The sequence below is a fragment of the Haliotis rufescens genome, unplaced genomic scaffold (assembly GCF_023055435.1).
Source record: "Haliotis rufescens isolate VD_foot unplaced genomic scaffold, xgHalRufe1.0.p SCAF_6, whole genome shotgun sequence".
Lineage (NCBI taxonomy): Eukaryota > Metazoa > Mollusca > Gastropoda > Lepetellida > Haliotidae > Haliotis > Haliotis rufescens.
This window is the reverse complement of record NW_025964334.1, coordinates 50,348,667-50,846,280: the sequence shown is the minus strand read 5'-3', so window position 1 is coordinate 50,846,280 and position 497,614 is coordinate 50,348,667. Positions and strand designations below refer to the sequence as shown.

Genomic DNA, 497,614 nt, shown 5'->3' with positions numbered 1-497,614 from the left:
ATGTTATTTGTGTCTGAAAATATTTTTTTCAGCCGTGTGACACTAAGAAAGAACTAAAGGTCTGTATTCTAAATAAAATGTCAAAGGGTTATTACTTCCTACGTTCAAAGTGTGTTGACATGGTTTTTTAAGTCTTTGGGGGGTTCTGAATTGAAAAACATGTAAAAAGGTGGGGATCGTTACCCACTTGGGTAGAATGTGTGAAACCCATTTCTGGTGACCCCGAGGGGCGTTCGGGTAGCCTAGTGGCTAAAGCGTTCGCTCGTCACGCCGAAGACCCTGGTTCGATTCCCGACATGGGAACAATGTGTGAAGCCCATTTCTGGTGTCCCCCGCCGTGATATGGCTGGAATATTGCTAAAGGCGGCGTCAAACCATACTCACTCACTCAGTAATATTGCCCAAAGCAGCGTAAAACCATACACACTCACATACCCCACACACTAGCCTTGCACAAGTCTAAGGCAATAATTATTAGTTTAATCATAATGCCTAGATTATATAAATAACAAGAACAAGTTGTCTCTATAAAGGATTGGCGTCCCTGTACTTTCCGCTTATGTGGACCTATTATAAGGATAGAATAACTATACACCCTTGGACTTACCATTCAGTACAGCCTTGGAGGCGGTGGGGTGGGGTGTGGGAGATTCTCTGTATATGTGTAGACATTATATAAGGCTATATAATTTTGTTTTTCTCTTGTAAATTAACCAGTTCTCAACTAAATTTACATTTTATCTGTGAAGAACCATAATTGTGAAAAATTAACAAGAAGCCGATTCGTCTACTTCCGCCGATGAGGAGTGTAAACTAGGGATCTGTCTATAATGATTCAGAAGGCACCGGAGCGGTCGCGCATATGAACAATGACACTAGTTAGCAAGTATGTTATTTATTTGATAGAATATCAACTTTCCATTTATATCATATCGATGCATTTAATATGTTGTTATTATTTTGAGGTTCAAACAACAAAACCTTTTTGTGCAATATATGGTGTATGCATTCGGAAGATATCGGATGTGTACGTCATTCATTATTTTGTTCTCTTCTCCGAGATTTGAAAGCTTCGCAACGTGATTCGGAGTGTAAGCGCATTGTGCAGAAAGGAAAAGAAAATGGCGGACAGTGTGGACATAGATTTGTATGCAAATATTGAAGACGACTTTAATCAGGTACGTTATTTATTACATGTTAAAGTGATATTTAATGTAGGCTAGAGTGCATCATAGGTTATAAAAACACTAGTGTCGAATAGTAAAATATGTTTCTAGTCTCTGAATTGCAGGGCACAGAATGGACGAAAGCTTTCGCTTTCCTATTGCACAGCGTCGTTTCGTCGTCTGCCTGATACCGGCAAAACCTTAGCGATTATGGCGGGGAATTTGCCAGGGAATACTTTTTAGACATGTATTCAATTTTCCAATTAGTTGCAAATGTTTATACCTTTCTCTTGAAAATTTCATTGGAAAATGCGGTCGCCCCTATTGGCACATGTATTGGGCGAGTGCGTTTAAAAAAAATAAATCATGTTGTCTTTATCTGTTCGGACGAGTGCTGGTGAGAACATCGAGGTGATTTCTTCTTCATGATAGCTAACAATTTGACATTCCCCCCCCCCCAATATGGCGTTAATTGGTAAAGCATCTCAACATGCTCAAGGCCAAAGTGCTTTTGAACAGGGATTGACACGATTGAAATAGAGTCCAGTCCAGGACAAGATTGCAGTCTTATGATTGATTGGTGCATGATATTTTTTTTAATTTTCAGTATTTTCCACATTTTCGGATCAGTTCATTTTCTATAACATTGACTGATTGTCGTCCCAAATGAAATTGTTTAAGAATTGATTCTGTTATTGCTGTCAGTGTCATTTCTTTATTGATGTGTGGGTCAGAATTGGAAGAGACATGGAAGTTGTGTACTATTTTAATATCTTTGATGCAAATCAGTAAGGAAGACTTCTTTGAAAGTTTTTCCTTGAAAACTGCTAAGAGTTTGTTTCTTAATTATTCTCGTTTGTTTTTTATATTAAGTTTAACGCCGCACTCAGCAATATTACTGAGCTTACTAGAGAGAAATTATATTTACTAGATTAAGCTTAAAGGGGCACTGATCTAACGCAATTCCCCGGCACTGGTTGTTGCCTTTGTTATTGTTTTTTCCCCAGTGAGTACCCGGATGTATAGCAGAAATCTAGACTAGTTCGCGACATCTGCTGCACCATTCGTAAGCGCATTAGTCGCTTTTATGGGTAGTAATAAGGGCGTATGGTCACATTGATGAACAAAATGAAATACAGTTTTCGAGATAATAAGGAAATGTAGGTATCTTTGTGGGTAGCATCGGTAATGGTGACAAAGTTTTGATAAGTCACTTGCTTGGTAATTTTACAAATTGACTGAAAAACATTTCCATCTGTATTATTATGATAACGAATTCCAAACATTTTGATGTTTAAATGTCATCACCAAGAGACTGAAAATGTTACGTTGAGAAAAGTACATTTCTATGATGTTTGGCTTCTAAACCTGTTGTGATGTTTGTAGGCCCTTTTGATCGTCTTAATCAATCTGGACAGATTTTTTAGTCAAAATGACTGAAATATTTACACATTTTATAAATTGCCTGAGAGAATCACATTTTACAAATTGACGGTAATATATACACGCTTACAAAGGAAAAGACCTGTGAAAACAACGTCTATCGCATATTGAAGAATTTCCCAACCAAGACGTAGAGAAACAAGAACGAATCGGTTCAAATGAAGGAAAACAAACTGCAAATATCATAATTACAACCTACCAAATTTATGTGTATAAATTTTAGGCAGCTTCCTTGTTCGAGGAATGTATCCGTGAATATCCACACAAAGGAACAATATCCCACTCATCTGCAGATGTACAAAGAAACTTATTCGATGTCACGTGTCTCAGTAACAATCAAATATTTTAAAAGATATATGTCGTTTCGGGATATTATAACCCGTGTTCGTTTCTCAACTGATCACTTGGATTGTTTCAGGTGTTTTACATAGGTGTCAAGTCTCAATGGTCGGCTGAGAAAGCCCCCGTGACAACTATTTTCATAACGTTCACGGTTCCTAAAAAATCCATTGAGTGATAGATAACAATGATCAATCAATCAACGTATTATAAGTTAACCCTTTGAACAAAGTATGTTGTTATTACATCGGCACTTCACGCCATGGTATGAGTGTATTCCCTTTGTTTTAGTAAACCTAGACATGTAAACACTCACTCTTGACATATCCACTGTGCAAGATAACAGTGATTAATCAATTAACGTATTTTCTGTTAATCCTTTGATGACTAGGAACGTTCCGTTGATTTACAAAAAAATAAATCAACTGATCATTCATCTCTTGCTGGGCTGCCACGTGCATATTACATAACACACATTTCACCTCACTTCAAACCTTGATTTAGATTGAATAATTACCCCAGACACAATAAATGCCAAATGGGAACCTTTGTCAGGTAATCTAAGTTAGCTACCACTAATTGTACCTGTAATAAATTCATTAACTGAGCATCAAGTGAATGACAACAAATACACAAGTGAAGGGTTATACGAGAAAACGTGGATGTCAACAAGGGAGTAGTAAACGTATTATCGCCGCAAGCCGAAATCCGAAAATGCTTTCACTGCATGGATACTTTTTTTAGTATAAAATGACGACATCCGATGAGCTCCGCTGTTCTTTTTGTCTGCTTGTTTAGGCTGAAGAAATTAATTAACATGCGTCCTTTGTCGAAATCTGTATAGATCACAGTTAACCAATCAGTGTTTATGCAAAAATGCGTAAAACAAATATTGCCTCCAGCCTCCAAGTTTATTTAGCTGTCCTTGCAGACTGTAGCCCAGTCTCTGGTCACGCTCAGTTGCGTTGCGTATCATCCGGGTACTCACGGGGGAAAAAACAATAACAAAGGCAACAACCAGTCCGGGGAATTGCGTTAGATCAGTGCCCCTTTAAGACTAAAAGTCACAGACTAATATTTGATACTTTCTATTTTGATCAGCAAAAATGTCCAAGGATGATAGACATGAGAATGATTGGCTGACTTGGTTAATGCATGTCATTGCTTTGGATCGATGCGCATGTCAATCACTGGATCGTCTGGTCCAGATTTGATTATTTACAGACTGCCGTCATATTGCTGGAATATTGCTGAGTGCAGCGTTAAACAACTTACAAACAAAACTATTATTGTGACATGTGGTGCACGAAGTAGGTCAGTGGTAGAACAATGGTGACAATTTGAATTTCAATATTTCATGTTTCATTGAGCGTTAGTAAGCAAACTACTGAGCAGGGATCCGGTTCTGATGGGTCTGTAGAAAAACAGGCGTGTTTATAATCTACTTGCGATGTTTCGGCTGACAAATTGTATTGTATCAATGCCAAATTGTGTTTCTGCTGAAGCTTCGTCTTCTAGCTCTAAGTCTAATGAGTGCAGGGACAACAATAAATAATTAAGGATCAGCAAAACGGTCATCTAGACCAGTGCAACATGCATTTTGTGAGGGTTGGCTGAAAGATTTCGATCGGTTTGATTTAACAACAGCATGAACGTTATGACCGAATTTGCTGGAACAGCAGCTTTCGTGAAGGGCAGTTATAATTTTTTGACCAGAAACTATTATAAGACATTCACAAAGTGCTAGGCATAGACACTATAGAGATGTAACTATTCTCCAAAAGGTGTCTAAAAAATCCCTGCTTAGTGCTTTTGACACTCAGATGAAAAATGATTTAGAAATAACAAAATCTGATCTTTTATTCTTTTAATAGTCAAAATACACACTGCATACACATTTGTCAAAGAGGAGTTGCCTTTTGCAAAAGTTATGCTGTCACTCAATAAATCTGGCTACTTTTAAAACCAGTTGGCTCCAATGTTTTTTTCACTTAGGACTGAAATGGAAATAGTTACACAAGAGGGCTGCAGACACTGTAACCTAAGTTATTGTGCATTATCATCCATCTTCCGGAGGCAAGGGCGTTAACTGACTATAAAAGTCCAGTTTCCACCATTGCTGAACTAGGCTGTAATTTCCAGGCTCGTTCATAGTGCCACCAGTGGCTATTATGAGTTATGTTCCTCCTATTGACCAATCAGATTCTCCGATCACTTGCATTTGCTTCAAACAAAATGGCGGTGCCCAGTCAAGATGATCTGCCCGATAATCAACATCTACAATGTAATAAAACGAGTCTTACCCCGCGAAGTGCATCAAATCACGTGAGCATCTTGATTAAAGCATGACCATATTAGTAAAATATGTTGATGCCAAGTTGAGAGTACACATGCTTTGCAAATCATGCAGTCTACGGACATCTGCGTGTTGAAGTCCATGTTGTTTTCGCACCAGATGTCTAGTTCATTACATGATTTTGATTGCACTATGTAGACTTGTTAGTCCAGCCAAAATGTAACTCAATAGTTGCAGCCTAGTTCGGCAAGGGTGGAAACTGGACTTTTATGGTCAGTTAACTCCCTTGCCTCGGGAAGATGATTATCATCATAATGTAGCCTGATGACCAGGGGTGACTATTGGGGCTATTTTCACTGTTGAGTGTTGTGATAGTGGATATTGCAAAGATTGTGATTGTGTACCTACACTATTGCAATCAGTGTTCGAAAAAAAATAATTGCAAGGCTGCCAGCAGGACCCACAGACACTTTAGAAGCTGCAGGCCTTGACTTCCATTTAAAAAACAACAACCTGCAGCTTATTGTAATAAATAAATCAACACAAATTTACTGCAGGCCATGAGGAACCATAAAAGTGTTTGAAACTGACCAAAAAATATCAGTGGTCCAAAAGACAAGCGCATAGAAAAATCTACTGGTTCTGCTGGATCTCTGCTGGGCACAATGGCCCTGACCAAAAAGTGTTTCTAAAGGGTATTACATTTTTCCACAATTAGAATGAAAAAACAACCACTGTAGTACCACACAAGGTTGTTCAGGTTGATCGTTTGTTTCGAGCTGAGTCGACCTATCGATGATTTAAAAAACCTGAACAAACTTAAATTACTTTGTTTGTCCCCTAATAAACACTGGTCCATGGGACCAGCATCTATCTAACTTGACTGGTTCTTCAGAAAATATGCTAGACTGCGACCAGATATTTGTGAAACTATGGGCAAGATGATGTATCTTCATGCCACTATTGATTGTTGTGCATACTATCAACAATACAATTGGTGTTCCTAATGATATAGTACAATGATCTGATGAAAGGGCAAACAATTGCATAGGGGTGACTATTGAGGCATTTTTGACTATTGCGATACTATTGCGATAGTGGCCCTACTATTGCGATACTATTGCGATAGTTTTCACTTGCAATTATAGCAGGCTTTAGCAGCATATATTTCAGCATTTTGACTGACACTATCAAAATTATTATAACTTTCTGATACTATTTGTAAAGAAAACAAGAAATGAGAAGAAAACGTATTATCGCCGCAAGCCGAAATCCGAAAATGCTTTCACTGCATGGATACTTTTTTTAGTATAAAATGACGACATCCGATGAGCTCCGCTGTTCTTTTTGTCTGCTTGTTTAGGCTGAAGAAATTAATTAACATGCGTCCTTTGTCGAAATCTGTATAGATCACAGTTAACCAATCAGTGTTTATGCAAAAATGCGTAAAACAAATATTGCCTCCAGCCTCCAAGTTTATTTAGCTGTCCTTGCAGACTGTAGCCCAGTCTCTGGTCACGCTCAGTTGCGTTGCGTATCATCCGGGTACTCACGGGGGAAAAAACAATAACAAAGGCAACAACCAGTCCGGGGAATTGCGTTAGATCAGTGCCCCTTTAAGACTAAAAGTCACAGACTAATATGTGATACTTTCTATTTTGATCAGCAAAAATGTCCAAGGATGATAGACATGAGAATGATTGGCTGACTTGGTTAATGCATGTCATTGCTTGGATCGATGCGCATGTCAATCACTGGATCGTCTGGTCCAGATTTGATTATTTACAGACTGCCGTCATATTGCTGGAATATTGCTGAGTGCAGCGTTAAACAACTTACAAACAAAACTATTATTGTGACATGTGGTGCACGAAGTAGGTCAGTGGTAGAACAATGGTGACAATTTGAATTTCAATATTTCATGTTTCATTGAGCGTTAGTAAGCAAACTACTGAGCAGGGATCCGGTTCTGATGGGTCTGTAGAAAAACAGGCGTGTTTATAATCTACTTGCGATGTTTCGGCTGACAAATTGTATTGTATCAATGCCAAATTGTGTTTCTGCTGAAGCTTCGTCTTCTAGCTCTAAGTCTAATGAGTGCAGGGACAACAATAAATAATTAAGGATCAGCAAAACGGTCATCTAGACCAGTGCAACATGCATTTTGTGAGGGTTGGCTGAAAGATTTCGATCGGTTTGATTTAACAACAGCATGAACGTTATGACCGAATTTGCTGGAACAGCAGCTTTCGTGAAGGGCAGTTATAATTTTTTGACCAGAAACTATTATAAGACATTCACAAAGTGCTAGGCATAGACACTATAGAGATGTAACTATTCTCCAAAAGGTGTCTAAAAAATCCCTGCTTAGTGCTTTTGACACTCAGATGAAAAATGATTTAGAAATAACAAAATCTGATCTTTTATTCTTTTAATAGTCAAAATACACACTGCATACACATTTGTCAAAGAGGAGTTGCCTTTTGCAAAAGTTATGCTGTCACTCAATAAATCTGGCTACTTTTAAAACCAGTTGGCTCCAATGTTTTTTTCACTTAGGACTGAAATGGAAATAGTTACACAAGAGGGCTGCAGACACTGTAACCTAAGTTATTGTGCATTATCATCCATCTTCCGGAGGCAAGGGCGTTAACTGACTATAAAAGTCCAGTTTCCACCATTGCTGAACTAGGCTGTAATTTCCAGGCTCGTTCATAGTGCCACCAGTGGCTATTATGAGTTATGTTCCTCCTATTGACCAATCAGATTCTCCGATCACTTGCATTTGCTTCAAACAAAATGGCGGTGCCCAGTCAAGATGATCTGCCCGATAATCAACATCTACAATGTAATAAAACGAGTCTTACCCCGCGAAGTGCATCAAATCACGTGAGCATCTTGATTAAAGCATGACCATATTAGTAAAATATGTTGATGCCAAGTTGAGAGTACACATGCTTTGCAAATCATGCAGTCTACGGACATCTGCGTGTTGAAGTCCATGTTGTTTTCGCACCAGATGTCTAGTTCATTACATGATTTTGATTGCACTATGTAGACTTGTTAGTCCAGCCAAAATGTAACTCAATAGTTGCAGCCTAGTTCGGCAAGGGTGGAAACTGGACTTTTATGGTCAGTTAACTCCCTTGCCTCGGGAAGATGATTATCATCATAATGTAGCCTGATGACCAGGGGTGACTATTGGGGCTATTTTCACTGTTGAGTGTTGTGATAGTGGATATTGCAAAGATTGTGATTGTGTACCTACACTATTGCAATCAGTGTTCGAAAAAAAATAATTGCAAGACTGCCAGCAGGACCCACAGACACTTTAGAAGCTGCAGGCCTTGACTTCCATTTAAAAAACAACAACCTGCAGCTTATTGTAATAAATAAATCAACACAAATTTACTGCAGGCCATGAGGAACCATAAAAGTGTTTGAAACTGACCAAAAAATATCAGTGGTCCAAAAGACAAGCGCATAGAAAAATCTACTGGTTCTGCTGGATCTCTGCTGGGCACAATGGCCCTGACCGAAAAGTGTTTCTAAAGGGTATTACATTTTTCCACAATTAGAATGAAAAACCAACCACTGTAGTACCACACAAGGTTGTTCAGGTTGATCGTTTGTTTCGAGCTGAGTCGACCTATCGATGATTTAAAAAACCTGAACAAACTTAAATTACTTTGTTTGTCCCCTAATAAACACTGGTCCATGGGACCAGCATCTATCTAACTTGACTGGTTCTTCAGAAAATATGCTAGACTGCGACCAGATATTTGTGAAACTATGGGCAAGATGATGTATCTTCATGCCACTATTGATTGTTGTGCATACTATCAACAATACAATTGGTGTTCCTAATGATATAGTACAATGATCTGATGAAAGGGCAAACAATTGCATAGGGGTGACTATTGAGGCATTTTTGACTATTGCGATACTATTGCGATAGTGGCCCTACTATTGCGATACTATTGCGATAGTTTTCACTTGCAATTATAGCAGGCTTTAGCAGCATATATTTCAGCATTTTGACTGACACTATCAAAATTATTATAACTTTCTGATACTATTTGTAAAGAAAACAAGAAATGAGAAGAAAACGAGTTCAAATTGACCTCTCAAAAACATTTTAATACAAAATTTCACTTCATGTAACTGGTAAAGTCTTAGGTTACTACAGTGTTTCAGCACCAATGTGAATGAACGTGATTGAATGACTAGTATTTGACTATACAAACTGTCAAAATCTTTAATTGTCACATTGGCATTCACTGAATGACTAAATGCGATTCAACATATCAATTAGGAAACAAGGTTGACAAAAACTGACATGTGGCATCTGCCATCGTGTCAATGTTGCCTAGCGACGAGTAGCTAAGGGACGTAATTCTAAATCAAGCAGACAAAGTAGTGCAATCCAAACAAAAGCACGACAGAGGTTAGATGATCATAGAGTTGTTTCTATGTTTTTTTAAGAAAGTATATGTACCAAACAAATTAACTATCGAAACTATCGATAGTTAGACAAACTATCGCCAATAGTATCAATTGTTTCAAGTTGCAATCGATAGTGCACGATCGTGAGACAAGCAATCGCAATCAATCGATAGTTCGATGTATCGTTACACCACTACAATTGCAACACATCAGCAGTTTCATATATCTTTACACTACTACCAATGAGATGAAAGATCATGATGATTGTTCCAGGTTTCGGTCACTTATTTTTGTTCTGTGTTAGACAGCCTTCATTCACTTCATATCCGAAAATATTTTTGACTAAATTGTTCGATTTCATGTTGTATTCCAGGATACAGATTTTGCCAACCATGGAGATGACTTATATGATGATGTTATCACAGCCGGCTCCAGTAGTGAGGGCATGGATGTGAGTATTTGCTGAGAAGATACCATCAATGACTCTTACCTTGTCAGGGATTACTGTGATATTAACTCATTAATCATGTTAATATTGATGATCCACCGCTGATGGAAATCTGATTTGACAAAATTCACATTACAAAAAAAAAGTGGATTGAAATAAATGGGTTTTTGGGGTCAGTTGCTTTAGTATGTCGAAGTATAGTAATCAAATGTGACCCCCTGAGTTTTAAACCTTAGTATTTGGATTATGGCAAGGAGTTCTTGCAGTGATAGAAATGTATTTATCAAGTATGCCACAGGTCTCTCATCATGCTCATTAAGATGTTTTAACAATCCCATTAGTCACTTCTTACGACAAGCATAGTCACCTCTTATAACAAGGATTGCTGAAGATCTGTTCGAACCCAGATCTTCACGCGTTCATTGCAAATGAAATGTATGCAGTGTATGAGAACCTTGGGATGACTGAAACATGTGTTTTTACAGAGGAATACAGATTCCAAGCAGCACACCCCCATGCTTTCCAGCACACAATATACTGGGAAGAAGTTCATGTGCTATGTAGGAAACTTAACATGGGTGAGTAATGTCTAAGAAAATGACGCTTTTTGTCTGCACTCACCCAATTGTGATGGCAGATAGCAATAATACTTTCCTCACGACCAAAGGATATTTTCAACATTTGCCAGGCTATATATATGAGTGGACTGTAAAATGGATAAAATGATTTATTTTTTTCAAATTACAGAATGTGTATTTAAGATCTGGTAATAGAATGATATTTTAATGGAAATTTAAAATATTTTATCATTGTTGAACTCTTCTGAAATTGTGAGAAATGAAAAGTTGAGATATTGAAAGAATCCTTAATCTACGGTGCAAATACAATGTGCTTTTTCCTATAATATTGGTGCATGGTGCCCAAGTCTTATCAAGTCACATCAGGTGGTACTTGATTAATAAAGCATGTGACCTCAGCAGTTTGTGTAATAGTTCTAATACTGACCATGGTGATTGTGGGTCACTGAAGTGATGTGAGAAGCTAATGGTCATGCAGGAAAATATGTGTCATTTTGTAATATGTTTTCTTTGTGCATCAGTGGACGACAGATCAAGATTTGACAGATGCATTGACTTCCATTGGAGTCCATGACCTCGTGGAAATCAAGTTTTATGAAAACAGAGCAAATGGACAGTCTAAAGGGTATGTCATTTCATTATTCAGGAACCTCTTCCTGGTAGCAGCTCAACACTTTAGCATGAGGCTAAACATTTGTACATTTTCTTTGTTTTTGAATTGACAATATTTTAGCTAATATGTGTCTATATTCTGTGAATTAATATTATTATGACTGCATATATGTAATTCTTCATTGTCAAATTACCTACAAATAACAACTTCATTTCAGTTTCGCCCTAGTTGTGGTAGGCTCCGAGTCCTCCTCCAGGCATATATTTGAGAAGCTGCCCAAGAAGGAGATGCATGGTCAGGTGCCCCAGGTGACTCCCTACAGTAGACAGGCACTCAGCCAGTTTGAGGCCGCAGCCAGGAAGGGCGGGGAAGGACCTCCACAGAATGGTTAGATTTTGCAGTCTTGTAGTTAGGGCTTGGTCACTAAAATCAAAAGGGGAAAAGACCTTTGATCAGAACATGTCTTTGCAACATAGGCTTCAAGTTTTCAAAACACACACATGAAACTTGTGTTGTTAGAATGGAATTGCATATTATTACTTTTATCAACAAACACAAACACATGATTCACACAATAATGATATTGATTTCTTGATCATTTCTTGTAGTTGATCCATATGTTTTTTAGGATGATACACGTATGTTGTTTAGCAGCGTTAGAAACTACCGTATATCGCTGTGTATAAGGCGACCCCACGTATAAGACGACCCCCCTGTACACGCCTTAAAAATCAACCCAAAATCCTATACTCCGTGTATAAGGCGACCTGGAATGAAACACATCACAAGTCTGACTGATATACGGGTAGAAGATTTAACGTGCTCTTGCCGACTGTAGCGTATTTCGCACACGGACATCACAAATTAGTTAGTTAGTTACTTTGGAGATTTAATGTGCGCTTTCCGACTGATGCGTATTTCGCACACATCACAAGTGCGCACACAAACCATATATATGCAATAAAAATATGTTTATCTTGTGTTGGTTTTTTTTCTACAATGATAGGTCGCGTGTGTAACTCCGGCACACGTCGCCATTTTGTGTTTACAACACCAAATTGGTGCCCGTAAAATAAAATTCATTTATGAAGTAATAACATATAAGAGACAATGGTGAGTAATTTAATCGCCAATTAACTATGTTGTAACTAACTAGGCTTATGTTTTCACATTCAGCGTGTTTATTCCACAATCACTTGTACACACCGTCTCCAACACTTGTTAATACAACTGTAAAAACAGCGGGAATTGATTTCAGCTTCACCGGTTATCACATGTTAGGTCACATGTGCAATATGCAAATGATTACCGGTACTTCCGGCTCTCTACTCATGGATGTTGATTGTTTTACCGTGTCAGCTGGTTTGACAATCTGCATCGAGGAGAGGGTCATTTCAACTTTATTTGCAGAAATTATTAAACTTTATTCAAGGAAAAGAGATACAAATCATGTTTATGTATGGAAATAGTTTTTGGAACAGTTATTTAGGACGAAATGCGAAGTTTTATTGTCAAATGCTGGGCTGGCTATCGGACGCCGGTTGACATCGACAGTGGAAAAAAATGTGAGATCGACTCCGTGTATAAGACGACCCCCCTTCTTAGCCCCCTCATTTTAGGTACGAAAAGCTCGCCTTATACACAGCGATATACGGTAACAGTTTTCGTCCACTAGTCCTTATAATGATAACATAAAGCAAAACCCTTTAAAATGGCAATTTTCTACTAGTCCTTATGATACCTTTAACATTGGGCAGTTTGTCAAGGTCTTTAGGACTAGTGCCAATTTCTAACCCTGTTTAGAGGATAATGTTAGCCTCTAGAGAGGGTGCTGATGTAGCCAGGTGGTTAAATCAGGGTTAGAATTTGGCACTAGTCCTTTAGTCCTACCCAAACTGCCCAATAGTAAAGGTATCATAAGGACCAGTAGAAATTTGTCATTTTTAAGGGGTTTGCTATATGTTATCATTATGAGGACTAGTGGACTGAAACTGTTAGTTTCTACCGCTGGTTAAAGTGTTCACTCGTCACTCCAAAGACCTGGGTTTGATTCTTAACATGGGTACAATGTGTGAAGCCCATTTATGGTGTTCCCTGCCGTGATATTGCAAGGCTATTGCTAAGAGGAGCGTAAAACCAAAGTCACTGGATTGTAGCTAGCCATGGTCTAGCTGAGGTTTTTAGGGCATTAGAAATAAGGACAATATCAGGCTATAAGCATAAAAAGCTAGGAATGTATTTGCAGTGAGTGTTATATACTTATGCATATGCTTTGGTGCACCCTTGTTACATGTGATAACTCTGTTTGATGAGATTTTATCATGTGTCCCTAGGTAACAGAAATCAGAGAAGCAATCCACGCAACCAGCCTCCTCCCAGTCAGCAAGGGAAGCCAGGAAACTTTCCTCCTCGTGGCATGCAGCGTCCTCCACCCCAAGTCTCACAGGGACCACCCCCACCTGGCCCCCCTCACGGTGGCCCTCCGCCCATGTATGGAGGTAGGTCCAATGCAGAAGCAGTGCCCTAGAAGACCTGAAAGATTCCAGGACCCCCCTTTATTTCGAACACTGTTTGCTACTTTTTGAGATGGCAAATATCATACTGGCAAAGATGAACTGATGATCAACACTCCTGAATAGTGACAGTGCTGGGCACGGCTCGATTAAGCTATATAAAGCATGCACCAGTGCATCCTGCTATTGAAAAGGCTTAAAAACTTTAAAAAAATTAAAATAGTTGGTTCTCAAGCAATGGCTTTTTAAAATATGGCATGGGCAGGAGGGTTGGTGTTATTTTTTTTATGTTTTGTTGTTGTTCAAACTAGTATGTCAACATGCACTTGGTGCAAGATAAATCAAGTTCCTTAACTTGAGCCCTACAAGTGTTATGAAAACTAATATATTCCCGCAGGTATTCAGAAATGAATTTTATGCATAGTTGCACAAACTATGATACAATGAAATACCTAAACTTGTTATTGACTGCTGTAATTTCAGGACCACCCCGACTTGGTCCTCCGCCACAACTTCCTCCCCCTGGAGGGCTCCCTCCCCCTGGCGGACCACCCCTCAGACCTCCACAGGGACCTCCTCCCCCAGGAATGGTAGAGGTAAGTTTATAGCAAGGTTTCTCATTCTTCCTGAGTCAGTTTCTTTAATATTCAAACTATAGGAGGGATTTCTGGTCAGGCTCGCTGACTTGGTTGATGATGCATGTCATCAATCCCAATTGCATGGATCGATGCTCTTGATATTAATCACTGGATTGTCTGGTCCAGACTCCATTATTTACAGACTGCCATCATATAGCTGGAATATTGCTGAGTGCGGCATTAAACAACAAATCAACCAACCATCTTGTGAGCAATGGGTGAAAATATTGTTCCCAGTGCATTTCGCCTCTTTCATCTGTTTTTTCTTTGGATGTAGACTGAAAATTGTATTATGCTTTTTGGATTCTTCAATATAATGTGACCTCGAAGTTGCTGCATCCAGTAGGCGTTCATGGCAGGAAAGGTCTCCAGAACGTTTGGGAGAGACATTTTTGGTTTATGTTACTGCAAAGAGTACAAGTATTGTGCACATCTCCTGGAAAGGTTGATTTTTATCTGTGACCTGGCTGTTAGTGGCTCATGCTATCTCTGTATGGTTCACTGAACAGCCAGTTTAAGGTTTACAGATTAAGGGCAGCCATGATTCAGTACAGATATGACAGTGCTCTGCGGTGTAAGACCCTATTCACACAATTGCTCCCATGATGCCTGCAACTGAGTATAGAACATATGCCATGCTCATTCATGGGAAAGGGGCGTTCGGGTAGCCTAGTGGTTAAATTGTTCGCTCGTCACGCCGAAGACCCGCGTTTATATTCCCGACATGGGTACAATGTGTGAAGCCCATATCTGGTGTTCCCCGCCGTGATATTGCTGGAATATTGCTAAAAGCGGTGTAAAACCATACTCACTCACTTACTCCGGGGAAAATGGTCTTTTTTTTAGCCAACTTTAATAACAATTTGATAGTTTTGTAGACAATGTGTTAACCATGTTTAATTGATGTTATTCCATGTGACTATGACTAATGAAATTAATGTACAGTCAACTTCTCATATTATGAATTCAGATATCACTAAAAACATGTATTTAGTCCCCATGTTACCCTATTCCTATATTTATCTATGTTTGACAAGATGCTCAATGTGATGTCTGAAGATGATGTTGCATGATGAATAAGTTACTATTATGATTACTGATATCCAGCTTGAAAGTTTCTAATAAAAAATGTGATTTAATATGTAGACTGATAGTAAGCTGAGTTACTACCTTGACATTAGTGGTTAAAAATATGTTGTTGTAAAAACATCAGAGATCAGGTTTTGATACGTTATAATATTTTGATATTCAAACCTAACATAAATTTTCTAGTTTCATATAATAAACACTGTTGTGTGATGAGTGTCAAATTTTGGATGTAACAAATTGAATCTGAAGGCCCCTTAGAGTTCGTTGTATCCGAAGTTGACTGTAATTTTGCAGCCTCCAAGAATGGGCCCAGGACCCCCTCCGCATCTCCGTGGTCCCCCAGGTCCTGGTCCTGACCCCAGGGGTCCTCCCCCACCTATTAGGCCAGAGTGGGATAGACCTCCAGGTAGGTTGTTACTAAATGAATCAGTAATACAAGACGAGAATGAAGACTTGACTAAAACTAGAGGTGGGGTTTCAGCTGGGAAGACCCTTAACATATTTGCACTTGTTTTCAAAACAGTTTTTTGAACTTTTAATGTTGATTAGATGCACAATAAGCCACAATGTTTGTCAACGATGATGTCTCACTTTGTATCAGTACACACGGTTTTCCCTTGAACTACAAAACTAAGGGTCCAAAGAACCTCCAATTACTTATTTCTAGGGTCCTGAGATATATGAGGGTCCTGTGAAGTTATGAAATGGTGTTGTTTACTGTACTGTACCATTGAATAATTACTTTAATTACAGAGGGTTTATACTTCTTGTTAAGAATTTGCTACAAGTAATATTATTGTGCATCCCTAAGATGCGATATATAATTTTGTCTGCATCCATTCTATACATTTGCCTGCACTGTATGCACATTTGTGTGAACTGTATGCACATTTCTGTGGTGTATAAAATCCTGAGTACATGATGTTTTACAAATTGTTTCAATTATCTGCACATCACTGCACTATTGATGGCTGGTGAAGTGGTACTGATGAACATGTTGGATCATGTGGCATTAACTTACATTAGTTATTGATTTACGGTTTCACGCAAATTTCAAAAGAAATGATTTTGGAGAAAAAGAAGTGTGCTTTCCTTACTCCTTAATTAATTTTAAGTATAATAAGAACAGTTTCCCCCAAATAAATACATCTGTATCGTGTATATTGTATCATGATACATCGCAGTACAAATCATGTTGTGACCTCAATATTTTTCATCCCAGAAATACAAGATTGTTACAACCCGTTAGGAATTGGTCTTCAGCACACCATGCTTGTTGTAAGAGGCAACTAACGGGATTGGGTGGTCAAGCTTGCTGACTTGGTTGATACGTGTCATCATATCCAAATTGCGGGGATCAATGCTCATGATGTCAATCACTGGATTGTCTGGTCCAGACTCGATTATTTACAGATTGCCGTCATATAGCTGGAATATTGCTGAGTGCAGCGGTAAACAAAAGAACAAAAGAAACAAGATAGTTAAATCTCATACTTTATCTGTCAGCCGTTTGATTATCTGAAAATACGATCATGTTGATATTCAATGTTCTAAACACATATGTGACAAACATTTTCTTGTACAGTCTGCTAAATCTATCAGCTTCAGTTGTCCTTCCCCATCTTTTTCAATACACTGTATTCCTTTCATGTCACGTTGTGTGGACTTTTACCAACATTACTAGACCTAAAAAGTGGCACTGGACATGGGCTTCGGTCTTCTGGCTAAATTTGCATCCTGCTTTTGGAAATCACTTCATACACACTAGAATCCAATGTTTTTAGGTCAACTTATTGATTTTCTTTTAAAAAATAATCATCATTTCTTAGTAAAAAATAATCATCATTTCTTAGTAAAAAATAATCATCATTTCTTAGTAAAAAATAATAACCAATTGATAAGATTGAATTAACACTGGTAAGCAGATTATAGTGTATATATCTTCAGTCACGTTTATTGCCAATATCAGTGTTTTTTCTGCTTTCGCTTTATAATGATCCTAGTACACAAATTTGATATTTATCCCCCACTGGGTGTTTCAGTTTTCTTTTGCATGTTCTATTTTATTCATCTTTGTTATATACTTCTGTTCTCATAAGTGAATTTCCCCATACATTTTTAAGACGGGGTTGGTTTTTTTTATTTATTATTACCCTACTATCCGCACCATTTTGTTATTTGCCTTTTAGAAACCATGGTTGTTACCAGTCAACCTCCACCCCCTGGGGGTAAGTTAGGGGAGATAACTCCTATTTATGTGGTATCATGGGACATCTCTTCCTGCATTTTGTTTGTAATCCTTAAAAAGAGCATGCCAATCATTTTCCCGTGTTTTACACTCAGAGTACTGTTACTATGGTTACTGAATATTTTAACTTGACAATCACTTCATGAAATTTGCTTTGGCTGGTTATTGTGTAACTGAAAGGTAAGTTTATGTGAAATGTCATTTGCATTTTTTGAAGAATTAATTTTTGAGGTAATAATTTTGTAATGGTGCTAACTGTTTTCGTTAACCTTGGTTGTCTGAGGTGAGGGCAGATAACACTTAGCTTCCTTGTTGACAAGTTGTCTCTTTCCGATGTAAGCAGATTGTAATAAAAGAGTATATCTTGTTGCATTTTCTTGTTTTTGACTTTAGTAAGTAGATAGATTTTACTTTAAGGGCTTTTCAACTCTACCCATGGTTGTGGTATTACATACTTAAACAGAATCCTTATTAGCATAAAATGGACAGAAAAGCACTCTTGCAGCTAACGACATTGTCTTTGCTGACATTAGTGATCAGTTAATGTTTATGTTCTAAACAAAGAAACCCAGGCATGTTGCAAATGTGTCTTCCGTAATATCTAACTGCCGAAGTATTTGACTTGAGTAATTGTCAGTCCCTGAGGAGTGACATTCATGAAATAGCTCCATATATGACAAATTTCGAAGGGACATGTCAGATCAGTAAGATATCCAAAAGTAACCATTCACAGGAATATGTACAATAATCAGGTTGATCAACACTTACAGGACATTGTCGTAATGTCTCGTAAAGTTATATCCAAACTTGAGAGAACCTACATCTTCAAACTGTCCCCTTACCTATACCAGAAAACATTAATTCTCTTCGAAATACACTAAGAGTAATGCATCGATGAGGAAATTATTGATATAGTTAAGTAATACCTACTGGGTGCTGCTATTTCTGTGTACTTTATGGTAGTAAGGATTTTGAGGTAAGTAGGAACTGGTATGTTGTGTCTCCAGCCTTTTGTCCACATGTCCAGTGATGGGTGCTCTCTCCTTACTTCTCCCCTTCCTGGTGGCTGCATATTGATTACATACATAGGCAATTGTCTTGCCATACACTACGTTCATCTTATCTAGGGAGCTAGTGAAGTTTTGATATATTTTCAGGAGAGGTCCACCCTTGAATGAAAATATTTATGTTGTATCATTTCCGAGATGAAATGTACGTTTTATTTGGCAAGATACTTGGTTATATCCTCTTTATCACCTCAGTCTGTGCAAAAAAAAACTGAGACTACTAGCCCAAACTTGGCACTTTGCATAATTTTCAGTAGAATTTAGTGTTACATGGATTATTTGTACTATTATTGGCTGAGCTTACGATACCAAACAGAAGTTTACAAGAGTCAGGCTTTGGACTAGTGGCTCAAGTTGCATAATGATGATAGTCCTTGTTTTTTTAATGAAACTATGTGACAGTGCTGTGTCACTGACATTTGCTAGTAGTCCCGATTGCCAGTATAAAATTGACATATTTTATCATCAAAGCAGCATCAAATGATGGCTAGTGTTGTTACCTTTTAGAAATGAAAGTTTTATAGTTTCAAAACTACAATATCAGTGTGAATGTTAGCAGCATAATTTGATAGACTTTTTCCAGGTAGCAAGTGGCAACAGTGGGTTGAGGTATGGGTCGGCAGCAATTAGATGGGTAGCCACCTCAGAAAACTATTCTTGTAACCTTACTGCAATGGCAGTGGCATTTAGCAAATTGCCCAATGCTTTCAATCATTGAGTTACCTTATACTATGCAGGCTGCCAATAATCGCTGTAATATTTTGCTGACAAGAGTATAACACCCCATTTACCCTTTGGAGGAGGACATGAACACTAAAATTTCTGCATACATTAGTCTGTTTCTTAATATGAACGTTTACTTGATTATTATGTATATGCTAACATGTTTAGTTTTGAGAATGCTTAACCCTGTTTCTGGATATGCTCCTTGTTCTTTAATACATGTAATCAGAAGACATTAACTCTGATTTTATTTCCGGTTTGTCCCACGGCACCTTGATTTCAATAGACACCAATCCACATTAAGAATCTCTTTGGGGTATTTTTTTTGCCTCATTTCATGACACAAGACTTCATTTCTCCTGTTCCTTTTACCTTTAACCTTTAGAGCATGTCCACATAGTCTCAATTTGTTCAGAAATGCAACCGCTGACCTGTCCCATAGGAATGAGTTCATAGTGTATGAAGTGCGAGTCGTTTCATTTTCTGCACAAAACTTGCATATATATGTAACATTTTACGTTCTGTTTTGGTTGTCATCCAACAAGTAATTACAGGAGTCAGGATCTTGTTGAATTTAGATTGTGACCTTGATTATTTCAGCTCCGTTCCCCAACGCTGGGCCTCCGCCCCCGCAGCCGGTCCCCCCTCCAGGTCTAAGACCTATGGGACCAGGTACTGCACTTTGTTATATTTGGGTTAGGAGACTAGTGTTACAACAGGGTTTGACAGTGTACTGGCACATTAGACAAATGCCAGGGATAGAAATTTGCATTAGCCTGCTTCCCTGAGCCATTTCATCCCATGTTAAAATTATCCAGTCAGCAGAATTTTAGAATTTTTAGGGGGTTTCTTTATCTTTTTTTTTGGTTTTAAGGCTGGTAAAAGTTTTAGGTTAATATCTGCTGAATTGTGCCTGTAAAAGTTAATCAGGACCACAATCTTGGCATGAATGTTGTATATATATATGCAAGGACCTGTATGCCATGTGTTAAAGTGTACCACTGACTGATACAATCATGTTTCAAACCTAGCTTCTATGTGTTAGTTTAAACATGTGCAGTGGTGTGCTGTGGGCTGTTTCCTTATGATTTAATCCAGTTGTGAAAACATTGAGTTTGGTCAGTAATGACACCTCCCATGCTGTGATACTTGTTCTACAAAGTGTCTGTGTTTTGGTAATCTCTAGTTTTTGACAGTACAATGAAAAAGGAACAACAATAGAAATGATTTAAGGAATTTTTGCAACAGATATTTTCCTTTTGAACAAAAGTCATGATAGCTGACAAAATTAATTTCTATTGTGTGCTGACTTGTTTCCTGGAACCATTGTTTGTGACTGCTTGATCCCGTGTATACATGTGTTTGTTTATTGATTGATGGCTGTCAACAGGATTCCCTGGTGGCCCCCCATCACAGATGCCACCTGTGCCTGGCCCTCCCCCAGGACATATGCAAGCGCCAGCCCCACATGTCAATCCTGCCTTCTTCCCACCCCCACACAGTCAGGCCCCGCCGCCAGGGCCAGCTGTAAGTACCACAGTAAATGGTGTGATCATCACTCAAATTGTGCTCAATGTTCTTAGATACGCTTCAGCATCATTTGATTGAGATTTTTCATTACTGCATCCGATAATCTAATTGTCCCCTGCCATGAAGTAGGTTAGGGGATATAGGAACGGATTTTGTAGGTCCGTCTGCTTCTCAATGGGGACCGATTTTCTCAAAAACTTTTTGAGTTAGAGGAATTAAATTTTACACACTTATGGGACTGGTGAATATCTCAATTGGGTTAAAAAATTGGTGTCTAAGATTAATTTAAGTTACGTCCCTTACTACATGTTTTTAGATTTTATGCATCCTGTCTTTAATGGGAACAAGTTTCCTGAGAGACTACTTGAAAGTTTGCATGCTTATGACATAAGAGATGCTGTTATAAATGAATACAATGATGTATAGGTTATGGAGTGTATATGACACTTTGATGAGTGACTTAGTGCTGCTGAATGATGCATGTAGCTTGATGTTTAAATTAGGTTCTGTATTTGCACGATAAGCTTAAGACACTTTTGTGTGAACATGTTTTTGTTAAGATAATATGTTTTGAAGCATGGTTTTCATTTTCAGCCTGGCGATCCATATGGACGGGGTCCGCCACCCCAGTCATATCCTAATGATCCATTCATGGGCCGACCTCCCCCTGAAAGGTACATTCCTCGACTGGCTTTATCAGCGTTAGAAATTTGCACTTGTTCTATAGTCCTTGCCAAACTGTCCAATAGTTAAGGTATCCAAAGGACAAGTAGAAATCTGGCCTTTCAAGTGATTTGCTATGAGTTATCAATTAGAATAAGCTTAGCTGTGAGTTTCTATCACTGTGTATGGAAAGCTGCTGTCATGACCATGTTGGAAAACAGTAATGATGGCTTTTCAGTATGGTCAGGGCCAAGTTAGCCAACTGCTAGAATCCAAATATCTCTGTCAAAAAGAATTAACACCAATTTGTATCATATGAATATTAGTTGCTCTCTTGAATAATATTTGATGATGAAACACTGATCAACTACCATTTATCATGATATTGTACCTCTGCTTTGACTTAAGAATGAACAATTTGAACCAATAAAAAAATCTGCCTTGCGTAACTAATGAGTAAAATTAAGTAATATTAAGCATTGCTTTTATCCTTAGAATATTGGACAGATGCATGTTTGTTAAAGGCTTTTTCAGATGTTCCTTGTATTTGTGGAGATGATCTGAACGTATCTACTGTTAATCCTGATGTAACAACGTCCATGAAATCTTTCCATTAACAATGACATTCTTTTTTCTCTGTATAAGAAATGATGCACACATCAGATTATTTTTCTGTCTTATGTCCAAGTTGACAAGTTCGCTGGAAAATTATTTCCTGTCTTGAATGATAGGTATTATTGAGAAGAACTTGAGAAGTCTACACTTAAGGAGGAAAAGTAGTAAAATAAGTGTTTGTCTCTGTGTGTTTCAGTCGGCATGAGCCTCCCCCTCCAGCCTTGAGTGAGCAGGAATTTGAGGAGATCTTCCAGAGAAACAAGACTGTGTCCAGCAGTGCTATCAACAGAGCTGTGCAGGATGCAAGTGCAGGTACAGGCTGAGGGACATTCTCTAATGTTGTACAGACTGAGCTTTTGAGATCGGAATGCATACAAGGGTTTGAAATTCCTTGCATTAGAGTGCACTCTGAGAAATTATATTTTGTTTATACAAAGTAATGGTTGAGTGCCATCGTGCCCTGGTGGTGAGGCTTGCTGCTCATGCAGTCAGCCACTCATTTGTCTTGACCATCGTGAGATATTTTCAAGTTGTGTTGAAACTGAAAAACTGCTGATTTGGCAGGAAACAACTCTAATAAACTACATGGGATAGGATTCCTTGTATGAAACCTCTAAGTCTAACTGTTGTATTGCAGTGAGTTAAAATGTTGCTCTGGTTTAACAGCGGTAAGAGTAAATGTGTGCTAATAATATCAACCTTATTTCTTTGCAGGTGACTTTGCTAGTGCTATTGAGACATTAGTGACAGCAATTTCTCTGATCAAGCAGTCTAAGATTGCTGCTGATGACCGCTGCAAGATCCTCATCAGCTCCCTCCAGGACACCCTCCATGGCATAGAGGAGAAATCCTATGGCTCTAAGTGAGTAACAAGATTTAGTCTTGCATCATTTAATGATACTGGTGACTTCTTTCTTTTGAGATTGATGCCATTGTTTCTTTGGCTCAGTAACTGACCGTATATCCTCTAGCATGTAATGGGTACAGTGTGTGAATGATCCCAAGGGGATTCCGGGTTTGAGTTGTGCTCATCATGAGAAGTAACAGGGGATCGGGTGGCCAGGCTAAGAGACTATGTTGACGATATGTCATCATACCCTGATTGTTGCTCACAATATCAGTGTATGGATTGCCTGGCCCTGACATTTGCAGACTGCCTTCATCCCTGGAATATTGTCTACTGTTGTGTTAAACAACACACACAGACAACTTTAAACATTATCAAAGTATATCGATATGTCCATTCATGTAGCAATTTAACTGTGCAAGGAGCCACTGATATTTCATCTCATGGATTATTATCCTGGTAAAAAGAACTTGCGAAATGACTGACTTGAAACTAGCAATTTTTCAGCCTGAGGTTATCACATACAGAACTCTTGAACATGTCATCCTAATACTACACCCATTTTACAGCAGGGTTGTTGGGACAGTGTTGAGTTCAGTATGTTGTCATTGTGAACACTGGTAGTATTTGTAGTGGGGACACTGAGTGTTCACACATCACTCTGGAAACCTGTGTTTGATTCCCAGTACAGTACCAAGTACATTATTCGTGTCAGACACTGTGATAATGGTGCAGTGATACCTACATTGATGCAGTGATACCTACATCGATGCAGTGATCCTCCAGTGATGCAGTGATACAGTGATACAATGATATCTACAATATGCATTGATGTCTACAATGATACCTACAATGATGCAATGGTGCTTAGTATGATGCAATAACTCTCACTTGTTCATCACTCCGTGCAATGGTTCAGACAGACACTTTGCCACAAGGCTACCTCAGTATACATTGATATCTCCAATGATACCTACATTAATGCAATGATACCTACAATGATGCAATGATACCTACAATGATACTTTACATTGATGCAATGGTACCTATATTGATGCAATGGTACCTACAATGATACCACCATTGATGAAGTGATACCTACAATGATAACTACAATATTACCTACATTGATGCAATTATACCTACAATGATGCAATGATACCTGCAATGATGCAATGGTGCTTTGAATGATGCAATAACTCTAACTTGTGCCGTGCAATGCTTCAGACAGACACTTTGCCCCAAGGCTACCTCTGCAACTATTTTCTGTCTGATGATAGAGATATTCATATTGGGATGACAAATGTTCCAACTCTGTTGTTTCAGGAGCAGCAGCAGCAGTCGCCGATCTAGGTCAAGGGAACGTGATCGTGACCGAGACCGTGAAAAGAGGAGTCGTCACAGATCCCGCAGTCGTGACCGAGAATACCGTGAGAGGAGTAGGGATAGAGATCGCTACCACGAGGAGAGACACCGGGAGAGGGATCGGGAAAGGGAAAGAGACAGGGGAGAGCGTGATTACAGCAGGAGGCACTAACAGGTCGGTTTGTTGCAGGTAAACTATTGAGCATTTGTTTTGGCAGAAGCTAACTTGATCACTGTTGACTAAAGTTTTACTAAATAAACTATTTGTAAGTTACTTCAAGTATTACAATACAGACTAATATTCCTTTCAAATGCATTGATTTTACTAGTTGAGCTTATTAATTTTAAGTCTTTGTTAATATGGTTATGGATCTCCAGTTTTGTCTGAAACTTTGATAAATTCTGCTTTAGCTCTTAACAGATTTAATATATCTGCTAGCTTAATGTTGTAACTCTTTCAGAATGTTGATAGTTGCTCCAGGATCCAGCAGTTCTTCCGACAGATTTTTCTTTCTGGCGTTTCATTTCAGAATGGCTGTAGATAACCAGTTATTCCACCAATACCTGTAAATGTTAAATTCAAAAACTTCAATTTGTGAAAAATAATGCTCCAGGTTTCTCCCAAATCTTGTTTGTGTTCGTTAAGGAACTTCGGGCATTGTTGTTTGTCATGGTAGACTTTTTTATTTGGAATTGTTCTGATTAAGAGAGGGGTCAATTCCTTAGAAATGGGATTGCTGTCAAATCTGTATCAAGTTGAGCATTCTACTTCTGTATTGTTCTTTATATGTGCATATTCTATGCATTATCCTTGATTGTGTTAAAGGGGGACTTCAATGTTTATTACATGTCTTTGTACATCAGATTTCTTTCTTCTCAGTCAGTTTTCCCAAACCATCATTGTCCTTCATACTGACTGGCTATTTATTGAAGTCCCCCTTTACATGTACACATGCTGAACATCTTATTTACATTGTCAACTACAGTTGTTTGATTCTGTTTCACATTAATCATGTGATTTTTTAAATGTTGAATTGAATATTTTTATGAATAATTTGTCATTTCATTGTGCTTGCCTTACTTGAATTCTTCATTGATGAGGGACATTGTCTTGGAGATAGCTTTAGTTTCCCAAATTCCAAAACTGGTCAATTATGTACAACCTATTCAGAGCAAAAAGGGCAGAGCAGTTAGCCTGGTGGTTAATACACCCGGATTCAGTTCCCTACATTTTATGTCTGAAGGACCCATGAAGATCAGGGGTAGAATAGGTCTTCAGCAACCCATGCTTGCTGTAAAAGGCAGATATGCTTGTCGTAAGAGGCAACTAACGGGATCGGGTGGTCAGGCTGACTGACTTGGTTGATGTATGTCATTGTGAAGATCGATGCTCATGATGTCAATCACTGGATTGTCTGGTCCAGACTCGATTATTTACAGACTGCCATCATATAGCTGGAATATTGTCCAAAATTATTTTTTTATGTCTGAAGCCCATTATTCGTGTCTACCATGATATGGCTGGAATAATGCTAAAAGTGGTATCAAAAACAACTCTTTATCAACTGGTACTGACGACAGTTTTATATGAGCTGGATGGCCACTGGCTTTCCTTTACGCAGTTGTAGGTAATATGAAGGATAATGTCGTTTTATAGTATGAGCTCAAAGTATATAATAAATGTAAACCAAGGCAGATGACTAATTTCCAATTACTTTTGAAAATCTGTGTTATTTGAAATTTGGGAACTAGACCCCCTCATCAATACCATTTCATGTGTTTTCTGGATGAAAATCTGTCTTTCCATTTCTTATAGGTTATACATGCTGTCCAATGTGATTTGAACCGATTGTCCCATGCTACATTGAGTGATTAGACTGTATTGTCACATGATATGTCTTGTGGAATGTACCGTAAATACTTGTTAAACGTCGTCATCACTTCATCGTATATGGATCAAGTGTTCAAGCTATGGACTACAGTGAAAAGACTCAAGTGTCACCATACTTCCTTGTTCTCAACGCCATGGAAAGGACACTCGCTACAATCATGCAGCTTTTACTGAAATCATTCATCGTCTTATCTTCTCGTAGCAAGAAGGAGGAGTTTTAACGCTTTCCAATTGCTGTTGTTTCATTTTCAGAATAAAGTTCTTAGCTCATAAGTATAGTTTTGTTATTTACAATGTTTCCTTGTCTCAAGGTTTTAGTTTGATCATGTAAAATGATTTTAGCCATCACAGATTTATAAAATTATGGTCGAAAGCTGCTTGGTTCTGCAAAGAATTGTTGTGGTTTTTCATGGGTTCATGGCTTTTCAGAAACAATTCAATTTGATACATGGCGATTTGTCTTGACTGTGTTCAGATCTGCACCTGAGCACGTAAGATTGGATGGATGTAGGAACCACAGCAATTGTTTGGATGCCTTGTAAACTTAGTGTATTTCAGATGTTATCTAGTTATGAATAAGAAATGTTCCATTTCTGCCTCAGTATCCAATGGTAAGATTAGAGTTTCAGGAACTATTGTGTCTTTTTGTGTTTGCAGATTATCATAGATAATCAGTGCATATATTATTAAAAAGTTCACAAATATCATCTGGTTTTGCAACCTTGTATGAGCACTGTTACTTTTTTTAAGTATTTGAAACTAAGTGGGAAAGAAAATGTCCTCACTCCGAGTTGACTGAAACTGAATGTGAGAAGCTTGTCTTTCAGGATAATAGAATAGAATCATATATGTTTCAAAGTGACATTGTAGGATTATCTGAAATTATATGTGAACACTTAAAAAAATACCACTGTGCCGTCCATGTGCATTGTCCAATAATTGATGAGCTTGTGGCTGTGATTGTTTGCTGTACATATAGATCAGTTAAAAAAACCATTTGCAGTTAGCAAATCGAAAGGTAGTTTGTGTCAAACTTGGTGTTTGTGCTCAACTTGAGGTCATTTCGTGAAGACAGTTGCGACAAATTTAAGATATTTGTGATCGACCGACTACATTTGTATTGATAAACAGATGTGCTTTCAAACTGATAATTTGCAATACTTTAAGCTTAAATTTTAGTTGTCTGTCAAGTGTGTTGTCTGTATATGTATGGTAGTTTCAAACTGTGCAAGTGTGGAAAGATTCTGGTAAGTACTGAACTTATACCATCAATACTACAGGATGATGTCTCCATATAGGCCTGTGTTTGAATATTGGGATATCCGTATTTATATGGGCTTTGCACAGCTCTTGAGTAACCAATTTTTATTTTTTATTTTATGAACTTAACCAGTTTTAAATGGAACTACGCACAGGTTACAAATGTGTTCAGATTCTTGAATACTCAAGTTGTTGGTTGACTCTTGTTTTCAGCATTTTCTTTACACTCATGCATGACTCTTTACCTACAACTGAAGTATTAGAATGTATCACCTGCTTGTGTGGCAGATGGGTGCCATTATGCTATCTGCCCTTTCTCATTGACTCGATCTCTTTCAGGGGCATAGCAATCTGTGTCATTACAGTAGTTGACACAGCTTATGACTTGCTGGGGCTCATTTATCCTTGTGATGCTTGAAATGTTGCACATTTAATGAAAGGAAGTTGTGTGAATGGAAGTTGTATATGCCCCCCAACTGATTTGGCAAGAACCCATAACATTAACAAATATGATGATCCAAGTTAAAATTTGTGTTCAGTCATTTGTCTTTTTTGCAATCCTTAATCACATGTTCATGGTCCTTGACCTTTGCCATATTGTACCACACACCTAGGGAAACTGTTTTCTCTTCACAGCCTAAAAAATATAAGAAAGCTGTTAATTCAAATTGAGAAGGGAAATATTTTCTGAGGCATAAAAGTTTGTTATCTAATGACGAAACAGGTCTATTTGAGTGAGAAGTATTTTGCATTGAAGATCCCTAGGGTACTGTGTGTGACAGTATGGGGGAGGAGGACCTAGTGTGTGAGCATTTATGGGTGCATAGTAATAATCTGATATTTAATGAGCACACTTACATGAATGAAAAAGATACGAATAATTAGATATGCTTTTATTATTTTCTTTTAAAACATTTCCTGATTCGAAAAAGGGATTGAATTTGAAGTTGTCCATTGAAATGATAGTAAGTCAGTGTTAAAAAGTTTCAAAAGTTTGTATTATATTAGTTTAAGACATCGTTACGTTTATACATGTATTTGCAAAACTGTTTTTGTTTTTATGAAACTGCACCTTGAAGTTCACAAGTTGCTATCATCTAAATATGGACAACTTTGCAACCATGTCTGAATCACATTGATTTGCATATGGTTAAGTAATGAGACCTGCTTTTAGATTGCATGTTTGTTTTCCAAAGTCAAATGAATTGTTGGCTACGTTTACATGAAGTTTGACTTCAGTACATCCCTTTTGATTCCATTATGAACTTAACACATGTAAATGACCTAAATGAACCCTGTTGATTCATACTCATATACTTACGCACTATATATATACCGCAAACGTGAGCACATGTGTTATGGAAGATCCATGGATTTGATAGAATGTCAAATTGATTTAGTCAAATACAGTTACAGTGATAGGTTGGATGTGTAATGGGCTTCAATATTCTCCAGGTTAATTTGTCCTGTCATTTCAAATTATAAATCTGATTTTTTTACCTCTTGTAAGTTTTATATTTTATCTGTAATCTCGTCCTGTTCAGGATTTGTTTTGTTACTTCATGATAGACGCCGGTTTTATTTTTTTGCGCTGCTTTTGATATCTAATTGCTTTTGTGAAATATTTTTTATTCACTATTGTATCACTTGTTATATAAATTTGTATTTTGGAAATAAGACAAGCTTGCATACAAAACTGTCATCTGGTTGACCCATGTTTGTTGGTATGTAATTCATGCTAAGACACTACTAAGATACTTGATTTGATATGGATTGGGAAATGTTAATGTACATGTTGAGATACCAGTGACTCAAAAGTTGATAAATTTCTATTTCTGTGATCAGGTATAGGCTTAATTTTCGAATTGGGTTGTACGCAAATGTTGTCTATGAACTTTATTTGGATGGACAGTGTTTATGCTTGTTACTCTATAACTAAATAGGGGACTTTGGTGGCCCAGTAGTCTGAAACCACACTAAGAAAAGATGCCAGAATTGTTTACCTCGTACTTAGCTGACCAGCTCCTCAAAAAGGCAACCACATGTATCAGGTTGTTTCGCGACTTGGTTGATTGTGTACCTACCATCGTACCCCCATTGCGTATATCTTTGCTCACGACATCAATCAACGGATTGACTGGTCCAGAATTGATTATGAAAAGGATGCCATTTTATAGCTGGAATATTGCTGTGTGCAGCGCCAAACAAAAAACAAACAATCTTAGTTGCCAGGTTTAGCAGATTGTGCCCAGATTAACATCCTTGTTTGCCAACTTTGTTCCTGTGCCCCTGATATTCACCAAAGTGGAGGGGGCACAGTAGTCTAAGTCACTACAATTTCCTATACAGAGTTGCACACCTTGGCCATGCCAAGATCCATTGGCGGTGGGTTTGAATTTCCCCCAATTCTGATCCTTGATCTGCTATCACTTTCCCAATGAATGTAGACTTCACCAAAGTGGTAGTGGCATCAACCTGTGGTTCATGTCACTTGATTACTACGTTTTTTGATATGATTGAGCTGACATGCTGGAATGACTGAAATGCTGTCGACCCCATGTAGGTCACTCTGTAAAACCAAATGTTATCTAATCAATTGCTTTGAAAATCTAGTTGGTTTTTAAAAATCTTAATTTGTCATTTTCTTTTTTGCATTTAATGTCATAGCTACTTTTGTGTGTGTATGAAGGTATAAAATAAACATTCTCTGTATGTGTGATGGGCATCAGGACATTGGTCCTTTGTTAACAAAATTGGAAAGTGGAAATTGTTTGTTGGGTTATTACCCTACCTGAAAATCAAAATGCACCTAAATTGTAAACTTTGTGTCCATGAAGAATCTAGATGACAATTGTAGTTCTACAGAAAGTGATGACTATACGTCAATGTACCTAAACAAAATTAGGCAGACAATTGATGTTTCTTACAAGTTTTGAAACATTACATTCATCATGTTGCATGTCATACGTCCATACGTGTGTAACAGTGGAAAAGAAAGTTTGTTGGTAGCACCGTTCCATCATTTTATGCAAATACATTGCATACATTACACAGTTAAGGGTTTCCACAGTACACTTGATGATCCATGAACAGTTTTATCCAAACAAAATTAGACAAGTGAATTAGAACTTGATTTGTACTAAGGAATATAGGTTCTGTGGAGATCCTTGTTTTTATTCTAACACATTTTAGATCTGTTTATTTATATTTGTTCTTGTTTCATGGTTGATTCTTGTTGCGAATGTTGTCGAGAATGGTAAATATTTTGTCTAGTTTTATTTGTTTACTAAATTGGGTTACTTTGATGTCTCATGGTTTATGCATATATTTGCTGTGGTAGTTTATCAAATATATAGTTTTAATGATGAGACTAAAGTATGTAACTATGAAACAAGAACTATAAGGATTTAGTTTCATACACACAAAGCCATGGCTACAAATACTGTGTCAGTCTTTATCAGATAACCAAAGTTGGACACAGTAGGTGTGAGGTGGCATTGTGCATGTGAACATTAGTGATTGTATTATAACACAACTTTCCCTTTCAGGACAATTTACTTCACAATGAGCATCAGCTGTTAATAATTGCAGCCTGGATAAGTTTTTTTGATGTATTGGTTTAAATAGTAAGTTTTATTTGATACCTTGGTTCAAATCCAGCTAGTTTGAAAGTTTGATAATTTTAGATTCACAATTTCAGTTTTGCACTCCTGAGCAAATGCAAAAGCATTTACATTGTCTAATTTTGAAAATCAGCTTCTCCATGGGAACTGTTGCATCACGTAATGAAGTATTTTTTATGATACTGGTTGATTGGGAAAATGTTTCATGATACAATTTAGACATCACATCTTTATGCACACAAATGTTAATTGGATAATTTGGATTATGTCAGATTCCTGATGTGATACAGCATTTCTCAAGGATAGGCTGTCTCCAAATCAGCTAATTATTGCTATCTGTTATGAGTTGATGAAGTTACTCAAGTTTCTTTATGAGATGTGTCGGATGCATTATTTGTCACCCACTTCTTCATATGAACCTATACACACCTAATTTGATATGTGCTTCCCATCTCTTTCAATTGTTTCAAAGGTCAGGTTGGAAAATGAAAATGTTTGGAAGACATTGACTCAAAGTAGACATTCTTGGTAGTTGGCATGCAAATGTGTTGTTGACTAGTAGATTCTGATTAATTCTAAAAGGAGGTTCCTCCATTTGAAAGACCATATTGAACAACAAATATTTCAATGGCATATTGATTCTTTCTTGTTCAGATGATTTTGTGTATTTTATAGGGAAAATAAGATATGCGTGTTTGAATATAGAAAAAAAGGAGGATTGAATTGATGCTTGGGACCACCGATAAAAATAAGTCTGTCATTTAGTGTATTATTCATATACCTTCTTCAATGTAAGAAATTTCAACTGCTGGTTCAGCAGCCACACCTATTTGATGTTCAGAGTTGTTCCTGGATCCAATGATAATTGTTTTGGATAATGTATTTTTCCTGATCATGATCCTTAGTTTGTCAGCACCATATCCTGATCATTACTTCACAAATTCGTAATGGTCTGTGATCTGTATATTGTCAGCTTTGCACCCACGCAAGCTGATACACTGTGATATGACTGATATTCTGTTCAAAGTGTAAGCTGTCCTTTCTCTTATTCACCTGGTATTTTCCATTGTTGGTGGGTCTGGTCTTAATGATCAGTGACGTTTAGCTCGCTAGAAGTTTTTTAGTTGTTGCTACTTTGTGTAGCATATGCATTCCTGAAGTTGATTAAAAATGTACATCAAAGTTGCTTCTGAAACAGTCTGATGCATAGTGAATTGTTCAAGTTAACTGATCATGAAAGTTTTATGTATGCATTGCAGAAGGAGGTAAACTTGAAAATCTCATATGCTTGACACTAACTGTACAATACAGGCCCTATTGTAGATGAATATCTGTGAATAACCATTTGCATCAATAGAAACACTTAGGTTGGAGAAAGAAGCTCATAGCGACTTGTAGTTGTTTGTGTCCATCTAGAATTCCTGATTCAAAGTGATCAGTGTATAAGCCACTCACGAAGATCTGTGTTAGAATTCAGCAGAGGTGACTAATAAGATCGGGTGGTCAGGCTAATTAATTTTGTTGATGCATGGTATCATATCTGAATTGTGAAGATCGATGCTCAGACTTCATTATTTACAGACCGTCATATAGCTGGAATATTGCTGAATGCGTTATTAAACAGCAAACAAACAAAGCCAATATAAACTAGTACTATGAAGAGCTCATTTTCTCTGACTTTCCATTTGCTATGGAATAAATGTTGTTTATTACAATAACAGTTTGGTTACTATACCCCTTTCTGGTAGTGAATTCGAAAAGACAGGCCTTTTGAAGTGCCTGAATATGTACCTGATCAGATTCTTGATAATGTACAAGTGGTAGGTCATTTAAAGCCTTCTCTGGTGTTAGATTGATGACATATAAATTGTGTTAAATGTCCTGTTGGTTCCGTTGGTAGGATAGTTTTATTTGAAATATTGAATGTTTGCAGAAGTGGGAATGATGAAGGTACATGTTGCAGGTGAATAAGTATGAATTACTTTAATTTATCATTGACGTTTAAGTTGCCTGACTTGAATGATTGCATGGCTTAATGTGTGTGTGTGTGTGTGTGTGTGTGTGTGTGTGTGTGTGTGTGTGTGTGGAAGTTGATCTTTACAAATCTGTCTGGTCTTCTCATTGATAAGGTAAGTCGTCAGCAGGTGAGTTTTTGAATTAACATAATCTTGCATATTACTATGTTTATGTTGAAGGTTTCCTAGTGTACATTATGTACAGTATAGTAAAATAACGAAAGACCTGACAGTGTTTTTCACAAAACTGTTTATTTATGCTATTGTGTATTATTATGCTTCGCGTTCACGAATATGTACTCAGAAGATGTTAAGGAAAACCTAATTATTTTTTACGACTTATGACAGATTAACTGCAGTCATATGGATAAAAATTGGGTCATGTCATGACAGATTAACTAGTCATAGGAAAATAATTGTGTGTTCCTTAACTTCTATTGAGTAGTATATAATATATGAGGAAATCTGGTTGCAAGCATGTATTTCACTCCTCAGTCTGAGAACCTGCAGGCGTGTTATTAACCGCCTAATCATGGATGTATTGGGAAGAAAAAAGGCTATGTATGCATTACACTAAAGTAGCCGTTTCTTAACCGCATCTGTGGAAGAAGTGTTGTGTGACTCAGGTATGTTCAGAGATAACAGATTTAGCTGGTGAGGTTCATTGGTGTCCACAGGATCTCCAGAAAATGATCATCAAACAACAGGAGATGGTGTTTTGCCATTTACATCTTCATTTGAAAAACCATTTAAGTCATAATCATAAAACTAAGGAATGAAGTGATCTGTTGATGGATACCTGAGATCAACCAGGCTTGTAATGTGGTTGACTTGGTTACTGTTGTCACAGTATATCCAGGAAGCCTAGTAAGATGTGTTGATCAGTGTGCTTATGACGAAGATTGAACACTCGGTGATATCTGTCAGGGTGATTCATCTTATGTAATGAAGAGGAGGATCTGATACAAACTGTTGAATTTTAGAAATAACATATCCGTGATAAAGCAACCAAATATGTATGCCTGCTCCAATGCAATTCGGTAATTGTTTTCAATAAACCACCAGTCTGAAGACAGATTGTCCAACAGTTAATGGATTGTATAATGTTTGTTTTCCCACTGTGCAATCACTTCTAGAAACAAATGATGCTGGATAAAGTAATATGTATTCTGGAAATGCTGTGATTTTCTTTGAGGTTTTCATCTTTTGATTCCATAAGACTTGGAACTTGTATTATCAAATTCATTAGCTGTTGGAAAAATATCTGGTAGTGTATATTTTGGTATGCTAGTAAATGTAGGCATACTTGAACAAAAAACACAAGTCTACAATATTTTGTACATCAGTTGAAAGTTAAAAGATCATGATATTTACTACTTTTGGTTGGACGTATTACATTGCACTAAATCCTCAGTGTCATCCTTGTGGAAACTATTCATTCCTAAAATTTCACACAGAATCATATAATTTAATGTTATTTTGTACTTTCTCTTTGGATTTGGGTAATCATGGTCTATATTTTCACGATTGTGACTGAGGATTTCAGTACATTCTTGTTTTGTTTTTTTATCCTATTGGCTAAGCGTTAACTTTTAATTTGCTTGCATCTAACATGTATTGGGACACATGCTTAACAACAATTGGTCCCTCTGTACCTAACAAACTGGAAAGAACTTGATTCTTACTTCACGGTTGACTATAATCCCAAACTTGTCCAGAAAGTTGAAGGAGTCCACAGATGCTACTCGGTGAAGCGTTTTCCGTCCACAATTTTCATTTCATGCTCGGATCGTTGTGCCACAGAATGAACATGATTAACCCGGACATCTAGAGGAGATTTTCCCAACAATGTGTTGTGCAAAGGGGTCTTGGTAGAATTAGAAAGTGGAATATCTTTTGAGGCGAAATTGACATATTGGCCATTCACAAGCAGATGTTTCCTTTCCTTGCTATCTAATTCCACCTTTGCTCAATGCACACCAGCTGAACAATTTCAGATTTACCTGTTCTTGAAATAAATACTATACTGCAAAAACTTGGTTGTACATTTTGATGATTTGAGATCACCTGTCTACATCTTCCATACTATCTGAGGTTTATATTTTCTTTCATTGATGATCTGTCACACACACCTGCTGAATTCCTTTGGCATATATAGTCTGGAAGGTAATTTAAGGTACCGACGTTTACTACAATATCTGAAAAACTATTGGACCTACTCCAGTCAAAGTTGGTATGAGATTATTAAACAGTCATACATAACTGGATATTACATTTAAAGACAATCGGTGCATGAATAAAAAAATCTGTCTATTTAGTTATCACTGTATTTCATCAACAACCAGACCTGTTCGTCACGGGTGGAACGAGCATTCATTGAAACAGCCATCTGCATAATGCTACCCCTGCGTCACAGGGCCATATGACACAGTTGAACCAATCAACTCGAAAGGGTGCACGGGAATCACGCACGCACGAATACGGTGTTCGCGTTGGGCGTCCCAACGTGCGTGTTGCCTTTATTTACACACTAAGTGTAATACATCAAATAAATTGTCTCTTTACAATTGCCGAAATGAAAATGAAGTATGCTCCTTTAAAAAGACGTAGAGGGGGAGACCCAAGGATAATACTGATATGCAAAATATGAAATATAAGCGACAGGACCTTTTCATGGTCATAAGAAACCTCTATCAATTCGGTCCTTCTGTCTTCTGGCCAGGAAGGGGGTACAGCGCAAACGCGTACTGCACATAGGGTTGATAAATTCGACAGTTTTCAGAAAAAAACAAGTCCGACGTACAATTGTATTAAACTGCATTCAGAAAATAAGTACGTCATTAAGACTCTTGAAGAAACTGACCATGATTTAATTGTTACCTTTTTTTTGCAAGGTTTGCATACAGACTCAAGTAAGTGTTGAATAGGACTTGAATGAATGAAATCCTTTCTCTCCAAAATCATTTTTGAACAATCAAACAGAAACGTGAAAGACGTGAGCCAGTTTTCAGAGACATGCGTAAATGCCTCGCAAAGCTAACAGTCCGTGCGTACGTAGTGGGGACTGTAACGCGTCCGGGACAAAGTTACCAATGGGGTGAAAAGGTGTGAGGTGATATTGGGTATGTGTGTGTGTGTGGCTGCTTGTACTAGTCCGATGTCGATTTATAGTGCTAGCACACTTAGATATCATGCCGCAGTTTAACATGGATACCCCCCCCCCCCCCCCCCCCCCCACTCAGACACAGTATACTGACTCCGAGCCGACCAGTCCTTGTTTTAGCCCCTTAATGCCGAGCGCCAGACAGGGTAACATCAAGTACCATCTTTTAACGTCTTTTGTTTTGACGCGGCCGGGGTCGAACCCCGGACCTTACGCTCTACCACTAGACCACGGAGGCGGTCGAAAAGGTAAAAGAGTTATCGTTCTCCATGCGGGCTGTGCTTGTCAGGGTTTTCTTCTAGGCTGTGACCTCGGCTTTCGAGCCAGGGACTACCACACAGAAATGAACTGCAGGGTGTTTCTGGAGTGGGTGAAAAATATATTGGTCCCTGCTTGGACTGTAAGTCCCTTATTATCATGGACAATGCACAGTATGCAGGATCCAGACAGCAAGGCCCAGGCGTCTAATAGCCTTAAAGGAGATGGTGACGTGACTGCAACGGATGAATATGACCTCTCCTTCCAGGGCTACTGAACTCCATGAAACCATCAAAGGTCAAGGTCACGCCGTCTTACGACTTTGTGCTGTTCCTCCTATCGTTGTGCCCCCTTCCCTTCAAAGATGTCAACTTGTACACATAACAACATGAGTTTCTTTTTCCAGTGACGGGGACAACAGATATTGTTGGGTACAGTGTATTCATTGCCGTGTACCATATTGACATTTAATGGACTATTCTGATTTTGAGTTATTTTGCAATTCGTCGTTCTCATTTGGAGCCAGACAGACTGTCCTATCTGCAAAATACTCGTCCAACCCAAGTTAGAATACGACGCACCCGCGAACTACGCACTCACACAAACCGACTCCAAGCAATTAGACTCGATACAAAGCGCCATGAATCTCAAGGTTCAGTATCAGGCGCCGCACTCGCATCTCTCTTGAAGTTGACTGGGGGAAATAGCCCTCCCTCTTTAAACGCAAACAAAGTAACTAAAGTACTGGGCTACAGCATTCACAAACCCATTACTAAGCAACCCCATAAGACAGTAAGTCCAGCAAATTTAAACAAAAGACGAACACTCCTAAAAACCATTCGGATAAACAACCATCTGAAAGCACACAAACTTACCCCAGTCATACAGGACTCCTCATATCACCTCCCATCTCATACAGACACGTCTTTTAACCCAAATCGTAAAAACAAACAACACTGGATTACATACAGCACTAGTCTCACAACAGCTTGGACGAATGCCAATTTGGTATTGCTCGCCCACTGAGCAGTTTAACATGACACAATATACTGTGCAATTCCATTACAGATCCAGCTCCTCCAAAACGATCTCTCTCTCTCTCGCTCACAAGCTTCAGCATAACGTTAGGTCCTCCGTCTGTACACCCGATGTCGATCGTCGCATCTGGAGAGTGAAAAAGAATTTTAAAAAACACTAAAAAGCAAGCCGGGAATAAACTTTTAATGCATAACCTTTTAACAAAGTACTGAGATACACAGCCCACTGTTTTTCTGGCCAATATTGAGCTTTAGCTATTTGTTCAAACCGCTGCAAATAAGCGTCTATATTATCCTGATCTTCAAAAGGTGACATCTAAGACATTTTCGGTACGCCCACTGGCATACTTCCACACACTACATCTGGCTTACCTTTCTCTATCTTAGTCTTATCAAGCTCCATATCTAACCTTTTCTTTACCAATTCCATAATCATTTCTTTATCCAGCCTAACCTTTTTTCTAACTCTGCATCCCTTATCTTCTCATTATCAAATTTAGCTATTTCTAACTCTAAAGACTTCTTCTCTGTGGGGTGGTCGGGAGCCTAGTGGTTAAAGCGTTCGCTCGTCACGCTGAAGACCCGGGTTAGATTCCCGACATGGGTACAATGTGTGAAGCCCATTTCTGGTGTCCCCCTGCCGTGATATTGCTGGAATATTGCTAAAAGCGGCGTAAAACCATGCTCACTCACTCACTCTCCTCATCTCCCGATTATGCTCCCGCACATCTCTCTCTAAATTCGCTATCTCTCTAGCTTGCACTATAGCCACCTGATCCTCAACAAACTTCTGCAGATTTTCCCCGGTGTATCCTAACTCCTTCCCTAATGTACAAATTTTATCCAAATCCATGATTAGCAGACTACTGCAGAAGCTTGCAATAACCACCCCAAGTAAACCAGTGAAACTCTTCATCAAAGGTATTTGGATCAAAGGGACTCGTCACAGCTCAGCAAATCAACCGATTGAGTACAGTCACTTGAAGGCACCATGGAAAAGCTGGGAGACCTACTACTAGGCCACGTGTGTGTGTGTGTGTTGTTGTGAGAACATATTTATAGTTCAGTGTAGTCATTTAAGAAATCTGACATTTCTTTTTCAGTTCAGTGTATATTTTTTTCTATTTTACAGGTTTTTTTTCGTTATCGAGCAGAACTCCAAAACCGTTGAAAATTTCAAGATGAAACTTTCTTCACAGATCAGTCTAGTGGTGAACTGGGGCCTTTTGATAATCTGGGATTTTTTTTTTAATTATTTGTTTTGTTTTCATGACAAGAAGCTGGAATTATACTGAAAATTGAACTGAGGGTAAATCCCACGTGTTCCTGTGTTGATATGCAACATTGGACGATCGTCTCTCTGTTTAAATGCTACACATCATTTCCACGTGCAAGTGAGTTCAAGTGCTGTGGTCGCACTAATTGTAGTGGTATGTTTGCAATCATCCATCAATAGTTACATTGTACCCCTATTATATGTGTTCCTCTTTTTCATCCTTTTATTGCCATTATATCCATATTGATACGTCTTCTTGGTTGAAATCAAGAAAACGAAAACAAAATCGGTTTGTAAATACAGAGATAAACATTTAAAAAATCGGTGAAAGTAAAAACTACAGAGTAAGATTTGGATGTCCCCGCAGGATTATGTTTTATTTTTACTCGCAACAATTCTGAAACTGTAAAATACATCACAGAAGGGAATCTCTCCAAGACCACAGAGTGCAATTCTTCCTCGAGGTTAAGATATTTCGACCTAAGACATTGAAACACTTAACATCCATGACCAAGAGTTATTAAAAAATATTCTGATTACGATCAATGCCATAAATTGACAGCTGGCCAGTTTAGGATACATTTTTAACGTGATGATAAGATGAGTTTTATATGTAAAACACAACAAATACAAATACATGTAGATACTTGCAAAAGTGAGTATGGTTTTACGCTGCTTTTAGCAATATTCCAGCAATATCACGGTAGGGACACCAGATATGGGCTTCACACATTGTACCCATCTCGGGCATGACGAGCGAACACTTTAACCACTAGGCTACCCGACCACCCAGGGTAGATCCTTGCATAAACACTGTGATTCATTGGTCGTCATTTCTGAAACTTTCAGTATTGGGGATCCATATTTTTTAGCAAGATGTTTGAATTGGGTGCTGTTGACGACGTTTTGCTATCCACAAGCATTTAGGGTGAACCAACATTTGAGAATATGTATTGTCCAGGACGAGATAGAAGAGCATCCTGTTAGGGTAACACTAGATTTGACACCATACATTGTTGGACTGTATTTTTCGTCACGCCACCGGCCTGATCAACACAAAGCGTACACAGCAATAGTTTATTTATAAATATATCTGTACATATGATACATTTGTACATAGCTTAAATAGGGTCCCGGGTATTGCAATTAAGAGATCCGTGAATGAGGCGGAGATAACTGGCTGACACATTCAATGCAAGGATTCCTTTACATGACACACCATGCTGCTGTGCTCTCGTATATGGCACATGGTTTTATGGCTTTCACCAAATAGAATGTATTTCACATCAAGAAATATTATTTACAAAAGTTGAATTTCGGAATCGAATGAAATGAAATGTTACTTTAATTTGAGATTTATCTATCAGACACATAACGATATATTCAATACTTGTGGAAATATCATATCTGTGAATGTGTATATTGTGGTACAAACTCAAAAACACTGTGGCTTGGAAACAATAATTGCTCCGAAAGAATATCAGTACTTTGATTGCAGATTGAAAAATATGTTGTTTCCAGTATCTTTTAGAAACCAATATGGGAAGGGCAAGAGCAATATATGTCTTCATTTCCTGCTACAATCGGGGGATCCAGGGCCCTCTTGCACAAAGCGATCTTAGCGATAAGATTATTGTAAGCCTGTGTTAAAGCATGGGAGTTATGATCATCTTAGAGCTAAGATCGCTTTGTGCATTTGGGTCCAGAACAACTTTTACTTCTTCTTTTTTCAAGACCACATTTTTTCGCACACCTGGTGGAATATCGATAACTGGACATGTTTCTGAGAGTTTCACATTGCAGAAAGTCTTTCTTGGCCCCTGACATTATTTTTATAGACATCTTTAAACGCCATGAAAATAAAAACCAAAATGTATTGCCTAGCATGTTTTCCTTGTCATTTCACACAAAAAGCAACAGTATACACTATTAGAATGTAATATGACAAAGGTAAGTGAAAAAGCCGTAACAAGACGTCCAATTAGGGGCAGAGCTACTATTTGAGAATCTTGAAAATGTTCCGTAACATACTTCTTCCATTTCTGTGACACCACAAACTTTATCAGGTGGACACTGGTATGTTTTGAACACAAACAGTTGTCATCCACTGCTACAGGTTGCCATTTTGGATTACCACATAAAAGAAGCATCTGATTTCATAAACAAACAAAGAAACAAACAAACAAATAGTCCAAACTATTCTAACAATAAATATGTAAAGAATATTTCATCTACACATTGCCTCAACTTTTTAGCAGTTTTTAAAGCTTAAAAAAAGTTCATTTTGTAACGAGAAAAAGATATCTCATTGCAACTGAGTAAAAAGGTGGTATATTGATGAAACTAAACAATTGTTTCACTAACTGTTCTTGAGGGAATTGTTTCGTTGTAGTCGGCAATATTACAGACTTAGAAAAACATGTCTGCCGACATATTGCTGCTATTTCATACAGTGTTCTAATTTATTGTAAAATTACAGATTTAGTCAAAACCTTCGTGGTGATTACATTACTCATCAGAATGTAGCATTCTCACACAAAATCTACATCCAATCTCTTTTCTGCCATTAACCCTTCAATCTATATCCTATAGTTCTGTTGGATAACTGAGTGCATGCACTCGCTGCCATTAAGGTTGCTCATCTATGTGTTTATGCCGACTCAGTTTCAATCATCTACGACAATGTAAGTTTACGGTCTCATTGAACATGTTTCATTTCTTGCTACAAATATATTTTTCAAGCATAAAGGAAAAAAACTTGAAATCTATTTGGTACTAAGAGCCCATACCAACTTCTTTTTTTAGACATAAACTCACAAAAAAAGGTACTCAGTCCATTAATATGAACTTGGAAACCATTACCAGTAAAGAAACTCATTTCTCAAATGAATATGACAGTCCCATTTGTAATTCGCCATTTCACTTCACCCAACATGTACATTTCTATTCTGGGGGGCACAGGTGGCCCGGTCGTCTAAGGCACCGCGATTCGCTGTGCAGAGTTGCGTCCCTTGGGCACACCAGAAACCTATGATTGTGGGTTCGAATCCTGGTTCGCCCCATTTAGGTTTCTAGTAGGGCTGGGACGGGTAACTCGGGAACCCGGGTCGGGTGGGTACTGAGTAGGACCCAGGTACCCACAGGACTACCTGGAACCGTGGTTAGTCAAGCGATATATTGTTTAATGACAAAAAATATCAGGAAATCTATGGTTACACTACAAGTCACATCTTCCCGAGGCAAGTGAGTTAACTGACTATAAAAGTCCAGTTTCCACCCTTGCCGAACTAGGCTGGTATTATGGAGTTACATTTTGGCTGGACTAACGAGTTTATGCATAGTCCAATCAAAATCGCGCGACGAAATCGAAATCCGGTTCGTAAAGTGTCATGCAGATTTCGGTCGACTGCAGCATTTGCAAAGCATGTGCACCGCTTACTCGTTGTCAACAGATATTTTCTAAATCTTTTCATGTTTTTAATCAAGGTGCTCACGTGATTTGATGCACTTCGCGATTTAAGACTCGTTTTATCACAATATAGATATTGATTATCGACCAGATCGTCTTGACTCGGCGACACCGTTTTGTTTGAAGCAAATGTAAGTGATACGAGAGGTTGAATCTGATTGGTCAATAGGAGAGGCATAGTAAGGACATGACTCGTAATAGCCACTGGTGGCGCTACGATCGAGCCCAGGAATTCCAGCCTAGTTCGGCAAGGGTGGAAACTGGACTTTTAAAGACAATTAACTCTCTTGCCTCGGGAAGATGTACAAATCACTAATGTTCGCATTTCTTTCTGACTATGCACCCATTCCTTCTGATTTTTCATATGGTTGAATAAAGATATAACTTCATTCAACTTCAGTGTATGAATGACCAGATTATTTAATACATGTACCTAAATACGTTTTGCCAGGGCTATGCTAAAAATGTTCCCAATCGGACATTTTAAGACATCTCCTGAGACCTACAGTGGGTACCCGGGTAGGGTCGTGTATTAGGGGGGTGGGTACCCGGGGAGTAAATTTGGACTCGTCCCAGGCCTAGTTTCTAGGTTTGTCAGCACCATACCTGTGCTCGTGGGTTTCACCAAAGTGGTAAACGTCTGAGACCTGCATCACTTCGGGTTTTCCTTCCACAATCGCACCGCTTTTAACAGTATTCCAGTTATATAACAATGTGTCAGCTTAATGTGGGAGGAAAGCCGGAAGTGATGCAGGTCTCAGACGTTTACCACTTCGGTGTAACCCACAAGGATGGGTAGGGTGCTGACAAACCTAGAAACAAAATCGGGGTGAACCAGGATTCGAACTCCACAATCATAGGTTTCTGGCATGCCTAAGGGAGGCAACTCTGCACAGCGAATTGTGGAAAGTTAGACCATAGGGCCACCTGTGTCCCCTCTTAAATTAGGAAATGTGGTCCGCATAAATTGAAACAGCATTCTGTTTTACTCCACTGGTTCCACTTGCCGCTCTGCTAAGGAAACTACATGACAACAATCAAAACAACTATTCATGGTCTTTGTCATAACATAGGATAAAAAAATATAACTAAAATTGAACTAGCTTACATGAAGGTCAGTTTAGACATATACACACATATATATATATTCACAATAACTACATTTTCCTGTACACAATGCTGATTGAGTCATAGATGCAACAAAGAAACAAAAGCATAAAATATTTTTTATACACATATCTGTGTTTTGTAAGGTTAAAAGTGTAACTCCCATTCTTAACAGAGCTGAGACAAGCTCCACACATCTTGAAGACCTATGTGGAGCTTAAGCCAAGGACATTTTTAATAAGAACAAATACTGAAAAATCACTACCTAAACAACAGCTATTAAGCATATTTAACAAGGAATTTCATAAAAAGTTAAACATTTACGATTGATGTGTAATGAATGTGCACTTTGTGAACTTGTGAAACTAGGGCATTACTGTACACAGGTGATATTTATACTGTACACTGACTGTACACACGTACCTGCACCATGAACAGTAAATAAACCCCATGGGAGCTGATTGGTCCATTTCACTGGGATACAAGGGAGATAATCAGTATTGACTGGTGACTGGCTGGGAGTGGGCACTGCATCGTGATTATCATTACTAACATACAACTGGAATTTCCCCTAAAACTATTCCTATGGAGTCATGTGGGCATACACATTTCATTCATACTTCAACATTTACGGATATAAATTTAAGAAAATTAAAAACTCTTTCATACTAATCTACGACCAAAACTATGCTTGAGGAAATCGTTCTAACCATATTCTGATATTCTGCACCATGAGCATTTCCCTCCCATCGGTAGTTCTATAGGAATTAAGTATAAATTAATCTAATTACAAAGATATTTCACGCCCTAAGATGAATAAAATCGCAAAACAAAATAAACATCCGGTGCATAAAACTGACTACAGCTTTCAGTCGCTTGCAGGATTTGCAAGGCATGTGCGCAACAGATATTTTCAAAATCTTTTCATGTTTTTAATCAAGGTGCTCACGGGATTTGATGCACTTCGAGAAGTAAGACCGGTTTTATTACAATATCGATCTTGATTATCACATCGTAATCACTTGGCCCAACCATTTTGTTTGAACAAAATGCAAGTGATATCAGAGGTGGAATCTGATTGGTCAATCAGAGGTGGAATCCTATTGGTCAATAGCAGGAACAAAGAAGGGACATAACTCGTAATAGTCACTGGTGGGCTACAATCGAGTCCAGAAATTCTGACCTAGTTGAGCAAAGGTGGAAACTGGACTTTTTGCAGTCAGTCATCTCCCTTGTCTCGGGAAGATGCCTGCACAGCTCCTGCAGGGTCATTCGTGGCCAACTCGTGTTATTCTGGGACAAGCCAAATAGCAACTCGTGCCCCTCTCATGGCCATTTTTGCAACCGGGCTCCGTCTTAGCCAAACGTGCATACCTAAAACAATTGTCAACTCATTGCGTAATGGTTCACATACATTTCCCCATATATCATATATTTGGGGCACATCGGGATGTGCAGAATTATACAGTATGATTGAACACATTTAACTGTCTTGGGTATATTTTTAGATGCAAGACATATGTGAAATCAAAAATTATTTCTGAGGGTTTCTTTGACGAAGAACTTGAAATGATAAACGCATTCTGATTGGTTTGTTGTATTGTCGCACATAACATTCATCGATAGTGGGACGAGTCTTCTTGCAGTTTACGGAAAGGGGCGAGTGGTGACGAATGCCTGCAGGGTATTGCCATTGTCAGGCTGAGGCCTGGTAACAAGGGTTACACTACTACCTTGCCAGTCTATGGTGAAAAGAGGATACTAAGGATTATGATATCACCATTTTAAAATATCACAGGAAATAAGGGTGAGCAAGTGAATGAAGTGTTATGCCTTCGTCAGATATCGTACAGCTTTTGTCGCAGCAGTTTAGATCTGCAGTAAGCATTGTTTGATAGTAGGGTGAAATGACTCTCCAAGTATTGGTGTATTGCATTACCTTGTGCCAGATGTGAGCACCAGATCAGGAGGCTATGTTTTGATACAAAATGATGAGTTGCGTACGTTTGTGTAATTGTTTGCAAAAACATGTTTTAGGTGGGTGTGTAGCGTATCTTTTCGCAACAATGACATAGGGGTTATTGTCTATCCTCGTGTTGCTAGTTCAGTTCAGAGTGAGTACAGTTTTATGCTGCATATAGCAATATTACAGCAATATCACGGCAGGGGACACAAGAAATGGGCTCCACACATTGTACATGAGGGGAATCGACCTGGGTCTTTGGCGCGAAGAGCTACATTACCCCATCCCCCCAGTTCTGTTCAGAGGCGGATCCCGGATGTTGAACACTACACCAAGTCACAAAGTGAACAAAAAGTCTGGATGGATTGACATTTACCATCCACTTCTGGACCTGCCAGTGGCTAGTTGTGAACTCATTTACCAGAACACCGTTTGGTTTGACCGCACACTGGATCAGCCAGGGCCCCATTCCACTAAGACGATCACAACTTTCTAACTTCGACCATTACCTATGACAGTCTGGTGGAATAGGCCCAGCTCATGGCCTCCATTTTGGACTTCACATCCCCTTCTTGTTGCCTTAGTGGGCAAGTAGGGAGTGATAGTGACTGACCTGGGAGAGCCATGGGTAACCATTCATTGACTGAGTTGGGTTTAACGCCGCTTTTAACAGTATTCCAGTTATATCACGGCATGTCAGCTAAATGTGGGTGGAAAGGCCGAAGTGATGCAGGTCTCAGATGTTAATCACTTCGTTGAAACCCATGAGCACGGGTATGGTGCTGACAAACCTAGAAACATAATCGGGGCGAACCGGGATTCGAACCCACAATCATAGGTTTCTGGCATGCCCAAGGGACGCAACTCTGCACAGTGAATCGCGGCGCCTTAGACGACTGGGCCAGCCGTGCCCCCTCCATGGGTAACCATGGTAACCAGATGGGCTCTTCTGTGTCAGGGTAAAATAAGAATCGTGTGTGAAATTTGATTGTGCATTAGAGCTGGGTAGGTCTAGGCTGTCTTATGTATATATCTACATGACAGAAAAATGAAGAAATCACATCAGGGATCAATCCTTCCTATCTGATTGTGACTGACAGTGTGCTGTGAAGAAAACGTGTTTCATGACTGCTCCTACATAACCTGACAACAGGCAGAGTGAGTGAGTGAGTGAATGTGAGAGTGAGTGAGTGTGTGAGAGTGAGTGTGAGTGAGTTAGTGAGTGTGAGAGTAAGTGTGTGTGAGAGTGAGTGTGAGTGAGTGAGTGAGTGTGAGTGAGTGAGTATGAGTGTGAGTGAGTTAGTGAGTGTGAGAGTGAGTGTGTGTGAGAGTGAGTGTGAAAGTGAGTGAGTGTGTGAGAGTGAGTGTGAGAGTAAGTGAGTGTGAGAGTAAGTGTGTGTGAGAGTGAGTGTGAGATTAAGTGAGTGTGAGAGTTAGTGAGTGTGAGAGTAAGTGTGTGTGAGAGTGAGTGTGAGAGTTAGTGAGTGTGAGAGTTAGTGAGTGTGAGAGTAAGTGTGTGTGAGAGTGAGTGTGAGAGTAAGTGAGTGTGAGAGTTAGTGAGTGTGAGAGTAAGTGTGTGTGAGAGTGAGTGTGAGAGTTAGTGAGTGTGTGAGAGTGAGTGTGAGTGAGTTGGTGAGTGTGAGAGTAAGTGAGTGTGAGAGTGAGTGAGTGAGTGAATGTGAGAGTGAGTGAGTGTGTGAGAGTGTGTGAGAGTGAGTGAATGTGAGAGTGTGTGAGAGTGAGTGTGAGTGAATGTGAGAGTGAGTGAGTGTGTGAGTGTGAGTGAGTGTGAGAGTAAGTGTGTGTGAGAGTGAGTGAGTGAGTGAGTGAGTGTGTGAGAGTGAGTGTGTGTGAGAGTGAGTGAATGTGAGAGTAAGTGTGTGTGTGAGAGTGAGTGTGAGTGAGTGTGAGAGTAAGTGTGTGTGAGAGTGAGTGAGTGAGTGAGTGTGTGAGAGTGAGTGAGTGTGTGAGAGTGAGTGTGAGTGAGAGTAAGTGTGTGAGAGTGAGTGTGAGTGAGTGTGTGAGAGTGAGTGTGTGTGAGAGTGAGTGTGTGTGAGAGTGAGTGTGTGAGAGTGAGTGTGTGAGAGTGTGTGAGAGTGAGTGTGTGAGAGTGAGTGTGTGTGAGAGTGAGTGAGAGTAAGTGTGAGAGTGAGTGTGAGTGAGTGTGTGAGAGTGAGTGTGTGTGAGAGTGAGTGTGTGTGAGAGTGAGTGTGAGTGAGTGTGTGAGAGTGAGTGTGAGTGAGTGTGTGAGAGTGAGTGTGTGAGAGTGAGTGTGTGTGAGAGTGAGTGTGAGTGAGTGTGTGAGAGTAAGTGTGTGTGAGAGTGAGTGTGAGTGAGTTAGTGAGTGTGAGAGTAAGTGTGTGTGAGAGTGAGTGAGTGAGTGAGTTATTGACATACACCTCACTCAGACATTCAACAGTTTTAACAAGGCACCTCGTAAACATCCAAGTCACAAACACCACAGATATTATGATCCACATCAACATACGATCTACCTATCCAACATAAACATGATCCATAAATCCTTCATATGACATATCCGCTATGACAGAGAATCCATCACATCCATCATGTGATCCATATGGCAAGCTACACATGATTTACCATATGATCCACACAGCCAACACGTTATTCACGTATCCTTCAGATGATCAATGCAACAGGTGATTCTCATGTTCAACATATGCTGCACACATCCAACATATGACCACACATCCAACTGATGCCTGATAATCCTATTCATCTACAAATTGCCCCTCTACCTAGCCTATCAAAACATAATATCAACAAAGGTAAATTTCCATTCAAAACAAAATAGCAAGATTTTCTCCTGAACACTTGTAGTATCTTCTACAAAATCTCCAGTGTGACAATCCAACATGTCTGCCATTTTTCTATGCCATGAGGCTGTCTGGAGGCCATGTCGATGTCAGGAGACTATTTGTCTATGCCATGAGGCTAACTGTCTATGCCACAAGGCTAACTGTCCATTCCACGAGGCTAACTGTCAATGCCACGAGGCTGTACATGCCAGGATGCTAATCTGTCAGCTGGATGCTGCCAAGTTGATGCCAGTGACAGATCTCCTGGGTGAGGTCGAGATCTCGGAGCTTGAGGTACACTGTGCCCATGAGGTTGTTCTGCCCCAGCGCCTGGTCCCACACTGAGACCTGCAGGACACGCTGCTGGATCTTCTCCAGCGGCATCTTGTACTCAATCTGCAAACAGCCAATGATAGACGGTGAATGGTGGACACAGTGAATTTCGGAAACAAGGAATGGCATAAACAGTGATTAGCGGAAACCGGAGATGGCCGAAACAGTGAATGGCGAAACCGGAGATGGCCGAAACAGTGAATGGTGGAAACCTGAGATGGACGAAACAGTGAATGGCCGAAACAGTGAGTGGCGAAACCGGAGATGGACGAAACAGTGAATGGCGAAACCGGAGATGGTTGAAACAGTGAGTGGCGAAACCGGAGATGGCCTAAACAGTGAATGGCGAAATTGGAGATGGCCGAAACAGTGAATGGCGGAAAGCGTGAAACTAACCACTTCGTTATATGTCGGATGTGCACTGTTCTTCATCACTTTCGTCTTCTGCTTGGTCTGCTTCTCGGGGTCCGGCAGGAGGTACGTCTTCACGTAAGGGCTGGGGAAGTCAGGCCCGGGCGACTGGGGGAACGAGAGCATGGTCAGGTTTAAATACAATCAACAAATCTAGAAAGGAAGATGCATAACAAGTAACTTTATTGGCAATCTTGTTACAATGACACTTGTCATTACGACTCTCCACTCACCAGATCCTTGGCGTGCATGACGGCTATTACAACTGATCAACTTACCAGATCCTTGACATGCACCAATTCACCAGATCCTTGGCATGCATGACGGCTATTACAGCTGATCCAACTCACCAGATCCTTGGCATGCATGACGGCTATTACAGCTGATCAACTCACCAGATCCTTGACATGCACCAACTCACCAGATCCTTGACATGCATGACGGCTATTACAGCTGATCCAACTCACCAGATCCTTGACATGCACCAACTCACCAGATCCTTGACATGCATGACGGCTATTACAGCTGATCCAACTCACCTGATCCTTGACATGCATGACGGCTATTACAGCTGATCAACTCACCAGATCCTTGACATGCATGACGGCTATTACAGCTGATCCAACTCACCAGATCTTTGACATGCACCAACTCACCAGATCCTTGACATGCATGACGGCTATTACAGCTGATCCAACTCACCAGATCCTTGACATACATGACGGCTATTACAGCTGATCCAACTCACCAGATCCTTGACATGCATGACTGCTATTACAGCGATCCAACTCACCAGATCCTTGGCATGCATGACGGCTATTACAGCTGATCCAACTCACCAGATCCTTGGCATGCATGACGGCTATTACAGCTGATCAACTCACCAGATCCTTGACATGCATGACGGCTATTACAGCTGATCCAACTCACCAGATCCTTGGCATGCATGACGGCTATTACAGCTGATCCAACTCACCAGATCCTTGGCATGCATGACGGCTATTACAGCTGATCAACTCACCAGATCCTTGACATGCATGACGGCTATTACAGCTGATCCAACTCACCAGATCCTTGGCATGCATGACGGCTATTACAGCTGATCAACTCACCAGATCCTTGACATGCATGACGGCTATTACAGCTGATCAACTCACCAGATCCTTGACATGCATGACGGCTATTACAGCTGATCCAACTCACCAGATCCTTGGCATGCATGATGGCTATTACAGCTGATCCAACTCACCAGATCCTTGGCATGCATGACGGCTACATCAGCTGATCAACTCACCAGATCCTTGACATGCATGACGGCTATTACAGCTGATCCAACTCACCAGATCCTTGACATGCATGACGGCTATTACAGCTGATCCAACTCACCAGATCCTTGGCATGCATGACGGCTATTACAGCTGATCCAACTCACCAGACCCTTGGCATGCATGACGGCTATTACAGCTGATCAACTCACCAGATCCTTGACATGCACCAACTCACCAGATCCTTGACATGCATGACGGCTATTACAGCTGATCCAACTCACCAGATCCTTGACATGCACCAACTCACCAGATCCTTGACATGCATGACGGCTATTACAGCTGATCCAACTCACCTGATCCTTGACATGCATGACGGCTATTACAGCTGATCAACTCACCAGATCCTTGACATGCATGACGGCTATTACAGCTGATCCAACTCACCAGATCTTTGACATGCACCAACTCACCAGATCCTTGACATGCATGACGGCTATTACAGCTGATCCAACTCACCAGATCCTTGACATACATGACGGCTATTACAGCTGATCCAACTCACCAGATCCTTGACATGCATGACTGCTATTACAGCGATCCAACTCACCAGATCCTTGGCATGCATGACGGCTATTACAGCTGATCCAACTCACCAGATCCTTGGCATGCATGACGGCTATTACAGCTGATCAACTCACCAGATCCTTGACATGCATGACGGCTATTACAGCTGATCCAACTCACCAGATCCTTGGCATGCATGACGGCTATTACAGCTGATCCAACTCACCAGATCCTTGGCATGCATGACGGCTATTACAGCTGATCAACTCACCAGATCCTTGGCATGCATGACGACTATTACAGCTGATCAACTCACCAGATCCTTGACATGCATGACGGCTATTACAGCTGATCAACTCACCAGATCCTTGGCATGCATGACGGCTATTACAGCTGATCCAACTCACCAGATCCTTGACATGCATGACGGCTATTACAGCTGATCCAACTCACCAGATCCTTGGCGTGCATGACGGCTATTACAGCTGATCCAACTCACCAGATTCTTGACATGCATGACGGCTATTACAGCTGATCCAACTCACCAGATCCTTGACATGCATGACGACTATTACAGCTGATCAACTCACCAGATCCTTGACATGCATGACGGCTATTACAGCTGATCAACTCACCAGATCCTTGACATGCATGACGGCTATTACAGCTGATCCAACTCACCAGATCCTTGACATGCATGACGGCTATTACAGCTGATCCAACTCACCAGATCCTTGTCATGCATGACGGCTATTACAGCTGATCAACTCACCAGATCCTTGGCGTGCATGACAGCTATTACAGCTGATCAACTCACCAGATCCTTGGCGTGCATGACATCTATTACAGCTGATCAACTCACCAGATCCTTGGCGTGCATGACATCTATTACAGCTGATCAACTCACCAGATCCTTGGCGTGCATGACAAGCACTTGGAGAGAGTCTTTCTTGTACTGCAGAGACAGCTGGACCTCCCCACAGACACCAGTAGAGTTCCCTGCTGACTGCATGACTGGCCCTAAACACCCAAGGTCCTCAGTTGTCATCACCAAAAAGTGATTTGTTACAATAGATACACAATGGATGATAGATGTACAGTGTTTGGACAAATGAAACTCCACTAAAAATGGACAATAAACATTAGACAGCTTTAATCCCATAATGACACCACAAATACTTTGTACACCACAAGAACCTCTTGACACAGCACTACAGACTAGATGAACACACCCAACTCTTGACACAGCACTACAGACTAGATGAACACACCCAACTCTTGACACAGCACTACAGACTAGATGAACACACCCACCTCTTGACACAGCACTACAGACTAGATGAACACACCCACCTCTTGACACAGCACTACAGACTAGATGAACACACCCACCTCTGGACACAGCACTACAGACTAGATGACCACACTCACCTCTGGACACAGCACTACAGACTAGATGAACACACCCACCTCTGGACACAGCATTACAGACTAGATGAACACACCCACCTCTGGACACAGCACTACAGACTAGATGACCACACTCACCTCTGGACACAGCACTACAGAGTACATGAACACACCCACATCTTGACACAGCACTACAGACTAGATGAACACACCCACCTCTGGACACAGCACTACAGAGTACATGAACACACCCACCTCTCAATATGGCACTACAGACTACATGAACACACCCACCTCTTGACACAGCACTACAGAGTACATGAACACACCCACCTCTCAATATGGCACTACAGACTACATGAACACACCCACCTCTTGACACAGCACTACAGAGTACATGAACACACCCACCTCTCAATATGGCACTACAGACTAGATGACCACACCCACCTCTGGACACAGCACTACAGACTAGATGACCACACCCACCTCTGGACACAGAACTACAGACTAGATGACCACACCCACCTCCTGACACAGCACTACAGAGTACATGAACACACCCACATCTTGACACAGCACTACAGACTAGATGAACACACCCAACTCTTGACACAGCACTACAGAGTACATGAACACACCCACCTCTCAATATGGCACTACAGACTACATGAACACACCCACCTCTTGACACAGCACTACAGAGTACATGAACACACCCACCTCTCAATATGGCACTACAGACTACATGAACACACCCACCTCTTGACACAGCACTACAGAGTACATGAACACACCCACCTCTCAATATGGCACTACAGACTAGATGACCACACCCACCTCTGGACACAGCACTACAGACTAGATGACCACACCCACCTCTGGACACAGAACTACAGACTAGATGACCACACCCACCTCCTGACACAGCACTACAGAGTACATGAACACACCCACATCTTGACACAGCACTACAGACTAGATGAACACACCCACCTCTTGACACAGCACTACAGAGTACATGAACACACCCACCTCTCAATATGGCACTACAGACTACATGAACACACCCACCTCTTGACACAGCACTACAGACCAGATGAACACACCCACCTCTAGTCCTGGTGTTAAGGTTGTTGGTGCTGCTGTTTTCCTGCTCGTCTCGTAACAAGGTGTGGAAGAATGTGTAGACTAGATCACACTGAAACAAACACAGTGAGAGAGTTGGTTGTCTGTCTACAGTCTCTAAACCTTATTCTTTCCCCTTCTGCCCAGCCTTACTATAATCCTATAGTTCTATATGAAGCAAGTCTATATCTTACACAGGTTCAGAAACTCCCATCTCATTGGAGTTCAGAAATCTAAATGAAGTTGCTTTCTTCTATCAAAACTCTACATTTTCGGAGACAAAGTGTTAGTCTAGAGAGTTGACTGAAGATTGATTTTAACAATATTTGATCAGATATTAACCACTTTGGTGAAACCCATGAGCATGGGTATGGTGCTGACAAACATAGAAACATTATCAGGATCTGTGGGGATGAGATATGAGAATGTCAGTGTGATTATTTACTCTATTGCTTTGTGGTAAAAGTTAAATTGAGCAGTTTTGAGAGAGTTCTTACCTCAGAAATTTCTGGTGCTTTTTGCCACAAAGCCTCCAGAAATTGACGTATCTCTACACCCCGACTTTCTGCAACTGTTCGAATGTTGCTTCGTCCCAGAACCATCCTAAAGACACCAAGTAATATTGCATAAATGTTTTGTTTACTGATCAACACACATGAAACAAATGTCAACACCATACAATCAAATTTTTAAAATGAGAAACATTTATATATGCCAGCCAGTCTATAATATAAGGAACAGCAGAACCGTGAAGATCCAGGGTAGAATAGGTCTTCAGCAACCCATGCTTGCCGTAAAAGGTGACTATGCTTGTCGTAAGAGGCGACTAACGGGATCGGGTGGTCAGGCTCGCTGACTTGGTTTACTCATGTCATAGTATCCCAACTACGTGGATCGATGCTCATGATGTCAATCACTGGATTGTCTGGTCCAGACTTGATTATTTACAGACTGCTGTCATATAACTGGAATATTGCTGAGTGCGGCGTTAAACAACAAACCAACAAACAACAAGCATGATGAAACAAATTTTTAAAATTAAAACAAACTATAAAATACTGTGACACATTTTCACTGATCAAATACATGGCATTGTGGCCTCCTATAGGGAATACTCAGTACAACTACTGCAACCAAGGCATACATTTGCCGTCGTTACATGACTCAGTACATCTACTGCAACCAAGGCATACATTTGCCGTCGTTACATGACTCAGTACATCTACTGCAACCAAGGCATACATTTGCCGTCGTTACATGACTCAGTACATCTACTGCAACCAAGGCATACATTTGCTGTCGTTACATGACTCAGTACAACTACTGCAACCAAGGCATACATTTGCCGTCGTTACATGACTCAGTACAACTACTGCAACCAAGGCATACATTTGCCGTCGTTACATAACTCAGTACAACTACTGCAACCAAGGCATACATTTGCTGTTGTTACATGACTCAGTACAACTACTGCAACCAAGGCATACATTTGCCGTCGTTACATGACTCAGTACAACTACTGCAACCAAGGCATACATTTGCCGTCGTTACATAACTCAGTACAACTACTGCAACCAAGGCATACATTTGCCGTCGTTACATAACTCAGTACAACTACTGCAACCAAGGCATACATTTGCCGTCGTTACATAACTCAGTACAACTACTGCAACCAAGGCATACATTTGCCGTCGTTACATGACTCAGTACAACTACTGCAACCAAGGCATACATTTGCCGTCGTTACATGACTCAGTACAACTACTGCAACCAAGGCATACATTTGCTGTTGTAACCTAACTAAGTACAACTACTGCAACCAAGGCATACATTTGCTGTCATTACATGACTCAGTACAACTAGTACAACCAAGGCATACATTTGCTGTCATTACATGACTCAGTACAACTAGTACAACCAAGGCATACATTTGCCGTCATTACATGACTCCAGAACGGATCATCTGACACTGGATTTTACCTTGTAGAGAAGTTGGGCCATGTGACCAGCGAGAAGATGGATGCGAGTTTGTCCCGGAACTCCACGAACTCCTGGAACAGCCGGTAGATGTGGGTGTGGACTCGCTCGGCCTGCCGCTCCACCAGCAGCTTGTAGATCTGGTGGAGAACATTGATACTCTTAGTACTAGCAAACATACAACTACTTGTAAATACTACTATATGTAACTACTTGTAAATATCTGTAAATATATAAATACCAGGGTATTTTTAAAAATCTGTAAATACTAGCATAAAATATATAAATACTAAACACTTGTAAATACTACTATATGTAAATACTTGTAAATATCCGTAAATATATAACTACCAGGGTGCTTCTAAATATCTGTAAAAAATGTGCAAAATATATAAATACTTGTAAGTACTACTATATGTAAATACTTGTAAATACTGTTATATGTAAATACTTGTAAATACTACTATATGTACATACTTGTAAATACTACTATATGTAAATACTTGTAAATACTACTATATGTAAATACTTGTAAATATCTGTAAATATATAAATACCAGGGTATTTTTAAAAATCTGTAAATACTAGCATAAAATATATAAATACTAAACTCTTGTAAATACTTGTAAATCTATAAATACTTGTAAATATCTGTAAACACCAGGTAGCTTTTAGCAGTTTAAGGATCTGCTGACTCAACACTGGGGCCATACACGTTTACACTTACATAATGCTTCTCTGGAGTGTATCGTTTGTCAAAGGACACCAGCTGGACACGCAATATTTTCCCGTCAGTCTGCATACTGAGGAGGACATGGACATTGTGAATACATCAGCAAACAACTCCCTGTATTGTGTACAGGACAGATACACAGGAGTTCACGATGTGGTTGATTATTATTTTATAATATATATGCATATCATACTTAGTAATACTTAGAGTATTATAATTATGTTAACAACAACAACAACAAGAACAATAATGCCCGACTGTGCCAGGATCACCCAAACCCTCTTTGCTGCATTTTTAATTTTAATCTGTAAATAACAACAACAACAACAACAACAACAACAACAGCAGCAGCAGCAGCAGCAGCAGCAGCAGCAACAACAACAATGCCCGACTGTGCCAGGATCACCCAAACCCTCTTTGCTGCATTTTTATTTTTAATCTGTAAATAACAACAACAACAACAACATTATCCAGACATCTCTGATTTATATTTGTTCCCAAATAAGTGGATCCATATGCATTCTAGTTATCTTTCTCAACTCCCTGGGGAGTATACAACCCATGCTGCCTACAGGCATTAGAAGGTTTTCACATCCACCTTACATATCGGGTACCCATTCCCTGCTGGGTGAACAGAGGCACTTGCCCAGGGTGACACCACACGTTTTGACTCCTGTGTTTCGGGTGTAGGAACGTATTTGTGTCTACCAACAAATAAGTAGACTGTTGAGGGCACAGGGTGAATGTGCTGTATAGATTTCAGCCATGCTTACCTGTAGGTCTTGGGCACAAAGGACAGCAGCGCCCCCTCCTGGTGAGACGAGAACTTGAGCTGAGCGAGGTTGTGGATGAAGAAGTTGAACTGCGTGAACACGGACTTGAGACTGTCTTCAATCATCCTGCAACGAGTGAGTGAGTGAGTGAGTGAGTGAGTGAGCCAGTGGAATCGAACCTGAATCTTCAGCAGGAAGAGTGAACGCTTTAACCACTGGGCTACCCAACTGCCCCTGCCACAGGAGGCGAGGGGGGACTGAGGTGGCCAGCATCCTCCTCTGTCATCACCTTCACCTTCAGGGCCCTGTTCCCCAAAACACACTTGGCATCCTCCCATACTTTATCACAGAAACAACACACTTACCCTAATGGGTCGTCTGAGGCACAATTTGCTGTGCAGAGTTGTGTCCCTTGGGCACACCAAAAACCTAGGATCATTGGTTCGCCCCGATTATGTTTCTGGGTTTGTCAGCACCTTACCCATTTTTACCGAAGTGGTAAACGTCTGAGACCTGCATCACTTCGGACTTTCCTCCCACATTCTCATAACATTGACATAACTCATATACTGTTCTTAGCAGTGTTAAACAAAACTCACTCACTCATTTTTCCTTAATACTCAATTAATGATGGCATAAAAACCTAAACACATGCACACACACAAACAGGAAAGTTTCAGACAATAGGAATTATAGAAATATACATTAAATAATTTTTCTCAAATTATTGGTCAGCAGGTGAAATAAAAAAACAAAATGGAATTTCAGAAAAAGAATAAATTATAAAGTCAAAGATTCATTTGGTCCCATACTGAGTTTATTACAGTGGCTAATGGGCTTATGCCACATTCGTAAAATTTGAGTTGAGTTTGATAACCTTAGTATGGACTGAGGTCGTCCCCACAGAGAGTGAGTGAGTGAGTATGGTTTTACGCCGCTTTTAGCAATATTCCAGCAATATCACGGTGGGGGACACCAGAAATGGGCTTCACACATTGTACCCATGTCAGGAATCGAACCCGGGTCTTCTGCGTGACGAGCGAACGCTTTAACCACTAGGCTGCCCGACCCCCCCCCCCCCCCCGAGAGAGGACACCATGTGTCCTGGGACTCACCTTGTAAACAAAGCAGCAGCCTGAGCGTCAGATTGTCCGGGAAGCAGTGTCTGTCTCACATACGCTGCCGCCCTCTCAGACACGCCTGGTATGCCTGACCGCGCCATCTGGGGGAAAACAAAAACACTTAGAGAAACAGATTAAAAATAACAATTCTTAGTATGCTTTGGTAGCTGCAAGACAATTACGAGGTGTTTGCCCTGAAGCAATGTCTATGACAGTTGCATAATTCCACAGCCAGCAGTAATTCAGCTGTCACAGCAACTTGAAAATAATAAGTCTTGGTCAGTGGTTGAAAGCCTGGGACGGGTAACTCGGATATTCAGGTTGGGTGGGTACTGAGCAGGACCTGGGTACCCACAGGACATACAGGATTTCTGGCACTGATGTAACAGAGGTTATTTATTCATAAGAATTAGTTGTATTTAACAATGCATTACCCATGAAAAGATTTTTGGGATACAGAGATACTCATTTTTTTTCTTTAACATAAACCTTCTGAGGGAGGCTTGTTCTACACAAAATGAAGACTGATTGGGTTCTTGAGCCAATCAAATGTCTGATATATAAAATAATTTGGCTTTTATTTCTTTTCCAATCTGATTTAGAAATTTAGATCTCACCAAAATAAAAACAGAAAAGACCACAAACATTCCTTGGACTACCGGTATACAATAGGTTGTACAAAATATCCACAGCAGTATTATAGGGCAGCCTTTTTCATTTCCATTCGGAACTGCCCTTCTGTGAGATACAGAAATTACATATGCAGCTCAGAATGCTCCGCTCACTCTTAGCAAGAATTAAGAAGCCTTGACAGTGATTGGCTAGATCGTTCACCCGACGAAACCTCCTATCGAGGCTTTGTCAGCTTCACACAGAGAAGTATGGCATTAGTAAAAGAAAGATCTGGTTTTTTTAAGGTCAACGAAAACTGAACTGTTCTTGATATCATCACTTGCACTGACCATGACAAAGAGACTGTGGAAGAGGTCTGCATGTTTCCGGAGAATGTTGAAGGCCTTACAACACAGGTCCACAAATCTCTGGAAGCGGTCACGTCTCCGCCCACCGTCATTAATCACAAATGCCATGTCTGACGTCAACACAAATGGAACTCGGTCTCTGCCAGAAAAATATTTGTGTAAATACATAAACTGACATTTATCGCAAAAATATAGCAACTCTTTACCTGCAACTACAATTATCTTAGAATATATGAAAGTAATTTTTTTTTATAAATACCTTGACAAAAGCTGAATAAAAATAATATAACAGGCTATTTATATTGTGCATATTTCCAAACCATTCATAGGCATGCTCAAAGCGCTATTATTACCTCGGTCACTTGACGCAGGGTTTAATGTCGCGTCCAAGATTATTGCACTTATATAGCGACGTGCATGTATGTGTGTGTGTTTGTGTGGCTGCTTGTACTAGTCCGGACTGATGCCGATTCAAAGTGCTAGCTCACTGAGATACCATGCTGCAGTTTAACATGAATACCCCATTCAGACACAGTATACTGACTCCAAGCCGACCAGTCCTTGTATTAGCCCCTTAATGCCGAGTGCCAGACAGGGTAACAACAAGTACCATCTTTTAACGTCTTTTGGTATGATGCGGTCGGGGATCGAACCCCGGACCTTCCGTTCTCCGGGCGGATGCTCTACCACTAGACCACTGGATCAATGTGCACTCAAGAATCATTCTCAGTATTATACCCAACTTGAAGTATTCTACCCAAGCTAATTGTTAGGCGCTAGCAGGTTAACAACCACATTGCCATCTCATCCTACTCGGTACCCATTCACTGTTGGGTGAACAGAGGCACATTTAGAACAAAAATCCTCAGAAGAGTTTCTTAAAAGAGTTGAATGGTGTTGTCATGATATGTAGTTATCATATAATACGGAAACATGCTCAGCTCAGATGCCTCTGTTCACCCAGCAATGAATGGGTACCCGGTAGGTTGAGATGGGAATGTGGTTGTTAACCTTCTTGCGCCTAACAGGCAACTTGGGTAGTATCCTCCCCAGGGAGCTGAGAATAAAATTGTAGCACTCTCTGATCCATTGACCGGGTTAATAATATAGCACTTTGAGCGTGCTTTAGGGTGTGGATATGGTGCATTATAAATGTGCACATTATTAATAATGTCTTTTTCTCACCTCTTAAAGCTACCAAACATCTGGGAGTCTCCTAGAAACTTGCTGAAGTCTATATGGAACATGTGCCCCGACTGTTTCAGCATGATGTTGTCGTTGTGGCGGTCGCCGATGCCGAGGACGTACGTCGCCACACAATAACCCGCACAGGAACACGAGAAGTTGTCCACAGCCTAGGGTACAACAAACACATGCAGAATGTCACAGTCTGTTGGATGTAACTGAAGAGGACTGATGATAAACGTCAGGATTACAGTCTCTCCGTCAGCATCAGTCAATCACTCCAAACACATATATTACATTACACTGTCAGATTCTGATTGGCTGAGACCCATTCCATTATTTTCATGTACCCTGCTAACATGTAAGGTACGACTCTTATGTTCCTAGGCCGAATTACAGGACTGTTGACACTACATATGCAACATACCAACCACAATTTCGTATCTCGAATTTATGCCATTCTCTGGAACTTTACGATATTTCTGAATGAAGAGATCTAGAGGGAACAACTCTAAATTTCTTTTCTGTAGTCTGCCACAAATGCCTTAGTGTGGTAATCTTACCGATTTGTCTCTCAGTCATATCTTATTTCAGCCGTCTGTCTCCACTTTCCCTGCGTTTACTCAAGTTTTACAGGTCATAATATGTCCGATAATGTTCGTCTTTCTGTCTGTCCGTGTCCGCCCTTTATAATCTGATACTCCAGTTCTGTGTGGTAGTTTTTCTGGGAGTGTGTCTGTGTGTGGTAGTGTTTCTGGGAGTGTGTCTGTCTGTGTGTGGTAGTGTTTCTGGGAGTGTGTCTGTCTGTGTCTGACCGTGTGAGTGTCTGTGTGTGTTCGAGTGAATGTCTGTGTCTGTGTGAGTGTCTGTCTGTGGGTGTATGTCTGTGTGTGTGTGTCTGTGTGTGTGTGTGTGTGTGTGTGTGTGTGTGTGTGTGAGTGTGTGAGAGAGTGTCTGTCTGTCTGTGTGAGTGTCTGTGTGTGTGTGTGTGTGTCTGTATCTGTGAGTGAGTGAGTGTGTGCGTGTGTATGTGCATGTGCGTGTGCGCCCTTTACCTTCTGATACTCCAGCTCTGTGGGGTTGTGTTTCTGAAGCCACTCTTTGATTGGTCGCTCTTTGAAAGACCCAGTCACACCGTACGACACCTGAATCTTGCGTAGTGTCTCTGCCTCCGTCACCAGCTCAATGATCCCTGCACCACACAAACATGTCATACATCGTGGCCGAGTCTGTCACGGACCTTCACCCCAATTACCCTACATTCTAAAGGCAGAGGATCAAATTGTGGGAAGGCCTCCATTTCCAATTAGGGGCCAAAGTAAAGTGAAACAAATCTTATTAATGAAGTTTCTTTTTCATCTAAAGTGAATAGTGACACCTGCTAATCTGGGAATCCTTCTTCCTGGACCTAACTCTCCAACTACAATTAAATGAAGGAAAATTTTTAAATCCAAAAGATTTTACTGGACAGTCCAGGATAACAACGTTCAGCTGTCTACAATCATGTGTGACTTTGTTCATGTACCTTTCTTTGGCCCCGTCGCCAGACAGGAGAAGGTGATCATGCGAAGGTCAAGGCCATCTTTGAGCCAGAGTCTGTCCATGATCTGAATCATCTGCAAGGTCAACATGTCCTGCCGAAGGTCGTCTCCCACCTGGCACAAGTAGAGGAACAAACAACGATCTGTTACAGGTGAGGTGAAATTAGGTCAAGATTGTTGTACTTATTATTTCCATGTACATGCATGTGTGCTTGTGTGTGTTCCTCTGTGTGTTAGTGTGTGTGTGCGTGTACACGTCTGAGCGTGTGCGACTGTGTCTCTGTGTGTGTATGTCTGCTCATTAGTCTGGACTAATGCTGGCCACTGTTATACCATGCCACACTTTAGCAGTATACCGACTCCGAGCCAACCCTTGAAGATCCGGGTTAGAATAGGTCTTCAGCAACCCATGCTTGTCGTAAGAGGCGACTAACGGGATCGGGTGGTCAGGCTCGCTGACTTGGTGGATGCATGTCATCATTTCCCAATTGAGTAGATCAATTCCCATGATATCAATCACTGGATTGTCTGTTCGACAGACCGCTGTCATATAGCTGGAATATTGCTGAGTGCAGCGTTAAACAACAAACAAACAAACAGTCCTCCCCTTAATACTGAGTGCCAGACAGGTCAACAAGTACCATCTTTTAACCTATTGTGGTGTGGGGAGGCTGGGGATCGAACCACTGACTGTCTGCTCTCTGGGCAGACACTCTATCCACTAGACCGTGAAGGTGGCACATTTCTTACAAACAAATGTATGTGAGTGTGTTGGGTTTAGTTACAGAGATAAACATACTGGGTTTTCAATGTACAGCTGTTACCTGTAGATTCAACAGTGTTTACCTAAATTTCAACCAAAACATTTAGCATAAGGTTTCAAATATTATCTTTACACGTAAATCATATTTTTCATTGTAGAATGAACAGTATGTCAGTTATATCGCGGCATATCAGCTTAATGTGGGGGGAGAGACCCACGTGATAGTCGTGGATGTTTAAAACTTTGGTGAAACCCACCAACATCGCTATGGTGTAAACTTGCCTGACAACAGTATTGGGATCTATACCGAAACGTCGCCTTTACAGTGAATAAGTTGTTATCCAGAAACTGTGTCTACTTTGTCATCCCCCAACTTCTAAGTAATGCCTATCAAACAGTTTATCGGTATGGTGCTTAAAAAATGAGACATATAATCTGGATCCCATTCACACAGTGTCAGCTTGATGTGGAAGAATTTCCCAACTATGCAGGTATTACCACTTTGGTGAAACCCACAAGCTTCGGTATGGTGCAGACAAACCAATGATAATTTCAGGGTGAATTAGGGATTCAAACTCATAGAGAGTAGATCTGTTCCTGCTATGGCACTGCAAACAGATCCTAGTGCCCAGGGGTCATTCCACAAAGCTATCTTAGCGCTAAGAGGATCGTAACTCCCATACTTCAAATAGAGTTACGGCAGTCATAGCACTAAGATTGCGTTGTAGAATGGAAACAGTTGAGCTAATAGAAAATAGCAGAGACACAGTTAGACTGTCTTACCTTGAACATAACATAGACAGGGTCTGACTTGGTGTTGGAGTTCTTGAACACCAGTTTGAGCGGGAACGCATTGGAGGTGAAGTAGGAACAGGACTGGAACAGAAGTTGGACACATTTTGTTTTGAAAATTGAGATAAATGTACACTTTGAAAGACTAGTTATTTTAAACTGGGCTTGTAGTGAGTGACTCTGTTAAAATTTAACATTGGATCTGCAATATCTCGGCCATATAGGAAATTGGCCTTGTAAGCCAAAGAAATAATATTGATTGAATATGGTTTTACGCCGCTTTTTAGCAATATTCCTGCAATATCACGGCGGGGGGACACCAGAAATGGGCTTCACACATTGTACCCATGTCGGGAATCGAACCCGGGTTTCGGCATGACGAGTGAACGCTTTAACCACTAGGCTACCCAACTGCCCCCAAAGAAATAATAACAAGATAAGATAGTCATAAGTTAGTGATAAGATAAACCCGACGATTAGCTCAGAAGAAGTTGACAGTTACTGAGATAGTCTGCCAAACAACCATTGAACCAATTTGTCCTCTCGCTATTTTTAAAATTTTATTTTTTAAACATGGTTGGGCTTTATTTACAGTATTTACGGGTTTCACAGTCTTTTGCACTCACCTTGATGTCAATGCCACACACTTCTAAACTGGGGTTGTAAGGCAAGAGTAGTCTCCCTTTGTCTTCAAACAAGTCGTACACTGTCTGAAGTTCACGTTTCAATGTTGCCTGAAAACGAATTAAACATGGGTATAAATGAGGGAGAAACACGATGCATCATGGGTAGTAGTGCTGTAAGCCGTGTGCAGTGCACTATGTGCTGAGTGCAGTGTGCCTTGCACCACCGCCCAGTGCAGTCCTGTTCTGTTCAGAGCATCTTCGCTAGGCAAGGGACTTAACTGACTGTAAAAGTCCAGTTTCCAACCTTGCCAAACTAGGCTGAAACCTCTAGGCTCAATCATAGCGCCACCAGTAGCTATCATGAGTTATGTTCCTTCTATGGCCCCCCTATTGACCAATAGGATTCCACCTCTCACCCTGATTAAAAACATGAAAAGATTCTGAAATTATTTGTTAACGCTGAGTTGGCAGTACATATGTTTTGCAAATCCTGCAACCGACCGATATCTGCACGGCAGTTTACGAACTTGATGTTGATTTCGTTACGCAATTTTGATTGGACTATGCATAGACTCGTTACTCCAGCCAAAATATTACTCCATACTTCCTGCCTAGTTCAGCAAGGGTGGAAACTGGACTTTTATTAGCTAACTCCCTTGCCTAGGGAAGATGGTTCACAGCAGAGCAGACGACCAGGGTTTCGATAAAACAATCCTAGTTCAATCAACTTTAAACCAGTCCTCAATTTCTTTGAAAAAGCCCCACTCACATCTTTGTCTTTGGCTGTCTGCACCTTCTCTGCTGTTGCTGACAGTGTCCGGACGAGATCCTCCTGTTTCTTGAACTCCCGGTAGAGGGCGTCACCAGCCACACTGGCCAGAGCCACGAACATCAGCTCATATCGGCGCTTGAACATTGGGTCGAGAGCAGCAGCCCCCTTCAGCAGCCTGGAGGAAGGAGGGGGACATGGGGGAGCTCACATCCACGTTATCTCACCACATTATTTTAGAAATTAAAGACTCATGGTTGTTTTTTATCTTACAATAAAACACTGCAGGGAGAATAAACCTGCGCCCCTCATGGTTTATTCTCCCTGCAGTGTTTTATTGTACGATAAACAACGACCAAGTGTCGTTTATTTCTTATATTAGATGTCAACATGACGTACATCCTCCAAACTGATGTTAGTAAAACATACATGTTTTAAAAATATTTATCCGTATTGAAATAATGATTACTTCCTGAATAGAATCCAACCTTGGTAATGTCAGACAATTCCCTTTTTTTAAACAATGGGGTTAAGTTTGGACTTTCCCGCATATTGTCACAATTTACATGTCGATTATCTGTAAAGTTTCTCCCAATATCGATTGTCATATCTCTCCCACTTTTGGATGCGATTGTTCGTCCATAACGTTTATCTAAGGAAACAACTCACTAGACACTCTCCCTCTCAAAAACAGCTTCATCCAATATTCATCAAGTTGCGAGCACATATTTGAATCTCCAGAAATGAGGTCATGATAGAACAATGTTTTATCGTGAAATAAACCACGCTTCCTTCTTCATTGTTCTTTTTGATTTATCACGTGGCTATCTTAAATGTGACAATAACAGCTAGTGATTTAAGATTTAAAGTCAAGTCAGCCATATTGTGACTAGAAAATATATATAGTTTAAATAGGTTCAAGGGGGCACGTGTGTCCCAGTCGTCTAAGGCGCCGCAATTCGCTGTGCAGAGTCGCGTCCCTTGGGCACGCCAGAAACCTATGATTGTGGGTTCGTATCCTGGTTCGCCCCGATTATGTTTCTAGGTTTGTCAGCACCATACCCGTGCTCATAGGTTTCACCGAAATGGTAAACGTCTGAGACCTGCATCACTTTGGGCTTTCCTCCCACATTAAGCTGACACGCCGTGATATAACTGGAATACTGTTAAAAGCGGCGTTAAACCAAACTCACTCACTCACTCACTCACTCACTCACTTAAATAGGTTAAAAAAACAATGTTATGTTCTGTTGGATATTTGTAAATGTTGGATATTTGTAAATGTTTCTCAACAAAATCGGCCAGAAGGCAAGGTATCATTTTCCTCCACTTACCAGAAGAACTGATGGGCAAATCGAATGCTCTTGCATGACTGTTCTAGAAGCAGACGGGCTAGAGATGAATTGTGGTAGCTCTCAAATTTAAGAGCCTGAAATTCAAAACAAAACAGAACATTACAGTGGATGAAAGTTTTAGGGTGAATATTCATAAGAGAAACATCAGTTACCATGGTTACACAGTAGCAGTATCATTCGGGGTACATGTGGTTTTAAGCAACTTGCATTAAGTTTTATACCACCTGCCAAAAGCATAAAACCACATGTACCCAGAGTGATACTTCAACAATGAATGTATCTAAGCAACATGTTTTAAAATGACATTGTGAACAATTCTAAACAAATTAAAAATTGATAGAAAACAGCTGTTCGATTGAGCTGAGGTTAACATGTGCTATGTCACATGACTTTCACTGACTCAAAAAAATGTGTAGCTTTTTGCTTTGAAGTGGGGTATAAGGGATTTATTCTGCCTCTCACGTGCAGCCTGTCTTGTTTGTGGTGGGGTATGGGGGATTTATTCGCCTGCTGAGAAATATATTTCCCTCAAAGGCAGGATACATAGTATTTTAATAAGATCCGGGGACCAATCAGAACTCATCATTCTGACATGGAGGTATGATAAAAGCTTAAAACATGTCACATGTATGCGTCGAAGTAAATCAGTTACCATCGTTACGTAAACTTTTAACATGTCACATGCATGTATGTGAAGAGGTGACATGAGTTACCATGGTTACACAAAATTATAAAATGTGACTTGCATGTGTCAAAGTAACTTCAGAAGAGAACATTTGAGTATAAACATTTAAATTAATATGGGTATGAGTGTTTTGTAACAAATGGGTAAAAACGCAGGATTCCTGTTTCCCTCTAGTAAGACGTTCAAGAGCCTCCCTCCACACACCTCACGACATCTATAGAGTAGATCAAGATTACAGACTGTCCAGAGGTAACAATACTGTTAATATTCTATCAGGGGTAGAAAAAACATATTTATCCACTAGTCCTTACAAATGATAACATACAACAAAACCCTTAAAAATGGTAAATTTCTATTACTGTATTCGACATAATAAGCGCCCAGGGTGCTCTCAAAATTAGTAAATAGGGGGCTCTTATTAGAATATAAGTTGTTGAAAGATCGTAAATTTCTAGGTTTATGTACCTGAAATGATTAAAAAAAAGTATGTACGTATTATACACGACAGATATATTTTTCGAGATTTTAATTGCCCATAATTAAGGGTGCATATAACACACGAGTGCGTATTAAACATGAATAAATCGGTCTTGTGTACATTGATCAATCGGAAGAGGTGCTAATTGGGATTGTACACTAACCAATATATTAGCAAATATCACTGTGGGCGCTTATAAGAGCGGGGCGCTTATTACGTCTAATACGGTAGTCTTTATAATACCTTAACTATAGGGCAGTTTGGCAAGGACTACAGGACTAGTGCCAATTTCTCCTGCTTTGATTGTTTGTTTGTTTTTTTGTTGTTGGTTGTTTAACGCTGCACTCAGCAATATTCCAGCCACATGATGGTGGCCTATAATTGATCAAATTTGGACCAGACATCCAGTGATCAATATTGTGTGAAACGATCCATCCGTTGGGGTTTGAGGACGCACTATCAATCAAGTCACCAATCGTGAACACATTATCCATTTGGTTGCCTCTTACAACCATCACAGACACGTGAAGATCAGGGGTAGAATAGGTCTTCAGCAACCCATGCTTGTCATTAAAGGCGACTATGCTTGTTGTAAGAGACAATTAATGGGATCAGGTGTTCAGGCACCCTGACTTGGTTGATGCATGTCATCATATCCCAATTGCATGGATCGATGTCAATCACTGGATTGTCTGGTCCAGACTCGATCATTTACAGACCACTGTCATATAGCTGGAATATTGCTGAATGTGGTGTTAAACAACAACAACAACAACAACAACAACAACAACAAGAACAACAACAACCACAACCAGCACAGGTTGCTGTGGACCTATTCTAACCCGGAATAACCCACTGGGATAACGTTCTTTGAGGAATAAGAGTGTAATTTGAATCCTTCACCTGAATGAGCTGTGGAAGGAAGTCAATCAGATTGTCTGTGGGTATCCTGCTTAGACTGTCGACAGAAAACTCTCTCACTCGGAGATCAGGGAATCTGAAAATCAAGAGAATAGATCAATATTCAGTCAAAATGATGCATTGTCAACAATCGCCAATAGCTGTGATCGATCCGCTTGTTTGTTTGTTGTTAAACGCCGCACTCAGCAATATTCCAGCTATATGACGGCGGTCTGTAAATAATCAAGTCTGGACCAGACAATCCAGTGATTGACATCATGAGCATCAATCTACACAACTGGGATACGATGACATGCATCAACCAAGTCAGCAAGTCTGACCACGCAATCCCGTTAGTTGCCTCTTATAACAAGCATGGGTTGCTGAAGACCAATTCTACCCCAGATCTTCACAGGGAGACAAGTGTGGGTTGCAAGTCCTTACCACCCGATCCCATTTGTCACCTTACGACAAGCATAGTCACCTTTTATGGCAAGCATGGGTTGCTGAAGACCTATTCTCTACCTGTATCAAGCCGTGTCAGTTCAACTTGGAAGGAAGGCCTGAATTCAGAATTCAGATTGTAGATGCTACCAATCTTGTGAAACACATAAGCACATATACAGTGCTAGAAAACCAAAAATCTATATCAGCGCAAAATTTGAGATTAAAACAGAGGATCCTGATATGACAAAGTGTAAAGCATGTAGTGCAGTTGATTAGAACCCACAATCATCAGATCCTTGCAGGGTTAAGGGAAGCAACTCTGCATAACTTACTGAGGCAGCAGCAGTTCAAACGACTGCATGGCCTGCACCGGGGGCCAGGACTGGAGGAGGGCATAGGTGTCGGCCAGACACGCCCAGTCCCAGCTGTGAGCGGCCTGCAGGATCCGGGGCAACAGCTCGGGGCGCTCGTGTAGGTAGCTGCGGTACGTCCATAGGATCTCCATCTCATCAGCTGCATATCTGCAACATGGCAAGAAGATGGTAACACAATATATAGTTTTATCTGATAAATTGAACAGGGAAGTTACCAGTGACGTCTGTTGCCATGAGCTGTAGTCTGCAATGTTCCAGCTATATCATATCAGTCTGTCATATTTTTGTATATATGTCATCCATCTTACCGAGGCAAGGGAGTTAACTGACTGTAAAAGTCCAGTTTCAACTCTTGCCGAACTAGGCAGTAATTATGGACTTATATTTTGGCTGCACATACGAGTCTATACATAGTCCAATCAAAATAGCGTAACAAAATTGACATCCGGTTCGTAAACAGCCAAGCAGAATTTGCTCGATTGCAGGATTTGCAAAGCATGTGTACCGCCAACAGATATTTTCCAAATCTTTTCATGTTTTAAATGTTTTCATGTTTCATGTTTTTTTTACATCATGTGACTTACACTGACCTCGAATATTGACTTGTCACATGATGATTATTAACCTGTCACGTGATGAATATTGACTCGTCTGCTAGAAAACAAGATGGCGTCTGGTACAAACATTTTATGGTTTGCAGATAAGATACTGTAACGAAACACAGTCTGACCAAACCTCAGCCTGCGGCCTCTGTCCGGTCAGACCACCTCAGGGTGATTTTGCATATTGACCTCGTCAAAAGTAATTATTTGTATATTAAAGAGCAACTCACGTGGACGCTGAGTCTTTATCCAACACATCCTCTATGCTATTCTTGATGTCAGGGATGAGCATGCTGTACGACTTCCGTGGGCTGCAGCAACAGGACAGTTGATGTAACGGTTAGAGGTGAGGTGAGGTGAAATGGGGTTTAACGTCGCGTCCAAGATTATTGCACTTATATAGCAACATGCATGTACGTGTGTGTGTTTGTGTGGCTGCTTGTACTAGTTTGGACTGATGCCGATTTATAGTGCTAGCTCACTGAGATACCATGCCGCAATTTTAACATGAATATCCCACTCAGACACAGTATACTGACTCCGAGCCGACCAGTCCTTGTTTTAGCCCCTTAATGCCGAGCGCCAGACAGGGTAACAACAAGTACCATCTTTTAACGTCTTTTGGTATGACGCGGCCGGGGATCAAACCCCGGACCTTCCGCTCTCCGGGCGGACGCTCTACCACTAGACCACGGAGGCGGTCTGTAACGGTTAGAAGTAGGTACAGGAATTTATTACAATGAGGGTGTAAAACTACCCAACTGCAAGGCCAGTAAAACAAATGACAGAGGGACTGGCATGGTTGACACGTAAAGGGTAAAAAAAAAGGTTCACCCATGTCCCCTCCCTGGAACCACGGAGAGTGTACGATAAGGTGAGATGAGGTGAGATGAGGTGAGATGGGATTCAATGTTATGTTCAAGATTATTGCACTTATATAGCGAAGTGCATGAGTATGTGTGTATGGCTGCTTGTACTAGTCCGGACTAATGCTGATTTCATAGTGCTAGCCCACTGAGATACCATGCCGCAGTATAACATGGACAACCACTGACACAGTATACTGACTCTGAGCCAACCGATTCTTGTCTTCTTAATGTCGAGCGCCAGGCAGGGAAACAACAAGTATTTTGGTATGACATGGTCGGGGATCAAACCCACGACCTCTGTCCTCAAGACCAAGGAGGTGATCTGTGAGTGTATGAGCAACAATAGTAGGGTCTGCAGGTTTTATAGACCTGAATGATCTTGTCCACACAGATACTCCTATAATCCCGTAAAAACACTCTCAAGTGAGACTGATATTCAAATAATCTTCTTCAACTTACCTGGTCGGCTTCTTGATAGTTTCGGGGAAAAACAGGTTCTTCTCAAAATCTGGCAAATTTACCTTAAAAGAGAAACTGTATATTGACAAACACTGACTTAAGAGGACGATTCTGGGAGCAACTCATTTCATCTGTTGTCAAATCTATAAGGATATGTAGTTACATATTAATCTGACAATTTTGAATTAATGACTTCATTAACAGCCAGGGTGACCTCTTGAAAATGTGGAGTTCTAATTCCAACTACAAAACTGATTATTCATAGTTGGGCAAGGTCACTGAAGTGCACATTGATAAACCTTGCATGTGAAGTGGTGTTGCCGATTGATGACTCCCACCTAATGTTGTTGTTTATTTCAAAATTAAACCAATTTATGTCTTTCTTAAGGTGAGTTTGCACTTTTTGCAAAGGGGCTTCAAATGCTTTCAAACATGTCTGAAATGCTCTTAATTCCACCACAGAGTTATTGACCCTTGAAAGTCCATCTAAATAAGAGATCACCCATGTAGATTAAAGAGATCACCCATGCAGATTAAGGGGTTTGAATATGGCTCATGGGGTGGGGTATGTGATCAAAATCAGACAATGATGGTGGGAGCTACTGATGACTTTGTCTGTGTTTCAAAACTACAAATTAGTTCATGTCTTTGGGGCCTGGATGTGATTTTTCAAAATGAGGCTGCTTGTCTGACAAACATGGTGATAAGGACCTACTCTATCCAGGATCCCCATAGGTTCCGTAATGTAAAAAGTTGTTCCTTGTTTCTTACACTAATATATAATCAAATCAAACCCTATTGACTGCCATAATATGCTTCCTGGAAACCAATTTGGTCACAAAGCAGAAATATATGCAAATCAGTATGCTTCAAAGATTCACAAGTCGTTGCCTCAAATCTATTTCATCAGTATTGAGCCCTAACATTATTTTGTTCTTTTGCATTTTGGAGTCCATAAAAACAGGTATATTTTGGAGTCCATAAAAGCAGGTATATTTTGGAGTCCATAAAAACGGGTATATTTTGGAGTCCATAAAAGCAGGTATATTTTGGAGTTCATAAAAACAGGTATATTTTGGAGTCCATAAAAACAGGTATATTTTGGAGTCCACAAAAACAGGCATATTTTAGAGTCCATAAAAAAATATGGCGAAAACTTTGCATTATACACTAATAATAATATCATATACACTTATATAGCACCAACATTCACACAGTAAAGTATGCACTGCTTGCTATAATAATATAGAGGTATACACGCCTACCTGTAGCAGCACGGAGTCTGGCAGCAGCGTCTTACAAGAAGGCATAATGGGATCAGCCTTGACGCCCATCATGAGAGGAACCAGCTGGCTCCCCTGATTCAGATGGCTGTGAACACAGAACATCACATCATCACCTTCACATACCACGGGGGGAAGGGGGCGCTACTGGCATTAAAAAATAACTTCAATGGCAGAGTAAGAAAATTGCCATGTCAACTGTAGAGAATACCTGCAACTCATTCCAAAGTTGCTATTGCATGTTGTAGTAAGCATTAAACTATCAACATGTCATTGAATGTTGAACTAAAGCATTTTACCATGACATAAAACATGTATGTCACACCCCAATGACATAAGTGATCTGGAAATGAGATAAGTGAGTGAGTGAGTGAGTTTGGCTTTGCGCCGCTTTTAGCAATATTCCAGCAATATCACGGTGGGGGACACCAGAAATGGGCTTAACCAGGAGGCTACCACACCACCCTTGGAAATGAGATAACCAAAATGGCCCTTTTTTCACTGTTGCATGTGAAGTGTCATTAGAAGATGACAACTACCCCCGGCCCCCACAACAGCAAAAGGCAACACTTCAGTCCCTGGTTAATACATGTACCAAGTTTGGATGAAAAATCTTTCACGGTTTTCAAGTTATGCTCCAGGAACGAAATATTCACAGAGCCACGGAGGGAGAGACCAGATGGGAAAAGGGGAGTGATGCAGTGTTGCTAAATTGCTATGGTAACAAGGTGGTAAGGCTAAGCAAACAACAATTGACTGACACTAAGACATGTTCTACATCGTAAATTGTCTGTTAGTTTGTTGTTTAAGTTTAACGCCACACTTAGCAATATTCTAGCTGTATGATGGCAGCCTGTAAAAAAACGAGTCTGGACCAATCCAGTGATTGATATTGAGAGCATCGATCCACTCCATACAATGACTTATAATCAACCAAGTCACTGTGTCTGACCACCTGATCCAGTAAGTCGCCTCTTATGACCAGCATAGGTTGCTGGGGACCAATTCAAACCCGGAATATGAAACCCAAATATGAGTGACTGACCCGTCTTGGCTGTAGAGCTGTATAGTTGCTCCTCCCAGGACGATGGTCACCTTGTGTGTGGTGTCCGCTGACCCGCCGGACTGGGGACTCTTCAGCCCACACAGCGTGAGGCAGAGGCGAGACTCCCGCGGCAAGATGCACAGCGACATGTTCTTGAAATCTATCCTGCAAGTCAACATCAGGGTGGTTATAAAAACAGGCAGAATAAAAGGAAAAAGACAAAAAAAAAACATATACTGTAAAACGTGAAATTAATGCGTCTCCAAAAGAATGTGACCGCTGGCCCCTAGCCAAAAATGCGACTCAATATGAATGCAACACCCCCTCCTCTCAAGCATCAGTGGATTTATATCTAAACAAAATGTCCTCTGTCAGGTTTACAGGAGAATCCTCACCGCAATCCAACCTTACATTAATCCAATCACACACCAAATAGCACCGCTTATCAGTGCTGAGTAAAGTACTTCAGCCAAAACAATACGTGCGCGCTGGCTCGCGTCTGCCTTTGATGCAGTCGCTAAGAGCAAAGACCCTGTGTTGGGTGGCGTCTGTCTGGACTTGCAGGTGTGATCAGTGATGACATGAGTGAGTAGAACGCTTGTCTTGACCCCAGCAGTGACAATTCACAGGATGTAATTAGTGTTTGAATGACATTGTTTATATACTTGTAACAAGTGCTGCTCAATAAACAGTGATATGGAATACATAGTTGTTTGTTTTCAGCGTATGTCTAAGTTGGTATTTCTGCTATCCAAAATGTCTTATTGTTGATATAAATGAGATGTTCAATAATGCGAGCAAAGACGAGAACAGGAGAGCATGAATGGTATGGTGTGACAGATCAAAGGTCTTAATCAGGGCATCTGGGATTCATATTCAAAACCAGCAGATCCTCTCACTACTAAGGGACAGAAGTGCCCCATACCACTGGGCCAACCTGCTACAAACATGGAACATGTCTCCTACCACTCATCCCACACAAACCTTTCACTGATCTAGAGTCTGAATAAGTGCATATCTGTTTTCAAATCACCAACTAGCAGATCCTGTCACTGCTAAGGGAGAGAAGCGCCTTGTACCATTGGTCCAACCTGCTCCAGCCATATTATAAAATTGTCTCTAACCACTCATCCCACACTATCCTCTCTCAGTTCAAGGATATTAATCAGAGGATATCTGAACTCAAATCCACAACCAACAGATCCTGTTACTACTAAGGGACACAACTCTGCAGAGTTCTCTTGCCACAGAGTGTGATGGAACTTGACTCTTACCACTCATCCCACACTATCCTCTCACAGAGCCCCGAGGTGACCCCTGGCTTCACGTTGGTGGACACGTCCTCAGCCAGCTTCTTCATCCCATGGTACAAGCTGCACACAACTTTGTAACCTTCATAGCTGTAAACAGACAAATACTTCCATGATACGGTGGCTGGGTCAGACATGGGGTCCATCAAGTGCATCCCTACAACCCTTGATAGAAAATAATGTAAATAATTCAGTGGTAGAAACATTTTTAGTCCACTTGTCCTTATAATGACAACATATAGCAAAACCCTTAAAATGGCAAAATTCTACTAATCCTTATGATGCCTTAAGTATTGGCCAGTTCGGCAAGGACTAAGAGGACTAGTGCCAATTTCTGATGCTGCTATGTATGCATTTGTTTGTTCCAGATACAGATCATACTGTCCCAATATTATTGCCATAGTGGTTTAGCTGTGGCTATAGTAGATCAACAGTGTTGGTATCTGTGTAAAACTATTCTTTGGAAGCTCTTGGTCACCCACCCGGGTCACAAGTCCCAGCAAACCTGGTCTCCCCTCAAACATTGGCTATAGCCTTGCAAGTGCTATCCCACTTTGCTGAACCAGAAATCCGGTTCAGCCATCCTACCCCTGCCCAACAAGACACAAAGGTCACCCGTCCTACCCCTGCCCAAATAGACACCTGTGTCATCCATACTACCCGTGTCACCCATCCCATCCCATCCCTGCCCAACAAGACACCTGTGTCACCCATCCCACCCCTGCCCAACAAGACACCTCAGTCACCCATCCCACTCCTGCCCTACAAGGTACCCGTGCCACCCATCCAAACCCCTGCCCAACAAGACACCTGTGTCACCCATCCTACCCCTGCCCAACAAGACACCTCAGTCACCCATCCCACCCCTGACTTACAAGGTACCCGTGCCACCCATCCTACCCCTGCCCAACAAGACACCTGTGTCACCCATCCTACCCCTGCCCAACAAGACACCTCAGTCACCCATCCCACTCCTGCCCTACAAGGTACCCGTGCCAGCCATCCAAACCCATGCCCAACAAGACACCTGTGTCACCCATCCCACCCCTGCCCAACAAGACACCTCAGTCACCCATCCCACCCTGCCCTACAAGGTACCCGTGTCACCCATCCTACCCCTGCCCAACAAGACACCTCAGTCACCCATCCAACCCCTGCCCAACAAGACACCCGTGTCACCCATCCCACCCCTGCCCAACAAGACACCTCAGTCACCCATCCCACTCCTGCCCAACAAGGCACCCGTGTCACCCATCCCACCCCTGCCCAACAAGATACCTGTGTTACCCATCCTACCCCTGCCCAACAAGACACCTCAGTCACCCATCCCACTCCTGCCCAACAAGGTACCCGTGTCACCCATCCTACCCCTGCCCAACAAGACACCTCAGTCACCCATCCCACCCCTGCCCAACAAGACACCCGTGTCACCCATCCCACCCCTGCCCAACAAGACACCTCAGTCACCCATCCCACCCCTGCCCAACAAGGTACCCGTGCCACCCATCCCACCCCTACCCTACAAGATACCCCAGTCACCCATCCTACCCCTGCCTAACATGACACCCGTGTCACCCATCCCACCCCTGCCCAACAAGATACCTGTGTTACCCATCCTACCCCTGCCCAACAAGACACCTCAGTCACCCATCCCACTCCTGCCCAACAAGGTACCCGTGTCACCCATCCTACCCCTGCCCAACAAGACACCTCAGTCACCCATCCCACCCCTGCCCAACAAGACACCCGTGTCACCCATCCCACCCCTGCCCAACAAGACACCTCAGTCACCCATCCCACCCCTGCCCAACAAGGTACCCGTGCCACCCATCCCACCCCTACCCTACAAGATACCCCAGTCACCCATCCTACCCCTGCCTAACATGACACCCGTGTCACCCATCCCACCCCTACCCTACAAGATACCCCAGTCACCCATCCTACCCCTGCCTAACATGACACCCGTGTCACCCATCCCACCCCTACCCTACAAGATACCCCAGTCACCCATCCTACCCCTGCCTAACATGACACCCGTGTCACCCATCCCACCCCTGGCTAAAAAGATACCTGTGTTACCCATCCTACCCCTGCCCAACAAGACACCTCAGTCACCCATCCCACTCCTGTCCAAAAAGACACCCGTGTCACCCGTCCCACCCCTGCCCAACAAGACACCTCAGTCACCCATCCCACCCATGCCCAACAAGACACCTCAGTCACCCATCCCACCCCTGCCCAACAAGACACCCCAATCATCCATCCTCCCCATAACCAACTCTATACCTTGTCACCTGACTACATCGCCACCCAGCTACATGGTGTTACTCACTGGCTGAGCCAGGCCGGCGGCATCCTATGAGAGGTGGCAACATGTACTATGAAGGTGTCTCTGGTCAGGGTGATGTCCTGCATGTCCTTGTGGGTGTCCAGTGGTGGCCCCAGGGTGAAGTCCGTGTGGAAGGTGTGGCAGTACATGCGCACCAGCTGCTTGACCGAGATGACCATCTGGTCCATCGCTTCCTGCAGCTCCTCCACGTAGGAACACCGGATTGCCACGCTGGAGAAACAAACACACTGTCACTACCCTACAGCTGGATGGGAGGGAGGGAGAGACACTCCTCCACGTAGGAACACCGGATAGCCATGCTAGGGAAACAAACACACTGTCACTACCCTAGAGCTGGATGGGAGGGAGGGAGGGACACCGGATAGCCACGCTGGAGAAACAAACACACTGTCACTACCCTAGAGCTGGATGGGAGGGAGGGAGGGAGGGAGGGACACTCCTCCACATAGGAACACCAGATAGCCACGCTGGAGAAACAAACACAGTGTCACTACCCTACAGCTGGATGGGAGGGAGGGAGGGAGGGAGGGAGGGAGGGAGAGACACTCCTCCACATAGGAACACCGGATATCCACGCTGGAGAAACAAACACACTGTCACTACCCAAAGACTGTATATATGTATTTAGCCTAGAGCTGGTTTGGAGGGAGGGAGGGAGGGAGGGACACCAGATAGCCACGCTGGAGAAACAAACACACTGTCACTACCCAAAGACTGTATATATGTATTTACCCTAGAGCTGGATGGGAGGGAGGGAGGGAGGGAGGGAGGGACACTCCTCCACATAGGAACACTGGATAGCCATGCTGGAGAAACAAACACACAGTCACTACCCAAAGACTGTATATATGTATTTGCACTACCCTAGAGCTGGATGGGAGAGGGGGGAGATGGGGGAGAGGGGAGGTAGGGGGAACTATGTTTTGAAATTATTTATGCTGAAATATTTAGATTTGCGTGTTTTCTGAAAATCTCTTTGAGGATATCACCATTTACCAGTTTGGGCAGGTGTGGGGAGACGTTTGATATTTTCTATCATGTACATTGTATTCTATTGGAAATCAAGGTGAGTCATGACAACTCACCTGTATCACAGCAGTCTTCCAACATTCAAGTCTCGGCTTCAAGCCTCAATGACACAATCAACAATCAAGTCTAGGCTTAGAGCCTCAAGGACACGCAGTGAGTCACACATTTAAACACTTACTTTATAGCGTCCATGGTATCTCGGTCAGCCTGGGTGCCGGCACCGGCCATCAGGGAGCTTGCTCTGTTGCCTGGGTTCTGACAACAGGAGGAAAATGGTCTCACTGTAACCATGGTAACTGAATGATTGAGTTAGTCAACAACAGGAGGAATATTGTATCTCACTGTAACCATGGTGAGCGAGTGAGTGAGTGAGTGAGTGAGTCAACAACAGCAGGAATATTGTATCTCACTGTAACCATGGTGAGTGAGTGAGTGAGTGAGTGAGTGAGTGAGTCAACAACAGCAGGAATATTGTATCTCACTGTAACCATGGTGAGTGAGTGAGTGAGTGAGTCAACAACAGCAGGAATATTGTATCTCACTGTAACCATGGTGAGCGAGTGAGTGAGTGAGTGAGTCAACAACAGCAGGAATATTGTATCTCACTGTAACCATGGTGAGTGAGTGAGTGAGTGAGTGAGTGAGTGAGTCAACAACAGCAGGAATATTGTATCTCACTGTAACCATGGTGAGTGAGTGAGTGAGTGAGTCAACAACAGCAGGAATATTGTATCTCACTGTAACCATGGTGAGCGAGTGAGTGAGTGAGTGAGTGAGTGAGTCAACAACAGCAGGAATATTGTATCTCACTGTAACCATGGTGAGTGAGTGAGTGAGTGAGTGAGTGAGTGAGTCAACAACAGCAGGAATATTGTATCTCACTGTAACCATGGTGAGTGAGTGAGTGAGTGAGTCAACAACAGCAGGAATATTGTATCTCACTGTAACCATGGTGAGCGAGTGAGTGAGTGAGTGAGTCAACAACAGCAGGAATATTGTATCTCACTGTAACCATGGTGAGTGAGTGAGTGAGTGAGTGAGTGAGTGAGTCAACAACAGCAGGATTATTGTATCTCACTGTAACCATGGTGAGCGAGTGAGTGAGTGAGTGAGACAACAACAGCAGGATTATTGTATCTCACTGTAACCATGGTGAGTGAGTGAGTGAGTGAGTGAGTCAACAACAGCAGGAATATTGTATCTCACTGTAACCATGGTGAGTGAGTGAGTGAGTCAACAACAGGAGGAATATTGTATCTCACTGTAACCATGGTGAGTGAGTGAGTGAGTCAACAACAGCAGGTTTATTGTATCTCACTGTAACCATGGTGAGTGAGTGAGTGAGTCAACAACAGGAGGAATATTGTATCTCACTGTAACCATGGTGAGTGAGTGAGTGAGTGAGTCAACAACAGCAGGATTATTGTATCTCACTGTAACCATGGTGAGCGAGTGAGTGAGTGAGTCAACAACAGCAGGATTATTGTATCTCACTGTAACCATGGCGACTGAGTGAGCAAGTCAACAATAGCAGGAATAATGTATTCTACTGTATCCACGGTGACTGATTGGATAAACAACAGCAGGAAGTCCTATATGACACTTTACAAATAATGGAAAGCTCTGAAGAGAAAACACCCGGAGCTATTAATCTGCATCCCAACCTTCAAGTCCGTGAGAATCCTCTCCAGTCTCTCCAGCGCCTTGCTGATGTCCGTGGTCTCAAGCGTGGCCAGGTTGGTGCAGATGGCCTTCACGGACTGGTGGATCTGCTTCGGCTGGACGAGTTCAATTTCACCCTAAAACAGGGAAACATTACTTCAGTTGCCATGGAAACAGCCATGTAAACCACCCTGACAAGGCAGAAACATTACTGCAGTTACTATGGTCACATCCATCAAAATAACCCTCAATCTTACTTTAGTTACCATGGCAACAGTCATTCTTAAAAGCCTGGACCAGGGGTAGCAATACTTCAGTTACCATGGTAGTCATCAATTTTATCCCAAAATGAGCACAACAAAGACTTAGGCAGTGATCTTATCATCATCATCATCATCATCATCAGTACAGTGATCATAGCAGACAGAAATTCATGAAAAATTTGCCCTCTTATCATATCCATATCAATCTACATTATCATTTTATAAGTTATTGAGGGAAAATGACCTTCACCTTCAGCACAAGGTCACTCGTACGTTCCATCTCCTGGTAGAAAGTGTCCAGGAGAATCTCCAGGGAATCCCTATAACCATGGCAACAAGACAAGTTTTATACATTTGTAGATTAAAAAGCCATGAGTGCGTCTGGCTTGTTCACTGATTTATGTCAATCTTATTACACCTGTATTAAAACATATAAGAGCTGGATGACTTAAATCTGGAGTTGTTGACTGTAAAATGACACAGAAATGAAGAAGCTGCAACAAATCTGCTGTGTAGATTTTGCCTCTTATCATCAAACAGTATTCATCGTCAGCAAAAATTGGAACATAAAAAATGTGTAACTTTTCCAAACTGGTAAGTACATGCAACAACACAGAATATCATGCCAATCTAATTTGTTGTCCTTCTGAGGAAACAAATAACTTTTGTTGTATATTTATCAACAGATTGCCATTGCCAGGAGAAGTACAAAAATTGTGACAAAATACTTGTGGCGAAATACTTAAAGGATGGTTTACAACTTTTTAAGTAAGAATTCAATTTTTGTATATACTACGTTTGTTATTACTTTATGTTTATGCACACTGATACACATCTGTAAATATAAATATGTATATTGTATGCTCTATATCACAATATGTGATTCAAGAGTAATAAACTTCTGTTCTGTTCTGTTCTGTTCTGTGACAATGATGTTTTTTGTTTGTTTAATGCCACACTCACATCCATTTGTTTGTAAGAAATGTGCCACCTTCACGGTCTAGTGGATAGAGTGTTTGCCCAGAGAGCAGACAGTTAGTGGTTTGATCCCCAACCTCCCCACACAAGGTGTTAAAAGATGGTACTTGTTGCCCTGTCTGGCACTCAATATAAAGAGAGGACTGTTGTTTGTATGTTTGTTTGTCATTTAAGGCCCCACTCAGCAATATTTCAGCTATATGACGGCAGTCTGTAAACAATGTAGTCTGGACCAGACAATCCAGTGATTAACAACATGACCATCGATCCACGCAATTGAGATACGATGACATGCATCAACCAAGTCAGTGAGTCTGACCACCCGATCCTGTTAGTCGCCTCTTATGACAAGCATGGGTTGCAGAAGACCAATTCTAACCCTGATCTTCAGGAGAAACTTTGTCGAGGTCAGCCAAATTGGCACCTATGAATGCACGTATAGTCTTCACTGACCACTGGTCAGACCTCACCTGGACATGGCTTCCTTGTCTGTCTTGATGTATTCCTTCGGGAAGTACAGCATCTGGGAATCATCGTCCACCTGCCGACAACAACCATTATCATAAATAAAGCTATGGCAGTGTTTGTTTGTTTGTTTGTTGTTTAACGTTTTCCCAATTCCCCAAAATAATAAAGTTTGCAACCATCATCAAGTTCCTCATCTGCAGAAAGGATGACATAGACAAGGGATGACTGAAGCAACTCACCGTCCTCAGGAAGGGGTGGAGGACAGATGGAACGCACCGTCCTCAGGAAGGGGTGGAGGACTGAAGGAACTCACCGTCCTCAGGAAGGGGTGGAGGACTGAAGGAACTCACCGTCCTCAGGAAGGGGTGGAGGACTGAAGCAAATCACCGTCCTCAGAAAGGGGTGGAGGACTGAAGCAACACACCGTCCTCAGGAAGGGGTGGAGGACTGATGCAACACACCATCCTCAGGAAGGGGTGGAAGACTGAAGCAACTCACCATCCTCAGGAAGGGGTGGAGGACTGAAGCAACACACCGTCCTCAGGAAGGGGTGGAGGACTGAAGCAACTCACCGTCCTCAGGAAGGGGTGGAGGACTGAAGCAACACACCGTCCTCAGGAAGGGGTGGAGGACTGAAGCAACTCACCGTCCTCAGGAAGGGGTGGAGGACAGAAGGAACTCACTGTCCTCAGGAAGGGGTGGAGGACTGAAGCAACTCACCGTCCTCAGGAAGGGGTGGAGGACTGAAGCAACTCACCGTCCTCAGGAAGGGGTGGAGGACTGAAGCAACTCACCATCCTCAGGAAGGGGTGGAGGACTGAAGCAACTCACCATCCTCAGGAAGGGGTGGAGGACTGAAGGAACTCATTGTCCTCAGGAAGGGGTGGAGGACTGAAGCAACTCACCGTCCTCAGGAAGGGGTGGAGGACAGAAGGAACTCACCATCCTCAGGAAGGGGTGGAGGACAGAAGGAACTCACCATCCTCAGGAAGGGGTGGAGGACTGAAGCAACTCACCATCCTCAGGAAGGGGTGGAGGACTGAAGGAACTCACCGTCCTCAGGAAGGGGTGGAGGATGTCCTGCTTGTGCAGCATCTGGAAGCGAATGTCCTCATCCAGCTTCATGCAGTGATGCACGTAGTCCAGGGAGGACAGGGACAGATGGCTGGAGGACCAAAAAACATACATACAGTCCTCATACAGGAGGCAGACATCTTCGTCAAGCTTAACCTGATTGTAAGGCCAAGGATACTTCTTTCAAATTATGTTTTTTCATAACAGAACTCAGTATCTCAATTATAGATCTACCCGGTTGAAATAAGAATATATACAATCTCATTAAAATCAGATCTTCGTTCTCGCTACCACTAAACAAAGATCCCATTAGGGGTCACGTCAGACCGACCTTGCGCGAACTATGACCGACCAATGGAATGACCAATCAGAAGGCAGCTTTCTTGTGCTTTAAAGCACTAATTTCAAATTGGCGACATTCGAAACATATGTTGACAAATTCTCAATTAAACAAAGATCTAAAGACATCCCATTAGGGGTCACGTCAGAACGACCTTTCATCCAACTAATCAGAACGTCGCTTACCAGATTATGAAAGTGACAGTCAGAATGTGATTTCTAATAGAATCATGCAACCTCAAAAACTTTAACATGGGGTATTCCAAACGTTAGTTACAGGTTTAACAACTGAATCCTTACAATCTAGACCATCTATTAGCCATTCCAGAATGTTTTTTGGGTCAGGTTTCAAATTTGTAATCGAAAATTTGTCAACATATGTTTCGAAGCGTAGTCGCCAATTTGAAATTAGTGCCGTAAAGCACGAGAAAGCTGCCTTCTAATTGGTCATTCTATTGGATGGTCAAAGTTCGCCCAAGGTCGGTCTGATGTGACCAGTAATGGGATGTCCTCTTTGTTTAGCGGTAGCGAGAACTAAGGTCTGATTTTAATGAGATTGGAATATATACAACATTGTCAGCACATGTGAACATGGCTTTCATCGGTCGGATGAAAGGTCATTCTGACGTGACCCGTAATGGGATGTCCTCAGATCTTTGTTTAGCGGCAGCGAGAACTAAGATCTGATTTTAATGAGATTGGGAAGAAAATATTATTTATTAATCTTACAACATCTTAAAATTTGGGGTAGGCAGGTCCATAAAGTTGATTAAAGACAATGCTAAGTTTGATTTCCTCACAACCTCATGGAGAAGCCATCTCACCTCTGCAGGTACTCTGCCCTGTCGTACACCTTGAGCACGAAGTCGGACGCCGTGAGCTGCTGGCCGTGACTAGGAGACTCACTGTACACGACCTGGCTGATCACATGTTCTACCAGGGTGTGCGCTGAAACCACACACAGGAATCAGTCACAATCAATGATCTTGGGCTTCCATTTGTCCATTGCTAATCGCCTATCAGCGCCAATTTTCTGTTGGCTTCCCTTGTTAAGTTTCCACCTTTGTTATCTTATTACTTCTGTTGTTCTTACAGGTACATATAAGTGTTCCCTGCCTCACAGCATTCATTCACCGGATGAAGGAGTAAGCATATACTCCGAAACGTTGTGTTCCTCATAATAAAGAAGTTGACATCCATAAATTATCTTCCTTAGAATCAATGATGTCACTCACAAACCATGTTGTCTGATAGGTGAGGTCAAATTGGGTTTAACGTCGCGTCCAAGATTATTGCACTTATATAGTGACGTGCATGCACGTGTATGTGTGTGTGTGGCTGCTTGTACTAGTCCGGACTGATGCCGATTTATAGTGCTAGCTCACTGAGATACCATGCGGCAGTTTAACATGAATACCCCACTCAGACACAGTATACTGACTCCGAGCTGACCAGTCCTTGCTTTCACCCCTTAATGCCGAGCGCCAGACAGGGTAACAACAAGTACCATCTTTTAACGTCTTTTGGTATGACGCAACCGGGGATCGAACCCTGGACCTTCCGCTCTCCGGCCAGACGCTCTCCCACTAGACCACAGAGGCGGTCATGTTGTCTGATAACTCAAATTGCATGATAAAGGGCATGAAAAAAAAGGTCAAGGTCACAGTCACAAGCAATATGTTTCCTCTCCTTCTTAGCAATAAATAAGAGAAAATTACAAATCTTATCATGTCTGCATTCAACACAGGTTCAACTTTGCAAAATCAAGTAATTAAAATATTTGTAAATTGAGTTGGCTGAGTGAGATTCACAAGGACAATTGTGGAAAGACATGACCGGTGATGACAGGTGATGACAGATGATGACGGACAATGACAGGTGATGACAGACAATGACAGGTGTGGACAGACAATGACAGGTGACGACAGACGATGACAGACAATGACAGACGATGACAGACGATGACAGACAATGACAGACAATGACAGGTGTGGACAGACAATGACAGGTGTGGACAGACAATGACAGGTGTGGACAGACATGGACAGTTGTGGACAGACAATGACAGGTGTGGGCAGACAATGACAGGTGTGGACAGACAATGACAGGTGTGGACAGACAATGACAGGTGTGGGCAGACAATGACAGGTGTGGACAGACAATGACAGGTGTGGACAGACAAGGACAGTTGTGGACAGACTATGACAGGTGTGGACAGACATGGACAGTTGTGGACAGACAATGACATGTGTGGGCAGACAATGACAGGTGTGGACAGACAATGACAGGTGTGGACAGACAAGGACAGTTGTGGACAGACTATGACAGGTGTGGACAGACATGGACAGTTGTGGACAGACAATGACATGTGTGGACAGACAATGACATGTGTGGGCAGACATGGACAGTTGTGGACAGACATGGACAGGTGTGGACAGACAATGACATGTGTGGGCAGACTATGACAGGTGTGGACAGACATGGACAGTTGTGGACAGACAATGACAGGTGTGGACAGACATGGACAGGTGTGGACAGACATGGACAGGTGTGGACAGACAATGACAGGTGTGGACAGACATGGACAGGTGTGGACAGACATGGACAGTTGTGGACAGACATGGACAGTTGTGGACAGACAATGACAGGTGTGGACAGACATGGACAGGTGTGGACAGACATGGACAGGTGTGGACAGACATGGACAGTTGTGGACAGACATGGACAGTTGTGGACAGACAATGACAGGTGTGGACAGACATGGACAGGTGTGGACAGACATGGACAGGTGTGGACAATGACAGGTGTGGACAGACAATGACAGGTGTGGACAGACAATGACATGTGTGGGCAGACTATGACAGGTGTGGACAGACAATGACAGGTGTGGACAGACAATGACATGTGTGGACAGACAATGACAGGCATTGACAGGTGTGGACAGACAATGACAGATGTGGACAGACAATGACATGTGTGGACAGACAATGACATGTGTGGACAGACAATGACAGGCATTGACAGGTGTGGACAGACAATGACAGGTGTGGACAGACAATGACATGTGTGGACAGACAATGACAGGCATTGACAGGTGTGGACAGACAATGACAGATGTGGACAGACAATGACAGATGTGGACGGACAATGACAGATGTGGACAGACAAGGACAGGTGTGGACGGGCAATGACAGGTGTGGACAGACAAGGACAGGTGTGGACGGGCAATGACAGGTGTGGACAGACAATGTCCGGTAATGGCAAGTGAGTACTTACTATCACAGGTAAAGCTGATTGGTTCTTGAGATGGCTTGAAATGGATGATAACCTTGACTGATGTGGGTTTATGCTTCTTGTCCGAGATGGGTGAAATGATTAGCCCGGGGTTCGCCTTCTCGTCTGTAGACTTGTAGTGACTCTTGAGTCTGCAGTCAATAAACCAACAGATAATTCTCTTTGTAGAAAGTGCCATTTGGCCAACCTTTTATTTATATTCAATCACAAACTACCCTATTTGGTAGGACCCAGCAGTTGGTATTCCAGTCACATTACTCCGTGTCAGCTTAATGAAGGGGGAAAGCCCAAACTAATGCAGGTGTTAGGATGCTTGGTTGGTTGGTTGTTTAACGCCGCTCAGCAATATTCCAGCTATATGACAGGGTCTGTAAATAATCGGGTCTGGACCAGACAATCCAGTGATTGATATCATGCGCATCGATCCACGCAATTGGGATCGATGACCTGCATCAACCAAGTCAGCGAGTCTGACCACCCGATCCCGTTAGTCACCTTTTATGACAAGCATAGTCGCCTTTTACGGCAACCATGGGTTGCTGAAGATCTATTCTACCCCGGATCTTCACGGTGTTTGGACCTCCACCACCTTGGTGAAACCCACAAGCACTGGTATGGTGCTGACAAACCTAGAAACATAATCGGCCCAAACCACTATGATAGGTTTTCGGCTTGTTCAAGGGACGCAACTCTGCACAGGGAATTGTAGTGCCGTAGACGACTTGGCCACATATGTCCCGATTTACAGAAGAAATAGATGTAAAAACACTCAAGCAGTATTCCTTAACACTGTCTGCAGACATTCATATGGTCCTTACAGTGAAATATCTGGTCTTAAGGATAAGAAAGAACTTTTTATGAGGTTATCAGAAAGAACAAGAGTCATCAGGAGATGACATATCCACCCCGATCTGTTGCTATTCGGAAATGGAGTTTGGCTACTTTTACCCTACTTTTGGTTCTTTGCCATTGGATACTTTCAGTTCAATTGAGAAACAAATATTTCAAAATCCCAAATCATCAAAAGGCACCAGTTCACCATAGACTGATCTGTATAGCAAGTTTCATCGAGAAAAATTCAACATTTTTGTAGTTCTGCACTTGAAACGATAAACAATTGTTTTTATCATGACAAAATCATGAAAATAAAATAAAATAAAAGAATAAAAGTTCCAAATCATCAAAAGGCACCAGTTCCCCACTAGACTGATCAATATAGAAAGTTTCAGCAAGAAATATGTAATGGTTTTAGAGTTCTCCACCGGAACGACGGACATAGTGATCAATAACATTTCCATTTTTTCAGTGCATAAAAAGCCTATATCTCATTGGTCGGCTTGTGATGCTGATTGGGACAAAAGTGCCTTGTCTAGGACGTAGTTCCATTCCAGAGTGATGTCCTGTGTCACAGATGTTGAGTGTACACAAGAAAGTGCTATACAAATTGTACTATTCTCCAGGCTGTCTATCCCCGAATTATTAAACAGTCATACATAACTGGATATTACATTTAAAGACATCACGCACGTTGAGACGCCCAACGCTAACACCGTATTCGTGCGTGCATGATTCCCATGCACCCTTTCGAGTTGAGTTGATTGGTTCAACTGTGTCATATGGCCCCGTGACGCAGGGGTAGCATTAATGCAGATGGCTGTTTCAATGAATGCTTGTTCCACCTGTGACGAACAGGTCTGGTTGTTGATGAAATATAGTGATAGCTAAATAGACAGATTTTTTATTCATGCACCGATTGTCTTTAAGTGTAATATCCAGTTATGTATGACTGTTCAATAATGTCATATCAACTTTGACTGGAGTAGGTCCGATAGTTTTTCAGATATTGTAGTAAACGTCGGTACCTTAAATTTCTCCAGACTATAGCAATGTATAGTGTTCACCTGCTTTTCAAATTCAACAACAATCTTACGAGCATCTAAAAATTAAAACCGTGAAAAAAATATTGAAGAAAGTCCACAAGTAGAAAATCACTGATGCCTATTTCATCCTTAAAACTCACACCAAAGAAAGAAAGGACTTTAAATATCCTGAATGTAATTGTGTTTCCTTGTGACATCCTTCAAGTATCTCCTGTAAACTGTCACTGTGTAGGCTCTCACACCCAGCAAAACGGAAACATACCTACAAGGATATGGAATGTGTGCATAATATCGGCATGTCAAAAACAGACAGAATGAGTCACACACTTTGGGCAAATATCCTTGAAGATATAATGAGGATCTAAACTTTTGTTTCTTTTGGAAAATACTCCAGCAAGTGTAGTAGATGTGATTTGTAAGCATTCTGAATACATATATAGTGAGTGAGTGATTGAGTATGGTTTAACGCCGCTTTTAGCAATATTCCAGCAATATCACGGCGGGGGACACCAGAAATGGGCTTCACACATTGTACCCATGTCGGGAATCGAAACCGGGGCTTCGGCGTGACGAGTGAACGCTTTAACCACCAGGCTACCCGACTGCCCCGAATACATATATAAATAAGGTCGGTTTACAATATACAAAAAGACTTGGTTTCTGTCTCCAAATGATGTTAAGTATTTTTTACACAAGTATGACAGAATACATTGAATCGTTTTCTTTTATCATTCATAAGAAATACACATTTTTTCAAATGTCATGCCATCCAGTTATAGATAATCAACAAGGTGCTCACTCTGTCAGACACTATATTTCATATGTACTCGTAGTCAAAGGGAAACCACTCTCAATCTCTACTTAAATTATCTGCTCTTGGCAAGAAAAGGTCACGGTCATTGTGACATATGTGTGCAAACATGCTGCCAGTGTTTCAAATGAAATAAGGTAGACTGATTTGCATAACATTTTGTATGGGATGATTGTTATGCTATCATCTGTGATTGACTGGCTATTACTAGTGTTAGTCATAAGTCATAATCAGTAAATGCGATGTTTGTAGCGTGTCTTCTAGTATCTATTGTCCGTGTTTTGAAACCACTCAGCCTTGTAGACAGAATCGATACAGACAAATTGTTCTCTTCAACATACTGTCTGTTGTCCACCATCTTACCTGTCATAAACTCTCAAGACCTGGTCTGACACTGTCTTAATTTTTGTCGTAAGGTAAAGACATCTTAGCGCAAAAACAGCTTCAAGAATAGACTTAACTGATATCTTTTTGGCTATGACCATGATGACACTTTTATAACAATATTAGCGCGAGGACAGATTTGTGAAAAGGTCGCCAAGTGCATGCAGCTCCTTCACGTGTGAAGTGTATGGATCGGGACGTAACTGTAAAACATATGGCCATAATGACATAGATGACAAAAGCTCACTTGACCAGAGCCATTCTCTAAATATATGATTAGAGCCAGTAGTCGTGCTCTTAATATTGTATCAGCGCTGTTAGTTGTGCTGTAAATATAGGATCAGAGTCGTTAGCTGTGCTGTAAATATTGGATCAGAGTCGCTAGCTGTGCTCTAATTATTGGATCAGAGTTGCTAGCTGTGCTGTAAATATAGGATCAGAGTCACTAGCTGTGCTGTAAATATTGGATCAGAGTCACTAGCTGTGCTGTAAATATTGGATCAGAGTCGCTAGCTGTGTTGTAAATATAGGATCAGAGTCACTAGCTGTACTGTAAATATTGGATCAGATTCGCTAGCTGTGCTGTAAATATTGGATCAGAGTCACTAGCTGTGATGTAAATATAGGATCAGAGTCACTAGCTGTGCTGTAAATATTGGATCAGAGTCACTAGCTGTGCTGTAAATATTGGATCAGAGTCACTAGCTGTGCTGTAAATATAGGATCAGAGTCACTAGCTGTGCTGTAAATATTGGATCAGAGTCACTAGCTGTGCTGTAAATATTGGATCAGAGTCGCTAGCTGTGCTCTAATTATTGGATCAGAGTTGCTAGCTGTGCTGTAAATATAGGATCAGAGTCACTAGCTGTGCTGTAAATATTGGATCAGAGTCACTAGCTGTGCTGTAAATATTGGATCAGAGTCGCTAGCTGTGTTGTAAATATAGGATCAGAGTCACTAGCTGTACTGTAAATATTGGATCAGATTCGCTAGCTGTGCTGTAAATATTGGATCAGAGTCACTAGCTGTGATGTAAATATAGGATCAGAGTCACTAGCTGTGCTGTAAATATTGGATCAGAGTCACTAGCTGTGCTGTAAATATTGGATCAGAGTCACTAGCTGTGCTGTAAATATAGGATCAGAGTCACTAGCTGTGCTGTAAATTTTGGATCAGAGTCACTAGCTGTGCTGTAAATTTTGGATCAGAGTCGCTAGCTGTGCTGTAAATATAGGATCAGAGTACTAGCTGTGCTGTAAATTTTGGATCAGAGTCACTAGCTGTGCTGTAAATATTGGATCGGAGTCACTAGCTGTGCTGTAAATATTGGATCAGAGTCACTAGCTGTGCTGTAAATTTTGGAATAGAGTCGCTAGCTGTGATGTAAATATAGGATCAGAGTCACTAGCTGTGATGTAAATATTGGATCAGAGTCACTAGCTGTAATGTAAATATAGGATCAGAGTCACTAGCTGTGCTGTAAATATTGGATCAGAGTCACTAGCTGTGCTGTAAAATTTGGATCAGAGTCACTAGCTGTGCTGTAAATTTTGGATCAGAGTCACTAGCTGTGCTGTAAATATAGTTTATCTCCTGTTATCTGTTATGACTTACTCTGCGACCATGTGACAGAATGCATTTGATTCTTCATCAATGAACAATCGTGTCCGCAGTTTCTCTGGCATGCTGGCCTGAAAGTAGAGGAATGTATAGTTGTGAAAAACATTTTAAAAAGTGCTCACGGATCCAGCCTGATATCAAAATAGACAGTCATATTTAAGATGCGAGCCAAATTGTAAAAAATGTTCAAATTATATTAGAATATGATCAATTAGACATATTTACATTGATGAGTTTGAGGAACAAATACTTCGAAGTGGTGAGGTGAGTTAGATAAATTGGGATTTAACATCACATTCAAGATTATTTCACTTATACAGCAAGGTTCATTCACGTGTGTGAGGCTGCTTGTACTAGTTCGACTGTTTAACAGTGCTGGCCCACTCAGATACCATTCCTCAGTTTAACACACAGTATACCAGATCAGGCCTTGTTTTAGCCCTTAGTGACAGCACGAGGCAGGGTAACAAGCAGAGCTCCAGATAAGCTTTTGGTGTTGTGGGTATTTTACCCATGCATTTTAAAATCATTGGGTATCAGTAATTCTATCTGGGTATTCAAATTTCTGTTACCCACTAGTTTTTACACATGTGGGTATTTAAGTTAAATATTTAAAAACACTATTCATCTAGTCCCTGCAAACTGGTTTCGTGTGGGTTCGAGAGCTTTATAGGACTCAATAATACCACGATACTTCCACAAGAAAGTGTGATGGCAAATGATCATGATGTAACTGTCATTGTGGAGTTTGGCAAGGTTGACGGTATGCCCATTTATAATTTCAAAATAAGTTGCTGATTTGCTAATCGAATACGCAGGGTTACTTCACAATATTTTGATTATACGCACAAGTATAATTTTTGTAGCGTATCTGTAATGTTCGCTGCGTATTTGATATGCTTGGATTTTATTTTACTTCATATTTCTGCATTTCTGATGCGTATTTTACGCAGATATGCAGCTTATCTGGAGCTCTGAACAAGTATTAACTTGTAACATTTTTTGGTATGACACGGCCAGGGATCAAACCACCAATCAGGCAGATGCTCTATACACTACACCAGGGAGGTGGCCATACAACTCCGTGTACTCATCAGAGGATGATGGGTAAGATGACACAATCAGCCATGAACCACCTGTTCCCCATCTTAGTCAAGTATAATGTACTGGGGACCTATTCTACCCTGGAATCCCCATGGGGACAAGCATGAGTTAAAGGGACCCAATTCTGACCCCAAATCCTAATCGGGGCCTATTCAAATTCCTGACTTGAATCCCCACGGGGACAAGCATGAGTTAAAGGGACCCAATTCTGACCCCAAATCCTAATCGGGGCCTATTCAAATTCCTCACTTGAATCCCCACGGGGACAAGCATGAGTTAAAGGGACCCAATTCTGACCCCAAATCCTAATCGGGGCCTATTCAAATTCCTGACTTAAATCCCCACGGGGACAAGCATGAGTTAAAGGGACCCAATTCTGACCCCAAATCCTAATCGGGGCCTATTCAAATTCCTGACTTGAATCCCCACGGGGACAAGCATGAGTTAAAGGGACCCAATTCTGACCCCAAATCCTAATCGGGACCTATTCAAATTCCTCACTTGAATCCCCACGGGGACAAGCATGAGTTAAAGGGACCCAATTCTGACCCAAAATCCTAATCGGGGCCTATTCAAATTCCTCACTTGAATCCCCACGGGGACAAGCATGAGTTAAAGGGACCCAATTCTGACCCCAAATCCTAATCGGGACCTATTCAAATTCCTCACTTGAATCCCCACGGGGACAAGCATGAGTTAAAGGGACCCAATTCTGACCCCAAATCCTAATCGGGGCCTATTCAAATTCCTGACTTGAATCCCCACGGGGACAAGCATGAGTTAAGGGGACCCAATTCTGACCCCAAATCCTAATCGGGGCCTATTCAAATTCCTGACTTGAATCCCCACGGGGACAAGCATGAGTTAAAGGGACCCAATTCTGACCCCAAATCCTAATCGGGGCCTATTCAAATTCCTGACTTGAATCCCCACGGGGACAAGCATGAGTTAAAGGGACCCAATTCTGACCCCAAATCCTAATCGGGGCCTATTCAAATTCCTGACTTGAATCCCCACGGGGACAAGCATGAGTTAAAGGGACCCAATTCTGACCCCAAATCCTAATCGGGGCCTATTCAAATTCCTGACTTGAATCCCCACGGGGACAAGCATGAGTTAAGGGGACCCAATTCTGACCCCAAATCCTAATCGGGGCCTATTCAAATTCCTCACTTGAATCCCCACGGGGACAAGCATGAGTTAAAGGGACCCAATTCTGACCCCAAATCCTAATCGGGGCCTATTCAAATTCCTGACTTGAATCCCCACGGGGACAAGCATGAGTTAAAGGGACCCAATTCTGACCCCAAATCCTAATCGGGACCTATTCAAATTCCTCACTTGAATCCCCACGGGGACAAGCATGAGTTAAAGGGACCCAATTCTGACCCAAAATCCTAATCGGGGCCTATTCAAATTCCTGACTTGAATTCCCACGGGGACAAGCATGAGTTAAAGGGACCCAATTCTGACCCCAAATCCTAATCGGGACCTATTCAAATTCCTGACTTGAATCCCCATGGGGACAAGCATGAGTTAAAGGGACCCAATTCTGACCCCAAATCCTAATCGGGGCCTATTCAAATTCCTGACTTGAATCCCCACGGGGACAAGCATGAGTTAAAGGGACCCAATTCTGACCCCAAATCCTAATCGGGACCTATTCAAATTCCTGACTTGAATCCCCACGGGGACAAGCATGAGTTAAAGGGACCCAATTCTGACCCCAAATCCTAATCGGGGCCTATTCAAATTCCTCACTTGAATCCCAAAGGGGACAAGCATGAGTTAAAGGGACCCAATTCTGACCCCAAATCCTAATCGGGACCTATTCAAATTCCTCACTTGAATCCCAAAGGGGACAAGCATGAGTTAAAGGGACCCAATTCTGACCCCAAATCCTAATCGGGGCCTATTCAAATTCCTCACTTGAATCCCCACGGGGACAAGCATGAGTTAAAGGGACCCAATTCTGACCCCAAATCCTAATCGGGACCTATTCAAATTCCTCACTTGAATCCCCATGGGGACAAGCATGAGTTAAAGGGACCCAATTCTGACCCCAAATCCTAATCGGGACCTATTCAAATTCCTGACTTGAATCCCCACGGGGACAAGCATGAGTTAAAGGGACCCAATTCTGACCCCAAATCCTAATCGGGGCCTATTCAAATTCCTGACTTGAATCCCCACGGGGACAAGCATGAGTTAAAGGGACCCAATTCTGACCCCAAATCCTAATCGGGACCTATTCAAATTCCTCACTTGAATCCCCACGGGGACAAGCATGAGTTAAAGGGACCCAATTCTGACCCCAAATCCTAATCGGGGCCTATTCAAATTCCTGACTTGAATCCCCACGGGGACAAGCATGAGTTAAAGGGACCCAATTCTGACCCCAAATCCTAATCGGGACCTATTCAAATTCCTCACTTGAATCCCCACGGGGACAAGCATGAGTTAAAGAGACCCAATTCTGACCCCAAATCCTAATCGGGACCTATTCAAATTCCTCACTTGAATCCCCATGGGGACAAGCATGTGTTAAAGGGACTCAATTCTGACCCCAAATCCTAATCGGGACCTATTTCAAATTCCTGACTGGAATCTCCACACACAAAATACAACAGAAAATATTTTATGCAACTACTTTCAAACCAACTCACTGATCATCATAAACATTTATAAATACCTTGGTGTTGGTTTTCCATGACGGCGGTCGAGGTGGAGGTTTAGATGTGGATGATTCTCTTGAAAGACTCGACCCCTCAGACCTATACGTCACACCCTCACCGACTGGCACCGGCATGTCCAAGTCATGCTTCACGTGTGTCCCCGCCCGATCCGACGACGCCCACTCACCCAGCTGGTTTATACACTTCTCTGTGTCGGGAGTCTGTGGTTCAACCTGAGCTTTCATTAAACTCGGGAAAGCGTCTCCGAATGAAAAGTTAAAGGAGGCTTCATTAGGCACTACAGACACCGATTCCTTCCTGGCTCGATGATACAGAGGGTCAAAGTAGTCTAGGGACAGGTACTCGTACTCTACAACAGGCTCCCCATTAAAGTTCATTAAATCACCCGAGCTAGGACCACTTTCAGCTGCTGCAGGTTGGAGAAACTGCTGCTGTTCAAACTGTGCCCATCCACCATCATTGGCGCCAACTTCCTTCCAAGCAGAATCAAACACATCTCCACAGCTCGCTGGTCGAGGCAGGGAGTTCTTCGCTGCCCCTCCCCAAGCTCCTTGACCCGCGGGAGGAGCGAAGGGATTCCCTGGACATCCCGCACCTGGCACTGGCGGAACAACGTCCAAGACAAATCCTATAGGGGGCGCTGGAGCCTGATAGGAAGGGACATTATTGGTGTTAGTTGGTTGGTAGCCTTGGTTAAACAGGTCCTGATTCCATCCATACATTGAGGTCGGGGGTGGGTTCGGAATTTGTGGGTACACTGACGTCGGTTGCCCGTACACAGGGGGTCTGACTTCATTGAAAGCACCACTGATGTCTGGGTAGACATTCCTAGATGTGTTAGAAGGGAGATCTTCCAGAGAGGAACTTCTCCGTTGGTTCCCCATGGGCTGTCTGCCAGACTCACTGAAATCTATTCCATCCAGGTCAGCTATGAAGCCAGTCACTGCAGTGGAGGACGGCGTGTATCTATCTACAGGTGACAGGGATATAAGGGATCTATTGGGTAGCTGATGATGTGCGTCGGAGTATGTGCCTCTCACGGGGACCTTGACTGGCTGGGTCTCGTGGAGGCTGGTTTGACGGGGAGGTATTGGGGGAGCGTCATAGCCTGTTCGCAGTTGTAGGCTTGCCGCTCGGTCCAGTTCTCGTCGTGGGGGTATTGGAGGGGGCCCTTCCAGGACGGGGAACCCGTTGCCCCTGGAACCTGAGGGTAGAGCCATTGATGGACAGAGAACCTCAAGTCTCTACTACTTTCATGTGTGGTGAACCATTTCTGAAAGACAAATAGGAATGAAATCATGTCAATTTGTATTTTATTACTCAACTGAAATAAATCCTGCAATGTTTCATACAAACACAAAACAAAAGAGTAGAACAAGGTATGGAATTGTTCCTAAGCTATCACCCAGTCGTACAAACTAACATTTTTAGTCCACTAGTCCTTATAATGATAACATATAGCAAAACCCTTAAAAATGGAAAATTTCTTCCATTCCTTATGATACCCTAACTATTGGGCAATTTGGCAAGAACTACAGGACTAGTACACTTAGTGGCATAAGCCCAAACTCTCCCTGTCAGCATCCCTCTCACTGACTCTGATACTCTTTAGCCATGATCTTATCAGTAGTTTCCTTGCTCCAGTGAAGCAGGCATGGGCAAGCTGGTCCAAATTTGTTTACTTTAGGGCACTGATGGCATGCTTGACCAGCTTGACACTCAAGGATAGAAACATAACAGTCCAAGACAAAACAGTGAAACTACAGTGAGTACGAATTTCTGTCACTGATGTATCACCACTCAAAAAGTTATTGGAGTTTGGGAAAGAGTCTGTGATGATGATTACTTTCCATCAGTTTGTTCCATCACAGATCAGCGGTGCCTGGGAACAATCCATCTCATTAAAATCAGATCTTAGTTCTCCCTGCCGCTAAACATAGATCTGAGGCCATCCCATTATGGGTCACATCAGAACGACCTTTCATCAGACCAATCAGATTGTTGCTTACCAGATCAGGAAAGTGACAGTTGGAATGAGTCTTGTAAGGTTAACATGGGGTATTCAGAACGATGGTTAGGGGTGTAATGACTGAATCCATCGTCGTCTATCTCTCGCTTCAATGTGATAAACATTTGACTTTCCATAGCCCGGGGGAAGTACTGCCATACAATCTCATCAATCTATTAGTCATTGCAGAATGTTCTTTTGTTCAGTTTTCAAATTTTGATCGGAGGATTTGTCAAAAAAAATTTGAGAGCATTGTCGCCAGTTTGAAACTAGTGCTGTATAGCTTGAGAAAGCTGCTTTCTGATTGGCCAGTGTTGACTTCTTGTTAGTCATTTAATTAGTGGGTCAAGTTCATGAAAGATCATTCTGCGATGTTCTGATTGGTCTGATGAAAGGTTGTTCGGATGTGACCCGAAAAGGGATGTCCTCAGATTTTTGTTTTGCAGTAGATTTTAATGAGATCTGATTTTAATGAGATTGGGGAAGGGTCAGAATCAGTACAATATTAGATTATCCTTATGCACATGAATCAGATGGTGGTGAGATTGTGGAAGGCTTGTAGTATGTAGGGCTGTGACAGTAGGTCTCAAGAGATAGGTACAAAATGTCTGATTTGGAATTGTCTTACCGCAGCACTGGCAGAAACTATTTACATACATGTAACAACACGTGTCGGTCTGTCATTGATTAATGAATAATTTGCACACTCGTATATGCAAGGGGCCAGCGTATGGTTCTCAGTAGGAAGTGACAACTTGGAGACGATGGCTTGCGGTATATACAGTTTTACTTTATACATGTAGATATATACATACAAAAGACACTATGTGCCAGGTCAGCACATAGTGGTAGTGGTTGTTGTCTAGGTGCCCCGGAGCACCCAGCCTAACCCTAGCTAGGCTAAGGGTAAGACCTTTTTTTCTTTTTTCAATCTCTCTGGACCAAGGCTTATATAGCCAAGGTCACCTGACATTTAGTAAGTAATAAATATAAATGTAAACAGTAAATCATCAGTGACATACTTGCACATCTCGTTCAGGATGGCAGACGGTCAATGTACACAAAATGGGGATTAACAAATAGGATTAGCATCTTATAAATAACAGCAATTACTAGTAAGTGTTTCAAGGCATATAGATGTCATGGCTCCAGGGTAATGAGTCTTTGCAATTAAATGTTCTTCAGACAATGGGTGTCGTAAATCAGCCGCTATGACACATGTATCAATCAATCAGATCATGCGTACACTGAAGTTGATTGAAGCTTTATCTTTACTCAAACATTTACAAGTCAAAAGGAATGTGTGCATTGTCAGAAAGAAATGCGAACATTGGCGACTTGTAGTGTAACCACTGAGCTATAGTGAGTTTTTGTCATGAAACAATATATCACGTGACTAACAAAATGTCCTGTTAGTACTGTGGGTACCTGGGTCCTTCTCAGGACCCACACGACCCGATTACCAGAGTTACCTGCCCCAGCCCTAGTTTGTAGGTGGAGAAGGGTACAGCTAGGTAGCTAGGGTCGGAACCATCAAGATAACTGGGTGAGGGAGAAAAACTTGTACTGAGCATGCACAGCAATCCCTGACTAGGCAGTCGGGTCTTTGTTATGACTTTTCAGACAGCCAAACTATTTCTATACTCTTTATTCTCAGCAGGAAATATGCCTTGTGACATCATGTGACGTGATGTCAACAGCCAGGGAAAATATCAGCAGCAAGTGACATGGTAACTATGGTAACCAGATTCACACTGTTGTAGTCGCATTCACTTGGAGAAATAACAGTTAAACAATGTCAAAAAATGAATACATGACACTGTATTCATGTTCCCCCAGTTTCTACAGTTAGGGTGGCCTCTTCCCCGCGCGGCAATTCAATTCCCATAACTCTGTGTAGAAATTCAGTTTGGCCTGTTTTTACATTTTTTCCCCCTTTTTCGTATCAAAAGAGTATTAATTTGCATGAAGAAAGACACAAATAGTAACATACATTCATAATGTTTGTATTAGTGTACTTTTAAACAAAAAATTAACAGTAATCTTGACTTAGAAAGGGAAAATGTTAAAAACAATGATGCAAAACAGTAGGGTAATTTCAATTGGCAACTGCAAACTTCATGTGATGAATTTTGTAATAAAACTTATATCATTAGAATCACAAATGCACAAGGAATACTATAACGCACCGTAACGCGATGTTTTGAATTGAAAATCCACATCCCAGAGAGGCCACCCTGACTGTTCTAAATGCCCATCAAAAACTTCAATACCAAAATGGGGGCAGGAGGCAGAGTGAAACAAGAAAGAAGTGAGCAAAGCTCACATACCCCCGTTATCCCCGCTGGTCAACAACAAATAGTAAATAGTTTGTTAATTAATGAAATATACCTGTTGCTTTAAGTCAGAGGAACTGCCCTTTCCTTTGTAACCCCATGAGGATGCATTATGTTTGAAATGAACACATGTTTTTGCAAATATATTTCAATCTAGTGTGGGATAATCAATGCTTAGCACAACATACATTCTTGATGTTTCCATGGAAACGGCAAAAATTAAAAAATTCAGAATCTTCAAACTAGCAAAAGGCAAAAGTACTCATTGTGGTTAATGTGTGTGGCAAGTTTGGTGAAGCTAGTGTGCATGGTTAAAAAGTTATGGGCCGTACAAAAGCTCGGCAGAAGGACAGACGGACAGAACGCTATATATACCCCCGATTTACTTCGTAAATGGGGGTATAAAAAAAGTAAATTTTGATCACCTGTTTTCTCGAAAAGAAATCTCATGAAATCTAAAACAAGTTTAAAACATGCTGAAAAAGTTATTACCAACCACTCTGATCAACCAGGAATTACAAAAGATGAACTATTTCAACTATGAACTGTGATAAGAGTATAAACAAGGAAATCAATTCGTCTGGCATAAAATTTCAAATCTGTTGAAAAATACACTTATCATATGTATATTTTCTATTTTAAAGTCATCGGTTTCAGAAACTGAAACTCAGCAGTAGAACTGACACATATTCAATATACATCAGAGAGTAATATTATCATAATTATGGAACGCTGAAACTGTTCACCACAAAATATACTGACTGAATACAACATGTGTCACTGTGACATCTATAACATAGTCGCAGATATCTTCACATAAGACATATTAGATAGTAATTACACTTATTAGCAATTATCATGATTATTCTATTATCGTAATTATAAAGAAACATATCGCCATCTGGCATCGTAGTTTATTGTCAAGGTTATATAAACAATTACATTTTTTAACTTGTGTAACAAAATAGTCGCTGGGTCACGATGACATACAATCATCCAGGGACGCTGGGGTAGCCTAGTGGTTAATCATTTGCTCGTAACGTCATAGGCCTGGTTTGACTGCCCCCATGAGTACAATGTGTGAGTGAGTATTGTTTTACGACGCTTTTAGCAATATTCCAGTAATATCACAGCGGGGGAAGCAGGAATGCGTTTCACTCACTGTACCTATGTGGGGATTCGAACCTGGGTCTTCGGCGTGACGAGCGAGACCTTAACCACTAGGCTACCCACCGCCTGGTGTGAAGCCTATATTTGGTGCCCACAGACATAATATCAATGGAATGGTGTTATAAGTGGTTAAATACATAATTCACTCACTCCACTACAATCAGCCACAACTCTCTCACTCAGCCAAGTCACAAGACCTAACCCCCCAATACCCAATTTGTCTGCTCGTGATTACAAGATGCATGAGGGATGGCACCAGTGAAGATTCGGGGTAGAATAGGTCTTCAGCAACCCATGCTTGTCTCTCCCTGTGAAGTTCCGGGTAGGCGTAAAAGGCGACTAAGCTAGTCGTAAGAGGCTTGGTTAATGCATGTCATCATATCCCATTTGGATCAATGCTCATGATGTCAATCACTGGATTGTCTGGTCCAGACTCGATTATTTACAGACGGCCGTCATATAGCTGGAATATTGCTGAGTGTGGCATTAAACAACAAAGAAAGAAAGAAACAAACAACAACAAAAAAGCATGAAGGATGGGGGATCAATATAGATCTTGTATCCCCACATGGTTCATCATGGGCAGTGCATGTAGAACAACATTTGAAGAAAAATGTAATAGCACAGCTTCAGCTTACCATTACAGCTCTGGGCCCACGTGTACAAAGTGATCTTAGGGCTAAGACTATTGTAAGCCTATGTTAAAGTATGGGAGTTGGGATCATCTTAGCGCTAAGACTATCGTAAGCCTATGTTAAAGTATGGGAGTTGGGATCATCTTAGCGCTAAGACTATCGTAAGCCTATGTTAAAGTATGGGAGTTGGGATCATCTTAGCGCTAAGACTATCGTAAGCCTATGTTAAAGTATGGGAGTTGGGATCATCTTAGCGCTAAGACTATCGTAAGCCTATGTTAAAGTATGGGAGTTACGATCATCTTAGCGCTAAGACTATCGTTAGCCTATAATAAAGTATGGGAGTTGGGATCATCTTAGCGCTAAGACTATCGTTAGCCTATATTAAAGTATGGGAGTTGGGATCATCTTAGCGCTAAGACTATCGTAAGCCTATGTTAAAGTATGGGAGTTACGATCATCTTAGCGCTAAGATCGCTTTGTGCAAGTGGGCCCTGGACATAATCCTGCCACACTTTGACTTGCGGCACTGTCCTCCATATTCTTGCTGACTCATCATCACACACCAGTGAACGCAGTCTTACCATCAATAACTCCCATGTTGGTGGTCATGTCCTCTTGGTTGTACACAGACTTTACCTGGAGTAATTATCTGGTCCCAGACTAGCCAGGTCTCACTGTCTACAAGGTGTCAGATTCACAAGGAGTGACCACTGAAGGGTGACCACCTGGTCTTCACACAGTCAGCTCTCATCACTTGTCACCACTTTACTGGAGAGAAGGATAACTAGATACTTTCTTTGAAACGTCCTTTGTGTATCATCATTTGACTATAACACTATACATGGTCCACAGCTTGATAGTGGGACCACATGTAACCATCTCCCCCAAGGCCCCTCTCATCTCTCCCCTCCAACAGATCACATTTCTACTAATCCTCTGGATAGCTCCAACAATTGGAAACTTGCTGAGCTAGTGCGCTACAGCCAATTTTTGTCATTGCTACTTATCATTGCCATAGGATGGCTCACCTTTACCCTATGAAAAATGAAAAAAACTTTGTTTGATCATTTCGTAGACAACAGTTATCTAGCTATTTCCTGGCAGTCTGTAAATCTATGAGTCTAGGCCTGTCAAACCAGTGGTTGATATTGAGAATAATGTTCCACGTTTTCAGGGTATGATGAGATGTGATCAACCAAGTCACAGTCCTTTTACTTTCCTCCTTTTCAATCTCCACTAGGCCTATCATGAATCTCCACTAGGCCTATCATGAATCCCCATTTGGCCTATCATGAATCCCCATTTGGCCTATCATGAATCCCCACTTGGCCTATCATGAATCCCCATTTGGCCTATCATGAATCCCCACTTGGCCTATCATGAATCCCCATTTGGCCTATCATGAATCCCCCCTTGGCCTATCATGAATCCCCACTAGGCCTATCATGAATCCCCATTTGGCCTATCATGAATCCCCACTTGGCCTATCATGAATCCCCATTTGGCCTATCATGAATCCCCATTTGGCCTATCATGAATCCCCATTTGGCCTATCATGAATCCCCACTTGGCCTATCATGAATCCCCACTAGGCCTATCATGAATCCCCACTTGGCCTATCATGAATCCCCACTTGGCCTATCATGAATCCCCATTTGGCCTATCATGAATCCCCACTTGGCCTATCATGAATCCCCACTAGGCCTATCATGAATCCCCACTTGGCCTATCATGAATCCCCATTTGGCCTATCATGAATCCCCACTTGGCCTATCATGAATCCCCACAAGGCCTGTCATGAATCCCCACAAGGCCAATCATCAATCTCCACTAGGCTTATCATGAATCCCCACTAGGCCTATCATCAATCCCAACTAGGCTTATCATCAATCCCCACTAGGCCTATCATCAATCCCAACTAGGCCTATCATCAATCTCCACTAGGCCTATCATCAATCCCCACTTGGCCTATCATCAATCCCCACTAGGCCTATCATCAATCCCCACTAGGCCTATCATCAATCCCCACTAGGCCTATCATCAATCCCCACTTGGCCTATCATCAATCCCTGCTAGACCTTACATGGCAATATTCTGTTTATTCTGAACATAGTAAAAAGGTGGGTTCCTCTTTTGATCTTCAGTGATTACTGGGGCTGGTTTGATTAATTAATAAATGGATCTGTCCACTAACAAGTAAAAGGTGAGTCTGTTCAATGCAACACCCCCTAAAGCTTGACCCTTGGGTGAAAGGTCTGCTGACGCATCACACATTGAATGCAGTAGCTGCAAAATACAAATTTCTCAGTCTAAAATAAAATATGAAATTATTATAAACAAAGATTTTCTTCAACATACTCTAAAACCATATCTATCCATGCCAAAATGTGAAATTCTTGTACTGACAGTTATTTGCCAGTAATCTATCAGTGAAATATACCATGTACCAGTAAAACCTAACCCTATCAGTGTAGCAGTAAATATGACATCCTTATCTTTAAATAGAAATCCGGACCAAATCTCTATCTACGCTTATGAACAAATGCTGTCTATAAACCAAACAATTTCTGAGTGTGTTTGTAAAAAGTAGTTCCTAGTCTATATTTAGCCAAGCTTATCCATTGGTTGTTTGAATCACAAGATAATTAATTGACAGGACCAGCAACTTAGTGAAAGTACCAGTATTTTAAAGTTCTGCCGCCAGTCTAGAGTTCCGGTAAATTTATAACTGAACAGACACACAGGTCTGAGAAACTTTACAACTTATGAAGTTAACATGAATGACATGACAAGTCTTTGTTTTTTTTTTCAAGATATGTATGAGTCTGACTTACAACAAAAGATGTCGAGGCTGAAGTCTGTGAAAACAAAGCTGATTTGGGGAGACAAAATCCTCTGTCAGGCCATTAGACTCGAGTCCAACACTTGCATGTGACAAATACAAGACGGCCTGTTGTCAGGTGTAGGGACACAATTCAAATATTTTAGTCAAGTGCAATGTCATAAAACAGGATAAAATTCTTGAGTCACTCAAGTACATGGTTTGAAAGATAAATATAAGATCAGAGCTGCAGATAAGCTTCTGGTGTTGTGGGTATTTTACCCATGCATTTAAAAATCATTGGGTATCAGTAATTCTATCTAGGTGTTCAAATTTCTGTTACCCACTAGTTTTTACACATGTGGGTATTTAAGTTAAATATTTAAAAACACTATTCATCTAGTCCCTGAAAACTGGTTTCGTGTGGGTTTCGAGAGCTTTATAGGACTCAAAAATACCACGATACTTCCACAAGAAAGTGTGATGGCAAATGATCATGATGTAACTGTTATCGTGGAGTTTGGCAAGGTTGACGGAATGCCCATTTATAATTTCAAAATAAGTTGCTGATTTGCTAATCGAATATGCAGGGTTACTTCACAATATTTTGATGATACGCACAAGTTTTTTTTTGTAGCGTATCTGTAATATTCGTTGCGTATTTGATACGCTTGGATTTTATTTTACTGCATATTTCTGCATTTCTGATGCGTATTTTACACAGATACGCAGCTTATCTGGAGCTCTGTAAGATTATACTTAACGATGTCATGGCCAGTGGTAACCCAGTCGCAGTGTACAGCATGTAATATGCAGACTAAATCATCAGGGTCGGATTAAGTGATTTTGACAGCTCACCTCTGTTTATGCAACTCGTTTCTAGTGAATATATTTAATAAACAATAGAGCGACACAGATCTGTCCACTAACATGTCAATTGTAAGTATGTTTAAAGCAACACCCCCCCTAAAGCTTGACCATGTTCACTGACCCTTGGGTTAAAGGTCCGCTGACCCATGACACATTGAAAAAAGTTGACACAAAATACAAATTTATCAGTTTAAATATGAAATCATTATAAAGAAAGACTGGCTAAAATTATATCTATCCGTGCCAAAATGTGAAATTCTTGAAACACAGCCATACTAACAGCAACACTATAATGTACCGTATTCTACATAATAAGCACCCAGGGCACTCTCAAAATTAGAAATAGGGGGCTCTTATTAGAATAATATTTTGGTGAAAAAAACCAGAGTTAAAAGATCGTTAATTTCGTGGTTTTAATGACAGCCTGAAATGTTTATATACAACAGATATATTTTTCCAGAATTTACTTGCCCATAATTAAGGGTGCATAAAACACACGATATCCTATCATACACTAATAAATTTAATTCTTGTGTAAATTGATCAATCGAAAGGGGTGCTAATTGGGATTGTTCACTTGCCATGTGTAAGCAAATATCGCCTTGGGCACTTATTAGAGCAGGGCGCTTATTATGTCGAATACAGTAATATTTATCCTTGCATAAATCCTGTGCATCTGCCAGCATGGTAACTGGATATGTTTGTTGTGTGGCTACATGGCCAAAGAGCTGTTATTGAATTGATAAACAGTCAGTTTGCAGGTCACAGCTGAAGCACATCAGTTATACTGAGTGAGTGAGTGAGTGAGTGAGTGAGTGAGTGAGTGAGTGAGTGAGTGAGTGAGTGAGTGAGTGAGTGAGTGAGTGAGTGAGTGAGTGAGTGAGTGAGTGAGTGAGTGAGTGAGTGAGTGAGTGAGTGAGTGAGTGAGTGAGTGAGTGAGTGAGTGAGTGAGTGAGTGAGTGAGTGAGTGAGTGAGTGAGTGAGTGAGTGAGTGAGTGAGTGAGTGAGTGAGTGAGTGAGTGAGTGAGTGAGTGAGTGAGTGAGTGAGTGAGTGAGTGAGTGAGTGAGTGAGTGAGTGAGTGAGTGAGTGAGTGAGTGAGTGAGTGAGTGAGTGAGTGAGTGAGTGAGTGAGTGAGTGAGTGAGTGAGTGAGTGAGTGAGTGAGTGAGTGAGTGAGTGAGTGAGTGAGTGAGTGAGTGAGTGAGTGAGTGAGTGAGTGAGTGAGTGAGTGAGTGAGTGAGTGAGTGAGTGAGTGAGTGAGTGAGTGAGTGAGTGAGTGAGTGAGTGAGTGAGTGAGTGAGTGAGTGAGTGAGTGAGTGAGTGAGTGAGTGAGTGAGTGAGTGAGTGAGTGAGTGAGTGAGTGTTGTTTAATCATTCAAAGTGTATTAGTCCGTCCTTGTGCCGATTTTAGTTCAAGCTCACTCAGACACAGTATACTAACTCCGAGCTGACCACTCCTTGTTTTAGCCCCTTAATGCCGAGCACCAGGTAACAACAAGTCCCATCTACCCGATCCTGTTAGTCGCCTCTTACGACAAGCATAGTCACCTTTTACGGCAAGCATAGACCTATTCTACCCCGGATCTTCACAGGTGGGTAACAACAAGTACCATCTTATAACGTCTTTCGGTATGACGCGGCTGGGGAACGAACCCCGGACCTTCCGCTCTCCGGGCGGACACTCTACCACTAGACCACAGAGGCGGCCTCTTTCATGAAAGATGGCTATATGTGATGCGTGGAGAGTAGTCAATCATCCATAATCTTCCAATGTCTTTTGGTATGACACAGCCGGGAACAGAACTCTGGACCTGCCACTCTCTGGGCAGACACTCTAGCACTAGACAGGGGATCCCCCTCATGGTAATTCATTAAATATTATTTGTAAGTTCTTATATGTTTTAGTTATTTACTTTTACAACTGATATATATCTATGTACTATAGGGCTGGCAAAAAAAGATTGATAATCATAATTATCATCAATGGGAAGAAATATTAATGATTACCGATATGAAAATTGTGTCATCGATAATACCTTACATAAACTATTGTGATGAAATTAAGTTTAGATTTACCCAAACAGACTTGTTATTGTCAATAACGTTAATTGCTGAAAATGGAAAGTAACTGTTTTTGTTATATCTCAGATTGTCCACAAAGTAATCCCTGAATAAATGTGCCAACACTCACCAGTGGAGTGAAATATGTTGATTTCTTTAGGAATTAATTTTGCGTATTTACTCAAAGATACTTCCCCAATATTTATCGATAATTGATCGATATTTAGTTAGCGATTATCGATGTCTATGATCTGTATCGATAGCAAACCATAATGTACAAGCTGAAAAAAATTGTTGAAAGATGTTGGAGGTTAAATCTCACGTAAATGTATTCTGATATCAAATATACAGCTGTAGAAACTAACATTTTCAGTCCGCTAGTCCTTATAATGATAACAGAAAGTAAAACTCTTCAAAATGGCAAAATTCCACTAGTCATGATATCTTCACTATTGGGCAGTTTGGCAAGGAGTACACAAGTTGTGCCAATTTCTGTCACTGATATATCAGCAAGCCTCAGGGTTTTAAACTTCTAGTGACCCATGTTGATATATTTGATATCAAAAGACACTCAGGTGAGATTCTCTAAATGCTCACTAATCCTGATGATACCCCACTAGCATGTTGAATAAAGTTGACACAAAATACACACTTCTAAGTTTAAATATGAAATCATTATAAAGAAAGACTGGCTAAAATTATAGCTATCCATGCCAAAATGTGAAATTCTTGAAACACAGCCATACTAACAGCAACACTATAATATACCGTATTCTACATAATAAGCACCCAGGGCGCTCTCAAAATTAGAAATAGGGGGCTCTTATTTGAATATTATTTTGGTGAAAAAAACCCAGAGTTTAAAGATCTATAAAACCCAGATCTTCCCGTTCTGTGGGCGGATGCTCTTCCACTAGACCACGGAGGTGATCCGAAATATTAGGCACAATTTCATGTATATTATATATAAGCACAATACTGTTCAACATTTGTTAAGGATAATGAGTTACTTCTTGCTGTCATAAAACTAAACGAAATTATTGAATTGTCTACTTATGTTTATTTAACTTAAAATGAAGCTTAATATGCTTCAGTTCCTTGCCAATATTAAATACTGCTTGCTTGACAACATAGCCAAGAAATCAGAAACATTCAGACCTCACCTGGACACCCAGAACATCCCTATCAAAATTTGAGTAGTAGAGTTTATTTATCATGATTATAGATTACAGCAGTAGAAACTAACATTTGAGTCCACTTGTCCTTATTATGATAACATATAGCAAAACTGTTTAAAATGGCAAATTACTACCAGCCCTTATGACACCTTAACTATTGGGCAGTTGGCAAGGACTACAGGGCTAGTGCCAATTTCTAACATTGGTGTTTCCCCTTGTCTATTTTCTGTGCAAGGAAATAACATTTCGCATTGCTTCACATGCTTCAAAGTTAAATATATATTTGTAGCGATTTAGTCTCGAAATATTTTTTTTAAAAAGAGAGAGAAAATTGAGACTGAACTCTGTGTGAATGATCAAACTAAATTACTTCAGAGATGACGTCATTTATTTGTTGAAAGTTGGGACTGACAAAAATTAAAGGAGTCTGGTAATTTTTAAAGTGGCCAATCCTTAAGGACTGGCAGTTTCAAAAGCCATCGGAAACACTGAGCATATCTATAAAGCTAACTTTAAAAGCTCAATGTAGGCCGGGGCGGTCGGGTAGCCTAGTGGTTGAAGCTTTCGCTCGTCATGCCTAATACCAGGGATCGATTCCGGACATGGGCACAATGTGTGAAGCCCATTTCTGGTGTCGGCGTAAAACCATACTCACTCACTCAATGTAGGCCACTTATTCACAGACTAATCAGGCATACAGCTTTAACATGCCTGGGTCCCGAACACAAACATGATAAGATAGGGTTTGTTACGTGTTTGAGTAATTCTTTTCAGAATATGAGCATGACGAGATCCTTCCTACAATCCTGGAAGATAACATAGATATGCATCAGACACTATAGAATTGCCTCATATCCTCCTGTTGGTAACAGGAAACACAGCGTGCATAAAGCAACCATCAACAACACAAACTGCTGCACCATATGCAGTCCCAACTGGATCTCTGAACAATATTATCATTGCCAATTACCTTCCCTGTAACACATGGTGAGAGCTATTTCACATCACTGATAGAGATCACAGTGGCACTTAATGGCAGGAATATTTTAGTATCCATGGCAACTCAATCTCGTTAAAATCAGATCGTAGTTCTCGCTACCGCTAAACAAAGATCTGAGGACATCCCATTACGGGTCACGTCAGAACGACCTTTCATCCGACCAATCAGAGCGTCGCTTACCAGATCATGAAAGTGACAGTAGGAATGTGATTTCTAATCTTGCAACCTCAAAAACTTTAACCCGGGGTATTCCGAACGATAGTTATGGGCTTGACGACTGAATCCATACAATCTAGACCATCTATTAGCCATTCCAGAATGTTTTTTTGGTTCAGGTTTCAATTCTTTTATGTGCCGTAAAGCACGAGTAAGCTGCCTTCTGATTGGCTAATGTGAACTTCTTGTCAGACATTCCATTTGACGGTCAAAGTTCGCGCAAGGTCGGTCTGACGTGACCCGTAATTGGGTGTCCTCAGTTCTTTGTTTAACGGAAGCGATAACTAAGATCTGAATTTAATGAGATTGATGGCAACTCAAGAAATGATGACAGTCATATTTACACATGGCAAACAATGATTGTTTCTGTATCGGTCTACATTATATAGTACTTTAAAAAAGTTAAGGATCACCTGATTCTTTCGTATTACTACAGTTAATCGGGGGCACATGGATCCAGTCGTCTAAGGCACTGCAATTCGCTGTGCAGAGTTGCTTCCCTTGGGCACGCCAGAAACCTATCATGAGTTCAAATCCCGTATTCATTTCTTTGAACTTTTGTACATACCCAAAGAGGATAGTGCCCCGCTCTAAAAAGCGCCCACAGCGCTATTTTCTGATATATTGGCTAGTGAACAATCCCAATTAGCACCCCTTCCGATTGATCAATGTACACAGGACTTATTTATTCGTGTATAATACGTATGGTATATGCATTCATAATTATGGGAAATTAAATTCTGAAAAAAATATATCTGTCGTACATAAACATTTCAGGCTGTCAGCATAAACCACAAAATTCACGATCTTTCAACCCTGTTGTTTTTCACAAAAATAATATTCTAATAAGAGCCCCCTATTTCTAACTTTGAGAGCGCCCTTGGCACTTATTATGTCGAATATGGTAATCCCCTGTAGCAGTGATACACTTTTGCCAACGATGTTGGTTGGATTTTATCCCAGTTTAATAGAAGTCCTTCTCTTGGCTGTCCAAAAGTTCTCTACAGATTCTACGACGTCACTGCTCGTGTCGAAATGGGTTCTGGCTTCAGTTTTCTTCATGTTTTGCATGCATGTGTGTGTGTGTGGCTGCTTGTACTAGTCCGGACTGATGCCCATTTATAGTGCTAGCCCACTGAGATACCATGCGGCAGTTTTAACATGAATACCCCACTCAGACACAGTATACTGTCTCCCAGCCCACCAGTCCTTGTTTTAGCCCCTAGCGCCAGACAGGGTAATGTTCAAATAAACTCCTGGTGCCTTAACATGTTGAAACCACACTTAAAAATCAAACTTTTCAAAAATACAAATACCCTTTGGCAATGTATGTTGTCATTGATGAAAGTAGTATAAAGTGGAAAAAACATGAAATACTAAAAAGGCTAAAAAATATCAATACTAGCCTTTTACTTTTTCAGGATATGGGTGAAGCCATTTTTAATTCTCACTGCTCATGACTGCTTGGCACACTAAATTCCAAACAGCAGCTCTAAACACTGTGTTGAGTGTCTTATGGCTTAAACAAATCTATTCCTGTTGTGTCAAACAAGTATTGCTAATCATACTAATCATGCTAATCATACTAATCATACTAATCACACTAATCACACTAATCACACTAATCATACTAATCATACTAATCATGCTAATCATACTAATCACACTAATCACACTAATCATGCTAATCATACTAATCACACTAATCATACTAATCACACTAATCACACTAATCATACTAATCATATTGTTGTTTTATCGATACATTCAGTGTGCCATTTCTGGCGAACCATCACGATCATCTGAAGTTATTGAAATCAAATCATAAGTGTTGCATCAATATGTGTTGAATGGAAGACATGAATACATATTGAATTACTCAACCATATAAATGATCAAAATTACAACTTAGGATAGTAGTGCAGTATTCTTAAATGAAATGTCTAAAGACACAATTGTAATACAGGGTTGAGATACATACATGTATACTTTTAAAACTCTCACTCTGAAATACACTTACATATGTAATTACACATAAAGTGCATAAGACATGATAACATGGAAATATATCTGCTTCATGCATGTCATGTGCACTTTGTTTCAGAGAAATGGTGCTAAAAAGGTAACAAATGACAAACATTGATCAAATACAAATGTTCGCAAGGACCTTCAGTTCAGGCAAAAAACATAAGTTAACCTACTTAATTTATGTAGTTAGGATTCATAAATGTTACTACCAACAAGCCTGATAGAAACATGGCTCAACAATAAACATTCTAAATAATTGGACTTTACTACCATCACAAGGTAATCAACAAAATGGCTCTAAACAGCATTCTTTGTAAAGAAGGAACCAGTAAATTAGATAACAAAAAGTGCATAAAGAAGAATGTGTTGTATATTTTGAGACATGTTTGGTGAACTAGTTTCAGTTCATTAATATCGTCAGCATACAAAAGTTAATTACTAGTCTAATATTTAAACATTAGTTGGTCTTACGGATGATATGGTTAACGAGTATTTACTTAATAGGTTGCATATTTGTATCCCTGCATAATTAACAACAAATCAAACACAATCATGACAATAGGACAACTTACGAGCTGTCATTTTCAGTTGTAGGAGTGTTTACTATAAAAAAAGGTTTGCTTAACGAGTTTGGATTTCCATATCTCTTAAAGATAAATACGACGGGAAAATTGTAGAATCCTATCAAAATTACCTGGAGAATTAAAACATGGCAACTCTCACGTACAAACGGACAACATCCGACTTTCACAGATCGTTGACAACGCTCTGCAGATAAATGTCATTTGGCAAGTAAACGACGTCCCGTGCGTATCCCAGAAAAGATAATCTTGATAAGGGTCAGTTGGTTATATAAAGGTTAAAATATTAGTTGGTAGTCTTCTGTCTGATTCTAAATAATGAATTGGAACATACCTGAGTGAAATCCAGTCTGCCAATGTCCCGTTTGCATTGTTTTTGTTTTGTTGGTCAACTTTCATTGACAGGGGCAGCCATTTCCACTTAAGTGCGTACTAGTGGATAAATTATGGATTTTCTTAATTCTTACTGACAACTGCTCTTACAAAAACTTTATATCAAAGAGAAAGTTATTTGATTTTATAAAATACAGCGGTAGAAAATGGGTGCGTATTTTTCACATGAAAGGTAATTTCCATTGCAGAGTATAACCTTGTCTAATTTATCTAGTAGTATTAATACAAAGGTAGATAACTCTAGAATACTTCCTGAATGGTGGGCGTTTCCACGGACAGTTAACCTCTTCATTTATGAACATATGAAATGAGGGTTCGAATCCCAAACTGGGATATCTCAAACAATGATTTTTCAATTTGGCATTGTAAAAGTACACCGGAGTTACAAATTTCAATTGTTCGTGTCATGAATATACCACGCATTTAGTACCTAAATGAGATATTAATAAGCATCACATTAAGTATAAATATATTTCTCATAATCCTTACTCTGTTCACTGAACTGAAAAAAAACACTATTAACCGTGTATTTATTTGTCATTCTTCAACGAGTAGGCCGCCATATTTGAAATGGAAGAACGGAGTTTAGACGCGCGTTTTGTTACAAATTTAATTTACCACGGTAAGACCTGCAAGTACCCTAGCTCTACAATGGACCACAATATGTTTTTATCATCCAAAACTGGCTCCCACAGGAGATATCGCTTGGATGAGATCAAGCGATATCTACACTAGATATCGCTGCAATGAAATTACATCACAATGCTTTGTAGACCATTGTGACGTCACTGGTTACCATGACGTCACAATCAAATGACATCACTAATGGCTCTGGAAGAATGTAGTTGGATGATAAATAAAATCTCACCCTCGTGTCTTTTGATATCAAATATAACAACACTCGTTGATAAAAGTGGCAAAAATCCTCGGCAAGCCTCGGAATTTTTCCACTTTTATCAACTCGTGATGATATATTTGATATCAAAAGACACTTGGGTGAGATTCTCTATATCTCATAATTCGTAAACAAGCAGCCCGCCATATATGAATAGTAATAAATTCCTAATAATGGTTGAAAATGTTTCTCACATCAAAACATATTTTGGTAGCCGTAGACATGATTAAAGCATGATATTTTTGTGTTCCAGTCGGTAAGAAACGAGAGGGTGAAGGCATGTTTATCAATCAAAACATTATCTCTTTGAAGGCGGCCGGCCGGTACATATTCACATCTGGGTTTAGCAAATTGATGATTGATAACAAGATCAACGATCAACGCTGTCGGAATATCATGCAACACAATCAAGGTTGCATTTGCAGCCATCCAATCCTCATTAGTTGCTCTTACAATAATCAGATGTCACCGAGGACATATCTACCCGGGGTGGCCCTGTCGTAAACACTTGGCTGTGCAGATTTGCCCCCCTTTGACGCGCCAGGAACCTATTAATAAGGTCTTGGGTTCGGGTCACAGAATTTTCCTGATTTTGTTTCTAGGTTTGTTAGCACCTAGCCATACCCGTGGGTTTCACCAAAATGGTGAAGGTCAAACACCTGCATCATTTCGGTCTTTCCTCTGACGTCGAGCTGATACGCCGTGAAATAACTGAAATTATGTACAAAGCAGCGTTATATATATATATATATATATATATATATATATATACCAAAATGCACACAGATACACACTGTGGAAGTAGGATGCCGTCAATGGTCTCGTCTCGTTATTATAGTCTCTTCATTATCCGGCATGACCCGTGAAGATCCGGGATATAATATGTCTTCAGAAACCCATGCATGCCGTAAAAAGCGACTATGCCCAGCGTAAGATGCGACTAACGGGATCGGGCCTCGCTGACTTGGTTGATGCGTGTCATCGTATCTCAATTGCGTGGGTCGATGCTCATAATGTCAATCACTGGGTTCTCTGGTCCAGACTCCATTATTTAACGACCGCCGTCATACCGCTGGAGTATTGCTGACAAACAACAAACATCATCATCATCATCATCATCATCATTATCCGGTATAGCCATCATGTGGTGAGGCGCTTTCACGCGTTCGTGCGTGCGTGCGTGCGGTGTGTATGCTTCTTTGTTTGTTTTAGTACGGACTAATGCCCGTTTTATAGTGCTTGTCCACTCAGACACATTATATTGATTTCGAGCCGACCACCCCTCGGTCTAGTATACCCTTAATGCCGGAGCGCCAGGTAGGGCAACAAGAAGTACGATCGGGGATCGAACTACTGACATCCCGCTCTCCGGGCAGACGCTCTATCCACGAGAGCCGGTCCGTGTAGCCATCATATGTATTTTGAACACGTTGTCTCAATTTCAAAGACACTCAGTGATATTACGTCAAATAATGTCAAAAGCGGCGTAAAACCCAACTCACTCACTCACTGCTCAATGGACACACTGTCATATGGTTTATACATCGCTGCAATTTCCCCTGAAGTACCGGTTAGCTCCTGCAATTGATGGATTTGTAATGCAAGATATTTCTTATAGACCAACAGCATCAGGTAATGCTCCCTTTTTTCATATCGCAAGGGCATGGGTTGAGACGTGCGCGAGCGTGACGATCAGTTTTAAACAAAATGTATATTGCTTGACCAACATTGGTTTATGAAATAAATGACTCGTCTGTAATAATAATAATAATAATAATAATAACAAAAAAAATAAAAATAAAAAAAAAATAAAAAAAATAAATAAATAAAAAAATAAAAAAATAAATAAATTAATTAATAATCATCATCATCATCATCATCATTGTTATCATCATTATCTTTATCATTATTATCATTATCATTATTATATGTAACTTTTCAGAGTTCAGTTTAACATCTCTCTTTTAAAAACATATTTCAGAAGAAATATATTTTCGTAGGATTTTTTAAGTCTTCAGACAACTTCCCAAAGTGATTGCTATTGATTATGAATATTTCGTTTGGTAGACTGTTGAGTACATATGCATGTTTCGAATATTCACTGACTAAGGCAACTGGCAGTCGGATATCTTTTCTGTATTTATCAACTTTTAAAAAGAATTTCCAAATTTATTTATTTTTAAATCTTAAGGACATTTTGGATTAAAAACAGTCATTGTCCTAGATAATGAGTCGACCGGGGGTACGACATCCGCAGAACAGGGACCGCTTTGTGAAACGAGACCCGGAGCAATGGACCACTGTAGGTTTAACGCTCTACACACGTACTATATATAGATATTGTACGGTATAGCTTACTTGAAAGCGTCATAGAGGCGACTGGTAGCACACAGGCTTGAGCGTTCGCTCGTCACATCTGGACTCTGTTACCACATTTGGCATAAGGAATTATGCTGTACATCCCTGATGTCTTATTACTGAAATAAAAAAAACAACTCTCTCACACACGCAGAGATTTCTTCGTTTTTGCAATATTGCATTTCTTTAACAAGGGACAACAATGAATTTCGTTCAGAATGGAAACACATGGCTTATGAAGACAACCAACTTAAAACCAAATACAGTAACACAACACACAGTGCTACCTAAAATGAGAGACAATGTACCACCGAGTCCCGTTTATACGTATACACAATTTGTAATATATATTTTAAAATTAAAATTGATTGTTGATTGTTTTGAAGCTGTGACCGATAAATTAAAATGTTCTGTCACTAACAAACATTCGGGCATCCCCATTAAGGTGACAAGCTGTGATATACCTTATATAGTGTAAAAGCGGCGTAAAACCTCACTCACTCATTCACTCACTCACTCACTTACTCGCCGGTGACTAACGTGAGTCTCTAACTCGGCCCTAAGGGCTTGCATTGAGGACTGGGTACCATTCGGTCCCGATGTCCGCATGAGTGCACATTTCACAAGGGATGTCCCCATGCATGCTTGCTGTACGAGGCGCCTGACGTGATCGGGTTGCCAGTTTGTTTGTTTTTTGTTTAACGCCGCACTCTGCAATATTCCAGCCATATGACGTCGGTCTGTAAATATTCGAATCTGGACCAGACAATCCAGTGACATGAGGGCTGGTAAAAAAGTTCTAAGCCTAACAAACAAAACCATAATTGTGAAAGTGTTTTTAATTTAAATCGCACAGCAATCTTTGCAAGTCGAGAGGCGTGAGAAGAGGCATTGTCATGACGTAGTAGAACTCCAGCAGTCATCATTCCTCGCGCTTTTCTTTGATAGAATCTCTCAGGCGATGAAGTAAATCAGCATAGTAGGCACCGGTAATCCTTTGATGACTTTCTAAATAATCAACTAGGATCACACCCTTTGCATCCCAGTGGCCATAATTTTCTTCACTGATCTTGTAGTCTTGAATTTCTCTGGTGCCGGAGAAGTGGAATGGTGCCATTCTATGGAGTGACGTTTTGACTCGGGGCCATGGTGGTAGACCCGTGTTTCATCACCCGTTACTAATCTCTTTCGAATTTCTTTGACGAAATCCTCCTTAATTTGAAGCTCTACATTTTCTCTGGCAATGTCAGATTCTTTTCCCTTTAGATCAGAATTCAGAAACTTTGGCACCCAACGAGCAGATATCTTATTCATTTGTAAATATTCATGAATAATAGTTTCAATGGATCCATGGCTTACACATGTGTCTTCCTCAAGTTCAGCAATTGTAATACGTCTATCTGACAGTATAAGTTTTCTATCTCCTTTATTGAATCTTCATTGATGGAAGTTGAGGGACGCCCATACCTAGGGTCATCATCAAGTCTTGTTCTCCCAGCCTTAAACATAACTACCCACGTTAAACAGTGGAAAAGCTAGGGCTCTTATCCCCATACACTTGTAACATACGGTCATGAATTTCTTGGGGAGTACTTTTCTCTAAAGCAAAAAACTTGATAACTGTTGGGTACTCGGGTTTTTCCATTTCTGTGTCCATTTGGACCCCTATCACGTTCAACTGGCTGTCACTAATATACAAACGGCCTCAACAGACCAAATACACTTGCAATGAACTACTCAAACAATGTACTATATTGACTACTTCACTTTGTTATGGCCCAAAGTTGAAAGTTAGTCAAGCTGAGGACTTTTTGACCAGCCCTCGTATCATGACCATCGATCCTTACAGTTGGGAAACGATGACATGCATCAACAAAGTCAGCGAGCCTGATTATTTACAGACTGTGTTAAACAAGCAAACAAACAAACAGTGTTAAACAAACAAACAAACACAAGGGACTAATACGAAAGCCATAGACAATTTAACATAACATGAATACCGTACACTATTTATAGACATGCAAAATCCAAATTCAAGCGGATTGTCTGAGATACTGTCTTATCGATCTGTGTGTCTGTCCATTCATTTTAGATAACCATAGTAAAATATTTCTACTATTATTATTTGCCCAACATTCAGTCACATCCCTCGCTGAGTAAAAAAACACTCATAGTTCGTTGTAAGACACTATGACACATGCATTAAAAAATATTTGAAAAGGATTCAAAAGAAAAGTACAGAATAGTTTTAAAAATCACGATATTCACAGAGCCGTACAACTGACTTCTTCTATTATCGATTTTCAGTAAACGTCGCTTGTCATGATTATTCGTTATTCTCGTGAATAATGCCTCATTGAGCTCTCATATCACACCTCAGTCGAGGATATTTCACCAAATTAATATCCAATAATATTTTGTAAATAAGGAACGCAAGAAATACAGTTTTCACCAAATTGCTTCCTGTTGTCAATGACAACGTTAAAACCAGGTCCTTTCTATAAAAGCAGCTCGCACAGGCATAACAATAGAATATGAGTACGGTAATACAGTCCCTTGAAGAATAGATGTTGCAGCAACAAGGACGCATTGCGTACAGGCCGTATCTCACGTGCGTTTGAGATAAATTAAGAAATAGGACGCTTGGAACCCGGATGTATTTTCATTTATTGCGTTATAATATATCCAGGGGATATATGTGTTGATATATTCATGTCGTTTATTTTTCTAAAATGATTATGATATTACATGTTGGATTTTTTTGTTTGAAATGTCCTTTCTGATTTTATCTAATTTCACTTTTCTATTTTTTTTAATGCAAATCGGTTAATGCAATGTTTAAGGTTTTGAAATGCAGTTTGAATTGAATTGGTGCCTTTTCTGAATTTTTTTTGGAGAATATTTGAAATTGTAGTCGTTTTAAGTATGCGTAATGTTTCAAATTATAGTTCGTTTTGCGTGTTTGATAAGGTATCTGTATGGTACATACAATGTACATTGTTTGTTTGTTTGTTTGTTGTTTAACGCCGCACTCAGCAATGTTCCGGCTTTATGGCGGCGGTCTGTAAATAATCGAGTCTGGACCTGACAATCCAGTGATTGACATCATGGGTATTGATTCACGCAGTTGGGATACGATGACATGCATCAACCAAGTCAGCGAGCCTGACCACCCGATCCCGTTAGTCGCCTCTTACGACAAGCATAGTCGCCTTTTAGAGCAAGCATGGTTTGCCGAAGAACTATTTTACCCCGGGTCTTCACGGGTCACAAAGTGCACTGTGTAGGTTAAACAATATTTTAGTTATAAAAAGGCGTGTCAGCTTAATGCAGATCGTTTACGATAACACTTTGGTGAAACCAACGAGCATGGGTACGGTACTGAGAATCCAAGAAAAATCAACTCCGACACTCGTATCCTACTACAGCCAAGGGACGCAACTCTACACAACAAGTTACAGCGTTTAAGACTATGCACCCTCGCCCGGATTTTAAAAGCATAGTCAAACTAAATAACGCAAATAAAAACATACAAACTGTAATGAAACAGACTCGATATTTTTATATCTCTCACAGATGAACTTCCAGTGTCCCCACAGGCAGATCATACAGGGCTCTTCCCACTCCCACGTAAACCTCTTTTTGTACCAATCTCTCTCGCATGATCAATAATACGTCACCTCCTTACTGCTATTAATAAAGATGTATAGAAACCTCTTCCCATTCCCACGTAAACCTTTTTTTGTACCAATCTCTTTCTCTCTCTTTCTCTCGCATGATCAATAATACGTCACCTCCTTACTGCTATTAATAAAGATATATAGAAACCTCTTCCCACTCCCACGTAAACCTCTCTCTCTCTCATCATCAATAATACATGTCATCCCCTTATTGCTATTAATAAAGATATATAGAAACCTCTTCCCACTCCCCTTAAACCTTTTTTTGTACCCATCTCTCTCTCTCTCTCTCATGATCAATAATACGTCACCTCCTTATTGCTATTAATAAAGATATATAGAAACCTCTTCCCACTCCCACGTCAACCTCTTTTTTGTACCAATCTCTCTCTCTCTCTCTCTCTCTCTCTCTCTCTCTCTCTAATGATCAATAATACGAGCTCGTACATGTCATCCCCTTACTACTATTAATAAAAATATATAGAGATACCTTTTGCTGAGAGGGTCTCTGTTGCAACCGTGTCCCTGGACAAATACATGTTTCAAGTCAGTTATTAAGTTGACTTCTATAATTTGGGGAGAAACCACATGTACTTCCTCGTTACGATGAAACCGGATATGACCGTACCACACACCCACTCAGCGGTCACATTGTAAATGACAGTTTCTCAAGAGCAAATAGTGTACAGAAATGACTGTGATGACGTCTTTTATAAAATATGAAGATTTTGTTTTGTTAAAATGAAATTTTCTTTGAGATAATGACATACATTTGCTCACTATTATTTTGTTAATTTACTTCGCATTATATAACATCGGGGTGATCTCGTGTATTTATAATAAGACGACCAAGATTCTTCCGGCTCGCTGACTCAAAGCAACGCTTGTGGACACGTATATCCGGATATCCTGTGTTATATGTAACAGGAAAGTTTTGGATCGAACATTCTATTATCATTATTGTGTGCCTCAAAATGGGCATCTTCCCGAGGCAAGTGAGTTAACTGACCATAAAAGTCCAGTTTCCACTGGACTTTCATAGTCAGTTAACTCCCTTGCCTCGGGAAGATGCAAAATGGGTCGGTTATGCATACAATAAAGGCTAATATTACAAAAGTAGAAACTCGATACAAGCATATATGCACAACTATATGTTTTGAGATGACCCCCTTGTGATGTCATATACAGCCGACCCGTGAAGAACCGGGTTAGAATAGGTCTTCAGCAACCCGTGCTTGTCATCGTATCCCAATTGCGTGGATCGATGCTCATGATATCAACCACTGGATTGTCTGGTCCAGTTTCTTTGTTTTTAGACACTGCCGTCATATAGCTGAAATATTCCTGAGTGCAGCTTTATAACAACAAACAAATAAACACATCTTAAAAGTCGAACTCTGTATATAGTTGTGTGGATGATGTACAAAACTCAACGACTTTATTGGCTGCCTATACACGATGGTTTGTTTGACCTCGATAATTTGCATAGCTGCAGTGACATAAACTGACGGGCAAAAGAAAGTATACAACCATGTTTGAGTGAGTGAGTGAGTGAGTGAGTTGGGTTTAACTCCGCTTTTAACAGTATTCCAGTTATATCACGGCGTGTCAGCTTCATGTGGGAGGAAAGCCCGATGTGATGCAGGTCTTAGACGTTTACCACTTCGGTGAAACCCACGAGCACGGGTATGGTGCTGACGAAGCTAGAAACATAATCGGGGCGAACCGAGATTCGAACCCACAATCATAGGTTTCTGGCGTGCCCAAGGGACGCAACTCTGCACAGCGAAACGCGGCGCCTTAGACGTCTGGGCCACCCGTCCCTCTACACTACAAGACAATTCACACACGGGTTGTTTAAAATCGTATTAATACACCTTCAATCAAATATTTTATTTAATATAACCCCCCCAATTTTTTTTACCCTTTTGACCTTTGTGTGAAATGGACTTTAACAAACTCGGAGCCCACGCTTGATGGCAGACGAAAGGTAGTGCATTACAACGTGATTGGGCTATCAACAGGGCTTTGCAAACACGGCGGGCTTAAGTATTGCCTGGAAGTCATAATGTCAATATTATTAAGCTTAATGGGCCTTCTTTATGGTATCGGCGTTATATTAAAATAAGGAAACTTGTTCGGGCAGCGATTCCACATATTTCCCCTGATATTGTTTGATGACAAGAGCGTGAACGTTGTGATTGTAGACAACAGTAAAGGACTTTGTGTCCAGTGTTGCTTCCTCGTGGATGAACTAGGTAGACATATTGTGATTAGATTAAATGAGTGAGTTGGGGTTAATGCCGCTTTACATTATCAATTAAAACCAAACAACGCTTATGATATTAATAATACATGAAAACTAAGCGGTGTGGCTGAACAGTTCCGACCCTAACTACGAATGATGTTGGGTACACCCTTAACAGTTTGTATGTCATGATTAATACAAAACGTTCCACGCTTACAAGCCGCATTTGATTCAAATACACAACCAGACAGTAGATATCTGCAGGCGTCAAAGTGACTTGGTATTTTCTATTGATGAAAATGGACAAAATTGGCTACCGCGCTGCCATCTGCTATCTCGAACGGAAAGGGCTAACTCCACCAACCATCCATGCAGACATGGTGTCAACTGTTGGGGATGATGCGCCGTCCTTTGCAATTGTTTAGGGGGAAGAGTGCCATCACTGATGAAAATGTTGCAATCTCATTAAACTCAGATTTTAGTTCTCGCTACCGCTAAACAAAGATCTGAGGACATCCCATTACGGGTCACGTCAGACCGATCCTGCGCGAACTTTGACCGACCAGTGGAATGACCAATCAGTTCTCTTGTGCTTTATGGCACAAATTTCAAATTGGCGACTACGCTTCGAAACATATTTTGACAAACTCTCGATAACAATTTTGAAACTTGAACAAAAGAACATTCTGGAATTGCTGTTAGATGGTCTAGATTGTATGGATTAAGTCGTTAAACCCATAACTATCATTCGGAATACCCCGGGTTAATGTTTTCGAGGTTGTATGATTAGAAATCACATTCTAACTGTCACTTTCATAATCTGGTAAGCGACGCTCTGATTGGTCGGAAGAGAGGTCGTTCTGACGTGACCCCTAATGGGATGTCTTCAGATCTTTGTTTAGCGGTAGCGTCATACCAAACGCTTCTAAATTATGGTACTTGTTTTTACCCTGCCTGGCGCTTGATATTAAGGGGATACAACAAGGAAGGGTCGGCCCAGAGTCAGTATGCTCTGTCTGAGTGGGGTATAAACTGGGCGGCAAAATAAAGTATAGGTCGAGTTCCATGATCGATAAAAAAATAGCAAGAAGAGGTTATGTTGTGAATTATAATATAATCTAGGGAGGGGTAACAAATGATTGATCAACCACAGTTTGAATGAAATTGTGCAATCACAGGTAAAGTAAGCTCAAGGTAAACAAAGGTGGGGTTAATTAATTTCATTTTCAAAAGTTGTCTGAAATGTCACCATAAAATTGTCAGACACACTACAAGTTCCTTGTCGACACAGTTGCCTTCAACAGCGTGTAGGGGCGGTCGGGTAGCCTAGTGGTTAAAGCGTTCGCTCGTCACGCCGAAGACCCGGGTTCGATTCCCGACATGGGTACAATGTGTGAAGCCCATTTCTCGTGTCCCCAGCCGTGATATTGCTGGAATATAGTTAAAAGCGGCGTAAAACCATACTCACTCACTCACTTAATAGCGTGTATGACCTCCAGCTGCCTCAATGCATGCTGTGATACGCCGCCTCATCGATGACGTCAGTCTTCTGATGACGTGGACTGGAATCCGTTGCCACTCGTCTCTCAGGGCCTGCTGCAATTCTTGTCTGTTGATGGGAGGCTGATGGCGTGGTCTAATCTGTCTGTCAAGATGGTCCCAGTGATGTTCAATAGGATTTATATCGGGTGAGTGAGCAGGCCAGGGCAAAACGTCAACGTTCTGCTGGTTTAGAAAGTTCCGAGTCAGTCTTGCAGTATGGTGTCTGGCATTGTCGTGTTGAAACAATGTCCCCTGCTGTTGGTTTTGCAAGAACGGAAGCACAACTGGCTGCAACACTTGGTCTCTGTACTGCACAGCGTTCAGGTTTCCCTGTATAATCACCAAATCAGTCTTCTGATCTCCACAAATACCGCCCCACACCATGACAGCTCCCCCGCCGAATGGATGAACCTCTCGAATACACGCCGGAGCCAGACGTTCCCCTCTGCGTCGATAAACTCGTTCTGTGCCGTCATTTCGAAACAAGTTAAACCGACTTTCATCAGTAAACAGCACTCGACGCCAATTTCTCACTTACCAGCGTCGAACCTGCCTCGCCCATCGCAGTCTCAGGCGTCGATGTTGAGCAGTCAGTACCATTCCTCGGAAAGGACGATACGCTCGGATTCCAGCAGCACGAAGTCGTCGTAGTACTGTACGTTGGCTAATGGGATGTCCCAACGCTGTTGCTGCCGTCGCCGTCGCCGTCGCCGTCACGAATCTGTTTCGCGGGTGAATGAGCCGTATCTGACCGTCTTCCAATGGCGTTGTCACTCGGGGTCGTCCGGTTCTAGGCCTGTCCTGTGTCCTCCCTGTCTGCCTGTACCGTTGAATCAGCCTGGCTACTGTCAATGGTGTATAACCAAACCTTCTGGCAATTTGGACCTGTGTTGCCCCCATTTCGGCCATACCGATAGCTCTCTCTCTCTGCTCCTGTGAGAGTTTATTTATACAGCATTTATACAGTTAACATGCACGTGCAGTTTATGCCATAGGCGGGAAACCTGTTTCACCATTTTTTTGTCACCGCACGAGCGCCGGCAAAGGTGGCGCGTTCGGGTGAGGTGTTTTTTGGTACCTGTTCCTGGGCAGTCATTATTTCCAATACCCACTTTCCACTAGTTATCGCTGTTTTTAGGAAAATTACAATTTGCAAACCTATATTTTCTTTTGACGCTTAGTTTACATGTTAAACTGCGGCATAGTATCTCATAAAACCGGCATTAGTCCAGGCTAGTACAAGCAGCCACACACACGTGTCTACGCGTGGCTATATGTGAAGAGAGTGGGAAGCCTTGTGATTAAAGCGTTCGCTCGTCACGGGTTCGATTCCCCACATGGGTACTATGTGTGAAGCCCACTCTGTGATACTGAATGAATATTGTTAAACGTAGCGTAAAACCATACTCACTCGCCATATAAGTGCAATAATCTTGAACGCGACGACTAGCCCCATTTCACCCCACCTCACCTAGTTTTACACCTAGCCAGAACGTGGAGGACAACCCCGCTTTAAATTCTATTGAAAATAATACATGAATAATAATGACAAATATTAATATTTTCGTCAGATTCCAGCCTCAATGCAGTAATCTACCGACAAACAGAAGTTCAATGGAACGTCAGAGATATCATCTCATTTTTATTCCAACTCATAAACAACATACCCAAACTCAACTCACTCCAAAGACTTTATTTAAAAACTACACACAAAAGCTTTTTAATTCCAAAAGATATAAGAGGTGTACAACGAACGGTGTTCACCTACGACGCCCGAGGGCTTATCTCGAGTGGTTCAAGCAGAATTAATATGCAGAAAGCCCAGTAGCGCAGTGATAGTAATGTAAACGTGTTATCGCTCGATCAGGAGTGGCCATAGCCCTCAGTTAAATGTGCCTTTGCACAAGTCTGGACACAGGCCTCCACTTCGTCTGTCTTACAGACCCTGATACAAATATATATCAAATACAGCCCATGCAAGTCTATAATGTTTGGCAAGTCTAGATTACTGCAGTATCATGAAAATGAAGAGAGTCACTGGGCTCCTTTTTATTATATTTTTATTAAGATAACTGAACAACTGTTTTTTTCTGTACGATATGTTCATTTCAGAGACTAGATGTAAGTCTAGCCTCCACGTCAATCACACATGAGTTGTTACATATTTACTCCGGATATTACGAAAAAATGGGGCACTCAAATGAGTTCGTTATATCAGAATTTCGTTTTTCACATGAATGCTAAGGTTGATTGCGTCTCTCATTTACAATACAGCTGGTTAGGTTTGTTTGTTTGTTTGTTGTTCAACGCTCAGCAATATTCCAGATATATGACGACTGTCTGTAAATACTCGTGTCTGGACCAGACAATCCAGTAATTGATATCATGAGCATCGACCTACGCTATTGGGATACGATGATATGCATCAACAAAGTCAGCGAGCCTGACCACCAGATCCCGTTAGTCGTCTGTTACGACAAGCATAGCCTCCTTTTACGACAGACATGGGTTGCTGAAGACCTATTCTAACACGGATCTTAACGGGTACACCTGGTTAAGCAACTCTCTGGGAAAAGAATGAAGTGCACTGTAGCGTACATATTCGTTTTATCCGATCTTTTTGAATTCATATAGCTCACTGAGGGTGGCACGAGTGACCCAGTCGTCTAAGACGTCGCATTCCGCTGTGCAGAGTTGCGTCCCTTAGGCGTGATTGAGAACTAGAATCGTGGGTTCGAATCCCGGTTGGACCTCATCATGTCTTCAGGTTTGCAATCCCGTGATCGTGGGTTTCACCAAAGTGGTAAACGTCTGGGACCTGCATCACTTCAGGCTTTCCTCCCACAAAAGATGACACGCCGAGATATAACTGAAATACTTTTTAAGGCGCAGTTAAACTAACGCACTCACTCGTTAATAGTTTATTAACAGAATAATAGAATTCATTGTTTCGTAAGATGTTATTGTTTAAAGGATTATTTATTAATGAAATGCATGTTGAGTACAAATAATTCCTAAAGTGGCCTTTCTACTTGTATACAATGCTTGGTTTGTTTTGTCTGTCTATTGTTTCACGCCGCACTCAGCAACATTCCAGCTATATATGAAGGCGGTCTGTAAGTAATCGAGTCTAGATTGCCATTATGAGCATCGATCCAAGCAATTGGGATCGATGACATACATCAAACAAGTCAGCGAGCCTGACCACCCGATCCCGTTAGTCGCCTCTTACGACAAGCATAGTGGCCCCACAGGAACTCGATGACAGCGTGTATAGCATCTTATAGAAAAAAATCACACCCCTCTATATACATATAGTCTATATAGAATAGAATATATTATGCCATACACGCTGTAATCGAGTTCCTGTGACTTCGTTCTATTTTGACATCCATCTTAAACTAGCAGACGACAGAAAGAAACAAACAAGAGTTATCCCCCCTATATATATTTCATTCGGAAAATATCGTATATATCCGCACAAAGGCGTCTTACATTCTTAATTCGAGATACAAACTTGCAGTTGGTATGTCGCAAATGGCATCTTCCGGAATGACCATGTTTCAATGTGGTTCTTGATTTGTAGATGATATACAGTTGTTAGATATAAACCAACATTTTGGACTGAAATATAAAGCAGATAAAAGGGTGTACGATTTATGTGTCGGGAATGGCTATAATTTAACCCTTAATACATGGTTTCTCAAATGTACTGTTAAGTTATTAAAGAACACGCTGACAGGAAGTATTTCGCGGCTGGCATATAACCCACGTTATAATCTATACAGCTGAACATTATTTTCATTTAAGAATAAAATGTCTACACGGAATCTCTTTTCTTTCTCATTTAAATATTCACGAAGTAACATGTAACGTTTATGGATGTTTGCTTATATGATACTCAATTATAAATATTGTATTTTTGCTTATATGATAAATTAATTAAGTTTGATTCTACATCACATTGATAATCTGTAATAATCTCAAGCTATCTAACACTTCATCTTCATAGGGACAGTGTCCTGGTTTCACAAGTCTAAGTGCAGACTGAAAATGGCCACCACCATACGTGATACAAAGTCCATAGGACTTTATATTTTGTTTAACGACTCAATATCCCAGTTATGTCGCCAGTCTGTAAATAGACGAATATGTGGTGAGGTGAGGTGAAATGGGGTTTAACGTCGCGTCCACGTGTGTGTGTTTGTGTGGCTGCTTGTGCTAGTCCGGACTGATGAATACCCCACTCAGACACAGTATACTGACTCCGAGCCGACCATTCCTTGTTTTAGCCCCTTAATGCCGAGCGCCAGACAGGGTAACAACAAGTACCATCTTTTAACGTCCTTTGGTATGACGCGGCCGGGGATCGAACCCTGGACCTTCCGCTCTTCGGGCGGACGCTCTACCACTAGACCACGGAGGCGGTCAGACGAATATGTAACAGACAAATCAAGTTATTGACATCAAGAGCATTGATCCACGCAGATGGGATACAATGACACGTAGTCAACCAAATCTCCGAGCCTGACCGCCGGATCCCGTATGGAGCTTCTTAAGACAAGTATATAGGTTGCTGGGGACCAATTCAAACTCGCGGAAGTCCTTCTTTAAATCTAAGTTAAAGCATTAAGCAGACTGGTTATATAAAAAAACTGCGCCGTTTATAAATGTTTATAAATAATTCCTGACATTTGCTGTATCTAGTTGCTTAGTACTTTATAGTGTCAAAGAAGCAAATCAAAATATTTTTGTGTAGAATCACTCGTTCCATTTGTTACTGGAAGTTATAATTAGTAATGGAAGTATTTTTTTTCATGGTTTTTTTATGAGTGATTGTCTCAAGTACACATACGCCTGGGTTCCTTAACAGCTTAAATTTAAATGTACATACATACACTTTACGCAACACTGGATCAAATCACGGTGAAAATATCAAAGGAAATCTGTTTGAAAACGAAGCACATTTTGATAACATCTTTGGTCCGGTAATCCTTGTACAGACAAAATACCACTTGTGCTAAAAAGCGACACAAACACGCAATGATGTTTGTGCTATGTCCTCATAACGAACATTTCTCTGAAGTGTGATGTTGATATCAACGAGTCGGCGTGGATTTTGTTTGTCCTCCCTAGCTATAACACAACAAAGCGGGAATGCGAAAACCCATCACTCGGGAAACGAACAAACAGTCCTCTCCAAGACTAAATCACCGACCAATGAAAACACGTGACCTCTGAGGTCAATGTGCCGTTATATAAGGCTAGGTCCGCGGCGATTCCTTACATCAACTCATCTGACACTTCAAGTCGTTGTGAGTCGTGGATCGTGGTTTCTCTTGAGGCCTTTACAAACTCAAACCAGCAACATGGTGAGTGACAGGGCTTCTTTAACGAGCTTTCTTTGAATTCTTTGAATTAAGTAGTCATTTCATAATTATTTCGGAAAGAGAAGATTCTTCTTCCTGAGTATCCCGTGAAGATCTGGGTTAGAATTGGTCTTAAGCAACCCATGCTTGTCGTAAGAGGTGTCTAACGGGATCGGGTGGTCAGGGTCGCTGACTTTATTGATGCATGTCATCGTATGCCATTCACGTAGATCGGTAATCATGATGTCACTGGATTGTCGGATCCAGACTTGATTATCAACAGACGACCGTCATATAGCTGGAATACAGCTGATTTCGAAATTAAACAACAAATAAACAAACAAATAAACAAAATCTATGTGGACACTCTGTTTCGATCTGATACCATTATGTGCAGATTTTGACATCAGTCGGCGTATGCAGAGACCATATATACTGATATTACAAAAGTCCCCGATGCCAATATTATCACATAGGTTACAGATTGTCAGATTTGTTATTAGAAACAATGTACAGTAGTTACAGCACCGATCTTATCCACGAATAAAGCAAAGTAGTAGAGCTTGCAGTGTCTCCAAACGGGATTTGATATTCAGTGATATTTATGGAACTGATATCATCAAATCAATTGTATACAATTTCCACCGTTTCGTGAGATTACTACACCAGACAATGTGTTATTCCGCGTGGAAGAAAGCCTCATTGTTGGTTGGCTTGAAGGCCCAGGAAACGAGGGCCGGGCTGATTTGCTGGGGGTAACATTTCTTGAATGTGTGTTGGTGGTACAGCCCGTGTGTTTTGTGCAATTGAGATCTTTGAAATGTTCAAGGACTGTATATTTCTTGACATTACGCCAAGACCGCGGCCGTAGTGTCATGTTGGTTGGTTGGGTGGTTTGTTGTTTACCGCCGCACTCAGCAATATTCCAGCTATATGACGGCGGTTTGTAAATAATCGAGTCTGGACCAGAAATCATGAGCATCGATCCACGCCAATGGGATCGATGTCATGCATCTACCAAGTCAACGAGCCTGACCACCTGATCCCGTTAGTCGCCTCTTACGACAAGCATAGTCGCCTTTTACAACAAGCGTGGGTTGCTGAAGACCTATTCTATCCCGGATCTTCACGGGTCTGTTAGAAACGGAATGTCGTCTGCTTATTGGAACAATAATTTGAGCATTGTTTCTTACTGGACACTGGTCTTGGAGCGAATCCAATGATTGGCACAGTACCTAAAACCCTCAATACTGTTGCGATTCTGTTGCTGAATTCAGTTTAAATACTCTGCCCCTGTCTCCTTAGTTGTCCTAAGTTCTGACTCGGTTGTCTCGAATTTGTTTCCTTGGTAACACTAATCTTAAACCTTCTGAAACTTGGCATAACCAAAGAAAATAAAGTATCTACAGTAAACTACGGTTATAACGAACACGCTTATAACGAACTGACGGATATAACGAACTAGCTCTTTAGTCCCGACTATTTGCTGAGGTTATGCTGTATAAATGCTTATAACGAATTACGGTTATAACGAACTAAAATTAGTAGTCCCTTTGAGTTCGTTATAACCGTAGTTTTCTGTATTTTCTTGACATCTTTGAAATGCTTTGACGACTGAAATTTAAACCCAAATTATCAACTAAAACGTGAATCACTTCTTTCAGTGGCATTTAGAAGTTGGTGTGATGAAGTAAGACGAGTTCTATGGATGAACAACTTCTTTATTACAATTAGTGCGACGTTTCGGTGTGGATCCTAACACCTTTGTCATCACTTGCTTGATAAAGGTGTTAGGATCTACACCGAAACGTCGCACTAATTGTAATAAAGAAGTTGTTCATCCATAGAACTCGTCTTACTTTAAAACGTGAATCTTTAATAACGAGATACCGCCTTTAAGGCCTCCTAACGATCTGGAATCTAGAACCTCGATGTGTTGACACATGCATCTCTTTGCCGCAGCTCGTGACAACACCGTAATCTGCAATCCTGTTTTTATATCAGGTTTAGGGTCTTTGCTCGTTATGTTTACTTGTTTGTCGGGGGAAATTGTCTGTCCGTTTTCTTAACGTGTTGATACAATACACGCTCACTCACTGTGGTCAGGGACGATTGAGGATCAGTGCAGGCTAATATTTGTCACAGATTTGCGCAATTTGAGTTTGGGGTGACATTTTGTTAGGGAACTGTGATGTCACGTCCATGATGGGCAACTTAATAGGCCTGGGTTTCCAATAGACTTCCTCAAAGTGGCGTATGACAAAATAACGTGACATGTTTCCTGTTCCGTGGCCGTCTGTTGGAATTATTCTTGTGCTGAAGAGATCGAGTATAGTTTTGCGCCGTTTTCAGCAGGATTCCAGCAATATCAGGGGGACACCAGGAATTGGCTTCACATTGTACCCATGTGGGGAATCAAACCCCGGTCATCGACGTGACGAGCGAACGCTTTAACCACGAGGCTACCCCACCGCCCCTCATGTACATGAAAATATGTTGACAAACATTGGCGCTACCGTAGGCTTATCGAATGATCCCTTAGAATCGTTGGTTAATGACTAGAGCGGATACATTTTGGGGTCTGAGTAAGTGAGTTGGGTTTTCACGCCGCTTTTAACAGTATTCCAGTTTTATCACGGCGTGTTAGTTTAAAGTGAGAGGAAAGCACAGCGTGATGCAGGTCTCAGACGTTTACCACTTTGGCGAAGACCACGAGCACGGGTATGGTGCTGACAAACCTAGAAACATAATTGGAACAAACCGTGATTCGAACCAACAGTCATAGTTTTCAGTCACTAACAAGTGACGCAACTCTCCACAGCAAATTGCGGCGCCTGAGGCCACTGCGCCATCTTGACCCCTGTGTAAAAAATATCTATGCCCACAACATATTGTTATAATACAACATGTGTATCTTTATGAAGAGCCATATACAACTGTAGGGTAGTGTATCGACGAGGTGGTCAAGTGTTCGCTCGTCACGCCCGTTTTCGATTCCCCTCATGGGCACAATGTGTGAATCCCATTTCTGGTGTCCCCCGTTTTGATTAAGTTGAAACATTGCGAAAAGCAGTGTAAAACCAACTAACTCACTCACTTACTCACTAAATTACCACAAATAGCTTGAAGGGCCGAAAGCAATCTCATTAAAATCAGATATTAGTTCTCGCTACCGCTAAACAAAGATCTGAGGACATCCCATTAGGGGTCACGTCAGAACGACCTTTCATCAATCAGAGCGTCGCTTACCAGATCATGAAAGTGACAGTCGGAATGTGATTTTTAATCTTGCAACCTCGAAAACTTTAACACGGGGTATTCCGAATGATAGTTACGGGCTTGACGACTGAAACCATACAATCTAGACCATCTATCTAGACCGGTCAAAGTTCGCGCAAGGTCGGTCTGACGTGACCCGTAATTGGGTGTCCTCAGATCTTTGTTTCGCGGTAGCGATAACTAAGATCTGAATTTAATGAAATTGGGCCGAAAGAAATTCTCAAATGATCACCTTTCGGGACCTTTTATGAACGTATTCCTTCGCCCACTGTATACACATTGCACCAATGTATTATTGCTTGACATTACAGAGGGAATGTATCTCCATCCACGTCGGCCAGGCCGGAGTCCAGATCGGCAATGCATGCTGGGAGTTGTACTGTCTGGAGCACGGGATTCAACCTGACGGTCAGATGCCCTCAGACAAGACCATCGGGGGTGGGGACGACTCCTTCAACACCTTCTTCAGCGAGACCGGTGCGGGGAAACACGTCCCCCGGGCTGTCTTCGTTGACCTGGAGCCCACCGTAGTTGGTAAATTAACGATTACAAAAGCTTTAATAATTGGCCATTAACCCACAACCTTAAGTCAAACACGAATACAACTTGTATGCACGTTAAAAATGGGTAATGCATTATTATACTGAACAAAATAAGTTCGGGATCATTAATATTTTGGGGCATATTTTTTTGTAGTGAAGACTGGGCAGACAATATCATAAAAATATCCCCAAAAATATACATGATCCCTAACTTTTTTGCTCAATGGATACGGTTTGGGAGATAAAATCTCATCAAATAATATGTGTTACTCTGTCCATACCACATGACGGAGAAATGACATGATTTTAATAAGATTAGAGGAAAAAACGTTTACCCATGTTCTTCATCGGAATTTGTCATTTAACAACCAAAACGACAACCTCGCAAGAAAACCCAAAGAACAATTCGTCAAAATAGTAGTTACCTTGATCATTAAAATGACTTAGTCATTAAAACAGGCTTTGCAGCTCCACACACTTTGGAGTGTAAATGACGATTTGGACCACAGACTTAAGACAATCGTTACGCAAAGATCTCTTTATGGAACGGAACCCACGGTTGTTTTAACATTTCTAATGCAACTGGTTATATCTTCCAGACGAAGTCCGTACCGGCACCTACCGCCAGCTGTTCCACCCCGAACAGCTGATTACCGGCAAGGAGGACGCCGCCAACAACTACGCCCGTGGCCACTACACCATCGGCAAAGAGATCGTCGACCTCGTCCTTGACCGAATCAGGAAACTGGCTGACCAGTGCACTGGACTCCAAGGTTTCTTGGTATTCCACAGTTTCGGTGGCGGCACTGGCTCCGGCTTCACCTCTCTGTTGATGGAACGTCTCAGCGTCGACTACGGCAAAAAGTCCAAGCTGGAGTTCTCCGTCTACCCCGCCCCTCAGGTGTCTACCGCCGTCGTGGAGCCCTACAACTCCATCCTGACCACCCACACCACCCTGGAACACTCCGACTGCGCCTTCATGGTCGACAACGAGGCCATCTACGACATCTGTCGACGTAACCTTGACATTGAACGCCCCACGTACACCAATCTCAACCGTTTAATTGGTCAGATTGTAAGTTCAATCACTGCCTCTCTCAGGTTCGATGGTGCCCTGAACGTGGATTTAACTGAGTTCCAGACCAACCTGGTTCCTTACCCACGTATCCACTTCCCCCTGGCTACCTATGCCCCAGTAATCTCCGCTGAGAAGGCCTACCACGAACAGCTCTCGGTGTCAGAGATTACCAACGCCACTTTCGAACCCGCCAACCAGATGGTCAAGTGTGACCCCCGTCACGGCAAGTACATGGCATGTTGCATGCTGTACCGTGGTGACGTCGTCCCAAAAGATGTCAACGCTGCCATTGCCACCATCAAGACCAAGAGGACCATCCAGTTCGTCGACTGGTGTCCCACTGGGTTCAAGGTCGGCATCAACTACCAACCACCCACTGTTGTACCCGGTGGTGACTTGGCCAAGGTCCAGAGAGCTGTCTGCATGTTGAGCAACACCACAGCCATCGCCGAGGCCTGGGCTCGTCTTGACCACAAGTTCGATCTGATGTACGCCAAGCGTGCCTTCGTCCACTGGTACGTGGGTGAGGGTATGGAGGAGGGAGAGTTCTCCGAGGCCCGTGAGGACTTGGCTGCTCTGGAGAAGGACTACGAAGAGGTTGGAGTCGACTCTGTTGAGGGCGAGGGAGAGGAAGAAGGCGATGAGTACTGAATATGATCAACGAGTGACAAGTTTCCAGAGAAAAGACGTGTATACGCCATCACATCAAATACATGCAAGATCTTTGCCTAAATAACACACTTCCATAATTCTCCCATGAGTCTGTTATTTAATAAAACTTCAATACAAACTGATTGTTTTCTTTTCTTTAGATGAACGTCTTCCTTAATGCAGCCGTAGAGTCCCTTAGTCCAGTGCATGGTTGAAGCCTTTGATTGTATACCTGCCCATCTTCCCGAGGCAAGGGAGTTAACTGAATGTAAAAGTGGAAATTAGACTTTTAAAGTCAGTTTACTCCCTTGCCTCCGGAAGATGATACTTACCATGATATTGTATCGCTGTCACCTCTATGTAAAGCCGGTAATATTCAACGTTAGCTAAGGAAAGTTGCATCATACCGAGACAAGGGAGTTAACTGACTGTAAAAGTCAGTTTAGTCGCGTGGTCAAGCTCAAGTATAATGTTTAATGGTTACTTTAATTGTGTATGATTTTGTACTTGCATTTCTAATTTAACTATTATCATTGGATTTATAATACAATTATTTACATTTTTGGATCCGGTCGGTCGAGAATAAATAAAAAAATCAGTGTCGACTGAGGAGAAAATACCGCCAAGAAGCTGGGAACTTCAACGAGGTCCATCAATGCGCAGGACACGTTATAGGAGTATTTGTAACAATTGTTTCGGTAGTGAGACATAGAAAGATTGTAGTACTTTACAACAGGGGTGTGGTCGTGTGCTGCTCTGATGACCTGAAACATCCAACATACATAAAACACCTGCACCAACAGCACCCAGGAGGGAGGAGTTTCAAAATGGCCGCAGAGTCCAGGCTCCATAAAATATGCAGACTTGGGGCAATGTACTTATCTGACTGGTTGACAGTCCGAGCAAAGTCGCCGTGCACGACCATCCGATCCACTTATGACAAGCTTAGGTTAAAAATGCAGGAGACTTATTCTAACCTGGAGTGTGAGTGAGTTGGGAATAAATCCGCTTTGAACAGTATTCCAGTTTTATCACGGTGTGTCAGCTTGATGTGGGAGAAAAGCCGGAAGAGATGCAGGTCTTAGACGTTTACCACTTTGGTGAAAGTCGCGAGCACGGGTATGGTGCTGATATGCCTAGAAACATAAGCGAGGCGAACCGGGATTCGAACCCACAATCATAGGCTTCTGGCGTTCCCAAGAGACGCAACTCTGCACAGCGAACTGCAGCGCCTTAGACGTCTGCGCCCGTTCGTCAACACTCGCTACTCGGCTTGTCCCGGAATAACACGAGTTGGTCACGAATGGACTGCGCCAACAGTGCCACTTCCAACCTGGAGTCATCTGTGGATGAAATATACCAGAGTCGTTCAAACATATATAATATAAGTCTACACACTCAGTGAGTGAGTACGGTATTACGCCGCGTTTAGCACTATTCCGGCAATATCATGGCGGAGGATACCAGAATGGAATTCACCCATATGGAGAATCGAAACCGGATCTTCGGAAAACGCTTTTCCACAAGGCTACCCCACCGCCTCTGTCCGAAAACGAAAAGGTAATATAGATACCTTTCCGTTTAGGGTATGCGTTTCTTTTGGAATTGAGTATATGGGTTGCGAGGATTGTACGGCTTATCAATTTCTGTTTTCTTGGCACGGCAAGGTGGGATTATGTCCCCTGAAATAGATTTCGTTTACCGTATTCGACGTAATAAGCGCCCCACTTTAATAAGCACCCATGGCAATATTTGCTAATATATTGGCTAGTGAACAATCCCAATTAGCACCCCTTCCGATTGATCAATGTACACAAGACTTTTTTTATTCGCCTATAATACGCAGCCGTGTGTTATATGCACCCTTTATTATGGGTAATTAAATTCTGGAAAATATATCTGTCGTATATAAACATTTCAGGCCGTCAGCATAAACCACGAAATTTACGATCTATCAACTCTGTGTTATTTCATTAAAATAATATTCTAATTAGAGCCCCCTATTTAAAATTTTGAGAGCGCCCTGGGCGCTTATTACGTCGAATACGGTAATTAAAAAATTAATGTTGAGATTATGTAATAGATGATCATATGAACTAGAAATATGTAAATTCTCATGATTATACAATGTTCTTAATTAATTCCATACAACCTGGCAGTGACACCAACCAAAACATATGCTCCCCGAAACTGTTTTTTCAAGTATGTTACGCAAGAACTTTGCGTTCCTGTTCTGTTTACAGACGGGTTACTCAAATGCTTTCAAATCCAGAGTTGGGGCGCACATGTCAACATTGCATGACATTTTCGCGGGAGTTATCTGCAGAAGTTAAGGAGACATTTTTTCTGAAACATTGGTACTCTGACTTACATTTTGGCAAAATGCCAGTCCCACCCAGAAGACGTTCAAGTCGCACAGTAAGTAATGCTAGAAACCACCAGAACAGTTTGAACATGTCAGATAGTGAGATACCAACATATTCATTAAATACAGTTGCACTCCTAATTGGTTCAATCAAAGACGCATATGGATCTATATACGTATTTGGTTCAATGTGACTTTACAGAGCGCATTACCAATGTCATTGGATCATGTTTGAAATAGCTGTTTGTCATTTCACAGTTGAAAAACATGAATTAATTATGGGTGATAAATTTAGGGCATTAAACATGATCCTGTACTCGTGTCTTGAATTGTTTAAAGTTTTTCTTCACTTGAATTTGGGTATGTAGCGGCCATAAAATTTCCGAGTCCCGTGATGGGATTCGAACCACAGACCTTCTGATCCGAGGTTGGACGCCTTGTCCACGTGACCAAAGAGGTAAACCCCCGTCAGCAAGCTGACAAGGTATGGATGTCATCTGTGGGTTGACTCTACGCCCTGCTACAGGTAGATTGACAATCGTTACTTGCAACGTTTTGAAAGAAAGATCAATTGACAGTTTTCATTATTTTTGCTGGCCATTTCTTATGCAGGCCTATTGTAGACAAGTAGGTACAGGAGATTTTATGGGCCCTATGCACCGTGCACAAAAGAAATTGAAGCTTGTACTTTGCCTGGCACAAATGCAGTTCTCGGATGGTTAAAAAGGAAAAATTAAATAATTATTTAACATAGAAAAGAAGCACACATAAAAGAACCATGGTTGACATTCTCATAAGTGAGTGAGCGAGTGAGTATGGTTTTACGTCACTTTTAGCAATATTCCAGCAATATCACGGCGTGGGACACCAGAAATGGGCTTCACACATTGTACCCATGTCGGGAATCGAAACCCGGGTCTTCGGCGTGACGAGTGAACGCTTTCACCACTAGGCTACCCGACTGCCCCACATTTTCATAAGTAGCACATGTCGCTATATAAGTGCAATAATCTTGGACGCTATGTTACACCCAATTTCACCTCACCTCACCTCATAAGTAGCTGACATTACTCATGTTAAGATATCATATTACTTGCTTGATTACATGTCATTGTATTAAAATTGCATGATCGATGCTCATGATATCAATCCCTGGAGCTGATGGGATCGTTCTTGATATGGGCACCGTCGATATGTACCAAGGGTACAACTGGATATGTCAAAAGGTACCCAGAGTTTTATGTTTACATCTTTTGTACCCAGCTTCTTTGTTTTGGTACCTAGGGCTTGGTCTCGACTAGTTTCGTACTTGTACGATGTTCATGCTGCCATAAAAGGGTTAGTATCCAGTCACATTCTGGACAAAATAGCTGCTTTCTCCACTATTCCTCAAGAAGAAGTATACAGTTTTCTTTCTGGGTATCATTCACAAGTTTCTTCTTTAATAGATCGCCATGATTCCTGTTTAGTTCCAGGGCGGTCGGGTAGCCTAGTGGTTAAAGCGTTCGCTCGTCACGTCGAAGACCAGGGTTCGATTCCCGACATGGGTACAATGTGTGAAGCCCATTTCTGGTGTCCCCCGCCGTGATATTGCTGGAATATTGCTAAAAGCGGCGTAAAACCATACTCACTCACTCCTGTTTAGTTCCAAATATCGTGAGTTTCCCAATTCATCATTTCCAACTGCAAAGTTACTCATGTTGTCTTCTGGCCTCGAAACCATAGTTATAATGAAGGAACAGGTCGCCCAGTCGTCTAAGGCGACGCAATTAAGTTTGCAGAGTTGCCTTTTGTAGGCACGACAGAAACCTATGATCATGGGTCCAACCCCGTAAAACTTCTGGACCAGACAATCCAGTGATTGATGTCATGAGCATCAATCCACATACAGTCAAGTCTCGCTAATCCTACACTCGTTAATCCGACAATTGGCTTTATCCGATACTAATGATTGGAACCGATTAAATCAGTACTATTTAGACCCGTTACACTGACATACTCGCACTCCGACTCCGACACACCTAATTTGCAACAAATTACCGAAATCACTCATTAATTAGTCTTGTTAATCCGACACAGCGATCAGCGTACATCATCTGTGCTCGAGTACACAGCCCGTGTTTGGATGCAAGATGAATCTTAAGCTTTCCAGTTCTTGTTTTAAACTTGAGACTTCCATTCCAGACTATGTTTTTAACGAACGTTGATAGTAACTTGATGCTATACTTAATTTCGTTTATCCGACACACTTGTTAATCCGACATAATCATATGCAACCAACCATGTCGGATTAACGGGACTAAGTCAGCAACTTAACAACCTGATCCCGTTAGTAGCCTTGTACGACATGCATAGTTGCCTCTTACGGCAAGCATGGATCTCCACAGAGCACGGAAAGACATGAACATATATCCATGGTACAATTTGATATGCTGTAAGTCATGAGAATGATGCAAAAACGTGAATGTCCTCTGCTCCCATTGATAAAGTGACACATATTTATCTGCACATATGAGAGTATATTGTCATGACTGAAACTGACATATTAGAAAGCTTGCAATAAACAACGTTATTGAGCGCTAGATTTAGACAGTGCTCCTTGCTAAGATCTGCAGTTTGTCTACACAAGTTGATGAAGCAGTTATGACTGTCAGTAACCGTGTATGATGTAATTACCATTTTTTTACCGGTAAAATTAGGTTTGGACCGGTAATTCATGTGACTGCCAGTCCCTGTGGACCGCAAATAAAGTACCTTATAAATATTAGATATTTTCCCTCTTGTCTATTTTTAGTGCAAGGAAATAACATTTTGCTTTGCTTTGAGGTTAAATATATACTTGTAGTGACTTAGTCTCGAAATACTCAAAAACAAAAGAGAAAATTGTGACTGAACTTTGTGTGAATGATGTGTAGATCTAACTAAGTTACTTCAGAGATGACGTCATTGCATTGAACATGATGTTGAAAGAATAAAAACCAAGCAATTTTTTCATTCATTTATTTATTTGTTGAAAGATGGGACTGACAAAGATTAGGTGGGACTGGTAAATTTTAAAGTTGCCAGTCCTGGTGGACGGGCTGTTTCAAACGCCAGCGAGAACACTGTCTTGGTAACCTGTCAAATAATCTAATGACTTATAATTGCAAACAAAACACTGCTCACCTACATAGTGAACATGCATGGTAAAGCAGAAAGGAGTCGTGGTGAATACATATCGCTCTTGTTTACCATCAAAGGATTGCACTCCGTCATGTAACAACACCTGCAGCCTGTACAATCTCATGTGAATGTGTGATATTGGAATCTCCTGCTTTTAATTTCATGTCAAACAGTTGAAATCAAGTTAGTGTGTGAGTGAGTGAGTAGGGTTTTACGTCACTCATAGTAATATTCCAGCAATACCATGGGGGACACCAGAAATGGGCGTCATACTTTGTACCCATGTCAGAAATAGAACCCGTGACAAGTGAACACTTTAACCACTTGGCTGCCTGACCGCCCCTTAAGTGAAGATAACAAGTGATATTATCATACCTTCATGACAGAATGAAGAGATGTGATTGGTCCACGTGATCTTGATAAAATGCGACGTATCCGTACTTGGAGGGGAATAAATTTCGCAGCAGGAGAATAAATCCTTTATACCCCGCCACGAACAAGACAGGCTGCACGTGGATTTCTTAGAGGGAGATTAAACCCCTTATACCCCGCTTTAGAAGCAAAAAGACACACCCTTTTTCTGAGTCAGTGAAAGTCATGTGACATAGCACAAGCCAACCTCATTTCAATCTAACAGCAGTTTTCTATCAGTTTTGAATTTGTTTTAATTCTTTTACAATGTTATATTAAAATATATTGGTAAGATAAATTCACTATAGCAGCATCACTGGATTATCTAGTCCCGATTTTATTATTTACAATCTGTTGTCATATTGCTGGAATGTTGCTGAGTGCGGTGGTAAAAAAGAAACAAATAACAAACTATATGAGTTGCAAATAAACAAATGCTTACTTGATTTTGCTTGGAATAATAATGTTTAGAACTGCTTGGAATATTAATGTTTAGAACTGCTGCGAATATTAATGTCTAGAACTACTTGGAATATTATGTTTAGAACTGCTTGGAATATTAATGTTTAGAACTGCTTGTAGTATTAATGTTTAGAACTGCTTGGAATATTATGTTTGGAACTGCCTGGAATATTAATGTTTAGAACTGCTTGGAATATTATGTTTAGAACTGCTTGGTATATTATGTTTACAACTGCTTGGAATATTAATGTCTAGAACTGCTTGGAATATTAATGTTTAGAACTGCTGCGAGTTTTAATGTCTAGAACTACTTGGAATATTATGTTTAGAACTGCTTGGAATATTAGTGTTTAGAACTGCAGGGAATATTAATGTTTAGAACTGCTTGTAGAATTAATGTTTAGAACTGCTTGGAATATAATGTTTAGAACTGCTTGGAATATTAATGTTTAGAACTGCTTGGAATATTAATGTCTAGAACTACTTGGAATATTCTGTTGAGAACTGCTTGGAATATTATGTTTAGAACTGCTTGGAATATTATGTTAAGAACTGCTGGGAATATTAATGTTTAGAACTGCTTGGAATATTATGTTTAGAACTGCTTGGAATGTTATGTTAAGAACTGCTTGGAATATTAATGTTTAGAACTGCTTGGAATACTATGTTTAGAACTGCTTGGAATATTATGTTTAGAACTGCTTGAAATATTATGTTTTGCTACTTTAGAAAGTGGATACAAAGGAGAATGTGGATCCGGCTGGAGGACGAAGATTTTCCAGGTCCAAGAGGCTACTCAAAGAGGTAAGCAATCATGTCCAAGGGTTATTTAATTTAATTGACTTTCACCCGGTGTGTTTTGTTTGTTTATTTGTTGTTTAACGCCACACTCAGCAATATTCCAGCTGTATAATGGTGGTCTGTAGATAATCGAGTATGGACCAGACAATCCAGTGTTTGATATCATGGGCAACGATCCTCGCAATTGAGATACGATGAAATGCATCAACCAAGTCAGCAAGCCTGACCACCGATCCAGTTAGGCGCCTCTTACGACAAGCATGGGTTGCAGAAGACCTATTTCTAACCCGGATCTTCACGGGTTCACCTTGTGTGAGTTCACTGGATTACGAACCTTTACTCGCTGAGACAGCACAATTTATTAAAATTTGCGTAGTAACTAAACAAAAGAAACACAATCATTGATTTTTGACTATCCCTGCATTTCATTCATGTAAGTCTGTAAATCCGAATTGTACGTGTTTCCCGACTAATGGTTTGTATGTCCTTGTTGTGACCATTTTGATCCGGGAAATTTGTCACTAACACTGTAACACATTAAACCTCTTCATGTTGCACCTCTTGGTCCGCTAATTTTGCTTTTAAGGCCGAAAATATCCGTTTTGCGTTTCTTCTTTTGAAGAGTATATTAGGAATTCATGTTTTGCTACTTTAGAAAGTGGATACAAAGGAGAACGAAGATCCGTTTGGAAGACACAGATCCAGATCCAAGAGGCTACTCAAAGAGGTGAGCAATCATGTCCCAGGGTTATTTAATTTAATTGACTTCCACCTTGTGTGTTTTGTTTCTTTGTTTTCCCAGCATCACTGTTACATAAGCCTGTAAATGCTCAATGAAGGGAATGAGTTGGCATGCTGTGATGGATAATATTGAATTGGTTGTAGTGATTCAAACAAGCTTTGACATCCAATGGGGCTTGCAGTGAAAATTATTTGCACACTTTATCAGTTTTTGTGTATAGGCATCTTCCCGAGGCAAGGGAGTTAACTGACTTTAAAAGTCCAGTTTCCACCCTTGTCGAAATAGGCTGGTATTATGGAGTTACATTTTGGCTGGACTAACGAGTCTATGCATAGTCCAATCAAAATCGCGCAACGAATTCGAAATCCGGTTCGTAGACTGTCGTGCTGATTTCTGTTGATTGCAGGATTTGCAAAGAATGTGCACCGCCAACTCGTTGTCAACAGATATTTTCCAAATCTTTTCATGATTTTAATCATAGGTGCTCACGTGATTTGATGCACTTTGCGATGTAAGACCCGTTTTATCACTACATAGATCCTGATTATCGATCTGATCGTCTTGTCTGGGCGCCTCCATTTTGTTTGAATCAAATGCAAGTGATACGAGAGGTGGAATCTGATTGGTCCATAGGAGAGGTTTAGAAGTGACATAACGCGTAATAGCCACTGGTGGTGCTATGATTGAGCACAGGAATTCCAGCCTAGTTCGGCAAGGGTGGAAACTGGACTTTGAAAGTCAGTTAACTCTCTTGCCTCGGGAAGATTGTGTATAGGATGCAATGATTATGGAAAACTCTGAGATATGTTTGTTATAAAGGTTGACTCGATGAAGGATTGGGAGGTAACAATGTGGTATCTTGCTGACTGGTTTCCCCGTGGACTGGCAAGACTGCAGAATCCAATATTTACAGACAGTTGGGATAATGTTGCAATGTTGCTGTATGTGGCGTGAAACGAGTGGGTGAGTGAGTGAGTGTATGGTTTTATGCTGCTTTTAGCAATATTCCAGCAATATTACGGTAGGGAACACCAGAAATGGGCTTCACACATTGTACCCATATTGGGAATTGAACACGGGTCTTTGGTGTGACGAGCGAACGCTTTAACACTAGGCTACCTGACCACCCCTAAACAATAGTGAGTCACATGATGTTATGGGTACTCTAGCACTTCATGGTGAATTGAAGTGTTGTTAATGTCAAGTTTTTGTCTTTGATTTTGTGGAATGTTCTTATTGTATTTTGAAATGTTCAGCTGGAGCCTAACTTGTGGAAAGATGAAGCAGGTGTAAAGATAAGAGTCACTCGTGGAAGGAAGCGATCCGTCACTTTCAACATGTCACCTACCATGTCGATAAAGTCTGAATCTACAGAGTCTGACACAGATGTTGAAGTAAGTAAACTGATATTGCAGCAGTGGAAATGTGTTAAGCCACAAATTCTCACAAGTTGATGGATGACGAAGTGCAGCAAATTGTGTGATCTCTCCTTCAGCTGTGTGAGGCTACACTGGCCGTGAGTTCCCTCCCTTAGCTGTGTGAGGAGACACTGGCCGTGAGTTCCCTCCCTTACCTGTGTGAGGATACACTGGCTGTGAGTTCCCTCCCTTAGCTATGTGAGGATACACTGTCCGTGAGCTCCCTCCCTTAGCTGTGTGAGGACACACTGGCCGTGAGTTCCCTCCCTTAGCTGTGTGAGGATACACTGGCCGTGAGTTCCCTCCTTTAGCTGTGTGAGGATACACTGACCGTGAGTTCCCTCCCTTAGTTGTGTGAGGATATTTTAGCAATATTCCAGCAATATTATGGCAGGGAACACCAGAAATGGGCTTCACACATTGTACCCATATCGGGAATTGAACACGGGTCTTTTGTGTGACGAGCGAACGCTTTAACACTAGGCTACCTGACCGCCCCTAAAACAATAGTGAGTCACATGATGTTATGGGTACTCTAGCACTTCATGGTGAATTGAAGTGTTGTTAATGTCAAGGTTTTTGTCTTTGATTTTGTGGAATGTTCTTATTGTATTTTGAAATGTTCAGCTGGAGCCTAACTTGTGGAAAGATGAAGCAGGTGTAAAGATAAGAGTCACTCGTGGAAGGAAGCGATCCGTCACTTTCAACATGTCACCTACCAGGCAGTCGTCGCCTCAGAAGACGCCATCACCCTTGAAATCTATCAAACTGAAGCGGAAAAAGTCTGAATCTACAGAGTCTGACACGGATGCTGAAGTGAGTAAACTGATATTGCAGCAGTGGAAATGTGTCAAGCCACAAATTCTCACAAGTTGATGGATGATGAAGTGCAGCACATTGTGTGATCTCTCCTTCAGCTGTGTGAAGATACACTGGCCGTGAGTTCCCTTCCTTAGTTGTGTGAGGATACACCGGACGTGCATTCCCTCCCTTAGCTGTGTGAGGATACACTGGCCGTGAGTTCCCTCCCTAAGCTGTATGAGGATACACTGGCCATGAGTTCCCTCCTTCAGCTGTGTGAGGAGACACTGGCCGTGAGTTCCCTCCCTTAGCGGCATGAGGATACACTGGACGTGCGTTCCCTCCCTTAGCTGTGTGAGGATACACTGGCCGTGAGTTCCCTCCCTTAGTGATATGAAGATACACTGGCCGTGAGTTCCCTCCCTTAGTGGCATGAGGATACACTGGCTGTGAGTTCGCTCCCTTAGCTGTGTGAGGATACACTGGCTGTGAGTTCCCTCCCTCAGCTGTGTGAGGATACACTGGCCGTGAGTTCCCTCCCTTAGCTGTGTGAGGATACACTGGCTGTGAGTTCCCTCCCTCAACTGCTAGGATACACTGGCTGTGAGTTCCCTCCTTCAGCTGTGTGAGGATACACTGGCCGTGAGCTCCCTCCCTTAGCTGCATGAGGATACACTGGCCGTGAGTTCCCTCCTTCAGCTGTGTGAGGATACACTGGCCGTGAGCTCCCTCCCTTAGCGGCATGAGGATACACTGGCTGTGAGTTCCCTCCCTCAGCTGTGTTAGGATACACTGGTCGTTAGATCCCTCCCTTAGCCGCATGAGGATACACTAGCCATGAGTTCCCTCCCTTAGCTGTGCGAGGATACACTGGCCGTGAGTTCCCTCCCTCAGCTGTGAGGGTACACTGGCCTTGAGTTCCCTCCCTTAGCTGTGTGAGGATACACTGGCCGTGAGTTCCTTACCTTAGCTGTGTGAGGATGCATTAGGCTTGATTACCCTCCCTTAGCAGTGTGAGGATAAATTGGCCATGAGTTCCTTCCCTTAGCTGTGTGAGGATACACTGACTGTGAGTTCTTTACCTTAGCAGTGTGAGGATTAATTGGCCATGAGTTCCTTCCCTTAGCTGTGTGAGGATACACGGACCATGAGTTCCTTACCTTAGCTGTGTGAGGATACACTGACTGTGAGTTCCTTACCTTAGCTGTGTGAGGATACCCTGACCGTGAGTTCCTTACCTTAGCTGTGTGAGGATACACTGACCGTGAGTTCCTTACTTTAGCTGTGTGAGGATACACTGACCGTGAGTTCCTTACCTTAGCTGTGTGAGGATACACTGACTGTGAGTTCCTTACCTTAGCTGTGTGAGGATACACTGACCGTGAGTTCCTTACCTTAGCTGTGTGAGGATACACTGAACGTGAGTTCCTTACCTTAGCTGTGTGAGGATACACTGACCGTGAGTTCCTTACCTTAGCAGTGTGAGGATTAATTGGCCATGAGTTCCTTCCCTTACCTGTGTGAGGATACACTGACCGTGAGTTCCTTACCTTAACTGTGTGAGGATACACTGACCGTGAGTTCCTTACCTTAGCTGTGTGAGGATACACTGACCGTGAGTTCCTTACCTTAGCTGTGTGAGGATACACTGACCGTGAGTTCCTTACCTTAGCAGTGTGAGGATTAATTGGCCATGAGTTCCTTCCCTTACCTGTGTGAGGATACACTGACCGTGAGTTCCTTACCTTAGCTGTGTGAGTATACACTGACTGTGAGTTCCTTACCTTAGCTGTGTGAGGATACACTGACCGTGAGTTCCTTACCTTAGCTGTGTGAGGATACACTGACCGTGAGTTCCTTACCTTAGCTGTGTGAGGATACACTGACCGTGAGTTCCTTACCTTAGCAGTGTGAGGATTAATAGGCCATGAGTTCCTTCCCTTACCTGTGTGAGGATACACTGACCGTGAGTTCCTTACCTTAGCTGTGTGAGGATACACTGACCGTGAGTTCCTTACCTTAGCTGTGTGAGGATACACTGACCGTGAGTTCCTTACCTTAGCTGTGTGAGGAGACACTGACTGTGAGTTCCTTACCTTAGCTGTGTGAGGATTAATTGGCCATGAGTTCCATCCCTTAGCGGCTTGTCATTTCAGATGGAAGAAGATGCCGTGGCGTATGAGAAGATGCGTCAGGAAAACATCAGAGCCAATGCAGCTTTCTTGACACAGCTGGGAATACAGGAGGTGGGTTATGTTTTATAATCTCTATTTTAATTGTTTTTGTAAAGGCTTGTTGAATACCACTTAGTATGCATGGTGGTGTACTGTATCATCAGAGGCAGTAGAATCACCACACTATCATGACCATCAAGAATGCTGAATACTGTTAAATCAGATGTCTGGGTTGTATTTTTTTTGTCGTTGTCAGGCCAAACAGCAGTTTCGTGAACTGGTAGCGACACCAAAAAAGCTGAAAACAACACCAAAGAAGCTGAAAGGATTATACAAGTGAGATCGGATGGTTACTTTGTGTGTCATCATGGGATGTACCTGGGATGTACCTGGGGATGCACCTGGGGATGTACCTGGGGATGTACCTGGGGGTGTACCTGGGGATGTACCTGGGGATGTACCTGGGGGTGAACCTGGGATGTACCTGGGATGTACCTGGGGACGTACCCGGGGGGTACCTGTGATGTACCTGGGGGTGTATCTGTGGCTGTACCTGGGGATGTACCTGGGGGTGTATCTGGGAATGTACCTGGGAATGTACCTTGGAATGTACCTGAGGGTGTACCTGGGGATGTACCTGGGGATGTACCTGGGGGTGTACCTTGGATGTATCTGGGATGTACCTGGGGATGCACCTGGGGATGTACCTGGGGTTGTACCTGGGATGTACCTGGGGGTGTATCTGTGGCTGTACCTGGGGGTGTATCTGGGAATGTACCTGGAATGTACCTTGGAATGTACCTGAGGGTGTACCTGGGGATGTACCTGGGGATGTACCTTGGATGTATCTGGGATGTACCTGGGGATGTACCTGGGGTGTACCTGGTATGTACCTGGGGGTGTATCTGTGGATGTACCTGGGGTTGTATCTGGGAATGTTCCTGGGAATGTACCTTGGGGTGTACCTGAGGGTGTACCTGGGGATGTACCTGGGATGTACCTCGGGGTGTACCTGGGATGTACCTGGGGATGTATCTGGGATGTACCTGGGGGTGTATCTGGGATTTACCTGGGGATGCACCTGGGGATCCACCTGGGGTTGTACCTGGGGGTGTACCTGGGATGTACCTGGGGATGTACCTTGGGATGTACCTGGGATGTACCTGGGGGTGTACCTGGGAATGTACCTGGGGGTGTACCTGGGATGTACCTGGGGGTGTATCTGGGATGTACCTGGGGGTGTACCTGGGAATGTACCTGGGGGTGTACCTGGAAATGTACCTGAGGGTGTACCTGGGGACGTACCTTGGGATGTATCTGGGATGTACCTGGGGGTGTATCTGTGGATGTACCTGGGGATGTACCTGGGGATGTACCTGGAGGTGTACCTGGGAATGTACCTGGGGGTGTACCTGGGGACGTACCTTGGGACGTACCTGGGGTGTATCTGTGGATGTACCTGGGGATGTACCTGGGTGTGTACCTGGGTGTGTACCTGAGGGTGTACCTGGGGATGTACCTGGGGATGTACCTGGGATATACCTGGGGATGTACCTGGGGGTGTACCTGGGATGTACCTGGGGGTGTACCTGGGATGTACCTGGGGATGTACCTGGGGATGAACCTGGGATGTACCTGGGATGTACCTGGGGACGTACCCGGGGGTGTATCTGGGATGTACCTGGGGGTGTATCTGTGGCTGTACCTGGGGGTGTATCTGGGAATGTACCTTGGAATGTACCTGGGGATGCACCTGGGGATGTACCTGGGGGTGTACCTGGGATGTACCTGGGGGTGTACCTGGGGATGTACCTGGGGGTGTACCTGGTATGTACCTGGGGGTGTATCTGTGGATGTACCTGGGGTTGTATCTGGGAATGTTCCTGGGAATGTACCTTGGGGTGACCTGGGGATGTACCTGGGATGTACCTGGGGGTGTACCTGGGATGTACCTGGGGATGTATCTGGGATGTATCTGGGATGTATCTGGGATGTATCTGGGGGTGTATCTGGGATGTACCTGGGGATGCACTTCGGGATGCACCTGGGGTTGTACCTGGGGATGCACCTGGGTTTGTACCTGGGGGTGTACCTGGGATGTACCTGGGGGTGTACCTGGAGATGTACCTGGGGATGTACCTGGGGATGTACCTGGGGGTGTACCTGGGATGTACCTGGGGGTGTACCTGGGATGTACCTGGGGATGTACCTGGGGAAGAACCTGGGATGTACCTCGGGGTGTACCTGGGATGTACCTGGGGGTGTACCTGGGAATGTACCTGGGATGTACCTGGGGGTGTATCTGGGATGTACCTGGGGGTGTACCTGGGAATGTACCTGGGGGTGTACCTGGAAATGTACCTGAGGGTGTACCTGGGGACGTACCTTGGGACGTACCTGGGGATGTATCTGGGATGTACCTGGGGGTGTATCTGTGGATGTACCTGGGGATGTACCTGGGGATGTACCTGGAGGTGTACCTGGGAATGTACCTGGGAATGTACCTGGGTGTGTACCTGGGGACGTACCTTGGGATGTACCTGGGGTCGATCTGTGGATGTACCTGGGGGTGTACCTGGGAATGTACCTGGGGATGTACCTGGGATGTACCTCGGGGTGTACCTGGGAATGTACCTGGGGAGGTACCTTGGGATGTACCTGGGGGTGTACCTGGGGATGTACCTGGGATGTACCTGGAGATGTACCTGGGGATGTACCTGGGATGTACCTGGGGATGTACCTGGGGGTGTACCTGGGATGTACCTGGGGGTGTACCTGGGATGTACCTGGGGATGTACCTGGGGAAGAACCTGGGATGTACCTCGGGGTGTACCTGGGATGTACCTGGGGGTGTACCTGGGAATGTACCTGGGATGTACCTGGGGGTGTATCTGGGATGTACCTGGGGGTGTACCTGGGAATGTACCTGGGGGTGTACCTGGAAATGTACCTGAGGGTGTACCTGGGGACGTACCTTGGGATGTACCTGGGGATGTATCTGGGATGTACCTGGGGGTGTATCTGTGGATGTACCTGGGGATGTACCTGGGGATGTACCTGGAGGTGTACCTGGGGATGTACCTGGGATGTACCTCGGGGTGTACCTGGGATGTACCTGGGGGTGTACCTGGGAATGTACCTGGGATGTACCTGGGGGTGTATCTGGGATGTACCTGGGGGTGTACCTGGGAATGTACCTGGGGGTGTACCTGGAAATGTACCTGAGGGTGTACCTGGGGACGTACCTTGGGACGTACCTGGGGATGTATCTGGGATGTACCTGGGGGTGTATCTGTGGATGTACCTGGGGATGTACCTGGGGATGTACCTGGAGGTGTACCTGGGAATGTACCTGGGAATGTACCTGGGTGTGTACCTGGGGACGTACCTTGGGATGTACCTGGGGTCGATCTGTGGATGTACCTGGGGGTGTACCTGGGAATGTACCTGGGGATGTACCTGGGATGTACCTCGGGGTGTACCTGGGAATGTACCTGGGGAGGTACCTTGGGATGTACCTGGGGGTGTACCTGGGGATGTACCTGGGATGTACCTGGAGATGTACCTGGGGATGTACCTGGGATGTACCTGGGGATGTACCTGGGGGTGTACCTGGGATGTACCTGGGGGTGTACCTGGGATGTACCTGGGGATGTACCTGGGGAAGAACCTGGGATGTACCTCGGGGTGTACCTGGGATGTACCTGGGGGTGTACCTGGGAATGTACCTGGGATGTACCTGGGGGTGTATCTGGGATGTACCTGGGGGTGTACCTGGGAATGTACCTGGGGGTGTACCTGGAAATGTACCTGAGGGTGTACCTGGGGACGTACCTTGGGATGTACCTGGGGATGTATCTGGGATGTACCTGGGGGTGTATCTGTGGATGTACCTGGGGATGTACCTGGGGATGTACCTGGAGGTGTACCTGGGGATGTACCTGGGATGTACCTCGGGGTGTACCTGGGAATGTACCTGGGGACGTACCTTGGGATGTACCTGGGGGTGTACCTGGGGATGTACCTGGGGGTGTACCTGGGGATGCACCTGGGGATGTACCTGGGGGTGTACCTGGGGATGTACCTGGGGTTGTACCTGGGAATGTACCTGGGGGGTGTACCTGGGGACGTATCTTGGGATGTACCTGGGGACGTACCTTGGGATGTACCTGGGGATGTACCTGGGATGTACCTTGGGATGTACCTGGGATGTACCTTGGGGTGTACCTGGGGATGTACCTGGGGGAGTACCTGGGATGTATCTTGGATGTACCTTGGATGTACCTGGAGATGTACCTTGGGATGTACCTGGGGATGTACCTTGGATGTACCTGGGGGTGTACCTGGGATGTACCTGGGATGTACTTGGGGACGTACCTTGGGATGTACCTGGGAATGTACCTTGGAATGTACCTGAGGGTGTACCTGGGGATGTACCTGGGGATGTACCTTGGATGTATCTGGGATGTACCTGGGGATGTACCTGGGGTGTACCTGGTATGTACCTGGGGGTGTATCTGTGGATGTACCTGGGGTTGTATCTGGGAATGTTCCTGGGAATGTACCTTGGGGTGTACCTGAGGGTGTACCTTGGGATGTACCTGGGATGTACCTCGGGGTGTACCTGGGATGTACCTGGGGATGTATCTGGGATGTACCTGGGGGTGTATCTGGGATTTACCTGGGGATGCACCTGGGGATGCACCTGGGGTTGTACCTGGGGGTGTACCTGGGATGTACCTGGGGATGTACCTGGGGATGTACCTGGGATGTACCTGGGGGTGTACCTGGGAATGTACCTGGGGGTGTACCTGGGATGTACCTGGGGGTGTATCTGGGATGTACCTGGGGGTGTACCTGGGAATGTACCTGGGGGTGTACCTGGAAATGTACCTGAGGGTGTACCTGGGGACGTACCTTGGGATGTATCTGGGATGTACCTGGGGGTGTATCTGTGGATGTACCTGGGGATGTACCTGGGGATGTACCTGGAGGTGTACCTGGGAATGTACCTGGGGGTGTACCTGGGGACGTACCTTGGGATGTATCTGTGGATGTACCTGGGGATGTACCTGGGTGTGTACCTGGGTGTGTACCTGAGGGTGTACCTGGGGATGTACCTGGGGATGTACCTGGGATATACCTGGGGATGTACCTGGGGGTGTACCTGGGATGTACCTGGGGGTGTACCTGGAGATGTACCTGGGGATGTACCTGGGGATGAACCTGGGATGTACCTGGGATGTACCTGGGGACGTACCCGGGGGTGTATCTGGGATGTACCTGGGGGTGTATCTGTGGCTGTACCTGGGGATGTACCTGGGGGTGTATCTGGGAATGTACCTGGGAATGTACCTTGGAATGTACCTGGGGATGCACCTGGGGATGTACCTGGGGGTGTACCTGGGATGTACCTGGGGATGTACCTGGGGATGTACCTGGTATGTACCTGGGGGTGTATCTGTGGATGTACCTGGGGTTGTATCTGGGAATGTTCCTGGGAATGTACCTTGGGGTGTACCTGGGGATGTACCTGGGATGTACCTGGGGGTGTACCTGGGATGTACCTGGGGATGTATCTGGGATGTACCTGGGGGTGTATCTGGGATGTACCTGGGGATGCACCTGGGGATGCACCTGGGGTTCTACCTGGGGATGCACCTGGGTTTGTACCTGGGGGTGTACCTGGGATGTACCTGGGGGTGTACCTGGAGATGTACCTGGGGATGTACCTGGGATGTACCTGGGGATGTACCTGGGGGTGTACCTGGGATGTACCTGGGGGTGTACCTGGGATGTACCTGGGGATGTACCTGGGGAAGAACCTGGGATGTACCTCGGGGTGTACCTGGGATGTACCTGGGGGTGTACCTGGGAATGTACCTGGGATGTACCTGGGGGTGTATCTGGGATGTACCTGGGGGTGTACCTGGGAATGTACCTGGGGGTGTACCTGGAAATGTACCTGAGGGTGTACCTGGGGACGTACCTTGGGATGTACCTGGGGATGTATCTGGGATGTACCTGGGGGTGTATCTGTGGATGTACCTGGGGATGTACCTGGGGATGTACCTGGAGGTGTACCTGGGAATGTACCTGGGTGTGTACCTGGGGACGTACCTTGGGATGTACCTGGGGTGTATCTGTGGATGTACCTGGGATGTACCTCGGGGTGTACCTGGGAATGTACCTGGGGACGTACCTTGGGATGTACCTGGGGGTGTACCTGGGGATGTACCTGGGGGTGTACCTGGGAATGTACCTGGGATGTACCTGGGGATGTACCTGGGATGTACCTGGGGGTGTACCTGGAGATGTACCTGGGGATGTACCTGGGATGTACCTGGGGATGTACCTGGGGGTGTACCTGGGATGTACCTGGGGATGTACCTGGGGAAGAACCTGGGATGTACCTCGGGGTGTACCTGGGATGTACCTGGGGGTGTACCTGGGAATGTACCTGGGATGTACCTGGGGGTGTATCTGGGATGTACCTGGGGGTGTACCTGGGAATGTACCTGGGGGTGTACCTGGAAATGTACCTGAGGGTGTACCTGGGGACGTACCTTGGGATGTACCTGGGGATGTATCTGGGATGTACCTGGGGGTGTATCTGTGGATGTACCTGGGGATGTACCTGGGGATGTACCTGGAGGTGTACCTGGGGATGTACCTGGGATGTACCTCGGGGTGTACCTGGGAATGTACCTGGGGACGTACCTTGGGATGTACCTGGGGGTGTACCTGGGGATGTACCTGGGGGTGTACCTGGGGATGCACCTGGGGATGTACCTGGGGGTGTACCTGGGGATGTACCTGGGAATGTACCTGGGGGGTGTACCTGGGGACGTATCTTGGGATGTACCTGGGGACGTACCTTGGGATGTACCTGGGGATGTACCTTGGGATGTACCTGGGATGTACCTTGGGGTGTACCTGGGGGTGTACCTGGGGGAGTACCTGGGATGTACCTTGGATGTACCTTGGATGTACCTGGAGATGTACCTTGGGATGTACCTGGGATGTACCTGGGGGTGTACCTGGGATGTACCTGGGATGTACTTGGGGACATACCTTGGGATGTACCCTGGGATGTACCTTGGGGTGTACCTGGAATGTTCTTGTACCTGGGATGTACCTGGGGATGTTCCTGGGGGTGTACCTGGAATGTACCTGGGGACGTACCTTGGGATGTACCTGGGGGTGTACCTGGGGATGTACCTGGGGATGTGCCTTGGGATGTACCTGGGATGTACCTGGGGGTGTACCTGGGATGTACCTGGGGAGTACCTGGGATGTACTTGGGGACGTACCTGGGGATGTACCTGGGGGTGTACCTGGAATGTTCCTGGGGATGTACCTGGGATGTACCTGGGAATGTACCTGGGGACGTACCTTGGGATGTACCTGGGTGTGTACCTGGGGACGTACCTTGGGATGTACCTGGGGTGTATCTGTGGATGTACCTGGGATGTACCTCGGGGTGTACCTGGGAATGTACCTGGGGACGTACCTTGGGATGTACCTGGGGGTGTACCTGGGGATGTACCTGGGGGTGTACCTGGGAATGTACCTGGGATGTACCTGGGGATGTACCTGGGATGTACCTGGGGGTGTACCTGGAGATGTACCTGGGGATGTACCTGGGATGTACCTGGGGATGTACCTGGGGGTGTACCTGGGATGTACCTGGGGATGTACCTGGGGAAGAACCTGGGATGTACCTCGGGGTGTACCTGGGATGTACCTGGGGGTGTACCTGGGAATGTACCTGGGATGTACCTGGGGGTGTATCTGGGATGTACCTGGGGGTGTACCTGGGAATGTACCTGGGGGTGTACCTGGAAATGTACCTGAGGGTGTACCTGGGGACGTACCTTGGGATGTACCTGGGGATGTATCTGGGATGTACCTGGGGGTGTATCTGTGGATGTGCCTGGGGATGTACCTGGGGATGTACCTGGAGGTGTACCTGGGGATGTACCTGGGATGTACCTCGGGGTGTACCTGGGAATGTACCTGGGGACGTACCTTGGGATGTACCTGGGGGTGTACCTGGGGATGTACCTGGGGGTGTACCTGGGGATGCACCTGGGGATGTACCTGGGGGTGTACCTGGGGATGTACCTGGGAATGTACCTGGGGGGTGTACCTGGGGACGTATCTTGGGATGTACCTGGGGACGTACCTTGGGATGTACCTGGGGATGTACCTTGGGATGTACCTGGGATGTACCTTGGGGTGTACCTGGGGGTGTACCTGGGGGAGTACCTGGGATGTACCTTGGATGTACCTTGGATGTACCTGGAGATGTACCTTGGGATGTACCTGGGATGTACCTGGGGGTGTACCTGGGATGTACCTGGGATGTACTTGGGGACATACCTTGGGATGTACCCTGGGATGTACCTTGGGGTGTACCTGGAATGTTCTTGTACCTGGGATGTACCTGGGGATGTTCCTGGGGGTGTACCTGGAATGTACCTGGGGACGTACCTTGGGATGTACCTGGGGGTGTACCTGGGGATGTACCTGGGGATGTGCCTTGGGATGTACCTGGGATGTACCTGGGGGTGTACCTGGGATGTACCTGGGGAGTACCTGGGATGTACTTGGGGACGTACCTGGGGATGTACCTGGGGGTGTACCTGGAATGTTCCTGGGGATGTACCTGGGATGTACCTGGGAATGTACCTGGGGACGTACCTTGGGATGTACCTGGGGGTGTACTTGGGATGTACCTGGGGATGTACCTGGGGGTGTACCTGGGATGTACCTGGGGAGTACCTGGGATGTACTCGGGGACGTACCTGGGGATGTACCTGGGGATGTACCTGGGGGTGTACCTGGGGGTGTACCTGGTATGTTCCTGGTATGTTCCTGGGGATGTACCTGGGATGTACCTTTGATGTACCTGGGGATGTACCTTGGGATGTACCTGGGATGTAGCTGTGGATGTACCTGGGGGTGTACCTGGGATGTACCTGGGGACGTACCTTGGGATGTACCCTGGGATGTACCTGTGATGTACCTTGGGGTGTACCTGGAATGTACCTGGGGGTGTACCTGGAATGTACCTGGGGATGTACCTGGGATGCACCTGGGGATGTACCTGGGGATGTACCTGTGGGTGTACCTGGGATGTACCTGGGGATGTACCTTGGGATGAACCTGGGGATGTACCTGGGGATGTACCTGGGATGTACCTGGGGATGAACCTGGAATGTACCCGGGATGTACCGGGGGGTGTTTCTGGGGATGTACCTGGGGGTGTCCCTTGGGATGTACCTGGGGATGTACCTGGGGATGTATCTGGGATGTACCTGGGGATGAACCTGGAATGTACCTGGGGATGTACCTGGGGATGTACCTGGGATGTACCTGGGGGTGTTCCTGGGATGAACCTGGGGACGTAACTTCGGATGTATCTGGGATGTACCTGGGATGTACCTTGGGGTGTACCTGGAATGTTCTTGTACCTGGGATGTACCTGGGATGTACCTGGTATGTACCTGGGGATATATCTGGGATGTACCTGGAATGTACCTTGGGATCTACCTGGGATGTACTTGGGGATGTACCTTGGGATGTACCTGGAATGTACCTGGGATGTACCTGGGGATGTATCTGGGATGTACCTGGGATGAACCTGGGATGTACCTGGGGGGGTACCTGGAATGTTCTTGTACCTGGGATGTACCTGGGGATGTACCTTGTGATGAACCTGAAGATGTACCTGGGGATGTACCTGGGGATGTACCCGGGATGTACCGGGGGGTGTATCTGGGGATGAACCTGGGGGTGTACCTGGGATGTACCTGGGGATGTACCTGGGGGTGTACTCGGGATTTACCTGGGGATGTAGCCGGGGTTGTATCTGGGGATGTACCTGGGATGTATGTACCTGGGGATGTATGTCCCGGGGATGTTTGTACCGGGGGATGCATGTACCAGGGATATATGTACCGGGGGATGCATGTACCGGGGGATGTATGTACCAGGGGATGTATGTACCGGGGATGTATCTGGGATGTACCTGGGATGTACCTGGGGGGGTACCTGGAATGTTCTTGTACCTGGGATGTACCTGGGGATGTACCTTGGGATGAACCTGGGGATGTACCTGGGGATGTACCCGGGATGTACCGGGGGAAGTATCTGGGGATGTACCTGGGGGTGTACTCGGGATTTACCTGGGGATGTAGCCGGGGTTGTATCTGGGGATGTACCTGGGATGTATGTACCTGGGGATGTATGTCCCGGGGATGTTTGTACCGGGGATGTATGTACCTGGGATGTATGTACCTGGGGATGTATGTCCCGGGGATGTTTGTACCGGGGGATGCATGTACCAGGGATGTATGTACCGGGGGATGCATGTACCGGGGGATGCATGTACCGGGGGTTGTATGTACCAGGGGATGTATGTACCTGGGGATGTATGTACCGGGGATGTACCTGGGGATGTATCTGTGGATGTACCTGGGGATGTACCTGGGGACGTACCGGGGATGTACCGGGGGATGTATGTACAGGGGGATGTATGTACCGGGGATGCATGTACCGGGGATGTACCTGACAGCTAATTGTTGCAGGAAGCTGAGAGTCCAGGGAGCCCCACCACAGAGGCAGAGTCTGCGTATACAGAAAGTGGCGGCACCAGAACTCTGCTATACGCCGCCAAAACTGCTGCCAAAACCGCCAAAGGTACATGTAAGATTGTCAGTACAGTGTCAGGGTAGGGTAGCCTAGGAGTACAAGCGTTGGCCCATCACTCTGAAAACCCAGGTTCTATTCCCCAAATACACTCTGGGCAGATGCTCTACCACTAACTATGGAGATGGTCAGTGGTTAACTATGAAACACTGCATTCTGACATTGATAATAATTACATACAAGAAATCACACTACACAGTAAAACCTTGCTAAACCAGCACCATTCCAGGTAATGAGGGATATCCCTGTTCCGTCTATATTATAACGCAAGAATTTTTGTAAGGTAAATATCCTATATTGGGAATAAACGTTGTATTAATCGAAGGTAAGCTAGTCTAGTTTTTAAGACATCACATATTTGTTTCGTGTCTGGCGGGCCATTTCGTAACAGGATTACGAAATGCAGTCCGATATCCCAGACAACAGCAACATGTGAACAGGACGTATTTCGGCCAAATCCAACTGTTTTTAATTCTGGAAAAGACCCCAAGATGCAGAGGTCTTCAAGCACAGGTATGGGAATTGATGTCCCCAATACCTTCCCAATTGATATCTCCAAAGTTGTCTTCACCTGTGAAAGGTCTCAGCTACACCCCTTTTAGACATGGATTTCAGAATCTTAGACAATTACCGTATTCAACGTAATAAGCGCCTGCGGCGATATTTGGTTATATATTGGCTAGTGAACAATCCCAATTAGCACCCCTTCTGATTGACCAATGTACACAAGACATATTAACCCTTTCGCCCCGACTGCCCGATTTATCGGGCAGGATAAACCGTGTCCCAGGACCCGGCTGCCCGAAAAATCGGGCAGCATAAGCCGAGGCCCAGAACCCGGCTGCCCGATAAATCGGGCGGCGCGAGCGTGTTTACAAAATCGCTCTTTCTACTTCCTTTCTCATGTGTAATCTCGTTCTAAATATGGAAACGAGATCAACACGTATTGACACGTCATTCGATGGAATTTCCCCGTCTTTTTGGCGCAAAAATCGCGGGTATGTCACCTGTTTTCGCGACAGGTATTTTTCTCGCTTGAATCGTAAATCAAGCGTAATGGCGGCCAACTACGATTCGGATAGCGATCAGATGATTAACAACGACTATATCGGGAATAAAATGTGTTTGAATTGAATAATTTACGCGAAGGGGAGAGGGAATTTCGCGAATATTTTCGTGAAGATTTTGACGGTTTCGACGAGGTGTCCCCCCCCCCCCGCCAACTTTCGAGAATGGGAGTGGCAGATGGACACACGACAGTGGAGACATGAGGGATTTTGAAGAGGCGACCGGATTCAAGAATATATATTGACACGGTGAGTGAAGAGTCGTGCTATTGATTTTTTCCAACTGTTTTACAATGATTCTGTGTTTGAACAGATTATCAGTGCGACGAATGAGAATGCAGCCTACACGTGAACGAGCGATCACAACAACAACAAAGGTGAGTGGCATGACGTATCTGTTTTGTTTTTTTAAAATTTATTTTTCTGATCGCAATCCGAATTGTAGTTTGCCGGTTTGTCGTATGTCCTTATATTTCGCTCAATTTGAATAAAATTTATTTCCATATTCATGTTTGTTTTCTTGTTTTTTACATCTTAATTTAAATTTTAGTAACTGTAATGATTATTTATTTATTAATTGATTTAATAAAGTACTGATTTAATTTATTATGCAATTGTAAATAGCAGTGTATTGTAAATATGTTATCACAACTTGTATATTTGCAGAACTTGAATTTACGATCTTTCCGTCCTTTTACAATGTTTCCCTCTTCAGATCAATCTGTGTTATCTTCCCTGTGATGTCATTCTTATAGTAGCTGTGGTTCAATGTTCAGATAATGTGATAAATAACTTTTTAAAAACTTAAATACTTAATTTTTGTTTCAAATCCTGAAAAAGAACAAAATAAATCAAATATTTGTGTTTTTACCTGTGTTAACGAGTTTACCTGCGTTAACGAGTTTACCTGCGTTAACAAGTTTACCTGTGTTAACGAGTTTACCTAAGAGGCTGTAAGTGTATCATAAGTAATATGTGACATCAGTATAGAAAACAAAGTCAGTACCAAGAGTTGTAAACTTGTTTATTGGTTTACAGATGTGCATGAAGAGAATTTACCTGTAACACCTGGGATTACCTGTGCCGTCCAAGATGACAAGACCACTGTGTTATGTTTACCTTGTATCTGTGATTTTTGTGATTTGTAATACAATTTGAGCCAAAATTCATTGTCTGTTTTCATTTTTTCAGTGTTTTCAAGTTTTATTTCACTTGTAAACACCTGTAATTAGAAAATAACAAAGGTTAGAGACAATAACAACAAAGAATATTAAAGTATACTTAATCCTCTTTACAATGGTATATGATAAATGTATATTAAAAGCAAGTTTCTGGTAGAAAAAGTGCATCAAAAATGATAGTGTGATTTTCCAATAATACTGCCAGGGAGGCCAGTGTACAGGCCTTGTCAGTGTCAGGGACTGCAGGGTCTCAAGGGACATAACTCTGGGGCAGCCAGTGATGAAAGAGTTAATGCACTCGTGTGTTATATGCACCGTTAATTATGGGGAATTCAATTCTGGAAAAATATATCTGTTGTACATAAACATTTCAGGCTGTCAGCATAAACCACGAAATTTATCTTTCAACTCTGTTTTTTCCACCAAAATAATATTCTAATAAGAGCCCCTTTATTCTAATTTTGAGAGCGCCCGGGGCGCTTATTACGTCGAATACGGTATATACAATAATGACATTATCCTCGTCATTTGTCCAGGTCCCTGATTGTTAATTCTAACTCGATCACTGATAGACAATGGTGACACCATAGACACTGACCTTTATTATTTTCATATTTTTCCATAAGTGCCCCCAACAGAGACCATTACTATGCTTTGGGTTTATCCTGGGGATGATTATGTCCCATACATAATTGTACAGAAAGGAGGGTGTTTGGATTAGCAGAATCCAGATCACATAACTCAAAAACAAGGAGATACCAGCACATGCTAGTTGTTTGAAAATCCTTTGGCTTGGCTATGAATTCTGATTGGCTGTTTAACTCTTGAGAAATGAAGATAGTCCATATTACATATTACATTGACAAAATATCCTGTTTTTCCCGAAATCTTACAACTTTGAATCTGTTGAATGAAACCTACTTTCTTAGATCCATGGCATGCGTTAATGTAGTCCTCACCAATTGTTAGAATATTGATAGATTTCCCTTCCTGATTTATTGACGAAACAGAACAGGTTCTTACTTGGACACTTCCGAGATAAACTCACTCACTCTCCCCACTCACTCTCCTCACTCACTCACTCTCCTAACTCACTCTCCTTACTCACTCACTCTCCTCACTCACTCACTCTCCTCACTCACTCTCCTTACTCACTCACTCTCCTCACTCTCTCTCCTTACTCACTCACTCTCCTCACTCACTCTCCTTACTCACTCACTCACTCTCCTCATTCTCCTTACTCACTCACTCTCCTCACTCACTCTCCTTACTCACTCTCCTTACTCACTCACTCTCCTCACTCACTCACTCTCCTCACTCACTCTCCTTACTCACTCACCTCACTCACTCACTCTCCTTACTCACTGACTCTACTTACTGACTCACTCTCTCCTCACTCACTCTCTCCTCACTCACTCAATCTCCTCACTCACTCACTCACCTCCTCACTCACCTCACTCAGTCACTCTCTCCTCACTCACTCAATCTCCTAAGTCACTCACCTCACTCTCTCCTTACTCACTCACTCACCTCACTGTCACTCTCCTCACTCACTCACTCTCTCCTCACTCAATCTCCTCACTCACTCACTCCTTACTCTGTCACTTACCTCACTCACTCACTCTCCTCACTCACTCTCTCCTCACTCACTCACATTCTCCTCACTCACTCTCTCCTCACTCACTCACATTCTCCTCACTCACTCACTCTCCTCACTCACTCTCCTCACTCACTCTCCTTACTCACTCACCTCACTCACTCACTCTCCTTACTCACTGACTCTACTTACTGACTCACTCTCTCCTCACTCACTCTCTCCTCACTCACTCAATCTCCTCACTCACTCACTCACCTCCTCACTCAGTCACTCACCTCACTCAGTCACTCTCTCCTCACTCACTCAATCTCCTAAGTCACTCACCTCACTCTCTCCTTACTCACTCACTCACCTCACTGTCACTCTCCTCACTCACTCACTCTCTCCTCACTCAATCTCCTCACTCACTCACTCCTTACTCTGTCACTTACCTCACTCACTCACTCTCCTCACTCACTCTCTCCTCACTCACTCACATTCTCCTCACTCACTCTCTCCTCACTCACTCACATTCTCCTCACTCACTCAATCTCCTCACTCAGTCACTCACCTCACTCTCTCCTTACTCAGTCACCGACGGCAGACCACACTACTTGAATGACTTTTAGAAGCACCTCACTCATATGGATGGAAATATTGCTCATTTCTTTTTTTTTGTTTTGTTAATGACTCAGTACCATTGTTTACTTAACACTCTCCCCCGTGTCCAGCCCCGCCCCCCTCCTGGGCCCCTAGGGATGGTGGAGAGCCTGTATGAACAACTGGAGGAGGATGCTCACAAGGACTTCTCTGCATCTGTAATGAAATCTTGCAGCAAGACCACGGCCATTAAGCCTATCTCAAGAGACCTGAAAGGGTATGTTTGAGAATTAAATCCTATAACACAATACGACCAAACAGGTGTTAAGGGTAAATGCGGTCCGAGCTAAACTGTAGTAATATGTATTATTACCACATCATAACAGAGTATTTATTCAATATGGAACAACCATTTAATATGAAGGCAAGAAATTGCCTGATAAACAGTAATTATGCTTCAGGCTGTTGGAAAAAAATTAGATTGTCTGCCACAAGAAATGTGTTGTTGCAAATGCTGCATGGTGTTTTTTAAAAAATACTTTGGCTCATGATTTGCAAATGAAGCTGAAAATGATCGGTCCCTTGTTTAAATTTTAGAAAAAAGTCAAGGTGTCCATGTATTGAGGCTAATGTTAAACATGGAAGGTTAATTTGAACCCTCGATTGAAGCACTACAGTAGGAAACATATTGTATCAAGGGCACTTTCATTTTAAACCTACATCACTTCGGGCTTTCCTCCCACATAAAGCTGACATGCCATGATATACCTGGAATACTGTTAAAAGCGACGTTAAACCCAACTCACTCACTCACTGATTTTAAACATTTGGTGTGTTTGTTGGTCAACTACAACAAAACTGTTCAAAGCCTTGTTGGACATGTTTCACCAAATTTATAACATTGTTAGGACAATAAGTTGTCCAAAGAAACCATCTGGGGATTCCTTGGCAAAACCAGTTTGTGGAAATTCAATTCCCGACTTTCCGGACTTGTTGCGTGACAAAAAAAATCAGCTACAGCTTTCTTCAGACCACATTAAAATTTAGCAAATCTTCAGCAGACCTTAAGTAAATTTACATAAAATAATCGTAACAAGTACTAAATATTGCTTTGAAAGAGTGTAAATATTGCAAGTATCACCAGTCCAATTGACAGCCGTGTACTGTTTACTTCCTTTTGATCACACTTTAAGAGACGCACTCTGATTGGTTGATCACACTTTAAGAGACGCACTCTGATTGGTTGATCACACTTTAAGAGACACACTCTGCTTGGTTGATCACACTTTAAGAGACGCACTCTGATTGGTTGATCACACTTTAAGAGACGCACTCTGATTGGTTGATCACACTTTAAGAGACGCACTCTGACACACTACAAACCCTGTATCGCATATGATACATTACATTATAAGTTATATTACACAACAGTTAAAACACATAAATACGAACAGAAACTGTTCAACAGCCACCTTATGCAGATTCTCTGGTATTTCCCATTTGGCTATAAACAGCATAACATTCACAGTGCCCTCTAACCTGTATGCTTCTGCCCTACAATATCCCATCTTGGTCTCTGAAATTTGAAACTCATGATTCAGGGTTGTGATTCACCTGCTGAAAGAAAGAATATCAACAGTGCTGTATTGGGATATGAATTGTATCTCACCCATAGTATCTAGATATGTATCATGTCGTTACCCCTCTTCTGGTTGTAAGCATGGCAATTATGGATATTGAGTGCTTTCAATGTTATCAGTGAACTGAATGTGTCATTGTAGTGGAACCCGTGAACATCCGGGTTAGGGTTGATCTTCAGCAACCCATGCTTGCCGTAAGAGGCAACTAACAGGATCGGGTGGTCAGACTCGCAGACATGGTTGATGCATGTCATCGTATCCCAATTGCATGGATCACTACTCATGATATCAATAACTGGATTGTCTGGTCCAGACTCAATTATTTAGAGACCACAGTCATATAGCCGGATTATTGCTGATTTCGGCGTTGAGCAACAAACAAACGAAAAAAAACAAATATTGGAGTCATTGACTTTTTCTCGTACTGTCAACTTATTGAGAATATTTTTCATTTACATTCACTGGTATAAGAGCAGGGGTGACAAGGGCTGTAGGATGTCTGAAACCAAATGTTTTATAAAACATTCTCATATTTATCGTTTTAGTTTCCTGAAAGATTTCTCCAAGATTCGTCTGACTAAGGACAGAGTTGCAAAGGTTGTGAAGGACCTACTCTACTCGATTGCGATACACCCAACCGAGAATAAGGTGCTGGTTGCAGCAGGTGGCCGTGGGGGGTGGGTGGTCTTCTGGGACGTGGTGAGTATTGCAACGACTTTTGAGTTTGTTCCAAAGTTTTCGGGAGCAATGGCGAAAAGTAGTTTTTTGCATATGGTTGCCATGGAAACCAAACTTGTTTTGATCATCATTGGGAGACTCCATGACTCTGTTTCCTTCCAGATGACTCCATGAATCTGTTTCCTTCCAGATGACCCCATGACTCTGTTTCCTTCCAGATGACTCCATGACTCTGTTTCCTTCCAGATGACTCCATGCCTCTGGTTCCTTCCAGATGACTCCATGACTGTTTCCTTCCAGATGACTCCATGACTCTGTTTCCTTCCAGATGACTCCATGACTCTGTTTCCTTCCAGATGACTCCATGACTGTTTTCTTCCAGATGACTCCATGATTCTGTTTTCTTCCAGATGACCCCATGACTCTGTTTTCTTCCAGATGACTCCATGACTCTGTTTTCTTCCGGATGACTCCATGACTCTGTTTTCTTCCAGATGACTCCATGACTCTGTTTCCTTCCAGATGACTCTGTTTTCTTCCAGATGAATTCAGATAAGCATGATGGTGTAGTGGCATACTGCCCCCACGCCCGCCCTGTCAACTGCCTCCACCTCCCCCCCTGGGCCCCCCTCAAGACCTACTCCTGCAGCTACGATGGCAGTCTCAGGTGTGGGGACTTTGAGAAGGGTGTCTTTGATGAGGTATGTAGTTAGAATTTAATTGGTAAAAAGCTTGTATGTGCATGGTGAGTGTGTGTGTGGACAAACTTTGTCATTAAAGTAAAGGTGGTCATTGAAAAATACCCAAAGGCTGGAAAACAAAAAGTACAGTGTCATGACTTATGTAATAATTTAACACAGCAACACAGTCTTGCCGTAAAAGGCAACTATGCTTGTCGTAAGAGTCGGGATCACGTGGTCAGACTCGCTGATTTGGTTGATGCATATCATCGTATCCCAATTGCGTGGATCGATGCTCATGATGTCAATCACTGGATTGTCTGGCCCAGATTCAATTATTTACAGACCGCTGTAATATAGCTGGAATATTGCTGAGTGTGGCGTAAAACAACAAACAAACAAACAAATAACTTTATCACAAAAAATTCCTTACTCAAACCAATCATGAGGCTACTTCGGGCTTCAATGGTAATACTCATAATACATGATTAAACATTTGTTGAGGTGATGTCCATGTGATGACATAGAGTGTACTGTTCCTGTTGTAGGTGTGCTCTTGTACTCTTCGTGTTGCAGGTGTACTCTTGTCCAGTATACTGTTCCTGTTGTAGGTGTACTCTTGTCCAGTATACTGTTCCTGTTGTAGGTGTACTCTTGTCCAGTGTAGTGTCCCTGTAGTAGGTGTACTCTTGTCTAGTGTACTGTTCCTGTTGTAGGTGTACTCTTGTGCAGTATACTGTTCTTGTTGTAGGTGTACTCTTGTCCAGTGTACTTTTCCTGTTGTAGGTGTACTCTTGTCCAGACAAAGGAGACACATGTCTGATGAACTTTGACTTCAACTCGGAGCATGTAATGCTGGTGTCCCAGAGTGATGGCTGCGTGGCAGTGGTGGATGTCAGGACACCTCAGTACGTAGTCAGGCCGTAGGAGTTCAGGGTTAGCTGTGAGGTGAGGTGAAGTGCGCCAGGCAGGGTAACAACAAGTGAGGGTTAGATATGAGGTGAGTTGCACCAGGCAGGGTAACAACAAGTCAGGGTTAGATGTGAGGTGAGGTGCGCCGGGCAGGGTAACAACAAGTCAGGGATAGAGGTGAGGTGCACCAGGCAGGGTAACAACAAGTCAGGGTTAGATGTGAGGTGAGGTGCGCCAGGCAGGGTAACAACAAGTCAGGGTTAGATGTGAGGTGAGATGGGCCAGGCAGGGTAACAACAAGTCAGGGTTAGATGTGAGGTGAGGTGGGCCAGGCAGGGTAACAACAAGTCAGGGTTAGATGTGAGGTAAGGTGAGGTGCACCAGGCATGGTAACAACAAGTCAGGGTTAGATGTGAGGTGAGGTGAGATGGGCCAGGCAGGGTAACAACAAGTCAGGGTTAGATGTGAGGTGAGGTGAGATGGGCCAGGCAGGGTAACAACAAGTCAGGGTTAGATGTGAGGTAAGGTGGGCCAGGCAGGGTAACAGCAAGTCAGGGTTAGCTGTGAGGTGAGGTGAGGTGCGCCAGGCAGGGTAACAACAAGTCAGGGTTAGATGTGAGGTGAGGTGCACCAGGCAGGGTAACAACAAGTACCATCTTTTTATGTCTTTTGGTATGACAAAGCAAGGGATTGAACCCCCGACCTTCTGCTCTTCGGGTGAATGCTCCACCACTAGACCATTGAGGCGGTCATTCAGGGTTATCAGATAGTCAAAATCTGTGTTTAAATTATTGCGTGATATTGTACCCCAGTGGATAGCATTCATCTGTGCTCATAATGTCAATCACTGGATTGTCTGTTTCAGACTTGATTACTTTATACAGATCGCTGTCATATAGCTAGAAATTTGTTAGGTTTGGAGTTAAACAAAAATACATTCCTGTCATTTATTATTTTATACTGGAAATATCTGTCTGTGTGCAGGACAAGCGCGGGGCACCTGTACCCGTGTCACGAGAGGTCCCTGCGGACTGTGAGCATTCATCCAGTGCAGAAACACTACTTTGTAACGGCATCATTTGACGAGTAAGTCTTGCTGGTCTATGCATCAGTTGACAAGTAAGTCTTTCTGGTCTAGGCATCAATTGACATGTAAGTCTTGCTGGTCTAGGCATCAGTTGACATGTAAGTCTTGCTGGTCTAGGCATCATTTGACGCGTAAGTCTTGCTGGTTTATGCATCATTTGACGCGTAAGTCTTGCTGGTCTAGGCATCAGTTGACATGTAAGTCTTGCTGGTCTAGGCATCATTTGAGGCGTAAGTCTTGCTGGTCTAGGCATCATTTGACGCGTATGTCTTGCTGGTCTAGGCATCAGTTGACCCGTAAGTCTTGCTGGTCTAGGCATCAGTTGACGCGTAAGTCTTGCTGGTCTAGGCATCAGTCGACACGTAAAAGTAACAGTCCCACATGGACTAGATAAGCACAAGTAACTTGCCATTTTCACAGTAAGTCCCCGTTGGTTTCTCTAGCAAAGGAAGAGCGTCTGCTTCTTCCAACATGTTTGAGTTAGAGACCGCTCAGCCAATTAGAAAGCTTGAACTATTTCTGATATATACAAAGCTAGCATAGCCGCTATATTTTCGAAGACTTACATGGTTGTAGCGAAAATCATATTGTCCTTACGTTTTTCGACTCGGTTCGAATATGAAATTCATTTAAAACACATTGAAAACGTGCCCCGTGAAGATTCCGGGGTAGAATAGGTCTTCAGCAACCCATGCTTGCTGTAAAAGGTAACTATGACTAACGGGATCGGGTGGTCAGGCTCGCTGACTTGGTTGATGCATGTAATTGATCCCAATTGCGTGGATCGATGCTCATGATATTAATCGCTGGATTGTCTGATCCAGACTCGATTATTAACAGACCGCCGTCATTTAGCTGGAATATTGCTGAGTGCGGCGTTAAACAACCAACCAACCAACATTGAAAACTTATCTGTCATCAAAGTTTATTTAAAAGAATGTATCTTGAAAAATCGAGATACAACACCTTACAAATTGTGCACCGTATCGTTTTGAGTGAATCGCGATGCATCAGTGTCCCGGGATATCGTTTCAGCCCTAGTTTATGCTACTGGCATATCACTCTGTGTCACTTCAGGACAGTACGTCTGTGGGACTTGCGGAAGATGCCAAAGAAGAGAGCTATTGCTGAGAGAAAATACAGCAAGCGCGTCAACAGTGCTTACTTCTCTCCTATCACAGGGAAATACATTCTGTCAACATCTGCGAATAACATTCTCAAGTAGGTGAAGCCTGGGTTGATTCAGACACTCCCCACGACACCATTGCACACGACTGCCTATGGTCTCAAAAGTTTCATTGCGCATTTGCAACATGAATACGAAAACGTTACTTTTTTCCCATCAATTCATACGAATATGCCAATCTATGAAAAATGACAAGGACTAAATTTTCATAGACACCAGAAAAGAGATGGTAATTATTTAGTCTTATACAAACTTGTCTTGTTTATTGTTTGGCATAAAGTGTATTTATATTATTGCATCTGCCTAATAAGACACTCCACTAGTATTAACGGAAGTTGCTGTAGTCAAAGTAGAAAATAAGCGATAAACTTATCAAGGGCACATGGTTGTATTGTACTGTTGTATTGTTCTGTTGTATTCATATCACCAATCTTTGGTGTTCCGTCGGGGAAATGAGAAATGCACAGTGTGAGATAGGATAAGATAATTAGTACTTTCAATCAGCATTTGAAATAGCTGCCTGTCGGCCAGTAGTCTTCCAACCCCTCTATCCAACCTGTCTTGTAAGTTTTTTTTAACCTTAAAGTTTCAACATACAATACATATGAAGAATTTGCAAAAACTACCGCATCATGAAACTATTGTGATTGTGTATCACATGCAGTTTTTGCAGAATGTTTCCAGATTTAGAGTACTTTTTGTGATTTTATATACTTTTTCAAAAGGTGGGAAACATGACTTTGTCTTGTTCTTTTTGATACCCTGATTGGTTTCATGTTATAGGAAAAACATTATGTATCTGTGTTATAGGACAAACATTATGTGTCTGTGTTATAGGACAAACATTATGTGTCTGTGTTTAGGGCAAACATTATGTGTCTGTGTTATAGGGCAAACATTATATGTCTGTGTTATAGGACAAACATTATGTGTCTGTGTTTAGGGCAAACATTATGTGTCTGTGTTATAGGACAAACATTATGTGTCTGTTTTTTAGGGCAAACATTATGTGTCTGTTATAGGGCAAACATTATGTGTCTGTGTTATAGGACAAACATTATGTGTCTGTGTTATAGGGCAAACATTATGTGTCTGTGTTATAGGGCAAACATTATGTGTCTGTGTTATAGGACAAACATTATGTGTCTGTGTTATAGGGCAAACATTATGTGTCTGTTATAGGGCAAACATTATGTGTCTGTGTTATAGGACAAACATTATGTGTCTGTGTTATAGGGCAAACATTATGTGTCTGTGTCATAGGGCAAACATTATGTGTCTGTGTTATAGGGCAAACATTGTGTGTCTGTGTTATAGGGCAAACATTATGTGTCTGTTATAGGGCAAACATTATGTGTCTGTGTTATAGGGCAAACATTATGTGTCTGTGTTATAGGGCAAACATTGTGTGTCTGTGTTATAGGGCAAACATTATGTGTCTGTGTTATAGGACAAACATTATGTGTCTGTGTTATAGGGCAAACATTATGTGTCCGTGTTATAGGACAAACATTATGTGTCTGTGTTATAGGGCAAACATTATGTGTCTGTGTTATAGGACAAACATTATGTGTCTGTGTTATAGGGCAAACATTATGTGTCTGTGTTATAGGACAAACATTATGTGTCTGTGTTATAGGGCAAACATTATGTGTCTGTGTTATAGGGCAAACATTGTGTGTCTGTGTTATAGGGCAAACATTATGTGTCTGTTATAGGGCAAACATTATGTGTCTGTGTTATAGGGCAAACATTATGTGTCTGTGTTATAGGACAAACATTATGCAGACGTTCTGAAGTTGAAATCTCTATTTTCAGAATATTGGACAGCTCTGAGATGACAGGTCGCCTACCTTTAAAGAAACGTGTAGCGTAAGTATAATTCATGGCATGTTATGTTATCACTAATAAGCATTTGAGTTGGAGATGAAATTCAAGGTGTCTTGTCATTAACTTTAAGTTAAAAATTGAACAATATGTTCGCCTATGCCATAAATCTGATTCCTGGGATAAGTAAAATCTTAAGCTCTGCTAACATGGCTAACACAAAATTGATGACAACAAATATGTTTGGGCTAGGAACTGTAGCCAAAGTACTCTTAATTTATAATACTGCTTCTTATTATGGTGATCAGATCCATCTACTGATCACGACAATCTTGCTTGTGATGTGTAGGATAAAACACGTCTCCGAGGTTTTGGTGGAAAATGTAAAACCGCGACCGAGGGAAAAGCCTGAGGGCTTTTTCCGAGCTCAAGATTTTTACACATTAAACCCAAACTGAGGAGACGTGTTTTATCTAAATGCAGGAAATACCCCTGAAAGAAATAAGAAAATGTCAACATACTTGACAGTGAAACAATACACTGCATCCCGGTATAAAAGGAATTGGCTCAAAAGCGTGCAAGAGAAAAACCATTTGCAGCATGGACTAGCTGGAGTCATGACATGATAAACTGAACAACTTCTCACCACCTGCCCTGGTAGCTCAATGGGAAAACAGTGGGTTACAAAACTTACATCTTCCCGAGGCAAGTGAGTTAACTGACTATAAACGTCCAGTTTAGGCTGGTATTATGGAGTTACATATTGGCTGGACTAATGAGTCTATGCATAGTCCAATCAAAATCGTGCTCCGAAATTGAAATCCGGTTCGTAAACTGTTTTGCAGATTTCGGTCAATGGCAGGATTTGCTAAGCATGTGCACCGCTAACTCGTTGTCAACAGATATTTTCCAAATCTTTTCATGTTTTTAATCAAGATGCTCACAAGATTTGATGCACTTCGCGATGTAAGACAATATATAGATCTTGATTATCGATCAGATCGTCTAGGCGCCGCCGTTTTGTTGGAAGCAAATGCATGTGATACGAGAGGTGGAATCTGATTGGTCCATAGAAGAGGCATAGAAGGGACATAACTCGTAATAGCCACTGGTGGCACTACGATCGAGCCCAGGAATTCCAGCCTAGTTCGGCAAGGGTGGAAACTGGACTTTCAAAGTCACTTTACTCCCTTGCCTCGGGAAGTTGCAAAACTTAACTCGACATGTGAGTTTGAAGGTTTGATTCACGTCATGGAATTTTTTTTTACTTTTAACCAATCATCAAACACAACTGTGTTCACATCAAGAGGCAACTTTATAAAACGTTAACTGTAAAAAGTAGGTTTTACAAATGAAACGTAAAACCTCATAGCAGGTTTAGAAGTGACCCATTTCAAAATTGTGATGTGGCTCTCGAAGACGTTGAAGGCGTGCACAGTTTTGGCCCTCTGGTAGTAGCCCAGCAGGCAACCAACTCACGACACAAATAATGAACTCACCCTATAAGGAGCTAGTCTACTTCATGCGTAGGTCGTATGAGACATTCTCAGGGGAAGAAATGAAGACAAGCTTTCTTATCAAGCTTTGGCTCGGTGACACAGTAGGTAAAGATTTTAGCTTTCACTACCATCCTTTATTACCATGTGTGTACAGGGCGTTCCATCTGTAAATAAGATAAATAACCCTACTGTTATGGCGTTTTTCTCTGTGCTTTCTCAGCCTCACGGATTATTGACAAATATGTCTTTTCTTGAGTGTGAATTATTGAGGTTTTGGACAACTAAAGTTTTTTACCTGCCCCCAAACCGTCACATGTCGTAAGGTAAACAGTGAATGCATTAAAGAGTAATGCAGGATAAGTATACAAATGTAAACAATATTTAGATTTTGCTGATATTTTGTTACTGAATCATTGGTAGATGTGGGAGAAAATGTGTGTTCATGCAATTGCTATTTTCACACGGTAATCATAATCTCTGTATATAAAACAATGCCCAGCAAAACAGGAAATACATTTTAAGTCATCACATTTGATGCAACCTCTTGTCATGTCCGGATGTTGTTGACAGATATGAACAGCACTTGGGAAGAGGCCTGACCAATTTCCGCGCCACCTGGCACCCGGCTCGAGAAGATCTATTTGTCGTGGCCAGCAGGAAGAAACCAAACCAGGTACAAGTGGTGGAACTCTATACTTGATTTACCCTGTGGTGATTGCAGGCTAGGTGGCTCTCCACACTTGATTTACCCTGTGGTGATTGCAGACTTGGTGGCACTCTACACTTGATTTACCCTGTAGTGATTCCAGGCTAGGTGGCACTCTATACTTGATTTACCCTGTAGTGATTGCAGGCTAGGTGGCACTCTACACTTGATTTACCCTGTAGTGATTCCAGGCTAGGTGGATCTCTATACTTGATTTACCCTGTGGTGATTGCAGACTTGGTGGCACTCTACACTTGATTTACCCTGTAGTGATTCCAGGCTAGGTGGCACTCTACACTTGATTTACCCTGTAGTGATTGCAGACTAGGTGGCTCTCTATACTTGATTTACCCTGTAGTGATTGCAGGCTAGGTGGCACTCTACACTTGATTTACCCTGTGTGAGGCGTGGTCTTCACCCAGAAGTATTTGCATCAGTATGAATCTTTGAACTTGAGAGTGCTCATTATATCAACCACTGGTTTGTCTGCTACACATCCATTTATGTTCATAGTCTGCCATTAGCTGAAATGCTGATGGATAAAACAACTTTCACTCTCTCTCTTATCACCTATGTTTCCTAATACTAAAATGTTTTTTTGTTCTTAATCTCATTACTTTATGAAATCATTTTAATATGTTTTGGCAGAAAAATACAATGGATACAATTTGTTATTGCAGATTCAGTTGTTCAACGATGATGGTGTAGAGGTGCAGGTTCTCACCAACCCCGACTATCTTTGTTCCATGTGTTCCCTGAACGCCATCCACCCCTCCAGGAACATTGTTGCCGGCGGTAACTCAGGCGGTCGTGTGCATGTCTTCATGTGATGAGCACAAGTTGTCAATAATCCTGGGGTTGTAACTATACATCTTGCCGACATCTCATCCGACTAGATGCCGGCCCTTGAATGTTCGCCTGCAAGAATCCAGTTTTGTTACCTAAACTACAAATCTTCAGTTGACCAAAGGAATATTTGGAGTCTTCTGCTGTACCCAGTATGTGGAAATTTCATGCCAGACATGTCGAAGAGTGTGTTCCATCATCAACAAGAATGACTGGAGTCCCAACTAAAACATGTTTAATGATCTGGAGTCAAGTATCAGGAAGTAGTGTTACACAATTCAAGGTCTGACAAATAAAACATCAACAAACAGATAAAAAATAGGCCTCTTCGTATGTCATGTCTGTAGGCCTGTTTATATATGAGGTCTGTAGAATTCTGTAGAAGTACTAAGGCCTATTTGTATCAGGTTTGCAGAATTGCATGGAAATACTGAGATCCATGACATTTGTAGTCAGGTTATTTGCTTAGAACAGTTTGGCGCTGTAGATATCCTCAGTGTGCCAAAAACCTGTGATCATGGGTTCAAATCCTGGTTTGCCAGACTTATGTCTTTGCCTTATGTTTGTCAGCACCATACCCGTTCACTATGCTTTCCTCCCACATCAATCTGACATGCCCTGATTTAACTGAATTACTGTTCAAAGCGGCTTTAAACCAAACTCATTCAAGTTGAGTAAGAAGGATCTGAAAACATGGCTGTTTGCATGGTGTGGATGTGCTTTCAGTCACTGGTTTGTTTGGTCCAGACTTGATCATTTACTGGTCCTTGTGATATAGGTGGATTAATTCTTACATTCCACATACTTGCAATCACTCTTATGAGGGTGGTCTTTAGCAACCTATTCTTGTTATAAGAGGTGACTATCAAGATGGGTAGTCAGGCTTGCTGACTTAGTTGATGCATGTCATCGTATCCTAATTGTGTAGACCAATGCTCATGATGTCAGTCATAGGATTGTCTGGTTCAGACTCAATATTTGAAGACCGCCATCATGTACCTGGAATATTGCTGAGTCTAGCGTTAAAATATTGCTGAGTCTAGCGTTTAACAACAAACAAACAAATCTTATGAAATTCTTGGATGTCATCAGTATATCACAAGAAAAGCCTGAACAGATGCTTACTTGATGATCTCCATGGTATTCAATGGCCATTGAAAGATTTCCAAATATTTTCTGATATTCCTATGTTTGTATCCTGCATGTAACCTATCAAAACATGTTAAAATAAATATTATATGTGTACAGGATGCCACTGGTTTGTTGTACTGTATCTTTGGGGTCATCTTAGAAAGACAAGTGTGAAGTGGTTGTGGTAGAAATTGGGTTTGAGTCATGTTCAAGATTATTGCATTTATATCAGGGTGTGCATGCACCTGTGTGTGTAGCTGCTTGTACCAGTCCAGATGTATGCCAGTTTTATAGTGTTAGCCCATTGAGATCCATGCCACAACAGTTGACATGGATACCCCACTCAGACTTCCAGGCGACCATTCCTTGCAGGGTTAGAAACTAACAGTTTTTGTCCACTAGTCCTTATAATGATAACATATAGCAAAACCCTTAAAATGGGCCAATTTCTACTAGTCCTTATGATACCTTTACTATTTGGCAGTTTGGTAAGGACTACAGGACTAGTGCCAATTTCTAACTCCGCCTTGTTTTATCCCTTTAATGCCAAATGTCAGTCAGGGTAAGTACCATCATTAACATCTTTTGGTATGAGGCCACTGGGGATCAAACTACAGACCGCCCGCTCTTGAGGCAGATGCACTGTCCACTAGACCACAGAGGCGGTCAAGATGTGTGTGAAATGAGATGACAACTAGATATTATTCACCTGATGAAGGAGTTTGTATACACTCTGAAACGTTGTGTTCCTCCTAATAAAGTTTACATCCATAAATTTTCCTTGTGTTTCACTTCTGAATACCATTTAAGGACCAGATATCTACCAAGGACATTGTAGGTTATAATGGCTTGTAGGGGAGAATAGGTCCTCAGGCACCACATTTGTAGTACAATGGTGATTAGTCATTAAAAGCATTAGTGAGTGAGTGAATATGACATTTTATGCCGCTTTTAGCAATATTCCAGCAATATCATGGCAGGGGACACCAGAAATGGGCTTCACACATTGTACCAATGTGGGGAATAAATCCGGGGTCTTTGGCACCCCTTCACAATCCGAACTTGAGGCACAGGACCATGTAACTAAAATAACAATTAAAAAAACTCGCAAAAAGAATCATAGACGAGGCTCGGCCTTTGGCCTCATCGGCGAGTTTTTTGTGTTACTATTATTAGTTACATGGTCCTGTGCTTAAGGTATATAGCACTCATGTGCACTCAGATGCAAAATGTTCACAAAATGGCTGTCGTACAAACTGAATTGATTGCATGCTCAGGGGAACAAAACCTAAATTACACGAAAATGAAGTTTACTACTTACCTGAAATTTTTAGTATTTTGTAATGCTGCCATTTGCCAAAAGTACATGTTCCATTCAATGAGTCAATGAAGTCCAGATGTCCATAACCTGGTAAGTGAAGTCCTGTTTGGTTTTGATTTCACTTAACTGACTCTGCAGCCACACATTTTCTCTGATATTACAGTCTGGAGAAGCATAGTCTGAATATCTTTGTCATATTTCCACTGGGTTGTCTGTCAAGGAACTTGTACAGGGCAATTATCCCCTTGAAAAATGTATCCTGTCAGCTGGAATTTTGGCAATAAGTTGGTTTCTAATATATCTATATACTTTGTATAGTTTATTTGACCCTCCACTGCTACAAAGGTACCAACACCTCCAAAACAAATGCAGCCCCAAAACTTGACGGGAGCGTGTTTGTCTGTGTACACTCCAAGACATCTCGCCTTCTAATTTTCTTCATCAGTTCTCCAAACATAAACTTTCTGATTTTTACCTACAACAACCTGAGTGTCATCCGAAAATACAACTTTGGACCAATGTTGTTTGACAGTCCAGTGTCCAGGGAAAGGCCCTCCAATTTTGAGGGACATGGTTGTTTTCTTTTGACCGTCTACGGTAACCATTTTCACGTAAACGCCTTTGTATTGTCGTCTTTGATAGTGTCACTTGTGGCGACTGGTCAAATAGTCAGCAAATATCCTGTAAAGTTTCAACAATGACCGTGTGTCTCTATGTGTTGATTTTCTTCTTTTCCCTGATAACCTGTTTATCCCAGGAATTTTACTAATTTCACAACCAATTTTACCTTCAGATTTCAAATTTATGATAAGTTGTTTCTGGTAAAGAGACAGATGTTTTCCTTTTGCCCCCATATCTCTGAAGCAGACGTCATAACTAGTAAATGAGAGTTATTTCCCCTGTGTTGGCAAAATTCAAACTCCTTCCCAGCGCGTGACACCTTCGTTACACTCTCGGTAACATCGCTCCGCAATCGGACTATCCACTATCGCTGTGAGGAGCTTGGACAAAATTCATGGGTGTGACTGCTTCCTACATTACTGTACATAAACATTGGTTGTTGGTTGGTTTGTTGTTTAACGCCGCACTCCGCAATTTTCCAGCTATATGACGGCGGTCTGTGAATAATCGAGTCCGGACCAGACAATACAGTGATTGATATCATATGGGCATCGATCCACGCACATTGGGATCGATGACATGCATCAACCAAGTCAGCGAGCCTGACCACCCGATCCCGTTGGTCGCCTCTTACGACAAGCATAGTCGCCTTTTACAGCAAGCATGGGTTGCTGAGGCCTATTCTACCCCGGATCTTCACGGTGATATTAAGACTCACAAATGAGTTTGTTACCATATTTAGTTTACAGCGGCAAGAAAAAAATCGTTCCTTTCATTTTTTAATGTTTTGGAAACTAAGGGATTTACAAAACACGACGATCTTTAGGAGAGGTAATTTATTATTGGTGATGTCAGATTCAGGAAGGGGGTCGGGGGTGTCATCTAAAGTGACACAGCTCTTGTATGAGAATAGTTCCGTCAGTGTGTTATGTTCACTGCAGTGAAGTATCTGTGAAGTATATAATTAAAGATCAGATTTAAATCGGCTTCAAACCGATACAGGAACCGAATATAGGATTTTACAGATGTATGGGGATTGTACGGCGCTTCATTTTCTGTTTTCTCGAACACGGCCACACGTGATTATGTCCCCTGAAAGAAAATTCGTATGATTAAAATTAATTTTGATATATTATCTTATTCCTGTTTACATATCGTCTCGTAATTAAACAATGTTCCTAATGAATTCCATACCATCTGACAGCGATATCTACCAAATTATTAGTCGCGTCGACCCGAATAGTCACTGGTTTTTCAAGTAGGTTACTCAGAACCTTTGCGCTGTTGTTCTGTTTACAGACGGGGTACTCAAATTATTTCCAATCCAGAGTTGGGGCGCACATGACAACATTACATAAAGTTTTCGCGGGAGTTATCTGCCGAAGTGAAGGGTATATTTTCACCTGAGTCCGAATTGCTTACATATTAGCAAAATGCCAGTCTCGTCCAGAAGACGTTCAACTCGCACGGTAAGTATATAGAATAAAACAATATAATTGATCATGTCGAAGCAGTTTGAGAGTTGGAAATGTGTCGACAGGTGGCCAAGTCGTCCCCCAAAACATTTCCTGTTTTGGTGAGCAATATACAAAAAGTCCAGAGACAGTCAGTTTCAAACTCTTCAAAGCACATTACCAATATCACAGGATCATGTTTGAATCAGCTAGTTGTCATTTCAGTGTAATGTACAGGGTTAGAAACTAACAGTTTTCGTCCACTAGTCCTCATAATGATAACATATAGCAAAACCCTTTGAAAGGGCACATTTCTACTAGTTCTTATAATGATACCTTTACCATTGGGCAGTTTGGCAAGGACTATAGGACTAGTGCCAATTTCCTACGCTGATGACCGTCTCCGTGGTCTAGTTGTAGAGCGTCCGCCCGGAGAGCGGAAGGTCCGGGGTTCGATCCTCGGCCGTGTCATACCAAAAGACGTTAAAAGATGGTACTTGTTGTTACCCTGTCTGGCGCTCGGCATTAAAGGGCTGAAACAAGGACTGGTCGGCTCGGAGTCAGTATACTGTGTCTGAGTGGGATATTCATGTTAAACTGTGGCATGGTATCTCAGTGAGCTAGCACTATAAATTGGCATCAGTCCGGATTAGTACAAGCAGCCACACAAACACACACACATATATGCACGTCGCTATATAAGTGCAATAATCTTGGACACGACTTAAACCCCATTTCACCTCACCTACGCTGATGTAGATTTTCACTGTTGAAAAATATTGATTAATCATGTTAAGAGATAATCTATTAAAGGTAACAAAACAGGCCTCAAAGTTGCGACTAAAATGGTCCCCAATTCGACCTAAATTTCAATTAGTCTACTTCTAAAATTCAGAGCTAGCCAAATGACTACCTTGAAAAATATCTTGTGGCAACTAAATTCTATTGCTTCACACTTGAATACAGAAAAAGAAATAACAGTTGATTGTGGAAAACATGTCTGCTAATAATTGTACTCGCGTACATAATACTTCCTATAGTCGACAATGAACAGAAAAACATAAATATTAATGTAACTAGTATTTTATTTCAGTTGATGGTGCTTATTGGATAAGCAAAGTATACCTAAATAATCAAGTAACATAAATTGCATCATTGTTTTGAGTCTCAAATAACAAAAATCAAGTACAGTTTCCACTGATATACAATTCCAACACTAGTTCTAATATAATAGTTATTTGATAAAAGATCATTTCAAATGCTTTTGGCTATCTACAATATTGGCTTGACTTCTTGATTTTACCACTGGCTACCTGGAAAAAAATACTTGTAGCCATACGGCTACTTGGTGAAAATTTAAACTTTGAGGCCTACAAAATGTGTCATTTCAAAGACGCAGGGTTAGAAACTAACAGTTTTCATCCACTAGTCCTTATAATGATAACATACAGCAAAACCCTTAAAAAGGACAAATTTCTACTAGTCCTTATGATACCTTTACCATTGGGCAGTTTGGCAAGGACTATAGGACTAGTGCCAATTTCTAACGCTGACTTGACAAATGGGTTGTTACCAATGTTACCATGGTTCATTACACTGTTACGATGACTATTTTAGTTGATCTAAAGTTCATACTTGGATCATCTGTTGCCATGGTTATTGCCGTTTTGTTCGTGTTATTTGAAAAATATACGGAAATAAAAGCTTCCTGTACTACCACGAACACTGAATTTTGTGAACCTCTGCTTCATGTGGTGAGACGTCCACCCGTGTCCTCCCTCAAAAATATATATGATTAAAAGGATTGAGCGGCAGTGCATACATACCGTATTCCACGTAATAAAATTTGAAATGGGGGCTCTTATTAGAATATTATTTTGGTGAAAAAAGATAAATTTTGTGGTTTATGGTGACAGCCTGAAATGTTTATGTACGACATATATTTTCCCAGAACTTAATTGCCCATAATTAAGGGTGCATATAACACACGAGTGCGTATTATACGCGAATAAATAAGTCTTGTGTACATTGATCAATCAGAAGGGGTGCTAATTGGGATCGTTCACCAGCCAATATATAAGCAAATATCGCCGTGGGCGCTTATTAGAGCGGGGCGCTTATTACGTCGAATACAGTATATAACTTTTGGAGGGGGGATACATATTATAGTCTTTCCCATTATGTTACAGAAATAGGACTTAAGCGTTGACTAACTGTACCAGTTACCATGGTTACACTGCAAGTGCCACAGAATCATTCAAACCACTTCAATATTACAACTTACACATTTTGATACTGTTAAAATTTCTGGTATCATCAGGTCTGGACGAAACACCAGATTTAAACAGTGTTGAAGGTGTACATAAATTTCAGTGCCATACTCAAATTACAGGGTGTTTGTCATATCGATTTGCTATAGGCTTGCAACATAATCATCATGTATATCTGCATGATGATTATATCTGCAAAATATCGAAAGTTTTGTTTTCAATTAGACTCACTCATCAGAGGATCCAGATGAACCAATCAAATCATTACATCGCCAGTGAATCAGGTCACCACCGGCTGCCATATTCAAACTTTGGGAGAAGTTTTAATGCAAGAAATATCATAAGAGATGAATCTAAAAGACATTCCATTGAAGTTTGTTGCATTTAACAGAGAAAATGTGTCTGAAAGTTTTCTAGCACTAGTCATATTGCCGCCATTTTGAAAATACACCATGGATTACCTCCCTTGCCTTGTGATTACAAGTGATTTTAGTGTGATAATAACATACCTTGTAATATGAAGACATCACTGAAATCTCAAGGAAAAGGTGCCAATAAAGAATTATGTCCCTTTGAGGAAGAGTTACCGTTCTTTTCCCGCATGTCAAATAAACCTCTAAACACCCAGTAGTCTGAGTGTGGCTCTGAAATTTGTGTACGCCTTGAAACCTGGTGTTTTGCATCTGGACCTGATCATTTTATTCATTCATTCAATTGGTCATCTGCCAACAGACGAAAACCAATATTTTTAAAATAAGATATACACACTCTTATCAAAACAATTTCTCTTAGGGATTTTGTGATACTAAGGTTATTAATGTAAGTCCACAGGAACATACGCTCATCATAAGAGGCAACTTAATGGATCAGGTAGTCAGACTTGATGAATTGGTTTATTGCATGTCACCCTATCCCAACTGCGTAGATCGATGCTCATGATGTCAATCACTGGTTTGTCTGGTCCAGAATTGATTATTTATAGACTGCTATCCTGTTGTTGGAGTGTTGCTGTAGGTGGTGGTGTGCAACAAACAAACAAATCACAGGGTTTACGATAAACCGAAATGCTAATTTGATTGTGTTTCAAATATATTAGGAATATTATGTTTTGCTCCTTTAGAAAGTGGATACAAAGGAGAACAAGGATGTTCTCAAAGTGGATCCAGCTGTAGGACGAAGATCCAGGTCCAACAGGCTGCTCAAAGAGGTAAGCAATCATGTCCTCAATACACAGGTATTGCCATGGACCCCTTGGGCATGTTGGGATGTGGCACAAAGGAACAGAACCCACACATCATATCAGGGAGTTAGATGGGTTCACTGTGAGAGAGTCTGGTTTTTCTTCGCTTTTAGCAATATTTCAGCAATATCACAGCGGGGAACTCCAGAAATATGCTTTACACATTGTACCCATTTGGGGACCCAAACCCAGGTCTTCGATGCAACAAGTGAACACTTTTACCACCAGGCTACCCGACACCCTTTCTGTTTGTGAGTACTGAGGACTCAGTGATGCCATCGGGGGCCCCAAACATGAATATAAAGACCACTGTATCAGCAACAATTAGAAATAAAGTGTATGGTAACTGCTTTTGAAATTTACACAAGCCCAGGACTGCTAAATTGTGCTAAGGACAAGTAAATATATGATAGTAGTCCTCAGACTGGTAGCATATCAGGGCTGTAATTTTCAACAGTTCTCGTTGCTTTATATTGCTGCAAATTAAGAGTGGAACAATACATCTAGACCACCTCCATGGTCTAGTGGTAGAGCGTCTGCCCAGAGAGCGGAAGGTCCGGGGTTCGATCCCCGGCCGTGTCATGCCAAAAGATGTTAAAAGATGGTACTTGTTGTTACCCTGTCTGGCACTCAGCATAAAGGGGCTAAAACAAAGACTGGTCGGCTCGGAGTCAGTATACTGTGTCTGAGTAGGGTATTCATGTTAAACTGCGGCAAGGTATCTCAGTGAGCTAGCAATATAAATCGGCATCAGTCCGGACTAGTACAAGCAGCCACACAAACACACACATGTACATGCACGTCGCTATATAAGTGCAATGACCTTGGACGCGACGTTAAACCCCATTCTTTGTCATTATTTTTTAGCTACTTCCTGCTCGTTCAGCAGGTGAATGCTTAGTGAGTTCATAGGGTGCACTATACATTCACCTGTGTTCGATTTCTCCCAACTTCTAAGTGCCTATCAAAGACTTAATTTGCCTCATTCAAGCAGAGCCAGCTACAAACTCTGATTAGTAAAATAAGGCTTCCACGAGTACTCTGGTCTAGTCTAATAAAATAATAATAATATAAATTATGTATTTGGTTTTCCTTGTATGAAATAAGACTTAGTGATTGAAGAAAATCAGTTCAACAACGGAGAGTACAACTAATGCATGCTATGATGGCTAAATGTTGCTGTATCTGTCATAAAACAATAGGCACTTGCATGGTAATATGGGTACTCTAGTGCTTCATGGTGAATTGAAGAGTTGTTAATGTCAAATTTTTATTCTTTGATTTTGTTGAATATTCTTATTGAATTTTGAAACGTTTAGCTGGGGGCGGGGTGGCCCAGTTTTCTGAGGCGCCGCTATTTGCTGGGCAGAGTTGCGTCCCTTGGGCACAGCAGAAACCTATGATCTCGGGTTAGAATCCTGGTTCGCCCTGATTATGTTTCTTGGTTTGTCAACACCATTCCCTTGCTCGAAGGTTTCACCAAAGTGATAATCGTCTGAGACCTGCATCACTTCGGGCTTTCCTCCCACAGTGAGCTGACACGCCGTGATGTAACTGGAATGTTGTTCAAATCATCGTTGAGCCCAACTCGCTCACTCACTCGCTCGTTGGTTTCACCAAAGTGATAATTGTCTGAGACCTGCATCACTTCAGGCTTTCCTCCCAGAGTGAGCTGTTTTCGAATGCTCTTGTTAACTTTTGAAATGTTTAGCTGGAGCCTGACTTGAGGAAAGATGTAGCAGATGAGAAGACAACGGCCGTCCGTGGAAGGAAGCGAACCGTGACTACCGACACGTCGCCTACCAGGCAGCCGTCGCCACAGAAGATGCCGTCACCCTTGAAAACAATCAAACAGAGGCCGATCAAGTCTGAATCTACGGAGTCTGACACGGATGCTGAAGTAAGTCACCAGCGTCCCATGGCTTTGCCTGGATGGAATGAATCCCTGATAACCTGTGTTGGTCAGGCTCGGTGACTTGGTTGACTGTTACCTGACATCATGGGATGTACCTCATAATATCATCCATGTGTTTGTTGGGTTGATCTAATATTCACTCTGTGAGGAACATCCACACTATCTGGAAAACAGTTCTATTAATTGTGTACTTTCAGTATAGAGTAGAGTTCCCTCTTTTAGCTGTGTGGGAATACACTAGCCATGAGATGCCTCCCTTAGATGTGTGAGGATACACTGGCTTTGAGTTTTCTCCCTTAGCTGTGAGAGGATAAATTAGCTGTGAGTTCCCAACCTCAGCTGTCTGAGGATACACTGACTTTGAGTTCCCTCCTTTTGATGTGTGAGGATACACTGGCCTTGAGTTCCCTCCCTTAGATGTGTGAGGATACACTGGCCTTGAGTTCCTCCCCTAGATGTGTGAGGATACACTGGCCTTGAGTTCCCTCCCTTAGATGTGTGAGGATACACTGGCTGTGAGTTCCTTTCTCTGGCTGAGTGAAGATACTTTGACCGTGAGTTCCATGAGAGTGTGTGCATTATGCTTGGGTGCGCACTATACTCAAGAAACTACGGTACTTTTATGTGCCTTATTCAAATTTAATGCATATAGGATGCATGTTTTTGCGTCTGGAAAATCCATGACCCGGGTATAGTATATCACCTGGACATTGTTTCAGATCGAAGATGCCGTGGCGTATGAGAAGATGCGCCAGGAAAACATCAGGGCCAATGCAGCTTTCTTGACACAGCTGGGAATACAGGAGGTGGGTTATGTTGAATACAGGAGGTGGGTTATGTTGAATACAGGAGGTGAGTTATATTGAATACAGGAGGTGGGTTATGTTGAATACAAGAGGTGGGTTATATTGAATACAGGAGATGGGTTATGTTGAATAGAGGAGGTGGGTTATTTTGAATACAGGAGGTGGGTTATGTTGAATACAGGAGATGGGTTATATTGAATACAGTGGTTGGTTATGTTGAATACAGGAGGTGGGTTATATTGAATACAGGAGGTGGGTTATGTTGAATACAGGAGGTGGGTTATTTTGAATACAGGAGGTGGGTTATGTTGAATACAGGAGGTGGGTTATATTGAATACAGGAGGTGGGTTATGTTGAATACAGGTGGGGAGTTATGTTGAATACAGGAGGTGGGTTATGTTGAATACAGGTGGTGAGTTATGTTGAATACAGGAGGTAGGGTATGTTGAATACAGGAGGTGGGTTATGTTGAATACAGGTGGTGGGTTATGTTGAATACAGGTGGTGAGTTATGTTGAATACAGCAGGTGGTGAGTTATGTTGAATACAGGAGGTGGGTTATGTTGAATACAGGAGGTGGGTTATATTGAATACAGGAGGTGGGTTATGTTGAATACAGGAGGTGGGTTATGTTGAATACAGGCAGTGGGTTATGTTGAATACAGGAGGTTGGTTATGTTGAATACAGGAGGTGGGTTATGTTGAATACAGGAGGTGGGTTATATTGAATACAGGAGGTGGGTTATGTTGAATACAGGAGGTGGGTTATGTTGAATACAGGCAGTGGGTTATGTTGAATACAGGAGGTTTGTTATGTTGAATACAGGAGGTGGGTTATGTTGAATACAGGAGGTGGGTTATATTGAATACAGGAGGTGGGTTATGTTGAATACAGGAGGTTGGTTATGTTGAATACAGTCTGTGGTCAAGGATATTAATTTGATAATTATTATATTTGGTAAATGCTTCATAGTTTCAAAGAAATATATAATTCCAATGAAGTTCCTCACCTGCCTCTCCAGTGTATTGGCAGTAGAAACATCACACTCTCATGGCCACCAAGAAAACTGTTTGAGGCTTGTCCTGATTGTTTTGTCTTTGCCAGGCCAAACACCAGTTGCATGAACTGGTACGGAAACCAAAGAAAGGATTATCGGTGAAAAGGTGAGATCATGTGGTTACTAGCTGATTGTAGGTCACCATGCCCAATGTGAACCAACAACTGGCTTGCCTGGCACAGACTGATTCGTTGGGTAAAAGCAACACTGCTATATTCATGGGGGATGGGGGAATGTGGTGTGTACAAACCTCTCAAATATTGACGTAACACTTTCTAAGTGCAGGGGTCTCTGAGCCTTTCCAGGGGGCACGAGTGACTCAGTTGTCTGAGGTGCCGCGATTTGCCGTGCAGAGTTGCCTCCCTAGGGCATGCCAGAAACCCATGGTTGTGGGTTCGAATCCCCGTTCGTCCTGATTATGTTTCTGGGTTTGTCACCAGCATACCTGTGCTCGTGGGTTTCACCGAAGTGGTAAACGTCTGAGACCTGCATCACTTAGGGTTTTCCTCCCACATTAAGCTGACATGCCGTGATATAACTGGAATTCTGTTAAAAGCGGCGTTAAACCCAACTCACTCACTTACTCTGAGTCTCTCGCTCTCGTCACACTATCAATAAGTTGGATAGAATACTTAGTCAAAGAAAACTTCTTGGTCAAAACTGGGCTGTTTACACTCATCAAAGTTTTTGACGGGCAATCAAAGTTTTGGTGCTGCTGTTATGTATATGCTGTTATGCTGCTGTTATGTATTTTGGGGGGATTGTCATGTTGAGAAGACGGCGTGGGGGTAGGCAAAGGAATATATTGTTGCTGGATTGGTTCCAGAGGAGGCACCAACTTAGTGCCAACAATACTCTTCTCCATGGGTTCAATACAGAGGATTCCAGCATGTCAACTATCTAAGAATGAACAGGCAACATTCAAAATTCTTCTTGAAAAAATTAGCCTCAACATTCAAAGCCAGAGGGTACCCACCGCCATATTACTCGACCCTACCCGGGTACCTGCTGTAGGTCTCAAGAGATAGGTACAAACTGTCCAATTGGGAAAAGTTTGACTGTAGCCCTGGCAAAATGTATTTAGATACACGTGTAAAATGATTTGGTCATGCATACACTGAAGTTTACTGCATGAACATGATGAATTTTTATCTTTTTTCAATCATATAAAAGTCAGAAGGACTGGGTGCATTGTCAGAAAGAAACTGGAACATTAGTGACTTGTAGTGTAACCATAGAGTTTTTGATAATTTTTTGTCATTAAACAATATATCTCGTGACTAACCACGTTTCCGGGTATTCCTGTGGGTACCCGGGTCCTACTCAGTACCCACCCTACCCAAGTACCCGAGTTACCCATCCCAGCCCGAATTTCTTGCATTCTGATTGGCTAAGGTAATTTTACTTACCTGGCAATGGCAAGACAGAAAATGTGGTCAAGCGGCCATCTTCTTTTATTATGCCACAACCCACAGAAATCAGGGCAATTATAGTCCACTGTTGTCTAGGCCAAAACCACAAATTGGCAAACAGTACTTCTTAACATACATTTAAGTATCTAAGTTTAATTAGAAATAGGGTCGGTTTTGACGGAATGTTATAGTGTTATTGAGACTTTATGCTAACCATACATGGGGATATCCTTGTATGAAAGATCTCCCCGAGGCAAGGGAGTTAACTGACTGTATGAGTCCACTTTCCACCTTTGCCCAACCTGGCTGCAATAATGGAGTTATAGTTTGGCTGAACTAACGAGACTATGCATAGTCTAATCATAATGGATTGTCCCCCCGAGAGGGTATTTAAGACCAGGTCATTCAAAGTAGTTTTTTTTTCTGCCACATTTTTAATCGAAGAATATGTGTTCATTTAACTTTGGCCAACTTTGACAATAACTGCCAAAACCTGAAGAGATTATGTAAATCCGGCTGGGGTCCATGCAGGTAGCAAAGTTACTGGAAGTCCCTATGGACCCTAGCATGGCGATCTACCTTCAGCTGCTGGTGATCTGCAGCCTTTTATATTATGTATTGTTATATATAGTGATATCTTTTTATGGTTGTATGCTAGTTTTAAATATTAATGTGATATTCTAGTTATTTTACTGTCCATCGACAATCTTAATATATGTACTCTGAATGTATTACTTCTCGTCACGATATGGCTGAAATACTGCCGATGTTACATTAAATTTTAACTCACTCATTCACTCACTGAATTTTGCTGACATATATCACTCACTCACTCTGTGACAAGGCAACATGGTACAGTTGATTGTTTGTTGCAGGGTGGTCAAGCCCCGTGAAGTCCTACCACAGCGACGGAGTCTGCGTATACAGAATGTGGGACCGCCGAAACCAATCTATGTGCCGACGGAACTCATGGATCGAGTAGAGGAACATGTAAGCTTTACACTGTTCAGGGTGGAGTAGCCTAGCAGTACAAGCGTTGACCCATCACTCTGAAAATCTAGGTTCTTGTCCCGAAATAGCATCTTCCCGAGGCAAGTGAGTTAACTGACTATAAAAGTCCAGTTTCCACCCTTGCCAAACTAGGCTGGTATTATGGAGTTACATTTTGGCTGGGCTAACTAGTCTATGCATAGTCCAATCAAAATCGCGCACCGAAATCAAAATCCGGTTTGTAAAATGTCGTGCAGATTTCTGTCGATTGCAGGATTTGCAAAGCATGTGCACCGCCAACTCGTTGTCAACAGATATTTTCCAAGTCTTTTCATGTTTTTAATCAAGGTGCTCATGTGATTTGATGCACTTCGCTATGTAAGATCCGTTTTATCACGATATAGATCTTGATTATCAATCAGATCGTTTTGACTGGGCGCCACCATTTTGTTTGTAACAAATGCAAGTGATTCGAGAGGTGGAATCTGATTGGTCCATAGCAGAGGCTTAGAAGGAATATAACTACGAATAACCACTGGTGGCGCTACGGTCGAGCCCAGGAATTCCAGCCTAGTTCGGCAAGGGTGGAAACTGGACTTTCATAGTCAGTTAACTCTCTTGCCTCGGGAAGATACCAAATAGATAAACTAAAAGGTTGTTCAAATTTTGGTAAAGATTGTAAAAGAGGCGTATAACTTGCCTCATTCAGTTAACAGCCTTGAGAATTTAGAGTGAAAATTAAAGCGGTTGATTCAGAGACTTCTGAGCAACAATTCCTGTCAGTGGCCAAATCCTTCACAACATTAGGACCTACCTTAATTATTCTGTTTTGCACAGAGATGAATTGATGCCCTTTCAGTCACAATTCATCTCAAGAATATAGAGGTTTGGATATGTTGAAAATAAAACAAATTCATGTTTGATGCTTTTAGGGGTTCTTAAGAGTATTTAAAGTATCTTTTTGTGTGGTCCTGACACAGTGACAATACTCACATACAAGACATCACTGTATACAGTAAAACTTTGCTAAGCATAGGCAAGGAGTGACACCCCTGTTATGTGATTGTCCAGAATGTAGGGTGTCTGGATTAGCAGGGTCCAAGCTAAGTAGGTCTCTCTCTCTCTCTCTCTCTCTCTCTCTCTCTCTCTCTCTCTCTCTCTCTCTCTCTCTCTCTCACTTTTTACTCTCTTTCTCTCTCACTTTCTCTCTCTCACTTTCTCTCTCACTTTTTTTCTCTCTTTCTCTCTTTCACTTTCTCTCTCTCTCTCTCTCTCTCTCTCTCTCTCTCTCTCTCTCTCTCTCTCTCTCTCTTTCTCTCTCTCTCTAACTTTCGTTGTTTTGTTTATGACTCCTGTTTACTTGACATTCTTCCCCGTGTCCAGCCCCGCCCTCCTCCTGGGCCCCTAGGGATGGTGGAGAGCCTGTATGAACAACTGGAGGAGGATGCTCACAAGGACTTCTCTGCATCTGTAATGACATCTTGCAGCAAGACCACGGCCATTAAGCCTATCTCAAGAGACCTGGAAGGGTATGTTGGATACAGAATATGATGTATTTATTCATTTACCAGTGATCAAATTTAAAAATGAAAGTCAACGACAGTCTGTTTTGCAAAATCGTACCGATGAAATACAAAATAGATATAAATTCGAAAGCAACAATACTTCTTAAATGGCATGAAAGTTATTTATTAGTTCACACCAACTCATCAGCATAATTTCAGACACTGTCGGACCCATGAAGATTCCGGGGTAGAATAGGTCTTCAGCAACCCATGCTTGCCGTAAAAGGTGACTGCTTGTCGTAAAAGGCGACTAACGGTATCGGGTGGTCAGGCTCGCTGACTTGGTTGATGCATGTCATCGATCCCAATTGCATGGATCGATGCTCCTGATTTTAATCACTGGATTGTCTGGTCCAGACTCGATTATTTACAGACCGCCGTCATACAGCTGGAATGTTGCTGAGTGCGGCGTTAAACAAACCAACCAACCAACCAAATCAGACACTGTCGTGAAGTGTAGAAAAAAATTCTTTAACAAACTATCATGTAATTGTTGGTGGTTTAATGACGGTTGTCTGGTCCAGAATGTGACACGTGAAGTAAAACACGGGGTAAAATATCCGACTGTCAACAGTAGAGGACGTATCGTGTACGTGAGCTGGCTCTCCCATCTCGCGTACAAGTGACCACCTGAGAGGGGTGGACCATGGATTTCTGCATGTTGCACAAAAATGTCTCTCCAAGTGTTATTTGTGAATATAATAAAACAAAATTAAGTACAGTTATTCATCATTATACCAGTTATCGAATGACATGAAAAAATGTCATAAGAAAAATAATAAACGGTCAAATTGGGAGAAAAAATTGCAAAAATCGAGCAAAATGTTCTGTTTTTGACAGCGATTTTCTCCTATGTACATATTTTTCAGAAACTAACATGTCGTATTTTTTAAAAGCTTATTCATCGTAGAGTTACAAAATATATGAATTATTTCATGCACACCAACGCACACCCATTTTCCATCGCGTTGAAACATGTTTACTTTCTTCGAAACTGCGCGAACCGTCTCGCGTACAAGTGACTGGTCAACAAGCCGATAAAGGGAGGTAACCGATGCCTGACTAAAATGTTCAATCGGAACATCCGTCTTGTTACACTAAATGTGTCTGAATCAGAATGGTGCGTATAATATGCAATATGGTCAGTATCAAGTTGTCAGGCTCGTATGTCATCATATCCCAATTGCGTGGATCTCTTACGCCAAGCATGGGTAGCTGAAGAGCTATTCTACAACGGATCTTCATGGGTCCTCAAGTTATTAGGGATGGTTAATTTGAATATTTAGTCGTTAAGATGACCTGGCTGAATGTGTTGTTGTAGTCAATGACCTGGGTCGTTGCTCATGCTGTCAACCAATGGTTTGCTTGCCCAGATTTGATTATCTATAGCCCACTGTGGCCTTGTGAATTCTGCTGACTGCAGCTTGAAACAGTATTTATTCATTTACCCTGAAGGGGCAGTCGGGTAGCCTAGTGGTTAAAGCGTTCGCTCGTCACGCCGAAGACCCGGGTTCGATTCCCGACATGGGTACAATGTGTGAAGCCCATTTCTGGTGTCCCCCGCCGTGATATTGCTGGAATATTGCTAAAAGCGGGGTAAAACCATACTCACTCACTCACTCACTCACTCTCATTTACCCTGGTATCAGAGAGCAATCCCATTAAAATCAGATTTTAGTTTTCGCTCTCGCTAAACAAAGATCAACCCATTACGGGTCACGTTAGAACAACCTTTCATCCTTCCAATCAGAGTGTCAACCAAATCAGGAAAGTGACAGTCGTAATTTGTTTTCTAATCATGCAACCTTGAAAAATTTATTCTGAACAACAGGTACAGACTTATCGACTATCCATACGATATAGGCCTTTTATTGGCCTTATCAGAATTTTCCTTTGATCAGTTTTCAAATTTGTTATCAAGAATTTGTCTAAATGTGTTTCGAACATTACTCGCTAGTGCCGTAAAGAACAAGAAAGGTGCCTTTTGATTGGCTAATGTCGACTTCTTGTCAGTCATTCCATTGGTCAGTCAAAGGTCGTTCTGACATGACCCGTAATGTGATGTTCTGAGATCTTATCGATTAACTAAGATCTGCTTTTAATGAGATTGATTAGAGAGGGAGCAACAAGGATTGTAGGATGTCCAAATATTAAGCAATCTCATTAAAATCAGATTTTAGTTTTCGCTCTCGCTAAACAAAGATCAACCCATTACGGGTCACGTTAGAACAACCTTTCATCCTTCCAATCAGAGCGTCAACCAAATCAGGAAAGTGACAGTCGTAATTTGTTTTCTAATCATGCAACCTTGAAAAATTTATTCTGAACAACAGGTACAGACTTATCGACTGTATCCATACGATATAGGCCTTTTATTAGCCTTATCAGAATTTTCTTTTGATCAGTTTTCAAATTTGTTATCAAGAATTTGTCTAAATGTGTTTCGAACATTACTCGCTAGTGCCGTAAAGAACAAGAAAGGTGCCTTTTGATTGGCTAATGTCGACTTCTTGTCAGTCATTCCATTGGTCAGTCAAAGGTCGTTCTGACATGACCCGTAATGTGATGTTCTGAGATCTTATCGATTAACTAAGATCTGCTTTTAATGAGATTGATTAGAGAGGGAGCAACAAGGATTGTAGGATGTCCAAATATTAAGCAATCTCATTAAAATCAGATCTTAGTTCTTGCTATCGCTAAACAAAGATCTGAGGACATCCCTTTACGGGTCACCTCTGAACGACCTTTCCTCCGTCCAATCAAAACGCCGCTTACCAGATCATGAAAGTGACAGTTGGAATGTGTTTTCTAATCATGCAACCTCGAAAACGTTAACCATGTTTACATGGGGTATTCTGAACGACAGTTACGGCCCGTACGACTGATTCTGTCAAAATTATCGTCTATCTCTCGCTTCTGTAGGATAAACATTTGAATCGAGGAGGCATTGCACAGAACGTGGTAAGCACTGCCATACAATCTCAACCATATATTAGACATTCCGGAATGTTCGTTTGTTCAGTTTACAAAATTTTAATCGAGAACTCTGTCAACATATTTTTCAAGCCTAGTCTGAAAAGGTCGCCAGGTTGAAACGAGTGCCGTAAAGCTCTGGACTATGTTGACTTCTTGTCAGTCATTTCAGTGGTCCGTCAAAGTTCACGAAAGGTCATTCTGATGTGACCTGTAATGGGATGTCCACAGATCTTTGTTAAGCGGCAGCGAGAACTTAGATCTGATTTTAATGAAATTGAGTAACACACTCATTTTTATCTTTATAGTTTCCTGAAAGATTTCTCCAAGATTCGTCTGACTGAGGACAGAGTTGCAAAGGTTGTGAAAGACCGAATCTTCTCGATTGCGATACACCCATCCAAGGACAAGGTGCTGGTTGCTGTTGGCGACAAGTGGGGAAGAGTGGGATTCTGGGATGTGGTGAGTTTGGCAACAATTTTTGCATTTGAATTATTTTTTACCTTTCCTGCATTACTCCTTAATGCATATTACTGCTTGTTCTTGACAGAGAAAAGAGCTGTGTGAAGATCTTTGCTTGAAGAAGTTGTTCCAACTAGCTGAGAGGCCAACCCTATCACACAGCTCCCACATGGCCAGGGGCGGTGAAGTCACGGATCCTCACATTACTCTTGTCACTTGCTGAGTGAAGACCTGTTTTTAATCTGTTGCATAGACTTGTTCAAACCCTCACATGTTTTGCTTCTTGAGTTAATGTTCATAGTGCTTGTGTTGAACATGCGATTTGTATCTTTGTACATTCTATGGTTTTAACACGTGCATTTTTTTACTCCTGCTGGCATTTTCTTAAGTGAGGTGAGGTGAGGTGAAAAGGGGTTTAACGTCGCGTCCAAGATTATTGCACTTATATAGCGACATGCATGCACATGTATGTGTGTGTGTGTGTGTATGTGTGTGGCTGCTTGTACTAGTCTGGACTGATGCCGATTTATAGTGCTAGCTCACTGAGGTACCATGCCGCAGTTTAACATGAATACCCCACTCAGACACAGTATACTGACTCCGAGCCGACCAGTCCTTGTTTTTAGCCCCTTAATGCCGAGCGCCAGACAGGGTAACAACAAGTACCATCTTTTAACGTCTTTTGGTATGACGCGGCCGGGGATCCAGGCGGACGCTTTACCATTAGACCACAGAGGCGGTCGAAAACAATGGTAATCCCATGTGTCTTGTTGTTTCAAGTAGCCATCTTGAATATTTTACGTAGCCACACAATTATGAACTGGCTCCATGCTATATTCTTCTAGCCTGATACCGCAAGTATCCTTCTAAGTGCTGGCCTAACAAGTCGGCGTGGGATCCCCAGCCTTTGTGCCTTAATATTGTACATCTCCATGCCGCCAGGCTTCTTGATGTAAAGACTGTCTCCCACTTTCCTCCACAGCTTTCAGCCAATACATCCGTGTGTCCCAAAAGCGGAGATCGCAGCAGACAAGGAAACTGTCGCGAAAAATGTCTGATACTTCTGAGACTTTGCCTACTAAGAGGGCTGCTTACTCGGCTACCTCGGACAGAAACTCCCCAGCCTCAACTGTTGCCATCATGTCGACCCCCTCGGTCTCAGTCCCTACCCTGACGACCACCACCACCACGTCTATCATTATGACGGCGGCAACAAACATGATGCATGGCGTGGCGCTCTCCTACCAGATGGCGCCTATCCACTACACCAGACAGATACCCTTGGTCTGTGGTGTCCAACAGGCGCCCCCGCCAAGTCCCAGTCACCTATGATGGAGGCGTCTCTCCTCCGGCGCCTCGTCGTATGCCTATACAGATGCCTTCTCTTCTACTGGTTGTTGATCCCGTTACTCCTTGGACTTTGCTTCGTCCTCTTGTGCTAGTCCAGTTTCCCCCTTGTTAGAGTGACAGCCGCTTGTCTCGCTGGACTCACCGATCCAGGAGCCACTTTCCTGTCCATAGACGCTAGAGTGGATACCACTCGGACTTCACCCCATGCTATGATGACATTCCTACTGATGGCAAGTCCCACCTTGGGTTAGACCAGGTACTAGACTTGTTGGCAGACAGACTTGAGGCAGTCACTCCTTCTCCTGGCCTAGAGGTCGATAGCAAGGCCGCCACTAGATTGGACCCTACCTCGCTCCCAGCGGATCCCTTTGATCAAGGACATGATCTCGGCCCTGGACGAGGACTGTAGCAACTAGCAAGCTCTCACTAACTTCGTCCTTTAGAGCTCCAGGCTTCAATCTTCCCTAGGCAAGTTAACTGACTTTAAAGTCCAGTTTCCACCCTTGCCGAACTAGGCTGGCATTCCTGGGTTCGATTGTAGCGCCACCAGAAGCTTTTACGAGTTATGTCCCATCTATGCCTCTCCGATGGACCAATCAGATTACACCTCTCGTATCACCTGCATTTGCTTCAAACAAAACAGTCAAGACGATCTGATCGATAATCAAGATCTATATATTGTGATAAAACAAGTCTTACATCACGAAGTGCATCAAATCAGAGCACCTTGATTAAAAACATGAAAAGATTTAGAAAATATCTGTTGACAACTTGTTAGTGGTGCACATGCTTTGCAAATCCTCCAATCGACCGAAATCTGCATGACAGTTTACGAACCATATTTTAATTTCGGGGCGTGATTTTGATCAGACTATGCATAAACTCGTTAGTCCAGCCAAAATGTAACTCCATAATACCAGCCTAGTTCGGCAAGGGTGGAAACTGGACTTTTATAGTCAGTTAACACCCTTGCCTCGGAATATGCAGGCTTCAAACAAAGCGATTATCTGATCCACTCTCTCCAGGTCCCCCAGCCGTCCAAGTAGTTGACCCTCCAGTAGATGGGAGACTGGGTCGATTCTAGAAAAATTAGGAGATCCTGGGGGAGCCATACGTCACCAACATCATCCGGCAGGGGTACAAGCTGACGCTTATAGACAACCTGCCTCTCACATCGTCCCCCATAGTGGACATCTACCCCCTACTCAACAGCAGCTACTATGCCAGAACATCTTGTCACTGCTGGCCAAAAAGGCCATAGAGGTTGTACACACCCCAGCCTTAACACCGGGCTTCTACTCACCCATCTTCCTTGTCCCCAAGAAGGACTCGGACAGACACAGGATGATACGCACGATGATCACGCTCAGGCTGCTGCGATCCTGGATCCTGGCACACGATGTGCTTATCAGTCTGGATATCGAGGACGCCTACCTACATGTCCCTATACATCCCGACGACCAGAAAATCCTTTGCTTCATCTTCATGGGAGTCCATGACCCATGGGCAGTCCTCCCATTTGGAATTTCCTCGGCCCCGTGGCTATTCACAAGGCTTACCAGGCCGATAGGCTCGTACCTCCATCTCCGGGACATTCAGTTTGGGGCCTCTTCCAGACGCACCTCGACCTCCTCTCTGTACCCAGGGACCGGAAGGAGCACATACAATCGCAGCCCTCCACCAGCAACGCATGCTACGTCAGTGGCAAGTTCTCCTGGGCCTCCTAACCTAAGCACAGAACTTGACATACAGAGGAAGGCTTCAGGCATCAGGATCCCTTGGTGTCCATCCTCCTCCCAGAATGCTTCAAACTGGTGGTGGACGGTGGAATCCAGTGTCTTAGGCAGTGACTCCTTGACATGGCTTACGACCTTGTTACACCTATTCATAGACGCTTCCCTGCAGGGATGGGGCGCACACCTTGAGGGACAGGTTGCCTCGGGGTGTGGTCCACCGATCAGCGCCTGTGGCACATCAACGACCTAGAACTGGAGGCGCTCATCCTGGCTCTTGCTCATTGGAGGCAGGCCCTCAGAAACGCCCGGCTCTCCATCTCGATGGACAACATGACCATCTTTTGGTGTCCTTGGAACCAAGGAATGACTCAGCCTGCTCCTTCAATAGGCGTTCCGATTCTTTCACCTGGTGGATCATCTGGGGATCCATTTCGAGGTCCAACACATTCCGGCTGTAGAAACATCCAGGCTGATGCACTATCCCAGCCAGACAAGGTCGCCCCCACAGAGTGGAAGCACCACTGTTCGAGACCTGTTCGCCACCAGCCAGACTCCATGACCCTGTTTTCTTCCAGATGACTCCATGACTCTTTCTCCTTCCAGATGACTCTATGACTCATGATTGTTTTCTTCTAGATGACGCCATGACGCTGGTTCCTTCAAGATGACTTCATGACCCTGTTTTCTTCCAGATGACTCCATGACTCTTTCTCCTTCCAGATGACTCTATGACTCATGATTGTTTTCTTCTAGATGACTCCATGACGCTGGTTCCTTCAAGATGACTCCATGACCCTGTTTCCTTCCAGATGACTCCATGACCCTGTTTCCTTCCAGATGACTCCATTAGTCATGATTGTTTTCTTCAAGATGACACCATGACCCTGTTTCCTTCCAGATGACTCCATGACTCCATGACTCCATGACTCTGTTTTCTTCTAGATGAGTTCAGATAAGCATGATGGTGTAGTGGCATACTGCCCCCACGCCCGCCCCGTCAACTGCCTCCATCTTCCCCCCTGGGCCCCCCTCAAGACCTACTCTTGCAGCTACGATGGCAGTCTCAGGTGTGGGGACTTTGAGAAGGGGATCTTTGATGAGGTATGTATTCAGACTTTACTTTGGAAAAAGCCTGTATGCATGGTATGTCCTGGGTGAGTGTGTCCTGGGTGGGTGTGTCCTGAGTGAGTGTGTCCTGGGTGGGTGCGTCCTGGGTGGGTGGTGTCCTGGGTGGGTGCATTCTGGGTGGGTGGTGTCCTGGGTGGGTGGTGTCCTGGGTGGGTGCGTCCTTGTTGGGTGTGTCCTGGGTGGGTGCGTCCTTGGTGGGTGGTGTCCTGGGTGGGTGGTGTCCTGGGTGGGTGCATCCTTGGTGAGTGTGTCCTGGGAGGGTGGTGTCCTGGGTGGGTGTATTCTGGGTGGGTGCATCCTTGTTGGGTGAGTCATGGGTGGGTGCATCCTTGTTGGGTGTTACCTGGGTGGGTGCATCCTGGGTGGGGTGGGTGGGTGTGTCCTGGGTGAGTTTGTCTTGGAATATCTAGTGTCTTTGTCAAACAAAAGCCATACACGAACCGATCATGAGGCGACTTCAGTGTTCAGGTTTCTTCGAAAGGCCATTTGACTTGGTGGTCTTGCATACAATACGCTTCGTATCAGGGAAACTTTTTCGTATATTGTTGTTGAGAATTTATGATTGCTCTTATGTCTTATACTGGTGGAATACCTTTGATCCGAAGCATTTCAGCTGATAAGTAAAACCTCACAATTCTAACCATAATTAAAAAGATGTATGACTCTTATTTTGATGCAACAGTGTGTGCAAAATGTGATGACATAGAGTGAACTGTTCCTGTTGCAGGTGTACTCTTGTCCAGATGATGAAGACACACTGCTGCGGAATTTTGACTTCACCTCAGAGCATGTGATGCTGGTGTCCCAGACTGATGGCTGCGTTGCCGTGGTGGATGTCCGGACACCTCAGTAGGTAGTCAGGCCGTAGGAGTTCAGGAATAGGCCACCAGCAACCTTGGCTGGTCTAAGAAGCAACACTGTGGATAGGGTGGTCAGGCAAAGTGACTTGATGGATTGTGTGTCATCTTAATATCAATCACTGTATTGCCTGGTCTAGATTATTTACAGGCCGCTGTCATGTAGCTGAAAATTTGCATGATGTTAAACAAAAATCAAACAAAAAAATAAACTACATCTTATTAATTAATAATGGAAACATCTGTCTGTGTGCAGGACGAGCGCAGAGCACCTGTACCCGTGTCATGTGAAGTACCTGCGGACTGTGAGCATTCATCCTGTGCAGAAGAACTACTTTGTTACGGCATCAGTCGACACGTAAGTCTTTCAACATTTCTGTGTAAGATTTCTATAAATTTCGGCTTTCGATGTGCATGCACTCCTTCACGCCCTGGAATACGAAAGTCAGGCTAATACCATCACAAGTATTAGTGCAGCTTGTCCGAGAATGATGCTTAAACCAAAGTTTGTTCTGTAACCATGGTAACCTGATGTGTAGTTCTGTGATGACACTTCTTTGTTAGTAACCTTGCAGTTACCAAGGGCTTTTAACATGTCACTCTGTGTCACTTCAGGACAGTACGTCTGTGGGACTTGCGGAAGATGTCGAAGAAGAGTAACACTGCCATTGCCGAGAGAAGACACGGGAAGTCTGTTGACAGTGCTTACTTCTCTCCTGTCACAGGGAAGTACATTCTGTCAGCTTCCGCGGATAACACTCTCAAGTAGGTGGAGCTTGTGTTGTTTAATATTACCCCCAGACCCCCATGTATTCCTACTATACTACTCAAAGTTTGCTGAGGATCACAACTTCAAATTGTTATATGTCAACTTTGTGTGCACATGTTGAAATAGCCGAAGACGAGAAGGCACAAGTGCACTCAGTATTTGCAATCCTCAGAAGCAAATGTCATTGCGCTCTCCAATAATGATGTGCATCATGTCTGTCACAACACATCACAACACAGGTTTTCCAGCACCTCGTGCACATCGTGCTCATGACTGCATCATGAAATTGAGGTCCTGTAGGGGTTACCCAATCATTGTATACCAGGATATTTCAGTCTGCATTTGTTGGAAGATTTTTTTATATCATCAAAACTTGATCCTCAGCAAACTTTGAGTCGTATAGTTGCAGATGCTTGTTTCTCAGTAACACTTTGAATATTTAAGACATGTCACTATTTACATTCATTACAGTTCTTAGTTATTCCTGGAAATGGGGAGCATGAGTGGTCCATTGGTCTGAAGCGCCACAGTTTGTTGGGGCTCTTTGGCGTACCAGGCGTGGTTGTTTGTTTAAACCCCTGTTCGCCCTGATTATGTTACTTTGTTATTCAGCACCATATCCATGCTGGTGGGTTCAAAATTCGCACCCACAATCTTAGGTTTCTGGTGTGTGAAAGGACACAACTCTGCACAGAGATTTGCAGCGCCTTAGACAACTGGGCCACCCGTGATTGGAAGTTATTGAAAGCATTTTAAAAAGAATAGAAGGAATTAATTGGTGTAGTCTTTTCATGAACATTTGATTTTGCAAGGTTCATCATAATGCCCCTTGTTTCTGATCTTCAGGACTAACCATAGACTATTTGGTGTAATGAGATATACATGTACATGACAAACATACATACAGACAGACAGACATTTTTTTTAATATCCAGGTTGGTTTTATGATGGTGTTAAAAGACGAACATGATGTTCTCCTGACAACAATAAGCTTATCTTGCATTATGTAGATGTTCTGAAGGGGTTGGCTCTATTTTCAGCATATTTGACAGCTCTGACTTGACAAGTGACCTGACATTAAAGAGAAGTATTCGGTAAGTAATATTCATAGCGTGACATGATGGTACTAGTCAGTATTTGAAGTTGGAGATGAACCAGTCTCATTATACATGTTACAATCAAACATTTCTCTCCACCGCTAAACAAAGATTTAAGGACATTTCATTACAGGCCAGAAAACCTTTGATTTGACCAATCAGAGCGTCGCTTACCAGATCACGAAAGTGACAGTCAAAATGTCTTTTCTTATAATGCAACCTTGAAAGGGTAAACACAAGGTATTCCGAACAAATTCTGAAATTGTTATGTTATAAATACGTCATCAAGTTGTGTTGTCATATATCTTTATCAGTCTGCAAAACGAAACGGGCTGCCAATATGTGAGTAAGTCACTTGTAAAGTGACTTTACAGCTTACAGGAAACTAAGAATGTGCTGCAATATAAACTTGAATCCATGTTTGGTATAGTTGTTTTATTTTGCACACCGTACAAGTCTTATCCATACAAATGTTGACAGTTGCCTACTAACACTTTGTCTCTTCAGCAACCCATGCTTGCCGTAAAAGGTGACTATGCTTGTCGTAAAAGGCGACTAACAGGATTGGGTGGTCAGGCTCGCTGACTTGGTTGATGCATGTCATTGATCCGATTGGTAGATCGTGCATGCGTGAAAAAGCTGATGAATAGAACTTGTTACATTACAAGGGTGCACAGTCATGTCAATATTAACCAACATCAATTTAATCAAATAACATGCAAAGCAACAAAAGAATGTCAACTAGTTGACCATACATTTCTCCATTCAACAGTCGTAATATTCAGGGGGGCACGGGTGGCCCAGTCGTCTAAGGCGCCGCGATTTGCTGTGCACAGTTGCGCCCTCGGGCATGCCAGAAACCTATGATTGTGGGTTCGAATCTCAGTTCGCCCCAATTATGTTTCTAGGTTTGTCAGCACCATACCCGTGCTCGTGGGTTTCACCAAACTGGTGAAACGTCTGAGACCTGCATCACTTCGGGCTTTCCTCCCACATTAAGCTGACACGCTGTGATATAACTGGAATACTGTTAAAAGCGGTGTTAAACCCAACTCACTCAATCACTCACGTATTATTCAGCCAATGATTTCTGAGTCGACTGGTCATTACAGCCTTATTAGTCCTTATCCTGAGAATGTTAAAATCTCCAACTCTGCTGTCGTGGTGTACTATCCATCAGTGGGTTGTCGGTCAAGACTTGTTCATGGATTATTGCCGAGTGTGGCCATAACAAACAAACACACGCACTCTTCATGACATAAATCTAAAAAATGTGATCAAGTAAATTTCTGAGGCTGCTAATGTTGTTGACAGACATGATAACCACGTGGGAAGATGGCTGACCAAGTTCCGCGCCACCTGGCATCCAGCTCGGGAAGATCTGTTTGTTGTGGGCAGCATGAAGAGACCCAGACAGGTACGAATAGGGGAACTCTATACTTGATTTTCCTTGTGGTGATTCCAGGCTAGGTGGTACTCTATACTTGATTTACCCTGTAGTGATTCCAGGCTAGGTGGAACTCTATACTTGATTAACCCTGTGGTGATTCCTGGCTAGGTGGAGCTCTATACTTGATTTACCCTGTGGTGATTGCAGGCTAGGTGGAACTCTATACTTGATTTACCTTGTGGTGATTGCAGGCTAGGTGGAACTCTATACTAGATTTACCCTGTGGTGATTCCAGGCTAGGTGGAACTCTATACTAGATTTACCCTGTGGTGATTGCAGGCTAGGTGGTGCTCTACACTTGATTTACCCTGTGGTGATTGCAGGCTAGGTGGAACTCTACACTTGATATACCCTGTAGTGATTCCAGGCTAGGTGGAGCTCTATACTTGATTTACCTTGTGGTGATTGCAGGCTAGGTGGTACTCTATACTAGATTTACCCTGTAGTGATTGCAGGCTAGGTGGTACTCTATACTTGATTTACCCTGTAGTGATTGCAGGCTAGGTGGTACTCTATACTTGATTTACCCTGCAGTGATTGGAGGCTAGGTGGCGATCTAAACTTGATTTACCCTGTAGTGAATGTGGGCTAGGTGGTACTCTATACTTGATTTACCCTGTGGCGATTCCAGGCTAGGTGGCGCTCTAAACTTGATTTACCCTGTAGTGAATGTGGGCTAGGTGGCGCTCTAAACTTGATTTACCCTGTGGTGAATGTGGGCTAGGCGGTATTCACTGATTGCAGGCAAGGTCCCGGGCAACCAAGTCTGGTTGTAAGACGTTTGGTCATCACCCATAATGCATCAGTGTGAATCCTTGGACTGAAAAATATTCTCATTCTATCAACCACTGGTTTGCACACTTATCCATTTCATAGCCTCCCAAAAAGTAGCTGTAATGCTACAGTTGTAGCTTGATGAAGAAATGTTTATGTTTGTTTGTCAATACAAAAATGTTTTTCTTTCTGTATCAAATTAATTCAGGAAACAATTTGTGAATGTTTTGGCAGATTGAGCTGTACAACGATGATGGTGTAGAGGTGCAGGTTCTCACCAACCCCGCCTGTCTTGGTTCCGTATGTTCCTTGAACGCCATCCACCCCTCCAGGAACATTGTCGCTGGCGGTAACTCAAGCGGTCGTGTGCATGTCTTCATGTGATGAGCACAGGCAGCTGATAATCCTCGGGCTGTAAGCCTGTAACAATATATCTTGCTGACATGGTCAGGATGACATGTGGGCTCTAGTAAGTTAGCCCCAAGAGTTTGGATAATCAGGAAGAATTTCGTAAATACTGAGGCCTGTCTGGATGTCAGGTCTGCAGAATTCCAATGAAATGCTAAGGCCTGTTTGGATGTCAGGTCTGCAGAATTCCATGGAAATGCTGAGGCCTGATTGTATGTAAGGTTTGCAGAATTCTGTGGAAATACTGCAGTTTGTATGTCATGTCTGCAGAATTCTGTTAAAATATTGAAGCCTGTTTGTATGAATATTGCTGTCTTTGCTGTTTAACAACAAACATTCAACCTACTCGCTCTCTCTTATACAATCTCATTATAATCAGATCTTTGTTCTCGCTATCGCTAAACAAAGATCTGACGACATCCCATTACGGGTCACGTCAGAACGACCTTTCATCCAACCAATCAGAGCGTCGCTTACCAGATCATGGAAGTGACGGACGAAATGTGTTTTCTGAACATGCAACCTAGAAAATTCTCGAACGACAGTTATGTTTTTTTTATTATATCCATACAATCTAGGCCATCTATAAGCCATTCCAGAATGTTCTTTTTATCCGTTTTAATTTTTTTAATCGAGAATACGTCAAAAAATATTTCGAAGTGTAGTCGCCAGTTTGAAACTTGTGTCGTAAAGCTCAAGAAAGCTGCCTTCTGAATGGCTAATGTCGATTTTTTGTCAGTCATTTCATTGGTCGGGCAAAGTTTGCGAAAGGTCATTCTGACGTGACCCGTTTTGGGATGTCCTCAGATCTTTGTTTAGCGGTAGCGAAAACTAAGATCTGATTTAAATGAGATTGTCTCTTATATGGACCAGACTGTTGGATATCAGTACATCACAGAAAACACTTGGACAGCTGCTTACTGGATGATCTCCATGTTATTGATTGGGCATTGAAGGATTGCCTAGCATTTTCGGATATTTCCATGTGTGTATCCTGCATGTAACCTTTCAAAACATGTTAAAATAAATACAGTATGTGTACAGGATGCCACTGGTTTGTTATACTGCATCTTTGGGGTCATCTTAGAAAGACAAGTGTAACAGTAAGCTGCTCTACCCAGACATCCTGTATAAAGTAGCTGTGTGAGTCACTTTCTGACTCTGTGATGATGGAGACACTGTCTGATAGTCACGGTCATGATGGAGACACTGTCTGATAGTCACGGTTTTGGAGACACTGTCTGATAGTCACGGTCATGGAGACATTGTCTGATAGTCATGGTCATGATGGAGACATTGTCATATAGTCACGGTCATGATGGAGACACTGTCTGATAGTCATGGTCATGATGGAGACACTGTCTGATAGTCATGGTCATGATGGAGACACTGTCTGATAGTCATGGTCATGATGGAGACACTGTCTGATAGTCACGGTAATGGAGACACTGTCTGATAGTCACGGTAATGGAGACACTGTCTGATAGTCATGGTTTTGGAGACATTGTCATATAGTCATGATGGAGACACTGTCTGATAGTCAGGGTAATGGAGACACTGTCTGATAGTCATGGTCATGGAGACATTGTCATATAGTCATGATGGAGACACTGTCTGATAGTCATGTAATGGAGACAGTGTATGATAGTCAAGGAGACACTGTCTGATAGTCACGGTCATGGAGACATTTTCATATGGTCATGGTCTTGGAGACACTGTCTGATAGTCACGGTCATGATGGAGACACTGTCTGATAGTCACAGTCATGATGGAGACACTGTCTGATAGTCAGTCATGATGGAGACACTGTCTGATAGTCATGTAGACACTGTCTGATAGTCAGTCATGATGGAGACACTGTCTGATAGTCATGGAGACACTGTCTGATAGTCATGGAGACACTGTCTGATAGTCAGTCATGATGGAGACACTGTCTGATAGTCATGGAGACACTGTCTGATAGTCAGTCATGATGGAGACACTGTCTGATAGTCATGGAGACACTGTCTGATAGTCATGGAGACACTGTCTGATAGTCAGTCATGATGGAGACACTGTCTGATAGTCATGGAGACACTGTCTGATAGTCATGATGGAGACACTGTCTGATAGTCATGGAGACACTGTCTGATAGTCATGGAGACACTGTCTGATAGTCAGTCATGATGGAGCACTGTCTGATAGTCATGGAGACACTGTCTGATAGTCATGATGGAGACACTGTCTGATAGTCATGGAGACACTGTCTGATAGTCATGATGGAGACACTGTCTGATAGTCATGGAGACACTGTCTGATAGTCATGGAGACACTGTCTGATAGTCAGTCATGATGGAGACACTGTCTGATAGTCATGGAGACACTGTCTGATAGTCAGTCATGATGGAGACACTGTCTGATAGTCATGGAGACACTGTCTGATAGTCAATCATGATGGAGACACTGTCTGATAGTCATGGAGACACTGTCTGATAGTCAGTCATGATGGAGACACTGTCTGATAGTCATGGAGACACTGTCTGATAGTCATGGAGACACTGTCTGATAGTCATGATGGAGACACTGTCTGATAGTCATGGAGACACTGTCTGATAGTCATGGAGACACTGTCTGATAGTCATGGAGACACTGTCTGATAGTCAATCATGATGGAGACACTGTCTGATAGTCATGGAGACACTGTCTGATAGTCATGGAGACACTGTCTGATAGCCAGTCATGATGGAGACATTGTGTGGCTGATCGGTACAGTCGTGATGAACGTGAGTCTGGCTGCTGCTTCAGTGATTTAGACCCTGGACTTGACACACGGAGTGACATGGCGGCCTGAAGTCTTGGGTAGTTTCTGATGCCACTATCCACTGGCTTCGCTGGTCCAGATTCGATCAGTTCGAGCCTCGCGATACAGACGTCATGTTACTGGCGGGCATCCTTTCACTCATAGGGTGGGACTGAGATGACCGCAGACAGATTACTCGCGACTGAACATATGATCAAAGCTCCCAGGTATTCATCCTAACAAGAGCCGCTCCTCTATTTCACAGGACTTCTGTTTCATACCCAAATACACGTTTTGGCGGATTTGGTGAAGTAAACCTATATATTGTAACCTCCGATACAAACATAAATATTGTCACTTTGGAAACAATAGTCGATCAAATTTTCAACACGCATGTTCGATTATCTGTTTCCAATATTATCACGCAGAAAACTTTGAATATTTTCAGACAGTTCACGTGCACTTCTTGAAAGATGATCCTTGACCGTGTTGGCAACGTGCGCGGAAAACACTCATCACGATCTGTGCCGCCACACGGCATGATGTCAATGGGCTACTTCTGAAGTAAACCGAGTGCATAAAACATTAGATATGTGTCCCCCAATACGTTACTGTCCTCCCAGAAGATAATTATTAAACCAACAAATTAATAAGCCTTAGGTCTAGACTAGAAATAAAAAAATAAATTTAATAAAAAAATATTTAAATAAAAAAAATAAAAAAAATAAATAAAAAATAAATAATAATAATAATAATGCCAAAAACAAATAACATATCAGAAGGAAAAGGCCCCCCAACTAAACTAAGCCTACTTACCCCAGTGTGGAGGGTTACACAGAGATTAGCGAAGATAGTTCAAAACGCACACCGATACTGTAATTGCGTTATTCGAGAGTTCGTGTGCCACTGTCTATTTTGCGTGACACGTAATGTGTGATCGTAATCAAGGATACCCTACCTGGCCCGGGTGGTAGGTCGCCTGGTATCTGTCCACTAGTCAACCTTCTACTTGTTATCCTCATTATAACGCGAGCTATACTTGACTGACTATCTTTACCACGGCCATGGGTGTTCTTGTACTTAGCGGACAGTTAAGACTTGCTCTTTTCTGATGGGATTCATGCCTAGTTTCATAAATATCCTCAGTGAAACTGATGGTCATCAAATGTCACCAAAATACATTTACATATTTTCGATACTTGGAACATTTATATCAAATTTGCAACAAACTTGGCACGGTAATAACATATTACAACACACGGCTGTTATAACATTGGCGACTAATGGCATGGTTGAAAAAGAGTTTACGACACACTGCAGTTACTTTTACGTAACATGCCATGAGTATAACATTATGACGTGTGACGTTATAACATGTACGACACTGCGCATTTACAACACTTGTCATAGTTATCACATTTACGACACTTGTCATAGTTATAACATTTACGACACTTGTCATAGTTATCACATTTACATTTGTCATAATTATAACATTTACGACAGTTGTCATAGTTATCACATTTACGACCTTTGTCATAATTATAACATTTACGACACTTGTCATAGTTATAACATTTACGACACTTGTCACAGTTATAACATTTACGACACTTGGCGTAGTTATAGCATTAACGGCACACGGCACCGTAATAACACATTACAACACACTGCATAGTTATAACATTTACGACACAAGACACTGTAACATATTTACAACACATGTCAGTTTTAACATTTTCGACACAATACACGGTTATAACATAATTACGACACATGAAACAGTTATAACATTTACGACAATGGCAGTTTGATCATTTTCGACACAATACACGGTTATTACATATTTACGACACGTGACAGTTAAAACATTTTCGACACATGACAAAGTTATAACAAAAGCTTCCAAGAATCGTAGTGTTTAAAGTGTAAGGATTGAAACCACTCCGTGGTGATTTCTGTATCGCTTACATCACCACAGCTGTGTTAGTGTCCTACATGTGCCCAAGTGCAAATCAAGATGGTTTTAGAAAGAGGTGGCGGGGGCTGGTAGTACAAAGACAAACTCATCTCCAGAATATCTACACTTTTCTCAACGTATCACATAAACATAAAACGTCAACGCCAGACAATAACCAGTCTCGATTATCCAACGAAACGGGTGCCGTCGGTTGTGAAAGCCAGAATTATATGCCTATGATAACACCAGGTGTTCGCGAAAGTTGTATGCATGTCCTAGTACCCGTATCTCACACAAGACCATGACAAGAGTTGGAAATTGCAGTTTTGTTTGTTTGTTGTTTAACGCCGCCCTCAGCAATATTCCAGCTATATGACGGCGGTCTGTAAATAATCGAGTCTGGACCAAACAATCCAGTGATTGACATCATGAGCATCGATCCACGTAATTGGGATACGGTGACATGCATCAACCGAGTCAGCGAGCCTGACCACACGATCCCGACCACACGATCCCGTTACGTCAAACATAGTCACCTTTTACGGCAAGCATGGGTTGCTGAAGACCTAATCTACCCCGGGTCTTCACGGGTCGGACGTCACAGTAACAACCGAGAAGCCATAGTCAGAGTCCAATCTGGATCAATGCATAGACATTCGAATCTTGTGATAAAGCGTCCTCCCGGAGAGCGGAAGGTCCGGGGTTCGATACCCGGCCGCGTCATACCAAAAGACGTTAAAAGATGGTACTTGTTGTTACCCAGTCTGGCGTTCGGCATTAAGGGGCTAAAACAAGGACTGGTCGGCTCGGAGTATACTGTGTCAGAGTGGGGAATTCATTTTAAACTGCGTCATGGTATCTCAGTGGGCTAGCACTATAAATCGGCATTAGTCCGGACTAGTACAAGCAGCCACACAAACACACACACAAACATGCACGTCGCTATATAAGTGCAATAATCTTGGACGCGACGTTAAACCCCATTTCACCTCACCTCACTACCACCACTACTACTACTACTACTACTAGATCGGAACATGGTGTCCCCAAACCATCCAGACAGACAGACAATCAATCAATCTCACACGTAACACAGATACACGAATGTTATTGTCAGAAGTTACGGCCTCCTATGATATAATAACACCTTCATGACTACTTTCCTCACACAACGAAACATTTCTCCGCTTTTACTATCTCATTGTTTATAAACAAGCTATGGGCAACGGTGCCAACCGACAGATAGACAGATAACTGGGCACAGTCAGCGAGTCGTGATCGCTTGTCGGAATCCTGAGTGTATATGATTTCAAAGATGGCACGATATAAGGGGAGGTAATCCCCATCACTTTCTTCTCATTTTGCAATTGTCCTCTCGAGTTCTGGAGGGTACAGGTCGCACGCTAGATATTGTTCTCAACAGGTAAGTAGTTGCGCTAAACACCTTGTAGTTTGGTACTTATGAATTTTGCTTTCTTGTAAAAACTGTTCCATTATTCGTTGTACAATACATTCAAGTACTTGGTAATTAGGACTTTATGTAATTAGTTGTGGTGAAAATATCTCCTTTGAATCAGGTTCTCCTCAACAAGTTCTTTCTAATCTTGATATAGAATACTATACTTCTTGTTTATTTGTGAATAAAATGTTTTGTTCCAGCTCGAATTTGGAAGTTTTTTTTCTTAATCTTAGTGAGTGAGTATGTCTTTCCGTATCTTTTTGAAATATCCGAGCAATATCACAGCGGGGTACACCAGAAATGGGCTTCACATATTGTACCCATGTGGGGATGGGGAATCAAACCCACTCGACGTGACTAGCAAACGCTTTAACCACAAGGCTACCCCACCGCCCCCATGATCTTATCAAAAACCTGTTTTGAAATATCTTGGTATCCAAGCATTTTTTCATGGTTCAATTAACCCAGTCAAACCTACAGGTGATACATGATAATATTGAACTGCGTTTCTTTAGAAAATTAAATATTGAATTAAATATATATATTTCTATAAACTTAAAATTGTATCGTTCCGTATATATTGCGGGTGTTAATAAGTATTTGATACCCGGGAATCCTTAAGTTAACGACGTCGGTTCCAAATGAACGGGCATCACAATCCGGCGTGTCAGCTTAATGTGGGAGGAAAGCCCGAAGTGATGCAGACGTTTACCACTTCGGTGAAATCCACGAGCACGGGTATAGGGCTGACAAACCTAGAAACATAATCGGGGCGAACCGGGATTCGAACCCACAATCATAGGTTTCTGGCGTGTCCAAGGGACGCAACTCTGCACAGCGAATCGCGGCGCCTCAGACGACTGGGCCACTCGTGCCCCTACAGGGACTGTGAACAACACAGTAGCTTTAACTGTTTCAGCGCTATTTCGTGAAAATACAGCATTCTCGTCAAAATCTCTCCAGAAGTATTGGACTTACAGTTTTTTTAAAATCAGAGGATATTGTATGGTTCCAGCAATGGTGTCTCTAACAGTTCATCCCAGAATTCCGATCGAATAAACATGGCCGCTGTGGTAGCCACATTGATTTAAATGTGTTTTGATAATAATGACCGTAGGACATGGATTAATGCTTACTGATTACTGTTTTTAGCAGTAACGCCAACACAATATTGACATCTTCAGAAGAATTATTGACAGCCAGCCCTAGCGAGCTCTTATGATAATAGGCGTAGTGGAAATAAGTCATACTTTCTTACACTGATGACCGACCATCAGTTTTATGCAAGATGGCGGCTGTTCGACATTTTGATGTAGGAAGAAACTGTTAATTTCAAAAGGATAATTTGTTCCAGAAAATCCTCAAACAAAAACATTTCTCCTCAAAAACAGCAACCAGTGGGTGACGTACAAAATATGTTACGAGTCTCAAAAGTATTGTTTGGGTATTTCCTTTCAGAGAAAGAGTATTTGAATAATACTTGAATAATATTTTATTAATTTGCAGTTTATTGGATAATAAAATTACTGACGATCAAGGGGCTGGGATATTTGTTCAGGACAAATTAGATACTTTTTAAAAAGAAAATGGTTTTAGGGTCCGCGGGCCTATTACAGTCTTAACGAACATCACACACTTGTTAACATGTCCCGAAGCTTCGCCTAGAAGTGAGTGAGTGAGTGAGTGAGTGAGTGAGTGAGTGAGTGACTGAGTAAGTGAGTTGGGTTTAACGCCGCTTTTAACAGTATTTCAGTTATATCACGGCGTGTCAGCTTAATGTTGGAGGAAGGCCCGAAGTGATCCAGGTCTCAGACCTTTACCACTTCGGTGAAACCCACGAGCACGGGTATGGTGCTGACAAACCTAGAAACATAATCGGGGAGAACCGGGATTCGAACCCACAATCATAGGTTTCTGGCGTGTCCAAGGGACGCAACTCTGCACAGCGAATCGCGGCGCCTTAGACGACTGGGCCTTTGTGCCCCCTTCGCCTACAAGACCCCCTTGGTGTAGAGGATAGAACGTGTGCCCGGAGAGGGGGAGGACCATGGTTCAGTCCCCGGCCGCGTCATACCAATAAATGTTAAATGATGCTATTTGTTGTTTCCCTTCCTGACGCTCTACATAAAGGGGATAAAACAAGGACTGGTCGACTCGGAGTCAGTATGATGTGGGGTGTCCATGTTAACATGGAGCATGGTATTTCAGTGGGCTAGCACTGTTAAACTATCATTTGTCCTGCCTTACATATAATTTTATAAGTAAGGCAATCGGTATTAGAAAAGATACAGATAATCGATAATTGTGGATATATATGGGAGAGTCCAAGTTCAACCCCCCTCCCCCTGTTCATAAAATGGACTTGACATTGCCGAGGTCAGATTCTATTCGGGGAATCCTCATTGTTTATATACGGGTAAGCATTTTTAAAGATTGTACATTTATTAACATCATTAATGATGCTGCGCATAATATTGATATCCCACATAAGAAATAAACGACTCATGGTCGTTGTCTATCGTACAATAAAACACTGCAGGGAGAATAAACCACTTGGGGCTGCGCCCATAATGGTTTATTCTCCATGCAGTGTTTTATTGTACCAGTGAGTGAGTATGGTTTCACGCCGCTTTAAGCACTATTCCAACAATATCAAGACTGGGGACACCAGAAATGGGCTTCATACATTGAACCCAAGTCGGGAATCGAACCCGGGTCTTCGGCGTGACGAGCGAACGCTTTAACCACTAGGCTACCCCACCGACACTTATTGTACCTTAAACAACTCCCTGTCATCATTTATTTCTTAAATATAATACGGGAGTAATGCTTGTCTTACAGTGCTAGATCATTGAAATACCATGGTTTATTTTCCCTGCAGTGTGTGTCTGTGAGTGTTCATAGCTTTCGGCCAAGGGATCCCCGCCAATTTACACTGTCCGAGGGGTACACAAAGTATGTGAGCTAGACTACATTTATTTTTGTGGAAGCCTCCGTCGCTGAGTGAGTTAGATCGCTGCTTTTGTGTGCTGGCGATTAGGTGCCTCACTCAGTGTGGGTTCGAATCCACTGGGACTCAACCTGAACCAGTACTAGAGATCTGTACTTTACTAAGAAAGTGTTATCCTAAATATAACATTTGTTCAATCTATTACTTTTTTCATGATACTTGCACTTTAAGATTTTAATAACTATCGTGTGTACAGTTCCTTTGGCTGTGCACCTTTGTTACAACTGTGAGTGAAAGGCAGAACAATTAGAGAAAACAGTTTCGTGTGTTAAGTTCATGATATTTTTCATAACCAATATCATGAAAAGTAAGTGAGTGAGTGAGTGAGTAGGGATTTTGTTTCAAGATTGGATATTTTTTCAGCTTCAGCTACAAAACCAGACATTTTTTTCTTTTAAAACTATGAGCCTGAATTAATTTAAAAAAGAAAGAAAACCCCTTGCAGCAATGAAGTAATTTTACAAGCCGCCGTCATATATACTGCTGAGTGCGATGTTTAACAACAAACACACCCACTCACGCACATACGCACGCACAAACACATACGCACGCACGCATGCACACACGACGGCACACAGACACACTTCTGATTTCAACATGGCCGTCAAATATAATGGAAAGAATATAAAATGATTTGCTTGTATTTTTGTATATTTTTTAGTCACCATACGATATAAAGGTCAAGCCCCTGCAGCAATCATGTCAAAGGGCGTGGCCCTGCACCTCCTTGTTACCATAGTGATTGTGGTGGTAAAGGAAGGCTCTACGTTGCCAGGTAAGAACTACCGTCATTTTGAATTAGGATAACCATGTCAATATTTTATATCAGATATGATGCACTAAACCATTGAACAGCCTGGTGACCCTTGTCTATTGAACGCCCCGATGACCCTTTGTCTATTGAACGCCCCGGTGACCCTTTGTCTATTGAACGCCCCCGGTGACCCTTTGCCTATTGAACGCCCCGGTGACCCTTTGTCTATTGAACGCCCCGGTGACCCTTTGTCTATTGAACGCCCCGGTGACCCTTTGCCTATTGAACGCCCCGGTGACCCTTTGTCTATTGAACGCCCCGGTGACCCTTTGTCTATTAAACGCCCCCGGTGACCCTTGTCTATTGAACGCCCCGGTGACCCTCGTCTATTGAACGCCCCGGTGACCCTTTGTCTATTGAACGCCCCGGTGACCCTTTGTCTATTGAACGCCCCGGGTGACCCTTGTCTATTGAACGCCCCGGGTGACCCTTGTCTATTGAACGCCCCGGTGACCCTTTGTCTATTGAACGCCCCGGTGACCCTTTGTCTATTGAACGCCCCCGGTGACCATGGTCTATTGAACGCCCCGGTGACCCTAGTCTGTTGAACAGCCCGGTGACCCGTATCTATTGAACCTCTGGTGACCTTTGTCTATTGAACCCCCTTGTGACCCTTTTTTTATTGAGGCCCCCGGTGACCGTGTGTCTATTGAAGCCCTATGTGACCCTAGTCTATTGAAGCCCTTGGTGACCCTAGTCTATTGAAGCCCTTGGTGACCCTTGTCTATTGAACAGCCTGGTGACCATTGCGTAGTGACACCCTGGTGACCCTTATCCATTGAACAAACTGGTGACCCTTCTCTGCTGCACGTTGGTGACCTTTGTCTATTGAACGCCCCGGTGACCCTTTGTCTATTGAACGCCCCGGGTGACCCTTATCTATTGAACCTCTGGTGACCTTTGTCTATTGAACCCCCTTGTGACCCTTTTCTTATTGAGGCCCCCGGTGACCGTGTGTCTATTGAAGCCCTATGTGACCCTAGTCTATTGAAGCCCTTGGTGACCCTAGTCTAGTGAAGCCCTTGGTGACCCTAGTCTGTTGAAACCCTTGGTGACCATAGTCTATTGAACCCCCTGGTGACCCTTGTCTATTGAACACCTCGATCACCCTTGTCTACTGAACACCTCGATCACCCTTGTCTACTGAACACCTCGATCACCCTTGTCTATTGAACACCTCGATCACCCTTGTCTACTGAACACCTCGATCACCCTTGTCTATTGAACACCTCGATCACCCTTGTCTATTGAACACCTCGATCACCCTTGTCTACTGAACACCTCGATCACCCTTGTCTATTGAACACCTCGATCACCCTTGTCTACTGAACACCTCGATCACCCTTGTCTACTGAACACCTCGATCACCCTTGTCTATTGAACACCTCGATCACCCTTGTCTATTGAACACCTCGATCACCCTTGTCTACTTTAACACCTCGATCACCCTTGTCTATTGAACATCTCGATCACCCTTGTCTACTGAACACCTCGATCACCCTTGTCTATTAAACACCTCGATCACCCTTGTCTATTGAACACCTCGATCACCCTTGTCTATTGAACACCCCGATCACCCTTGTCTATTGAACACCTCGATCACCCTTGTCTATTGAACACCTCGATCACCCTTGTCTATTGAACACCTCGATCACCCTTGTCTATTGAACACCTCGATCACCCTTGTCTACTGAACACCTCGATCACCCTTGTCTATTGAACACCTCGATCACCCTTGTCTATTGAACACCTCGATCACCCTTGTCTATTGAACACCTCGATCACCCTTGTCTATTGAACACCCTGGTGACCATTGCGTAGTGACACCCTGGTGACCCTTATCCATTGAACAAACTGGTGTCCCTTCTCTACTGAACGTTGGTGACCTTTGTCTGTTGAACCTCCTGGTGACCCATGTCAATTGAAGACCCAAGTGGCTCTTGTCTTTAATCCGAATTCAGTTCCAATCGTATACAACATCTGAAATCAAACTCCGTGGTTTGTCTCCACCAGACCTAAACCCAAGGCATAGTAGTCCTCTAACATCTACAGTCATTCAACACGTTAAACACTTGGATGAAATAACAGATATTATATCAGACAGCAATACATGCAATATTAATATAATCCATTCCCTATCCTCTTCAACAGGAACGTGGCTAAGCAAAACCGTAGATCCGTACGATACGGTCAATATGGCGGATATGAAATGGATTCCTAAAGGACGGAATAAACTCGTGTTTGGTATCATGTCTTGCGCTGACGTGACCTTCACCTTGTATGAAACAAGTGACCAATCAAACCAGTATGTTCTCTTCTACTTGGGCTACTACCAAAACAACTACGCGCTCATCATTCCGAGTTCCGATTGCGACGACAGCGGCAACTGCGACATCCGCTTCTTCAGCGAAGGGATGTACCTCGACTGCAGCAACTTTGCGTTTTTCTGGATGAGCTGGGACCTGACTGGAAAGGTTACACTAGGGTCTGGCGATGAGATTGGGGTGGGCACACTGATGGAAATTACCAACGGGTTGACGGTTGAGCCTTACTACGCTGACGTCCTCTTTGATGACCCGAGTGGCGGGCAAATATACGTGTTTATCGGTGAGTTATGAAATGTGTGTGACAGGCTGATCGAGTTGTGTGACTGTGTGAGTGATGTGTGTGACTGTGAGTGATGTGTGTGACTGTGAGTGATGTAGGTGGCTGTGTGGGTGATGTGTGTGACTGATTTAGTCATGTGTATGACTGATTCAATTTTGTGTATGACTGATTGAGTGATGTGTGTGACAGACTGATCGAGTTGTGTGACTGTGTGAGTGATGTGTGTGACTGTGAGTGATGTGTGTGACTGTGAGTGATGTAGGTGGCTGTGTGGGTGATGTGTGTGACTGATTTAGTCATGTGTATGACTGATTCAATTTTGTGTATGACTGATTGAGTGATGTGTGTGACAGACTGATCGAGTTGTGTGACTGTGTGAGTGATGTGTGTGACTGTGAGTGATGTGGGTGACTGTGAGTGATGTGTGTGACTGTGTGAGTGGTGTGTGTGACTGTGAGTGATGTGTGTGACTGATTTAGTCATGTGTATGACTGATTGAATTTTGTGTATGACTGATTGAGTGATGTGTGTGACTGATTGATCCATATGTGTGACACTTTAGTTAATATGCCATGCCTGATTTTTTCATATGACTAAAGTAAATCTGTCATGCCCGATGTTTTCATAGGACACCAAGCTAATCTGTAATGACCGATTTTTTTAGATGACTATAGTTAATATGTCATGCCTAACCTTTTCATGGGACGCTATAGTTAATCTGTCATGACCGAGTTAGTGACTGTGAATGATGTGCGTGACTGTGAGTGATGTGTGTGGCTGTGAGTGATGTGTGTGACTGTGAGTGATGTGTGTGGCTGTGAGTGATGTGTGTGACTGTGTGAGTGATGTGTGTGACTGTGAGTGATGTGTGTGGCTGTGAGTGATGTGCGTGACTGTGAGTGATGTGTGTGACTGTGAGTGATGTTGTGATAGATTGAGTCATATGAGTGACTGATTGAGTCTTGTGTGTGACTGACTGAGTCATGTGTGTGACAGATTGAGTCTTGTGTGTGACTTATTGAGTCTTGTGTGTGACTGTGTGGCTGTGTGTGTGATGTGTGTGACTGATTTAGTCATGTGTATGGCTGATTCAATTTTGTGTGTGACTGATTGAGTGATGTGTGTGACTGATTGATCCATATGTGTGACACTTTAGTTAATATGCCATGCCTGATTTTTTCATATGACTAAAGTAAATCTGCCATGCCCGATGTTTTCATAGGACGCTATAGTTAATCTGTAATGACTGATTATTTTTATATGACTATAGTTAATATGTCATGCCTGACCTTTTCAATGGACGCTATAGTTAATCTTTCATGCACGATTTTTTCATACGACTATAGTTAATATGTCAAACACGATTTTCTCATAGGACTATAGTTAATCTGTCATGCACGATTTTTTCATACGACTATAGTTAATATGTCAAACACGATTTTCTCATAGGACTATAGTTAATCTGTCATGCATGATTTTTTCATTCGACTATAGTTAATCTGTGATGCACGATTTTTTTCATACGACTATAGTTAATATGTCAAGTACGTTTTTTTCATACGACTATAGTTAATCTGTCATACACAATTTTTTTTATATGAGTGAGTGAGTTGGGTTTAACGCCACTTTTAGCAGTATTCAAGTTATATTGCGGCATGTCAGCTTAATGTGGAAGGAAAGCCCGAAGTGATGCAGGCCTCAGACGTTTACCACCTCGGAGAAACCCACGAGCACGGGTATGGAAACATAATTGGGGTGAACCGGTATTCGAACCCACAATCATAGGTTTCTGGTGTGCCCAAGGGACGCAACTCTGCACAGCGAATCGCGGCGCCTTAGACGACTGGGCCAGCCGTGCCCCCTTTTTTCATATGAATATAGTTAATCTGTCATGCATGATTTTTACATTCGACAATACTTAATCTGTCATTCACGAATCCTTCATACGACAATAGTTAATATGTCAAACGCGTTTTTTTTCATACGACTATAGTTAATCTGTCATACACGACTCTTTCATATGACTATAGTTAATATGTCAGTCACGTTTTCATACAAATATAGTTAATCTGTCATACACGATTTTTTCATATGACTATAGTTAATCTGTCATGCATGATTTTTACATATGACTATAGTTAATCTGTCATACGCGATTTTTTCATACGACTATAGTTAATCTGTCATACACGATTTTTTCATATGACTATAGTTAATCTGTCATGCATGATTTTTTTCATTCGACTATAGTTAATCTGTCATGCACGATCTTTTCATACGACTATAGTTAATATGTCAAACACGATTTTCTCATAGGACTATAGTTAATCTGTCATGCATGATTTTTTCATTCGACAATAGTTAATCTGTCATTCACGAATCCTTCATACGACAATAGTTAATATGTCAAACGCGTTTTTTTTCATACGACTATAGTTAAACTGTCATACACGACTTTTTCATATGACTATAGTTAATATGTCAGTCACGTTTTCATACAACTATAGTTAATCTGTCATACACGATTTTTTCATAGGACACTATAGTTATTCTGTCATGCCATTATATTTTTATTCGACTATAGTTAATCTGTCATGCACGAATTTTTCATACGACAATAGTTAATATGTCAAACACGTTTTTTTTCATACGACTATAGTTAATCTGTCAAACACGTTTTTTTTCATACGACTATAGTTAATCTGTCATACACGATTTTTTTCATATGACTAAAGTTAATCTGTCATGCACGATTTTTCATAGGACACTATTGTTAATCTGTCATGCCATGACATATTAAGTTTTGTCATATGAATAAATCGGGTGTTCTTTAACTTATTATACGTTGGTAATTGTTTGGGATTTCAAAATATAAATAAGGTCTCAGAAATAAATTAGGGCCTTGTTCAAATCAATACTGCAGATGATCCACCTGTCCCCCTTAATCCACTCCCTGACGGAACTACAGTCTTTGAAGTATACGAGACGAACGTGATACATAACGCCCTCTACACCGCCGAGGCGTCTGACCCGGAAGCTGATCCCGTGGCCTTCTACGTCCTTGATGAACACAGCGACGTCTTCACCTTCAGCGACACGACGTTGACAAACATAGCCCCTCTGGACTACGAAAAGCATTGTGAATATGCAGTGAAAGTAACGTAAGTCATTATCAATTTCGACCCGTCAAGATCCGGGGTAGAATAGGTCTTCAGCAACCCATGCTTGCCGTAATTGGCGACAATACTTGTCGTAAGAGGCGACTAACGGGGTCGAGTGGTCAGGCTCGCTGACTTGGTTGATGCATGTGATCGTATCCCAATTGTGTGGAGCGATACTTGTCTGGTCCAGACGCGATTATTTCGGACCGCCGTTATATAGCTGGTATATTGATGAGTGCGGCGTAAAACAACAAACAAGTGAGGGAAGGTGAAATGGGGTGTAACGTCGCGTCCAAGATTATTGCACTCCCATAGCGACATGCATGCACGTGTGTTGCTTGTACTAGTCCGGACTGACGTCAATTTATAGTGTTAACCCACTGAGATACCACGCCACAGTTTACATGAATACCTCACTCAGACACAACAAACTGACTCCGAGCCGACGAGTCCTTGTTTTAGCCCCTTAGCACCGACCGCCAGACAAGTACCACCTTTTAACGTCTTTTGGTGTTACGCGGCTGGGGATCGAACCCCTGACGTTCCGCTCTCCGGGCGGGCGTTCTCTGAGTAATATTTTACGCCGCAGTCGGCAACATTCCAGATATGTTATTTCTGGGCCAGGCAAACCAGTTGTAGACAGCATGAGCAACGATTCGCGACGTCGGGAGCGATCAAAGTCAACCAACGACCAAAGTCAAAGACGACCCTTACGACCGCGACACGCGACTGGGTGCTTTCTCTTGGGATATCACGAATCTCACAGCGGAGGTCTTCGTAAAACTTGGATTAGGACCTCCCCCCCCCCCCCCCCCCCCCCTCCCAAAAAAAAAAAATGTGTTTTTTTTATTTCGCCTACCAGAAATAAGCGAAATGTTAAAACAACAACCCTCATTTACAGTCGATAAGATGCTAATTAATTCCTGTTCAAAAAAGTATCTTAAAAAGTTCAAAACCAGGAATTATGACAAATCCCTAATTCTGCCCTGTCTCCTTTCCCTCACCTACTTAACATTTTGTTTCGTCTAGTGACGTGTGCTAGAAGATTTAGCATACAGATAAACTGTACCTTTTCTTAATGTATATTTGCTGCATTTATCTTCAATACAAATGTTTTCTCAATCTCAACCTTTGGAAACTGCAATCGCGATCTTGGCGCGAATACTCCGCACCAAGGTCGCGATCGTTGGGCCAAGATTGCAATGGTCGTACACAATCAAACAACGTAGGATCGCGACAGTGGAGCGACCATGGCGCGAAATTTGAATGTCCCGTTCTTCATCGCGGGGACTTTAAAGTTGAGCAGTAGGGTTTGACAAAAGATTCAGATAAATATAAGAGACTATATTTGCTTTATTCGCCGATGCAAAAAAGGAAACGTTGATAGGAGAAGGGGGAAAGTCTAAGTATTGCTGATGCCATCCTTCACGGCTCTCTGCCACGGATTCATATATGGTGGGTTTTGGAAACTACTTACAGCATATACGACAACGCCAACATCGTCACCACAATGCTGACCATCAAGGTTCTAAACGTCTTCGACGAGCCCCCAAACGTGGACGCCGTGTCTGTCTCACTACCTGAGGAACTTTCTATCGGCAGCTTCATCGACAGCGGACTCACAGTTAGCGACGCCGACGTGGGTGACCAGCTGACGTACTCTCTGTCAGGTCAGTATAGCGCAAGTATTTTCTGTATGATAAGTATTACTCATGTATTCCCTGTCTGGTCAGTATAGCGCAAGTATTTTCTGTATGTTAAGTATTACTTATGTATTCCCTGTCTGGTCAGTTTTACTGACGTTTTCTCTGTTTTGTTGGATACGCATAAGCATCAGTGAGTGAGTGAGTGAGTTGGGTTTCGGTGAAACCCAGGAGCACGGGTATGGTGCTGTTAAACCTAGAAACATAATCGGGGCGAACCGGGATTCGAACCAACAATCATAGGTGTCTGGTGTGCCCAAGGGACGCAACTCCGCACAACGAATCGCGGCGTCTTAGACGACTGGGCCACCCGTGCCCCCGGTCGTGTTGGGGTAGGGTCCCTAATGGTATGAGGTGGTATCGCAATGATTGGCCGAACTGCATTCCATATTGTCCATTGCAGAGTCACAGGTCAATACTGTCGGGACAACATCATTGCTACACTCGTGGTGCCATTTGCAACGTTTCATCTTTCAGGATAATAATGCACGTGCTCGACGTGCCAGGATTGTGATCCAATTCCTCCAACAGCAGAGCATCCATGTTACCATGGCCAGTCCTCTGTGTTGACCTTTCCCCAATGAACACGTCTGGGACGTCATTTGCAGACGTACACGTCAACGACAATATCAACCTACCACTCTCAATGGATTCGATGTTGCTGTAACTGACGAGTGGAACAACATGAGTCAAGCTGACATTGGTCGACTCATCAGAAGCTTGCCTCGAAGAATTCCTTCATGTCTGACCAACAGAGGTGGTTTTACTCGATATTAGTGACGTTGGCTGCAAAATGCAAATTTCGAACTTGAACCCCGAACTCTTTGACGACCTAATGCGTCATCATCTCATCACACCAACCCTTAAAAACATTACATCTGATCCCCTACTCCCTGCAGATCATATCGTACCATTCGCCAATACCACATAGATCAGAAGATATGTCCTGATGATTTCCACTATCCTCTAGTGTTTTGGCACAGTATATATTGATATATCATTTATGTTATATTATCGTGTCTTCGAATATGTTTCAGCCAAGATCACAGACTTTTCGGAATAACAAAAACCCATTCTTGATTTTATATCTCCATGTATGATTTGATGAAACTCAGCTTTCTGTAATGTCGGCGTTTTCCGAAAAATCTCTCTGACCTCCAGGAAGCCACGCGAGTTACTTCGAGGTCACAGCAGACGGAAGGTTCAAGGTCGCGGAGCGGATTGATTTCGACCCACCAAACAGTATCAAACAGCTCGACCAGTTAACATTGATCGTAACTGACCTCAACTCCAATTCGAACTCAACGACCTTGACCTTCGCTGTGACGGATGTCAATGACATGAAGCCGACGTTTTCCCAGGCAGTATATAGCGCAGAGGTCACCGAGGGTTCCGGAACAGGTTGGCCTTTGATCATTAGTTGTTAACGTTCTAGATTTGGCTACTTTAATTAGTATGTTAATGATGGAGTGTATTTAATGATGAGGATTCATGGCCATCAGATCCAAAGTACTATTCCGCGTTTAAGGTCATGTGAGTACAGATTCTCTCACTCTTTTGGGTTGAGTTCAATTTTGTGGACGTCTCGGTGGCTGAGTGGGTTAGATCGCTGACTTTGTGTGCTGGCGATTAGGTGACTCACTCTGGCAGTGTGGGTTCGAATCCCGGAGGGCACACAACCTAAAACAAGTACGAGAATCCGTACTTTACTAAGAAAGTGTTATCCCAAATATAACAGTTGTTATATTTGGCAGTGTTCAACTTTATATCATCATTATGCATACTAAAAATACTTACAATGTAATGGTTTGAAATATGTTAGAACGTTCATACTTTGACAAGTATTTGCTTCTTATGTGAGAGTGCAGAGGACAACTGAAGATCACCAGCGTTCCATGTCAAGCACATTACATGTTGGACATAGAAAATCATCTTCATTATCAGAGGAAATATTTCTTATGTATATCTCGACACAAAGTATATTATAAATAATTCTAAGTTTTAAGTTTTTCTTAGTGTCTATACTTAGGGGGGTTTGAGAACACTGAGGAGTGTCAGTCTTGACCATTACAATCTCTAACTCGTTGTTTAAATAACTGGATGAACACATCTGAGTTACCAACAGTTTGTGTCATCCAAGAATAGCCAAAGCCATATTTAAAGAGGAGATTCTTCACATGGGTACCTTCTATCACACGTAATTCTCATCTTTACATAACATTAAAAAGGGTATCTATCATTTTTTTATATTTAATAACCTTAACCACTATTAATACAGGACATAATAAATATAACTTAAATAAATTCTCCCACATTCCCCATAGGTTGCCGCATTTGAAAATCTTTACCACTACCCTATTTGGAATATACAGAATTTCCTATTCAGTAAACTACGGATAAAACGAACTCGAAAGGACCACTAATTTTAGTTCGTAATAACCGTAGTTCGTTATAAGCATATATGCAGCATTTATACAACAAATGGTCGGGACTTAAAAATAAGTTCGCTATATCGGTCAGTTCGTTATAAGCATGTTCGTTATAAACGTAGTTTATTGTATATACATTCAACACTTTCTCTATAATCACATCCCTTTTTTCGCTTCCATGCCTTACAAAAGGGTTTATTCAAATGAATTATTAATGAATTGTTTAATAGGCAATATTTAGAAGTTGACGGATGACAAAGTAGACACAATTAATGGATAACAACTTCTTTTTTTACCTTAAAGGAACGTTTCGGCATAGATCCTTATGTCCCTGCTTGACAATACCGAAACGTCGCCTTAACAGTAAACAAAGAAGTGTTATGCATAAGTTATCTCTACTTTGAATTATTAATGGGCAGGTCAAACTTCGGTATAATAGATCTTACACTGAAAAGGGCTTTAGTAGCTTTTTCCGAGAGGATCTTAAACCCTTTTGTCCGTATTAATTTCGGAGTAACCATTAAACCCAAACATTTGTAGCTACTTATTACTTCTACTTGCCTTCCATTCAATGGTATCTTCATATCTAGAAAGGGACTCGCCATTTTTAAAAACAATAACTTTGGTTTTGTCAGTATTAACTTCCATATCCCATATATCAAAATACTCTTGTTAAGCATTTAATCTGTTCTATAGATTAATAATTTTTCCGAAACCGTTATAAGATCATCTTCAAAAAGCAGAGCAATAATATTTAGTATTTCCTCTTAAACATAAATTCCATCTTCAAAATCATTTTTCATATATACAGCCAATTCCTTAATGAATACGGAAAAGGTAGCGGATCCATGATGCACCCTTGTTGTACACCACTAAAACAGTAAAATATTCTGAAAGATTCCTCCCCTGATTACCTAATACTGACCTAACTACTGCATACATATTTTCAATAATTTTGCAAATGTTACCATGGATACCTTTTTAAAGTAATGCATACAACAAGTTTTGTTTGTTTTCAAAATCAAACGCCTTTTTGAAATCAATAAAAACAAGTACACCTTTTCTTTGACTATTGATTGTAATATAAAAATGCTATCATTTGGATCCTTCTTCAAGACACCTTGGTAGTCAACCATAATTGCAGACGTTTTAGTATACAAATTCAATCAGCTGTTTAAGAAAATTTACCCATTTACATTTAAAAGGGCTAACTGTCTCCCGATAATTATTTGGGTTACCTACATCAACCTTTTTGGAAAATTGCTAGTAATTAACATTTTGTTAAACAATGTTAGAAAACGAGATAACAAATGCATTTGTAAAAGTTTTAAAATTCTGCGGGTATGCCTTCATCACCAGGAAATTTATTCAGCTTTAATGTATCTATGGCTGCGGTAACTTCTTCAGATAACTCATCACAATTTTGACCGTAAACACATTCTTTATAACCAAGACTAGAAGGGTAATCTGACATTTCTTTTTAAATGGATAATCCTGATGTGTTTTGGGATTTAAAAGCTCTTCAAAATATGGCCTCCAGTAGAGTGGAGACATTAAGTTATCAGCAGAGTTATTGCATTTTTAATACTTTTTGATAATGTTCCAAAAATGTTTACAATCTTTATCAGTAGCTGCTAAAATATCAACTGACTCTAAAACATCTTTTGTTTAGCAACACAGATTTTAAAACTTTTTTCTTTCTTGTTTATACATTAGAAGATGTTCTCTAGTGTCATTTACCCAAAATTTATCTGAACAATTGTATTTGTTACACTTCAGCTTCAAACATGCAGAATCAAACAATTCCAGGTGTCTTAATTTTGCATAGCTTTAAAACGTTCAACTTTCACACATGAATCAAATGTTTCTAAACTCTCTGTAAAGGTATTCACTGAATATGTACATTATCATGTTTAGGCATAATCAAGTCATTAAATAATGATGCGATTAAATAATGACGCTCATAAAAATTGCTTTCATCTACTTGATTTTGACATCATCAAATATACATGCATCGAAAACTGTTGCAATAGGCAGAAGGTGTGATTCTGTTCGGGTGACCGCCTCGTGGTCTAGTGGTAGAGCGTCCGCCCGGAAAGCGGAAGGTCCGGGGTTCGATCCCCGGCCACGTCATACCAAAAGACGTTAAAAGATGGTACTTGTTGTTACCCTGTCTGGCGCTCGGCATTAAGGGGCTAAAACAAGGACTGGTCGGCTTGGAGCCAGTATACTGTGTCTGAGTGGGGCATTCATGTTAAACTGCGGCATGGTATCTCAGTGAGCTATCACTATAAATCGGCATCAGTCCGGACTAGAACAAACAGCCACACAAACACACACACGTGCATGCACGTCGCTATATAAGTGCAATAATCTTGGACGCGACATTAAACCCAATTTCACCTCACCTAACCTGTTCGGGTAATAATTCTGAAATCTTTTTTAAATGGGAACAAGTTTAGAGATCCGCACATGTAATCTACAGTGCTTAAAACGGTACTGCCAACAAGTGTAACGTACTGAGGAATCCAAGATTCACATGTACAATATGCAAATTAAAAAGACAAGTAGAAGAAGTAGTAGTAGCAATAGTAGTTTTATTAGTTGTTGTTGTAGTAGCAGTAGTAGTAGCAGTAGCAGTAGTAGTAGCAGCAGTAGTAGTAGTAGTAGTTGTTGTAGTAGTAGTAGTAGTTGTAGTAGCAGTAGCAGTAGCAGCAGCAGCAGTAGTAGTAGTCGTTGTTGTAGTAGCAGTAGCAGTAGCAGCAGCAGCAGCAGCAGTAGTAGTTGTTGTTGTAGTAGTAGCAGTAGTAGCAGCAGCAGCAGCAGCAGCAGTAGTAGTTGTTGTTGTAGTAGCAGTAGCAGTAGCAGTAGCAGCAGCAGCAGTAGTAGTAGTAGTAGTAGAAGTAGTAGAAGTAGTAGCAGAAGTAGCAGCAGTAGGAGTAGTAGGTGGAGGGAGGAATATCATATGCATGCTTTCCACTCATACGACCACCTCAAGGCCGTATCACGACTAGCACTGCCGACACACCCTGAAAATGCTGAACTAGTTTTCGAAGCGGCTTTAAACACACAAACCAAATCATAATTCATAAAACATTGTAATCATTAAACTACTGTTGATTATTTGGTAATATAGTATCCCTCCTGCAACTGACGATTACTGACGCTGACAGCGGAGTGAACGCCGAGTATGACGTCACGATGGACGGCGATGACCCGAGTGACCCAGCGTTTACCTTTGACCCCAGCACACTCCAGCTGTCAGTGGACGCCAACAAGCTGGACTACGAGAGCCTCGAGGCCTCGGCCTTCACCTCCACTCTCACCTTTGTTGCCACCGACAAGGCCACGGAATACGAGCCCAGGACCGGAAGTACTGTTGCATTAATTAAGGTAAGTCTTGAGTACTTGAAGGTGTGTGAGTGATGGTGTGAGTGAGTGGCTACCTACACGGCCACGAAATAATGACCGGAAGTACTGTTGCATTAATTAAGGTACGTCTTTAGGACTTGAAGGTGTGTGAGTGAGTGGCTACCTACACGGCCACGAAATAAGAGCGCATGACCGGAAGTACTGTTGCATTAATTAAGGTTCGTCTTGAGGACTTGAAGGTGTGTGAGTGATGGTGTGAGTGAGTGGCTACCTACACGGCCACGAAATAAGAGCGCATGACCGGAAGTATTTTTTCATTAATCAAAGAACTTGAAGGTGAGTGAGCGATGCAGTGGGATGGAATATGAGTGAGTGAGTGAGTGAGTATGGTTTTACGCCGCTTTTAGCAATATTCCAGCAATATCACGGCGGGGGAAACCAGAAATGGGCTTCACGCATTGTACCCATGTCGGGAATCGAACCCGGGTCTTCAGCGTGACGAGCGAACGCTTTAACCACTAGGCTACCCGACCGCCCCGGATGGAATATGAGCCCAAACCGGAAGTACCGTTGCATTGTAAGCTGTTCATCTTGAAGGTGTAGCGGGTGAGTGAGTGAATGGAGAGAACAAGGTAACGAATATGAGCCCAGGACCGACATGTAAACCGAGGCAAGGGCGTTAACTGACTGTAAAAGTTTCCAGTTTCCACCCTTGCCGTACTACGCTGGAATTTCTGGGCTCGATCGTAGCGCCCTCGATGGCTATCACGAGTTATGTCCCTTCTATGTCCCTCCTATTGACCAATCAGATTCCGTAGATATCAATCACTGGATTATTTACAGACCATCGTCATTTAGCTGAAATGCAGCTGAGTGCGGCGTTAAACAACAAAACGAACAAACAAACAAACAAGAATATGGAGTCCGTCACAATGCTTATGCAGTTTACGGTGTTTAAAGGTCCTTCCTGACAACGAGTTTACTCCTGTGTGGTCAGCCACGCCCATGGACCTGACCATTGATGAATCATCACCCCCGGGCACTGTCATAGGGAGCTACATAGCAACTGATGGAGATCTCAGCCTACATGGTGACGTCACCTACCAAGTTGTCTCCCTCGTCACTGGTAGGACTTTTTCTCTTTATGTGTCAACTTTCTCAATTCACAAACAGGTCAAGGTAAGATCAAAATTTGTCCAAATGTGCGTCGTTATGTATATTTAGAAGACGTTAATTTCCATACCCATATGAACCTCAATCCTACTTAAACGGTATCGGTTGATAACAAAGCTACCGTTGCTTGATATAGAAATTGTAAGATAATAATCAAGGGTTAAAAGTTATATTCCTCCCATCTGTTTTTTATATTCATGTACGCGTTTACAATATATTTTAAGGACGTAAAACAATGACATGGTTTAATGTTGAAAATTCATAAACTCTTGCAGATCAGGGAGTTGACGCAATGGGCACCTTCTTCTTGGACTCGGGAACCGGGGAGCTGAGAGTGGCCTCCCCTGTTGATGCAGACACACAGACAGGTGGCGCTGCATTTTACGACATAACGATCCAGGCGGCGGATTGCTGTTCCAAGAACGTTCAGGCTTCCTTTAAGATCTTCATCTTTGGGGAGAACGACAATGCCCCCTCATTTTCAGAGGTTTCTTACCAAGCTGAATTATCAGAGGACGCCGTAATACACAGCGTTGTCCTTGACCTTCAAGCAACTGACGCTGATTGGGACATTTTGACGTACACGTTGCTAGGAAATGGGAATGAACTCTTCCAATACACTTCACCGGGTCTTATTGTTTATGGGCCTCTAGATTATGAAACGAAACGCTGTTTCTTTCTAACGTTAAGGTAAATATATTTTGCTTTTATTATCAAGTAAATACCAGTGTCAAGTATATGCCACTAAAAAGTTCTTTTGAAGGGGTTTTAAAAAGTATTGATCAAATATCTGTATCTTTTATAATGATAATATAATTCAGTTGCTGTAAAATGGGATGAGTAAGTTTTCCTAATTTAGAGCGAGTGATGGCGTGCACGAGACAGACGTCCCCGTCAACATTAACATCAGGAACGTCATCGACGAAGCACCCGTCCTCACCGTGAACACGCCTATCTCCCTCACCGAGGAACAACCTGTAGGGACGCCGTTAGGGGGCGTGTATGACGTCACAGACAGGGATGAGAACGACACTCTCACTTTCAGCCTCGAAGGTACTCGTTTGGTCCCAAAGTGTTTTATGTTTCTCGAAAGTCCCCCCCCCCCCCCCCCAAATGTGAGTCGAGTTAGAGTTGTTTTACAGGGGACACAACAGATATGAAATACAGCAAATTTAGATAATATTTGCTTAAACAGAAGCTACAGAACAAGGGTTATTTCTATTTCTGTTTTCTGTTTGATAATCTTTCTTACTTTGAGATTGGGTACTTTAAGTACAATGAAGACATAAATGTGAAAAAACCTCAACTAAATTTGATTATGAAGGCCGGGGTCTGTGTTTCATATTGCCAGTTTCTTCGCCAGAACTGCTAAAAACTAAAAACTCTGACGATGCTCCCGGCAACTCAGTGTTTAATGAGGCATCGGAAATTTAAAAACAATATGGCCGCCAAACAGGAAAAGATTACTTGACACGTGACGTTTTCCATCTAGAGATATTCTGACCAGCCTGGTTCCCTGGGTATGCTGCGCTGGCGCTACACTGACCCAGGCAATGACTGCACAATGACCGCCTCCACTAGACGAACAAACATGGCGGACACACCATGAATTTACTTTAGAAAAACTCTAGAACGGGTGGTTAATTTTTTTCTTAGCATTTTCATAAATGCTCTTGCAATGTATTTGTCACGTGAACAACGTCCATTGTTACTTTTAGTGAAGGAAAACATTATTCTGACCTCTTCAAACAAAAATCTAAACGTAATCTCATTGCAATCAGATTTTTTTGCATCCGCTGAACAAAGATTTGAGGACATCCCATTACGGGTCACGTCAGAAGGACCCTTCATCCGACAAATCAGAGCATTTGATTACCAGATCAGGAAAGTGAAAGTCGGAATGTATATTTTTAATCATGAAAACTCGAAAAGATGGAACGAAGTAGGAAAATCACCGTCTATCTCTCCCTTCAATGCGATAAACATTTAAAACGGAGATATTTTCCACAGCCCGTGGGAAGTTCTGCCATACAATCTCAGCCAGCTGTCTTGCTACTCATTTCATTTGTCAGTCAAAGTTCGCCAAAGGTGATTCTGACGTGACCTATATTGGAATGTTCCTGAGATCTTTGTGTAGCAGTAGCGAACACTATGATCTTATTTGAATAAGATGGAATCTAGGCAAGGCTAGACATTAGAAAGCACCGTCATAAAGTCTAAATACAACACATTTAATTAAGCATAAAAAATAAATGTGACGTCATCATATTATTCCAAGTGTGTATTTTTTGCATATAAAAAACAATTTGTACCTGGAGCCTGTTTGTATCATGTCTTTCTGCCTTTATGATACCGCGTGTCCGTTGAACCTGCCTGTGTTCATTTAGAACACTTCTGTTTTCCTCAAAAGTATTCGTTTCCTGTTTGGCGGACATATTGTTTTAAAACTCTCGACGCAATATTTCGTTTGGGGACTGGATATTGCTTCAGCTACAGCTGCAAAACCAGAATATTGTTTTAATTAAAAGTATGATCCTAAATGTAAAACAAATATTTCTTACAACAATTTTTGTTGCAGACATTTTTTTTAACTGCCAGAAGCTAAAGTTCTTTTTTCAATCATGTTTTGCTCCCGTGAAGATCCGGGTTAGAATCGGTCTTCGGATTGTCTGGTCCAGACTCGATCATTTAGAGGCCGCCGTCATTTAGCTGGAATATTGCTGAGTGAAGCGTTAAACAACAAACAAAAGAAACAAACAATAATATTCTGGGACAGTGTATTCTTTTCGATTATCAAATGGTCGTTCTCTTATGCAGAAAGTATTGCAATACCAATACTGGCAGAAACTAACTGATGGCAACATATCCAGGTGAGCTACAGTGCCGTGGCACCAGTTGTACAATTCTGGAAGATGCTCATGTTGTCCCTATTTCACCAGGGTCTGAAAGCTCATACTTCTACATCGACTCTACAACGGGCGTCATCATCCTGGAACAGAGAATAGACAGAGAGGGCGGTTTGACCTCCATCTCAGATGTGACCTTAAAGGTGACAGACTCCGGGGGCAACGTGGCAAGTGCTACTCTCACCTTCGACATCGTGGACATCAACGACAACAGTCCACAGTTCAGCAGCGACGTGATCCACATTGAGGTCACCGAGAACACCCCACACGGTGGGGAAAACTTGTCAATCAACTCTTTTATGCCGATAACTCTGTTTTGATTTTGTGATAAAAAAGATACCCTACCAAAAGAGGACAGGCCTCCATCTCTCGTACATGTGCGTGACTTGATACGCGAGATATTCTGAGTCCTCCATAAAGTAAAGGCCTCGATCTCTAGTTCATGTGCGTGACTTTGATACGCGAGATATTCTGAGTTCTCCATAAAGTAAAGGCCTCCATCTCTAGTTCATGTACGTGACTTGATACGGGGAGTTATTCTGACTTTCCCCATAAAGTAAAGGCCTCCATCTCTTGTTCATGTGCGTGACTTTGATACGCGAGATATTCTGAGTTCTCCATAAAGTAAAGGCCTCCATCTCTAGTTCATGTACGTGACTTGATACGCGAGATATTCTGAGTTCTCCATAAAGTAAAGGCCTCCATCTCTAGTTCATGTGCGTGACTTTGATACACGAGATATTCTGAGTTCTCCATAAAGTAAAGGCCTCCATCTCTAGTTCATGTGCGTGACTTTGATACGCGAGATATTCTGAGTTCTCCATAAAGTAAAGGCCTCCATCTCTAGTTCATGTGCGTGACTAGTTACGGTGGGATATTCTGAGTTCCCCATAAAGTACAGGCAGAAAACCGAACATTGATAAGCGAGGTTGGCTAAAAAGGTTTACTACAGACGTCAGAAGTTTCTTTCAGTAACAGTTCGAGTTTAATATTATTTTCAGATATGCTCCTCAGTTCTCTGGAGGTGACTGACGGGGACGCCGGGGACAACGCCGAAGTCGTCGTCTCCATCATCAGCGGTGATGATGACTCCCCGGATGAGAAGTTTCAGTTGATCGGGACTGAAGTGCGAACATCCGGGACCTATATTGATTACGAGGCTCTGAGTTCTGCCAACTTCCTGTACACCCTGACCGTGCAAGCCGTGGATCAGCCCACGACGGAGGCGGCGAAGACGGCTGTTGCTGTAGTTGTCGTCACAGTAAGATCGTATGATTGCTAACGCTTATCAAAGGTTATGATTTTATGTGACGATATGTTCGATGATGTATTGATTATTCTGTATGAATAAGATTAATATTAATCAAAATTAAATCCTTACAGAAAATAAGGGCTTACATGAAGAGTGATAAGCTAGCGTTCTAGGGGTCACATTTACTGACACCTGCCGTGAAATAATCCCGTTCAGTGTATGACAATAACGCACAAAGGTCAGGCAACAGACATCATGAGGGGAAGTTGATCTTCAGCGTTACAATTCAATTTGTGTGATTGATGGCGTTTGATGTGCACGGGTCCCAATTGTGTGGATCGATGCTCATGATATCAATCACTATATTGTCTGGTCTAGACTCGATTATTTACAGACCGCCTTCATATAGCTGGAATATTGCTGAGTGCGACGTTTAACAGCAAATAAACAAACAAATCAGATTACAGGGTCACATGATAATTTATTTTATTGCTATCGATGGGCTCTGTAACAAACAAATCAACGTTGGTCACGGAGAGTAGGTGGATGGGTGACCTTGTTCAGCAGCCAGACTGTTGATAGTTTCCAGGGCTTTGGTCCTTCTGCAAACTGAAACGCATGTAACACATGGGCTGTCTCCCTTAGTTCAAAATATACCTCTCTTCACCATGTAGTGAAGGGTGGGATGAGATGGTAATGTGACCTTTAACCTTCAAGCCCTCACAGAGAGCTGGCAATGAAAATCGAGTGCACACTGATCCATTTACCGGGTTAATACTAGTGGGCTTTAGTCATGATATCTAGCATGGAAAAAGCGATTAACCAACAAAAATAAGTGATTAATCTATGCGCAAAAAAAAATCAAAAAAATCAAAAAAAAATCTATGCGCAAACAGTTTGATAGCTGCAGGTCACCGTGTGATTGGCACGAATTAACAAAGATCACAAGTTTAACAATAGAGAGAATACAACATCATAGCTTCTTGTAGTTGTGTTATTATCGCCACACAGTGACAAATCGATGACTGGACTAGAGACCATAGTGTACCATAGCATAGCATGGCCGACATTGTGGTGGATCTTTGATGGTGAGCTACCATCAACATCCATCTGGTCGATACGCAGAGATTTGATCACGTGATGAAGCCAGCCCCGTTACGCTTTGTGCGTAGGATTGCTTGCCAGTTTGAAATCCAACAGGGTAACGCTTGCCAAAATACAGCACGGGTGGCATTTTCAAGTTTGGAATGAGCGAGTATAGTTTTACGCCGCTTTAAGCAATATTCCAGCAATATCGTGGATCGATGCTCATTATGTCAATCACTCGATTGTCTAGTCCAGACACGATTATTTACAGACCGCCGTCATATAGCCGGAATATTGCTGAGTGCGGCGTTAAACAACAAACAAACAAACAAAACATAGCTGTTCCCTTTGGCGCGCTCGAAACCCATGATTGTTGGTTCGAATCCCGGTTCGACCCGATTATGTTTCTAAGTTTGTCAGCACCATACCTATGCTCGTGGTTTTCACCAAACCGGGAAACGTCTGAGACCTGCATCACTTTAATGGGGCTTCCATCCCACATCCAGCTGACACGCCGTAAGATAACTGGAATACTGTTCAAAGCGGTTTTAGACCCATCCCAGTCACTCACTCACATGGCTGTTATACATACAAGACCATTCATTTTTTCATTCAATTCATGCGATCCCTTATTTTGTTCATGATTATTTGTATATAAAGTTCATGTACTTCGCTCAAAGTTTATTGATTTAACAAAATGAATTCAAATCACAAGCTACCACATCAGTATTTTCACATCCAGGTTGTGCCAGAAAATGAGCGCACTCCAACGTGGGATACTGCACCGAGTGATATGACTGTCAGTGAAAGCAGGGACGCCGGGTCACAGCTGGGTCACTACACAGCAACTGATGACGATGTAGGCAGAGATGGTGACATCACATACCAACTTGTTTCCGTCACAGATGGTAAGCAGTTTGACGAGAATTAATTCAGGCAAGGAAGATAATTGACCATAAAAGACAAGTTTCACCCTTGCCAAACTAGGCTGGAATTTCGGAGATATTTGTTGGCTGGACAAACGAGTCCTTGCACAGTCCAATCAAAATCGCGTAACGAAATCGACATCCGGTTCGTAAACAACATGGCGACTGCCGAGCAAATTTCGGTCGACTGCAGGATTTGCATATCATGTGTTCCGTCAACTCGGCGTCGAGAGATCTTTTCCAAATCTATACACAACCAACGAGTACTGGGTGTCTGAGATAGGGAATGTGAAATTTTCTTCGATAAACTTGATCAGGTCGTCTTGATTGGGCGGCGCCATTTTGTTTGCAGCAAATGCAAGTGATGAGGGAAGTGGAATCTGATTGGTCAATAATACAGCAGGGACATAGAAGGGACATAACTCGTAATAGCCACTGGTGGCGCTACGATCGATCCACGAAATTCCAGCCCAGTTCGGCAAGGGTGAAAACTGCACTTTTAAAATCAGTTGAACGTTCTTGTCTCTGGTAGATGATGTTTATACAATATTAAACTATCTGAAATATATGCGAAATTTCCACGAATATATATATATATATGCGAAAATGATGCGAAAATTCCACGTGCCAAGATATCACCACCATAACTGTGTTCATGGGTTTCACCAAAGCGGTACATCTTCGACCTCGATCTGGTGCACGGGTGACACAGTCGTCTAAGCAGCTTCAATGAAACAATGGAGACTTTCGTCCATCAGGGTGCGAGGATATTATGACATGTTTAATTTCTTGGTTTGTTAGGGTTTCACCAAAGTAGTCCAGATCTAAGACCTGCATCATTTCGGAATTTTTCAACCACATCAATCTTACACGCCGTTATATGATAAAATTGTTGAAAGCGGCGTCAATTTAAACTCACTCACTCACCCCCCTCAATCTCAGGGTACGCACCCATGTTTGGTACTAGTTGTTATTGGAGGAGGCACGTAAAATACGAAGACATAGCGTAACATGCATCATGTATCTAATTAATGGGAGCTTTAACGAGCCAAGAGTCTTTAAGCAAATGTTTACACACTGTATCAATGTGTTTAGATCCTATACACACAAGTAAACGCGCTGTTTGTCCCATAATTTTGACACGTTCGAGGTCTAAACATTGTTTAGGATTGTGTTCAACAGCGTAACGTGTTTAGAGTCTTAATGTGGGAAATATCTGTTGAAATTCATTTTGGGTTATTTAAGAAAAGGTCGCTTTCTATACGCATTTTAGCGTTCAATCGGGATAATGTAAAAAAAGTTGGAGGTTTATCGTTGTTATCAGATACTGTCATTGCGAGCTTTCGTTACCTGAGAGAAATAATATTAGTCAGAGACAGCCTCCGTGGTCTAGTGGTAGAGCGTCCGCTCGGAGAGCGGATGGTAGGGTGTCTGAAGCCTGGCTGCGTCAAACCAAAATACATAAAAAAAATGGTACTTGTTGTTAACCTGCCTGGCGCTCGGCATTAAGGGGCTAAAACAAGGACTGGTCGGCTTTGAGTCAGTATACTGTGTCTGAGTGGGGTATTCAAGTTAAACTGCGGCATGGTATCTTAGTGGGCAGCACTATAAACATCGGCATTAGTCAGACTAGTACAGACACACACACACACACACACACACACACACACACACACACACGTATGATACCCTTAACTTGTTTAGATAGAACATTCCTAGTGTGTATTCCCTTTAGGATTTAAACACATTCCTGAACATGCGTTGTGTGTGTTGTGTTACCATACCAAAAACATTTTTACTGGGAATGGTTACTGAACTGAAATTTCTTTCCTAAACTGTGTCCGTCAGATTCCGGTGGAGACGGGTCTGAGAAATTCCACCTGGACTCCGGAGATGGGAAACTCCTCCTCGCCTGTCCCCTCGATTACGACAAACCCACAGGGGGCGCTGCATACTATGACGTCACCATGAAAGCCGTTGATGGAGGAGTTACGGCCAAGTTTGTTGAGACAACGTTCCGTATTTCCGTGGGCGCCGAAAACGACAATGCACCGAAGTTCGCCGAGTCTCTGTACCAGGCCGTTGTCACAGAGCAGGCCGACATTCACACCTCGCTGTTCTCCGTCGTCGCCAACGACGCTGACGACGATGTGTTAACGTACACGCTGGTGGGAGACGGGACGGACATGTTTGCTTACGACGACCTGAACAATCTTATCACGAGCTCTACCCTAGATTACGAGTCCCACCGATGTTATACGTTTATACTGAGGTAATTTTCCAAGGACAATTTTTCAAAAAATATATCGTTTTATTGCAGTCCTTCGGGTTTTTTTTATAAGCAAAATGTTAAAGCCTGAGAATAGATAAAATACACACGTTTTGGGTTTCCCACCCTTTCATTTTGAAATTTTCGAAGTACATTCAATGACACGGGTAGCCATTGGTCCAAGACCTAACAATTCGATGTGCCGAGTTGCCTCCCTAAGCAATACCAGGATCCGCTGGCAAAGGGTTCGAATTGCAAATTCAGCGGCGATAATCCTCTTGGTCTGTCAACACCTTGATAATAGATGTCACCAAAGTGGAAAACCATGCTTACTCACCATTTTGAAACTTATTACGTTCTGTTCTTTTTTATCCTAGAGTGAATGATGGTTTGCACGAGGTAGATGTACCTGTTAGCATCAACGTGAGCAACGTCATCGACGAGACACCCGTCCTCACCGTGAACACGCCCATCATCCTTTTCGAGGAACAACCTGTTGACACACCGCTAGGGGGTGTGTATGTCGTCACAGACAGGGACGAGGACGACACTTTTACGTACAGCCTCGAAGGTACATACTACATGTGTTCCTCTCCTATTCTGAGCATGGCTACGTTAATCTTATCTCTTATAATCTAAATAACCCCCGTGAAGATCCGGTTTAGAATTGGTCTTCAGCAACCCTGCTTGTTGTAAGAGGCGATTAACGGGATCGGGTGGTCAGGTCATAATATTAACACCCGACAAATCAAGTACAGTTCATTGTACTAACACCCGACAATCCAAGTACAATTCATTGTACTAACACCCGACAATCCAAGTTCAATTCATTGTACTAACACCCGACAATCCAAGTACAATTCATTGTACTAACACCCGACAATCCAAGTACAATTCATAGTACTTACACGTGACAATCCAAGTACAATTCATTGTACTAAAACCCAACAATCCAAGTACAATTCATAGTACTTACACGTGACAATCCAAGTACAATTCATTGTACTAACACCCAACAATCCAAGAACAGTTCATAGTACTTACACGTGACAATCCAAGTACAATTCATTGTTTTAACACCCAACAATCCGAGTACAATTCATAGTACTTACACGTGACAATCCAAGTACAATTCATGGTGCTAACACCCAACAATCCAAGTACAGTTCATAGTGTTACTACAATTCATTATCAGCACTGTGAAAGTTGTCCGAACACTATCCAGAGGTCGGTTGTATCATAACTGATCAGGAGGGGAAATTCCTTGTCATTCTTGTTTGGCAGATTACAACTAGCATTAAACAAGCTGAAATTTTATATTTCAGGTAATCATCGGTTGTGGCCTCTAATCCAAGTACTATTCATACTCAGTAGTCACTGTTAGCATTGATAACACTCCTAAGAGGGCATCACTGCTCAACAAGATATCGTGCTTTAACTATGTGTCCCTTATTTAGATTAAAACTAACGTTCAACATCGTGATATTTGGTAGCGGAAGTTCCTGTTTTTAATCTGTCAGCCATTTGTGAATGAACATTTATTTTCGGGTCTATTCGAGGTGACACGTATTTTCGTGACAAAAGAACGAATCGTAGTCTTCTGCTCTTATTTCCTGACCGTTTTGTATTTCAGGCACCGGAAGTTCCTTCTTCAGCATTGACCCTTCATCTGGTCTGATGACCTTGGCCGAGAGAATGGACAGAGAGGCCGGTTTGACCTACATCACAGACGTGACCTTGAAGGTGACGGACGCTGGCGGCAACGTCGCGTCTGAGGCGCTAATCTTCGACATCGTGGACATCAACGACAACAGTCCTCAGTTCAGCAGCGACGTGATCCACTTGGAGGTCACCGAGAACACCCCGCCAGGTGAGAGACACTGTCTGCTAATGAGGATATTAGGGCAGCTCTGGGACTGTCCCCTGAACTAGGTAGTAGACATTGATCTACAGTGATCTTCAAAATAGGTCCCGATAATAATAATAATAATAATAATAATAATAATAAAAAAATAATAAAAATAAATAAATAATAATAATGATAATGTGGCTTTGCTTTTAGAAAGCAAGAAATATTGATTCTCTATGTAAATATAATGACTCGGTGGACGCTGTAGATTTGGATTCGGGTTTGGGTGGGGATTATAATGAGAAAATGGACAAATACGTCTCATTTCAAGTATCTATTGCCAGATATGCTCCTCAGTACGCTGGAGGTGACTGACGGTGACGCCGGGGACAACGCCAAAGTCGTCGTCTCCATCATCAGCGGCGACGATGACTCCCCGGATGAGAAGTTTCAGTTGATCGGGACTGAAGTGCGAACATCCGGGACCTTTATTGACTACGAGGCTCTGAGTTCTGCCAACTTCCTGTACACCCTAACCGTGCAAGCCGTGGATCAGCCCACGACGGAGGCGGCGAAGACGGCTGTTGCTGTAGTTGTCGTCACAGTAAGTCAGGCGGTGTTTCATCTATCAGTTATTCCTTACGCTTTCACTGCGGACATGGTTATTTACATAAATTGGTGATGGTAATTATGATTATAGTAGTAAACCCAGGGCTTTTCGAACAAAACAAAGCCTTCAAATCATGATAACTGTGGCTTATTAAAATATTTGACTGTTGAATGTCTACACTGAGCTACAGATTTTGCACTTCATGTCAGTCTGTCAATTCGATCATATTTGTGATGACGTCTATGTTACCTGTATATTACAATCATATAGTTTATCGGACTTGTTTTGAGCATAAACATAGCACCATAAAATCTTCAGACAGATCATGTTTGGAAAACCCATGCTTGTCGTAAGAGGCGACTAACGGGATCGGGTGGTCAGACTCGCTGACTTGTTAATGCACTATATCATCTTATTCAAATTCCGTAGATCGAAGCTCATTATGTCAATCAGTGGATTGTCTGGACCATAACGCGATTATTTTCTGCTGAAATATTGCTGAGTGCGGCATTAAAGAACATCCCCTCACCCTTAAAATAAAAAGAAAAAAAAGATTGTTTAACCCCTTATTCATGTGCAATAGTCTGTTTGAACCTGGGGAGGATGGAACGGGTTACGGTGAAAACATGGAGTTGCGTCCCTTATGGGTGCTAGGATCCCAAGATATCTGGATCGACGTCCACGTTCGTTTTTGTTACGATCCTTGGATTGTCAGGACTAACCCCTGTTTGTTGCCGTCTAGGGCTACAGAAGGCCCAGTCATCTGACGCTCCGCATTTCGCTGCGCAGAGTTGCGTCCCTTGGGCATGCTAGAAACATGATTGTGGGTTCGAATCCCGGTTCTCCCTGATTATGTTTCTATGTTTGTCAGCACCATACCAGTGCTCATTGCTTTCACCAAAGTGTCTAAATCCTGCCTTACTTTGGACTTTCCTCCCACATTAAGATGACACGCCTTGATATAACCTGAATGATGTTAAACCCAACTCATTCACACATTCGTTGTCAAGCGGTACCATTTAGACCTCCATCTCTCCGGGCTTTCCCCCCATATTAATCTGACGTAAAACGCAGCGTTTACATTCATCTCACTCACTGGAAGCAGCTGTACCTGAATATTTCCACCCACCAGGTTGTGTCAGAAAATGAGCACACTCCAACGTGGGATACTGCACCGAGTGATATGACTGTCAGTGAAAGCAGGGACGCCGGGTCACAGCTGGGTCACTACACAGCAACTGATGACGATGTAGGCAGAGATGGTGATGTCACATACCAACTTGTTTCCGTCACAGATGGTAAGCTGTTTGACGAGAATTAATTCAGGCAAGGAAGTTAATTGACTATAACCGACCATCACAGATGGTAAGCAAACTGACACTGTTCAATTATTGTTGTTATTATTTTTATTGTTGTTGTTGTTGTTGTTGTAATTATTATTATTATTATTATTATTATTATTATTACACAACCTGTCCTAAGATTCCGGTGGAGACGGGTTTGAAAAATTCCACCTGGACTCCGGAGATGGGAAACTCCTCCTCGCCTGTCCCCTCGATTACGACAAACCCACAGGGGGCGCTGCATACTATGACGTCACCATGAAAGCCGTTGATGGAGGAGTTACGGCCTTGTTTGTGGAGACAACGTTCCGTATTTCCGTGGGCGCCGAAAACGACAATGCACCGAAGTTCGCCGAGTCTCTGTACCAGGCCGTTGTCACAGAGCAGGCCGACATTCACACCTCGCTGTTCTCCGCCGTCGCCAACGACGCTGACGACGATGTGTTAACGTACACGCTGGTGGGAGACGGGACGGACATGTTTGCTTACGACGACCTGAACAATCTTATCATGAGCTCTACCCTAGATTACGAGTCCCACCGATGTTATACGTTTCTACTGAGGTAATTTTCCAAGGACAATTTTTAAAAAAAAATATCTTTTTATTGCAGTCCTTCGAGGTTTTTTATAAAAGCAAAATGTTAAAGCCTGAGAATAGATAAAATACACAAGTTTCGGGTTTCCCACCCTTTCATTTTGAAATTTTCGAAATACATTCAGTGACACGGGTAGCCATTGGTCGAAGACCGAGCAATTCGATGTGCTGAGTTGCCTCCCTAAGCAATACCAGGATCCGCTGGCAATTGGTTCGAATTGCAAATTCAGTGCCGATAATGCGCTTGGTCTGTCAACACCTTGATAATAGATGTCACCAAAATGGAAAACCATGCTCACTCACCATTTAGAAAATTATTACGTTCTGTTGTTTTTTTCCTAGAGTGAACGATGGTTTGCACGAGGTAGATGTACCTGTTAGCATCAACGTGAGCAACGTCATCGACGAGACGCCCGTCCTCACCGTGAACACGCCCATCATCCTTTTCGAGGAACAACCTGTTGACACACCGCTAGGGGGTGTGTATGTCGTCACAGACAGGGACGAGGACGACACTTTCACGTACAGCCTCGAAGGTACATACTACATGTGTTCATCTCCCATTCTGAGCATGGCTACGTTAATCTTATCTCTTATAATCTATTTAACCCCATGAAGATCCGGGTTAGAACTGGTCTTCAGCAACCCTGCTTGTTGTAAGAGGCGATTAACGGGATCGGGTGGTCAGGCTCGGTGGCTTGGTTGTTGCATGTCATCGTGTCCCAATTGCGAAGATGCTCATGATGTCAATCACTGGATTGTCTGGCCCTGATTCGATTATTTACAGCTGGAATATAGCTGGAATATTGCTGAGTGCGGCGTTAAACAACAAACAAACAAAGCTTTGAATAGAGCATTCTAAAATACAGTGTTTCACAGTCTCGGGTACCTGATCATTATAATGACTGCAAAGAGGAGGGACATTTTTATCTAAAATACTTTGATAAATACCGATTCCCACGTGACCTCGGCAAAGCCGCGTGAAAATAACTTCGTCACGTCTTTTCCGCCTGAGGTTTAAACTGGGTCCGATTCAGTGCATAGGTCGAGCCAGGTTATTTCTCGGCCAAATTTCTTGCCAAGACATGACAAAAGATTGTGATTTCACAATGAAAATTCTTTGGACGTGGCAAAAATAATTTCTTTGTTAAACTTAACTTATCTATCATTTCGTTACCCCCTATCCAAACATCCATGATTCATACAACTTCACCTGATATATATACGTCGAGTTGAAAAAAATGTCCTAAGATGTCATAGAAATTGTCACTTCTCGATCCAGTTGCGCCAGACTCAATAGCATGTTCAGCTGCCACCAAGTCAGTAGATAATATTGCCTCGGTGTTGTTGTCATTATAAAGTCATTGGAGAATGGCAATTAATTCAACAGCAAAAACTTAAAGGTGATCCTTGAGGCGAAATACCTCGGCAACAGACAGTTCTGGGATCCAAATGCCCCAGCAGTTCTGTTTTTACAAGGGTCATTAGAAGCATCCGTGAAAGAATATGTAAAGCAAAACACTTCTCAGAAATAAATGCCACTATTGTTTTCGTACCAGCGACCAAGGAATAAATATGCGGTCCTTGTTAAAGAACAAAAAATGACAATAAACAATATTAATATTCACTAGTGATGTCCGCTCCAAGAACTATTCAAATTCAGCAAATTCAAATTCCTTGTTAAAGAACAAAAAATGACAATAAACAATATTAATATTCACTAGTGATGTCCGCTCCAAGAACCATTCAAATTCAGTAAATTCAAATTCCTTGTTAAAGAACAAAAATTGACAATAAACAATATTAATATTCACTAGTGATGTCCGCTCCAAGAACTATTCAAATTCAGCAAATTCAAATTCCTTGTTAACGAACAAAAAATGACAATAAACAATATTAATATTCACTAGTGATGTCCGCTCCAAGAACTATTCAAATTCAGCATATTCAAATTCCTTGTTAAAGAACAAAAAATGACAATAAACATTATTAATTTTCACCAGTGATGTCCGCTCCAAGAACTATTCCAATTCAGCAGACATCTGAACTACCCGTTGGGATTCCGAGTTGGTATTTGTCCCCAGCAAATTTTGCTGGTCGTAAGAGGGTCGAGTGGTCAGGATGGATGAATTGATGACTTCCGGATAGTTTGAACCAATTGCTTTCTGCTGTGATTTGTCCCAGATTGAGAGTCATTTAGCATTCATTATTCAACAAGATGTTATTTGGAAAATACGCTACAGGAAATTCCTATTTTAATGAGATCTGACAAACCACATCATTTGTTTGGATGAAAATTTTTTTTCAGATCTTATCGAGACATCGAATTATTAGCCTCTCATTTTCCTAAATAAATACGAATCATAGTCATTAGCTCGTCTTTCTTGACAAGGTGCCATGTTGTATTTCAGGCACCGGAAGTTCCTACTTTAGCATTGACCCTTCATCTGGTTTGATGACCTTGGCGCAGAGAATGGACAGAGAGGCCGGTTTGACCTTCATCACAGACGTGACCTTGAAGGTGACGGACGCTGGCGGCAATGTGGCGTCTGAGGCGCTCATCTTCGACATCGTGGACATCAACGACAACAGCCCTCAGTTCAGCAGCGACGTGATCCACTTGGAGGTCACCGAGAACACCCCGCAAGGTGAGAGACACTGATCTCTGAGAACATTAGCATATGCGTGTTACAACCAGAGTGTGATACTAACATGCACTGCAGGAGGAGGCTTTGGTGTAACCGACTTCGTCAAATCCGGATTCGACTGTCCGATCTAAATTCTTCCAAAACACGGAAATGTCACTTCAACATCACGGCGGAAAAAAAAACATTATCGAAATTTATCATTGAAGAAAAGCGATTGGATGACTGATTGTTATTTTGTTCATCCTTTATTTTACGTGTGTCTGTCTGTCCGTTTCTCTGTCTCTTTGTTTCTACGTTGTGGATGTGGATGTGGATGTGGATGAGGATTATGATGAGGATGTGGACAAATAAGTCAGTACTTGCGACTCATTTCAAGTATTAAGAACACATTTTTCTGTTGCAAGATATGCTCCTCAGTACGCTGGAGGTGACTGACGGGGACGCCGGGGACAACGCCAAAGTCGTCGTCTCCATCATTAGCGGCGATGATGACTCCCCGGATGAGAAGTTTCAGTTGATCGGGACTGAAGTGCGAACATCCGGGACCTTTATTGACTATGAGGCTCTGAGTTCTGCCAACTTCCTGTACACCCTGACCGTGCAAGCCGTGGATCAGCCCACGACGGAGGCGGCGAAGACGGCTGTTGCTGTAGTTGTCGTCACAGTAAGTCAGCAAAATATCCACATGCATTATTTACACAAATCATGTATATATAGCTGTACGTATATCCTCATAATGATATATGGCCATACGTTGTCCATGGAGTGCGACATCAGGGCCATCCAGTACCCCATGCACAAGATTTCAGTTCTATTTCTCCCAAAGGGTGATTTTGTACCAGGAAATTTAAAAACGCGTATACATTTTGCACGGTCGCCATGTTCTGGTGCATGTTCATAGTGCTAAACAATTCATACCCCGGTTAAAATGATCCATGAACACTCAAATTACATTCTCAGCTTCCTTCGGAGTATACAACTTAAACTGATTAAGGTTTGTAGGTTTGCTGGTTGAATTATCCAGTTCTGACTCCCACAGGATATATTTCTCAGTGTGAGCTCAAACAATAACTCTTCTTTGATACTGCTTTTCTGATCACCCATTGGTCAATTGGCAAATGCGTTAGTGTGAGATTTTAATATGTCAAATCTGACACAAGTGATTCTATTTCCGATAGGGGTAGATTCTCTCTATATAACCAGCTAAATTACTTTGGTCATGTTTCAAAAGTTTTGTCATACTCGTAGGAGGAAGTCATATTTTCGTACATAACATCTCTCAAGCGTTTATAAATCAGAGATCTGTTGATGTTAATGTGAACTGTCTTAACACCGTTAGCCCTACACTGGTATTATTATATAATGGATTTTATAAAAGAACCGATTTGAAGGCCGCGTCACCATTATGATGGCTTACAATGAATGTAGCCATTCATGTCTTGGTTCAAGTGGATAGAGCGTCTGCCCGTAGAGCGGAAGGTCGGTGGGTCGAACCACGAGAGCGTTAGACTTAACGACGTTATAAGATGGTTCTTGTTGTTACCCTGCCTGGCGCTCGGCATTACCGGTATAAAACAAGGACTGGTCGGCTCGGAGTCAGTGTACTGTGTCTGATTGGGGTACCCATGTAAAATTGCGGCATGGTATCTCAGTGGACTAGCAGTATAAAACCGGCATTAGTCCGGACTAGTACAAACAGCCACACACACACGCATGCACGGCGCTTTTTAAACCACATTTCATTTCAACTCCCCTCCCACTTGCTATTTCAGTGCATCAAACGTATTGTGATTTCTCTAAGGTAACAGAACCCTAAATTAAAAACAACAACACACACTTCAGCAAAGATATCTCATTATTCACGTGAGGCTGATTCCATAACAGCCAACAAAATATATATTTTCACCCACCAGGTTGTGTCAGAAAATGAGCACACTCCAACGTGGGATACTGCACCGATTGATATGACTGTCAGTGAAAGCAGGGACGCCGGATCGCAGCTGGGTCACTACACAGCAACTGATGACGATGTAGGCAGAGATGGTGATGTCACATACCAACTTGTTTCCGTCACAGATGGTAAGCTGTTTGACGAGAATTAATTCAGGCAAGGAAGTTAATTGACTATAACCGACCATCACAGATGGTAAGCAAACTGACACTGTCCACTTTGACCAAGAGTTCATTTTGTAAATTATTATTTATTATTTACAGATTAGAATAAAAAAAATGCAGCAAAGAGGGTTTGGGTGATCCTGGCACAGTCAGGCTGGTTAGGCTCATCATCAGCTCAGGGCCCTTGCCCCCTCTACACGCAGCCCAGACAGCGAATGGGACTTCTCCCAGGACTCGCTGCCCAGTCAAACCAAAACCCAGAACTTTTCGGAGAATGTGAAGACTCCCCAACACTACAGCCTTCTGCATTACCCAGATTGTCAGAAGGGCTGTATTCCTGGTAGAAAACCTTGGTACTCTCCCAATGTCAGTCAACAGATTGGGAGGTACCAAACCTAAGGCACCGAGAACAAATGGGAGTCGGACAACTTGGTACTTGGGATGCAAGCGTGACATTTGGAAAGCGAGGTCCACATATTTGCCATGCTTTTCCTCAATCTTGTCAATCACATTAGTGTCAAAGGGGACAGAAAATTCAATGATATAAATGATTTCATTGGATTTATCAAAAAGGGCAGATCAGGTTTGTTGGCCTTGATAGTCTAAGGCTGTAAATGGGCCTATTCTAAAGAATTTTGTGTTTATCATTTTCCATGACGCCCTCTACATATTCCGGGTCGTACCATGGGTCGACTTGTGTCAAGACCACAAGCATGGCGAAGACGGTAATGTTGTTGGACAGTCTCATTAAATTCATTACATAATCTACCTTTCATATTTACATTTTGATGCAAAATCACACATTGATGGTTTCGAGTGGGAAGTGAATGGTCCTGAGCAGCGAACAGAAAGCCTTCAGTTTCACTTTTCAGGCCAGACGACTTCATGCAAACGAAGGACCCTGCAGGATTGCTGATCTTCTCAACACACTGCACAAAAACTCGATGCTGTGGTCGTTCAGAAAGCCTCTCTGGGCCGACTTGATATGGCACTTCGCTTGGTTGACAATCATTTCTGTACCGTCCAACAGTACAGAACCATCAACAAAATCAACACCGACATTGAGATTATGTCCTACATCCTTGGCTCGTTTTAGAAAACTGTGGAATGCCTTGTTTTAATCATGACATAATTATTATTATTATTATTATTATTATAATTATTATTATTGTTATTATTATTATTTCATAACCTGTCCGTCAGATTCCGGTGGAGACGGGTCTGAGAAATTCCACCTGGACTCTGGAGATGGGAAACTCCTCCTCGCCTCGACCCTCGATTACGACAAACCCACAGGGGGCGCTACATACTTTGACGTCACTATGAAAGCCGTTGATGGAGGAGTTACGGCCAAGTTTGTGGAGACAACGTTCCGAATTTTCGTGGGCGCCGAAAACGACAATGCACCGAAGTTCGCCGAGTCGCTGTACCAGGCCGTTGTCACAGAGCAGGCCGACATTCACACCTCGCTGTTCTCCGCCGTCGCCAACGACGCTGACGACGATGTGTTAACGTACACGCTGGTGGGAGACGGGACGGACATGTTTGCTTACGAAGACCTGAACAATCTTATCACGAGCTCTACCCTAGATTACGAGTCCCACCGATGTTATACGTTTATACTGAGGTAATTTTCCAAGGACAATTTTTCAAAAAAACTATCGTTTTATTGCAGTCCTTCGAGTTTTTTTTTATATAAGCAAAATGTTAAAGCCTGAGAATAGATAAAATACACAAGTTTCGGGTTTCCCACCCTTTCATTTTGAAATTTTCGAAGTACATTCAATGACACTGGTAGCCCATTGGTCCAAGACCTAACAATTCGATGTGCCGATTGCCTTCCTAAGCAATACCAGGATCCGCTGGCAATGGGTTCGATAATGCGCTTGGTCTGTCAACACCTTGATAATAGATGTCACCAAAGTGGAAAACCAAGCTCACTCACCATTTTGAAACTTATAACGTTCTGTTCTTTTTTTTTATCCTAGAGTGAATGATGGTTTGCACGAGGTAGATGTACCTGTTAGCATTAACGTGAGCAACGTCATCGACGAGACGCCCGTCCTCACCGTGAACACGCCCATCATCCTTTTCGAGGAACAACCTGTTGACACACCGCTAGGGGGTGTGTATGTCGTCACAGACAGGGACGAGGACGACACTTTCACGTACAGCCTCGAAGGTAGATGCTACATGTGTTCATCTCCTATTCTGAGCATGGCTACCTTAATCTTATCTCTTATAATCTATATAACCCCCGTGAAGATCCGGGTTAGAATTGATCTTCAGCAACCCTGCTTGTTGTAAGAGGCGATTAACGGGATCGGGTGGTCAGGCTCGGTAGCTTGGTTGATGCATGTCATCGTGTCCCAATTGCGAAGATGCTCATGATGTCAATCACTGGATTGTCTGTTCCAGATTCGATTATTCACAGACCACCGTGATATAGCTGGAGTATTGCTGAGTGCGGCGTTAAACAACAAACAAACAAACACACAAACAAAGCTTTGAATAGAGCATTCTAAAAAATAGTGTTTCACAGTCTCGGGTACCTGATCATTATAATGACTGCCAAGAGGAGTGACATTTTTATCTAAAATACTTTGATAAACACCGATTCCCACGTGACCGCGTCGAAGCCGCGTGAAAATAACTTCGTCTTTCCGTCTGAGTCAAGTTATTCCTCGGCCAAATTTCTTGCCAAGACATGACAAAAGATGGTTTCACAATGAAAATTCTTGGACATGGCATAAATAATTTCTTTGTTAAACTTGACTTGGAAGCTTTTCTGTCAGTTCGTTATCCCCTATCAAAACATCCATGATTCATACAACTGCACATGATATATATACGTCGAGTTGAGAAAAGTGTCCTAAGATGTCATAGAAATTGTCACTTCTCGATCCAGTTGCGCTAGACTCAATAGCATGTTCAGCTGCCTCCGAGTCAGTAGATAATATTGCCTCGGTGTTGTTGTCATTACCCGCTAATTGATAGGAGAATGGCAATACATTCAACAGCCAAAACTTAAAGGTGATCCTTTAGGCGAAATACCTCGGCAACAGACAGTTCTGGGATCCAAATGCCCCAGCAGTTCTGTTTTTACAAGAGTCATTAGAAGCATCCGTGAAAATATATGTAAAGCAAAACACTTCTCAGAAATAAATGCCAATATTTTATTCGTACCTGCGATAAATACCATAAATATGCGGTCCTTGTTAAAGAACAGAAAATGACAATAAACAATATTAATATTCACTAGTGATGTCCGCTCCAAGAACTATTCAAATTCAGCAAATTCAAATTCCTTGTTAAAGAACAAAAAATGACAATAAACAATATTAATATTCACTAGTGATGTCCGCTCCAAGAACTATTCAAATTCAGCATATTCAAATTCCTTGTTAAAGAACAAAAAATGACAATAAACAATATTAATATTCACTAGTGATGTCCGCTCCAAGAACTATTCAAATTCAGCAAATTCAAATTCCTTGTTAAAGAACAAAAAATGACAATAAACATTATTAATATTCACCAGTGATGTCCGCTCCAAGAACTATTCCAATTCAGCAGACATCTGAACTACCCGTTGGGATTCCGAGTTGGTATTTGTCCCCAGCACATTTTGCTGGTCGTTAGAGGGTCGCGTTGTGAGGATGGATGAATTGATGACGTCCGGATAGTTTGAACCAATTGCTTTCTGCTGTGATTTGTCCCAGATTGAAAGTAAAATCAGCAGTCATTATTCAACAAGATGTTATTTGGAAAATAAGGTACAGGAAATTCCTATTTTAATGAGATCTGACAAACCACATCATTTGTTTGAATGAAAATTTATTTTCAGGTCTAATCGAGACATCAAATTATTAGCCTCTCATTTTCCTAAATAAGTACGATTCATAGTCATTAGCTCGTCTTTCTTGACAAGGTGCCATGTTGTATTTCAGGCACCGGAAGTTCCTACTTTAGCATTGACCCTTCAACCGGTTTGATGACCTTGGGACAGAGAATGGACAGAGAGGCCGGTTTGACCTTCATCACAGACGTGACCTTGAAGGTGACGGACGCAGGCGGCAACGTCGCGTCAGAGACTCTCACCTTTGACATCGTGGACATCAACGACAACAGTCCACAGTTCAGCAGCGACGTTGTTTATGTGAATGTGTCTGAGAACACAGCATACGGTTAGAGATTGAGACAATTTTCCTTAATATACTCAATCGCAAAAAAACCGTCACTTCATGAAAATAATTTATGAAAGTTTCCCATTAGGATATCAAATGATAATGCATTTTTTGGAGGTATCTCGTTTTTCACATTAGTGAATCCAAAACTAATGTAAACGACCTAAAAGTGACAAATATGGATTAAGTGGGTGGCAAAAACGCAGATTAACAAACAAAATGGTACAAAGTCACGAATGCTTTCCGTGAAAATTAAAATGCATTTGCGTTTCCTTGTGCCTTTTCTGATAAACGGCACCCCAATACGTGGATCCAACATTCTTGTATCGATACTAGCGCCATGCCAAGACTTACGAAGAATCACAGAAACCCGGTCTTCGGAAGATTGCATGCTGTTGGTTACCTGGTATCGTTGCTGTAATCTCTAAATGGTTCTCGCGTGGACATTAAAAGCATTGGCACCCATTCGTGCAGGCTTGCCAGCATGGAGTAGTCAAAACGTCCTGTCGTTTCTTTCTAACGTTACTTGAATAATTAAAACCACGTTTTGCATACGAATATATCCTTTCATTCTTCAGACCAGGTGATTAAGGAGCTGACGTGTGTTGACAATGACGTAGGCGACAACGCAAACATTGTTTACAGCATCGTCAGCGGTGACGACAGTGCTATCAAATTCAAGATGAACGGCGCTGCCCTGGTAACGGAAGATACCCCTTTGAACTACGAGTCTCTCGTGGCTACTGATTTCATGTACATCCTCATTGTGAAGGCTGAAGATACTCCATCAGAAGAAGCATCGAAGTCAAACGTTGCCGTGGTCGTTGTCAAGGTATCAAACCCCAAATGTTTGTTATCCCCCAATAACCATATCAACTAATTATGCTCCTAGATGAAATCGATGATGCCGTCATCAGTCGTGACTATGACAGCCTTTTATTCGGAATCAGCTTATTGTGGTACGCCGCAACTTAATGTTTAGAGTTGTGTTCCTTAGCAACAGGATCTGCGCGTCGCTGGTTTGAATCCCAGCTAAATCCGATTATGACCCTTGGAATGTCAGCCAAGAACCGGTCACGTTGGGCATTCATTCAACTTGTTGTTTGTTTGTTTGTTTGTTTGTATGTTTGTTGTTTGACGTTGCACTCAGCATTATTCAAACTATGCGACGGCGGTCTGTAAATAATCTGGACCAGACAATCCAGTGATTGACATCATGAGCATCGATCAACGCAATTTGGATACGACGACATGCATCAATAAAAACAGCCAGTCTGATCATCCGATCCCGTTACTCGCCTCTTACGACAAGCTTGGGTTGCTGAAGACCTATTCTACGCTGGATCTTCACGGGGGTCAACCAACATGTATCAGATACGCCAGGCAATAAATGAAATATCGTTCACAACAGCAGTCATCCCGACCCACTCATATGCTACTCAGAGAAAAACATGATAACCCTATTCATATGAACGAATCGGGTGGTCCTTAACCTTTTTCGAGTGGTATATTTCATGTCAGTCTTCATTAAACCAGATTTTTAAAATGATTATCCAGGTTCTGCCAGAGAACGAGTTCAGCCCACAGTTCACTTTGCCCGCCGAAACATCCATGACAGTAACGGAGACGACGAAGCCACCGTATCTCCTGACCACGTTCAACGCTGTTGATGAAGATGCGGGCGCCGATGGGGATGTGTCTTATGAAATACTTTCTGTTACAGACCGTAAGAATTATTACTGCAAACCCTTTTACTGATAAGACCATATTTCTTTAATTGTTGAATTGATATATTATATTAATTCACTTATGAAATAATTTTAAAGTTTGTGTGTTTATTTCAATTCCTGCAATCTGATTGGCTGAACGGATAATTTCTTTGCATTCTTTTCCCAAACGATGTAGGACAATAACCCCGCCTATCGGACGACTATCAGTGGAAGGAGAACTGTATTCTACTCATATAGTATTAGAGATTTCGTGGATTCATACAGTTTGCACATCGTTTTTGACCTCAACGATCCAAAAGAGGATACAATCAGTCATCAAATGTAATTAATATATCACGTGACAAAAATGAGGAACCTCGATTATCCGAACACTTTGTCGTCCATCTAAAACGCCGTGAGCCCGGTTGCACGAAGCTGTCTCAGAGCTACAATGAGTCTAGTGTAGAGACCACACTTGTACACTTGTCTTAACACTAAGCTCTATTTGTGCATGCGGGTCCAGGTCAGTGCAAAATCTACCGGAGACCTTGTTTCAATGACCCATATGGGGGCATTTTGTAACTTATTATTGAACATATTATTATTTAAAATTCCTATCAGCAATGACTGCGAGTACTTTTCTACAAATATTAGCTTCCGTGGTGTTGCGGCCGTCAAATCGTCTGTTTCAATCCGAGTTGGTTATAGTGATTTGATACCTCTGATTAACCAGTCAGAATTGATTATTTTCCAGATTCATAATAAAATGACATTTATGTGTCGGGAGTATTTCTAAACGCGTAAAACTAACGAACCTTTCAACCTGATGAAATCATTCACATGAAAAAGAATATTACACGTCCCATTTTAATTCTGGAAACCCATTTGTCCAGAAACTCTACGGTCTTTGCCCAGTCTCGGTCAAAGGTATTTACAAAATTAAACATGCTGTTTTCATGGGAACACACTAAGGAAGAAAAAAATGAAAAAAGTATTGTTCAAAAACACAATATTTATACCATGTCGCCCATGTTTTTGTTTCGCAAATACATAAATGTTATCCTTCAAGTATAATGACACAAAATTTAACTCATTTTAACTTAATTCTACGATTTTATATCGATATTGAAACATTTCGCGAGAAAAATGGCCAAATGGCGTGGATCATTGATTATTCTCAGGATTGTCTGGCTCGGAATCGATTGTTTACCATTCTTTGTTTGTTGTTTAACGCCGCACTCAGCAATATCCCAGCTATATAATCGAGTCTAGACCAGACAATCCAGTGACTGACATCATGAGCATTGATCCACGCAATTGGGATACGGTGACTTGCATTAACCACGTCAGCGAGACCTGACCACCCGATCCCGTTAGTCGCCTCTTACGACAAGCGTATAGTCGCCTTGTACGTTGCTGAAGACCTATACTAACCCGGATCTTCACGGGTAGATTATTTACCTACCGTCGTCATATAGCTGGAATGTTGCTGAGTGCGGCGTTAAACAACAAATCATGTTAGCTTCAAAGATGTGCAGAGTAGCGTCCCTTTGGCACGCCCGAAACCTATGATTGTGGGTTCGAATCCTTCTATGTTTATCAGCACCATACCCGTGTCCGTGGGTTTAACCGAAGTGGTAAACGTCTGAGACTTGCATCACTTCGGGCTTTCCTCCAACATTAAGCTGACACGCCGCGATATAACTGGGAAACTTTTAAAAGCAGCTCATGATACTGATCACTGGATTGTCTGGTCCAGACTTGATTGTTTACATGCTGTCGTCGTAATGCAGGAGTATTGCAACAAAGAAACTTTTTTTTATGAAACGCTTCCTCTTTTCGCGAAACCGAGTGTCATCACTGAGGATTTCAGTAATCCAGTCATGTAATTTTCATCACAATTTTGCCTTTGACGCCTTATAGAATCTGCTTCGGTAGATCATCGAGACTATTCGATATTATTCGAGACTATTCGAGATTATGCGAGATAATTCGAGATTAATCTCTGGCGTTGATATTTTGAACTTACCGAATCATGTTTTTTCACACAGCTATGGGAGACTCGGCTCTTGATAAGTTCCTCATCAATCCCGTGTCTGGTGAGCTTCGATTGAACGACTTTCTGGATGTGGACACAGCCACGGGCGGTACTGACTCTTACAACATCGTTGTCAAGGCAACAGACGCCGGCACCACACCCATGAGCACGAACAGAGATTTCCTCATTACAGTAGAAAACGAAAACGACAACGCACCACTATTCCTAAATTTCCCGGCCTCCATTGATGTAGCCGAGACCACGGATATTGGTCATGCTCTTCTGACGTTGACTACGGAGGACAACGACGGGGATGATGTTGTGGCAAGCATCGAGGACGGAGATAAAACGCTGTTTATCATCAGCGGAAATAACGTCATTCTGGAACAACCGTTAGATTTTGAAACTTCACAGTGCCATACCATTGTTGTTGGGTACGCATGATGCAAATCTTTGAATATTGTTTCAGCAAATTCAGAAAGAGTCCGACCATTTAATATTCTGGAAATGGAGGTATCGGAGGCTTATGTGTGATTTTATTCTTGCATTGATTTTTTTTGGTTTAAATACTGAAAAATCCCATTTGCCCACATGATTTACATTATTTAGAAATAAATCGTACACTAGCTCAGGAATATTACGGCACCATTTGACGTATTTGAGATATGGATGACGGTACTATTATTGCCACCTTATTATTTGACAAACTTCTTAAAATGTGAACAAATTTCATTATAAAAATGATTATTTTATATATATATATTAACATATTTAGTGTCCTTTTAAATGTGATTAATAAGATTAAAGAAATCAATGTTAAGGTCAAGACCTAACTTAAGAGGCTTTTTTAAAACTTGTTCTTTCAATGTATCACAATGTTATACAGCACAAATTAAATATTTTCAAACGGGGCTTGTTTACTGATTCTGACAGTGTAGGATAATATATATTTAAATACCACGTAAGGCGTTTTGATTTTACAAAGCCCATTCTGTCGGTCGATATCAAAGATTGGTGTAAGACTCACAGAGACTATCATTCGTAAGACGTATTCAATCACAATTCATATATTAGCATATTTGGTTTGCATACCCCCTCAATAATTTACCTTTTTATCTCTCATTTGTAGAATATCAGATGGTACCAATAAAATCAACCGGACATTGGTTATCAAGGTAACTGACGTCATAGACGAGACGCCATCAATCGTAACCTTGACCCCAGTTGACGTCACGGAAGAACTGCCAGTTGGTACAACTGTGGGTGGTTTGTTCCTCTTGACCGACCTTGACCGTGGTGATTCTCACACCTTTACTTTGACAGGTAAATGACCTTTCATGACCCTTTGACCTTGCTGCATTCATTTATGGATACGTTTGGGCAAAGGCAGAAAGATTTAATGTTTTATTTTGCATTTGCATGTTGGTTTCAATACGAAATGTCAAAAAGATTAATTCTTTTGCTATCGCTGATACATGCCCCAATCTGGCCTGCCTTCGGAATTAGGAGTTACGTCCCTTTGAAATGATGTAGTCTCCTGTTATCACAAACTATAATTATCTGAAACATTGCAAATTACTAGCTGAGTACTTTATGGTTTCAATTATGATCGACCCTTCTGATACATCCAAAACTGATGATTAAAACAAATTGTGGCCCTTACAAAACATTACTTCATAGTCCTCAAGTATTAAACTTGGCTCCGTCTTTACGCCGATTAGTCTAACCCTGTATCAAGGCGTACAGCGCTCGCTACAGAAGTGATGCCATTGGCCTATCTGCTAAAAGCGATCTCATCTTCACGAATTCACTCACTCAGATTCTTGAAGGCGACTACTGGCAGTCGTAGGACTTGATGTGAGTCGGTTTGGGTTAACGCCGCATTTTTTGTTTTCTGTTTTGTTTGTTGTTTAACGCCTCACTCAGCAATATTCCAGCTATATGACGGCGGTCTGTATATAATCGTGTCTGGACCAGCCAATCGAGTGATTGATATCAAGAACATCGATTCGCGCAGTGGGGATGTGATAACATGCATCAACCAAATCACCGAGGCTGACCACCCGATCCCGTTAATCGCCTCTTACGACAAGCATAGTCGCCTTTTACGGAAAGCATAGGGTTGCTGAAGACCTATTCTCTACCCGGATCTTTCAGGTCAGTATTACAGTAACATCCCGGCGTGTTAGCTTGATGTGGGCGGAAAGCCCAAGCTGATGCAGGGTTTGCCTCTTGGATGAAACCAGCGAGCACAGACAACCCCAGAAACAATCAGGGATTCGAACCCACGATCATAGGTTTCTGGCACGCCAAAGGAACTCAAGTCTGCACAGGGAATTGCGACGCCTTAGAAGACCAACCATGCTCCCTGTAGAGCTAAGATTGTTTATGAAGCACGACCAAAAAGACAAAACTTGACAGTCTGATCTCCAATCTGTGCTCTGTTTTGATAGAGACGTGTTCAAATGCTACTTGTAAAAGTCTTCCCCCTCGTTGCGTATTACAGGTGATGACAGTCATTTCTTCAACATCGATGCGGACTCAGGTCAAGTATCTATTGCTGAGCGAATGGACCTTGAATCTATGTCAGGCACAAACGTCCTTGACCAGCTGATCTTGACTGTAACGGACACTGGCGGTTTCCAAGCAACCGCTGATCTCAGTGTTGTAGTTGTGGACATAAATGATGCAACGCCTGTCTTCGCTGAATCTGTTTATAAAGTGAACGTTTCGGAGGGTTCTCCAAAAGGTACGATACAGAAAGTATGTAGAAAGCAAATACAAATGTTCCTGTATGTAGTTCGTTTTTAGATCACGTGTTACTTCAGGTCTTCCAGCCTTTGATCATCACTCGATGTCTTCCTTTAATTACCATTTCGAAATAAACGTCTGAAATCAGTAATTCTAAAGTGAAAGACAATGCAGCGGAACCTCGGTAACTCGATATCCTGAGGATAATCAAATACATGTCGAGTCAACCGTACTTCGAGACTATAGTGCCATTGGGATATGTGTGGGATTATAAAGTTATATTGTCTGAAAGGATGCATTAAGACAATGGCGTACGAGTTAATAAATTTGTTTCATATTAACATCAGTGGTGTTAGTGGATCTTGTCGCCACTGACGCCGACTCGGGAACAAATGGCAACATCAGCATGCAGATCACAGCCGGCGATGACCCGGTGGCCCCCAGGTTCGAACTGAGCGGTACACAGTTATCTTCCCTTGACAACCTTGACTATGAGTCTCTAGCGGACACCCAGTACATGTTCCTCCTGACAGTGGAAGCGACGGACTTGCCGAACAAGGAATCGCCCAAAACAGGTGTCACTATGGTGGCCGTGACGGTGAGGAATGACAACAGTCTGTTTCGTCTGCACATTTGACGTTATACCAATCTAATTAAAATCAGATCTTAGTTCTCGCCACATCCCTTTACGGGTCACTTGAGAACGACCTTTCTCGAACTTTGACCGACCCATGAAATGACTAACAAGAAGTCAACAGTAGCCAATCATAAAGTACCTTTACGGCACTAGTTTGAAACTGGCCATTTTCATTACAGGGAACGTTTTACAATAATATCGATTCAAAATTTGAAAATTAACTAAACAGAAGTCAACATTAGCCAATCATAAAGTAGCTAACGGCACTAGTTTCAAACTGGCCACTTTCATTACAGGGTACGTTTTAAAATAATATCGATTCAAAATTTGAAAATTTGAAAATTCTGGACTGTCTTACAGATGGCCATTATTGTATGGCACAACGTCCCACAGTCTATGGGAAGTCTCGTCCGTTTAAAGCGAGAGATAGAGGATGATATTGACAGAACCAGTCGCACGGCCGTAACTGTCGTTCGGAATACCCCGTGTTAACCTTTCCGAGGTTGCGTGATTAGAAAACACATACCGACTGTCACTTTCCATCTGGTAAGCGACGCCCTGATTGGTCGGATAAAAGGTCGTTCTCATGTGATCCGTAATGGGATGTCCTCCGACCTTTGTTTAGCAGTAGCGGAAAATAAGAGCTGATTTTAATGAGACTTACATATATAATGCTTTATCGTTATTACCACACTAATATACAGTCTATGGAATTTTTTATTACGCCACACATTTTCCCATCTAAAATTAAATATATTTTCTTCCTGATGCTGATTTTGCTGGCTAGACTTGCTTGAATATATATCTAAATTGGTTTTGTTATCACATGTAACAAATGTTATATTTGGGACAACACTTTCTGAGTAAAGTTCAAATTCTCGTACTTTGGTTTTGAGTTGAGCCTCTCCGGGATTCGAACCCATACTGTCAGAGTGAGGCACCTAATCGCCAGCACACAAAGTCAGCGATCTAACCCACTCAGCCACCGAGACTTCCACAAAAATGAAAGTCCGACAACTGGTGGTCATAGGGGGTTGTTGAAAAACATATCGTAATGCAAAGACGGGTTTTTGAGTAAAAATAAGGACATAATCATTTAAAGAAAGGCCAAGTGTGTGTGTGTGTGTGTGTGTGTGTGTGTGTGTGTGTGTGTGTGTGTGTGTGTGTGTGTTTGTGTGTGTGTGTGTGCGTGCGGCGCCAGTGAAGACGACCTGATCGATAATCAAGATCGATATTGTAACAAAACGGGTCTTTCTTCGCGAAGTGCATCAAATTGATTAAATACATGAAAAGCTTTTGAAAACTTATGTTGGCGGCATGTTGACAGTACACATGCTTTGCAAATCCTGCAATCAACCGAAATGTCGGTTTCGTTACGCGAGTTTGATTGGACCATGCATAGACACGTTAATCCAGCCAAAATTATAACTCCATAATACCAGCCTAGTTCGGCAAGGGTGGAAACTGGACCTTTATAGTCAGTTGCCTCCCTTGCCTGGGAAGATGCTTGTAGCAGTGACCGGAAGCAAGTATATATTGTGTCTCTAACTAAACTCCCCGGCCCCCTGAATAGAAAATGATTACTTATATGTACAAACAGGACATATTCGTGTAAAGACAGTCATGCATCAGGAGTTAATGGTCAAGTTCCATGACGCCAACTCCAGAAGATATGCTCTCTCTTTCAGGTATTGCCAGTGAATGAGTTTGCCCCAGACTGGGCAACGTCCTTGTCTTTGACTGGTTCTGCTCTTCCTGACCTCACCATGCTGGAGAACGCCACCGTAGGGTCCGACCTCCTCACGCTGGAGGCGACAGATTCCGACCAGGGAGCCGACGGTGACGTCACCTACATCGTCACGTCCGCCATCACAAGTAACGTTTTATAGAAAGGGATCAGCTGAGTAACTGATTTTTTTCAGCTTTACATCTTTCTGATTTAAAACATTTCTAGTTCTCTCATGCGTCACGAGTGGTCAAAATGTCAAAGGCGCCGCTATTGGCAGTTTGCAGTATGCACCCACTGGCGATGCCCAAATCTACAGATCTTGGGTTCGAACCCCAGAATCGTCCTGACTATGATATGAATGTCAACACCAGCATGACCAGGACTTGGTTTAACCAAATGTTAAATTCTACGATCTGCATAAATTGGTTTTTCATCATGTTGACGCAATGGAGTATAGTGAGTGAGTGAGTTTGGTTTAACGCCGCTTTTAACAGTATTCCAGTTATATCACGGCGTGTCAGCCTAATGTGGGAGGAAAGCCCGAAGTGATGCAGGTCTCAGACGTTTACCACTTCGGTGAAACCCACGAACACGGGTATGGTGCTGACAAACCTAGAAACATAATCGGGGAGAACCGGTATTCGAACCCACAATCATAGGTTTCTGGCATGCCCAGTGGACGCAACTCTGCACAGCGAATTGCGGCGCCTTAGACGACTGGGCCACCCGTGACCCCCAATGGAGTATAACGGAAATATACTGCCTCAACGCATTATTTTCAATGAATAGTGTCTTATAGTCAAGGTTTGTAAAAGACACCGGTTTAGTGTATGATGTTTTCACCAACCCATGCTTGTTGTAAGAGGCGACTTTGTTGATGCATGTCATCGTATCCCAATTGCGTAGAGCAATGCTAATGTTGCAATTTCTGGCAGATTCGAATATTTACCGACCGCCGTCCTATAGCTGGAATATTGCTGAGTGTGACGTTCAAGAAACAAAGAAAAATAAACAAAAGGGTATGATGTCAGAGAACGTCCTTTTCAGTATTTTAGCGTTTATGTTTGTTTGTTTCAGACACTGGAGAATCAGCGGAAGGACTGTTCACTGTGAACCCAGTCAGCGGAACGCTCCGCACTGCCGGCTATCTGGACCGTGACGTCACTACGGGAGAGATGTACTACGACCTGACCCTCACAGCCAGAGACTGGGGCGACCCCTACAAGGAGACGTCAGCAACGCTCAAGGTCATCCTCGACAACGTCAACGACAACGCCCCTGAGTTTACCCTGTCGGAATATCAGATTGAAGTTCCCGAATCAACGGCTGTGGACACAGCAATATACACGTTTACTGCCGCTGACGTCGACGGCGATGTCGTCACGTACTCTATAAAGGAAGGCGACACAGACATCTTTGATGTTCAAGGAAAATCTTTAGTGACTCGTATAGCACTGGATTATGAAACAGTGAGCTGGTACTCGTTGTTAGTCGAGTAAGTAACTTGAGGCCTGATGTATAATTAGATTCAGGTGACGTTGGGGTTTAACGTCGCAACTATTTCACATATATAGCGCATACGTGCGAGCATGGCTGCTTGTACTAGTCCGGACTAACGTCGGTTTCATAATGCTAGCCCAATGAGATACCATGCTCAGGGCTGAAAAAATCCACTCGTCCTGACGAGTGGCAGCATGTGCAGGGCGAGAAATAAATAAAAAAACACTCGTCTTACCGGGCGAGTACAGATATTTCAATCGTATCAATTCATCTCTAAACGATTTCAATAAAGTGCAACTAATTTCGAACCTAAAATTCAGCTTTATCTCCTGCATGATGCCTTATTTAAAACGGACACAGTATACTGACCAGTCCGTGTTTATCCCTAAATGCCAAGCGCCAGGCAGGGTAACAACAAGTGCCTTAATTTAACGTGTTTTGGAATGACGGGGCCGGGGATCGAACCACTTTCAGGGAAGATGTTGTTATGGAACGTTTGGTATTATGGCGTATTCGGAGTTTGGTTAAAATATAAACAATTTTTTACAAGAAAATAATCGTTAAACGTGCGCAAGGGCCCGAAAAGAAGTGATTTCAATACATTTTTGCGTTGAGGAGATACAGACGTTAATGCCGGCGTGCACAGTGTGTAAATCCTCGTAGCGGGTTAAACGAAGTGTGCACATCGGAGAAGAATACGAAATCAGTAACAGTTCAACGCAATAATGCAATAACAAGCGTTAATTTCTAGCTTCGCATGAACACCAACGTTGTATTTCAGAGCATCGGATGGCCTCTATACGACGACGAACCTTCTCCTTGTAAAAGTGACAGATATCATTGACGAAAAACCAGTCATAACAGTCAGCAACCCAGTCACCGTGCTTGAGGAGATGCCTATCGGGACTGACGTCAGCTGGACGTTTGACGTCACAGACAAGGACGCCACAGACTACCTTCTGTATTCTCTAAGTGGTAAGCCCCCGTGAAGAGTGAGTTAGTGTGTCAAGTCATAATCAAGCATATGAGTCCTAGCACACTGTTTTAGAGTCAAAAGATTCCACAGTCTAAACACATGTTTAGGAAACGTGTCGGACATCTTGAAATTGGCGGCCATCTTGAATATTTGTACATTTGTCAAAAGTCAAAAACATTCAGTAGCTATCGTGAACTACTTTTTTTAGAAACATAGTATGGCCCTAACTAACATATGACTTACTCAGGGAAACTAAACTTTTATTTACCTTTTGCATGTGATGTTTACGAATTACAGCTCACCAAAGTCACTGAAACGGACGTACAATGTCCACAAAAAGATGATTTAAACGTAATTGTTTGCCGATGCTATTTCCTCCACTAATCCCGACCTGCTGAGTTACCTGTGATCATCAAAATGTTAAATACACTGTTGTTTGTATGAAAAGATATATAAAAGTAGTTCTAAATGAAGAATTTTGAATACCTACAGGAATTGATAAAGATTATTTCAATATCAACCCTGACACCGGAGAATTGACCGTTGCTATGCGACTAGATAGAGAGGTCAAGGCCAACATCGACCTTACTCTTCAAGTAGAGGATTCATCTGGCCTTTTTACCGAAGCGGACATGCTCTTCACTCTCGCCGACGTTAACGACATGGCGCCGTCGTTTAATGCTAACACCCACGTTGTGTACACTACGGAGGGACAAGGCGATGGTTTGTTTGTTTGTTTTTGTTGTTGTTTAATGCCGCACTCAGCTCTGTGACGGCGGTCTGTAAATAATCGAGTCTACACCAGACAATCCAGTGAATGACATCATGAGCATCGATCCACATAATTGGGATACGATGACATGCATGAACCAAGTCTAACCCGATCCCGTTAGTCGCCTTTTACGACAAGCATGGGTTGCTGAAGATCTATTCTACCCCGGGTCTTCACGGGTCCCACGGGTAAAAACATAAACAATGCTGTACATTTTGAAAGTATTGATGATTTTACTACATATTCACATATGCATATTATATATCGAATTGATTCCACAACTAGATGATTCTGTCACGGATAAGGGAAACAACCCACTTCATGGTTTGCTAAGACCAATGCTAACCCAGATCTTCACAGAGGCTCAGGCACCCTATTCCAGAAGTACTATTAAGTCTGTGCAGGGCCGACATAACTGAGTGTAGCGAATATGGTTTTATGAGGCCTTCAACAAGATTCCTGAAATGACGGACACCAGAAATGGACTTTACACATAGTAACCGGGAATCTAACTCAGATCTTAGGCGTGACAAGCGAAGCCACTTGTCTACCCCACTGCCCCCGACATACATAAAGTTTGGTCAGTTACTGCATTGCTATGATGTGTCATCCACCACTCTCTGTCATAAGACCGCCACCGTGGTCTAGTGGTAGAGCGTCTGCCCTGAAAGCGAAAGTTTTGTGGTTCGATTCCCGGCATACAAAAATGTATTAAAAGATGGTACGGTAACCTGTTTTTACCCTGTCTGGCGCTCGGCATTAAGGGGCTAAAACAAGGACTGGTCGGCTCGGAGTCAGTATACTGTGTCCGAGTGGGGTATTCATGTTAAACTGCGGGATGGTATCTCAGTGGGCGAGCACTATAAATTTGGCAGTAGGACTAGTACAAGCAGACACACACACACACACACACACACACACACACACGCACACGCATGCATGCACGTCGCTATATAAGTACAATAATCTTGAACGCGACGTTAAACTCCATTTGACCTCACCACAAACAAAATGTCATAAAGAAGCATCTATGTGAATATTTGTAAATAAACACATTTTATGTAATGACATGTTAAATATTTCAGTTTTATGTATTATCAATATATTTTACATCTTTCCTTCAAAGTGGATCTGATGACGTTAGTTGTTACTGATCAAGACGAAGCAGACAACGCCGTCTTTGACGTCACTATAACTTCCGGTAACGATGGCGGCGAGTTCCGGTTGGATGGCCTCGTTCTGAAATGCGACAGCTCGATGATCGACTACGAGACCGCCTCAGTGAACAACTACACCTACATCTTGTCTGTACAGGCTGTGGATAAGCCCACTGATGTCAGCAGTCTGACTGGGTCGACCGTTGTCATCGTTCATGTAGGTGGCGCTGATCGATGTCGGCCATCCATTTCTGTTTTGCCCGATTATTTTTTCTGTTTGTCGTTTTCTTCTCGGGGAGAATCAATAATGTCTAATTTGATAAAAAGAGAGGACACGATCGAACGTTGCTACAATTTGAAATAGACCCTCTCAGTTTGTGAGTGATTTTAACGTTGCTTAAAATTGTACAGTGTCTAATTCTAGACTGGTATTTAGAAATAATGAAATAAAGTTATGTTGTTAAAAATATATATTTATTTTCAGAAAAAAATAATATCCAAATGGAGCCTAGAGCAATGCTTACTTTCAGTCTTGAACCGAGGCAATCTAGACTTGCCAAATTAGACTAGTGGGATTCAGTATTTAATTTATTCTCTAGGGTCTGGGAGACAGACTATGTCTCAGTCATAAACAAGTGCTGTTGCTATAGTCGGATATAGGCTAAATAGGTTAAAAATCCCCATGACTGTCACGAGAGTCGACGTGGGTGTTTAGAATGTAAGGCTGATTGCGTGTCATGGTAGCCCGTCCCGCCCAGTTCGGGAAGGGAGGAAACTTGACTTTTATAGTCAGTTAACTCCCTTGCCTCGGAAAATGAACGTTTTCACGAACGATGAAAATTGCAATTTTAGTGTGACAAAATGAAAAATCTTTTCTCCATTCACACAGGTTCAACCCCAGAACGAGTTCGAGCCTGCGTGGGAGTACCCCGTGCTGGACGTGGATGGGCGTTTCCCACAAATACATGTCGACGAGAACATTGCAACCGGATATGTCGTCATCACCTTCGACGCGAGAGATCAGGATGCTGGGATTGATGGTGACGTCACATATGACATCATTTCGGCTACGGATGGTAGGTCGATGTACACGGGGGACCATAATTCTTGTTTCTGGATTAGTCTGTGTTATGGGCACAGGGGCCGACCATTTGATATTCTTGATATTCTTGGAAAATTCGTGAAAAGATAATTATGCTTCAGACTGTTCGTTACAATTACAATGTGATATTGATTGAGTATTGCTAAAAGCGGCATATATAAAACTTCACTCACTCACTCACTCATGCTATGTAAGTACAATAATCTTGAACACAATTTCACCCCACCTCACCCAGTCGTTTTGTCTCCTTCCAAGGTATTGTTGGAATATTGGTAAAAGTAAAACCAAACACACTCACTCTTAAGTCTTAAGTCATGTCTTTTCCTCTTCGTTAAAGTGGAATCTGTAACCGAGATATCCTGTGACCATTCACATTCTTATTAGACCCTTGAAGACCCGGGGTAGAATGGGTCTTCAGCAACCCATGCTTGCCGCAAAAGGCGACTATGCTTGTCGTAAGAGGCGACTAATGGGTGGTCAGGCTTGCTGACTTGGTTGATGCATGTCATCGTATCCCAATTACGGGGATCGATGCTCATGAAGTCAATCACTAGATTGTCTGGTCCAGACTCGATTATTTACAGAACACCGTCATATAGCTGGAATATTGCTGAGTGCGGCGATAAACAACAAACAAGCACATTTTCATCAATATCAGATCTGTGAGTCCCGAGGCATTACCTCTTACCATCACGTCACCTCCTGGAGGGTTTTGTCATATCATGACGGAGAGAAGGGTGAAATATTTGATTTTAATGCATTTAACTCATGACGATACATACACAATCGTCATGATATACTTTAAAAAATAAAATCCCCCACTTGACAGAAAACAACATTGACAGAAGCAACCTTTTCACTCTGGACAACAACCAAGGCATACTTCGAACATCCGGGCAACTTGACTTCGACCAATCAACAGGTGGCTTTGAGTCCGTGTCCCTCGTAGTCCAGGCTACAGATGGTGGAGCCGTGCAAAAATCTTCAGAAGGAATTCAAGTTATTCTTTTGTACAACGTGAACGACAACGCGCCCTACTTCACAGATGCGCCGTCCGAGGTGGAGGTCAAGGAAAACCTGGACATTGATGCTGTGATCCTGGACCTTCAAGTTGCCGACCATGATGGGGATACAGTGACCTTGGCGCTGTCTGGCAGTGATGCGTTCCAGATTGTCGGAACCAGTATCACCCTCCAACATCGAGTAGACTTTGAGTCCAGACAGTGTCACACAGTAACAGTGAGGTAAGGAAATAACAAAACAGTGTGTTCAGCCGCTCCATCTCCTGCAGGGGTTTCAGCATCTTGATGTCAGACCTCGCTTATCATCTTCAAAGCAGACACACAACGCTTGATTAAATTCAAAACGGCAACGCCAGAAAATGGCCTGGATTACCTTTCGAAACAGATTCCATTAGGCGTAAAAGGTTGGTTGGTTGGTTTGTTGTTTAGCGCCGCACTCAGCAATATTCCAGCTATATGACGGCGGTCTGTAAATAATCGAGTCTGGACCATTAAATCCAGTGATTGACATCAGGAGCATCGATCCACGCAATTGGGATCGATGACAAGCATCAACCAAGTCAGCGAGCCTGACCACCCGATCCCGTTAGTCGCCTTTTACGGCATGCATGGGTTGCTGAAGACCCCGGAATCTTCACGGGTCAGGCATAAAAGGGGAAATAGTGATGAAACATAGATGAACTGAATATATGATCAATGAAAGTTAGTGATGACAATATGTTCTCGAAAAGGGTTCACGGGCCCTGTTCTACTGGTAGCACCGCCATTCAGGTCAGGTAAAATAAAGAAACAGGGGTTGTGTTCCTGCGTTTTGGCTAACTGAAAAATATAGATTTAGTATAACAGACTGGTTAACAGACTACGTTGGAAAAAATACTTGTATCTATTCTTGAATTTTAATTATTTCTTCATTCATAAAATTTTGCATGAACAACTTGAGAATTAAAAAAAAGGCCTTTGTCCGAAACTGATTCACTTTCATTTAAGTTTATGTTGCCTGCAAACACAAAAAAATGAACCTCATAATTGCCTTCATAATAAGGATTGAGACAAAGATTTAAAATAATCTTTTATATTCTCCCGAAGTGCCTTGGACGGAACTCACGTAAGCAACATCTCAATCACCATCCATGTCTTAAACGTCATGGACGAAGCACCGGAAGTAACTTTATTACCTCCCCTGACTCTGATTGAAGAACAGCCTATAGGAATGGGAATTGGATGGTTCTTCTCTGTCAGTGACCCGGATGTAAACGACACTGTCACATATACGTTGTCAGGTATGTATCGAATTGCATGACAGACTGATGTTTATTCACTTCCATATGGTTATATTTAGTAACAAAACTGAAAAGGGTATTTTGAAGGCTCGTGTTGTATGTTAGGGGTATTTTGAACTCTTATAAGATCTCCATCGGTCCCGAGGGGGAATGGACTGATGTACCTTCAAGGTTAGTTTATGCCACAAACAAAGAGGATCAGCAAACCACGTCACCCTAGGGACCGTTGGACAACGAATTTATGTAACATCTATTTATATGGTACGTAGGTATCCGTCGTATGCATGCACACATTGGTCCGACAATTGGTCAACAACAACAGAAACGTAAATAAATAATGACCATTATGTTATTAAATGCAGGATCCGGTGCGGATAATTTTAACTTGGAATCGTCCGGAGAACTGATCATTGCTAAACGAATTGACCGTGATAGCCCTGGGGATGCGTCCTTCATCGATGACCTTCTTCTAACCGTCACCGACTCCGCCGGCCTTCAGACCTCTGTCAGCTGGAACCTCACCGTCGTCGACATGAACGACAACGCACCTGTGTGTGACGTCACAGGGCAGGTGAACATCACGGAGAATTCCGATGAAGGTAGAGTGTTCTCTCGCTATTGCACCCTTCAACCCTAACTCGGTTATTGCGCGCGTTAACGAATGGCCCCTTAAATTAATTACGAATATTTAGGATGGCTATGGAAACTGTCCCGGATGCGTCGTTAGCCATATTGAAACAAGAGACAAGAATTCTACATCGATACCATTGCGGCTTGTTTTATCGAGCGAATGAGTGAGTATTATTTTGCGTCGCTTTTAGCAATATTCCAGTAATATCATGACGGGGGACACCGGAAAGAATGTTCACACTGTGTACCCACGTGAGGGTTTTTGTCGAACAGCGCGATAGATTTTGTGATGTTATCGCATCGTGAAGTTAGTATTGTGAAGAAGTGAAGTAAGTGTTAAGTAACTAAAGTATCACAAGGCAAACATTGTTATGTATCTATAGTATCACAAGACAAACATTGTTATGTAACTATAGTATCACAAAGCAAACATTGTTATGTAACTATAGTATCACAAGACAAACATTGTTATGTAACTATAGTATCACAAAGCAAACATTGTTATGTAACTATAGTATCACAAGACAAACATTGTTATGTAACTATAGTATCACAAAGCAAACATTGTTATGTAGCTATAGTATCACAAGACAAACATTGTTATGTAACTATAGTATCACAAAACAAACATTGTTATGTTACTATAGTATCACAAGACAAACATTGTTATGTAGCTTTAGTTTCACAAGACAAACATTGTTATGTAACTATAGTATCACAAGACAAACATTGTTATGTAACTATAGTATCACAAGACAAACATTGTTATGTAACTATAGTATCACAAGACAAACATTGTTATGTAACTATAGTATCACACGGCAAACATTGTTATGTAAATAAAGTATCACAAGATAAACATTGTTATGTAACTATAGTATCACAAGATAAACATTGTTATGTAACTAAAGTATCACAAGACAAACATTGTTATGTAACTATAGTATCACACGGCAAACATTGTTATGTAACTATAGTATCACAAGACAAACATTGTTATGTAACTATAGTATCACAAGACAAACATTGTTATGTAACTATAGTATCACAAGACAAACATTGTTATGTAGCTTTAGTTTCACAAGACAAACATTGTTATGTAACTATAGTATCACAAGACAACATTGTTATGTAACTATAGTATCACAAGACAAACATTGTTATGTAACTACAGTATCACAAGACAAACATTGTTATGTAACTATAGTATCACACGGCAAACATTGTTATGTAACTATAGTATCACACGGCAAACATTGTTATGTAACTATAGTATCACAAGACAAACATTGTTATGTAACTATAGTATCACACGGCAAACATTGTTATGTAACTTTAGTATCACAAGACAAACATTGTGATCCTCATCACGAGATAGGTATATGTTTTGTAACTTTATCACAACGTTATATACACAGTGTGTTAGTATCGCATTAAGTCCAACATTATGATAATATCGATCTTTCACGACGTATTTTTTGTGATACTATTCGTAAAATACATGTAGTAAAATTACAACAATTTCACGTTCACAACCTCGCGAATCATATTTTGTATCGTTTTCGTAGAAACCTTATGACACTTTAATGTTATTTAAAAAAAATATTGATTGCAGTGATTATCAAACCGAAAACATCCCTACTTGAGTGGATTCATTGCTATTTGCAGGTATCGTCATCGCCGACATTGCCTGCACCGACCTGGACAGTTGGGAATATGGGGTTGTGGTACTAGATCTGGAGACAGCGACCAACCAGTTCCAGATCTCTGGAACCCAACTTCTGACAGGGGGAGACCCCATAGACTACGAGGCCATTGATGACTGGAACTTCGTGTACAACGTCCAAATTGTGGCCGTCGACAACCCCGCTGGTGAACCACGTCTCACCTCGACGTCTATCGTCACGGTCAAGGTATTGTGGCCCGGCATATCGTAAACTAGAATTTTTAAAAATATACCTATTGTTTTTTGTTCCTCTAAACTATTGTCCAGCAGGTCGCTCTGGAGAGTTTTGAACTTTGCTGCCAGGATCCTTTGGTTCAGATCCAGTTTTCGACCACACCTTGTATACGAGTCCGTGTATACTCTCCAGGGAGTTGAGAATGATAAAACGGGAATGCAAGCGGATCCACTGGTCGGGGAACAAATAAAACGGCATTTGAGCAGATGCTAGTACCTGGATACCCGCAGTATATAAATTTATATCATATATATGTAGACGAGGTCCGGGTTCGATTTACGAAATGAGTACGATGTGTGAAGCCCATCTTTGGTATCCCTCGTCATGATGTTGCTGAAATAGTGCTGAATTATGTGTTACTATTCTCACTCACTCATTTAATACAGTATGAGACAATTAGTAAAACCTTCATGTGCCAACTTGTGATTGACTTTTGCTTCTCGTTTGATAAGGAAATTGTTTTTTATTTATTTATTAATTTAGCATCATCGTCGTCATCATCGTCATCATCATCACCATCATCATCACCATCATCATCATCATCATCATCATCATCATTATCATCATTAAAAAATAATCGCCGTTGAGGCCACTGTAGACGACGAAAGAAATAAACAATTCGCTTTGTCATCTACTGTGACGTCAGTAATCACTTTGCCGAGTTTCAAACATGGTTGACACGTGATTGAGCTTGTTGAGCACATTACTTGGATCTTCAGGTCCTCCCTGTGAACGAGCACACACCGGTGTTTGAGGATATTGTTGGCGACGGCCACTTTGTCGAAGTCTCCGTTGCTGAAGATGCTGATGTAGGAGCTGTTGTCAACACGTTCGTGGCGACAGACGTTGATCTTGGCAGTGATGGTCACGTGACTTATGGCATCCAATCAGTGATATCAGGTGAGACATTTTGAAAGAATTCATGACAAGCAGTGACGTAATATAAGAAACAATCACAGAACGTTTTTTCTTGTTTCGTTACAGATTTGTTGAGAAATGTTGAAATATAAACAAACAGTTCAATATGCTTTGTTTGTTTGTTGTTTAACGCCGCACTCAGCAATATTCCAGCGACAATCCAGTGATTAACATCATGAGCATCATGAGCATTGATATTCGCAATAGGGAATTGCGTTGTTTCAGTGTCAATCAACTAGGTATCAGTCATTGCTGTGCTGAGCACATATTCTCTCCTTAACTTGAACATAAGTACCCCAATTTTCCAATGATCCAGTCAAAGTCAATTCTTCTCAGCTTATAAATATGAACATGGCGGTAAACCCATTGGTGAGTGATGATTTCAGAGTTGAAACCTAGAAACCCAGAAACCCAGAAACCCAGAATCCCGTATATTTCTCTATCCAATACATTTCATACTGCCCTCTCACATGGCACTACCACATCGCACAGCTACATGTCTATACATGTAATATGAAGATCACTTATGAAACAGACAAAATGTCCTTGATTGAGGGCTGCATCTAATTCCGAATGTATCTGTGAGCTACAGTACCATGGCACTACTTTTTGTATATATGTATCAATGTGATCTCGAATCTTAACAATATGCGCCGCTGAAACTGGCTGACCTCCCAGTCTTTGTGTGAAAATCGATATGAACGCACTGACATATGATACGTTTTATGGATAGCAAAATCAACATGGAGATGAAGCTACAAGTGAGTGATAAAGAATAAAAGAAGTTGTTATCCCTAAAAGTGTCATGTATTCATGTTCTTCCATCTCCGAAATGCCTATCTATGCCTTCATGAATGCCCTGGTGAATGACCCTGAACTGTTTTCTAGATTCTGGCGTCCAGCAAGACGGTTTGTTTACCATCGATGCCTCATCTGGGCAGCTGAGAGTTTCTAGCCAGCTGGACGCTGATGCCGCAACAGGCGGCGTCAACTACTACACCGTCAACATCACTGCTACGGACGCAGGCTCTTCCCCTCGCTCCACCCATGGTGCATTGCGCGTGGAGGTAACGGGGATTAATGACAACCCGCCCGTGTGGAACATCACTGATCAGGAAGTTGACGTTTTTGAAAACGCCAGTGTCGGACAGGACGTCGTCTATCTGATGGCTGATGACGTCGATGGAGATGCAGTGACCTTCAGCACTTCTGATACCAAGTTCAAGGTTGACGGGTCAATGTTGAAGGTCGAACAACAACTTGACTTTGAGTTTCAACGGTGTCACACACTTACAGTCAGGTATTTAAAAATAAATAAAAACAATTTCTGTGCAATAGATCAAAACTTCCGCATGGCAAATATACTGATGAAACGAATAAAGGAAAAAGAAAATATATAGTGAAATAAGCTTTACTTTCAGTACATTTGAAATGTCAGAATGAATGTTGAGATGTTTGTGCGCATTGTTTCTAATGCGTATTTGGTAAACAAGGCAGGGAACCATGATATTATATCATGTTTCTCAATTGTCTGTGTCTTAAACTAAATATTCCCTTATTAATTTACACCAGTATGTAAAATACAATGCCGGGCAAAAGAATGTATACACTTGAAAATTGGATTTGACCCGAATTATTACAAACGTTATCAAAACGTTCCTGGCTACTAGGCTGAAAACAGTCGCCGAAAAACTTCCAACTTTAGGTCTTAAAACACAGCTACCCGTTACAAATACATTACCACTGAATAACCATTTCTTGTTTGTTTCGACCGCCTCCGTGGCCTAGTGGTAGAGCGTCCGCCCGGAGAGCGGAAGGTCCGGGGTTCGATCCCCGGACGCGTCATACCAAAAGACGTTAAAAGATGGTACTTGTTGTTACCCTGTCTGGCGCTCGGCATTAAGGGGAGAAAACAAGGACTTGTCAGCTCGGAGACAGTATACTGTGTCTGAGTGGTGTATTCATGTTAAACTGCGGCATGGTATCTCAGTGAGCTAGCACAATAAATCGGCATCAGTCCAGACTAGTACAAGCAGCCACACAAACACACACACGTAAATGCAGTCGCTATATAAGTGCAATAATCTTGGACGCGACGTTAAACCCCATTTCACGTCACGTCTTGTTTGATTCATTTTTAACCACCATCATCAACCGTGTATTTATCTTTACATATTGTTACCTGTAACAAAATGCGTGCGTAAAGGAAATCCGAAACATGGACTTTTTTCGACATTGACATTTTAGGATGATCAGTCAAAGATGCATATGCAGCTATTATCCAAACAGTTTCAGCCGTGTTTTTTGTTTCAATCGTAAAATAGCTATTTTGTAACATTTGATATTTGCCTGCTAACACCAAATTGTCATTCAGCGCCACAGATGGAAAGTACACGGTTGACCAAACTCTAGTAGTCCATGTCTTGGACTCCAACGACGAGACTCCTGTTGTCACGGTTACCAAGGTGATATACATTCCGGAAGAGATTCCAGTGGGGACGGACGTCGCGAGAGGCTACTTCGTCAGCGACGCGGATGAGAACGACACCCTCACCTACAGTCTACAAGGTTTTAATCTTTTGATAATCCGATTGTATCATCCAGGAAAGTGGAAGTTGCCGTGTGGCACAATTTACTCATGTTCGCAATAGTGTTTGCCCAAACAGTAACTGGTAGAACACCAACCCTGCCTGCGTGTTGACTTTGATCTAAATCGAGTGAGTGTGTTGGGTTTAATGCCGCTTTTAACAGTATTCCAGTTACATCACGGCGTATCTGCTTTATATGGGAGGAAAGCCCGAAGTGATGCAGGTCTTTGACGTTTACCTCTTTAGTGCTGACAAACCAAGAAAAGTAATCGGGAAAAACCGAGAATCGAACGATCATGACTTCTTGGTGTGCCCAAGGGACGAAACTCTGCACAGCTAATTGTGGTGCCTTGGACGACTGGGCCACCTGTGTCCCATCTAAATTGAGAGGTTACCGTGCATTTTGTAATTTTTGAAGAACACTCAGTTTGTTCTCCACCAGGTGGCGATAGTGACTTGTTGGCTATCAATGGTACAACTGGTCAGCTGTCCCTCGAGCGACACCTGGACTACGAGACTTTAACATCAGCGTCACTGGACGTCAAGTTGCACGTCACTGACGTAGCCGGTCATACCGGGACACAAGCTCTGGATATAGTCGTCACTGACGTCAACGATAACACGCCCACCTTCTCCAGTGCTATACATAGGGTGAAGGTAACAGAGCAAGCGGCAGCAGGTAGACACTTGATATACTTTTATATCAAATATATGCATTAATACACTCTACAATAGTGAGTGAGTGAGTGAATATGGTCTTACGCCGCTTTTAGCAATATTCCAGCAATATCACGGCGGGGGACACCAGAAATTGGCTTCACACATAGTACCCATGTCGGGAATCGAACCCGGGTCTTCTGCGTGACGAGCGAACGCTTTAACCACCAGGCTACCCGACCGCCCCTCTACAATAGGATTGGTCTTCAGCAACCCGTGCTTGTCGTATGAGGCAACTAACGGGATTGGTTGATGCACTTCGTCGTATCCAAATTGCGTAGATCGATGGTCGTGATATCAATCACTGGATTGTCTGGTCCAGACTCGATTATTTAAAGATTGCCGTCATATAGCGGGAATATTGCTGAGTGAGGCGTTAAACAACAAACAAACAAATCATATATTTGAAACAGAGAATATTAAATGTACTGTTAGAATAGATGGTTTTGCATCGATGATCGCAGTTGGGATAAGATAACATGCATCGACAGCGCCTTTTACGGCAAGCACGGGTTACTGAAGACCTTTTCTGGGGTCTCAAATATATATGACTATGACATATCTATTTAAAACAAAATAAAGGACATACTCCGTTTTTATTCTCGATTTGAGTTACATTGTTCGTTGTATATAATTTCATCTCATGACACAAGTCAAGATAATCAAATCAGGGAACATAATTCTACATTCCGATTTAAATGTAAAATGATAAATTATAGTCTTAAACGAGACATCGTTCATGACTGAGGTCACGTGTTCAGTATCGTGAGTGAGTGAGTGAGTGAGATGGTTTAAGCGCCGCTTTAAACATATATGATGCTTTTAAACAAGGGATCATAATCATGATGAATCCTGGATTCGAACCTTTTTCAGCGGATCTTGGCACGACTTCATTCGTGATCACTCTACTCCCAGCAAAAATATTTTTTGTTTTCACACAATATTCCAGCTATATGACGGCGGTGTGTAAATGATCGTGTCTGGACCAGGCCATCCAGTGATTGACATCATGAGCATCGGCCCACGTAATTGTATCAACCAAGTGAGCGAGCCTGAACCCCCAATCCCGTTAGTCGCCTTTTACGATAAGCAGGGGTTGCTGAAGATCAGTTCAAACCCGGATCTTCACGAGTACACAGCAAAAGAATTATCATCAAATAAGGAAGTGTAGTAATATATTTATACGATTGATTCAGAGACCGATCTGCTGACGCTCGAGGCTACGGACGCTGATGATGGCATAAATGGCGAGTTTAGCTTCAACATCACCGACGGCAACACGCACAACTTGTTCCGACTTGACGGAAACGTCCTCTACGCACAACCCATGGACTACGAGGAAGCAGAGGCAGTCGACTTCACGTATTCCGTCACTGTCACCGTCGTCGACCACGCAACAGATGCCAGAACGGGCGTCTCCGTAGTCGTAGTTGAGGTAGGAAAAAACGACTCAGCTTTCACGGCGAGACTATATAAGGGGTTTATGAACTATAACGGTAGTTTTGTAAATGCCTTTAAGAAGAAGTGAGTGAGTGAGTATTGTTTTACGCCGCTTTTAGCAATAGTCCAGCATCATCACCATAAATTAGGCTTAACACGTTGTACCTGTTTTGGGAAAAGAACCCGGGTCTTCGGCGTGACGATAGAACGCTTTAACCACTGGGCTACCCGAACGTTTCAAATAATTAAAACTATGTTTTATTGTAAAACAATCTGTGAAACAGTGACAAAACCAAAGCTTAACTTTATCTGCACACCAAAATAGATAATCCCGGAGAATGAATATGACCCTGTACTGGAGAGTGTTACCGAAAAGAGCCTCCCGGAAGACACTGAGCCTGGTTTTGAAGTCCTCACCGTTCACGCCACTGACGCGGACCTCGGAGAAGACGGCGTTGTGACGTATGACATTACGTCAGTTCTCTCGGGTAGGCGTGTTTGGAATTATACACAATGACAGCTGATAATGGACGACACGCGTTATTGGACACTGTATGGATGCCAGAATGTGTGTATTTTCCGAGCAAGAACTATAGAATTGTATGGATTCTGACACAAATATTTGACACTTAGCGTTTGATAGACTCACGGAAGTATTAAGTTTATAGGAATAGGTTTAGTGAGGATACCATGTCTTCTCTGAACATTAAAATGTCAATATACTAAATTCATTAAACTAACGCTTAGTCTCTGAATAGAAATCTTTTTGATGGAAACAAAAAACTTCGAAAAGCAGCCCCAGTGAGAAAGGAGATTCAGAACCTGAGGAAAATCTAGACTTGCTTCATTTTGAGCTTTAACATTCCCGAAAGAAGTGGGCAGAAGGGAAAATAATATAGTTCATGAGCTATGAGACTCTGAATTCATATACTAGTATATGATGTGACGTCATATCTGGTGGTCATATCTTTTCACTCGTTTTGAGACTTGAATAACTCCCTTACCTCACAACCAAAGGAATAATATTATTAAGCTTACAGGATTTAATAAGTTCAACCATGTCAATAATAATTTTTGTAATAATCCTCGCGGCCCGGATTATTGTTTTGCAGATTCCAACACTGATGCTCCTGAGAAATTTACTATTGATTGTGACACTGGCGTTCTGACAACGGCAACGGAGTTGGACTTTGATCCATCCACTGGAGGTGCGAGTTACTATGACATCACCATCAACGCCACAGACAAGGGAACTGTCCCTAGAACATCAACAGCAGTACTGCGAGTGAACATCAACGACATCAACGACATAGCACCGGCGTTTAAAGATGTCTCCTACACTGCCAACGTGGGCTGCAACGACGATGTGGGTAGTGAGCTCATGACGCTGAAGGCAGATGACGAAGACGGACCAAGTGTGGGCTATACCATCGATGCCAATCCTTACCTAAATGTCGATTCAGTATCAGGGGCGGTAACTCTGTCGGACTTCCCCACGGGTGGCGCTGTTTCGGATCTGGCTCAGTCAGTGGTTGTGACAGCGTCCGATGTCGACCTTGAGGGGAAATGTCACTTGTTGGTGCTGTTTGAGAATTGCGGTATGTTGTCACTAGCAGCAGATCTTGTTCATATTTATATCTATATGTATTTGTAGAGTTAGAGTGTAGAGCAGAAGGTCGGTGGTTCGATCTCCAGCGCGTCAAAACAAAATACGTCTTGAGATGGTACTTGTTGTTTCCCTGCCTGGCGTTCGGCATTAAGGGGATAAAAAAAAGGACTGATCGGCTCTTAATTAGTCAGTATACTGTGTCTGAGTGGGGTATCCATGTTAAACTGCGGCATGGTATCTCAGTAGGCTAGCACTTGAAAAGCGACCGGACTAGTACAAGCATCCCATTTCACCTCACCCCACCTGTATTCAGTTCTAACAACACTAGGTTCACGCACCAGGATCCGCAGATCTTGGGTTCGAATCCCGCATTCGCCACGATTATGATATTTGGTTTCTTAACATTGTGCATTATAACCCGAGCGCTCACGGTCACTTTTTGGCTAGCATGCCTTGAAATAGGTAATAATTGCTGTTCAAAGCGGCGTTAGACCCAGCTCTCTCACTAATTAATATAAACATCGCGTCGTCATCCGAAAAATACCAATGTAATTTGATACCATAAACGTTTATATATGGCTGCTGTTCTATAGCTTGATTTCAGGTTCGTTATATAGCTCCCCGGTGGTATCCCGCCCTCCAGCAACCTGAGCAGCCTCTCGTACGACAATGTGATTGACATTTTCAGATAACACAACGTCTGTTTCAACGACAACGTCTGCGACAACGTCTGCGACAACTACAACAACAAACACCCCGTGCCCAAATGTGACGTGCAACTGCAACAGCAATTCGACGGTTAACGGTGAGTCAGGAGAATGAGTAGATTTGTAATCTCATAAATTTCCAAATGCACGCCTACAGTATAAGTATAACGATATAAAACCTCTCGGGGTGTCGGGTTAGAATAAGCCTCCAGAAACCTATGCTGGTCGGAAGAGGCGGGTGATCAGGCTCTGTGATTTGGTTAATGCGTGTCATCGTACACCGACGTCGTAGATCGTTTTTCATGATATCAATCACTGGACTGTCTGGTCCAGACTCAATAATTTACAGGCCACCTTCATATCGTCGAATGTTGCTAATTGTGGAGTTATGTTTGTTTGTTTGTTTGTTGTCTAACGCCGCACTCAGCAATATTCCAGCTATATGACGGCGGTCTGTAAATAATGGAGTCTGGAACAGACAATCCAGTGATTGATATCATGAGCATCGATCCACGCAATTGGGATCGATGACAAGCATCAACCAAGTTAGCGAGATTGACCACACGATCCCGTTAGTCGCCTTTTACGACAAGCATAGTCGCCTTTTACGGCAAGCATGGTTTGCTGAAGACCTATTCTACCCCGGATCTTCACGGGCAATTGTGGAGTTAAACAACAAACAAATAAACAAACACGATACAGAAAGATCGCCTAAGCCTTCACAGTTCGCTGTTCAGAGTTAAGCCCCTTACGCGTGTCAGTATTTTATGTTGGTGTGTTAATAATTCCCCGGGTTTCACCTCGGGTTCTCCTCCCACATTGAGCTGACAGCCGTGACATGACAGCCATGAATTATTTTTTAATACCTCTACCCAAAATACTTCAGATCAAACTACTTCTGTCACAACCACCACGACAACCACCACAACAACCACGCCGACGGCAGCAGCCTGTGTATGCAACAACGCCACATCACCTGGTAAGTAGAAAGATGTGACGTCATGATTCACCTCATTCTCTCGCTCACTGGTTTTGTTCCATGGATTTGATCACTGTTATTCCACTGGCCTTACTAATTCAATGATCTAGTGGATAGAACGTCTGCCCGGAGAGCGGAAGTCGGTGATCCCCGGCCGCGTCATACCAAAAGACGTTGAAAGATACATGTTGCTACCTTGCCTCGCGCTCGACTTAAAATAAAATAAGGACTAGTCGGCTTAGAGTCAGTATTCTATGTCCAAATGAGGTACTTACGTTAAACTGAGGCATGGTATCTCAGCAGGCTACCACAATAAAACCGGCATTAGTCCGAACTTGTACAAGCAGCCACACACAATTTGGTTGTTGGTTGGTTTGTTGTTTAACGCCGCACGCCTCGAGGCGTGGCGACTAACGGGATCGGGTGGTCAGGCTCGCTGACTTGGTTGATGCATGGCATCGTATCCCAATAACGTATAGCGATGATGCTGATGTCAATCACTGGTTTGTCTGGTCCAGACTCGATTATTTACAAACCGCCGTCATATAGCTGGAATATTACTGAGTCGGCGTTAAACAACAAACAAACAAACAAGAGAGTATATATATATATGTTCTCAGTGTTCTGAGTTGTGTATCCACAAAGGTACAAAAGACAAACCACAGTATGAAACATTGCATTAAGATGCAGACCGTCTCGATCCAACTCTAGGTTCTATCTGGCGTATCTAGTCACCTCTGCCTTCAGCAATAACAATGAACATATATTTTCAGTTTCAACAACAACGACGAAACCTGTAACCTGTCCAAGCGACGTCACGGCATCCCCCTGTGTGTGCAGCAACACTACAACCGCTGCTGCAGCTGCTGCCGACACAGATGCAGGCTATGCAGCGGAAGTGTGGGCCATGCGAGCTCTCGTCGTTGTCATGTCCATGATGATAATGGCGATGGTTGCGGTGTACCTGAAAAATGCTCTGTACGTATAGCTTGTCACGTTCACAACCAGCGTTGTCTCATACTTAAGATGGCGTTTGGTCTTGTCATATTCCACGGCATAAGAGTAAGATTGGAACAGAAAGTTATGATTTCTATATGTTTACAGTAGCCTCTAGGGTTTGATTAGGCTGGCGATAGTTGCATACGACTACATTCGCTAGACAGCCACAGTGCCACAATGTGTTTGTCCCTTAATTCATTTCAATCATAATAAAAGTTGTCACCGCCTCACCAATCCACCCACCCACACACCCCAAAACAAACTATGACCAACAATATTGTTTTTACAAAAACACATACATAAAAATTAAATAAAATAAATTTCAAAATAAATAAAATACAACAAACGTATAAATAAATCAAAATCAATAAGTTCATAAATATAAAATAAATAAGGGACGCAACCCTGCAAAAGCGAATTACGGCGCCTCAGATGAGTTGAACGCGGGTCCCCGTGGCCCCGTTAGAGACTTGAACCTGCATTGACAGGAATCCCTGTTTATCAATACCAGAGTGATAGCCCTGTCTTTACGTTTGCTCACGTTAATAGGGTGATTTGTTTACTTATTTCGTGTGTGTGTTTCAATAAGCAGTTCATGAATTTTGCTTTTTTTCAGAACAAAAGTCCCACAATCAACGCCGATAAATAAAGGTAAGGTTGATATTGTATCACGACTCAGTGAAACGGGGTGATTAACAGGGTATGGAATGTAAGGGTTTCCTGACTAACGGGGTGTGAACTATAAGGGTTTTCCTGACTTACAGGGTCTCGACTGTAAGGGTTTCCTGACTAACGAGTGTTTGATTGAGTGTCATCCAACCTAGACAAAGTGGTCAAAACTCAGTTATTTACAGACCGGCATAAAAAAACATTCACTCATTCACTCATTTCTATACTCTAGTTCAACCCAGAACGAACAGCGTTGAGAGGGGCATCGGCAGCGATGACTACGGTCTGAAGATTGAAGACTTGTAAGTTCAGTACCCGTGTTATAATTTGTGTCAGTGAGAATTACAAAAATATCGCAGTTGAATGGTACGCGTTGTCATATAAGGAAGAATCCTTGTGGTTGTGACTGCCGAGCCAAGTGTATAGTTAGCCAGAATCTTAGCAAAGTCTTTGATAAGCATTTAGAATTTGGAAGAACATGAATACATGACACATTGTCGCGACCTTTCAGAGCTAGAACGGTAAGATGGTTGTTGGTCCTGGTGTTCTTCTGACCGATGCTGCTGCACTGATTGATCTCCCTCATAGGTTCATGTATATTAACTCTATGCATCTACTCAGCATTCACCTGATGATACCCGTGAAGATTCCGGGGTAGAACAGGTCTTCAGCAACCCACGCTTGCCGTAAAAGGCGACTATGCTTGCCGTAAAAGGCGACTAACGGGATCGGGTGGTCAGGCTCGCTGACTTGGTTAATGCATGTCATCGATCCAAATTGCGTGGATCGATGCTCATGATATCAATTACTGGATTGTCTGGTCCAGACTCGATCATTTACAGACCGCCGTCATATAGCTGGAATATTGCTGAGTGCGGCGTTAAACAACAAACCATCAATCATAAATGAATCACCTGATGAAGGGGGCACGGGTGGCCCAGTCGTCTAAGGCGCCCCGATTCGCTGTACAGAGTTGCGTCCCTTGGGCACGCCAGAAACCTATGATTGTGTGTTCGAAACCCGGTTCGCCCCGATTATGTTTCTAGGTTTGTCAGCACCATACCCGTGCTCGTGGGTTTCACCGAAGTGGTAAACGTCTGAGACCTGCATCACTTCGGGCTTTCCTCCAACATTAAACCGACACGCCGCTGTATAACTGGAACGTTAAACCCAACTCACTCACTCACCTGATGAAGGAGGAAGAAGTAGCTCTGCAACGTCGTGACAAAGAATAAAATAAGTTTTATCCATAAAAAGTGTCATGTATTCAGAATCGTAGTTGCGATTCCCGGGCCACTCACTGCTGGCAGACTGTGGCGAACATTGACCACGGTCATCCTGGTGGGCCCATCGTCTTCTGGCAGTGGTAGGTGATGCTGCAACGAAGGTGCTGGAGCTGTGGCTCATAGGTAGCCTGATGCTCTTGTTCTATATTCGATTTCATATTCACCCAAATTACGATCCTTGGTCTGTGAGCACCATACCTGTTTCCTTAGTCTCGCCATAGTCATGAGATCCGTGAAGACCCGTGTTAGAATAGGTCTTCAGCAACCCATGCTTGTCGTAACAGGCGAGTCTGCTTGTCGTAAGAGGCGGCTAACGGGATCGGGTGGTCAGGCTCGCTGACTTGATGATGCATGTCATCGTATCCCAATTTCGTGGATCGATGTTCATGATATCAATCACTGGATTTTCTGGTCCAGACTCGATTATTTACAGACCGCCGTCAAATAGTTTGAATATTGCTGAGTTCGGCGATAACAAACAAACAAACAAACAATATAGTGTTGAGCGTCTACGGCCTGCTCAACTTCAGGCTTAAAGTGTCATGCCTCGATATTACATAAATAAGCAGCGATGTTCCTTTTTTCATGAGACCGCCTCCGTGGTCTAGTGGTAGAGCGTCCGCCCGGAGAGGGTGAAGGTCCGGGGTTCAATTCCCGGCCACGTCATACCAAAAGACGTTCAAAGATGGTACTTGTTGTTCAGCGTTTGTTTGTTTTCTTTCAGTGGAAAGGGGTAACACAGTGATGAAATGAGAAGGTTTTCCTGACGGTACAACACACGTCAAATCTCCAGGATTAACTTCATTCATCGCGCACACAAAACCTTCACGATTTCTACTATTTTTAATGCAAACACCTTTATGAAAATGTCTTCACGATGACGTCATGATGCTGACCGTCTTCTTCATAACCTGTTCCTACATTTAGGGGTGATTCATTGTGTGATGTGGTATAGACCGAATGTTATAATTTCACTACTACTTGCTTTTTCTTGTCAAACAACATTATCTCGTCGAGTTACATGGAAAAATGAGTGACACAACAACTCCGGGCCACGAGATAAGAAAAGGGTGTTGTTTGAAGAAGAATAGACAGTTTTTCTATTCATTATATATTTTCCTATTGATGTGACATGTCTTCGTCTGGAACATAGTACCATTGAAACATTCGTGACCAACTCGTGTTATTCCGGGACAAGCCGAATAGCGACTCGTGCCCCTCTCGTGGCCATTTTTGCAACCGGGATCCGTCTTTGCGCAAACGGGCATACCCAAAACAATTGTCAACTCGTTGTGTAATGGTTCACATATAGTTCCCCACATATCATATATATTTCAGATGCAATTTAAAGCACATCGGGAAGTGCGGAATTATACGGTATGATTGAACACATTTAAATGTGTCTTGGGTATAATTTTAGATGCAAGAGATATGTAAAATCAAAAATTATTTCTGAGCGATTCTTTGACGAAGAACTTGAAATCATGCGCGCATTCTGATTGGTTTGTCGTATTTTCGCACATAACATTCACCGATAGGGGGACGAGTCTTCTTGCAGGTTACGGAAAGGGGCGAGTGGTGACGAATGCTATTGAAACTGACTGAAAGTAGTTCCGGCATAAATTCAAAATTCATGATATGTGTGCTTTGGTTGTGTTGTTACGCGTGTTTCCATCCTACCATGGTGGGTACCTCAGTGTGTTTACGTGTATACAAGCATGTTTTAAACCAGATACATCATTATAACAGTCTTGGTGTTTGTTATATGTAGGAATATTTCTGGAATGTTTGTTGTCAAGGCATTGACCATGGCGTATGCATTTGCGACTGACCTTAATCTTGTTATAGTATATGAAATTTTACGAAATTGAGTTAAATGTTTGAAATTGATGTTTTATATCTGTTTTCTGCGTTATAAGGTTGTTACTTGTTTTTTTAAATTGTGCACAAAATGTAAGGGATATATTTTTCTGTTTATTCTATTTTACGACACTCGATGTTTCCTCACCATGAACTTGTATGAACACAACGAAAATAATAACTGTGGCCATGTTCTTATTTATTTACTTTATTTATTTATTACTGGAAGCACACTCCTCTCTTGTTTGTGGATGTATAGAACAGTTAGCTGAACATGGACCCACAGGCTTTCTAAAGATTATTCAGTTTCAAATTCAATTTCTAAGTTTAAATTTACATTTTCAAATTTTAATTAAACTTCGCTGTCTCTATTTTTGTTCACAAAAGAATGTCACGTTATTCCCGTTTAGGGAAGGAAAAGGTGATGTGGGACTTCATTTTGATCCAGACAGCTAACTCTATACGATGACATGCATCAACCGAGTCAGCGAGCCTGACCACCCGATCCCGTTAGTCGCCTCTTACGAAATACGGGTACCAGTGCACGAACATATCGAATGATGTAACTAGAGATGTGTGATCCTTCTATTTGAATAAGAGGCGCTAAATCCCAATCTCAGAGAAGATTAAAACACAAAAGCGACGATAGCACCCTCACGGGCACCGCAGTGTAGTAGTGTACAATGAGACTATTGATAGACATGTAAATCTGTCCATAACAGCATAATTATTTTTTCGTTTTTAGTAACAAATAAATTATATGAAAACATTTACAATTACCTTGCAGAAAAGCATTTCAGTATGTTGCAAGATAAGGTAGAGCAGACATTGCCGCCCATTATTTAGGAGGTTCGATGAAAACATATATATTTTGACACTGCGTCTTTAATGAGGATCGGATAACCTGACTGCGTTTGTTTGTTTGTTTGTTTGTTTGTTGTTTAACGCCGCACTCAGCAATATTCCAGCAAAATGACGGCGGTCTGTAAGTAATCGAGTCTGGACCAGACAATCCAGTAATTGACATCATGAGCATCGATCCACGCAGTTGGTATACAATGACATGCATCAACCAAGTCAGCAAGCCTATTATTTCAAAGCCTTTCAGCATTTCTGTCAACTTTCAATTAATCAGACATTATATCTAAAAACTGCAATTATCACATAAACAGTCATAAGCCTGAAAATGGGACTTTGAAGAAAATGAGTCCAAATGTTTGATGTCGTGTGTCATATGAATTGAAACTTGTCAATTGTATTTTTGTGGTTCCAAGATACTGTAGTTTTTAAAAATAATAAATCAAAATGTGATTTTTCACCCATTAGATCTCCTGGTGGGTTACATAGTTTACTTTCTGACTGGGTCTGTTAACTTGTTTCTGTGATGGAAATCAAAGCGACAATACCATTTCTTTATCATAACAAATGTCTGCTGAAAGCAGCGTCCATTGCCAGTGTACGATTCCAACTATACCGATGAGCAAAAGAAACTATACCTTTCAGTTGAGCGTATCATGTGTTTGGTTTTCAATTGAAAATATCTTAAGTTAGCGATATTGTTTAAAAAACCCTGTAGAGGCGCCTTGTCAGATCTCAAAGAATACTTCTACATAGTTTTATTTTTTTAAATGTAATTTAATTTAAACTTTTCAAAATTTAAAAAAACCCGTTCGCATTATATACAACTGCTGATTGGTATGTTAGACATCTTATCTTTGAAAATATAAAAAAAAAAAAAATTTCGACACAATTTTACATTTTAAACATGGTAGGGGTCATGTGACTGCACATTCATTTCTAACCCTAGTCTTCATTGAACCAATTTATTTTTTCACAAAATTACCCAGCCACAGATTACTTTTTACAAACTGTTGCAGGAATGAGTGATGGTTAAATATACATAATCAACAATATTTATGTCAGTTTTTCGATTACATAAAAACAAACTTGGAATAATTTCTTTATCCCCTCAGTTTATTATGACTGAGTTATTTCAAATTTCAATTACATAAAAAACAAAATCGGCACACTTTTTAACTCCCCCAGTTTATTTAGAGTTCGTGCGAGACAATGTTATGTAAGGTGGGCAGAACTTCTTCTTTCATCACGACTTGTAAACCTACCAACAACACAATCACTATAATACTGATAATGATAAACATTTATTACTACAAAAACGTTCCTACGCTGTTAATTCGATGTTTCACGAAGAAATATATATCTATTAACTGTGTAACTCTCCTCTAAAATATTAACTATTACTTACCTAAGTTTCAAAAGTAATGCAGTTTCAAAGGCGTTGTACGGAGAACACGTTATTGATACCTGGGTGCAGTGCTCTGATAAGGGTACGAGACACCTCCTTTTTGAGGGTCTACTTTTGTCTGTCTCAAAGGCAGTGGCGTGCCGAGCATGATTACAAGCTAAAGAGCGAGACGGTTCTTTTGAAAGTGTTTTCAATGAAAAAGGACGTACCGTTGGGATAATTCCACCAATTACGTTGTCCGATGGAAATTTGTTGAACTTAGTTTGTGTCACCATACACACTACCAAACATACAATGCACATAAATATATCACTTCACAGTACATTTTTGCCAACACTTGAATATGATCATACTTTCATAGCGACTACATATGAAACAGTTTGTTTTCATGTATATCGTAAAGGGTTACATCCATAATATTTTTCGTCGCCATGACCGCCATGCTATCTGCATATGATCAAGGGCTTTTTCTTTTGTAAGACATGAATAATATCTATGAGCGAGGGGGCATCTAGCTGCCTGCCTGGGCTGTCTTCTGTTACACTGATAGAGAGATAGGCTGGACGCTTTCATTGCTTACTCACTTAACAGTAGCTCTTGGCTGACTACTAGTAGCCGCTTGTACATTCAAGTCGTGAATGACACCCACTAAAGTCAAGAATATGTAAGTATTGGCTTATTGATATTTTAATCATACCTTTGATACTGACTATGTGAAAATATATAAGATAAATATATATATGTATGTCCATATTGGTGTACCTATCATTATTATAAGTATTATATTGAATACAAGTTACAAAACCATTTCCATACTCATAATAATCTCTGCTGAAGGCAGAGTCCATGGTACGATTCAGACTATATCATGAGCATGTCTTTATGAACCATGGTAATTAGTGATATAACACTGGTGGCACCAAACACATGCAAAGGCAAGTCAATTGTTCACCTACAAAAACATGGGAACATATCTAATAAGTCAAAATGGGGAATTGCATAAGACAATTTCTGTCACTGGTGCGTTAAATTCGGAAATGTAGTCCACAAGTCTACCATAAAATGTTTTGAAAGATTTGCTAAGGCCTTGAATGTTCCTTGAATGATCAAACCACTTTTGATCAAGAGTCGTATAGTGCTCTTTGAAACACTTCCTCTCGTCATTTTGGCGTATCTATGTATTTGACAGGATTAAAAGAAATTAATAAACAAAATGAAATAAACATACATTTTTATGTATATTGACGATTTTGTTATTTGCGGTAATTAATGTTATTAGATATGCGATCATAATCTGGGTATACATCTAGAGTTATGTGTTAATGGAAATTTTAAGACACGATGGCATTAAAAGTAAAAATGCGATACACGATAAATAATACTATATATACGCTGCATTATAGATACACCAGTGTAACATTTATGAGACAAATACGTTAGCTTAATAACAAATGATATAGAACACAGTAATTACAAGTATATCGGTAAGCGTTATGAATATAAAGGACATGTATGAAAATAATAGTTATGAGTACCTTGGGGTTTACGCCGGTTGCGTTGGTATTCCAACATTTACTTTACCAGGACACCACATACTGTACTCGTCTGGGGAATAGAACACGGTCATTCAACCTCAACCACTCGGCCACCCTCTGTCCCGTACAGAGTGAAAAAGATAGCATACGTATAGCGAAAGTGTCGTTTAGCGCGAATTTTGAGGACTAAATAAGTTAACAGAATAGGTAAAATCGTACGTCACAAGAATAGGTATAAAATATACGTTTACGTATTATGTATGACCAGAGAGTATATTTCATGACATTAATGATACGTCAGCATTGTATTAAAGGTCTGTGAGTGAGTGTGGTTTTACGCCGCTTTGGGCATTATTCCATCAATACCACTGCGGGTTCACCAAAAAGGGATCTTTTATTAACCCTCGTGGGAATCCTTCTTGTGTGGCGAACGCCCCCTACAATTCAGTGATAAATGTGAGAGCTATATATCACTAAATTAAAATATAATTTATATTCTATACACTACATATTACGGCTACACGTTGGTATAGTGTCTGTGAAAGAGGTGAGGTGAAATGTGGTTTAACGTCGCGTCCAAGGTTATTGTACTTATATAGCGACGTGCATGCGCGCGCGTGTGTGTGTGTGGCTGCTTGTACTAGACCGGACTGATGCCGACTTATAGTGCTAGCTCCCTGAGATACCATGCCCCAGTTTAACTTGATTACCCCACTCAGACACAGTATACTGACTCCGAGCCGACCAGTCCTTGTTTTAGCCCCTTAATGCCGAGCGCCAGACAGGGTAACATCTTTTGGGGGGGGGGGGGGGGGGGGGGGGGGCATGACACGGCGGGGGATCGAACCCCGGACCTTCCCCTCTCCGGGCGGACGCTCTACCTCTAGACTACGGAGGCGGTCTATGAAAGATATTATTATCCATGGACGGAATGACATATGTCTAACAACTGTTTGCTTTCTATACGTGTCGAATCACTGCCCCGGGTCAATCGTGATCGTTCGTTTGTCATTCGGGCAAAAACCGAAAGGTTACGGAAAGTTACGAGTGGGGACGAATATGCCCTCGTACATGTATAACGAACACCGAACATTCACGACTATAGTTCATGATGCCATGTATCAATTGGTACAAGGTGATTTCAAAATTAAAACACAAAGGGTGACCCAGAATTTGTCACGTACTGAAGTAAATTTCGAAAAAATGACCACACAAGATGAACGAATAACTAATAAATTATATTCAAAAATACAGTTTTAGGTTTACAATAAAAAAAAAGCAATACAACGGGTCCAATACGTGGTAGCATAGCAATAAGTGACGCCCTATAATGAAAGTGCTCTCACGTATGTCAACAATATTGCCACTGTCGAAAGTCTTGATACATTCCTGTCTCCGTTCTGGAATCCGGAATGGCCTTGCAAGCTGGCAGGAATTCGTTGTTTTCAGATCCAATCTGCACTTGACAAGCAGATAAGTCACGAGATCGAAAAACACATCGAATCGCCCTCGTCCCGCTAATATATAGGTACAGCCAGCCTTTTAGAAACTGTCCCGAAACTTCTCAAATGATCAGGCTTGACTTGTTTGTTTACAACCAACTGGGGAGGTAACTCTTATCACACTTCCTGTTAAAACCTGGCCACTAAAGCACTCGCCAGTTTCAGCGAAAGACAATTACCACAAATATATCCCCTTTCCCACATTCTACAACACAAAATGAGTTATGAACGCTAAACATTACCCGGTGCTATGTTTGACTTTTTCACCCCCATTGTTCGTTTAATTGACTCACCGTATTCGACGTAATAAGCGCCCCGCTCTAATAAGCGCCCACGGCGATATTTGCTCATATGTAGGCTAGTGAACAATCCCAATTAGCACTCCTTCCGATTGATCAATGTACACAAGACTTATTTATTCGCGTATAATACGCACTCGTGTGGTATATGCACCCTTAATTATGGGAAATTAAATTCTGGAAAAATATATCTGTTGTATATAAACATTTCAGGCTGTCGGCATAAACCACGAAATTTATCTTTCAACTCTATTTTTTTTATACCAAAATAATATTCTAATAAGAGCCCCCTATTTCTAATTTTGAGAGCGTCCTGGGCGCTTATTACGTCGAATACGGTAAGTTTACTGCATGTGATTAGGGTGAATATCCTCTTGATGATACCTGATTTTTCTGTGACACGACCTTTCTTTCAATATTCGAAACCGAAAGTCACTGACTACCTATAACACATTCTTGGTTAGTGGCCCAGTGTTCTTAGGCACCACAGTTCGCCGCGCAGAGTTGCGCCCCTTTGCCGTGCCATGATCAGCTGATCGTAGGTGCGATTACTAGATTCGATTCGAATTTGATCCTTGGTAATCAGCACCATACACTGTTACATTAAAGTGGTTAGGGTTCGAGTCTCGTTTGGCTCTCTTTAGGAGGACCCACTACATTACAACTGAATCCTGTTGAAAGCGACGTTTAACTATTTCGTTGATAGCAACTGGTTATATCTCGGACACGTTAACGTGATTCAACCTGATATAATATTACAAAATATAAATTCATCAGGACCCCCGTCGTGCTATGACAGTCTTAAATAAACCCCTTTTCGCAATTTATACGAAATCTCTGTCAAAAAAATAACCCATTGTACGATTCTGACCATATTATAAGCATGCGTTAATATAAATCACTATCCAATTGTGATGATACCAGGTGTTCGCGAAAATGTGAGCGTATCCTGCCCTGCGCTTGTCACAAACACATGCAAAGGCAAGTCAATTGTTTAACTAAGGAAAACACGGAAGCCAATGAGGAAGTAAAAGAGGACATGAAACCAATCCTACATTTTTTTTATGAAATGTTGAAAACACTGCCACATGTCTTCACTAAATGTTGAAAACAACCTCATATATTTTCATATCACCTTGAAATAATAGCGGCAAAATACGTTCCATAATCTTTGGACATCTTTGCTTAAAGTCCATAGTACGATTCCTAATATATCATTAGTCGCAGCAAGTTTTTAACGGCAGCCATTTCCATCCAAGATAAAGGAGCTCATGCTGAAGTAATAATTATTCTTGTATATTGGTATTAGTATTCTTATTCTTAAATTTCATGTACAATTTCACCGACCTCGCACCAAGAAGCAACTCAAAATATCGCACCAGACGCGCACCATGCTGCCATGTGCCAGGCAAACAAAACAAACGCTCTCTCATAACTCTTCCCGAAGTAATGACTCATACCAATAAATACAGACTGAGTGAGTGAGTGAGTGAGTATGGTTTTACGCCGCTTTTAGCAATATTCCAGCAATATGACGGCGGGGGCCACCGGAAATGGGCTTCACACATTGTACCCATGTCGGGAATCGAACCCGGGTCGTCGGCGTGACGAGCGAACGCTTTTACCACTAGGCTACCCGACCGCCCCAAATACAGACAGACATTTTATGATAGCGCGTTAGCCAATTTTGTCCATTTTCATCAACAGAGAATGATTGCAGAAATATGCAGAATATTCGATCACCAATAAAAATATCGGGTGTGTTCTCCCCAAGCTTGGATGCAGGTTCTGACACGGCCCCCAGCAGTGAAAGTCGGTCGTCTAATGGCGTGCACAAGGATCAGACGCCATTCTGCCTGCAATGCCTGTGCTAACGCCACTCTTGTCTCTGGACGTGGCTGACGTTGCCTAATCAGATCCGTTGTGGTCCCACAGATGTTCTATTGGACACAAGTCAGGAAGTTTTGCCGGCCAAGGAAGAAGGTTCACGTTGCTGGCGTTGAAAAATGCTCCGGTAATACGGGCTGTATGAGGCGTGGCGTTATCTTGCTGGAATAACGTTTGCGAGTGACGTTGAATAAAAGGCAGTACAACTGGCGTTAACGCTTCATTGATGTACCGTGCAGCGGTAAGATTGCCATAAATAACAACCAGATCTGTCTTCATGTGTCCACGAGGTTGGTTGGTTGGCTGTTTAACGCCGCACTCAGCAAAATTCCAGGTATATGACGGCGGTCTGTAAATAATCGAGTCTGGACCAGACAATCCAGTGATTGATATCATGAGCATCGATCCACGCAATTGGGATACGATGACATGCATCAACCAAGTCAGCGACCCTGACCACCCGATCCCGTTAGTCGCTTTTTACGACAAGCACAGTCACCTTTTACGGCAAGCATGGGTTGCTGAAGACCTATTCTACCTCGGAATCTTCACGGGTCATGTGTCCACGAATCCCACCCCAGACCCTCACACTGCCACCACCGTATGGTTCAATTTCCTGCAAGACCAACAATGTGCCATCCGTTCCCCTGAACCCCGGGGGCACAGGGTGGCCCAGTCATCTAAGGCGCCCCGATTCGCTGTGCAGAGTTACGTCCCTTGGACACGCCAGAAACCTATGATTGTGTGTTCGAATCCCAGTTCGCCCGGATTATGTTTCTTGGTTTGTCAGCAGCGAACTGGTAAACGTCTGAGACCTGCATCACTTCCGCCTATAACTGGAATACTGTTAAACGCGGCGGTAAACCCAACTCACTTACTCACTCCCCTGACCGCCGATAAATACGCACCCTGCCATCTGCTTTAAAGAGTTGGTACTTGCTCTCATCGTTAAACAGTACTCTGCGCAATATTTCTCATTCTCTGGCGTCGACGTTCACGCGTTAACGTTATGCCCTAGAGTTTTCGGTAGACCATAGGGACGAAGTCGTCTGGACAGAGTCTTTCTGCTGAAGGGATGACCAAGAGCATGTCGTCACTGTGAGGTATCTGTTCCTAGGGTGAAGCAGCCGTAAATGGCGGTCTTTCTGAGGGGAGGTAACTCTGGGTCAACGGCTCCTAGGCCTGCCTCAGTATAGTCCTTCTCGAACAGCCCATTACCCCATCCTCACATGGGCCTGAGTTGCCCCCATAAATTCCCACCGCCCTTTCTCTCTGTTCCAAGACCGCCTCCGTGGTCTAATGGTAGAGCGTCCGCCCGGAGAACGGAAGGTCCGGGGTCCGATCCCCGACCGCGTCATACCAAAAGACGGTGAAAGATGGTACTTGTCTGGCGCTCGGCATTAAGGGGCTAAACAAGGACTGGTCGGCTCGGAGTCAGTGTACTGTGTCTGAGTGGGGTATTCATGTTAAACTTCTGCATAGTATCTCAGTAAGATAGCACCATAAATCGGCATCAGTCCGGACTAGTACAAGCAGCCACACACACACTTTTGGCAACTGAATGTGCCAATGCCAAAGACAATTTTCGAACCAGTTTTATAACAGATATACATACGGGTATTTATCCAAGGGTTATGCCTTTCTCCGAGCAATAAGGGCATTTCTCACCCAGCACGTGCATTGCGCATGCCAGGGATGGCAATGAATAAGTTGCGTTTAAGCGATACGTTTTAATTTATACGAAACGTTCTCTATTAAAGGTATTTTGACATTTTTTGAAAATATATTGAAAAAATATTTTAGGTGACGTTTCTTATGTGAACGTTAACGGCAGATAATAATCAACCTCGATTATCTGTATATGATATGAATGGATCACTGAAAGTAACTGATGACACCAAGTGTTCGCGAAAGCTAAACTCACAGTTGCAGAGCGAGGTGCTGCAGCACTAGACGTACATTGGGTATAAATCTTACACTACAAAAACCTTCTTTGCAGTGTCTTCAGTAATATGAAAATAGTGTTAGTTATAGGGAGATGACATATTGTGAAGTTTGTAAGGGTGTATACATGTAATGTTTACTGCATTGAGGATCTTTTATCTAATTTAGTCAAAATATAATTCATTACGTTTAAAACTTATTCCTAAATACCCTGGCACAACACTTAACATGTATTAATTTGTTTAATTGTTTTCTAGTAGTTCTCGACAAGGTAAGATAAAGAAAATATATACTGAGGGGCAAAAGAAAGTATACAGTATGTTGTCTTCTTTGTAATTGAAAATTGAATAAAAACAACCCTATAGAAGTATTCTTTGAGCGCTGACTAAGCGCAAGCCTGGTTCGCTATTTCAATGGAAAATCAAACATAAACTGCCGGGCAAAAGAAAGTTTTCAACGACTTCACTTGACCAAACACCAAACACAAAGGCATATGTGAGATTTATGATGATTAATTTATAAACAGAAATCATTTTCCATGAATTAGAATGAAAATGCATTGTAATGCCGATATTGCATTCTCCGCAATATCAAAAGAAAGGGTCCAAATTAAAAATTACACAAATCAGAGTTCATTGAAAAAGTGCATGAAGAGTCCATTAATGACACAGAAGTCAGGTAACACGTCATCAATAGCGAGTGTGACCACCCTGGGCATCCATGCACGCCAACACACGCCTCCTCATTGACGTCGTCAGTCGGCGGATAACGTCAACAGGAATCCTGTTCCATAAGTTCAATAGAGCCTGTTCAAGTTCCTGTCGGTTCGCTGGAAGCGGTACATGTTGTCTCAGCTGACGATCAAGATGATCCCATAAATGTTCAATGGGGTTCAGGTCTGGAGAACAAGGTGGCCAGGGCAATACGTTGACGTTAACGTTGTTCGGGTAGACTTGAACAATTCGGGCGGTGTGAGGCCTTGCGTTGTCTTGTTGCAAAATTAATCCTCTTGGCGGATGTTGAATAAAGGGCACCACAACAGGTCTCAACACTTCATCCCTGTATCGCTGAGCATTCAGGTTTCCTCGGATGATAACCAGCCGTGTTGTAATCTGGCCACAAATCCCACTCCATACCATGACGCCTCCACCTTCAAGCGGGTGAACTTCTCTAATGCAGTTTGGCGCCAGTCGCTCTCCCCTTCGTCAAAAAACTCTGCCATCGTTCCTGAACAGACAGAACCGACTTTCATCTGTAAAGAGCACTCTCGCCCAGTCACGTTGCTGCCACCGACGTACAGTTCGTGCCCATTGCAGTCTGCGTTGACGGTGTAGACGGGTCAAGGTCATTCCACGGGATTGTCGGTAGGCTCGTATACCAGCCGTACGAAGTCGTCGAAGGACTGTTCGTCTGCTGATGGCATGCCCTAGTGCTGTTGCCGCCGTTGACGTCGCCGTCACACATCTGTTTCGGAGGTGAATCTGCCTGATGTAGCGGTCTTCGGCCGGTGTTGTGACTCTCGGTCTTCCCGATCTTGGCCGGTCTTGAGTCTGTCCTGTCTGTTGGTAGCGGATTATCAACTTGCTGATGGTGGTCTGGGAGCAGTTGAAGGTTCTGGCTATCTTACGTTGAGTAGCCCCCATATTGGCCATACCGATCGCTCTGTCTCGTTGCGCTTGTGTAAGTCTGGGCATATTCTTGGTGTTTTTTTGCTTACTGAATGCCTGCTCTGTCCAACGTCGGTATTTATGCCACAATCACGCACGTGCATTTGAACCAATGTCTCAAAATCACGTTTTGCACGATTCAATAATGCATGATTTGGAAAGCTGCGTTCGAAAATCTGCGTTGTGGTTGTGGTCATGTTGCATTTGGGCGAATGTTTTCTGCGGGGGTTCAAACTTGTACCAGCTTTTTTGCTTTTTATACAACTATTTTTAAAGTGAAAACTTTCTTTTGACCGGTAGTTTAGTATAGTATAGTTTCTTTCTTCCGTCAGGGTATATAATATGTATGGAGACATAGATTCTCTGACCAGCCTGAAAAAAAAGGAAATCATAAGATATGTTACTAGCCATTTTCTTTTCTATAGTGTAAACATGTTGACGTGGGGCATATGGTCCGGAGACATATTTATGAAATTCATGATCTGATCTGAATACTGTCCGTGGTTATTAGCATAATAAAAATATAGAAACAAGCAATTGTACATTCAAGTTAATTATACAAACCAATTTCTGTCAGATATCAGATGCTCGTTCATATAGGATAATAGGTCTTTCAGATGTTCTTCTATCGGGAACACCTGACATAATTTATTTTATAGTGATTCATAAACACATGCTCATGATATACCGTATTCGACGTAATACGCGCCCAGGACTCTACCAAAATTAGAAATAGGGGGCTCTTATAAGAATATTATTTTGGTGAAAAAATCAGAGTTGAAAGATAAATTTCGTGGTTTAGGCTGACAGCCAGAAATGTTTATATACGACAGATATATTTTTCCAGAATTTAATTGCCAATAATAAAGGGTGCATATAACACACGAGGGCGTATTATACGCGAATAGGGGAAGGAAGCGGTGCGTATTATATGCGAATAGTGGTCGGAAGGGGTGCTAATTGGGTTTGTTCACTAGCCAATATACATGTATTAGCAAATTTCGACGTGGGCGCTTATAAGAGCGGGGCGCTTATTACGTCGAATACGGTAGTCGGAATCGTACAACCGACTCTACTTTAATGCGTATTTTCTTACGGATATGGAAATGGTTTTGTCGCCTTAATTATAATAATAATCCCTTAATAACTGTGGATCGTGTTGTCAGGCTCAGTGAATTGACTAATTGCATGACGTCATACCCCGACGGGAACGGCGTTTCTATCAATAACTGGTTTGTCTGATCCATGTTTGATTATCTACACACAACAACAACAACAACAACACCAACAACAACAACAATAACAATAAGACAATCCTTTGTTTTCTCCAAAAACTTTAGATACAGTTTGAGTTGTGTTTCTGCACACTGTGTTTAGTTATTTAATATTAATTGCATTTATTCGTTGCAGGCATGAGCCAATGATATAACTCCTCGAGTGAGCAGACTTCCATATAAGGACATGGAGACGAAACTGCTGTGCGTGTTTTCCATTGTAGCCCTACTCGCAGGGTATGGAGACGCGGGTAAGACGGTTTAACCTTGTGTTTTTACAATAACGAACAACTTCCAACATGAATTATAGTTTGACCAGCCCTTGGGGGGCGGTGGGGTAGCCTAGTGGTTAAAGCGTTCGCTCGTCATGCCGAAGGCTCGGGTTCGATACCCACATGGGAACAATGCGTGAAGCCCATTTCTGGTGTCCCCCGTGTTAATGCTGGAATATTGCTAAAAGCGGCGTAAAACCATACTCATTCACTCCTACACCCTTGCTCCAACATCTTGTAAATGATATATGGATAACCAGTGGCAGAATTAAGGTAACGAGTGACTTTAAATTAAAAAAAGGTGCTAAATGAATGCAAACAATTGATTCAATTTCCGTTTTTAGCCGAAAAAAAGTTTTCGTCAAGTTATTGTTATATGTGTTGACAATATTCAACCCAATAATTCAGTTACATGTTTTTCATGCGTAAGATTGTTTAGTATGATTCTTTTTGCAAAAGGTGTATCAGCGCTTATGTAGTACTCAACATTTGATCACGATATTCTGAGGGGGACATAAATGTGTGTGATTGGTTGCTAGGAGATTGGTTGCTAGGAGATCCAGGTGTCTCATACAAATAGTATCCCATATTGCCATGGAACATATTCAGGTTCATTTAAGTTAGTTAGTTAAGTACGTTAGTTAAGTTACACAATCCATGTCCACCAGATGTTGTCCTGTAGTTACAACATGTACAATCCCTCCCCAAATGTTGAGTACTGGAGGTGCCCGATATCGACACTGAACATAAAACAATATGTAATCTCATACATGTTGGTTGCTATGATAACAGAGCAGACAGAAGTTGACAGACAAAACTACAACGTACTCCTGGAACATTCCCCCCTTTAACATTCACATCTGTAACAATCGCCCTCTGAACATTCACCCCTCGAACATTCACACCGGGAACATTCACACCGGGAACATTCACATCTGTAACAATCGACCTCGGAACATTCACTCCTCGAACACCCTCCACACCCTCCCCTAACCCCCTTTAACATTCACATCTGTAACATTCGCCCTCGACCATTCACCCCTCGAACATTCACTCCTCGAATACCCTCCACCCCACCCCCACCCCGACCCCCACCCTTCAACATTCGCATCTGTAACAGTCGCCCTCGGAACATTCACCACTCGAACATCCACTCCTCGAACATTCCCCCTTTAACATTCACATCTGTAACAGTCGCCCTTGAACATTCATTCCTCGAACATTCCCCCTTTAACATTCACATCTGTAACAGTCGCCCTCGAACATTCATTCCTCGAACATTCCCCCTTTAACATTCACATCTGTAACAGTCGCCCTTGAACATTCATTCCTCGAACATTCCCCCTTTAACATTCACATCTGTAACAGTCGCCCTCGAACATTCATTCCTCGAACATTCCCCCTTTAACATTCACATCTGTAACAATCGCCACTCGAACATTCATTCCTCGAACTTTCCCCCTTTAACATTCACATCTGTAACAGTAGCCCTCGAACATTCATTCCTCGAACATTCACCCTTTAACATTCACATCTGTAACAGTCGCCCTCGAACATTCATTCCTCGAACATTCCCCCTTTAACATTCACATCTGTAACAGTCGCCCTCGAACATTCATTCCTCGAACATTCCCCCTTTAACATTCACATCTGTAACAGTCGCCCTCGAACATTCATTCCTCGAACATTCACCCTTTAACATTCACATCTGTAACAGTCGCCTTCGAACATTCATTCCTCGAACATTCCCCCTTTAATATTCACATCTGTAACAGTCGCCCTCGAACATTCATTCCTCGAACATTCCCCCTTTAACATTCACATCTGTAACAGTCGCCCTCGAACATTCATTCCTCGAACATTCACCCTTTAACATTCACATCTGTAACAGTCGCCTTCGAACATTCATTCCTCGAACATTCCCCCTTTAACATTCACATCTGTAACAGTAGCCCTCGAACATTCATTCTTCGAACATTCCCCCTTTAACATTCACATCTGTAACAGTCGCCCCTGGAACATTCACATTGGAATGCCCCTCCTGGGACATTCACTCCTGGAACATTCACTCCTGGGACATTCACTCCTGGAACATTCACTCCTGGAACATTTACCCCCGGAACATTCACTCCTCGAACATTCATACTGGAATGTCACTCCTGGAACATTCACCCATTTAACATTCACCCTGGAACATTCACTCCTGGAACGTTCACCCTGGATAACGCCGCAAATAAATATTCATCGGGGTCAACAAATAGAAATTGGTCTTTTCTTATAATAAACTGTTAACACCGCATGAAGAAATTTACTTTAACCTCTCTTTATTTCAGGATCATGGGAACTGCTAACACTCGAATCCGGAAATAAAATGGATCTCAGTCAGATTGGCTGGTCCCCATACGAGCGTCGCAGTATGATCTTTGGTGCCCAGGCGTGTACTGAAGTTGCCCTGACCGTATATACAAAACTAGGAAATTCTTATTTCATTGTATACCTTGGTTACTTCACAAACACATACGCATTAATAATCCCCAGCTCCGATTGCGACGACGCCGGCAACTGTGACATCAAGTACTTCTCTCCCGGGACCTACCTCGACTGCTCAGATTTCCGTTTTTTCTGGGTAGGTTGGGACATAGCTGGGACTGTCTCGCTTGGAACTGACTACACTGTTGGTGTGAACACTCTTATAACTATCACTAATGGTCTTTTCGAAGAAGCTCTTTATGCCGAATTTGAAATCACCGATGTGTATGGAGGATCGATTTACTTGAGCGTAGGTACGTACACACCAATAGCATTTAGAGCAGCCCAGCGAAAGATCGCTATTCGCGGTCGATCGCATATTGAGCAAGATTCAATTTAATTAAAATCAGATCTTAATGCTCGCTACCGCTGCACAAAGATAAGGGGTTATCCCATTACAGGTCACATCAGAACGACCGATCAATGAAATTACTAACAAGAAGTCGACATTAGCCAATCAGAACGCAGCTCTCTCGAGCTTTACTGCACAAGTTTCAAACTGGCGACTTCCAATCTAGACTAGGCTTTGAAAAATGTAAATTCAAACTTTGAAAACAGAACAAGAGGACATTCTGGAATGTCTAATAGATGATCGAGATTGTAAGGCTGTGAACATTCTTGTCCCATTGTTTATCCCATTGAAGAGAGAGATAGACGATGATTTTGACGGCATCAGTCGTACACCACGTAATGTCATTCGGAATATCCCGTTTTACCTTTTCGAGGTTGCATGATTAGAAAACACATTCCGACTGCCCATTTCCTGATCTGGTAGCGAGAACTCAAATTTGATTTTAATGAGATTGAACAAGATTATAAATTTTACGGATTCAAATATTGGCCATGTTAATACATGATGTGGATGGCGTTAAACACCCGGTGTCAGTACTAGACCAGCTGTATCACATCGGCCTGTAAGCATTCCAGTACAGCTCAGACAACCAGTGACTAACAGTATTAGCAACAAGTGTTGCAGTCAGCTTCTGTCACAGATGCTGACCACCCGATCCCCAATTTTTTCGGCTCCTTCGTCCAACATGGGGCAATTGAGGGATTTAATGTTATGGAGAAATGCATGAGAATCGTTTGTTTCCGGAAGTAGAATAAATGAGCCCCGAAGGAGCGAGTTGATGCTACTTCCGGAATCAACCCATTTTGAGTGATTTCTTTGACTTAAACCATGTTATGGTTAAAGCACGATTTCTGTAACACGATTTTACACAATGGCCTATAGTTGGGGTGGCCTGTTGGTTATAACGCTGGTTTGTGACAGCGAATGCTCATGTTCCATTCCCAACATGGGTACAATGTTCGGAGCCGGATTCTAGTATCTCCCATCGTGATTTTGCTGTAATAGAGGCGCAAAAACATACTCACTCACCCAACATATTCGATCGCTGGTGATATTGCAGAAAACGAGCCTGTGTTCCTGAGCCCAGCACCCGACGGCAGCACTGAGATAACGTTGACAGAGACGTCGACGACGGGGATCGTCCTGTACACGATAGCAACATACGACCGTGACGGCGACGCCGTGGCAGGCTACATCATGGATGCTGTCACCGACTTTGCGTTCTCTGGCAACGACCTAACAAACCTGGTTGCTCTTGACTATGAAGCTGCTTCTTCTTTCCCTGTGAAACTCTCGTAAGTGTAGCAGCATCTGTGACGGCTTGAAGTCGTTGAAGTATGTTTGAAGGGTTTAATGTTAAGGTGCAGGTATGCTTGGCATGTTTAATATAAATGTGCAGGAATGCTTGAAGTGTTTGATGTAAAGGTGCAAGTATGCTTGACGTGTTTGATGTAAAGGTGCAAGTATGCTTGACGTGTTTGATGTAAATGTGCAGGTATGCTTGAAGAGTTTGATGTACAGGTGCAGGTATGCTTGAAGATTTAGATGTACAGGTGCAGGTATGCTTGACGAGTTTGATGTACAGGTGCAGGTGTAATTGACGAGTTTGATGTACAGGTGCAGGTATGCTTGAAGAGTTTGATGTACAGGTGCAGGTATGCTTGACGAGTTTGATGTACAGGTGCAGGTGTAATTGACGAGTTTGATGTACAGGTGCAGGTATGCTTGAAGAGTTTGATGTACAGGTGCAGGTGTAATTGACGAGTTTGATGTACAGGTGCAGGTATGCTTGAAGAGTTTGATGTACAGGTGCAGGTATGCTTGAAAAGTTTGATGTACAGGTGCAGGTATGCTTGAAGAGTTTGGTGTGCAGGTGCAGGTATGCTTGAAGAGTTTGATGTGAAGGTGCAGGTATGCTTGAAGAGTTTGATGTACAGGTGCAGGTATGCTTGAAGAGTTTGATGTACAGGTGCAGGTATGCTTGAAGTGTTTGATGTAAATGTGCAGGTAAGCTTGGAGAGTTTGATGTACAGGTGCAGGTATGCTTGACGAGTTTGATGTACAGGTGCAGGTATGCTTGACGTGAGTGGAGTGTTTGACGTTGTGGGCAGGATATGTTGCAGTGGAAAGGAATCGTTGGGTTTTCACCTGTATTTTAATAGTGATTAATTAACACATGCTTATCATTTAGTAGGAATTGTACAATAGACGCTGTTCTTGGCAGTGATTTCTAGTGATTATGGTAATGGTTTTGTCATTTTTGGAAACGTTTATCTTGAAAGTCAATCAGCATGTCCATCCACATACAAATACATGTGGTATGCTTAGATTTTGATAGTTCTTTAGTACCGATGAGTGAATGAGTGAGTGGGTTCAACATCGCTTTTAACAGTATTTCAGGTATATCACGGCGTGTCAGCATAATTTGAGAGGAAAGCCCGAAGTGATGCAGGTCTCAGACGTTTACCGTTTTGGTATAACCCACGAGCACTGGTATGGTGCTGACAAACCTAGAAACATAGTCTTGGCGGACCGGGATTCGAACCCGCGAGCATAGGTGTCTGGCTTGTCTAAGGGACGCAACTCTGCACAGCGAATTGCAGCGCCTTAGGCTACTAGGCCACCCGAGCTCCCGAAGCACCGATGAACCTCAAACATGCATAACAGCCTTTCTAAGAACGTTTCAAACTAAACATTTCATTGGTGTTTTTAATAGGATTCATGACGGAACCAATTTGGTAAACACTACTATCACCATCAAGCTTTTGAACGCCTACGACGAGCCCCCAAACGTGGACGCCGTGTCTGTCACACTCCCTGAAGAACTTCCTATTGACAGCTTCATCGACAGCGGACTCACAGTTAGCGACATCGACGAGGGTGACCAGCTGACGTACTCCTTGTCTGGTCAGTAAAGCGCATGTATTCCCTGTCTGGTCAGTATAGAGCAAGTATTTTCTGTATGATAAGTATTACTCATGTATTCCCTGTCTGGTCAGTAAAGCGCAAGTATTTTCTGTATGATAAGTATTACTCATGTATTTCCTGTCTGGTCAGTATAGAGCAAGTATTTTCTGTATGATAAGTATTACTCATGTATTTCCTGTCTGGTCAGTATAGCATAAATCTGGACAGTATTTGTCATGTATTTCCTGTGTGGTCAGCATTATTCATGTATTTCCTGTGTGGTCAGTATTTTTCATGTTCTTCCTGTGTGGTCAGCTTTATTCATGTATTTCCTGTGTGGTCAGCATTATTCATGTACTTCCTGTGTGGTCAGCTTTATTCATGTATTTCCTGTGTGGTCAGCATTATTCATGTACTTCCTGTGTGGTCAGCTTTATTCATGTATTTCCTGTGTGGTCAGTATTTTTCATGTATTTCCTGTGTGGTCGGTATTTTTCATGTACTTCCTGTGTGGTCAGCTTTATTCATGTATTTCCTGTGTGGTCAGCATTATTCATGTACTTCCTGTGTGGTCAGCTTTATTCATGTATTTCCTGTGTGGTCAGCATTATTCATGTACTTTCTGTGTGGTCAGCTTTATTCATGTATTTCCTGTGTGGTCAGTATTTTTCATGTATTTCCTGTGTGGTCGGTATTTTTCATGTACTTCCTGTGTGGTCAGCTTTATTCATGTATTTCCTGTGTGGTCAGCATTATTCATGTACTTCCTGTGTGGTCAGCTTTATTCATGTATTTCCTGTGTGGTCAGTATTTTTCATGTACTTCCTGTGTGGTCAGCTTTATTCCTGTTCTTCCTGTGTGGTCAATATTTTTCATGTATTTCCTGTGTGGTCAGTATTTTTCATGTATTTCCTGTGTGGTCAGCTTTATTCATGTACTTCCTGTGTGGTCAGCTTTATTCATGTTTTTCCTGTGTGGTCAATATTTTTCATGTATTTCCTGTGTGGTCAGTATTTTTCATGTATTTCCTGTATGGTCAGCTTTATTCATGTATTTCCTGGACCGTCTCCGTGGTCTAGTGGTAAAGCGTCCGCCCGGAGAGCGAAAGGCCCGGGGTCCGATCCCCGACCGCGTCATACGAAAAGACGTTAAAAAATGGTACTTGTTGTTACCCTGTCTGGCGCTCGGCATTAAGGGGCTAAAACAAGGACTGGTCGGCTCGGAGTCAGTATACTGTGTCTGAGTGGGGTATTCATGTTAAACTGCGGCATTGTATCTCAGTGAGCTAGCACTATAAATCGGCATCAGTCCGGACTAGTACAAGCAGCCACACACACACAACACATACACACACACACACACACGTGCATGCACGTCGCTATATAAGTGCAATAATCTTGGACGCGACGTTAAACCCCAATTCACCACCTCATGTATTTCCTGTGTGGTCAGTATTTTTCCTGTTTTTCCTGTGTGGTCATGATCAGCTTTACTCATGTACATCCTGTGTGGTCAGCATTATTCATGTATTTCCTGTGTGGTCAGTATTTTTCCCTGTATTCCCTGTGTGGTCAGCTTTACTCATGTACTTCCTTTGTGGTCAGCTTTATTCATGTACTTCCTGTGTGGTCAGCATTATTCATGTACTTCCTGTGTGGTCAGTATTTTTCCCTGTATTCCCTGTGTGGTCAGCTTTACTCATGTACTTCCTGTGTGGTCAGCTTTATTCATGTACTGGGGGCACGGGTGGCCCAGTCGTCTAAGGCGCCGCGATTTGCTGTGCAGAATTGCGTCCCTTGGGCATGCCAGAAACCTATGATTGTGGGTTCGAATCCCTGTTCGCCCCAATTATGTTTCTAGGTTTGTCAGCACCATACCCGTGCTCGTGGGTTTCACCGAACTGGTAAACGTCTAAGACCTGCATCACCTCGGGCTTTCTTCCCACATTAAGCTGACACGCCGCGATATAACTGGAATACTGTTAAAAGCGGCGTTAAACCCAACTCACTCACTCACTCTTTATTCATGTACTTCCTGTGTGGTCAGTATTTGTCATGTTTTTCCTGTGTGGTCAGCATTATTCATGTATTTCCTATGTGGTCAGTATTTTTCATGTATTTCCTGTGTGGTCAGTATTTTTCATGTATTCCCTGTCTGGTCAGTATAGCGCAAATCTGGACAGTATTTTTTATGTATTTCCTGTGTGGTCAGTATTTGTCATGCATTACCTGTGTGGTCAGCATATGCATTATTCATGTATTTCCTGTGTGGTCAGTATTTTTCATGTATTTCCTGTGTGGTCAGCATTATTCATGTACTTCCTGTGTGGTCAGTATTTTTCATGTATTTCCTGTGTGGTCAGTATTTTTCATGTATTTCCCGTGTGGTCAGCTTTATTCATGTATTTCCTGTGTGGTCAGTATTTTTCATGTATTTCCTGTGTGGTCAGTATTTTTCATGTATTTCCTGTGTGGTCAGTATTTTTCATGTATTTCCCGTGTGGGCAGTATTTTTCATGTACTTCCTGTGTGGTCAGTATTTTTCATGTATTTCCTGTGAGGGCAGTATTTTTCATGTATTTCCTGTGTGGTCAGTATTTTTCATGTACATCCTGTGTGGTCAGTATTTTTCATGTATTTCCTGTGAGGGCAGTATTTTTCATGTATTTCCTGTGTGGTCAGTATTTTTCATGTGTTTCCTGTGTGGTCAGTATTTTTCATGTACTTCCTGTGTGGTCAGTATTTTTCATGTATTTCATGTGTGGTCAGCTTTATTCGTGTACTTACTGTGTGTTCAGCTTTACTCATGAATTTCCTGTGTGGTCAGCTTTATTCATGTACTTCCTGTGTGGTAAGCTTTATTCATGTACTTCCTGTGTGTTCAGCTTTCGTCATGAATTTCCTGTGTGGTCAGCTTTATTCATGTACTTCCTGTGTGGTCAGCTTTACTCATGAATTTCCTGTGTGGTCAGCTTTATTCATGTACTTCCTGTATGGTCAGCTTTACTCATGTACTTCCTGTGTGGTCAGTTTTTTACATGTACTTCCTGTGTGGTCAGCTTTACTCATGAATTTCCTGTGTGGTCAGCTTTATTCATGTACTTCCTGTGTGGTCAGCTTTACTCATGTACTTCCTGTGTGGTCAGCTTTACTCATGTACTTCCTGTGTGGTCAGCTTTACTCATGTACTTCCTGTGTGGTCAGCTTTACTCATGAATTTCCTGTGTGGTCAGCTTTATTCATGTACTTCCTGTGTGGTCAGCTTTACTCATGTACTTCCTGTGTGGTCAGTTTTTTACATGTACTTCCTGTGTGGTCAGCTTTACTCATGAATTTCCTGTGTGGTCAGCTTTATTCATGTACTTCCTGTGTGGTCAGCTTTACTCATGAATTTTCTGTGTGGTCAGCTTTATTCATGTACTTCCTGTGTGGTCAGCTTTATTCATGTACTTCCTGTGTGGTCAGTATTTTTTACGTATTCCCTGTCTGGTCAGTATTACTCATGCATTCCCTGTCTAGTCAGTATTACTCATGCATTCTCTGTCTGGTCCGTATACTATGGCATATTTAAAATGCCCTCAAACGTCAAGCCCTGAAGGTAATAGCTTGACAATTCCTATCAGTAGTGCAGGAAATCATCGTTTTTTCACACGTGTATCAACATCAAATCTTTTCAGGTACGCATGCAGGGTATTTCGAGGTAACCACAGACGGAAGGTTAAAGGTAGCAGCCAGAATTGACTTCGACCCGCCAAATAGTGTCACACAACTTGATCAATTGACCTTGACCGTCACTGACCTTGGTGCGAATACCAACTCAACAACCTTGACCTTTACTGTGAAAGATGTGAATGACATGAAACCGGTTTTCTCACAACCAGTGTACAACGCAGCGGTCAACGAGGGAGCGGGGACAGGTGGGCCCTGCATCATTTTTTTGCTTCCCCCGTTTTTTCGTTTTGTGCCCAGAACATGTCTGTCATGGCGTTATGTTCACGCTTCATTTACGAGAAAAAATGTACAGGGGAGTTAATCATAAAATATACTCCTGGAAATGCATGTAGAAAGAGTTATGCACCCTTGAAGATCCGGGGTAGAATAGGTCTTCAGCAACCCATGCTTGTTGTAAAAGGTGACTATGCTTGTCGTAAGAGGCGACTAACGAGATCGGTTGGTCAGGTTCGCTGACTTGGTTGATGCATGTCATCAATCCCAATTGCGTGGATCGTTGTTCATGATGTTCACTATGTACGAAGATCCGAGAACGCGACAAGCAGAAAGGAATACGACGCGTTCGGAAATGAGGAACAAAGACTTTTTTCGAAATTTCAGGGTGAGTGAGTGACTTTGTGAGTAAGTGAGTGAGTGAGTGGCACCAAGAATGGTTCCTCACAGTTTTTCCATACCGGGCATCGAACCGGATGACAAGGGAACGCTTTTCCGCTTGACAACGCCCTGTTCAGAAAGTCACCTCGCCAAAAAACGTTTGTTCTAGCATTTGGTGGTCAGCAGAAACGGAATAGGTACAGGTAACACGTAGCCCGTTTCCCCTGCAATCGCCAACTTTGAAGGTGAAAAGTACAAGAACAATCGCATTCTTGATTTAATTCTTTGCGGATGCGTGTGTGTGTCTGTGTGAGTGCGTGCGTGTGTGTGTATGCGCGCGTGTATGTGCGCGTGAGTGCGGGCGCGCGTGTGTGTGCGTGTGTGTGTGTGTTTGCCTGCGTGCCCGTGCCTGTGTGTACGCGTGCGTATGTGTGTGTATGCGCACGTGTGTGTTTGCGTGAGTGTGTGCGCGCGCGCGTGTGTGTGTGCGTACGTGCGTGCGTGCGTGCGTGTGTGTGCGTGCGTGCGTGCGTGCGTGCGTGCGTGCGTGTGTGTGTGTGTGTGTGTGTGTGTGTGTGTGTGTGTGTGTGTGTGTGTGTGTGTGTGTGTGTGCGTGCGTGCGTGCGTGTGTGTGTGTGTGTGTGCGTGTGCACGTGAAGTTGCTTCTTCACAACAAACAAGAGCCACCAGCAACGGGTATGGCCAGGAGAGTCAACAGACCAGGTCTAAGGTCGAAGACGGAGCCACCTGTAGGCGGCGTCAGTAACACACTGAGGGACGGTGGGGGCCTTAAGGGATAATATTGAACCATTCTGATTCTATATCGCAAATGGAGTTAGTGTGTTTAAGCACTTCTTTCGTCCTGTCGTTATAATTCATTCTCATAATACTTTGAAAGTAAAGGCATCGGGCGATGCTAGCAAACTCATTACAATAAGATCCTAATACCTCCAAACCCAACACAAAAGTCAGAACGACCTCTCATCTCGGTTACGAGATCGCGAACGTGAAAGTCCGAATGTGTCCTAATCACCATAATGCAACCTCGAAAAGGTCAGCACAGGGCAATCCGCACGACGGAACGATATTTCCGGACTGTACGACTAATTCCGTGTGCTAGTAATCACGTGTCTCTTGCGAGAATGAGATGAACATTTGAAAAGGAAGTGACTTTCCACAGCCCATGTACTGCCATACAATATCGACCATCTATTAGACATTCCAGAATTATCTTTTGTCAAGTTGCAAAATTTTGAATTGTGAATCGTGTGAAAATATTTTCAAAGAGTAGTCGTGAATACATGTAGCCATTTTAAACTAGAGTCTTAAAACTCGAGAAAGCTGCTGTCTCTGATGTTGACTCCCTGCTTCTCGTTTCAATGGTCGGTCAAAGTTCGCAAAAGGTCAGTCTGACGTGACCTGTAATGAGATATCCTGTGATGAGATTGCAATGCTAACGATTACTTATATACAAATGTATATATCCGATTTAAAAAATATTGTCCCCTAATATTATGCCACACTGTCGTAAAATATTGTTGAAATACTAGTATTATAATGTATTGTTACACGGTCGTGATATATTCATGCATCATCATTATATTTTATTGGGTTAAAAAATATGTTATCGCATTATCATTGTGTTTTGTGGTTTTCATAGCATGTTCTCGTATTATCATATTCCTCTTTTAGTATCCCTCCTGCAACTGACGATCACTGACGCCGACAGTGGAGTGAACGCCGAGTATGACGTCACGATGGACGGCGATGATCCGAGTGACCCAGCGTTTACCTTTGACCCCAGCACACTTCAGCTGTCAGTGGACGCCAACAAGCTGGACTACGAGAGCCTCGAGGCCTCGGCCTTCACCTCCACTCTCACCTTTGTGGCCACCGACAACGCCATGGAATACGAGCCCAGGACCGGAAGTACTGTTGCATTAATTAAGGTACGTCTTGAGGACTTGAAGGTGTGTGAGTGATGGTGTGGGTGAGTGGCTACCTTCATGGCCACGAAATAAGAGAGCATGACCGGAAGTAATTTTTCATTAATCAAAGAACTTGAAGGTGAGTAAGCGATGCAGTGAGATGGAATATGAGCCCAAACCGGAAGTACCGTTGCATTTATTAAGGTTCGTCTTGAGGACTTGAACGTACTTTTGCATTCATCATGCTACCTCTGAGTGAGTGAGTGAGTGAATGAGTGAGTGAGTGTTCTACAGAGCGGGCCACGGAATATGAACCCAGGTCTTGAATTTACCGTATTCGACATAATAAGCGCCCGGCTCTAATAAGCACCCACGGCGATATTTGCTAATATATTGGCTGGTGACAATCCCAATTTGCACCCCTTCCGATTGATCAATGTGCACAAGACTTATTTATTCGTGTATAATACATACTCGTGTGTTATATGCACCCTTAATTACGGGCAATTCTGGTAAAATATGTTTGTCGTGTACAAAACGCATAGACTTGTCTTTTATATCATTCAGGCTGTCAGCATTAACAACGAAATTTACGATCTTTCAACTCTAATTCTAATAAACCACCTATTCCTAATTTTAAGAGCGCCCTGGCCGCTTATTACGTCGAATACGGTATGTTAGCTTAATCAAAGTACGTCTTGAGGACGTGAAGGGGCGGGTGAATGAGTGAATGACTGAATTAGTGTTCTACAGACAAGGTCACGGAATATGAGGCATGGACCGAAGTTCTGTTACCTTAATCAAGGTACCTCTTGAAGACGTGAAGGGGTTGGTGAGTGGGTGAGTGTGATTGATTGAATTAATGTTCTACAAACAAGGCCTCGGAATATGAGCCACGTATCGGAAATTCTGTTACCTTAATCAAGGTACGTCTTGAGGACGTGAAGAGGTGGGTGAGTGGATGAGTGAGTGAGTGAGTGATTGAATTAATGTTCTACAAACAAGGCCTCGGAATATGAGCCAAGTACCTGAAGTTCTGTTACCTTAATCAAGGTACGTCTTGAGGACGTGAAGAGGTGGGTGAGTGGGTGAGTGAGTGAATTAATGTTCTACAAACAAGGCCTCGGAATGTGAGCCACGTATCGGAAGTTCTGTTACCTTAATCAAGGTACGTCTTGAGGACGTGAAGGGATGGGTGAGTGTGTGAGTGATTGAATTAATGTTCTACAAACAAGGCCTCGGAATGTGAGCCAAGTACCGGAAGTTCTGTTACCTTAATCAAGGTACGTCTTGAGGACGTGAAGAGGTGGGTGAGTGGGTGAGCGAGTGGCTTCCAACGAGGCCGAGAATTTGAGCACATGACCGGAGGCACTGTTACATTAATCAGGATAGGTCATGATGACGTTTAGCGAGGGATATTTTATGTAGTGAAGACTGGGTATACAATTACATATAAAGATCGCTAAAAATATTCTTGAATCCTAACTTCTTTTATTCTGTACAGTAAAGAAGTCGGTAAATCAGTTTACAAATGTATCGAAAAACTAGTTCGAAACTTTAATAGATCAATAAATTAGTAGACAGGTAGAAAACAGGTGGACATGTAGATCGACATTATGGGTAGTAGAAAAGTCCTATGTGCGTGCGTGCGTGCGTGCGTGCGTGCGTGCGTGCGTGCGTGAGTTTTAGAACAGGTTGTCAACATATATATTCCAAGCGGGTTATGTGCAGGTTGACCCCGTGAACGAGCACAGCCCAGTGTGGTCCCCCCAGCCATCTGACAGTTCAGTGTCGGAGACGGCTTCTGGCGGCTCTCTTATCGACACGTACACAGCAACTGATGACGATCTCACAGAACATGGTGACGTCACGTATAGCATAGTCACCACCACATCTGGTAAGTATTAGTCGACATGTTTTACAAACCGGGGAAGGGGGTGGGGGGTTTGGGGGTGGGGAGTGGAGGGTGGAGGGTGGAGGGTGGGGTGGGGTAGCCGAGTGTTTAAATCGTTCGCTCGTCACGACGAAAGTCCGGGTTCAATTCCTCACATTCCATACAATGTGTGAATACCATTTTTGGTGTCCCCTGTCGTGATATTGCTGAAATATTGCTAAAAGCGGCATAAAATCATACTCACTCACTTTATAAACCAAACACTCCAACAATTTAGCTAAAATTCTTCAAATATAAAATTATATTTATTTCAAATTCATAGATTCGGGATCGGATGTAAGTGGAATGTTTTCCTTGGACTCGAAAACTGGCGAGTTGAGAGTTGCCTCACCTCTTGACGCAGATTCGTCGACAGGTGGCGCTCAGTTTTACGATGTTGTCATCCAGGCTTCGGACTGCTGCGGCCAAGATGTCCAGGCGTTCGTTTTGATCACACTAACGGCCGAGAATGACAACAGCCCCGTGTTCACACAGCAGATATACTACGCCGAACTCATGGAGGCCCTTGCGTCAGGTGACGTCACCGCCGAAGCTACCGACGCTGATGGAGACACGTTGACGTTCACTGTTGCAGGTGAAGGCAGTGATATGTTTAACTATGCTGCACCCAAGGTGTATTTGAACAACCCGCTTGACTTTGAAACGCAAAGTTACTACTTCTTGACGATCAGGTAGGTCTAATATTAAAGACGTTAAGTTGAACTTTTCGTTAATCACTGGATTTCATACGATAAAGTATTCGACGTCACCTAGCTGTCAAGCGTGTCCACTAGCCTATATCAAAGCCTAGTTTCTACCCTTGCCACATCAAGGAAACTTTTCTGGGCTCGACGCTGGTGCCACCTCGCGTAGATCACGAGTTGTGCCCCTTGTGATAAAAACGTGATATCCAATCAGATCGCTGTTCCTATCTCGTATAGCTTCACAAAGATGGCGACCACCATAAACGACGACCTAGTCAATCATATAACGAAAGTATTAGCGATTTCATCCCTGACACAAAAACATAGGCAATCGTATAGGGTTTTAAAAAACATTCGTGTCAACAAAGACAGGCAGCGGTAAATCACTTTCATACGTGGATGTTGATTTTGTGAAACGTTCTCTGATTGGACGCTCGAAATGTGAGAGTCTAATCATATTTAGCACAGGGAAGTGGGCTTGATGTGGCAAGGGTGGAAACAAGACCTCAGGAAGATGCCTAGCTGTAGGTAATGTTTTTTGATGGGGTGAATGAGGGAACGTCAATCGTTATTTTGGTCATCGTACCCCGATTGCGTGGATCGTTGCTCATGTTTTCAAGCATTGGTTATGACATATCACTGATTGCGGCGCTAAAGAACATTCACGTACTCTAGTGTGTTTTGAACAGCCTTTTTGTCCCGCCCAGATTTGTCACTGCACTCATTTATGTAACATACACAGAGCGAGTGACGGCGTTCATGAAACAGACGTCGCCGTCAACATCAACGTCACCGACATCTTGGATGAGCCAACCGTCATAACCATATACACGCCACTCACCCTCGTGGAAGAACTACGTGTTGGCACGCCGCTAGGAGGCGTTTATGACGTCACAGATAAAGATAAGGATGAAGTGTTTACCTACAGTCTTGAAGGTATGCACTACAGTGTTGAAGGTATGCACTACAGTGTTGAAGGTATGCACTACAGTGTTGAAGGTATGCACTACAGTGTTGAAGGTATGCACTACAGTCTTGGAGGTATGCACTACAGTCTTGAAGGTATGCACTACAGTCTTGAAGGTATGCACTACAGTGTTGAAGGTATGCACTACAGTCTTGAAGGTATGCACTACAGTGTTGAAGGTATGCACTACAGTCTTGGAGGTATGCACTACAGTGTTGAAGGTATGCACTACAGTGTTGAAGGTATGCACTACAGTGTTGAAGGTATGCACTACAGTCTTGGAGGTATGCACTACAGTGTTGAAGGTATGCACTACAGTCTTGAAGGTATGCACTACAGTCTTGAAGGTATGCACTACAGTGTTGAAGGTATGCACTACAGTCTTGAAGGTATGCGCTACAGTCTTGAAGGTATGCACTACAGTCTTGAAGGTATGCACTACAGTCTTGGAGGTATGCACTACAGTCTTGAAGGTACGCGCTACAGTGTTGAAGGTATGCACTACAGTACTAGTGTTGAAGGTATGCACTTCAGTCTTGAAGGTACGTGCTACAGTCTTTAGGGTACGTGCTACAGTCTTGAAGGTGAGTGAGTGAGTGGGTGGCTGCATGGGTGAGTGAGTGAGTGAGTGAGTGAGTGAGTGAGTGAGGTTTGGAAATAAACCCCCTGGATCACCTGAAATAGGCTTCAAATATTGCACCAACGTGGGGAATTGCACTCAGGCCCGCAGCGTGACGAGTGAACGCTTTAACTACTTGGCTGCCCCACCGCCCCGATTGTCCAAGATAGGAATACCTTTAGGAAATTCATTTTGTCAAACTCGAGGTCAACTAATATTTACTAGTATGAATGGAGAACATGGTGAATGGAGGTGTAACGTTGCGTTCAAGATTATTGCGCTTATATAGCGACGTACGTCTAACTCAGACACAGAATAATGCCGAGCGCCAGGGTAAAATCAAGTACCATCTTTTAACGTCTTTTGGTATGAGGCCGGAGTTCGAACCACCGACATTCCGTTCTCCGGGCAGACGCTCTGTCCACTAGACTACGGAGGCGGAAGACACACAAATGAACTATGAGGAACGACGGATTGTCTCCCCTTAGATAATGACGCGGCCGGGGATCGAACTCCGGATCCTCCGCGCGAACGCTCTACCACTAGACCACGGAGGCTGTCCTGGAATGGAATAGAATGACATGTAGATAATGATACAGAATGGTGATAATATTTTTTGTTTTCACGCAAGGCACGGGGAGTTCCTACTTCAACATCGACGCTACCAGTGGCTTGATAACCGTCGCCCAGAGAATCGACCGAGACGCAGGTTTAATCACCATCACTGACGTCACCTTGAAGGTCACTGACACTACATTAACGTCGTTTTCTAAAACACTCACCTTCGACGTTCTGGACATCAACGACAACAGCCCACAATTCACCAGCGATGTCATCTACGTGGATGTGACCGAAAACACGGCTATAGGTGACCAGGTTTATATAAAACACAACCCCGAACACATGAGAGCCGTATTTCCTCCCGACTTACAAAGATGGTGTGCATTTACCTTGTAGAGTCTTCGTTTCCCAATGTGAGAGACACAATTGGCACAATTAACAAATCAAATTATTTTTTAAGTGTAGGTTGCACATGCACAATACCTTCTTGTTGTAAATACATGTTACACTGAGGAGAAATAGCAATAAAAGAACGAGATAAAATAGCCCATTGGAAATGACAAATGTTAGCATCAGAGAAACCGTTGAAATAATTGTATAAACATTGTTACGTGTCGATTCTCAAACTGAAACAATATGTTAACCCAGAAGTCTGTACGTAAATGAACTTAGTGTGAAATCAACTAACAACCCACAAATGGTACACAATCAACAAATGTATTACAAAATTAACAAGGTTTACAAATCAACCCAAATTACTGCACAGCAATTACAATGGCAGTACACAATAGAGCTGTAGTGTAATATTCAATGGCAAAATATATATGAATGGCAGTGGTCAGTATCAAATACAAAAATGCAGTGGTCATAGCAAAAGTCAGTGATAATAATATATATTCAGCTAGCGGCAACAGTGGTCAAGTTTCCGTGATGGGCTAGGCAGGGAATCAGGGATGATGAGCGATCCTCACATGGAAGCTGGTTCCGATGTGATGAAAATGCGTGAGATACGTAAACACGCTCTTGTCCTCTCATATGGTCTAACAAGCTACTGGAAAGTTTCGTAAAGTGTCCTCACAACATAGAACATTGCAGAAATGTCGATAACATACTATCGCCGTCCGTTGTATACCGGACCGGAAGTTTACACACCACGCTTGAATTTAAATATAGTAACTTCCTGCCAACTAATCACTGTCCAAACACAATGCATTGAGCGTCTACCGAATCTCAACAGAAACAATGTAACACATTACAATCATTGTTAAACAATACGATACAATGCCATATAATCAGATTTCTTCAAATAGTTGACAACAAGTGTTTGACTTCTGGCTTCTGTAAGTACTTCAGAATCGCCACTATGAGCGAAAAGTGCATAGGTTTTTCCATGTTCAAGACACTGTAAATTGTGTTCTGATCCTAACCACAAACCTTTATGCGTTCCTTGTCCCATAATTTTGATGCTCTTAGGGTCTAAACATATTTAGGAATGTGTTTGGGTATAAACATGTTTAGGAATGTGTTTGGGTCGAAACATGTTTATGATTGTGTGTTTGTCTAAACATGTTAAGGAATGTGTTTAGGTCTAAACATGTTTAGGATTGCGTTTGGGTCTAAACGTGTTTACGATTATGTTTGGGTCTAAACATGTTTAGGATTGTATTCAACAGCTGAACGTGATCTGATTTGCACAAGTTATATCAATATAGTTTATACATGCCCAATAATATGCACTTTCTTTAAACATGTTTAACTTCTAAACATGTTTAGAGTATTATATGATACACAGTACACAATAATATGCATTTTTACGTACACATATTTAAACACTAAACACGAAATTATGGGGATGCTGTGTTTTGATGGGTTGTGAGACGAGAGGTAATCTCATGTGTTTAGACCCTATACGTGTTTAGATAGAACACATCAAATGTGTGTTCCGTTTAAGATTTAAACACATCCTTAAACATAAAAAAAGCTGGTAAACTTTTGAAATTACTTTGGTCTGTTTTTTGGGCCAGTTTAGAAGCATTTCATGTGCTTTATATCGTGAGTTAAAACTATTTTGTTGACAATTTCTAGATTATATCATATTTCAATTCAACAGACACATTGCTGAAGACGTTTTCTGTTACTGATGACGATGACGGGAATAATAGTAACGTCGTTGTCTCCATCGTGGATGGGGACGACGCCAACCCTAACGAGAAGTTCCGACTAAATGGCCTTGACCTCCTTACGACATCTACAGCCGTGGACTACGAGGCTCTGAGTTCTGCCAACTTCCTGTACACCCTGACCGTGCAAGCCGTAGATCAGCCCACGGCAGAGGCGGCGAAGACGGCTGTTGCTGTTGTAGTCGTGACAGTATGTACTCTATAAAAATGTGCTTAGATTTTAAACACAGACTTAGACACGTTCCTTGTCCCCTAATTTTGACACGTTTAGGTCTAAACATGTTTGGGATTGTGTTTAACAGCTAAACGTGTTTAGTTGTTTAATATGGCAAAGACCGCCTTGGTATACATACCTTCATGTACAATGAAACCAGATGCATGTTCTGTTCTATATGTACACGCACTGACTAAAACAGAGATAGTGAAACCGAATGAGTGAGTGAGTATGGTTTTACGCCGCTTTTAGCAATATTCCAGCAATATCACAGCGGGGACACCAGAAATGGGCTTCATACATTGTACCCATGTCGGGAATCGAACCCGGGTCTTCGGCGTGACGAGCGACCGCTTTAACCACAAGGCTACCTGACCGCCCCGTAAGACCGAATGATGTACAAGGAGATTGTAATACTATTAATATATACCTCTCAACCTATGATAAGGATACTGAGCTACTTACACTACTACATCTACATATTATAATAATAAGTGAGGTAAATCCAGAAATAGTTAAGCTATCCCAATCAAAAGTTAAGTAGTATGTCTATTAACGTTACGGATATAACGATCTGGTTAGCGGGGCCCATATATTAACGGGGTCTGGATAAACGGGGTTTTAATGTGTATCTGCTCTCATGAAGTACCACATCATTACATCACCCCCTACAGGTGATACCTGTCAATGAGAACGTCCCTGTGTGGGTCACAGCTCCTGTGGACACCACTCTATCGGAAACGTCATCGCCTGGAACCGTCATAGCTACCTCCGTAGCAACTGATGATGATCTTAGCAAAGATGGCAAGGTCACGTATGAGGTGGCATCTATTTTGGACAGTAAGTTTCGTACTAATTTATATTAAAACTCAAATATAAATTCGTAGTAAAAAAATGACTACTACTCATTTAACTACGATGACTAAAGATACCGTGTTACCGTTAATTGCTGATGCTAAAGAGTATCAGGTGGACACAGTGGTACTACGAGTGACCATGTCTATTATTGTTGACCATCAGAAGTTCGAGATACATTATAAAACTGTTCTGGTAATTTTCTATGTATTGTTCACGTTTACTCATTACTCGAAATATTTATAACTTTGTGTTGGGCATTGCATTGTAAAAATATATATAAAATTGCAAGTTGACCGAATAACATCTATCGCTTGATAAAAGTCCGACAAAATGGACAAAATGGCGCATTTGGGTCATTTCGGACTCTCTGATTGGTCAGTCATATTGTGTGATTGACAGGTGGCGATAGGGTAATGTACACAGGATCAATGCAAAATGATAAACATTCGACCACATTACTTTATATACTAGTATTTTAGTGTAAACCAATGAAGTTAAACCATCTCGTTATGTCAACAAGGTGGGAGGCGTATGCTTCACTCTTCTTATGGCGATATCTCTAATATATAGTGTCACGAGATGATTTCAAATCGAAATCAGAGGTTAATCCAGATGTCCGTTCGCAAAGAACTAAATAGCGAAATCAGCACGTGACCACACACGATGAATAACAAATCAATAAATTAATGACACAGTTTAAGGTTTGCAATCAAAATGTCAAAACAATGGGTAAATTAATTGGCAGTAGCAATAAGTAGCATGGCCTAGAATAAATGTTAGTTCAATGACGAATGTTAACTTTAGAATGTCGTCATTGTTGATTGTTCTTGATCCGAAAATAATGTTGGAAGCTGACAGGAACTCGGTGTTTCAAAATGTATCCAAACCGCACTTGGTAATTACATAAAAACAAGTCATGTCAAGTGGCTTCGAATCGCTCTCTTGTCGTTCTCATATCAGTACAGACAGCCTTCTGGAAACTGTCCCATCCAGAAACTTCTAGAACCGTGTCATGTTCATGTATACAAGGGCAGATAACTCTAGTTCTATTTAACTCTTGTTAAACATAACAATGTGAATACTTATGACAATACACTGATTCAGGAAAATAAATAATGTTTATTTCAGATTTGGGAGCCGGCAGATTCGGCACATTCACGTTGGATTCCGGGAACGGAGAATTTGTTCTTGCGGCTAATCTCGACTACGATGTGGGCGTTACATATTATGACGTCATCATCAATGCAATTGATGGCGGAGTTCCTGTACTGAGCGTTGACAAAACGTTTCGTATTTCCGTTAGCGCGGAAAATGACAACCCGCCTGTATTTAGCAAACCTGCTTACGATGCTGAAATTGCAGAAAACATTGCCCCCCAAACCAGCGTCTTAGCATTTGTTGTCACTGACGTTGACGGTGATGCTGCCACGGTGACGGTGATTGGAGGTAACGGCATGTTCACAGTGGACGGCTCCGACGTGAAGACGACGGCTACCTTCGACTATGAAACGAAGCGATGCTACAGCTTCAGCATCAGGTACATTTGTATGACAGTTTCCAGCGAAAATGTTTAATTGTTATTGCCATCCTTTCAATTGGATACGCTTTTTCGAATCAATGAGGCCGAAAAACATATTTGGACATAATTCAATAATCTTCTGACGAAGAGACGATCTGATCGATAATCAAGATCCCTATAGTGTAATAAAACGGATCATACCTCGCGAAGTGCATCAAATCACTTGAGCACCTTAATTAAAATGATGAAAAGATTTGCAAAATATCTGATGACGCCAAGTTGGCGGTACACATGCTTTGCAAAGTCTGCAGTCGACCAAAATCCGTGTTGTTTACGAACAGAATGTCTAGTTCGTTACGCGATTTTGATTGGACCGTGCAGTCCAGGCTAGTTCGATAAGGGTGGAAGCTGGACTTTTATAGTCAGTTAACGCCCTTGCCTCGGGAGATGCATGCTTATCGTAAGAACCAACTAAAATAAGGACCGAGTGGCCAAACTCTGTGTCTGATAACGTCACAACGCGGCTCGTTGCTGTCACGGGTTTGCCTGTTCCAGACCCGGCTTTTACGGCCCCCTGGCATCGCTAATATAATGTCTGGCTCATCATTCAGTAACTCCTCTCAGCCATCCTTTTTCCACTTTCCGCCTTGAATCGTTCCTAATAATTCCATCCCGTTGGAACTTTATACTTGCAAAAAACGTCCCGATAACCACGTTTACCTGTGAATCTTGAAATTAACGCGAGCGTGAATTAAATGCGAAAAATGCGAGTGGTCTTTCATCGCATTAATTTACTTTAAATTTATGCCTCCAATATGACAATCGCCTTGATATTCAGTCGCATATTTGGCTAGGGGTGGGCAGTCGCATTAATTTGGAGACGCATTAATTTCCAGATTTATAGTATATACATCGATGACGTACATGGACAAGTTGATGGGGACTGGTTTGTCAATTCAAAGCCGCTGTCATATTTCTTTTTTTATGGCTTCAGTTTAACCCCGTGGATATTCAGGGTTATTCTTTATCCCTGTAGCAGTGAGTGAGTATGGTTTTACGCCGCTTTTAGCACTATTTCAGCAATATCACGGCGGGGGCCACTTGAAATGGGCTTCACACATTGTACCCATGTCGGGAATCGAAACCGGGTGTTCGGCGTTATCCCTGTAGCAACCTGATCGTAAGAGGCGGCCAAATGGATGGAGGGTCAGGCTGAGTTACTTTGTTGTGTCCTCGTATCCTGACGGCGTGGGTCGTTGCTCACACTATCAACCACTAGATTGTCTGGTCCAGACTTGATTATTTACAGGCCGTCATCATATAACTGTAATATTGCTGCAACGTTAGGCAACATACAAAACAGTCTTATACATTCACTTTCTCACAATGTTACCATTTCAAATAGCAGCACTATTCAGTTTAAATTTGAAACCGAATGACAACCAAATGATACCATATTTTGCTTGAGAAGGACTGAATCAGTCGAGGTTTTAGTTAAGGGCATGTTAAGTTAACTTGTTAAAAATCAAAATGGTGTCCTGTTTTGCTTCTTGCAGAGCCAGTGACGGCCTGCATGAGACGGAGATCGCGGTCAACATCAACGTTACAAACATCATCGACGAGAACCCCGTCATCAGCGTCAACAGCCCAGTCATTTTAATGGAGGAACTACTCATAGACACCCCGCTAGGGGGCGTGTATGACGTCACGGACACTGATGATGACGACACTTTCACTTATAGTTTGGAAGGTAGGCAAGGGAGTATCGGTAGTAACTGCAGTGTTTACTGAACCGTGTATTTTAGTGAGTTGGGTTTGGCGCATCTTCCCGAGGCAAGAGAGTTAACTGACTTTAAAAGTCCAGTTTCCACCCTTGCCGAACTAGGCTGGAATTCCTGGGCTCGATCGTAGGCCACCAGTGGCTATTTCCAGTTATGTCCCTTCTATGCCTCTCCTATGGACCAATCAGATTCCACCTCTCGTATCACTTGCGTTTGCTTCACAGAAAATGGTGGCGCCCGGTTAGGACGACCTGATCGATAATCAAGATCTATATTATGTGATATAAAGGGTCTTACATCGCGAAATGCATCAAATCACGTGAGCACCTTGATTAAAAACATGAAAAGATTTCGAAAATATCTGCTGACAACGAGTTGGCGGTGCACATGCTTTGCAAATTCTGCAATCGACCGAAATCTGCATGACAGTTTATGAACCGGATTTCGATTTCGGTGCGCGATTTTGATTGGACTTTGCATAGACTCGTTAGACCAGCCAAAATGTAACTCCATAATACCAGCCTAGTTCGGCAAGGGTGGAAACTGGACTTTTATAGTCAGTTAACTCTCTTGCCTCGGGAAGATGGGTTTGGCGCTGCTTTTAACATTTTAACAGTTATATTATGGCGGGTCCGCTTAGTGATGGAGGAGAAACGAAAGCGACGTAGGTTTTAAGCGAACACTGTATGGAGCTGACAGACCGTTTTCATAATCCAGATTTTAACCCGGAAACAGCGTATCCCGGGAAAGGGGCGCAACTCTGCACAAGAGACGTTTTTGATACGGGTATCATAGTTTTGGATCTTAAAGTTTCTGTTTCGTTACAGTTTTCAGCCAAGTAACGTTTTGATAACGTTTGTAATTTAGGGTCAAATCCACACTTCAAGTGTATACTTATTTTGCCCTGCAGTTTATGTTTTTACAAGTTTGTTTTGACAAAAATACAAAAAAAAAACTGATTTTTTTAAGGAGTCGTAATACGGTTTTATTTCAGGGACCGGAAGTTCCTACTTTAGTATTGACCCTACAACTGGTTTGATGACCGTGGCCCAGAGAATGGACAGAGAGGCCGGTTTGACCTTCATCTCAGACGTGACCTTGAAGGTGACGGACGCAGGCGGCAACGTCGCGTCTGAGTCGCTCATCTTCGACATCTTGGACATAAACGACAATAGCCCTACGTTTGCAGTGGACGTTTCCTTCGTTAACGTGACGGAAAACACACCGAATGGTTGGTAGACATTTTTCAGATAAACACCTGTTGAATGGGTGAGTGAGTGAGTGAGTTGGGTTTATCGCTGCTTTTGACAATATTTGGTTTTTTGTCTGAGGAACGCCTTAAGTGGCACATCTTGTTGAAGTTCACTGCTTTGATGGATCATGCGAACAATGACGTGAGATTAGGTGAGGTTAGTTGAGGTGAACTGGGGTTTAACGTCGCGTTCAAGATCATTGCACTTATATAGCGACGTGCGTGCATGCGTGTGTGTGTGTGTGTGTGTGTGTGTGTGTGTGTGTGTGTGTGTGTGTGTGTGTGTGTGTGTGTGTGTGTGTGTGTGTGTGTGTGTGTGTGTGTGTGTGTGTGTGTGTGTGTGTGTGTGTGTGTGTGTGTGTGTGTGCGTGCGTGTGTCCCTTGTATCCGGGTTCTAATCCTCCCATGGATACACTGTGTGATGCCCATTTGTGGTGCGCCCGGCGCCCGGATTTTTTTGTTTCAACAGCGTAAAACCATACTCATTCACTCGGTTAGAAGAGTAAGTACTCTATAATGCCTTACGGTCCATATTATCTTTACTAAACGAGTGTAAGAATTCATGTATTACCCTCTCTCACTCTTAGGAAATACAAGAATACTGACACTCGTTTCGTACCATTAGTATGACACACATACTCGTGTAATAATATCTATATTCATAATTAATATGAACGCAGTTATTTTTGCCTTTTGAGTATGTATCTGTATGTCAATGTACTCCTGTGTCTCCATCAGGCCAGATACTCTACACGATCTCGTGCACGGACGTTGACGACTGGGACAACGCAGCGGTCAGCGTGACCATCAAGAGCGGAGATGCGAGCCCAGCAAGGTTCAGTCTGAGCGGCTTGGACCTAGTGACCACTGGTCAGCCCGTGGACTATGAGGACCCAGCAGTGCCCGGCAACATGTATACACTATCACTACAGGCAGAAGACGCCCCTCTCCAGGGCGACCCCTTCCTGGCTATGGCTACTGTGGTTGTGATGGTAAGTGCTGAAGCTGATGACTGTTAACCATCTTGCACCTCGCAGGCGGCATGGGCTGTATACTCCCGAGGGAGTTAAACATGAAACGGTACCCATGAAACACGAGTGCACACTGATTAGTTGACCGGGGTGATATTAACGTAGCTTCTTGAGCAGGTCCTTGGTGGTGTCCATGGGCTGTATATTCCCGAGGGAGTTAAACATGAAACTCGAGTGCACACTGATTAGTTGACCGGGGTGATATTAACGTAGCTTCTTGAGCAGGTCCTTGGTGGTGTCCATGGGCTGTATATTCCCGAGGGAGTTAAACATGAAACTCGAGTGCACACTGATTAGTTGACCGGGGTGATATTAACGTAGCTTCTTGAGCAGGTCCTTGGTGGTGTCCATGGGCTGTATATTCCCGAGGGAGTTAAACATGAAACTCCAGTGCACACTGATTAGTTGACCGGGCTGATATTAACGTAGCTTCTTGAGCAGGTCCTTGGTGGTGTCCATGGGCTGTATACTCCCGAGGGAGTTAAACATGAAACTCCAGTGCACACTGATTAGTTGACCGGGGTGATATTAACGTAGCTTTTTGAGCAGGTCCTTGGTGGTGTCCATGGGCTGTATATTCCCGAGGGAGTTAAACATGAAACTCCAGTGCACACTGATTAGTTGACCGGGCTGATATTAACGTAGCTTCTTGAGCAGGTCCTTGGTGGTGTCCATGGGCTGTGTACTCCCGAGGGAGTTAAACATGAAACTCGACAGCACACTGATTAGTTGACCGGGGTGATATTAACGTAGATTCTTGAGCAGGTCCTTGGTGGTGTGGAAATATAACGCAATATAAATGTGGTAGTAGTATGGGTGGTAGTGGTAGTAGTGGTCGTAGTAGTAGTAGTAGTAATAGTTGTATAAGTGATGGTGGTGGTGGTCGTAGTAGTAGTGGCAGTAGTTGTAGCAGTAGTTGTGATGGTAGTAGTCGTATTAGTGTTGGTGGTGGTCGTAGTAGTAGTGGTAGTAGTTGTATTAGTGGTTGTGGTGGTCGTCGTAGTAGTAGTTGTGGTGGTAGTGGTGGTCGTAGTAGTACTGGTAGTAGTTGTAGTTGTGGTGGTGGCAGTAGTTGTAGTAGTGATAGTGATGGTGGTGGTGGTGGTGGTGGTAGTAGTGGCAGTAGTTGTAGTAGTGGTGGTAGTAGTAGTTGCAGTTGTGGTGGTGGTGGTGGTAGTAGTGCTGGTGATGGTGGTTGTCATCGTAGTAGTAGTGGTGGTGGTAGTAGTGAAAAAGGGTAGGGTATCGCTTCTAACAATAATAGCAGGTGACCTACAATGGGCTCCACACATTGAACAAAGGAAGGGAAATCGAAACTTCAGCGTCAAGTCTTGACCAGAGCATCCAGTGATTGGTATAGTGACCAACATCCATGCCGTTAGAGTATACTGACAAACAATCAGCCAATCACTGGGGGCCAGTCATTACATTGCACTCCGCAAGGGGTTCACGGGGTCTGATAGATTTCAGCAAGGGTGGACTGTTAATGAGTTGGTTGGTAATTGACTCAATGTTGTTTTGCGCCGCAACCAACAAGATCGTAGCTTTATCGAACAAGTGGATGATCGCAAAAGCATAACTCTGTAAATATATATCCACTCCTTGTGTGTGTGTGTTTATGTGAGACCATGTTACCGATAAAGATACCACATTTATATATCGAATGTTCGAGTTATGGAGGTTTTCAGTGCATGTTGGTTCGAGTGAGTGAGTGAGTATGTTTTAACGCCATTGTCAGCAATATTCCAGCAACTCCATCCTCATCTTAGGTTTTGCCGGAGAACGAATTCACGCCAGTTTTCACCGCACCAACCGCATCTGATGTGACAATATCGGAGATGTCGCAGACGTCATCAGTAGTGGAAACGTTCTCAGCTACCGACGACGACAATGGAGAAGATGGGCGAGTTGTATTCGAGATCACAACAGTTACTGATCGTAAATATTTAGTTCCATCTAAACATGTTCATAATGTTTAAACGTACCTACCATTTGATTCAGATTGAGTGAGTGAGCGTGTTTTTTACGCTGCTTTTTCAACAATATTCCAGCAATATCACTGCAGGGGACACTACCAGCTTCACACATTGTACCCATGTTTGGCCACGAACCCGAGCCTTCGAGCGAACTCTTTAACCATTTAGCTACCCACCTAACCTTGATTCAGAACCGTTTTTTGATTCATAATTATAAAACAGCCTGTATGAAAAGGAATATTTTCATGGCTTGCATATTTCCAAAATGGCGTAAGATGTCCGCGGTGAAATGTGAATCACTATATGATTATTAAAAAGGTCACAGTTTCTATTTAAAATCCAACTCGAATCTCGGAATTAAAGATTATCTCTCCTGATGTTCCACCATTCATTCTCTAAGGGGAGACAATCCGTTGTTCCTCATAGTTCATTTGTGTGTCTTCCGCCTCCGTGGTCTAGTGGTAGAGCGTCCGCCCGGAGAGCGGAATGTCGGTGGTTCAAAGATGGCACTTGTTTTTACCCTTTAAGGTATAGTCGGCTTGGAGTCAGTATACTGTGTCTGAGTGGAGTATCCATGTTAAGCTGCAGCATGGTATCTTAGTGGGCCAGCACTATAAAACCGGCATTAGTCCGGACCATTATAAGCATCCAGACGCACGCATGTATGCTCGTCACTATATAAGTCGGGGCGGTCGGGTAGCCTAGTCACGCCGAAGACCCGGGTTCGATTCCCGACATGGGTACAATGTGTGAAGCCCATTTCTGGTGTCCGCCGCCGTGATATTGCTGGAATATTGCTAAAAGCGGCGTAAAACCATACTCACTCATTCACTCACTATATAAGTCACTATAATAATCTTGAATGCAATCCCGTTTCACCTCACCATGTGTGTCTTCAGTGACTTTGAATGCGTGACGCATATATACCAACCTTTTCTCGTCACTATATGGCTGAAATATGACGTTAAATTTTAACTCACTCACTTAGTTAAGTAACGTTTGCTATTCCCCAGCGTCTGGAGCTGATGCTTCATCAAAGTTCCTCATTGAAGAAACCACTGGAGTTCTCAGGGTAGCGGAAAGTTTGGACGTCGATGTGATAACGGGCGGCGTGAGCTACTACGACGTCACCGTGACGGCAGCAGACAAAGGAGTCACTCCCAAATCCATGACCAAAACTTTGCGCGTGACTCTTCAGAACGAAAACGATTTAACACCAGAGTTCATAGACTTCCCTTATTTCGTCGACGTCCAGGAGGACTGGAACATTAACGACATCATCTTGACGTTTAGCGTGCGTGACGGTGACGGCGACTCTATAACCGCAAGTCTGGTCGACGGAGAAATGTCACTGTTCTCTGTCACTGGCACGGATGTCATACTGGCGCAAAAGTTGGATTATGAAACTTCAACAAGTCACCCAGTAGTCATCAGGTAGTATTAATGAGCCTGTGTCTATCCTACTAAAAAAAAACAGCCGATACTATGGCTCATCTGTCATAAGGATACCAGGTGTTCGCGAAAAGTTGAGTGTATCCTGCCCCAACGGTGAAACCCGTCACAAACACATGCAATGGCAAGTCAACTGTTCACCTAAAAATCTTGTATAAGTCAACATAGGTAATTACATCAGCCATTATTTTTGTCACTGATGCGTCAATTGTGACTTAGCCACCGATGAGGCAGGATACGCTCACCCTTTCTCGAACACCCGGTGTCTTATTTGATAGTGATTTATAAACACGTGCTTATTATGTAGACGAAATCGTACACTGGACACTGCTTTGAGCAGAGATTTCTTGTCATTATTGAAATATTTTTGTCGCTTTAAGTTTGATTAGGTGACTGATTGTTAGCCACGTTTTGAAAAATGAGAACTGTTTATAATTCTAAAATGTTCGATAAACTGGGTTTCCTGCTGACGCAGCATTTCTGATGGCCTCCATGCTGCGAACCAGACACTGGTTGTCAGAGTTACTGACATCGTAGACGAGACCCCCAACGTTGTGACCTTCACGCCCGTGTACGTGATCGAAGAACTTCCGGTAGGGACGGCAGTCGATGGCCTTTATCACATGACCGACCTTGACAGAGACGATTCATGGACCTTCACCTTGCAGGGTAAGAAACACTATTGCATTTCAATCATATTCTAAATACGAGTAGGATATATTTGACATCCGGTTAAAATATTATTTATTTCCCAGCGTAAACAAATACATATACCCCGAAATATTTATATTTAACATTGGATAAATCACAAGCTCACTGAATCTATAGATACTGTCATGTTCCATATGTTCTGTTATGATCCACCTGTTCTGTTTTGTTTTTATATAATGTTATGGTCTGGTATCTTCCAAACCGTCCATTATGCTCTAAATATTGTGTTATTGTCATTATGGTCTGTTAGGTTCCACGTCTTCTGTAATATTCTATATATTATGTTGTGTTCAACGTGTTCTGTTATCTTCCCATGCTCTATAAACGTCGATATATTCTGTTATATTCTATGTATTACGCTATGATCTGTATGTTCTGTTATCTTCCAGAGGTTCTATTATCTTCCAAATGTTCTGTTATCTTCCACATGTTCTGTTATCTTCCAAATGTTCTTTTATCTTCCAAATGTTTTGTTATCTGTTATCTTCCAAATTTTCCGTTTTCTGTTATCTTCCAAATGTTCTGTTATCTGTTATCTTCCAAATGGTCTGTTATCTTCCAAATGTTCTGTTATCTGTTATCTTCCAAATGTTCTGTTATCGGTTATCTTCCAAATTTCTGTTATCTTCCAAACATTCTTTTATCTTCCAAATGTTCTGTTATCTGTTATCTTCCAAATCGTCTGTTATCTTCCAAATGTTCTGTTATCTGTTATCTTCCAAATGTTCTGTTATCTTCTAAATGTTCTTTTATCTGTTATCTTCCAAATGTTCTGTTATCTTCAAAACATTCTGTTATCTTCCAAATGTTTTGTTATATTCCAAATGTTCTGTTATCTTCCAAATGTTCTGTTATCTTCCAAATGTTTTGTTATCTTCCAAATGTTTTGTTATCTTCCAAATGTTTTGTTATCTTCCATATGTTCTGTTATCTTCCAAATCTTCTGTTATGTTCTAAATGTTCTGTTATCTTCAAAACATTCTGTTATCTTCCAAATGTTCTTTTATCTTCCAAATGTTTTGTTATCTTCCATATGTTCTGTTATCTTCCAAATCTTCTGTTATGTTCTAAATGTTTTGTTATCTTCCAAATGTTCTGTTAATTTCCAAATAATGTGTTACCTTCCAAATGTTCTGTTATCTTCCAAATGTTTTTTTATCGTCCATATGTATTGTTATCTTCTAAATGTTTTGTTATCTTCCATATGTTCTGTTATCTTCCAAATCTTCTGTTATGTTCTAAATGTTCTGTTATCTTCCAAATGTTCTTTTATCTTCCAAATGTTCTTTTATCGTCCAAATGTTTTGTTATCTTCCATATGTTCTGTTATCTTCCAAATCTTCTGTTATGTTCTAAATGTTCTGTTATCTTCCAAATGTTCTTTTATCTTCAAAATGTTCTGTTATCTTCCAAATGTTTTGTTATCTTCCATATGTTCTGTTATCTTCCAAATCTTCTGTTTTGTTCTAAATGTTCTGTTATCTTCCAAATGTTCTGTTAATTTCCAAATAATTTGTTACCTTCCAAATGTTCTGTTATCTTCCAAATGTTTTGTTATCGTCCATATGTATTGTTATCTTCTAAATGTTCTTTTATCTTTCAAATGTTTTGTTACCTTCCATATGTTCTGTTATGTTTCAAATGTTCTGTTATCTTCCAAATGTTCTGTTATCTGTTATGTTCTAAATGTTCTGTTATCTTCCAAATGTTCTGTTATCTTCCAAATGTTCTTTTATCTTCCATATGTTCTGTTATGTGCCAAATGTTCTGTTATCTTCCAAATGTTCTGTTATCTTCCAAATGTTCTGTTATCTGTTATGTTCTAAATGTTCTGTTATCTTCAAAATGTTCTGTTATCTTCCAAATGTTCTTTTATCTTCCAAACGTTTTGTTATGTTCCAAATGTTTTGTTATCTTCCATATGTTCTGTTATCTGTTATCTTCCAAATGTTCTGTTATCTTCCAAATGTTTTGTTTTCTTCCAAATGTTTTGTTTTCTTCCAAATGTTCTGTTATCTTCCAAATGTTTTGTTTTCTTCCAAATGTTCTTTTATCTTCAAAATGTTCTGTTATCTTCCAAATGTTCTGTTATCTATTATCTTCCAAATGTTCTGTTATCTTCCAAATGTTTTGTTATCTTCCAAATGTTTTGTTATCTTCCATATTTTCTGTTATCTTCGAAATGTTCTTTTATCTTCCAAATGTTCTGTTATCTTCCAAATGTTTTGTTATGTTCCAAATGTTTTGTTATCTTCCATATGTTCTTTTATCTTCCAAACGTTCTTTTATCTTCCAAATGTTCTGTTATCTTCCAAATGTTTTGTTATCTTCCAAATGTTCTTTTATCTTCCAAATGTTCTGTTATCTTCCAAATGTTTTGTTATCTTCCATATGTTCTGTTATCTTCCATATGTTCTGTTATCTTCCAAATGTTCTGTTATCTTCCAAATGTTTTGTTATGTTCCAAATGTTCTGTAATCTTCCAAATGTTCTGTTATCTGTTTTGTTCTAAATGTTCTGTTATCTTCCAAATGTTCTGTTATCTTCCAAATGTTCTTTTATCTTCCAAATGTTCTGTTATCTTCCAAATGTTCTGTTATCTTCCAAATGTTTTGTTACCTTCCATATGTTCTGTTATGTTCCAAATGTTCTGTTATCTTTCAAATGTTCTGTTATCTTTCAAATGTTTTCTTATGTTCCAAATGTTCTGTTATCTTCCAAATGTTCTGTTATCTGTTATCTTCCAAATGTTCTGTTATCTTCCAAACATTCTGTTTTCTTCCAAACGTTCTGTTATCTTCCAAATGTTCTGTTATCTTCCAAATCTTCTGTTATCTTCCAAATGTTCTGTTATCTTCAAAATGTTTTGTTTTCTTCCAAATGTTCTGTTATCTTCCAAATGTTCTGTTATCTTCCAAATGTGTTGTTATGTTCAAAATGATCTGTTATCTTCCAAATGTTTTGTTATCTTCCAAATGTTTTGTTATCTTCCAAATGTTTTGTTATCTTCAACATGTTGTGTTATCTTCCAAATGTTCTGTTATCTTCCATATGTTCTGTTATCTTCCAAATGTTTTGTTATCTTCCAAATGTGCTGTTATCTTCCAATTTTTTTGTTATCTTCCATATGTTCTATTTTCCAAATGTTCTGTTATCTTCCAAATGTTTTGTTATGTTCCAAATGTTCTGTTATCTTCACAATGTTCTGTTATCTGTTATGTTCTAAATGTTCTGTTATCTTCCAAATGTTCTGTTATCTTCCAAATGTTCTGTTATTTTTTAAATGTTCTGTTATCTGTTTTGTTCTAAATGTTCTGTTATCTTCCAAATGTTCTGTTATCTTCCAAATGTTCTGTTATCTTCCAAATGTTCTGTTATCTTCCAAATGTTCTGTTATCTTCCAAATGTTCTGTTCTATATAATGATATATAATGATCAGTATGTTTTGTTATCTTCCAAATATTTTGTTATCTTCCAAATGTTCTTTTCTATATATCTTGTTCTGTTCCAGGAAGTGACAGCTCCTACTTCAGCATCAACGCAACATCCGGGTCAGTAAAACTCGCTCAGAGAATTGACCTTGAGGCTCTGGCAGGTGACAATGTCCTTGACCAATTAACGATGACCGTGACTGACCAGGCGGGCCTCCAGGCAACGGTTTCGCTCAGTGTGGAAATACAGGATATTAACGATGCTTATCCTACCTTTGCGGAGTCCGTGTACAAAGTCAACATTTCCGAAAGTTCATCCACAGGTAAGGTTTAAAATATATTTATTAGGCAACTCAGAAGAAGTGGACAAGAAAGAGTTACATTCCAAAATTACGTTACAAATCAAACCCAGCCATTGTGGTATTTCCAAAAAAATACTATGTCTTTCCTTTTTTTACTCATGTGACTACCGACGGGACATAGTGTATTCCGGATTACACAATCACAGAAAGAAAAGGGGGTTAGGGTGGCCCATGGCCAGTCGCCTAAGGCAGAGTTGCGTCCCTTGGGAACGCCAGAATCCTATGATCGTTGGTTGAATCCCTGTTCGACCCGATTATCTGTCCTGGTTTGTCAGCACCATACCCATGCTCGTGGGTTTCACCGAAGTGGTAATCTCTGAGACCTGCATTACTTCGGGCTTTCCTCCCATATTAAGCTGACACGTCGAGATATAACTGGAATAATGTTCAAAGCGGCGTGGAATCCGACTAACCCACTCACTCACTCCAGTGGAGAATATGAGGTAGTTTTAACCCACAAGAAGCTTACATCCAAGTTATAGGGTCCCCCATTCCATCACATTAGATTTACATTATTCATTATTTTCTTGCAGAGATTTTGGTGGATCTTGTCGCTACTGACGCCGACTCGGGCACAAACGGTGCTGTCACTATGCAGATCACCGACGGCGACGACCCCGGAGCAAGCAAGTTCCAGCTGAGTGGCACGCAGTTATCTGCCCTTGGTGCCGACCTTGACTACGAGTCTCTGAAGGACACCCAGTATATGTACATCCTGACTGTTTCAGCAACTGACTCCCCCGCGGGCGAGGCCCCCAAAACAGGCGTTACACTAGTCGTTGTGTCGGTAAGTGGCGGTCTGTACGGCAGGGAAGTGTAAACGAGTATTAACGCAGAGTAACATCACGGCGTGTCATCTTGGTGTGGGAGGAAAGCCCAAAGGGATGCAGGTCTAAGACCCACGAACACGGGTATGGTGCTGACAAACCAAAACAAATAATAGGGTCGAACTGGGATTCGAACCCACGATCAGAGGTGTCTTGCGCGCACAGGAGACGACAGGGCCACCTGTGCCCAGTGGAAGAATCAGCTCCAGCAGTAACGGTATAACGGTAACGCTAAAAAGGTGGTCGGGTAGCTCAGTGGTTAAAGCGCTCGCTCGTCACGCCGAAGACCGGGTTCGATTCTCCACACGGGTAAAATGTGTGAAGCCCATTTCTTGTGTCCCCTGTCTTGATATTGGTGGAATATTGCTAAAAGCGGCGTAAAGCCATACTCACTATTTTTCAGAGGATTGTCATTTGCAGATTCTCGAGGTCTGTCACTGCCTGACGAAGGAGTGCAGTTTATCAATGTCACACTGAGCATGGTATCTCATTGGCCTGGCGCTATATTTTGTGCAGGTCTCTATATAAGTGCAGTAATCTTAAAAACTCCATTTCATTATCGTCACTTCACCCAGGGAAACTTCTTACTTTCAGATATTGCCAGTGAACGAGCATGCTCCAGTGTGGTCAGCGGCCCTGTCTGTATCCGGCGCTGTCCTCCCTGACCTCAACATGCTGGAGAACGTCACAGTGGGATCAGGTCTCCTCACGCTGCAGGCGACTGACGCCGACCACGGAGTCGACGGAGACATCACCTACACCATCACATCTGCGGTCACAAGTAATTGAGATATCTTCAAATGTCCAAATTAGTATTTAAGATCTCTTCAAAAGTAACTTGCAGATGTATTGGAAGCTGACCTACGTAAATATCCTTCACTCACTCGCCCATTCAGGTACCGGGGAACCTGCAGTTGACCTGTTCGCTCTCAACTCAGTCAGCGGAACGCTCCGCACTGCCGGCTACCTGGACCGTGACGTCACTACGGGAGAGATGTACTTCCACCTGACCCTCACAGCCAGAGACGGGGGCGACCCCTACAAGGAGACGTCAGCAACGCTCAAGATCATCCTCGACAACGTCAACGACAACGCCCCAGTGTTCACGTCAGCGGACTATAAAATTGACGTTGCAGAAACAACGATAGTGGGAACGGTGATACACACGTTCGACGCCGCCACCGACGTTGATGGTGACGCCATCACCTACACTGTCGTTGGGGGTCACGGCGACGTGTTTGGCATCACGGGCGTGACTGTAGAAACGTTGGTTCTGCTGGATTATGAACAGGAGAGATGCTATTCCATGGTCATAAAGTAAGTTTGTGGCTCAAGTGAGTTGCTTAACATTTGCCATTTCGTGTTTTGCTTTGATTTTATTAGCATTTTATGCCTAGTTTTCTTTGTCAATCCAACCAATCGCCTACCAGATCAGGAAAGTGACAGTCGGAATGTGATTTCTTATCATGCAACCTCGAAAATGTTAACAACAATTACGGCCTGCCGACAGATTCCGTCAAAATCATCGTCTATCTCTCGTTTCAATGGGATAAGCATTTGAACGTTGCATAATACGTGAGGCATACTGCCATACAATCCCTACCATATATTAGACATTCCAGAATGTACAGTTTTACCGAGAAATTTGTCAACATATTTTTCAAGCGAGGTTTGAAATGGAAGTCACCAATTTGAAACGTGTGTAAAAGCTCAAGAAAGCTGCTTTCTGATTGGCTAATGCCGTCTTCTTGTTAGTCATTTGTTTTGGTCGGTCAAAGTTCGCGGAAGGACGGTCTGACGTGACCTGTAATGTGATGTCCTCATTTCTTTGTTTAGCGGTAGAGAGAACTAAGATCTGATTTTGATGAGATTGGACTGAACATGTGAAGGTTAAATTGTGGTAGCCTAGTGCTTAAAGCGTTCGCTCATCGCACCGTAGCCCTGGGTGCGAATTCCCACACGAGTATGACCCGTGAAGATCAGGGGTAGAATAGGTCTTCAGCAACCCATGCTTGCCGTAAAAAGCGACTATGCTTGTCGAAAGAGGCGGCTAACGGGACCGAGTGGTCAGGCTCGCTGACTTGGTTTGAAGCATGTCATCGATCCCAATTGCGTGGATCGATGCTCATGACATCAATCACTTGATTGTCTGGTCCAGACTCGATTATTTACAGACCGCCGTCATATAGCTGGAACATTGCTGAGTGCGGCGTAAAGCAAACAAACAAACAAATTTAATCTACCAAATTTAAAACATTTTGTTTGTACAAAACATATTATTATTCGAAATTTTGCAAACAAATCAATAGCCTTTAAAACAACCTATAATTAAACGAGAATTAATACTATTAAAAAGATCCTTAATAGATGATTTGAAATGTTGAACCCCTGTGATGGAAAAATCAATACAGTCAAGCAGGACATGTGATTCTGTCATCACAAGGGATACAAAATGGAAGATCTTTACCTTTTAATATATTCTCGATTATTTACAGACCGCCGTCATATAGCTGGAATATTGCTGAGTGCGGCGTTAAGCAACAAACAAAACAAACATATGGCACAGCACAGACTTTGAAAAAACTTATTGTCCCCGAAAATCCTTTTAAAAGATATATATGCTTCAGTGGGTTTTTTGGGTTTTTTAAAATTTCCCGCTACCAAAATGACAGTATTGCAAGTATTTTTTCTTTAAAAAACTATTCAGGCTCAGATTAAGGACTGCTCCAGACTAGATTATTTACAGACCGCCGTCCTATAGCTGGAATATTGCTGAGTGTGGTGTTAAACAAGCAATCAACCAACCCACACGGGTATAATGTGTGAAGTCCATATCTTGGGTCCCCCGCCCTAAAAACCAGACTCAATCGCCCACCAGTTATCTGCCATTTCCCTGTTCCACATTCCAGGTGATGATGATGATGATGATGATGATGATGATGATGATGACAAGACCAAGATTGGGGACACTAAGATTCATGATAATGATGCTGCTGATGATAATTACATTGATAAAAAGGGTCATTATAAGATAATGACGATAAGCATATGCGTCATCACATCTGTAGGTATTATTGAAGATGTAGTTTACATTTTGATTGATTTTACATTATTTTTAATCCAGGGCGTCGGACGGGACCCATGACGTCAACGTTACCATGACGATAAACGTCACGGATGTCATTGACGAAGTTCCTGTTATAACTGTCCACAATCCTCTCACTATATCAGAAGAGCTTTCCATAGGAAACAAGCTCAGCTGGGCGTATGATGTCACAGATGGCGACAATGGCGACACCTTCACCTATACACTTACTGGTGAGCGATGTGATGAATGTAACGCGTAGGATTCGAACCGATAGGTTTCTGACGTGCCCAGGGGATCCGTCCAGCAAATTGCGGCCCTAAGACGACTGGGGTACCCTTGCCCCCATTAATTTAGGAATAACGATGGTACAAGCGGTATGGTATTAATGTATCACATATCGTGATAACTGAGTAAGAGAAATTGGGTTTAACGTCGTGTTCGAAATTATTGCACTTATGAATGTGTGTATGGCTGCTTCTACGAGCCCGCTGAGATACCATGCCGCAGTTGAACATGAATACCCAACTCAGACACAGTAACTGACTCCGAGCCGACCAGTCCTTGTTTTTTCCCCGTTTATGCCGAACGCCAGGCAGGGTAACAAGTGCGGTGTTTCAACATCTCTTGATATGACGCGGCTAGAGAATCGAACCAGGGAGCTTCCGCTCTCCGGGCATTTGTTCTATCCACTACACCACGGAACCGTGAAGATCCGGGGTAGAATAGATCGTGCCGTAAAAGGCGACTTACCGTGTTGTAAGAGGGCGACTAACGGGATCGGGTGGTCAGGCTCGCTGACTTGGTTGATGCATGTCATCGTATCCCATTTGCGTAGATCGATGCTCATAATGTCAGTCACTGGATTGACTAGTCCATCCTCGATTATTTACAGACCGCTGTCATATAACTGGATTGCCGCATTAAACAACAAACAAACAAATAAATAAACAAACACCACGGAGGAGGCCTGAGTAAAAACAAGCACAGGAATCTGAGGATTAGGATAACAAACTGAAAGATTGTCTCAATTCACAGATAAAATTAAGTGCTCTTGCCAAACCTATTGGAAATAAGCACCAGACTATAATTCACTGAAACTTGACTTGTCTTCTCCCTCTGCCTAGGACCTGACGCTGGGTACTTCAGTCTTGATTCCACCACTGGACAACTGAGCACGGCTCAACGACTGGACAGAGAGGTCACGGCTGTCCTGGGGACACTGACCCTCCGCGTGGAAGACTCGGCAGGACTTGTTGATAACGCCGACCTGGACTTCACCATCACCGACATCAACGACAACGCTCCGACGTTTGCCCAAGATGTTCACACAGTTTATGTTGCAGAAGGGGGAACAGTAGGAGGTACTAGTTTTGTTTGTTTGTTTGTTGTATCACGCCGCACTCAGCAATATTCCAGCTATATGACGGCGGTCTGTAAATAATCGCGTCTGAACCATACAATCCAGTGATTGACATCGATCTACGCAGTTGGGTTACGATTACATGCGGCCCATCCCGTTAATCGCCTTTTACGACACGTATGGGTTGCTGAAGACCAATTCTAACAAGGATGTTCGGGGGAGGAAGATACGGGTTATCACGAGAGGGGATCTAGTTGGAGGTGGAGTGACACACCTGGATACATCAATATTAAGAACTTATTAAGGTCTACAAAAATAAACCGGTGTTTGTCATAAGACATTGTATTTAGGATGTCACGAAAGAACTAAACGACTGTTTCTATCACTACAAAACATTTAAAAAAATCAGTGGGTCAAGGTAAAGTTCATTCACATTTTTTTGGACCAGCCCACAAGAAAGTGACCCGATATACAACGTTGCTACAAATGAGTCATCTTCCCGAGGCAAGAGTGTTAACTGACTTTAAAAGTCCAGTTTCCACCCTTGCCGAACTAGGCTGGAATTCCTTGGCTCGATCGTAGCGCCACCAGTGGCTGTTACGAGTTATGTCCCTTCTATGCCTCTCCTATGGACCAATCAGATTCCGCCTCTCGTCTCACTTGCTTTTGCTTCAAACAAAATGGCGGCGCCCATACAAGACGATCTGATCAACAATCATGATCTATATTGTGATAAAACGGGTCTTACATCGCGAAGTGCATCAAATCACGTGAACACCTTGATTAAAAACTTGAAAAGATTAGGAAAATATCTGTTGCCAACGAGATGGCGGTGCACATGCTTTGCAAATCCTACAATCGACCGAACTTTGCATGACAGTTTACGAACCGGATTTCGATTTCGGTGCGCGATTTTGATTGGACTATGCATAGACTCGTCAGTCCAGCCAAAACTCCATAATACCAGCCTAGTTCGGCAAGGGTGGAAACTGGGCGTTTATAGTCAGTCAGTCCTCGGGAAGATGCAAATGAGTAAAAAATGAATTTTATTTATACAGCATGTTGTTCTGTGACCGTGTGATTATGTTAATAGCCAAGAACTGATAAAAAAACAACTCTTTTCTTGATCAGGGCTAAGTTTGTTCAAATAGGTCCGTTAAAATGGGCAATTCAAATTTAGCTGACTGATAAATATGCCGGTCTATATGCAAGTTATGCATACATCAATTCCTTTGTAAATATATTAAGTGCTTATGTTCTTCAGGGGCCTCTGGGTCTAATTAACCATTTCAGACTCACCTCCACATTAAATAATGATGTTTCTGTTGTTACAACACTAGTTGACTTGGTGAATTTTGTGGTCATCGACCTCGACGAGGGAGACAACGCCGCCTTTGACGTAACTGTAACTTCCGGTAACGATGGTGGCGAGTTCCGGTTGGATGGCCTCGTTCTGAAATGCGACAGCTCGATGATGGACTACGAGACCGCTTCAGTGAACAACTACACCTACATCTTGTCTGTACAGGCTGTGGATAAGCCCACCGATGGCGGTAGTTGGACTGGGTCGACCGTCGTCGTAGTTCATGTAACTTCAACTCACATCCAAACTTTGATCAAAATTAAACATAGTGTGTTCCACCAACTCCCTCACGACCTAATGCGTATTTAAGAGATTATATGAGATGTCAATATTTTGTAAGCCTCTCTAACGATGTTAATAGTATGTACAGGCTTCAAAACTATTTACCCGTATTTAAATAGATGACTCCCTGAATACAATCCGACCTCGGCAGTGTCGGACAAGTCCATTTTATGAACGGGGGGTTACGTTTGGTATTTCCCGAATAGTCTCACAGATTTTCATGTCCATTCTATGTACCATTTCTCCCAAATACAGATTGTCATATCTGTCCCACTTTTGAATATGATCTTTCGGCCTTAGCGTTCATCTGCGTAGCCCAGCTACATATATGGGGAACACTAGACACTTCCCTCTCAAAAATAACTTCGTCAAATTTACGACGTTATCATGTTGTGAGCGCATGTTCGAATCTCCAGAAATAACACCATGATAGAACATTGTTTTATCGTGAAATAAGCAACGCTCGATTCTTCATTATCCTTTGCGATTTATCGCGTCGCTATCTTATATATGAATCGATGGACGTCACGAATAGAAGGAAAACAGTCATTGAGACATCCTTTCCATAAATATAGGAAATCTTTGCTAAAAGCAGAGTCCATTGTACGATTCCTGCTCTATCATAAATCACAATCAAATAGGGATGATACCTGGTGTTTGCGGAAAGGCGTATACTGACTCACCCGTGGCACCCTTCACAAACACATGCAAGGCAAGGCAATTGTTCACCTGAACAAACACTGAGCACATGGACCAAGTCAAAATAGGGAATTGCATCAGATATCATTTGTGTCACAATTGCGTTTAATTTGGACATTACCCCATGTCTACTTTAAAGCCTTTTGAAACATTAACAAGGCCCGGAATGTTGTAACCCTGATCAAACACACTTGGAGCAAGAGTTGTGTGGCGCTCTTTGAAATCTTTGAAGAAAGAGCATATACGATTGCACTTGAATAGACGTGGCCTCACTTCAAAAAATCACAAAATACATAAAAATTACATGAAGTGATTATTCTTCATATACGCTGAGTAGGGTTTTTGTCAATATTCGAACAGGGCACACACAGAATGAGGTTCCTACCTTGTGCCCAATTGGGTTATTGAACCGGGTCTTTGACGGGAAAGTTTTTAAGCATCAGACCACCCCCATTATGTAGTTTCTTCAAATACAGCCCCATTTTTGTACATTGAACATTCTTCGTGAAGCCAAGAATACATCTTCCCGTGGTAAGGGAGTTAACTGACAATAAAGGTCCAGTTCCACTCTTGCCGAACTGCGGCGAAATTATTGCGTCCATATTGGCTGGACTGGAAAATGCATAGTCCAATCAAAATCGCGTAAAGAAATGGACAGTTCATATACATAATAGCGACTGCCGTGCAGATTTCGGTCGACTGCCGGATTTGCAGATCATGTTTGCCATCCACAGGGCGTCGACAGGTTTTTTCCATATATTTTTTATGTTTTTAATCAGGGTGCTCAAATGATTTTGTGCACCTCGCGAGATAAGAACCGTTTTATTAATGACAAAGATCTTGATTATCGATCAGATCGTCTTGGCTGGGCGCTGTCATTTTGTTTGGAGCGAATGCACGTGATATGAGAGGTGGAATATGATTGGTCAATAGGAGAGACATAGAAGGGACATAAGTCGTCATAACCACTGGTGAAATTCCAACCTAGTTCGGCAAGGGTCAGTTAACTATCTTGCCTCGGGAAGGTGCCCAGAATAAAAATTGCGCTTTGCTGTTTCTATTGATAGTTGTGTTAGATTATAAAACATTGTATTTGACAGATTGGTCCAGCAAATGAGTTTGACCCTGTCTGGGTATACCCTGTGCCCGCTGCCGGCGTTTTCCCGGACCTGACAATACCCGAGATGCCTGTCCCTACAACCAGCTTGGTCACCTACGACGTCACCGACGACGATGACGGTGCTCATGGAGACATCACCTTTAGCATCGTATCTGCCACAACCGGTACGTTCGCTTTACCAGGTCGTTTAAATGTATCTTTTTCGGTTGACAACATATACTGAAACAAAGAAAAACGCAACATAAACTGAGCGGCAAAACAATGCTAAAGCAATGTGTTTGAATTACCAAGTGTGTGTGTGTGTGTGTGTGTGTGTGTGTGTGTGTGTGTGTGTGTGTGTGTGTGTGTGTGTGTGTGAGTTGCATAAGATATATGTAGGTAATGCATTTAGGTAATGTATTAAAATGCTCTTTTCAACAAATGAATACACCTTACCCAAACCTAACGTGTTTAGTCACATCATTCTCGCCACACCGACCCCTTTGTGTGTGTGTGTGTGTGTGTGTGTGTGTGTGTGTGTGTGTGTGTGTGTGTGTGTGTGTGTGTGTGTGTGTGTGTGTGTGTGTGTGTGTGTGTGTGTGCATGGTGCCTATAAAGCTTCTTTAAAAGTTATTGATTATAAAATGACTGCCGTGTGAAAACAAACTGCTTATCTTTTTTATGGACGATACTCAAAGTAATTAAAGACCAAGATTACATTTTCTGGAGTGTTTATTGATGATCTCTCCTGTGCGGCCCTCTGGAACCGAACTAAAATTCACTTATAGTTTTATTGGTAGCGCCAGATACGGGTATGATGTTGACAGTGGAGATGCGCTTACAGATCACCCATACAGCGTAAATCCGGAACTGCTAAAATTACGAGGCCAACCGATAATCAATAACCATTATATATCGGAGGCAACATGACATGCTAACTGGCCAAAATCTTTGAACAGGAACATCTATGATTAAACGGTATTATATTTTCACCGATAACAGTGAAAGAATGAATTAGCACCTCCGCGAGAACAAGTTAGTTTATATCACGAGTCCCTGACACGCAATGGCAAAGTATTTGATACAACGCTGTAATTCAAACAGTTATAATAAATTCAAATTTTTATTTGTTTTAAAATTAGAAACACACACACATATATTTTATTTTATTTATATATGTTTGTTGTGGTTATCTTACAAGGAAAGTTATACAGTACGTGGGAATTATTGTCCATGTTTTTTTCATTCAGAATGACTCTCTCTGAGCAGAAGGCATCTTCCCGAGGCAACAGCATCCACTAGCCTTTTAATCAGAGTCTGTAGAAACTAGTCTTTGATACAGGCTAATGGACACGCTTGCCTCGAGTTGGTCCCGAAGGTTGCTTGCAGGTTTTCACACCCTTAATTGCAAGGGTTCCTGTCATGGGTTCGAATCCCAGATTATTCCATATTATCACCATAATGCCAGTGTCACTTAGGGTTGTATTCCCATGTCTAACAGACCCTGTGATATATATGAAATACGAATCAGTGTCCACTTCATTTCACAAAATTTCAGCCGAGGGCAGCGACGCCTACAGCATGTTCCTCGTCGACCCCGTTGTCGGCTCCCTCTGGATGACAGCAACACCTGACGCCGACACACAGACCGGAGGAACAAGCAGATATGACGTCATCATCTCAGCGGAAGACGGGGGTCAAAGGTCAATCCAGGCCACACAGACAATCCACGTGACCAACACCAACGACAATCCTCCTACCATATGGGCGTCCTCACATGCAAAGGATTTGATAGAATCGACAGCTGTTGGTGCCGTTGTGTTCACCCTTGAGGTCAAGGACTTCGACCTTGACACCGTGACGTCATCAGTGATAGAGGGCGCTGATCTGTTCAGCTTTGACGGGACGTCTGTGACAACGACGGGCGTGTTAGACTTTGAGTCTGTAAGGTGTCATACCATTGTCATCAGGTAACTAAAAAATAGAAATTCTTTTTTACTAAAATTGGATTTTCCTATTTTGCGAATTTAAATTCGATGATGAGACAGCCTTGGGGTTAAATCGTTGGCTTGCCACGTCAGACCTGTTTTGAGTTCCTACGTGAAACCTATTCTTTGGGTCGTGACATTACAGGATTCTTGCTAAAAACCGACGTAATAACTTAATCACCCTATGAGATTTCCTAGCTTCACCAAAGTATACAGCTGGCTGCTTTTTGCATACCATGTCTTAGAAATACCAATTGTCCATTGCCTCTACGACGGTTTGCGCATGCGTGTTAGCACACATTTATCACGATGCATTTTAGTGTTAGATGCACGAGTAGAGTTCTTCCTATTATTTATTATAGTGCGTCAGATGGTGTTCATGACGTCAACGTCACATTGACTGTGAACGTCACCGACGGCAATGACCAATCACCGGAAGTGACGTTACACGGCGCGGTGTCTATACCGGAAGAACAACCAGTAGGGACCATCATTGGGGGACTGTTTGACGTCACAGATAAAGATGAAGTGGACAGTTTGACCTACTCTCTCAGTGGTGGGTATCGCGCCGTTTTCTACGTACACTAGAGACCCGTGAAGATCCGGGTTAGAATTAGTCACCAGCTACCTATGCTTGTTGTGAGAGGCGAGTAACAGGAATGTGTGGACATGTCGGTGACTTGCGTGTCATTGTATATTGAAGATGATGTCAATCACTTGATTGTCTAGTCCTTGACTGTTTACAAACCGCCATCATCTATCTAAGAGCAGCGTTAAATAACAAACAACAATATATATCAAATAACATACAATGATTTTATCTGAACCGGACGCTTTTGGAAATAGTGAGTGAGTGAGTGAGTATGGTTTTACGCCGCTTTTAGCAATGTTCCGGCAATATCACGGCGGGGGACACCAGAAATGGGCTTCACACATTGTACCCATGTCGGGTCTTCGGCGTGACTAGCGAACGCTTTAACCACTAGGCTACCCGACCGCCCCTCTTTTGGAAATAACATATTGACCGAGATATTATAACAGTTATAGTCATAATGTAGCAGAAGAATTAGTCTGTCTTAGAACAGACTGACGTTCCAGCGTATATCTCTTACAACTTCACGGTAAATAACTTCAAACATAAAGGTCCTGTAGGTGAGGTGAGGTGAAATTGGGTTTAACGTCGCGTCCAAGATTATTGCACTTATATAGCGACGTGCATGCACGTGTGTGTGAGTGTATGTGTGGCTGCTTGTACTAGTCCGGACTGATGCCGATTTATAGTGCTAGCTCACTGAGAGCAGTTTAACATGACTACCCCACTCAGACACAGTATACTGACTCCGAGCCGACCAGTCCTTGTTTTAGCCCCTTAATGCCAAGCGTCAGACGGGGTAACAACAAGTACCATCTTTTAACGTCTTTTGGTATGACGCGGTCGGGGATCGAACCCCGGACCTTCCGCTCTTCCGGGCGGACGCTCTACCACTAGACCACGGAGGCGGTCTAAAAGGTCCTGTAAACAATGATATATCAATATAGTATAATTCATACACTTCAGATGAAAAACAGAACAGATACATTTATCTTTGTCGAGGGACATCCGGATAGCCTTGTACATGTGGTAAGAGTGCTCGCTCTTCAAGCCGAGGTTCGATCTCGATATGGATGAAACAGATTCTTGTTATACCCTGCCGTGACATTGCTTGAAGATGACTAAAACCCACTTTGGATAATAAGAGATCTTGTTTCCATTTATTGAAGCTATTTACCTTTTGTAGAACACAGGATTGAACGTTTCCACTTATTCTCTGGTATTCAATGTATTTTTTAAAATTAAAATAAAAAATTAAAACATTTTATGACAACTGATTAACTGCGCCAGCGGTTATGTTTCTTCAGGCCCGGACGACCAGTACATTGAGATAGAGCCCAGTACAGGAGAAGTGAAGGTCAAGGCCAGAATAGACAGGGACGGAAGTAGTGGAGTTACCTTACTTGACGACCTGACCTTGACCGTGACAGATCTTGCAGGTCACAGCACAAGCGCTAACTTGAACGTCAGTGTGTTGGACGTCAACGACAACGCCCCCGAGTGTACACAGACAGTGTTCCGAGTCAACATCACCGAAGGGGAGCCAGATGGTAGGACACCTGGTGTTATCACCGCTTTCAGACATTTACTCATTCATGTATTTTTCATCATTTTGTTTGCCTTTGGCGCGAATGGAATTTGTTTCGCAGATAATTGTGACTGGTTGTTCTCTAGGCTTGACGTTACATATTTACGCATGGAAGCTGTATGTGAAAGCTTACGCGGCATGGACCAAATTGCATAAAGAGATCTTATATTAGACCTACGACGGCCGTAGGCCAGTGTTTAAGGTAAAAGAGCGATCGTCTTAGCGCTAAGATAGATTTGTGCAGGTAGGACTTCGTCTGCACACGAGGTAATCTCCCGGCCTTGATGAAAATAGAAATACAGTTGACTAATTTGAAGCGTCGTCTCAAAGTTAAATAAAAAAATTATATTGCCCTCCAAAATTATTGAACAAATAATTATGCTTCATCTTGATGCAAATACAGTTGTCACAAAAATGACATTGTTGCAATATTTTGGTTCATAATTTAATTTTTTTTATCTAGTCCCAATACAATACACAAACTCACATACTCTTCATGTTTGGTTCATTTCAAAATCTTACCATAGCAGTGTTTGGTACATCTTCCCGAGGCAAGAGCGTTAACTGACTTTAAAAGTCCAGTTTCCACCCTTGCCGAACTAAGCTGGAATTACTGGGCCCGATCGTAGCGCCACCAGTGGCTATTACCAGTTATGTCCCTTCTAAGCTTCTACCTAAGGACCAATCAGATTCCACCTCTCGTGTCACTTGCGTTTGCTACGCAAAATGTTGGCGCCCAGTCAGGACGATCTGATCGATAAGCAAGATACAAATTGTGATAAAACGGGTCTTACATCGCGAAATGCATCAAATACGTGAGCACCTTGATTAAAAACATGAAGAGATTTGGAAAATATCTGCTGACAACGAGTTGGCGGTGCACATGCTTTGCAAATCCTGCAATCGATCGAAATCTGCACGACAGTTTACGAACCGGATTTCGATTTCGATGCGCGATTTTGATTGGACAATGCATAGACTCGTTAGTCCAGCCAAAATGTAACTCCATAATACCTGCCTAGTTCGGCAAGGGTGGAAACTGGACCTTTATACTCAGTTAACTCTCTTGCCTCGGGAAGATTTGTTTGGTATGGACTAGATTACATAAAGCATAAGAATAGATATCGATCCTATTATCAGAAAGGTAAGGTTGAAATGGGTTTAACCTCGCTTTCGAGAGTATTTCACTTATATAGTGTGTGCCTTGCACTCGTCTTTGTAGTGCTAGCCCACTGAGATACCACGTCGCTGTTTAACAGACACATTATACTGACTTCGAGCCGACCAGAACTTGTTTTATCCCCTTAATACCGACGGCCAGGCAGGGTAACAACAAGTACCAACCAGACGCTCTATCCACCACACTCAGCATCATGACGACTGCAACAACAAGTATTTCAAAGCAAACGTTCGTTTGTCAATAGCCAGAAACTTATACAGTGGGATCCCATCATACCAGCCAAACTTAAAATCTTTCTTCAGCTGCAGCCACGTGTGTTTCAGGGAAGGTAGCCACATTATCATGCTACGACAACGACTCCGGCGACAACGGCAATTTTGTCTTGTTCATCACTGACGGTGACGACCTGAACTACTTCAGCCTCGTGGGGTTGGAGGTACACGCTGCCAGCTCCACCATCGACTACGAGAGTATCGACACCTCTGTCCCCTACATCGTCACCGTCGGCGCCGTCGACCAGCCCACGACAGAAGCTGCCAAAACCGGCGCTGTAACAATCATAGCTCAGGTATGGTTTCATAACACTCATACCTTTCTATGTAAGTGCAATAGGTGGCATAATGAGTTGTGCAGAGTTGCGTCCCTTGTCCGTACAGGATCCGCATGTACTAGGTTTGAATCCTACAATGTTGTCTTTGGTTTTTCGACGGCAACTCCCTCACCCACTTCATGGTAAACGATCCTAAATGCATCAAATATTCAAGTTATTTAGGTGAGATGAGTGATTGAGTGAATGAGTGAGTGGGTTGGGTTTAATGCTGCTTTTAGCAGTATTCCAGTTATATCACAGCGTGTCAGCTAATGTGGAAAGAAAGCCAGAAGTGATGCAGGTATCTGACATTTACCACTTCGGTGAAACCCACGAGCACGGTTATGGTGCTGACAAACATAATCGGGGCGAACCGGGATTCGAACCAACAATCTTAGGTTTTTGGCGTGCCCGAGGGACGCAACTCTACACAGCGAATCGCGGCGCCTTATATTAGACGACTGGGCCGATCGTGCCCCCCTAGGTGAGATGAAGCGGTGTTTAACGTCATGTTCAAGATTATTGCCGTTATATAGCGAGTACATGGGTGTGTGTGTGTGTGTGTGTGTGTGTGTGTGTGTGTGTGTGTGTGTGTGTGTGTGTGTGGCTGCTTGTACTTGTCCCATTGGAATCAGGTGCTGCAGTTTAACATGGATACCTCATTTAGACACAGTATAATGACTCCGAGCCGACCAGTCCTTGTTTTCGCCCCTCAATGTCGAACTCCAGGAGGGTAACCAGAAGTACCATCTTTAAATGTCTTTGGGTATGACGCGGCCATGGCTTCGAACATCCGACCTTCCGCTTTTAGGGCGGAAGCTCTACCCACTAGACCACACAAAGATCCTATCTGGTCATTTAAAGACTTTGGACGATGATATATTAATGGAACATTATGGCTTAACCAAGTGTATGAAATCTCCTCAAACATTTTACTCGTTAAATATATTCTGAATTGTTGTGCGAACATGATAAATTATTATTACAGTGCGTTAGTTGTCCTTGGCGTCATCGTGCTCATGCTATCTGCCATTGGTTTGTCTTCTCGATCTGTCACGTGGCTGGAATATTGATTACTACGGCGTAAAACCGCATTCACTTGACATGCATTTCAAGCATAATGTGTATAGGAACGCTATCATTCAACAGATGTGCTATTATATCACACGTTCATCGATATAAATAAATTACCACGTGGTCATAACGATTCACTATCTGTACGTTATTATTCAAGATATTACCCGTCAACGAGTTCGATCCTACATGGGTATCCCCTGCGCCTACGGGCGTTCAGTTCCCGGATGTAACAATATCAGAAGCAGCAGTAACGACAAGCATCGTGGCCTACAATGCTACCGACGATGACGGCGGTGACCATGGAAGAATCACTTATAATGTTATATCAGCTACAACAGGTATAGTACAAATTTAGTACTTTTGGGGTTGAGTCACATCGAGGATTCGAACCCAGATTGAGGCACTAAATCGCTAGCACGCAAAAGCAGTCTAACCCACTCGGCCACCGAGGCTTCCACATGAAAAGTCCGACAACATGTAGTATGGGTTTACAGTTATCAGTGTGGTACACAACGTACGTGATCTAGACTACCAGTTGTCGGATGCAACCATTAGATGCAAGAGGGACGGTGTGGTAGCCTAGTGGTTAAAGCGTTTGCTCGTCACGCCGAAGACCCGGGTTCGATTCCCCACATGGGTACAATGTGTGAAGCCCATTTCTGGTGTCCTCCGCCGTGATATTGCTGGAGTATTGCTAAAAGCGGCGTAAAACCACACTCACTCACTCACACTTAGATGCACTTAGAGTTCCTGTCATTGGTTCGAATCCCAGATTATTCCCTATTATCAACATAAGGATAAATATCTATGACCAGTGTCACTTAGGGTTTTCTCCCACACGAACTATTTATCAGTGTCCACTTCATCTTACAAACTTTCAGCCGAAGGCAGCGACGCCTCCAGCATGTTCCTCGTCGACCCCGTCGTCGGCTCCCTCTGGATGACAGCCACACCTGACGCCGACACACAGACCGGAGGAACAAGCAGATATGACGTCATCCTCTCAGCGGAAGACGGGGGTCAAAGGTCAATCCAGGCCACACAGACAATCCACGTGACTAACACCAATGACAATCCTCCTACCATCTGGGCGTCGGCTTTTCACCATGAAATACCCGAAGACACGGCAGTTGGTGCCGTTGTGTTCACCCTTGAGGTCAAGGACATCGACCTTGACACCGTGACGTCATCAGTGACAGAGGGTGCTGATTTGTTCAGCTTTGACGGGACGTCTGTGACAACGACGGGTGTGTTAGACTTTGAGAATGAACGTTGCCATACGGTGTTAATAAGGTACTTTATATTTTTCGAGATATACATGATATTGTACCCCAATGAACCGCCATTATCTTCTGATTTTTACCCAGTTAATATCGGGGAAGGATACGTGTTTTTCATAAGGGCAACCCAATGACGAGGGGTTATAATGTGTGACGTTGCTGAGAAGAAGAAGTTTATTCTCGTGAATCAGTAAATAGTTCCCGAAACACCATATGGAGCTGATAAGTCATTTACAAAATACCTGACCCGTGAAGATCCGGGTTAGAATAGCAATTCTTCAGCAACCCATACTTGCCATAAAAGGCGACTATTCTTGTCGTAAGGGGCGACTAACGGGATCGGGTGGTCAGGCTCGCTGACTTGCTTGATGCATGTCATCGGATCCCAATAGCGTAGATTGATGCTCATGATGTCAATCACCGGATTGTCTGGTCCAGACTCGATTATTTACAGACCGCCGTCATATAGCTGGAATATTGCTGAGTGTGGAGTTAAACAATAAACAAACAAACAAACAAAATACATGGTAACGGTCACAATAACATATTAATACATACATAGACATTTTTTTATATATTTAGCTTTTTTATAAGTTGAGAATGTCATACCCAGACGTAGTGAATCGCTGTTGATGCTCATTAACCATTGGTTTTCCAGACTCGATTATTTTAAGACCGTCTTTATATGGCTGGGCCATTTGTAACTGCGGTGAATAACAACATTCACTCACACTCAGTGAAGTCAGCCATTGATGGTAAATCTCATTGCATTCAGTACAGCCACCGGATGCCATGGGCCTGGGTTAGAATAGGTCCCCAATACTCCTTGGCTTCTGGTAAGAGGTAATTTATTTTGATTTGGTGATCAGGCTCCGTGACATTGCGTGTCATCGCAACTCGATGCCGTGGGACGTTGCTCATAATATCAACCACTGGTTGTTTCTGGCCTCGCTCGATAATGCAGAGGCCATCAGGGTACAGCTTGAATATTGGCGAATGCGGCGTAAAAAACAGACAAATACACACCTACTTTTCATTGGATATTGCGTCATCCCTTATCATTAACATCTGACGCTAACCTGATTATTTTCCAAAGGTGAGTGTTCCGACTGTGCATGTCACGTCGAAGTATAAATTTTGATGACCTGCATTTCAGTGCATCTGACGGCGTCCATGACGTTAACGTGACTTTGACCATCAACGTCACAGATGTCAACGACAATTCACCGGAAGTGGCGCTTCACAGTTCGGTGTCCATACCGGAAGAACTACCGGTGGGGACTGTGATTGGTGGAGTGTACGACGCCACAGACAAAGACGACGGCGACACCTTCAGCTACACCATCAGCGGTGCGTATAGAGAACAATGGTGTACATTGGAGGGCCACAAGATCTGAAAGTATCGATGAAGTATCAAATGAATGAACTGAAATCGTCTTTAAATTGGATTTATTTATTTCGACAGCAACCCGAGAAGATCCGGGTTAGAATAGGTCTTGAGCAACCCATGCTTGTCGTGAGGGCGACTATACTTGCCGTAAGAAGTTCTAACGGGATCGGATGGTCAGGCTCACTGACTTCGTTCATGCATGTCATCGTATCCCAATTGCGTGGATCGATGCTCTTGATCTCAATCACTGGATTGTCTGCTTCAGACATGATATTTACAGACCGCCGTCATATAGCTGGAATATTGCTAGTGCAGCGTTAAACAACAAACGAAATTAAACATGTTTAAATAATTATTCTAAACACAAATTCGTAACATGTTTCCGGCTCACGAATTAAACTGTCGATATTTCGGTTAACAAGGGACATTCATCGAATTTAGATGACTTGTACATGTGTAGAAATGTGTTATTTATCAATCTACGGCCAGAAATGTGCTTGTCGGTATGCGTTTCATGAAGAAATCGACCTGGATATCGAATGTAAACAAACCGGCAAGATGGCGAGAGACGCATCTTTTCTCTACTTACATATAGGGGTATATATTTTTATTTACTGACCAATAACGAGTTCCTGTGATCTTTGTTTAGAGGCAGCGAGAGCTTAGATTTCATTTTAATGAGATGGGTGAATACACTTTATCAAATGACAAATAAATGTTTTTGTTTTTGAAACTCAGATGGCGTTCATTTGTTGCATGGAAGTTTTTACAAACTGATCACGAAGCGACAAAACTTAGGGTCCTCCAATTGTACAGATTATTATCCCCTGCCACAGAGTAAAACATCTTGGAAGATCTTCAAAACCGTACAATATTTCTTGCTTTGCACAGAACCGGACACGTCATATTGGCGGGGATATGAGTATTTCATTTGTTTTGGTGTGCGATTACATTGCTGACCACATGTGAGTGAGTAGGGTTTTACGCCACTTTTAGCAATATACCAGCAATATCACGGCGGGGGACACCAGAAATGGGCTTCACACATTGTACCCATGTCGGGAATCGAACCCGGGTCTTCGGCGTGACAAGCGAAAGCTTTAACCACTAGGCTACCTGACCGCCCTGACCACATGTGGACATGGCCGCCAATAACATTAACTGTTTCTTTGTGACAGGTTCACACAGCCAGTACGTTGAGATTGACTCGTCAACAGGCGACGTGAAGGTCAAGGCTAGGATAGATAGGGACGGGAATAGTGGAGTTACCGTCCTTGATGACCTGACCTTAACCGTAACTGACCTTGCGGGACACAGCAGCAGTGTGAACCTCAACATCAGCGTGTTGGACGTCAACGACAATGCCCCAGAATGCTCACAGACTGTATTCAAAGTCAACATTACTGAAAACTCGACAGATGGTAAGTGCATCTATAAGATTATGTTGAATTGTAAATCCTCATCAAAAGGGATGGTTTTCGACTTTTCCACAGAAGGCAGTGATTGTTGACGATCAGGGAGGTGACATCCAGTTGAACATGGTGGTAGTCCGGTCGGACGGACCGTCTGTCAACCTCTTGTGGGGTGAGGGAAGGTCCCTGCGGCCAAACTCACACATTGACAGTCTCTAACCAATCTCATTAAAATCAGATCCTAGTTTTCGCTACCGCTAACCAAAGATCTGAGGACATCCCATACCGGGTCACGTCAGAACGACCTTTCGCGAACATTGACCGACCAATGAAATGACTGACAAGAAATCGACATTTGCCAATCAGAAGGCAGCTATCTCGAGCTTTACGGCACTAATTTCAAACTGGCGACTACACTTCGAAACATATTTTTAAAACTGACCAAAACAACATTCTGGAGTGGCTTATAGATGGCATAGATTGTATGGATATGATCATAAAACAGTAACTGTCGTTCGGAATACCCTCTGTTAAATATTTCGAGGTTGCATGATTAGAAAACACATTTTGACTGTCACTTTCATGATCTGGTAAGCAGCGCTCTGATTGGTTGGATGAAAGCTCGTGCTGACGTGACCCGCAATGGGATGTCCTCAGATCTTTGTTTAGCCGTAGCGAGAACTAAGATCTGATTTTAATGAGATTGGTCTGTAACATGACTGCGCACAACTATTTCTACTGGGGATTAAATAAAAATAACGCAGTTTCCTCTTTGGTCACGTCCTGGTGATTCCCTTAAAAATCCAGGTAAGAACTGGTCTTCATCAACCAATGCTTGCCGTAAGAGGGGACTAACGGGATCGGGTGGCCAGGTTCGCTGATATGGTTGATGCATATGATCGTGTCCCAATTACGTAGATCGATGCTCATGATGTCAATCACTGGATTGTCTTGTCCAGACTCGATTATTTACAGACCGCCGTCATATAGCTGGAATATTGCTGAGTGCGGCGTTAAACAACAAACAAACAAACAAACGACCTTGTTTTGCTCCGTGATATGACTGAATATCGGCGTTAAATCCATGCCACTTTGTTACAAATGTCGTTTTTTTATAAAAAAAATTTACAATTACAGAACGACACGAAAAAAACAACAATTTGTTGAACGCACCAATAATTTTAGTGTTTTGTTTTGTTTTCAGGGATGGTAGCGACATTATCATGCTACGACAACGACTCCGGCGACAACGGCAATTTTGTCTTGTCCATCACTGACGGTGACGACCTGAACTACTTCAGCCTCGTGGGGTTGGATGTACACGCTGCTAGCTCCACCATCGACTACGAGAGTATCGACACCTCTGTCCCCTACATTGTCACCGTCGGCGCCGTCGACCAGCCCACGACAGAAGCTGCCAAAACCGGCGCTGTCACAATCATAGCTCAGGTATGGTTTCATACCTACCAATGTAAGTGGTATAATGGCATGATTATTTGTGCAGAGTTGCGTCCCTTTTCCGTACAGGATCTGACACAGTCTGTTTACAACTTGTCTGAGATACGGTTCAGGGAATCGTACTACAAAACGATGTCATCACTTCGACTGTCGTTCCATACCTTCACAATGACATTGGCAATAGTCGTAGCGCTGAGGTCGCTCTGTGGAACGGTAGACGGTTTTAGCCCCTTGATGCCGAGCAGCAGGCAGGGTAACAACATGTACCATCTTTTAATGTCTTTAGGTATGCCGTGGATCGAACCCCTACCACTAGACCGCGGAGACGTGTTAGCTATTCACTTCACAGCGACTGCCACTAATACTGTCTTAGCCATTGAGGGGATACATCAGTCAAACGCACATAACAACGCTTTCATTTGTCAGATATTAAGACCTACTCTACCCCGGAATCCACGGCTGGTGTAATGGTCGGTAAGGTTCAAAAGTTGTTAAACAACATGAATGTCATATAAATGCGGGGACGTTTGTTTCGATTTTTGAGCGACTACACCGTGATTGTACTACACGCCCGCATGCTTGGCGTCGACTTACCCAACGTCTTCTTTCTACCTACAGATACAGCCCCAGAATGAGTTCAGCCCCGTCTGGGGGAGTCCGCAGGTTTTCATTGCTGGTACCTTCCCTGACCTCACTGTACCCGAGGACACAGCTGCTGGTTCGGATGTTGTCAAGGTCACAGCCGTAGATGATGACGCAGGAGAAGATGGTGACGTTACATACGAGTTTACTTCTGTGACTGACGGTATGTTCTGTTGTTTCTATCCCCTGATTGTTGGGACATAAAACACTCAGCTGATCGTTAATTGCCGAATACTCTCATCATGATACACACAAAACTACAATCCACAACTTGACATATCCCGACATATACATGACAAGGTTAAGGTCAAGGTCACAAAATGACCTCATACCAAAGGTCAAGGTATCTAAAGTAAAGCTGTCTACCGATATGTTTGAACATTGTTTAACACCGCAGTCAATATTACATCTTCCCGAGGCAAGAGAGTTAACTGAGTATAAAAGTCCAGTTTCCACCCTTGCCGAACTAGGCTGGTATTATGGAGTTACATTTTGGCTGGACTAACGAGTCTATGCATAGTCCAATCAAAATCGCGCAACGAAATCGAAATCCGGTCAGTAAACTGTCGTGTAGATTTCGGTCGATTGCAGGATTTTCAAAGCATGTACACCGCAAAATGGTTGTCAGCAAATATTTTCCAAATCTTTTCATGTTTTTAATCAAGGTGCTCACGCAATTTGATGCACTTCGCGATGTAAGACCCGTTTTATCACAATAGAACTTGATTATCGATCAGATCGTCTTGACCGGGCGCCGCCATTTTGTTTGATTCAAATGCAAGTGATACGAGAGGTGGAATCTGATTGGTCCATAGGCGAGGCTCAGAAGGGACTTGACTCGTAATAACTACTGGTGGCGCCGCGATCGAGCCCATGATTTCGGCAAGGGTGGAAACTGGACTTTTAAAGTCAGTTAACTCCCTTGCTTCGGGAAGATGTCAATATTACGGCTATGTCACTGCAGAAGGTTCACAAGCAGGTTTCTGCCAAGGAATCACCCAATGACACAAAGCTTAATGACACATAGCCAGGTCTCACGGTGCAAGCACCCAATCCATGATTGCAATCGGCACCTATTCCCAGTCACCCAGCAAGTTTATATCCACGTTTTATAATGTGATTAGTGTTCAAACACACCGCTGCATCCGTTAATTCCAGAAACTGGAGCGGACAGGAGGAATCTCTTCTTCCTGGACACATCCACGGGTCTACTTACAACATCAGGTGTTCTGGACAGCGACTTAGCAACGGGCGGGCTTGAGTATTTTGACGTAGCACTAAAAGCCAGCGACGGAGGATCCATCTCAAACGTCATAACGACGACCCTAAAACTGACTCTCACAGGGGTGAACGACAACGCTCCCGTCTTCAGGAACGCAGCGGCAGAGGTGACAGTGAATGAGACGGTATCTCCAGGAACGGACATCTACAAACTAGAGGCTGAGGATTTCGACGGTGACAGTGTTGACTTTGAGCTTATAGGCGGTTCAACCACCCTGTTTCAAGTGGTAGGATCGGATCTTCGACTTCTACAGGAATTGGACTATGAGACTCAACATTGTCACACTATTGTGTTCAGGTAAATATATAACGTCAACGCGAGAATAATCAGTCGCGATTACTTACCAAAATTGAGTTGCTGACAAATAGAAGGAAACACATCTACACTTGTATTATGTAGAAGAAAATAAATCGTCGAAGTAAATTTCGACCTGAACACTCGTGTTATCACTCCATCCGCAGGTGACCCGTGAAGAGCCGGGGTAGAATAGGTCTTCAGCAACCCATGCTTGGTGTAAAAGGCGACTATGCTTGTCTTAAGAGGCGACTAACGGGATCGAGTGCAGCGACAAACAAACAAACAAAAACCAATATTTATTTCTTTGGGCGTAAAGGGCAAAATAGTGATGAACATTGTATGAATGCATCACTGAAAAGGACAAAAGTGATGACACCAGGTATTGGCGAAAAGGGTAAACATGTTCTGAGGGTGTTTGTGAATGGGATGACACGATATCTCCAAAGCGCTGCATTTACCTGTGCAGAGTTGCTTCCCTTCCTCGAACCAGGTTCCGGTGGTCGTGGTTTGGGATGACATATGTGACATATGTCTAATTAACGATCCTTGACTTTTCAAGTATTTGTTGACGTCAAAGACCGGCGTCAAAGGCTTTCCTTCAACACAACGCCAAAAACCCCGATATATATTAACTTCAGATTTGTTTATGTGTTATATATATAATAGAGTCTGAACCAGTCTCCACATTATCAGCATAAATCTACGCAATTGAGATACGATGTCATGCATCAAACCAGCCAGCAAGCCTGACCACCCGCCCTTTTGTCGTAGCCTCTTAGAGCAAAGCCTAAACACATATTGAACAAACAAGGGTTGCTGGAGACAAATTCTAACACTGATCTCCACAGCGTTAAACCAATCATCCTCACTCCTTCAAGGGCGTTTCACAAAGCGATCGGTCTCAGCACTGATACAGATATTAATGTTTGAGAGGGTTAAGGTACCTTTGTGACACTCGACCCTGGACGTTCCCGTGATGTGGCGATACGAGAACATAATCCTCTCGATGTGTTGACTATGGAATTCTAAGATTTAAACTCAGGCCACAAATACAATAACCTGAATGTTTGCAGTGCCAAAGACACCACATACTCTGCAAACGTCTCCCTGACGATCAACGTGGGCAACGTGATGGACGAGCAGCCGGCGATAACGCTGATCCCTCCCCTGGTACTGTTGGAGGAACTTCCGGTCGGGATGGGCGTGGGCGGCTTCCTGTCAGTCGAGGACCCGGATGCAGGAGACATCCTCGCCTACAGTATCTCAGGTGGGAACCTAGACACAAGCCTTTATATATCAAGTATATAAACGCGTGCCTGATTGTACTAGGTCGGACTAATGCTGGTTTTATAGTGCTAGCCCAGAGGGTTACACGGCAGGGGACACAAGAAATGGGCTTCACACATTGTACCCATGTGGGAATCGAACCTTTGAAGTGACGAGCGAACGCTATTACCACTAGGCTACTCCACCGCCCGTGTCAACTAAACTAATAAAATAAGATCAGATGGTCAAACTCTGTGTCCTGGTTGTTCGTTGCTCGTGATATCTAACTATCCATCTATTTTCCATCCACCCATCAAACAATCCATCCATACGCCCATCCATTTACGTGTGAGGAATGACCCTCGGTTGACTGCAGACATTTGATTTACGTTGTTCGTTCATATTCTAATGCTATAATGGCAGGCACGGGATCCGACTTCTTCAACATTGACAGTTCCACAGGGGCATTCAGCATTGCTAAGCGGATTGATCGAGACAGCCCAGGAAACGTGACTCTTGTTGATGACCTTACCTTGACCGTGACAGACTCAGCGGGCTTACAAGACTCGGTAACCTTGAACTTCTCCGTTGTTGACCTCAATGACAACACACCTATATGCGGGGTCACTTCCGGCCAGGTGACTGTGACGGAGAATTCAGCATCAGGTACACAAGAAGCATTTGTTCTGTGTTACTTCTATCTGTAAATGTGGATAAAATCGGACATTATCAAGTCTGCATTAAGGAACACAGTAAAATATAAAAATAATTATTATTGAGTTGCTGACAAATAGAAGGGAAACACATCTACACTTGTATTATGTAGCAGAAGATATCGTCGAAGTAAATTATGACCATCCGCAGGTGACCCATGAAGAGCCGGGGTAGAATAGGTCTTCAGCAACCCATGCTTGCCGTAAAAGGCGACTATGCTTGTCTTAAGAGGCGACTAGCGGGACAAATTAGGAAGCTCCTTCATCACCAATATTTTTTACATTCTAGGTCTTGTTTTGTCCGAGATCACTTGCAATGACGTGGACAGTGGTGACTTCAGCACCGTCGCGATGTCCATCGACAGCACCAGCGACCCCAATGGTTACTTCCAACTGTCCGGCACACAGCTTATTTCGGGAGTTAATGCTGTCGATTATGAGACCTTGGGGAGCACAGATTACATGCTGAATATCAAGGTCTTAGCGATAGACAATCCTAGCGGCGACATCCAGCTCACAGCGACATCTATAGTTTCAATCAAGGTAGATAACTCGTATTTTATACGTACTTCCGCCTGCATAATCCTAACAGTATGACACGATGGTAGGTGAAAAATGATTTATCGTTATTTATTTCAAACTGGAGTGGAATAAGTATGGCTAGGTTAAAATTAACATTCACAATGAATGAGTGTTCGTATGAAATAATTTACAATGTGATTATTGCATCGCCACCGTGTTTTGTCTTCAGCAACACATTCTTGTAAGAGGCGACTAACGGGGTCGGGTGGTCAGGCTCGCTGACTTGGTTGATGCATGCCCCAGTTGCGTTGATCGATGCGCATAATGTTAATCACCGGATTGTCTGGTCCAGATTCGATTTTCTACAGACCGCCGTCATATAGTTGAAATATTGTCTGAGTGCGGCATTACACAACAGACAACAACGTAATATTTTAGCGACACCCGTGAAGATCCCTGTTCGAATTGGTCTTCAGCATCCCATTTATGTTTTCCTCAATTTGAAAGGGGATTTAGGTTGTTTTATGATGCACAGGTACTCCCAGAAAACGAATACACTCCTGTGTTTACGACACCGGTCTTAGGCGGAAGCGGATTGTTCCCTGACGTCGCTGTGTCTGAGGATGTTACCATGGGAACAGTTGTAACTTCATTCAACGCCACAGACAGTGACCACGGTGACGATGGTCGGGTTGTCTATGCAGTGACGTCCATCACAACAGGTGGGTCATCTGTAAACCGTTAAGGTATAAGGTGCTATTCACCATTGCGATCTTAACTTGGCAAAAGTTTAACACAGGCTTGCCATCTCCTTGGCCATTAGATCACTCTGTTTAATGAGACTAAGGGCAAGGCATGGGCGGTTTTTTTAAGGTCTTCTTCTCGTTGACGTCTTATATTTACTGAAGCTCTATCGCTGTATGTTTAGATTCTGGAACCCAGATAACCGGAACATTTACAATAGACACATCAAGTGGCGAGTTGAGAGTTTCCGGGCAGCTGGACGCTGATGCCGTCACAGGCGGCGTCAACTACTACACCGTCAACATCACTGCCACAGACGCAGGCTCTTCACCTCGCTCTATCCAAGGTGCTTTGAACGTCGACGTCACAGGGGCCAATGACAACCCGCCCTTGTGGAACATCACTGTTCAGGAAGTGGACGTTTTTGAAAACGCCAGTGTCGGAGATGACGTCGTCTTTCTGATGGCCGATGACGCCGATGGAGATTCAGTGACCTTCAGCACTTCTGATACCAAGTTCAAGGTTGACGGGTCAATGTTGAAAGTCGACCAGCAACTAGACTTCGAGCAAGAACGTTGCCATGCTGTTGTTATTAGGTGAGAGTACACGTGTCAAGAATATGATCGTATTGGTTACTTATCAGTGTAATTAATTCAGTTTCAATTTAAAATGGATTAATTTATTATACACAGTCATTGATGTGTACAAATTACAGGAAAAATTGGTTGTTATATTAGTCTGTTGGTTTTCAATGATCTTTATAATACAAGAACATTAATACAAGCTGTAATTGGTCTTCAAACACCGTGATCTTTTTCTGTAGCGGTACGTTCCAAATTCCAATGTCTAATGTTCTAATGATATTCTGAAGTAATTAATTGTATTCATTTGGTATTTACAGACTCAAAAAAGACCTTTGTCCAATTCAAAAAAAGTCATCTTTGCTCCTCGGTAGTCTTAGCGCTAATGATATCATAATGGGTTTTTTTATCTTGTTTTTTTTTACTTGTGTCATCGAAGCAATAAACTTGGCATCACGATCCAATAAATATGCGATTGACGTTGCGTAGTAGGAACTACTTTTAAGCTCCTTACATTGGTTCAATACCTTATTTCTAAAACACACTGTTGACTTATGTTCACAATATGCTCACATAGAGGTTCATCGTGTTTCTGTAAAACAAACATAGCTGCAAGAAACTTGGCACTGTATGATTAACTTTGGCGATGCACACAAACACTGTACTCATAAATGGCTTCAAGGGTTACTTCATTGAGTGAAATCACGTCTTAATCACCCATTATTTAAACTCCCCAAACTCCAATAATTAACACACAAACAGATTAAGCGATTCCGAAGAACAAATAATGTATTTATCGTGACCTGATTATTCTCGGAACCAGCGCCACAGACGGAAAGTACACGGTGGACCAAACTCTAGTAGTCCACGTCTTGGACTCAAACGACGAGACTCCTGTCGTCACGGTTACCAAGGTGATATACATTCCTGAAGAGATTCCAGTGGGGACGGACGTCGCGAGAGGCTACATCGTCAGCGACGCGGATGAGAACGACACCCTCACCTTCAGTCTCCAAGGTATAGTACGACTGACCGGGTACACTTATTTGATTGTTGCGACCCGTGAAGATCCGGGGTAGAATAGGCCTTCAGCAACCGAGTCGAGTAATCATTCATTGACCTGACGAAACAAGTCGCAATCATACAATATTATCTGTTTGGGATTTTTTTGTTTGGTTAAGTTCTAGGCTTCAAGATCGGTCGAGTAGCCAAGTGGTTAAAGCGTTCGCTCGTCACGCCGACGACCCGGGTTCGATTCCCGACATGGGTACAATGTGCGAAGCCCATTTGGTGTCCCCCGCTGTGATATTGCTGGAATATTGCTAAAAGCGGCGTAAAACCAAACTCACTCACTCACCCTAGGCTTCAAAGGAAGAATGTATGAAGTTCTATGTACTAGAATAAATATGTATGGCTAAACAAGCCGTACCAAAACCTAGTATTAACCTTCCTATTTCACCTGTATTTCCCCCTTAGTTTGCCATTGCCATTATCATTTCAACTATTAACTTCCCATTGCCGACCCGGAACAACTTCCGACCCGTGAAGATCCGGGGTAGAATAGATCTTCAGCAACCCAATGCATGCTTGCCGTAAAAGGCGGGTATGCTTGTCGTAAGAGGTGACTAACGGGATCGGGTGGTCAGACTCGCTGACTTGGTTGATGCATGTCATCATATCCCAATTGCGTGGATCGATGCTCATGATGTCAATCACTGGATTGTCTGGTCTAGACACGATTATTTACAGACCGCCGTCATATAGCTGGAATTTTGCTGAGTGCGGCGTAAAACAACAAAAAAATTACAAAAAACAAAAATTAACAACTTCCAGTTTCACTGTTGTTAATTTTCCTTTGCCCTGTATTCAGCTTTTTATTTCCCTACTTTTACAATTCTCCTTTCCTTATTGTCAGCCTTCAATTTACTTAATAATATTCCTTAGATACCTGCCTTTAATAATATTATTATTGTTTCCCCTGTATTCACCATTTACCTAATTTTAAATGCCTGGTGTTTTTTCATTAGGTACAGATAGTGGTCTCCTGGCGATAAACAGTTCGACAGGGGAGATATCTCTCAAGGGAGCGCTCGACTTCGAGTCTTTAGCGTCCGGTATCCTTGACGTTATTCTTCACGTCGGCGACGTCGCCGGCCATACTGTGACTCAGGCGTTGGATATCGTCATCACAGACGTCAACGACAATACCCCCGTATTTAGCAAAGCAGTGCACAGCGTGTCTGTGACAGAGAATTCCACTGGAGGTAAGGAGAAATGCCATTTGCTCATGAATTCTTATGTAAAAGTTATGTTTGTTTGTTGTTTAACGCCACACGCAGCAATATTCCAGCTATATGATGGCGGTCTGTAAATAATCGAATCTGGACCAGACAATCCAGTGATTAATATTATGAGCATCGATCCACGGAATTGGGATCGATGGCATGCATCAACCAAGTCAGCGAGCCCGACCACGCGGTCCCGTTAGTGGCCTCTCTCGACACTGCTGAATTGAAAGTGGTGGTCACCATGAATACGACGTAAAGGCGTCAACAGACAAGTTCGGTGCTACTGTTCTGATCTCATGCTGGAAAAAGGGAACATTCATGCAACGAATGTTCCCTTTGTTCCTGTTAGCCGAGGCCACGTGTGGCCCAGTCGTCTAAGGCGCCACGATTCACTGTGCAGAGTTGCGTCCCTTGGGCACACCAGAAACCTATGATTGTGGGTTCGAATCCCGGTTCGCCCCGATTATGTTTCTAGGTCTATCAGCACAATACCCGTGCTCGTGGGTTTCACCGAAGTGGTAAACGCCTGAGACCTGCATCACTTGGGGCTTTCCTCCCTCATTAAGCTGTAACTAGAAATATTGATATAACAAGAATACTGTTAAAAGCGGCGTTAAACTCAACTCGCTCACTCACTACTGCTAGCCCGTCAAAAACAAGGTCTAGATACTACCTACATATTTTACACTATACAACGGCCATCACAAGCTCTGTAAAATCGGTCGGTACTAAAATAAACTGTATTCACAAATACACACGTACAAGAGGTTCGTATACCAAATGCCAATGTACGTATACCAAATGCCAAAGTTCCTTTACCAAATGCCAAAGTTCGTATACCAAATGCCAATATTCGTATACCAAATGCCAATGTTCGTATACCAAATGCCAATGTTCCTATACCAAATGCCAATGTTCCTATACCAAATGCCAATGTTCCTATACCACATGCCAAGGTTCGTATACCAAATGCCAATATTCGTATACTAAAGGCGTGATCGGAGGGCGGTGGAGGGTTCGATTCCCGACATGTACAATGTGTGGAGCCCTTGTTTGGTTACTTCCAGGATATTAATGGACAGAGACATCATTGTACCAGATACACTGACACTGACTGTGTCAATGAATTTGTAATTGAAAAATGTTTTTCTGGTTGACCAGAGACGCTGGTTTTAACCCCCAAAGCAAGGGGCGCTGTCATTGGCGGCAATGGTCATTACTTTTCAGCATAAGCGCCGTTAGAGTGCGTGAGAATGATTTTACGCCGCTTTTAGCAACAATCCAGTAATATCACGTCGGGACACCAGACATGGGCTTCACACATTATACCCATGTCGGGAATCGAACCCGGGTCTTCGGCGTGACGAGCTAACGCTTTAACCACTAGGCTACCCGACCGCCACCTATTAGAAGTTTAATCTTGTATCGGTATAATCGTTGTCCGACTTATACAGAGAACCTACTGCTGACCCTCACTGCGACCGACGCCGACACCGGAACCAACGGACAGTTTACTTTCAACATCAGCGACGGCAACAACGACGGAATGTTCCGACTTGATGGAGACGACCTGTACGTGCAAGTCTTGGACTACGAGGCAGGATCGTCCATAAACTTCACATACTCCCTGACTGTCACCGCCATCGACCACGCAGCCCATGCAAGAACAGGCGTCACCGTCGTCATTGTGGAGGTATATGTGTATTCAAACGGTCGTTTATTTGCAAATGTCTTCCGCTTTCCAAATAGACGAAGAATGAAAAAAAATATATCCGATCCTTTTTATGTAGGTCTCCCCTGAGAACGAGTTTGTGCCAGTGTGGAGCAGTCCGTCTGTGGATGCTGCTGGATACTTCCCCGGTTTAACTGTGGATGAGGATGTCGGCCTTGATTTTGACGTTGTCACCGTTACAGCGACTGACGCGGACCTCGGAGAAGACGGTGATGTGACGTACAGCGTTACGTCAGTTGTGTCAGGTACGAGAGATATGACTCAATATACATCATTGATGCTCATGTTCAATCAACGTCCTGTACTAAAACCGTTGCTTTTATGACATACAAACAAGCAGCTCTGTATTTCGTCAACCCAAAATATTTCGACAATTTTCGACAGATTTTTATTTCCCCATACAATTAAATTTCAACCCCCTAAATTTTACTAAATTATTATCAACTCTGCACCATGTTTACAGATACAAATAGCAACATGCCAGGTGTCTTCATTATCGAATCTGGAACAAGCAAACTCAAAACCAGTTCTCTCCTTGACTTCGACCAATCAACGGGAGGGGTGAAGTATTATGACGTCACGATCACCGTCTCCGATAAGGGATCTGTTCCAAAGACCACCTCAGCAATTCAACGTGTCAACCTCACCAACGTCAACGACATCACACCACAATTTTCAAACGACACCTACACCGTTAACGTAGCCTGCAACGTTGTTGCGGGGACATTACTCGCGACGTTGTCGGCAGATGACGAGGACACTCCGTCTCTTGTTTACGGAATAGAAGCAGGAACCAACCCCTTTGTGTCTGTTGACAGTGTTTCAGGGGAGGTTACTCTCATAGCCTCACCAACAGGTGGCGCTGTTACAGACTTGGCCCAATCGATACCGTTATTGGTGTCCGATGGGGGTTCCCCAAATCTAGAGGGAAAGGGTCACTTGTTGGTTCTTTTTGAAAACTGCGACACCAATAGCGACTGTGACAACGACACCAACGTCTACGCTCCTGTATTCTCTCAACATCTTCACACTGTCAGGATTGCCGAAAACGCGACTGGAGGTATGTTTATCACAATCGCCTCTGTTAATAAGGAACTCCCCCATTATTGGCGTCTTCCAGCGTCCTAATGATTGAACATTGCTAATATCTGTGTAAAACCCCACTTACTTAAAGCATATTCCATAGTAACGATACGATCTGAAGTTCATTTGTATCAGAGGGCACAGGTGGCCCAGTCGTCTAAGCTGTCGCAATTTGCTGTTCAGAGTTGGTCCTTTGCACCTATGATCGTGGGTTCGAATCCCGGTTCTCCCCGATTATGTTTCCAGGTTTGACAGCACAATACCCATGCTCGTGGGTTTTACGAAAGTGGTAAACGTCTGAGACTTGCAAGGGGCACGGGTGGCCCAGTCGTCTAAAGGCGCCACGATTCGCTGTGTAGAGTTGCGTCCCTTGGGCACGCCAGAAACCTATGATTGTGGGTTCGAATCCCGGTTCGCCCCGATGATGTTTCTAGGTTTGTCAGTCTATACCCGTGCTCGTTGGTTTCACCGAAGTTGTAAACATCTGAGACCTGCATAACATCGGGCTTTCCTCCCACATTAATCAGACACGCCGTGATATAACTGGAATACTGTTAAAAGCGCCGTAAACCCAACTCACTTACTCACTCACTCACTGAGACCTGCATCGCTTCGGGCTTTCCCTGACATTAAGCTGACACGCCGTGATATAACTGGAGTTCACACGCCGTGAAATAACTGGAATACTGTTGAAAGTGGCGTTATACTCACCTCACTCACTCATCATTTGAACTAATCAGTATAATCGTTGTCCGACTTGTACAGAGACCCTACTGCTGACCCTCACTGCGACCGACGCCGACAACGGAACCAACGGACAGTTTATTTTCAACATCAGCGACGGCAACAACGACGGAATGTTCCGACTTGATGGAGACGACCTGTACGTGCAAGTCTTGGACTACGAGGCAGCATCGTCCATAAACTTCACATACTCCCTGACTGTCACCGCCATCGACCACGCTGCCGATGCAAGAACAGGCGTCACCGTCGTCATTGTGGAGGTATATGTGTATTAAAACGGTCGTTTATTGGCAAATGTCTTCCGCTTTCCAAATAGACGAAGAATAAAAAAAAATATATCCGATCCTTTTTATGTAGGTCTCCCCTGAGAACGAGTTTGTGCCAGTGTGGAGCAGTCCGTCTGTGGATATTGCTGGATACTTCCCTGGTTTAACTGTGGATGAGGATGTCAGCCCTGATTTTGACGTTGTCACCGTTACAGCGACTGACGCGGACCTCGGAGAAGACGGTGATGTGACGTACAGCGTTACGTCAGTTGTGTCAGGTACACAAGTCGTCCATGTAATTCATCTTCCCGAGGCAAGAGAGTTAACTCACTTTAAGTCCAGTTTCCACCCTCGCCGAACTAGGCTGGCATTCCTGGGCTCGATCGTAGCGCCACCACTAATTTTATCGAGTTATGTCCCTTCTATGCCTCTCCTATGGACCAATCAAATTCCACCTCTCGTATCACTTGCATTTGCTTCAAACAAAGTGACGCCGCCCTGTCAAGACGATCTGATCGATAATAAAGATCTATATTGTGATAAACGGGTCTCACATCGCGAAGTGCATCAAATCAAGTGAGGACCTTTATTAAAAACATGAAAAGATTAGGAAAATATCTGTTGACAAGTTGGCGGTGCACATGCTTTGCAAATCCTGCAATCGACCGAAATCTGCATGACAGTTTATGAACCGGATTTTGATTTCGGAGCGCGATTTTGATTGGACTATGCATATACTCGTTAGTCCAGCCAAACTGTAACTCCATAATACCTGCCTGGTTCGGCAAGGGTGGAAACATGACGTTCGTCGTCAGTTAGCTCCCTTGCTCGGGAATTTGATGCGATACATCCTCAGGTGGACGGACATGAATTATTTAAATGATATAACTTTATAGGACCCAATAACATTACTTACAAAATACAGAAAACTTTGCTTCCGAACAGTTTAAAGTTAGGATATTAGGTTTCATGTGATTATCCCAAGGCAATCTTATTTGTCAAACACACGACTTAATAGTGTAAACTGACATGGGTTAATTGAGATATAAACATACTGTGTTTTCAATGTAGAGCTGGGTTACCTGTAGATTTAAACGTGCTAAATTGAATTTGGAACCAAACGAAGCGTAAGGGTTTTAAATGTTAAATTGAGTGCGGCTGCATCTACAGGTAACCAAGCTCTACATTAAAAACACCGATTTGTTTATCTCCATTCTACCATGACTGAACAAAATCCATCTGTCAGAATAACGGAGCGGTCAAATGTCATGAGAATAACACTGGAATACAAATGTCAGCCCATAGGAACTTTACTAATTATCATCAACTCTGCACCATGTTTACAGATACAAATAGCAACAAGCCAGGCGTCTTCATTATCGAATCTGGAACAGGCAAACTCAAAACCAGTTCTGGTCTTGACTTCGACCAATCAACGGGAGGGGTGAAGTATTATGACGTCACGATCACCGTCTCCGATAAAGGATCTGTTCCAAAGACCACCTCAGCAATTCAACGTGTCAACCTCACCAACGTCAACGACATCACACCAAAATTTTCAAACGACACCTACACCGCCAACGTAGCCTGTGCCGTTGTTGCGGGGACATTACTCGCGACGTTGTCGGCAGATGACGAGGACAGTCCGTCTCTTGTTTACGAAATAGAAGCAGGAGCCAACCCCTTTGTGTCTGTTGACAGTGTTTCAGGGGAGGTAACTCTCATAGCCTCACCAACAGGTGGAGCTGTTACAGACTTGGCCCAATGGATACCGTTATTGGTGTCCGATGGGGGTTCCCCAAATCTTCAGGGAAAGGGTCACTTGTTGGTGCTTTTTGAAAACTGCGACACCAGCACAGTTTGTAGTAATGACACAAACCTCTTCACGCCGACATTCTCAAAGTCACTTCACACAGTCGCTGTCCCAGAAAATGCCACGGCAGGTAATTGAAATTCAAAAGAAAGTTTAAATTAAAGTTGTTGTTGTGCTGCCCATGATTTAAGAAACTTTTAGTCAGACATTTAATATAAACACAATTTTATCGTTCCCGCATTCGCAGTTGCTTATTTGATATTATAAGTGATGATTACAACTTGTCTTCACAATCTAATGGCAATGTTGATTAATCACTGGCTTGACAACGGTATGATGATCTGTACCGAAACGTCGCCTTTACAGTACTTAAAGAAGTTGTTATCCATAAATTGTGTCAACTCAGTTTGTTTGTTTGTTGGTTAACGCCGCACTAGCAATATTCCAGCTACATGACAATGATCTGTAAATAATCGAGTTTGAAGCAGACAATCCAGTGATTGACATCATGAGCATTGATCCACGTAATTGGGATACGATAACATGCATCAACCAAGAAAGCGAGCCTGACCACCCGATCCCGTTAGTGACGGGGCGACTAGAGGGATCTGGAGGTCAGACTCGCTGACTTGGTTGATACATGTCAACGTATCCCAATTGCGTGGATCGATGCTCATGATGCCAATCACTGGATTGTGTGGTTTTAGCTCGATTATTTACAGACCGCCGTCATATAGCTGGAAAATTGCCTAGTGCGGCGTTAAACAAACAACAAAAACAAACGATACATCGTCCTTGTTATAGAAAAATGTTTACTGTTAGATATGGTATCCTAATGTAGATAATTATGTTTTCCCTGATCAACCAGAGAGCCTAATACTGACCTTCACTGCGACCGACGCCGACAATGGAACCAAAGGCCAGTTTACTTTCAACATCATCGACGGCAACAACGACGGCATGTTCCGTCTTGACGGGGACGATCTGTACGTGCAGGTCGTTGACTACGAAGGCGCCGCGTCGGTAAACTTCACCTACTCCCTGATCGTCACCGCCGTCGACCACGCTGTTGATGCCAGAACGGGTGTCACTGTTGTCGTGGTTGAGGTAAATATTCGCCTGACGACTAAGACCGGGGATGTGTGTGTTTGTTGTTTAATGCCGAACAGTATTCCAGCTATATGACGTCGGCTTGTAAATTATCGTGTCTGAACAAGACAATCCAGTGATTGACGTCATGGGATACGATGACATGCATCAACCATGTCAGCGAACCTGACCACCCGATCCCGTTAGTTGCCTCTTACAAGCATAGTCGCCTTTTACGGCAAGCATTGGTTGCTGAAGACCTATTCTACCCAAGATCTTCACGGGTGTAGGGGGATTTTTTATGTTCAACCTGTGGCCACGTTTCCCAAGGTCAGTTCGATGCTATATGTACGTGTAAGTATAGTTAGGTCAGTCGTAATTCCATGTGGAGATAGGTCTATGCTAAGTTTAGGGAGTTACCAAAGTCGTGGGCCAATTAATGTGGACAGTGGGTTAGCCTTGTGGTTAAAACGTTCACACGTCACATCAAATGCTAGGTTCTATTCCCCACTTGGGTGCAATGTCTGAAGCCCATTTCTGGTGTCCCCCGCTGTGAAGTGGCTGTAGTATTGCTAAAGACGGCATATACCAATCCTGAATCGCACTCACTCACTCACGAAAGTCATCACAGGTGAGATGAAATGGAGCTTAACGTCGCGTCCAAGATTATTGCACTTCTATAGCGACATGCAAGCCGTGTGTGTGTGTGTGTGTGTGTGTGTGTGTGTGTGTGTGTGCTTGTACTAGTCCGAACTAATGCCGATTTTTTAGTGATAGCCGACTGAGATACCATACCACATTCATAGATTAACATGAATACCCCACTTAGACACAGTATACAGACTCCGAGCCGAGCGGTCCTTGTTTTAGCCCCTTAATGCCGATCGCCATGCAGGGTAACAATCAAGAAGTACAATCTTTCAACGTCTTTTGATATGACACGGCTATGGAATACTGTAAGGGACATTCTCGCGATCTCGCATTCTCGCGATCTCGACCTATGGAAACGAGCTAAATATGCCCAAAACACGAGAATGCGAGATCGCGAGAATGTTGAGATTGAATCCCGGACCTTCCGCTCTCCGGGCGGACGCTCTACCACTAGACCACTGAAGCGGTCTAAAATCATTGTAAAGGTATAGGAGTCTGTATACTAATAGTATTCAAAAGAAGTAAAGAGCATCCGATTCTTCCATATATAGATTAACTATAGTCATGAAAGAATCGTGTATTCTTTAACTTCTTTTGAATAGTATACTTGCAGGTCATCACAACAAAGCGCGAAACCTGCGGATGGTTGGTTGGTTGGTTTGTTGTTTAACGCCGCACTCAGCAATATTCCAGCTACATGACGGCGGTCTGTAAATAATCGAGTCTGGACCAGACAATCCAGTGATTGATATCATGAGTATCGATCCACGCAATTGGGATCAATGACATGCATCAAACAAGTCGGCGAGCCTGACCACCCGATCCCTATAGTCGCCTTTTAAGGCAAGCATGGGTTGCTGAAGACCGATTCTACCCGCTCTTCACGGGTCACCTGCGGATGGAGTGAGAACACGACATTCAGGCCATAATTAACTTCGACGATTTATTTTCTTCTACATAATACAAGTGTAGATGTGTTTCCCTTCTATTTGTCAGATTACGCCCCAGAACGAGTTTGACCCTGTATACCAGAGCCCGCAACCAGACACTAGCGGTGAATTTCCAGTATTGACCGTCGATGAAGATGAACCCCTAGGATATGAGGTCATCGTAGTTACTGCCACCGATGCTGACCTCGGGAGCGATGGCAACGTTGTTTACAGTATCGACTCGGTCTTGACAGGTAAACTAATTAAAAGCAACTGCGGCGGACGGAATAAGAATAGTGTTTCAGAAAATGATTAAACACATACCTTGGCCTTGCATGCACAAAAGGGACTCATCACTGGATGTCCTGAAAAGTGGGTTTAACACTTCCATTCAGAGAAAAACTATGTACGTTTTGAAGCACTTACTGTAACCATAAATACCAGTCACCCGGTGTGTTTTATTTTAGCCACATCGTCCATCATGTATGCTGGTCTTTACCTAAGTAAAAGGGACAAAACCATTTCCATAACCCGTAGTAATCTTCGCTAAAAGCACAGTCCAGTGATTCCGACTGTATCATGAGCATGTGTTTATGAATCACTATCCAACGGTGAGGATACCGGGTGTTCGCGAAAAGGAGAGCGTATCCTGGCACACTGGTGGTACCCATTACAAACACATGCAAAGGTAAGTCAATTGTTAACGTGAAAAATACGGGAACATAGGTTACAAGTCAAAGTAGGGAATTGCGTCAGTCGTCATAACTGGTTTATCTGATTCTTCGGAAGTCTTAGTATGGCGCTGGTATCGATACATGGATGTTGGATCCACTTGGGGTGCCGTTTATTAGAGTGACCGAGAATGGTTTTACGCCGCCTTTAGCAATATTCCAGCAATATCATGGCGGGGGACACCAGAAATGGGCTTCACACATTGTACCCATGTCGGGAATCAAACCCGGGTCTTCGGCGTGACGAGTGAACGCTTTAACCACTAGGCTACCCCACCGCCCCCGTTTATTACAAAAAGGCACATAGAAACGCAAGTGAATTTTGATTTTCATGGAAAGCATTCGAGGCTCCATGGTTGTTTCTTAAACTGCAGTTTGGCGACCCATTATCTCCATATTTGTGTCCCTTTTTGGCAGTTAACATTACATTTTGATACAGACTAAAGTAAAAAATGCATCGTTATTTCAATGGGAAACTTTCATGAAATATTTTCATTAAGTGACGTTTCTTTTGCTGTAGAGTATATATCTAGTTTCAAATGATAAGAGGATGTTCAGTAGAGCTTTCTTATAAATCAATTGCGGTTAAATTTTTGAATAAATACGAGCTGCCAGTTTTCTGGCTTATGTTTGGCTGAAATGAAGATCGCCACCAATGACATATATTTACTCATGATCAGGTTTAGAAAAAAGTTATAAATGCTCCAATACTATAATAAATATGTGTAGTACTTCACTCATATATTGAAACTTAAATAACTGGAAGTTGCAATTAATCTGTTGATTGTTTCTAACTAGCTGGTTTAGCACACCCATGTCTCTCAAACTGTATATTAGGTAATTGTTCCTCCAGTACTCTGGTGTCTTTAACAAACCGCTAAATTTAGGCTCCCGATCCGCCGGGGCACGGGTGGCCCAGTCGTCTGAGGCGCCGTGATTCGCTGTGCAGAGTTGCGTCCCTTGGGCACGCCAGAAACCTGATTGAACATTGCTTACATATGTGTAAAACCCCACTTACTTAAAGCATATTCCATAGTAACGATACGATCTGAAGTTCATTTGTATCAGAGGGCACAGGTGGCCCAGTCGTCTAAGCTGTCGCAATTTGCTGTTCAGAGTTGGTCCTTTACACCTATGATCGTGAGTTCGAATCCCGGTTCGCCACGATTATGTTCCTAGGTTTGTCAGCACCATACCCGTGCTCGTGGGTTTCACCGAAGTGGTAAACGTCTGAGACCTGCATCAATTCGGGCTTTTCTCCCACATTAAGCTGACATGCCGCGGTATAACTGGAATACTGTTTAAAGCGGCGTTAAACCCAACTCACTCATTCCCGCCCAGTGGATTTCGCTGGTGTAAATGAGATGATCTTCAATCAAGTGATATGTCTTTCAGATACAGGTGCCAGCGAGCCAAACAAATTCACCATTGATCCATCCACTGGACGCATGACAACGTCATCTCATTTGGACTTTGACCCTTCGACTGGGGGAACTGGTTATTATGACGTCACAATTCTAGTTTCTGACATGGGGACGCCGACAAGAAGCACCTCCGCCATGCAGAGAGTGATTGTTCACAACTTCAATGACATACAGCCAGCTTTATCAGAAACCATGACAACTGTGGACGTGGCATGCGGCACGGCACCTGGAACGTCACTGGTGATGTTAACTGCTGTTGACGACGACGGACCAAGCCTCAGTTTTGCTATCGATTCCGGGTCGAATCCATACGTTTCAGTGAGCAGTTCAGGGGAGGTAACTCTTCTAAGTTCACCAGTAGGTAGCGCTGTAGATGACCTTGTTGAAAATGTTCAAATTGTGGTCTCAGATGGCGGAAGCCCGGAATTAAAGGTCACTGGACATCTACAGATTTTATTCGAAAATTGTGGAAACAGTACTATTTGTGATTCCGTTACTACGGCAACAACATCAGAAGGTAAGATTACTGCAAACACATTAACTCAAAAATGATGAGGTAAGTTCATTCGGTTCTTTGAGTGAGTGAGTGGATTTAACGTCGCTTTCATCCATTTTGTTTCATAAAATCACAGTGTGTAAGTTACTTGTGGGAGGAAAGACTGCAAAATTTGGCATTTGGTAGGAATCAACAGTAGGGTAGCTATGCAGTGAAGTCGCTATTTTAAATCATCGAATCAGAGGCCTGGTTCCAGCGAGGGGAAGCATGGAACGACCAGACCAATGAGCGTTCAGCTTACATCGCACTAACGAATGACAGCCTGTGCAATATAAACCATGTCACATTCGTCACCACTCGCCCCTTTCCGTAACCTGCAAGAAGACTCGTCCCCCTATCGATGAATGTTATGTCCAATCAGAATGCGCGTATGATTTCAAGTTCTTCGTCAAAGAATCCCTCGGAAATAATTTTTGATTTTATATATGTCTTGCATCTTAAAATATACACAAGACACAGTTAAATGTGTTCAATCATACTGTATAATTCCGAATGTCCCGATGTGCTGTAACTTGCATCTGAAATATATACAATATATAGGGAAATATATGTGAACCATTACGCAAAGAGTTGACAATTGTTTTAGGTATGCCCGTTTGCGCCAAGACGGAACCCGGTCGCAAAAATGGCCATGAGAGGGGCACGAGTCGCCATTCGGCTTGTCCCGGAAAAACACGAGTTGGTCACGAATGACCATGTCATTGTAGATGCCTGCTCCACGCATTGCTTTAGTGTCATGCAGTGGTAGGATTCGCACAAAGTTCATGCACGGAGTTGGCTCATTTGACTTCCAAGAGTCATTCCATTAACTGAGAAAATAGATACACGTCATTACTACGCCGTAGAGAAGTCGTATATGTTCACGGGTGATGGAGGAGTGAGTGAGTATGGTTTAAATTTAACGCCGCTTTTAGCAATATTACGGCGAGGCACATCGGAAATGTGCTTCACTCATTGTACCCATGATATATCTCAAGCACACGGACCGCCTCTGTGGTCTAGTGGACAGAGCGTCTGCCAGGAGAGAGGTGGGTCGGTGGTTCGACCCCTGGTAGCGTCATCCCCAAAGACGTTAAAAGAGTGTACTTGTTAGTGTCTGAGTGCGGAATCCATGTTAACGGCGTCGTGGTATCTCATTGTACTATAAAACAGTCCCCGTTATATTCCATGGCCCCAAAATAAATACTGCAGTCACTTCTTGTAAAGTCTGCAAGCAATTTTTCAAATTGTATACACAATTCTGCAAACTTTTAACCATAGTTTATCGTGATTTGCGTAGTTCTGCATCTGTTTGACTTGTGGCAGGCACTTAATGTTATCAACTTCTCAACGGCTAGAATAGCATATTACCTCACAATCACCAGTGTAAACATACATGCACGCTCGGTAAGCAATAATACAAAGTTCAACTTTACTACAAAACGAAATTGACTCATTTAACTATTTCTTAAAATGTACAAAATTTAAATGATTGCTTGTAATTATTCTCCCTGTAACACAGACACCTCAAATACGTATCTGCCCAATTGAAATAATGACTGTTCGTTTCAGTAACCCTACTTTTACAAGTTTTAAACTAGCTTTCGACTCCTATTTTAATATTCTGCAGTATATTTGACGAATTCTACTCAACTACCTAGTCAATCAGTGTACATCAACCTTATCTGTTATATAAACATCTGTCTATTGTTATGTATATATATCATGCTCATACCTAGTTTGTACATCATTTGCTTGATAACGGTGTTAAAATCTACACCTGAACGTCGCCCAATTGTAATAAAGAAAGTGCTCATCCATAACAATTTTGTCTTAGTTACCATTCCAACTTCTAAATGCCACTCAAAGAATTCTATGTCAGACAAATGCAAAACTCTACACGAGTGATTTTCTGTAAGATACGTATATTTGCACCAAATGGTTATTTCTGAAACATATTTCGCGACTGCGGAAAAGCGGAACACAGCGGGGCCTGATAAAAACCGGCATCAGTCCGGACGAGTACAAGCAGACACAGACACAGACACACACACACACACACACACACACACACACACACACACACACACACACACACACACACACACACACACACACACACACACACACATGCATATAGTCACTAAATCGGTGCAATAATCTTGAACGCGACGTCAATCCCTATTACAAAGTAGACATAATTTAGGCTTTAACAACTTGGCGAAGGTAAAAGGATCTATGCCGAAACGTCGCCTTTACATTAAATAAGGAAGTTGTTATCCATTATTTGTGTCTACTTTGTCAACTTCTTTGTAATGCGGGGGCACGGTTAGGGATTCGCTGTGCAGAGTTGCCTCCCTTGGGCACGCAAGAAACCTATGATTGTGGGTCAAATCCCGGTTCGCCCCGATTATGTTTCTAGGTTTGTCAGCACCATACCCGTGCTCGTAGGTTTCATCGAAGTGGTAAACGTCTGATACCTGCATCACTTCGGACTTTCCTCCCACATTAAACTGACACGCCGTGATATACCTGGAATACTGTTAAAAGCGGCGTTAAACCCAACTCACTCACTCTTAGTAACGCCTATCAAATACCTAAGCCCCAAACCAAACCTGTTAAGTTCACGAGAATGCAGCTGCTGATGATGTTGATGTGCCTCTGATGCAGCTACAACGTGTGACTGCAGCAACAGAACGACCTCGGGAAATGACCCACCATCAAGGTCAACTGATGACGTCATTGAGACATGGGTGATGAGGGGAGTCGTCATGCTGCTGACTGCGATGCTGTTTGGAATTCTTGCCATGCATTGCAGGTAAACCTTGATATTGTATCCATAGCAACACAGTGGAGTATAGGTTGGCATTTCATTTCAGGAAGCACGTATTTCAGGTTAATATTCATTGTGTCACCATAGCAACTGAGTTGCGTGATCAGTAGCTAATTCTGGCTATGTAAACCTTAAGCCCCATTCACATGGACAAAATTTACTCATGTAAGCAAAAGTATATTTACATTGCGTTCACATGAAGTTTATGCAAGGCAGAAGTAAATATCATTTCATAAATAAATTGTGGACTTTTATCATTTGAGGCCATGTCGCTGTCGAAGATAGTCAACCAGAGGAGAAAGAGAGACTTTCCATACTTTCTTAGTATGGGATAAGTCTTAGGATTATGCCAGGAAAGAGAACTGTGGAAGAGAGAACGTTCTCAACACTGGTGGAACAATGTCGTCAAACGATCATTTGATGATAAACTGTGGATCGATAACTTTTGCATGAGACGCGAAACATTTTATGAACATGTTATGTTCTTTGCAAGGAACTACAGCCGTATTTTCCTGATTATCAGTAACTTGGATTTAATATGCTTACATAAGCAAATAGAGAATCTGTTCACATGACCAGAAATACTCCAGGAGCATTTATACTTATGAGTAAATATACTTTTACTAGACCTCATCAGGTGTAGCAAATATACTTTTACTCATGTCTCTTTACTCCTGGAGTATATTTACTCACGTAAGCAAATGCGTTCACATGCCACCATAAGTAAATTTACTTATGTAAGTATATATACTCACGTAAGTAAAAGTGTCCATGTGAATGGGGCTTTAGTAGTGTGGTTAGGATATTTGCCTGTTTTCGAACAGTTACGTTGGCATGGCTGATATTTCGAGGGATAAGTCAATCAAAACTCAATTTTTGCTTTATGTCTGTCAGTGATGTCTTCAACAATAGAATATCCAGCTACATTCCGAAAGAAAAAACATCCTCGATAAAAGGCGTGACCTCCATGACCTCGTCTTCCGCTTCCGCTGCACTCGAATGACGTCACCTATTTTCGAACACCTGATTTAGCGGGTTTTAGCGGGGTTTCGATGACTGAACAGACGTGTTTTGGCGCACACTTCTCAACACAGTTCTTGCCGGTCGGCATTAAAACTCAAAAAGTAATTGAAAGTTGAAACCTTATCACAAAATATGAATATTTGTAGTGTTATAATGTTCACACTATTTTAATCTTCCTTTTGTCATGACGCGGGCACCAAAGTTCTGAAAGACAACAAAATGTTCTGACAGGTGTACAGTATTTCACATTAACCCAATGTTGACAGGCCGAACGCGCGCATTCTCAAGTCGGCAGCTTTGATGACGTCATACCTCTCGTTATAACGCGACAAATCACTATCAAATACGGCTGTTCGAACATAGTTGTCGTTCGAACTTGGGGTACTTGTAATACCATATTACCGTATTCATTATGTTTAATTCCAGACCGAAGACGCCAAGCATTCCGCAAAAGGGGAACGGTAAAGGTGAGGATTTATTATCAAACAATTTCCTTTGATAAATTCGTGGGAAGGCTACTAGTCAAAGCCCATTTCTGGTGTCCCCGGTCGAGATATTGCTAGAATATTGCCAAAGCCGGCGTAAAAACCATACTCACCCACTCAATTTGATAAAAAGATTGATTAATGATTAACTGTGAGACTATTAGTTATATAAAATATTCAACTTTTGATGGGGATAGTCAGATGTCATTCCTTTAAAACATACACTTGACGTATGAGAATCCGTTGTGTGTATCGTGGCCAGACCGAAGACGCCAAGCGTTCCGCAAAATTGTAACGGTAAAGGTGGGGATTAATGATCAAATATCTTTCGTTGATAAAGTCGTGAGTAGGCTTGTGGTTAAACCATGAAGCCCATTTCTGGTGTCCCCGGCCGAGATATTGCTGGAATATGCTGACTGCGGCGTTAAACAACATTCACTGCGTATTGTTACCTATATACATCTTCGCTGTTCAGTGTTCCCCCGGGAATCTACGCTGGAGAGAGGGATCCAGGACGATTCAGGAAAGCCCTTCGACGATGATCTGTAAGAATATTTCTTTATTCAAACTGTCCATAACATTAGCGGGCACGTGTGGGGTGAGGCTGGTAGTTTGTTCTTGCAGTTCCTCAATGACATTCTGTCGTGGGTTTGAATACCAGAATCACACGATCATGTTCTTCACGGTTGTTGATTCTGTGTCACAGTAGGTCCCCAGTAAGTCATACTTGTTTTAAGACCGCCTTGTGGTCTAGTGGGAAAGGGCGGCGGTTTTAAGCGTTCGCTCGGCATTGGTACAATCATCTTCCCGAGGCAAGAGAGTTAACTGACTTTTAAAAGAACAGTTTCCACCCTTACCGAACTAGGCTGGTATTATGGAGTTACATTTTGGCTGGACTAACGAGTCAATGCATAGTCCAATCAAAATCGCGCAACGAAATCGAAATCCAGTTCGTAAACTGTCATGTAGATTTCGGTCGATTGCAGGATTTGCAAAGCATGTGCACCGCCAACTCGTTGTCAACAGATATTTCCCTAATCTTTTCATGATTTTACTCAAGGTACTCACGTGATTTGATGCACCTCACGATGTAAGACCCGTTTTATCACAATATAGATCTTGATTATCGATCAGATCGTCTTGACTGGGCTCCGCCATTTTGTTTGAAGCAAATACAAATGACACGAGGTGGAATCTGATTGGTCCCTAGGAGAGGCATAGAAGGGACATAACTCGTAACAGTCACTGGTGGCGCTACGGTCGAGCCCAGGGATGCCAGCCTTGTTCGGCGAGAGTGGAAACTGGAGTCAGTAAACTCTCTTGCCTCGGGAAGATGGGGTACAATGTGTGAAGCCTATTTCTGGTGTCCCCCGTGATATTGCTGGAATATTGCTAAAAGCGGGCGTATTCACCCTCTCACTCTAGCGGATAAAGCGTCTGCCGTAGAGCGGAATGTCTGATCCCCGGCCTTGTTGTTACCCTGCCTGGCGCTTCCGCATTAAGAGGCTAAAACAAGGACCGGTTGGCTCGGAGTCAGTATACTGTGTCTGGGTGGGGTAATCATGTTAGACTGCGGCATGGTATCTCACTTGGCTATGGCTATTGAACCGGAATGTTCCGGACTAGTACAAGCAGACACACACAGACGTGCGCGCACGTCACTATGTAAGTGCAATAATCTTGAACGCGACATTTAACCCCATTTCACTTCATCTTATCTCATATTTGTCATCTTCCCAAGGCATAGGCTTTAACTGACTATAAAAGACCAGTTTCCACCCTTGCCGAACTAGCCTGGAACTTCCTGGCACGTTCGTAGCGCCACCAGTGGCTATTATGAGTTTTGTCCCTCCTATTGAGCAATAAGATTCCGCTCATATCGCTTGAGTTTCCATCAACCAAACTGGCTTCGCCCAGTCAAAAATCTATTTTGTAATGAACGGGCCTTACCTCGCGACGTGCATCAATCACTTGAGCATCTCGATTAAACACATGAAAAGATGCAAAATATCTGTCGATACCAAGTTGGCGGTACACCTGCTTTGCAAAGCCTGCAGTTTAACGGAAATCTGCACGTTGAAATCCATGTTGTTTACGAACCGGATGTCTAGTTCGTTACGCGATTTTGATTGGACTATGCATAGCATCGTTTGTCCAGCCAATCTGTAACTTCGGAATTCCAGCCTAGTTCGGCAAGGGTGGAAACTGGACTTTAATAGTCAGTTAACGCCCTTGCCTCGGGAATATTTGTCTGAGACCAAGATGGGAATCGGATGGTCGGTAGGGTACTGTGAGGTAGTTCTTTGTTCTTTACCCTACAAAGATGACGTGTATCGATATTCACTCATGCTTTCAATCACGTGGTTGTCTGGTCCAGATTCAATTATTTACAGGCCACCTTAATATAACTGACTCACTCACTCACTCATGATCCAAGGTTTGTCAGCATCTCGAGGCTTCCGTTTCACCAACGTGGTAGACGTCCTCGACTTACATTAGTTTTGGTGTGCTCCCAAATTATGTGGCACGGGTGGTCCAGTCGGCTAAGGCGCCGTAATTCGCTGTGCAGAGTTGCTTCCCATGGGTACGCCAAATACCTATTCGTGGGTTCAAATCCCGGTTCGCCTGGATAATGTTTCTAGGTTTGTCACCACCATATCTGCTCGTGGGTTTCACCAAAATGGTCTCAGACCTGCATCATTTCGGGTTTACCTCTCACAGTAAGCTGGCGCGACGTGATATAGCTGGAATATTGTTAAAAGCGGCGTTGGAACCAACTCCCTCACTCCTACCAAATTTAGTTGACGAAGGACTGAAAGGAACGCCCCTCACTCACTGTACCATACACTTTCGTATTCCAGAGAACACCATTTCCTTCACAAATAACCTCGAGAGAATACCCATACTACAGAGGGGAGACGTCCACACAACCATATCGAAACGGAGAGGATATTCCCATATACATATGTATAGCATGTGGACATGTACAGGATATGGCTGAACACACTGTGAGGAGAAAGGGAATCAATGGGACCATCCAAGATGCTATGTCATTTAATGATTAGTCGTCGCACTATCCATTGACATTGGAATGCTGTTCCCTGTGTTAAACATATGGCAGATTGTTATTTATAACACTAAATTGACAACAGCACACAGTTGGCCAAGATAAACGTATTGATATATTTTTTGTTTATATTATTTTTCATTCTTTAAATGTTGATGTTTTTAATACAGTCTATTAACTTGAAACTGTTAATGTCAGTCGTACAAAAAAAACTACATTTTTATCAATGATCTCTTCTGCATTTTCATAAAGATGTTATATTTCATAGCCAACATTAGTAAAAGGAGATGTCGTAAGGCAGATTGCACAAAGAAATAGGAACATAAATATATTCAATTAATAGATGAACAATGTCATATAGTGCTAATTATAAGACTTTGTAGCTGTTGTAATGTCATTATTTTTGTATTATTTTAAATCAAATATAAAAATTTGTACACACAGCCTGGACTGTTCTTTTAACTTCAAGTATAACATCTGATTACTTGAAAAAGATTGAAAGCTTGGAAATATTCACCGCGTCCAATACGCTTGCCAGAAATCTATGATCTTTGGTTCGAATCCACGGTTCTCTCCGATTGCGTTTCTAGGTTTGTCTGCACCATACCTGTGCTCGTGGATGACACCAGGGTGGTAAGCGTTTGAGACCTGCATCAGGGGTTCCAGCCACATCAAGCTGCGCGTCGTTATACACTCCAAAAAATACTCCCCAAAGAGGCGTTAAACCAAACTCACTCACTCATTCTTTTGTTAAGCAAATCCTATGTCGCAATATGTAGCTATTGTTGCGGAAGAGCAGTATGTTATGTTGACATATAAAACCAACAGAGATGATACTTATAAACCTGATTTATTATCTAATAACTAGATAGGCATTTGTACGGGCACTTAAACTTAAAATAATCTAAATAAGTAAAGGAAAATAAAGAAGCTAACAAGCATAATTTGCTTATTCATAATGCGCCAAATCCACACATTAAAGCTTGCTCAAAGCGCTACATTATTACTGATAAATGGATCAGTGTGCACGTGTGCAGTGTTTTCATTCTCAGCTTCCTGGGCAGTACACCACCGAAGCTGCCAGTGAGGCGCTAGAATGTTAACATCCACATTACCATCTCATTCTGCCGGGTACCCATTCAGTGCTGTGTGAACAGAGGCATAATGCCTAGTGAAACACATGTACTACATGTGCTTCAGTGTTGTGCAGCGTAACGCGGTCACCCATCCACCTACTCTCCGCGACCGATGTTGCCACCTGATTTGTGACCTGTGAACTGTACAAATGCCCAGATGCTACCACATACATGTAGGCAAAATGAGGTTCGACTAAATAATGCTATATGAATACGTTTTTATAGTGATGATATCGTCAATATAATCATTTAAAACCGTTTTTCAAAACATCCTCCTGAAAGGCAATTGGAATTTACAATTCTATACGAACTTGAGGGAGAGATGGATTCCCAACTTCTTCAAACTGACGGTTTGTAGGTAAGATCATGTGACCAAGCTGCTTCAGCCAATCAACAAGTGGGCTATAGCCGTCATTTTGCCATGAACTGAGTAGCCATGGAAACCACCGGAAAGGCGCCGTGAACGCATGCGCGATATGATGGTCGACAGAGGAGTAACACGAAGCAAAGATTCCATCAACAAGAACCGTTCCTTCCTCTGTAAGTGGCACATACACGCCTAGAAATGAATAAAACATATCATGTGCCAATGGTAAGTATATATGTAAATATTAAACGTTATGGCTCGCTGACTTGGTTGATGCATGACATGGTATCCCAATTGCGTAATGCCTAGAAATGAATGAAACATATCACATAGCGGCGTGGAAAACAGATGATGTGCTAAGGGTAAATATATATGTAAATATAAAACGTTATGGCTCGCTGACTTGGTTGATGCATGCCATGGTAATCATGCTAATGATGTCAATCACTGGATTGTCTGGTCCAGACTCGAATATTTACAAACCGCCATCATATAGCTGGAATATTGCTGAGTGCGGCTTTAAAAAATAAACAAAATTAAACAGCCCAATCAGTCACACTTAAAGGAGCAGTACACTGTCACCGAGAAGGATGGGGTTGCATATTCGCTTGTTTGATTTGAAAAGTGGTTCAACCGTAAGTACATCCCATTTTACTGACTGTTTTCTCGTTTATTGGTGCGCACCCCGGAGGTAATTAACATGATTCAACAAGACCACACGCAGAGTCCCTTCTGAGTAAAAATCCAATATCCCCGTGAAGATCCGGGTAGAGAATGGACCTTAAGCAACCCATGTCTGCCGTAAGAGGCGACTATGCTTGTCACAAGAGGCGACCAACGGGATCGAGTTGACAGGCTCGCTGATTTGGTTGGTCATCGTTTCCAAATTGCGGAGATCGATACTCATGATATCAATCATAGGATTGTCTGGTTCAGACTCGATTATTTTCAATCGCCGTCATATACCTGGAATACTGCTGGGTGCGGCGTTAAACAACAAACAAAAACCCAGCAGATTGATTATTTTTTGTCTTTACCTTCTTTGACGACCGGCTGAATGTGGGTGACCAGAGCCGGACACAGAGGCTGACCACAGTCCCCCGTAGAGAACAGGTAATCCCCGGGCTTGACGGTCAGGGCGAACCTGGACGGAGAGATGACGTCATATGGGACACTACTAGGAACGTTATACCTTCATACGTGTGGGAAAAAAACCTTATCTAATTTGAGTGAGTTGTGTGGTGAAATAATGGTATATGACAGTGTTATCACATAGGTCTGTAAATATTTGAGTGTTGACTCGTCAAGTGAGTGAGTGAGTTATATCATGGTGTGTCAGCTTAATGTGGGAGTAAAGCCCGAAGTGATGCAGGTCTCAGACGTTTACCACGTGAAACCCACGAGCACGGGTAAGATGCTGACAAACCTAGAAACATAATCGAGGCAAACCGGGATTCGAACCCACAATCATAGGTTTCTGGCGTGCCAAAGGGACGCGACTCACAGCGAATTGCGGCACCTTAGACGACTGGGCCACCTGTGTCCCATTTCTAGTTTGAGCAGAGATGCAAAGCTTTGAACGGCAATTATAATCACTGTGGACAAGTTTGCTTGTGCATTGGATGCCGGTCTCGAATATATCCCCTTGATGGCCATAATGTGTGACCTGGTTCTGTCTGTTTCGTCATTATCCGACGGGGTGAAGTGTTGTTCATGCTATCAACCACTGGTTTGCATGGCACTATTATTCCCATGCTGCTGCCGTGACATAGCTTCAATGTTGCGGCGTAAAACATCATTTATTATTTGGGTTTGGTGCAAATCCGTGGGTTATGTACAAGAACAACATATATAACTATTTGTTGTGATTATGTTACCAATCTCATTAAAATCAGATCTTAGTTCTCGCTACCGCCAAACAAAGACCTGAGGACATCCCATTTCGGGTCACGTCAGACCGACCTTGCGCGAACTTTGACCGACCAATGGAATGACCAATCAGAAGGCAGCTTTCTCGTGCTTTACGGTACTAATTTCAAATTGACGACTACGCTTCGAAACATATTTTGACAAATTCTCGATTAAAAATTTGAAACCTGAACAAAAGCACATTCTGGAATGGCTAATAGATGGTCTAGATTGTATGGATTCAGTCGTTAAACTCGTAACTATCGTTCGGAGTTAAAGTTTTCGAGGTTGCATGATTAGAAATCACTTCCGACTGTCACTTTCATAATCTGGTAAGCGATGCTCTGATTGGTCGGATGAAAGGTCGTTCTGACGCGACCTCTAATGGGAAGTCCTCAGATCTTTGTTTAGCGGTAGCGAGAACTGAGGTCTGATTTTAATGAGATTGTTATGTTACTATCTGAGAAGCCGAAAATCTGACAAACTCCATTCGTAACGATCCGGGGTAGAATAGGACTTCAGCAACCCATTCTTGTCGTAAAAGGCGACTATGCTTGTCGTAAGAGGCGACTAACGGGATCTGACGGTCAGGTTCGCTGACTTGGTTGATACATGTCATCGTAACCCAATTGCGTGGATCGATGCGCATGATGTCAATCACTGGATCGTCCGGTCCAGACTCGATTATTTACAAACCGCCGTCATATAGCTGAAATATTGCTGAGTGCGGCGTTTAACAAAATACAAACAATAAAAAAGACTCAAGACGTGTCTCTTCACGAAAGACTTTGACTAGATCAGGCGCAATTGAAATGCGCTATACAAATTCTAATTTAATATTGCAGACGGATATTGCGCACCATCCAAATAGGCGTTACATATACCATGTGCTACTATTGAAGGCATCCGTGACCAACTCGTATCATTCAGGGACAAGCCGAATAGCGACTCGTGCCCGTTTCGTGGCCATTTTGGCGACTGGGTTCCGTCTAAGCGCAAACGGACATAGCTTAAAGGGGCACTGATCTAACGGACTGGTTGTTGCCTTTGTTATTGTTTTTCCCCCGTGAGTACCCGGATGATACGCAACGCAACTGAGCGTGACCAGAGACTGGGGTACCGTCTGCAAGGGCAGCTAAATAAACTTGGAGGCTGGAGGCAATATTTGTTTTACGCATTTTTGAACACTGATTGGTTAACTGTGATCTATAAAGATTTCGACAAAGGGCGCATGTTAATTCATTTCTTCAGCCTAAACAAACAGACAAAAAGAACAAGGGAGCTCATCGGATGTCGTCATTTGGAAATACCCCAGATGGTTATAGTTTAAAACTAAAAACAGTATCCATGCAATGAAAGCATTTTCGGATTTCGGCTTGCGTCGATAATACGATTACTACTCCCTTGTTGTCATCCACGTTTTCTCGTATAACCCTTCACTTGTGTATTTGTCGTCATTCACTTGATGCTCAGGTAATGAATTTATTACAGGTACAATTAGTGGTAGCACCACTTATATTACCTGACAAAGGTTCCCATTTGGCATTTATTGTGTCTGGGGTAATTATTCAATCTAAATCCAGGTTTGAAGTGAGGTGAAATGTGTGTTATGTAATATGCACGTGGCAGTCCAGCAAGAGATGAATGATCAGTTGATTTACTTTTTTTTGTAAATCAACGGATCGTTCCTAGTCATCAAAGGATTAACAGAAAATACGTTGATTGATTAATCACTGTTATCTTGCACAGTGGATATGTCAAGAGTGAGTGTTTACATGTCTAGGTTTACTAAAACAAAGGGAATACACTCATATCATGGCGCGAAGTGCCGATGTAAAAACAACATACTTTGTTCAAAGGGTTAACTGATAATACGTTGATTGATTGATCATTGTTATCTATCACTCAATGGAATTTTTAGGAACCGTGGACGTTATGAAAATAGTTGTCACGTGGGCTTTCTCAGCCGACCATTGAGACTTGACACCTATGTAAAACACCTGAAACAATCCAAGCGATCAGTTGAGAAACGAACACGGGTTATAATATCCCGAAACGATATATATCTTTCAAAATATTTGATTGTTACTGAGACACGTGACATCGAATAAGTTTCTTTGTACAGCTGCAGACGAGTGGGATATTGTTCCTTTGTGTGGATATTCACGGATACATTCCTCGAACAAGGAAGCTGCCTAAAACTTATACACATAAATTTGGTAGGTTGTAATTATGATATCTGCATTTTGTTTTCCAGACCTTCATTTGAACCGATTCGTTCTTGTTTCTCTACGTCTTGGTTGGGAAATTCTTCAATGCGCGATAGTCGTTGTTGTCACAGGTCTTTTCCTTTGTAAGCGTGTATATATTACCGTCAATTTGTAAAATGTGATTCTCTCAGGCAATTTATAAAATGTGTAAATATTTCAGTCATTTTGACTAAAAAATCTGTCCAGATTGATCAAGACGATCAAAAGGGCCTACACACATCACAACAGATTATTATGTAGGATTAAAAGCCAAACAACTTAGAAATGTACTTTTCAACGTTACATTTTCAGTCTCTTGGTGATGACATTAAACATCAAAATGTTTGGAATTCGTTGTCATAATAATACAGATGGAAATGTTTTTCAGTCACATTATAAAATAACTGAATATTTAGACGTTTAATAAATGTGTTACACATTTGACAGTAAAAAAATATACACACTATAAAAAAGCATATGCTCAGGTGAAATATATACTTTGTGTTGCAAGTCAAAATAGTGTAAACGAAAATCGCAAAATTACCAAGCAAGTGACTTATCAAAACTTCGTCACCATTACCGATGCTACTCACAAAGATACCTACATTTCTTTATTATCTCGAAAACTGTATTTCATTTTGTTGATCAATGTGACCATACGCCCTTATTACTACCCATAAAAGTGACTAATGCGCTTACGAATGGCGCAGCAGAGGTCGCGAACTAGTCTAGATTTCTGCTACACATCCGGGTACTCACTAGGGAAAAACAATAACAAAGGCAACAACCAGTCCCGGGGAATTGCGTTAGATCAGTGCCCCTTTAAAGAATTGTCGACTCGTTGCGTAATGATTCACGTATACTTCCCCCAATATATCATATATATTCCAGATGCTATTGAAAACACATCGGGACTTACAGTATTATACAGAATGATTGAACACATTAAACTGTATCTTGGGTATGTGTTTAAATGCAAGACCATGTAAAGTAAAAAATAATTACTGAGGGATTCTTTGACCGAAGAGTTGAAGTCATACGCGCATTCCGATAGGTTTGTCGTATTTTCGCACATAACATTCATCGATAGGGGGACGAGTCTTCTTGCAGGTTACGGAAAGGGGCGAGTGGTGACGAATGCTATCGAAGGGTCAGTATCCTGTAATCATATTTCTATTATTACCGAGTCACATTTCACTTGAACTAAATTGGCGTTATATAAACAGCTACTTAAAACAATCATTTTACTATTATCGCAGCATAACCGTGACATTTCCATTGTGACTTATTGTACAATTACCGTGGTGACATGCTCCCTGTCATGTTGCTGGTAGCGACGAAAACAAGATGGCGCCCGGAGAGAGTAAGGCTTGACCCGGTTGCGGTGGATATCGTCAGGTAGAGGGCGCTCTTTGCTGGCTGGCGTTTCAGAAAGGTTTTTACCTCGGTATGGGTCTCCATGCCATTGGCAACTGGACAAAAAAAATCAGATTCAATTCAGTAAATATCAGACGAGTAAATACACACCTAATGCGTAAAATAATTAACACATGATTTTTTTAGATGAGGTTGGCCAAGCATAATATCGATTATGATCGTCTAATATCGAATCTGTTGTCTCGAACTATGGATAATTCGATATATGATATATGACCCCGAGGACACAGAGTTACTACAGAATATATAGGGAATTTGCCTGTCAAAAAAACCCTTTGTGGTGAAGTGGTAGAGCAAGCAGCCACACACACACACACGTGTATGCACGTCTCTATATAAGTGTAATATTCTTGGACGCGACGTTAAACCCCATTTCACCTCACCGTATACTGATGCGTCAAAGTTGGAACTCTCCTCCATGAAAACACAAAACGACCATAAAACATTTTGGAACTTTTACTGAGACTTTGAATGATGTAACACTGATCGTCAACTTTTGAGTCGTATAACGCTCCTTGAAATCTTCGTTAGGAAGAGCATGCTCTGTTGTACCCCAACGTTACGTCATATTGTACGTTACGCCATATTGTACGTTACGCCATATTGTACGTTACGAACACCCAAAACGTCATATTGCACGTTACGAACACCCAAAACGTCATATTGCACGTTACGTACACCCAAAACATCATACTGCACGTTACGTACACCCAAAACGTCATACTGCACGTTACGTACACCCAAAACGTCATATTGCACGTTACGTACACCCAAAACGTCATATTGCATGTTACGTACACCCAAAACGTCATATTGCACTTTAATTCACCCAAAATGTCATATTGCACGTTACGTACACCAAAAACGTCATACTGCACGTTACGTACACCCAAAACGTCATATTGCACGTTACGTACACCCAAAACGTCATATTGCATGTTACGTACACCCAAAACGTCATATTGCACTTTACGTACACCCAAAATGTCATATTGCACGTTACGTACACCAAAAATGTCATATTGCACGTTACGTACACCCAAAATGTCATATTGCACGTTGCGTACACCCAAAATGTCATACTGCACGTTACGTACACCCAAAATGTCATATTGCTCAACATGAAGGGTAAGTTGACTATTGGAAAGCTGAAGTCATCCCTCTTGTCATAGTCTTGTGGATGTCTTTTCCCACAGTGAATCTTTATGCATAGATGTCTAAATATGACACAGATGAGGCACTTTCACTGGTCTTTTATGTTTTTTAGTAAATTCAGGTAAATCAGTGTATGCAAACCAGCTATTTGGACGTTATTGGGCATTATCAGGTGATCGATATACCTGGGGTTCTTGACTAAATTCCTGTGTTCTAAGTAAGCCAATCCGAGTAAAAATTCCGATTGATACATTTGAAACAGACCAGCAAGGATCCTTACCCCAAATTGTTATCTGAGAGGCAGTCCATCATTTTACATACTGTTTCCTTGCTTACAATTTTGACAAATGTTCTTGAACATCTGATGATAGAGATGTAACTGTATCTATGGTGACCACGCTTTGTGACAAAGGACGTATGGATCAAGGGATGAAGTTTATCTCGAGGTTGTCATGTGGGATAGTGGTGTACAAAGTTGAAAATCAAAGGTTTTCACATAATTGAATTTGAAGCAACTTGAATGGTGTATGGTTCTCGCCATGTTACAGTTCGATGTGCCCTGTTAGACTACTTAAGGTGACCCAGTCGTCTAAGGTGCCGCGATTCGCTTTACAGAGTTGCGTCACTTGGGCACGCCAGAAACTTATGATTGTGGGTTCGAATCCCGGTTCGCCCCGATTATGTTTCTAGGTTTGTCAGCACCATAGCCGTGCTTGTGGGTTTGCCAAATGGTGAACGTATGAGACCTGCATCACTTCGAGCTTTCCTGCCACATTAAGCTGACACGCTATAACTGGAATACCGTTAAAAGCGGCGTTAAACCTATTTCACTCACTCACTCACTCACTCACTAGACGCGTCAACACACAAGTATTTACAGACCGATGTGATAAAACTGTCATAAATACAATGCGCCTTAAAATACCATTTACTCATCACACAACTGTCCACCACCGTCCTACTCAATAGACACTGTACCAACCTGTTTTCACCTTGTGCCCCGCTCTGAGGTTCTTCATCAGGATATCCGAGCCATCCTCCAGTGTAAGTGTGGCGTCACCTGGGAAACAAATCTGGTCTGTCCAGGGACAGGAACAGCACTCCCATTCGTTGTTGTAGACCCTGCGGCAGCGACATTCGCAGCGCTTCCGGACGGACAAGCCATCTGTCTCCTTGACCAGATAGATCATTAACTATTTAGGTGATACATGATACCTTCACTTAATACCGCTATTTATGAACATCAACATATTGCCATGCATTTGTTATGTGATTGAGGTTCGTAGATATATGATATCAGATAGATACGAAAAAAATAATTTGAACTGCTGGAGAATTGTCACTGGCGTACTGACTATGACCTTTCGGGGACGGGATATGTCCTCATTTCGAGAACACCTGGTTTGATCGTTGCCAGTGATATCATGCGACTGAATCCATGTAAATGTGCTATTGACGCTTCCATTTTTATGTTGACCTTTTGACGTGATGGGGATAAGTGTATTCACAGAGAGGTGGCGCTGAGGTTTATGAATATACGTCATATATGTTACATGAGCGTGTTGATACGTCTGTCCCAGTTTCCGTCTGTGCCGATAAAGCCTATGTCCCTGTATACCGTCTGTGCCCATATAGCCTCTGTAATCATATAGCCTCTGCGTCGGTATGTCCTCTGTGCCAATATAGCCTCTGTAATAATATAGCCTCTGCGTCGGTATGTCCTCTGTGCCCATAGAGCCTCAGTAACCATATAGCCTCTGCGTCGGTATGTCCTCTGTGCCCATATAGCCTCTGCGTCAGTATACCCTCTATGCCCATATAGCCACTGTCCTAGAATGTCCTCTGCGCCCATATAGCCACTGTCCTAGAATGTCCTCTGCGCCCATATAGCCTCTGCGTCAGTCTACCCTCAGTGCCCAATTAGCCTTTCTCCCAGTCTACCCTCTGTGTCCAGATAGTATCTGTCCCAGTATATTCTGTGTTCATATAGCCTTTGTCCTAGTCTATACACTATGCCCATATTGCCTCCATCCCAGCATAACCTCTGTACCAAAATAGCCTCCCCATGGTCCCAGTCTCGCCTCGATGGCCATATAGCCAAAACACTCTAGGAGTCCATTTATCTTCGGTCCCAATATAGCATCGGGATCCCAATGTTTGTTTGTTTGTTTGTTTGTTGTTTAACGCCGCACCCAGCTATATGACGGCGGTCTGTAAAAAATCGAGTCTGGACCAGACAATCTAGTGAAGGACATCATGAACATCGATCCACGCAATTTGGATCGATGACATGCACCAACCAAGTCCGCGGGCCTGACTAGCCGATCCGGTTAGTCGCCTCTTACGACAAGCATAGTCGCCTTTTACGGCAAGCATGGGTTCCTGAAGACCTATTCTACCCCTCATCTTAACGGGTCGGGATCCCAATGACCACGTTGCGCCTTTATTTGATGCTTCCTTACCTCTTCGTCATGTTCAATATCGGTCTGTAGAATCAGTTCCTTGTTAGGCCCATGGCGCAATCGTAAGCGTGCTGACACAATGGAAAAAGATAATTATTCGTAACCAGAGTACCACAGGTACTGAAGCTCACCTTTATCCAGTGCTACATAAACTTGCAGGTGATCATGTCAAAACTTGCTATTTTGTATAAACCATATGTTACTACCTAAATTATATCACAGCTTATCAATGTCATAATGCACACGATACTTGGCTACAGCGAGGCCTTGTTATCACCAAAGTGTTCAGCATGTTATTTTCTACATCTCTAGGGCTCGCATTTCGGTAAGCCCACACTTAACCCTGGAAATGAGTGAGTGAGTGAGTTGGGTTCAACGCCGCTTTTAACAGTATTCCAGTTATATCACGGCGTGTCAGCTTAAGGTGGTAGGAAAGCCCGAAGTGATGCATGTCTCAGACGTTTACCACTTCGGTGCTGACACACCTAGAAACATAATTGTGCCAAACCGGGATTCGAACTCACAATCATAGGTTTCAGGGCGTCCAAAGGACGCAACTCCTCACAGTAAATCGCGATGCCTTAGACAACTGAGCCACCCGGACCCCCCTGGAAATGAAAACCAAGGTCAGGTAATTTGAGATCGCTAGAACCACAGAAATGGATCCAGTGTAGGTTTAGCGGAAGGTGATCCCTTGGGATACGGATGAAGTCACAACATTTATTGACATCCTTTCGTATAAGTGACGTAAAGCTTTAACTCACTCACTCACTCACTCCTTTCGTATAATTATTTATTTCGTATTACGTTTCTATTTAGGAAATATGTCATCAGTAACATTCCAAAAGATTATCAAGGAAAATGATACATCCTTCTTCAAACCTGTGTCTTTGTCGTCCAAGGCACCGTGATGTTTTGCACAGTTGGGCACGCCAGAAGCCTGTGATTGTGAGTTCGAATCCCGGTTTGGCATAATTATGTTTCTGGGTTTGTCAGCACCATATCATTGCTCGTGGGTTTCACCAAAGTGGTAAACGTCTGAGACCTGCATCACTTCGGGCTTTCCTTCCAAGTAAGGCTGACACACCGTGATATAACTGGAATACTGTGTAGAGCGGCGTCAAGCCCAACTCACTCTTTTACTGATATCCAAAGTCTACTCACGGGAACTGCTGTCTCCATGTACCAAACAACCTGTAACAAATAAATCAACGAAACCTTAAACATACTATCTATGCAGTAAACTACGGTTATAACGAACCTCAAGGGACCACTTATTTTAGTTCGTCATATCCGGGAATACTGTTAAAAGCGGCGTTAAACCCAACTCCCTCACACTCACTCACTCGTCATATCCGCCTGTTCGATATAAGCGTGTTCATTATAAGCGTAGTTTACTGTAACCTCCATACACCATGCAATGGCCTCATACACCCGTCTATCGCGCATTTAGAAAATGCTGACAATACAGCTTTTATTTAGAGTTTGTCGATTGTAGATGAAGCACCCAATATGTGATGTATAAAGAATTAAAAAAACTATCCGAACTAATATTTGAGTATTTAAAATGGCACACGTGTACGCAGTGTGTTTATAACATTAAAATGGGGCTGAAACAAGGACTGGTCGGCTCGGAGTCAGTATACTGTGTCTGAGTGGGGTATTTATGTTAAACTGCAGCATGGTATCTCATTGGGCTAAAACAAGGACTGGTCGGCTCGGAGTCAGTATACTGTGTCTGAGTGGGGTATTTATGTTAAACTGCAGCATGGTATCTCAGTTGGCTAAAACAAGGACTGGTCGGCTCGGAGTCAGTATACTGTGTCTGAGTGGGGTATTTATGTTAAACTGCAGCATGGTATCTCATTGGGCTAAAACAAGGACTGGTCGGCTCGGAGTCAGTATACTGTGTCTGAGTGGGGTATTTATGTTAAACTGCAGCATGGTATCTCAGTTGGCTAAAACAAGGACTGGTCGGCTCGGAGTCAGTATACTGTGTCTGAGTGGGGTATTCATGTTAAACTGCGGCATGGTACATCAGTGTGTTAGCACTATAAATTGGCATCAGTCCGGACAAGTACAAGCAGCCACACAAACACATGCACGTCGCTACATAAGTGCAATAATCTTGAACGCGACGTTAAACCCCATTTCACCTCACCACCTCCATGACAGGACAAGGGGAAATGGCAATGAACGCATATGTCTATGCAATTTATCTTATGAATACCTTTTGTTATTGTTCTGTGAACGTTATTTTCAACCTCCTCGAAGAATATTTCGCAAAATTTCTAAATTCAAAGTTTATTGTGTACAACTCAGGATGATTTTTTCATTATTATGTAAATTATGCATTTAAAAAAGACATAACGTCGTGAACTCCATGCGATATGTTTCACATTGTATATTTGGCATTGAATTACTTCTATATGGGCCAAAGGCTTTCACACAAATAAACTAATTTGTCTTTGATTTTGATATGGTTCCAGAACATTAACCGTTTGTGTCGCCAACTGCGGGTTTATGAGTCGATGGTACCTGGCAATAATTATTGCCCTTGTAAACAGTCAAGTAGCCATTATCGCCATGTGACATTTTTTGTGATAATTCTGTGACTTTCTGTGAAAGGAGAAGTAAAGACTGAGATACTGTATTAAAACTTCATGGTTAAATGAAATCTGAATAAACATATGCATGACATATCACCATGCATAAAACTGTAAGAGAAGACTATGCTTGCTGTAAGAGGCGTCTAACGGGATCGGGTGGTCAGGGCCCCGTTCCACAAAGCGATCTTAGCGCTACGACCCTCGTAAGTATATGTTTAAGTATGGTAGTTACGCTCACCTTAGCCCTAAGATCGCTTTGCGGAACGGAGCCCTGACTCGCTGACTTGGTTATTGCATGTAATCGATCCCAATTGTGTGGATCAATGCTCATGATATTAATCACTAGATTGTCTGGTCCCAACTCGATCATTTAGAGACCGGCGTCATATAGCTGGAATATTGCTGAGTGTGGCGTTAAACACCAAACAAACAAACATTGGGATCCCGATGTTATATTGGGACCGAAGATATATGGGCTCCTAGAGTGTTTTGGCTATATGTCCATCGAGACGAGACTGGGACCATGGGGAGTCTCTCCGGATACCGAGATTACATTAAGCAGGTTATATGGACTTGTGGATTGTTTTGGTTATATGTCAATCGAGTTAATACTGGGACCATGGGCAATATTGGACAGTGGCTATTTTGGCACAGAGGTTATGCTGGGATGGAGGCAACATGGGCATAGTGTATAGACAAGGACAAAGGCTATATGAACACACAGAATATACTGGGACAGATACTATCTGGACACAGAGGGTAGACTGGGAATATTGAATATTGCGGAGTGCGGCGTTAAACAACAAATAAATAAACAAACAGCATATGTACTCAGATCAAGTAGTTTGTGCGGGGATCAACTCACCGTGGACCAGCAGCAGGATCAATGCAAACACGCTGAGATTCTTCATGACTTGATGTGAGGACGAGGCAGGCTTCAAGTTAGTCCCGGGCATCACCTGCCCACACAGTCGACTATCATCTGCCGAGTATCAATCGCACATAGCTGTCCTTCCTCCGGATGTACCCTGACATTTTTAAAGGTCCGTGTTGACAGATAGGATTCCTAATAGAGCAGTGGCCAGACCCTCAAACTGCTGACATACTCCTCCCCATAGTAGAACAAAGCAAACTTAGCTTTTCCTTATGTTTTTTGTATCCAACAGACTAGTAAATGATGGTTGTGGTCAAATGTTTTGGTGGCAGATACTGTTTTGGGGGGTCAAAATATACTTTTATTTTGTAAAAATAGAGAAAATCAAATTAAGTCCCCTTAAAGAGTAGTGTATGCATTGATTCCTTATTTTCATCCTTTATGTGATAGTTAACACATAGTAGACTTGAATTATTATTATGATTTTAATTACAGCTTCTCACAAATTAAGAAAATGGTAAAAATAAGACAAAATATGGTACATTTTGTTCTATTTTAATTTTCCAATTATTAGAAAATGAACCATAATGAATTATTAGTTTTATCAACCAAGTCATTTAATATCTCAAAATGATCCGACACGTCTTATGGGGAGACGGCAGTGTTCATATTCCACATAGCTTTTATGATTGGTAATATGTTACCCCACCCCCCATTTTGTCAATTTTTATATTCCCATTAATCATAGATTAATAAAACACATGCATATCACCGTTTGCAAATACCTTTTCTATGTATGATATTATTGAAGGTTTGCCTAAAATCAATGATTATTTAAACCACCTAGGAGGCATATTTGAAGGTCAATGTCACTTTGAAGGTCAAGTTCTAATTGATACATAGATAGTATTAAAAAAGCTACAAATACACATACAACTTTCTATACTGGTTCTGGGTATGCTTGGTTATGCCCTATAGAATATACGAAGAAACAAACAAGAAATGATCCAAACAAGATCAAAATAGCTGCTCCACCTCAAAATGGACAATCAGATGATACTGTGGACTAAATCTGACAAGTAACATAGAGGTATATAAGGAAGAGAATGTATGGTCGTAAACTTCTTTATTATGAGGAACACAACGTTTGGGAGTAAATGCTTTCTCTATGAAGCAGAGAACATAGATATTTTCCTGTAAGAACAACAAAGGAATAATATAACAAAGGTGGAAACTTCACAAGGGAAGCCAACAGTTAATTGGCGCTGATAGGTGATTAGCAATGGACGAATGGAACAGTTAACAGTCTCGGGCCAATGGCAGAGGCACCAGCACAAGTCCAAACCCCAGAGGATGTATATACCAGATCCCCTGTAACTGTGGTCACCAGTACATCGGAGAAATCCTCAGATCCCTCAACACCAGACTCAAAGAACATCAGACCTCTGTCAACAAACTAGACCTGAAATCCGCCAATAAATCAGCGCCAATTAATTGTTGGCCTTCCTTGCTTAGTTTCCACCTTTGTTATCCTATTACTTTTGTTGTTCTTACAGGTACATATATATGTTCTGTGCTTCATAGCATTAATTCACCTGATGAAGGAATACGTACATACTCCGAAATGTTGACTGTGTTCCTCTTAATAAAGAAGTCGACATCCATAAATTCTCTTCTTTATGTGTATCACTTCTAAATGTCATTCAAAGACTACATAAAGGTACCTAAACCTCATAATCTGACATATATCAGAATATTTATGAATACACTATTGCTCTCAATACCCGAGGAGTGTACTGTATGATTATATTTGTAATTACATACATGATTCTTCATAAGAGAAATTCACTTGAAACACAAACCGCGTACAGATCGGTATGACTAGACTGTCAAAGGTAACAACAAATGAATATGACCGAGATGTACACGAGAAATATTTTTACTCATGGCATAAAAACAATATTGTGGCTATGTAGCCATGCTGCGTTCCAAACACAACTTCTGCACTTGTACACAGCAGACGTAATTCAAAATGAATATATCGGTTTTCAGTTTCCACAAAAAGCAGTTATCGTGTCACTGGATTTTCTGTCTGGTCCATTACTTGATTCTCTGGTCTCTTTAAAGACAACCGTCGCATGGAAGGCAACATACAACGCTTCATGCAAATTGTGTGAGTGGCAGGTGTTAACGGTAGGGCAGGACATGTTAACCATTCTTACTGATTTTCAGTGATCTATTCATATAATTTCCACAGCTATTTTGCTGTTATGTCCAATAGAATCTGTATTGGCGGATATTCGAGACAAGTTGTTCTATGGTGTTGATGTTTTATAACTATTCAAAATATATTTTGTGCTGTTACCTGCTGCAATACTGAATTTTAAGGGTCGTGTCTATAAGATGTTACCACATTTGTAGACTGTAATAATGTGTTGTGGTGTAAAAAAAGGTTTACACATTCTAAGCTGTAAACATGCTTTGAATTTATGTCGCTAAAAGGAACAAAGTCTTTGTGTGTTTTAACTCTACACGCTAATGACACGCACATGTCAGGCGCTCAATATCCCCAAAGTGCGGACTGTTGTTACCGGTGTCATTCATTAGTTCCCTCACCCCACCCCACCCCACCCCCACCCCACCCCCACTGGCGAGTCATCACGAGGTACGTTTACATATATTTACTGTCGTAACAATCGTTAGATCAGGAGTCAAGAAGAGTCAGAAGAGATATGTCAACCGTGCGATGTCAATCGAAACACATTTAGACATTAAATACTTGATAATCTGAATATTTCATCTTTATCCTTTGATAAATACAGCAGCAAGCAAGAGTCGAGCAAAGATTGCAGAAATGTACAAAGTTAACGGACATGTTTAATATCTTGCTTGGTGTTGATGTTGTCATATTGTTAGCATCCCAGAGCAAGATACACCAAGTACCAGAACTGTTTAAACGTTTTAGAGGGTTACAGGGTTACAGGAATGGGGGGGGGGGGGGGGGGTCCGGTTGGTCGATGGGTCGGTGGAGTGTGCCCACCTCTAATATGAAAACAGAGATCATATTAGTTGACTACAAATTAGCTGAGAGAATGATAAGGATAAGATCTTATTAAAATTATTTTAACTCACATTCTTGTGCCACTTAACGATACACTGCTTTGGACCCAAGCTTCAATAGCGTAATTCCACTGAGCTGGGATAATCAAGACTGGGTATCCTCTGGATCTAGAATATTGTGAAATGTGATATTCTTATGGTGATGTCTGGTTATAAATTCAAAGAAGACAGCTTTCTCAATAGTGCTGACACATGTTGAAATGTTAAAGAACTTGTCAGTTTGGATTGAGCCCCCTAGAAGTGTTCCTAAACTCGGCTAGAGTATTCGTCCTCCTGCTATACTTTTGAACAGCCTGAATGACCTAGGCTATGCCCAGACTTCTAACACTGAAAAGGCAGCTACAATGTTTCCACTAGAAGATGCTTTCAAGCAACACATGTTGAAAGCCATGTTTCAGACGACAATATGGCTGCAGATATATCAGTCATCTCATCTGCAGTGACAGATCTGGACTGACACATACTGAACTCTGCACCTGCTCTGGTTGCCAAAACTCTGCAGACGATGATGAACCTGAAGGCTTGAGTGACACTGGCAGTGATGGCAGTGACTAAATGTTTCTTACTGTATTGGAGAAAAATAATGGATTTTTTAATGAGTTACTGACAATATTGAAGCAATAGCAAAAAAGTCCTTCACATTGACACTTCAAAGAAAGTTAATATGATCAGCAATTATAGTACATAATATAGGCGAAAATTATCTTATATATGAAAATAACACGACAGAGGGAGTTCCTGGTCGAAACCTAAATTTTGACACTTGAATTAAAGACATTTAAGACGAAATATTGTCATTTTCCTGTATTGGCGGCCATCATGGAGGCCATTTTGTCCGCCATATTGGATAAATAAAATTTCTCAAGCTCATATATGTAAGATACTTAAACGATCCATACGTTCAAATAAAATAATTTGGGGTACAAGTGGAGTCATTGTAACTTTTTAAATATGCTATTATAAAGTTGTGTCTTTTTAAACAGGACGGGGGGTGGGATCACATTTATTAAATAGAAATGGGATCGGCTTCAAGTTTTTGTACTTTTATCGGGCATGCGTGTGTGTGTTGCTGCTTGAACTGTTCCGGAATAATAGTGCCAGCACACGAAATACCATGCAGTTTAACATGTGTACCACTATCGGGGACATTATACTGACTCCAAGCCCATCAGTCCTTGTTCTATCTCTTTAGTGCCGAGCGTAAGGTAGGGTCACAACAAGTACCATCTTTCAACGTCTTTTGGCAGTCCACAACACGGTGGCTGCATATGGTAGCTACAGTGTGTTGAAATGTGCGAGCGAATGTTCAAAACGCTCGTGTGACTCCTTCACTGTCGAAGGTAAGGATTACATGAAGTGTCCACGGGTGTTCGAGATTGTCCAACTCTCTGGTGATGGTATTGGGTACAGTTTGGTTTCCAGAAGGTATTGCACCCGCAGGGTTTCATGAATCTGAAATCTTCATTAAGCAACTGCAAAACTGAGCGAAACGGTATGCCTATCATCTGCCGAGCATCAATCGTACAAAACTGTCCTTTCTCCGGATGAACTCTGACATTTTTAAAGATCAGTGTTAACAGCTAAGATTCCTAAAACCGGAGCTGCACATATCAATTTCTTTACTGATGCTGTGCCACCCGCGTCGATCGGGGAGCATTCAATTGTCTTGTTTGTGACTGTTTTTAGAGCTGGTAAAACTTGTTAGATTTCATACGTACGTGTCATGGCCTTTACTGATATGATATTTCTTGGAATATCCCTTTGCGGTTAAACAGAAACTCCATCAGTACTTTGCTTGTATTTAATTGATAGAGCGTTCCATGGTGATCAAATATAAACAAGCATCCGTTTAGGGTATATGTTAAACTGTGGAGTGAAGTGAAATTGGATTAAACGTCGTCTTCAAGATTATTTTACTAATCATGGCCATGCATGTGTGTGTGTGTGTGTGTGTGTGTGTGTGTGTGTGTGTGTGTGGCTGTTTGTAACTAGTCCGGAATAATAGTGCCAGCACACGAAGATACCATGCTGCAGTTTAACGTGGATATCCCATTCAGACTTTTTATACTGACTCCGAGCCGAACAGACCTTGTTCTATCTTTTTAATGCCAAGCGTAAGGTAGGGTTACAACAAGTACCATCTTTCAACGTCTTTTGGCAGAACACAACACGGAGGTTGCATATGGTAAAGCAATATACATGAAAATGATTTCAACACTGACTATTTTGACGTCGGTATTAACCGCTGTGAGTTGCAACAGGGCATGGACCACGTGTGGGCTGTTCAACGTCTCTGGAACCTTCTAAGGCAACGTGTTGGAAACAATTAGCCACAGTGTGTTGAAATGTGCGAGCGAATGTTCAAAACGCTCGTGTGACTCCTTCACTGTCGAAGGTAGGGATTACATGAAGTGTCCACAGTTGTTCGAAAATGTCCAACTCTCTGGTGTTGGTCTCGGGAGTTTGGTTTCCAGAAGGTATTGCGACCGCACCACAGACAACAAAACATGACATTGAAGACCCAAAATCTTCCACCAGTCCAAAACCACAGACAACAAAACATGACATTGAAGACCGAAAACCTTCCACCAGTCCAAAACCACAGACAACAAAACATGACATTGAAGACCGAAAGCCTTCCACCAGTCCAAAACCACAGACAACAAAACATGACATTGAAGACCGAAAGCCTTCCACCAGTCCAAAACCACAGACAACAAAACATGACATTGAAGACCGAAAGCCTTCCACCAGTCCAAAACCACAGACAACAAAACATGACATTGAAGACCGAAAGCCTTCCACCAGTCCACAACAAAACATGACATTGAAGACCGAAAGCCTTCCACCAGTCCAAAACCACAGACAACAAAACATGACATTGAAGACCGAAAGCCTTCCACCAGTCCAAAACCACAGGCAAGAAGATACGTTTTGGAAGACCAAGCACGTTCTAGTAGTCCAACACCACAGACAACGAAACATGAAGAAGGCCAGACGGTTTTCACCAGTTCAAAACCACAAACAAGAAAATATCTTTTGGAAGACCAAGCACGTTCTAGTAGTGCAAGTCTACAGATAACAAAAGATAACATTGAAGACCAAGCAGGTTCCACAAATCCAGAACCAGTGACAACCACAAATAACGATGTTCACGAGTGTCACTGTCATACTTTCACAGGTGATCCATCTTTAGCAGGTATTGTTTTGAACGATCCCACAAACGTTGTCCTTATACTCGCTGACAAGTACAGCTACGTGTTGGAAGAACCAAAACCAGAAACCCCACCGCATAAAAATCCAGGCCAAAAACGACGATCCCATCGTATTTAATACACTTCAATGCAAAATAAATGTATACTCCAGAAACCGATTACGGTCCATGTGTTTAGATGGGACAAAGAAGAAATCTAAATGAGCACCGTTTATTCAGGATCTTGCAGTTGATGAAAAGGAAGACATAATTTTCGCGGCAGTGTGGTCATCCAAGAGTGGGATTTATTTCGCAAAAGGATTGACAAGTCTCACAACCTCTAGTACGTGACAAAGGCAATCCAATGACGCTCACTGTTGACAAAAGGACGAAAAAAGTGTACTACACAACTCTCATTTCACACAAACTCAAATGTGTGAGTTACTGGAAAGGAATGGATAGATCTATAAAAGATCATTCTGGAAGGAAAAGATTTTGAGATCGTCATGAATATACAATGGACATCAATGCTCAAGCAGTGTATTATTGTTATGAAGATAAGCCCCCTAAAATGTACAACTACGTTACTGGGGAGACAAAATTAATGACTATTGGTAAGGGAAGAGCCTGCACTCTTATCCGTGTTAAAAATTTAAAATTGTACGTCATGTTTGTCAAGGCTAACCGTATATACATGTACAGACATAATGTGAAAAAAAGATACATTTTCAAAATTGGGGTATCGCACTTACAAACCGCCCCCAAAATGGAATTTATCGTGAATTTATATTAGAGAATTCAGTGAGCGAGTTGGAATTTTTACGCCGATTTGAACAGTCATATCACTTAATTTGTGTGGAAATCCCGAACTGATGCAGGTGTTTAAGGTTTATATCAGAAAGGACTAAAACCTGTAAACGAATGGCTGTCGTTAAGAAACTCACAAACTTCTCTATTCACATTCACACAAAATCTACTTACAGGAATAAAAATACATCCGAATTTATCACTCAAGATGTTATATATTTTTTTATTCTTTGTATGGTTGTTTGTTTAATGCCACACTCAGCAATAATCTAGCTATAAGACGGTGGCTTTTGGATCAGACAATTCAGTGATTGACACTATAAGCTTCGATCTACGCAAGTAGGATACCATGACATGCATCAACCGAGTCTGCAAACCTGACCACCCACTCCCGTTAGTTGCCTCTTACGACAAGCAAAGTCGCCTTTTAGGGCAGGCATGGATTGCTGAAGACCTATTCTACCCCGGATCTTCACAGGTGACAACAGCAGAAGTATTAACATCGTATACTATTTTCATCGTAACAATTGTTCATTGTGATATTAATTTTAATATTTATTTAATATTAATTAATTATTTAAAAACTCATCTTTTTTTTCTCCTGCCCACCGAAGGTAAGGATCAGCTTCATGGTATGATTCAACGTTACTCATGTTTGTTTGTTTAACGCCACAACCTGCAATTTACCAGCCATATGATGGCCGATCTGTTAACACTCGAGTATGGACAAGAAAATCAAATAAACTGTAATCCACCAAGTCGCCAATCCTGCCCCCTCCCTTCCCCTGGTTTTAACATATACTAAAATATACGAAAGCCATAATCAACTTGAACTCGAAATGAATGCCAAGAAAATGATTTGGGCAGTACATCTCGAAACACATCAAATGATATTCGAACCCGTTCAACGACATTGTTGGGTTTAATTATCTCAGGCTTAAGAACATCTTAATATCATTTTCCAAATTCTACAAAAATTTAAATACGCATTTTCGAAGTGTGTCAGTATACCAAGGTTCATAAGAGGGATACATCTGGGATTCACGAACAGTAAATCAGTGGATTCTGGCACAACAAAGGGGTACAACTTTGCACAACAAATTCTGCACCATAAACGATTCGGTGCACTAGCTGTGCCCCAATATTCAAGAAAAACAAAAACACCAGCAAAGGATCATCCCTTTATTTGCTTCATGAGCACTTCCTGACATTACCACTCCGCCATTCCACAAAGCGTCACACTCTCTCGCGGACATGGAGCGCTACTAACAACCAAGCCATAGAGACAACACAGATCACACAGAACAAACAACACAGCAAGTAGGGACAGTGAAGGCACTGCTTACTGAAGACCCGGGAAGTGTAGCCCCTCTTAGAAATAAAAATCCAAGCAAGGCCTTTAACATGACCTTGAACAGGCTGCTTGAACAGTATTTCGATAAAACAATGGCATGCATTTAATTAGATGAAGTCAACGACGTTCACCACTTTGGTGAAGCCAACACGGGTATGATGCTGACCAAACCCAAGATCATAATCACTGTGAATCTTTGGTTCGAACTCTAGAATCCTTGCACATGGGAACCAAATCTGACATAAAATGGTAAGCCTTAGGCCACAGTGATACCCGATCAGTTGAATAACTGAACTGGCATTATGTCTTAGACCTGCACCTTCAAACTCCCTGGTCTGGTCAAGAGGAACTAACAGTCTTGTGACCTGAGAATCACCAAAAGCAATGGGGCCAATAGCGTGTCTGACAAACAAACATTTACGAATCTTTTGTCCAGTACAATACATCTTGCCCAAATACCTTATATGGAACGTTACCAATCAGTTGAGAACTTCTTACAGTTTTTTTATCTTTATTGCATTTTGCAAAGTAACCTCATAAAGTACACAAGTATTATTTACGGTGCATTAGTGGTCAGATAATACCCCTAAGAGAGTTGGACTTAACACCGCTTTGAACCATAGTACATGGCATGTAAGCTTAATATCGAAGAACTACCAAATGTGTGTCAGATCATGAGGGTTTACCTCTAACTTGAGGTGAAATGGGGTTTAACGTCGCGTCCAAGATTATTGCACTTATATAGACACGTGCATGGACATGTATGTGTGGCTGCTTGTACTAGTCCGGACTGATGCCGATTTATAGTGCTAGCACACTGAGATACCATGCCACAGTGTAACATGAAAAACCCACTCAGACACAGTATACTGACTCTGAGTAGACCAGTTCTTGTTTAAGCCCCTTAATGCCGAGCGCCAGACAGGGTAACAACAAGTACCATCTTTTAACGTCTTTTGTTATGACGCGGCTGGGGATTGAACCCCGGACCTTCCACTCTCCGGGCGGACGCTCTACCATTAGACCACGGAGGCGGTCGTTTACCTCTAAGACCTTGAAGAAAGACACGGTACCTAAGCATGACATCTGCTTCAACTGGATACCTTGGAGGACCACAACATATTCCACACACCACCAAATGCACACTTAACCATATCAGATTGGTGGTCCGGAAAGAATGCCACGACGGCATACACAGAAGATTGGTTATGTATTAACACGCCAAGTGAATTGTTATTCAGAGACGTTTGGGCAAGGTACATGGCCAGCAGGGGACATGGCCAATGAGCTTGGCATGTTGTCCCAATTCGAATATAAGGTTCGACTTCAGCCTGACATAAACTCCAAAACAACCTAGGTCTTCCGATGTTGTGAGCCCAAGAGGATTGATGTCTTTGGGTTTCACGAAGACATCAAATTTAGAATCAGAACCACTATGGAAGCAGTACCTTCACCGTTTTACTGCAAATCATTACAGTGCCTAAGTATGTTGGGGAAACATAATACACAGAAGCATGTACTAATATATTTCTGTACTTTATGATATTCAAATATTCTCTAGAGTCACTAAGCCCAGATTAAAGCTAGAGGTTTCGGGCATAAACCTGAAACCTGAAATACAAGGTGAGGAACAAGAAAGCCAATAGTACAAAACAAAACACAGTGCTTTCATGCAAGTGGAAGTGGATTCTAGGCATGACAAATTATGCTTAGATGATTAAGGACAATAGCAAAACCAATCCCTAACATGAAAGAAATATGTCATGGATCAGATGAACATCTATACATGTAAAACACATGTTGTACAGCAAAGCATCTGTGCCATAAAGACACACAGACATTGTTCTTTGAGTAAGAGCAGAAGTTCCAGGCTCTTTTAAGGAATGAACATGATAAAGCAGTGCCATGGTGTGGTTAAACCAAGAATAGGATCCAATAGAGTGTATCAGAGTTGGGAACTGAACCCAAGTCTTTGGTGTGATGAGAGAACACATCTAACTCTTGAGGATGGATCTTGTAGGTGATCATGGATTTCATCAAACTTTAAAGTTTTATAAATGGCTTTATTGTACCTTAAAAAATCTATAATGTAAACATTTTAATACTGTTACATGTTGGATTGAAATATGCAATGACCAACTTATTAATTTCAAGTTATGATGACATAATTCTAACAGCTGGTCATCACTGATCAATTAGATCTACCTAGGTAATGCATCAAGGTCATAAGGCAGACTATCCATCACATGGTCAATAGATTTAATTTCTGCAACTGAAAAAACTGCAGGGTGATCTTTTAAGGAATGCTGCCCTGGTTCATGGACAATCACAACAATTCTCTCATTGTTAAAAGAGAAACTAGGCTTCAGCCAGTTGTCTGTTTGAAGTTGGTCAATGAGAACCCATTGAAGTCAAGTTATTATCCATACTACATTTGCTCAAAACTTTTGGTGACCAAAGATACAGTTACAAGCTGTTGTGGTATCATAATGAGGAGTTGTTAATGGTATCAACTTTTTACCCATGACATTATACATTATATGATTGATGTCATTATTAGCATCTTTGTAGTTTACTGTGAAGACCACAGTCTACTAGTCATCCACAGTCAAAGATGTGCTCCTCAGCAAATGTTAAGTAGCATATATCATATTACAGTCAATACACAAAGACAATGTCATAGCTTCAGGATACTTATGCATGTGGATCCAGTCTAGAAATAAGCACCAGGATGTGGAGTATACTTCCTCGTTAACATGGATTTAGTAATAATAGAATACCTTGGTTCTCTTTGTAAAATGAGAGCACAACATTAAGGAACCGTTGCAGTCTTACAAAGTCATCTACTGTGGTTTTATTGTACATTTGTCATTACCAAACAGACTGACACATTAACAAACACCTACAACAGATTTGGGAAGATCACAGTGCCGACATTTGTCCTAATGTACCTCATGCTTGCTTTGTGGTCAGATGAGCTATGAACTAATGAAACAGGCCTATTGTACTCTAGAACAAACACATAGCACTTCAACTGGACAATGATATACATTATTTATTTACAAATATTTAGACATAAGTATTTGCACACAACATATCACAAGTTTCAAAACCTTGCACAGCTGTTCAATAGAAAATGACAAAATGTTGAAATGAACACGATTCTCGTTTCAGCTCAGTCAATTCTTCACAGATTTTGCATAACTATGTTTTTCCATCACCAGTGAATAAATACGAACAATTTGCTGTGTAGTTGTTAATTTTAATCAACCAAGTCACTGAGCCTGACCACTCGGTCCCGTGAGTCACCTCTTACGAAAAGCGTGGGTTGCTGAAGACCAATTCTAACCCAGAATCTTCACGGGACGGTTCAGGAAAGAAGGAAACAAGAGCTATTCAGAAAAGAAGGAAACAAGAGCTGTTCAGGAAAGAAGGAAACAAGAGCTGTTCAGGGTAGAAGGAAACAAGAGCTGTTCAGGAAAGAAGGAAACAAGAGCTGTTCAAGAAAGAAGGAAACAAGAGCTGTTCAGGAAAGAAGGAAACAAGAGCTGTTCAGGGTAGAAGGAAACAAGAGCTGTTCAGGAAAGAAGGAAACAAGAGCTGTTCAGGGTAGAAGGAAACAAGAGCTGTTCAGGAAAGAAGGAAACAAGAGCTGTTCAGGAAAGAAGGAAACAAGAGCTGTTCAGGAAAGAAGGAAACAAGAGCTGTTCAGGAAACAAGGAAGACAAGAGCTGTTCAGGAAAGAGGGAAACAAGACCTGTTCAGGAAACAAGGAAACAAGGGCTGTTCAGGAAACAAGGAAACGAGCTGTTCAGGAAAGAAGGAAACATCAGCAGAAGACCAATGAGCACTAAGATTACAAGCATAAAAAATGAATATTTCTTCTTCAACGTGTGGCAGTCTGGCTGCCATCTGTTGTACACACTGCTTCAATATCAGTGTATATCGTATTTTCTTGAGTATAGTGCACACTTTTTCTCCAAAAAACACAGCTGGGTTTACTGGAAATCGCAGAAGGGGTATGGAGTAATTTGTTTCTGCGCATAATATTAAAAAAAAAAGGTTTTCCAAAATACTGAATCCGCTAGAACGGGGTGTGCACTATACTCAAGAAAATACGGTAGTACACATCAATTTCATACACAGAGTAGGGCTTATTTGACTTCCGGGAGCTAAAAACAGCCTCATTTTATTGGTTGACCAAAATAAGACCCACATCACTGCTATGTGGCAAAGTGGTTGAATGTATTCAGGGTGATGGATGTACATTACAGTGCATACAAAACCTGTCAAGTCTTCACAATGTGTTACAGCTGGCATTAGGCAATCACACCTGATGGAAACATGCTATCAATTAGAGCCACTTCTAAATCCACCTCTCCAACCACTTCTCCACCCACCTTGACAAATGAGGATAACAAAGAATGCCAAAAACAAACTAACATAAGAGTTGTTTCTCCTGCAAATCCCTAACCCTGTTACTGTGAATATCGTAACCATTATGATTACAATAGACGCTGATAGTTTCACATAGTTTGAGGAGGGAATAGTAATAAAGTACAACTGGTTTAATACAAACAGTCCATGCTAAAAGTGTCCAACTCGTAACACATCACCTTTCTCCAGTCAACAACAGCAACACTCCTGGGACATTTATCTTATCTATTATGCACGAGCCTTTTAATGCGGTACAGTTTAGTGTACAGTGTGTAACATACATATATCCACAGAGTTTCACCCCATAGATATCTTGATAATCTCTTGGTAATTTCCAGGTATTTGGGGGTAATTTCAATGTAATTTTGGGTAATTCTTAGGTAATTTTGGATAATTTCTTGGCAATTTCTAGGTAATTTTGGGTAATTCATTTGCACTTTTCTAGGTAATTTTGGTAATTCTAAGCAGAGACAGTGAAGGAAAGATAATCTTTTGAAGTTTCTGTATCCCAGTTTACTTTTCTATACAGGAAAATAGATATACAGGAAATTTCATGTCCATTTTAAAAATAACCATGAATGACTTCACCAATTTGACATAGTTTAGATCAGATTTTAATCCTATGCTTGGACATGATGAAGATGTACCAATTTAGATGTTAGCAGTGAGGGAATGATAAGTGATGGTTTTACACCCCTTTTAGCAATATTTCACGCTGAGATAAATATAATCATGTTCACTGGATGTGGATCTCGTGAAAAAAATGTTGCTGTCTCAAAAAATGCATGGTTTCTACTCACCAAGTACTTAATAAGAAGTAATTTATCATCCACCACCTGCCTCCACAGGAGATATCACGTCAACTAAATTACCAGGAGGTAATAATGAAATGACATCCCTGATATCTCTGCTACTGAAGCTGGTTAGCAGTACTTGTCACACTCAAGACAATGCTGATTACTGTTTACAAACTGAAAATGTTTGAAGAATGATTTTGCATGATAAACAAAATCTCACTCTCATGTCTTATCAAATATATGAACACGCTTTGATACAAGTTTAAAACTCATCTGTTTAAAACACATCTGTTCCTCTTGCTTCAATTATGCCAAAGGGATGGTGACATAATAATGTAGATCACTGTGAGCAATTTGAAATCTTTGCATAAACTATCAACCAACATTGGTATTAAAGGTAGTATTGCAATCTCATTAAAATCAGATCTTAGTTCTCGCTACCGCCAAACAAAGATCTGAGGACATCCCATTAGGGGTCACGTCAGACCAACCTTTCATCCGACCAATCAGAGCGTCGCTTACCAGATCATGAAAGTGACATTCGGAATGTGAATTCTGATAATGCAGCCTCAAAAACTTTAACATGGGATATTCCGAATGATAATTTAACAACTTAATCCATACAATGTAGACATTCTATTAGCCATTCCTTAATGTTCTTTTGTTCAGGTTCAAATTTGTAATCGAGAATTTGTCAAAATATGTTTCGAAGCGTAGTCGCCAAATTAAAATTAGTGCCGTAAAGGGAAAGCTGCCTTCTGATTGGCTAATGTGGACTTCTTGTCAGTCCTTCTATCGGTTGATCAAAGTTCGCGCAAGGTCAGTCTGACGTCACCCGTAATGGGATGTCCTCAACTCTTTGTTTAGCGGCAGCGAGAACTAAGATCTGATTTTAATGAGATTGGGTAGTATTGAAGCAATGGTAGGAACATCACTCATGGAAACTAATATAAATGTATAGTCAAAGAATTGGGAAAATATTGTTATACATGACAAAACCATATTAACCAGTGTTTAAACTGTTACATCTAAAAGAAAGCATAAAGTGAAAGTGTTGCATGAATGAACTCACAGGGCAAATTGTAATGTTGCAAGGATATTACCTACACAAATGCAAATGAAATGAAATGAAGGGAACTGTAAATACAATACAATCCAATTCAGTGAAATTTCAACGCAATTCAATTCAGCGAAAATACAATGCAATGCAATTCAGCAAAAATACAATGCAATTCAATTCAGTGAAAATGCAATGCAATGCAAATACAATGTAAATACAAGTAAATGCTAAATGTATTCAATGCAAGAACTGGCCTTCACAGAGAGAACAAACACAACAGTCACAGCCTTGTTGGAGTCAACGCGTACAAGTGGGAACTGATCCTACATGATGGTCCATGATGCTGAACCACACATGCTCTACGTACAGGGAAGTCGGCCTTGTAGTTGATAGTCCTAACAAAGCCTGAATCAACTGACATACCAAGGTTAAAACCAAGTCGACAAAGTGAAGACGCTAGTGTTCACCTCCACTGATTCCATCACATCTATTGCACAAACTGACATTTCAAGAACAGGGACACATCAACAATCACATTAAACATCCTACAGTTTATTAAATACAAATTGTGTAGAATAACACAAATAAACTGTGTCCTATTGAAATCTTGCATCGAAAAGAGGCAATCAATAATGGCACCAAACCATTTGTGAATCAGGCCAATTTAGATTTGATTGTATAGAACCAATTGCACAGCTCAAGTAAAATCACTTGTTCTACAGAGAGAACTATCCCTGGACAGAAAGCTGGATGAACTAAATCTATTCTTAGATATGTCGGTTGAAAACTGATCTCAACAGTTTGGTGGTATTGCATTCAACAATGACTGCCTCTCAGTGGTGCTGAACCTATCATGCAGACATGGCACTTAGTTCTCTGGAAGAACATCTAATAACAGGAAATAAACTAATCGAGGACATGATTAACAGTTTCGTGATCATCAGCATGATAATATCATATTGAAATTGAAACCCTGTCCTTGACACAAATATCTTCAACGGCTTGATAGCCATATGCAGCAAGAGCTTGATAGCCATATGCAGCAAGAGCTTGACAGCCATATGCAGCAAAAGCTTGAGAGCCATATGCAGCAAGAGCTTGATAGCCATATGCAGCAAGAGCTTGATAGCCATATGCAGCACAAGCTTGATAGCCATATGCAGCAAGAGCTTGATAGCCATATGCAGCAAAAGCTTGATAGCCATATGCAGCAAGAGCTTGTTAGCGATATGCAGCAAGAGCTTGATAATGTCATAAAGTTTTATCAAAGACAGCATATCACAAAGTCTTGTCAATAAATGAGACCAGCTCAATAATAAAATTTGGAATTAATGACACTTAAAGTACAGAGAAGAACATCAAGCCGCATTACATCAATAATACCCCCCAAAATCATTATAAAAATCAAAACAGCAATGGTTTGGTTCCAATAATTGTTGCTGAAGCTCAAAGAACGAGTTGACTGGGGTTGATAACTTATACACTTTCAATACACTTTTATACAATTTCAGCAAAGTAACTGAGTAGGTTCAGCAAGTATATTATACCGTGGCAGCTTAAAGTGGGAGGTAAGTCCAAAATGCTGCATGTCTTTGATGTTTACCACTTTGGTGAAACTCATAAGCATTGGTATGACAGAGAGAAGGATCATAATTGGGGTGAATCTGGGAACAGGATCCTGGCAGTGCTAAGGGATGCAACTGTGAATAGACCTTTTGGCCATGCATGCCCCCTAAAGAAGAGGTGGAAATCAGCTGTGATATGTTCAACGGTTGTACTATGAATCTAGATACAGGTTGAAAGTAAACATATATATAGCTATATATAGTATATATCATATATACATGAATCCATTTATGTATAGAGGTAAAGACGCCTTCAGCATATTAAATAACAATTTGAAACAATCTTAATATTTCTATATGAACTGATTCATGACAACAAACCTGATATACTTCAACAGACTGTTTAAACACAATTAATTCAAAGTGTAAATTCATAATCATCTTTCCTTCCTTCTTATACAAAGTAAATGTATTTGTCAGAAGCGATAATATATTTCATCAACATGTTTAATCCTACTTCAAAAGTATCACTGAACTGAATGTTATAGAGCAAGGCAGACTAGAGTCAGCACTCAAAGCTAGGCTGTGATACTATATCGCATGTCACTTGGCATATTGGCCTTGGAAATCTTTCAAATATAGAGAAGAAATGAAAACGATAATGGCGTCACAATAATGCCTCAAAGCTAAGAATGCCTTTTAATGCTTGAGTCAACAGTTTTTGAGAAAGTTACTATGACAAGTTGCATAAACATCAGGACTTCTAGTCCAGTTCATATAATTCAATATTTCTAGGGTACCAGCATTCATGGTAGTGAATAATGTAGATATACATATATATTAACAAGTTCTTTGATATGTACAACCAGTTTGTCTTTGCAGTTACATCATGTGAGATCGGGCAAACGTAGCTGATGTTTTCACTGGCAGCAAGAAACAGACATTATTAGCCAAGTGTGTTTCCGTATCATACATATCACGTCAGAATAAAAACTGTATTGCGAGCTTAATACATATTTTATATTCCTTATATTTGACACACACAAGGTTAATAATGTCATTCTTAAAATAATCAACGCTTAGATCGAAGTATTTTCACTCACTGAAGTTACTTTAGAAACCGTGTATGAATACAATTATGAAGCGAACTTCCCTACCTATCATATAGTGCCAAATGCTTTGCAGCCATAATTGTCAACAGAAGCAGTGACACATCGGGAAAACCCGATCAAAACTTACTTGGAGTGTTACTTCATTATTGTTTGTTTGAGCTGTCATTGAAAAACAAATATATGCAAGTTTGAAAGTAGTTCCTGCTAGGTGACCTCATTTGCATATTTATCAAATCGTGAGACCATCTAATTGTTTATCGGATTGGTTTATCGCTTCGATAACACTGTCCATTACATACTGCTCAAAAGAAGTTGTGACCACCCGATTCTTAATATAACTATAGTTAATGTGTCATGCTATGACAGATTATCTGTAGTATTATGAATGAATCGGGTGGTCCTTGGCATTTTTTTAGAAGTAAATGATAAAATAACATTTTACATTAACACTGATTGTCACTGTGAAACAACCATTGTGACAAACTGAAATCAATTTGTAACCATGTCGGACAGGATTCTTTTCACACTGAGGCTTTGGTCCATTCCAACATTTAGTACACACCAGGGGCAGATAACTCTAAATCACTGCAACTTGTCACCTTAATACATATTAAGCTCTCTGCTAATTTGAAAATAGGGTTAAGTCACCGTTGAAACAGCAGTTAAAGGCTTAAGTTAAATAGCACAAACTTGGATACATTGTTTTAGTATTTATAGTAATTCTCATTATGTAAACATGAGTTGGTCACCTGACCATATTAATAGCTGTTAGGTCAGAATACTAAGAATAAATAGGAGTCATGTGTTAATGGGATGACTCCAGATAAAACATATTCCAAGGTTTAAAAAAAGATTATAAAATCTGAAACTTCAACAGTCATTTTGGACTATATCATGGTCTATCATGACAATCATGACTGATGTTTTATTAAGCTGCTTTCTAATGTTCGCAATATATCTAAAACAAATTGAATTTCGGTTGCACAAAGATTTCAGGAATATTCTACTTTCTCTGAAAGATCAAGTTGAAAAGACAAATGTAAAAGGTTGCTTTTAAACTGTCAGCTTAATAAGCTGATCCAATGTATGAAATTGATGTCGTCGTCGGCTGTGTCTGAGTTGTCTCCCCTGCTTCACATTCAGTCGGGATGGAGAAAAGTATCACACATAACAAAATACTTAAAATCCAAACAAAATTGTCGAAAAGTATCAACCACCATGCTATTTGGGTCAAAGAGTATATAATAAAGAGACTGAAAACTAACATGAAACACCTTTGCCAGGATCATCTATACTACTCAAAAGAAGTCAAGGATAACCGATTCTTTCACATTACTATAGTTAATCTGTCATGCCACCCGATTCTTTCATATTGCTATAGTTCATCTGTAAAGACAGATGACCTATAGCAATATGAAAGAATCGGGTGGTCCTTAACTTCTTTTAAGAAGTATATTTAAAGAGATCATTCTTAGTACGTGAGCACCTCTGTTCAGTCACAATTGTTTAAAAACTTAATAATAATAAATTCTCAGAAAAGTTTAAATTGATACATGATTAATTAATTTAAATGGTCAATGAACCTCTTGTTCCAAACTGTTTCTCTATCACTAAGTCCACAACTGGTACAACAAAATACACATGCCGGAATGTATCATGGATTTCATCGTTTGTTTGGTAATTTTAAATTCAATTTGAAAACCCATAATACTTTTTTTAAAGTTTTTTTTTCATAATTTGCACAGCAGGAGATTTCTGCAGAAAGAGAAGAAAAAGATCTATTTTAAAATCTAATTGTGGAAAAGAGAAACATTATTTTCCTAAAATTTATATAAATTTGAAAAAGCATATTCACTTTGCCAAGACTTCAAAATTATTCGACTATAACTGCATTCAGAGAACCAGCAAAAACAGATCAGCTTTTAGAGAAAGTGAATATTATAAACCAAGAGCCTGCATCGTTCTCAACAAATGATTGAGTGCGGAAAAACTGTTGAAACAAGATAATGGTCTTCCTTGAGTCAGCATGCTAATATGAATCAGCTTCCGTCAGTCGTCAAACCGGACACTAGCTATCCCTGCTGGTGTATATCAAGATATGGAAGTGAAAATATCGAGCCTTTGTTATTCATTATGAGACACTGGACGGTCAACTTGCTTCCTCCGAGCCGTACTGAGGCTTGTTGTCTGCGTTAAGATTTGTGGTCTCTGAGGGGGGAGGGGGGCATGGGATGGCATCGGTCGACTTGAAGGAGGCTGCGGAGCCTGGTTGTGTGGTCACTGGGGACCCTTCCGGGGACTCGCTCGGTTCATCCTGAAACAATCAGTATCTCCATATATGGGCATGTTCATTATATTTACAACACTTGGTCATCCTGAAACAATCAGTATGTCCATATATGGGCATGTTCATCATATTTACAACACTTGGGTCATCCAGAAACAATCAGTATCTCCATATATGGGCATATTCATTATAATGACAACACTTGGGTCATCCAGAAACAATCAGTATCTCCATATATGGGCATGTTCATTATATTTACAACACTTGGTCATCCTGAAACAATCAGTATGTCCATATATGATCATGAAATAATTCACTTGGTTCATCCTGAGACAGTCAGTATGTCCATATATGGGCATGTTGATGACAACCTTGTATTCAGATAAGCAGATGCAAGATCCTGCTTACACAGGGATGACATATTTACGGGTATATTGTCTTTTTGTGGTAAATATGGTTTCAAGATTAAAGTTCTTTGACAAAATCAATTTACCGTATTTTCTTGAGTATAGTGCGCACTTTTTTTCAAAAAAACACAGCTGTGTAGAAGGGGGTGCGCATTATACACGAATTAATGAGTTTTGATGTTTTTTCCCCCATGGAAAGACATTACCGTGAGCACGTAACACCGGAAATACCATGTCAACAAATCCATACTGAAGTTCACAAATTATTCATGTAATTACACACTGTCTGGTTATAAAAAGTGTTCTTTGTATATCTGGACTTATTTTTGTAACTTATTTCATTAATTTTATTCAAAATTCCTTTGAATATTGTTTGAATTAGTTTCGGCGAAATCGTGTGTGAAGCGATCGGAAGTTCGCACAACTCACCGTTATTAACAGCAACCACGGTCAGATTACCGCTATTGACGCCTTGAAACGAACTTTAGTTGACAGAGAATGGATGCATATATCATAAATGCCATACTTTGAATCCTTAAAAGTCATATTTGTTTTTGTTGGACGATTCTATGTCAACACGTAATTCTCGCGATCAAGTGCACGGGAGCCTTGACGGTGCCTGGTCAGACTGGTTCCATGTAAAAAAAAACACCCGGCAATAGCGATCAGCTGCTTCGCTTAGGGTTATTATTAATTTAAATATGTTTAGTAAAAGCTGCATCTAAATTGACAAGATATTTGAATATATTATTCCTGATAAAAAAATAGTTTGAGATACAACCTTTGCCGATCCTGGCATTAAAATACTGTAAAGTTACATCATTGGGTGTGTCTTGACCGAATCACCGGTAGATTCCAAGAAAACGTGTGTACAGCTGATTGCTGTGTCCGGCTTACTTTATGAGAAAATACACAAGGTAATCTTAATCCCTGGATATAAAACAATGCCTAGCTGAACACAAAATACAATATAAACGGTAAATCAACATGTCTGGTGATTTTTTATCTCAAATTTCGAATTTGTACTGACCAAGTTTCTCATCACCCGTACGTTTACCGGACTTCGCTGAAGGGGTACGGTGTAATTTTGTTCTGCGCATAATATTCAAATTTCTTTTTTTCCGAAATATTGAACCCGCTAGAGGGGGGCATTATACATGGGTGCGCACTATACTCAAGAAAATACAGTAATGTATTTTCTTAAAATGTTTTTCACTGGATGTTGAATTTCATCTGTGAAATGTTTCAGATAGCACAAAGCAATCTTTTGCTGAGAGCCTCATATTTACCCGACTAACTACAAAATTAATATAAATCTGCTATTGTCTACCTGGCAGCAGCCAAAGTGCTCATAAGGTACTCACATGTAGATTGGCATATTCTCCCTCATCTTCCGGTGCCTGTGGCCGACACTTGCCGCAGCAGAAGTTGCAGCACAGGCAGCAGCAGCAACAGCAGTAGCAGCCGGTGACAACGCAGCAGAATATGGCGAAGGCCTGGGGAAAAAACAAACCATCATGGTGTAATTCCAGATTGAAGGCGGAAATAAAAGATGCATGGTCAGAAATCAAAATCTGGGACACTAAAGTCACATACATGTTCAATTCTATTAGATACCAAATTAGATATTGTTTGTTTGTTTGTTTGTTTGTTTGTTGTTTAACGCCGCACTCAGCAATATTCTAGCTATATGACGGCGGTCTGTAAATAATTGAGTCTGCTCCAGACAATCCAATGATTGATAACATGAGCATAGATCCATGCAATTGGGATCGATGACATGCATCAACCAAGTCAGCGAACCTGACCACCCGATCCTGTTAAGACAAGCATAGTCACCTTTTACGGCAAGCATGGGTTGCTGAAGACCTATTCTACCCCGGATCTTCATGGGCCAAAATAGATATTGATGCATACTAGTACGGAAATGGCAGAGTGAGGCTATTTTATTTTAATTTGTTGGATCACGCCGACCCTATTTTTGTTAAAACTGAAAAGAATTTACACTTATTTACACATCATACATGGAAACTGTTTTGAGAATGCTCAGTGTTATAAAAAATGATTTAGAAAACTTTCGAGGCTCAATTAGACATACCGTATTCGCCGTAATAAGCGCCCCGCTCTAATAAGCGCCCATGGCGATATTTGTTAATATATTGGCTAGTGAACAATCCCAATTAGCACCCCTTCCGATTGATCAATGTACATAAGACTTTTTTTTTTATGTATAATACGCACTTGTGTGTTATATGCACCCTTAATTATGGGCAATTAAATTCTAGAAAAATATATCTGTTGTATATAAACATTTCAGGCGGTCAGAATATACCGCTAAATTTATCTTTCAACTGTTTTTTTTCACCAAAATACTATTCTAATAAGCGCCCCCTATTTCTAATTTTGAGAGCGCCCTGGGTGCTTATTATGTCGAATACAGTAAATGTTTTGCCAAATTGTTCAGTCAACGAATCACTGGGAAATTCCTTGCATAATAAATCTAGAGTCCCTTGTCCTTGATACACAGATTTTGCTGAGATTAACTATCCTTTCCTTCCACAAAACAACAACAAAAACCGAATCTTCCAGCAGATGATGGTGCATCACCATGGTCACCACCCAAACCAAATCTGATGTGACCCGTAATGGGATGTCCTCAGAGAACTAAGATCTGATTTTAATGAGATTGGATAACACACATAAACTGGTGATACGATCCCGATATGTTATTTGGACGTACAGTATGAAATCTGGTAAAACACATGGAACATGATTTCACGTATGACATTGTTACTGTAAAGAAAGAGTGATACAGCATAGACTAATAATCGATCCAGATGGGGTCGCCAGTCAATTGATTCTACAAGACAGGACACAACACTGTCACCTGGGGACAAGAGAGTGTGACTACTCAGCATCTCTCTTAATGCTTCATCAAAGCTATCAATCTGTCCGAGGGATTGTAGGTGAGGTGAAATGGGGTTTAACGTCGCGTCCAAGATTATTGCACTTATATAGCGACGTGTGTGTGTTTGTGTGGCTGCTTGTACTACTCCGTACTGATGCCGATTTATAGTGCTAGCTCACTGAGATACAATGCCACAGTTTAACATGAATACCCCACTCAGACACAGTATACTGACTCCGAGCCGACCAATCCTTGTTTTAGCCCCTTAATGCCGAGCGCCAGACAGGGCAACAACAAGTACCATCTTTTAACGTCTTTTGGTATGACGCAGTTGGGGATCGAACCCCGGACCTTCCGCTCTCCAGGCAGACGCTCTACCACTTCACCAAGGAGGCGGTCTCCGAGGGATGGAAGCATGCCAGGAGGGGAAGAGGAACGATCAACCAAATCAACAAGAGGATCTTCGAGCCAGTATCCAACAACATATGCTCAAGGCAGACGTGAGTGGAATAAAGGGTTGGGACACCGTTGAAACTGCCACCCTTTGCGGTGACTTCGATGTTGAATCCATCCTCCAAAAGGAAACTCGGTTTGGGAACCTGAACTATCAAAATACCATAAAAACAGGAACAAAAGTCGTAAGATTTATACACGAGCGTAGTACGAGAGAGCAGGAGCGGGAACACACATCGGTTATCTGCACTGGTGTTCAGTCGACAGCTGCTGCACCAGGACCATGGAACCGAATTGATGAAGGCCCTGGACAACTGTAACGGAGTGGGAAGAAAAGACCGCATCTGACTTCCAACATCACCTTTTCATAATGGCATCAGGGTGCAATTGCTGTGCAAGGGCATAGTAGAGGCAACGGCTCGAGTCACGTGAGGATTGGAGAAGATCAGGGGTGGCATTCCAGCAAAAGTGTAGGCCCGTAGTAGGTTCAACCGGAGATAAAAAAGGGTTGTGATATGGGAGACTTCGGTTAAGGTCACGGTTGAAAGTGGGATGAAGAGCCTCTTCCGGGAAGACCCAAGTGGTCTCGCAGCTTCCAAGCAGATTCGGAGTGCTTGAACCTGACATAAGGAGACATCTTCAAGGTCATCAGTGCTCAAGATGGATGCAAGCCATGGGATCATAAACAGCTGATCTGATTGTCCTGGGAAGCTGGTTCTTTGCAATATTATCCCAGCGAAGGCTCAGAAAAAACTTCCCACTCTCTGACCATTCGAACTCGGTTAACATCCAAAGCATGGATATTGCTAACACATACAGCAGTCACAAGGGCCAGCAGAAAAACAGTCTTGAAAGTGATCAACTCCAACTCCAAGTCCTTGTCAGCAAGTGGTTCCCTTTCGGCCATTTAAATGTCAAATGGCGTAGGATGACGTATGCAAGTTGAGATGCAGGGAGCAAGGGCCATAACGCTGTAAAAACTATATGTACAACACCGATTTTCAAACTAATTTGAGATCGTGATAAAATTATCTGGTTTTGTAGCTGTAGCTGCAAAAATATCTGGTCATATACAAAATCCCAGCCCAATCCCCCCCACCTCTGTGAATGTGTACCCACCTTGCACCATGGACTTGTTAGAACCAGGTAAGTGTTGACATTCTCCTCGCCGAACTGTTCTGCTGCGTAGATCCCTAGGGACCCATACCGGTCATATATTCCCCTCCGTGTGGAATCCATGAGGATCTTGTGGGCACGGTTGACCTCCTTGAACTACAACACAGATATTCACCTGCAATATCTTACAGACGAAAATTTCAAACGATTACGAGTGAGTGAGTGAGTGAGTGAGTGAGTGAGTGAGTGAGTGAGTGAGTGAGTGAGTGAGTGAGTGAGTGAGTGAGTGAGTATGGTTTTATGCCGCTTTTAGCAATATTCCAGCAATATCACGGCGGGGGGCACCAGAAATGGGCTTCACACATTGTACCCATGAATGAGTGTTTGTTTGTTTGTTGTTTTACATGAGCATCGATCCAGGCATCAACCAAGTCAAGCGAGTCTGACCACCCGATCCCATTAGTCGCCTCTTACGACAAGAATGGGTTGCTGAAGACTTATTATACCCCAGATCTTCATGGGTCGAATAAATGAGTGAGAGAGTGGGCAGAGTAACGCTTCTTCGAACAGTATTCCAGTTATATCACAGTGTGTCAGCTTAATCTGTTAATGTTGGAGGAAAGCCCTAAGAGATGCAGGTCTCATACGTATAACACCTTGTTGAAAGGTCGGAATGACATCACACTGGAATTGACGTCATAGCTGATGATTGTAGACGTCATTCGACAATTGTCGTTTTTAAAGACGGCAGTCGTGATCAGTGCATTTTTCTAAAGGGGAGCTCAAAAGAATAAAGAAATAATGAAAGCAATTATTCCTCTCGCATGTGTGTCATACTGATTTTAGTTGTGAAAGAATTCATGTATTTCGTTCACTCTCACTTGGGAAATACAAACCTTCTGACACTCGTTTCGTAAAGTCAGTATATATACTGAGTGAGTGAGTTAAAGTTTAACGTCACATCGGCAATATTTCAGCCATATCGTGACGAACAGTATATATACTGAACAAACAAGGGTCTAATTCTATTCCAAGGTCCCACAAGAACGAGTGAGTGAGTGAGTGAGTGAGTGAGTGAGTTGGGTGTAGCACCACTTTGAACAGTATTTCAGTCATTTCATAGCATATCAGCTTGTGGAACTGGAAGGTAAGCTCGAAGTGATGCGGGTCTCAGATGTTTATCCCTTTGGTGAAATCCACGGGTATGGTGCTGACCAACCTAGCACCATGATCTATGGGATTGGGATTCAGCCCACTCACCGTCTCCACGGCCTCGGGGTTGTTGGGGTTCTTGTCTGGGTGGTACTTCAGGGCCAGCTGAAAATACAACACATTTCTATCATTATATAACCATGACAACAAAACCATGGCAACCTTTATTACCGTAAACATAACTATTCGGCGACTTCCATTGACTGTATGTTACAGACATTTGAAGATAAGTTCAGGATAGCACAAAGTACATTTGAATGTACTCACTTCTTTCCGTATTTTGACACAAAATCGTTAAAATTATGAAGGTTTTGCAGGTACACCTGAAAAACAGGTCCTTTGCCCTTGGGCACATCTGGGCCCACTTGCACAAAGCGATCTTAGCGCTAAGATGATCGTAACTCCCATACTTTAGCATAGGCTTACAATAGTCTTAGCGCTAAGATCGTTTTGTGCAAGTGGGCCCTGGTCTTTTTCTAATTTCAAGCCCTGGACACCCCCAAATAACACTCATACCAACTGTATTGGTATTGTATTAACAGGAGGAGCCAAACATTTCTTTACACCCAAAATACATAATTTTTCAGAACATACTACAAAGCAGCAATACTCAAGCTATATGACGGTGATCTGTAAATAATCGAGTCTGGATGAGACAATCCAGTGATTGACATCATGAGCATCGACCACGCCATATTGGGGTACGATGACATGCATCAACCAAGTCAGCGAGCCTGACAACCCGATCCCGTTAGTCGCTTCTTGTGACAAGCATCGTCGCCTTTTACAGCAAATATGGGTTGCTGAAGACCTATTCTACCCCGAATCAAAAATCAGTATTAATAGAAATAGTTATCAATGGTTTTTATTGGTTTTTTTCATGTACCAAAACACTTTTTGAGGTGGCATTTTTGCTGCTTGTTGCTACATATTTCGAGCCCTAGAGATCAGGACACAATGACTAAGCGATTGTTTATAAGGGAGCTCAACAAGACGGCATCTGACAGCCATGGAGTTCGATTTCACAGAATTGGCTGTTTCATGTTGCCATCTTTTCTTTCACCATGTTCAGTGATACTTGCATCAAGGCTCTAGAAATAAACCTGGCCATCTATCCAACTGTTGCATACCGGTATAACACAAGCTGTTACCACACTGCTAGTATTCATCCTCATGTAACATAGGACCACACAAGGAGTGAATGAGTGGTCTTAGTCAGCAATATGTCTGTGTGTTTTACACCGTAGTCAGCACTATTACAGCTGTATCAGAGTCTGCAAATAAATGAGTCTGGCCCAGAAACTAACTGTTTTAGCATGTTTAGTCCACTAGTCCTTATAATGATAACATATAGCAAAACTCTTTATTATGGCAAATTTCTACTAGTCCTTATGATACCTGAACTATTGGCAGTTTGGCAAGGACTACAGGACTAGTGCCAATTTCTAACACTGACTAGTGGTTGATAGTTGGGGTGAAACGGTACATCAGTGAACCGATGCATCGTGAGTTTCCATGAGATGATACGATACACGATACATCTTTTACTGTATCAATACATGACGATACACTAGCTAAAAAAAAATTACTGACTACTTGTTTTGTGCCCCCCCAGCAATTTCGTCAAATATTGTAAAATGTATTGTATTTGCAATTCAAGTTAAAAAATAGACGCTACGAATATGTGTCTACAGCTAGCTTTCTCTTTTGAACCAACTCCGAAATACATAAATAAATATGTGTATCACGATATGTATCGTACCGTGACCTAGGTATCATGACACATATCGTTTCATTTCATTCATGTTTATATAAATATTTCTTTCTTTTCTCGTTCCTGTAGATAGCTATACTTGCCTTTCTGTAAGCTCTCTTGACGTCATCTTGAGTTGCAGTTTTCTGAAGTCCCAGCAATTCATACAGAGAATCGCCAGTTCGCCTGAAAAAAATACCAATGTGTTAATAAAACATGTCCAAAGAATCTTTCCTAATTTTTTGAGTGAGTGAGTGAGTGAGTGAGTGAGTGAGTGAGTGAGTGAGTGAGTGAGTGAGTGAGTTGGGTTTAACGCCGCTTTCAACAGTATTTCAGTTATAGCACAGCGTAGCACTTTAAGGACCAAGATGTTTACCACTTTTGTGAAACCCACAAGGAGTCATATAATCATCATCATGATAATAATAGACGGAATCCAGCTCTTCCAACATGGGATGTTGATGCTCATGATGTCAATCACAGATTTGTCTGATGCAGACTTGATTATTACAGACCGCCATCATAAAGCTGGAATAATGCTGAGTGTGGCGTTAAACAAACATTATTCCAGCTATATGACAATGGTCTGTAATAATCGAATTTGAATCAGACAATCCAGTGATTGACATCATGACATCGATCTACACCATTGGGAAAAGTGGTATGATGACATGCATCAACCAAGTCAGTGAGCCTCCAGCATGGGTTGCTGCAAACCAGTTCTAACCCGGAATGGTCACGAGATTATCTCGAAAGTGAGTGACACATGATATGAGGACACATTATGAAGACTGAGTTGCACATACAACCATATCAGCGTTAGAAACTAACAGTTTTAATCCACTAGATAACATATAGCAAAACCCTTAAAAATGGCAAATTTCTACTGGTCCTTATGATACCTTAACTATTGGGCAGTTTGGTAAGGACTACAGGACAAGTGCCAATTTCTACCGCTGCATTTGGTCATTGGAATGTTCTCATGATTATCTCGAAAGTGAGTGACTCATGATATGACGACACATTATGGAGATTGTTTGTTTGTTTGTTTGTTTGTTGTTTAACGCTGCTCTCAGCAATATTCCAGCTATATGACGGCGGTCTGTAAATAATCGAGTCTGGACCAGACAATCCAGTGATTGATATCATGAGCATCGATCCACATAATTGGGATCAATGACATGCATCAACCAAGTCAGCAAGTCTGACCACCCGATCCCGTTATGAAGATTGAGTTGCACATACAACCATATGGTCATTATATAGTAGCCTGACTCAGGCTTTATCAGAGTGATGACCACAAAGGTCTTCACACATAATTGCATGTGGTGAAGAACCAGGGGGTCCAAGGTTAGAGTATTTCAGTCAAATCACAGCATGTCCAGCCCTGTAACATGGACACATACTGATTATTCAGTACTCTTGGTTCATCACTATGGATCTATCCAACACTCCTGGCCAGGGGTAGATTTAACAACAAATTCATATGTAGCCAGCGTGGTTTGCTCCTTTCAAAAGTTACCTGTCCTTCTCCAGACAAACTGGACCAAAAGTAAATGTTGGAGGCTAGACTGAGTTACCCAGGGAGCTCTGAAAATCTTAGAGTGAGTGAGTATGTTTTTACGCCGCTTTAAGGACTATTCAGCAATATCACGGCGGGGTACACCAGAAATGGGCCTCACACATTGTACCCATGTCAGGTATTGAACCCAGGTGTGACGAGTGAACGCTTTAACCACAAGGCTACCCAACCGCCCCTGAAAATCTAAGAATTTCTCACCCCTCAACGTCATTTCCCCGCACTCCAAGATTAAATCTTGGATTCCATTTGCCTCATTTCATGGGAATTTTATGAGCAAAAAAAAGATGTTGTTCAGAACATTACAAAATGGCCGCCGGTTGGGTCATTCCACCAAGATGATCTTTGAGCCAACCATCCACACGATCTCATCCCCTCTAAATATTTTCTCATCGAAATTACATGATTCACGAGCACTGTCCAATCAAAGAAAATAAATATTCCACGAGCAGTGTCCAACTTAAAAAAAAATAGACATACACAGAGAAGGGGTGAAAGTTTGACTAGCCAGACAGGCAATCTATTAATGTTTCAGCAAACCGTCGTAATTTTAACTGGCCATGGGCCAATGGGCCAGCAGTTACATGAACCCTTGACTTGGTTCATCGCTTTGGGGCGGTATCCAGTACCATCTGGTACACACCAATCAAGCATCCAGTGTCAAAATACATTATTTCTCCTAGAGGTCTATGTTTCCTACAGGAGTCCTATCGATGCATGGTGTGTATCAGTTGTGCTATCTTCACAATATTAATTATCCAACAAATGGGAGTTTAAGTGGCACAAGAGCTGTAGCCAGTCAAGCCAGAAACCAAACAAATCAATGATCCCTGGTGGGAACAAACTACCCATGCACTTGGCAGCATCAGTAGAGCACCATGACTCACAAAGAGAGGATGTGTGAGTTTGGGCTTCGCTGCTTTGTTTCATGCTGTTCAGGTGATGCAGTTTGTTGACATTGACTTGTTTGTTTGTTTGTTGTTTAACGCTGCACTCAGCAATATTCCAGCTATATGACAGTGGTGTGTAAATAATCAGGTCTGGACCGGACAATCCAGAGATTGACATCACGAGCACTGGTCTACGCAGTTGGGATACAATGACATATCAACCAAGAGCGAGTCTGACCACCCGATCCCGTTAGTCACTTCTTATGACAAGCATGGATTGATGATGATCGATCATCAAGGGGCTGTAGACATTTAATTTCGTGATAATATCCAACTAAAACTAAAAGTATGCTGTTTACAGAGATTTGTTAATAATAAGATCAAATGTGGGATTTGACCTTCCAACAAGATGACCCTGGTAGCTAAAGCTAAGGGATGCAACTCTGCACAGCAGGTTGTAGCAACTAAGACCACTGGGACACCAGTACCAGACACAGTAAGTCAGGTCAGACTTTAGAGTTGTCTACCCTTGTCTACCAGGGATGGAATGGTTTTTTTTCACCTGCCACAAGGCACTCATGTGTATGATGAGGTGTGCCCCTTAAAATACAAGGATGCCAACAAAAATACTTTTGAACAATCTTCGCACTCGGAATGATATTTCACCATGAGCTAGACAATAAGTTTGTCCAACTCTGACATGATCAGCCATTTCCACTGAAAATAGATATCCGAAGTGACTCTTAGCCATTGTAAGCTGGGACTATATTTGACCATCGACCTCGCTAGCACATTACCATCACGTGATGAAAACGTCTTAGCTTGCAGATGACAGCCATGAACAGCTTGTCAGATGGGAAAGCCATATAAAACTGGTAATCTGGCAGTGACAAAGTAGACACAATTAATGAATAACAAGAGATCCTATTACAGTATAATAAAGAAGCTGTTATCCATCAATTGTGTATACTCTGTAATCCGTCAACTTCTAAGTAATGCCTGTCAGACTATTACTCTGGTAGTGGTATGTGATTATGAGGTGAGGTGAAATGGGGTTTAACGTCGCGTCCAAGATTATTGTGCTTATATAGCGACGTGCATGTACGTGTGTGTGTTTGTGTGGCTGCTTGTACTAGTCCGGACTGATGCCGATTTATAGTGCTAGCTCACTGAGATACAATGCCTCAGTTTAACATGAATACCCCACTCAGACACAGTATACTGACTCCGAGCCGACCAGTCCTTGTTTAAGCCCCTTAATGCCGAGTGCCAGACAGGGTAACAACAAGTACCATCTTTTAACGTCTTTTGGTATGATGCAACCGGGGATTGAACCCCGGACCTTCCGCTCTCTGGGCGGAAGCTCTACCACTAGACCACGGAGGCGGTCATGTGATTATGAACGGCAATGGATCCATGCTTTTTAGAAGACTGACAAAAGAAATTCACACATTCATCATGTTAGTCACTTCCACACACCTTCACTCCACTGTATCGTACAGTTTAAACTGATACGGTTACCATGGTTACCTAAACAGGAACCATCTTCCCGGGGCAAGAGAGTAAACTGACTATCAAAGTCCAGTTTCCACCCTTGCCGAACTAGGCTGGTATTATGGAGTTACATTTTGTCTGGACTAACGAGTCTATGCATAATAGTCCAATCAAAATTGCGCACCGAAATCAAAATCCGGTTTGTAAATTGTCGTGCAGATTTCGATCGATTGCAGGATTTGCAAAGCATGTGCACCGCCAACTCGTCAGCAGATATTTTCCAAATCCTTTCATGTTTTTAATCAAGGTGCTCACGTGATTTGATGCATTATCACAATATAGATCTTGAATATCAATCAGATCGTCCTGACTGGGCGCCACCATTTTGTGTGGAGCAGACGCAAGTGATACGAGAGGTGGAATCTGATTGGTCCAAAGGAGAGACTTAGAAGGGACATAATTGGTAATAGCCACTGGTGGCGCAACGATCGAGCCCAGTAATTCCAGCCTAGTTAGGCAAGGGTGGAAACTGGACTTTTGAAGTCTGTAAACTCCCTTGCCTTGAGAAGATGAACAGGAACATGAAATAACTATACATAGTTCATGTTTTCTGTGGGAACAAGACAACAGCAACTTCACACTGGAGTTACAATGATATATCTTCAAATAATTGGTGGTAAAAAGCTCCATGATTTGAGACATATCAGATCCTTACATCCACCAGCCATGTATTTAATACTGGGACCCAGTCCTCAGAGATTTATCTAGGATTCCAAGCTATGCGGCCTTATCACGTTTGGCAAAAATATAGTTTTATATAAATTATTTGAAAGGTTTTTTCCAAAAAATATTCAGAGATATTATAACATTGAATATTAACAATGTATATTATAACATTGAATATTAACATTGCATTCAATGCAATAATGCTAAACCGAGCATTAACATCTTTTCATCAATATTGGTACTACTGTCAGTGAAATACAAGTCACCCCAACAAAGCCATAACAGTTACAACAACAACAACAACAACAGCAACAACATGAATTGGGAAATGATTCATTCCTGACATTTACTGACATTTGGGGCCAAATATCAGCTCTGAGCAGGTCTAGATTAGCCCGTGATTATGTCCTGAAATCTTCCAGGGGAAGGCCACATGGACAGAGTCCAGGCAGATTTATCAACTAACGGGGACATGACCCAGAGCCCTGGCAGCGTCCCTGTAACAAGTGCCCATGTCAGCTTGACCCTTCAAGACCTAGTCATGTAGCTTCAGTCTACCAGGTTCTCCAATACTAATGAAATACTGATGACCAATTCTGTGACAGGTGTTGTTGGCAATTATGAACTACTGGGCTAAGTATTCCAGGGGTAGAAACTAACATTTTTGGTCCACTAGTCCTTATAATGATAATATATAGCAAAACCCTTAAAAATGGCACATTTCTACTAGTCCTTATGATACCTTAACTATTGGGCAGTTTGGCAAGGACTATAGGACAAGTGCCAATTTCTAACCCTGTATTCTGATAATATTTGACACAGGACATTGCTGAGTACTGACTTTAATACCTGGCTATTGATTCGTCCACATGCTCAATACATACATGTCAGTAGCATGACTAACGTTGTGCCTAATGGCAAGTGGCTGACAATGTACGAGCAAGCACCTGTCACCCTGTCCAGGTTGTGGCAGCAAACATGCCACAATGTTCCTGATAACACAGATGCTACATGGATAATACTGAATACTGTCTGGATAGCAGGAACATACAGTACGGATATCACACATTTAATACATGGATACCACACGTGTGACGCATGAATAAAACAGATATCACAAGGATAATACTGAATACTGTCTGGATAGCAGGAACATACAGTATGGATATTACACATTTAATACATGGATACCACACGTGTGACGCATGAATAAAACAGATATCACATGGATAATACTGAATACTGTCTAGATAGCAGGAACATACAGTACGGATATCACACATTAAATACATGGATACCACACATGTGATGCTAATATAAAACAGATATCACATGGATATGAGGGCTGGTCAAAAAGTTCTAAGCCTGATTAACTTTAACTTTCAACTATGGGCCATAACACAGTGAACTAATCTATATAGCATGATATAGTGAGTGAGTGAGTGAGTTTGGTTTTACGCCGCTTTTAGCAATATTCCAGCAATATCACGGCGGGGGACACCAGAAATGGGCTTCACACATTGTACCCATGTCGGGATTCGAACCCGGGTCTTCGGCGTGATGAGCGAACGCTTTAACCACTAGGCTACCCGACCGCCCCAGCATGATATAGAACACTGTTTGAGTGGATAACTGCAAGTGTATTTGGTCTGTTGAGGCCGTTTGTATATTAGTGACAGCCAGCTGAACGTGTAGTTCAGTAGTTGAATTATTCAACTAATAATAATCACATTGTATTATATGACGGTTGCCATTGACGACATAGACATATAAGTTCTGTAACAGTATATACTGTCTATATTAAAATCAATGACAGTCATCAGAGACCTGAGAATGTATTATTTAGACAAATTTTTGCATCTATGTTTCAACTATGAAAGATTTATGGGACCAAAATGCCATCTGCTCTTTGCCTGTGCCACTAGGTTTTCCTGTCAACATGCACCTGGTGCAGGTGAAATCAAGTTCCTCAAAATGAGCCCTGTATTATATACAGAAATAACTATCACTCTAGAGGCAACATCCGTGTAGTAGATATGAAAGTTATATCAACTTTCATGACACGGACAGTTACTGGATAACACAAATCAGACAAAACTTTTGGTTTGTTTGTTGTTTAACGCCGCACTCAGCAATATTCCAGCAATATGACGGTGGTCTGTAAATAATCGAGTCTGCACCAGACAATCCAGTGATAGACATCATGAGCACCGATACATGCAATTTTGATCGATGACATGCATCAACCAAATCAGCGAGCCTGAGCACCTGATCCTGCGAGTCGCCTCTTACGACAAGCATAGTCGCCTTTTACGGCAAGCCTGGGTTGCCGAAGACCTATTGTACCCCAGATCTTCATGGGTCTCAGACACACGTAGCCTCATTGAAATTTTAATTATGTGGTAGAATCGGTGCTGTGTATCACCAGGGGCTACATTATTAATCTCTGGCAAAACAATAACCATCCCCTTCTGAACAGGTGATCACGTGTTCATCCTCTATATCTCCAGGACCCGCATTTCAGGAAACCTACACTAACCCATGGATCCATTCCCATGGTTCTCACGGTCTCAAATTACCCGCCCTTGATTATTATTAACATTTTTCTGACCAATCAAACGACGAGATAAGGGAAAAAAATGTTTAAGGGAGGTGGACAGGACGACATCCTTTCCGTCAAAATCTGTTTTAGGGTTTTCTTTCGCGTGTCAGTTTTTCAATGATGAATTTATCGCAAACTGTATCGTAATCAATTGGACTGGGCTCCACGTTGTTGATATCGCCAGCCCAATATTGAGGCTGGTTTGTAACTCTTATTCTGATTGGTTAGTTAGACTGAGTTGTAATATTCTCACGCTTTGGGAATGATTTGTAGCACTTGAACTAGCCCTAGGCTGTTGCTGCCTCCGACGAATAAATAATGGAGAACGACATTCTGTGTTCCATCTTGTATTTATTGCCATACATACACGGGTGGTACATCTGGTAAAACAGGGGGTCCCGACGGCTAGGTCGCCAAGGGAGATTACTCTAATATGTTATACACCATCACAGCCGCTAGTGGCATAATGCAGTATGATAACAGTACATCCCTTTTCTTATAAAAAAAAGTTGGACACATTAACAGTAAGTGAACTACAGAGCACAGAAAACGACTACAAAGAGTAGACACTTGATATTGATTATATTCAATTACTTCAATGATGCTTAACACTTCAAACTTGAATTACAACTAATAAATCAAAGGTTGTCAATTCTTGACTGTAAATTCTAACTAATATTGTGAAGTGGCCTACATAGCCTATCAGAATGACACTGATACAAACTTACTGTGGTTGACTGTTGTATAGTCTTACAATCATCTTGAGCTAAAACTGGTAAAAACTACACTGAGGCAATAACCTTGGGTTTGACAACCCGACCCGAACGAGTGATATATTGATTATTGGCATTGTCAATAACTTTCTGGGGACTGTGTGTTCGTGATGGGATTGGTGATGTTACAGGGTCATCAGAGGGATTGACCTCAGCTGTATCACGAGTACAGGTAACGGCTCTGTCAGTCTGTGGAACACGTGGTAACTCACTACTTGTGACATCAATGTTCATTTCAGGTATGTCATGCTTTTCACGTGTCTTTAGTAGGTGACGTCGGTTGCGACGATATTCCGCTCCATCGCCAGTGCGAACAGTGTAAGACCTGGAATTGTGCTGCTTTGTGACTACTGCAGGTGTCCACAAGTTATTGTGTTGTCGTACACGAATTGCTTCTCCTGTTTTAAGGGGCAACAGGGGCTTGGCAGCAGTATCGTAGTAGTGCTTTTGTTTCCTCCGACTTGCTTGTAGTACTTTCTGGTACTGAGAATGATCAACAGATCCAGGCAAAAGTTGATGTTGGGTACAAGGTAATGTGGATCGTAATCGTCGACCCATGAGTAGCTGAGAGGGTGATAGATTTGCCTCCATTGGGGTAGTACGGTACTCTAGAATACCAATGTGTGGATCTCTGCCATCTGTCTTCGCCTTGGAAAAAATGCGCTTGATTGTTTGGACAGTTTTCTCGGCAAGACCATTTGACTGTGGGTAACGAGGGCTTGATGTCTCATGCACAAAGTCCCATTTTTCTGCAAACTGAGCAAAATCTTGTGAGGAGTACTGGGGGCCATTGTCAGATATCACCTTATCCGGTATCCCATGTCTCGCAAATACATCTTTGAGAGCATTGATAACAGTGGTGCTTTTGGTGCTGGGTAATTTGCAAACTTCAAAGTACCTGCTATAATAGTCGACAACGACCACAAAATCATGGGTGTCCCATAAGAAGAGATCTGTGGCCACGGTCTGCCAAGGACGACTGGGAATGTCATGTGATATGAGGGGTTCCTTGGGGTTAGAGTTTCTTCTCTCTAGGCACACAGAACAGTTGAGTACAAGACTTGTGATATCATTCGACATTTTGGGCCAAAACAAAATGTCACGAGCACGTCGGAGACACTTTTCAACTCCCATGTGTCCAGTGTGAATTTTGTCAAGCATACTTGTCCTCAGGGACTTGGGTATGACAATTTTCTGGCCCTTGAATATGATGCCATCCATGAAGGCAAGTTGGTCCCTGAAGTTCCAGAATTCAAGTATTGTCCCTGGGCATAGCTTCCTATGTTCAGGCCAACCATCTATGATAGTTTGTTGGAGCAAGGAGAACTGAGGGTCAGCTCCTGTGGCTCGTCTAATATCCTCCATCCTCTTCTCACTGACAGGAACATTTGATACTATCATATGGACATGCGCGTCCATACCTTCTGAAAGGTGCGGGTAGGTATCAGGCACTGACTTGCGTGAAAGTGTATCAGCTACTACTATTTCCTTCCCAGGTCTGTGTTCAACTGTGAGGTCATACTTTTGTAGCTGCAACATCATACGCTGTAACCGAGCAGGGGCGACAGCAAGAGGCTTCTTCATGATAGAGATGAGAGGTTTATGATCGGACTCGACTTTCACATGCCGACCATAAACATACTGGTGGAAACGCTTACAGCCGAACAGGATAGCAAACATTTCCTTTTCGATCTGTGCATAATTGACCTCCGTGGTGGTCAAAGACTTAGATGCATAAGTGACAGGCTTCCCATCCTGTAAGAGAGCGGCACCAAGACCATACTTGGATGCATCAACTTGGAGTGTTAGATCCTTGTCTGGGTCGTAGTAGGCAAGAACTTGCCCAGGTGTCTGTGTGATGATATCCTTGATTCTCTGAAACGCTGTGGACTGAGGATGATCCCACACAAACTCAACGTCTTTGGGAAGGAGCTGTCGCAGAGGGCTGGTGATCTCGGACAGATTAGGAGCAAACTTGGCTAAATAATTAACCATTCCAAGAATTGTTTCCAATTCAGAGCGGTCACGTGGTGGATTCATTGAGCATATAGCAGAGACCTTAGCTGGGTCCGGTCTGAGGCCTTCAGCACTCAAGATGTGTCCAAAGTATTGGATCTCTGTGACACCAACTTCAAGCTTCTCTTCGTTAAGCTTAATACCTTTGTCACGGGGGCGGGAAAGCATGTTCCGCAGGTTGTGATCATGCTCCTCGGGAGTACTTCCATACACCAGAACGTCATCAACTATGGCTGCAACGCCATCTAGTCCCTCATAGCACTCGTCAATCCTTCGCTGAAATTCATCTTGTGCTGAACGTATCCCAAAGGGTAGTCTAAGAAATCTGTAACGTCCATACGGGGTGTTGAACGTTGTAAGAAATGAAGATTCCTCAGCCAGTCTGATGGCCCAATATCCAGATCGAGCATCGAGTTTAGTGAAATAACGAGCCTTAGAGAGGCTTGGAAGGATGTCTTCAAGTGTTTTCATTGGGTAGTGTGGACGCTGTATAGCACGATTCAGGTCCAATGGATCCAAGCATATGCGCAGTTTCTTTGAGTGTGGCTTTTCAACGATTACTAAAGAGTTGACCCATTCAGTTGGTTCATCAACCTTTGTGATAATGTTTGACTTTTCCATCCGATCAAGTTCGTCTTTGAGTCTTTCACGAAGTGCGACTGGAACTTTTCGTGGTGGGTGAACTACAGGGATAGCACTCGGATCGATGTGTATCGTACATTCACCTGGAAAGAGCCCAATGCCCTCAAACACATCGGCATATTCTGCAAGAATGGTGCTCTTCTCAAGAGGTTTTCCAGATTTCTCACTCGATCCACAAGTATCAACCGCACAGGTAAGTTGGATAAGCTCCAATTCAAGGCATGTTTTGAGACTGAGTACAGGGTTTGATTCCGTCTCTACAACGTAATACTCAGCTGTGAATTCACGATCATCAATCTGACAAGGTAAGCTACATGTACCGTGAGTTTGAAGATGTGTACCGCCATACGCCATCAACTGTTTGGGCAGTTTACTGAGTACAGTTGTAGTGCCAATTTTGGGGAATAATCCAGCTGGTATGATATTTACCTGAGACCCTGTATCTAATTTGAATTCCACTGGTATGCCCTTAATTCCTACCTTCACAGTAACAAAAGCCTGGTTAGTATCCTCAGTTTTGGAGTGGACACTGTCAACATCACTAGATGTATCCACGCTATCAATTAAGTCTATGAGAAAGTCTGAGTCCCCTGAATCAAAGCATTCATCTGTCACAACCTCATTGACTTTCACCGAGCGACACACAATCTTGAAATGATTCCACTTTCCACAATTGTCACATTTTCTACCTTTGGCAGGACACGGTTCACGCTTAGAATGTGATCTACCACAGTTTCTACACTGACTATGTGTTTTGTCATCACTGTTTGATGATCTTCTATTTGGTGTGTTGTGGGGTTTTACAGGTTGTGATTTCTGTCGGGAGTAATGATACTTTTTGTGTCGATGGGAATTATCACTGGCTGAAACTGTATGTACCTCAGGGTTGGCCATTGTTTTCAACTGTTCCTGAGAGTATTCCAAACTTTGTCCCATTTGAATTGCTTTCTCGAGTGTCAATTTCTCCCCTTCATTTATCAATTTTGCACGAAGTTTAGTAGATGATGTGCCGAACACTATGCGGTCCCTCACCATTTCATCAGATGTATTAAATGCACAATCTGTAGCTAGCAGCTTTAATCTAGTCACAAACTGATCAAAGTGAGATGACCCCTGAACTTCGTTATTGAATTTGTACCTTGCGAAAACAGGATTCAACTTTGGCTGGACGTATGCTGCGTAGCGAGTGTAGTAAGTTTGAAGTAACTTTTTATCATCATCAGAAATGCCTGTCCATGTATTGTAAACATCTCTACCTTTTTCTCCCACCCAAAGTAGGAGGTATGAGCACTTCGATTCTTCCGACTTTTCCACCAACGGTCCGTCGAATATCAGTTGCACGTGCTGTTTAAAACGCCGCCACGCATCAGGCAGGTTTGATGCTTCCCAGTCCATAGATGGGGTGGGGATTCCGGAAAGATCCATGACTCTGACACCATGTAATATTCTCACGCTTTGGGAATAATTTGTAGCACTTGAACTAGCCCTAGGCTGTTGCTGCCTCCGACGAATAAATAATGGAGAACGACATTCTGTGTTCCATCTTGTATTAATTGCCATACATACACGGGTGGTACATCTGGTAAAACAGGGGGTCCCGACGGCTAGGTCGCCAAGGGAGATTACTCTAATATGTTATACACCATCACAGCCGCTAGTGGCATAATGCAGTATGATAACAGTACATGAGTAGCATCACAAATCAAATTGACTAATGAAAACCTGTAGTCACGTAATTTGAGATCACCAGAACCGCTGGAATGGATCAAGGAGTAAGTGTGAGTTGACTGAAATGCAAGCCCTAGAGGAATAGAGGGTGTCATGTATTCTAATAACAGGTCACTATTTCCACAGGTTACCAACGGCCCCTATAATTTTCAGCTAGTTTCCATCAGGACTACCTAAAAACACTGTGTGGCATTAACAAGGAGTGCGTGAGTGAGTGTGTGAGTTGGGTTTAACGACTTTGAGGAATATGATTCCAGTCAGGTAGGATGTTTGTCTTGCTCGTTCTGGCAAAGATTATAGATGGATCAAGTGGTCCAGTAGTGAGTGAGTGAGTGAGTGAGTGAGTGAGTTTGGTTTAACGCCACTTTTAACAGTATTCCAGTTATATCACGGCGTGTCAGCTTAATGTGGGAGGAAAGCCCCAAGTGATGCAGGTCTCAAAAGTTTACCACTTCGGTGAAACCTACGAGCACGGGTATGGTGCTGACAAACCTAGAAACATAATCGGGGCGAACCGGGATTCGAACCCACAATCATAGGTTTCTGGCGTGCCCAAGGGACGCAACTCTGCACAGCGAATCACAGCGCCTTAGAAGACTGGGTCACTCGTGCCCCCTACAAACACTGAGGACTAGTGAAATAAGGATTATTCTCTGGACAAGACTTTAAAAAAGCGATTTTCTAAGGATGAACATTCCACGGAATCTTTCTTGCACATGAGCGTAATTTGATTCAAAGGCTATTTCTAGCACTGCGTCATCTGAATCGGCCCCAATACAGCCAGTGGGTCTAGGCTATTTATCATATTGGAATGGAGATACGATACACTGGGTAATCAACGACGGTCGACACCAAGTCAGATATATTATTACGAGAATCACATGCAACGTGTTGCAGTCATGATAGTAACAGTAGTGATTCATACTAAATATGAACTTTGCATCACTTCATTCCCAAGGTTTCACGCTTGTAGACGACAACCGGATTCTGGTGTATCAGGAAGCCATTCAGGATTTCATACAACATTCATACAACATACGGTTCCAGGCACCAGGTGTGACACTTCTGCTTGTTTAAGGCAGTAATTAATATGCCAGATAATGTCAACTACGCAGGATTTCTTGCTGAGTCAGCAAAACCGAGCTTCAAAACCACAGCTATGAGTCCTGCCCTGCTTCATATTCAATCATCTACTGGTCGCTATTACATGGCTATGAATAATTAGTCCTTTAATAACGCGCCAAATTCCATTTACCGACTGATTGCTCATGGAGCTACATTACTATGAATGGATCAGAGTGCACTCGATTTGCATTTTCAGCTCCCTGGGGAGTATACAACCCAAGCTGCCTGTGAGGCACCTAAGAAATAAACGACGAGTTGTTATTGTACAATAAAACACTGCAGGGAGAATAAACCAGGGGCGCAGGTTTATTCTCCCTGCAGTGTTTTATTGTACAATATACAAATGCACATCGATTGGAAATGTCAATACTCTCAGGTTCCCAAACCATATATGTTTTAGTGCACCAAAATCATTTGTCAGTGATATCGATCGGCAGTCAGTAATACAAATCAATGATAGGACACAGTCAGACACCTTCTCTCAACACCTGTTACAGTGTATGCAACAAATATTATATTGACTGGCCAAGTTACCACTCCTGTGCTGTGTTGGCCAATCTGCATCAACCAAGTCAGCGAGCCTGACCCCCCGATCCTGTTAGTCGCCTTTTAAGACAAGCATAGTCGCCTTTTACGGCAAGAATGGGTTGCTGAAGACCTGTTCTACCCCGGACCTTCACGGGTGTTTAATGCAAAGGGGGAAGGGGGACTTTCTTAAAAGGGGACAGGGAGGGGAAGAATGCAGATTATTCATTCATACTCAAATAGCTGGGGTTTTTGGTTGTCAACAAATGAATGTGTGTTGTATGTTTTTTAGTGGCTTAACAATACACCCATACAGTATTGTATCCTGATACGAGGCCCATGGTACAATTAATTTACCACCCATTTGTTTGTTTGTTGTTTAACGCCGCACTCAGCAATATTCCAGCTGTATGATGTCTGTAAACAATCGAGTCTGGACCTGACAATCCAGTGATTGACATCATTCGCATCGATCCACACAATTGGGATCGATGACATGCATCAACCAAGTCAGCGGGACCACCCGATCCCATTCGTCGCCTCTTACGACACCTATATCATGATACATTACATTACAAATTAAATTGGTGTAAAAAACATGTGAATAATAACAGAGACTGTTCAACACCCAGCTTATGCAGATTCTGTATATAAGTATAATAAGTAGCATAACATAAACAGTGTCCTCTAGCCTATATCGGGGTGGTCGGGTAGCCTAGTGGTTAAAGCGTTCACTCGTCACGCCGAAGACCCGAGTTCGATTCCCGATATGGGTACAATGTGTGAAGCCCATTTCTGGTGTCCCCCACCGTGATATTGCTGGAATATTGCTAAAAGCGGCCTCAAACCAAACTCACTCACTCACTCTAGCCTATATCATATGTATCTGTCCTACAATATCCCATCTTCGATATCACAAATTTGTATATAATAATGATTCCCAGTTCTGCTTTGCCTGCAAAAAAACAAATCAACCTAAAAAAGAACTACTGTATCAGGATACGAATCGTATCGCACACATACTATCGGGATATGTAGCGTATCACGTGACCGCCGTACTGTTACACCTCTATTGTTCTTTACATGCTATCAGAAATAGTAAGCTCCAACAGGGCTTTATCCGACACTCAAATGTGCATCTAGTACAATCAAATGTAGACAATGGACGAAGTAATAGAATACACTGCATCCCAAGGGACACACAATTGTATTCATTTTACCTACAGTTCACAAAGAGCAGTCATGGGTGTCTGTCATTTCATCCAGCAATCATGACAACTGTCTACATGATCATTGATTTACAACAGTCAGTAAAACCCTGCTCCAAAAAGAGTGTCTGCACATTTTGTGCACCTCTGGGTACCCCCTATGAGCAGTATTTAACAAAGGGAACAGAATCATGATAATCCCTATTCCTCACTGTTACCATGGTTACCTCTAGTAAGCCGACAGCCACTGAGTTTTTCCAGAACTATAGCCTTCACCACTTGAAATAGACTCACAAAAAATTGTGATGATGAATTAACGAAGATAGCTGCATGCATTCTTATACTCATAAAAGTGAAAACAAGATATTCCAGCGACAAGGAATATTACCTACAAGAATGACAAAAATTGCAGACAATGGACCAGATAATCCAGTGACTGACATCATGAGTATCGATCTATGCAATTGGGATTCAATGACATGCATCGATCCCATCAGTTGCCTCTAACAACAAGCATAGTCGCCTCTTACGACAAGCATAGTCGCCTCTTACGACAAGCATAGTCGCCTCTTATGGCAAGCATAGTCGCCTCTTATGACAAGCATAGTCGCCTCTTATGACAAGCATAGTCGTCTCTTATGGCAAGCATAGTCGCTTCTTATGACAAGCATAGTCGCCTCTTATGGCAAACATTGTTGCTTCCTATGGCAAGCATAGTCGCCTCTTATGGCAAGCATAGTCGCCTCTTATGGCGACGCATGGGTTGCTAAGGACCTATTCTCTACCCAGATCTTCGCCTCTTATGAGTATGTAAAGTATGCACACTTGATGGCAAAAGAAGATTTTAACAGATTTCAACAAATATCTTTCAAACTAGGATATGTAGGATGAGATAGTCCATATTTATTTGTTATAAATTTACTTGAGATGTACATTGTTTCAGAAGGCCCTTCAAGGCACTTTATCAATCATATTCATGTTGCAGGCCTCTGAACATGTTCAAGGCAAAATTTGTATTCAATGACTATTAAAAGCAGGATCTAAACTGAAAGACTTAAAAGTAAGTGTGAACCCTGCTAGTGTTACTCATATTTCCTTCTGGCAGTCAGATCACATGGCTGGCAACCCGGGTGCAGCGAATACAGGCTTACACATTACAGGCAGGGCTCACAGAGAAATTGTTTACTTGCTCTCACATTTTGTTAACCCACATCAAATAAAATAGACATTTGTAACTGTAGTCTGTGCCAAAAACTTGAGGGTCCACCAGCATAATTTTCAGGATTAGTGTTAATATAGTAACAATAAATTGTATATTTATTAGGGTCGTTACGATTCACTCGCGTATTCGGTGAATCGAACCGTATCCATTCATGAATTGAATTCGTTATTCGTTGCCACTAGAATCGAATATCTATGAATATGCAATCATGTGCATTTACATACCCTGTACCTAAAATGTCCATAAGAACATATGATATGCATAGGTTTCTTTAAAGACAACACTCTTATAATATTTAATTTGACAGGAATTTGGTCACTGGTCATTGTAGCATTTGAGCAGATACTAGGACTAAGTACCTGGACAAGTGCAGTATGTAAATGTACATGTATAATATAGATAATTAACAAACCATGTCAAATAATTTATGTTGTTGTTGCCTCACTGAACATGCTGAATATGACAAATAATACATCAACTGCTGACTTCTTATTGTATTCGTCAATTAATATTCGTATTCATTACCCTATATTCGTAATACGAATCGTATTCGCCTCATAGGTTATTCGTGGCAGCCCTAATATTTATTATACTTATTCTATCTCACACTATGCATTCTTCTTTCGATCCTAAGTGGCAAATGTGCCTAAACAGATGTTTGATAGACATTATTTAGAAGTTGATGGATGACGAAGTAGACACAATTCATATTTTTAAAACTTATCCTTTCTCACACTATCATTTCTCATTCTTATTTCAATTCTGACTGGAAACGTGCCAAAACAAACGTTTTTCAGTTAATTTGGAAATAACTGAATATTTAGGTGTTTAATAAATTGCCAAAGTGAAAATTTTAGCTTTTTCACACATTGACAATAACGTATACATACGACAAAATAAGCAATGCTAAGGTGAATTATTTATTTTGTGTTACAAGTCAAAATAGTGCCGAGCTACAAATAAGCAGCGTATTTGCGTAAACATGGTAAAATATCCCACAAAAATATCCAAAACCCAAATACTTTCATTTAATTTGCATACAGAAATGCATGCATTAAATGAAAAACTCAAATGTATAAAAACAGCACTTGTAAATACCCAATGAAGATTTTTCAGCATGCATACAACGGAGCTAATTTCCGAAACACAATTCTGAGCTAATTCACTTTCCCAGTCAACCCATATACATAGAATAGTTATCGTGGTTATGTACATCTAAAACAAATCTTAAAATGTTCACTATTTGGGGGAAATACCCATTAGTGTGATGAGTAGATGAGTGAAAAAATATTGCTTACCGGTACCAAATGAAAAATGTAATAACCCAATTAAAATAGAAACCCAAGAGTAAAAACTCAATTGCTCAAAAAGTTATCTGGAGCTCTGATAGTGTAAACAAAAATCACACAGTTCCAAGGAAGTGACATCAAACTTCGTCACCATTATCGATGCTACCCCAAAAGATACCTCATTTCCTTATAATTTCCAAGACAAAACTGTATTTCATTTTGTTGTTCAATGTGACGCTACGCTCTAATACTATCAATAAAAGCAACAAATGTGCTTACTGTTGCACAACACAGGTCGCAAACTAGTCAAGAATTCTGGGAAGTTATCCATGTACACACGGGAAAAAACAAAACAATAACAAGGTAAGAACCAGTCCCGGGGAACTGCTGAAGATAATACCCCCTTTAATCATCAAGGTCATTTCATCGTTCTGTAGTCACAATTCAAGTCGAACTATTTTCATTGTATAAACTTTTTTTATCCCTGACTGAATAAAACTGGGATTAGACTATAAGTATATTAGGGACTTACTTTAGACTTTTAAGCAAAAAAGCACAACAAAAATAGCTTCCTTCACGTTAATTACACTGACAATAGAAAGCCATATATGTCACATGGGCTACAGCACACACAACAATGATGATATGTATAGGGCAGTTCAACAATGTTATAAATGTTTGGACTATATTTATCAATCACTAAATCATTTTTGAAGTTGATCAGTGAATAAAATCATAGAAATTCCAGATTCAAATAACCCTATTCAGGGCTCAAGTTAGGGAACTTGATTTAACCTATACCAAGTGCATGTTGACATGAAAGCTAGTAGCACCAGACTTAACCAGGTTGCACCCTGGTCTCATACTATGTGACCTTTATCAAGGTCAAAACACAGATGCATAAGCTACCGGTAGTTTTAATCAGCAAAATCCCAGATCTCTGATGACTGTGTCATATGCAGTGTTTCCAGTTTTTCACCAGTAAAATTAGGCATGGACTAATTTATGACTGCCAGTCCCTGTGGACTTTCCCCTTGTCTATTATCAGTGCAAGGAAATAACATTTTGCTTTGTTTCGAGGTTAAATATATATTTGTACCATTGACTTAGTCTCAAAATACAAGGTGAGGTGAGGTGAAATTGGGTTTAACGTCGCGTCCAAGATTATTGCACTTATATAGCGACGTGCATGCACGTGTATGTGTGTGTGTGGCTGCTTGTACTAGTCCGGACTGATGCCGATTTATAGTGCTAGCTCACTGAGATACCATGCCGCAGTTTAACATGAATACCCTACTCAGACACAGTATACTGACTCCGAGCCGACCAGTCCTTGTTTTAGCCCCTTAATGCCGAGCGCCAGACAGGGTAACAACAAGTACAATCTTTTAACGTCTTTTTGTATGACGCGGCCCGGGATCGAACCCTGGACCTTCCGCTCTCCGGGCGGACGCTCTACCACAAGACCACGGAGGCGGTTCTCAAAATACAAAAAAAGGAGAAAATTGTGACTGTACTTTGTGTGAATGACGCGTAGATCTAACTAAGTTACTTCAGAGATGATGTCATTGAATTGAACATGATGTGAAATTAATTAAAACCAGGTCATTTTCATCTTTTTTCAGTTGTTGAAGTTGGGACTGACAAAGATTTGGGGGGACTGGTAATTTTCGAGTGAAATGCAAGCAGGAACACTGATATAAAATTACACATTACACAGAGATATGTAATACATATATAATATGGATAATATAGCTTTTATTGAATGTGTTCAAAGATTATGTTGTGTGGACAAGAAAGTGTTAGTCACATACAAATTTGAATTGTTTTAGGCATGTACTTGGCGCATGTATCACCAAAATTCAAAAGCTGAAGTCCTGCAGTGGCTGGTGACGAACTGTAATGTGCTGTGTGTATTGTTTCATATCAGGATATTTTCAAGTCAAACATGCCAGCAGTCAGACAGCTTAAACATATAACAAATTCATTTGACTCAACATCTAATCTGTTGACTGTTACCTCTAAATGATAGGGGAATTATTCCATCAATTAGAAATAAAACACCAAAAATAGACTATGAGGAAATAATATTGTGATGATGTTGACATACATCTATGTTTCTGAGTGACAGTTTATAGGACAGCCAGTCCTAGGTCCTCAGTTCTCCCAAATATCAAAATTTCAATAATGCGAGTAAACAGTGATTTTGGCACAAAAAGATGTATATAGGTCAAAGCCTTGGACCCAAGAAATGTAATAAGTCAACGGCAAAAAAATAAATCAACAAAAATGGCAGATGAACGACAACAACAAATCAATGCAACACCATTCGTGATTGGATGAATATATAACATCTGGCCAATAAAATGTTGCTTTAAAAAAAGCTCTTAACTAAGTCACCACAGCTCCTGACAGTGTTTCCCTATGTTACAGAAAGTATGATGCAAAGACATGTGCTGCTCAGAATTTCAATTACAAATTTTGATGGCTGTGCATTGTTTTGTTGTAAGATACTGTAATTGATACTCTAAGTAGACTAATCCTTACTACTTAGTTTTTAATTATGAGAATATGAAACGAGTGACGCCTTGCTTAGCATTTCTATCGGTCAAAAGTCCGACCACTTAAACAAAACAAGGGTCAAATTGAAATTTTACCAGTCTATGACCGGTGACCAAAGGCCATCTGAAACTCTGGTAAACACTATTGTTATGTTTGCTATGATATGTGATATATTAAACTAACTTTCAGCAAAAAAAGCACACTCATGATACACTCAACATCAAGATCAAAGAAAACAAACGATGATACCTTATTAGGATGAACATATTTAAAGTGATGGGATTAACATAATGTACTTAACCATGCTCACCCAAGCTGCTAAAATAGAATGGTGATTTCATTGGTCTATTTGTCCTTTGCTATTCATGGATCTGCGCTAATTAACTGCTGGCTTCCTTTGTTTAGTTTCTACATTTGTTTGTTATCTCATTACATTTGTTGTTTGTACATGTATATGTCCTCTGCATCCTGGCATTCATTCACATGATGAAGGAGTAAGTGAGTGAGTATGGTTTTACGCCGCTTTTAGCAATATTCCAGCAATATCACATTAGGGGACACACATTGTACTCATGTTGGGAATCGAACCCATGTCTTCGGCGTAACAAGAAAACGCTTTAACCACTGTAGGCTACCCGAGCATCCCCAAAGGAGTAAGTAAAGGCTAAACACCAAAATGTTGTGTTCCTCATAAAAGAAGTTGGCATTCATAAATTACCTCTATAAGATAAACAAGCAAACAAAACATTCTTACTGAATTTCATACAACACGTTCAATGTATGAATAATTCGCCCTGTTCTTATGAATATTGTACACAGTGTTGTAACGCCTGTAAAAAGTCAGTAATCCTAATCAGGACTGATCCATTGAAGCAATAGGTCCCTGGCTGGAATCAACACTAAAAGTGGAAAAGTACATCTCTTTGACCATGCTTAAACACTTAAAAAAGCCATGAAAATAGTTGAATTTCGTGGTTGATTTTTTTCATGAATACCAAGGAAACAAATTATCCCTTTCTTTTCCTGCAAAATAAATATCACCCAATGCAAAGGAGCTGGGTTGGTTAGGATAATACATTATACCTACTGTTGGCAATTACCATTTAATTGTAGGCAATGTAGGCCATGGTAGATCTAGTGGCAGAAAGCTAATTACTTAATGATCACAAATTCCCATCAATGTTGAATATGCTGATAAATTATCCAAACACTGCAACCTATGTCGTTTTCACGTCGCACATGAAAATCTATGTCTTCAGGTCCCTGTCATTTATGCTAGATTATGCTTTCATTTCTTGTCAATGTTAATTCTTACTCATGTCATAGGCAAGCTCCGGCGAGTCACACGACATCGGAGATTCCCTTAACAAATTCCCGTTAACTACGCAAATTACGAGTTCTTAATTATACTCACGAATAAGATCTCGGCCTAGCTGTCATTTTGCAGGTATTTGACAGAGGTAAACGTTGGAATGATGATGGGAAATAGTAATACAAGATTATTCACTCGGGTAGAGTCATTTCGAGATCACCATATTGCTCACTGACATTAGACGTAGGGGAAATAACTCTGTATCTTGCACCTCGCGCACCACAAATAAATTGCATGGGATAATTACATGTGTAAATTAATTGCTACATTCCATGCTGTAAAGTAAGTTATACAACATGATATAAACATTCACCATGGAATTAAATACGACAGTCGGATAAATATACGGCTTTCGTTAAACCGTCCAGTGTTATTATTTCACAATATAAATGGAACCAGTCCAGATCTGTTCAATACCAAACAGTCATGGCAAACAATTATAGAACTTTACATGATTTTAAAAGCAGATGTTTTCTTTCATATATAAACAATGGAAAATTATAATATAAGTTAAATAACTATATTCAAACGATCTACATATGACGGCACAACCTCTTAATAATTTAAAATATCCATACAAATAAAATATTTACTTGTCAATAAATTATTATCATGTGTATGATTTTAATTTATTATCACTTTAAAATATACAGTAGTATATTGAAATATATAGTGGTATATGTTCAAGCGTGTATTGAATGAAACAGTGAAATATGACTTCGCACACATCTGACCGAGCGCTAGGGCAAATAAGAGAACTAATTGTCTAAATATCGACTATTTATCGATTTGACGTAAGTTGTTGATAACGGTGGTTGTATCCTGTTCAGCGAAGCCTCATTGTGGAGTTCGCTGTTAGACAGCACTTGGGTTATAAGACTTCACTGGTCTGATCTGTCATCAAGCATTTCTTTGTATAGCTTCAGGTGTGTGCTTTGACCATTGGGTGGCTGTTATCACTGATATACCACGTGTATTATATATGAGTGTATTTAAATAATACGTAGATAGTTAAATATAGTCATGTACCTTTACATTGTGATATTATTGGCCTCGTTCCTAATCTGTGTGGAACTAATTTTGATCTTCGAAACGTTCACATGCATTTAATCAAAGTGTATGCTATTTCAGTGCTTGCTTTATTTGCTTTACCTCAATTGACTTCCAGTATTTGCCAGAGTTGGTTTATCAAACGATTTATAGTGTAGTAGTAATGGTGTGGTGAGGTGAGGTGAGGTGAGGTGAGGTGAGGTGAGGTGAGGTATTGCACTTATACTGAACAAAAAATGTTAGGGAATTTATGTGGAGACATTTTTATGACAGTGTGTGCTCAGTCTTCAATACAAAAATATTCCCCTAAATATTCACGATCCCTAATGTTTTCGGTCAATTTATATAGCAAAGTGTGTTGGCTGCTTGTACTAGCCCGGACTAATGCCGGTTATATAGTGCTTGCTCACTGAGATACCATGCTTCAGTTTAATGGATACTCCACTCGGACACAATTAATATACTGACTCCGAGCCGACCATGCAGTCCTTATTTTATTCCCTTGATGCTGAGCGTTGATCAAGTTAACAAGTCGCATCTTTTAACGTCTTTTGGTACGACGCGGCCGGGGATCGAACTGCCGACCTTCCGCTCTCCCGGCAGACGCTCGATCAACTAGACCTCGGAGGCGGTCACGTTAGGTAGAAATATAGTTGTAGTAGTTGCATACGTGTAATGGTAACAACAGTTGTGATACTTGCTGAAAAAAATGGGAGAGTGTGTGACTGAATCGTAGGGTTATAATTAGGCCGAATACAGGATTTGAACCCAGGGCCCTCGGATCCGGACATGCCTAAGGGACGCAACTCTGCACAGCCAATTGCGGCTCTTTTGACGAATATTTAGTAATCTGGAGTTCTCGAGTTGTAGTAGCAGTAGTAGGAACAGTAGTGTCGGCAGACCCAGTCTAGGTAATTTGGCATCCATCAGCTAGATAATTTGGCATCCATCGTCTTGGTAATTTGGCATCCATTGTCTTGGTAATTTGGCATCCATTGTCTAGATAATTTGTCATCCATTGTCTAGATAATTTGGCATCCAAAGCCTAGGTGATTTTGCATCAAACGTCTAGGTAATTTTGTATCCATCGTCTAGGTAATTTTGTATCCATCGTCTAGGTATTTTGGCATCCAACGTCTAGGTAATTTGGCATCCATCAGCTGGATAATTTGGCATCCAAAGCCTAGGTGATTTTGCATCCAACGTCTAGGTAATTTTGCATCCAACGTCTGGGTAATTCGGCATCCAAAGTCTAGGGAATTTGGCACCCAATGTCTAGGTAATTTGGCATCCAGTGTCTTGGTAATTGGCAGCAATTGTCTTGGTAATTTGGCACCCAATGTCGTGGTAATTTGGCACCTAATGATTTGGTACCTATATATTTACAAACCAGCAGTTGTCCCCCGGATTCATCATCACATACACTTAAGTCAGTTGTACTGTATTGTCTGTAACACTCTGTATTACAAAGAGGTATAGCCCTACATGATAACGTTCAAACAGTTGTACTGCATTGTCTGTAACACTCTGTATTACAAAGAGGTATAGCCCTACATGATAACGTTCAAACAGTTGTACTGCATTGTCTGTAACACTCTGAATTACAAAGAGGTATAGCCCTACATGATAACGTTCAAACAGTTGTACTGCATTGTCTGTAACACTCTGTATTACAAAGAGGTATAGCCCTACATGATGACGTTCAAACAGATGTACTGCATTGTGTGTAACACTCTGAATTACAAAGAGGTATAGCCCTACATGATGACGTTCAAACAGATGTACCAGGTAGCATGTATATTCAAGGTCTGTTTACCCCGTGAACATCCAGGTTAGAATAGTTCTTCGGCAAACCATGCTTGCTCTAAAAGGCGACTATGCTTGTCGTAAGAGGACGACTAACGGGATCGGGTGGTCAGGCTCGCTGACCTAGTGTATGCATGTCATCGTATGCCAATTGCGTAGATCGATGCTCATGACGTCAATCACTGGATTGTCTGGTCCAGGCTCTATTATGTACAGACAGCTGTCATATAACGGATATTTGAGTAGGGTTTCGACATACGTAATGAATTATTGTTTACCTACTTTGATGACCTAGTTTAAACAGTAATCGCGAAATGCCTACATAAATATTTTTCGGAATTGGTAGAGTAATAACACCGGTCACTCGTGCGGGAACCAACTTTAAAAGACTGCCATAGTTCAATATACTTACCTACACAAATACACGTACCGCATTTTTATTTACTGTGTCACAGGAAAGCAAACATATCCAATATGCTTGACTCAGTCATTCAAGTAGTTCTCTATAATGGGAGACCTATTTCGAGAACATCTTTCACACTGTCAAGTATGTGGTTGCGACTCTGAACGTGAGAATACATGTCATTATTTTCTTTAACTCCTAAAGTATAGTTAGTATCTACCTCAATTGATTCATGACATGTCAAAATCAGGAAGTCATGAATTCTATACCGGATTTCTAGGCTTTGTGAGTCGTGTAGCGCTGCAGTCAGCAATATAATTATAACAGCTAGGTTTTACGACGTCCTGTAAATAATTCATTCCGGACCAGACATAAACCAGTGATTGATATAAACAATGTCATACGCCATCGGAATACGATGGAAAGCTATCAATTAATTACCGTCTGACCACATGATCTGCTTACAGTTAGCTGCAAGGGACCAATATTCTAACCCGAAATCCCCATGGGGGTATAACTGGATATTTAAATTCAATTAGCAAGTATTACATTTTACGGTCCTATCATCTTCCCGAGGCAAAGAAGTTAACTGACTTTAAAAATACACTTTCCAGCCTTGCCGAACTTGGCTGGAATTGTAATAAAATGGGTTTTACCTCGTGCATCAAATAACTTGCGCACCTTAATTAAAAACATGACAAGATTCGGAAAATATGTCAACGCCCGACGCTCTGCAAATCCTGCATTCGAACGAATTCGGCACGGCAGTTGCCATGCTATATATGAACCGGATGTCGATTTCGTTACGTTTTTTTTATTTGACTATGCATAGGTGAGGTGAGGTGAAATTGGGTTAACGTCGCGTCCAAGATTATTGCACTTATATAGCGACGTGCATGCACGTGTGTGTGTGTGTGTTTGTGTGGCTGCTTGTACTAGTCCGGACTGATGCCGATTTATAGTGCTAGCTCACTGAGATACCATACTGCAGTTTAACATGAATACCCCACTCAGACACAGTATACTGACTCCGAGCCGACCAGTCCTTGTTTTAGCCCCTTAATGCCGGGCGCCAGACAGGGTAACAACAAGTACCATCTTTTAACGTCTTTTGGTATGACGCGGCCGGGGATCGAACCCCGGACCTTCCGCTCTCCGGGCGGACGCTCTACCAGACTATGCATAGACTCGTTAGTTCATATCTCTGGAAGATGCGGTCATATCTGCAGCGTTCGTGTCTCACTAGGAAAATTGCAAAACAAAATCTTTTTCACTTTACCCGCACTTTAAAGGTTTATTGATATATACTCATTGCAGATTTGTTTTATATGTAATATAAATTTTGTAGTTTAATGTTAGTTTGTCTTTTTGATTAGCTTTGTGTAATCCTCATGACATTACATTTGTCTAAAATATATGGGAGGACCTTTCATTTACCATCCAAAACCTGCTTTCACAGAAAATATCACTTGTTTTTAAGCCGTCACATAGCTGGAATATTGCTGAGTACGGCGTTAAACAACAAACAAACAAACTTGTTTTTTAGATCAAGCGATATCTCCAAGATGTGGCTGCATAACAATGCTTTAAAGACCATTGTGAGGTCATCGTTATCATGACGTCACAATCAAACGACATCACTAAGCTCTCTACCACTGAAGCTGGGTAGCAGTACTTTTTACACTGATAATTACGATTACAAACTGAAAAAGTTGGAAGAATGATTTTGGATGCTAAATAGAATCTCACACTTCTGTCTCTTGATATCAAATATATCAAAGGTTCTAAAGAATGATTTTAGTTGATAAACAGAATCTCACCCTCGTGTCTTTTAATATCAAATATATCAACAGCACGTAACGGGTACCCGATATGTGAGGTGATGTAAAAACCATCCAGTACTCGTAGGCAGCTTGGGTTCTATACTCCCCGTGGAGTTGAGAATGAAAAGTGGAATGCAAGCGGATCCATTGGTCGGGGAACAAACAAAACCGCATTTGAGCAGATACTAGTGCCTGGATACCTGCGGTAGTAAAAAAGTGAAAAACACGTGCACCACGGACAACTGCAAATGCACGTGCGGGTTAGGGTATAAAACGATTGCAACGGCAAGTCAGACATCCACAGTGATAAAAAAACACAAAAGAAATACCACAACTCAGAGTCGAACAACGTGAACGAGCCTTGGGTATGGTACAGATGGGAGCCACCCACGCTCATATTGCACGAACCTTCGGTTGCTCCCGTGTTGCCGTTACAAACTTGATGCAACGTTACAGACAGACAGGGCGGACCGCTGACAGGCCAAGAACAGGCAGACTCAGGGTGACCACGCCCCATGATGACCGGTACTTTCGTACCTTTGACCTCCGAAATCGCTTCCTGACAGTGACGTCATCGGCGACAAATGCCCTAGGTCACAGGGTTAGTCGACAGACAGTGGCCAGGAGACTCAGGGCTCATGGAATCAGGGCTTTTAGACCATACAGAGGACAGCTATTGACAGCGCAACATCGTCGTCTGCGATTGAGATGGGCCCGGACTGTACGACGTTGGCAACGACGTGACTGGCAAATGGTTGTCTTCACTGACGAAAGTCGATTCTGTATGTTTAGGGCTGATGGAAGACAACGTGTTTACCGCCGAAGGGGTGAACGAACGGCGGCGTGTTGCGTGCAGGAGGTCGTACCATATGGTGGAGGTAGTGTCATGGTGTGGGGAGGGATCTGTGGGCAGGAGAGGACACCGCTGGTCATCGTTGACGGAAACTTGACAGCTCAGCGTTACATGGATTACATTCTTCGTCCAGTTGTCCTACCATTTCTCCAACAGCAGCCACGTGGTGTCATTTATCAGCATGACAACGCTAGAGCCCATACAGCCAGAATTGTCACTAACTTCCTCGCAGCCAACAACGTCAACGTCCTGCCGTCGTCTGCATGCTCACCTGACATGTCACCCATAGAACACCTCTGGGACTTGATGGATCGTCGTGTTCGACAACGACCATATTCTCCAGCCAACCGGCAAGAACTAATGTTGGCCCTCCAAGAAGAATGACGTCAAATCCCACGTGACCTCATCAGACGACTGACTTTTTCTGTGCGTCGAAGAGTTTTTGCGTGTATTGAGGCATTTGGTGGTCACACACGCTACTAATGACTTGTTATTGAACGTGAGCGATTGTTTATGTACTCTGCCTATTGTCCATGATTCTGAAAGCTCGAGTTTTGTACCACACCCAACTTTGGGGGGCTCTGACGTCATTCTCGGTCGCGGTATGATTGTCATTTTCAGTGTTGATTATGTTGATATATTGATCTTCTCAATACAATTTACTTCATGCATGTATGTTTTGTTGTTTTTGAGCAAGGGTGATTTCAAGTTTCTTTTGGACGTCAGTTTAATAATAATTGATATTAAAAGACACTTGGGTCAGATTGTCTATACATTATTCACCCGGACACGGATATAGGCGAAATTAACCTGCTCGCAACTCGGAATTATAACGATTATCTGTCCAACGTGCATAAAGGCTAGGAAATTTACAACATTAATTCACTCGGGACAGATAATCCGTAAATCCCCGTAGCTCGCACTAAGTGGTTAAGTAACGTTGGTACAATCCTTTGACATCTGTAAATAAAATAAAATCAATAGAATATTTAGGCGTGGCGTGTGTCATTCATGCGGGGGCAGGACGATCTTGGGTAAACCTGACAAACAACAGTATCTTAACGTGAAACACGTTTTATCATGTTACATTATCGTCTGGTGGTTGAATGGGTATCCTGGTGGTTAAAGCGTTTGTTCGTCACGCCGAAGACACGAGTTCGATTCCCCGCATGGGTACAATGTGTGAAGCCCATTTCTGGTGTCCCCTGCTTTGATATTGCTGGAATATTGCTAAAAGCGTAATCATACTCACTCACTCACTCTAGATAATTTTGCATCCAACGTCTAGGTAATTCGGCATCCAAAGTCTAGGTAATTCGGCATCCAAAGTCTAGGTAATTTGGCACCCAATGTCTAGGTAATTTGGCATCCAGTGTCTTGGTAATTGGCAGCAATGGTCTTGGTAATTTGGCACACAATGTCGTGGTAATTTGGCACCCAGTGCCTTAGTAGTGAGTGAGTATGGTTTTACGCCGCTTTTAGCAATATTCCAGCAATATCACGGCGGGGGACACCAGAAATGGGCTTCACACATTGTACCCATGTCGGGAATCGAACCCGGGTCTTCGGCGTGACGAGCGAACGCTTTAACCACTAGGCTACCCGACCGCCCCAGTGCCTTAGTAACTGGAGGGCGGTGTGGCCTAGTGACCTCCGCCGTGATATTGCTGGAATATTGCTACAAAAAGCGGTGGAAAACAATACACACTCACTTATCTTTTGAATAAACGTTAGCCATATGTAACCAAGTTTCTTTGTTTGATAAAATGAGTATGTTTATTACCATAACCATCTGAACTGTCTGGCAAAAGAAAGTATACTCTTGAAAATTGGATTTGACAAAAACACAAACGTTAATAAAAACGTCACAGGTCTGAAAACAGTCACCGAAACACTGCAAACCTAAGGTCCAAAACACAACTATGACACCCGTACCAACTACATCACCGTCGAAAACCATTTCTTGTTTGTTTCGTTTTTAGCCAACATCAAACATGGGTGTATACTTTCTTTTGTCCGGCAGTGTAATAAATTACTCATTCACATGCTTATATGATGTTTGAATTAAATTCAATTTCTATTCAGTTCTACGTCTAACGGCTTAAAATACGCCATGCCGGGTCAGTTTATTTACTTGTTTACTGACGCGTATATTACTTAGGACAAACACTTACTGTTTGCCCGAGAATATTTTTCATCATCATTTTGTTCATATTCATTGTAAACTTCCAGAGCTTTTGAAGTCAAACCGTTTACAAAATAAATAAAATAGTACTTTAACACTTGACGAATTCATCACCCTAATCGGCAAAACATTTACTTTATTGGTATATCTTCAACTTGAAAAATGTTTTGGAAAAATCGAAAGGTAACGATTAGAAACCTCACGGTCGAGTAATTTCGTTTATAAGTGCCTTACAGAATGTGACTGGCACCTTTGACACACACAGCTGATTGATTTTACAAGTTTGACTGACGTGATCAATATACATATGTGTCCATGCGAGTCTACATGATAAACCGAACATTTGAACGTTGAATCCGATTGATTAATGTACAGTTTTGACAGATGTGAACATGACAGACACGTGTCCTCTTCCAAACCCACATTTAGATAGTTTATTATCAATAATTATCAGAAGAAATTCCTGCCTTAATTGAGCGTGAACATGATGGACACGTGACCTCTACCACATCCTAATTTGCATAGTTTATTATGAATAATTATCAGAAGAAATTAGTGCCTCGGTTGATGCGTTCGTTTGATGTTCAATATGCCCGAAGGCAAAAGTAACAGTGACGACCAACATATAGACTAACATCTATTCTCTGAAATGAACATATTTTACAGAAAAAAAAGTTGTTAAATTAAAGTCATAAAATATGATAAAAAGGAGCCCAGAGACTTTCTTCTTTTTCAGATACTGCAGTAATCTAGACTTGTCAAACATTATAGATTTGCGTGGGCTGTATTGGATATATTTGATTCAGGGTCTGTATGACAGACTAACTAACATACACTGATTGCTGAAAATTAAAAATATTTTAGCTTAATATTACTTACTTGATTTTCCAGATCGATCCATTTTCTGTGTATTCACCAAACCACTGGCAACTGTCGCTGGTAGCGTTTTGTCGTATTATATTGGTACTGGGGTTAAAAAGAAGATATTTTTATCACCTGAAAGTTTCTGGACCTTTCAAGACGGTATATGTGGTATATATTATTTATATCTAACTGTGAAGGGGTGAGTTGGTTTAAAGGTTCATTGTATACCTGTCAGCCTAATGTGGTGAGTGAGTGAGTGAGTGAGGTTTTACGCTCCTTTCGGCAATATTCCAGCAACATCACGACGGGGGACACCAGAAATGGCCTTCACATATTGTACCCTTGGGGGGAATCGAACCCGGACCTTCAGTGTGACGAGCGAACGCTTTAACCACCAGGCTACCCCACCGCCCCTTATGTGGAAGGAGAGTGGGAAGAGAAGCAGGTCTTAGACGTTTACCACTTTGGTAAAACCTATAGGGCATGGGTTCTGACAAACCCAGAATTATAATCAGGCCCCTGGGACCTGGGATTCGAACCCATGATCATTGAATCAGGACTCCCCTAATCATGCAAGTGAGGACTGGAAATACCGTATTCGACGTAATAAGCGCCCCGCTCTAATATGCGTCCACGGCATTTGCTAAGATATTGGCTAGTGAAAAATCCCAATAAGCACCCCTTCGGATTGATCAATGTACACAAGACTTATTTATTCGCGTATAATACGCACTCGTGTGTTATATGCACCCTTAATTATGGGCAATTAAATTCAGGAGAAATATATCTGTCGTACATAACATTTCAGGCTCTCAGCATTAACCACGAAATGTATCTTTCAACTCTCTTTTTTTCACCCAAATAATATTCTAATAAGAACCCCCTATTTCTAATTTTTACGTCGAATACGGTAACCAAACTTTATTATTATTAGGTGACGTGAAATGGGGTTTAACGTCGCGTCCAAGATTATTGCACTTCTATAGTGTGTGTTTCTGTGGCTGCTTGTACTAGTCCGGACTGATGCCGATTTATAGTGCTAGCACACTGAGATACCATGCCGCAGTTTAACATGAATACCCCACTCAGACACAGTATACTGACTTCGAGCCGACCAGTCCTTGTTTTTTAGCCCCATAATGCCGAGCGCCAGACAGGGTAACAACAACTACCATCTTTTAACGTCTTTTGGTACGACGCGGCCGGGGATCGTTCCCCGGACCTTCCGCTCTCTGGGCGGACGCTCTACCATTAGACCACGGAGGCGGTCCTTATTATTATTAGGTGTGTAAAGAACTCACAATTGGATAAAAACGTTCGTGTGAAAATCACTCTCCACCATAGTGTTCAGCCTTGTCCTACCTCGGAACCAAGACCACTGTTGCGCAAGGTAATTATTATTCTTGTCCTTGTCATTTCCACTGCTCTCCAATTTTATACTGCCATTGAATATTGTACTACCACTCTATTGTGACTGACATTGTTATTGCTGCACGGTCATTTGTATTGATTTGTAAGCCTAATTAATTTTGTAATACAACTGTTGATTGCGTACCATTTGTTGGTTGTTGGTTGGTTTCACACTAAATTCTTTTACATACATATTTCTGGGTTAACATATTGTTTCAATTCGGGAATCAACTCGTAACAACTCTCGTCTTTTTTAAAATGAGAAAATGAAGGTTTACGACATACATTCTTCTTTACGACATATATACTTCTTCACTGCACTTTTTGCCGACAATTGCTCTTCTGCTGGATCTGCTGTTGGTAATATTCTTGACACATTCCATTCAAGCACGCGTAGTGACTGCCAGGCGGATATGACGTGACATACCGTATTTGACGTAAGAAGCGCCCAGGGCTCTCTCAAAATTAGAAATAGGGGGATCTTATTAAAATATAATTTTGGTGAAAAAAACCCAGTTGAAAGTCGTAAATTTCGTGGCTTGCTGATAGCCTAAAATGATACAAAAGAAAAGTCTGTGTGTATTATACACGACAAACATATTTTTCTAGAATTTAATTGTCCGTAATTAAGGGTGCATATAACACACGAGTGTGTATTATACACGATAATAAGTCTTGTGTACATTGATCAATCGGAAGGGGTGTCAATTGGGATTGTTCACCAGCCAATATATAAGCAAATATCGCAGTTGGCGCTTATTACGTCGAATACGGTATATATGATTCAATATCTGCTCCATAAAGCTGGATGGTTGGTTGGTTTGTTGTTTAACGCCGCACTCACCAATATTCCAGCTTTATGACGGCGGTCTGTAAATAATCGAGTCTGGACCAGACAAACCAGTGATTTACATCATGAGCATCGATCCACGCAATTGGGATCGATGACATGGGCATCAACCAAGTCAGCGAGCCTGACCACCCGATCCTGTTAGTCGCCTTTTACGACAAGCATAGTCACCTTTTACGGCAAGCATGGGTTGCTGAAGACCTATTCTACCCAGGAATCTTCACAGGTCACTCCATAAAGCAGCGAGATAATTGTATTTTACGGAACTTTGAACAGTATAAATGTCAGTTATATCAGGACGGCTGTCGTGTAAGGAAAGTGGGAGGAAAACCCAAAGTGATTCAGGTCTTGGAATGTTAACCACTTTGACGGAACAACAGTACTATGTGGTGTTGACAAACCTAGAAACATAATCAGGGCGAATTTGGGAATTCAACCCACAATCATACGGTTAGGTTCCTGGCATGGCCAAGGGATGCAACTCTGCAGAACGAATTGTGACACCTTCTGTGTCCCTTCATCATGAGTCTGTCAGTGCATATGAACATACAATCCCAAAACAGACAATATTGCTATAGTTCATGATATTTAATATTGCCAATTGCATCACTCAAATCTATCACAATAAGTTTGATAATACTTAAAACAGTATGATATGTACAGATTGAAAACTAAAAAATAATGCTGCCATTTCACACACATTCACTGAGTTGCATAACAAAATCAAATAAAATCAAAACCTGTATGTTGAGGTACAGATATTCTATTTCTACACAGACAAAATGTTCATGTAATCTAATCTGATATGGCATGCAAAATATACTTCTTAAAAATCTGGACCATCATAATCTGATTTGTTATTGATATTTTTTGGCTTGCTAACATTTCTCATGAATCATAGAGATGCTTATTTGGCTAAGGGTCTACATAATATCATTAAAAAACATAATACCGTATTCGACGTAATAAGCGCCCAGGGCGCTCTCAAAATCAGAAATAGGGGGCTCTTCTTAGAATAGTATTTTGGTGAAAAAAAAACAGAGTTGAAAGATAAATTTCATGGTTATGACAGCCTGAAATGTTTATGTACGACAAATATATTTTTCCAGAATTTAATTGCCCATAATTAAGGGTGCATATAAACACACGAGTGCGTATTATACGCGAATAAATTAGTCTTGTGTACATTGATCAATCGGAAGGAGTGCTAATTGGGATTGTTCACCAGCAAATATATCAGCAAATGTCACCATGGGCGCTTATTAGAGCGGGGCGCTTATTATGTCGAATACGGTATACAACTAAACATCTTTGATATCAGCAGTCAGAATTGTTCATCTACACAGAGACCATATATATCGGTATAGGGTCTCTGATCTACAACACTACGGAAGCGTGTTAGGGCCACTTGTTTTTCTTTTTTTCTTTTTTTTTTTCTTCTTGAATTTTCAAGATACTAAGTTGAAATTTCAAGATACAAACATTGAAATTTCAAGTTAAAATCTTAAAATTTCAACTTATTATTATTTAGGATCATTATCTTGAAATATCAACTTATTATCTTGAAATTTTAGGATCATTAACTTGAAATTACAACTTTGTATCTTGAAATTTCAATTAAAAAAAAGGAGAAAACCAAGTGGCCCTAAAAGGCTTCCGTAGGGTACAGAGGGGAGGTGTGCACCCCAACCTTTTTATCAGTTTAACCATGCCATCAGTCAAGTGAGGTATAATGTGCACTCATGCCCCAGCTCTATGACTTCAACTGTAAATAATTGAGTCTACGCTAGACAAACCAGTGATTGACAAAATGAGCCATCAGGGTACGTTGACATGAATTCCAACCATTGAATCGCCTTATACAACAAGCATAGGTTACTGGGGGGGGGGGGCATTCAAACATGGAATGTTACTCCAGAACAGTTAAACCAAAACAAGATTTCACTTGTGATAGAAATAATTCAAGGCCTGCAACAGACGTAAGTTTGAGTTACAACAGTCAGAAAATTAGATTTCAAAGCAATTTCTTTGTATGTGTTCATTAACTGAAGACATGCCTTCAAGATTGAGGCACCATACTAGGTCTTGTTTTTGCAGGATGTATCTAGGATTCTAAACAAACTGCCCCTGGCAGGTAATTTTGGAATCTTTTTGGTTATTTTGTTCAAAATTGAGATTTTTTAGCTATCATTATCTTGAATTTAATGCAATAATATAAAACTATAACATTGAAACCATTTTCTCTTTATTGGACCTGTTACTTGTGAAATACATGTTACCTTTACAAATCAATAATACTTGAGGAAATATATAATTTCAATCTGGGAATTTTCAATGCCATTTTCTGCAAACTTGGGGCTGAATTCTCTGCATCTGAGCAGGTCTAGATAAATCCTTGTCTAGTTTATAGTGGCCGGCATGATCAGAACAACAGCAGCATGTAATTAGTTTAATTAGTTTTTAATCATTAATTCATTTTCGCAAAGTGATGATATTGCAGATTAATTTTATTATTGGAAAGATAATATTATTTATGAGCCTGTAGGTATAATATCATTAGCCTGATGTCATTTCTACTAGCTTCAGGCCTACAGGCAACTGTAATTTCTATCTCTGGGTTGCGTATTATCAAATTGAGATTTAAGGTTATTTTGTAGATCTGTAGCGGAGAGTTATTTCATAAAAAGATGTACACAGTTTAGTAAGGTGGTTTTGCAGTACACCTGGTATGGAATTTCCCAAGATGTGGGAGATCCACAGTTATTTTTATATTCATTTAAGCAAAGACTAAAGGACTTAGCAATTACAGCAAAGTAAAATCATTGTTACAAACTGAAAGATATTTAACTTGTTTAAATGATAAAAGTTTAATTAGAGCTTATTGTAAACTTAGAATTTCATAGCACAATTTTAATGTAAATGTATGTAGCAGGTCCAAAGACGGTGATATTGGGAACTCTATTTGTACAAACTGTTCATCCGGAGCAGTAGAGGATGAATACCATGTCTTACTTAAATGTGAAACGTATTCCCATATAAGGTATATATTTCTCCCCATGTTGCAAGGTATTTTTAATGACCGTCAGTTAATGATAAATCTGCTAAACTCTGAAAATCCTGGTATGATCCATGATGTTTCTGTATTTTTTAAACATGTCTTTATAATGAGGAATGTGTAACTTCATTTAAAATCTAATCATGTACATCACGTGACAAATGTTAATATCCAATCTGCATTGTACTATGGGCGTTGATGCCTAAATAACTGAATAGTGAGTGAGTGAGTATGGTTTTAGGCCGCTTTTATTCCAGCAATATCACAGTGGAGGACCCCAGAAATGGGCTTCACACATTGTACCCATGTCGGGAATCGAACCCGGGTCTTCGGCGTGACGAGCGAACGCTTTAACTACTAGGCTACCCGACCGCCCCAAATTACTGAATAAACTGTCTGTCTGTAGGTATGGAATGAGATCCGCTTGTTACAGATGCAACTGTGCAGAGCTGGGGAATTCAGTGTGCACACCAAACAGTGGAGTGTGTCAATGACTGGTAGTGAGTGAGTGAGTTGGGTTTAACGCTGCTTTTAACAGTATTCCAGTTATATTGCGGCGTGTCAGCTTAATGTGGGAGGAAAGCCTGAAGTGATGCGGGTCTCAGACATTTACCACTTCGATGAAACCCACGAGCACGGGTATGGTGCTGACAAACCTAGAAACATAATCGGGGCGAACCGGGATTCGAACCCACGACCATAGGTTTCTGGCGTGCCCAAGGGATGCAACTCTGCACAGCGAATCGCGGTGCCTTAGACGACTGGGCCACCTGTGCTCCCCCAATGACTGGTAGAGTGTATTCAATGGTATTTAGGCATAAAAATATTCAAAATATCAAGACATGCATAAACCACTGGCCATAGAACTTTTTGGTTCAAATTTAAACTTGCACTGTGAACTCATAGACTCCAACATGGAGGCATTATTATCATAACCCGACACCTCTGCCTCAAAAGTCATTGCATATCAAAACCATTTTTTCGCTCACCTTAAGAATAAAAGATTAATGATCAATATCCAACCAGTACTGCCACCACAACCGACTTCATGTATATATACAACTTCCAGGGATCATCTATCAACAGAGGGAAACACAACCAGTGATGCAAGGTCATATTTTTCCAGCACGCATACAGCACATGACCCAATAGGAACACATTCCAAACTCCATACACTGCATACACACCACACACTCACACCTGTAAGGTACACAACACCTTCCCAAAGCAAGAGGGTTAACTGACTATAAAAGTCCAGTTTCCACCCTTGCCGAACAAGGGGGGCCGTTTTGGGTTTGACTGTAGCACCAACAGTGGCAATTATGAGTTATGCCCCTTCTATGTCCTTCCTATGGACCAATCAGATTCCACCTCCCATATAATTGGCATTTGCTTCAAACAAAATGGCGGTGCCCAGTCAAGGCGATCTGATCGATAATCAAAATTTGAAAAATGGGGCAGGCTTTTCTTATTTTTAGGATTACGGATTTATGAACATATTCTGTGCTCAAAAGACCGCCATTTGTGACGATAAAGCCCCTTGTAACAATAAAAATTCGAGATCAACATAGATCGATTATGTATCTCTTAACTAGTTTACAAGGGTAAATTCATATGTTTTTTTTATTAAAAGGTGATGATAACAAATAAAATAACTGACTACACGGCTATCGGCAGGAAAAAAAATATGGAAATCTGATTTTTCTTTTTTTACATTTTCTCAAAAATTAGAGTCGGCGGGTCCGTAATCCGAATAATATAAAACGCCTTGCCTAAAGGGTCTTACTTTGCAAAGAGTATCCAATTACTTGAGCACCTTCATTAAAAACAATAAAATATTTAGAAAATATCTGTTGACACCGAGTTGGCAGTACACGTTTTGCAAATCCTGCAATCAACTGAAATCTGCACAGCAGTTTATGAACCAGATGTCCATTACGTTGCGCAGTTTTGATTGGACTATTAGACAGAACTCTACAATGCCAGCCTAGTTCAGCAAGGGTGGAAACTGGACCTTTATAGTCAGTTAATAACCTTGCCTCGGGAAGATGGGTACACAATCAAGATCACCAACATGTACAAATCTGAGGTTGGTCTTGTTATACGTCATCTCAATGAGACCTCCACACACAGGGTCTATGGAATGTTTGTCTGTTCATTGCTGTAGCATATCTGTACAATGACGCCTCCCTTGTTCAGTCTGGGTTGTCTGTCTGTGTGTCCTCCATCATGGCTGTCACATCCCCTAGTAGGCCTCCCCCCAGATCCTCTAGGTAATGTCTGCAACACAAATCAATCAGTTTTTTCTGCAATAATTCTTTTGTTTTATTTGTTTGTTGTTTAATGCCACTTCTTTAAGGGAGATAGTTCTATGAATACACAACTGTATTACAATGAATGTGTTGTTTCGGCGTAGATACTAACACCATTATCAAGCAAGACATCATTTGCCTGATAACGGTGCTAGTAGGGCTGGGACGGGTAACTCGGGTACTTGGGTCGGGTGGGTCCTGAGTAGGACCCGGGTACCCCCAGGACTACCCGGTCCCGTGGTTAGTCACGTGACAAACTGTTTAATGACATTAACAATAAAACTCAATGATTACACTACAAGTATAGCTAATGTTCACATTTCTTTTTCACTATGCAGGCATGCTTTCTGACTATCGGGTAGTAAATTCGGACTCGTCCCAGCCCTAGGTGCTAGTATCTACACTGAAACGTTGCATTGTCATAAAGCAAAGGAATTATCTCCCTTGTTAAAGCCAAACTCCAATGCAGCAATATTCCAGCTACATGAGGGCTGACTAAATAATTGAGTCTGGACCTGACAATCCAGTGGTTGATATGGCTAGCTATCGAAATGGATCAAAGAGAATGATAATCATGAACAAAATATCGATCAATTATCAATAAATATGGGAGAAGTAACTTTGAGCAAATATGAGAAAAAGTCTGAAGGAAATCAACATATTTCACATCACTTGTGAGCAGTGACACATTCATGCATGGATTACTTTGTGGACATGTAAGATATAACAAAAACAGTTGCTTTCCGTCTTGGGCAATTGCCATTATTGACAATAAAAAGTCTGTTTGGGTAAATTTTAATTTTTTTCATCACAGTAGTTTACCGGTATGTAATATATTATCAATGACACAATTTTTCATATCAGTAATCGTTAATATTTCTTCCCATCAACGATAATTCCAATTACCAATCTTTCTAGTCAGCCCTAGTGGTTGATATAATCAGCAATGATCCACATGGGTATGATAACACATAATCTAGCAAGTCACCGAGCCTGACCACATGATCCACTAAGTCACCTCTTACGACCAGCAAACGTTGCTAAGGACATATTCTAACCCAGAATTCCCACAGTCTCAGTGATAATTCAGCAATAATTCAGCCTTAATCCTTGAAGCATCCTGCTGCAAAAGTCTTTAAACTCCACCAACAAATTCTGTAAGGGACATGCTTTTTAACTGTTAAAAATAAAATTGATGCAGAAACTAAACTTGTTTCAGTATTTGCTAGACTAGGCTTAAAAAAATAAAAGAATTGGCTCTCAGGCAATGACTTTTGAAAATATAGTGCGGGCGGGTGATTGTTTTTTGTTTTTTTGCTTGTTCAAACAAGTATGTCTCCAGATAAACATTTGTGTACCATCAACCTCGGAAAGGGCCTCTACCGGTACCTACATAAACGAGCCTACAAACTCCTATTGCCACCATGACCATAACTTGAGATGTGCAGTAAGCAGTACACATGTAAAGGGAAGTAACTGTGTGCTATAGTTGATCGCATTGTTTTTAAGTATTAGAATTTATTTTTTAAAATTTATAATTGAAATAAAAACAAAACATGCAGCAGATGATGCGGGCGGTGCCTGAGAACCAATACTTTTATTTTTTTTAGCCCTATACATTAATTCTGAAATTATAGGCCATGATTTTAACATTGGATATGTCATGTATACTTCTGAATGACTATAAAACAAATGAATGGAAAAAAACAGTGATATCCATTTTTCCAATTGATATTTCTGTGCAAACACAACAAGAGATACTGTATTAGAAATTAAGGGGGTCTTTGGGTCCTTGTGGTTTTATCTAAAATATCCTTACTTTGACACCCCTGAAAATTTATTTTTTGAATTAAACTGTGACAAAGACCCATTGACTTTATTGTGAACACAATCGATGTCCACACCACTGTACTTACTTCTTCAGCAGTGATGCCTCACTTAGAGTACTGCTGTTCATACTTTCTTCAAAGTAGTCGTCCCGAGCCTCTACGTCCCGCGCCTCCCTGGCCTGGTGAACCAGCTCCTCCAGATCCTGTAAAGGAGTTTTGTTTGTTTGTTCTTCAACTCAGCAATATTTCAGCCATATGACGGCGGTTTATAAATAATCAAGTTTAGACTAGACAATCCAGTGATTGACATCATGAGAATCGATCCACGTAACTGGGATACGATGACATGCATCAACCAAGTCAGCGAGTCTGAACACCCGATCCCGTTAGTCGCCTCTTACGACAAACAGAGTCGCCTTTCACGGCAAGCATGGGTTGCTGAAGATCTAGTCTACCCCAGATCTTCACGGGTCTGGTCAGCAAGACTGAAACAAACATCAGTATAGGTGGGACATACTTTTTCACTGTTTCAATTTGCATCACAGTACACTTTGTCTCAGGACCAGAAGCCATCTACTGACACCTTCGGGTGAAGTGAGCATTATAAAACCATGATGAACCATATTTCAGTTTCATCACAGCTTGTCAGCTTCATTTTGGAATATAACTCAATATGATCTAGGTCATAGATTGTTACCACTTGGGTAAAACAAGCACAGGTACTAACAAGGAGCATGAGGGGGCACGGTTGTCCCAGTCGGCTAAGGCGCCATGATTCGCTGTGCCAGAAACCTATCATTGTGGGTTGAAATCCCGGTTCGCCCCGATTATGTTTCTAGGTTTGTCAGCACCATACCCGTGCTCGTGGGTTTCACCGAAGTGGTAAATGTCTGAGACCTGCATCACTTCGGGATTTCCTCCCACATTAAGCTGACATGCCGCAATATAACTGGAATACTGTTAAAAGCAGCGTTAAACCCAACTCACTCACTCACTCACTCACTACTTGACCACTTGATCCATCTATAATCTTTGCCAGAACGAGCAAGACAAACATCCTACCTGACTGGAATCATATTCCTCAAAGTCATCAGCATAATCTGCTTCGGACTCGCTGCCATCCTTGGCCTCAGGAACCTCTTGTATGTCTGCGATGAGAAAGTCTCAATAAACCAACACTCAAGTCAAGGGGTTGTCATAGAACTATCGGCTATACTGTAACACCTCTGGTAAACTTCAACAATAAGTCGTAGTGGTGGCAAAGAATGCTTAGTTTATTTTTGACAGTACAACCATGTAGAACCTGGCGATCAGTACTGAGGACAAGTTGGTTGGTTGGTTTGTTGTTTGACGCCGCACCCAGCAATATTCAAGCTATATGATGGCGGTCTGTAAATGATCGAGTCTAGACCAGACAATCCAGTGATTAATATCATGAGCATCGATCCACGCAATAGGGATTGATGACATGCATCAACCAAGTTAGTGAGCCTGACCACCCGATCCCGTTAGTCGCTTTGGAAATGCCCGTAACAAATAGTGTTACGATACACATGAGTCATTGAGCCTGATTGTTTGTTTGTTTGTTTGTTGTTTAACGCCACCCTTAGCAATATTCCAGCTACATGATGGCGGTCTGTAAATATTCAAGTCTGGACCAGACACCAGTGATTGACATGAGCTTTTGGGATACGATGACATGCATCAACTAAAGTCAGCGAGCCTGACCACCCGATCCCTTTAGTCGCATGTTACGACAAGCGGTCGCCTTTTATGGCAAGCATGGGTTGCTGAAGACCTATTCTAAGAGTTATTGTGTCATTCAAAAGGGCTGAAAGAAACAGAGGGCCTACATTACATCACAACGCTTTAACAGGACAGATGCAGTTGATAAAATTCTGATTTCATCACAACAATATTTGCTCCACTGCAAAGTTGTTACAGAAAAAGATAAAAGGGAATATTACGTGATCTTAGCACTATGACTGTCGTAAGTCTTTGTTGGGAGTTATATACGTCTTAGTACTAAGATTACTTTGTGGAACAAGGAACGTAGCTCAGAGAACCAGACATGTCAAATAATATGTACGCTTATAATTCATACCAACCTTCTTCAATTTCAGAAGATGATGATTCATCAAAATCATCCGAATACTCTGCCTTATCTTCTCCTGCAATAATAATTGAAATGATGTAATGTTGCGAATCATTGTCGTGAATGAGTAAGTATGGTTTTACGCCGCTACAGCAATATTCCAGCGATATCACGGCCGAAATGGGCTCCACACACTGAAATGAACTCAGGCCGAGCGAACGCTTTCACCACTGGGCAACCCAAACGTCCCGCAAATATAATTCATGTACAATCCTTGTTCTCTACCATTACCGTGGGGATGTTCCACAAGGTGATTAATGTCACAGAGCTAAGACAGTGGTGTAATGTGCCAGTAGAGATTGTTGTCAGTTTATGTGTTGTGATTGTCAGTGGCAGGATATGACGGAAACACTATTAAAATATCCTGTGCTACAGTGGCCAGATTGTAACAGGAAGTGTGATATAGAGTTACCTCCCTTGGTTGTTGACAAACACAGGACAGCTTGACTGTTTGAGAAGCTTCATGATGTGAAAGTTTCTAGAAGGCTGGCTTTACCTTAATAAGGGCAAGACGGGGTGTTTCAAGGCTTTTTACGACCTGACTTATGTCTTATCTACAGATTGGATGCCTATCTAAAGAACTTCTGCCAGGCTTCCAACACTATTCTGGATCCATGAACGGAACACGTCCTCTTTCAAGACATGCAACAGCAACATTCATAATTCTTGACATTAAAGAGTGCACAGACACTTATTAAAGGGTCTGTTACTTACTGCCACTGATAACCTGAATTTGATACCCACCTGGAAACAATAGGTTAGCCATTTACAGGAATTGGCAATATTGCTGGGATTGTTGGGATGTTTTAAAAACTTCATTGCCCAGTTTGTAGCAATATTGTACACTCCAGCCTGTTCCAGCTCTATCACTGACGTGTTTCTTCTGGGATCGAGATTTCTGTCGGTTGCCCTCCCACCTTCCCTCCTTCCTCCCTCACTCACTCTCACTACTGTGCCTTGTGTGTGACAATACCTACCCTCCGGCCTGTTGCCAGCTCTATAAGTGAGTGCTGCTTCTCGTTGGTGAGACGGAGACTTCTGACTGTCGGTCACCCTCCCTCTCACTACTGTGCCTTGTGTGTGACAATACCTACCCTCCAGCCTGTTGCCAGATCTATAAGTGAGTGCTGCTTCTCGTTGGTGAGACGGAGACTTCTGACTGTCAGTTGCCCTCCCTCCCTCTCACTACTGTGCCTTGTGTGTGACAATACCTACCCTCCAGCCTGTTGCCAGCTCTATAAGTGAGTGCTGCTTCTTGTTAGTGAGACGGAGACTTCTGACTGTCGGTCGCCCTCCCTCTCACTACTGTGCCTTGTGTGTGACAATACCTACCCTCCGGCCTGTTGCTAGCTCTATAAGTGAGTGCTGCTTCTGGTTGGTGAGACGGAGACTTCTGACTGTCGGTTGCCCTCCCTCCCTCTCACTACTGTGCCTTGTGTGTGACAATACCTACCCTCCGGCCTGTTGCCAGCTCTATAAGTGAGTGCTGCTTCTGGTTGGTGAGACGGAGACTTCTGACTGTCGGTCACCCTCCCTCCCTCTCACTACTGTGCCTTGTGTGTGACAATACCTACCCTCCAGCCTGTTGCCAGCTCTATAAGTGAGTGCTGCTTCTGGTTGGTGAGACAGAGACTTCTGACTGTCGGTTGCCCTCCCTCCCTCTCACTACTGTGCCTTGTGTGTGACAATACCTACCCTCCGGCCTGTTGCCAGCTCTATAAGTGAGTGCTGCTTCTGGTTGGTGAGACAGAGACTTCTGACTGTCGGTTGCCCTCCCTCCCTCTCACTACTGTGCCTTGTGTGTGACAATACCTACCCTCCGGCCTGTTGCCAGCTCTATAAGTGAGTGCTGCTTCTGGTTGGTGAGACGGAGACTTCTGACTGTCGGTTGCCCTCCCTCCCTCTCACTACTGTGCCTTGTGTGTGACAATACCTACCCTCCGGCCTGTTGCCAGCTCTATAAGTGAGTGCTGCTTCTGGTTGGTGAGACAGAGACTTCTGACTGTCGGTTGCCCTCCCTCCCTCTCACTACTGTGCCTTGTGTGTGACAATACCTACCCTCCGGCCTGTTGCCAGCTCTATAAGTGAGTGCTGCTTCTGGTTGGTGAGACGGAGACTTCTGACTGTCGGTTGCCCTCCCTCCCTCTCACTACTGTGCCTTGTGTGTGACAATACCTACCCTCCAGCCTGTTGCCAGCTCTATAAGTGAGTGCTGCTTCTGGTTGGTGAGACGGAGACTTCTGACTGTCGGTTGCCCTCCCTCCCTCTCACTACTGTGCCTTGTGTGTGACAATACCTACCCTCCGGCCTGTTGCCAGGTCTATAAGTGAGTGCTGCTTCTGGTTGGTGAGACGGAGACTTCTGACTGTCGGTTGCCCTCCCTCCCTCCCTCTCACTACTGTGCCTTGTGTGTGACAATACCTACCCTCCAGCCTGTTGCCAGCTCTATAAGTGAGTGCTGCTTCTGGTTGGTGAGACGGAGACTTCTGACTGTCGGTTGCCCTCCCTCCCTCCCTCCCTCTCACGACTGTGCCTTGTGTGTGACAATACTTACCCTCCGGCCTGTTGCCAGGTCTATAAGTGAGTGCTGCTTCTGGTTGGTGAGACGGAGACTTCTGACTGTCGGTTGCCCTCCTACTGACTCTAGGGCTGGGACCACTCGAGGACTTGTCACTGGGTGGACTGAAAAACAAAGTACCTTGAGGTTCCCTGATAACCTTTTACAAAAGAAAAGGGGGCACAGGTGGCCCAGTCGTCCAAGGAGCCGCGATTCGCTGTGCAGAGTTGCGTCTCTTGGGCACGCCAGAAAACCTATGATTGTGGGTTCGAATTCCGGTTCGCCCCGATTATGTTTCTAGGTTTGTCAGCACCATACCCGTGCTCGCGGGTTTTACCGAAGTGGTAAATGTCTGAGACCTGCATCACTTCGGGCATTCCTCTCACATTAAGCTGACAGGCCGCGATATAACTGGAATATTGTTAAAAGCGGCGTTTAACCCAACTCACTCACTTACTTACAAAAGAATATTCCTTTCTGTATTTTACAGTACTTTAATCCAAAGAATATCAAATACAATCATTAACCAATGTATTTCTTTTGTAATAGTTGGAATAGTTCTAACTTGAAGTCCAAAATATTCAATGGCTATTACCACATCAGCTTGCATTTTCTTTGCTGTTTGTTGAAATATTTTGTCATATCTCATAACCAATAATCAAACCACCAGACAATCGATAATTGGGGAGTGGAGACATCTGCTCCGATGAATGATTATCATTACTCATGAAAGTATCTTGCTATCTGATTGGCCGGTCACCTTCTTGTATTCAAAGAAGATGGCTTGTCGGCGTGTTTTGTTTTCCATCTTTTGTCACTGGATAAATTTTCTGATCCCACCCGGATCACTGTGCCTGGTTTTATGTGTGTTGTTGTGGTGTAATTAAAGAGGACCACGTAGGTTGTCCTGCCTATGACGGATTGCCTTGCCAGCTGAGTACAACTTGCCTTTGACATCATGATGTTACAATATTGTATGTGTCTTACTTGCTTGTCACCTTACAACTGCCACAGCTGGTCGGAATCAGTGACCAGATCAAAAGCTTGTGAAGTCGTGATGATAAATATGTGTCATGCAATTTTACGTTCTTACGTTCGTGTACACCCCCAGTCATGTGATGTACAGCTTGCAAAACCTCCTACTTCCTGCTAGTGAGACATGTAACTCATATCAACTGTTGGAGTAAGTGAGTATGGTTTAATGCGGCTTTTAGCAATATCCCAGCAATATCACGGCGGGGACACCAGAAATGGGCTTCACACAATGTACCCATGTCAGGAATAGAACCTGGGTCTTTGGCGTGATGAGCAAACGCTTTAACCACTAGGCTACCCGACCGCCCCATCAACTGTTGGAACACAGACTGTCTAAAGTGTCCTTACCTCAAAAGTTTATCTTTGCTGCCTGGACTATCAGCTAGAAGAGACTGGCTTAGTGTGTCCCTGACACTCCTCTGCTGGAATAGTGTCTCCTTCTCCTGGATGAAGTCTCCCAGATGGGTCTGCACATACGGCAAGTTCAGGATGGCGCTGGCGCTGGTTACAGAAACCGTACCGTAAGAGACAGGTAAAACTTACAGTGAGAGACAGGTAAACCTAACAGTGAGAGACAGGTAAACCTAACAGTGAGAGACAGGTAAACCTGACAGTGAGAGACAGGTAAACCTGACAGTGAGAAACAGGTAAATCTAACAGTGAGAGACAGGTAAACCTAACAGTGAGAGACAGGTAAACCTGACAGTGAGAGACAGGTAAACCTGACAGTGAGAGACAGGTAAACCTAACAGTGAGAGACAGGTAAACCTGACAGTGAGAGACAGGTAAACCTAACAGTAAGAGACAGGTAAACCTGACAGTGAGAGACAGGTAAACCTGACAGTGAGAGACAGGTAAACCTGACAGTGAGAGACAGGTAAACCTGACAGTAAGAGACAGGTAAACCTGACAGTGAGAGACAGGTAAACCTGACAGTGAGAGACAGGTAAACCTGACAGTAAGAGACAGGTAAACCTGACAGTGAGAGACAGGTAAACCTGACAGTAAGAGACAGGTAAACCTAACAGTGAGAGACAGGTAAACCTGACAGTAAGAGACAGGTAAACCTAACAGTGAGAGACAGGTAAACCTGACAGTGAGAGACAGGTAAACCTGACAGTAAGAGACAGGTAAACCTGACAGTGAGAGACAGGTAAACCTAACAGTGAGAGACAGGTAAACCTAACAGTGAGAGACAGGTAAACCTGACAGTGAGAGACAGGTAAACCTAACAGTGAGAGACAGGTAAACCTGACAGTGAGAGACAGGTAAACCTGACAGTGAGAGACAGGTAAACCTAACAGTGAGAGACAGGTAAACCTGACAGTGAGAGACAGGTAAACCTGACAGTGAGAGACAGGTAAACCTAACAGTGAGAGACAGGTAAACCTTACAGTGAGAGACAGGTAAACCTGACAGTAAGATACAGGTAAACCTGACAGTGAGAGACAGGTAAACCTGACAGTGAGAGACAGGTAAACCTGACAGTGAGAGACAGGTAAACCTAACAGTGAGAGACAGGTAAACCTAACAGTGAGAGACAGGTAAACCTGACAGTAAGATACAGGTAAACCTGACAGTGAGAGACGGGTAAACCTAACAGTGAGAGACAGGTAAACCTGACAGTAAGAGACAGGTAAACCTGACAGTGAGAGACAGGTAAACCTGACAGTGAGAGACAGGTAAACCTAACAGTGAGAGACAGGTAAACCTAACAGTGAGAAACAGGTAAACATAACAGTGAGAGACAGGTAAACCTGACATTAAGAGACAGGTAAACCTGACAGTGAGAGACAGGTAAACCTGACAGTGAGAGACAGGTAAACCTGACATTTAGAGACAGGTAAACCTAACAGTGAGAGACAGGTAAACCTAACAGTGAGAGACAGGTAAACCTGACAGTGAGAGACAGGTAAACCTGACAGTGAGAGACAGGTAAACCTGACAGTAAGATACAGGTAAACCTAACAGTGAGAGACAGGTAAACCTGACAGTGAGAGACAGGTAAACCTGACAGTGAGAGACAGGTAAACCTAACAGTGAGAGACAGGTAAACCTGACAGTGAGAGACAGGTAAACCTAACAGTGAGAGACAGGTAAACCTGACAGTGAGAGACAGGTAAACCTAACAGTGAGAGACAGGTAAACCTGACAGTGAGAGACAGGTAAACCTAACAGTGAGAGACAGGTAAACCTAACAGTGAGAGACAGGTAAACATAACAGTGAGAGACAGGTAAACCTAACAGTGAGAGACAGGTAAACATAACAGTGAGAGACAGGTAAACCTAACAGTGAGAGACAGGTAAAACTTACAGTGAGAGACAGGTAAACCTGACAGTAAGAGACAGGTAAACCTGACAGTGAGAGACAGGTAAACCTGACAGTGAGAGACAGGTAAACCTAACAGTGAGAGACAGGTAAAACTTACAGTGAGAGACAGGTAAACCTGACAGTGAGAGACAGGTAAACCTAACAGTAAGAGACAGGTAAACCTGACAGTGAGAGACAGGTAAACCTGACAGTGAGAGACAGGTGAACCTTACAGTGAGAGACAGGTAAACCTGACAGTGAGAGACAGGTAAACCTGACAGTGAGAGACAGGTAAACCTGACAGTAAGATACAGGTAAACCTGACAGTGAGAGACAGGTAAACCTGACAGTGAGAGACAGGTAAACCTGACAGTAAGAGACAGGTAAACCTAACAGTGAGAGACAGGTAAACCTGACAGTGAGAGACAGGTAAACCTAACAGTGAGAGACAGGTAAACCTAACAGTGAGAGACAGGTAAACCTGACAGTGAGAGACAGGTAAACCTGACAGTGAGAGATAGGTAAACCTAACAGTGAGAGACAGGTAAAACTTACAGTGAGAGACAGGTAAACCTAACAGTGAGAGACAGGTAAACCTGACAGTGAGAGACAGGTAAACCTGACATTTAGAGACAGGTAAACCTAACAGTGAGAGACAGGTAAACCTGACAGTGAGAGACAGGTAAACCTGACAGTGAGAGACAGGTAAACCTAACAGTGAGAGACAGGTAAACCTAACAGTGAGAGACAGGTAAACCTGACAGTGAGAGACAGGTAAACCTGACAGTGAGAGACAGGTAAACCTGACAGTAAGATACAGGTAAACCTGACATTTAGAGACAGGTAAACCTAACAGTGAGAGACAGGTAAACCTGACAGTGAGAGACAGGTAAACCTGACAGTGAGAGACAGGTAAACCTAACAGTGAGAGACAGGTAAACCTAACAGTGAGAGACAGGTAAACCTGACAGTGAGAGACAGGTAAAACTGACAGTGAGAGACAGGTAAACCTGACAGTGAGAGACAGGTAAACCTGACAGTGAGAGACAGGTAAACCTAACAGTGAGAGACAGGTAAACCTAACAGTGAGAGACAGGTAAACCTGACAGTGAGAGACAGGTAAAACTGACAGTGAGAGACAGGTAAACCTGACAGTGAGAGACAGGTAAACCTGACAGTGAGAGACAGGTAAACCTGACAGTGAGAGACAGGTAAACCTAACAGTGAGAGACAGGTAAACCTGACAGTGAGAGACAGGTAAACCTGACAGTGAGAGACAGGTAAACCTGACAGTGAGAGACAGGTAAATCTAACACTAAGAGACAGGTAAACCTAGCAGTAAAAGACAGGTAAACCTGACATTAAGAGACAGGTAAACCTAACAGTAAAAGAGCATTGTATACATAAGCAGGGAGTGAAGGAATATTGTTTCGTGTTGCAGTCAGCAATATTCCAGCAATGTCATGTTGACCAGTCAATAATTGACTCTGAACCAGACAAACCAGCATCTTCCCGAGGCAAGTGAGTGAACTGACTATAAAAGTCCAGTTTCCACCCTTGCCGAACTAGCCTGGTATTACGGAGTTACAGTTTGGCTGGTCTAACGAGTCTATGCATAGTCTTATCAAAATCGCGCACCGAAATCGAATCCGGTTCATAAACTGTCGTACAGATTTCGGTCGATTGCAGGATTTGCAAAGCATGTGCACCGCCAACTCGTTGTCAGCAGATATTTTCCAAACCTTTTCACGTTTTGAATCAAGGTGATTTGATGCATAAGACCAATTTTATCACAATATAGATCTTGATCATTGATCAGATCGTCCTGACTGGGCGCCACCATTTTGTGTGAAGCAAACGCAAGTGATACGAGAGTCGGAATCTGATTGGTCCATAGGAGAGGCTTAGAAGGAACATAACTGGTAATAGCCACTGGAGGCGCTACGATCGAGCCCAGTAATTCCAGCCTAGTACGGCAAGGTTGGAAAATGGACTTTTAAAGTCAGTTAACTCTCTTGCCTCGGGAAGATGACAAACCAGTGACAGAGCAATAGCAACGATCCCACCATTAGGCAATACAGTCTAACATGTCACAGAGCCAGACCCCAAATGCTTATTTTAGTCAGCTCTTACAACAAGCATGAGGTACTAGGGCCTATTCTAACACTTTCCATATGACTTATTAGTCCCTACACAGATCTGTGATTGTGATTGAGCCGGACCCCAATTGTAGTCAGCATGAGGTACAAGGGCCTCCCCATGAATATTTGGGTTAGAAACAATCTCATTAAAATCTGATATTAGTTCTCGCTATCGCTGAACAAAGATCTGAGGACATCCCATTAAGGGTCACGTCAGAACGACCTTTCATCCAACCAATCAGAGCTCTTACCAGATCATGAAAGTGACAGTCGGAATGTGTTTTCTAATCATGCAACCACGAAATATTTAACACGGGGTATTCCGAACGACAGTTACTGGTTTTATGATTATATCCATACAATCTAGGCCATCTATAAGCCATTCCAGAATGTTTTTCTTATCAGTTTTAATTTTTTTAATTGAGAATACGTCAAAATATGTTTCGAGGCGTAGTCTCCAGTTTGAAACTGGTGTTGTAAAGCTCGAGAAAGCTGCCTTCTGATTGGCTAATGTCGATTTCTTGTCAGTCATTTCATTGGTCGGTCAAAATTCGCAAAAGGTCGTTCTGACGTGACCCGTAATGGGATGTCCTCAGATCTTTGTTTAGCGGTAGCGAAAACTAAGATCTGATTTTAATGAGATTGGGTTAGAAATGGTCATCAACAACCCATGCTTGTTGTAAGAAGCAACTAACGGGATCGGGTTGTCAGCTGACTTAGTTGATGCATGTCATCCCAAATGAGTAGGCCGATGCTCAAAATGACAATCACTGGATTGTCTGGTCCAGACACGAATATGCACAGTCCGCCATCAAGGAACGCGTGTGAAGGCAAAAGATCACGAGTGGCCGTCCGGATCAACGGGGTTTCATTGTTAATGTAAAATCCAACACTGGAACACAATGTATGTTGAACACTTCCTGACGTACCTGGGTCTGTCTTCTGGTGTCTTGGCCAGCAGCAACTTCACCAACTCCCTCAGCTGCTGCGTGTACCGCGATGGAGGAGGCTGTAACAGTCAGTCACTGAGTTATACGTTTTTCAGTTAACATGCAAGAGCAATACCGTATTCGACGTAATAAGAGGCCAAGGCGCTCTCAAAAATAGAAATAGGGGGCTCTTATTAGAATATCATTTTGGCGGAAAAAACAGAGTTGAAAGATTGTAAATTTCGGGGTTTATGCTGACGGCCTAAACTGTTTATATACAACAGATATATTTTTCCTGAATTTAATTGCCTATAATTAAGGGTGTATATAACACACGCGTGCGTATTATACACGAATAAATAAGTCTTGTGTACATTGATCAATCGGAAGGGGTGCTAATTGGGATTGTTCACTTGCCAATATATAAGCAAATATCGCCGTGGGCGCTTATTAGAGAGGGGTGCTTATTACGTCGAATACAGTATGCATAATAGGCTTAAAAAAAATAAAAGAATTGGTTCTCAGGCAATGACTTCTGAAAATGTATGAAGGCGGGCGGTGGTTATTTAAATTTGTTTTATTTATTAGGGGGGGGGGGGGGGGGGCAAACTAGTATGTTACCTGGGAAAGGGCCTCCCCCTAGAATACAGTTTTGGGCTGCCGTAGGACTTGGAATATTCAGTGATTTTTAAATATGAAATATAAACAAAACGTGCGGCGAAATTTATGATGATGTGGGCGGTGCCCGAGAACCAAGACTATGATTTTTTTTAGCCATATATGACAACATGGATACATCAAGGTTAATACTGATATGCAAAGTCTTACACTAACACTAACACTAACACTAACACTTACACTAACACACTAACACTAACACTAACACTAACACTTACACTTACACTAACACACTAACACTAACACTAACACTTACACTAACACACTAACACTAACACTAACACTAACACTTACACTAACACTAACACTAACACTAACACTTACACTAACACTAACACTTACACTAACACTAACACTTACACTAACACTAACACTAACACTTACACTAACACTAACACTTACACTAACACTAACACTTACACTAACACACTAACACTAACACTAACACTAACACTTACACTAACACTTACACTTACACTAACACTAACACTAACACTAACACAATGGCAACGATCCACAACACTAACACTAACACTAACATATTCAGCTGTATAACAGCGGCCTGTAATTAATCCAATGATTGATGTTAATGGCAACGATCCACAACACTAACACTAACACTAACATATTCCAGCTGTATGACAGCGGCCTGTAATTAATCCAATGATTGATGTTAATGGCAACGATCCACAACACTAACACTAACACTAACATATTCCAGCTGTATGACAGCGGCCTGTAATTAATCCAATGATTGATGTTAATGGCAACGATCCACAACACTAACACTAACACTAACATATTCCAGCTGTATGACAGCGGCCTGTAATTAATCCAATGATTGATGTTAATGGCAACGATCCACAACACTAACACTAACACTAACATATTCCAGCTGTATGACAGCGGCCTGTAATTAATCCAATGATTGATGTTAATGGCAACGATCCACAACACTAACACTAACACTGAACATATTCCAGCTGTATGACAGCGGCCTGTAATTAATCCAATGATTGATGTTAATGGCAACGATCCACAACACTAACACTAACACTAACATATTCCAGCTGTATGACAGCGGCCTGTAATTAATCCAATGATTGATGTTAATGGCAACGATCCACAACACTAACACTAACACTAACATATTCCAGCTGTATGACAGCGGCCTGTAATTAATCCAATGATTGATGTTAATGGCAACGATCCACAACACTAACACTAACACTAACATATTCCAGCTGTATGACAGCGGCCTGTAATTAATCCAATGATTGATGTTAATGGCAACGATCCACAACACTAACACTAACACTAACATATTCCAGCTGTATGACAGCGGCCTGTAATTAATCCAATGATTGATGTTAATGGCAACGATCCACAACACTAACACTAACACTAACATATTCCAGCTGTATGACAGCGGCCTGTAATTAATCCAATGATTGATGTTAATGGCAACGATCCACAACACTAACACTAACACTAACATATTCCAGCTGTATGACAGCGGCCTGTAATTAATCCAATGATTGATGTTAATGGCAACGATCCACAACACTAACACTAACACTAACATATTCCAGCTGTATGACAGCGGCCTGTAATTAATCCAATGATTGATGTTAATGGCAACGATCCACAACACTAACACTAACACTAACATATTCCAGCTGTATGACAGCGGCCTGTAATTAATCCAATGATTGATGTTAATGGCAACGATCCACAACACTAACACTAACACTAACATATTCCAGCTGTATGACAGCGGCCTGTAATTAATCCAATGATTGATGTTAATGGCAACGATCCACAACACTAACACTAACACTAACATATTCCAGCTGTATGACAGCGGCCTGTAATTAATCCAATGATTGATGTTAATGGCAACGATCCACAACACTAACACTAACACTAACATATTCCAGCTGTATGACAGCGGCCTGTAATTAATCCAATGATTGATGTTAATGGCAACGATCCACAACACTAACACTAACACTAACATATTCCAGCTGTATGACAGCGGCCTGTAATTAATCCAATGATTGATGTTAATGGCAACGATCCACAACACTAACACTAACACTAACATATTCCAGCTGTATGACAGCGGCCTGTAATTAATCCAATGATTGATGTTAATGGCAACGATCCACAACACTAACACTAACACTAACATATTCCAGCTGTATGACAGCGGCCTGTAATTAATCCAATGATTGATGTTAATGGCAACGATCCACAACACTAACACTAACACTAACATATTCCAGCTGTATGACAGCGGCCTGTAATTAATCCAATGATTGATGTTAATGGCAACGATCCACAACACTAACACTAACACTAACATATTCCAGCTGTATGACAGCGGCCTGTAATTAATCCAATGATTGATGTTAATGGCAACGATCCACAACACTAACACTAACACTAACATATTCCAGCTGTATGACAGCGGCCTGTAATTAATCCAATGATTGATGTTAATGGCAACGATCCACAACACTAACACTAACACTAACATATTCCAGCTGTATGACAGCGGCCTGTAATTAATCCAATGATTGATGTTAATGGCAACGATCCACAACACTAACACTAACACTAACATATTCCAGCTGTATGACAGCGGCCTGTAATTAATCCAATGATTGATGTTAATGGCAACGATCCACAACACTAACACTAACACTAACATATTCCAGCTGTATGACAGCGGCCTGTAATTAATCCAATGATTGATGTTAATGGCAACGATCCACAACACTAACACTAACACTAACATATTCCAGCTGTATGACAGCGGCCTGTAATTAATCCAATGATTGATGTTAATGGCAACGATCCACAACACTAACACTAACACTAACATATTCCAGCTGTATGACAGCGGCCTGTAATTAATCCAATGATTGATGTTAATGGCAACGATCCACAACACTAACACTAACACTAACATATTCCAGCTGTATGACAGCGGCCTGTAATTAATCCAATGATTGATGTTAATGGCAACGATCCACAACACTAACACTAACACTAACATATTCCAGCTGTATGACAGCGGCCTGTAATTAATCCAATGATTGATGTTAATGGCAACGATCCACAACACTAACACTAACACTAACATATTCCAGCTGTATGACAGCGGCCTGTAATTAATCCAATGATTGATGTTAATGGCAACGATCCACAACACTAACACTAACACTAACATATTCCAGCTGTATGACAGCGGCCTGTAATTAATCCAATGATTGATGTTAATGGCAACGATCCACAACACTAACACTAACACTAACATATTCCAGCTGTATGACAGCGGCCTGTAATTAATCCAATGATTGATGTTAATGGCAACGATCCACAACACTAACACTAACACTAACATATTCCAGCTGTATGACAGCGGCCTGTAATTAATCCAATGATTGATGTTAATGGCAACGATCCACAACACTAACACTAACACTAACATATTCCAGCTGTATGACAGCGGCCTGTAATTAATCCAATGATTGATGTTAATGGCAACGATCCACAACACTAACACTAACACTAACATATTCCAGCTGTATGACAGCGGCCTGTAATTAATCCAATGATTGATGTTAATGGCAACGATCCACAACACTAACACTAACACTAACATATTCCAGCTGTATGACAGCGGCCTGTAATTAATCCAATGATTGATGTTAATGGCAACGATCCACAACACTAACACTAACACTAACATATTCCAGCTGTATGACAGCGGCCTGTAATTAATCCAATGATTGATGTTAATGGCAACGATCCACAACACTAACACTAACACTAACATATTCCAGCTGTATGACAGCGGCCTGTAATTAATCCAATGATTGATGTTAATGGCAACGATCCACAACACTAACACTAACACTAACATATTCCAGCTGTATGACAGCGGCCTGTAATTAATCCAATGATTGATGTTAATGGCAACGATCCACAACACTAACACTAACACTAACATATTCCAGCTGTATGACAGCGGCCTGTAATTAATCCAATGATTGATATTAATGGCAACGATCCACAACACTAACACTAACACTAACATATTCCAGCTGTATGACAGCGGCCTGTAATTAATCCAATGATTGATATTAATGGCAACGATCCACAACACTAATACTAACACTAACATATTCCAGCTGTATGACAGCGGCCTGTAATTAATCCAATGATTGATGTTAATGGCAACGATCCACAACACTAACACTAACACTAACATATTCCAGCTGTATGACAGCGGCCTGTAATTAATCCAATGATTGATATTAATGGCAACGATCCACAACACTAACACTAACACTAACATATTCCAGCTGTATGACAGCGGCCTGTAATTAATCCAATGATTGATATTAATGGCAACGATCCACAACACTAACACTAACACTAACATATTCCAGCTGTATGACAGCGGCCTGTAATTAATCCAATGATTGATGTTAATGGCAACGATCCACAACACTAACACTAACACTAACATATTCCAGCTGTATGACAGCGGCCTGTAATTAATCCAATGATTGATATTAATGGCAACGATCCACAACACTAACACTAACACTAACATATTCCAGCTGTATGACAGCGGCCTGTAATTAATCCAATGATTGATGTTAATGGCAACGATCCACAACACTAACACTAACACTAACATATTCCAGCTGTATGACAGCGGCCTGTAATTAATCCAATGATTGATGTTAATGGCAACGATCCACAACACTAACACTAACACTAACATATTCCAGCTGTATGACAGCGGCCTGTAATTAATCCAATGATTGATGTTAATGGCAACGATCCACAACACTAACACTAACACTAACATATTCCAGCTGTATGACAGCGGCCTGTAATTAATCCAATGATTGATGTTAATGGCAACGATCCACAACACTAACACTAACACTAACATATTCCAGCTGTATGACAGCGGCCTGTAATTAATCCAATGATTGATATTAATGGCAACGATCCACAACACTAACACTAACACTAACATATTCCAGCTGTATGACAGCGGCCTGTAATTTATCCAATGATTGATGTTAATGGCAACGATCCACAACACTAACACTAACACTAACATATTCCAGCTGTATGACAGCGGCCTGTAATTAATCCAATGATTGATGTTAATGGCAACGATCCACAACACTAACACTAACACTAACATATTCCAGCTGTATGACAGCGGCCTGTAATTAATCCAATGATTGATATTAATGGCAACGATCCACAACACTAACACTAACACTAACATATTCCAGCTGTATGACAGCGGCCTGTAATTAATCCAATGATTGATGTTAATGGCAACGATCCACAACACTAACACTAACACTAACATATTCCAGCTGTATGACAGCGGCCTGTAATTAATCCAATGATTGATGTTAATGGCAACGATCCACAACACTAACACTAACACTAACATATTCCAGCTGTATGACAGCGGCCTGTAATTAATCCAATGATTGATGTTAATGGCAACGATCCACAACACTAACACTAACACTAACATATTCCAGCTGTATGACAGCGGCCTGTAATTAATCCAATGATTGATGTTAATGGCAACGATCCACAACACTAACACTAACACTAACATATTCCAGCTGTATGACAGCGGCCTGTAATTAATCCAATGATTGATGTTAATGGCAACGATCCACACCGTGGGGGTATGATGACATGCATCAGTCATAGATCCATTAAGTCGCCTCTTACGACCAGCATAGGTTGGTAGTGTCCAATTCTAGCATAGATTCCCTACAGGTTCCCAATGTAGATGCCTCTTACAATTAGCATTAACTATAGCCATATGAAAACATCAGGTGTTCTTTAACTTCTTTTGAGTAGTATACATATGTATAACATTAATAAAAATGTTTTTACCACAAACTCGGCCTTAACAATCTTGTAGAAGAGACTGAGGATGTTGGGGGCGTCAAACGGCGTACAGAGAGCACACAACTCGTACAGGACACAGCCCAGAGCCTGCAAAAACACATACAGTCATTGTTGGGGGCATGCAATGGCATACAGAAAGCACAGAGCCTGCACAGACAAACACGTACAGTCTACTGTTACAAAATATCTCACAGTCTCAAGTCTTCAAGTTCAAACACAAGTCTATTTTCGGCATTGTTTTTTAAATTACTTACCTCATTGATCTGCCAACCCAACATATGGAATAAAATTAATACTTGTAGATGACATCAAGGTCTAACTCCTAGATTCAGCTTGATTATGATTCTAGGTTTGTCAACACCATACGTGTGCCCCTGGGGATGACATGTGTGATACACACCGATGATCTGCTTCACTTCGGGCTTTCCGTCCACCATCAGCTGACACACCATGACATAATCTATCCCCGTGTTATGGCAATCTCATTAAAATCAGATTATCGTTCTCGCTACCGCTAAACAAAGATCTGAGGACATCCCAGTAGGGGTCATGCCAGAGCGATCTTTCATCCGACCAATCAGAGCGTCGCTTACCAGATTATGAAAGTGACAGTCGGAATGTGATATCTAATCATGCATCCTCGAAAACGTTTTACACAGGGTATTCCGAATGATAGTTACGGGGTTAATGACTGAATCCATACAATGTAGACCATCTGTTAGCCATTCCAGAATGTTCTTTTGTTCAGGTTTCAAATTTTTAATCGAGAATTTGTCAATATATGTTTCGAAGCGTAGTCGCCAATTTGAAATTAGTGCCATAAAGCACGAGAAAGCTGCCTTCTGATTGGTCATTCCATTGGACGGTCAAAGTTCGCGCAAGGTTGGTCTGACGTGACCCGTAATGGGATGTCCTCAGATCTTTGTTTAGTTGAAGCGAGAACTAAGATCTGATTTTAATGAGATTGCTCACAGAGATAGCAAGCTCTCTATACTACCACTGCCACCAGTCAAAGCTCCTCACTGTGATAGGTGGCTGCAACCATGCATGGAGTTGAACTCGTACCGACTGACCTTTATGTTTACAAACAAGTGATGACTGTCATGACGCCAAATACTCCAACCCCGCCTAAACTAAAATTAGTGCCGTAAAGCACGAGTAAGCTGCCTTCTGATTGGCTAACGTTGACTTCTTGTCAGTCATTCCATTAGTCGATCAAAGTTCGCGCAAGGTCGGTCTGACATGACCCATAATGGGATGTCCTCAGATTCGTAGTTCTCTCTCTAATCACATGAACAACTTTAAAACATCTCATTTACTTATTAAAGACATTTTTTCCTTAAAACAAGCCATCATCTGAGTATTTACAATGTCTGTGTGTGATGCTACACTCCCCATTATAGCACGAGTAATCGCGATAAACATGGCTGTCTGAAAACATATGATGTCCGAAAACCTATCATCCGACAATAAATACTGTCAAAAAATGTTGTACCATTAAAATGAACCATTTATCAAAGTGGCGTTAAACACAACTCACTCACTGCTTACCCAGATATCCGACTTGGAGTTGTACGGGATGTCCTGACAGAGCTCTGGACTCAGATACGTCGGCGTCCCAACCACCGTCTTGGCTACATCAATAGTGCTGTCCAAAGTCTTGGAGATTCCAAAATCACCTGTGCAAGAAAAGGTATAGATCATTTGCAGATGCATAACAAGTTACTAGTATTTTGATCCATAGAAATTTAGATTCAACATTTCTCATTATTAATAAAAGAAATGATTTTAGAAAGATGCTAAGCATTCCTTCTGAAAGTTGAGACTGAAGAATGAGTTCATCAAGTTTATCAAGCCCTAGAAACTCAGGAGTCAAGCTGCTGAACGCGGTCACCAATCAACTCTCCGAGACCGAGGTTGCTTAACTTCATCTGATTTGTTATCTGTGCGTTGTGCGCTGTGCGCTGTGCACAGGACCACATGCATTTCAGCATATTTCTTTTATTATATTTTATATCCCTTGGACATACAACTATATTATTCTTACCGCCATGAAGTGAGTGAGTTGGTTTTTTTACGCCGCTTTCAGCAATATTCCAGCAATATCACAGCGGAGGACACCAGAAATGGGCTTCACACATTGTACCCATGTCGGGAATCGAACCTGGGTCTTCGGTGTGATGAGCGAACGCTTTAACCACTAGGCTACCCGACCGCCCCCTTACCGCCATGAAACAAATATTGGTCAACCCTGTAACAAAATATCGCAGCCCAAGGCAATTACCATAATAAATTAATAATCATATTTCACCTTACCTATCTTTACTACATTTTTCTTTGTCAGAAAAATATTCTCTGTTTTCAAATCTCTGAAATGGAAAATAGAATTAAGTACTTCAAACATTTAAAAAGAAGACAAAGATAGAGGTTTTGGAACTTGTGACAGAGAATACATACATGAATTATACTGACAATACTAAATCACAACATCAAGGTCAAGTACAATCCATGGTAGGTACAATAGCGATACATTGCCAGATTTGAACCATGGTTGGGTAAACTAAATTCACTTGGTATTTCTGATAAACAGTAGCAGTTTGACAAACATCAGCATAAATGCATCTCGCTTTCTCCTTCCCTAGTTACCAATTTTATAGAAATATGATAAAGGTTTGTTTGTTGATTGTTTAACACCGCACTCAACAATATTTCAGCTGTATGATGGCAGTCTATAAATAGCCAAATCTGGGCCAGACAATCCCGTGATCAGCATCAATCTATGCAATTGGGATCCAATGACAGGCATCAACCAAGTCAGCGAGCCTGACCACCTGATCCTGTTAGTGGCTCCTACAAGCACTGGGTACCGGGTATTCCCACGGAGAGAACATAGTTAGTCAGTTCTGGCTAGTGTGGACATACTCCGCCCTGGAATCTCCATGGAGAGCTCATTTTCATAAAGTACATGATTGACATACCTGTGTAGAATCTTCTTGGAATGGAAATACTGCACCCCCATCACAATCTGCAGGAACCACTAATGAAAAGAGGCATACCTTGATTAAAACTGAAGTTGCATTATCTGATGTTACTATGCATGAAACACTGTTACACCTGCTACATTCAAAGTGATCTCAATGTCACATGTTGAGAAATCTTTCATCATACTATCAGCTCATTTCGAGGTAAAGAGGTGATAACATTTTTCTGACGTTATCCTATTTCAAGAATACAAATCTACCAACCTCCATGATCTGCTTTTCTTCAAAATACTTTTTCTCCTGGAAAAAAAGAGAAAATAATATATTCATATCACATATTTTGATGTAGTAATTGTTTGTCTCTTCATAATGATCGGGGGCACGGGTGGCCCAGTCGTCTAAGGCACCGCGATTCGCTGTGCAGAGTTGCGTCCCTTGGGCACGCCAGAAACCTATGATTGTGAGTTCGAATCCCAGTTCGCCCCGATTATGTTTCTAGGTTTGTCAGCACCATACCCATGCTCTTGGGTTTCACAGAAGTGGTAAATGTCTGAGACCTGCATCACTTCGGGTTTTCCTCCAACATTAAGCTGACACGCCACGATATAACTGGAATACTGTTAAAAGCGGCGTTAAACCCAACTCACTCACTCACTCACTCACTCACTCATAATGATCACTTAGATTATTGTAATTTTTTGTAGCTTTTTTGTTAGGTAATACCCATCATGGCTGAACTTCACTACCGTTAAGGACTTAATTTTCTCTAAATTAAGAACGCAAATTAAAATTTTTATATGAAAAGTCATTGCTTAAAAGAAAAATGTGACTTAAGGTAACTTCAGTTTGGTTTTAACAAATGACTGAGCATGGATGGGGTTATAGGCCCAAACCTGCTTTTGACAGTACTACCACTTCCACCAGTCAAAGCTCCTCACAGAGATAGCCAGCTCTCTATACTACCACTGCCACCAGTCAAAGCTCCTCACAGAGATAGCCAGCTCTCTATACTACCGCTGCCACCAGTCAAAGCTCCTCACAGAGATAGCCAGCTCTCTATACTACCGCTGCCACCAGTCAAAGCTCCTCACAGAGATAGCCAGCTCTCTATACTACCGCTGCCACCAGTCAAAGCTCCTCACAGAGATAGCCAGCTCTCTATACTACCGCTGCCACCAGTCAAAGCTCCTCACAGAGATAGCCAGGTCTACCGCTGCCACCAGTCAAAGCTCCTCACAGAGATAGCCAGCTCTCTATACTACCGCTGCCACCAGTCAAAGCTCCTCACAGAGATAGCCAGCTCTCTATACTACCGCTGCCACCAGTCAAAGCTCCTCACAGAGATAGCCAGCTCTCTATACTACCGCTGCCACCAGTCAAAGCTCCTCACAGAGATAGCCAGCTCTCTATACTACCGCTGTCACCCATCAAAGCTCCTCACAGAGATAGCCAGCTCTCCTTACTACCACTGCCACCAGTCAAAGCTCCTCACAGAGATAGCCAGCTCTCTATACTACCGCTGCCACCAGTCAAAGCTCCTCACAGAGATAGCCAGCTCTCTATACTACCGCTGTCACCCATCAAAGCTCCTCACAGAGATAGCCAGCTCTCCTTACTACCACTGCCACCAGTCAAAGCTCCTCACAGAGATAGCCAGCTCTCTATACTACCGCTGCCACCCGTCAAAGCTCCCCACTGTGATAGGTGGCTACCACCATGCTTGGAGTTGAACTCGCTACCGACTGACCTTTATGTTTACAAACAAGCGAGTGAGTGAGTTGGGTTTAACACCGCTTTTAACAGTATTACAGTTATATCGCGGCGTGTCAGCTTAATGTGGGAGGAAAGCCCGAAGTGATGCAGGTCTTAGACGTTTACCACTTCGGTGAAACCCAAGAGCACGGGTATGGTGCTGACAAACCTAGAAACATAATCGGGGCGAACTGGGATTCGAACCCACAATCATAGGTTTCTGGCGTGCCCAAGGGACACAACTCTGCACAGCGAATCGCAGTGCCTTAGATGACTGGGCCACCCGTGCCCCCTACAAACAAGTGATGACTGTCATGACGCCAAATACTCTGACCCCACCTAAACTGTCTTCATTGTTTGTCAGTTTGAATTTCTATATCATTTCAACTATCATGTAATTAGTAAGAATGTAAGGGGGGAGTTCGGTGATGTATTACGTTGTCTGCAATTTCAAACCAATCTGATCAGACAAGAAGTTAAATTCATCTGGGAAATATGGCCAGTTGTAAACGTTTTCAAACTTCACAATAATGGCATTCCCAAAGACATAAACAAAAGTATAAACGTTACTACATTTAGTGTTAGAGGGCAAATTTCAAGATTCTTGTAATGGCCGCTCCCACACTGACGGTAGTGATGTTACCGAGAGTGTAACAAGGGTGTTATGAGCTGAGAAGCTGCTTGCTATGATCCAATGAAAGGGACGTAACTCTGTACAGAGAACTTGAGCGCCAATGACTGTTGGTCCACACATGTCCTCCCTGTTTTAGTGTCATGTCGATCATATGTAACATGAACTTCATTTCATATTTCTTTTTCCACATTTTATTGATATGGGGAGCACGGATGGCCCCAGTTGTCTAAGGTGCAGCGATTCGCTGTGCAGAGTTGCATCCCTTGGGCACACCGGAAACCTATGATTTTGGGTTCGAATCCCGGTTCGCCCCGATTATGTTTCTAGGTTTGTCAGCACCATACCCGTGCTCATGGGTTTCACTGAAGTGGTAAACGTTAGAGACCTGCATCACTTGCGGCTTTCCTCCCACATTAAGCTGACACGCCCTGATATGGCTGGAATAATGTTAAAAGCGGCGTTAAACCCCACTCATTCACTCATTGATATGAAGATGTATTGTTTTCAGTTCCTTAAAGAATAATATACAATATATCACCTGATCAACCCCCTTATAAATCCCTACAATACTAGCACACTTAAAGCATTACTTTAAGAGGTGATGGAGTAGCCTAGTGGTTAAAGCGTTTGCTCATCATGCTGAAGACCCGGGTTCTATTCCCCACACGGGTACAATGTGTGAAGCCCATTTCTGGTGTCCCCCGCTGTGATATTGCTGTAACATTGCTGAAAGCGGCATACAACAATACTCACTCACTCATTACTATAAATACCTTTGTTGCTTCTCGAATCTTATCTTCAATTGTACCCCCATCGCAATAGTCCTGAAAATAGACAAAAAGTCACTTTCTCTTTAGTTATAAATCAAAATAGTCATATAACATGCGTAATTATAATAATTATACCAGAAAATATAAATGATGTTGACACACTATAAAACAGTATCAAATCTACATCATAGCTGCAAAGCATAAGGCTAACCTGACAGATTAGGCATGCTGAGTCATCAATTTGTTTATATATTACTTAAAAGAATATACTTTTCATGATTATGTCATATTTATTATGGCTGTTTATTGCCTGGAATTTGTATAGCAATATATTGCAATACCTAGCTCCATATTGTGATACGTGTTGCAATATATTGCCATCAACATGCTGCTATTTTTTCTTCCACTATTGAACCATCCTTTATTTTTTCTTTCTTAAAGAACAGAATAGTGCTTTCCGTCGGCTTTTCGGCTTTTCCAGGGAATAATATCATAGTCTACAGGCTCAGCTACCATTGATAATCAAAGGAATGCTTCTTCAAGGGAGGTAACACAGTAACAAATAACAGTGCATACCAGAAATATTTATTTGTCTGAGCATAGCTATGCCACCTTTTTATCTTTGTTCCTTAATTGTAAAACTCAAAGAAATACACTTATTTATGTAATATTTCCTTAAACCGACCCACTTGGATTGTATCATAAATACACAGTGTTGAAGTTTGTATTATGCAGTCTTAATAATTATCATTGAATAATTGTATCAAGCTTAAGTATCAAGCATTTATCTGTTTTTGTAATCCAAATAAAATCTCCACAATAAATATTTTCATACCACCATGTCAAAATGACGTGATTTGATTGGTCCACATGATCTTGATAAAATACTATGTATCCCGCTTTGGATATGGCTGCACATGGATTTCTGAGAGGCAGAATAAATCCCTTCTACCCAGCTTCAAAGCAAAAATCCGCACGCTTTTTCCCAATCAATGAAAGTCACTTGAGTCATGTAACATATCACAAATTAACCCCAGCTCAATTGAACAGCTGTTTACATTAATTTTGAATTTGTTTTAATTCTTTATAATGTCATTTTAAAACATACGGGTAAGATAAATTCATGGCGGGATCACTCGGGATGCATGGGGTTTTAGGCGTCCCTCGTTAGGTTTTATACAATGAGAGAGTGGAATAAAACCTAACGGGGGACGCATAAAACCCCACGTGACCCTGCTACAATGCATAATATAAATACTTGTTAATTCATACTATGGTGGGCTACATTTGAACCGGGCTATGTTCTCACCAATCTCATTAAAATCAGATCTTAGTTCTCGCTACTGCTAAACAAAGATCTGAAGAAAATCCCATTATGGGTCACATCAGACCGACCTTGCGCGAACTTTGACCGACGAATGGAATGACTGACAAGAAGTCGACATTAGCCAATCATAAGGCAGCTTTCTCGTGCTTTACTGCACTAATTTCAAATTGGCGACTACGCTTCGAAACATATGTTCACAAATTCTCGATTAAAAATTTGAAACCTGAACAAAAGAGCATTCTGGAATGGCTAAAAGATGGTCTAGATTGTATGGATTCAGTCGTTTAGCCCATAACGATTGTTCGGAATACCCTGTGTTAAAGTTTTCGAGGCTGCATGACTAGAGATCACATTCCAACTGTCACTTTCATGATCTGGTAAGCGACGCTCTGACGTGACCCCTAATTGGATGTCCTCAAATCTTTGTTTAGCGGTAGCGAGAACTAAGATCTGATTTTAATGAGATTGTGTTCTCACCTGTATTATAACAAGACATTCCTCTACTTCATCACAGAAGCTTTCTTGAAAGGCAACAATATGTGGGTGCTTCAGTTTCTCTAATATTCTGAAGAAACAAAAGAAGGCTTGATTAACAAAGACAAATACAACATGCTGGAAGGCAACCGGTCTGCCATACAGACCCCATCTTTAAAAGTCTAGTTCCCACTCTTGCCGAACAAGGCTGTAATTCCTGGGCTCGATCGTAGCGCCACCAGTTGTTATTACGAGTCATGTCTCTTCTGAGCCTCTCCTATGGACCAATCAGATTCCACCTCTCGTATCACTTGCATTTGTATCAAACAAAATGGCAGCGCCAAGTCAAGACGATCTGATCGATAATCAAGTTCTATAGTGTAATAAAAGGGGTTTTACATCGCGAAGTGCATCAAATTGCGTGAGCACCTTGATTAAAAACATGAAAAGAGTTGGAAAATATTTGTTGACAACAAGTTGGCGGTTGCTAATTTTGATTGGACTATGCATAGACTCGTTAGTCCAGCCAAAATGTAACTCCTTAACGCCTAGTTCGGCAAGGGTGGAAACTGGACTTTTACAGTCAGTTAACTCTCTTGCTTCGGGGAGATGTACAGACCCTGAAACAAATATATCCAGTCTATCCATTGCAAGTCTTTAGTAGTTGGCTTTTTGTTTTGTTTGTTGTTTAACACCACACTCAGTGTTCAATGCCACACTCAGCAATATTCCAGCTATATGACAGCAGTCTGTAAGTAATCGAGTCTGGACCAGACAATCCAGTGATTGAGAACATGAGCATTGATCCCTGCAATTGGGATCGATGACATGCATGAACCAAGTCAGCGAGCCTGACCACCCGATCCCCTTAGTTGCCTCTTACGACAAGCATAGTAGCCTTTTACAGCAAGCATGGGTTGCTGAAGAACTATTCTACCCCGGATCTTCACGTACAATAAGGTTGGTCTAGATTACTGCACTTTCAGCAGATGAGTGTCTCCAAGCTCCTTTGTATTATATGCTATAAGATAATTTAACAACTGTTGATGTGAGTCTAAAGAGATACAAACAAGCCAGTAACAAGCATTATTGTCCCAGACAAACAATACTTTCCGGACCCGTGAAGATCTAGGTGGAGAATAGGTCTCCAGCAACAAAGACTAACAGGATCATGTGATCAGGCTGGCTGACTTTTGATGCATGTCATTGTATTGCAAATACCTAGATCAATGCTCATGATGTCAATCACTGGATTGTCTGGTGCAGACTTGATTATTTACAGACCGCTATCATTTAGCTGGAATACTGCTGAGAGTTGCGTTGAACAACAAACAAACAAGCAAACAAACAAACAAACAAAACAATCATACTTTCTGATACATGTATGATAGGATGATCACATTCAGCTATTTCAAAATCAAATCTTAACATGCAGAGTTCTTAAATTCAGTTTTTATCACCCCATTTTACTCACTGCATAAAATAATCTATTCTATCTTTTTAGAAGTTGAAAATGCTGGAAGTATTATATTTGTTTCTACTGACAAAAGAACTAAATGGTTACCTGGCCTCCTTTATTACTGCTTCTTTTGTTCGTGTTTTTCTCCTTTCGTCCAGATCTATCTTCTTTAAAGCAAACAATCTGAAAGTGAAGTATTACATATGTAGGTGCATGAATAGTTGGTTAAACATGGGTCAATACTACAATGTTAGAAACTCTGCCTGCCCTGCGCTCATAAACAGTCCTCCAAATTATTCACCAACATGTCATTTGCCTATCACACTCGAAAACTCGAAAAATAAAAAAAATTTAAATCCCAAACTATCAAAAGGCACCAGTTCACCACTAGATCTATCTATGTGCTCAGTTTGGTGAAGAAATATGGTACGGTTTTCAAGATCTGCTCCGGAAACAAGGACTACCGCCATTTTCAGTCTAAATCAAAGTCGTTGCCATGGAAACTCAAAAAATAATTTTTTTTTAAATCCCAAACTATCAAAAGGGACCAGTTCACCACTAGATCTATCCATGTGCCAAGTTTGGTGAAGAAATATGGTACGGTTTTCAAGATCTGCTCCGGAAACAAGGACGGACAGCACCCATTCCTATATTCCTCGAAAAATAAAAAAAAAATTAAAAACCCAAACTATCAAAAGGCACCAGTCCACCACTTGATCTATCTATGTGCCAAGTTTGGTGAAGAAATATGGTACGGTTTTCAAGATCTGCTCCAGAAACAAGGACTACCACCATTTTCAGTCTAAATCAAAGTCGTTGCCATGGAACCTCGAAAAATATATATTTTTTTAAAATCCCAAACTATCAAAAGGCACCATTTGACCACTCGATCTATCTATGTGTTAAGTTTGGTGAAGAAATATGGTACGGTTTTCAAGATCTGCTCCGGAAACGAGGACTACCGCCATTTTCAGTCTTAATCAAAGTCGTTGCCATGGAAACTCGAAAAATAATGTTTTTTTTAAATCCCAAACTATCAAAAGGCACCAGTTCACCACTAGATCTATCTATGTGCCAAGTTTGGTGAAGAAATATGGTACGGTTTTCAAGATCTGCTCCGGAAACGAGGACTACCGCCATTTTCAGTCTTAATCAAAGTCGTTGCCATGGAAACTCAAAATATAATTTTTTGTTTAAATCCCAAACTATCAAAAGGCACCAGTTCACCACTAGATCTATCTATGTGTTAAGTTTGGTGAAGAAATATGGTACGGTTTTCAAGATCTGCTCCGGAAACGAGGACTACCGCCATTTTCAGTCTAAATCAAAGTCGTTGCAATGGAGACTCGAAAAATTTTTTTTTTTTAAATCCCAAACTATCAAAAGGCACCAGTTCACCACTAGATCTATCCATGTGCCAAGTTTGGTGAAGAAATATGGTGTGGTTTTCAAGATCTGCTCCGGAAACAAGGACGGACAGCACCCATTCCTATATTCCTCGAAAAATAAAAAAAAATTAAAAACCCAAACTATCAAAAGGCACCAGTCCACCACTTGATCTATCTATGTGCCAAGTTTGGTGAAGAAATATGGTACGATTTTCAAGATCTGCTCCAGAAACAAGGACTACCACCATTTTCAGTCTAAATCAAAGTCGTTGCCATGGAACCTCGAAAAATAATGTTTTTTTAAAATCCCAAACTATCAAAAGGCACCAGTTCACCACTAGATCTATCTATGTGCTCAGTTTGGTGAAGAAATATGGTACGGTTTTCAAGATCAGCTCCGGAAACGAGGACTACCGCCATTTTCAGTCTTAATCAAAGTCGTTGCCATGGAAACTCGAAAAATAATGTTTTTTTAAATCCCAAACTATCAAAAGGCACCAGTTCACCACTAGATCTATCTATGTGTTAAGTTTGGTGAAGAAATATGGTACGGTTTCCAAGATCTGCTCCAGAAACGAGGACTACCGCCATTTTCGGTCTAAATCAAAGTCGTTGCCATGGAAACTCAAAAAATATTTTTTTTTTAAATCCCAAACTATCAAAAGGGACCAGTTCACCACTTGATCTATCCATGTGCCAAGTTTGGTGAAGAAATATGGTACGGTTTTCAAGATCTGCTCCGGAAACAAGGACGGACAGCACCCATTCCTATATTCCTCGAAAAATAAAAAAAAATTAAAAAACCCAAACTATCAAAAGGCACCAGTCCACCACTTGATCTATCTATGTGTTAAGTTTGGTGAAGAAATATGGTACGGTTTTCAAGATCTGCTCCGGAAACGAGGACTACCGCCATTTTCAGTCTTAATCAAAGTCGTTGCCATGGAAACTCGAAAAATAATGTTTTTTTAAATCCCAAACTATCAAAAGGCACCAGTTCACCACTAGATCTATCTATGTGTTAAGTTTGGTGAAGAAATATGGTACGGTTTTCAAGATCTGCTCCGGAAACGAGGACTACCGCCATTTTCAGTCTAAATCAAAGTCGTTGCCATGGAAACTCGAAAAATAATGTTTTTTTAAATCCCAAACTATCAAAAGGCATCAGTTCACCACTAGATCTATCTATGTGTTAAGTTTGGTGAAGAAATATGGTACGGTTTCCAAGATCTGCTCCGGAAACGAGGACTACCGCCATTTTCAGTCTAAATCAAAGTCGTTGCCATTGAAACTCAAAAAATAATTTTTTGTTTAAATCCCAAGCTATCAAAAGGCACCGGTTCACCACTAGATCTATCTATGTGTTAAGTTTGGTGAAGAAATATGGTACGGTTTTCAAGATCTGCTCCTGAAACGAGGACTACCGCCATTTTCAGTCTAAATCAAAGTCGTTGCCATGGAAACTCGAAAAATATTTTTTTTTTAAATCCCAAACTATCAAAAGGCACTAGTTCACCACTAGATCTATCTATGTGCCAAGTTTGGTGAAGAAATATGGTATGGTTTTCAAGATCTGCTCCGGAAATGAAATGTGACAGAAGGACGGACAGCACCCATTCCTATATCCCCCTTCCACTTCGTGGCGGGGGATAATAAACCGGGTACCTGACCACCTATTACCTGACCCGACCGCCTACTACCAGACCAGGGTACCCGGCCCCCTATTACCTGACCCGGGTACACGGTCCCCTATTACCTGACCTGGGTACCAGGCCCCTATTACCTGACCTGGGTACCAGGCCTCTATTAACTGACCTGGGTACCAGGCCCCTATTACCTGACCCGGGTACCAGGCCCATATTACCTGACCCGGGTACCAGGCCCATATTACCTGACCCGGGTACTAGGCCCATATTACCTGACACGGGTACCAGGCCCCTATTACCTGACCTGGGTACCAGGTCCCTTTTACCTGACCATTACCTGACCCAGGTACCAGGCCCCCATTACCTGACACAGGCACCAAGCCCCTATTACCTGACCCGGGTACCAGGTCCCTATTACCTGACCTGGGTACCCGACCTCCAATTACCTGACCCGGGTACCTGCTGAACATCAGCCTTCACAATTACATTTGTAGATAAATCAAATATTATTGGCTAGTTCAAATGCTTCACTAGGTATACCATGTGGATAGCCCATAAAGTCATTACTTTACTCATTAACATCTTCATCTAAAAAAAGGTTTGAATAAAATTATTCTCTTGTGAGAAAATAATCAGTTCATCACTGCACATCTGCTAGACACATATATTTTATCAGTAAACATGTAAATAATTCTCTACTGACTTACCTCTTTGTGTCCTTATGTCTGACCAGGTACACAGCACCACATGCCCCCGAGCCAAGACGCTTGATAGTTTCATACTTGTCCATTTTGTGACCTGTTAAATCGTCTAATGACGTTGTTTACCTGAAACAGTCAGAAAAAAGTCATTCAAAATTCATAACATGACTAATTCTATACATATGATACCCACCCATTTTTACAGTAATTTTTTTTTTAATGATGTGTCTATTGACTTTTCATTCTAACAAATTGAAATTGCCTCCATTAGATTCCAGGGCATCCATTAATTTCATGCAAGCTGCTGACACAGCATCTATTCAGTGTCCGAAATAACTCCTGCCGCCTGCCCGCCAAAACAATTCAAAACCCAAATACTTTCAATTAACTTGAGTACAGAAATGCATTCATTAAATGGAGAACTCAATTGCTTGAAAACAGCATACGAAAATACCCAATGAAGCACCCAGCATGCGTGCAACGGAAATAATTTCCAAAACACAATTACGAGCTCATTTACTTTCCGAGTCAAGCCTACATTTAGAACAAGTATATTACAACTAAAATATCATTGCATATATTTTTTTAATCTCAGAATGTTAACACATTTTGGAAAAATCCATTAGAGTGAAGAATAGATGAGTTGAAAAGATATTGGTTACACAATGAAAAATGTAACAACCCAATTAAAATAGAAACCTTTGAGTAAAAACTCAATTGCTCAAAAAGTTATCTGGAGCTCTGTGGGCCCACCTCAAACTTTCGATTTGGCAAGCGGAAATAGCTCCCTTCTCGAAACACTGATAATGCGGTTTCGCCCTACAGTCATACAAGGGGTACACCTTCAGAGAGCAACCATAACTAATCACCAGCAATAAGGCAGCATATCACAGTATTAGAGAACAGGTGTCTATTTTGTGGACAGAGCATATGACCACTGTCTACTAAGGGTCGGCATTAACTGGAGGATGGGTCTAATAGAGGAAATATGGCAAATAATATCGTGCATCTGTATTTGACTGAGATTCACAGGCTAGCTGCATGACAGTCCCTGTGTTTGTGGCAAGAATCTTATTGTTTTTAATTACGACAGGTAGAATGCAAGCGACAGCGATCAGCATATTTTTTTTTAACAATATGGTTCTGCTTGGGTAGCGGTGTGATTACTACAGTACACGCTTTAGTGAGGGAAATGACACATCGTCCTTGTGAGCTGTGATGACAAATTCCGAAAATAGAGTCGACCTGAGCTCTAGGCCTATTTTCGAGTCGATTTAGGTTAATTTTAGCCCTGACAACTCAACAACTAGGTTATAATACATCTTCTCAACAAGGAAGTAGAACTAAATATTTGTAATTGCATCCGATATTACACTTACAACTCAAACACAAAACAAAGTCACCAATCGAGCCGATAAAACAAATCACGACGGCCATGATGTAAACAAAATGGAATCCATCGTCGTATTTGCTATTGAAATAGCGATTGGCTGACTTAACAGCACTTTCCCAATGGAAAAGCTTGTTACAATTGGCCAAAGATATCACATACATCCGGACTACTTTAACCGTGCCAAACCATATCGTTTTCTCTTATAAATAAAGCCTTTTATCAAACGAGGATATGTAGTGTTATGGTATATGATCTATCTATTTCATATCTGTCCATCAATATATTCCTTAGGTTTGTTTTCCCACTTACATTTTTCAAATTAAATTAATAAGAAAAACACCCCAATGCCAGTGTATCTCAAGGATAACCACACCCGTCCCTATTTCAAGTAAACGAAATAATTTTTAAAAATCAAGGTAAAGGTCCATTACACAAACATGAAAACATGTATACCTGTTCACCCAGCGGGTCAGTGGGAACCTGGTAGGATCAGAGAGTATAAGGTGAATGCAAAACCTTCTCAGACAGCACAAACGGATGGGGTTGCATACTCCCCATCAGAGACCATATAATATAATAAAATGCACAGAAACCCTGTCCTTGGTTTTCATGGTCACGGCGTAGCTTTCACATGTTGTTTAGTATGTGCCTCAGTGTCTACAGAGTCGTACGCTATGTCATTTTTAGAAGTTGACTTTTATTACATATAAGTTTTGAGTATTTGGTGACTGTTCCACTCAAGTAACGTAAGGATAACGATTGTAGTTTTTGGTCAAATCCATGTTTTCAAGTGTATGAATGTAATCATTCTCTTGCCCGGCAGTTTATTTTGGTAACATATGGTGATACATGTTAGGTTACAATTGTTGTGGGAATGTAATATGTGACATCTTCTTGAGGCAAGGGAGTTAACTGACCATAAAAGTCCAGTTTTAAGTCAGTTAACTCCCTTGCCCCGGAAAGATTACTTTGTGACGAAAATAGCTGATTTCTCACTAGGTTCATTTTCTGATGTTGAATGTTCATGTAAATTAATGAACACCCAAATATTTAATCAGGCTGAATAATGGACGCCATGTGTTTAATCCAGAATGTTGATGGTGCTGGCTCGAAGATAAAAGACAAATAAAACAAATGTGAAATTGAACGAAGGTTATCGTATTGTTAACTTTAGTAGATTGTTCCACACGTGAAATGTCAGCCTGTCTTGTATCTGTATGTCCATATCGTTTTATGTGTTCCTTATCTCCGACCTCAACCAGCAAGAGATCGAGCGGGCGAAATGGAATTAAAAACTATTTTTTAAACAAAAAAAACCCCTGTTTTTCACGAATTGTGTAATTACTTGACATTGTAAAGTTTAAAACATACGAAAGCCCATTACGACCATATTAGTAATATTTTTTTCTCTTTTAAAAGTCGTAATAACGGGAATAAAGTCGTAATTACGAGAAAAAAAATTCGTAATTACGACTTTTCTTTTCATAATGACGACTTCATTCTCGTAATTACGAGTTTTGAAAAGTCGTTATTACGACTTTTTCTCTCGTAATTACGGCTTTTAAAAGAGAAAAAAACAAAATACCAATATGGTCCTAATGGGCTTTCGTAAAAACACTTAGGACCATTGTTTCATAAACTTTATGACGTTGATCGAGTTGCTTTGCTTCGGAAACGAATGTTTAATAAAAATAGCTGAAGAAAGATTAAGCTGACCTGGTGTTTTTATGAGTGTACAATGGTAGTATAGTGTTTGTTTATAGTATCAGGGCAAAATTGTCCACATCGGCGGAGAAATTTAAGATAATTTTGTATTTCACGTCGGAATGAAAATTCAGAGCAGGCGGGAGATTGGAAACTTAGGAAAGAATAGAGACAGCCTTACCGTTGCCTGAATTCAAAATTATAATAGGTTAGTAGAACGACTAGGTTGGCGTAATGCGCTCTCACGGTGTGGTCCCGGGACGATAGTGTAGCCAAGTGGATAAAGGCCCAGGTTCAATGTGTTACACGGATCGCTATAGAAGTCAACCCATTTTTTAGGCTTCCAATACCCTTTTGGAACTCGGAATTCGGGGGTCTGTTATTCGGACTTCAGATAAAAGATAATTGCACTCATATAGCGACGTGCATGCACGTGTGTGTGTGTGTGTGTGTGTGTGTGCGTGTGCGTGTGTGGCTGCTTGTACTAGTTCTGACTGTTGTCGATGTATAGTGCTAGCTCACTGAGATACCATGCCGCAGTTTAACATGAATACCCCACTCAGACACAGTATACTGACTCCGAGCCGACCAGGCCTTGTTTTAGCCCCTTAATGCCGAGCGCGACGCAGGGTAACAACAAGTACCATCTTTTAACGTCTTTTGGTATGACCCGGCCGGGGATAAAACACCCGACCTTCCACTTCTATGGGCAGACACTCTATCCTCTGCACCACGGTATTACAGTGAAATGTGTTGGTTTTCAAGTGTGCCATTGGTCACTCGTAAAATATTCCAGCCTAAAAAACAAACATCTGTTTGTCCAGTCTACTTGTGTGAAGGTTCATTATTTATTTTAAAACAAAAGTCTGCCCACCAGGTACAAAGAACTCTTTTAACCATGTCATTATGATTGGTAATAACTGTGCCATTGATACTGTAATGAAGTAATTTGGAACAGAGTAAGCACTACAATAACCACAATAAGGGAAACTCCGAAAACGGAAACACACTTTTATCAAAAACAGCAAGTTCTAATATGGCTTAGAAACGAAAGTGTCAACACATTTTCATGTTTTAGTGTCCAGTGTGGTTGCTATACGCGTCCAGTGTGGTTGCTATATGTGTCCAGTGTGGTTGCTATAGGTGTACAGTGTGGTTGCTATATGTGTCCAGTGTGGTTGCTAAATGTGTCTATAGTATGGTACATGTATGTTGCAGCAGAAGAAAATCACAACACCAGGAAATGTTGAAAGATTTTAAAAAGCATTTCCATGTCACCATTTGTACATTGTCTGTGTACATGATTTCAAGAAACATTTACAATATATTACTCACAAGAAGTTACAGAACACTCAGTTTTTTTCATATGACTATAGTTAATGTGTCATGCCAGGCCATATCAAGTGAGAAAATCGGGTGTTCTGTAACCTCTTTTGAGAAGTATATATATGCAAAATCCACTTCTAACAGGGCTGGAAACGAAACTGGGTTATGTTACCATCAGCATGTGATATAATGACAAGAACACCTTGACAACAAATTAGTTGACAATAATTATTGTGTATATCAATGTTGTGAGATGTGTATGTACTAAAAGGTAAAAAAACAAAAAGACAGAAATTGTTCATGAACTTCCAACTGTGTGTGTCCTGAAATCATTAGGGTTGCTCCTCAAAGAAAACACAGGGTTCCAAATCACTGTCATGACCTGGTTCTTGCTTAATAAATGTCTCCGTATCAGAACCAACCATGTCTGTTTCTTCCCCTTCCTCAACACATGGGATCCCTTGAACCCCCGAGTCGGTCATCTTGCTTGACCACTGCCCTGAGCAGATGGAGCTCGGACCTGTGTTACCATGGTAACAATCCGACTGACAGACCTCGGCTGAGGACGGACTGTTTTGACCTGGTTGCTCCAGGTGACAGAACTGACGCCCACTAGACACTGTAAAGTTGGAGGCCATGCAGTGTCTCTGTGAGATCATATTAGCAGGCAGTGAAGCCCTGTTCTTCATACAGGTAAGCAAACTGGTATCAGAAGACGAGAAGTCAGCTCCTGCAGTGTCCATTACATTGACATGATCTGACACACTTCTTCCATTACCCGCATCAGCAACCCTATCACAATGGGTCTCCAAGGAGACTGTTCCAGATTCAGAACAAAAATTCCTCGGAAGGTCCCCAGCAGGTTCCGAAGCACTGGGATCAGGGATAACAACGGTCCTTCTATCCTCTGATCGTCCTACAACAGCTTCTTCTTCCCGAGACACAGTAAACCTGACAGGCTGGGTGGGAGTCGGGTTGAGGCCCAGCTTGCCCGCGATGTTCTCTATGTACTGTTTACAGTGATGCTGCACTTTGGTGACCCGGAGGATGGTGGCTATCTTGAGGACCGCCTGTGCGGTGTTTATGGTGAGGCTGAGGGAGCCGGTGTAGATGTAGTGCAGGAAGCAGTACATCCCCTCTATGGAGACTGAGTCTGGCATCTGGATGTCCACACTGGATGTCAGGTCCTCCCTGTCCAGCACTGTCTTCATGTGGGAACTACATGCTGACATCATCAAGCGGTGAAACTGTAAAACATATGAACTATATTTTCAAAATGAACATGATGAAGATGTTTTTCCAATCTCATTAAAATCAGATCTTACTTCTCGCTATGCTAAACAAAGATCTGAGGACATCCCATTAAGGGTCACGTCAGAATGACCTTTCATCCAACCAATCAGAGCGTCGCTTACCAGGTCATGAAAGTGACAGTCGGAATGTGTTTTCTAAACATGCAACCATGAAATATTTAACACAGGGTATTCCGAACGACAGTTACGGGTTTTATGATTATATCCATGCAATCTAGGCCATCTAGAAGCCATTCCAGCCATTTTCAGTTTTTGTTTTTTTAAGCGAGAATACATCAAAATATGTTTCAAAGCGTAGTCGCCAGTGTGAAACTAGTGTCGTAAAGCTCGAGAAAGCTGCCTTCTGATTGGCTAATGTCAATTTCTTGTCAGTCATTTCATTGGTCGGTCAAAATTCGCGAAAGGCCGTTCTGACGTGACCCGTAATGGGATGTCCTCAGATCTTTGTTTAGCGGTAGTGAAAACTATGATCTGATTTTAATGAGATTGATGTTTTTCAAAAAGAGCAGGAAACAAAAGTATCACATATTAGGATTTGTTTTGTTATATTAAATAGATCTAAAAAATAGGCAATTTGATCCCATTTATACATGCCAACCTATCACCATGACTACCAGTACTTGTCACAAGGCTGCAGGTCAGCATGGTCAGGGACTTACCTACACCAGCTCAGAGGCATTCAATCGGCACCGAGAATCAGAGCTCCAGATAACTTTTTGAGCAATTGAGTTTTTACTCGAAGGTTTCTATTTTAATTGGGTCATTACATTTTTCATTGGGTAGCTATTATTATTTCACTCGTTTATTCATCACCCCGTTGGGTTTTTCCTGACATGGGTACAATGTGTGAAGCCCATTTCCGGTGTCACTTATCGTGATATTGCTGGAATTTTGCTAAAAGCAGCGTAAAACCATACTCACTCACTCACTTTGTAACAACATTTCAGAGCTAATTCTTGCCCTTTGCCATGTTCACCTGATGAAGGAGCAAGAAGTAGCTCTGGAATGTTGTTACAAAGAAAAAAAAGTTGTTATCCATAAAAAGTGTCATGTATCATGTTCTTCCAACTTTAGTCAAACATGATTTTTCAGGTATTACAAGATTTCTATTTATAACCATGATAAGAATAAGGCCTTTTTATCTAGTATTCAGTTTCGCTTCACTTGCCACTCTATTTTCATACGCCACATTGAATAAAATCTCAGCAAAGTCACAGAATGGGACACCCAAAACGAGCTTAATACAGCCATGTGGGGAATTGCAGCCCGATTTTCAGCTTGATGAGCTCACCCATAACCACTGACCAACTCAACCACTAATAAACTGTTTAAACTTGTCTAGAAATAGTTCTGTCACCAACAAAAAACTTTCAAACTGAGGTTGTATTAAGTTTGCAGCTCTGGCAGGTACAAATATGAAAAAACCCACATCTTTTAATAGTTTATAATAAATAAGGTGAGGTGAGGTGAAATGGGGTTTAATGTCGCGTCCAAGATTATTGCACTTATATAGCGACGTGCATGTACGTGTGTGTGTTTGTGTGGCTGCTTGTACTAGTCCGGACTGATGCCGATTTATAGTGCTAGCTCACTGAGATACCATGTTGCAGTTTAACATGAATATCCCACTCAGACACAGTATAGTGACTCTGAGCCGACCAGTCCTTGTTTTAGCCCCTTAATGCCGAGCGCCAGACAGGATAACAACAAGTACCATCTTTTAACGTCTCTTGGTATGACATGGCCTGGGGATCGAACCCCGGATCTTCCACTATCCGGGCGGACCGCTCTACCACTAGACCACGGAGGCGGTTTATAATAAATAAACTCAAATAAGATGTAATGACTCACTGGAACCTTCGTCCCCTGGACAATGAACGCTGCATCACACATCTTCTGTTCCTTCCACATGTCGAACATCTGCATCATGATGTCCTTCGGGTGATCGTCGTCAACATACCCAGATGTTAGTCCACAGTCAGACTCCACACAACTCCCCCAGTCTTTCACTAAAAACCTGAATATTAAAAAGTTATAAAGTGAATTATTCAGTGTGCAAAATTCCCTCAAATTTCAGTCAGACAACCAGACTAGCAACATTGCAAAATTACCAGACAAGATGAAATGTTGCCAGTCCAGAATTTTCTAGACTAACAAACAAAAATAACAAAAGGGTAAACATAAGATTTTTTTAAAAGTACTGTTTAATGTCGTTCTCTGAAAATAACAGTAAACTCGTGGACTGTTAACTTTGTAACTTTAACTCCTGACCATCGGATGTTCAACTTTTCAAAACTGACCGTCCATCAACAAAACAGACTGTCTCGAACAGTCAATTATTTTAAACTCTAGAATTATTTCATTACTCAAACCAGACGAACAAGCCAAAGTTAGTGTTTCATGGAGATTTAATAGTTTGAAGTTGGGGGATCACTAATCTGAAAGTGTGCTATTTGATTTGCTCATCTAACATATCCAGTCTATGCTGTTGCATGTGTAATAAATCATAACTCGAGGACATCCACAGGGCTGTAAGAGAAATGAGTATTTGTCTTAACTGTTTAACCCCCTCACAGAAGGTAATGAAGTTAGGTGAAATGGAGTCTCATGTCGTGTTAAGATATTGTCGTTATATAGCAGTGTCTGTGTGTGTGAGGCTTTGTATACAAGTCTGGACTCCTGCTGGTTTTTGAGTGCTAGCCTACATGAGTGCTATGCTAAAATTTTCACATGGATACCCCACTCAGACACAGTAAACTGAGCCAACCAGTCCTTGTTTTATCCCCCCAAAGGCCAAGCGCCAGGAAGGGTAACACCAAGTACCATCTTTTATTTTCAGCGTCTTTTGGTGTGATGAGACTGGGGATCAAGCAACTGACCATCTGCAGTCTGGGCAGACACTCACTGACATGGATTAATTTGAAACAGATTGATTAAATTATAGATAAAAACACAGACAAAAACACAGCTCTACCATCCGCTCAATTACCGCGCTATAGTGCCACTGTCTCGTTATACCGATACCGTGCCTCACGCTCTGGTGACTCTCGCTTCACGATCCAACGCATGTTTTCGGTCTTAGGGAAACTTACACATCTTTACGATCCAACACCCGTTCTCAGTCTTAGGGAAACTAACACGTCTTTACGATGCAACACCCGTTTTTGGTCTTAGGGTTAGCTTGCTGGGCAAGCGTTAGCCATAAATTCTTACCTTTTCAAGTGTTAATCCGGTTAATCCCATTGGTGGGTGTAGTTTCAAGAAAAAATGAATGGGACAGCAGACTGTGACGTCACATAATTACGCATGCATGTAAATGGGGATTCTAATGACCCACTAAAAGAGCACTGATTACATGTGATAGCGCCTGGGGTCCAGTGGTAGAGCGTCGGCTAATTAACGCATTAATTAGCAGAGCCGATGAGCCGGCGAAGCCCGTTCGAGTCCCCACAGCGCTAATTGGATCTGAAAAAGTGCGCCCGGTAAAGTGCACTACTCCCCAGATTTTTAATGAGAGGATGATAAACTTGCAACGCCCAAAACAAAATGGGATTAATCAGGGCATCAAATGAATAATTTATGGCTTCATTGTACCCATTAGAAATCAGGACTGACGTACTACTAACTTGATTGACTTAGTTTGGTTTCTAGTTGTATCACTGCCCTGCTGCCCCGAGGTGAAGTCTGAGTAGCCTGGCTCTTGCTTGACTAGACTGAAGTAATTAGCATTTTGTAGATTGTTGAGCTGAGCTGCAGATGTTACTGTGAATGTCTTTGCTTTCTTGGCCGCCTTTTGAATCGCATGGTGCGGTGCTACGCGCATATTTCCATGAATACCTCTGGGTATTCTTGATATTTTGCCTGGAAACTGAACTGGGTCTGGATATTCGTCAGTTGGACCATTGCCCCCGACAAAATGCTTAGAGCAGACATAGGTGTATCTGTTGACGCGTTCGGGTGTCAGGTCAATGCGTCCAGATAGTGTTATCCATCGGAGACATTTCTCGTGATTTTTGCCAGTGTCTCGTGGAAATGAAATAAATGTCACATTGTCTAAATTTTCTTTTCGACTATCGCTTCTGCAGTCGCCGTATCCACACGTTTTGTGCACCATATTGCGCTTCAGGAGTACACACCACTGTTCGTAAAGGCATGCAACAAATTGTACTGGCTTTGATGGGCTTGATGTCAACAAACAAACCGGAAGTCAACGAGTTGCGTCCCTTACACGTCAAATAAAATACGGACAGGACATATTCCGATCGGTGATATAAGTGAGGGAGTTGTTTTAACGCTGCTTTAAACAGTATTTCTGTTATATCGCGGCGTTTCAGCTCGAAGTGGTGCAAACTTACCACTTTGGTGAAACCCATTAGTATCGGTATGGCGCTGACAAGCATGGACATAATCAGGGCGACCGTACCCTAGGGTTCGAACCCACGATCATATAGGTTTTTGTCACGCCAAAGGCATGCAACTCTGCACACCGTATTTCGGTGTATTGGACGACTGGTCCACCGATTTTTTAAATGGAAAAGAAACAC

At 42.0% G+C, this 497,614-nt stretch overlaps 13 protein-coding genes across 22 annotated transcripts; 8 read left to right on the top strand and 5 right to left on the bottom strand.

Moving 5' to 3' along the window:
• Positions 1-1,044: 1,044 nt before the first annotated feature.
• LOC124120731 (cleavage and polyadenylation specificity factor subunit 6-like) lies at positions 1,045-26,791 on the top strand. 3 transcript variants are annotated; one of them, XM_046483612.2, is made up of 15 exons: positions 1,045-1,178; positions 10,064-10,141; positions 10,624-10,716; positions 11,238-11,341; positions 11,547-11,716; positions 13,663-13,827; positions 14,326-14,432; positions 15,864-15,975; positions 20,208-20,279; positions 20,998-21,134; positions 21,732-21,811; positions 22,612-22,727; positions 23,130-23,277; positions 24,589-24,817; positions 26,444-26,791. In XM_046483612.2, the coding sequence occupies exons 1-14, from the start codon at positions 1,122-1,124 to the stop codon at positions 24,797-24,799; spliced, it is 1,650 nt and encodes a 549-aa protein (XP_046339568.1). In that variant the 5' UTR covers positions 1,045-1,121; the 3' UTR covers positions 24,800-24,817; positions 26,444-26,791. The 3 variants fall into 3 exon arrangements, with proteins under 3 accessions (XP_046339568.1, XP_046339567.1, XP_046339566.1); XM_046483611.2 differs by having other exon boundaries at positions 14,326-14,438; positions 24,589-24,802; XM_046483610.2 differs by having other exon boundaries at positions 14,326-14,438.
• Positions 26,792-47,979: 21,188 nt separating this feature from the next.
• On the bottom strand, positions 47,980-119,403 carry LOC124120727 (phosphatidylinositol 4-phosphate 3-kinase C2 domain-containing subunit alpha-like). 5 transcript variants are annotated; one of them, XM_048386087.1, is made up of 35 exons: positions 119,367-119,403; positions 94,641-95,917; positions 90,839-90,915; positions 86,132-86,280; positions 83,680-83,803; positions 82,496-82,607; positions 81,445-81,515; positions 80,247-80,316; positions 79,736-79,870; positions 78,250-78,326; positions 77,025-77,252; positions 74,657-74,782; positions 73,383-73,547; positions 72,320-72,425; positions 71,055-71,116; positions 69,957-70,037; positions 69,083-69,271; positions 68,307-68,400; positions 66,220-66,314; positions 64,886-65,063; positions 64,117-64,224; positions 63,482-63,574; positions 61,920-62,049; positions 61,450-61,586; positions 60,395-60,564; positions 59,192-59,348; positions 58,224-58,330; positions 57,109-57,234; positions 56,330-56,405; positions 55,606-55,742; positions 54,123-54,228; positions 53,611-53,698; positions 51,995-52,107; positions 49,241-49,363; positions 47,980-48,907 (listed from the first exon to the last, which is right to left on the bottom strand). In XM_048386087.1, the coding sequence occupies exons 2-35, from the start codon at positions 95,862-95,864 to the stop codon at positions 48,728-48,730; spliced, it is 5,214 nt and encodes a 1,737-aa protein (XP_048242044.1). In that variant the 5' UTR covers positions 95,865-95,917; positions 119,367-119,403; the 3' UTR covers positions 47,980-48,727. The 5 variants fall into 5 exon arrangements, with proteins under 5 accessions (XP_048242044.1, XP_048242043.1, XP_048242041.1 ...); XM_048386086.1 differs by lacking the exon at positions 119,367-119,403 and adding an exon at positions 115,197-115,304; XM_048386084.1 differs by lacking the exon at positions 119,367-119,403 and adding an exon at positions 111,885-111,976.
• An 8,567-nt stretch (positions 119,404-127,970) lies between these two features.
• LOC124120736 (tubulin alpha-1A chain-like) lies at positions 127,971-133,640 on the top strand. The gene is made up of 3 exons (XM_046483618.2): positions 127,971-128,038; positions 131,626-131,848; positions 132,456-133,640. Exons 1-3 carry the CDS (start codon positions 128,036-128,038, stop codon positions 133,583-133,585), a joined length of 1,356 nt encoding a protein of 451 aa, XP_046339574.2. The 5' UTR covers positions 127,971-128,035; the 3' UTR covers positions 133,586-133,640.
• Positions 133,641-135,877: 2,237 nt separating this feature from the next.
• On the top strand, positions 135,878-201,576 carry LOC124112170 (WD repeat-containing protein 76-like). 2 transcript variants are annotated; one of them, XM_048385953.1, is made up of 17 exons: positions 135,878-136,003; positions 140,715-140,789; positions 141,442-141,513; positions 142,785-142,922; positions 143,574-143,762; positions 145,904-145,993; positions 183,987-184,045; positions 186,227-186,341; positions 187,725-187,870; positions 191,188-191,341; positions 195,370-195,528; positions 196,283-196,404; positions 196,669-196,770; positions 197,028-197,177; positions 198,222-198,275; positions 199,593-199,695; positions 200,737-201,576. In XM_048385953.1, the coding sequence occupies exons 1-17, from the start codon at positions 135,884-135,886 to the stop codon at positions 200,884-200,886; spliced, it is 1,998 nt and encodes a 665-aa protein (XP_048241910.1). In that variant the 5' UTR covers positions 135,878-135,883; the 3' UTR covers positions 200,887-201,576. The 2 variants fall into 2 exon arrangements, with proteins under 2 accessions (XP_048241910.1, XP_046328116.2); XM_046472160.2 differs by lacking the exons at positions 135,878-136,003; positions 140,715-140,789; positions 141,442-141,513; ... (1 more) ...; positions 143,574-143,762; positions 145,904-145,993 and adding exons at positions 176,050-176,664; positions 180,040-180,126; positions 181,871-182,059; positions 182,794-182,880.
• Positions 161,082-173,075, top strand: LOC124120730 (WD repeat-containing protein 76-like). Its single transcript, XM_048385954.1, has 9 exons — positions 161,082-161,338; positions 163,247-163,400; positions 163,922-164,080; positions 164,846-164,967; positions 165,956-166,057; positions 167,136-167,279; positions 169,063-169,116; positions 171,141-171,243; positions 171,957-173,075. Exons 1-9 carry the CDS (start codon positions 161,106-161,108, stop codon positions 172,104-172,106), a joined length of 1,221 nt encoding a protein of 406 aa, XP_048241911.1. The 5' UTR covers positions 161,082-161,105; the 3' UTR covers positions 172,107-173,075.
• An 11,551-nt stretch (positions 201,577-213,127) lies between the features above and the next one.
• LOC124112139 (cadherin-23-like) lies at positions 213,128-247,168 on the top strand. The gene is made up of 24 exons (XM_048386542.1): positions 213,128-213,539; positions 216,463-216,700; positions 218,180-218,370; positions 219,565-219,804; positions 223,969-224,225; positions 225,165-225,330; positions 225,653-226,067; positions 226,237-226,430; positions 228,317-228,553; positions 229,285-229,544; positions 231,364-231,529; positions 233,396-233,819; positions 234,194-234,387; positions 235,450-235,686; positions 236,010-236,269; positions 237,408-237,573; positions 237,758-238,181; positions 238,556-238,749; positions 240,625-240,861; positions 241,266-241,525; positions 242,775-242,940; positions 244,180-244,603; positions 244,965-245,158; positions 246,927-247,168. The coding sequence occupies exons 1-24, from the start codon at positions 213,128-213,130 to the stop codon at positions 247,166-247,168; spliced, it is 6,198 nt and encodes a 2,065-aa protein (XP_048242499.1).
• Positions 247,169-247,768: 600 nt separating this feature from the next.
• Positions 247,769-279,618, top strand: LOC124112167 (cadherin-23-like). Its single transcript, XM_048386245.1, has 29 exons — positions 247,769-247,995; positions 248,721-248,889; positions 250,924-251,344; positions 252,040-252,233; positions 253,417-253,659; positions 254,009-254,259; positions 255,987-256,173; positions 257,105-257,522; positions 258,309-258,502; positions 258,996-259,226; positions 260,402-260,649; positions 261,322-261,508; positions 262,364-262,778; positions 263,643-263,836; positions 264,199-264,435; positions 266,135-266,379; positions 267,147-267,327; positions 268,234-268,645; positions 269,720-269,913; positions 270,376-270,612; positions 271,847-272,085; positions 272,416-272,578; positions 273,203-273,688; positions 274,388-274,504; positions 275,293-275,385; positions 276,159-276,363; positions 277,001-277,035; positions 277,286-277,355; positions 279,064-279,618. The coding sequence occupies exons 1-29, from the start codon at positions 247,846-247,848 to the stop codon at positions 279,074-279,076; spliced, it is 6,429 nt and encodes a 2,142-aa protein (XP_048242202.1). The 5' UTR covers positions 247,769-247,845; the 3' UTR covers positions 279,077-279,618.
• Positions 279,619-321,649: 42,031 nt separating this feature from the next.
• LOC124112137 (protocadherin Fat 4-like) lies at positions 321,650-333,384 on the top strand. The gene is made up of 9 exons (XM_046472116.2): positions 321,650-321,915; positions 322,409-322,602; positions 326,156-326,398; positions 326,971-327,224; positions 327,859-328,045; positions 328,161-328,581; positions 330,389-330,582; positions 331,477-331,713; positions 333,053-333,384. Exons 1-9 carry the CDS (start codon positions 321,650-321,652, stop codon positions 333,382-333,384), a joined length of 2,328 nt encoding a protein of 775 aa, XP_046328072.2.
• A 1,778-nt stretch (positions 333,385-335,162) lies between these two features.
• LOC124112136 (cadherin-23-like) lies at positions 335,163-374,623 on the top strand. Its single transcript, XM_048386244.1, has 32 exons — positions 335,163-335,340; positions 336,714-337,125; positions 337,506-337,699; positions 339,043-339,285; positions 340,827-341,071; positions 342,327-342,507; positions 343,051-343,462; positions 344,606-344,799; positions 346,018-346,260; positions 347,456-347,700; positions 348,328-348,514; positions 349,510-349,930; positions 351,004-351,197; positions 351,620-351,862; positions 352,199-352,452; positions 352,967-353,153; positions 353,360-353,771; positions 354,580-354,773; positions 355,784-356,020; positions 357,499-357,737; positions 357,835-358,021; positions 358,240-358,836; positions 359,625-359,863; positions 359,961-360,147; positions 361,216-361,812; positions 362,551-362,789; positions 364,419-364,605; positions 366,478-367,023; positions 369,712-369,859; positions 371,324-371,364; positions 371,858-371,927; positions 374,244-374,623. Exons 1-32 carry the CDS (start codon positions 335,241-335,243, stop codon positions 374,266-374,268), a joined length of 8,100 nt encoding a protein of 2,699 aa, XP_048242201.1. The 5' UTR covers positions 335,163-335,240; the 3' UTR covers positions 374,269-374,623.
• A 781-nt stretch (positions 374,624-375,404) lies between these two features.
• Positions 375,405-388,784, bottom strand: LOC124112166 (sonic hedgehog protein-like). Of its 2 annotated transcripts, none has more exons than XM_046472156.2 (7): positions 388,638-388,784; positions 386,328-386,357; positions 385,164-385,234; positions 383,684-383,873; positions 381,410-381,581; positions 376,990-377,096; positions 375,405-376,144 (listed from the first exon to the last, which is right to left on the bottom strand). In XM_046472156.2, exons 1-7 carry the CDS (start codon positions 388,726-388,728, stop codon positions 375,879-375,881), a joined length of 927 nt encoding a protein of 308 aa, XP_046328112.2. In that variant the 5' UTR covers positions 388,729-388,784; the 3' UTR covers positions 375,405-375,878. The 2 variants fall into 2 exon arrangements, with proteins under 2 accessions (XP_046328112.2, XP_046328113.2); XM_046472157.2 differs by having other exon boundaries at positions 383,684-383,870.
• A 17,730-nt stretch (positions 388,785-406,514) lies between these two features.
• LOC124112165 (dnaJ homolog subfamily C member 5-like) lies at positions 406,515-438,155 on the bottom strand. The gene is made up of 6 exons (XM_046472155.2): positions 438,023-438,155; positions 416,332-416,413; positions 414,523-414,579; positions 413,266-413,418; positions 410,150-410,281; positions 406,515-408,405 (listed from the first exon to the last, which is right to left on the bottom strand). The coding sequence occupies exons 1-6, from the start codon at positions 438,046-438,048 to the stop codon at positions 408,241-408,243; spliced, it is 615 nt and encodes a 204-aa protein (XP_046328111.1). The 5' UTR covers positions 438,049-438,155; the 3' UTR covers positions 406,515-408,240.
• Positions 438,156-452,934: 14,779 nt separating this feature from the next.
• On the bottom strand, positions 452,935-488,794 carry LOC124112164 (serine/threonine-protein kinase Nek5-like). Of its 2 annotated transcripts, XR_007218744.1 has the most exons (18): positions 488,714-488,794; positions 487,341-487,460; positions 483,705-483,782; positions 482,144-482,231; positions 480,343-480,393; positions 477,448-477,483; positions 477,181-477,239; positions 476,519-476,571; positions 475,754-475,881; positions 474,188-474,289; positions 467,549-467,628; positions 462,516-462,668; positions 461,211-461,257; positions 460,876-461,081; positions 458,529-458,591; positions 457,483-457,568; positions 456,508-456,623; positions 452,935-454,559 (listed from the first exon to the last, which is right to left on the bottom strand). XR_007218744.1 is itself a non-coding variant. In XM_046472154.2 (17 exons), exons 2-17 carry the CDS (start codon positions 487,421-487,423, stop codon positions 454,475-454,477), a joined length of 1,389 nt encoding a protein of 462 aa, XP_046328110.2. In that variant the 5' UTR covers positions 487,424-487,460; positions 488,714-488,794; the 3' UTR covers positions 452,935-454,474. The 2 variants fall into 2 exon arrangements, 1 of the variants encoding a protein (XP_046328110.2); XM_046472154.2 differs by lacking the exon at positions 460,876-461,081 and having other exon boundaries at positions 461,130-461,257.
• A 2,879-nt stretch (positions 488,795-491,673) lies between these two features.
• LOC124112163 lies at positions 491,674-497,286 on the bottom strand. The gene is made up of 3 exons (XM_046472153.2): positions 496,697-497,286; positions 494,922-495,087; positions 491,674-493,004 (listed from the first exon to the last, which is right to left on the bottom strand). The coding sequence occupies exons 1-3, from the start codon at positions 497,182-497,184 to the stop codon at positions 492,090-492,092; spliced, it is 1,569 nt and encodes a 522-aa protein (XP_046328109.1). The 5' UTR covers positions 497,185-497,286; the 3' UTR covers positions 491,674-492,089.
• Between the last annotated feature and the right edge of the window lie 328 nt (positions 497,287-497,614).

Coding starts and splice junctions, on each gene's coding strand:
- LOC124120731 (XM_046483611.2), top strand. CDS start 1,122: ATGGCGGACAGTGTGGACATAGATTTGTATGCAAATATTGAAGACGAC. Junction 14,439..15,863: donor CTCCCCCAGGAATGGTAGAG/GTAAGTTTATAG, acceptor GTAATTTTGCAG/CCTCCAAGAATGGGCCCAGG. Junction 22,728..23,129: donor TGTGCAGGATGCAAGTGCAG/GTACAGGCTGAG, acceptor ATTTCTTTGCAG/GTGACTTTGCTAGTGCTATT.
- LOC124120727 (XM_048386087.1), bottom strand. CDS start 95,864: ATGGCTCTACCCTCAGGTTCCAGGGGCAACGGGTTCCCCGTCCTGGAA. Junction 66,315..68,306: donor TCCTTCCACAGCTCATTCAG/GTGAAGGATTCA, acceptor TTTGAATTTCAG/GCTCTTAAATTTGAGAGCTA. Junction 48,908..49,240: donor ATCCGACATATAACGAAGTG/GTTAGTTTCACG, acceptor GGCTGTTTGCAG/ATTGAGTACAAGATGCCGCT.
- LOC124120736 (XM_046483618.2), top strand. Junction 131,849..132,455: donor CCTGGAGCCCACCGTAGTTG/GTAAATTAACGA, acceptor TATATCTTCCAG/ACGAAGTCCGTACCGGCACC.
- LOC124112170 (XM_048385953.1), top strand. CDS start 135,884: ATGACATTTTCGCGGGAGTTATCTGCAGAAGTTAAGGAGACATTTTTT. Junction 196,771..197,027: donor GTTACGGCATCAGTCGACAC/GTAAGTCTTTCA, acceptor GTGTCACTTCAG/GACAGTACGTCTGTGGGACT. Junction 198,276..199,592: donor ACATTAAAGAGAAGTATTCG/GTAAGTAATATT, acceptor TGTTGTTGACAG/ACATGATAACCACGTGGGAA.
- LOC124120730 (XM_048385954.1), top strand. CDS start 161,106: ATGGATGGAAATATTGCTCATTTCTTTTTTTTTGTTTTGTTAATGACT. Junction 161,339..163,246: donor ATCTCAAGAGACCTGAAAGG/GTATGTTTGAGA, acceptor TTATCGTTTTAG/TTTCCTGAAAGATTTCTCCA. Junction 166,058..167,135: donor GTAACGGCATCATTTGACGA/GTAAGTCTTGCT, acceptor GTGTCACTTCAG/GACAGTACGTCTGTGGGACT.
- LOC124112139 (XM_048386542.1), top strand. CDS start 213,128: ATGGCGGATATGAAATGGATTCCTAAAGGACGGAATAAACTCGTGTTT. Junction 229,545..231,363: donor TTGCTGTAGTTGTCGTCACA/GTAAGATCGTAT, acceptor TTTCACATCCAG/GTTGTGCCAGAAAATGAGCG. Junction 242,941..244,179: donor ACTTGTTTCCGTCACAGATG/GTAAGCTGTTTG, acceptor CCTGTCCGTCAG/ATTCCGGTGGAGACGGGTCT.
- LOC124112167 (XM_048386245.1), top strand. CDS start 247,846: ATGAACGGCGCTGCCCTGGTAACGGAAGATACCCCTTTGAACTACGAG. Junction 252,234..253,416: donor TCACACCTTTACTTTGACAG/GTAAATGACCTT, acceptor TGCGTATTACAG/GTGATGACAGTCATTTCTTC. Junction 276,364..277,000: donor GTGTACCTGAAAAATGCTCT/GTACGTATAGCT, acceptor GCTTTTTTTCAG/AACAAAAGTCCCACAATCAA.
- LOC124112137 (XM_046472116.2), top strand. CDS start 321,650: ATGACCAAAACTTTGCGCGTGACTCTTCAGAACGAAAACGATTTAACA. Junction 321,916..322,408: donor AGTCACCCAGTAGTCATCAG/GTAGTATTAATG, acceptor CTGCTGACGCAG/CATTTCTGATGGCCTCCATG. Junction 328,046..328,160: donor CATCACATCTGCGGTCACAA/GTAATTGAGATA, acceptor TCGCCCATTCAG/GTACCGGGGAACCTGCAGTT.
- LOC124112136 (XM_048386244.1), top strand. CDS start 335,241: ATGCCTGTCCCTACAACCAGCTTGGTCACCTACGACGTCACCGACGAC. Junction 346,261..347,455: donor TACTGAAAACTCGACAGATG/GTAAGTGCATCT, acceptor TTTTGTTTTCAG/GGATGGTAGCGACATTATCA. Junction 353,154..353,359: donor AGTGACGTCCATCACAACAG/GTGGGTCATCTG, acceptor CTGTATGTTTAG/ATTCTGGAACCCAGATAACC.
- LOC124112166 (XM_046472156.2), bottom strand. CDS start 388,728: ATGCCCGGGACTAACTTGAAGCCTGCCTCGTCCTCACATCAAGTCATG. Junction 385,235..386,327: donor ACATGGAGACAGCAGTTCCC/GTGAGTAGACTT, acceptor CCATTGTGTCAG/CACGCTTACGATTGCGCCAT. Junction 377,097..381,409: donor ACAGGGAGCATGTCACCACG/GTAATTGTACAA, acceptor CTCTCCGTCCAG/GTTCGCCCTGACCGTCAAGC.
- LOC124112165 (XM_046472155.2), bottom strand. CDS start 438,048: ATGACAGCTAGGCCGAGATCTTATTC. Junction 414,580..416,331: donor TCAAGAGAGCTTACAGAAAG/GCAAGTATAGCT, acceptor TTGTATTTTCAG/CTGGCCCTGAAGTACCACCC. Junction 413,419..414,522: donor ACCCCGAGGCCGTGGAGACG/GTGAGTGGGCTG, acceptor TCTGTGTTGTAG/TTCAAGGAGGTCAACCGTGC.
- LOC124112164 (XM_046472154.2), bottom strand. CDS start 487,423: ATGGACAAGTATGAAACTATCAAGCGTCTTGGCTCGGGGGCATGTGGT. Junction 474,290..475,753: donor ACTCCAAGTCGGATATCTGG/GTAAGCAGTGAG, acceptor GTGTTTTTGCAG/GCTCTGGGCTGTGTCCTGTA. Junction 457,569..458,528: donor ATCTTCTGAAATTGAAGAAG/GTTGGTATGAAT, acceptor TTCTCATCGCAG/ACATACAAGAGGTTCCTGAG.
- LOC124112163 (XM_046472153.2), bottom strand. CDS start 497,184: ATGGTGCACAAAACGTGTGGATACGGCGACTGCAGAAGCGATAGTCGA. Junction 495,088..496,696: donor AACCAAACTAAGTCAATCAA/GTTAGTAGTACG, acceptor TTTAATATTCAG/GTTTTTAGTGAAAGACTGGG. Junction 493,005..494,921: donor TCCAGGGGACGAAGGTTCCA/GTGAGTCATTAC, acceptor TATGTTTTACAG/TTTCACCGCTTGATGATGTC.